This window comes from Aquila chrysaetos, chromosome 5 (assembly GCF_900496995.4).
Source record: "Aquila chrysaetos chrysaetos chromosome 5, bAquChr1.4, whole genome shotgun sequence".
Classification (NCBI taxonomy): domain Eukaryota; kingdom Metazoa; phylum Chordata; class Aves; order Accipitriformes; family Accipitridae; genus Aquila; species Aquila chrysaetos.
In genome coordinates, this window is record NC_044008.1 from 9,621,978 (window position 1) to 10,177,914 (window position 555,937).

The 555,937-nt window shown below is 37.6% G+C and overlaps 1 protein-coding gene across 4 annotated transcripts; it reads left to right on the forward strand.

Annotated features, from left to right (window-relative positions):
- The first annotated feature begins 78,492 nt into the window (after positions 1–78,492).
- On the forward strand, positions 78,493–414,111 carry SEMA3A (semaphorin 3A). 4 transcript variants are annotated; one of them, XM_030015370.1, is made up of 19 exons: positions 78,493–78,763; positions 172,988–173,058; positions 244,108–244,305; positions 292,914–293,071; positions 295,823–295,885; positions 312,794–312,913; positions 346,512–346,605; positions 353,317–353,436; positions 375,380–375,522; positions 376,690–376,804; positions 376,898–376,967; positions 378,044–378,188; positions 383,940–384,159; positions 389,292–389,383; positions 392,379–392,420; positions 398,111–398,268; positions 402,354–402,421; positions 408,490–408,632; positions 410,199–414,111. In XM_030015370.1, the coding sequence occupies exons 3-19, from the start codon at positions 244,194–244,196 to the stop codon at positions 410,652–410,654; spliced, it is 2,319 nt and encodes a 772-aa protein (XP_029871230.1). In that variant the 5' UTR covers positions 78,493–78,763; positions 172,988–173,058; positions 244,108–244,193; the 3' UTR covers positions 410,655–414,111. The 4 variants fall into 4 exon arrangements, with proteins under 4 accessions (XP_029871230.1, XP_029871228.1, XP_029871227.1 ...); XM_030015368.1 differs by lacking the exons at positions 78,493–78,763; positions 172,988–173,058 and adding an exon at positions 243,187–243,261; XM_030015367.1 differs by lacking the exons at positions 78,493–78,763; positions 172,988–173,058 and adding an exon at positions 243,851–243,952.
- The last annotated feature ends 141,826 nt before the right edge of the window (positions 414,112–555,937 follow it).

Genomic DNA, 555,937 nt, shown 5'->3' on the forward strand with positions numbered 1-555,937 from the left:
CAGTGTAGGAGCCCAGTCTTCTGGGTGAAGTCTGAGTAACCCGTGGGAGATACATGCACAGCCTGCAGCGCAGGAGCGAGTACACAGTAACTAGTATACTCTACATTCATACTTCAGCTTCCTTTAGACTAACTTTTTAGTCCAAACTTACAAGTTCATTGTTACCCCTTTCTTATTAAGTGTTACCAGTGTGGGGGGGAATCACCTCACGTTATGAACATCCTTTTCATAATCTCTTCTCAGAATGTGCATGGGACTCAAACTATGCAGTGCTTTTGCTGGATCTTTGAAAAAGTGATTTGGGCTCATTTTAACATAAATCCATTAAATACAAGGACAACCATAACACTAAAATATAAATTTCTAAGGCAAATTTCAATTTTCTGTGTGCAGTGCATACACATTGTGAAGAATATAAAAATATGAACAATTTAGGCATGGAAACATGGGAAAGATGGGGAAAATAGAATCAAAGTAGACAAAGGATTAATTCAGCCATATCGTCTAACTGTACCTTTACATCCACTGTGCTGTTGTATTTTTTTGTGCTTGGACTGCCCTGGACATATGGTAATGTTTCTGTAGGGTTATAATTAGCACACAAAGGTCTGCAAAGACTTTTCTCAGTGAGCTAAGGTTGGACTAAAGTTTAAATTTGAACAGAGCTGTATACCTGAGAAGCTTCAGGCATTATTATAATTTCTATCTCTATATAAATGAAGATTGTGGGCAGAATAAATGAAATACAACTGTTCTTTACTATTTTATTTTCTTTAAGCAAAATATATATACTTTTTTAGAATATTGAGATTTTAAATAACAAGTTCAAAAGGACACTGGTTTTCTTGGGGGTGTTTTGCCAATGTTCGTCCTTTTGAAAATGGTAAAATTTAACAGACTGAGTGCGAGTTACCTATCCTCAGAAATAGTAGCGACATTTTATGTTTCTTGCTTCATTTATCATGAATTAAGTACTTATGCTTTGTCTAATGTCCTTTCTCAGACAACATCCTGAAAATGTTTTTATCTTGTTTTAAAGGTTCAATAATTTTATAACATTTGAACAGTGAATTATTGCTTCATGAATCAAAAGTATCCTACAGTCTTCAAAAGGCACTAGACAGTTATAACATATAAGGGCAGTTCATGATCAGTGAAACCCAGTTCCTGAAAGCAAATACAGTATCAAACCACTGTGGTGGAACTTTGAACCTCCGGAGAATGATTGAAGATGTTGACAGGTGTCATTTACTGTGTCATTCACCTTGAAGTTTCCCTGGCTAGACATGTGGTTACTTTACTAGCAAATTTCAGACTGCCAGAGTAGACAAATGTTCTGTCTCTCCAGTTCACTCAGCGCATACATCCAAATTTATATTTGCCCCCTTGGGCGAAAGTCAGTGCTATTATCCATCTGCCCTGTATTTTCTCCTTGACCTCTTCACGCTCACTTCCTGGTTCAATGGGATAGTTTAACTACCTGTGCAAACTTCTTTTATCAGTCTTAGAAATCTTATGTGCAATTTCCAAATTCAGAAAAGCAAGAAACTGGAATCAGACCTACTAGATGATAAATAGTTCTGCAGGTAATGGCATGTCCTGGATGAAGCTTAAAGGAGTATAGTTTTAAAGTTATATATGCCTTAATTCAAAAAGTATATAGTTATATATAATGTATATAACAATAAAACACATAGTTACACACAGCTGTATTCTTAAAGCAAATTGCCAGCATTTGAAAAAAAAAAAAAAAGAAAGCTAACAGAGATGGTACACTGCTCTTTGTTAAAGTCACACCAATTGTATAAGTTCTTTTTACTCACAGTATTACATTATTCTTTTGAAGACCACAGCATAAAGAGCTATTGCTCATGTGAGACCTGCCCTTATTTCCTTTTGGTGTGCAGGACTTCAGTGGCTCTGTTATGATCACCATTTCCTATTGAACTGTCATGACGAACTTGGAGAGATACCATCCAGGATGCAGGTGTTCAGGTCAAACAAGAGAGAAGGAAGTTCAAAGGCATTCCCTCCCACAATTCCTGATGCTGTAATGCCAGCACACTGTGTCACGGGAAGTTTCTGAAACACCCATGCGAGGGTGTACTCACCCAGTGAAACACTCAGACATATTTCATAGCAGCTGAAAGTCAAAAAATGAATGGATTTTATTCATCGGTAACTGAAAGAAAACAATTTATTCAGATATGTTGAGAAGGCATGCTCAATCATGCAAGAGTCTTATGCTTTGTCTTCTATAAGATAGACATTAGCTTCATCATCCTACCCAGATTTTCCCTGTAAATTGCAATAAAAGGTGTCGTTCAATAAGCTTGTCATCCCGGCTTTTTTCTGATTGCATATAGTAGCTGGAAAACCCCTGAAACTGCGTATGTCCCTGTTGTTATCAAGAAAGCTAAAATTCTTTAAGCTCTCGTGGGGGAAAGAGGGTTGGAATTAATTCTTCCCCTCTCTTCTCCCTGGAGACACACGTAACTTGTACAAGTTTAATGAAATTTGCTAAGATTTCTGTATATGTCATTAAGCAACTCTGTGAAACAATTACCGTGGTGTTCTTCAATGGTGTACAGCTATCAGTCATAACCAAAGAAGCAGGCAGCTTCTCTGTTCACATCAGCAGGTGATCTATATAAAGAAGGCTTGCTTTATAGAGCACTGTTTGGACTGCAGCGTAGCAGAGATGTAATGCGTTATTGAGATGTCAGTTTAAATAAAAGCCATTATGTCATCTAATAACAATTGCTCTTTAGGCCGTAGGCACTGGTGTTAATATTAGCATGTGAGTAGTAACTACATGTAGTATGAAAACAGAAAACATTAAAAGCAACAATAAAAAAAAGTACATGCAATAAGCTAACTTTTAAGTAAGTCATCTTTTATAGATACTGAGCCAAGAGGGAAGCTGATGCCTAACTTGCCTAGTAAGTTTTATTAAAAAACAAAACATTTTTTACACTACTGTGCTACAAGATAGCAAGAAAAATCAGATTAAATCTTTAAATTTTGTAGTACAGAAGCAAATTTACTGCACTTTTCTAAAACTCTGTGGTTAGTACTGCTTTTTTTAAGGTAATTTTTGTATGTGTGCATTATAATCAACTGTGTGATTGTGCGTTTTATGTTCAATTTCCAGAGCAACATCTTAATGACCATTGCTCAGGACTGTTGGCTTTCCCTAAATGTTCCCTGGAGTAATGTTTCACTTATAAGCATCTTTTTAAATGTAGCCTTCTGTAGCACTTTTCTTGTGATCCTCAACCTCTGCAAAGAGGTTATGTTTTAAAAACATGTGGCGAATGCTGGCCACCTGCTAAGAGCTAATGATGCCGAAAGAAAGCCTGTTATGTCAGGACATTTTCTTAGGGAAGGTGATAAAAAAGACAGAAATCTTTCAAGCTGGAGCAGCATTAACTTTAACCTATTTTGGACTCCGCCCTTATAAATGCTACTTCAAAGGTAGACATAATCCTCTTGAAAGAATTGGGTGAAGGTAAGAACAGGGAGGTTTTGGCATGATAATTGCAAATGTGCAATTTTCTGCACAAGTTTTACACTCCTATCTAGAAAGGAGATTTATTTAATCTTTCTTTTCCTCTAGAGAGTACTGGATAATAAAAAGATCTATAGACAGATTAAGATTAATCTGTTCAGTAATAGTGGGCCTGTCTTTTCTGGTACGCTTGGCATACCACATTGTCAGCAAAACAGAATGGACAGTTTCCAAATCCACTTGAAAATGATACCATTCTGGTGACAAAGATATCTTTAAATGAACAGACAAGAAAGACAGATTTACATTTGCAGAATTAAATAAAGGGGTAAAACATAAATAAGGACCAAATAAAGATGAAAAAGCACTCCCATTTTCCTTTGTCCCCCCCCTTCAAGATTAAACTGTTTTGCAAAATATCAAATAGATATTTAGATAACATCTGCCTAAACTTGATAAAAATGCGGGATAAGATTTTTTTTGACATATATAAATTTAAGTAAGCAATCAGCAGATTTTAAGAGGAAAAAAGGGGTGGGGTAGGTAAAATTACATATTGCTGAAGAAACTGGAGCCATAGTGTTATAACTTTGGCTTCAATATGCATTTTTTCCTTGTCTCCAGATGCCACTAGCAAAATGGATAGTTTGGATCCACAAAGAGAAGAAAGGGTGTATTTGTGCCAACATATGTTTGACATCCTTATTTTTGTTTGGCACCTAGGAGAACCGGTGCCTCTCATGGGATTCAAAGTTAGGTGACATTTTTGTAATTACATACAGATGCATAAGTAGGATTATAGCAGGCAAATGAAGGGCTTCTTTACACAACAAGATGCACTTGTCTGTATTTCGTACTAATCAGTTACAGGGATTGCCATTGTTTTAAGCAGAAGTAGAAATTACAATGTCAAAGAATGTCTTGGCCAGTAACCCTTTACAAATTTTTTTCATAGTAATCAGCCAAAAAACATCTATGTATGTATACAGTTCCTTTTCTTTTTTGAAGAATTTGTGTCTCGATTTAGGATGCCTCATTCTTTCATTTGTATGCATAATGAGTAGTATTTTCTTCCATGACAGTCCAAGTGATGCTAGCAACGTAGTGAGGCCAATCAGATTATGATTGATAAATGCTTCTCCTCAGACTTCATGAATACTTCAAAATACATGAATATGTAGCAAATTTTAGATCATATAAAATAAAGTTGGTGCAAAGAGCTTTTCTTTCTTCAATGACCTTCATTTTCATAGAGCCCGAATGATTCTTCCAGCTCCATTTTTATTTTGTTAATATTATATTCAGTTTCAAACACCAAAATCAAAGACAACACATATTGCATTAGTATAATGTGTAGAAATTCTATCCTTTGAAGCTATAAGAGTTCTGCAAATGTTTTCAATTGAAATATAATCACAACCATAATTACTTGGTTTTGGAAGTAAAGAACAGTAGCATTTTAAAATTACTTTCTAAAATTAATCCTATTGAAACAAAAGCAAAGCTATTTTATTAGAGAAATAGCAAATAAACAATATGATTACTATTTTTAGTGGAAAATGTGATACTTAAGCATGCAATTGTGTCTTGACTGCAGTAGCATTCATTGTACCTAAATGTTAATCATTAAATTAGAACTTGTAAAAAAGTTCTACACTGCGATATTTTGAAAACTGAAGTGGTAAAAAATATCAACCAAAAAAAGTGGATCTTTTATAAGCAAATTATTTCCTCAACAAGTTTATAAAATATTTCAATGAATCATTTGCTGATTTCCACCTTATTTTTCAACTAACCTCATTTCTCAACTGATTTTCAAGAAGATATTTTAAAAGCCTCATTTCAATAAATTTTCTCTATTTTCCATGGATAAGAACAGTGTGTCTGAAAAGCTCTGTAGCCTAAACACTTGAAGTCAGGTGTTCATTCTTCTGTTGAACCATCACTGACAGAGGAAGAGAGGCGGCTGCGTTCCTGTGCTCCGTGCTGGGTGTTGTCAAAATTGGCAGCTCCAGCAGAGGGAACACTAAGTCCCATCTGAGCAAAAAATCAAATGGGGAGACCTTTAACATCAGCGTATTTTGTCAAAATGTGTTTAACAGGAATGCTATGCATACATATGTAATACAAATACAGTATATAATACAGCATGCATATATAATGACAAGCCCTGAATTTTCAGCTAAAACGGATGTTGAACACAAAATAGGTTTTACCTAAATATGTAGCCCTTGACTTTGTCTACAAGGACAGAATCCTCTGTTAACTGCTGAATTTTTACATAAGCAGTGTATTAAATTTTACACTGAAGTTAGTGAAAACTATTCTGTCTATTAAGCAGAAGTAGTAATTTAATAATGTCTGTGAGAACATCATCAATTGTTCTGAATGAATGGGAAATTCTTGTCTCAATCCAGCAAATGAATGCTTCTTGGGTTAAAAATTATTTTAAAATCAATGGAAGTACTATAAAATAGGAAGTAATCATCTGATACTAAATTCTAGACTTACTGAGATGCTTCAGAGTCTAAATTTCACTTGAGTAGACTTCTGCTCAACTAAAATTTAAATATGTAACTGTAACAAAGTGATTTCCAAAAATCCTCCTCCAAGTTGCCTATCTACATATGCTCACATATTTTCTGTAAGGCTGGTATTTTCCCTAAGAAGAAAGAATGTAATGTGTTCTAAAAGCAGTAACTGTCTTCTAAAAGCATGTAATTGTCTCCATTTAATTTAGAACACAGGTATCTGCCTGATGATCCATGGACTAGGTGTCCAAATTAAGCCACTTCTGTGTTCAAAGGCTTAATACCTAACTTGCTAGGTAAATCCAGAAATATATGCTGGGCCTTAGTACTCGCCTTTCAGCAGTTCTAGTTTTATCACGTGCATATGCTAATGACTGAAAATTGCAGTGGAAAGTAATCTATAGCCATAGTAACTGTTTCATGATTTCAACCATCTTGCATAAACAACCATCTCCCAGAAGATATCTGCTTAGCCTCATTTTGTGCTGAATTTTAAAGAAGAACATTTTTCTGCAATATTCTATAACAAAGGAATGCACGTTTTATTGCAGACATAATAAATCAGATCAGCATTTCTGTTGGGAAGTAATATTTCAGGGGAACAGTAGCATAGAGACCTACAGTAAAGTTCAACCTTGTAACTCTTTCTCTCATTGGTCTTTTTTGTATAACAAAACAGGTGTCATTGACATTTGGAGCCAACATTCATGCCTGAACAGCTACTTGCTAAACACATTTAAACAAAAGACAAAAGCACTCATTACTTTGGAGTTTCTTTTTTTATTAATTCATACCTTCTGGGGACAAGAGATAAATGAAGGTAAGATGAAACCTTTAGATGTTGTCTTCATCAGTGTTGACACTATTCCTTGGGGGCTGACAGATGCTAATGAATTCATTTTAAACATGACACACAAGGAGAACAAAAATGCTGTTCTGGTTTTGTTTCCTTCTTGAAGAAGAATAAGAATAGCAACTAGCATTGATCATACAGGGAAAGCTAATCTCTACTAATTTGCAATAAAATAAAAACAATGAAAAGATTAATGAAGAAATCTTCACATTTTCCCAACAAATGAAATCAAGTTGGCTTTTTTAGTTGAAATTTGACATTTTGCCTGTTCATATGAAAGTGCTGTAGCTATTATCATGCCGGAATACAACCAGAAGTTCAAATTCAATGAACCAGTTGACCAGAAATCAAGTACCCATTGTCTTCTCTTCACCTGACAAAAGTACTTTTATTCAGTTCTATCCTCCATCACTAAACTTTTGGCATTCTGTTTATATTGATATTAATTAAACTTCTCTTAACACCACTTTGATACTGAGACTTTTCCTTCTGATTTAAGGAAAACATTTATTAAGGTTTTACTTTTTTTACAGAATTTGAATTCTTTCTTGAAAACACAGTGGTCCACATCCATAACTATTCTGGATTGTCACTAAAAGTCTTTCACTTTCATAATTTTAAATAAAAAGTAACTCAGACTTATTGTGTGAATTAGTACTGTTTGTCCCTGTCAGTTGAGTATGATTTTTACCATGAAACTAAGGCCCTACTGCAGCCTACTGACTTATGCTTATTGGTAACACCTGCTATGTTTAACTATACACTGTTCTTTAGCTAACTGGATGGCATATGATCATAATACATTAATGAAAAGAATTGTTTATGGGTTTTGATTGTATTAGCACAATATGCTTAATGGCCAGTACTGATTCCAGTCTGGTGCTCCTAACTCTTTTCAGAAGACATGCATAATATGCAAATATTTCACCCAGTCAAAGAATGTGGAAATATAAGGGGATTTTAAAGCTGAATACGTGTAAATGTGCAAAACAATAATTAACTTCTACTACTTTCATGCATTATGAAATGAAAGCATGCACAAAGCTCTTCCTATGTGATTTGCACATAAAGATTCATAGAGCCTAATAAAGACCAGTTACATCAATTGTCCTCTGGAAAAGATCCTTGGACATTAGAGGCAAGGTTGAATGGTAGGGTAAGTGTGACATAAGGAAAAAGCCTATGCCTTACCTGCAGAAGAAATTCAAGACAACACAATGATGCCATCTCAACATTATCATACTTTGGAGAGTGGGGCAAAGCTTTGTAACCGCACATGCCAACCTGGTAGCTCTTGTGAGGAAGAATAACCCCAACTCTGGTTTTCATCACTAATGCTTCAGTGATTTCATTCAAACCCAGTGAATAATTTATTTAAAGAGAAGACAGATGTGCAAATAGGGTGTAATATGTTCTTCTGAAGGTGTAATACACTCTGCTAGAGAGTTTGTCTGCTACAGGTAAAACTTTTTTAGAAATAAAAGTTCTGTTGCAAAGAAATATATGTCAGGTGGATATAGTTGGAACTCAGACCTAGGTAACTATGGAAAATCACTTTGCTTTTAGAAAACATACACAGGTAGAAATAAGTTTTCATGAAACAAGTGGAGGAAACACATGGGATAAATATTCTCTGCTTTTCCATTATTAACCTATCCATTGCTTAGGCAGAGCTCAATTTAATTTACACATTGTTAAATTGAGAACCAGCTTGTAAACTTCAGACTGCTCTAAGTATGTTTAAGTCTTCAAGTCTTAATGGTAATTTAGATATACACTAAATTCCTAGGCTGAGAGAATCAGCCTTGAGTCTTTTAAAATAATCCTGACCAGTGCAGACGAACCAAAGAGGTATAAATTTGAAGTAACATCAATAAAAGAGACATTAATACGTTAGGTTAACAATGTTTCAATTCAAGAACACTCATAGTAGGGAACCTAGGCAGCCTAATAAAATGACAAAAATAGAAATGAAGCAGGGAGCATAATTTTCCAAAGTAGGTATCAACAAAATCAGTATTTATCATGGGTATAGGCTTGTCTTGCATACTTAATGTTTAGCATGTGCTCATATATTCCGTACAGACACAATGTTATGCTTAATTTCCTAAAAATACAGATAGATATATATAGAACTGTACCTAATTAAGACATTAACCATAGACTAAAATTAGCTGTGTGTAATCCCAGACTGTTTTTAAAATATTTAATTTGAAGGCATAAGCCTAAGTTCCTTGCCCTACTTTTTCAGATGGGACTGTATTTGGGACATAAAAACACACAGGATCAAAGTTTTCCCATGTTAGTTTCCCGTTCATGCCACATTTTTTATATATATATATATATAAAATTTGACTTGCTATTCTTTGCTTTTTAATGAAATCTAGGAAGAAAAGAATGAGATAGCAACCTGAGTAAAATTAATTCTACTGACAGAAATTGTTCACATTTTGTTTAAATGTCTGTTGTTTTTTTCTGCAAGGTAAATACACTCAGTAAAGCATAGAACAGAGGTTGCAGGTTCCTACACTTTTCTGAAACAAAATTTGCTTGTGGGCAGCTTGAACCTGTTATTTTGTGGACTCTGTATTGCAAAAAGGGTCCTCCCTCTTTCTGATACTCTGTTGTTGATGTAGCAGATCCTGCTATAAATTTGATTCGCAAAGGTGCCGCTTAGCACAAAAATATTTCATAGGGAAATTTTTCCCCAGGCTGCTTTTTGTAGAATGTAGTTTCTGTGTGCAGATACTGGTTTTTACAAGGCTATTATTTCCTTACTCTCAGCTCTGATCTACATCCAGTCTGCCTGCAACTTTTTGTCATCATTGGAAGGCAGTTGCAATTTTTTTTTAAGCAAGCACGTTTGATGTAAAAAGCTGTGTGCTGGACTTGCACATTTGAAGGAAATTATTTTGTGCCCCTTTTTATTGCCAACAGAGAATTGAAGTAATAGCAGCCATTGTTAAAGAGAATGGAACATAAAATAAACTTTTATTGCTCTAGAAACCGTCTGTGTTTCTTACCTTTCCATAGTGATACATAAGACTTCTGCATGCTTTGGCAACAGATATCTTATAAAACTTTTTTTTTTTTTTCAAATATCAAGCAAGTATATGCCCTTTTGTGCTTATATCTGCAAGAAAGTACCACATACAGTTTAAAAACTAAACAGTTAAGCAGCATTTAACTGTTTAAACCAGCAGTTCCATCCTTTGCAAAACAGCTATACTCTTGTCAGCTGCAGTAAAATTTACTGCTAGAGAAAAGTGTCAGGAGTCACATCTATTGCTGTTAAGCTTCATATAAATGAGATCACACCTTCTGATGTCTTCCTAGTGATAGTGTCAGTGCTTAACACATTGCTCAGAAGTTGTGACAGGACACAGAATAAGTTTTTAAAGTCACACAAGCAATACTATAATCTCTCCCTTTTTGGATAAAAAATCATGAAAATGTAGACTGTTCTTAGACACACTTTTGCTGGGTGTAGGAGAAATGTTACTCCAAGAAAGGAAGTAAATATGGTTTTGGTCAGGAGAGACAGAATCTTAGCTCTACCCTTGCACACTTTGGGAATGAGCTAGTTATTGCTGAATAAATATGATGCAGAAAAATTACTCCTAAATTCTTGTCCTCAGCATTGAGTTAAAACATTAATTGTATATTCATCTTCTTTCCTACATTGTGCGCTTCAAAACTCAGGGCCTCAAATGATATAGGCTGTCTAAGACCAATCAAGCAATGTCATGTATGCTCTTTTTGCTCTCTCTTTGCAAACTTTGTACCTTCATCCACTGCCACTGTCAATCTTCACACTTTTTCTTCCTTACGCATTGAGATTCAGATTTTGGAAAACAGCTGCTTTTGCTGTGATGCCCATTGTTCATGGTGATTAAGAGTTCCAAAGTGATATTTTTCAAACATATAAAAGACAGTTCTTGTCTTAAAGATTGTATGGTCTAAAAGACAAGAATAAGGAAAACAGTAGTATGTGGGAAGAGAGTGGTGGCAGCAAATACAAGGTGGTGGTGGTTTTTTTCTTTCTTTTATTGTTTCTTTCTTTTCTTTCCATTTTTGTTTTTAAGCAGCCAGTACTATGGGACTGCTAGGACGAGTTTAGCTACAAGATCAGGGAGAGGAATATATCATGCATAAAGCAAGCTGGTGTTCGAAAGTCTTTTCGCGAACTCCTGCAGCTGCTCTGCTGAGTTTAACCTCCAGCTAGCTTGTGACTGTTATTCCACAACTTTGCCAGCTGGGAATGGAGGGCTCACTGCGTGATGCCAGGACTTCAGGTACCACAGAACATCCTGCATGACCCTGGGCGCACAGCACAGGAGAAGGCATCCCTGCTGGACCCCATTTTTCTCTTACCTCTCTCCCATTGCTATTTACTCAATCCATTTTCTAACTATACTGTGCAGGCTGTTTCTGGGTGGTTACTCCCTGCATTTTCTTTGATCTACCAGCCTATGCTTTATTTCCTTTTTTGAGTGCTTAATGAAAGGCAGAAGCTTACTTTTTAATGGAGAGAAACTGGAGGAGGGAAATGTGTCAGAAAATATCTGTGTGGCATCGGTACTTTCCGTGTTATAAATAGCACACATCCTTAGTGAAATAAAGGATTTACACCCTCGGAAGGAAATCTGATCACTCATGGATTAAAAAGGAGACATCTCCTAACCCTCCCAGAAAGTGGCTGATGGGAAAAATAAAAGTTTTGGGGGAGGAGATAAAAGTTCATTCTTAGGTTAGATTCCAAATGCAATGTAAGATCCTGAACCACATTTTGCATTTATCCTTTATAGCTGAGACTGTTCTTGCTGCCTGTATAAATCTTTAATCATGAAGACTGTAATTTCCTCTTCCACACAGATCTTGTCATTAGCTGTTTTTAGTCCAGTGACTTGTGTGTTTAACATTTCATTTTCGTAGAACAGTGACACTCATTGTGATCTGATTTAAACTGAGACACAATTCAGGGACAATTCTAGTTAAATCAGTGCAAATATGACAGTACAAAACATGGGTGAAAAAAGCCTCAGGGTTTTAATGTTGAAAATACACCTTCAGTAGTGTTACCAAATAAGAAATAAGATAGGTGACACTAAAAAAGAGGACCTCATGCTTATAAAGGGGTTATGATTTAAATTTTCAAACTAGTTGATATAGATTTAATGTGAGATCATTTTTGCCAGAGAAAAGCAAATTGCAAAAGGTCAGTGAGACAGCAACTCAAGTTCTGTGCCTAGGAGGGGTGATTATTGCTGCTAAACTGTTTAATCTTGTCTTGGTTTTGTATGTGATTTCTTTGTGGTTTATTGCTAGTGAGAGAAAGCCTATGTACATTAGAGAACAGTTTTGGTACAGTCATCCAAATGCATCTCTTACGATTTAACTAGATTATTTTGGTCTTGGGTGAATGGTCAAGACAAGTTCAGGTCCTTTTGCAATGTTATTTCTGACTTCATATGTGAACTTGGGCCTTTATGCTGCTGTGTAATAGCAGGTAAAGATGATATTGATGTTTCATGCTTCACTGTAGAGGTTATCAGCACTCAGTCTTAATGGACTTGCAGACCTTTCCCTCAGCAGAATGGAGGAACACCTCAAGCTTCATTTCCTAAAGAAGTGGAAGCAGACACACCATCTTTCACATATATTTAGCAAGCAGACCCAACATGTAGGTAAAGATAATGTAAAAACAGGCTATAAAACTCTAACACAGTGTTATCTGGTGCTTTCTACAGCATAAACTTGTGTAATTCTGTGTTAATCCTCCTACAGTCCCATTAAAGTCAAAGAAGAGATACACAACAGACAGAACTTTTTTCCTCTGGCGTCTTCTAGACATTTATCTTGGGATTAGGTGAGGTGCCCTTTGGAGGTAGTCTTTTATCTCCGCTGACTGTGAAAGGGACCTAGGATGCCTAGCTCACACACACTTCAGCAATTAATTTTTAGGTACCTAAGATAAAACACATGAGTTTCTTCCGTTATCTCTACTGTTGGCATAAAACTTGTTTTTTATTGCTTCATCATCTTTCTTTGAATATTTGTCATTTTTACATTGTTATTATAACCTTTTCTTTCACTAACTAACATATGGAATTCTCCGGTAATTACCTGAATCTACAGGGAGACACGATAATAATTGCAATTTGCTGCAATATTTCAGTGGAATATTGTCATTAAAAATTTCATATTTAACAGCTTTTACTCAATACTTACACTGCTAATTTCAGTAGTCAGCAAAGGTTTTCTGTGTTCAAATCAAACCTGAAACACTCTCTTGACCTGCTTGTCACTGGAATCCAAGTGAAATTACAGACCACCAATTAAAAAATCATTTAAGTGCACTGGTTTATTTTGTTTGGGTTTTTTTTTTGTGGTTTTGCACCCAGCCATGGTCTTTAACACATGTGGTTTTGTAATTGCGATATGCTGGGAAAGTTCAGAGTGCTCATTGGCCTTTTAGCTTCTACTTCCACCTGTGTGCTCGTACGTCTAGTAATAATAAATTGGACTGTGAATCACACCAAATAGCTGGCTGGAAGTTTGTGCTCATATTTTCTTTGAATTTGGACCATCTATGTCAAATCTTTTCTTCAATTACTAAGACTCAACAACAAAATATCACAAGAAGTGAAGAACTGCCAGAAATTGTCCTCTTAAACCGACATTTACTCTTTGACCATATTTGTTTCCTCTTCATATAAATTATAAGCTCCTTCAGCAGGATCCCATGACGTGTTTGTGTACTGGCTAGCATATTGAAGGCCTTTAAACATTAGTCTAATAACAGTAATAAATAATTATAACTTCTTTCCATATTTAATAGATTATCCTTGATTAACCAAGGGATGTTTATTCATCTAGTTTTTTAAAACAGAATTAGAAGAGTGCCAATGAGTCATGGGTCAGCATTTGTATTTGGAACGTGCAAGACCGGAGTTTAGAAGTATGCTTCAAATCAGAGAGATGAGAGTTGTGTGCATTTGCACAGCATACACTAGATATCTTTTTATTTCTTTCTTTAATCAGATATACGACTGCAACACTCATGTGTATGCTTCTTTGCTATTTGATTGTCAGTACCAGCTTTATTCATAAAAATGCAATTTAGTCTGTGCCCAGATGACTGTTTCAGCCTACTTCTCTTCTTTATTAATGTGAAATAATACAATTCTAGGAAAATTGAATGCTATTTTGTTTCAATATTCCAGAGTATGAGAGTCCTAAAACCCAACTACAGAGACTGCATAAACTCTATTTTAAAACAGTGAGATATATATTGGATAAAACACGTACATGCAGAATTTTATCCCACAGTAGATAAGGTCTCTGGAAAATCAGTTTATATCTGACCCATTTCCTTTTAACCTGGCTTACCCTAGATCTTAATAAAGACAGTTCTCACTACATATGGACTGACCAATTTCTTAGTCCCTAGGTATTTTGTAGTAAAATTCAATTTTCTACCAGCAAGCTGTTTGAGTGTCCATCTGCTTTTCTGTGGTCCTGTGAAAGTTGCTTTGCCTGAAGACTTTGTTCTTCACAACACTTCTTCCCACTGTTTGGGTTTAACCCTCTATTCTGAACTCACTTTGTACAGCAGTGTCATTTGGTGCGTTTTTTTCCTCTGTAAATATTCAATAAAACTACTTTTCAAGGTTTTTTTAGTTCAAAACTAATTATTTGCTCCTATTTTTTCCCATTTTTACTACTGTCTTTGTCATGATTACTGTTGTTATTAATAATAGTTTGATTATTTTCGATAGCACTGCATTTTTTCAAAAAGAACTCATGAAGCTCTGCAGAAACCAAATCAACACCAACTTTGCAAAAAGGTGTAAAAAGGGTACCTGTACAATGAAGTACAGAAGTGTTTTTAAAGGCCAGGGACCATACAATCTCTGTCATGATCACACTTGGCTATTGAACTTATGTTGTATGTATCCTGTAGTTGTTCATCTTCTCTAGTATCAGAGTACCCAGAATAAACATTTCTATGGAGACATAGGTTAAAATGGAAAACTTTCCCTCTAAATGAAAGTTTTAAAAAGAAGATTTTAAGTCAGACCAATATTAGGTATTAGTAAAGGAAACAAAATGATCATGCAAAAATAGGACACTAAAGAAAATTGAGATCTTATGACATGTAGAAACTTCCATACTGCATATACACTTTTGGCAGCCAAATTTTTATGAGTTTGTGTATCTCATCCTGTGAGTATACTTCATCCAAAGGCAAAATCTGTACCCAAAACCCTGAAATACTTTTAACCCATAATTTGCACCTTCTATTGCTTCCTTCCAGCTTTGACAATGCTAGTAGTTGCTGATTATTTACAAGGAAAATATATACACAAATTTACCATCAATATGTAATTTCAGAAATGGATCTTATTTGGAAATCAAATTCCTTTAGCTTTCATTCTTGAATATTATTTAAGAAACCAAAGCAGGGAAGTAAGTCTGGTCCAAAACTTCAAAGTATTTCATCCCTCCTTTCCTGGTGAACTATATTCTTCATTAATGCAGATCAGTTCAGTTTTGTTTGAGCCTGATAAAATGTGGAAACTGAAATTCTAATCTTAATTGCCTTTCTGTTGCTGCTTTTCAGATAAGACTGTAATTTATCCTCCCTTTTTGGAGTTGCGTTAAGTGTATTGTGAGAGAGACTGTACTGCTTAGCGAAAAAAGTGCTGGACCAGACTTAGGGAGTTCCTTTTCCCAGCTTTGCCATTAGTCTGAATGAAAAACCTAGACAGCTTTTAACTCTTAAATTAAAATTTCTTTCTCACCTGTAAGTTTTAGTTTTGTCATTTTGATTTGCATAAATCATTTGTCACAATTTAAAAACAGAAGCATAAGGAAACACCTGCCTCATAGGCACTCATTGCTCCTGATTGAGTTACCGTTTCCTCAAGAGTATTCCAGTTTAGTTGCTCATGGTGGATTTTAAGAATGACAATGGTGTCTGTTGTTAGGGACTGACCTTCTAGATGATTAATGAAGAAATATTATTGATATTCTCATCTGCTCAATTTTTGACATCTTTCTTCCTTTAATAAACAACTTATCCCAGCGAGGAGCTCATGAGTGGTCAGATCTGCTTTGTTCTGTACACTAACTGTGTAATGGATACACTTGCCTTTAACCTGTCAGCATACAGGACTCAGACTTGATTCAGATCTGCATCATTCTTCGGTAAAACAGGAGTAGTTCCTTTGAAGTCAATGAAATTCTTCTGGTTTCATGTATGGGAAAATGAGAGAAGAATAAGGCCTTTTGTCTTCTTCCAGGGCAGCCATGCTGCTTAATAAATCATCATATCAGCAGCTGTTTTTCACTGGGGAACAGCACAATAATTGATGCCGTTGTCCAGAAATCCACAGAGGTTATCGATCAGGCCAGCCTGTTAGCATTTCTGTAAAGCTATGGCATAGGACTGGGAGAAATGGGAATATACTCACATAGTCACTTGAAAAGTATATTTTATGCCGACATTTCAAAAAGAATTGAATTAACACTTGTTTGTATTTTCTATGCTGTTCCTGTAAATATATCTCTTTACTCACAGATAACACCACAGCCAAAATTAACATTTCTGCTTACAGAGCAGGAGACCCTGTAAATGTTTAAAATGTGGTAAAGTTTATTCTATTTACTAATTGTGAAGATTAACAACTTAGACGTGAACAATTGAGTACACGCTATGCAACAAAAAAATAAGAGGAACTCGGATCATGAGACTGCCATCTTTTAAAAGCAACAGCTAGGGAAAACTCCTGACCTCAGAAGTACGCAGTTTTCTAATTTGATCATATTTTCACAGGCTTTTCATTTGGAATTAATCTAAACTACTTTGTAATAAAGTTTAAAAATAAAAGTTAAACACAGCATTTAACTTCTCCTGACTCTTAACTATCCAATAGTATAAAGTAATCTCTTGAAGGCTAAAGAAGATCAAGGTTTTTTTTTTCATTTCTAAAAACAGAGTATTGAAAAAACTACCACAATCTAGTATTCAATGAAATGTAAAAGATAAGCTTGTCAGTCATTGCTCAACAGTATTACAAGGGAATTTTTGACTATCAAAAAAATCCAGTGTATGCCACATATATACTTAGTAACACCAGAGAGTAGGTAATAAAGAGTTTTTTATTATTATTATTGGTATGCTTAGAAGAAAACAGATATAGTCATGACTTTTTGATAATATGTGGTTTCATTGGAAGGAGCTGATGCGGCTGCAATGTAAATGAATTTCTGCAAAAGAGGACTTCTTCAACAGGAATAGAAGAACTGCATATACTGATTCTATAGTCCAGTATTTAAATCACTTACCTAGAAAGAGTGTCCTGTCTGTCAGACTAGGACATGAACTTGACTCCATGTGCCATATAAATGACTCGGGTGTCAAACTTTTGCCACTTTGGGGAAAACCAGAATTTTGATTCATTCTGCCCCATCCCAATATTTTTGTAGATTCTTTTTATTCCAGATGCAACCAAATATAAAAATCATACTGTTTATAAAACTTAACATTCATTTCTCTAGCTAACCCTAGAAAATGAAGCAGAATATAGGTACAAAAGCATAAAATTTACAGCCTGAAAATCATTGTTTTCACTTGTGCAATAGAGCAGGAGCTCATAGGTCTTGAGGAAAAGAATGCTCACCACTAAAACATTATCATTGAACATCCTGGAGAAGAGATTTATTTATTTTTTTTAATTATTCTGCTGAAACACAAACCAGGAGATAGTCCTTACTTGATCCTGCCTCCTTATTACTGAGCTGTCTGTGACAATTTATGGAGCAACACCTGCGTTGATAGCTCACTGTCCTCCCACTTCCTTCCTCCATTTGGCTGTTTGCTCACCTGTTACTCGGTGTCTGACTCCCCATTTAGAGCTCTCAGAGAGAGCAGGGTTTATTTTTGTTCATTTTTATGGGACTCTAAATAGGACACTGTTAAATGGGATTTCCAAGGACTATTGCAAGAAATACAGTATTTCTATTTCTTCTGCAGCAGAATGTTATAATTAAGGATTAAAAAATCCTGGAAACTCAGTGAAGGAATTAATTTAGTAAAAAAGAAGAAACAGAGAGTAATCATAAATCCATTTTTCCTGGTATTTTGATATATAACTCACAGCTGCAAGCAAGAAAACAAATAGAAACAACAGAAATTAGTGGAAAACAACGTTTTTGAATGCTACAAGGAAAACAGCAGTTATATTCAGTATTTCATGCCTTATCTTGCTAGATCAGTCTGTTGTATGAACAAATAGTTCTCTGTATCCTCACTGAGTTTTTGAGTATTCTGACAGTTCATGTTCTTACTTGTAATGGAGCCGAGTAGCTTGTTGCAGCTGTATGTTCAGCAGACACCAAAGCCCTCCTACCAGAGTCATTACTAATTCAAACAAGCCACACTCAAAACCAATTACATGTCTGCACCTTGGAACAATGCAGACCTAATTGTAGACCTACATACCTTCTAGGGTGAGGCAAAGAAAAATCTAGAGCATGTCAATATGTACTATCCACGTTCCATCTGAAACCCTGTGCTGCTCTTGCTGTGTATCCCAGAGGCTGCACCAAGTGGATACAGAATTATTAAGGGGAGAAATCAGTGCGGCAGGTGATTTTGAATTGCAAGTGTTTGGAGCTGCCTCTTGTACAGCTGTGCTGGGAAAGTAGCCTGCATGTGCTCCCTGGAGATGCTAAACTCAGAAATACTTGGTCTTCTTATGGATCAACAATGAAACTCCTCACAAAATAATTAATGACCGAGGTCCCTATTTCTGACAGCTCACATTAAAATTGCAGGCACCTGGCACAGCTGGTATATCTGGGCAAAGGGTATAAACCAGATCTGGCCTGCCAGAAGAGTGATAAAAGGATTGTAGCACTGAACCTGTGTTTGTGCTATAGGGGTACTCAAAAAATACAGCTGTAAATAAGAACCAATAATAAGCCTAATTCTAAGGATGGTTTTGTGGTAAATGCAATAGAAGGGTGAACTGCCGGGGAAAAAAAAGAAAAAGAGTACACTAATTAGCAATATGTGATATATGAATTAATTAGTTTTCTTTACACTTAACTGTTATACCATCGTCCCACTTCTGTTATGTAGCAAAAATAGCATTTGCGGTCATATTATTTGTTGTCCCTTTCTTATGTTCTAAAAAATGAAAATATAACGGTGTAATCAGAATGCAGTTACTGGCTTGTCCATTAATACATGGATGTCCATCATAGTCAGTGACCACAGTTTTTCAGGTTAATAGATATGTTTACTTCCATTGTCATTGAATCTGTAAGGAACATACATTGTTATAAGCCAGAAGGCCTTCTGAATTTTGGCTATTATTTGAAAAACAGTAGTTTATTCTTTCCACTTTTCTTCTGTCTCTGGTTCGGTTGCTCACTTTAACACAAACTCTATGGCAGCATTGTAACAAGTTTACCTCTTGATTTTGTTTTGCCAGAAATTCATTTTCTCCCAGTTACTAATAGTGTTTTGCGAAGTTTTACAGAAGGATTTCAGAGTATTCAAAAAATGCTTTTATTGGCCTAGAGGTGTGCTTTTGTTATACACGAACTGGCCGTAAAAAATCTGCACAAGGATCCTGAAGGTTTCCATCCTGGCTTTTTACCTAGCCCACTGCAAATGAGACACTTTTGAGGGTAATACAGAGGTGATTTCTGAAAATAGTTTATGTGCTGTTTATATAACCACATAAGTGTATAATAATGTTTATACATGGACAGTACTGACAAAACTGCAGACTGGGATAATTATAGAAGGCAGTAATTAGACCATTCTCATCCACAGCAAACTACAAACATAAGTTTGCGAGTGACCAAAGGATGAACTCTCTTTAGAAATGCAGAGAAATATTTCACCATCATTTGCTGCTGGTTTGGAGAGAATGCTACCAAGACAGATAAACTTGTCAACCATGTTGAGTTCCTTTGATCTTGTGCCATGGCATAAACGTACATCTTAGTGATTAACTCTTTCTTCTTATTAGTCATTTTATTACCTTTTCTTCTTTTCTTATCCTCCTTTATACACTTTCTCTTCAAATTTGCTGAAAGTGGGGTTACTGAAACAGTGCTCGGTTCCTGAACTGTTTAAGGATTAAGATCCTGAATTTGGACTAAAAGAAAATCAATGGAGAAAGGACATTGGTCGTACAACAGAAAATAAAATGTTAGTAGAGGACTGTTCCTGTAAGACTTCTTTCTTCACCATTTCTTTGCAGTTCCTCCAGAATTTTTTCTGATGCATCACGTTAAATCTAATATCCAGTCCTCATTGAATATCTTATTTGTGGATCATTTTTTGCCCAGTGTACTGATCAAGCTCCTCATAATAAGATTTAATTTTCTACAAAAGTTACGGAAGCTTTGTAGTCAACTGGATGAACTGTGAGGTAGAAGAACCTCTGTAAATAAACTTTTTTTTTTTTGTCTGCATAATAACACTTTTGTTTTCTGTTTCAGGGGAAAAGAAAATGGTCTGGTGTCAACAACTCTGTTTTATACAAGAGCACTGCTCCATGTTTATATTTTCACTAAATGCCTGCTAACTTGTAGACTACTTGTCATACGTGGTTTTTCACATTCCATTTTCCAAATCATATTTAGTTCAAGCTAACACAGAAGATGGAAACTCAACTATTCTTGTCAGCTTTTCCTTCAGCAATGGTCTAGACAGTTAAGGGAAACAAAAGCTGTTCCAAATTTGTATTTGCTGGTATGGGAAATAGGATGATGGTGAGAGATGATGTGGAATACAAAACTGATGCAAAACAAATATAAAAAATATCTTAAAAGAAACAAATAAGTTAAATGCCCTCATCTGAAGGATGATGAGAATTTGCTGTTATACATAAACAATGGATAAGAAGATATACTCAATTAAAATAGGGGTTCATTTGGATTGTGTTTTAACAGCTGCAAGCAAGTTCAGTTCTTATTTTGGCCTGTTTCTTTAAAAACTTGGGGTGGTTTCACTGATATTAAATATGCCAGTCTTGCCAGTATATGTAAATATGATAATTTAACTTGATTATATTGAAACTGAGTCTTCAGTTGTGTAGATTGAACATTCCTGAATATTCAGTGAACAGTGAATTTCCTCTTACTAGGTCTGATCTTGAAACCCATTGAATCCAAGACTTTATTGACAGTAGCAACCTTTAATCAGATTCAGAGTATGAAGGGAACCACCATTGTATCACCACAGAGATAAAGAAATCCTAATTTCTCTTAATTCGTGTAGTTACATGTTCTTCTATGAAATAGTTTGTCATGCCATTTAAATAAGTCATTGTTTTATCACTGACACAAAATATGTGGTTGTGTTTTTAAAATACAGAGGGTTGAATTTAGACAAACTAAAAGATTTTCATCTGATGAGTTAAATCAAGTGAAATGTAATTCAGAAGAATCTATTAGTTTAGTCTGATTTAACCTTCTCAAAATGGCAACTTAAACTTGGTGGCTTTATAGGCAAACTTAGTGTTTTAAAAGTATCACCAACACCCTAGTGATATCATTGTTTCTTTCAATGGCTTCTGAAGTCATCTGAATCACAAATAACATCAATGTCTGGGAAATGGCAGACTGATATGTTAACTTCTCCCAGCAGTAAGAAAACAGAGCATGTTTAAGAGGTGACAAAGTGGGGAAAAGAAACCAGAGTAGAAGGAAGAAAGGGCAAAATGAGGATAAAAGAATACGAGAAAAGAACCTGAGTTGAAGGAGATAAATTTCATCATAGGTTTCAGCTTCTTCTTTGGATTGTATGCAGTATTTTTTTAGCAGATTTGTACTAGAGAAAGACTCATTTTGGTATGTCTCATAGGAATAGCTCCATCTTAGTGGTGGCTAGTTCGTAACATAATTTAAAACCCAGAGGTATAAGAAGACTCAGTTTTGCAGAGTGCTCAATTCCCAATGAAAATAATAAGAAATAAGAAACTTCACCATAAAAGAAGTGGCCAGGATCCTGGAGAATCAGTCCCTGAAAACTGATGTAAATCCACTTGCTTCCATTTCATAAGGCTACGTCAGAGACGTTTAAATAGATTACTCAGAAATTAACATGTTTATAATCAATTAGTGCACTATCTCCATCCTTACTCCTTTTGGAAGTACACATATATTGTCCCATCCTCTCCTTCCTTATATACCACAACTGTAAATAACCATCTGTTGAGTGAAGTATTTTCTGTATTCAGTGCAAAAATAAACGAGTATTGTCACTTGCCTTTGCATGAACAAGAACTACTATCACATTATGGACCACATGCTAGCCCCATGCACTAATACTTTGCCACCTTACTCTGCAGAGAAATGAGGGAGCAGATTTTGGGATAGGCGTGAAATGAGGGACAGGGGGGGGCTAAGTAATAAAAGCTGCCTTATAAAGACTGCAAGGGGACCTTTATTGTGGGTAAAACTGTGAAGAACAGTACTTTCGTGGGCATGTGTAAAAGATAGAGTTACTAACGCTGGTGTCTCAGTTCTTCATTATACTAATGGAAATGTCTTCATAGCATTAAAATACATGAAACATTAGGTTTAAAATGCGTGTATGTGTATATACATATACCTATATGTGCATACATGAATGTGCTGTGTATCCTTGTTCCCCACTCCTGTTATTCACTGAGATATCTTCAACCCTTTCACCACAAATGTATGCATCCCCTTTTCAGACATATAAAACAGGAGAACACACTTGGGGGAAAGAGGAATTTCTTCAGACTTCCCTAATGTTTCACAGATTGGATTTCTGTGGCTTTTTCCTAACTTCCTTTTCTGCGAAACAAGGTACAGAGTAAACTGGATGTTTTAACTCTGAGTTTATCTGACAAGAATCTAACCTGCATGGCAAATTGTTAACGTCTAATAGGAGTTTGTCCCAAGCTGGTTTATGTCAGTTCTACTATACTGGGGCAGGAGGGCCAATGTGACTTTAATATTGCAATGGTTCAGGTCCGCTCCTTGCACGGGATCAGATTAAGTTCACTGCATAATTCATGGTTGTATATTCAATGATTGCCATTTAAGAGTGGATCTTTTGGTTCACCTCTACCTCAGTTTGTTATAACAAACAGGTCATATTTGCTTTTGAATTGCAAGGGAAAATCGGATGAAGAAGAATGCAGAAATGTTTTCTGGGGACCTTTTATTCTTTAAAAGGAAACTTGAAATCAGAGTTTTGATTGCTCAAGTGCTGTTTACCATTTAATCTATCTTGATAGAGTAGTAATTTAAGAGTTCTCAACATCTTGCTTCAGACGCTTAACAACTTTTAGTATTTGGGTCCCAGCTGAACATTTTAACTCATGCAAAGGGGACATGAAAACAGTGACCTACCTCTGAAAAAATCTTTTTAAATCAGAAAAATGTGCACTGTATAACTGGAAGGAGAGTTTTGTAAGCATCAAAATGGGAATTACGAATCAAAGCCCACAGGCTCCGGTTTCCTCTAAATGAATAAGCAATTGCACGCGACAGGATGTACATCAGCTGGCCAGTGTTAGTAAAATTTGGGTGCAGTGTTGTGCCCTAATGTAACATATAGTGTGCATATATTGGATCATAAATACAGTCCATGGACTTACTAAACTTATAAAATATTTTATTGGAGAGGAAAAAAGCTACACGTACATTTAAGAAACGATGTTCAAAAAATTGCTTTAGAAATAAGCAAATTGTTCTCTAGGGAGGACTGCTGAGGAAAATTGCAAAGTTACTTCCATGTATAGTAAAACCTTATGCACGTCTTTTCCTTACTCCCTCTAAACCAGCAGTGCTTCAGATTCAAGTTACTTATCCGGCTTTTCCCTCCAGTTCTGTTTTGCCTCTCACCTCTTAGCAGTTATTGAGAAAAGAGCACTGGTAATGCAAATTTTTAAATGCAGATCTTGGATCTACATAAAAAAGGCTGAGGAATAAGCAGGAAGGTTAGACCAGATGATCTCAAGAGGTTTCTTCCAACCTAAATGATTCTGTGATTCTCTGACAAATTCAAACACTTTCCTTGTTTGGAGGTGGAACACATCTCCACAACCCGCTGAGCTGTAGGAATGCACACCTAATTCACCATCGCCTTCCCTGTTCCCACAAACACTCACCACAGTGCTTTTTCCTTTAAAAACAGTCAGTCTCCACCCAGTTCTTAATCTAACAGGGTGTTAATAACTAATAACATAAAAATAGGAATATGAAAGGATTATTAATATTCAGATAAATAGTGGTTTTGACTATTGATTTCAATTATTGATTAAGAAATGGATTCAGCCAAGAGTTACTGACCTGCAAAAGTCAGGACTGTGGATACTATTCTGTTTCCTTTCTTGTATGAATTTTTCAGTACTTGACTTCAACCTTCAACATTTAACAAAATTATTCTCAGGAGAAAAAGTAAATTTGAGATTTTTATTTTACATGTGAACCAAGCTACAGCTGATTGCATTTAGTCATCTTTGAGTATACCTTCTCTTCAGGTGTAAATAGCTGATGGCTTTGGTGTGGATTTGACACAGTTGCTATAAGGGGTTCTAATGTACAAATCTTACACCTCTCTATTGCCTTATACATGTTGATATTCTATTATCACTTAATAGTTTCTTTCGGCATCTTTTTTAAAATTTCCTTCATATAGTGGGTATATATTAAGTCTGTTATCTTCAGCTTCTGTGAACTCTTTGGAAACCTAATATGGCCACAGCTGCAAAGATATTACCTATCAAAAATCTACTTTTCATAATAAGTTCAGAGAAAGAAACTGATAAACAAAATACAGTAATATTAGTTATGTAGAAATGATGTTCATTACATAGATTTCATCAGTGAAGAGTATCACTAACTGTAATTACACATATAAAAGAGATGTTATAACTAGTGCATGTACAAGCAAATCCTTCACAACCTAAGATTCTTCTAGCTCATTATAATGCAATACAGAAAATATGTCACTGCTACTGCTTTGAGCCTAGTTCACCTGGGGATATATGGTCAGCTTAAATATCCCAGTGTAGCTTCATGTACTTGAAGTTTTAATGGTATTTATATAATAGAAGGAGATTATAGTTCTACCACATAAAAAATTGGGAATCTGCATCCAACAATACATGTTGTGGGCACTGAAATATGAAGACATTCCAGATTTCAGGGCACCTAGTCAATCCTCATTCTTCTCCCTACTGCGAAGGCTGTGGGCATTCTGATTCAAAGTCTCCTTCCGTATTTATTTCATCATGAGCTCTATTATCTTCCGTGATCACAAAATGCCACTTATTTTGCAAAGAAATTATAAATAGTCTGCTGCCCCAAAATATGGGAAGGTTATTAATTTTTAATCTAATTTTAGCCTCCAGAGAAAGATAGAAAATCAGTAACATTTTCTGATCAGTTAAGCTGACATGAACTCGGATTAAGTTCACTGAAATCAGTGAAGTTTCTGTGAATTTTCACCATAGAAAGTCTTCAGGGAAGATCCTCATAGAAATCAGCAGAGAGACACCACTTGATATCAGCTGAAGTTTTAGTCTACTGTCTATCTGTGCAACAGGATAGTTAAAAACATGGTTACATATATATATATATATATATATATGTAATATAGAGAGATACACATTCAATGTTAGACACTCAGCAGCACATTCCTGTTATTGCCAGAATAACAAAATCCACAGTGGGGAATTCTGTCTAAATAAATAGTCAGCCTGTTGTTGAATACAAGCCAGTTAGCAGATTGACTACAAAGATGCCATCAATTTGAATCAAGAGGATGCTTTTACAAGTTGCAAATGTCTTCTGACTTTTTTCTGACTCATTAAAGCTTTTATGAATCTTGCCAGATGTTTAAGGCCTCAGGGAAAGTCAAATGTACATGGAAAGATGACAAAAGAAAAATGGGTAGATAGAAATACGGAGAATTATGCTGCATTTTTGGTTCTAATGTAACATGCCTGCTCTGGAATTGGCCTTTTCTTTCTTTGGGGACATAGTTTCTTATAGTACTTTCATTCTTTTATAAAATAGAGCCCTGTATTTTCTGACTTTCAAAAAAACTTCTGGTTAGCTGTAACACTACATACTTTTGAGTTGGCATTTTAGCTCTAAATTGTACGTCGTCTTACACACTCTGTGGGTCTGTTTTGACCACTGTTGAAGTGGAAGCATAATAAACACAGACTGGAAATTTGGTAATCCTGATTTCTTCTCACGTGTCCAACAATATTTGTTAAGCATTTTCCCTTAAAAAAAGTGATGTAAACATCCTTTATCACAGAAATTTACTGAAAATCCTTTAAAATGTATATAATTGCTATGTTCACTATGTATTTCTACAGCAGCACTACAGTAGCAATCATGTACGCAATGCAATAGTCAACTTTTCACAGTACATTTAATTCTGCTACTGCCATAAAGCATAAAACATTCCTACTAAGCTTGAAATGCAAAATCAGCTGGCAGTTCTGGGCCTATGTTAGGAATAGCGGTCTCCTGATTTTTGTAGAGAGACCGTATTTGCAAATCAATTAATCTTAGCAGTGTTGCCACAATGGAGGGGCATACCCCAGGCTCACAGAAATGCGGGTGGTAATACAGCCTGCAGCCTGGAATAACACAGGAAAGGTGCTTGGTGCCAAGGAGATGGGCTCATGCTAAGGCTGTGGCAATGAATCTCCCTTCCTACAGTTCAAGAGCAGAGAGCCAAAATACTCTGGCTCCAGACTCCAGTAGAATTCAACATTTCCGCTTAAATGATCCATAAAGAGCCAGGAAAATTCTCACCAGCACAAGCCAAAAAGAATTGGATGAATTAAAGGATAAAGAAAAAGAGGTTTTGCAATGGTATAGTGGATATTAATACTTACATGCTAGGGACAGTTTTGAATTTACTGCAGTAGCTTGATTACTTTCCATCGCAGCTAAATCCAGTCAAATTGTAATAAAACCTTGTAGTGAAAGACAAGCGGTTTAATATCACATGTCTGTTGTAGCTGACAAAAACCTGTGTTAGAGCAGCTCCTTCCAGTGATGAGGAACGGGATTAGGCACTAGTAGAAAATGTGTCCCTAAAGACCATCTATAAGACCACAGCTCTGTAGTGATGAATGCTTCATTCCAACAAGATATATTACAGTAAATAATTAATGCTTAACAATACAAGGTGATAGAAATTTAATAATTACACTGAATTTCTTAGTAGCAGTTTCCCTTATGCCAAATATTTCTGAAGTCCAACATTGGCCGTACTGAACATACATGTCAAATATCAAATAACCATCAATACGCTTTTTGCATTGGCAGTTTTGTGTTAGATTTTTGTGTGCTTCTTTCTACACCCCTCTCTAATCTGGTCTTCTGAGGTAATTTTACTTACTAAAAAAGATATTTTAAGTAAACCACCCAATACTATGGGCAACATTGGGTAGAAAACAGGGATTTAAAGTGAAACGATGGTCTACTTCAGTCATCCTAACAGATGATCAGTACAGAAACAGAAGGCAACTGCTCATATAATTTGATTCATATGTACAGCACTCTCAAGAAAAAGAACTAAAAGTATTAGAACTGAATACTGGATAATTAGTCTTTCAACTATCGGAAAATCTTGGCATAATAATATAAGTTGTGATTGGAACTATTAAAAGTAAAACTTTTGATTGTTGAGAAAAAAAAATAAAAAGGTCATATGGTAAAAATAGTTACACAGACAGACTGGGAGAGACATAATTATAGTCCCACTATTGTCTGTGTGCGAATACTTTATGGCATTAATTACTGAACATATGTAAATGTATTTTTACGACTAGTTTAATTGAGTGCATTAAAAACAAACCCACTCTACAGCATTTATGTGCTATTTTTGGCCTGAAATCTTATCTAAGGCCATTTTTAAAAGCTTTATTTATTTATTTATTTATTTATTTATTTGGGGGGTTAAATGGGTGGAGGTCTTACAAAGACTTCCAACTTCGAAGCTGCATTACCAAGTACATTTTTGCCTTTGGATGCAGCCACCTCATCAGTTACTGCTTGTGAAACTGAATGTATGAGTTTCTTTTCTAGTTTCTCCTCTCCCTGCATTCCTTCACTCTAATATGCCTGGGTGAGATTTTAAGCTGTAATGCTAAACAAAACAGAGTTTCCAGGTCTGGAAGTGCAAAGACTACAATGGCTTTATACCCCTTCTCTCCCTTTCTGTTCCAGGGATATTTCCAGAGGAAACGGTAACTCCAGGTTCAATTTAAGCAGCGCTGAGGGCCCGTTTGCACTGTAGCAGTCTCCTTAGACTTTCCATATTACAGTCAATCTGCACTGGTGGCAGAGCAGGTTTTTTGAAAATACAGTCACATTATCCAGATTTCTCTTAACCTGCCCCGTTCATTTTTTTTGAGACAATGGAGATGCTTTCATTCTTCAGCTTCTGACTCTTTTTCCTAGACTGAAACTATAATTACTTTATGTCAGGGATATTTTTTACTACACCAATGTATTTTACCTCACATAAAGGGGCCATTGGACATGATATCAATAAAAAGCAGCAGTAAGGACATGTCTCATTCCTACAGACGTGGACTAGATTTTGAGGCTCTACTTAGATTTGCTTCACATTTATTTTGACTTTGGGGTTTTCCAGAGTCAGACAAAACAGAAATTGTTAGAAGGATGCCAAGATCAGCTCTATTGCTTCAGTCATTTATGTTACCCAGAGCTAGGGTTTTTTTTCTGTTTTTACACAGTTTTATATCAGATGGCTTTGGACCCATTCAAATACCACACCCCCAGCCCCCCTACCCATCCAGCCCTGGCCCCATTACGCCCCATGCCGTGAGGTTGCCTCTGCCTAGTAATAAATTGAACTGATCCCTGTGAGTCAAGTATTCATTTGGGATGGAAAAGAACAGGTATCCCCAGCTTCACTGGAGCTAAATTCAACTTCTGATCACAGCGAAGGAATTTCTAAAAGAAAGTCTGGGGAAATCTATGAAGTGTAATAGCTATTTTCATGCATACCTAACTGTCTTCCTTTGCTGATCACTCACGCAAGCATCTTATCGAATGTTGTTGTCGTGGTTTAACCCCAGCCAGCAACTAAGCACCACGCAACCGCTCACTCACTCACTCCCCCCTACCCAGTGGGATGGGGGAGAAAATCGGGAAAAGAAGTAAAACTCGTGGGTTGAGATAAGAATGGTTTAATAGAACAGAAAAGAAGAAACTAATAATGATAATGATAACACTAATAAAATGACAACAGCAATAATGAAAGGATTGGAATGTACAAATGATGCGCAGTGCAATTGCTCACCACCTGCCGATCGACACCCAGTTAGTCCCCGAGTGGTGATCCCCCACTCCCACTCCTCCCAGTTTGTACACTAGACGTGACGTCACACGGTATGGAATACCCCGTTGGCCAGTTTGGGTCAGCTGCCCTGGCTGTGTCCTGTGCCAACTTCTTGTGCCCCTCCAGCTTTCTCGCTGGCTGGGCATGAGAAGCTGAAAAATCCTTGACTTTAGACTAAACACTGTTTAGCAACAACTGAAAACATCGGTGTTATCAACATTCTTCACATACTGAACTCAAAACATAGCACCGTACCAGCTACTAGGAAGACAGTTAACTCTATCCCAGCTGAAACCAGGCAGTTGTACTCTTATCAAATTTTCAGGATGCATGTTTAAACAAGTTGGTAAAGAAGGAATTTGCTGAGGGACAGGCTCCTCTTCAGGAGTCCAAGGAATCATTCTTTTTGTAACAGGGATGAATGTGAGGAAAACTTTTTAGGCTCAAGCAGATGTCAAAGCTGTCTGACAACTGTCCTGCATGCTTTCAAAATTACATATGCTCCTGGTGTGGTATAAATAGGTTTTAGTTGCATAAGACATCAGAAAAAAATGTCTGTGAGCTAATTTGGGGAACAAAATGTGTTTTTTTCTCTAAAGTTCTATGTTATTTTGTCGTTTCATTGTACAACACTGTGACATTTGTGTATGTATCTACACATTGTGATACTGTTTATTTTTTTTCATTTGCTAAATATATTTGCCTGGATACTGAAGGCGCACACTTTAGTGCTTTCCATTTAATGGTTAGTGTGATTTCTATTTTCACATTATTTCTTAGTCTATGCATTTGGATAATCTATATTAGGCAAAAGAGCATTCCGAATACCCTCAAAATTTGATACATAGCTCATTAAAAATTAATTTATCTTAAAATGTCATTCACATAGCTGTTGCTACTTTTTATTTCTCTTGTGGGAACAGTTTCAAGTTGGAGTCCTTTTGCTCTTCATGCTTACAAAAATGTGGATTCTCTGTCCCAGAGGCTACATTTAAATAGATATGAAAGACAAATCTATTAATCATTATCTTACATATGAGAAATTGAAGCAGAAAGGAATTAAGACACTTGTCTAGCATCACAAATATTAAGGATAACTTGCCCTTTGGTGAAAGCCTAGTGAAGAAATGGTGAGAGGAACACTAAAATCAGCCAGAAAAGTGAACTTCTCCAGTTTTTAGTTTCTTGAAACCAACTCAGGTTTTCCACTCTTCCTCCCATTCTTTTTAAAAAGCAGATGTGAATTGGCAGAGATAATTAAGTTACCATGAAGTCCTGTAAGCACTGTGGTCTACAGTAACCTACCAAATATTTGGGGATTGCAAAGCATCATTCTTTTAGTCTTCTAGAGTAGCCACACCAAACAAAGGATTTCTGTGATCCTTTTTTTTCCTCTTTCACTTGTACTGATTGATAGAAGACGTTCTGGTTTATGAAAAGTTTGTCATCAAAAAGGCATACAAAGCCAAAAGTCTAAACAGTCCATAATTTTGAAACAAAGACACTATTATCTAGCGTAGTAAACACTTTTGTATTAGCAACATCTTGTGAAAAATGAGCTAGTCCTGAAGAAGTGCTCCTGCAAGCTAGTTTTGGCAATAGACATGTATGCTTCATCTCATCTGAAGGTTACTTTGGTTTCCAAAATGGAATTCCTAGATTTATTGTGAAATAATCTGGACTAAATCTCTAAATACTATGACAAGGTAATTTTTAACAAAACAAACTGTTACTTTGCTATTCATCCATTGCTATGTATGAGGCTTCTGTCTGTATCTTAAAGCTGTTCTAAGAACAAACAGCTTCTAGGCAAATCCTTCTGTTGACTTCTAATTTCCTAATAGTGCACACTTTAAAGCACGGTTTATGTCAGAATCCAAGGGACTGATTCTCCGCTCAGTTACACTAACATAAAACATACTTATAAAAGATTCTGTAATTGCCATTGGTAATAATGTTAGAATTTTTTGTTCTGTGGAAGATTTGATTCTTGGAAATTTTTCTCTTGATCCAAGGAAGACTTAAAAAAAAAGTCTTAAATTCTAAAAACTAATCAATTTTTCACTTACAAGAGATACTTCTATTACGTTATACTCTAATAGATATCAGCTTTGTAGCCAATAGCTATCAGGGAAAAACACTGAAGTTTTTTGGTTAACTTTACAGGCGTCCTAGGATTTGCGGCTTGCAGAAGGCCCTGTTGTAGAGATTGCCCAGCTTTGCTTTAGGGATTTTGAACCACAGGTATTATTTAACCTTTACACCCAATAAGTATACTACTGAGAAACAAATATCGTTACAGAAGTTTTCGGTGGGATTCCTGTTCCCACAAAGAGCTAGTGCTCAGTGTCTGTTCTGGATTCAGAGGGTTCAGTACTGTCGTTCCCAAATTGTCGACACGACACAAATGTAGGTGCCCATGGTCAGCTTTGTTATGTACAAACTACATACAGTTTCCCAGCAAACTGACAGCTTGACTTCTTCTTCATCCACCTACTGAAACCAGATTTTTGCAGATAACATGTTTAACTAATTTCCTGTCAGTTTGAGTTTAATTGTCTTAACTATCATTTCCTGTGATGCAGTGTTATTGCAACATGTCCACCTAGTTAACAAGGATGATGTGAAACATGGTTTTTTGTATTTTCAGTGGATGTGCTACTGAAAAATAACCGGAACACATAGTTTAGCAGGTGTGTTAGTCTTGGCTATTCTTCCAACCTGGATTTCCTGATGGCTTTTGCTGTTCCCACATCTCATCTCCTCTCATCTCCCATCCTGGATGTGCAGTGTAAGAAAGGGCAATCCTTTCAGGGAGGAGTATGCCTGTACTGACCTTTAGAAGGCTTAGTAAATGAAAAAGGACATATTGAACAAAATGGATTTATAGTGTTTCTGGCAGTACAGGTTAAACAAATACTGAACAAACTCAAAACAGAGCTGTCCAAACTGCGCAGTTTAACACTTCAGCCCTGTAGAACGACTCATGGGAGGCTGGTAGAGGGGTATTTACTTATTCTGGTTTGAACTATGAATCATGCCAAGTGATACTGAAGATTGAAAGGCTGGCTAAGTGTGCTTGTAATGAGCCTCCCTTTGCAAGTCCAGGTCAGGCTCCATGCTTTGACACTGACATTCAGCCTGTCAGATGTAACCATTTCACATCATTAGTTGACAACATTGCCTTCAGCAAAACAGAGGTACAGGAAAAAGAGTAGGGACCTCTCCAAGTCTTTGCTTTTGCTGAAACAAACTTCAAAAGGTATCTCTGTACTTAGCCAGGGCAAGGAGGCTGTATTTAATTGTGTGTTTGAACTAGAATTTGAAATATGGGTTTGGGTCAAAATAAGTATAGTAGTGAGTTTGCGCTCTAGAAAATTAATATTTTGTGAGTTATCAACCCAAAAAACAGATATACCTCAAAACAAGCTGTTGTGAGAGCATTTCTAACATACTTGGCAACATTAACCTAAATTTGGACTCGGGCACTTTTCCAGGTCTAGATACAACTTCAAATCGTGACTATGAATTTGTTTAAGATCCTGGGATTTCAGTACAAACTCCACTGAAAATGTACGTGCCATTACTTTACATCTCAGGTTCTAATCTGGAATCATTTAGAAGTTCTTGTGGATCTTTTAGTCCCAGAGAGTGTCTATACACAGTAAGCAATGTTCAGAATGGAATTTTACAACACCAGAGAGCAAAAGTTTAGGGGCTGAGGAATGCTTTCACTTGTGAACCTTGTAGGGTAATTTTAGGCAGTAGAATATAACTTCCCAAATGGAAAATTAGTCACAATACTTGGAAGAATGGCTTTATCATTGAAAAATACTCATATATCTTTACTGTGCTCAAGAGGAGGCTTTATTATGGTCTCAGAAAGAAAAACCAAATGAAATTCCCTAATGTAACAGAAATCTGTAATCTCATACATTCTTACAGATGTGAGCTCTTGGGAATAGAGTAGAAAACAAACAAAGTTTGGCCTAAATAAACAAATGCATACAATGTACAAGCACAAACAGACCATTTCCTAGTGATGAAAATCTTCAGGGCATGAAACGCTTGCATTTATTACTCTAGATCCCAGAAGGACGAAAGCGTTTACATATTATTCTGCTATCAACTAATCACATGTGCTCATCCTGTTGTGCCAATGACAAACTTATCCTAAGGTCAAAAGCAGAATTTCTTATAGAAGAGCCACATTAGTGCTTGGGCTTTCCTTTGTTCTATTTCATCCCCTTGGCAAGCTGTAATTTTATCTCCCATGGTAGGAAGCATCACTGGGTTTAGATACAATTTCAATTTCAGTCATTCAAACACATTGAAGTCAGCATATTTTGTAAGTTCACATTTGTGAGCCTTGGCTTTAAGCTATGACTTGAATAGATCTGTGGGAGAGGTGGTATGTTAGTAAGTACTGAACCCAAGAGAGTATCTGAGAGATGTTATATCTGAGAGAGACATCCAAGTCACATTTCTACTCCACCTTTCTTCAAAATGGGTTAGGACAATAATTTAGTGATGATGCATCCATCTGCACTGTTTCATAACCAATTCCTGAAGCTCTCTTACTTCCTGCTTAAAATAGAAAAGAAGAGAAACATGCAAATTCTAATTTTTGGAAAGCACTTGGTCGTTGTCCTGGAAACCAGTTAAAGGACAGTGGCATTGCAATGTTTTCAGAAATATTTTATTTGGTTTGCAGTTTTTCAGATCTTCAAACAAACTTAGTTTGGTTTTATGTAGTGACAGATTCTTATTTAGTTGCCCACTACCCAACAACTGGAGTTCTATCATTTACCTTAGGGGTACACTGTGAAATTGTTTTAATAAAGAAGATTAAATGGTTAGGTTAGTGGTGTATTGCTCATTGATTCTCTGTCCACTCTTGTTTTTTTGCCATGCTATTGTACTGTATACCACAAGGAGTTGTTTATTATTTTCACTGCTGTTTCCCATTTATTAACAATAAGTTTGATCTAAGCAATACTATGGTCAACCAATTTTCTAAGGTTTGTTCTCTTTTCACATCAGGTGGGTTATAAGAATGATTAAGCTTTTGTATTGTTTTCCTTTCTTTTCAAGAGGACGTGAGTCACAGATATTCAGCTACCTAAAAGAAATAAAATAAATATTTCTGACCTCACTGGAGAGATTTAGATAGGGTTGTTAAATTTCTTTTTATCATTCTGTTAAAATGCTGGAGTTTCTTGCTGGAACCTCCAGCAAATAAAGTACATAGCAAAGGATAATCAGCAAACCAACTACTAAAGATTGATGGTTTTATGATAACATCTGAGCATTTTGTTGACAGTCTTCTAGTCCTGCATTCATTTCCAAAGCCTTTGGTCTGCCTTTAAAACTAAATCCAATGAAAAATTGCACAGTTAGGTATAATCCTTTGGAAAGAGCCTATCTATCTGACGAGGCAGTTCAATAATATATTATTGGATAAGTCTGTAATTAAATGCTGGCCTTCAAGAAATTGTCTTTCTTGTTTTTATGCTTCAAGCACTCTGAAACATAACCCAGCAATGAGTAACGCATAAATCTCATAATATACCTGTAATCCTGCTGGAGTAACCTTATCTGCTGCTGCATTAAAGACAGAATGTTCTCTGCTTATAGGGCCTTGATATAAAAGTGTATAATAAGTTTTAAATGGCAATCAAGTCCTTTCTTCCAGCTGGTCATGGTTGCACTTCAAGATCTACGAATCTTTTCTATCAAAATTCTTCAATCTAACATTTTTGCTGATTTAGCAGTATTTGGCTATTGCGGCATTATTGGCTGCATTGTAATTTATGAATCCATTGCTGTCTGTATCACATGGGAATGTGCAATGCAGCAGCAGCAGCAGATACTAATAGAAGGAAAGCAGCAGGCAGAGGCCAGGCCAATTTTATAATTAGAGCTCTGGGCTTGGACTCAAAACCTTGATAATATTCCTGGTCCTGTTAAAAACTTCCTATGCAATCTTGAGCATATCACCTAATGTGGGTTTTATCTCATCAGGTCTTAGCAGATAAGAAGTTGTCTAAGCTAACAAATTAGACTGTCTACATAGTAGGGAGAGAGCAGCATCTCCAGGAAACAATCCATCTCACCTAATGTAGATCCCTCATTCAGTCTCCCTGTTACTAGGATTTTTGAGGGTTGTCTCTTGTCCCAGATTTTGTTACCTGAGCAAAATTAAAACTCACCAGTGGCAAAAATAACTTTGAAATTTCACAGCTTGTCAGCAGACATTCTCAAAATGAATTTGCTAATCTTTTTTCTTAACCTTCCACTACATCTACAAGGAACACCTGCATTCAGATCACAGCAGAATTTGTGGGGAGGATAAGCAGGACACCATCTCTAGACAGTCCTTTGGAGACAGGCCCACCTGGTCACACCAACTGTTGCTCAGCACGTTGAGTTGAGAGCCACTTCATTTATTCTCCTTCCTTCCCTCATTCCATTCTCAAACTGAGAAATGGTAGTCCCGAAGTGAGGAAATACGGGGAGGGGAGGAGGAAAGAGTGTATGGACTTTAACTCATAAGGAAATACTAGTAATGGGGAAGAGTGTTGCTTCATATTTTGCAGCTCAGCTCCTCTCAGCTTCTTTCAGCCACTCCCACAAGTTTGGCAGCAGTGGTGATGAGCAGCAGAGAAAAGCAGGGGGGAGAAGTAGTACAGTGGCTGAAATAACTTACTGAGACTCCATCTAGACTTCACTTGTTTGCACATTTCATTTCCATTAATTTCAGTTAAGGTAGATATTGGATTAAACATATTGACTCACATTTTGTCTTCTTGCTTTTCAAAATGGTTACTCTAATGTATTTTAATTAACAAAAAAACCTTTTTTACTTTTTTAATGACTGCTGTGCAAATATTATGAGTGAACCCAACAACAGCTACAGTAGGGATATTTATATTAGAGATAAAAGTAATGTTATCTTGCCACAAGGTTAGTTTGAACAAGGTTAGAGAAGGTGAGCTAGTACGATTTCAGCCTAAACTTTCAATTCTGGAAAAACAAAGACATGACTTGGAACAAAAGTCCTTAAATTCCCATGAAATAAAAAAAAATAAACTAAAATCACAGAAATATTTCATTTTATCTGTGACATTTTTCTTACAGCCTTCAGACTGTTATCTTTTTGTATCTCCAAAATCAGGTACATTCATTGTGATACCGATTTTTAACAATATAGAATATGAAATCAATTTAACCATATTGACTTTCATTATCAAAACTTTGTCACTGACAGTGACATACTCTTGTGAAGTATTCTTATTTTGATTGAAAAAAAATTCTCATGCATTTTCAACCAATTTTAATTAGTTGCTCTAAACTAAGAAAATCATCCTACAGGCAAGGCTTTGGTGGACACTTTGGAGATCGGCATTCAATTTGAAAACAGCACTAATGGCTCTTCTGTGGTCTTCAGAAAAATGATTCATTTATCCTGTGTTTCAGTTCCTTGTCTTTAAAAGATGTACGTTAATCAGTGGATACTTAAGTATACTAGTTAGAGGTTCAAGCTAAATAGTTTGACATGTTTCAGTTTGAAATTTTCAAGTTTAGATGGTCTGATGACACTGTTCACAGATATCCATATAGATAAAGAAATAAACAGTTAAAATGAGTAACACAAAAATGTAGCATTTCACCTTCAGCCAGCACTCGAGTCCAATCATTAGTGACTGAAAATTATTCCCATCTGTAGGCTGAGCAGTACAATTTTTTGGTGGTCTTAGCCTACTTCTTAATGGACAGATGTCTATATCATTAAAAATCCCCTTCACAATTAACACAAATTGCCACCAGTGGTGGGAAGATTGGAAAATTACCTGGGCTGTGAGACCAACTTTCCTCTGAACTGTACAGGTGAATTCACTAGAACAGCAATGAAAAATAAATATGGGGCACCAGAGGAATTTTTCTTCCCTGTGCACCTGCTGGATTAATGACAGATTTCAGACTGCAGAACAAACAAATTGAATATTTTTTAAATAATTGATGTACCTCAGAAAACCAATTATTCAGATTTCAGTGAAATATCCAATTCACTTTCAGAGAATTCTTGAATCTCTCCATTCCTCCAGGAGGGAATTATTTCTTGCTGGTAGATAAGTAATGCAATTTAGCATGTATTTTCCTCCTGAGGAGAAGATTTTTTAATTATTATTTATTTATTTATGAGAATTGTTTCTATTATTGTGCCATCCTCCATTCTAAATGTGAACTTTCTGGAAACTGTATGCCTCAAAAGAAAATACAATGCTATTCATGTATAAAAGCTGGCTCAGTCTTTTTATTTGATTGACTTTTTATGTCATGGTACTTGGAGGACATTAAAATAGTTCTACAGTTAGTATTAATAAGGGTCATCCATTTACAGTTTGCTTTGGAAAATGACATTCAGCCACTTTTTTTCCCTTGATGCATTGATACTCAGAGAAGGCAAACAGCTTCAAAGAATGTCAAGGAAATAAATCATGTCTATGTATAAATATTTATAGCAACAAATGTATCCTCCCAGACCACTGAAGGACAACCTTATTATCAAGACAGTTTATGCCGAGAATTATTGGTGTTAGACAGCAATTTTGCTGAGAAATATTTGGGCAGGAGTAAATAAATTCATTTTAACTAACACCACACCATGTAAATTAAAACAAAAACTTTTCCAGTAAGCCTTAATAATTGTGGACCTGTCTTTAGACACTTAACATTTCCATGCATTGCAAAGAGAGAACAAAGTAGTTGTTGAGTTAGGTTGGTAGGTTTTTATACACATTTTATGCTGGTGTAAATACAGACTGGAGAATAGTTAAATGTCATTACTTATTCTCTTTAAAGGTGTATGTTGTTAAATTAAATTAAATTTTTAAACAAAAAAAAAAGAATGAGCAAACTAGTGGTCAGAGCAATCACCTATCTTCCATTGCTACCATGCCTGCTGACTGTATCTTTGGGGAAATCATTTAAAATCTCTGTTCACTGATTTTTTTCTCAAATAAAGTATAAAACCCAACAAGTATATGTGTGAAACTGAGACTAAAGAGACTAAATAGTGTGAACATCAGTGGTTTGAATATATTTCTTCCTGTCACTGTGCATCCACTTGTGCCCTGGGTGAAGAGACTCTCCAGAGTCCTCCAGTAGTGGTGACACAGCTACACAAAGGTGCTCAGGTGTACCTGTTACTTTTAAGATAGGAAGAGAAGGATTTTAGATTACTGTTTGGATTCTTCAAATATGTTAACTTGGTTTATTATTGAAGTTTTCACCTTACCCTGAAAATAGTCTTGTAAACTGTTACTTGTTTTGAAAGAAGAACATGTTGCTTTCAGTTTCAGTCCTTTGTATTATAATAAACAGAATTGCAGAAACACTATAGCATCTACAGTATCCAACTGTAACATATCACCTGGGTGCTCCTACAAGGATTTCTTTTTGGGTGTTGGCTTTGGTCATCAAAGCCTTAAATAATCTGGGCCATACCTGCCCTAGGCATCATCTCATTTGCTGTACTTTTTGGTAACAGAGGAGATAACGCTTAGATTCTTACATTTCATGATTTGTCTGAAGTTGAGTCCTCTTTATATTCCAAATTTATCACTCATGAGCATGAGACATGTTTTGATTAATTGCAAAGTAAGAACAGAACATGGCTAGAATGATGGTTTTGGTTGAACAGTGCACTCTGAATGTAAGGAGAAAACTAGCCTGGACTTAAACTTGTACATGATACAGTTTTGTTCAATATACTATAAGCCAGTTTGGTTTGTTAAAAATGGTGACCATAACTGTAATCAAATCTGATTTGTGCTCTGGTGGAATGAAATGAAGAATCAGGTTTATGACACCAAAATTAAAAAAGAAGATATTTTTTTAAAGTAATTAAAGGAAAATGTCAGGAATTGAAAATCCAAGGAATCATCACGGAAGTTGCTGAGAGAACATGTGGGATCCTTACATATCTCAAAACAAATATATATGAATGCATTGAAAGGAAGCACAAAGGGATAAAATGGCTAAATTATGTGGGCAAGAATGAGAGGCTGCATAGCCCAGTTTAAATACTAGAAAGCCAGGACAAATGGTGCTAACATAAAGAAATGTAACGTTTGAAAGGTAAGATATAAAAGAAGATTAAGAAAAAAACTGAAGGCATAAAGACAAAGAAATCCTCTTTTAAATTATCTTACCAGATCAGAAGTATCGCAGAGAGAGACAGTGGGTCTACTGGTCCTCCAGAGTACAGAGAAGCCAGTCAAAAAGCACAGGATTGCAGGGAAGATAAATGGTTTCTTTGCATCTGTCTTCACCACAGTGGGTGCTGGAAAGATGTCTACATCACAGCTACTCTTTACAGTTAATTTGATACAGAGGTATCAAAAAGAGGGGAAGCAAAGCAAGAATTGAAATTGCTAAGGTTCAGTTAGGGGCTGCAATACAAAATGCAGTACTAGAGTAATCTACTGTGATTGGCACCAGTCCTGCTGGTTGCTGTCACAGGATGCTATTTTCAAGACTACTGTCTATTACAATGCTGACAGATAACAGCATCTGAACTTTTGCTTTAGGTAGGAAAAAGCAAGTGATGTATTTCTCACCATTACAGAGCATCTAAATGCAAGGGTAGACACAGTGAAAATAAAGGAGACACTTCTCTCCCATTGCCAGGCCTCCACAGTCTCCTCCCAAAGTCACTCTGCATGCTGTTGGGCATATATATGAAAATCTAGCTTAGGATACTAATTGTTCTAGGTTCCCTCTACAGTCAGTGTTGAGAGAGAGGCAAAATATGATTCCATTAATTTATTTCCTGAATTACCTCCTGGAAGTGGTTTTTTCAGTGATCCCTAGTTTAAATCTTCTTCAGAATCACAGTGAACTTTTCCTTTTGGTTTGATGATATTTTTGGTCCTGAGAAATTGTTTCAACCAGCCTAGTCATAAAGAAAATAGAAATAAAACAATTGAGGCCTCTGACAGGAGCCTGAGCTTTTAAAAGCTAAACATTATAGACAACAATCAACATGATTTTTTAGACTTTCAAAAGTGTGTTTTCATGAAATGTTGTAGACAACAGCTAAATTTTATCCTTACAAAGGAGGAAGCTAAAGCCTGGAGTAATTTAAAGTTTGATTATAAGGTAAGAAACTAAAAGAATAATGACATTTTCAGTTGGCACCATTCCTTCCATTTTGTTTTCCAAAAAAAGGCTTTCATAATGCTTTGAAAGACTTCTTAATCTATTTCTCTTAATATTGTCTGCTGCCTAATTTTATTAAAGAGTAGGGAAAATGTCATGAAAAGTGATGTTTTATTTTGGAAGATGATATTCAAAATTGGCAAAAGATGATGTAAATGATCCAAATGTTGTGAGATTTATTATTGCTCAGTAGAAGTCCCTACTGAACTCCTTCTTTCATAATCTATAATGAAACTAATTTTAACAAGTTCTGCAGGCTTCTTTTAAATAATGTCAGGAAAGCTGTCACCATTACATGGACAAACAGCAAGGGTCGCTATGTTTATGCAAATTCTTTATAAGTTAATGAAATTTAATTACCTATAAGTATAGGCTAATTTTTTTACTTGCTGATACAAGTAAATGTTGAGTTTAATCAAACCATAACCAAACTATAACAACAATATTAAACCATAATAACAAATTTATAAATTTCCCAAATCTAGAGAAAACTGATAGTTGGATTAGAGCTGGCTCCTTGTGTCCATCTGTCATTTTACTCAGCTTTTACCTGTATGTCTATGCTTATGCAGGCTTCCTTAAGGGTCCTCATACTTGCAGTCATTTTAATTAGCATTTAGCTGTGCCTCTAATCCACTGTCCAAGTTGCCAGGAATAAGTAGGGACCACACATAGTTGTGAAGGGTTTTCAGGTGTTGTCATCAAAATTTTTGTGTCTCTTGTGGAATGAGACACCTGTGAACCTTGTGCATGGACAGAGCTGGGTCAATTTTCTTGACTTGTAAGGCTGAAAGGAGACAGCAGTAAAGTCCTAGCATTTCACTTTCTGGCTCTTTACCTTCTTCATGTTTTGGCTGTCCCTAAACCAGAAGTACAGAGGATCAGAGCTTGTTCTTTGCAACCTCTTTGAACCCGTGCACACCTGCTTGATGCAGACAAGACAAAGTGTTTATCCATTTGAAATAAGTCAAGGGAACAATTGCATAGCACTGTCTGGATCTGGCCAAGAAGCAACTGCTTTATTGCTGCAGCATGTGTTGGATCTTTATTTTCTAAACATCCTGCTGAGAGACGTGCAATAAAACCCTTTTTGCAATCGTTTCTCTCTCCATGGCGCTAAGGGTTCCCTGTTCCATCCTGCTCCAAATAACACATGTGAACGCCTTGCCTTTTGTTTTTAAGTTAGGACAGCTCCACAGGGCACATATTAACACACATTAATGAATGGATTATGGGCTTGTCAGAGCTTCCGGTGATGAATTTAGAGCCCATTAAAGACTAGGCATTGATTGCACTGGAGACTGTAGCTCTCTGTTTAATCCCTAGCAGGTGGGCACTGGTGCAAGCTTCACCATCTTGCATCAGCAGTGAACCTCAAACGTGACCTCTCCAGAGGGAGAAGGGTAATTCATTTGCCGTGTTTACTTTATCTTCAGCTTCTTTTTAGAGGGAGGCTCCTAACTGTGCTGAATTGTTCTAAGCGAGGAGTGGCAGATGTGTGATGTGGCTCATGTTCTTGAAGGATTCTGTAGCAGTCGCTGTATGCTTGACCTTCAGACAGTTTAAAGTCAAGTCCCCATGGCTAAGAAATGAGGGTATATTATGAGCTCTGTTAAATTAACTGTAGCTTTCTTGGTGGACTTTCACTCCCAGGGCATACATTAAAATTACACTCCTGCACCATGGCTTTAATTTCTCTTAGACAAAAGAACTGCTCAGTTACTACGGTGCTTTTACAAAATAATACCTAATGAAAAAGGTGAAAGCAGACTAAATCAGGACAAATTTGAAATACAGACAATGTTTTCTTAGGGGTTATGCAAACACAACATAGTTTCTTTTCTCAATCATAATGCAGTCCCAAGTCTCCCTTGGATATCATGGGAGTAATCAGTTTTAAACAAACAAATAAAAAACCTCCCCAAAACAAGAGGGGGGAAAAACCAATCACCTATTTACTGAAGAAACAAACATACTGCCTGTAGATTGCTGAGGCTAAAGTATGCAGCCTAATGTCTCATTTCATACCTGACACTTTTCCTAACCACTATCAGTCACGGGAAGATACTTTTGCCTTGAGTTTTGTAGGGATAGCTCCCTGTCTGGCCCAGGCAGCTGAAATGGAGGATGAGAAGGGAATGCAGTCCATCACTCTTTAGATAATCTGAAGGATGTGCTGGATGATGGTGCACTTGCTAGTGCCTCAGTGCCCCAGTTCATAGATTTTTCTCAACTTTGCATGAGGAATGAATGCTTTATTTTTATCTGGCCACTTAATTCACACTTAATTCAACCAGATTAAAGGAAAGTGTGACTAGAATAATTTTCTCATAAAAGCCAAAATAGATAATACTGTTACAAAAAGACAAAGGTGGAAGTGATAGATGTCAAAGACTGCAAGAAATAGTATGCTCAAATTACTTTAATCTTATACTAATTTCAAATCATAATGTTTTTCTGTCTTTCTCTTTCCCTTATCTAGCTGACTTACCCCCCCTTCATGACTAGAGGGTGGCCAATGTTTCATTCCTCATACATACCATATGCCTAACTCTAAAACTTTTGGAGATAATTTCTCCACTGAAGAGACTTCATCAGAGTGCACCTCTTCTTGCAGAACTTGAGCTCTCACAGACTCTGTCCTCTGAAGTCTTCTAGGAGGCCCAGAAAGATTTATCCTTTCTTCTACAAAAGCTCTCAATTTCTTCATTAAGCAAGAGGAATTAAAAATTTAAAATTTAAAAATTAAAAAAATTAAAACTCATTGTTTTGCTTCCTTAGAGTTGAGAGTCTCTTTTTGTTAGATCAAGCACTGTTGTAGTTGACTGCTTTATCAACACCTTTGTGATTTAGCAAGGAATATTTTTTTTTTTTTCTGCTTCCTTCTTTGGGGATTTGTTGTCATATTTTCACATGGAATGTGCCTTACAATGGACTTCATGACTCTATCTCTGTGTACCTTAACAAACACAGTCAATATAAAACCCTGAACAGAATACCTGTACGTAGCTCATTAGCTGGATCTTGACAGAGGTGAGACATGGTGGCAATTCACTCTTCCTCCTGTGATACTATCAGTTATACAGCTGTCAGTTGGTTTAGCTGATTTTATTATATTATGTTTCTTTTACCAAAAAAGTTGAACCAAGCAAAAATCTAAAGATGTGAGAAGTAAGGACCTGTTTATTTACTTTGATGTATGTATGAAAAGAAATCAAACTGTAACAAGGAGGCATATTAAAATATTGAAATGTCACCCCAAAGTAGAGGTCTTCCTACCCCCTTTATTCTCCAACCTTTAATTAAAACAGCTAGTTGTTTTAACTTATACTTTCCTCTTTTCTGTAAGCCTGTCCTCCCCATTTGTTTTTTTTTTGCCTCTATGTTTTCCTGACTGAGACTGTAGCTTGACTGAGATTCACTTCTGTAAATAACATCAGCATGGGAGCTGAAAAACGAATGTTGGTACAATATACTCAAACATCCAACAGGCAAATATCATGTGGAATTTGCAGCTGACTCTGGGGAAAAGAGGTTTAGGATGAACTCTCTTGGCTCTTCTTTAACCCAGGAAGAAGTAAACTTGTTCAGATACTTTGATAGGACCCTTCATGCCATCAGTACACAGCTACTGTTACAAGAGTATATTTGTTTCCTGAGTGAGGCAGTGTACCAAGAACACCAGGAAGCTCCTGTCCACCAGAGGTTTTGATTTTCAGATGCTTCAGTGGTTTTATGTTACCCATGCCTCTAAGCATTCCTCTGCTTCTTAACAGCTGGTCTAACGTCTGATTTTTGTTGACTTCAGAGATGTTTTATCAGGCCTGAACTGGGGCTTAATCAGAGTTTATCTAAACACTGACCTGGAAGCTGTGAGGCAGAAGAGGAATAAGTTTGCCTTCTGTCTCATTTCCCTTCCTTCCTCTGGCACCGACCTTGCTGACTTCATCACTTCAAATTTCATAAGAGCATTTCATGCTTATTTCATATGTCCAGAGTCGTGGGGTTTTTTTCTGCTCATGAGAACTAGTCTGCTGGTAGATTGTATCATTCTTAGCACCTGTCCAAATTTATTAGACTGTATAAAGGATTCCTTAGTTTGGAGACATTCAAAATGTGCAATTTCAGTTCAGTTGATTAGGTGTGAGATACGTGTCACAGTGGACTACCTATTCCAGGTGACATTCAACCACCGCACCTGCAAGAAACTTTATTTTCTTTGGGTGGAGGTACACAGTGTCAAGAGATTAAGCTCCGCTGCTCCATCTCGTGGGAGGAACTAAGCACATCCCGATGCGCTTGTCAGACAGGTGCAACATCTCTGTAGCCTGCTGTAACCACTCCGAGTAAAGGGATAAAATCTCCATCTGCTGTGAAGGCAAAGATTCAAAAAGGAGAAACAAGTGACACAAACCCGGCAATGTTCTCTCAAGATGAGTTTTCATTTACATACAAGTTTTCCATAAGTCTGCTTTCACATTCCTCAAGAAATGAAATTCCAAAGATTGTTGTAGCTCAGATGTAGGAACAAAACCAGACAAATCATCTCTACTAGCCCCCAGTTAATGCGTAGTAGCTGAGAGTTGCTGCCTTGTAGCTCTTTTAATGTTCAGACTCTCTGGCCCTGCATAATCCTATGTGCTAAATCCTCATCCACTCCTTTGGAATCTATTAAAACCCCATTTACTTAAAGCAATTGCAGCTAAGTGATTTTCTTGTCATCGGTGGAGGCAATGGACTACCTTTGTTACATTGTTTCCCTCCCATTTATTTCTAAATCTTCCTGTCCCTTTGATCACAGGATAGACGTCCATTCCTTGGGGTGTGGGGTTTTGTGTGATTGATTGGTAATGACAGATCACTAGGCACTCTTTTGTGGTGATTTTATCAATGAAAATGTCAGTAATCCTTGTTTCACCAGTGTTGGTCTACACAGTCCCTCAATAACTATTTTTCCTTCAAAGAGTCCGGCCAAACAGCTCACAGAGTTTCCCTTATAATTCTGTTGGCTAACAAGTATGAAATCATTTTTGGTGTTGATTATTTCAATAAGAAAGAAATGTCAGCTAATATAAAATCAAAAGGAATTCTTAGCATGACATTTAACACAACAGTTAAAAATAGCAAAATTTTTTTATCCTTAGTATTCTAGGAAAGGCACAGAATCTTTACACACACAAGCACACACACATTTTCCTTTCGACAAAATTCTGCTTTCCCTGATCCTTTTTAATCTACTATTTACACCTTCATAAGATATACCTATGAATTTATTCAGTTTAATGAGAGTTTTGAAGGAAAATTGTGCAGAATCTTCAGGATTGTCATCGGTGTGATCTGGTGAAACTGTGGAAAATTAAGAGGAAATTTAGTCAGCTTTTTATATTCACCAATCGTTCCGAAGGCAATCCTGATTCCAGCAAATATAATATGTAAGCAATTCTTTTCCCGTGAGGACTGGCAGTGTAGGGCCCTCAGAATGTATTATTGAGAGGGGAAATCAGCTGAACAGACTCTATTACCTTAGTCTGGGAGGAATTCCATGAAAGTCAAACATTAATATTTTACTGGGGAAGGGAATGCCAGTTTGATTTGCTGTAATTTATTTATGAGTTAAATTTCCAAGGTTTTTTAAGACACATGTAGGCTTTTTGGGTCACACTCTGCTTTCATTACACCAATATGCAGAATAACTGCATTGTCTTCAGTGAGATCATGACATATTTACACAGCTATGAATGAAATAAATATTATTGTTAAAAAGGTTGGGTCTAGATCCCTTAACTTTGCTTACTTACACAAGCTAAAAGGACATGATCCCTTCAGGTGTTAGATATCTTAAGGAAATTTAACACATAGGGTCTAAATGTTCCCCCATGTAATCCATGGGGGAATAAAGGCCTCATAGAGTTTGCATTTGGCCATGATCTGCAATTATCTTTGTCTTGCCTTCCAACCAAATGAAAGCAAGGTGTGCTTTCACTAATTAGGTATAACACGGTTTGACAATGTCTAGGAGTTTCCCTCCAGTCCAAAAAGCTGCCAGCAGTTGTCTGACTTGTAGAGGGGCACAGGGTGAAATCCGTGACAGCCCATGGCACATAGGAAGAAAGGTTTGGAATTACTAATTGCAATATCATTTGCAGTACAAATAAAGGTAAAATTTGAACTCAAGATTGAAGAACACTTGATGAAAAAGGGCCGTAAATCCACCAAGCAGGAATTTTAGATCAGAAAAATAGAAATAGTGCAAGTTTCTTACCTATATTGTGGTGCTTGATTTAGCAGTGAGTTTATAAGGAGGAGGAATTGTCAAATTCTTAGATGTTAGTGAATGATTTATTAGGTGTCCAAAAGCAAACCTGTGAGCCACAAGATATAAAGAAAACAGGCCTCAAATGGTCAGTCCAGATTTCCTGCTAAGGTAAAGACTGTTATATTCATTAGGGAATCTAACAAAGAAAAACATTACAAATATCAAAACCACATCTGATCTTAAAGCTGTAAAGTAGGAGTTTAAGAAATTTCGAGATGGGTGATTTGTTTAACATTTGCGTTACCTGCATGACATTGTATAATCTCAGTGTCACACTCTTGAATGATAACTCTGAAGATCAAACTGACCACTTCGCCTCATGCTGGCTTTCCCATCCACTGCTAATTACGATGTTTGCCTTTGTGAGACTTTTAGGTGCTTGGCATTCAAATGCCTTTTCCACTTGTGGCCTCAGCTGGTGTGATCCTACTTCAACAAGAAGGCATGAAGCAGGGCTGTTTTTGTTTCCATGTTTCTCTTTCTATGCTTTCACCTGCCTGCTAGAGGTTGACAGAATTTTGTCAGAAACACCGGAGGAATTCCCGCTAGGTCAGTGGACAAACATTCAAGCTCAGTAATATCCCTTACCTACCCCGTGTTGTGAGATTATTAGATAATGTCTGCAAAGGGCTCCAAAATACTTGGATGAAAAGCAACGTGAATGTGAAAAGCAGTACTAAAAGTACATCTAGAATTTTAAATATATGTGTGCATGTGTGTGCACAGGTGGGTGGGTGTGCATCTGTGTGCATGTTTAAGCATATATATATATGCATTCCCATATACGTTTAGAAACACTGTATTTAGGAATCTGTAGCTGCTGCATATCAGCACCATCCAGGGGACTTCTTGACACCTCCCCAGAACTACATATGAGAGCCTCTTTTTCAGTAGCAGGATTGTGCTCTGCATTTTTCCCAAGAAAGCCTATCCAGGCCCTTTGCAGAGAAGACAGTGGTCTTCATGACATGAGCCATGAAAACTAAAAAAGTAAGCCTTTATAATAAGTTGAAATATTCACTGAAGAAAGATATGGTCACATCCCTACAATTATACATTTTAGCCTAGAATGCCTCAACAAAAATCCTTCCTCTTAATGGCATTCATTGCATTCGTGGTATACCTCTCAGTTGCCTATCAACGGATTGTGTATCTGCATAGTACATATGTATTCATGTATCCATGTAGTACTAATGCAGCTGTGTACCCACAGCCTTCTGAACATATAGTCAGCTGTTCTCCTTTTTTTTTCTTTTTCTTTTTTTCTAGTAGACCTCAAGTGGTTTGAGGTTTCCCTGAATGCTTTCAACATTTCAGTATCTGTGACCTCATCCAGTCTTATCTGTAGGATCTTTGTAACAGATTGACCTGGCTGTTTTCTCAGAATACTGATTTTAAAAAAAAACTTCAGAATTTAGGCACATGGTATGGTTAGGAGATGGCACTCTTCTGGACTAATACTCAACCAAGATTGTCATGGTTTATTTCAATGCTGAAGAGTTTTCTTAGAGTTTTCTTCATTAAAAAAAAAAAAAAAAAAAATCAATTAATTTGCAGCCTGTAAAGATTCTGGAGCACATTTCACATCCTTACAATGTTTTTGTCCTTCTCTCAGAGTCAGTTCTATTCAGTAACAGATGTTGCTATGTTTCTTTTGTATCAACTTTGGAAAGTACTCTCACCTCCTTTGGGATGAAAAGCACTTTATAAATGTAAGCTTATTGTTATTTCTTTGTAAGTATCTTTGACAATTCACTGCTGTTACCCATGGAACTTTGCCCTGGTAATAAAGCTGTTAATAATACACTATCAGTCAACCTTAAGAAAGTAATACAGTATTTATTGGGATAGCATCAATGTTTATCATTCTTGGTTCAGTGATATACATTACTTGTGTAGTATTTCTGAGGGAGAAACAGGGTTGCTGGTGAAAAGATGGAGCTGATTCTGCAGAGGGCTGGGTACAAACTTTAAGTCAACGTTAGTACAAATACAGAATTTTCTACAATTTAGATGTGATACTCAGTGTGCTATAGTTTAGGGCTTATTGTATATGTATCATTTACACAAAAACTCTTAAGCCTGTGAAAACATGACACCTTTCCTTCAGTAAATAATGCTGGAGCTATGTGGGAAAAAGAGCCCATCTGAACATTCATCATTAATTGTATGTTAATGTTGAAGCTTGCAGCCCTTAATCCCAAATCTCTGTACTTTGGTGCTTTGTCAGCTACTTAAAGAAGAGAGCATCATCTTCCCCTGGAAATTATAGTCCTTTATTTTCAACAACCTGTTCTTAAAAATTGTAATGAAAGTTTTACTCCTGTTTTGGCTGATCAAATAACGCATGCATCTGTTTACCCAGACTGCAGCATAGCATCACGGAATAGGAAAGCCGTATGTAACAGAAACAATTATCGTCAATAATTCTGCCTGCTCAAACTGTACAGAACCTTTTAAATGCTTTTATCAATTTTGTTTATGCATTTTCCATTTTACCTTTATAGTGTTATCACACCAAATGTAACATAGATCGGATATCAGTGTCCTGGATAATTTAAAAACACACAGATGCAAAGGCAGCCATACAAAAGGATGGTGCCTGTTCCAAAGAACCTATAGGCTGAAACAAAAAACAGAAGACAGAGGAAAAAGTTTAAGAATGACATGTTTTAATAAGCATGGAAGTCAGAGTTTTAAGAAAGAATTTGAAAAGGGAAAAACTACCTAGTCTTGCCTATCTTTATAAGTAACATAAGCAGCATGGGAGGAAGTAAGAAAGTGCTTGTCTGAAAATTTAACACATAGATAGAAGAATAAAGTACCACGAGCCAAAGTCTGTTGCCAAATTCTTGATACTGAATGAGATCATTTTCTGTCCTCATTTCAATTATTTCTCCATAAATCATGCACACGAACTCTTGTACTTTTCCTTCTAAATAGACAATAATGCAGAAATATTTACATTTTTATTGATGCACAAGTTTTCTTTACATCCTACACAATTTACTTCTTCCACTAGGAAAGCTTTTTCCTACACTAACTACAGTATAGTCCAGTTGATTTCAGCCTTTTATTCTTGGGCTTTTGGGGAATGGACAGCTCAGGGATTCATGAAAGAAAATTAAACATATATTTATAATACAAACTGGAAGTAGAAAATGGCACTATAAACTGGAAAAGGTTGAAAACTACTGATGTGAAGAAACCACAGTCTTCTTTTGGATAAGTGTAATTAAGAATAAGTTCCAGCTGTTATCTCTGTAGGCTTTAGAATTTTGTTGAATTAAAATTCAGTCTACCATGTTCAGCTAAGTGAATATCATTGTATCAATTACAGCAAAGCAATATAACAGACCAAAGTAACATCAAGAAACCTATTCTCCCATTCTTTGTTTTAACATTGTTCCACATAATCTGTGTTGCCAAATGCTTGCTGTTATATAATTCAATTCCTTCAGAAGCATCTAACCCTCAAAAAGACCCAGTCTGCCTGAATATGAATCTTCATCATTATTCAGTTATTACTAGATGTCAGCATAGAAGACTAAATAAACTGTACTGTGAGTGAAAATGTAAGGAGAAAGTCTAAAGCAGTATATATTTGTTCTATTGTCTCTTCTCCATCACATATAATTTACTAATACCTTTGTCATAAACCAATGGGAAGTACCAGTCTTTTTATTATGTTTTATAAACCAAGATGAGTCTCTTTGGGAATAGGTTTCTGACAGACGTATACTTTACATCATTTTGAATGAAGTCCATTGCAACTGATGTCACTCCCTATAATGCAACCCTTTAAAATTCTCTTTACCTTCATAAACCAGAAGATCTAAAATATCTTAAGACTGATGTAATGGAGAAATATTTAAACAAAAGAGTGTAAAACTTGCAGTTTCATTTCTATAAACCAAGTCCGCCTCCAGCAGTCTGGCTTTACAATTAAAGTGGTTTTATGATATTAAAGTTTTTTAGTTAAGACAATGCTGTCTGGAAAGATTACCTTTATAGTTAAAAGATTGACTTTTGCCAAGTCATTTTAGATTTGAGCGATGGATTGTCACTTGCCATGTAACGCTGTTTAAGAAAAGATAAAGAATTACAGCAGGGAATTGTGTACTTAAAACTGCAAATTCAGTCCAAGAGAAACAGGAAAAAATAGTTTATTAAACTTCATCACTTATTTAGCAGTAGTTTCTTCATGTCTGAAATGCAAGAAAGTTAACGAAAAAAAAAAAAAACACCAAAAAAAACATGTTAAACCAAACTGAAAAAGATACATTTGTTGTGGATTTGCACTGATATTATCTTAATTCTTTTGCCAGAATAAAAAAATAAAAGGCTCTTTATTTTTTAATTCTACTAAGAGAACTATACAAAAAAGAAAGCTTAATATCTCTTTCTGTCTTTAACAATGAAGAGAAAACCACGAATTGTGTTAGAAAGAAATGGCAGCTGATATCACTCAAAAAAAAAATCATTCTTAGCATTGAAAGATGCTTCTGCTAAGATACTTGCTTGTTCATTTGTTCTGAGATCAGGTACAATGAAGTTATGTAATACATCATGTCTCCCCAGCCCACTAGAAATTAAAACAAAAGGAATTCTTCATATCTCATTGGTATTCAGACCTCAGCCAGTACAAAATAGTGTCAATTGCATAGTAAACTTCAGCTAAAACATCTGCTAACAAATGTAGGATGTAATGGAATTCATAGCACAGTAACTTTCCATCTCTTGGACAAATAGCTATAGTACAGGAGGGGAAAGAAACAGTAAAAATCATGCTTTATATTGACTGCATTATAATAGAAACAAGGCACATGGATGCCATGAATGCATGCAGGCTTTCAGGGTATAATGGTCTCTATTAGTTCAAAATTTTTCTTTTTAACCTTCCTTCTGTTCTCATATTTCTGTTTTCTTCTTCCATTAAATCAGGAAATTTTTTATTGTAACTGGCAACCCACTAGACTACACGGTGTGATACTTATTGGTAGCTGAAAATGGATGGGTAAAGCTAAGTTGGAGGGGTGTAATCCATCAGCGAGTAACACAGATAACATCATTGGTAAGAGACAAGGTTATTGATACATGCTTATCCCAGGAAATATTCCCCATTTCTACTGTGATTCAGTTAATTAGCAGACGCTGGAGAAGTGAAATTGCATAACAAAATCTGCTTCCCAAAATCAAGTGATGAATATACATCTCAATAGAAGGCTTTCTTATTTAAGAAATCACAGTGTCTTGGAGGTATTTTCAGAATAAATGTATTTAGGAAGCTTAACTAGGATGAGGATAAGGATGGTGGAAGAAGAGAAAAAAGAAAAATGAAAGAAAATGAAAAAAAAAAAAAAAGACAGACAGGTAATTAGCGATATATCTTTTTTCCCATTTAGCCATGTCATTCAAACAAGAAATACCTGCAGATGTAAACATGTATTTTAGAAGCACATAAAATTTTCATGTGAGCTGATTTTACAGATCAGTTTCCAGCTGTTGTTGGCTTATGGCTGTTACGAGACTCACATCTCTTGGTTCATGCTCATCAACAAGGTGTCATCGACAGTCCAGCTATCATTTAACTGAATTTTGAGATGGTAATTTAATATCCTCGTTTGTATGTGTCATAACAAGACACGCAAATACAGTACTGATGGTGGAAAGGAGAGCATAGCAGGATGCGCCTAGCTGGGAATGCCACAGACAGGAGTTTCATGTTGTCCCTAAATCTCTGCTGGGGTATGGCTGATCTCGCCAGAGACACACAGAGTGGCAGCAGGGTCAAATTCTGTCCAGCTGAGCAGTGATTTTGTTATGGAAACTAAATGTGGCCTGCATTATTTCCAGCAATGAGACTCATTTTTATTATATCGCAAGGTAAATAACACTGTCTTTCATTTCTAGGGATCATAGTGCTGATATGTCCCATACTCTACCTCGTGGTAGCTGAAGAATATCAGTGTCATTTCTTCACCACAAATGATACATATATATATTTATAATGAAATTTAAAATGCTACCCTACAGTTCATGACCAGGAATTAAATGCAAGACACAGTCTTATGCAGCAGAAAATGTTTCCCAAACAGCAATCTGGCAAAATCAATGGAAAGAAATAGAAGGGTAGACCATGATACACCTCCGTTTGGGTAAAGGAATCACCATCATAAGGAACACACAAACACAGACACAAACCAACAGCCCCCCCGCCCATAACTTCTGATGCTAAGCAGTAATAAGTTGTTAAAAAGACAACATATTTTGGTGTACGTTGTTGAAAGATTCTCCTAGAGTCAGCCTGATCGTACTTATAACTTATATTGCCTTTGAGGAAAAAGTGCAAGGCAATGCATTTTATCACCTGTTGATTCTGTCAGATCTCTATGTTGTTTAAAGACACCATGATTTCTGGATAAAGCAGAATTACATGAGAAATTGCATAGAAGCAAGAGCGATATCAGGACTAAATTGTAAATACAGCAGTGACAATCAGAAGCATATTGCATGTTTTCATCATCGGATTTTATGAAAAATATTTCAGTATCTGAGTATCTGACCTGCATATGTAATAAATGGAGAGTTGTATGTTCCTAACTTAGGTACTTAGCAATTAGGCATTGAAACACTGATGGAGCCTGGGTATTAAAACTGGACCCCCTTCACTAAACTGGGTCCCTGAAATTAGAAAGTACTAAATGTAGCAGTCATTTGAGAATGTAGACTTTAATTTAGTAGATAGTAAAGGTGTGTTCTCTGTTCAAATTACAGCTTTATGAAAAAGTTTTCAAATTGTTTGGTTTTCAGGTTACGATAGGTTGTAGGATAGAATATAATAAAAAATTAAGATATAAAAATACCCTACATAAAAAGTAAAAAGGGTTAAAAATTTCATCTTAGTGCTTCTTTCCCGTTTCTTTAGCTGGGTGCATTTGAATAGCATAACTTTGATAACAGCACATCACAAAAAATTCCTTCTGAGTCTCCAATTCAGTAGTATCTGTTTATCTTTCTGCCTGCTGAGAGAAGTAGAATGAATCTGAAACGGCAAACTTGCCACCAGGTAAAAAGGCTGTGTTAATGAGTTAACTTTTCTTTTGTGTCTGCTTTTACAAACAGAAACAACAGTAGCATAGGTGGATCAAGTGAAAGGACGCATAAACAATCTAAGACAATCAAAATGAAAGGATGGACATACCTGCCGTGTAAGGCCAAACAAAATATATAAGTAAGTTGAACTTTAGTGATTTTATCAAGACTTTTTAAAAAATAAACCAAACTATCAGTAGGTCTAAATGCCTCAATTCGTACCTTACGTTTTATAGCTTCTTAACCATACAATCCTTGGTTACCTGTTTTGCTTCCTAGTGTAGTGAACAGACCTTCACACCAACAATGTGAAGTATGTTTTCACTTTATCAGTGGAAATATAAGCTATTAAGAAATCTATTGGACTGAAATTCAAGAAATAGACTGGTAATTCCTGTGTCATGATGTTTTTCAAAAGCCTTTGAAAGGTAAGGCCATTGAAGATATTTAATTTTTAATCAAGGAATTCTTTTCCCTACCTGGAATAAGTTCTTTTGGCAGAATCATCTCTTAAGCTAAGCTGAGTACTACTCAACTGCCTAACAACTACTTTCTTTCCTATGACAGGTTGGATGAGAGACTCTGAAACTGAAATCCATTTTTCTCTTTAAAGACTGTATTAGTGTCTAAAAAGCAGTTAACCACACAACATTTGATGATGTTTGTTACCACTTATCTGCATATAGCCTAGCAAAAGCAAATTCACTCCTCAAGCAGAAATCATATTTCGCATGTCAGATTAATTCCCATGACATTCAGTGAGGTGTCCTGTGAACTTTAGAAGAAATTTCACTAAAATTATTTAAGCAAATTGCAAATGAGTTCCCACATCTGGCTTGAACTCATCTATCATTCATTGTAACACGAATAAATGAAGACATTCATCACAAAGCACGCAACAGAAATTGTGTTCTCCTATTGATATAATTAAATACTCATAGAGGGCTAAATGCATAATAGCTTCCAGACCTTTTATTTCATGCCAGAATTCAATGGCTCCATCCTCATATGTTCCTAGTCAGAATCATTGTGAACCCTCTCCAGTTTCTAAACATTTATTGCTAGTGCAGTAATAATAAACATCTTGCATTTATAAAACGTAATGTTGCCTAGAATTTTTCATTTTTCAAGAATGTAGATCACACTGTCTAATGGCTCTCATATGTCCAGCATGCCCATGAACAATTTGTCTTCTGAGTGGAGTGTTAATCTGACACCTCAAGGACAGAGCCGGTTTCAAGAAGACTCCGAGAAAAGCTGGAGTATTTCACGTGTTGCAATAACTACTGAAAGTCCACGTATACTTATTTGGGGATTAGTCAAAGCTCTGGATTATATTACTTCTGCTCTTCAGTGTTTTATTCAAATGGGAATTATTAAAGATGCCAGGAGATTTATTTTTTTCTTTGGTTTTGGTTTTATGCCAAAAATAATTAAGATAATATTGTATCTAATAATGACTTTTTTTTTTTACAGTCCTGAACTGGATTTAGTGAAAGGTATGCAGTAAGCTTGCTAGATTTCTAATATGCTTGGAGACACAAAAAGTGATACACCAAATTCAAACCTATGATCACAGGCTGTCTCCTGTGTAAAGCTGAATATCATGACATGTTCTATCATCAAAGTCTTCCTTTACTAAAAGAGTGAGGCCTGGTAAAAGATAACAATGATGTTCCCATCTAGCTTCTCTTGTCCTTCATGAAATGTATTGCACTCATTTCTGTAAGAATTACATCAACCTGACCAAAGACCTGTTTAGTTCTATGGAGAATTATCTTCTGTCATTAATGAGTTTTGAATCAAATGTTCCTGTGCTTTCAAAGCTACTATTTTATCCATAATGACACTAAACTGAAGAATTAAAGGTGCTTTTTTTTCTAGATGGAAAATAATAGAAATTGAATTGAAATGTAATGAAAATTAAACTCAATAAAATAGAAAAAATATTCCTTCCTTCCGATGTGTCAAAATTGCACTGATTGAAGAATGATTTCTCTAGGCTTGTTTGCATGTGGTCCAATCATATATATGATTGCTTGCTTACAATAGGGCCCAAAAGTTTAGCCAGAAAACAAGTCAGCTCATGGGTCAAGGAACGGAATCACTCGATTTACAGTTTCCTGCCAACAATAGAGTATTTTGTCTTAGAAGATTGGTGACCAGTCCTAGAAGTATTTGTATCACAGTTACATCAGCCACTGGCTGTGATACTGTTTCATTCAACCTTGGATGCCCACATAACTGAAGTGCAGATCATGTAGCTTATTGTTGGATATCTTGTTTGGGATGAGATAAATCATTGCCTCAAAATGCCTCTTTCTCCTCATTGACGGTGAAATGAGCCTGAAGCGACCAGCTAAGATGTAGATATCTACGTGGAGCTAGCTGACCCTTGCCTTGTTTGCCCTCAGTGATAGCAAGTGCATGACAGACATTGACTGTACTGAGTGTTCCCACAGAGCTAAGTGTTATGCTTAGGGACCATTCCTATATGACTGTTTTCTAGATTGAAAGAAAGGAGAAACCCAAATGGTGCTCCATTCGTGAGTCATTCAGAGCTTTCTTCTGCTTTGAATACAGAAAATCCATCTTTTAGCCTGGGGAAATTTTTGCTCTGATGGGGAAGCTTGGATGTTCACTACAATCATATAACCCTTTGAAGGAGAATGTTGTCTTTCCAGTGTATAGCTTTATTCATAACTTTATCATTTATTTGAGTTACATTTTCTAGACTTCAGTGCCACGGTAACACTGTTGACATAGCAGGAAATAGATGGATGGAGTGTAACTGGGGAAGTTTTGGTTTTGTGAGCTGCTCAGTTTGTTTTATGAAGGGAAGACAATTAATATTTTACATGTTGGGCTCTGGTCATGCAGAAGGCAAAAGAAGTTTTCTTCACCTTCTCCAGACCATGCATTACTTTATCAATGGAATGCCAGTGTCAAATTTCTAAAATCCATAGATCGATGAGACATAAATGTTTAAAAGCTTAAGTCCCTGTTGAAAATGGGAGTTCCACTCTGAGAATCGGGTCATTTAGTTGTTGTTTAAAGTGTTAATCAAAATCAATTCTCACTAATTGCTGTATGAAAGAGCTAGAAATTAATTTAGATCTCAGATGTTGGCTCCAGGACTTCAATGGCAAAACTATGTTCCCAGTTGACTGGCAAATGTGTATTCTTAAATTGTTTCAAAACACTTTGTGTGTTTTCTGTCTTGTCTTGGGTTTGTCATTTCATTTCATCATCCTTTTCTTGCCAAGAAGTCCATTGTCTGGCTGAGAAAAAAAATGTTCATTTGAAGCTCCTATTTTGCTGTTTTGAAAGAGTGATTTGATCTAAAAATTCTATTCATGTACACTCTTTTCCCCAGACTCTAAAGAATCCAGAAATCAGCACTCACTCGGACTTGGAGCTTGTAATTCATATAGCTCTAATTCAAGTAAATAGACTTTAATCTGACTGCTACAATGTAATAATTTCTTTCAATAAAATGACAAGGGTTGCAACCAAATAAATTGTCAAAACAGTTTGCAGCGATGTTTTTAATCACATGTTTTTAATCACATGTTCATTCTGCTTCTAATTTATCTAGTTACAGAGGTATTTATTTGGATCTCTTCTTATTTTTCTCTTGAAAATCTTTTTTTTTTTTTTGGTCTTATATTTCTTTGACTCTAGTAGTTTTTGGTAGCAATTCATACTTGAAAGAATATAGAGCATGCACGGCTGAGATTGAAACTCTGTTAAGGTGTTGCATAAATGTACCCACAGTAACTGCAGCACTTGGAAAGTTTTCAAGTATCACTTCTAAATCACACTCTGATACCATTTATATTCATATATGATTCTTAGAATATCTTTTACTTGTCATGATCCAACACAACTGGCAAGCAATATCTTGGGTACTCTCGAATCTCACAAGAGGAATGCACACAGGATGATTAGTTGCTCAAGGAAGAATTATATATGCTTTTTTTTTTAAGTAGGGAGAGGCTGAATGACTCTCACCGGCTTAAAATAATTACACCTGAGGTTTGTTGTTCAAGTAGTCTGGGTCTGAGCCGTAGCTGAGGAGTGATCCGTAGTGATCTGTCCTCAGTAAGGACACCTGGTCAGAGGGACTGGCTACAACAACCTGGGATAACTGGAGTGTAGATTACCTTGAATGCAAACTTTTTTTCCCCAATTCAGCATTTGGAATGTAGCATTTGTGTGAAATCTTCAATAACTTTTGTACCACCTGTGAAAACCCTTTCTGTAAGCCATGATTATCTTCCTATGCCAGCTACAATATCATCAGGAGGTTTTTGTGTTTTATACACAATTCATTTCTGTATGTTTCTAGAGAAGCCTTGACCAAATGCTGAACAGCAAAATTGGCAGTCATAGACTCAGAGAATCGTTTAGGTTGGAAAAGACCTTTAAGATCATCGAGTCCAACTGTTAACCTAACACTGCCAAGTCCACCACTAAACCATGTCCCTAAGCACCACATCTACACGTCTTTTAAATACCTCCAGGGATGGTGACTCCACCACTTCCCTGGGCAGCCTGTTCCAATGTTTGGTAACCCTTTCAGTGAAGAAATTTTTCCTAATATCCAATCTAAACCTCTCCTGGTGCAACTCGAGGCTGTTTCCTCTTGTCCTATCGCTTGTTACTTGGGAGACCAACCCCCACCTCGCTACAACCTCCTTTCAGGTAGTTGTAGAGAGCGATAAGGTCTCCCCTCAGCCTCCTCTTCTCCAGACTAAACAACCCCAGTTCCCTCAGCCGCTCCTCATCCAGTCAGTGATGTGTAATGTTGAATAGACATGTTGCTCCTTATGTTCACTTACTTTCCAGATTTAACACAGTATTTGATGGTATTACGAGTGATTTGCACAGATGTCACTTCAGATTGTCCTTACTGAAGAGGAAAAAGAAGGATTTGCCTAACTTTCCTGTATTTATAGTAAAAAACAAACAAACAAACAAACAAAAAACACAAGAAGGCTTTCTAAAAATGAAATTTTCAAGTCTGATAATCTCTCTGGTAGTTCTCCTCTTTCTGATGCATTGCTTTATAGGCCAGAAGTAATTTTTAAGTCAGTTGCCACATTATCATTTCTAGTAAAGTTGTGACGTGACAGCCTTTGACATTAAAGCCAGAAATTGTATTTTTGCTGGTGTACTAATTGTGGAGTCAAAGAATTTACAAGAAGAGAAAAATTATAAAGTTAATGCAAACCTTAAACCAAAATACACTAGGCTGATCTGTGCTATTATAGTCATATCACTTCAATTCTTTCAAAGGTGCAATTTTAACCATGACCAAATGAATATTAAGGTACACAGCTTCTCCTCACCACTGAAAAAAACTGATTTTTTTAGTGGAGAATCAGGAAAAAAGTCTTACTGAAAGTTTTTTTTTAATAGAAAAAATAAAGTGGAGTTCTCAGTATTTCAAAACTATTTTTACAAGTAATACAGGAGATAAAATTAGGTATTTTAAAACTTTGCCTGTAGTAATACAGACTCTCAGGTTTATTTACAATTATGACTTTCTTGAGATAACATTAATCCATCACTAAAAATATGATAAGTAATATAACACATAAAAAATCACTACAATTTTAATTTGTGTTTATTATAATGTTAGACTAAGGACATTCTAATAAATACAAATGAATATTTCAAGTTTATTTTCTTTTTTGTAATTCTAGAAACCTGAGTGCTTTCTTTATGTTTCACTTAATAAAGGGAGTTGCATTTGTTTCATTTACTTTTTAATATCTACGCTGAAGGCACTTACAGTGAGATTAGTAACTGCAATTATTAATTATTATTTATTCTCAGTGACTCCTCAATGGACAGAAATGGGCACTTTGAGGGGGAAATTTGTGTAACTTACAGTACATATTTATTCTTCAGTGAAATGATTCAGGCCCTTAAAGGATCTATTTCTCTCTGTTGGCTGTAAAATCTGCACAAAAAGCTTACATGCACATGGCTACACAGTGCAAATCTATTCTAGCCCATGGAATGCTGTCTGATTTTCCATGAACGACATTATGTAGGTAAAGACCTTTCTTTTTTTCTATAAGTCAATAATATCGGGTTTGTTTTTAAAAACTTTTCCTATTTTTGGTACTTTTTTATCATTAAATAAGTAAAAAAAAAATCTAGTTTTAGTAAGAAAAAAGCCTTACTGCCACCATGTCTCCTTTTCCCCAAAAGTTTCTAAAAACAGTCCTCAAGGATTAACAGAAGTATCATTTCTTAAGTAATACTTCTGCCAGTATTAGTGCACTTTTTTCTTACAAGAACTATTTTTCTATGTCTATATTTGCTGACATCTATTTGACATTACCATTGCAAAGATGTTTGAAATTCTGCAGTCCAGGAAGTAATGATAGTAAACAATTTGGGAAGGTTAATAAAAATAATGATATTTTAATTTTGTTTGAAGCATCCGCCTGATGAAACTAAAATCTTTATTATTCAAACCACGCACAAAAATTCAGGAATGAATTAAACTACACATGGCCATGCTGCAGTATAGTATACTGCATACTGCCTTAAAGATGTTTTGATGAGATGTATCAATAGTTTCTAAAAGTGAATACTTATGAAACTTCCAGAGAAACCCAGATCATTACCTAAACAATTGAAAAATGAACTGCACCTGCAATGCAGATACATGGTTTCATTTAAAAAGTTGCTTGAAATCTTCTAATTTCTGAAACACTGATTCAGGCATTTGCTCTGCATTGAAAAACTTACGAGCCCCAGGAGTTCCTAGCCCTCTTCACTCTTAAGGCTACTGTATTTCATTTAGCCTCATTATTTTCAATTACATGGCATAAAAGGGATTTCCAGCACGACACATGGGGAGAAACAGACACAGCTCCTATAGCTTGCAAGTGCGTAAAGGGCATCTAAGTGCTATTTGCCTGGATGTTACACTACAAAGACTGATGTTGGTGGGATCTCTTGTATCTGAATGGTTGGTAAGCTTCAGAATTATCTTCCATTTCCCATCGGTTTCTGTTTAAATTTGCAGATGTATTAGGACAATTCCAAAGTGTGTCTTATTATTTTGACCCATTGCACTGTAATTTACATGAATATGGAACAGAAAGGAGCTTCAATCAATAACTGGAATCAAAACAGCCATGAAAATCTGGATCCAGATGCTCTCCACTCTATTGCTATAAAACAAACTCTTCCACACACAATTAGTCTCCAGTTTTAAATCTTTGTCTCTTTAGATCCGTCTTACACTATCCTTCAGGTAAGTCTACCTGTAAAACATCAGGATTTAGTCTGAAAATCCACAGAGACAGAAGGTCTGCACAAGGCCTCTATATGACTCTTTTAATGACTTTTGTGGTAGCTTGGACCCATCTTTCTACAGTTATGAGTTTGTAGTAAAAATAAGTTAAGCTTGTTAATAATTCACACCATGTGGACTGAGAGAAAGTTCCTTAAAAAAATAAAGCACTTTTGTCTCAGTTTCATAATATGAACAGGGATATAAGCAGTAGCAAAATAAGCAAATATGTTTCTAATTGTGACCTTTAGCAATAAGTAAAAGGCGGATGAGGTAAACCACTAATGAAACCAGTACATTTTGGAACAATGAGTAGCTTTTATATTAGTTTTCCGTATGTGTTGATTTGATTAGGGGTTCATCAAGGTTTTCTTCTGAATTGTCATTTGGGTTTTTCTATGGTCAAGTAATCTCAAGTTGTTCTAGATTTACATCAGTATCACAGGTAAAACTGATTAATTCTTAAGTTTAGAATTAAATCAACCTGTCTGTCTGTCTGTCTCTCTCTTTCTGTCTCTTTCTATTTTATTTCCACAACATGTTCCAAAATATCTCAGGAGGTTTGTAAATATTTGGATTTTATTTTCCAAAAGAAAATGCATCGGGCAACTGTCTTCAACTTACTGAGACAGGAGCATTGCGTTCAGGTATGGTTATGACGGTTTCCAGATCCTGGCTACTGAGTCAGTATCATAGACTCTGAAAGTTTCTGGAAAAGCCAAGACTTATAGACTCCATAACACTTAAGCTACTGAGTATTTCACTACAGTAATACTGAAGAAGAAAAAAAAAAAAAAAAAAAAGAAAAAAAAACCCAAACCAACCCCTTATGCTAAGTGCTTATATATATGTAAGTATATGTGTATATATATACATGCACACATATGTACACATATAAATGTGTATATATAAATCCTGACACTCTCTAAACAGGAAAATGAAACATACTGGACTTTCTAACCCTGTAGCTTATTTCTACGTGGTAGTGGCACTCAAGAGCCCTGAAGTCTGGGCTTCTTCAGTACCTTCTTTCATAGCACTTTCATTGCTGTCAAGCAGAAAAGCTGCCCGAGCCTTGGTGGAAGAGGATTTGACATTGACTCATTCCTGCCAAACTCTTTTATGCTAGCAAGTTGGCATTTTCTAAAAAAATGTTTTCAGAAGGTTTCTAGTTAGAAGGCCAAACTATATTACAGGTTATAGGCACAACTCCTACCCAACTTCAGCAGGAGTCTGAAGTGTCCATCTATGTGCTTAAGGAGAATGAAGAAATAAAAGTGCTGGAATTTTGTAATTTAGTTTTGTTGCACATGTAGCCCTCCTGCCAGGTGTCAGTGGTAGTAACCAGGACTGGGTTCAATAACATGTCTAGGGGACTCCTTCTAACATAAATATGAATGGTGGCTTGGTCCCCCACCTAAACCACCAACATTTAGGAATTTAATAATCTAACCTTTTACAGGTGTTCCTTCTCCCCTTGCAAGCGGGCAGGAGTTCTGAGAATATGAAAAGACAAATATCTTTTATTTAGGAAAATACAATAAGTATATAGTTTCAAAAAGTAAGGAAAACCCACACAGTGTGTTAGGGATATGACCAGCTTCACAGTTCCATTTATTAGTCACACAGCTCTTTACAGTGCAGCACTCTTTCTACAGGCAAAATATCATTTTCTTCTGTAAGGTCTGCACTACTCTTGTCATGCTACCACATATTTTTTTTTCTTTATTCTGAGATGTTAGGTATAGCATTTGGGCTATTGCTTTTTGGTCTCAGATGCCGCTGCTAGTCTGGTCCTATAAATTCATCTCCTATATTATCGGTCATTGAAGAACCTGTACACGACTGCCTGAATTTCCTGCTAAAAAAAATCTTACATCAAGAAATGGATAATTACCAACAGCTAAAGCAGGAGAAAACAAAATAATGAATGATGCAGACATCAGTTATAAGTACTTTTTTCTGTATAAGAATAGTGAACCTGTTAAGCTATAAAATGGTGTCCTATTTTATGGAGTACAGGTCAGTAGAACTGTCTTGCATGGTCTGCTGAATTTGATAATTTCTGTGTTTTTTTTTTAAATCTTCATTAATTTTCTGAAATATGCACAATCATAGTATTCAACCTATTACTGTATGCTACAGCAGGAAATTTAGAAGAAAACAGCAGTGAAAAGAAAGAAAAAATAGAAACAATGTATTTTGAGAATCTAGAAATATCAGCAAAGAAATAATAAAATAAGCTTCAGTTAGACATGAATTCTGATGTAAAAAGTGAAAAGTAATCAGAAATATGCACATGCAGTGAAATACAAGATGCCCCAAACACTTGAAAAGAAAGAATAAAAGAACAGTGTATTCTAAAATGTTAAAATCAGGTAGGAATTCATAGCATGGCATGATCACTTAGGCAAATGTGATATTGGTCTGCCTGCATAAGGACATCTCATCGTGTCACAGGGAGATGCTAGTCCTTGAATATAAGTGATTACAGTATTGCACAGGGACTATTCAAAAGGATGTAGACAAATTGGAAAGGACTTCACAGATGTGAAAGAAAATATATGGGGCCAGATGTTGATTAATGAGGGTTGTGCTTATGTTGGCTCTCTTTAAAAATTAAATCCATACACATACAGCATAAATGCATTAATACAAGGGGCAAAGAATTATTGTTTGCTGAAATACAGGAAAGTATAGTTAAGAGTGCATTAGAAGGGAGTTGAAGATAAGACAAACAGCAGGGAATACCTCTCACAGTAAAAGTCTCCTGTGTGAGATGAAAGGAGCTTTTTCACCTGGGCTATTTAGAATGTGGTTGCATGGAGGGAAGCTGTCTCACACTCCTGTAGTTTCGTAGAGGCGAGAGTTTGGGAATTTTGGACCAAAATTCTACTCAGTGTAAGAATGGCGTTATTGGTCATAAGCATTGTTTAGGGAACCTGGCATTGTTGTGAAGCAGACTTGGAATGACTTTCCTCTGAGCTGAAATTCTCCCACCCATGCTTATATCTCCTTGTGTGACATAGAATTAACTGTCAGTGTGAAAACAGCAGATCCATTAATTATTATGGATTTTTTTATTTATACCTATTTTTTCAGCTAATTTGAGTGGCTGGGTTGCCATGTGAACCCTGATGAACCTGTAATGCTGATACAGAAGTCCACACTGCTGCCTGCTATCAGTTGTTATTGTTAGAGCTGCAGGGAAATGGTAGGGCTGTGGGGCTGGCCCTGGCCTGAGGTGATGCTAACTGAAGAGAGCATGGAAAACTGCTAGATATGGCATGAGAAATTGCTAGACATAACAGATAACAGTGTAAGAAATTCACAAAAGTAACAGACAGTGCTGTGAGGAATGGCTGGTTTTCATAGGTGATTAAAGGGGCATTATGTGAGGAACAACCAAACTTCAGAGATAACAGACGTATGTCTGGATTGGGTATTAAGGAGTTTTTGAGGAGTAGTCCTGCACGTGATTGCTCCAACCTAATCAGTAAAATAAATCATATCTGTTCTTATGACCATACCACATGAGTTGAATGCTCCCATGGTCAGGAAGCCTGGGGTAGTAGGGGAGACTTTCCCAAACTGTTGTCACCAGGATGGTGCCCACTCCAGTCCCAACAGCACTGACAACTACTCACTGCTTTCTGACACCTTTCAGTATAGGCAACAACTAAACTAAAGCCATGTTTTTTCTGATTGCAAGGTAAATATGCCCAAAACATGAGTTGGAAGCCACAGTTTGGTAGACTGAATCCACCCTTGATTTCAAAACATCCCTAAGGATTTAAGATTTGATCTGATCTGCATACAACAGTGTTAGAAACATTTATAAGTGTATCATCTACAAGAAGGTGCCAGCAAGTACAATAACAGTAATAAGAGCAATAACAACAACAATAGCAAGAGCAGTAGCAGTAACAATAGGAATAGCAATAGCAATATTAATAAATTGAACCACCAGTAAGCACACAAATATAGAGAAGAATATGCAAGATCACAGTAGCTCAGAAGCAAGATTTAAAAGGGTTAAATTACTGGGACAGTAGAGAGCCTCATTTGGTCATGCTTATCTTTCATCAATGTCCATCAACAATTTAATCTGTAAAGCTAAGCTCTGTACACACATTTGCACCTCACTTAGCTATTATGCTACTCTGGGAAGTCTGGTTAGGCAGAGTAAGGCTGTCAAAGAAGTCTTTACATGACTGACTGACATTTATACCTAGCACGTCCCTCTGGCTTTATAAAGAACACTGTTTAGTGCCAGTAACGTTACATCTTGGTGGCTGAACGTGATACAGCCATGGTGAAAAAGAGAAATAGATTAAACCACAACTTTGGAAACTAAATCCTATTTTTCTGGAAAGAATAATTTTGTGCTGGATTATCCTGGGGAGGATCAGTTGTCCTGGTTTTTATTTCTTTCTTTTTTCTTTTTAAAAAAAAAGTAAAAATGTGCTGAGTTCTTTAACTTCCATCTGAAACCACACCAGAGCTAAGCAGAAGCAACCTTGCTTTTATCAACACTTGATCTTAAGCAATCAGGGGAGATATCTGGATTACTGATCAGAGCTACTCCATTGCTCAGCATAACACATTTCTCTGTCTTCCATTTTGTAGTTCTTGGCCCTCATCCAGCTTCAAAGCAAACCATCATGAAATGATTCTTTTTCTTTTTTCTTTTTTCTTTTTTTTTTTTTTTGAAATAAAATACAAACTGCATTAATTTACAGTAAGAATGATGGCATTATTTTAGAATTACCTCCACATTCCTGGATCTGCATTCTGAAAGGGATGCCAATAATAGGTCTAATGCAAAGCCCCTGGTATCTGTGAGGATCTTTCCACTGAGTACATTAAGCCTTAAATCAATCCCCTTGGAGAAAGGTGCATGCCTTTGCTTTACACATTTATGCCTAGTCATAGTTTCTTAAATGCTGCCTTTGCTTTTGAAAATATGTCAGAGGGCTGGCTTGGGAGGTGGAGGTTTGTCTGGATGCCATTCTGTTACAGACAAAGCCAGGAAAATCCTGAATGAGCTCCAGGAAGAGAGAAATTTGCCAAGACACTAGCTGAAGCAGGAGGTTCCAATTTGTTTGGACACTATGTAATATGTGCATGAGAGCTTCTGAAGGAGCAGGAAGAAGGGAAAAAAGCACAAGGTACTCTAGGATGAGTGAATGTAATGTTTACTCTTATCTATTTGAACATTTTGACTCCATTAAACTATGAGACAGATTCTTTCAAACAGAATACTGACTGTGCTGGTGGTGATGCACAATCACTGGGGTGGTGTCACATTTTGGATATTTTCACAACCTGCTTGCTAGAAGAGAAGGCACATGCATTTATACCCCAAAACAGGAAAGCAACCAACCTGGAGCTGACTGAGCTACATAGCTATGTCCGGATAGTTCAGAGATGGGTAATTACAGATTACTTTGTAGGGTTAATTTTGCCTAAAGTAGCTTTAGAGAACATGGAAGTAACATGGATGCAGTGCTCTGGGCGGGTAGAGGTGGAACAATGAAGGAAGGACAGGAATATGTTGCCTTCTGAGGCTGGCCCATCTAAAAAGACTTTTCTCCTAGGCCCTTCTATATTCAAAAGAAATCACTAAGCATCTCATGGGATTATTCTTCCCCTCTTACAATAGGTGTTCTGGATGCATGAGGAGTATCACTGTACAGCCCATCACTTCTCTCTGTAGACGAAATTTTAACAACTTGCTTAGATTTGGCAGGCGAGTTTAAAACAGCCAAAGTTAGCCTTCAAGACAGCCTCTATTTGAATGTAACAAGGTATAATTAGCTTGCTGTTTTCTCCCTGTTATTTTCACATTTCCCTGGAATCATCCTCTGTGGTCTAATGCATGTAGGTATGAGAAGTATTTCTATGAAATATAAGTATAATACAGCCCCAGAAACTTACATTTGATTTGTTTTGGAGCCTCTGAAAACTAAGCTCCTGCTGTGAAGAACTTTCTTTGAAAGAAGTATGGCTAAACATGTCTGGTGAGTCCTGTTTGTCATGGATGTACTGCTTCGGTGGGGTAGTAGGAGAGGAAGGGATGAGGAGGATGGGTTGACTGTGTAGGTAGAAAATTAACTTTATCCCAGCCAAAACCAGCACAAGGCTCTACAAAAAGAGGCCATTAACTGTATGACTGGACATAATGATTTAAACTCTGTATGATCAAATTCAGTGTTTAGAAACATGAAGTAATGAAAATGGGGATGCAGCCCTCTCAGCTATACATGTATTGCCACAAGGGGGTCTAAATTAGCTGTTATGTCACTGGGGGAAAAAAAAAAAAGTGAAAATGTTTGAATTTTGCTTAGAAGCAATAGAGAAAGCAGATAAAATATAACAAACTTTCAGGAAAGAACAGAGAGGAGCCTAGGGGGCTGCTAAGTCTCTGATGTTCTTAAGCTTAGAATATTGCATCTTCTGCTGCAAAGAAGGTGTCAGCTAAATTGAGAAAAATATAGGAAAAACCAGCAAGGATGAGCAAAGACAGTAAAAGGCAAATGTTAATAAATCAAGATAGCAATGACATCTCTATTTATGTGGAAAAGACACATGTTATTCTCTAATATTAAACTTGAATTTAGTCGACTAATACTGGAATGAAATACCATTCAGTGTAATGGCTCAAGGTAGAGCCCATATGAAAAAGCTGTAGAGAGGAAAATAAAAATCTGCAGAAAGATACAATGATTTTAATTTTGTGTGAACTAGCCTTATTTCCCTCATAAATGTTCTGAATTTTGGCAACTGATTCTTTATCAAGTTTAGATTTAGCTTTAATTTTTCATTAAAAAAAGAAGAAAGAAGAAAGAAAAAAGAGAAAGATGAAAAAGAAAAAAGGAAAAAGAAAAGGGGAAAAAAGAAGTAAGAAAAAAAAAATTGCACTTTTTTTCAGAAACAAAACCCTGTCCTTAAATTTCTCACCAAAAAATCAATTGAACTAAATTAATTGTACCAATTCATTAGCTTAAGAAAAATTAAAAAAAAAAAAAACATAGCAAAAGTTTTGATTGCACCAAAAAAAAAAAAAAGACGCTTTTTTACAATTACTTCCTTCATTCAGTCAAGGTAGTGACCTCAGAAAAATCTGAGAACTACCTTCTTACATTACCCACCCCTTTGATTGAACTTCTAATCCTCAAAACCTGAATTAAGAATAAATTGTGTAACATCTACACAGGGTGTACTGTGGAGCAGACTGGCTATGAGGAACAGATTTTGTGGAATATTGGGGGAAAAAAGGATGGACAGGGAAGACTGTAAAAAGAAACTAAACAAAAAATGCATACAACTTAAAAAAACTTTCATCATCCTAGCACTGATTTTCAAACCTAGTCTCATTATTTTAATTCTTCCACATGCCATGCTGAAAGCTTCAACATTGCACATACCAATAAGACACTGGATACCAAAAGTTCTTTTTTCTTTTTTTCCTTCCCATTTCAGGTAATTTGTTTCTGACTCCTTACGTGTTTATTGAAAGTAATTCATATTAGGCATTTCAGCTCCTGCCCTGTCTTTGTATATGTTTTTCTTCAAATGGCCACTTAACTTGACTTTAGCTTTGACCTCTTTATGTGATTTTAGTATTTCATTTATCTAGCTGCAATGAATCTTGCACTAAAAGGGACAGGGCCTACAGATTTATAAGATATTATGAACTCCAGATAGAATACACACACTCTAGCTTGTTACAAATTGTCATTTTCATGAAGGTTAGGAACAGAACTTAAAGTTAAGAATTTCGTGACCTTTGGCAATATCCTTCAGTGATTTTTCTCTAATGGAAGTGATATATTGGAGATATTTTGTGTATGTGTGTTCATTTTTGAAGACTTTAAGACTTCTTGTATGAATCTAAATATGGAAAGCTATAGCTCCAGAGCAGTAAAATGTTTTGGCTGATCACTTGAGATTTTGTAATATTAGGTAATTTCCTGGAAATAATTATTTTTGCATGATTCTTACTGAATCTTCAATACATCCTGTCAACAGTCCTGACAACTATTAATGATGAAGTCTTTAGGAAAGGGCTATTTCCAGTGTCTGGTACAATGAATCCCTGGTTCTGTCCAGAGTGTCTCTAAGTTACTGGAATAATGTGTTTAAAAAAAATATCTCTCTGTAAATGGTATGTATCTAGAGGTGTATATAGCAATAGATTAAAAGTGCCATTCAGGATGCTCACGCTTTGTCTTAGCAGAAAAAGTGTCATCCACTCTAAGCCACACAACACCTTGTGGCATAATTGAGATATTCCGAAAGATGCAGGTTTAAGTAAGAAGTTATGTGAATGTCATTATAGCCAGGGCCAAGCACAAAGCAGAAGGGCTGACAAATGCTGTGTCTGCATCATGTTGCGTGGTGCAGAAGAATCTTGTTTCTTCTTGTTCCCCCTGGCTCACCCATTCTGGCTCTGTGTGAGAGGATGTCATGGTCTATCCACTCAATTCAAGCCAGCTAATAGCTTATAACCAAAAGAAGCTTCTTTTAGCTCCAAAGATAGAGGTTTGCACTTTAGGTCTTACTATGTAGACTCAAGAGAAGATGGTACCTGGGAAAATAGTTCAGAAGCCAGACAAAGAGAGAGCAAGATATCAATGAGTAAGAATTTAATTTTTAAGTTTAAGACTTAAAAATTGAGTCGGAACAAGGAAAAATGGGAGCATAAAATAGAAACAAAATTATGACTGGGACAGAAGGAAGGGGAAAAGGTGTAAGTGAAAAAATGAGTAGGAAAGGGAACTTGTATTAAAAGCCTGAATGATGTCATATAGTGATAAAAATGTAAAATGCCTTAAAAATTAGCATAGCCCAGAGATTACTCAGACAAGTGAGCAAAAGGCTGATGCAGGGATCCAGGTCAGGAAGCTGTGATGAGATCTGAACAGAGATGAGATGAATCTGAGCCCATTCAGTCAAACCACCAATACCTCATGGAGACTGAGTTGAATTTGGAATAATCTCCAAACCTCAAGTTTTTTCATTTTGGTTCCAAAATAAGATTTGGCAACTCTAAACAGGAAAGGATTTATTTTCTTCACTACCCCAACCAGGGAAAAGTCAAAATGTGGAGGCCAGAGTGGGAGGATGTTGAAGGAGAGTTGGTCAGTAGAAAAACAGAGAATAATTTGGTAGAAATTGCAAGTAGAAAGGGTCAAAATGAGAAACCTCTATGGGAACCCAGGCAGTAACAGGCCACTAAATTATGAATGGAGAGAGAGAGGCAAATGTTATGTTAAAGAAAGTGAACTTCCTGTGCTTTTAAGCTGTGGTCATAGTAAAATCTGGACTTACTAAATAGGCTGCATTTGCCTTGTAGGGTTCCAAGACATAAATAAAATGACACATGTAACATGCCACTCTGATATGTGAAATTATTGTAGAATGAGAATTTGAACAATGAGTAACAGCTTCCACTTCCACGTGAAATTTCCTGTGTAAAAAGACCTTAAGATTTGCTTTATTTTTGTCGTCTTTAACACTTACATGCAAATAGGCCGAGCAGTCATAATCGAAGTTTCCTGTTTCATAAACTTTAGCAGCTTCACATATGCAAAATTTGTAAAGTAGGGTGAAGGAAGAATTATGCATTAAGATTTTTATTTACAGAAACACCAATATCATCACTTAAAGGACCAAAAGAATTTTCCCCTGATGACATCAAAGAAGCAGATCTTCAAAGAGAAAGAGAACTCTTATATGTAGTAAAACTGAGGAAATCCCAATTCTTAGCTCGCAGAGCCTGGTACAGTTCAGCAGAGCTATGCTAATTTAAAATAGTGAGAAACTGGCCATTAATTTCTCTCTCCCTTTGCAGCTTTCTGTCCTGTAAGAATTACAGAAAAGTACATTGCTGTTGAAAAATACATAAACCCCTACTGAAGTATGCATTTTATGACATTTAACTAAGCCTGTGGAAGTCCCACCTTGTAATATAATAAAAACTACTGCTTGTTCTGCATTTGCCATCCATAAATCTCAAACCACCTTTCTGGAGGGCAGTATCATTGCCTTTTGACATATGGTGATACTAAGGAGCAATAAAATAAAGCACTATACCCAAGGTCACCCCAAAACCCACTAGTTTCCACTGCTTTTCCAGTTCAGAAATCATACCAGAAAAAAATACAGGAGCAAGGCTGCAGGGGTACTCTGAAGATCTTTCTGTCTGCAGAATTATTTAGAGGCTTTCTGCAACTTTGTGGTGGAGGTAGAGGGTGATATGTGCAAGTTTGGACTGAGAGAAAACGCTCTGCTGCTCTATACGGACTAGACCCATCCTGTTAGTCTGGATTTCAGCCACTTTCACAGAAAAGAAATATGTTTAACAGGGGCTACTGAAGGAGGAGAAGGGGGAGGATTAGATACATGAATCCTAAAACATACTAACCTGCTTTGTATATTTTTTGACTCTTAAATCTGAGCTTTGGGTTTCTTGATGCAACTGGTTTGCGGCAAGAGCACAGCAACCCAAGTTTATCAGCACTGCTAAGAAGCACAGTAATAAGTCACTACAGAAATATTTATTACCTACCGGTAACCGCGGGTAATTGCTGAAAAAACAACCCGAAAGACATGTCTATGCTCTTGCTGGAACGACTCACCATGATGTAATTCCCTAAACACCTCCACTAGGAGACAGTAGTAAAAACTTATGAACATGTTCTCCCTGTTAACATTCTTTCCTTCTCTCTTTAATATAGCTGAAAAAATAGTAGTGTGCACCCATAAATTCTCTACAAAACAAAATCAGTTGTTTCAAGTGGGCACAGCAATGCAGAAGGACATTTTAGAAAGTCCTGTAATCTGTAAGCATACTGCAATTTTTTCACATTCTGTTGTCAAGGACTTTAATTCATAAATGCTTTCTCCATTTAGTGTTTAAAGGCATTAATATAGAAATAGACCCAATTCTGCAACCACTGCGGTTGTCAAGCTGATAGAAAACCTTCCGATGGAATAATGCTAAGCCCCTGTTTTGGTTAATATTCACCCAATATTTCAGAAAGCTCTGAACAACTTAATACATCTTTTGCAGCAGTAATAACTGACTAATACTTCGGTTGAGGTTTTGTGAGATGCTGTGAGCCAGTGTCACAGCTCACCACTGCCAGAAGGGAAGTCCCGCTGCCTCCAGCCCCCAGCTTCTCCCCCCGACCCTGTTCAGGAGAGGGGGAGCAATGACAACTCCTGGTTTCAGCACTGCCAAACCATCAGACTGGCCAAGATTTGGGAAAAATCGCAGCTGCAGAACCTGGTCTATTACACCTCATAGGCAAACTGGTGTTCTAACAGGCAAGAAGGCTTTAATTACCAACCCTCCTCCGCTCCCCCCAAAGCACACTTAGCAATTCCCAACTCATCTGGCTAGTTTCAAACCCATATTTACACCAACTGGTTAGTTTTGTTCTATTAGCTTGTAGACCATTTAAACCATCTGGTTTTCCTCTAAACATGTCCTAGACCCCTGACCCCAGTGATCTCTACATTTGAAGTTCGTCCATGTCTGAAGTAACTGTTTTTAAAGGTGACAATCCCAATTATCACTCGTTGGTGTGGGCATGGTCCCAGATCATGCAATGTGGTTACATGATGCCTGTGCATCTTCTCCCCTCCACCACCTTCTGCCACATTTGAGTCAGGGCTATACAAACCCTGCTATACACGGTGCAGTGTTAGTGAATATTCACAATTTGTAACCACAAAAAAAAATGTGAGTTCTAGTGCAATTTATTTCTCCTACACTGTTTATCTAACTACAAAATTATCATCTTTTTTCCAGGAGCAGTCTCACAATAGAGAGTGCCTGGGTTTGATTTCCAGGGATTCTTGCTAAATTTCTTATGTGACACCATCTTGGGCCCTCACCCAGAAACCTAGGAAAATAAATTGCCCCGTCTGGGTGTTCAGAATAAGAAGTACTTCCTCATTTAAAAACCATAAGTTTGCATAAAGATCATTAAATGAACACAGTTTTATCTGGGGGGAGACCCTTTAAAACATTATCTTGGGAAACCTAAGTGATTAACAGAAGGTGACACTGCTGTCCCCAAGGTCCAGCCCTGGCTCTGAACTCTTCCTACAGCAGCAAGGGGCAGTCAAGGTTATGGGCACTGTTCTCCCCCCTCCAGTTATAGCCAACTCACACAACTCATTTTTCAGGCTCAAAAATCAATTTGAGGGCAGTTTAAATCTCTTGGCCCAGGCAATATAGCAGTCTACTTCCCAACATCCCTTTTTTCCTCCCTTACAGCTTTTTCTCCCCACGAATTCATCGCTTCTGAAAAAACACACACAATTTATGTCCAGCATTTTGGTACTGCTAGTTGGAGCTTGATCTAACACACACAGAGTAACTTGCGCAGAGGTTGCCAAGAGCTGTGTCACGTAGGCATCTCCACCACTGGTTTCAGGGAGTGACGACCAAGCCTAGAAGGATGGCACCACCCTTGTAAGGGTTTTGTAGTTTCTGTGAGCTTTTCTACCCATCCTCAATAAAAAGACCAGGATTCTCTTGCTAGAGAGGAGGTGTCAATCAAAATCCTAGGTTGTCAGGTGCTCCAGGTGAGCTCCAACATTCCGCAGCCAACTCATTGAGCCTCTTCCAGTTGTCACCTCATCTCCTCTTGCCTTCCCATTACAGCCACAGTTCTACCACCAGTCTGCTGCCAGAGCGTCAGTCTCCCCTGTAATACCAGTAGTCCAATGGGGAAGTTCTTACAATTCTTGAGATTTTTGAGAGAGAAATCAGAGACATCCTATGGGAAATACCGACAGAATATTAGGTTTTTTGAACAAGACACTTGAATCATTTAGTTTGCTGAGATGCAGGCTGTAACCTGAATCATTTCACTGAAGGGAGGATATGGACCCAGTTTCTAAAAATATTCTGTTCTTTTTTATTTTTATTATAATTTTTATTTTATTCTGCCTAAATTTTCCTGAAGAAGGCATTTTTTTACATCCTGTAACTCAGGTAAATCTCAATATAATTATATGTGAAGGAAAAGCCCTTTTCTGGCCCAGGAGAAAATCAAAAAGGCAAAATCAAAGGGGTTTTTGCCAAAAAGAAAAAAGTAAGAATATTTCCATACAAGGTCACAGTTACCTAAATAAATCACAGCCAGCTTCACGCTCCAGACTGTATTTATATTTTGAGCCAGGGAACATCTGTTTAATAGTGGGTGGTCATGTAACAGTTTCATAGACAACAGAGTCATCCTAACACTCTTGGAGATGTCAGGAAGGGACTTATCCTGAAGTCAGTGAGTTGTAAGGGTGTAAATGGGAGAAGAATCAGCCCCACCACTCTGGAAGGTTCTCTTCTCAGAAGACAAATAAAACTTACATGCCAGGAACTGCATGACAAAAGACAGATTTCCCCGGAAAATTCTTATTTAAAATGTAAAGGACAAGCCAGAACTCCATGGCAGTTCCTCAATAATAGCTGCAGTAACTTCTGCGTAAGTAGATGAGAAAGTCTCAAGACATGTGAACAACTTCTCAAGGTAGCAGACTGCTGTCTCCATGTGACTTCCAATGGTTGGATGAGGAGCACAGAGAAGGCACATACCCTGCTAGTTTTTACCTGTACTTTGCACAGGTCAGTCGCATTGGTAAAGAATTAGAATAGAAAACTAAAACTGTATAGTTTTGGATGTGGAGCTAACTGAGAGCACAGACATTAATAGAGCTAAACAGTATTATCCTCCCTGTTGTCTGTTGTCCACAGTTCTGCTGCCACTTGTAAACCCATCTGACTTCACTGACCATTGAGGGATCCTTGGGCAACTATACCTCTCTTTGGTCTTTTGTTCACACACCCTGACCCTTTCCACAGCACCCAAGGAACTGAGAATGTAATCCTCGGCACCCAGCGTGCTGAGTGAGATGTCACAGGGAATGGAAGAAGTCATTTTTAATGTCTCCTTCTGTGTATTTGAGGTGCCTCATTTATACGTCAGAATAGTATTTTCTTTCATTTAGATTCTTTCCCTGAAAGTGTATGTCTACTGATTTCATTTCAGGAGGTCAGAGAAGGCAGGGGGAGGGCAGGAATGATGCCTGTAACAGAGCTGCCTTTCACTCTTGCCGTGGTTTAACCCCAGTCGGCAACTCAGCCCCACACAGCCACTCGCTCACTCCTCCGCGGTGGGATGGGGGAGAGAATCAGAAGAGTAAAAGTGAGAAAACTCATGGGCTGAGATAAAGACAGTTTAACAAGTAAAGCAAAAGCTGCGCACACAAGCAAAGCAAAACAAGGAATTCATTCCCCACTTCCCATGGGCAGGCAGGTGTTCAGCCATCTCCAGGACAGCAGGGCTCCATCACGCGTAACGGTGACTTGGGAAGACAAAACGCCATCACTCTGAATGTCCCCGTTTTCCTTCTTCTTCCCCCAGCTTTACATGCTGGGCATGATGTCCTATGGTCTGGAATGTCCCTTGGGTCAGTTGGGGTCAGCTGTCCCAGCTGTGTCCCCTCCCAACTCCTTGTGCCCCCCCAGCCTGCTCGCTGGTGGGGTGGAGTGAGGAGCAGAAAAGCCCTTGGCTCTGGGTAAGCACTGCTCAGCAGTAACGAAAACATCCCTGTGTTATCAACACTATTTCCAGCGCAAATCCAAAACATAGTCCCATACCAGCTACTATGAAGAAAATTAACTCTATCCCAGCCAAAACCAACACAACTCTAAAATATTCCTCTTGAAACCCTCCTCTGGAATATAAATATCTTGATCCTTTGTCTGGTCCTTTCTCTTCCTGAGGGGACCAAATCCAGCTCTGCCTGCTGTCAAAAACTGTTTGTGTATTTTTCTTTAAACTGTCTTTGATTAAACAGTCTGTGGTAAACAGAAAAAGAGACATTTTCCATCTCTGTTGCCTCAGGTGAAGGTCCCAGCTACCAGGCTAAACAGGGTAGCTCCCCCATGTTCTCACCCCAGTTCTCACCCCACCCATCTGAGCAAGGGAATCCTTTCCTATCTCATGAAAAGTACAGGCAGGCGTTGAATGCATCTAATTCCAGCAAGCCAGTTGCTATTAGCTGGACAGTCGGGTTGTGCATTAGAATCTATTCGGTTGTCTTTGAAAATTGGAAGTCCGTTTTGTACAAGGCTACTCCATCAGCAGTCTGACAAAATGCTTCTAGACTGAAGGTGAACCCCTCGTTTTCCAAGGATCCCCAAAATTTAGGCATGAAAAGGACAACTATTCAGTGTTGTGAGGCCTGAGACATTCTGTTACCACCAGACTCAGAATTTAAGACTTTGGATGAACTTTAAATTTAGATGTCTTCTAAATTTAGGTACAGGCAACTCCCATATATGAATTTTAAGGCCCATTAATCCGTAACTCTTGCTTTGTTTCTTTTGTGTGGCTAAGACACTTCATTAAGAGAGAAGATCATGCCAACAATCTAGCTTCTTAAACTGGGGGAGCAATGAAAAATACATACTTGTGAAACTCCCATTGTTCTAAAACAATTCTAGGTCATAGAAAAAAAGGAACTTTGCTAAGAAAAGAAAAATATTTGCCCATTTTTTATGTTTCCTTTGCTGTTTCTGTTACCTAGATATGAATGGACCTTATTGAAAAATTAATAACAAGAGCTTACATGGGAAATATCCATAGGATTTTGTATATAAACCATTCTTGTCTAAAGGGCCTGATAAAACAGCTGGTAGATATTAAGGACCAGCATTCCCTATACACAATAAATAAGTACTATAGTATCCTACAATGGTATCCTAGAATACTGTAGTAGTATTGTTTTGGGCTGCATGACCATAATCTCAGTTCTTACAAAACATCATAACTGTACTGATCAACGCTAATTTAAACTGGTTGAGGATCAGACATGCAGAGTGGGGGATTTACCTTAGTCAACTCAAGTCTGAAATGCCATGGTAATCAATAGGAGCAGGATGTGATTCGCTTGACCTCTTTTAGGTACCTACATAGGCTCAGACTAGCTGCCTTCTAGCGGTGCCTCTTTCTCACCAGTGACCACAAAGGCGTCCCAGGGTGATCAGCTCAGACGCAGCATCTGCTCTGTGGTGTCTTTCACTGTTAGTGGAAAAACCTGCAGTAGACATTCACTGAGGGAATTGTATCAGACTCATCATTTCTGAGCAGAAGTCCAGCAAAAGGTGGGTAATCATTATTTAAGTTCTACTTAAACCTCAAAGTAGACAGCCGGTGCACACATGAGCTCACACATGGGAACTCTGCACTTGAGATCATTTCAGTACTATACAAGTAGCCTTTCTCTCCTGTCTGCGTAGGAGTTTAACGTGTACTATTACAAACCATTGTTGTGATAACAGGGATTCTCGGCCCATCTGCTGCAGCCAAGTTTCAATAACCTGGGAGAGGCAGCACGACAAAATCACCCCTGACATATACTGGTGTGCTTACACCGGGGCTGATTTTGGCCCTATGCATGTCAGACAGAAGTTTATAATAAGGATTCCTTGTTCACTTCTCTGATAATCTGCTTCAACCGTTCTCAGAAATAACTGCTAACGGCAGATTCACTCCCACCGCTCATCTTCTTTTTTATTTTTAAACTGAACCAGACTTGACTGACAATGTAAAACCCTCAAAGTAACTCTAATCCATTTCCAAAAGATGCCTCAGACCGTACGGTAGCCCAGGATTCTGTTTTGAATAAACCCGTGCTCATGCTCTTTGCAACGGAGTATTTCTAATGTGAGTGCCTGCAAGGAGGAGGAGGGGAGAGAGGCTCATTAATAATCATGATGGTTTTAGTATTGCATAACTCGGTCAATTTGATCATTCGCTGTGCTTTAGCAGGTTTGTTTTACTGCAGTTTGCTTGTGTCTGTACAGTTCCCATTTTGGGGAGCTTTAGTTCCTGGGAGCTTTCATGCTATCCCCACTTCTAGCACTGTAAAACGGCGGCCTGCTGTTTTAATCACGCCTCTCTTTTTCCAGTGTTGTTTGCGCCCTGGTACAACCCATCTGCCTTGAATCTAGTGCTCCACTGGGGCTGCACACATCTGCCAGCCAGACTACCTTCGTACACAATTACTCAATCCACCGTAAGGCTCTTTAATAGGAAACAAGTGTGACAACGGCAAGCCCTTTTTTCTCTCGCTCTCCCTCTCTCTTTCCCTCTCTCCCCCTCTCTCTTTTTATTTTTTTCCTTTAAACCACATAGTCAAACCGCCCTAATAGAGATGAAGCTTGATAGATCCACCCAGGTGTAGGTGAAATGGTAGAGCCTCAAGCGTAATAGATGCCGTGCTCTTGTGCTGAAGTTCAGCACAGTGTCCTGAAGGGTTGTCTAAGCAGCAGTGAGATGGGTTGCTCTTTGCACAGTTAAAAAGTCAATGAGCTTCCTCCAGCTTACATGTATGACTAATTTAGAAAGCAACCTGGATCTAGGTGAGCGCTGCAGAACTGTCTCTTCTCTTCAGTGCACGGACAAGGCACAACACACAGTAAGTGGAAAATTTGCGTTTACTTATTTTGCTTGGGAATTAATTAACTGTGTTTACTTTTGAGGAATCCTCTAAAGGCTGGTGCAGAAATGAAGCAGAATAATGTTTGCATGCAGATCCCCTGTGTATTTCTTCTTGTTTCGTTTTACACCGTGCCCTTGTCCTGCCACTTCAGCCTGATTGCTCAGACCATACAGCTGGTCTGAAGCAGCTTTCTTATCTAAAACTGAGCTATATAATGATATCAGTAACACATAGGTCCACCTCTCTATCAAGATATGTGTCTGTGCAATATCTGGTTACTGAGCAGAAGTAGGGTTTAAACATTTTTTTTAATAAAATGCATAAATGAAAATCCTTAAATGAAGAAACTAAAATACTTTAAAGCTCTTTTTTTTTTTTTTTTTTTCCTGGGGTGGGGGGGGGGGGGGGGGGGAAGAGAGGAGGGAAAGGAGGAACCAAGAGTTAGAAAAGCTAGGCATTAAAAAATAGATGTAATTTAACCTGAAAAAGAAAGCTGCATTATTTTGTTTACCAAACCATTGATTCAAACGTACTGAGAATGTTGCCAAACTATAAACTAACAAACTGTATCAACTACAGTGATAGCAAAGCTTGAAACAAAAAAAAGAAGGTCGCTTGTCTAAAATGCAAGAGGCATATTAGAACCAGATGTATAGAATCTCAACTTTGACTCCTCAGTCTTTCATGCTTGGTTTAAAGCAGCCTTAAAATTGCCTTTACTTTGCATTTACAACTTCGGATTCGCTGTTAAACTGCGCTTGAACTTGAAGTCAAGATTTGATCTTAGCACACACATATTCTTCGAGCCTCCTACCAGAATTTTACTTTGCTATTGGGAGTCTGTTTACTACTGTACCATATATCCTGAAGCACATTAACAAGCTTGCTGTGATGGACTTTCAGGTGGAATGTCAGCCAATGTAAAAGAATGTGTCCATTGCATATACAAAATGTTCTGTCTGAGAAATAAACACATGCAGTATAAAAAGGATCTGCCGGCGTCTCAAGTAGATGATGACACAGTATAAGAATGCATACCAGAAGTACGTCTGAATTTATTTTCTGGAGAATCCAATGAGATGACACTTCTCACTTTAGGCTTAATTTATTCTGAACTATTACCCAGGTTGGTGGCTGTTGTCAACACTGGAAGTGGAACAAATGAGTCTGCACAGTTATGCCTATAAAATGCTTTCAGTAGTCTTCCTTTCTGCAGAAGAGTTATTTTCTTCGCTCTTGGACAGACAAGTATATATGGTCCTTTTAATTAGCCATGGCTTTAGGCTGCTACAGTTATCCTTTGAGCATGATAGCCATTAGCCTAATTCTGGTGCTGAAAAACATCCAGTCTGTTAACAGTAAGGTTCTAAATACGGCAATTTGAAAGGGATGAAGTTGGAAGTTTAGGAAGGTAAAACAACCACCGCAGAAGAAATATTTAGACCTGTAGTTGCTGGCATCAGACAGCGGTCAACGTCTACCCCCTACAGGGGGAGAATCTAATTTCATTGTGCCTCCTCTAGTGCATGAACACTGTAGTAGTTCAGTTCATACACTGGAGCAGTGCAGTTATTCTCTGGCTCCAACAACTGCCCCTTAATGGCAAGGTCAGACTGTGATTAATAGAAAGTCATTTTCAAAGAACTAATAAATAGCATAACTAATAAATAGTAATAGGCATCTTCTCCCTCTTAAATTTCACCCAGTGGAAAATGGCTTTTAGACTTTAAAAGCCATAATCAGCAGTGCTTTTCTTTCACAGTTGCAAAGTGCAAGTGTGAATTCACAAGAAATTCCTGCTTACCTTACGTCAGCTTCATAATGTATGTATCTTGAATACAACTTTGCAACAATCCATACATAATAGTACTATGTAAAAAATGGTCCTAGATGTTGCAGTATAGCTATGAGGTTAAGGTACAACAAAATACAAGTGAGGTGATAGAGTTATGGGGCACATTCTCCCTATCATACTCACATCAAGAACTCTGCCAGTATTTAGATCAAAACAAATTACTCTGTTTTTTTCCAATCTAACAGATTTTGAGTGGTACTTTATCCTTTGCTTTCAATGCAACTCATTGCTCTGTGAGGCATTTAGGGATATGAACGAAAAAGGATGAAGATACTACCAACTGCTAAGTTTCTATTTATATAAACACACCTGTCAAAATTTACCCCAGGTTGCTAGTCAATTTAATTTAAGACAACTAAAAAAATGTCCAGTGTTTTGATCATACATACTGTGTAACTATTGTTTTTTAATGTATTTTTTTTAAATTCAGACATTATGCATTTGCATGTAAGTTACAGTATCTTCTACTATTTTGTACTGCATTCCTGCAGTAGAACAACATTTAAATATTTTAAATAAGCATCACGTAATGCCTTTTCTTCCCGTTTGTTTACTGTGACTGAGTTTTGAGTGTGTGCAGTATAACCACTTAATCTACTTCTTTTCTCTCTTTCACCATCTTTCTGATATACACACACACATACACACACAAGAAATGTTATGTCCTATGCTTTCTCCCCACTTTGAAATATATCTTTGGATCCTTCAAGACTTATTCTGTTGGCTTCAGTGTCTAAAATAATTTGTACATGAAAAATGTGACATTTCCATGTTACAGAGCCTAATCCTGACCTCAGCTACAAGCCATGAGTGTAACAGAGTTCTGGGTTTATGCGTAAACTTGATTGTCATTACCCTTACCCAAAAAAAGAGCAAGTAGCAATATATCGAGCAACAATGTTTATTTCTAATATTAGTTAGTGCTCACAGTGTACTCTACAGCAATATGTCAGTTAGTGGAATTATTATACCATCCACTTTTATAATCAATTTGGTGTTTGAAAAAAAAATTAATAAAGACCAGGATCTGAAAAAATATCCTGTTATGAAAGCACAAGTTATTCACCTAAATGTTCAGACCTAAGTTTGTCTTCGTTAGGCCTGTTGTTTAAATACATGAATACAACCCTAGGAGGCTTAGTTTAGCCACAGACATTTGAGATTTTTAGCTATATTACTTCCATGTTCAACCAAGAGCCCAATGGCAAATTGTCAGTTATACTTAAGATTTATAATGGAAGCATAGTGTTTAACACTTCAGTAATCCGTAGTAATAAAGAATTTGTTAATTAATCAGTAGTAATTTTGAAAATATTTTGTTAATAGACATAATTTGACCATATTGTTTACTAACAAAACTTCACTGGAGACATAAATATCAAGCAAGTCTTTTTTCTTTCTATAACTAACATTTTACAGAAGGCTTTAATTTTACTCCCATTTGCTAGTGTAGTGGAAGCTATAGGTATTGTATGACACAATTAATCTTGTATTATCTTCTTTGATACTATTACTCATGGCTGCTGAAGATTTAATGAGTCTTAAACTGAAAAAGATGTAGAAAAAGTGCTTATAGGCATAACAGTGTGTTACTGATGAGCATCAAAAGATTACCAGGACATTAGCTAGGGTTACAGGAAAACCTCAAATCATGTATGTTCCACAAATCCAAAATATTTTCCATAAACAATCACTGAGGAAGGTTTCTCCTCATCTGTATTATTATTCTTCATATAAAGCATCAATTCTAAGCTGGTTCAGATCTTTGTTCTGCTAAGGCCAACATACTTCAAGTCTAGTTAGCAAGCATTGCTAGTGCTATTTACATTAAAATCACACCAATTATTTACACCAATACACTGCAGATTTGCAAATTTTACTTTCCTAAGTCTTGGTTACTTCAGTGAGTTTAGGTAGAAGTGAACATAATTTGGGTTTTATTCTTCTTACGTTAAGTAAGTATCGATGCTGATTTGATACATGAGCTGTTACTTAAGAGGGCATTTTAGGTACTACCATGGAAACTAAGCCTTTGATCTAGAAAGCTTATGTCCAGTGATAATTAGGTTGTGGTAGTGAATGTCTGACACACACTTTTAAAATAACGTTAAATACCAAGTAGATCTGATTTAAAGATAAACCAATATTTTAGGAATCTGGATACAATAAAAGAATTCTTGCTGCTGTCTATATTAAAACTAAATCATCTCAAGTAAAAAAAATGTTTTTCAAAATTTCTGGTGCATTCAGGCAATGACACATTTTGTGTCTTGCTGCTCTGTATCAGAATGAAAGTCTTAAAATACCATAAAGCTGTTCTTTTTGCTTATTTAACTCAGTAGTATCACAGTAAAGAGGTGCTGATTTGTTGATTGTTGATAATTTTATTCTTAATATATGGACTTGCAGATGTTCACATAAAGTGCTTGTATGAAATAATGCTGTCATTCTGATTTATCATTCTGATACTCTTCTACTAGTTTGTCAAGTGTTTTTTCTCCTAATTACTAGTATGTTGGTCTTCAACAGAAGCGAGCAGCTTAGATGCTGATGGCAGTAGACACAAATATTCAGGAATAATGGAAGCAAAACTGCAGGAAGAAATTGAAAATCGTGCTTTTCTAGAGCCAAGCTGTGTGTTACCCTCTTCTTCCTATGAGGCATTGGAGTGCAAATGTTATTAAAACAAACAGCAAAGGAGAGCATTTTAAGAGCAACATGCCTTTGTCCTTGTTCTAAAAATGTGAGTTCACTTGAAATGATTAATGGGAAAGGCTTTCTGGGTTTTTTTTACTGCTGTTCTTTAAAGGGTGATAAAGATATATGAACCCCATGATATGCACAAATCCCATGCACAATGACTACAAGTTTGATTCAGTAGCTTATACTCTGGTGTAAAACCTCAGAAAACAGTGGTAAGGAAACCATGAATCAGAATAATTTATTTTTCATTATTTTTTTTTCCTTTAAATTTAAGAGTGAGAAAAAGATTCAACTAGACAACAATGGGATTGTTTTGTGTTTTTTTCCAAATCTTATTTTGGATTTCCTATATTAAATTCAACTCAGGTGTTATCTCATTTTCTTCCTTGGAACTAACAGCAGGGCTCAATTTTTATTTTGAATGGTTTTAAAGTAACACCAGCTACAAGTTTTGTTACTCTGACAATTTTGAAATTAAAAACCTGTAAAATTGGGACAAATTGGCTAACAATACTGCACACAGGAAGGGTTGAGGTCAAAAATGTGTTTGTTAAATTTCCAGAAGGTTGTGCTGGACTTTAAAAGCTCCATGAATGTAAACCAGTCTTTGAAATATCAGCACAGCAAATTCACATGGTGCATATCACAGATGTGTGTCATACCTGTATAATAACATTAGTGTTACCCTCAAAATTTACACTGGAGAAAATGAAAGAAACGTGCATGGTACAAAGTAATGTGATTTCTACTGGAAGTTATTTTAGCTCAGTAGATTTTCTCACGGTGCAAATACATCCTGCCATCTGGGAAACTGATAGGCGGTACAGTTTTAGTAATGTTGGGGTTTAAATCATAGACCTTATGCATCCACACAAACATAAATTTTTTTTTCAATGCTGTGGCGATATCAGAAAAAAACTGGTTTTTAAAATCATGCTCTATAAAATTCCTAAATAATTAGTTTATTAGTAAGCCCAAATATATTCCTGTTCCAAAATAAGTCTTGTAGTTGACTCAGCGAGGATAGTGCCTGGCATACCTACTGTCCTACTCAAGATTTTGAAGAGGACAAAAGGCTCTCTATAAGGACACAAAAGTTACAGACAGGTATGTCACCAACGATACCACCTCTGTCCTACGCAGAGTCTTCCAGCACCATCGCAAAAAGTCATCCTAGTCCAACCTGCCCTATCACAAAACGGGGCATTCACCTCATGATCCCGGGTATCATGCTTTAAAAATGCCACTTAAGCAGCTGAAACACAGCCTTCACAGTATTTCATGCGTATCAAGATGAAAACAAAACAAAATAATAGTCCTGGTTTAGGGCCATAGAGATGCCACATGAAGCCTTATGACTCTCCAAGCCAAATAATAGGCAGAATGGGTGTGAACAGGGCCTGAGGGCAGTGGTTTGCAGAGCTTTTTGCTCTGTAGGGTAAAGCCTATTTCTGTTTGCTTCAATCAGCAGGACAAAAAGACCCATCCCTGACAGATATTCCTTTGGTTAATGCACAGCTGAAAAGTGATACAGTGCTACAGTGTTGATTTATAACAAGGATAGAACAGGACAGGACAGGACAGGACAGAACAGGACAGAAGTTACAGGGGTTATTCTACTTGAAAGATAATCACACTTCCAACCTTATTAGCGGAAAAAAAACCCCACTCTTAATTTAATAGAGATGGTCTTCACTTCCTTTTGATGAAGTAGAGACTTGAGAAGGCTGTGCAGATGGCCAGCACTGCAGAGAACAGCTCTGGCAGGGCTCCTTACGCATCCGCAAGGACACAGCAGGCCAGCAAAGCTTGATGGCCCATGGACCAGTGCTTCCATATCTTCACAGGCCAAATTTCCACAAGCTGATGAGTGTATGTGTGAAGTGGCAGGGATATACCAAGCAAAGCCGTGTTTGTTATTTCATGGAATTAGTTGTGGTTCCTCAGTCCATCCATTTGTCCTGTTACAAGAAACTCCATCCAAGTGACCTTCCTTGGCACTCATTTTAGCAGACTGAGAAAGGAGATTTAATGACATGTCAAGTGAGGTACTCTGTTATCACGGCAATGACTCCCTTCACACCAGGTTTAAGGCACGTTAACAGGGTATTGTGGGAAAGCAGACACAGCTGATGTCCATGCTGTATTGGATCTGTGAAAAAAAAGATAACTACTGTCTCTGGAGAGAAAATTCTGCCAAAACTCACACTGACTTCCATAGTGCTTGGATTTAGCATAGGGTTTTGATTTAGCACCTCTAGAAAGAGTTAAAAGTATATATACTTGCATTCATAAAAGAATATGTCAATCACACTTCACATTATTAGATTTAAGATCTTGTAGGCTACCAATTTACTTATTGTTAACATTTACCAGTATTTTCATGACCAATCACAAATTTGATGAGGGATGACAACACCCATTTGCAGCAATTAATACAATCTCACAGAAAGCATAGTTTTATGAACCTGATAATCTCAAGTGTTTTGGATTTGTCTGGGTTTAAAAATGCCAGTGGCTACTTGTCAAACTTCATTTGTAAATCAAAACTGTTTTTCAGTTCTACACCTGCAAACAAGTGTTCAAAACTTGTAAACTTTTTTATGGATATATTTTTTTGGCCTTCAGATACGGTGGAAAGAGTCCAAGACAATTTTTTATGGCTGAATTATAAACACTTGAAAAACGGAGTTTGCAATGAAAATGCTGACACAGCTTTAATTATTGCAGCATGAATGATTTTATTATACACTATCCACAGTGTCTATACATACAAAGTACATGCTCTAGCGTTCTAATATTTCATTTAAGAAAAAAGCAATTACTTAGCAGATGTAGAGAGCTAAGCATAAATAGGCTAAACCAATACCTTTATGCTGTTTGAAAACCTATATGGAATGTTATTACCACATAAAAGGGTTTATACTTTAGAAGACTCAAAGGTACAGAGAACCAGCTAAAGCAATAAACTTCTCTGGTGTACTTAATTAAAAAGCTTCAAGTTACTGAAGTCAATTGAAAAACAGAAGGTTTGATTCTTTAAGGTAATTTTGTCCTCTTCTGTTAAGTGCTTATCAAGTGTTAAAGAATTAAAATGCCGTCCCAGCAGTTTAAATAGAGAATAATTTGCTTTTCTTCTGTTGAAGGCAATTCTTTATGCTGTCAACCTAGACACATGTAATAAAACGGGCAATGTGGATGTAATTGGGTGACATGGTTGGATTTAATTTACCTTTAATTAACCGGAATTGTAGAAGAAGCTGGGAAATCAGTATTGAGACATTTCAGAAAATCATTTTTTTTAATGTCAATCTCTTTACATAAAGCTGGAAATCTTTGCAAAGAAAAGCAGAGAGCATTGCTAAAATATGTTCCCAGTTTATAAGCACAGAATTTCAGAGTGGGTTTTGACTCAGTCACATGAAAGACCAATCTCCAGACTGGCTTTGTTAGCGAAACTAGAAAGACTACGAAAAGGAATGGATTTCTGTGAATTATGTTTCTGTACTGTTTAGTTTTAGTGCTGTTGTGCATGGTCCGTTTTAGAGAAGTGAGCACTTTTTTCTTTTTTTTTTTCTTTTTTTTTTTTCTTCTTAAAATGATGCTACAACTTCACGAAAATGCCTCTTTTTGGAAAGTCTAGGGTTTGCACGCACTTTCCCAATAGGTGGGTGCGGAACATATACGGCTGAATGAAGGCTCTTGTGGTTCCCTGTTTCTTGAGCCAGGTCTACATTATCCTTGGCATGGTTTGTGCTGTGAGGCGATACCAGCCAAGAGCAGGCAGAGAACAGCAGTGCCCTGGGCCCTGCTCCCAGGACACGCTTTGGAGCCAAATGCCGCGAGGTGGGTGGTTTGGACGGACCAAGCCAGCTCTGTGCCGTGCTCCATGAACATCCACCTGGAGAGAGCTGCTGACTCCCCAGACTCTATCTACAGTGTCCAGCACAGCACAGAGAGACTGAGCAGAAGCAAGATATCTGCTTCAACTGTAAAAAACAGGAATTATTGCTATGTTTACATATCTGCTGTCTGTGTTTGTAATTCTGCACTGTTTACCATCTATGACATCCATATGGGATTTAGCATTCAGATAACAGAGACAACAAAAACATAAGAACAGAACTTGTCACCAGCTCAAAGGAATATGCATGTTGACATCCCATCTGGTTCCAGTATGGTTTTATTGCTGGAAAGAAGTGCAAACAGGTAGATTTTTTAATTACTTGAAGGGAAGGGGAAGAACTTGGTGACTGTCAGTTATAAAGCTGTTTAACCAAACTTGCGGGATACAGGATTTCAGGTCCAATAGTCACAGTAGAATTAGAACACTTGATAAAAAAATCCGGGTTACTACAACAGTTAATTACCATTTCTGAATTATTGATTTTAATTTTTCTAACTCCAGTTCCAACCATTCCTTTTTGTAATGTTATTGTCCACATATTTTAGAGTCCTCCTCTCTTTTTTTTTTTTTTTTTTTTGTCTAAAATATGTGGATTTTTTACAGATACTTGTCCCAGATTAATTTCTGGGTATATAGAGTCCTCTATATACTCACTAGGGTGAGGTAAGCACCTCCATTGGATGATTCATATTTAGGTTGTTACTATTGCCTTCTGGATATAACTCTTCCTCTCCACTGAAAGACTGGTAGTAACTATAGAAAGGACTCTGTAGCACTCATTTCCAATCTTGAGATGACTATATTAAGTGCTTAATGATACACATGATAAATCTGGATCTAAGTTCAAAAGTCTTATGTTATAAATCATATCCTCCATCTCTTTGCTCACTCTGAAATCCTCTGAAAGCGTGGGCACAAGAACTGGAACAACATCCAGTGGTAGATACACTAAGGAAAAAAAACACAAAAGTAATTTAATTTCAGTAACCTGTATTTCTTTGCTTGGTTTTGATTGCAGCCTTTCTCTTCATTTCAAGACAATGAAAGCAGTAATCCTATCAGTTATACTCATTTTAGAGGTGTGGCTTGATTGTTTTTCCTGTGACTCACATTTTACATCAGCTCATGTAAATTAGAATCAGGCCCTGTATATGTAAAATTTTAGGTCTCAATGAGTTCATATTTCATTTGGTCCTAATCTTTTGCTTTAATTAACTGTATTTTGCCCATACTACAATGCAACATAATATTTCAATCAATCTTCAACTAATTTCATGAGTGGATATTATGTTTCTTCTGCATTATATATATATTAGGTGAAATCAAATATAGTAGGATCCTATTTAGTTCATATTCAAAAAGAATGTCTACCAAACAATTTAGTAATCTACTTTAACTTGTAACAATGATGTTGAATAAATTTATAAATAATTTCTTCGTTATTGTCAGAATGCTGGAATGCAAACAAGCAGTGGGGCAAATTTTCGAATACCATATAGATTTTACACACATTATAAAGTAAGGGAGAGGGGAAGAACTTGCTGAATTCAAGGGAGCAATATGATCTTCACATAGGAAAGAAATTTCCTGCTTTTCAGACAGGTACATTTAACAGTTGTTACTATTTCACTGTGGTCATGCATTTAAAAAAATTATGGGCACAGAAAAAATATGTAAAGCTTACTTCACAATACTTAAGTAAAAATTTAAATAGTGTGGCAGTCTAATATTTCATTTTCAAATGACTACAGTGAATGTAGGAGCAGGTCAGTAACAAACGAGGAATCCACCTTTCTGTTCTCAGCTGCCCTGGTGCAAATGTAGAGATGTTTCTTCCTTGCAGAGGTTAACTCCAGAGAGCAGCAATGCCATCAAACCGATGGCAAGTGTACAAGCAAAAAGCGAGTCAAGCCTGAAAACAATGAAAACAGATAGAAAAGGGGCCAATTAATCATATCATTGGTAAAATTAAATATGACACACATAGAGCTAATTATGTCCTTGCTCTCAATTCAGATTTTATTAGTTTAGGAGCCCTTGGAGGTAGCCTAAATTATATGTATTATGTTTAGTTTGATGGGATTTTTTACCCTGTTTGCTTTATGGCCTCATGGGCTAGATCCCCAGCTGGCACAAATAAGAGTTGCTATTACCTTCAGTAGGACTGGGAGCATTTTACACAGTGGAGGATCAGGCACCCCAGCTGGATTTGTTGGCTGACTAACCAGATCCTTGGATAGTTTGGGGGATTTTTTTTTTCTTCTTTTTCTTCTTTTTTTAACATATGAAAGCATTTAGGGTTTAATCTCACAGCATTTCTCTGCAAGCTTTAGAAAAGTGAACATTACCATACAATTGCCATGATGGAAAAAGGAAAACTAACAACTTTCTCAGTCTCTGTAAAACATATGAAAAATAGAGCAGGGAAAAAAACCTCCTTTATTCTGCAGCAGTGCAAATGTGCTCTGTAGTGCAGCCTTGATCTCCCAGTTTCCAGATCCTGGAACTAGTTAAAGTTCACCACAGTCCTTCATTTAGCGTGTGCCTCTCCCACACGGACGTGCAGAGGATGGTATGTATCCAGATCTTGTAATATTATGAAGTAGCTCTCTTTTATTGTGTCTGTAGCATAGCACATGGTACAAGGAATAATAGGTCTCAGCTGGCACTTTAGTAATACTAGTTATAATTACACCCCTGAAAGATGCATTAAAAGAACATTATTATTATGGTGGAGTTAATCACTTTGCTGTTGCAATATGCTGGAATCAGTGTCACTTGCTCACATCCCCCTCACGGCTTGCATAGCATGTGTAGTGCCAACTTCGTGAGCCATTTTTTAGTGTTTTTTGTTTCCTCTTCATCATTTCAAGCGTGGCTGCAGATCATGTTGTAAATACAATAATCAAACTTGCTTTGTTGACAGAATTATTAATATCCCTGTGGGTCTTGCTTCTCTATTATGTCAGTTCTTCAGAATTAGGAATTTATATGTACAAGTTACTTTTGAAATAGAAGTGTGCTATAAATTCCATTTTGGAGGGATCCTTTATTAGCAGCAAGCTCTTCTGATTGATTTACATGGTACAAAATGTACATCTACATGATATGTTCAAAAGGCTATTCCTCTAACAGATTTGTTGTGTCATCAAATAATGTATAACTGTAATGAGGCATTTACTAAATTTACAAATTACAGTTTCAGAGGGAATCTAGAGAAATCTGAATACAAAATTGTCAAGAATAATCAAATGTGGAGAGTAATCATTAATGGTGAATTGTTAAACGGAGGTCAGTGTGTCAAGTGAGGGTCATGTAACAGCACTCCATTCCCAAATCTCTGCATGTGATAGGCGCTGTAGTGGTCAGTCATGTAAGACACCAGCTGGGAAGCAATGACACATTAGAGAAATAAGGTGTAATACTGTCCACTGATTCATAGCTAGTGAATTAACTGTAGTTGTTGAAGGCATATCTTAGGGCAAAAGAATAAACTGAAGAGATACGAGGATAAGAATGACAGAATCAGATTCATTAAGATAAATACAAGGTTGTGTTAATAGAAAGGAATAAGGAACGGTGCAGTTACTTGGCCAGATTCCTTCGTGCAGGAGCACAGCAGGAAAAGCAGGAAGTTCACAGGGAACTTTCTTGTGCTTTTTGCTGTTGGAAACAAACCTCATATTTTACTTCTAGACTTGATCAAAACCTCCCTGAAATTCAATAGAACTAGTTTTTCCATGGGCTGCAGTGGGTTTCGGATCAGAATCTTTGAACATAAGCTCTGGATCAGGTAGAATGACATCAGACACCTTCTTGCAGAATGTGTTGATAGATGAGGAGGGATATTCTAAGCTTCAGTTGCAGTAATGTAAATTGCCATTTATAAGAGTAGAAAGGCATGAGGAAGAAAACTTCAACAAGTATACAGAAAAAAGTGATATATACAGAGACAGAAAGTTTGAGCATCCACCGTCAATCCTTTCCCTTCTTTGAACTATTTAATTTCTGATTCATTACATATTTTTGTAATGGGGCAATTACATTTTATTGGCTTTAAAGAGACAAGGTTAGGTGCTGCAAATGGTAGTATGCCATTTTTAACACCTGTTGAGAGTTTTTCCTAGTTGATCACAAAGAAGGCATTTTCTGCAGATGCTGTTTTCCTGAAAAATCACTAACATAATTCCTCCTTAATACCAGCAGCTGTAATAATACCATTAATAACCACTTGACCGCTTAATCAACATTCATTGGTTAGCAGTGGCTATCCCCAGTATTTTTAAGTTGATTTTGCACAAAGGTTGGCAGGAACTTTTTGACAGAGTATTTTTTTGTGTGAGGAAAATGCCAGCTTCTCAGAGGTACTTTTGAGAGGAATGTGTCACTGCTGATGACAGTCCAACCAAAGCCCATCCCTGAAATAAAGGATAGGATGGGTGGTTGCATGGGGCACAAGTGCAGAGACGGAGAAACTCACCCGAGTCGTTTGGGCACTCAGGTCATCTGTTTAGCCTGTTGTTTTGCCTGCTGAAATCTCTGCTTTTCAGGTGAGAGGATCAGAGATCATTTTCTTCCCACCAGATGAAGGCCTCTGGAGCACAGTCTGCTTTGGGTGAAGGTGTCCATCCTGACATCCCCTCAGATCTCGCTGGTTAGGGGAGAAAGAAACTCATAGCTTAATCTACATGTACCATGGACCATCACTGAACTAGAAGCAGAGCGATTTGATAGTATAGGTGCACCTTTTAACTCTCTTATTGATTTACATTATTTTGGTGTGATTTTCTTTTCTTTTTTTTTTCCTTTTTCCTTCCTTTTTCCTTTTTTCTCCCCCCCCCCCCCCCCCCCCCCCCCCGCTGTGGAAAGAGGGAAAACAGATTTAAAAAATCATTTTTTCCTTTTTTTCCTTTGGTGGAACAAAAATTAAGACAAAAAAAGGACAGTGATATAGGTAAAGAAATCTTCCATCAAAACCAGAGAGAATGGTTGTAGACATGGGTTGATTGGTTCTGGATTTGGTTCTGGATGTTTTGTTTTGGGAATATAAGCCTTTTGGCCTGAAACATAGTGAAATGAAATCACTGAAAAAAAAGCCTGAGAACTCTATGACTTTCTTCTGAGAGTGTTACTTAGATATTTTTTTCCAGGTGTTTAAGCTATATTTTGGATCCTCCCACTATTTATCTCACTCCCTTGAGATTTTCTTTCAACCAATACTGTTTCTGTAGTGGCCGTTACCAAATACAGTACCAACCTGGCAAGCAGAAGTGCTCATTTCCAAAGCTTCCATCTCTACCTGTTTAAAAAAGTGACTCATTTTTCTTTAGGCTGAGTGTCTTATGATGAAAAAGTAAAAAACCTTTATAAAGATAAATAAATATGATGTGATTTACCCTCTTTTGTGACACTGGAACATCACAGCAGGACCTGGAAGCATTGCAAATGTTTAACAGGAAACAATCAGCTAAATGTAGGATAAGGTCTATTTGGCAATTATAATGTATAATGATGAATACTTGTACTAATATGAAGATTATGAAGAACTCCAATCATAAGAAGGAAGGTGATTTTATTTTTTTCTGTGCATGATGAGCATAATCAACATCAGTAATTCTCAAATACCAGAATACTCCCATTGATCAGTGGAAATATTTATCTCCCTGTTGTGGGTTAGCCCCAGTAGGCAGCTGAGACCCACACACTCCCCTCAGCGGGCAGAAGACAAAAGTGACAAACTCATTGGCTGAGATAAACACTGTTTAATAGGTAAAAGAGAAAAAGAAAAAAAAGAAAGGTGGGGAAAAAAGAAAACCAAAGAAAAACAAGTGATGCAAAAGAAATCTCTCCCCATCAGTCGACTGATGCCCAGCCAATCACCTGGAAAACTCTCCCCTAGATTTTATTGCTGAACATGACATCATATGGCACGGAATATCCCTTTGGGAGGTTGGGGTCAGCTGTCCCAGCTGTGTCCTCCCCTAACTTCTCATGCACCATCAGCCTACTCGCTTGGCAGTGCAGCGTGAGAAACAGAGGCGGCCTTGGTGCTGTATCGGTACTACACAGCAACAGCTGAAACATCACTGTGCTACCAACATTGTTTTGGTCACAGGTCCAAAACATAGTACCACAGGAGCTACTGGGAAGAAAATGAACTCTATTCCAGCCAAAACCAGTACAATCACTTAACAGCTGCTACTAGATTAGAGGGGTTTTTTTCAGAGGGAAGTAAGAGGTTGGTCTTTGGGCAGATATGTGTGTGACTTCTTGTGTTCCTGAAAATTCACTGAAACTGGTTGTACCAAATTCTTATGCGAATTCTTTCACTTCAAATACTTTTAATTATATTAATTGCTTTCATTCCATAAATTTTATGGCAAAATCAAAAATAACATTTTTTCAAGTCATATTTCATTAAAACTGAATGAATATTAGACTACATTCATACTCCCGTTAACATATCTAGTTTGGAACAATATGGGATGTAGATTTTTCTGTGAAAGTCTGGTAAAACTCCCAGGATTCTGAGGGATTTATAGTTTTCATTGTCATTGAGACAAAAACTATTTTTTTGTAATGATTCCAATGCAAACCAGACATTATTTGGCTATATTTCACTTTCTGGCATTGGATACATAACCTAAAACTTCAGTTGAGACTAAAGATTATGAGCACATATAAACCAAAGCTAGGGTGAGGCCTGGGGCAGGGGAATGTTTTATGTAAAATTTTTGAAATCTAAGCCTGAAATTTCTGAAAAGCATTGATATGTTTTTGACTTTTCATAATTCTTGATTTCCTAGATCTTGTATTCTCTCACTTGAAAGTTTCTTGCTTTTTTGTAGCATAAGTAGTCATTCAGCAGTTATTAATGCCTAATTAAAACCACAGTCATGAAGAAGTTCCCTAAAGTGCTCCTTTAGGGATGCCAGTGCATCTTTTCAAGGCTTGTGTCTCTTCCTGCTATTTCTAAGATGAAGATGGCTGAGTCACAGTAAATGCTAATTTCTGTAATGAGATTGCCTCATGCAGTGGCATTCCCTCTGGACTGAAGAACTGACAGTGTTCCAAATGCATCAGCTCATTTAGAAGGACCTGAACTAGAATTAACCTGTCACATCCTCCAGGGAAAACCAGGTAACAGAAAAAGCAAGAGAAAAGTCACCTCAACAGAGAAGTTGTTCTCTGTGAAAACAGGGATGCTTTATGCTTGTCATTTCAATAGTTTGGGTCAAAAGTGACCTAGGAGAACACAAATGGGTATTGTTTTGGTTTTTGGTTTTTTTTTTCTCACCACATTTCACACATTGCGTGGTCTTCCTGAACTCTGTCTCATGCACCTTCTTACTCTCTTTCTCTCCCACTTTTCTGGACTCTACATTCCTGTTCTACTGCTGTTCTGACTCATATTTTGCATCTGTTCACATCCTCTTCTTCTTGTATTCTGCCTCATGTACCCTCGTAGTCTCTTTCTCTTTTACTTTGTTTTTAAGAGACAATATTTTCCTGTTGGTGTGCCCCACAGTTTGCATGAGATCTTGCTAACATGGTTCTTGCTTTCTTACATCATTTATCAGTTCTTGCGCTGCTTCTCAGATACCCCTGAAACCATCTTTGTCTTTCCAACCTCTACTACTTAAAGTCTTCATATTAGTATTTTTTTGATTCTTTTTATACCATAAAATGCCTTGTGATGAAGTTTTTGCAGCAGATGCTGAAATAGTTAAATAGTTAAAGTCTTTCTTTAGAATCAAGGATGCTGGTCATACTGAAAGAGAATATTACTGGAGGGGGTGGAAAGTGCAGAAGAGATAGGTGGAAGAACTGGATTCCTTCCTGAGCCTGACATTCATGTCTCTGGACTAGTTTCTCCTTTAAACTCTTTGTCTTTCTTGTTTATTTAGAAAATACTCAATGTTTGTACAATATTTACCATGATAGCAGTAATAGTATGGAACATATTATGAAGGACAAAATGCCTTCTTTTAGATACACTGAGAAGTGAGCTTCACAAAAGATTATCATGACAGGACTGTGGCATATTACTTCAGTCTCAGGTGTTGATTTGCCTCACTAAATTCCTAAGAATATGCTTATTCTTCCTTCCTCGTCTTAAATTCTTGCATATTGGTTGTATGTACTGACAAGCAGTTGCTACATTTCACCTCAGGGATGGCTGTACTTCAGTGCTTGATGAAGTGATCCCTTTGTCTAGTTTCTACTTGAAGTCTCTTGGGATAAAAGGCAACACATGAAGATATGTAGAATTGCACTCATTTAATTCCGATCTAGTTGTAAAAGCTGAAAGAAATGAAAATGCAAACAAGAAGTTACAGATAAAAAAATTCTGTGAGCAACAGAAATTAGAAAAAACAATGAATTGTTTAATTCCAAAATAACATCTGTCCATCCCTTGATTTTTAAGCAAACTTTTCATTGGGTGACTCATTCATCAAATGTTGAGGTCAGCAAATAATGTTAACATACAGTAAAAATTCCTAATGACCACCAGTTGCATGTAAAGTATCAACGTATTGCTTGTTGTATACGACACAGAAGGAGGAAGTAACACAACCTGCATTTTATTACTTGAATCAGATGCAAAGGGTTTTCAAAACTTCAAATTCAACTGAAAGCAGCTGTTGGGAAAATATCATTACATTATACCTTAAGCTACAAAAGCCAATTTAATGGTGACATTTTATTTTATTCAGATGGTCCCTTCTTTTATTCTGTCTAACCCAGTAAAGCCTGTGGAAATTGTATCTGGATGAAATCACCAGAAGGTGAAGGGCCCATGACTAAAAACATTCTTTAAAGATTATTCAGGGTTACAGCAAATGGAATAGCAGCACTAACGAGAGCAAAGGTCTCCATAGCTACAGGAAGTAATATTACATCGTTTAGCAGCACCTATAAGAAAACACAGTCTTGTTACTAGATTTGGTTAAATATCGATTAAAGAAGTGCTTTACAAAACCATTAGATACTATAGTAAACATAGGTATTTAAAAAGGGGGGTTGTTGTTTGTCCAGATCAATATACAATGGTGTTTGCAGGTGGAATTAGCTCACGCCCCATTCACTTCAAATTATAGTTGTTGCACTAGTTTAATTAACTATTCCCATGATTTGAGTGAATTATTTTGCATCTGTCTCTCATCTTAGATGTTATCTTAGATGTTATGCATGGTGGCTGAGCAGAGTCATTGTACTTTTACCTTTAACTTCAATAGATATGATAAAAACATGCGAGCAGTTGTTCACGTCAGAGCAGAGCTGAGCCTGTGCCAGCGTCCAGCCCACGACCATGGTCAGCAGAGGACTCTTAGAGGAATGTGAGCAGAAAAAAGCCTCGGCCCTTTAGCACCTCCCCTGGCTTCTGGACTGCACATCCATCTCATCCTTCTGGCCAGCAGCCAGACTTTTCATTGTCACAACACTCTGTGACAGTGAGCTTCGCTATTTCAATTTTCATTATATGAAAAAAAGTACTACACTCTTTTGTTTTCAACCTGCTGCCAGATACCTTCACTTGGTGCCCTGCTGAACATGTTAAGAGAAATGCTGAATGCTGCCCAATTAGCTATTAAGATCAGAAAAGATTAAAATATAAAACTAAAGTATTCTTCCTGTCATGCCAAGGAAGCAAATCCTGCTTAATCGCAAGAACTATGCCCAAAGGAATAGAAATGTACATGGAAACTAGTATACAGTTCCTTTAGGAAAAAAAAAAAAAAAGTAACAAAACCCAGGGAGGCTGCTGGATAGACAAATTTGTATATCTGCATCTTCACTACTATACTAGGTCCAGTGATGCTACTGGTCTGAAGAGTTACCTTAATAATAAGATGATTCTCTAACATGCATATTCTGTTTATTTGAGGCATCTGCCAAAACTCTTCAGAATATAATAGCCACCATCTTTATTTCTTAGAAAAATGAAGGTGGGTGACTCCAGAACTTGTCAGGAAATCATCATAGTTGCACTTAACCACGATCAGAACAAAATATACATATGCAGACTTATACATATATCTATCCTTATATATATTTATAAAAAACTAACTTAAGTGTTTCAGTATACAGATTTCACTTTACTAACATTTTATGTTGAATAAAACATAAATATAAAACCATGCTTAGTTCACAAAGCAAACAAAATTATTTGATTTTCCTCCAAATTCAGTCACCTGAAAGTTATTATTAAATCATGGGATACCAGTTCCTTTCAGGTTCTTTCAAATTCCCCGAAAACAACAAAGAAAACCTCATTAGCTGTTATTTTTCTTAATGTTCATAAAGTTTCCATGTACCTTGAAGCTACTAATTCACTTAATGAATAATCTCAGATGAATCTAACCAATATGTTTTCTCAGAGAGTTTAAATAACCAGCTATTAGGTATTTAAGAAGTAACTCTCTATATTTTCAGATGTGTCCTGACAAATAATTATCCAGTGAGTAGCCATTACTTTCACATGTAGTTTACAATAAACTTGAATGTAACTCTTCTCTTGTTATGTGTCTGCATAATCAAGTCTTAAAACAGATATCTTTTCATGCTCATGAATGAATCAGAAAAAGGACACTTTTACCCATTGTCACAAAGACCTTTCCAAACAAAAGCATAGCAGAAGCTTAAATATACAGACACAAAGAATTCTAAGAAAGTTCAGGCTAGTCAGCACTGTCAAAGAAATTTCTTGCAAAGAGGACAGCCTTGATTACTCTGAATAATAATAATGCTGAGGTAAGAGAATTCTTCAAAAATCTGCACTGATCCAACTTTTGTCTTTGCAGTTAGAAGTTCATTGGAGTAGAGTTTGAACTGATGGAGAGATTAGAAGGACGGAATCATTGCTGAAATTCTGCAACCGTTATGAAGCATAAACATTAGGAAATTAATTGATTTTTCCCAACTGAATTGTATATGGTGTGCAATATTTGAGTTGGCAAGACTTAAATAGGTTGGTCATTTTGAAGTAGATCATAACCCAATTTCTTAAAATGATTTTTTTTTTCCTTTTCCCATAAGGCTTTACATTATTTACACAGCCAATGTGGTTTTCCCTATTGTTTTAGACTCTGCTTGTTCACAAAATACAAAATCACATTTCTTCATGCATAAGTGGTTGATTTATGCATCTGTTCCAATGGCTGTTTTAATGCAAAAAGGATGAAGTGAAATAAAAATGAAATTGGGAATTTTTGTGCTTTTATACTTCAAAATGCACGCTTATGTTGAAAAAATTATGGCAATATTTCACTGTATTAAACTAATTTGTTTATGCAAATGCTGATCTGCATACTCACTGCAAATGATGAATACATTTGTAAAATTGAAAAAGTAGATTAACATGTGAGGAAAGCACATCTTACCAAAAGCCCTTCCTAGTTCCATTTCTAAGAAGTGATGAAGCAATTCCAATGCAAGAATATCTCTCACTGGAAGTAACATGTATTTTCCAGCCTTAAGTCCCAATGTAACAAGACATTTAAGCATGGGGTTTGGGAAGGGAGAAAAATGTTAACAAAATCTACTAAACCAGAATTGACTATCCTGCTAGATTGTGGGGGGAGTCTAATTCAACATTTCTACATGCAGTAAGGATTTTTTGTCATTTTCATTCTTTTTTTCAGGCTGTCAGGCACATTACACAGCATGTATAATTTGCATTCCACATAATTTATATTTGATGACTTTCATGGTATGCTGTAAGGCCCGTACTTACAACTATTCGAGAGTCCATGGGATTGTGAATTGTTAGAAGGGCAAACAATTAAAATTTAATTTATCTATTTTGCTGGTTGTTGATTGTGATGAATACTGTTGTTGTACATGAAGCATGTCAAGCAGCTTTTAAGTTCATATCTGCTAGCAAGGATGTCTAGCTGCTTTGCTAGAAAGGTTTTCTTGTTACAGCTACCTAGAAGCACATTTTAAAACATTATTTCTAATTAACTTCAGTATGGAAAGAATTCTGCCTGCAGTGACCATATTTTAGTGGAAGTCATTCACAAAGAATAATGAATAGGTTACAGAGTGTGTCTGTTTAGAAAAGTAAGGACAAACCATGTGTTACTTACGTTTTTATAATTTTGTGATGACTTTTCAATCATTTGATCCAAGAAAAAACTACATTGCTCAGCTGAATCAGATAAACCTTGTAAATCAGAAATCCTGTTACCAACAAGAAACAGAAGCAAGACTTCCATGGTATGGAAGATATTCCAGTCTGTAGGCAGAAGTCTGTACTTCTTCAGAATCTGTGCAAGGCATGTTTAGTCTGCGCCATACACTGTAGCAGAGGTATAAACTGTTATATCTGGTATACGCTCCAAGTCATCTATAGCTGTAGATCTTGCAAAAATGTTTCTAAGAACGGCAAACAAGCAGGCTAACACATGCCAAAGGTTTGGAGAATGTTGCTGTGCGATTCTCCCCTGCACCATATGAAAAGGATGTAGTGGGTGATGGAAGCTGAATGTAACCCATAATTTTTGCCACCTCCTGTTCCTCTCCTCCAGCCCCATTGGGGTGTCCAAAAGGAGCTGAAAATTCTTTGAAGGCCTTCCCACCAGTTGCTGCCTCCCAAGAAATGGGGATCGCTAGCAGTACTGTGCTACTCGGGAACAAGGGCAAGCTAAAAGAGGTTGCAATTACTCTTCTGCTCTAGCTTCTGCTGTTGAAGGGCAGACATGCTACGTATCTGATGTAGGAAGGCTATAGAACTTGCTTTCTTCCACATAAGGAAATCCTTTCCCTGATATTAAACGGAACAAATACATCTCCGAATGCTTCCTATTCCCATGCTGGTGTGGCATATCATCTGGCCTATATTTATTAACTCCTCTGGAAATCACAGATCAGGGAAACATCCAGATTTTTAGAGGTTGTTGGGTTTTTTACACAAGTAGGGTGGAAGTGCTTCCCTTGAATACTTTTAATTCTTTTTGGCATAAAAACAATTTGACTGGGGTCAGAATCAGACCTAGAAACTTAAAGAAATTAAGCTTACAGACAGCTGGCAAAAGCACCATTTCTCCTTGCACATTTATCTTATTCAACTTGGGGGGCCTGGGGTTAATTAGAAGAACAAAAATTCTGTTAAAACAGGGTTTTGTAATGTAGATATGTGTTCTTCCTGGATTTAAAACTCATTGGTTCTACTCTCTGGATAAGTATAAAAGAACTATTCACCTCTTGGTATATTCATTTCATCTCACCATTGACATTCAAGCAACTTGAACACAGCAACAAGCCAACCTTTGGTGATAAGGTGATGAAACACTAATGAATCTTTAAAAGGACTGTTGATGTAACACTATGCTGATTGGATAGTAAGCTATTTATTTTTGGTTTTTACTTATAAACATGCAGATTAATAGAATACTTCTTTATATTCCTTATCAATCTGAGTTTTTTTCCTTGCTGAATTTTATTTTGAAGTTTATTGTTCATTTTAATTAGGAAAATGTTTCCCAGTGACAGTCAGGGAAATGGAAAGGATTTGGTAGAAAAAGTAAGATGAAGCAGCACTAGTTTTGATAAATATGGACAAATTAAGCAACTAAACAAAAATCACCATGAGTCACTTCCTTTTTATCACGAAGATGTCCCCATTTATGTGGTAAGACTTTAAGCATAATTTCCCACTGAAAATTAATGATTTGGCTGTTCAGTTGCTGAAAATACTGATTCTCTCTGTCCTGTTCTGTGCCGATAGGTGTTTCACAACTTTTGCTCCAAGAAGCATAATAATTTTTGGCTATCAATCAAGTTCAACAAAGATGCTCTTTTGATAATAGTTACATCTTTTCTTCAGCAGTAAATTGGATGTATAAAGGTGTTGCATACTGTCAGTTTCTGGTTTGCTCCTCCGTAGTACTTTATGGAAGTTTTACTGATGTCTTGCCTGATATCTTATTGAATGAATTTTTATATACTTTGTTTCAGGAAAGGATCAAAATGTGTCTTCAGCCTGGAAAGATTAAGATTCTGAAAGTAGATGTCATAAATCCTTAGAGGGTAAAAAGATGCTATAATAGGTGTTTACATAAGTAGAAAGTCTGCCATTTTCACATGCAGCTACTCTAACATCAGTGAGAACTGCACACAGATGACAATGGAGGCTGTAACAATATGCAAGGACAAAGGTATATTTCTTCAAAAATATTTAGGTAATTAAATCCCACAGATGGACTGATTTTTCAAAGGCAACCAACTGTCTAGCTTTGGACACTTGGAGGAATCAGGACAATTTTAAAAAATCAGCACCTAGACTGCTTCCAAAAATGTACAACTAGCTATGAAATAACATTCATGGAAATGAAATATAAATTAAAACCAGGATATTTGTTCAACAAATACTTACCTAAACAGGCTTAATATTTTCAAAGTTTTTCTGTGTGAAAGAGCATGTAATTTGGAAAGATTTATGGTGAAAAAAGATAAACCATAAACAATGAAAAAGTTTCTGAATTGCATACTAATTTCCAGTCATATTTTCAAGACGATTAGAATCAATACAAAGACAGGGTAAAATGATTGGTCACACAACTGAAAGTCTTTTGTAGTTTGAAAAACTGCAGCGCCTTTATCAGTTGAGAAGTCACTTGAGAGGACACACAACTGGACACCATAAAACAATATACTGAATCCTTTCACATTCATAAATCTATTCCTGTCTTTGTCCTGCAAGCAGTCTCTTCTCATGTGTGATCATCTTTCCAAGTATTAGTCAGAAAATATTTATCTTTTTTTAGCAACATATTTGCCTTTCCTTTGTTTTTCAGTTTCTATTATTCTGTCTTTAAAAAAAGATCTTGAACATTTTAATTGGATTCAAAAGTCTGGATGTGTAGATTGATTTAATACGGTACATTTCACTCCATGGAAAATATGATTTCCAGGGAGAAAAGGTCTTCAAACTTTTTTTTATTTTTCTTAATCAAAACAAGATATTTTAAATTACAGATGAAATAAGGTGGCTCTGAAAATTACATGGAGTCTGCTTATCTTTAGGAGTCTGTGTTTAAAATTAATTCTAAAGTGTAAGGCTGTAGATTTGGGGATTTTTAACAAAGGTCATCAAAACATTAAATGAATTCCAGCATTGTGATTTCTTATTGTTACATATGGTATATAAAAACCAGAATCTTTGGATGGCATACTCTAAAAGCTGAGAAAACCGATTATTCTCTAAACTTTGATATAGGCCCAATCTAGAGTCAGCCCAGAAAATGATATCTTCTAACCCCTAAGAGGTAACTTTTTATTCAGCAACAGTAATGGCAGGAAAAACAACAACTTCTTTATTTAAAGGTGGTGCTTAATAAAAGTTTGAATAAGATACAGGGCTTATATATAGCCTCTGCAGTAACAGAGGATTGCTTTTGTTAATGCCTGAGGTTTTGTCCACTGCCACATGCCTGTTTCCCTAATAAATCCATTGGTATCTATTTTCAAATAATTGCTTCTCTTCTATATAGTATAACATATTTTAAGCATAATTTATTTAATTTATAGTGTATCTCAGATTACATCATCCCACAGCACATATTTAAATATCCAAGAAGTTATATTGCCGTATACATCCACTGGGACAAATTCTCCTCTAGTATATATACCAAGAGAAATCTTGTATGAGGAAGTCTACATGGAAGTCAATTAAGTGGCAATCATTTACAGCACTTAATTTTACCATTAAACTCTAAGCAGGGACCATAATTTTCCAAATGTATGTAGACATGCTATGATCAGGAGGTCTCAGTTGGTTAGGGATTCATTCTAGGGGTTATTGAAATACAAATACATGACGTTCATAGATTAGAGCAAGAAGGATTTTTCTCCGTGAGTTTCATCCAGAGTTAGAAATGAACTTTATCATGACAAGTACAAAATCACAGTAAAACCAAATGCAGGAGTACTTTCCCCTCTCCCCCATACAAAACTATTACATTTACATAGCAGTAGTTGAAAACTAACGTGTGTGTGGACAAATTATTTCATTCTTATGTTCAAACTAGTCACCTGTTAATGTCCGATTCCCTCCTACATGCTATTTAAAACAAAACAAACAAACAAACAAAACCCAACCTTCAAATTGTCTGAATATTCTTTAGCTCTTATAACCCATTATATAGTTCCAGCTTTATGGCCATGTTAGCCTAACATGATAAAGTGTCTATACATGTTCCTCTACTAACATTAACAGGAGGAGGGAAATATGTGACAGTTGCTAAAGATTTACTTCCGAAATCATGCTTCTTATTTGCTTGCACAAATGGTCAAAGGGAGTGATGAATGACCTCTTGCTCTGAGTTCAAGCAAGTTACAAAAGGCAAAGAAAAATGGTACCACTGGTCACTGACAGATGAACTCCCCATTTGTCAATACAGCTTCATTGAAAAAGCAGGTAATAGCTTTGCTAACATCACTGAGAAACTTCTACATCAGCTTTGGCCCACAGCACCTATGTTTTGTTTATAACTACTGCAGAAATGCCTAATACAAGCTTTGCACATTCTCAAGAGCTAATTTCATTAACAGTCAATGAATTATCATAAACTACTGCTGTATTATAGAATACAGTATTGACAAAGAAGGATGAAATAGTGAAGGAACGATAATGAAATACAGTGAGGGCTAATACTTTGTATCTGAATTGTAGAACCGAGTTAAGTCTCAAAGTATCAAATCCCTCTGAACTTAGAAAAGGCAAACTAAGACTTAGAAATATGGCAGGTTCAACAGTAGCTTTCTTTAGATCCAGTTTCTTACTCTAACCTAAAATCCAGATTGTCAGATTAATTAGAAAAGTTATTACAAATTGATATATTCTGAATCTCACTCAGCTGGTTGACAAAGCCCCTTCCATCTCTGACTGTTATGACATAGCAATGTGGGAGGAAAGAATCAGTTTGCTCCTACCATTGGTTCCCACCACCCTCCTTTCCAAACCTTGGAGTTCTTTCATCCATTCTCGATGAGTTCAGTCCTCCTTTGACCTCCTCAGTCCTTTCCACTTTTATCAGTCCAACCCAGTATTAAACTAGAGAAGTTGTGAGGACATACCTCAAGGGTGGAACTGATTCAACAGCAGTTACCTCTAAGCCTGCTTATAATCCATTAATATCACCTGCCCAGGCCAGTTGTCCACCCTTTGGTAGTGAAGTTTTCATAGTATTCTGAAACCCTCAAACTTTCTTCCCCACTTATGACATCAGTCCTACGGGTCTTTCATCTGCAGTGATACATGTCATGGCAAGGAGAGGCAGACAAAGGATTGAGGTCCAATATTGTAGGCTATTTTTTCAGAGAATGACTTCAGTTCCAGTCTAGAGTGGCAACAGATCCATCCCATTAGCATGGTCTTTGCTTCTGTGGAAACAGTTTTGGTCTCTTTCTACTTCCCAGGGGACATACAGCTCTGTTCCTGATCAGTACCATAAGTAGAAGGCTTGTCCCACACTTTTACATGAGACTTGTTCAGTCCACCTCTGCCTGACACTCCTCTGCCTGTATTATACTCCTTGAGCAGTACATGAAGCTGGTTGGATGTTCTTGATTCCTGAGGCTGCTCAGGCAGCTAGGAAGCCCCACTTCTTCCCAGCTTACACCTCCCGCTGCAGCCACTCTTCCATCTGTTGACGTGACATTTAACCATTTCTTCTCACGATGTAGTACACTGTATTCTGCTGCCTTCCATTGCCTAACAAAAGGACTCTTACTCCTTGGGTCAGAAAAAAATGATGCGTTCGTAACTGGAACTCTAGTAACGTTACTGTTTTCAATCTCTTTTCCACTGGATATACATATAATCCATCACTTAGAATGACACACTTCTGACAGTGTTTGCAGTGTACTGCTCCAGTGCCGTGTGTTTTACAATGACCTTTACTTGCTGTGCTTTGCAAGAGCTTTAGAAACTCCCACACCAAGTCGGGGGAAGAAGGATGTATAAAGGCTGTAACTTTTCATGGGAGTTAAACAAACAAGATTAGTGTGGGGTGCTAAAACAAAGATACAACCGAGGTGGAGCAACTTATTTGGCAAAGACTCCTTGTTCTTAGATCAGTTTTAGCTTGCAGTCTTTTAACCTGACTTTAACGCTTGCCACTTTTAAGAATTTTTTTTTTTTTTTTTCTGAGTCTTGTGATTTTCAGAAACATCATGGGATCAAACTGGGAGGGAAGAAATAATTGTAAGAATTTGAACTGTATCCATAGGGGCTGTTATGTTATAGGAAATTAAGGACTGTGGAGAGAATAAGTCCCAGCCCTCCATGACAGGTTAATTCCCAGGCCTCTACCATGGGTGGCAGAGCTCAATGCTGGAAGGGGGGATCCAAGGAATGAGTGATGAAGTGAAAAAAGTAGGAGACTTATCATACATAGAAAAGGTAGGACATTTCAGTTTCCTTCAGTCCAGGCCCTAGAGGTACAACTGACAGGGTAAACCAGTGAAAGAGTTTGCTGTAAGATCCCAAAGTCAGCATATTCAAGTATTGATGTAAAGAGTCTGGAGAAGACCCAAGCTGTCTGAAGAGGTCCTGCCTCGGGTATAATGGGGAAAGACTACAAAAATCTCAGGATACTGTGAGCTGAACACATTGTTATTCTAATATCAGGTTTTAAGAGAAGAGAGAAGAATACAATAGGATACAATGTTAAATTAGGAGAGCTTTATGTCTGACTGGTAGAGTGGGATTCAGTAACCCTCACGTACATGCCTGTTGCCATAAAGGTGCACAAGATTATTTTTTCTTGTCCTCGATCTGCTTCTCCAGTGGGGGCAAGATACTACCCCTTTCTTTTTGACATCTCCAGTACCCCAGGAGTCTAAAATGGCACTGAAGAGTATTGAAGCAAAGAAAGCTTCATGTAGAGGTTTTAGTGCTAATACAGAGGGAGAGAGGTGACAGTATCCAAATGAAATTTGCATTTTGGCTCTCCCGTTAATCCCTAGCTCCTCTTCCCCCACTGCAGTACTGAGGACTTGCAAATTCCTAGCGTTTCAGGTCTCTTCAGCTCCCTGACCTTGCGCACTGCATATGGAAAGGTGAAGATAAGTTGTGGTGCTAGGCAATGCTGAAGTGTATGTGCTTATCTTATCTTTGATAGTCCCACAATATGGGGCATGCCCTTGTCACTTGATGCAGTGGGTAGGGGAGAAAGGTTGTCAGGCAACACTGCGTTGTGACTGCTCCTCCACTTGCTGCAAGCCTTTACAGTTGTACAGCCTTGCTGCAGTTACAAAGCAAGAATTGGTGACCTGGTAAAATATGTCATGTATTTACCACAGAAAACAATTGGAAACAACAGGGCACGAGAAGGTACAATGTTTAACATTTTTATCATAGAACAATCATATATATTACTGTACACATTTATGCTGTCCCAAAACAGTTATCTTTGTCTAGACCTCAAATATATTTAGCCTTAGTGTTTTAATATTAATATTAATATTAATAAACAAAGTATTAGCAGTAGCTTTGTGCAATTTTACTTTTACTTTTTACTCCAGTAATTTGTAAACCTATGAAGTTTTTATTCAATACACATACATACAGACCACCATCTTATCAGTGAGTAGATAGTAGATTCCTTTTTATTTTCTTATTTTTTGTGCCATTTTGACATGTTTGATTTTTAATGACTTTTAAATGGCAAAGAAAAAGCATAACAAACTGTCTACAAAACAGCCATTTATATATATGGTAAACTTCAAAGCAATGTAAAAATGGTCAGATTCTGTTAAAAAGATCTCTTTTTTAAATGCATTTAATTCTTTTCACACTATTCTAGGGTCAGTCCAGGAAGGATATGTCTTCATTTGATAGCCTTAATCTAAATCTTCTTTGTGGTTAACCTCTGATAGCCTTTTTGGCCTCTGTTTAGAAGCTCATATCAGACCTCTCCACTCTTCTAAATATACCCTGATCCATGTCTCTATTTTTGTATACAAAACAGCCCAGAAATTAACTGTCAAGCTCTGTACATTCAGTTCAAAGACATAAAACTGGCAGGATTGTTACTTTGCTGATGCTACACACACACAAGTAGAAAGAAAGCTGCAGGAAAGCTAAGGAGAGAGCAACATAGAAAATAAGTGATTTGTATTTAAAAGCAAAGAACAGAAAACAATTTCAAATACATTAATCTAAATAATTTTTAGAAATGTACTAGATTTTTTACCTTTTTGAAGTTGTCTGCAGAAAACTTCCCTCCCCGGCCCGAGTCTGAAAGTGAAGTCTGATAAAAAGGGAACTTAATCTTTCTTTGAACCCAGTTGGATTTGCACGCAATAATATCTGATTAAAATCTGGCTGTAATGTCATCAAACAAGCTGTAAACTTGCACTCCTCATAATATTAGGAGTCTTTTTGTCCTTTCTCCATGACTGAAAGTTATGTATGGGGTTTTTTCATGGTATATCTTTTCAGCTGGCCTTCATGAACATACTCCTGAATTCTCCCATAACCGATTTACCTGACCACAGCTCTCTGCAGTGGTTTCTGGGGTGATGCTGCAGACATGCTCACCTTGAGCCACTGGTCTAGACGTATCTGAGATCACCAGACAAGGTGGTATGTCCATGTGAAGTACCACAGTGTTTCTGTGGAGAGAAAAATCTCAGTTCTGAAAGCAGAATTGTGTCAGTCCCATGTCATGCTGAGTCAAGTGCCAGCCTGATATTATTACCATGTTTCAAAGCTGCCACATGCTCAAGTAGGTCATTCGTACCTCCAATTTACTATGCTGTTTACAAATAGATGTAACCTCATGATCTAAGAAAGTCTGGGGCAAAACAGGTTACTCAGATGTCCTGACTCACAGCCTTGTGCTCTGATTAGTGGGTCATTCTTCCTCTCATCCACAGATCTGGCTGTTTCTAGCTTTCCTCCAAGGATCTCAACCAAAACTCATTGAAGTTAAAATAAAGAATCCCACTGGCCTCTGTGGGCTGTGGGTCAGTTCCAAAATGAATAAGTTTGGCTTTCAGTATTTGTGTTGTGTTATTCCTTATTAAAAACACATTCCTATACTTTTTTTCTTCTCTCTACCATGCATCTATTTGTTGTGTTTTCTCTCTGTTGACACAATACTGGCTGAGGCTGATCAGTACTGTGCCTTCTCCAAATAGGTCACTACAAGAGCAGCAATGCAGAGCTTTGGACATCTTTGAGATGACATTGGCAGCCTGCTGGCCCTGGTCATATACAGGAAGATAGAGCAGTACTTGCTTCCTCAAAATGTTGTTTGTACCAAAAAGCATACAGAGTAAGCAATCTGTGTTCCATGCATGCAGAAATAACGCTGCGTTGAGTGCTTTAAGGATGATGATTCGCTCACTTCTTGTTTGGACTTTGGCAGTCCAAAAAAGCCAGTTGTAATCTTGCCTTAAGTTTGAGAATTCTCATATTTACTGAGAGCTTACTTCCAGGCACATATAAGATTCATGGTGTTCATATTTCACGCTGCATTTGTTAGGTACATACCATACCATAAATCACCTGGAACAGAAACAATACCACGTGGTGAACTGAAGATCTTCAAAATGAACTGTTCATAAATGAACTGCAGACCATGGCTTATTTCCTGGGGAAAAGAAAAAAAAAAATTGTGAACATTTTTGAATTAGGGAAGGCATGAAAATTTCACGATCACTTCATGAATAGTCAGAAGGGGAAGGATACTATAGAAGTCAGCTTTTGCAGATTTTTGCTATGCTCAGAGTTCTTAAATTTATGAATATCTGTTACATGTTCTGAGTAAATAACATTTTAAAAAAAGATTGTGTATGAATCAAAAAATAAGTTGGCTTCACTCTATTTTCATAAGGGTTTGATCATCCATCCTGTTTACAAATAGCTATGTTAATCATTGCAATCTGAGAATTCAGTGACATTTTAATATAAATAGTTTATGAGTCTAAGCTTTCCTTTAGACCTGGTTCTTATAAACAGTTTGCCTAATTACCTTTCAAGTGTTCCTGGATCTTCTGATTAATGAAGGATCTGTCTTGTGGCTTACACACTAGTTGTTTCAAACCTAGTGACAAATAAAGAAAACAAAATTCTAATATACACCCTAATGTCACAGAAATTCACATATTCTAGTCTAGAAAGCACCTAAGCACATGGTCAGTTTACAGACATACTTTTTTTTATTTCAGTTGAAGTTAAGCAGGTGCTTAAATGAATACACAAGTGTTTTTCTGAATGAGTGGGGTTTTTTTCTGAATCACAGTGCTGCCAGTTGACCAAAACAAAAGTATCTCCGTTGCGACATTGTTTAAATATAGGATAGATCTATTACTGTGCCCCAGACAGCTGACAAGCCAGACTAGACGTAATCAGAATGGTCACCACACAAGCAGGAAGAACATCACAGCAGTTGATACCATGCATCTGTATGGGTTTTGGTGGTATATTTAGGTAGACAGGAAAATAGAAGGAAATTAAATGAAGTGAGGCAGTTTGGAGGGCAAAATAAAACAAAGAGGACAAGAAATATGAGATTAAACTGGTAAGGAAGGGACTTAGAGCAAATGGCTAGGGAAAAACTGAAATACATTAATTCTCAATTTAGTGGACCTAATAAGGTAAGTAAAGTTACATGCAGTCTTGCACTAGAAGTTTTTTAAGTTGATCAAAGCACAACATTTGTGGCTTCACTGAAGACAGAGGATATTTCTTCCCAATAAAAAATAACATTTCCTCCTAAGCACAGATGTATCATTGCCACTGCAAAGAGAAAAATATAGCCTTATTCTGGCTTTCTGTGAGTGTTTTTGAGGTTAACAAAATACAAGTTATTCTTCTAAATATTGGGTACCTCTATAGAATTTGGAAACCTGGGATTTCCAAGGTCAGCTGTGTGAGTTGTTGTGTTTCCTGATGTAAAACCTCACAAATCTGTACATCTAAATGAATATTTGCTTGCTGAGATATAAGATGGATTTTGATCTTGTGTTACTTACTTTATTCTACTGAGACAGTTCCTTTATAAAGAGTATATGTTTTTCTGAAAACTGCTGTGAATTCAACTCAAGTATCTGTGTTGACTCAAGTAAAATTCTGCCAATATCTGTCTTGTCCAATCTGACCCCAGTTCAAAACATTCTCCCCAACATGTTTGTTTTCTTCCCCTCCACTTTGATAACTTTGAAGCTGCAAATAACCAAAATTTCATGGAAAGTATCAACCTCCATATTAATAACTTTATCTTTCAGCATAAGGGAACACTTCCAGGATTTCTCTTTTTCAAGCTCATCAGAAATATTTGCCAGTAGAGGAAACAGTCTTTAAGACATCTAATCCGAATGTGGCTTCAATTAAAAGGAAAGTCAGCTCAATTTCTTCTTCAGTGGTGACTTTTGGTCTTGAAGCTCCTCTGTCTTTCAGTTCCTTTTCACTAGCAGCAAAAAGATATTATGTGTAAGATTAGATAAAAGTTTAATATTTCTCTTTATTGTAAACAAACTTAGTATTTAGAATACTGCATGGTATCTCTCTTTGTATAATTGAAAGCTGTTGAAACTAGCTTACTTATTGAAAAGTACTATTTCTTTATGATAATCCATCCCACACACATGATTCTTGACTTACTGGAGGGAGGAAATTATGAAAAATGGAGGGATAAATGAGAGGAAGGAAATATGGTGGTAAGAGAATAAAGCCACTTATCACACAGTACAAAAGAAAGCATTTTTTTTTTTAGGTGAGTGGAATATTACTTTGCAATTTGACAGCAAGATAAATCATTAACGATTAGGAATTTGTTTGGTGATGTATAAAACACTGGTGTGTCTGCATGTGAACCATGCATGTAGCCACTCACTGTCACTCTGAATATGCCCTTTAGTGAAGGACACAGAGCTTCATCCTGCTCAAACTGTAGGGCTGAGAATTCTGAATAACTCCTTCAATGCTGGAAGAGTTATTCTAGATGTATTTTGTCATAACACAACAAAAACTTAGACTAGTATTAAAAAAAATATATATTACTGAAATCAAACGCATTCTTAAAGCATAAAATAGAGAACTTAATTTATTTTATAAACCAGTTGCCCGATAAATGGAAAAGTAACACAGATTGCATTACATCAGCTGTCACAGCCATGAGTAAGATTCAATGTGAATGGAAGATGAAGAAATTGGTAGCAACGTTCAGAGTTCAACAGAAATGCTTTTCACTTACTGTTCTGCAGTTCGGCAAATTTGCTTATAAATCACTATAATATCTATTACTGCCTTTACTCTAATCACACTTCTGAAAAAAAAAGTGTCAGTAATTATCAAGACCGAAGTCTTAATATATTATAACACTCTGTGCAGACTTCATTTTCTAAACAAAGGAGCAAATACAGAAATTTTTAAAATAAGTTGGATTAATGCTTGGAGAAGCTAGAGTCATGTCTGTTTAAGGCTAGATGCTACATTAGCATGAAACAGTGGAAATGGAAGTCCCATATGTGCTTAGATTAATAAATAGTCTCCAAATAGGTTTATGTCTGGCGTATTCAAGAGTATATAGGAAATGTACTCACAGTATGTGAGAAGTCCTAATTGATGTCTTAATAATAAACCAAACTGGGAAAAAATTGTCTAATAATGCATTTACCATTCAAAGCACTGGTGACAATGTAGTGTAAGAGAGTGTTTTTAAGTAAGTCGGGTGTAACTAAATAGAGAAATTACATATTTCATATTAATCATCACCAGTGTTGGTATCACAGAATCTTATTTCCTTTAATAAAACCAATTCAGGTTTAAGTGACACTCCACATTAAATGTTATTAATTGTGTCTTTCCTGAATTGACTCCATCTATGTGTAAATATTAATGTTTGAGTATGTTTTATTTATATAAGATCCTTTTTTTTTTTTTTCCAATGGAAAAGCACATTACCATACGAAGTGCAGAACTTCTCAAAAGCTGAAAAGTACAGACTGATAAATGAAATTGAAATTATGACTGTTGGATATGACTGAGACCAGGAAATTAAAAGACAATATCTTACCAAGACCTTGTTGTTTCAGTTATGTCAGCCTTGGTTCAAAGTATGGCTATGAACAAAAAAATGCCTGTGCAGTGGGATTCAACCTGTCTTTTTTTGTCTGTTTTTTATGTAGACTTATAAATTTTTAGTACCATATAAGCAGGATTCATCCATACCTTGAGTTCCAGTACTGTTGCTACCTTACTGAAGAATACACTGCCTTCTTAGCAACCATAACATGAACTAAAAACTAAAAAGTTTGATGTTCAAGTTCCAGGTGAAGGCTCTGTTCTTGAAAAAAATACAGATTTGTCTATATAAATTGGACTAACTGGATCTGGAAGTAAATGAGAGAAAATAAATAGGAGAACAAGTGCCATTTTCCAGATCTTTTTGTAATTATGAATGTGTTATTGCTCTATACACAGAAAGTATTCTTTTTGGTGTCTGAATACAGCCTAGGGACTGGAGTGTTTGCTTTAAAATTTCTGTATAACTGAATACATTCAGATGTGTAGACAATTTATTATATAACACTAAAGGCACTGAATATTGCTTATATTTGAGTTGTAAAAATAGAGTCTCTGTAGAATTATCTATACAAATAATGTTCTTTCCTTTTCTCTTTTTTTTTTTTTTATAAATGATTCCTTTATGTTCTTCATCACAATAGATATATTCTTCGATTTTTACCCAAATGGGCTCAAAGTTTGTTTTCTGATCACTATTACAATATGTTCCACACATAATAGTCCAGTTACTGGGAACCTCTGATTTCCTGCACCTTGTCCAACTGACCACCAGAATCAAGCAGATTTCCTTGTGAAGTGATACGTTCCCAGCTGGATACACCATGGAGGACTCTGGATTGTGTAACTGCTCATAGTCCAAATCAAATCCGTATTACTCATTTCAAGTGTTCTCCTTTTATGTGGCAACCTGAATTCTAGTTCCAGTCAATGGCAAAACTCCCACTGACTTTCAGGGAAAAAGATTAAACTCTATAATGTGTATTAAAAGTTCTGGTAGTCAACTCAGAACTGCAGGGTGGGTTCAGGAATATGTCAGACTAAAGATTCATCCATATGGACAGTGAGAAAAAAGAAAAATATATTCTACAAAAGACGCTGCAAAATCCTTTCTTCAGTTGGAGATACATCTGTCATTAAATCAATATTATATTAAATTATTGTTACACGTAAGGGAGGTTAACCTTCCTGCTTATGAGCAAGGACGAAGCTCAGTAACACATACGAACATCCGCCTTACTCTCCACTGCCCAATTAGTCACTATTTTTCTGACCACATGGGAAGCACAACGCTAAGAAAAGGTTGAATCAATGTTTTAACCTCAGTGTTGAACTTTCATTAGATTGCTAAGATAAGGACGAATATTTTCAGAATGTTATTATGCATTGCTTTAATTGTTTTCTTACTATTTTTATATTGTCAAGACCATGAGGTGGGTAGGAACTCCTGAATGCTCTTCCCAACTATATAACCTTAAATACATCCATACGGAGAAGAAACAAAAAGTAGGCTTAAGATAGCAATTATGACTTTACACATCAGAGCAATTTCACTCAAAAATCCAGGGCCAAAATCATTGTGAAATTACAAGGTATGTAAACACCATTATTTTAGCAGTATTGGCATCATTCTCGTGCATAGCAGTGTTTTAGGCCTGGGGTAATGGGAGACACCATAGTTTTCTTTCATTGCTAATTCAGACAGTATGAGATGAGCATGAAAAAATGAACTGTCTCTGGAGAATACAAAGGAAAAGACAAGTCTGCCTTTCCCCAGACTTGTTGATTCTAGTCTTTCATCTCCCCAGTGTAGCTCAGGTATGATTTTTTTTATTTTTTTTATTTTTTTAATCACTTCTAAACAAGAAACTTAGCTGGGTAAACTGCCTACCCCATTGGCTCTAATAGTAAAGTATACTAGATAAAGACCTGATTTCTTTTAGGATTCTTGCATCTTATATTATATAAAAAGATACATTAACAAAGTTGGTAAATTCTGTTGTAAATGTAAAGGGATGTTTACAATTTTGAAAGAAAGAAATCATTTGGAGAAAAGAAATGTCTTATCTGTTGCTTGTCCTCCTCTCCTCCTTTTCTCTTTTCGTTTAAATGTTGATTTCCTTGCCCTCCTGTGAAATTTAACACAGAGCCAAAAATGCTGAAAAGATTTTCTTTTAAAATGCACTTTGAAATTCTGTCACCTCTTAGAAGTTATGTTTCTCATCCTTTGAGTTTGTATGTTCCTGTACTTACCTGAAGTTCCCTTATTCACAGTTTTCAAATCACCCATACAATCTTCACTGAATGCAATGAGCTTAAAAAGCTGTGTCAAATAGCCTAGTTATGAGCAAGGCCAATGTTATGTTGCCTAGATGGTGATACACCCTGTCTTGTCATAAAAACAGAAGTTATAAAATGATAAATTCCTCAACGGTAGCCAGAAGAACATGAAAAGAAAAAAAGCCTGATTTAAAAAACAGGTAAATGACTATAGAGATAATATTTCTAAGAAAGTATTTGGCCAAAATTATATGAGACAAATGTCTTTGTCTCATATTTGTTGTGCTCTTTAAAGAGGGGTGAATTTTGTTTCCTTAAACTTTTTGTAACAACTTAAAAAAATAAGTTGACCACAGCATATTTTGACAGCTTTTGTAGGACTGGAAGGCTCTTCTGGGAAATAATTGCATGAACAGGGTAACCTTTAGCTGGACAAATACTTCCTCAACTTCAGAGGGCTCTAGCAGGTCAGATATCGCAGGTTTGGAATATTATTTTGAGCAGACCTTTTCACCTTAATAAGGCTACTTTTACTGAATAAATGTTGTAGATCAGAGGGAACATCTTCGCACACACTTAATAGCAGCTTACACATACATGTCTAGATCTTACACTTCTTTAAAACTCCAGGAGTATTTATATTGACTTCAGAGTCTTTTCTCTCTGAGCTTGCTTTGGTGTATCTAGAAGTTCAAGAAGCATCAGTAAGTTCAAATTTCCTTGACATTTTTGAAGGGTTTGTGTTACGAACCAAACTGCATTTTAACAAAGTGTCCTTGTTCGGCTGTTTTGCCATTATTTTATTTGCTTTTTTTAAAATGAAACAAAAATAAAAGTTGAGGTTGGTTTCTGGTGCAGGACTGGCAATTCTCTATTTCTCTGTGACTTATACAGCATGTTGCAAATAGGTAGTGTTTAGTACATAGGTGATATAAGAAAAGCATATATGACTTATCTTTTGTCCCTTGAAGTCTAATTATTATTTTTTTAAATATATATAAACACCAGTCAAGTTTGCATCAGGCCCATCTGGTTCTAAATGTGAAGGAATCTCTCAGACAGGATATTTTTCAGTTCAAGGGGTCTGTCACTATGTTTTGAAGCTCTTAACAGACAACTTCTAAGGAAAGGATGAGGATTCTCTGCTCTCTTGTAAATTACATCAAGTGGGTGGATCGCCTATTTTATTTGCGTCTCCCTTAAACCACTGCTGAGCAAAACCTGCCTTCAGATAATGTACACAAAGGAAGGAGCTTTAGGGGGATTTCCAAGTGACAAGCACCGTTACTAATAAATTGTCTCAGAATGTAAAAATGTGACCCTCTCAGGTGGTTCAGCCACGATGTTTGCAAACTGTGACCAAGTATCAGATTCCTGCCTCTTTGCTAAGTGTTCACCATGGAACAATACAGGGCTGCAACTTCTCACTCCAGCTCTGATTGTGTAGACCATAATTAAGGATTTGGACGAGGATGAATGGCAAAGAATGCCACTGTGCAATTGGCTGTAACCAATGCGACCTGAACTGATCCTGTATTTGGGGGAAAAAAAAAAAGGAAAAAAAAAAAAAGAGAAGGAGGGAAAAAAATGACCTCTTGTACCCTCTTCTGTGATCCGTGTATGTAGTTAGCACAGACTCCCCTGCCAGGCTTTTCATCGCTGTGCTTTTAAAACCATTAGCTTGCTTTGTAGTCTTAGCAAGACATACATTTTTGAGCTATCATAAATGAAATCTTAGAAGATACCTTTCAACATATGCCAGGCACAGTTAAAAAAGAAAAAGACCATTATGGTTCTTTAAAGATGGGGAAAAAAAAAACTCAGGGTGAAACGGTGCAGACATTTTGTAGAATATGGAAAGTTTGAAAGGAGTTAACATAGAATAAAGGGATACAAGAAAACATGGCTGTGTTACATAGAGTGGAGACAACCTGGATAGACTATAGTTTTAGTAGGTTTCTTTCCCCCTTTAAATTAGTTTTCATCTTCTGTGGTAGGCCAGGTTAAACCACTTTGTCTCCCACTAACTTGCTCCTGCTATTCTTTTCTTTAATAAAAATCAGAATACAGTACCAAAAGGTTGTCTGGTATAATCCAGCTGTTATCTGCTGTCATAGGAGAAAACATATGACTGGAAAGAATGTATATCTCAATTTATTTAGGAAAAATTTGGTTTATGATTTTTCCAGTGAAAGTTTGATGTGGCATTTGGATAGCACTATGCGGAACAGACTCAGCCTCCCATCTCCCAGATTTCCTCAGTATACAGAGAGATGTGCCAAGATTCTTTACCTGAATCTGGATCTCTGAGTGTAAACTTAGACCAGACATAGAACTTTTATGATTCATATTGACTGTGGAAAGGTTTTTTTATTGTACTTGATGTGTTTTGTTAGGCTGGCACATTGTGAACTGGGTAGGTCAGAATTCTCCTGCGCTCATATGCTGGATGCTAGGGTTTACTGATTTCACTGAAAAACAAACAGGCAGATTTTAACGTTTTAGATCCTGCTTGTAGTCAGGAGTGGTAGAAATCAAGTTCATTTTGCTACAGAGGGGAACATATATATACCAGTGGCAGATGTCTGTGGCACGCTGAATCAGAGTGGGGAAGACACCAAGCTCTTTTTCTCTTTTTATAGTAAACATCTGGGAAATCTGGAGGAGTCAGGGCCCCTCATGGTACAGCTGCTTCTCTCCTAGAGCAATAAACAATAAAAATCCTGTAAGAAAATAAGTAGCTGTTTTAACTGAAAGAAACACAAATATTTGATTCAGTGAGAAACACAAGAAAAGCCTTGAACAGGTTCATTTATGGAATAGTTGTAGTGTATACAATACTTTGATTTCATTTTTTCTGGCTTTATTTCCCCTGTGATTTTTTATTTTCTTATCTTTTTAGTCATGCAGATTTACTGGGGGGGGGGGGGGCGGGGCTGGGATGGGAGGGGACAGGAGAGGACAGGACGGGACACCCAAACTGCTTTTCTCTTCCTGTCTTCTGCCTGTTTGGAATACACAACTCCTTGAAGTCCTACTCTCCTTATACTCTGTAATGGTATTTGATTTACCTGTGTCAATTCCCTGAAGTTAAATACACTTTAAAAAGAACACCTTGAGCTTAGGACTACTGAGCCCTGATCTCGTCCAGACTGTCCTCTATGCAGGATAAATCCTCAAAGGGAAAAAGATTCCCACTGACAAGTGATGATAACTTCCACCTCCTCTTAGCCAGGAAGAGGATCTTTCAGGAATATGCCTTTGACTATACCATAATGGTAAACTTAGCCTTACATTGGTGTGACTCACATCGATCACAGTACATGTCAAACCTGTGGTCCTACCCACACCTTTACCATCAGGTACTTGTGAATATGTTTTCATGAACCCTCCCAACCACTCCTCTAGCTTGACTCAACAGGTTCAATATAACACAGATTGTATATGCAGATGTCCATATTGTCTGTATAAATTAAACTGCCGATATACTATAAAACTACCAGTGGGATTAAATTTATTCTGTACAATATTCCTATTCCTTATTTGCATCTAGTCCTTATTCAGAAGTATTGCATATCTTCCATAAGATCCAAGGCATAGGGATGTATCTACTAATTTAGGAGATTCAGGGGTTTTGCTCCAAAAGATGAAGTGGATGATTAGAGCCTATATTTTTACAAGGTATATGCACAGCTATCAGTGTGACAAACATTTGTGCACTTCAAACTTGCAGGGTCTTAGCGATAAGTTTTGTTTCCTGCCATATTTTTGTAAAGTACAGAGCATACAAGGGTCAGTGATCTTTGGTTGATAGCTGCACAGTACAATGTATGGAAAAAAAAAAATATTTCTTTTGGAGAAAAAACATTTATAAGTGTTTTGGAAAAAAAAAAATAAAAAGAGGGACAGGGAAAGGGAAGGGAAAGGGAAAGGGAAAGGGAAAGGGAAAGGGAAAGGGAAAGGGAAAGGGAAAGGGAAAGGGAAAGGAAAAGGGAAAGGGAAAGGGAAAGAGAAAGGGAGCAGGTCACCAAAAATCATGCATCTGCAGAGGACAGTAGAAATATTTTTGTATTTCACTTTTGAAGAATGGACTGTGTTTTATTTCTACGTTTTTCACATTCTGATCTTCAAAACTCTTTAAACACAGCCACAACATTAACCTTGGGGCAAGCTCATCTAATGAATGATACTAGACACATGGATATCCTGGATCATTATGCCAAACTTAGGCATTTCACTTCACTTTGCATTTACCTCTTCTTTGACTTCAGCAAAGTGTTCAACACTGTCTCCCACAGCCTTCTCCTAGACAAACTGGTAAGATACAGATTGGATAGGTGGTCTGTGAGAGGGGTAGGAAATTGGCTAAGAGGCCACACTCAGAGAGTGGGGATAATGGGTTTTTTTATGCAGGTTGGCAGCCTGTCAAAAGTGATGTTCCCCAGGGCTCAATACTGGGCCCGATGCTGTTCAACATCTTCATAAATGATCTGGATGATGGGGTTGAAAGCGCCTTCACCAAATTTGCTGACGACACTAGACTGGGTGGTGAGGTGGACATGTCAGAAGAGAGCCATCTTACAGAGATACCTGCACAGGCTGGAAGAGTGGGCTAGCAAGAATATATGAAGTTTAACAAAAAGACAAGTGCAAGGTCTTGCACCTGGGATGACATAACCAAAGAGCCCAGTACAGGTTGGGATCTGTGTGTCCGGGGAGCAGCCTTGCTGAAAGGGACCCGGGGGTCCTGGTCAACAACAAGGTGAACACAAATCAGCAGTACACTGCTGCAGCAACAAAGGCAAATCAGATCCTCAGCTGCATCTGCAGGGGCATTACTAGCAGATCATCCCACTCTACTCAGTGCTTGTCAGGCCGCACCTGGAGTACTGTGCCCAGTTCTGGTCCCCACAATTTATTAAAGATGTGGAGAGACTGGAGACTGTCCAAAGGAGGGCCGCAATGCTGATCAAAGGGCTGAAGAACCTGCCCTATGAGGAAAGACAGAAGGAGTTAGTTAGGTCTTTTCTCCCTGGAGAAGAGAAGGCTCAGGGGGAACTCATCGCAGTGTTCCAGTACTTAAAGGGCAGCTACAAAGAGGACAGAGGCTCTCTCTTCACACGGAGCCACATGGAGAAGACAAAGGGGAATGGGTACAAGCTGCACCAGGAGACGTTTCATCTCAGTATAAGAAAGAAGTGTTTTTCAGGGAGAACAATCAACCAGTGGAACAACCTCCCCAGGTACATAGTAGACCTCCCATCACTGGAGGTTTTCAAGATGCCACTGGACAGGATGCTAGACGATCTCATGTAGGCTCCCTTTCCAATGAAAGCCTGGACCAGATGATCTTCTGAGGTCCCTTCCAACCTGGGCTGTTTTGTGATTCTATGATTCTGTGATTGTGTGATTCTCTTTCTATTTATTATTCATTTACTCAGTAAGAAAGACATTTCTATTATAATATTATAATCTTTCTCATTGAGAATCTCAATGAATTAAATCAAAACCTTATTAGAAATGTTTGTTTCTATAATAATTGAGTGATTTTGTATAGCAGATGATAAAACTAGTTAGGTGAGAGGTTAAAATAGAGACTAGACTTATATGTCCATAAACCAAAATATTGTTATGTTTTGGAAAGAAAAAGAGACGTGAGAAAGAAACTGTCTACTTCATCAAACAGTTGTAAACCACATCTTCCAAGAGAGGAATTATATTCCCTAGTTTAGAATATTGACTAATCTTAAAAATATACAAGGTAGTTCCTTACACTGGGTGCACACACTCATTTAAGGGGTTACAGAGCAGTGGAAAGCTGCAGGATACTAGTACTAGGAAATAAGAGGAGTTTTAGTAGTTATCAGTTCTGCTTATCATGGGTGAATATGACCAGACATAAATAAGTTGTCAATACTGTAAATCTGCCATTATGAGATGGTGCAGTCCAGGATCCTGTGAGGAGGGAGCACAGCTACATGCAGGATCACAGTCCTGGACTTCAGGAGAGCAGACTTTAGCCTCTTCAAGGATCTGCCTCGAAGAATCCCATGAGCTACAGCCCTGGAGAGAAGAGGGGTTCAGGAGAGCTGTTTGCTATTTGAGGATCACCTCCATCAAGCCCAAGAAAGACCCACCCTGACGAGCAGGAATCAAGCTAAGGTGGCAGGAGGCCTGCATGGGTGTGCAGGAAGCTCCTGACTAAACTCAGGCATAAAAAGGAAGCGCACAAGAGATGGAAACAGAGGCGGGGGACCAGGAGGAGTATGGATACACTGTCCAAGTGTTGAGAGACGGAGTTGGGAAAACCAAAAACCACCTGGAGGTGAATCTGGCAAGGGACACGAAGGGAAAAAAACTGTGCTCCTACAGATATATGAGCAGCAAAAGAAAGGAGAGGGAAAACACAGGCCTGCTGCTGAATGGGGCAGGGGCCTTGGTGACAAAGGACACAGAAAAGGCTGAAGTAATTATCACCTCAGTCTTTACTGATAAGACAGACCTTCGGCAGTTTCAGGCCCCTGATACCACAGGAAAAGTCTGGAGCAAGGAATACTTACCGCAGGACAAGGTTAGGAGGCACTTAAGCAAACGGGACATACACAAGTCCATGGGCCCTGATGACACTCACCTATGAGTGCTAAGGGAGCTGGCAAATGTCGTTGTGAGGCCACTCTTGATTATCTTTAAAAGGTTGTAGCAATCAGGAGAGGCTCCTGAGGACTGGAAAAAAGAAAATATCACTCTGACCTAAGGAGGGCAAGAAGGAGGACCCAGAGAACTACAGGTTGGTCAGTCTCACCTCAGCCCCTGGGAAGGCAATGGAGCAACTAACACTGGGCACACAAAGGACAAGAAGGTGATGAGGAGTAATTAGCATGAATTTACAAAGGGGAAATCATGCTTAACGAACTTGATGGCCTTCCATGATGAGATGACTGGCTTGGTAGATAAAGGGAGAGCAGTGAAAGTAGTTTATCTTGATTTTTGGTAGGGCTTTTGATGCTATCTCCTGTAACATCTTCATAGACAAGCTGCTCAAGTATGGTCTACATAAGTGGACAGTGAGGTGGTTTGAAAACTGGTTGAACTGCTGGTCTCAAAGGGTTGTCAACACCAGCATGAACTGCAGCCAGAGGCCAGTCACAAATGGTGTACCCAAGTATTGATACCAGGACCAATACTGTTAAACTATTAACTGTTCCTTAAGGAGCTGGATGATAAGACCAAGTGTACCCTCAGCAAGTTTGCAGATGATACAAAACTTGGAGGAGTTGTTCATATACCAGATCTGTGCTGCCATTCAGGGGGACCTTGACAGGGTGGAGAAATGGACTGACAGAAACCTCATGAAATTCAACAAAGGAAAATACCAAGTCCTGCCCATGGGGAAGAGTAATCCCAGGTACCAGTATACACTGGGGACCAACTGTGTGGAAAGCAACTTTGCAGTGAAGTACCTGGAGGTTCTGGCAGACAGCAAACCAAACATGAGCCAGCAATGAGCCTTTATGGCAGAAAAGACCCAAAGCCTCCTGGGGTGCACTAGGCAGAGCATTGCCAACAGGACAGGGAGGTGATTCTTCCCCTCTACTCAACATTGGTGAGACCCATCTGGAGTGCTGGGTCCAGTGCTGGCCTCTTAAGATATACTCATTTACTGGAGCAAATCCAGTGAAGGGCTACAAAGATGATTAAGGGAGTGGGGTATGTGTCATTCAATGATACTGAGAGAGCTGGGGTTGCTCATCCTGGTGAAGAGAAGGCTCTGGGGGACTTTAGCAGTGTCTGTGAATACCTGATGGGAGGAGTGAAGAAGACAGAGCCAGGTTCTTTTCAGTGGTGCCTGGTGACAGGACAAGAGGTCGTAGGCATTAATTGAAACGCAGGAAACTCCAACTGAATATAAGGAAACACTTTTTACTGTGATGTTAGAGGAACTCTGGAACAGGTTACCCCAGCGATGTTGTAAATTTTCCATGCTTGAAGATATTCAAACCTTGACTGGACATCGTCCTGGACAACCTGTTCTCATTGACTATGATTGAGCAGCGGGTTGGACTAGATGATCTGCAGAGGTTCCTTCCCCACTTGGTCGTTCTGAGATAACTGAGAACCTCCAAGTTACCATAGTTTATTGAGAGATTAACTGCCAAACTTCAATTTACTTGCATTGTAATATTTACTACATACAAGGTGGTGATGGGCAATTCAGCTTAATGAATCATGCATTGATGGCAAGCAGACAAATAAGAGCACCTGTTTTACACACTGCATGTGTCAGAGCTGAGCTTGCTGAACTTGCTCAGTGAAGTGCATATAAAATTCTCCTTATAAAAACAACTTACAACAGCCTGAAGAAAAAAAAATCCATTTTATTTAACTACTCACCTGTGATATATGAAAGAACATCCTTAAATACTCTAGAGTGGCTTACTGATTTTTTTGAAAATAGAAATGTTACAGAACCCAGCTCAGTATTGTGCTTAACACTGTGCTTAAATGTAAGTACATGTTCAAACCCTGTTTTAATTCATTTTCACATAGCTCAGTGGTACTTAGATACATGCGTAACAGTGCAATTAAATGCTTTGCTGAAAGGTGCCCCTGACATTTCTGAGACACCATATAGTCCAAGATGCTGAATAATGATATGATTTGCAAATCTGTTTGCAAATGTAACCACCAGCAGCTCTCTGCTATGCTTAATGCCAGTAATTTAAAATGCTGATTGCAAGAAAGGTTTATGTTTTATTCGAGTCTATTTTAAAATGTATTTTTACTACTTTAAGATTCACAGTCAGTTTTAATTAAGACTCTTAACAAAACTGTAAAATCCCATTTTGCATTCTCTATAGGCATTATTTCAGAAGAAAACAAAATTAAGATGGTAGCATGTCTCATTTTCCAGGATGTAGAAGTGGTGTTACCTGCTAGGAATGTAAGATAACATGAGGCAGTAAGAAAACAACACTGAAAGTATCGCTTGAAGAAAGCGTTATAATTTTTTTTTTTTTTAGCCTAGTTATAATAAACATACTGTGTGTAAGGAAAAGGGGTTTTTGTTCCCTTTGAATGTTTCAATGGAAACTAAAACTAATAATTTTTTTCCAGCAGTTAAAAAGAAACCAAAAAACAAAAGCAAACCTGAAACTCTGAACTGCTCACTGGAACTTCATTTAGTAAAACTGAAAAATACAAAAAGCTGGGGTTTAGCTGATTTTTTTGCTTGTTCTCTTCTGTTGTGGTTTTAAACACCACAGTTTTTCTGTGGAAGTACCAGTCAGTGACTATTTTACATGCATTTTGAACACCATCTTTGTAGATAATAAAGTTCCTTTTGAAAATGGTGCTAAAATCACGTATAGTTTAACAGAGACCAGGTATTAGTACAGTTCTGATTCCAGCTGAATTTTTCTTACAGAGATGCACATTGATTTGGGCAGGTGACCTGTGTGCAGTTCACATCTTCACCACTGCTGTTTGTTTAGCAATGGTTTCCTTCAGTGCCCTTCAGCAAAGCAATAGGACAGACCTGGGCTGTGTTTTAGTATCACAATTTTCCTTTACAGAAAAAGCTGGATTGCGTAGCACATAACCTCTCGTAACATCTCAGCAACATCAAGTGTAATCCCCTGTTCTGTTCTCTCTCCAGAAGGAGTGCTAATTACATGTTAGATAATTAGACTATAAATATCCATCCAGACGATGAGATTTAAACACCCTTGTGGATTTGATGCTAAGCTTTTTGTGTCTGAGACAGATTTTTTTTTTTATTATTCTTTGGTTGTCTTGCACAATAAGGAGCAGTTGGTGCCTGAGGTTCTGGGAGATTTAGTAGCAGTACAACGAGGATCTGAGTGAGGAAGATGTGTGTGTGTTTATCTTAACTAATACAACATCAGGAATTTTATCACATCTGCAATGAAAGGCTGTTACCGTATCTTCAGTCTCTCTGACTTTTTGTGTGACACCACCTATATTCCATCTTAATTTAAATTGTGCTCTCTAGAAACTGTCATGAATTTTCCCAGTGACATCAATGGAAACAACATCAAGCCCTCAAAGACAAGCTTGTTAACTTTCTCAAAACATTTAAATCCAGAGGAGCTTAACATAGTGGGTAGAGGTTTTCAGATGTCTTTTAAAACTGGATTTCTCATTTAAAACTAATCCCACCTGTCACTTGCAAACCTTTCTAAAGTGGCCCATCTTTAAACTGTGTTTGTGTATTTTGCAAGCATGCAAAGTTCTGTTTGGAGTAATTCTTAGCCTAAGCTCAATTGAAAAGAAACCTTGTGCAGGAACACAAAAACTCTGTGTATTCTGGGTAAACATAATTGTGCTCCCACAATTATGGTTGGTGAACAGAGGAAAACTATTGAGCTATGTATTGCCATTAAAATCATTCATTTAAATGGGTTGTTTCCATTGTGCACAGGTGGTAAACTTATCTCACATGTTTTTTGTATAAAAGCCTGAAATAAGGGAACGCTGGCAAACAGAATCTAATGGTGTCATTAAAATGATTGTAAACATGCCTGTTGTGGCAGATGTGTGCTTTCCTTCTGTTGATATACATTCAGATTGTTGGTCAAGATCAAACAAATGCAGACTTTTAGCATGTCAGAAAAGGTCTGCATTCTAACAGGTTCTGTTTGGAAAGAGATCTGTTTCCTTAAGGGCCGGGATAGCTATAAAATAACCAGACTGCCTGATCAGATCCAATGTCTACTCTTATTTTCTTTGATTAGAGCTGTATTCCCTGTATTCTCTGCCATCTACGGTTTCAGCTGAACAAGAGATTATGTGTTGCATCGTTCTGGTTTGAGGAAACATTTCAACAGAGTAATAAATGTAGAGAAATATACAGAACTCAGAGCCAGGAAGCCATCAGCCTTCTCTTCTCTCTAAAAACGTTGCCCTCCGTTTAACTATAATTGCCAGCTTTCCAGTGATTATTTACTCTACTACACAAGGTAACACAGGCATGGCTGTTGTTATCCACCAGAGGATAGGATGAATTTAAACACATTTCCTCAGAGCCAAATTCTCCAGCCTAAAACAAAAGTTGATGGACAGCTGGGAATAGAGCAGAACCATGTGCTTCCCTTCTGCTTGGAGCAGGAGCTGTGCTCCACGGCTACTTGTAGAGAAAAGTGGAGCTCTGCGGTTGCTCAATCTGCCTTCAAGAGAAGAGTCCTCTGGAGTCTGGAGCAAGGCTCGTGGGGAAAGAAGCCAGAGGATTTACAACCATCTGTCTGTACCCTCCTCTTGGGAAAATATCTGTGCAGTAGTTATATGTCCCAGAGGAGGGATTCCTTCTCAGTATTTTTTCAGGCAACGCCCTCTATGAGAAAGGATTGGTTTTGCCATCCAGGCTTTAAGCTTCTGTTTATTCAGAATAGTGCTCAGAATCCTTAAATGTTCGCAGTGTCACTTGTACTAAATCCTAGTACTTAGACTTTATAATTGCAAAATTAATTTAGCTCACTTTTTAGCTAGCCAAGAAACGTTACTATAGCCCAATCTACCTCTTGTACGTTGGCTAACTGTTTTTAACTTTGCTCAAGTACAAAAGAAAGTCAGATCTTCACTTCGTGTAAGCGTCTGTAGCTCTACAGGTAATGATGGTGTTATGCCAACACATCAGCAGAGACAGCTGGTTTACAGACAGCTACGGTCATATGTCTTGGAAGTTAAGCACTTCTGTATTAGGAATGTACTGGATTTTAGATTTGGGGCCTGAATCTCTTGTCATCAGCATCAGTGGAAGTCCAGCACAGCTTTGGAATTACGTAGGTGTAATACTGATGCATAAGACAGCAAAATCTATTCCATACAGCACAATGCACCTTTAGAAATGGTAAAAGACATACAATGTCCCTTTCTTTTCAAAACACGCAAATCTCTTTACCTAAAAGTACATCAAAGTCTTAGACTTCCTGACTTCTTTCTGTGTTGTTGAATTGCATGCATGTAGGTTGCCTGTGGTGTTATTAGATTACTGGTTTTGGACTTGAGACTCCATACATAAGCAACCAATATCAGCACAATATCTGTCCAACTCACTTAGCTAATGAAAGCACCCCCCATGTTCTCTGAACCAGATGAAGCACAGAGGTTACACAAGGAAAGCTTTCTTAGCTCAACGTGAACTTCAGTTTCTAAATCAAATCCTTCATTTGAGTACACCAACAGCATAGATGCAGAATAATGTCAATGCAATTATTTTGTACATAAGTTGATCTGAATGAGAAAGTGGCTTTTTATAGCAATTCCCTTTCCCTCACTTTCAAAAAACAAGTCCCAAGTTAAAAATAGCCACACACAAATTTAGAATGAAAACATTTATAGTCACTTGTGGCTTTTGTGTTTCTCTGTTTACAACCAAAATTGCCAAAAAAAAAAAAAAAATGTGGTGCACTTCTATATTTAGCAAATTGTTCTGGTGGAGAGAGAGTTAATAAGGCTCTCCGTACACCTTGGCGTTCAAATAGCCTTCCTGATTGATGATGTGGGGAGTAAACCTGCACCATGGGTCAGCGCCCGGCAGGGCCCTGCACGCAAGACACATTGCAGAGTTTCTTGAGTAGGTGGAGATAGTTTCTACTCTGGAGCATTCAGACACACTAGATGTCTCCAGGAAAAAGCTGAAGACTTATCATAATGGAGGTAAAGTACATGATTTAGTATTAATCTTAGCTTGGTTTTTAACCTCTTTTTTTATGAGAAGCAACCTTTGATTTAAATATTTGAAGCTCTACTTATGATAATGCTAAGCCATTTAAAGGTAATTTTCTGTATATTAACCCTCTCTCAAGCTATTGAAACTTATTTTCATTTTGTGCACAGTGGAGTACAACTTTTTAAGTAGTACATGTCAGATGGAGAACAACATAGCTGGAGGTACTCAGGCTACCTGTTCTACAACCATTTAATATAACAATGCTTCTTTTATGAATACAGAGTACTGTTGACTCTCAATTGCTGGCTAATTTCATGATGACGGTTTTCTAAGCAACAGTACCAATAGCTTACCTGCATAGGGAAGGCTGTTGGCAGCAGTTGGATGATCAGGCAGGTTGCATTCAGGATTTCTTCTCTGAGCTGGTCTATGTCCTTCACCAGCACTGACCCAATGCAAAGTGTGGTGTCCTGTCACCACTGTGCCTGCTGCGTAGTGGAGCTCTGCAGCATGGAAGGAGCTTCAGACCGGAGCATTAGCACAGTCACTATCCCTGTGGTATATTCAGGGAGCCAGAAAAAGGTATTTGATGTAGCTACTATCCACCTGAATGGCCCACCTGCTAGGCTACCGAGGTAGGGTTGCTGCTTTAACTGAGAAACTGGTGCATAGTTGAGCTTCTTTTCAGCTGATGCTCTAGTTATAAGTCATTGACATTAGATATCTGCTAGTCCTTCATACCCTGACTGATTGACAGCACAGCAGGTAACAGCACCAGAAGGGGTACAGGGTCCTCTCCTCTTCCCCAGAACAGATCATAGTTTAGCAACTTCTTCCCTCAGAAATAGATTTCAAACTTTTGAATAAGGAAGGATTGCATCCAAGTTTCCCCACTGAAAACCAGTTGTAACCATGAGGCTGTTATGGCAAAAGACAGCCCCTACCTTCTCATGATTCTCAGCTCTGTGTTGTTCATACTATATTCGTGGCATTCATGCTCCTGTGTGTGGACCCATAGGTTAAGTAGCCATACCCAACCTCTGAACCCCAGACAGCCTCCAACAGGAGACAGACAGACAGTTGTCTAGCTATGTGTTTAGCTCAGACTAGAGATGATGTTTCTAGTAATTCATGTGATAACAGGATTTTAAAACATCTTTTTTGCTGGCAAAGCCAGTAAAAACAAGTCAAAGTTATATTTAGAACAGTATCCACTGAAAAATTAATTGTCAACTTCATGTGTCTTATTTGTGCAATTTTTTAAAACTTTTTAGAGACAGCTCTAGGTATAAAAAATGGATTGTAAATTTTGACAGTTACTTGTCATTTCTTTTCTTATTTTTCTTGCTTTTTTGTTGGTTTTTTTTTTCCACAATGATAGGCAAGATTGCAAGAAGGAAACAGCCATTTCTTATGAAACCATTAAGAAATAATTTAAACTGCCATGCATTTGTAACAAGGCAACAAACATTAGTATTTTCTGACAATTTTTTTTTCATGGAAAAAGTGCCAAGATGTACACATCTATGAATAAACCCAATTGTGTTTTTCAAGAGATAGGAGAAATTTCCACACAATTTTATGTTTAAGTGAGTAAGGAATATGTCAATTCTTAGTCCAGGATTATTGTAACAGTGAAGATTCGACACGTACACTTTGAAGTAGATATTACTCATACGAGTAGTACCATTCTGCCACTGTATGATTTTATGTATTTATTTATTTTAAAGAGTCCAATCATAAAGGAAAAATAATGTGTCAAGGATCTACTATTAGATTCAATCTTAGGTGGTATTTTTTGGTGACTTTTTTTGGTTTGGTTTTTAGGTTTGTTTTGTTGTTGTTGTTGAGATTTTTTTATGGAAGCAAATGTTGACTAGCTGCAGAATTGTTCTCTGTTTCCTTAACAGAGCATTTGTTCCCTACACATGCCAAAAACCTCTTGGAATAGCTCTGCAGGGACTCATTTAAAACTACTTTTATCAAGAATTTAGTTTTCTAGATGCATGTTATTTTATTACTTTTCGCCTGGCCCAATAAATATTTATAGTGTGATCGTGTCTTCCATATTATCTTTTTTATTAGTGTTGTTTGGAATAGATTAACTTCTGCATAATTTGGGAAGGTGAAAAGAGCTACAATAGTATATTGGGCATAAAAAAATCGGTCTTCAAGAGGGTATGCTGAACACTAATGTTCCAATATGGGTGAAGAATCAGTGGTTAAACAAAACAGTGTTTCCCCTCATGGTCATTGATATTGAAAATTTTTCTTATATCTTGAGGATGAGTCTGTTTGGTTTGGGTTTTTTTTTCTCTTTTTTTTTTTTTTTTTTACTGGATTTAGAAATCTTTGTTATTCTAAAAATTTCTTCATAAAAAAAAAAAAAAAGTACTTTTCCACTTTTCTTCTGCAAAACTGAACTCCACAAGTTGGGTTTTCATTACTGCTTTATTTGCGTCACTGGAAGGCTGTTAAGAGGAAGAAATGGTTAGAACAATAAACATCTGCTCCAGAGGTGCAGTAATCAGTGCTTATACAGTTTGGTTTTGCATTTTACAGCCAGGAAGTTTAGAACCTGTCATGTGGAAATGTAACACCCTTTGCGTGTAGATTGCATCCTTCAAGTCAGATCTGTGACTTAGGACTTAACACTGAGCTCTGTTATGGAGAGAGCATTAAGGAAACACTATAATACTTTGGTCTATGAACTTTTAAAGAAGAGAGAAGGTGGTAGGTTATCTTCCCCTCCCCCTCCACGTTCCCCCCACCACCACCCCCGACTCATGTATGAAGGCAGAAACTTTTCTTGCACCTCTAATACAATGGGACTAAGCATAATGTTTTGGTCTTTTGAAGGGATGCATTTAAAATTTAACCAGCATAGCAAAATCCCATCACTGGACAACTTAAAGTCAGTTACTTACTGCCTGATAATGACCTATACTTTACAACTGGCATGTAATAAATGCAAATCATGTTGTCACAATCCTAGGATGTAAAATTACAATCCTAGCTGAAGGTCATTTAAATAAAGAGTAACATGGCATATGATAGGATATACTTTAAAAAATAAATCATAGGCATAAGGCACTTTCCTTTCTGATAAACATGTTTGATATCCATCCTTAGATTTATTGAGATAAGTGAAAATTATTAGATAAGATGTGATTTTCACCACAAGTTAGACAGACTTCCTTACAGAAAAAGCATATGGCTTTACAAGCGTTAGTAATCATGGTTGGTAAATATTGGCATTAGAATAACAGGAACGTCTCAGTAAGAAGTGAGGTCAGACTGAGCCGGGTGCTCTGCAAACATCTGAAGGCACAGAGGGCTTGCTGTCAGACAGTGGTAAATAAATGAAAGGTCATTATGTTCCTGTATAAAGTGGATGACTTTTTTTTTTTTATTAATTGGGGGGCTGAAGTAGGCAAGAACCTACTTAACCTTTAAGCCTTATGTCATCCTCTTTTTTTTCTAAATGTTTCTGCCTCTTCATCTTATATTAAGACTGCAGTTCTCTAGCTAGTATCCATTAGGAAGAAAAGCAAAGGAAAAAAAAAAGAAAAAAGTCTCTTCACAAGCAAAAGAGGATCTTTGCAGTTTATGAACTGTGGTTCTTTGTAGTTCTGGTAACATGGCACGTAAAGAAATTTAAATTATTTTAGAAATGTATTAATCCAGGTACATCTCTCAGCCCTATGACAAAGACAGTTTCCCCTTTTTGGGAAGCCTCTTTTTGGTGCTCTCCGTGGTGTACAGAGTGGGAGCAGATACAACACAAGCTCTTAATGTTATGATAACACAGTGGATTGAAACATTCTGGAAAAGGACACTTAGTACCATGAAAACATGCAAAGGATTTAGACGTGCACAGTGCCTTTGCTCTACACACACCCCATGTATAATGTCCTGTAATTTCCTACAGGTTTAATTTCCTCTCTCCTGCCCCCTCCCAAATTATGTGCAGAAACATCTAATAAACTGTTTTTCTAAGACACACTGCATAACCAGGACATACGGATGGCACAGAAACAGCATTAAGAAGAATCTTCTGTACTGATGCTTAGTATGTGGACTTGACTTTTCAGAAGGAATGACCTCAGCCTCATTCCTCAAGGCTTCCCTTCTTTACAGTCCAAGCATTTGAGTCAAAATTGCCGGGACTTAAATGCCAAACTAATCTAATTTATTACTTTTAGCAATAGCTTGAGTCATGCTCTGAATGCTCTGCCTTGCTTCATTTAATTAAAAAAACAACACAAGGCAAAAATAATACAAAAGCAAGGCTGCCAAAGCTCTGTAGTCTGCTTGTTATCCAAGTGGGATTTGTTTACCAACTTTATTTTTTATGTAGAATACAGTTAAACCTTTCTCCCTAACTTGTTTGTAATACCACCACCTCACCCAAGCTAAAGGCTATGACCTCTGCATTTCTTCCAACCAAAGAAGGCAAAAGTTAATTAATAATTGTCACTGCTCCCAACACCCAGCCACTTTTTCAACCAAATATTTTACTCATTTAAATAAGTCCTATAGTAATCTTAACATACCAGCACTGCAGTACAAAGCCTGGGTATTGGTATGTGTGTTTGCGTGGAAGAATTAACAAAAGAACAGCAAGACAAAAGTATAGGCAAGTAGTCTAGTAGTTTATTTTTTGGGCTTTAGTCTCCTCTGAGCATTGAGTAGATAAGAACTCCAGAAATTATTGTAAGCCTCCTTAGCTTAGAGAGATTCTCATCCACTTAGTCCTTTTTTTCTGATCCCTTATTGTACAGGTCATCAACTCACCACTATCTGGTAAAGGGTAAGGAGGGATTTCCCATTGAAAATGTCTTGTATGATAGCCTACCAGAAAGCTTCATACACTTGTTTCTAAATATCTGCCCCTGGCCAATGTCACATGCTGGATTTAAGGCAGCATACTAACATCTGCCCCCATGTAAAGAACACACAACCATAAAAAAGATTTGGCGCTTGAATGCACACTCTCTCAATACATACATGCACACTCGTAATATCTGCATTCTCTAAACTTTCAGACTTAGGTTTTCTACTACTTTGTGTAACCTTTCAAAAGAATAATTCTAATCATCTTTAATTTATCTTATTTCCAGTCTCATCAAATTAATTTAAGCCACTGTGAGCATTTTCTGCACAAATGTTGCAATTCATCTGACCTAACTTTATTTAAATGCTTGCAATGTAGACACACACATATTAACTAGTGTCAAGACTCCTTTTGTAGACTGACAAAAAACCTAAACACTTCTAGCAAGTGATTTGTCTGACCTATTTTAAACAATTTAGTTACCAAAGTGTGACTCACACCTTACAAGTTTCTACTTCTTCCTTTTGACCATAACAGAAGTCTAAAGATGACTAGCTCAAAAATACATTATGAGAGGAATCTTAACCAACTATGTCTATAGTCTAGGTTAGGCTCCCACAAGACCATGTTGACTGCAGAAATATTTGTACCTAAGCTACAGACTACTGAAAACTGGGGGCATATTTTGATGTAAAAAGAGAGCCAAAAAGGTGTCATCCCATATATCTGCACTTTCTCCATAGAGAGTGCCACCACAGAGTAAGATCTGAGTTGCACCGGTTGGCAGCAACGGCACCAGCATCTGCCACCTCTGCAGTGGGCTGTGCACGTTTCACTTAGCTGAGCAGACAGAGGTCACGGGCCAAACAGCTGTTCCCTATCTTCTCTGGGGCAAAGGCAGTAGGCCAGACATTTTTCTGCACAGACTTTGAAGTAGCTTTACCACTGCTATTGGTATACATACCATAATTTGATTTAAACAATTTGTTCCTGCAAAGGGAACTGCAGCCAAATTATACGGGGTTGAGGAAAAACAAGACAATATCGTTATTTCCCATTTGTTAAAATGAGGAATGGACCTGGATGTCCTCATACTTCAGCAAAGCAATGATCTTCTGGATCCATGAAAGAACTTTATGAAAAATTCAAATTCTGTTACAGGCAATATAACTACATATCTGAAACCCCTCAGCTTTGGTTAATATATGGATCTGATAATAAATTTTGATTTTTAGGGTCATCTCTTTCTAAAAACAGGGCCTCGATTTAGACTAGAGATGACTGATGAAGCTTTATTTTCCCTACAGAAGATGAAAAGGTATCTCAAGTCCAGTAAAACTCAGGATAGAGGACATTGTTTAATTTTCACCACCCACAGATGCTTCCTGAATTAAATAACAGGTCTGGAATCTATTTTCATCTTTGTACATCCCTGTCTGGCCCATTGGTAAATTCATTTTGACTCAGCTCCTAAAATCCATAAAATAGACAGAGATAAAAAGTTTTCTTCTTTTTTTATGTTTAAATTATTGCCTAGGGAAGCCACAAAGTGGAGGCAGGTAAGTTAGAGGGCAGCCAGACATTGAGTGTAATTGCATGTGAAATATTAGAAAATATTACATAAACATGGCATGGACTTTTGAAAGTCTAGTTTTGGTTCCACTGAGGTTTTGTCTGGGCTCCAAATATACATTCATGTACTACTTAAACCCATCTACTGAGCCACAGGTGACAGAAATAATCAGCATTATTGTTGAAGTCTTTTTTGGACTTCTTAAAGCAAATAATATTGTAACCGAGTGGAAAAAGGGGAGAAATAGGTGTGTATTTCCAATGAACCTGACTAAATGTCTGGCCAGAAAAACTGTATTTGAGGACCTTTCAAAATAAAAAGCCCACAGCCTAAGACCACTAGCACTGGATCTGCAGCTACCTCGCTAATTGTCTTAGTAATGCCCAAATCACAAGCTCCAAGGACTGCTGTGAGGTCCTAGTGGCCATTCATCCTCAGTGACCAAAAATATAAGGACTGGAAACCATCCTAAAAGCCAAACTTTTTAAAAAAACATTACTTTTTCCACCAGTCTGGCCAAATCTCTGCTCACCAAGAACCTTGAGTGTAAACATCAAAACCAGCTTTTCCAGATGGGCTCGTAAACAATTACAGCTCCTAACTAGACATTGACCTCACTTACTATATCACTGTGCCACTTTACTATTCCAAACTATCGTCAAGTGCCAATATGCTTTCTTTTTACTGCTATATTACGCTGTGATTGCAATGTGCTGATGTTATTTGAGCTTTTATGATGGGTGGATAGAGAACAAAACCCTGACCTGAGTCAAATGACCATTCATGAATAATGCAAGTAGGCATTTGTCTACTGCTTTTGTTTCTAAGTACTATTCCTCATTTTCATCTTTCCTGTATTCCTAAAGACATAGCATGCCTTTTATCTAGAGACAGGTAAGAGATTTACAATCCCACTCAGTCTAGAAGATTGTTTCAGTTATTGTCATAAGAAATTTTGCCAGTGAGATTTTCTGCTCTTGTGATTTCTCACTGAAACATGAAGTACATTCCGATATTTTTGAAATGAGTCTTGGATTGCCAATAAAATGAAATCTCAATAATTCTTAACTATCCCCTAAATATTTGAGGGAAAACTAATAAATATCTACAAATGCCAAACCCTTGGCAAAAGAAACCTATTAATCTAGAAGAGTTTTTAAAGAATTCAAATGCTACAAAACCTATCCTCTCTTTCTGGCTATCCAACCATCATGAACATATGCTAATATGTTTGCCCCATTTTCAACTTTGAATGGAATTCCCTGCTTGTCTTACAGTAAATATAAGCTAGACCTTTGTATATCCCTGTAGATATTGCTGAATTCTGCTCATAGCAAAAAAACAAAAAAACACTCTTCTCATTGCAGATCTTACATTGATATCCTCTAGTTATTCTAGTAGACTATCCCTAAAGGAAAAGCATAAACTATGCCATCATACCAATTCATCTTATAGATTTCCTGGCTGGGTATGCTCAGTGTTTCTTTCTCTCTTTCTATTCTTAGTCCACTTCTCACCTTGAATTCACCTTTAGTCTCTGACCTAGCATTTCCAGTCATCATCTGTATTTTGCACCCTAGTAGGTGACATTAAAATCTTTCAAAAGAATGTGTAGAACAATTGTGCTTTCAGTGTTAATCTGCTTTTAATGGAGTATTTGCTTTTAGCAGTCTGAAACAGTCTCCTTGGCTTGATCTCCTTTTAATCCAACGCATCTGGAGAAATGGTAAAAACTTCATTCATTTGCTTTGTGAATGGATAAAGCATTCCTTGCTCATCTTCTATGTATGTGCATTGGAGTAAACTTTATTCATTTCAATTCAACATTCTGGAAATTCCTAAGTTCCAAAATGCATTTAACTGTGTGGATAGTACTATTATCTGTCCCATTTGTAAAGCTCCTTTGCTCACTCCAGAAGTACCGTTTCTGTCCACTTCCACGAGGCAGGTTTTTTCTTGGGCATTCTCTGAAATTGACTTTGTTTTTAACCAAAGTTGCATGACTCACTTCTACTTGCAGAAGACTTTTTTATCAACGTTAACCTTTTATTGCAATCCAATGAACTGTGGTTTAGTTGCCATTAGCTTTCTAGATCTTACCTGCATTTTTCTTGGCTCAGCTCAACCAAGTGTGTTCAACTGTCACAGGATAGACTATTCCACATAGATAACCCATTTCGTAAGAAGAGAGTAGTTTATAACTGGCTTAGTTAAGGGCTTGCTTCTCCAGTTGTTCTGTATGCTGAAATTCCAAAACATTCACAGGAGTTTCTAAATAGCTAAAGAATCTGATGCTAAAATAACATGGGCAAAAATGACTGTTTTATTTAGCATGTGACTAGGTATTTACAGGCTAAATCAGAATGCCAAATGACTTCTGAGCTGGTGACACCCTTGATAATGAGGACTTGCCAATACATGACTAATGATCCAGTACAAACTGTGCTTGTCTAATTTTTCAGCTGTATAGTGTTTTTCCACATTAGTTTTTTTCTATATTTATTTTTTTTTATTTGAAGTTCTCTGGGCAAGCAGCTGTGCATAGCAGGATGCTGACTCCTTGGTTCTGCGGGAGTGATTTATAAAGGTATCGTACAAAGGCACATATCTCAGGATCCTTATTCAATTTTTACACAACTTGTTCTCAGACAGATTCATATTATAGTTGTTGCATACCGTTAAAATATTTGGCTGAAAGCATATCCATGAATTGGATTTTATGTTACTTCTTCATGCAAAACATATCCTTAGTTACCCCAAAGGTATTTAAGTACTTATAAACATGACTGGTCCTATTGGTTGCTATTTTATCTCACTGACTCCACCTCACTCCTGTTTTTAAACAATGCATTTCAGTAGACATCTGTTTACTTAAGTTAGATTCCTGTTTAAATGCCTTCCTGATGTATAGCCTAATTCTGTCCTTGTTACATGAATTGGGTAGTTCATTTGATTTTTAATCCATAGTAATCCTTTTATTTTGATTGCCAACATATATGTTGGGGATTAATAACTAATTATCATTTCTCTTCTCCACTTCATAATCAAAATCATCAGTGTCATCACTTTGGGATCATTTTCAAAGACATGTTGCACTAAACTTGGATGCTTAACTATCAGCACAGTGGCAGTTACTCATAAGTGTTGTCATAGTTTTGAGAGTTGCGGTTTCACACAACTCTAAAAAAAAAAAAACCCTATGTTTCAAAAATGACAAGATGGAGAAACAAACTATAAAAAAGAAAAAAGGAAAGAATGGGCCATGAAATTAACATTTATAAATAAAATTCTCCCTTTAACTGTTTCTGTGTGGAAAGCGTTGCATCTACATTTCATGCTTCCAGTACCCAGACCCTGATGAAATGAAGAGGTAAGCCAAGTGCTCTGTGCTGCTGACAAGAATCCCTTGAGATTAAAGGTCTTGGAAGAAGATAGGTATGAGCTCCTATATCTGTGCTTTGTGTCCAAATGGAGGTGCTTTGAGCTTGGAGACAGTTTAGATGTCGGTTTCCAGGACATCCAGATGCAGGGTTAGCATCTGTGAAACAAGACCAAATGCTTCTGCTCAAGGGACAGACATACTCCAGGCCTTGAAGAGGGCAGATTTCTTCACTGTTTTACTGTCCTATTGCCCAATACACTGTGTATTGCAGAGCCCATTCTTAGCTGCCAAACTGCCTCCTTTGACTGAAACAAACTTGGGAGCCCATCTGTGAAGTCTATTCCCAGGACCAGGCATCTACATTTAGGCACTGTCACACTCACGGGTGCAGAGAAATTAGAATTTTTTTTTTGCTGTGGGTCAGGTGGGTCAGGACTTTACCTTAGCTTTTTAACCAGCATTAGTTTTATTAATCTCTTGATATATTGTGGGATGGTAGGGCAGCAGTGTGGGTCTGGGTTTTTCCTTTTTTCCTTTTAAATGAACAATGTCTTAAAAAAATAAGACGCTACTTCCTTGAATCTGTTTTGTTCGCTGTCTTCAAAAAGAATAGGATTTCTTTTTTAGTGACAGGTAAAAAGTAGTAAAAAATTTGAGAAATGAAAGCAAAGTCTGTAGAGATTTTCCTCTATCCTGACAAATAAAGGGATATGTAAGTACTGTTTTCTTCCATTGCTAAAACCCCCTCCCCAGGAATTTGGAAAAAATGCAGCTCCCCCAAAATGACATCTTTCATAAAATTGTAGGACTCATTAAAATTTCTGGCTTATTCTTGAATTTTTCCAATGTATTCCTGGCTTTAATTTTCTTTGGAATAATTTTTAACCATTTGAAACAGTACTTTTCAAGCTGGCAAAATAATAGTAAGAATGATAAAAAGTATATGGACATTTCACTGAAATGAAAGGCACTTTCCATCTTCCAAAACCTGTCTGTCAACACAGAAGAAATATGCAAAAAATGTGAGACAAACAAGCCATATGTTTTGCTTTTCATGCATCTGGCAAAAATGTGATTTCTTTTGCCATGTTTCTGCTGTGATGAGAATTTATTTCACAAAACTGACATCACATATTTTTATTTCATCAATTCTTTCCTAGTCCTCCTATTTGCCTAAATCTGCTATTCCACAGTGCCCTTTTTTTAGTGTCCTGGTGCATTTTCTCCTATACTCAGGTCATCACCCAATCTTACTGGTCCATGGCATCGCTAAAATTGCAGAAGAGTCTTTGATCCAGTGGGAAATTTAACTAGATCCGAGGGCTGAAATTGTAAGAAAAACAGTGTAATAGCTTAATAGGGTGGTTTATTAGCGACTTGAATAACCTAGGTATAGATCTTCAGGATGTCGAGTCTTTTAGGATATCTTGCTGAAAGATATGTACTGGTTCAATCAAAAATTATGTGCACGCTGCAAAATCATTCGCTAAATTCTTCCATTTATGATGTGAGAGTTTAAAATGGGTAACAATACTGGTCTCTTCTGGTCTTGAAATCTAATAAAACACAATTTCTCCAACAATCTTGCTGAAAAATTGGATCATGCCTGATCATCTTTGGCTTGCTTCTTCCTAGAGTCTTTTTTCCGTTTCCAAAACGTAGGAATCACTTTTGGATTTACATAGTACAGTAGTAGCCTATTCACTCCCTCATTTGTTTCTTCTTTCATACCTGTGGTATCACACTCATTTGTTATCCTAGTTCCAGTGCTCAAACTGTACTTGGACATAGGATTTATTTCACTCTGCTCTATTCCACCTTTCTTTCCCAGTTTTTTTTTCCTGTTTTTTCCAAAATACCTTTAAGTTTTCTCCCATCTTCCTCTATATGCTACGTTTTCTTCCACTTTAGCAGTCATTTCTTTGCCATGTATTTCAGTGTAAAAAGATGTTCTTTTCTGAATCATCTTTGGCACAAATTATCAAAGAAGAAAAACTGGTTAAAATTATTCCCTTATTCTTTGAAAATCAGTTTTCATATGACCAATTAAGGGAAACTCCATCAAATTTATATAATGTACTTAATTTGCAGAGTGAGTTCCTTGAACAAAAATGTTTAATTTCTTGAGGTCTGAATAACATAAAAGTATTATTTACTCTATTAAAAATAGTGGTAAATAATTTCAAACAAAGAATTTTTCTTAGTCTTTATTACCTGAACAGGTTTTAAGAAACATCAGTAACTGTAAATACATAGTTATGGTATTTAAAATGCAAATTATTAACTGCAGTTATAGCAATTATATAAAGAAACTCTTAATTATATAGAGTAACTCTACATGGCAAAGCAAGTTATAGTAGTTTCTTGGATTCAGTAGCTGGATAACTTCAGAACTCAGCCATGATAATGCTAGTCTGCTTTACAAATTCCCATTACCGTGTTCTATATCATCTGTTCATACCATATGCTTGCAAAACATTCATAGTTCAGAAACTTTAGGCTGACTACCTCTGAATTGAGCATGTTTGTAAATGTTTGTAAGACTGAAACTTAAATTTAAATGCTAAAATTTTTACACTATGAAGCTTTTTTCCTTCAGAGCAAAAGCTTCTGGGCACTTTATCAAAAAAATAACTAAAACAACATTTTCAAAATGGCTATATCCCAAATAAACCATAAAATCTCTAGATAGTGGAACAAAAAGAAAAGGAAAAAAATATATAATGAAACAAGCTGGTTTTGTTGAGTAAAGTTGCACCACATGTGGAGGGTGAAATAGCTCAGGCAGCGATTCCTTTCTGTTTCCAGGTCCTCTGTGTATCATCTGCTCATTTGTTGTACACACCAACAGCCCGCAGTTTTGGCATGCAAAATTGCCAGACTATTTGGTGCAATCCTGAGGGCTCAACTCAAAACCAAAACCCTTTTAGTTCACAGAATATCAACAAGCAGAAGCCGGTGCAATGGGTTCAACTCCCGGTTATAATAAGATGGCATAGACTCATTGATTTCAAAGGAGGTATGCCAGTTTATGCCAGAAGAAAATGTGACTCATCATTAATAATGCAAATACAGTCATAAAGGCCAGAACATTATTCTGTAAATTTACTGATTTCTGATAGAATTCTAATATAAGTCATTTTGATTAAAGCCTTCAGAATATAGTGCTGGCATATCTCAAACCCATATCCTTTGCATTCCAAAGTTTTCTTTGATAACATAAAGAGTTTGAGTAGCTAAAATCCAAAAAAGTGCATTGGATACATGAATTAGCAATACTGAAACACTAAATTGATGATTGCTATAAATAAACTCATCCTGATAATTCATACTGAAGGAAGCCAGTTTTTTTCTTACCAACTCTTCCATAGGTAGAGTTCATTCAGTCCTAAAAGAGAGGGGAAAATGACCCTACCTTTTTGCATTAGGCACAGTGAGACTGTAGATGTCTAACTAAACCTAGATGCCTGCTTTGTAGACAGCTATGTTTTGATGAGGTGAATCCAAGGCTTAGAGCAAAAGAATAATATCCTCACAGTGATCCCAGATGCTGATCAGTAAGCAAGGACAAATAAATCTTCAAATTTACTTGTGAAGACGAAATTTCAATTAATCGTCTCATTGTCGCAAGTATTCTCTACTTCTCAATATTGTACGTATACTTTTCATGGAACTGTTGTGCTAATTGTTGCACTTAGCCTCTTGAATTTAGTTTGCCTTATACATTTATTATCATTATAACTAAAGACCTATACAATAAATCAACTCATATTGCAAGAATGCCCACAGGCCATAATCAAAACTTGGACCACATACAATCATGTAAAACACAGCAATCATACTAGAATAGACAGATAACATCCATCTGATTTGACAAGAGCAGGTCTACTAGTTTGAGATAATGATGGCTGGTATTGAATATTTTCTGAACTATGTAAAGAAATATTGTTTGTTACTTCTCCTCCTTAAATTCAGCAGAAAATAACCTGAAGGCTTATAAAGTGTACATCTGAGCCATTTGTTCACATCTGTGCCTCGTCCTGCAGAGTGTTTTGGTATACACAACTGCCTAGGATTGTTTTGATTATATTTATTTTGGAAAACCTACCCTCTATCATGGCAGTGTTACAGGAGAATCAGAACAATAATTCCACCCTGAGCTCTATGTTGTGAAAACCAGGTGGTTAAAAGCTTTTATAAATTTAAAGTTGTGCTGCCATTAGTTTGATCATATTAAACACTCACATGTCCTTGTTTTCTTTACTTTTATCTCAGTAAAATGTTACACTGCTCATCAGCTTGTGAACGGCCTTAGCGAACAGATTTGTTTTTACCACTGGCCTGCCACGCGGGCTCGAAGCATTAAATAACAGAAAGGAGTGGTGCTTTTTGTAGCCCAGTGCATCTGGCACTCATGTATTCATAGCACCTTTAAGCATATCGATCTGATTTTTCTGCAGCTTGCAAAGATATTTACAGTTTCAAATTTTTGCAATATTTTCCAAATGGATCATATATATGTATTTAGTAATTGATAGGCATGGCATTTGGTGTCCTTTTCTTGGACAAGCAAATATGCAGAGAACTTAAAAATAAATTCAGTCCCCAGGAAAATACTGTGAATGTGGGGTACTTGGAAATATCTCTCTAAATGGGATTTAGGTATTACATTTCTGAGATGGCATGTTGGAATGTTAAATGGGAAAAGCGGTTTCATCACCCTCCTACAAGGGTGGGTATTGGCAATTGTAGGCTATTAATATTAAACAGATTTACTTTTTGAGAAGTGGAGGTTTAGTCTGTTGGAGCATTCCCTAGCATGGTTTGCTCTGCTGACTGGGTGAAACAGGACAAAAGACAAATTTCACACCTTGGCTCTACTACAGAAAAACCTGAGCTCCATGGTAAGTGTGAACAAAACATATGAAGGAAGCGGGCTGATTTCTTTCAGGTTTTGGATTGCGGTTTTTTTCCTCTCAAGAAATTCTGAGCACCTTTGAGAAGAGAAAGACAGAGAGTAGTTTTACATAAAAAGCTGGAGGGGTTTTGGAATACAAAACTTTTTGGAATACAAAACTCCAGACAAAAGGTATGGTTTTCATATTAGCATGTCTCAATCCACTTTCATTATACCATTCTGTGAGTAGGTTTACCGATATTTAAAATACGTCTTATCACCCTTTTTATTTTTAACACTTAAACTGTCTCAGTTCTTGGCTCCCTTTGTTACCTGTGACAGTGAATTATTCACTGTCAATGACAGGTAAATGCAACACACAAACAAATATTCTTCGAACTGTAAACTGTGATGCAAAAAATGAAATGTTCTCACCAATGTCATAACTAAACCAGAGAGGTTTGCTGCTTTTTCAGAAAAGTTGAGAGTTGTCAAAAAAGTTCATGGAGTTCATTTTCTAGCCGAGAAATGATATAAATAGCAAGTAGTTTAAGGTCAGAAATTTTTTACCTTAATCAAGCTAAAAATGATTGTTCATATGATGTCTGTCATGAAATATTGTCTATCAGTTTCCTTATAGATTTGTATTGGAAGAGAGATTTTTTTTTTAAATATTAGTTTTGTCAGGCTGTTCTGTGTTTTTACTAAACTGACACAGGACGAGCTAAATCTGCAATAGGAGTGCTAAACTCAATATCAGTAAGGATTACTAGGGGACACAGATTTTCCAGAAATTTCCTCTGTTCAAGAGTTGATTGGTTGCAAGGATTAGGAAGAAAAGATTAAAAAGTTTTTTATCTTAGGTATTGCACTTTTCTCTAATTAAAATGCAAGTTTCATAGATATTTATTATGCAATGATTTGCCTTTATTTCAAGGAATCTACAGTCACCTAGTTGGTTTTCAGTGACTTGCCAGGAGTAATTAGAAAACACTTTTTAGAAACTCTGTCATTAAATATGACTTCAAGTTGGATAGAAAGGTCTAGGCTTTCTATTAATTCTCTAGCTATAAATACTTACTGCAACTTTCCTTGTTTGAACAGAAAAATTCCCTATATGCATACTGCTCTGCCCCAAGCTGCCCAGCTCAAGCAGCCAGTGGCTTAGGATGCAATTTTGTTGTGCAGCCTACTTTCAGGAGTACTGACATATCTTACACTTAGTAAAAAAATATTATTAAATCCACTGGAAGCAATAGAGTACATTTTACCACTACTATTCTTCCAGTTTAAAACAAAACAAAATTAAACAAAACAACCAAATCCCAGAATCTTTCCTTGCAAGGGAGAGAGGTTGAGACCTACAGTTTGTTTCTTTCCAGACTCTGAAACCGGGGTGGACTGAAGCTCCTCTTGGGTTGATGCCAGTTCCCTAAAGAATAAAAGTAATTGAGAGCTATTCTGGATTTAGTATTTCTTGTCGTCTCATCTGAAGTGATTTGTCAGCATACACGGTCTTGGTTATTATGTTTCTTCTGTTGGGCTTCTTTGAGGAATCTCTCTTCCTGTGATGCACTTTGTAAGTTGGATATTTATAAGAAAGGCACTATTTCCTGCTTAGGCCCTTTAGCCAAACTTTGCATCAAAATATCCTGCATAGGTGAACCAGTCTTTGCCATAGATTTGATTCAGTCAGTCTTTGAGCACTTCCAGTCTTGCATTGGGTGTTGCAAACCTTCCTTGTATCCTGTCTTTCATGCTTAGGATCAGTAAATAATATCACTGCTAAGGAAAGAATATTACTATTTTATATACATACTAATAGTACTACTCTTTGTTTGCTTCTGTTCATGTGTAACATTCTCTTAAGAAAAATGACTGGATCAGATGAAGCTCCCTGGGTAGAAAAATTGTTCCTGCCTTGGGAATGATTTAGTTCTTTCAGAGGGGACAAGCTTTCAGAGACTGAAAGCTGGTCAGCAGAGTAGAAAATCACAGAAAAGTCCCGCACAACTGAGTGGGAGAGCTTGCTGCGAGAGGCAGCAGACAGAGAAAACCAGGCATCAGAAATGAGGAAAAAAACTTCCCCAGGGCCGCAAAGAGCTGTGCCAATTTTGCTGCAACTCAAAGCTACTGAGCTGGCTAGAAGCTGAGAGCATCCCTGCAGAGACACAGTGGAGAGTTGTATATAAAACCTTTTCTTTTCTATTGTGTTTGACTGAATTATGATGAGCTGTGTTTATGGAGTTGTCCTAATGTGTATTCTAATTAAATCTAGCTTTCTTCAGGTTAAAAGTCTTTTGGACTCCTTCGGTGAGTTCACTGCAAAGGAACTGTCTATGCAGATCTACCTCAAAGCATTAACAAACTCCGAGTTCTTTCAAAATGTCAGAGGCTCTTATTGTCATAACTCTGACATAGCTTTTGTGCAAGAATAGCTGTAGGCTGTATAAGCTTGTATATATGTGTTTATCTATGTATGTATGTGTGTGTAGGTATAAAGATGTCCAGCCTAACTTAGGTGAACTCCCTTGGTTAAAGATAGCTTAGCTGTAACAGCAGAAATCTCAGTCCAGACAACTTTACTCTGCTTTTTTGATGGTAGACCAGGCTTACCTACCTAGCCATGACTTAAATGCAACTATACACTTTTTTTTTCTATACACAAAGCCACAGATGAGAAGACACTGTACTTGTATTAGAAATGTTGTCTTTCATCATGCTGTTTTCACCCTAAGCAATACAAAGACAGTTACATATACATAATTTTTTTTTTTTTTTTCTGATGGCTCTGCAAGAGTGCACCCTGTGGAACTACACTCACAGAACTGAGATAACCCTGTGTAGCCCTGCACAGAATGTGCAATACGGCTAAGCTTCACAATCCTAGCTCCATAATGATATTCTGTATTCATAATGTCATAGTAGCAGGGGGTGGTAGTAGTGGGTGACTATTACATGAATGATCTATTTATCTGGTTTGAATTTTGCTTTAACTATTTGTTCACAGTAAATCAAGCATTCTTAGCCAACCTCATTCAACATGCTTGGGCAGAGAGCCAGATTCCACCATGCTTATTCACTGAGTAGTACCTGACAGCACGGTTAACCCCTTGCAAACAGCGGTACTAGTTGCCTAGGAAGGGAATGCCTTAAGAGTGATTGAGGTCTGTAGAATTCAACTCTATAAGAATAATAAATGGGAACTAGGAATAGGATTTTAAAAGTCTAAAAGAAGTTAATTTCTGATTCTCTTTACATCAACAACAAGAATTCAGCACATCCAAACACTGATTTGCCTTTTTCTAAAATTGGCACTTATACCTCTGAAAGAGCTTGCTTTGTTGTAGAGGAAGGGTAATTAGCTCAGGCTTAAATATCAAACCTCACATGGCTAAAATTTGAAGAGGTATGTCCTACCCTAAGGTACATATCCATGGGACTGATGCATTCATTGAAGAGTTGCAAGTTGGTGGCACAAAGAGGGCAACAACAGCTATAAGATGACTTCTTATATTTTATATAAGATTGTTACATCTTCCCTGTTTGGTACTGATATTTTTAGTCTGCGAATGTATGTAACGTATTGAAATGCTGTACAGATATATTGGATCAAATCTTTTGAAGGAAAATGCCGGCAATCACTTCTTTGCCCCTTCCTTTAAATTAGCATCTGTGACCCAGCTGCATAAGCAGTTTTTCTGGCCAGGATTGAAGACTCCTTCCCACTACCCCCATTGTAGTTTTTATGGAGCAGAGCCATTTAGCATGGGCTGTACTTCTTTTTCAAGGGTTGGGCCCAAAGCCTTTGACAAATTTTGCATTTGCAATTGATTTGCTCCCTCCTGGGCTTGGGAATAAAAAGCAATGGATAATGTCTCAGAATCAGACTTTTCATGATGAAATAATAAGGGTCGGATGAACTGACAGCTTTTCTCAGTGTTCTATAATGCTCATTAAGTTAGACATTGTTTTGATTTTTTACTGAAAAACTCATTTGCAAGGACTATAGTCAGAAGAAAAAGAATTGGATGAGATAGATAAGTAGAGTCAGACTGTAGTGCTATTATCCTGGAGCAGACGAAGGAATCTAGCATCTCTCCCAGACAACACAGAAAATTCATTTTTATAATGGAAATAGAAGTCCTTTTCATTTAAACTCCAGCTGTTTTGTTGGATTCATGCTCTAGCAAATATCAGTTAAACTTTGTTCTTTCTTTTGGAAATGAAACTAAAGTTACTTTCAATCTCAGTATTTCACAGTCTTTTGCAATGAAACAAACAATAAACTCTAATGTCCCACGGACCAGTTGTGAAATGAAGACCCCATGGCACTTTTAGGAAGAATAGGTGAGTTAGTTCCAGTGTGGTTTTGACAATTATATACTCTCTGGTTTGAACTAACTTAACATTCGGCTATAAAAAATATTTTTCTTCACTTTCTTCAAACTGCTGTGCCATGCTTCTGCTTGCTACTGAACAATCTCTGCCAATGCCAGGCCAAGAGGGAAGAAATAAGATGAGCAAAACTTTTTGAACTCTGCATGCTGCTAAAAAACAAAATTCGGAACTTTTCATTTCCTTTTAGTAAATTTGTACATTGCTTGTATAATATAAGTTTATAATCAAAATATAGGGATGTTAGTATGAGGATCATCTGGTGCTTATGAGTTAGGAACAAAACTTTGACTAAAACCTAACATTTTTATCTTATTTTCTACACTAGTTCTTTATGAAGGTAGGAGTTTTATTGAATGACTGGATCAGAACTGTTATGCAGTTCAACAGCCTGTCTCTCAGGGAGAGCCAATCAGTCTGGTTCTAACAAATGCCTAAGTGAATATTTCATAGCCTAATCTCAATTAGTTAGGTATCAGATATGATTCAATGTTCTGGAAGACATACTCCAAACTTCTGGTTCTGCAGCTGTAATGGCTCAGAACTGGGTCCTTGGGAAAAAAAAAAAAAAACAAAAAAACCAGCAGTCATAAAAGGATATGCCTTTCCAAAAAAGAAAACTGAGCTGAAACCAGGTTCTTGTCTAATCAAAAGTGTAGAGGTATAACTCAAACTAAACCCAGGGTGTTTCATTCACTACTGTATAGAATACTTAATTTTCCTTCCTGTTGCAATAATTTTAAAACATAATGAAATTAATATTAATTTTCTTTGTATAGCTCTCAGTTGTCTTGGATGAATAGCAAAAAAATGTGTTATGTAAAGAATAAGTGCGTGCTAGTTTAATCTGGCAAAAAAAGTCAACTGAGTGGAAAGAGTGTCTGAGTTAAACCCTTTTAGGAAAAAAATTGTGGCCTGCATTGTAGGTGAAGTGGTAAACTCTGCTGGAAGACACACACAGCAGATATCCTTCTGCGTTCGTTTTATGGCCACAGACTCCAGAGAATTTGTTATTACATCATTACAAGTCATATTTTATGTTTGAAATATTTATAATATTATTTTATTGAAGCTTAATCTTCAGTTAGGACACAGGGACATTTTTATATGCCTCCATTTTCACAGCATTGTGTACACAGACTAGGCCTTCAGGGCAAGTTTTATTGTGCCAGTGTAACATATGTTCCCAATAGGTAAGTGACACATGAAAGGAAAGGAATGTGATTTAATGTTTCAATTTTATTGCTTGCAATTTAACATATGGCAGTGAAGAAGATACAATCAATAAAGCTACATGAATGTGAAAGCACACAATAAAAGATACCTCAGAAGGAAGGTCTGATTTAAAGATTTATTGAATCTAACTAGTCAAATAATTCAACACAAAAATTGTATTTACGGTCTTGGGCTTGTTCGTTATTGGTGAGTTGCTAGTGCATGGTTAATGATTTTGTCAACTTCTTCCAAAAATCTTGTGCAGATTTTGTACTTCACCCATTTCCATTGTACTTATATAAAGAAATCATAACCCAAATCAACAATGCATTACTATCATTGAGTTTGTTTCCTCAGGATATTAAAAATTTTGTTTTCTTCTTTTGTAATCCCTTCTGTCACTTTTATTCATTGATTTCCGTTATCTTCTTGTCCTTTTTCTCCTCTATATTTCTCTCACAGTATCCAGTAACTCTTTCATCAGTTTTAGCCAAATAATGTCCAAGAAAATCATGTTCTAATTTCCATGTCAGTATACAAATTGCGAAGACTTATTGCAAAAACTAATGTTGAGATCCAATGCTTTTTCAAACTAACAATTTTCCCAAAGTAATTTCAGTTTTAATAAATAAAAAAATTGTGTCTGATTTAGCAAAAATGTCAGTTTTACTGAAAAAGCACAATGAAAACCTGAAAGTCTCCATTTTATTTTCTAAAAAGAACTAGTTGGTTTTTTTTTTAAAGTGGAATCCCCGAGATTGATTTCCAGAATAAATATTTTGGAGAGAAATCACCATTTTAATGAAAAATACAAATTTTCTATGCAACACTAAATAGAAAAGAAAAAATTATTAGCTTTACAATGTGTACAGTGTAGGAGTTCTACCAGTTTATTAAGTAGGCCTAAAGCCAAAACCATTACACTTTCTCTCTCGGATTTGAATTAAAATATTTAGAAACAAAATTTGAATTCCAGACAGATGAACTTAATGACTTAAAATATTTTATAACCACTTACATGTAGTCAGCATAACAATGGACTAAAATTCCTCAAAGCAATATTACAGTATTTTTTATGGTAATGTTACATGACTATGACAAAAATGTTATTTAGGTACCTTCATGGATAATGGGAATCGTTGACTAAACAGCACACCAGCTCAAAGCAGGAGATCTGTGGTTTGTGTTATAAGCTTAGCCCAGATTTTGATGTTCAATGCAACCTTGCATTGATGTGCAACCTTGCACAGACAGCATAAGTTGGATGATTAAAGTTTTGTTTTCCTACTGCTAATCATCCAGTTCTGAATTCTTTTAATCTCATCTCTTTTGGCTGTCATTTTCCAGCTATAAAGCATAAACAACATTTCCAGGTCTCTTATTGTTCTTTCTTTGATTTACACTCATATAGTTCTATAGGTGCCAATATATGATTTAGCTTCAGCTTCAGTTTATTATCTTCTTAATATCTTTCTTTCAGACCAGAAACTTTGGTAAAAACAAGTTGTGCACACAAGATGATTTGGGAAAATTCTGCAGGACTTACCTGACGAGCTTAGCACTAATGATTAGTAATAGCTTGCAATTTGTAAGAGATGAGACCTGAAAATATGACGTGGACGACCACTGACAGAGATTGAAATCTTCCTGGCAGAGTTTGGTGATTTGTTTGTTTGTTTGGGGTCTTGGTTTTGGGTTTTTTTCCCTATTAGATTCTTGTTGGTATATTCTTAAAAACTAATTTCCAGCCAACTAGGAAATTATAGTAGTTTTGTTTATTTTGCATCACAACATACGAAAAGGTGTGCCTCATTCTTGATAGGGCAGATTATGGATAGCCAGCCATCACGGAATCAGATTATGACAGATCTGATTATTTGAGTTCATGTTACCACCATAATTGTGTTGTATCCTTTAAACATAACATCTTTAAAATGCCTGATTTCAAATTTTAAAAAAGGAAAAAAAAATTACTTTCAAAATAAAGCAAAGATTATCACTGAAAGATACTACGTGATGTATCAGACAAAACTCTGTATCAGGCATTGAATTAAAAACATAAATTTATGAAAGTTGTTGATAGAAACTAAACTATCACCAGTCTACTAGGAGTTGAGCATTGGGAATCTTAAGGCAAAATGTATTTTCTTCATGGCATGAGTTCCATGACTTATCTTATGGGGTTTTTTGCTGAATAAATCAGACTTTTGGCAATATGACATCTCAAAGGATTATGGGAAATGATTGTGTGAAGGTTTCACTCAGAGCTGAAAATGTAATTCCAGGTTAGAAGGCTCACAGAAATCATAAGCTTAAGTTCAGAGGATTGGTGACCAAATGGATAAAATTAGTAAATTCTCAGGAAATAATTCAGTCTCTGAAGTACGTTAAGTTTTATCGATTAGGACAAAAGAAAAAGAAATCTTGAATTGATCTTTAAGTTACAGAGAGGTTAGGTGTTGATTCTGAATCCGTTGTTTGCTTTCATTCAGAAGCAGTCAGCAGCATTCTGCTAATTTCAGAAGCTGTTTACCAAGGCCAGCATTATACTGTATATTAATAAAACACCATTACAGGAGTTGCATCTTATTTAATATTCCACGCGGTTAATTTGGTTACAAAGTTTGCTTTTACTGAATATAAACTGATTGTCACAGGGAACTGTTAAGATAGGCTATTTTTAAAGGTAACCTAAAATTTCACTGTGCTTTGCTTTCCCTCCCCTTCTGTAATGTTTTTACTTCATGGAAAGAGACAGATTTTCAGATCCATTTTCTCCTTTATTTATTTTATTAATCTTATTTTAACATGCTTATATGAAATTTTGGTACCCACAGTGCTTCTCGTGGTCATAGTCCTGGAGGACATGCCGAGGTGGTTCAATGAGCGTACTGTAGACATCCCTGAACAGATAGCAACCTTTTACAGGAGACCAAGGTGGTGCCAGCCAGATTTGTTAGCTTGAGGCCATCCTCAAGAATTGCCTTCCTGTCTAACATGGGGCTTTTCTTCATGAATCTTCATCATTAACTTGTTCCACAATTTCCATGCCCAGTCACCTAGAAACTATCAGTTTTCAACCTCGCAGTCATGTAGGCATTAGACAAAACCATACCTAAATCACATTAGGGTCTTGACATATGTGGAACTTATACATGAAATAAGCATTGAACATGCATATACTATTCCAATGAACCTAAAGTTTCTTCATGCATGGCATAACCCGAATCCATGCAGGTATATCACTGTGATCTCTGAGTGCCTGTAAATGTCTCTTCCATGAATGTGTTGAACACATGGTACCTATTTGCTTTGTTGTCACATTTTATGGATCATGAAGCTCCTTAGGATATGGCTTGTAATAAAAGTTCTATTTAAGAGATGATTGTAATTTTATATGTATGTGTGTGTATATATATACACACACAGGAAGAGAGAAAAGACGTTTGTTAGACATCATCTGCATTCATGTGTACAGTCCTTGTCATTATGGCACAAAGGATTATCTAAAACATTTGTAAAATCTGTGGGAGAGTGGCAAAATTGTCAGGAATTTCCATGAGGTTCCTGTTGCAACATATCACTTCCTTTCTATCCTCTGGGTTGAGCTGACACAAAGGCTGCTGGATTCATTCATCCTCTTCTGTCTTCTAAATCCTGCTTTGTTTACCTTTGCCACAGTGGTGGTGGGATATGAAATATGTTCAGCACCAAGAGACAGGCATTATAGGCATATACACCTCCTATAAACTGATACAGCTGGAGAACTAGACCCATAAAACTGCACTGTGTGGGTGCCATGTGGAAAAAGATTCCATAATCTGTGAAGCATTTGATCCATATTAAAATTGTCAATATATATCTTCTACACTTACCACTAGAGATGAAAATTCCTTGTAATGTAGCTGTATTTATTTATTTATTTTTAAGTTCATCACTTGTGCTTCAGGCAACCACAGAAGACCAGAATGAACTTTAATCAAATAAAAGTAATTTATATTTACCCAAAGAATCACCCAGTAAATTTCTGTACAAATCCCATGTGACAAGTTTTCTGCCACGATATATCTACATCATTCTCTGGCTAGCTAAATTCTCCAGCTATTGGCTGAAAATAAGTCCACTGCACCATGGTAACGGCCTAATGTTGCAAAGAATGTGGCTTTTGAGATCTTAAAAGGCCAGCAGCAAAAACACCAGGTCTTCTTAACAGTGATATAATTAAAGCAAAGTCATCTGCTTATTTGGGATCAGAAAAGAACCTTCTCTGTCTTTCTCACAATAAATAAATTGGGAAGTCTCCTTTCAGTAGGTTATTGTACTTATCCCTATGTGTCTTTGAATAGTGCTTCCCCAAAAATTATGAGTTTGACTGAAAGCCTGACCCAGCTTCACATGCTGGCAACCTGAAAGAGCAAATGTAAAGAATGAGCTATTTCATTACAAGCATCCGTACATGACTGGCCTTATAAGACGTATCAAGGAAAATGGCTGAAAACCAAAGCCCTCAACAATTTAGTCACCAGCTCTGAAATGCTGACTGCCTGATAGTTGCTGTGAAAGTGCCCAGGCTGTCCAACCAAAAACCACCTCAACTATTCACCACATGTGACCAAAGCCACAACTATGGGAAACAGCTTTACAGAAATTCTTTTCAATGCCCTCCCTTTTCCACAGTCCTTGCCAGCCTTCTACACAGTAGGATCCCTGGAAACAAGCTCCAAACCCTCTCCTTCCTGACACATCCATGATGAACAGCTGCAACTCCTTAGGCACTGAGTGCAGCTGCCTTGTGCTGTGCCATTGAAATAATCCAAAAAGACAGCAAAAAATGGAAATATGTTATTGAGTGTATGGTTAGTGGTCTTCGTGCATCAGCTAGATGGGTGGCTTCCAATTCGTATTGCTGAGGCTGCTGGAAATCATGCGCGAAACACAAGCCTGATTCTTTTTTCACTGTTTTCACTCTAGAGTTATTTCTGGGTAAGGAGAAAGTGAAGACGACCAAACAAGATTATAATGCTCCCTTCTCTTCCTTCTTGGTTAAATTCTTCACTGATATTATCGCTAAACGTTTACTGCCTTCAAGGGGACTCAGACTGCATCCAAGAGACCAGTTTGTGGTCATGCTCGTAACAGTTGCGTGCTATTTCATGATATTTGAAGAAGTTCAGATACAGAGAGTAGAAGAAGTTCATTAACATTGCTTTCTGTCTAGGCTAATTGGTAGGCAGCTGAGAAGCTGGTTATATTAGCCCGGAGGACTACTTTATGAACATCGTTTTTATTCCTTCTAGCACCTGAGGTAGCTCAAAGAGGACATTGCACTGTGGTGTTGGTATATCCTAAATCAGATTATGCTATGATTTGATTTACCAGTAAAAGACCCCTTGAATGTAGGTAACATAGCTGCCCTGCACTCAGCTCTATGCTTAACAGTGTATCTGGGCAGGCTTAAGCCTGTACACTGTGTTTTATGAAACTCTGAGCTGGCTGGTTTCTTCCTGTGAGGCCTACAGCAATTCCTACCACCAACATTGCGAGGAAATAAAAGACAACTGTGTGAAAAGAAAAAAAAAAAAGGATAAAAGTTATTTGTAAAAAACAGTGCCCCACAGTGTTCTATTCATGGCACAAAATCATCCATCTGGGAAACCTTTACATGATTATTGCTTGAAAACATTCTTCTTATCTGATCAAGTGTTTCTTATGAATTTCTTCATAGACGGGGGTCATGAGCGTGTTTCAGAAAGACGTGATGCTGCCTGGTGCTGAGAACTTCAGTCCCAGTCCAGAAAAATCCTTGACTCTAAGCTAGTAGGTAGTTCCTTTATTAACATGTGAGTGGTATCTTGATTTCAGAAGTTAAGCAAGGGCTTCAACAATTTTGTTTTGTGTTGCTTTCCTATTTCTATGAAGCAGGCAAGAGTTTTCAGTGTATTTTCTACAGTTTATTTTACCTTTTCCTTTGTTTCTGGCAAGAGCATGTGTTTCTTGTGTAGTTCCACTTTCCTCTTGAAAATCATGTAGTACAAAATATCACACTGTATATGGTTAATTTGCTCTTCAGTTGCTGAAATGCTTAGTCCTAAAAAAACCTTCAAGTTACTCTCTAGCAGGTTCAGGTGGGAACGGGTCAATTGCCTCCCAATGTAAAGCAGTGGGCAGTGAAAAAAAAAAAATCTAGTGCTATTTCTTGAGAATGTAGATAATACCACAGTGTAACTTCCCAAGAAACTGGCACTAGGAGCTAAGAAGGCAACAGATTTTTTTTTTAATTTTTATTTTTTTAAGTTTTCATAAGAGAAATGGAAGGAGGCCACATTTGAGTTATTGATATGTAATGAGATATTTCTTGGTAAATGTGGGAAAATTGACAGTTTGCAGTTGGAAGATTAAGAATTTTAAATTTTAGTTAACTAGGGAGTACCTTTTCTTTTCTTTGCCTCCATTAGGCTATTAGCTTTTCATCTGCACCAGGTGTTAATAGTTACCAAACAGTGCAGTAAATTAATATAGACTTGTAATTTCTCCTCATCACAGAACCAAAAATATTACAAAAGTAAGTTCAGGCAAACAGGCTTTCTTCAGGATCAGCATGGCAGAAACAAAAACCTATGAGGTTCATTGATGTGTAAATGTGCAGTGACATTTTTAAAATGTGCACTGACTTTTTAAGAATACCCATGCACAGTGAATATGAAAGAACCAGATACATCTATCAGGGTACTGTGAACCAGTGTTTCAGTCTGGTAGTGAATGCTGCATTTAGGCACAGGCTCATATACTTCATTAAGAAACAAGTAATTCTGCTTGTTAAGCTGAAGGCAAGTAAAAAAATACATTTGCTGCATCTGGGTTGCAAGATGAAAGCATGGGATTCATGATTAACTATGCGTCTGTCTTTGATAGGAGACAGCAAGCAATAACTTGTTCTCACCATATATAACACCTTCCAGACGAGAAACTCACGGTGGTCTGCAAAATCAGCGTATCTTCATAACATTTGAAAGAGTTATTTCTTTCCTAAGAGATATTATTTTCTCTATTTTACAGCTGAAAAACCAAAACAAAGACTAGTTACAGTCAATCTTTTCAGCCATTAATTCCCTACATGATTCTTGTTTGCCAGTCTTAAAGTTTTATCCTAGCACCTGTCAGAATAGCACCCAAGCTCCACCCATGCTAACTCAAAATGTTGGGTGTATTTCAGCTAGACATCTATAATTAGTACCTAAATAAGTAGAAGTCAAGTCATCTGCGGTTCTTCATCATTAAGCAATCAGGACATACTTTAAAGTACCTACATTTACATTTAGAAATCTTCTGACAGAAGTGCAAGTAAAAGAGGAAACTTTTGGGAGTGTCTCAAAATGTCTGAGCCTGCAACCCACAAGTACAAGGTCATTCTCTCTTTTGAATGAAAGGATGCAACAGTGTGTAGAATTATAGAAGACAATGAATGGAGCATTAGGAATGTTTGCAAGTGTTTTCAAATGAAAAAAATAAAATTTATGACCAAGTACATATTTCATACTCTGTTTTGGTAGAGAACATTTTGACATTACACTTGAATATTAAATAAATTCTATTTATTAATACTTCTTGTAATTATATTTCTACTATAACTTGTTGAGTCAAATGAACATTATTACATACAGGTACATTTTGGTACATTTATAATGGAAGATCTTTCCTGATCAAAGAATCTAACAGTTTATTGCACTATGGAATGGGAGAGCTGACTACTGGAACCCAACAATGGAACCCAAGCTGATACAGATAATAATTCCAAACAGCTGCCTAACGCTTCTTAACCTTGTAATACTCATCAAAGAAAAAGTAAATTTTAGAGATTCCAGGGGGGAGTCTTGTGGTCTAAATTGCTATAGGTCAGTTGTGTAAAATTTTTATGGGAGAAATCCCGTGAATATTTTCACAAATGGGCATGTATTGGTGACCTGGATAAAAATAGAGTTACCTCTTGTTCTACTAATTAATATCCATAGATAAGCGTTGCTAATCCACCTGGGTTATCATATCAGTGTGCTGGTTTTTTTCAAGATGTGATACCTGGCACACACTTTTTAATGTATTTCATGGAACCATAGAAATGCTGATTGAAAGGAAACTCTGGATGCGTCTAGTCCAGCTTCCTGCTCAAAGTGGGACTATTGCCAACACTAACCTTCTGGTTAACATTTTTTTTTTCTTAAAGTTTAAGCTGACCCTCCCAAGCTGCAATTTCTGTTGCTAGCCCCTTGCTTTGCTGTCTGCTACTACCAAGAAGTGTTTGGCTCTGCTGTCACTGTAACTCCCGTTCATCTCCCATCGCTTCTGTTGTTGAGTCTAGCACTTTGGCTGTAACACTGCTGAGTCTTTCCATTACTGAGTTTGGTACTATCACAGAACATTTAAATAAAAAATCCCTGTCCCATCAAATCATACAGTTATAAATATGCTTTAATATACTTCTATATGAACACACATGCCTGTACATACATACATAAAATTCGTGTAGATTTGTATAAAATTTCTTTCTTACAATATTGAAAGTAATTGCAATTTTAGCCTGAAGTGGTCATTTATTCTTGCTTATGGTGATGTCAAATACATAAGTGTTCACACATATCCTTTTTTTTTTTTTTAATATATATTAGAATTGGAAACTACATACAAACATAAACACATGCATATAAACATACGTACGCTCATTCCATCTGCAGTCCAGACATGCCAGGGCTTGAAATATTTTATTCAGGAAAAAATTGCAGCATGGGATCTGTATATTTTTTTCCTCTGACAAGGCTGTTTCCCCAGCCTCTGCAAACTTTTGGCTTCACAGGCACCCATAGAAACATGTGCAACTATTTGTGATTACAGTGGGAATCATTTTCCTCCGGGCAAACAGATTTTTGACTAGAGATGGACATCAGCCATGCAGATCAGATCCAAATAAGTATTTGAGAAGATTGAAACTTCCACTTACTGCAAGTTGTATCCAGGATTTTAATTTAACCCATTACAAAGATAGGGACTGTTTATGAAATACATGTACTGATCCATCTGGATGTTATTTGCATCTGTGATTTAGTTAAGGGTCTCATTTACATTTTATATTTGAATTCAAGAAACTCTTTAAAATACTCAGCTAAGTACCATTGGGATGGAGAAATCATTCCATCAGAATAGTGTAAAAATGCAGACTGCAGCAAAATTATAAAATGATTAAAATTGTTCATGCCATTACAGGGAAAAGTTTTATGAAAATCAGAAAAAACTTACTCAGAACAAAAGACACTTACTTATAAAATGTGACGCAGTACATATTTTCTAGGTATGGTGAAAGAGTTTTGAAATCTTTGGATAGTAAAACATGCATTTTATTTCCAGAAACAAGACTAATCCTTTCCTCCAAGTTTTTCTGTGGATGAATGCAAAACATAATCAATCTAACTTTTCAGTTACTCATGAGGACAGTAATGATCTTTTTTTGTTGTTATTCTGCACAAAACCAGACATCATTTTGTATTATAAAAAACATTTTTGTCTGGAGTCCAGGGGCTATTTTATTAAATGCTGAAGTAGGGAAAAATATATACGGAGAATAATTTTAACATATATAAAGATTTATTCTGCTAGAGAGGAGGAGGAGGATAATACCTAGCTTTTCAACAGAAGAGCTTACTTTCCTTCATCATCAGAAAGATTAATATTTCTATCTCCATTTTACAGAGGGAGTATCTAATGCCAAGAAAAACAAGTCCTAATTACATTACAAAAATTGTCTCTAACCCTGAGATTAAATATAACCATATCATATATGCCATGTGATGATATTTTTAGCATTGTTCTTTAACCTTGCTTATTCTTAGACACTGTCAGTAAAAAGAAAGTAAAAGCCACATTTATTATATAATTTACTGCTACAATAAAAGGTAGTAGTTAATTCCTGGAAAAACCTAGCATATTAAAGGATAATACTATAAATCCAGTGAACCATACATTAAAAATGGCTCAGGCTTTCAAGAAGTGGCTTCAAGAATATGATAATCACGTGATATAACATGGCAGTACCCAGTAATAGTGTAGCTGCTCTGAGACAAAAGGCCAACTCATGGTTTCCTGTAGCAGGATTATGTCTCGCAAAGTGACTTGCAAAGCAGCTTGACGTGACTCATGAGATCCTATTGAAAACTTAGGCTAAACTTGTCGTTTAGCACCACAGAAGTATTTTTTCAGTGTATAACATCTGTGTATATCCACTTTGCACATCCTATCCTCTTTCAGTCCAGTGGATGTCCCTCATGTCAATAGTAGCACATTTTAGCATGTAGTGTGAGTTGTACATTGATCTCTGGATTCTTTCTGAGATTAAAAATATCCCCTGCATAGATGATTTTTCCCTACTTACAGCTATTACATTAGATTTGCAGCATAAAATTATGAGTATGTCATTACACAAGTTTTCATAATATCAACATTGAAACTGGAAAACTCCTACAGAGATTTTTGTGGGAACAAACAACTATTTAAAAGGAACAAAGATTATACTTTCAGGAGGATCATTCATAAAATATGAGCATAACATGGTAGATACTGCACAAACTTGGAGCAAAAGGATGGTTTCTTCTCCAAAAATCCTGCAATCTTAATAGAAGAAATAACACACAGAAGGGAGAGTCAAAGGAAACAACAAAGAAATACTAATTAGCACCATGACCAGCAGTCACAATCTACAACTTCAGAAAAGATTGCCTGTATACAAACCAGCAATTTTTTAACAGTTCTTGGTTATGAAATTACTTACTCTCAGGAAAAAAAAAAAAAAAACAACAAATTAAATTTATTAACAGGAGCCATGCCTGTTAATTACCATATTTTACTTTAACTGTGACAGTATATTGAGATAAATATGGAGAGATATAATACTTAATCAGTATGTACCACAGCATAAAGTAAGAAACTAATTTCTCAAATTTAGATAACCTGTAAGAAAAAAAGCACTGGTTTCTTCTGCACTGGTTTTGCCCTCAAATATTGGCCTGGATATTTTTGAAGAGGAAGCAATTAAGTTTATAAAACTGGAAAAAAAAACGTGCTTCATCAAAAACCTTGAAATAGACAGACTGAGTACCTGTAAATAAAAAACAGATATTTCATTTGGGTGTCCATAAGAGTAAGACCATACAATGAAAATAAATCAAATGGAACATGATATTGATTTAAATATTGATAAAAATACAGACATGAATATATTGTTATAAGGTCTGGTCAGGGATAATTTCAATAACTTGACTTTTAAAAAATAATCTTTTTGTTTGAAAAGATCAATAACTCCTTGAGTACCTGTCATATGAATGACTCTTACTTAATGAAGAAAAGAATTAACCATGGCATCTAACTTCTATAAGTTCTTACCTTACTTCACTTACCATACATTGAACTTCTTAGCTGATGCTGGCTTTTCTCTCATACCTCATTTGATATCAATTTCAATTTGTCTCATGCATAAATGGACTGGTGTATGGTAGATGATTTCCTCTTGCATAACTTAGAAGTGATTCATTTCAATGGGTTTGGCTTTGTGTATTAGTTGTATAGCAGAGCAATGAGTTTGTCTAAATTTGCATGACATTCACACCAGTAAGCTTTTATGCAGTGGACGAACACAGTTAGGAAATACAGTTATGAAAAATACAGGGGAAAACTGCAGACAAAATCAATGGCCAAACATTTTCTTTTCCCATTACAAACTACACCCTGTGGGTTAAAATCATGAGAGATCAGAGTGCGCACAAAGGATGTTGCATCATTTGGGCAGGAGTGTTGATCTGCTCGAGGGTAGGAAGGCTCTTCAGAGGGATCTGGACAGGCTGGATCAATGGGCTGAGGTCAACTGTATGAGGTTCAACAAGGCCAAGTGCCGGGTCCTGCACTTGGTCACAACAACCCCATGCAGTGCTACAGGCTTGGGGAAGAGTGGCTGGAAAGCTGCCCAGCAGAGAAAGACCTGGGTGTGCTGGTCGACAGCCGGCTGAATATGAGCCAGCAGTGTGCCCAGGTGGCCAAGGTGGCCAACGGCATCCTGGCTTGTGTCAGAAATAGTGTGCCCAGCAGGACTGGGGAAGTGATCGTCCCCCTGTACTCGGCACTGGTGAGGCCGCACCTTGAGTACAGTGTTCAGTTTTGGGCCCCTCACTACAGGAAAGACATTGAGGTGCTGGAGCGTGTCCAGAGAAGGGCAATGAAGCTGGTGAAGGGTCTAGAGAGCAAGTCTTATGAGGAGCAGCTGAGGGAACTGGGGTTGTTTAGTCTGGAGAAGAGGAGGCCGAGGGGAGACCTTATCGCTCTCTCCAGCTACCTGAAAGGAGGTTGTAGCGAGGTGGGGGTTGGTCTCCCAAGTAACAAGTGATAGGACAAGAGAAAATGGCCTCAAGTTGTGCCAGGGGACATTTAGATTGGATATTAGGAAAAAATTCTTCACTGAAAGGGTTATCAAGCACTGGAACAGGCTGCCCAGGGAAGTGGTGGAGTCACCATCCCTGGAGGTATTTAGAAGACATGTAGATGTGGTGCTTAGGGACATGGTTTAGTGGTGGACTTGGCAGTGCTAGGTTAATGGTTGGACCCAGTGATCTTAAGGGTCTTCTCCAATTTAAATGATTCTATGATTCTGTGATCATTACCTGACTGACTTCCCACCAGAAATAATGTCAAGATGAAAAGGAATGTGGGGAAGCATAAGTTAGAAAAGACAGAGAAGAGATTAAATCATCCCTCCCCGCCCCCACCTCAGGCATTTCATGAAGACAGTGAAGACAGAAGAGCAGTTACTGCAGGAGATTTCTGCTAATAATAAGAGATGGTTACCTCCAGAAGGGGATTGAAGTGGACTGAGTGTCTATGTCTGTTCATTGGTTACAGAAATTTCATTAGAAGACATGGACATCTATCTTAGTCTAAGTTGAAGGCTGAATGCTTCATGATGTGAGTCTGGATCACGGTTTCTTATGGGTCCATGGCATGAAGAGTAGGAAATGCTGTTCTGGGCTGAGAGTTGAAGTATTCATTTTATGCAGTGTCAGCACATTAGCAAGAAATAGACATCTGATGTTCATTATTTTATTGCAGGAATTTTTACAAAGAAAGCAAATTATTTTGTATGGCACGATGTATCCTGCAACGTTCTTGCTTAGAACTGGTAGGACAGAGTCTGAGGAAGGTTTTGTTTTCGTATGTCAGAAAGTCCAAGGGCTCAAAGTCTTGAAGCAAAGCTCTGTAATAATTTTTGAAGGAACTTCCACATTAGTCACAGAGTGTGTTCCTCTCTACCAAGTGGTTACTATATGACTTAGGGGATGTGCAACTGCGTGAGAACAGGATGCCTGTTCTCAGCTTGCGGAGTTGGCATAGCACTGCTGCAGTGACAAAAATCCAGAGGGACCTTGGAGAAACTGAACATGAACATACATTTTAGGAATGACTGAGTGGGAGTAGGGTGTTTAACCACACCCATCCTCTGTATTTTAAGTCATCAAGCTGAAAACACCCAACAAAAACAAAGAGCAGGCCATGTTAGTCAAGTAGTTCAGTAAAGATTTAGATTGCCTGAGTTTTATTTCAAGCTGACAGACCAACAAATTCCTACTGGCTTGTGAGCTAAAGCAATAAAAACACCACTCACGCAACAGGCAGACATTTGGTAGTGATGCTTCCTTCTTCCATTATACTTAAAATGCAATAGTTCCAGGCACAAACAAGTTCCCTGTATTGCAGTTGACTGCATTTAGTAACGATAGCCCAGTCTCAATATTGTAAAGGTAACTGTGGCACACATACAGCTGCTGTTATGGCTCTGGACTTGACCACTTGCTGCAGGGTGTTCTCATTCTGACTCAAAGCACCTCAAGTAAACTGAGATCTTTTCATGGGGCTCCATGAAGACTGAATGTCTGACCTTCATTTCCAGGTTGCTGATGAGGATTTCATCACCTCTGTGTGCCACACAGGGCGCATCGACTCTCTGACTACACTCACATCCAGTCCACAGGTGACTGTCAAGGCTGAGCTCTGTATATTCCAGGGTAAGGTGTGCAGAGATGCGTTTCCTTTTTTGTAAGAGAGAGAGATTACCCTATGTTTAGCTGTGTAGCTCTCAGCATGGGCAGAGAGGGAAGGACAGAGCGTACGATTACCTAAAACAGTGCTGAATCCGATACGTGTTCATTGCCAGAGCATGTCAGTAAGGATTAAGCACTCTTAGCACAGCAGTTTGCACAGCTGCTTGGAGAAACTGTCGTCCCATCTATGGCTTTTGGGGGAGATGTGGAGAACTCCAGCAGGGAAAATAAACGTCTGTGGCATTCAGTGAGGAAGTGTGCCTCTTGGTTAAACTCTCCTGACCTGAGCTGAGCTTTGATTTCAGCCTTGATCAGTTGACTCTGATGTTTTGCTTTGCAGACAGAGAAGATGATTTCTTTAGGATTCCTCTTTTGGGAGACCTTACCCCAGCTGAGATGAAATTTGCATTTGAAATCTAGTTTTAAAAATCCAAAGTAACAGACATTGCCCAACTTACTTGCAATGGCGAAGCTCGCAATAAAAATGTTTCTTTGTACAGAGCTCCTATTGCCAGACGATTTTCAGTGACTTTGCAGCCCCAGAAATCATTTATCCAGGGAAGTGTATTCAGTGGCAAAAAGAAGGCCAGAAAATAGACATTATATACTCTGCATCTTCACATAGACCTACATTATAGCTAATTTTAATATTCAATTTCTGCTGAATGGAGAAAGAAGTTGATTAAGCAGTAGAATGAGATGAAGTAGAAATACCGGTTCTTCTTGTATTTCAACCAATAACAGGTTTCAGTAGGGAAAGGTGAAATAAGTCAATCAGCTGTTTACTTTCCGATTCCTTCAGAAGATAGCAAAATGCTTCTGTGTGTTAGTGATTAAGCCACCAGAGACTTTGGTATTCAAACAATATCAACATAAAGAACAAATAGGCCAAGAACCAGACATTGTAGTTTGTTTCCTTATTTTTATATTATCTCTTTTTCCTTGACAACTGCATAGCTACACCCAGAAAAGTAGTAATTATATGCAGAACCCAAAGACGTCCATCATAACATGAAAATGTTGTGACATCATAGTCCTTGGTTAAGGAAATTATAATGATGGCAGAGGTAAAGCCACAGTGTAAGACAGGCAAGGGAAGAGAAGAGCCTCAGAGTAGAGTTTCTTGCTCAAAAAGCACGAAATTTTTCTGTTTTGAGGGAGAATTGTCAAAAGGTAAGTCACCTTGCTTTTATAATGCTTCTTTGCATGGGGATGTTTTTGCAAACGTTTTTTAATTGATGTAGGTTTAAAACCACTCATGGGTGAGGTGGAAGAGAGGAAATAATGAGAAACAAATTCAGTGGAAAAACAAGTGTTGATGGTGTGACTAGGCAATGAAGTAAATTTATGAACTGATTTGATCATGGATATTAGCACCTCCTTTCCTTCCAGTGTGAGTCAGAGTGAACATAAACATCACAGCTATGTGGAAAAATGTACCCCTGTGGAAAAAAAAAAAAAAATTAAAAACCCTTGAATTTTTTTGCAAGGGCTTTTTTATTGTTTTGATGTTTATTAAAAAAAAAAAAAAACACAGTTGATTTGAAATAGCTGTCTCATTTCTGTTCAGACTAGGAGAAGAAATAAATGAGCACTAAGCACAGTGTGTAACACACCAATAAATTTCTAAGTTAAATGCTACTAAGATGTTAGGGTTATTGTTTCTATTAAGATATCAATGAGCCAGGATCCACTATGTTATGAACTGTATTATGATAGGATGAAAGCACTCCATGACTCACATTTTATTAACTATCTAAAATTCTTGGACTGATATAGAAAATGCTCTTCTTTACCAAACTTGGAGCAGTCTAACATTTTCACAGGTAAATTCACATCTCTAGTCTTTCTGGCCCTTCCTGTGGAAAGAAGACAGCTTTGTCCAAGAGAGCCATTTGTCAAACATTTCACCTTCAGAAATGATATGAAGGGACTGCTATTTCAGTGATGAATTAGATACTCACTTTGCTTTACATTTTTAAAGAAATAAATCTAATTCGGTAAGTTTCAAACACCAGTGAACACTGATCATTTCACTATGAGTTACTCAGCCAAATCTTAGGTTTTCTTTGTTTCAGCCATGTGTTCATTCCTTTGTGCAATATAACAATCTTGTTTTTGTAAGTTCATTGGAGCTGGCAGATAACTAAGAGAGCTTGAATTCCAAAGCAGAGTCAAAATTTACTTTATACCCATGACTAATGTCAAATCTGAACTCTATCTAATAGAAATATTGAGTAACCACATGTTAATCTCTTCTTGATGCCAGCTATGACTAGCTATAATAGCTGAGGTCAGGTCACTATCCCTGATGTATATATTCTCCTCCCACGGAGTTTTCTTTGGTAAGGAACTTTACAGAGGAAGACTCCCACTTCTATTTCAGGTTGGCCTGGTACAACGAAGTTAAAAAACATTATACACACCTTGACATTTAAAAGTCCTTGACTCAGGGCTGCAGGAATTCAACAGGGCTTAATTATTAAATTGCTAAGCATTTATTCTCCAGATACTTTCATCTATAAATATATTCTAAGAATTTCTTGATCAACCAATTTTAAAAATATAAAAAGTAGATAGGCATGTGGGTAGCAGAATATGCAATGAAAAATTTTTTTCATTATCTTAACCTCTATGAGGACTTCCCTAAAAATGTGTTCTTAGAAAGAGAACAAGCAGACCCAGCTATGACTAGATTTTTCTTCATAAGAGCAGAAAACTGTATGATGTAAATATTGGTTTTATTGTACAGATGTGCTATAACAAAGAAAAATGCATGCAATATTACATTTTCTCTACTATAAAATGAAAAAAAAAAGTTACAATAAAAAAAGTCTAATCCTTAGCCTGCGTTGTATAAACCTAAAGAAATGGTAATCAACCTTGATGCGTGACTAAGGCACACATCTGTCTGTATGATTTATGACAGAACACAATCAGAGAATAAACTGCTCTTTTCTAAAAAAATATCCTCCCTGTAAGAGGATATTTTGCTCTACAGTGAAGCATAGAAATTTTTGTTTTAATATATTCTTTTCCACTAAGCTTTCTAAGAGTTATTATACATCTACAAGACCTGGTTTCTTAGCAGTCATTACAGAAATCCTTATCAGTCCCTTCTGTATAGAGGCTCAGAGTTGTTCTTGATGCAGAGAAATGGTTTAACCTGTTTTATTTCCAAAGAAGGAATAGGATTCTTCCTAAAAAAAAGACTTATAATTCTGAATTAAATGTCAAGGAGATTAAGTCTTATTTCTATTCAGAAGATTAGTGTATGTAAATAGAGCAAGATTTTTTTTGTATTATTTTATTTTTTTGTAATGCTCCTTGAACAGGACATTTCTAAGGGCTAAAAAGAGTTGCAGCTTCATATCTATTTGATAAAATTTCCAGTAAAAGTACCAGCCATAGTAAAGACAACATGGACAGTATCAGTACTGGAATTTGATGGAGATCATCTAATTAAGCTAATGTAAGCTGCTGAATTATTACCAGTAGATTAATTTTCTTTAATACAGATACAGACTGTGTTCAAAGCAGTAAACTTTTAGGTAAGACTCTGCATTTTTTTTGTCCAGTGGGTTTGTTTAGGAATACAGTATCACTTGAGTTAGAACAGAAGGACTTGAAACATTTGCACTGAACTCAGTGACAAGATTTCCACTATCTTCAAGTGTATATTATTAAGTCATTTAAGACTCAGTGTTTTCGAATGGCCTGGAGTCCTATTATTGACTTAATTTGAGATGAAGGTCATGAATGCGAGTTGAAACATCTTTTATGGATCACCAGTTAGCATCTCTGCAGTGCAGGGAATAACATAGCATGGTAGCAGAATATTTCACTGAATTAAAAAACCTACAATCAGTGAAGACCTTAAAATTGATGATCTTTTCCCAACTGTTGTTCTTTGTTTACAGTTGTAATGAATCAGTTTCAAAGGTGTATCATCTCACCAAGTCAGTTTATGCTACTAGTGCTGGCTGGACCTGCCAAACTAGGTGGTGGGAAGTATTACGCAAAACTCCCATGCAAAATTTCTGGATCCCTGCCTCAGGGAGGAAGCAAATTGTGCTTATGTATTTGTCACATGTAATGACCTTTTCAGAAGGAAATCGCATGTCCTGTGACATCTATCAGCAGGAAAGCTGACTTAATAAAGAAAGGGAAGGTCTTGCATCAGTGAGAACAGAGCAGTCAATTAGTAATTCTACAGTCATGCCAAAGTTATGTGATGACGTTTACGCAATAGTGTATTTAGACGGGCCTAGAGGAAGGTTAACAGGAGTAGGAGGCATGGGAGATGGATTCATTCACTGCTTCTGTTATAAGTCAAATACCTCATAGCATTATGTTATGTTAATCTACAGTTATATCTGCTTCTGTGTCTCTTTCATTCATCCTGGAACCTTTATCACAGAGCGATCAGAAATGTCATAAGCAATTTTGCATATGGAAGAAATGTAGTTGTTCTGCTTAATGGAATTTTATTTGGAGGGCATAAACCAAAAGATATCAAAACAGAATATTTATCACAATAAATGATCTGTCTATATGACAGCACAAAATAAATGTCAAAAGACCTAAGCAAACCCAATCAAAGATAACAGTTTAGAAACTACTCTCTATTCTGCTAAAATCTGTAATAGGCACTAGCAGAAGGTTTCTACTTTTTCTTGTCCCTCCAAATTCTAGTTTTGCCAGTGTACTGAAATAGAATGAAATTTATACCAGAATGACAAGACAACGCTATTATTCATGACTATTTCTTTCCCAAATACCAGAAAATTTAATTGCCCCATCTTATAAAAGAGCAGAAGTGGGTATATATCTACGTAGTAAAGATGTAGTCAAAGACAGTAGTGCATGGCTCACAGGAAGCAGAGGCACAGAGTTTAAAAACATGAATCAGACACAGAATGCCAGATTCCGCAAAGTACTAAATTGCTCAGGTGTAAGGCTGGGCTTCTGCTAACGCCAGAATATCAGATATCTTGGAGACCTCTGCTCAAGGGTAAAAGCCTATTCAAAAGCCTATCACAGTCGATTTAGACTCTCTGCTGGTACAAGAAACTTTCAATTGTGCCTAACCTCCATCGTAATCTTGCTTCAGCCAGTTCAGGGAGTGAAACTCTTTATCATTTCATTCACTTTGAATCAGATTTGGGAAACACACAGCATTTCTCCACATCAGTCTGAGGAGGACAGAATATAGGTCCTCTTGGACTCAAATACGGCATCTTGCTCCTGTGCCTCTGGGCCCCAAAGGTAGCCATCGGCTACTTTTTTTTTTTTAAATGCAGCTAGAGCATAAAACTCTCTTTCTATTTTCTTAGAAGACCACCCATGAGGTTTTCTCCTTCACTTTTCCAAAGCTGTTTTTCATTGGGAATAATGTGTTTGCCCTTGTACGTACCAGCCAGGAAAGGCTTTCATTAATAAGGCCGGTTCTGAAAAATCCCTGTGCTCCTTTTCACCAATAATTTCAAAGACAGCGAAATGTTTCTACATCTCTTTCCCTGCTGGTGGGATTCCAAAATTTTATGCACACACAATAGTATGCATAATATAGCTTCTGAGAATGTTTATGACAACTGGAGACCATGAAACATGACTAACAAGAATTTAATGTACTTTGTCCAAACACAAGTGGAGATTTTGCCTGCCTGTGAGTCTAATTTTGAAGTCACATTTTCAGAAATGCACATTTGGAGATGACTTAGGAAGTAAAAATTATATTTACAATAACATGCCATTTCTCCATTAAAAGAATACTTTCTCTCAAATGCTATCACTGATCATACAATTGTTATGTCTGGGATAAAGTTTATCTCAGTGCAAAACACAAAAATATGTTTTACATAACTTTTCAATCTGCTTGCAGCTTATCTCAAGGCTTTGTGACAAACAGTTCTAGCATTGGGTCAAAGTCAAATATCACCTCTTAGGACTACTTTCTTACACAAATATTGATGTTTAATGTCAATGAGGAATATCTTTATGAAAATGTATTCACTCACATATCTAGCTTTGTGTACTTGATGAGATGCTGTGATAGGACTCGTAAGTCAGGCATAGCTTTGAGATGAGCCTGTCCAAACATTTTCTTAGAGTGAGAGAAAAGACAGATCTTCAAAACTGCATTTGATTAAAAAAAAAACCAAAACCAAACCAACCTGGTGACTCAGAGAAAGCTCAGAGATCTTGGGTTAAGGAAATTAAAATGATTTGAAATCTCCCTCTTGCCTACTGTATCTTTCAGATCAAGATCTTAGTTCCCAGTCAGCACTGAGATTCCTGTTACCTGGACAAACCTCCTTTTCCATTGCTCTCTGTTTTTGCTCTCTGCTTTTCTAAGGAGTGTCTGCCCATACTTGAAACTTAGTCTTCCTTCTCGTGCTTCTTCTGTCAACCTAGGGAGCTTCTCCCAGCTGGTGGCATGGATACGGACATCCTCATTTGCTCTTTAGGAAATACAATCCCTCTTTCCAGGGGGTCTTGTCTCATCTCAAGCTCAGTAGTTCAGACAATGTGAACTCATGGAATTCTCTCTTACATATCACTAAGACCTTTCTATCATACATTGTATATAACATATAATAATCATAGAGTGAAAAAAAATTAAATATGGAAGCATGAAGAGTTGTTTCATCTCAAATTATTTCATGTCTGTGTAAGCCCATTAATCAAAACAGCTACCCAAACTAACACTTCATATGTGGAGTATTTCACAGACAAAACTAACATAGTAAAGTATACATGAAGTAACTGCTTAAAATTGCTGTTTGTCTGCAAAAGCTCATAGTTCAACATTTTATTTCTAAATTGGACTTTCAAGTGAATAAAATTAATCATATCCACAAAAGGTCCCTCTCTGCTCTCTCTCTTCCTTTTGTCTTTTAAGAAATAATAAAATGAGAACATTTTCCTATTAAATTTTTTGCTGTTTTAATCATAGGACATTTAACAGGGTGGTCTACTCCTTTCAGTCCTAGAGCAGTTGTTCAGGGAGCAGGGAGGTAGGGCTGGACTTGCCTGCCCGTATTTGATTATCAGAGCCAGCTGGAAAGGGGTCAAATGGTGCCTATAAAGGACTGAGAAACCTCAGCTGTAAAAAACAGCAGGAGGTAGTTTGGCTCCTGTGATGGGCCCTGAAGTAGTGGGAGCGTACAGTGAAGAAAAAACAATGAGGATCGTACAAATTGTTTAGTAAAGATTAGTTTTTCCTTTCTGCATGTACGCGTGTATGTACATGTGAGTGGGTGGGTTGGTTGGTCTTCACATCGCTGTGTCTAAGCCATAAAATATTTGTTTGAGGAAAATATCTGAAAGAGGTGCAAGAATGTTGTCAGTCCTTCCTTGCCTGGAGAGGTGGACTAGTAAAGATGTTTAAAATCAGTGGTATTCATTCTATTTATGACTGGGAGTTTTGGATTGGGCTTCATATGCATAAGAAAGAAATGCATGCACCTGCAATAGGAATTTCAGAAGGGATTAATAATGTTGGGTGCTTAAACTTTTGATGCCCCTCTTGAGAATCTTAAAAAAGCCTGACATTTGCTTTTCTTTTTTTTTTTAGTGTATTTTCTCTGATGCTATAAAGTCAGCTTAAAAAGCAGGAAAACCCCCCTGATGCTAAATCATTTAATTTATTTTATGTTTTTGTGGCTTAGAGATAAATTCTGGATCTTTTCCACATCTGAAGTTAAAAAGCATAGTCTCTTTAACACAGAACTTTAATTGGAAACTTTAGTATGGAGAATGCTTTTCTACCCAGATGATAAAACTCTAAAAATACAGCTGTTGCCGTATCTCTGGAAAGTGTTGATAAAACTTTAACAGAAGCATCACATTAATAATATTTTAATATCACTCTAATTCTACTATAATTAAGAATATGCTTTCTTAAGCTGTTGTATGTTAGTCAATAGTTTAGTTATGTGCATACATATCACAGGAAATAGAGAAACTTTGGATTTAAAGTGTTTTAAAACCAGTTCTTTTTTTTTTTTGCCTTTTTCCTAGGGGAAAAACCACTGTCCAGAGAGGACTGGATTAGCAGGATGTTCACAAAGCTAGTGTAGTGATTAATAAAGCTCTAGGAGAACTGGAATGGCAAACCTGTTTAGTACTCCTAGAACACTCTCAGTTAGATTCCCAAAATAATTGGTTGGATCAGATTAAGAGAAGATAAAATGCAAGAATCCATAGAGGTGTCTTTTTACGAATTCTGTCTCGGTTTACTTTTTAAATGGTCTATGTTAGCCTCTACAGACCTAGGTCTGTTAGATTTGATGGGTTTGCACCAAGTTTGGGTCTTCCACTTCCTTCACTTGGCTTTGTTCAGCGCAATAAGGTCTGAAATTTGTCTGTAGCCTGAAAAGAACACTAGAGAAAAAAAACCATGAAGAGTACCCCCAGAGAGCAAATCAGCAGCTATTGTATGGTTAAAAAAAAAAAAAAAAAAAGACTTAATGAACTTTGTTCCCTTTAGCAGATAAGATTATTTATTTCACTTTAAATCACTGACAGTCTAGGTTACAGAATATCAACTCTTGTACTTTTGAGATATTAAAACTTTTTTTTCTAATTACTTTAATTGTGCATGTTGGCTTCTGCTTGACAGCTGATGTGGGCAAGTTCACAATGCTGGTTTCTTCCACTGGATGAGGTTTTTTTCTGCCAGCTCTTTAAAACTAGAGGCTAGACTGTCTTTCAGCAAACTTCTAGTAATACATTTATACAATAAAAGTGTCCTGTAATCTCATTTGTTTCTTCCTTATTTTAAAAAAATTTTTAGTATAGTTTCTTCTGTGTCAATCACACTTAGAAAGCCAGAGCACTTCAGTGAAACTGTAAATCATGATCCAAATATAGAAATTTTTTTTTAACTATACTCATATGTAACAAGCAAGACCTTGCATAATTTTACGTGAGAATGTTACTAACTTATTTGCCAAGGAATGTTAGGCATTGTGCAAGCACATATTAAAATACAAGATGTATCCTCCAAATCTGTAGGGTCCCATAGCATCTGGCATCAGAAGTATAACAGAATTAACCAACACAGTCCATGTGTTCCCAACAAAAATCTTTAATTTGAAATATTCAGTGAAATGAACCAACTGTAGACCAAACTGGGTTTAGTTCCATTTGGACTTGATCTTGATCTTTTATGGATAAATTCCTGTCGTGGTTTCAGCCCAGCCGGTAACAAAGCACCACGCAGCCGCTCGCTCACTCCTCCCCCCCCCGGCCCCGGTGGGATGAGGAGAAAATATAAAGAAAAGCTCGTGGGTCAAGACAAGGACAGGGAGGGATCACTCACCAACTGTGGTCACGGGCTAAAGACAAGCTCAACTTGGGGAAGAAACAAAGTCAATTTAATTTACTAGAAATCAAATCAAAACAAGGACACTGAGAAGTAAACCCAAACCTGAGAACACCTTCCCCCCACCCTCCCTCCTTCCCGCCTCAGCTCCTCTCCCTGTTCTCTCCACCTCCTCCCCGCGGCGGCGCAGGGGGACGGGGGACGGGGTCGGTTCCTCACATGCTGTCTCTGCCGCTCCGTCCTCCTCAGGGGCAGGACTCCTCACCCGGCCCCTGCTCCACCGTGGGGTCCCTCCCACGGGAGACAGTCCTTCGCGAACTTCCCCGGCACGGGTCCTTCCCGCGGGCCGGTCTTCAGTCACAGCCTGCTCCAGCGCGGGCTTCCCCACGGAGTGCCGGCCATCTTGGGGGCCTCCGCTCCCCCGCTCCCCTCCGCGGGCCGGGGGGGACAGCCTGCCGTCGGGTCTCCCCGCGGGCTGCGGGGTCAGCCCCTCCTGCCCGCCTTCCTCCCTGACCTCGGTACCCGCAGAGGGGCTCCTCTCCCATCCCACTCCTCTCTCTGCTGCAGGTTCCCCTTCTTAACTCTGTTCTCCCACAGGTGTTACCGCCATCGCTGACGGGCTCGGCCTGGGCCAGAGGCGGGTCCCGCTCGGAGCCGGGGAAGCTTCCAGCAGCTCCTCACAGGAGCCGGCCCTGCGGCCTCTCCCCCACTACCAAAACCCCGCCACATAAACCCAAAACAATTCCACACAGAGAGTATTGAAAAATATTTTTCTCAGTTCATTTATAGCCCAGTCACTCTTTATCATCTCTTGATCCGGGATGCACTCTAGGTCCCAGAGCAGGAAACTGCAGCCCAGGGTGTTCGTGTTCATGTGATAGGCAGTGGTAATTTTGTCATATTGCTAACAGAAGTTATGTGCCAGTGCCTGGAAGGTCCAATTATGTAAGCAAATTTCTTGTTAATGGGTTGTAGAAAGTTTTAAATATTTTTCATTTAGCTTGTTTTCTTGCATCTTTTCAGGAAAAAAAAAAAAAAAAGGAACAGACTGGATGGAGAAAGGGGATTTCATATAGCCTGAGGTTAATGTAGGTGAATTATCCAAGTTTTTCGTGAAGAGAGGGAGGTTCTTTTACAGCTGAAGTTTAAAGTTAGGTGCTCTAAGCTACTCCAATATGAACTTGGCTTTCTGATCAGCTTTCCGTGGCTGGAGTTAGCCTTTGTGGATGCCCATGTACGTGTCTGAGTAGACCTATGAGTCCAGAAAGGGCATAGTAGTTCTGCCTAGCGCCTAGGCATAGGCAACCTGACATCTATGTTATGATATTCTGGCTAATGTAAAATAAGGTTCCCTGGCATGTGGTCTTGCTTGCTGCTTTAGCCATAGGGTTATTTATACAATACTCCACACCTGTGCTGTGTGTTGTTCACACAGCACTGCAAAACTGCATGTCCCCTCTTCAAATAAGTGTTTGCCCCCTCTTCCCTTTTCCTAAGCAAGATTAACTGAGTGGGCCAAAGTAAAACCATACTATAATGTTTCAAAAAGTGAAACTAATTTGGTTCAATGTCTTATGTTTAGGCTTGCCTTTATAAGGAGATGTAACTTCATTCCAATAAAAATTGATGCATTTAGAGGCTTGGAGGGGGGAGCGGTCTATTAATGAGACAATCCTAACAAACTGCAGTTGCAAACCAAGATGACTTCACTTCATTACAGCAAAAAGGCTGATATTTTATACAAGAGCAATACAACTGTGTTTCATCACAAGCCCCCTGCCATGCACTTTCCCAAATCGTATTGAATTTAGAATGTTCCCTGTTACATAGTCAAGGCTTTGGATGCTTTAAAGCAGTGCTATGGTAATTGATTATGTTCTTCTTTACTTTTCAAAGCATGTAGGTAAGCTTTTATGGTTTTTTCTGTAAATTAGTTGTATTTTTCAAATATAAAATTATTTTCCTCTAGGAGTATCAAAAGAGACATCAACCAAACTGGATGATTTTGCTTTGACCATTAAACACTTGTGGCTGTGTGAGGTAAGCTCTTTTTCTTTTCTTTTTTTTTTTTAACATGTATTTAAATAAGTTAAAGCTAACTGTTTGTTCCTGTTTGTTTTCCAGTAATGAAGAATTTTGTACAAAATTATTATGTTCCTTAAGGTTCCTAACTAGTACTCTGAAATTTATGTAAAGGATTAGAATGCTAGTTTTGATTAATTTTCTGTTAAAACCTTAGCTGGAAGTTCATATAGGCACAGCTGATTTGATGGAGACAGGTAGATACCATGCTTATAATAAGGCATAGGTGCAGTCCATGATGTGCCCTACAGTTCTGGTCCTTGGTATGTGTCCTGACAATGCCATGCCTGCTTACTGAGGTGGGGCCCAGCTCATTAGGAGGCCGTTTGTGTGTTTTGGTTTTATTTGGGAAATTTCGGTGGATGGGCATGCCAGGGTCCCTCCCTCCTGGGGAGCTGGGAATCGAGACTACGGTATTTCTGCCTCAGGGTCAGATGTGTCCAGAGTGTGAATGCGTGATAGGACTGTGGGTACACTACAGCTCTGAACTGTAAATGCTGTTTTCACACCTGGTAGCCTTTTTGTTCTGGAGGAAGCAACATTTACAAGAGTTCACTCTTGCAAGTTAAGCTCTTGGCTGGATATTTGCATGTCTGAAATACTTTTAGGTGTAAGAGCTCAGATATTGCATCTATGATGTGAGAAGCACATATTTTGAAGGTGAAAACTTAAGATGGGAAAGGAAAACCGTAAGGCCTTTTAATGCCCACACAAAATCTGTATATATATGGAGATTCATTACTGAATGCCCCTGTATTTTTTAATACTCCCTTTTTTTATACGAATTGTGACTGACTATGGGGTAATTGCTCTTGTGTGGACCCTGGAGTAATTATGATCACTATTCATATAGGTTCTTCCCACAGAGATAGGCTTTGAGTACAAGTTTTATTTAGATATTCTAAATTATTTTCTGGAGCAGCCTCTTTTACCTAATTACAGTGCACTGGTTGTACAGATGAAACCTAATGCTAAATGGTATGATTACTTGTCTGGAGTCACATTCTTCCGGTATATGCTTTGGTGAAAAGATTAAAGCACTTCACCTCTTTTCTTGGAGAATTTTGTTTCTCAGCTTATGTATGATCTGCTCCATAAGGAGCAAGGTGCACCAGGGTCTTCTCATATTCGTGTCCCTTCCCCCTGGAGTTACATTCACAGTGGGGGAAAATGGAGGGGAGACTTCTCCCTCCCTTGCACAACCAAGAAAGTGTTATGATAATTTAGCCCTGAGTGTTTAAGCCATGGTCCAGTGCTGCTGAATCTAACTGAGCTTGGCAGCATTTGAAGGAGCTTGCTGAAGTGTGAAAGACACTGACGTGGCTATGATTAAAAAGTATTGAAAAATTATAGACCACACTGCAAGATGCCCTTATTCAGGTGGACGAGGTCAAGGTAGGTTAACACACAAGGAAGACTTTTGTAGTCGATGCTTCTGTGCATCAGGCAAAGACATATTGAGAGTTTTTTCATCAGGTGTATCCTCTCTTTTGCCTTACTGGCCAGGCTACAATTGACAGAACAAATTTTGCAGTCATAAAAGTTGATCTTGCTATTCATATTTTTAGAAGGGATTATGCACTGGCAGGAGCCCTTCTTTGTATCTACTTCTCTCTGTCCTATGCCTTTGATGTAAGTTTTTTATTCCTGGCTAGCTGAGAACCTGAGCAATAACAGAGAAGAAAAATAGAGAATGGGCTATATGATGTAACCCAACAGAAAACACAGGTGACTAAAGTTTGAGAGGTATGATAATTTTTAAGGAGGTTCCTGCTTTCTTGAGGGACTGTTCCCATATCTTAATTGTACCTGTTAAAGATGTAATAGAAAGGTTTTACTTCAGGTTTGCTTAAAAGTGAAAGCAGTATGATTGCAAGTGGCAAATTTCCAAGTTAACTACACACTTTAGGATGGGTTGAATGTCATTTCCAACACTCTGGAACTATGATTGACCCCAATGTATAAATATTTTTTGATACTCAATAGTATTTTAGTCCCATTTTCATGGTTGTATCCCAGACTATAGATGAAAGCTAAGTATCTGTTTTCTTTTTTTGGCAAACAATGATGTCCTGATTTTTCCAATCTAAATTGCCCTCCAGGGCACTAATAAAACAAGTCATGGCTCACAAAGTAAATTTCCTGTGTACTAATTGAAAACGGTTTCAAATTTATTAGGGTTTCAATCAACTTCCCAAGATCTAATGCTTGTGTTCACAGTAGTCAATATGACTGTTAATATATTTACCTGAAAGGTGAAAGTATTAAAAATAGTTCTCAGGTATTTTAAAATTGGGGGCGGGAGGAGAGATAAAAATAACAAAAACAGAGAACCACACATTACATATAGTTGAATGTGATTTAAAACAACATCTGAAACTAAGCACTTATTCTCATTAAATATTTAGTTTTATTATACTGCCAAAACCTTTCCTATATGTGTTCCCGGACGCCTGTAACACATGATCTACTAGAATTTTCTGGTAGACCTTGTTCTAAGATGGTAGAAAAGACAGGAAAGAAACAACATTGGTTTCTTCTTTTTGCTAGGTTTCTTTTTGTCCTGTATAAACTGCAGGAGATGGAGAGAGAAGGGCTGTTGAAATGCTCCAACTTTCTCCCCCTTCAAACCACACCACAAAGAAGTGTAAGCGCTATGCAAACCATCCCCCAACAACCCGCAGAGAGTCCGCCTTCTGCTCTGTGCTTCCTCTCTCCAAAATATTGTACTGGGAGGGAGGGCACTTGTCAGATTTTCTGGCACCACATTTCATAGCAGAGTTCCTCTAGCAAGAGAACCACAACCTCTTGTGCAGACTGAATTAATAATATGACAAAAGCATTTGGCCTCCATGTGGATGAGGGCTGGCTGGAAAACTGGAACTCTGGTTTCTGAAAGATTTCAGGGTTTGGGGATTTGTTTTATTTTCTTCATCATGCTAAATCAAATTGTGTAAAGGAAAAAAAGGATAGGAAAATGAAAAAGAAAAAAGAAAAAAACAACCAAACCTCCAAATCCCTACCTCCTTATTTTCTTAGTAATACTGATTTGTGAATGCTCTAAAGTAGCTCAATAGTTATAAAGATCACCTATGATTAAAAAGCAAAACAAAACTCTTTTTCTCTCATGTCTCTGATAAATCTGGGAATAAAATCAGTCTCTTGTCATTGCTTTTATTGCAACTGTTCAGGTTTGTGAAAATACTTAAATATTGGGCCAGAGTCCTGCTGGTTTCATGGTGATAAAAGAATTAAATTTCTGTGGAGGATCATTCTATATCTCAGGGGATGTGGGACACTGCAGTTCAAATCTCACCCTTTTTTTGGTTCATGGTGATCCCTCAAAGAGCGGGATAGGTTTGTGAAGTGTCTCCAAGGATGTCGCTCTCTGTGTGCTCTATATCCTTGGAGAGATACAATCTTTCTGATTACTGTCCCGCATTTATATAAATAATCTTCACTGGACCATGGCACACATGCATTAATTCTCTGTTCTCATGTTTTGTCTAAGTAAAAGTACAGTCAAGGCAAATGTACTTCTTTGGGACATTCTGTGATGGATCTGTCTGAGAAAAGTTTCAAATAAAAATGTTCTTGAAAATTACTAGTTTTCATTAGGGAAAAAAAAAAAAAATTGTTCTGACAAATCAATTTTTTGATAGAAAAGGGACTTCACTGAAGAAGTCCCAACCAGCTGTAATGCAGATGGCCTTTGCTACATGTATGTGCCCTGAAAGCTGCAGCTGAACAACAGGAGTCCTCATGAGATAGGTTCCAGCACTGGTGGTGGTTCCTATGTGCTGCTGTACCTACTGTACCTTTCACCCACCCTGCCTTTCCCATCCCAACATAAGAAGCAGCACTCGAAGTCTGCAGTCCCTTTTTTATTTAGCTCCAATTCTAAACACTGTGGTTTGGGGTCCTCTCTGCTTACAGAGGTACGTTCTCAACTAGTATACCTAAGGGGACTACATTAATATCTGCTAGCTATCTTACCCAGCCACAGTTTCTCTGTCAAGACTCATGTTCATAGCAAAGACAGCAGAAGACCAGATGAGCAACAGTTGCAATGCTATAAACTAATTCCCAGATGTAGAAGAGCCTAGTTGTAATGGCTGTATTGTACATGTGGAAATTAAGTCTAAACATACTGCAGTCCCCATTCGCTTGTGAGCCAATTAATATGTCAGTCATGACAGCAGCCTAGTAGATACTGTGTTTCTCCTTCTGTTCGCTTGTATGCATATCTTTTCGGTATGTTCATGATAGTTTATGAAAAGAAAAAAAAGAAAGAGAATATAGATATTTCGCGATCATATGCTTTCTGCTATGCTTAGTACAATACTATATCTAATTCCAAGAACTTTTAAGAGATACCCATTGAACTCCAGTAATTCTCATTTCTTTTAAACTGTTCTAAGCAGTAGTTGCACTTTTTCAATCTTACATACTAGTATTGTCCTATAAAGCTGCAGTAGATAATTTATCATTTTACAAATATTAGAATATAAAATCCATGTTTTTTGCAGGTACATTGTTTTTTCTTGGCTGGATTGTGCTCCAGAAAGATGGAGTACAGAATCATGACGTGATTATGAAATCCATCAATAGTCAGATAATGTCTAATGGGAAAAATCTTGACAGCCATTCTGTATATTCTCCCAGATACGAGCCTAGTTTTGAAGTCATAGCAAAAATGTTTTTTATTCTAATGGACAGTTTATACAGAAATTACAACAAGTCTGATTTTCAGTTTTATTTCACATCAGTATGGGAGAGTAAAAGAGCTTTAAAGTTAGCATAAATTATGTCCACTTTTGTACCATTTACAGTGATTGAAGAGTTGTAAAGGGTGGGGTTTTTTTGGGGGGGATAGGGTTATTTAAAAAATCCAGTTGATTAAAACTGAGTCCTCTAATACAGGTTATTTTGCATTCATCAGAGAAGGTAGCATTTTCAGTTCTCCTTTTTAAATGTTCAGTTTCCTCATTTTCTTTCCTACTACAAAGTGGGGATGGGGGACAACGACATTGTTTTAGAGGGCACTGAGGTTGTAAGAAGAAAGGGTTGCAGAATCACTGTCCTGCATACTACCATGCCTTGATGCACAGGTCTGTTGTATTCAGTGACAGGCTGATATCTTTCAGTGAGGTTTAGCTTTATAAGCAAGTTTGTATTTTCTTTGTCTCTAGAAGGGAAGTATTCTTGCACCAAAGCCATAGTCTCAGTTGCCCAACCTGGGGTTTATTGAAAATACTGGCATATTAATGTTTTTCTTACACTGAAGAAACAATGACTCTATTTCTGAGATTTCTTCCATTTCTGTTGTGAATTTTGATGCTTTATATTCTAGTTCCAAAGTACTACCACGTATCTGCAGTTCTCAAGCAATGTACATCTGAAGTATTTTCTTTTCCTTGCAGAGGCTTTGATAAGCCAACATACATGGGTCTAAATGAAAAACAGAAAAAAAAAAACCCCAAACCCAAAACTTTTATTTGTGTAATGCGAAGGATGATTTAGTCTGGTTAGTGAGCAGCAAACTCTTGAGAAACCATTTCCTAGGTTTAGCAGACTAAGGCTGAACTGCCTGTGTTCAGAAAAAGTTAAAGGCTGTGATTATATGTAGATAGTAAATGAAGTCTCTGATTTCCCTCTCCCCTTCCATATCTTATCTTATCTTTGCATCACTTCACTGGTTCTCAAATGGGTATTTGCAAAATCAACCACATCCTCTCTGTATAATCTTTTTTATCGAGAACATGGTTGTGCAACTGCTTCTGAACTAGTGTGATCCTGAGGGGAGTAGTTTAGGGATCGTTTGTTTTTGCTTGCTTTCCTTACATTGTTGCTTTTCTCCTTCTTCCAGTTGAGCTTCACTGTTTTCTGCTCCTCTGTTTATTTAGGTCACATGTCTGGGCTGCAATTTTGGGCTTAATTGGGGGGGGGGGGGGGGGGGGGGCCAGGATTTGAGAAATGGAAGGAGAGAAATGCTAATAAGAGTTGACTTTAATGTTCCAGATGACTATCTTGTGTACCATCTTAGCCATTTGTGCTTGTTGGAAAGCAATTACAACTACTTAGTGTATTTTGATGGTATCCTCCTACTTCCTTATAGGAGTTCATCTACCACATTTGGTTATTTTGTTGGAGGCCCTATCTGAAAGCTAAATTTACAGGAACATTGACTAAATGTCATTTCTGAAGACTGTTTGAAATGGGGTGGGAAAATTACAATGACATTGAGCATTCTTAATAGCAGACGAGTTTGGTTTCATGTGTTTGGTCTCTAGTACCTTTTATAATTACTTAATTCAATTAGCTTCTTTAATATTATGAGATTCACTGAAGGAGAACCCCTGCTTAGATAAATAAAGAATAGAGTTTATCCCCAGATATCACAGAAAGCTAGACACCACTTCAAAAGCTTTTAGTCCTTGGAAGCAACACTTAAGAATATTAAAAATTGCTCTGAGGTCACTGGTGCATTTCTGTTCCTCCAACACTCCTATTTGTTTCAGTGGGGGTCCAAATATTTTGGAATCTGAGTTGCATACTAATGCTGATTAGAGAACTCTTAAGAAAATAAGCTATACCTTATCCTATTACTTTAAAGCTCTCACAAAACTTTTCCCCCAAGAAAAAAACCACTCATCAATCCATCTAAATTTCAGAATAGCATTGCATATTTTAATGATAGATTAGGCATAGTCAAAAATGGATGAAGTAACCAAAGGAAGAAGTATGTGTTCCAATTTATAGCTTAAACTTCTATAAAGTTTCTCCGAAAAACTTCTGCTAGATTTATCTCCCTATTGTGTTTCCTTTTGTCTCTGCATTCCTATGCTAGGAATTAGGCCTGAGAGGGAAAGCTATCCTTTTAGCCTAGCCAGGGGCCAAGTACCAATCAGTCTATCTGAACATTCCTCTTCTGTTAAAGGCAAACCTCACTCTAATAGAAAATCTCAGCTATGTCCCAGGACAATGCTACTTCAAAGGTCAACATGTCATTCATGTCTAAACTTCAGGGACATAGTAAAACTGACATTTGAAACCACAAGCCACAATGTTTTCTTGGGATTTTTTTAACATGTAACCAGGGGTGGCTGCAGAGTCACACAGTCAGAAATAAAATGTGTACTCAACAAAGACAGAGGCGTACAAAAGGAAAGCAAAAGCAAGGCAACTTATGCAAAGAGAAAATGTTTCTAAAATGCCAAAAGAACTTAGTTGCTATTCTGTTCTCAATATATGGTAGCTTGATTCAAGGGGGAAATATAGATTTTTAGGAATGTCAGCATGAAGATAAACATCACACTAGTAGGTCAAGGGGTTGAGGAAGAGGATATGTTCACCACATTTTCTGGCTTTCTGCCCTACCTATGAAGCTGAGCATAGTTGTACAGCAAGTTATATGTGGTTATGATAATCATATTTAGAGACATATTGGCTATTTTGTTATTAAAAAAGTACATCTGTATCTCTCCAGGAGGAAATGCAGATTTGCTTCTGAGCCAGCTGACACAGCAAGATAGAAATCTGGACTGTCCCTTACTTAGCTGCACAGAGATCCTTTTCTCACTGCCTTCTATTTTGAGTCATTATAGGATGAACTTAATAGTTACTTAATGTGTGCTGACTGCTTTGAGGAACAGCTTGGATAGGTCTGTATGACTTCTTTTACTGAATAATATTAAGCACCTATTTTTTCCTTTTTCTTTTTTTAAGTATAATTTTTTAGTTTTACATGATTCATAATACAATAAAAAATAGAGATAAGTTTCCATGGTACTCAGAGCTTATTGATATTGCACATTGCTATACACTTTATCCTACTGTGTAGAATATATGTTACATATAAATGTGTCACTTAGGTCTGAAGAGGTATCTTCTTGGAATTCAATGCCATCAAATTTAGGGAGGATTCAAACTGAGATACTTGTTTGTCCCAGTAATTTGACATAGGTCTGAGCTTTTTTAAAAATGGGATGTAACTGTATTTGTGGTTTTGATTCTGTCTTTTCTGTTCTTCAGTTTGAAGTATTCTTGTATAGGATATTCTTTATGCATTCTCATCTCTACACATAACCTTCCTTGGAAATTAAAAAAAAAAAAAAAATCACCTCTCATAATGGAAGTCATTCTAGAACAGCTTTATGAGGCAACCTGCTTCTGCTATAAAAGTTACATGGGCATCAAGTTTTCCCTTTCCATCAGCTCTTGTGCCCATTCTCTTGTTAAGACTTACCTTTACAATTACAAACTGGGAAATGAACTGTCTATAATTATGCACAACGATCAAGAAACAGCATCTATTTTTGCAGAATTCTCTGTATCTTGTTCCGGTATAGATGCTAAGTAACAATTTAGGAAAGCTGCACAAACAAATGAATACACATTCTCAACTCCCCTGTTGGTGAAGCACTGGCAGTCATTGATTTCTCTTTACCCTTCTTGTTTTCTGAATAGGAGTAGACAATTAAGCAGTCTTAGCTTTTTCATAAAGCCTACCTTCCCAGTCGGAGCAGTGTGAAAGGAAGCTGGAATTTAAAAATTAAGAAAAATAGGGCAAAGAAAGAGATATAAAGATTGATTTCTCTTCCCTTAGTGAGTGTTAGCAATTAGGTAAACTGATTTGCAGTGAGGTCATCAGTCACAATTGGAAGCTAATTTGAAAATGGATTAGCTTAGGAAGTAGCAATTTCTGCTCCATGGGTTTCAGCAGCAAGTGATTCAATTCTGTGACAGACCTCATAAACCGGCTGAGATCAATGCCTACCTAATGTGCCATTACGCAGTGGGCATACTCCAGTGACAGCACGCACAGCTGCAGCTTCAGGGAGTTTCCCTGCTGGGTTTCCTCTGCTCCATACTCACTTTCCACAGGTGTGTTAGCTGATTATTTTGCCTAAGGGAATAAACAGTTTAGGAGAATTAGAACAGGTGAAACTGTTTCCCCCTCTCTTGAGACTGAGCTTTTCAGGTCTGAGATCAGTGGCAGCAAGTGAGAAGGATTAGTTAGCACACCCGTATCATAGAAAAGGACCTAATCTGTTCTGTGAATGTAGAAGTCCACAACACCACAGTAGAGACTAATACAGGAGCTCCTGACACTTCCAGTGACAGAAGGACCTGATTCTGGTCAGATTTTTGGGCTATGGAGATTTTTGAGCATAGGAGGAGAAAGACCCTTTCTCATGCCCTCTCCCCAGGTTTTATCTTTTCCCACGAAGATCCCAATACCATTCCATCATCTTCTCTGTACTGCTTTGCCTCTTGAAAATTAGGACTACAGCCGTATTACCCCATCTATCCTTCTTGGGTCCCCATCTTCTTTCCCAGCCCATAGAGGCTAAGGTCCAGCTGAGTTCCCCAGCTAACCTGTTGCAGGTCCCTGCAGATGGCACAGTGATTTGAGCAGGTTACAGAGCCTGCAACATCACTCGGCCAGCCAAGCAGCTAATGGGTGGCAATCACCTGAATGAAGCTGCTCAGGCACTTACCACCAATTACTTCTGATGAATACAGAGGTATTTGTAGAGGGGCTCAAGTGAGAGACTGAATGTGCTAATTGCCACCAGTCCAGTGATAGTGACCAGTGATGGTCTGGAGGGACTAAGGTGTATGGTTCAAGTAAGCTTTGTTGGGGCAAGATTGAAAGGCAGAGTTAAGGTCCTGCTGGGGTGAAACAGTTTTGCATGCTCTCAGTGGTAAGAATTCTGCAGTTCAAGATCAGGCCGAATTAGTAAGCCTGGAGGAATATGGTTCTCTGGTAGTGAGAATTTTTAGGATTTCAGAGAACTTTCTGCTCTAAGCTTGGTCAAAAGCTTTGGGCTAATGTATTTAGAATTTCATATTGGATAAATTAAACATCTTTGCTGCGATACTTCTATAGTGTTTTCTTGAAATAAATTCTGACTTTTACAATGTTTAGGGGATGGGGGAGCTAGATGTAGAAAACTAAATTTTAAAATAGAAATTGACCTTGAGAAAAAGGAGGGAATCTTTCATTTAAAAATGTGAAAACGTCAACAACTCCAAAACTTAAAATGAAAATCTATAAAAATCACTTACTTATTTTCTGACAAAGTCTTTTAGCAAGCTGATATTTCTAAACTGCAAAGATAAGTCATGACCATCAACTAGTTACTAGGCTGTAATGCCAATAGATATTTGAAAGCAAAAAATGGATGAATAATTGAAGCAGATAAAAGATTAGACTTCATGCCCTACTCCCAGGGCATGTGCAATTTATGGTTATATTTTACAGTGGAATAGTCAGACACAATGCCAATACAAAGTATTGAGACTTCTAAAATTGAGACTCTGTTTACCTAGGTATTTCTGGTTGTATGAATGACACAGCCTCTCATGCAGCAATGAATCATGTTCAAACTTCAGACCCTTAATGTTTCTTTTTTCAAAGCATTATTCAGAAAGATGCAATAGAAAGCATAGGATAAAATTTGAAGAAATCTTCAAATGGAGTCCTTAGGAACATGAAAGATTTCTATTGTCAGAATTAAACTCTTAGGAAGCTATCTGATTACAGTCTTTTTTAAGGGTAATCAGACAACTATATAGTATGGCTAGAGTCTGGTCCCACATGCCCAAGCCATTTTTAAAAGTGAAATTTAATCTGAAAAGTGATTTAGATGCCTGTTAGAATTTTACTGGGTATTAAGAAAAAAAAAAAAATCTGGAAAAACAGAGTTAATATGGCTTCTGTCTAAACCATCAGAGTCATATAAAGGTGATACTCATGTGCACTTCCTTCCCTACCATGCTTTTCTTGGAAAGGAAGCACATCCGCCTGGAACAGTGGGGTCATGGTGTGCTCTGCTATGTCTTTTTTTTGTAGCCAGCTGAGGAATTAGGGTGCTAGTGCACTGTATATTTGGTGCAGTCTAGATACAAGCTTAGAAATTTTCTCTTGTGCTATCCTAAATTCTAGTTCCCTGTGGCAGTACCAACTTTAATGCTGCAAGTGCAGTATTTTCATGGAATTTCAGAGCAAATGTTTCAGATAGGTATGAAAAGATGTAGTTCCATTGTTTTAAATGTGTTTTTACCTTTTAATGATAATGTCAGTTTTCAGAAACAGCTATTCCATGAGACTTCCTCTGAAAACACAAAAAAATTAGTAGTATTACCTTGACTTTGCTTTGCTTGGAATTTGCCATGAAAACAACAGGAGCAAAATTCCAAACAGAATGATGAAGGAAAAATGGAAACCAAAAAATTAGGGGACAAAACCCAAACTAATTTTAAGGTGAAATTTGACTAGTTTCTAAGACAATTGTATGAAATCAATGACTGCAACAGCAATGAGGTAGATGTTAAGACCCAGGATCTCCTCTGGTCCTTTGTACCTAGCTATGCCTTTCTGCATTTTCACAGCAGCAAATACACTTAATTTTCCTGTGTCACTATTTCTTCATAAATTTTTGAAGTATGATAATTGTAAGAACTGTAAGATTTGGAAACCAAATCGCTGTTATGATTTATGAAGTAAATATTATGTGCTGTCTCCAGAGCTGGCTTCACAAAGGCTCCTAAGAAACCACCAAGATCTGTAGCCTTGTTAAGATGTCTTTCTCTTAATAATTAATAATATTGTGTAGAAAGTCTCTCGCTCACCTACTGTCACACTGGTGCAACTTTCTGCTTGCCTTTGGCAGCAGGGTGCTGAGTTTGGCAATTAGATGGGACTACACCTGTTTTCAGCGCAGAGTGGGCATTATTTAAACCAAATCTAACCTGCAAGTGATTGCTATGATTGGACTGTGGGGTCACTTTTATATTGCAATCATACGTCAACATCTGGTTAATAAGCAAAGTGACACTTTGTGATTATAGCATAGCAAATTAGAAGTGAGGTGAAATTTCCTGCCTTTTCCTTAAAAGAAAATCTGTGATGTCAGTGGCATCAGCTCCCATTTTCTGGCCCTACAAAGTGAAAGAGGCTTGTTAGGGGATTAGATGTAGGAAAATTAGTTTTAGATGAAGTGTTGGCTAAACATGCCAAGTAAAATTCACCCCTACTATAGCTCCACTGATCACAGGGGAATAACACCAAAGACAAAATTTTTTGAACCTTGAAAACAAAATTTCCATTTATTTAACTATTTCCTTCAAAAATCCTAACTGAATTTCAACTTTTCCATATGCCTGATTTGTCTATGCACAGCATGAAAGAACTTTGCAGCAAAGACTTAGAAGCAAATTGACCTTGCCTTTTTAAAACAAAGCGTATTAGCAGATGAAAAATCCTGTTGTCCTTTGTTCGTGAAGTCACAAGTGCTCAAGTACTTCGCTGACACCTTGCAGAATGGAGCCATCAGCAACATTTGAGTGGGAACATCCTTATCCCATGTAACCAGCTTAGTCTTTATTACTCTCTACAGTTGGGCATTGTGTCCATGACCTTTCTCATTCCTCCTTCTAGGCAGGGAGGCTTTGGGTTACTTAATCTGTAACTAACCATGACTCACAAAACCTTTAATTTACCAAGAGTGCTGTCAGATATACTGGAGACAGATCCACAAGTCAGGATGTAGAATTAAATTCATGTGCTCCCCCATCCATTTTGCAGAGCAAAAATGAAAGTGCCCAGTTTGTGTAAGCTGACATAGCTCCATTGAGGTATATGGAAGTATGCTGATCTATAGCACCAGAATGTCATCTGTGGTGTTTCCATTGCACTTCTTGTCTTCTGGATTTATCAGAGATTGAAAAAAGAAAAGAATTAGTCTAGGATCTGGCCAACTCTGTCATGAACTAGATGTGGTATATGATGAAGTTTCAAAAAGAATGAAGGAGTTCAAGCCAGTCTGAGTGTCTCCTTCCTCAAAGGTTCTCAAAGAATGTGTTCAAGTCACTCTGTAAATCAGGTTGACACTTTTGTCATTTTAACTATAAATGAGTATCACCTTAGTTCATGAAGACTGGTCATTGAATTAAGCTTCTACCGACCTGAGATGTTATGGGAGGAATGAGAACATATCACATGTCATTGCTGTGTCTGCACTGCAATACCTTCCCACTAGCTATCCACCCTGAAGATATAAGTCTGTTTCCTAAGATACTCTGTAGTCAAAGTCTTGATGTTATTGTTCTGGCGGGTTTTTTTATTCATTGTGCCTAGTCACTTCAAAGAGGGAATATATCATGGCTGTTTGCATAAAAAGATTTCAGCTTCATAAACACATGGAAATATTTAAAATGAAATACTGTTTTAGATAGCTGGAGAAACACCAAGTTCTTGTTATGTATGCTTCTTGGTTTCTGTGTATGAACACAAATATAAAGCAAACCAATATCTAAGCATTTGTATATGAGTTTTCCTCTGAGCTTCTTTAGAGACCGTTTGAAACCCACTATGTGTATTAAATTATGAACCATAACTTACTTCCCCATATCTAATCCAACATCCACAACTAACTTTTCAGCTATTTAAGACAACTTGGATGAAAAAAATATGTCTTTCTCATGTAAAAAAAAATCAGTGGAGAAAATGATGTCCCTAACACTCAAAGCCAGCAGAATACTTAGCTTATATTGGTAAGTATGACTCAGACTTTTGGATCCTATTGGATCTCAGATCTTACAGGGTCAATAGAAATACATATTCGTTAGCAGACGTCTTTTAAGCAGTTACAAATCTCCTCTGTCTTAGTGGGAGAAGTGTCCATTAGGTTTCAGAAGGCAAATGGCAGAGACATTTCACTCACACCAATTGACCTTTTACCATTCCCTTGGATATTTTGATTACATGAAGGAAAGCCAGAGTTTTTGGGGCTGTTCGTATATTCCTTGTAGCTTCCTTTACATCTAGGGAATCCACAGGTGTTGTTTTTACTCTTGGTTGTTTTTACTCTTGATTGTTTTTGCTCTTGTAACATCACAAAGTTTGCTTGGGGATTTGGCTTGTAGTCATTGAAGTCTCCTTGGATAACCACACTCTTTTCTTTGTAAATAGTGACTCACCATGATTAATTCTCTGCCTGGCAGATAGTATTGACAGTAGACTAAGTGGGATGAGAAAGCAAGAAGTTAAATAACCACCCACTGGATTCATAAGGGACTTCCAGGAATCTAGAACACGGTCTCTTTCCAATAGGCTTAACCATGAACCAGTCAAATGATTTACATATCAAGATTTGATATTAACTGAATGTCCAGTCTATAGCTACTAACCAAATCAGCATCCCGTCACGTATAGAACGGATAAATACACCACTCCCAGTAATCAGTCTAAGCACACATAATACAGTTTGATGAACTTCAAATTGTTTATACAGTGGTTTTCACATGAATAAACTCTGGAATCTATCCGCAGTTTAGCTCTTCTGACTTAAAAGAAATAGAACAAAAAATCCAGTGTCTTTCTGCCCAGAACATATTTTTTTCATTCAGTCTAATGAACGAGAGCTCTGGCATACATCCTCAGGCCTGCTGTAGCTGTGTTTAACACAAGGCTGTAAGACTGGAGGACAAAAGTGTATATCATCTTTTCTTAGTGCCTAAGGAAGAGGTTTGATACCCAGCAAAGACAGAATTTATATCCCACAGTCCAGTGGCTTGCTTTGGAGCGATGTGCCAACTGGGTTTCACATGTAGCCTGTCCCATTAACCCTTAATCTGTTCAGGTCCTCTGCTGACAAATTGCAAGACAGGCAAAACTTTCAAAGCAAGGCAGGTCCATAATGGTGCATTGCAAACTGCTTTCAGGCTCCCTCTCCTGGACATTTATGCATCCATGTGCTTAGGAACCTGCCGTCTTTTCTGCACACATACAGCCATAGGTTGTTCAGGCCTTTACAGCACATGCTTGCCTTGTGTGCCCTGCACGCTATATCATGATGCATGTAATTACACAGGTCTTTTAAAAGGTAAATTTGATATTTTTAATAAGCCCTTTGAATTCAATCCTTCAGGTGATTTTCTAGTTATTGGCTGTTTGTTCATTATTTTGGGTCCCTGTTTTAAAAATTATGACTGCTATGCACTTGCATTTCAATATTTCATTTAATAGTGGGGGTTTTTTTGCCTTGTTCTATTAAACACACTCTAGAATATTACTTTGTTTCCCCACACGCAGGTGTTATGAGGGTTATTTATATTTTAAAGGTATATTTATAGTATGGTCACTGCAATTTCATATTCTCCTCCCCTTCCAAATGAAAAAAAAAAAAAATTAATCATGAATGGTTTAAATTTGTCTCTTTAATGCATCTCCCAGGAACTTGAAACACCTGCTGTGTTAACCTATGCCTTAGAAGAATGGAGAGGTTACATATTAGATTTAGGCTTGTGGATTAAAATAAAGCTTTTCTTTATAGGAGTTCCACCTGGGAATGGCTGCTCTAAAATTCTATATAAACAATAAGAAAATTTGTTTCCAGCCCTAACTACTTTACAAAATAAAAGAAATTAACATGAAAATGTAACTGAAACAAAGTTGACAAAAAAAGAAGTACCATGGGAGAATCACAAATTTTGCCCTGCCAACAACATTTTGAGACCTGCTGTTTTCTCTGTAGGTGTCCACATGGCTTTGATTTTCTCCTGATTATAAAAAAACATAAACATTGGCAAATGCAGTGAAGAAAGAGTGCTGACCCCACTGTGTGAACTAGCACTTGATGCTGTCTGCCTTGGTAGAGTCTCAGTTTGACTATAAAGATGTATTCATTTGGTTTTAATTTGAGGAAATTTTATATTTCAATAAAATCAAAATGAAATTCCCTTTGTTCAGATTAGTAAATTGTGACAGTTGAGTTTTACATAGATTTGCTGACAGTTAACTGTGGCTTTGTCATTGTTTTGGTTGGGTTTTTTCTTAATATTTAAAGGAATATATATAACTTTGTTACGAACATGCAAACAAAAAGTAAAGAAAAATGGAGAAAATCTGTAGTACAATAAATCAACACTTTGTAATTTTCTCCGTAGCTTGTGTACAATGGGAGAATCAAGTTTAAGGTCATATTCAGGGCTGCAGGCAGCTAGTTGCATGAGACAAGGTGACAGATTTAGTCTTAGAAACTTTGGCCTCCTGGTATTGTGGCTGCAGTTGCTATTTGGCTAAGTTGTGGTGTTGGCAGCGAGAACAGATTTATGCACATAAAGCTGCCATTCTGTTAGGGCTTTTATAACACAAAGTACACTTCTCAAGTTGTACCTTGGTCTGAAAAGAGCTGAAAGAAAGAAGCAATTGAGTACCAAGAGAATGGTACCAGATGCTGGCCTTTTGACATCAACCAGTGGGCCATGGCTGAGCACTTCCTCAGCAAGCCCTGCTTTCAGCCACTTCAGCTACCTTAAGAAACCCTCATAATAAAAAACACTATCAAAACCAAAGAGTTTCATGAGCTCCATGTGGAAAAAAAAAAAAAAAGGAAAGAAAAAAAAGGAGGAATTAACTAAACAAGAAGGTGATAAAACGTATAGCATGCTGCTGTATTTGGTTCCCAAGCTAGATGTACGTTTTGAAAGGACTTTTTCTTGCCTTTCTAACACCAGTAAAATCAGTAATTAGACTTAGTAGCAGAGCAGTGGGGAGACTGTAGAGGGACTGTGCTAACCAGAATATCCTCTACATGAAGCACTTGGGATGGGCTTCAGGAGATCTGCCTTCACATCCCTGCATCTGCTGCTCTTCTTCTGTGCATCCCGAACCAAATATATTAAGTTGGTCATGTTTCAGTTCTCCCTCTGTAAAATGAGGATGATAATTTTTAACTTATTCTGCCCTTTCATGTGTACTTTCTGTTGGGATTGTAGGTTCTTTGGGGCTGAGTGTGTTTTTTACATCCTCAAATTCCACAAGGACGAGGTGAAAAATCTGCTCGTAAACACAGAGATACACATTAGGAACTGACTCCTGTAGTTTCAATTAACTCCTTTGCACCTTTGCAGTACCTTTTAGCCAAAAATCTCCAAGTAGTTTACAAACAATGCACAATGCTATGTTCAACCTCACGATACTCTTATGAGTTCATTAAAAATTATTGCAGTTTTGTAGATGGAAAAAACAGGGGGACATAGAAAGTCTGTGACAGAAAAATCATCAGGGCATGGATTTTTCAAAGTGCCTGTCCTCTGTCCTAACAATTAGACCATCCCTTCTCACTTACCCTCTACCAAAATATTTGCAAAGTAATTGTATGGGGAGAGAGTAGAGACATGTCAAACCATAAGTAATGCTCCCTCTCTAATGAAAACTGTAGGCACATATTGCTAAATTGTTACAACACCAACATGCGAATAAGATGAGTGCTGAAATATATGGAAATCAGTTTCAGTGCTAGAAGTTGAGCACACCCTTCTGTGGTTTGGATACAGAGAGAGAGGTAGTCTTCTTTAATGTAGTAAAGTGTCCCTTACTGAGCTATGACAACTTTAGCCTTAGACTTAGCGGGGTAGAATAAAGTGCAAATGGGCAGCTGAAGGGCAGAAAGAGAGTGAAGGTTGGGGCACCTGGTCTATCCCTGTTGGACCAGTCCTTACCACCACCTGCTCATCAGATGACAGGTTGACTATTCTGTTGACACCTACCCCATGATAGAGTTAGTACTTTCTTTTCCCCAGAAAAGAGGTTTCTTTTCAGATATGAGATTAGATTAGATCATTATATTTCTTTGTTATACTATATATTCTTCATTACGTATGCTTCATTATATTACATATAAGTATATCTTTGTTATATATTCTGCATTATATTACATAACGTTTCTTCAGGGAAAGAAATGATGTCATGCTGAAAGCTGAAATCTTGAGACCTAGGTTAAGTTCCCACTTCTGCCATAGGCATCTTATGTCACTTAATTAAACCCTCTCAGGTTTTGTGCTTTGCATATTACATACTTCTTTAGAAAATGCTATAACTAGTCCAAGCTGAAAAATATTTCCTTCTGCTGAAAAGACTATCCCAGGACAACTCTTAAGTAGGTGCATGTGCATCTATCCATATATCCAAGCAATTAGTACAAATAAACAGGCACAAATGTGTGTATGTCTGTACAAGTTTATATACCTATAAATAGAGACCACTTCCTCCATTATGGAAATTCAGTCACCTCTCAGACAAAGAATGGTAGATGTTTTCTGCTAGCAGTGTTTCTCAAGGTTCTCTTGGAAGAGAAAGTGAAGAATAGCTTCTCCAGTTGGGACCTCCTGGAGAATTTAAGCAAGCATAATATAATTACGTAAACTGGAAGGAAGCCAGGACACTGGGGTTAACACTCCTGCTCAAGTGAAAGGAGCCAGGGGACCATTCGCAGCTATAAAAGTGGTCAAGAGCTGTGGTTTTAGGTTACATCCAAAATACAGGTAACACAAGGACATCGCTAAATGCATTACACTGAGTTCAAGCTTCACTTATGTAGAATAGCCTAGCGTATTTTTATTATTTATGAATATTTGAAGCAAGCTTCTTCAGTTGTTGCTAATTGTGATACAGAGAGGTGAAGAAGTTATAGACAGAAGGAAAAAATTATATTCAGTTCAAACCAGTATTCAATTCTGACCTCAGGGAAACCATAGGGACATTTCCCTGCTATTGAGAGAAGCATCAGACTTGGTTTCAGTTTTATTGTGCACTGTTAGGTGCCTAGCAAATAAAATGTGAGACTTTCTATATAAACTTGCTGTTATAGAGAGATTCCTACATGATGAATATGGCTTTGGTTTTGTTTTCTGTGACTGTGTTCTGCCTGAGTGTTTTCTAAACACACAAAACTTGCTTGGGAAGAACACGTTGTTATGTTAAAAGGGAAGTGGCTGTACGGTAAAACTTATAAGCACTTAAAAGTTTTTATAAAAGTTTAGGAAGGAAATTAGTTGTGCTGTAGAGCATTTTCATGAGCTTTCTTGCCTTTGCTCAGCTGAACTAAGACTGTTTGGGGTTCAGAAAGCGCATGCCCTAAATGAAATATACACACAGCCATGACTTGTTAGACATCCTTAGATCACACCTAACTTACGTTGCACGAAATTAATTTAGAGCAGTATTGGAATACCTTTTGATATAATTACCTAATGGTTACAGTATTGCTTCAGGAAAGACAGGACTCCTTGTTTCCACACAACAGTGCAGTGCCTTCAGTCACTGTCTTTTTTGACATGTTCTGGGTGAAGGGATTTTTCATCTATCCTGTTAAGTTTGAGATAACTTACGACCAGCAATGCAGGAACAGAGGGACGTGATCCATAGGTGTCCATATCTAGAAATCAGAATGCTCAGCTGGGAAGGGGAGTCCTGTTTCTGTGGGAAAGTCTACTCCTCATTGCTTACATTATTCTTTTTTTCAACCTAGTGGTGTAAAATGTGAAAATAACTTATCTAAACTGTCTAATCATGTTTAATCCAATAGGTAGCTTTTACTTGATAACACAGTTCTTGAACTGACCTGAGTGATTTTTCTCTAAAGAGGATGCAGAGTACTTATGCACTCAGTTCCAGTGGCAATGGCTCACGTTAGAGCGATGGCTACTACAAACTGGTGGGGACAGTAATAACTTACAGTGGGACAGCTGTTTCCTCAGGGAAAGTCTGGTCATGAGTTGCACGTACAGCTGTCAATGGAGGTGTGCAGAGCCAACAGCGCTAATAGAGAACAAGAGATACTAGGCATTTTCTAGGCCTGTGCAGAACAGTGTGAGTCTTAGGAAAACATCAGTGAGAGATGCTTGTCTTCCACTGATGTGAACCGTGCTGCATTTTGCTGCCTTTCCCTTCCTTCCCAGCCAGACACACTCAGCTTGGCAGCAGTCTGGCATATACACCATGGAAACTTCTGCAGCAGCCTGTGTACAGCTGTGCTCATCAGGCACAGCGGTGTTTCTGCCTGTACTTTCTGTCTTGCCAACACTGGCATTGTTTTTTTTTTTTAAGGGCAGTTGGGATTTTTGGCAATCCCACTCGGATGTTCTGCAGATACAGGGTGAGTGGAGCCCACCCAGCAAGAACAACTGAAATCGTCATTGTTCCTCACTGACTTCCTGGTCATTCTCAGCCTTTGAGGAAGAAGTCAAAGGGGACAGGTGAATCACTGAGGAAATGTTTACGTATTAGCATGCTTATTTTACTGTTTTGTAGCTTAGCCTGAAAGGCTTGGGCAGTGCATCTGGTGTTCAGTGAGGTCCCGCCTTTCCCCCAGTGATACTGCTGGATTGCTGAGGCACAGGGAGGTCAAGAGACTGTCCGCAAGGTCATCCAGTAACTCAATGCCTCAATTCAAACCCAGTCCCAGCATCTGCTTGACTCTTGATTTTTTGTTCTAACCATGCGACCCACCCGAAATTAATTGGTGGGGAATTCAACGCCGGCTGGATTAAGTAGGTCCTTTTATGTTTGTGACAATAGCATGTCAGTGTTTTCATGATGAATAGAGGAAATCTGGTACACAGCATCAATCCTTACAGAATTCAGTCCTTATAGGAGGAACAAGCTTTAGTAACTCAAACAACCACACATACACAAACAAATGAGAGACAGTCTTGGGGCTATTCATTGATTCAGTCAAAGACAAGTTTTCTTTGCTAATAGCTCTTGTGCTTCTGAGGCATTTTCCGCTGTGACCAAGGTCAGCATAACGTGGCAGAAATCACTTCGTGGTAGGAAAGGGCACTGTCAGTTCTGGTTTGTATCTATCTTTCTCTTTCTATACCTTGCTTTTTAACTTTTGCTTTTTTGAAAAATAAAGGTTACACCAAAAATATGTCTAAAGTTCTTGTTAAGTCCTGAAAATGTGAATATTCAAGGATCGAGAACATGATGCCTCCTCTCAAAAAAACAGTCTTTAAGGGACAGAAAATAAAGTGCTTGCCTTGATTTTATGTTTTACATATTCCCTTAAGACAATACACAGTTCCATTAAAAGTTTTTCTGTTGTTCCATCAACAAGCTGGCATCATCCAGAACAAATTGCTAAAGAGGAGGAGCTAAAACTGGAAGATTGTTTTATGAATGGAGTTTCATGAGGTCTGCTTTTTAAGCTACTAGTCCCTTGAGGAAAAAAGGACTTCCAATCTTACCAAAATATTGCATAGAATTGTTGGATATTTATTTGTTTTCATTTAGTAAATGCTCTCAAGTTATTAGCATCATAGTTGGCTATACACAGGAAAAAGTTTTGGGGGGTGGGAACTCCTAAGCAGATGAAGTAATTTGAGGTCATGGGGCATTTTTAGATCAGCCAACTTTCATAAAAGAGAATTGCACAGGTTCATCTCGTTATGTTAGGGAGATAGTAGCTTAAATTGAGAATATTTGTTTCTTTTGTAGGAGGGGTAGGTAATCTTACTCTTTGCCTATTACTGTAAAATATCACCTTTTCCTTCCATCTTTGCTGGAGTCAGGAAGCTGAGCTCTGTTGTAGATTAATCTCAGGGTGTAAAAATACCCCCCTCTAAACCATGAGGAATCTCACTCTTTTCTGTTCCTTCTGGAAATACTCCTTCTGCTTTCATCGGTTTTGAACAGTGTGGGCATTTAAAACTCTACCAAAGCAAAATACAACACAGCACAGATAGTTCTGAGGAGAAGGTAAGAGAGAAGTCACTGTGACAGGTGTCAGTCACATTTCCTAATGCTATTTTCAGAGAGACTAGGTTACTGTAATGATAAGGGTGTCAAGAGCCTCGGCAGACTGTAGCAGAGTTTCTAGGCCTTTGTAACTTGCTTTAACAGATATATAATTTTGATCATCTCTTTAAAATATTTATCTTCTGTTTTGTTTTCCATTGCAACCAGTCCCTCAAACACATTATTATCCTCCTGCTTTTTAACGAGATTAATTTTGGAGGTATGTGACGAAGTTTTGGAAAGCTTGTGTATTCTTATATGATCAAAATGCATGGATTATTTTTTCCTCTTTAAAGAAGTATTTTTAAGCAGTTTCTCATTCAAGTCTTTACTAGCTGTTTTAAAATGCTTGGGAATGAAATAGTGTGTTTGCAACGAAGTGGCAGCACTTGTCCTGGAAATGAAATTCACATTGCTAAAGTGTTTATGGAATACATGGAATGAGAGCATATAAATCACAGTCTCTCTATGTATAGTTCAAAACCAGTAATTTCAAACGTTGCAGGCATTACAGTAAGTTGTGCTGAAAAATAATGTACCATTTCATGAGGGCAGGTGGGATGGCACTGACAAAACTTTTACCATGTGTAGCAAAAGGGTCAAGCTTTATGTGCACCTAAATAAAGAATATACTTGATTAAACTTCACTTGTGAGCCTCTTTTAAAACTTCAAAGGTATCACTTATAACAGCACTGAGACATTGGTGGTCTGAAGATCACACACTCATGATTAGTTCTTCTTTAAAAAAAGGGGAGATACAACACCATATTTACAGTAATAAAAAGAACTACATTTCCACAAAGAATGTCTCAGAGTGGGACAGTTTTTTTCTGTTCCTACTTTGGCAAAACTGTTAGTTAGTTCCAATCATTCATGAGTTTGGTTTTATAGCAGAAAATGCAAGTGGTCAGATGAGATGATAATGATGTCTGTTCTACTGCATGTATAAATGAATTATACTAATTTTTACCATTTCCAGAAATGGTGTAGAAAGGCTGGCTCTGTGAATGCAGCTTTTAGCAGCCATAACCAGATGGAAAGAAATTACAACTTCGACTAACCTAAAATCCAATGGGTGGAAAATGGAAATTATTTGTCATGAACTTCATATTTAAGACTCTAAAGAATGAGCTCCTTTGAAGACATAAATAAATCTTGCTATGGTTTTGCTTTAAACAGCATAATTAGTTTATACTTTCAAACTAGAAGTTTCTGTATTCTGGTTTTTTTTTTCTATTCCCCTTATCTTCCATTGTTTTGTAAAAATGGACTGCAATTTCAAGTCAAGAATACCTGAAGTCAGCTTCCACATGCTGGTCCCAATTGCTGTTAGATAACTGTGTTCAACAGGAGAGTATTTGGCTTCTCACTGTACAGTACATAAATCTTATGCAATTGCTGTTTCAATTTTTCTCTTTCCTTTGAACTCTTGAATGGAGGGAAAGAATTTCTTAAAGAGTTCAGTAGGAATGTCCCATTACGAAACATTAATCATCAAATGCCCATTGTACATGGAAAGTGAGGTGACTGTAATAAAATTGACATAACTAAGCAAGCAGCATCTGACCTTTAGGAGCCAGAGCTTATGATCAGAAGACCCAGTATTCCAAACCTTTAGGAGTTAAGAGTTATCATCTCCCCCCAAAAAATACCTCAGTAAATGAAGTGCTACATATGAATGCATGTGATAAAAGAGGTGGAATAAATTCTTCCCTGACCCTTAGTAGGGGAGTGTTGACAGAACAGAGGTAGAGAGTGACTTTTGAAAGGAAGGAAAAAAGGAATGTATCCTTGGGTTTAGATGGGAGCAGCTGCTCCCCTTATCTTGCATCAGTGGTAAAGTAGTTGCTGTTCCTGTCACGTCAGCCAAGTCACAACACAGCATGCAATGCTGCCTGCAGTTGTTGCAAAGTAAAGGCGCAACGGGTACCGTCAAAATGTTGTATCCACAATGTGAACATAAATCTTCCTTGTGCTTTGTCAACCTGTTTGCTTTTGTCTTCGTGCTGTTTTCCATGTAACATGCTGTCACTACCATATTATTCTTTTCGAGCTTGCCAGTCCTTCAAGTATTTCCAGGGCTGGTTAGAGGAAACAGAGCTACTGTGAGTTCTGACTCAGCATCAGACTGCTGAATTAATGCCTTTTTAGCGCTCTTTTTTTTTATTTAGTTGCTCCCTCCTGCTTTTCTGTTTTATTTAAGATGAGTCAACACTTACACAACGGATGTAACTGATTAGTGCAAACCAAAACATTCAGTGTTTTAAATCTTAGCAGAAGGCCTCCAATCATCCCTTGAAGGGATTGCTCTTCCCATTCAGGTGCCACATACTTTTGCAAAAATGTGTGACCATAGAGCAGGATGTAATTGACTCTCTGAGTACATACTTTGCCAAGAATGTAAGTGTTACAGGGTTATACCAGTCGCTTCCTAAAGCTTTTGTGTAAATTCATAATATTGACCAAAAGAAAATTGCAGGAATTTAGAATGTAATATTTCCAGAAATCCTTGAGAAAGTTCTCTCCTCCCATTATGGAGACCCTACTTAACTAATTCCTAGGTCAAATACGTAAGCTTTTAATCAGATAGTGCATTACAACAATATACAATAGAGTTGAACTGCATAGGGACTGTTCACTGAAAAGTAAAAATTTCAAAGAATTCTAGCACAACCTTATGAAAAAAAAAAACAACCAAAAACCACCACCACCACCACCACAAACTTAGCCTGGTTTTGATGTGTGCTTGACATTTATTACTTCCTTTAGGTTTTTCTGTTAGAAATACTTTTGTGATTTCGGATGACTTGACTACTAGCTTCTGGGGGTTAACAGCAGACATAGGTGGCAAGTGATATTCTCTTATTACTCCTTGATTCATGAAAGAGTATGGAAATATCAGAGTGAGAAGACAGTATCTAGTAATAGTTAAATCCTTCTATTCTTCTATCCTGCTGTTTGTATCTGAGACACCAGTGCTCTGAGAAATATCATATGCAAAGAAAAAAAAAAGGGTAGGTTGCCCTCTTTGTGTTTTTACCTCCATCCTTCTGCCTCCATGCTTACATGGCTCCATTCCTGAGGTGCTACAGGATCTGACAATTTACATTACGGATTCAGAAAGCGGTTTGTGGCAGTTACTATGGTCTCCATTTTGCAAACAGGAAACTGAAGCACTGAGGAACTAAGCTGCAGGGCAGGTCATCCAAGTAAGCCACTAACAGAGCAATGCATTGAGTTCTTCTTTGGTCCATCAGTAAAGTCCTACGTGAGAGACCACTTCAGGAGGTGCTTATCTAGCGCTCTCTCTCCTCTGTCCCCCCACTTTTTTTTCCTCTGAGCACAATGTTATAGGAAGGATCCTTTGCCTGGCCTGTCTTGCTAGTGTTTCTGTTCAGGGGCAGATTTCTAGGGTTCAGAATTAAGTATATTGATATCTCACAAACAAGTTTATAAATAAAACAAAAAGAGGAGCTAACCATATGCCATCTTTCAGTTTGTGTTTTCGGGGAATATAGTTCCAACAGCACTTTGAACTTGAGAGCAAACATGCGCTTTGTATTCTGCAGATGTTACAGCGAACTACAGCCCATCACTGCTTCTCTGTAGTACAGTGTACTGTGGCTTTAATTCAGCAAAGTACAGCATGTCAAATGTCAGGTTGTTATGACAGCAATAAACTTGTGATTCCCTTGAAGCAGATGTTTTAATTTGTTAGGTGTTTTTTGGGGGAAAAAATCTGCTTGCATTTAAATAGATGTTCAGATTGAGAAAGGAATTTGCTTGAAAACATCTTTTCCACCTGTATGAAAACTTTATCAGAGAGGCTTACGACACATGTGTGAAGCTGTGCAGGAAATCATCACAAAGATGGCCAAATTACAGAAATCTCCTTCACACCTGAAATATGACCTTTCTGAAGTCACTTCAGTATAGGAGCCAGATCTGGATCATGGAAGGACCATGTTTAATATATCTGATATTGCAAAAAGAACACTGAAACCAAAAGTCTGCTGAGGGATCTTCCTTCAGGGGTGGATTTCCAGGGTGTTGATGGTTCTTGCTGCTGTGAATTAACATCATACTCTTCAGATCCTGCACTCCTTAGTGTGCTGTTGCTTTTACCCTTGTTTGTAGTGATCACTGAGGACTATGGTTTTAAAGCAAGTGCTAAAAGTGAAAACCTTGGGTGGTTTTCAAAGACAGGGAAGAATTATGCACCTGTTTGAGCTGCAGGTAAAGAATGTTTCAGCTGTGGGAGCACTAATTCAAATAATTAATTGATCTCACTTTGCAGTGAAATACTTATTGGACCTTACTCTGTCCTCAAAAGATGGCAGGGTTGTCCCTAGGTATAAGTCTGATTTAAAAGTTCATAATTTGCTGGATATACGTGGAAGGCAAAAGTTTAGGAAACAGCCTGCCCCAATAAACAGAGTACACAGATACACAGAAAGATTTGTCTAGGATTCCTCTTGTGCTGGGATTACATACTTCAGATGTGGTCATTATTGTGTTATATATGTTGACAGTTTAAATTTTTTTCTCTAGTTCTTTATCTGAGCTGATGAAGACCTGGTTGCTGAAGAACATATGCGGTTTAAATTTCAGACTTTTCACCTTTCTAAGGTCTGGTAACCCCAAAACAAGTAAGAAAATATAAGCCTAAAACCAGGTGTGGACTTTTCTAGAGCTTCCTTGAAAGAAAAAGAAAAAAACTGAAACCAAACCTTGCTTTGTTTAATGAGTCTTCTGTCTCTGATAATGTTTTTAGTAGTTAACTGGAGTCCACCTAGGATCAAAACAATCCAGCAGAAGCAGCTGTGCAGAGTTAAAGCCCCACAAACTAACCTAATTCAGCCCAGGGTAGTCTGATCCCAGATCCAGCCACTCAGCGATATTGTAGGGGCAATGAGGATCCATCAGCAGTGGGAGTATGAGAATTTTTTCACATTGTTTTGAATGGCTTATGTGTTGATATGTCTGCCTACTAGATACCCCTAATAACTAAATAAGGGGCCAAGTTAGATGGTTGTACAGCAAATTTTTTTCTCTTTTATGGTTAATATTGTAGCCTGTGAAAAATTCTTGCATGTTTCTTTCATCTCAAAACCTATGACCACTCATACCTGAAAGCAGTGGATATATCCTGCAGCAGCAGGCAAGGAGTCAGAATGGCAGAAGCCTTTGAAAAGAAACCTACCTCTTTCTGGTTTTGAAATACATTTGAAATAAGAATTTGGGTCATCTGTAGCACTAACGTTAACTTAATGGGAATTTACTTTGGAAACTTCATTTTCATCACGCAATACAGCTTAATAATATTGTTTCCAAACACAGCGAACTTGACAAAACATGGACTGTAAGTAGAGGGGACTCTGTCACTCCTGCTCTCTCCCCCGAACCACACACATACATCTGTGGTCAGTTTGAGGATTTTAAAACTTTACTAAATGGATGGCCTCCCAGATTTGTACATCATTGCTGTGTTGCTGGTAGTGTGTTTATAGCTAAAAATCATGACACTTGACCTTTAGTCCATGGCCACAGCATAATTGCATTCACCCTACCTCATTTATGAATGCAAATCAGGTCAATTTAACTCAGCATTGTGTTTACTCTGCATATTTTTAAAAGACTCCTCTTGCCACAGCATGTCTTTCTCCTAGACTCCTGCACTTTGTGGTAATTGCAGAGCACGCTGTCATGCTGGAATTGCAGGTATGGGTGATTTGAGTGGTGATAGAGTTTGAGTGGTCTGGAGATGCCTTGGATCTGTCAGCAGCCAAAAGTGATGAGATAATTTGAATGGGACAACTTTGTCTTTGAATGGCTAACAGTACCCCAGAACAAGCTTTAATAAAACTAATATACCTTGGCAATAAAACTAATACATCTTCACTGAAGTTATTTATGCTAGCTGAGGATCTAACTCCCTGCTTGTTATATAAGCCAGGAGACTGCAGGTTTCAGAAGGCTCTACCCCCAAGACTTGTCTATGGAAAGCCATTCTTCACTGTGCCTTTGAACCCTCACCATGCCTTGAGGTAAACTCCTCCCAAGTGCCAGTGGATTAAATCACCCTTGTATGGAGGTACACAGGGAGAAGTGAGGGGAATTTCAACTGGTCATTATCAATCACACAGCACAAACAATTTGGAGGAGTAATCAGTCTCTCTGTCCTGAACACAAAGAGGTTTACAACACCAGAGGAGTTTATTATTATTGCTGGTCTAAGATCATCAAAGTCATTTTGTTTCGTCTTGAACAGTAGTCAGAGGGGTTAAAGTGAGGTTAAACTGCCTAAACAAAATGGAAGCAATTAACCCTCACTGACAAAAAAGGTACTATAAGAAAAAAGGTCCCCGACTCTTTAAAATCATTAAATGCATCTGTCTGTTAAAGTTCATGCCAAACTTCTTCATCTAAATCTTTTTGGGAGTGTCACTGTTTTAAACACTATCAATTTCTTCACAGTTCCCAACACAGCCCCCATTCAGTGTCTGATCTTTGCAACGTTGTCATCTCTCTGCAAGCCGCTTTGCAGGACAGGACTTACACTGTGCTGGAGATGTGCCTGTAAAAGTTATGCCTTAGTTTTTTCTACTTAGTGACTTGGCAGGAAAAGACAAGGCTATGTGGAAGAGCAGTATGATGGGGAATGCAGATTTGGCCCATTCCAAGCTTTAAATTACAAGATAGGGAATTGACTCTTCTACTCCATTCAAGGTTATATCACAGCTGAATTGTCAAACTTGGCCTTCCAGTGACCTACATGATGAGATGGGATGAGATCTGCTCTCTACTAGTTTTGTTTTTTCTGTTCCTCAAAAATGGAAGGTGATAGCGTAAATGGCTTTCACTTACAGTGTGAGCACTGCTGTATTATGGGTCTGAATGGAATCTTTATTGAATTCCCTGCAGGTTCATTGCTGTTAAGCAGAAAAACACATCAAAAAGTCCTAGAAAGGTGGTGTGTTTAAAGAAAGAATAGGAAGAAAGTTCTAATTCTATAAGAAAGCATTGACACAATGTTTATTGAAACTCGTCTGTCTGAAAGGGGACTAGGGTTTCTATAGATAACCCAAATGAAGAATTGCATGCCTAATTTTATCATTATGTAAGATGCTTGCAAAATGGTTCTTCTGTACCCTGAAGGAATGTTACTGAAATAGTTCCTGTATAGATGCAAATCTTTGCAAAGTTAATGGTGAAATATTTGTGTGATCCTGTGTCACACCTCCAAACAGGGGGTGACTCTTTCAAAGAGTTCTCTGTATCCTGTGAAGTGTTTATCTTGTTCGAGCTTGTTGCAAGGCTTAAGGACAAAAACAGCAGGGAATAGGATAGGAGAAGAACTCTGCACTTACAATTTGTAAAAGAGCTTGCAATTATGTGGCGTATCTTCTGTTGGCAAAAAAGAACACCCTTTTTTATGCAGAGAAAGCAGTAAAAACAGCTTGTCAACAGAGCCAAAATGTTCAAATACAAAAAAGATTTAATAGATTCCCACTAATAGAAGTGGGGTTGCACAGGGATGAATCAGGCTCTTACTTCGCAAAACATTACTGTAAATGGTAAAGACTAAATAATATTCTTACACAAATATCTGTGCATCTCTGATAATTAACCACAGCACATGAAGGAACATACTTCAGTCTGTCTTGCTCCAGATTTAAAGCAATGGAAATCTTTCAGATTCAATGGGACTATTCTTCCTTTAAAACTCTACAATTGCAGTGTGCTATTGGAACAGAGCTTATCATTTATGAGGAGCTGCTTTGAAAATGTTGAAGCTATATAGATGAAAATACAGGTAAAACCATGTAAAGGGGTAGTGGTTTGACTGAGGTTCTGAATGGGTGGATGGCAAGACTGGCACCTGTCACTGCTTATATGTTTAACGAAAATAAGAGTCTAATTTTTTCTGACTTGTCTGAGTGAAGATAGCATGAAGGTGTAGTGGAAATGTGTTTTCTGTTACAATTAGGAGCATTTGAATCTGAATAGCTAATACCAAAATGCCAGCTAAGCATGCAACAGCAGTGTAGTATGCCACTTGCTTAATTAAATAAATTTCCTTTCCTTCTCCCAAATCAATGGACTACTGGACCATGGCATGATTTATGTATCCTCTAACGCTGGCTCCTTAATCACAAGAAGGACATAAATGTGACAGTGCAGACACTATTTTATCATCAAGGAGACAACTCGGTATGAGAACAGAAATAGGTAATACTTTCATCATATAATGATCACAACGGCAAGAGTCTTGTTCTTGTGTCATGTCAGTGTAGCATAGAGGAGAGTCTTACTCCTTTGACCTCTAAAAGCAGGCTATCCAAAGTATGTGTGAAGCTGCACCTGAGTTAGGAAACCTGCACAAGCTCAGATTCAGCAGCTTGTTTAATCACACCTTGCATAGGATCTTTAGATCACATTTCTATTAATGCTTTTTCCTTGTACAGTCCTAAAATATAAATTATATTAGCCTCAATGTAACTGAAGGCTAGCCTGGAAGGTAATTTAACCTGGCAGGGGTCAGTGGTGTTTAGTGACATTCAGACTGTAACTTACTGTCACTGTCTTACTGCTGGCAGCAGAGAAAAGAGCCGCTGAACTGCCCTGCAAGCTTCCTGTCACGGATGCACCTCCTCCTGCTCAAACCATCTTCCAGCAGCTGCTTCATCCAGGTAAAAGGCCACAGTGAATTGCTATACTATACAAAATAAACTTAGTTCAGAATAGGACGCACCACAAAATGCTTTTGCACAGGATAAAGTTACCAGCAGGACTCATTTCTTCAGGCAAAGAGCACCTCGGAGAACCGCATGTGGATTTTGTACTCAGGTCTCCCAAAGAAATTTCCCAAACTTTCACTGAGGATGTCTGATGTGTGAGCTGATAAACCAGCTTACTCTCAGTAAACACTGAGACTGAGTGTCACTGATTTTCCTGCTCTGTACGAGCTGGACATCCATCTCCTGCAAGCGTGAGATCAGAGTGGAATGCTGCACGCAGGATAAGGGACAGTATTTTTGTCCTTGATTCTAGCACCAAGAGGGAGGACTTATTTAGCAAAGAAAAAGAAGAAAGAGTCGTTTTGTCATTTGAGGTCTTTATTCCTGATACATACTAGCTTGTGCAGAGAGGAGACATGAGACTTTTGGACTGCTCCCCAATAATTCGTTGGGATTTCATTCTTTCCCCTTAAATGGGCAGGGAGGATAAGACTGATAGAAATTTTCAGGGCACTGCTTTGAATTAAAAGTTTCAGTAGCGGGCACTATAAACAGCCAGTCTGGGTTGTGCCTTCTGATCTCACCCCACTTAGACGCTCTGAAGCCAGCCAATCCTTTTCTTTTTCTTCTTTTTTTTATTTCCTTTCACAGACCAATTCCAAAGGATTCTTAAACTATAAAAATGAAATTGCTCCCTATAAAATATAATTGGAGCTGCACTGTAGTTCAAGTGACAACCAGATGCTGGGAAAAAAAAAACCCAAACTGTTGGTCCAATTATATGTATTAGTACTCTCACTGCACGAAGTCTTGTCCAGAGGAGATTTGCTTCTGCTAAGATCTTGCTGGTAATTTTTATTCACTCTTAATGGCCTTTTTGATAGCTTTTCTCCTTCTGTATCTACATGTTTTCTCAATATACCGACACTATATGTGTGTGTTCTGTAGGCTGGGAAGCAAATTCATAAGTGTAATAGGTATTAGAGAAGGCTATATAAAACACATAGCGGCAATTACAGTGGCTGTAGTCCCACCATCCCTTTAAAAGCAAAAGTCACCTCACCAAGCCAATGGATTTCCATCGGTGTCTAATAAATGCAAATTAAAGAAAATCAAGCCACGTAATTTTGCAAATCTGGATCTTTTTATTGAATAAAAAAGTATGTGTATCGTGCTAATTAAATACTCTGGTGGTTTGTTTTTTTTTTTCTGTGGAGAATTCCAGTCTCTGGCTTTGAGGGGCTGCCTGATCCGCCCAAATTCTGTTAGAAACAGCAATACTGTTCTGTCTAATCTAGTTATCTAAGCTGAAAACAGTGTTAACAAATTTGTTTACTTCCAGGTGATTGCAACAAGCTGAGTAAAATCGTTACCCTGTCATTGTTAGCATCACTGATTTGGTGGCGCAATTTTTTTCACAAATTTGGAGTTTGTGTGTTCGACTTTGGCATTGGATACAGGTCTCACAGGATGCAGCTGAAAGTGGGATTTTTGGACTTCCCACTGTCTAACTTTACAGGGATCTCCAAGTTCTTTCCATTGGTTTGTTGTATGAATTAGTACCTTGAGCAAGGTTAGTGAAAGGAACTGTAAAAACAAGCCTCAGCTGAAGTGCTGGGGAACACTGCACTGAGAGGAAACATTGGATATCACAGGATTAGGCTCTTGCTGCCCAAGTCCAATGACAGTCCAAGTGAAATTAAAAGTCTTTTTGTCAAGTGATAACTTCAAAGTCACATTCTTGCAAAGCTCAATGGACAATATACCTGTTTTCAAATATCTGAACCATACAATAGTTACTCTATTTATTTATATAGTCCTGATTTTCAGAGTTCTTGTTTAATCAGTGAAACCTGTTAATGACAATACTTGTGAACGATGGCTTTTTGAGCTTCAATAATAGAGCTATTGACACACGTTACATAAGAAAACATCTTTATTTATTTTGAACCTGAATACCTCTTTCTGTTTCTCACAGGAGAGCACTGCACAAATGGCCAGGCTCCTCCAACAATTTGCATTACCTAAGGTCAAAAATGTCATATAAAAATTTAACCTGGAATGTACCAGTTTGTACTCAGCGACTATCAAAGACAAAGCTGTTTCTGTATTGAACTTTTCTTGTAACGCTGCACTAGCAGCAGTTTCAGAGTGGTTTATAGGCACAGTCAGAGATGGAGGCTGAGCAATAATTCAGCTTCAAGGTAATAAAGACATGAATAACTGTTGGATGGTTGGAATCCAAAAGCAAGTGTCGTAGCCTGTGCCTGTACAATAGGATGTGTGTGCCCTTTGCAATCGTTACTTCTTAAATACAGCAATGTAGTTTGCTGTGATCAATGGGCAACTTCATAGTCCTTTGGAGAGATGAGGATTCCCTCTTTCTTATTAACCGACAGTTCACATATCTCTCTTGTGTCTCTTGAAGCCCTCAGAGATGACCACATTGTGTTTTCAGTCCCTGCAGGCCCGGAGTAAAAATTTTTACCAAGAGAGGAGAAAATGTTAAGAGTGGGGGAATGTAAAAGGAGCCTTCGGATTTTTACCTTGGGCTGCTTTTGAATGAACTTTAACAACCAGGGCTGGAAAACCACAAACATCTAACTAACAATGAAGAAAAATCAGAACCACTTGTTTTCTGGTGGCTGAGGTGCCTCGGTATCAGCTGTCAGGAGTAGCATTATAACAGGAAGAATAGTTATTAAAAAAAAAAGAGAGAGAGAGAGAAAAAACAAACAAACAAAAGGAAATTGCTTTGAATAGGCAACAGTGTATGTGACATTTCTTTGCAAGTGGTTACCATCTATATGATATACATCATCTGCAGCATGAAGTATAAACAACAAAAAGCAAAATCAGGAAAACATTTGCAACGTTTTTAACAGGACTTCTTGAGTATTTTTTGATTTTGTGGTTCTTAATCTTTTGAACAGAGCAACTTGTAAATAGCAGTGCAGACCAACCTAACTCTAGCAGATACTGGCACTGGAAATACATTGTGTCTCTCTATATACATACCCTTTAATGCCTGGTCTGTCTTTCTATCTATCCATCCGAAAATGTATGGGTACTGGAACTATAATACATTAAGCAATGTAACGTGCTGTTCATCTCCCTGAATAATTGTTGTGTGTCTCCCTGGGGATATATCCTCTTTAAAACTCCCTGTTTTGGGGGTTGGACTAGATGATCTTTAAAGGTCCCTTCCAACCCAAACCATTCTATGATTCTATGAAAACAAAATCAGAGAACTCAGAGTATTCAAAGATTTTTGTTTGTTTGTTTGTTTGTTTGTTTTTTACGGTGACAGCATCAGCATCTGCATCAGAGCTGGGCTGGAAAGGTGAAATTTAGATGTGAAAAAGGATTTTGCATGACCATATTTAATGATCATTCTGTTTATATACTTAAAAGCTGTGAATGGTGGTTATTCTTTTGTTTGTCTTTTCTGGTTCCAAATGCTGCTAATATTTTCAGCTTTCAGGCGCAAGTAACTGTTTGCATTGATATCTGTAGGCCTACAAAAAGTGTGAGTTATGCACTATGGTTCAGAGGTTTATATTGCAAACTTTTTGGGGCAGGCATTGTATCTTACTTAGTGTGTGTAACATCCAAGTCTCTGAGGACCCTGGGTCCCAGTGTTCAGTGAAAGCAATTGGAATATAATATTTTGCTTAACTGGGCTTTGGATGAGGCTATATTACTCCCTGAAATGCAAAATAGAAATAGAATTAATAATCTTTTTTTTTCCACCCTCCCCAAGAAGTGCCTATAATCCAACTGTTCTTTGTCTTAAAGTCAGGCTATAAATTTTATGATAGCATACATACCAGAAGCTTTGCACATAGACAGGTTTCTCTGTTGTCAATAACGGTTTGCAACACAATGGGAAGTTTGACTGCTGTCTTCAACACTCAAACATAAGTGGCAGAATCACAGTTCACAGTCATAATTTTACAAATAAATTTACTTTTCTTCAGATCTCAAGGAAATTATTTATTTTGTTTGGATAGAGCTTTGAGCAGCAGCTCTTCCGGATGGTTCATATTTAAATTCAAGTCAGTTCATTCATTTGCAAATATTGTGCCAGGGGCAAGTGGAGCAGAGTAGCTGGACTCGTGCTTTGCTACCCAAAGACTGGTCTGTGAAGGGCGGTCACAGTGCTCCATGGCCACAGAGAGGCCATGTTTCCATTCATATTTTTAAAAAGTGTTCCTGTAGCACCTGGCTCCGCTGCGAGCATGCCATTCTCCCACTTATAAAATAGCTGCATCCTCCTCTGCTTTCATCTGATATGCACCATGTACCATGGACTGAGTGGCAACCCTTCACACAGGTCATCCTGAAAGAAACAGTTTCTGAAAGCCATATCTTTGTCCTTTCCATCCCATAAACTCATAGTGCAGCTCAAACACAGAACAACAGAAACAATATGTCATCAAGATGGTTGTGATTGCCATGAATTATAACAATATCTCAGTATGAATCTATCTGGGATCCATTTTTCCCCCCAGACATTCATGAATGGATCAGATAGAAATTCTTTCAAGTGTTTGCCAAGTGAATATAAATATGAACAGCTGGGGCCAGGGAGGGAATCTTTCCTTTTTTTTTTCTGTTATGCATCAACATTTAATTGGTTTGTTTAGTTGGTTTGGGCTTTTTGTTTTGCTTGTTTGTAGATGTATGAATTTTAATGAACAGAGCTCTCTAGTATGAATAAAATATCTGGTGAGAACACAAACTAGTGAATAAAAGACAGTGTTGGTGTTCAGGTTATTTAGATCACTTTTCAAGTTCTCTCACCTTTGGAAAATCTCTTCAATCAGCTCTAAGCATATGCCCATCACCAGTCTTGCTCTCATCTTTGCTTTTGCTTATAGTGGTTTTGACAATTCTCTTTTTCCCTGTTTTTGTTCTGCCTTTTTTCACTGTTGGCCTTTTCTCGCCATGCCCAGTTCAAGTCTTTAAAAACAAAAAGGTATAGGAAAAGTCAAAGGCTATTCACCATTTCCCATAACCTGGGGTTTAAGAGACAACAACAAAATTACCGGGTAATATACCTTTTTTTAATGAACTATCTTTTTGCACAGCAAAAAAGTATAATCTGAAGCCCATTGCTACTGGGTTTTGAGAAAGCCAAATAAGTGAAGTGAAAATGGGTTAAAAAGAACCTGTGGAGGAGAGCCCCACCAGCTGCACACTCAGAAGATCTGATTACATGATGCTGGGAGGATGGCTCCCTTCATTCTTTCCATTTTCTTATATTATTTCCATAAACGTCTACTGATGTCTTCCACAGATAGGAACTGGGATCATGATCTGAACAGCTATGGCAGTTTTAGAAGTTTTAAGTGCAGAAAAACTAGAGTAAAAAATGCAGTGATCAAGGTGAGGAAGACATTCCATCTGCATTAAATACCTATGTTAAGAATAGGAAGCAATCTAGCAAGAAAAACAAAACAAAGGGAAGAAAAATTACAAGGCTCCACCAAAAATATTCCAGTTGTCTTGTCACATAGAAGGAGTAATACCCAGACAAGGGTTTAGACTTATTCCTGCCAATAAATTTCTGGTAAAGAGACGAAACTGAAACACAGATGTCCCATCTCATCAAATGTATAACATGACTGGCCTTAAGCCATGCTGGAGTCTTACTCATAACTGATTGGGCATTTCAGAAATCCCTGTCTCTCAATTGGAAGAAGCAGCTTTAGGAACAAGAATGTGTGTGACCGGGAGCTGCCCTTCAAATGCTACTACTTTTTAAATTTTTTTTCTTACAAAGTACACACGCAGGGCCAACCATAGCCTGAACCTAATGGCAGAGTGCAGTTAAAGCCTGAAGTTAAAACCTGCACAGCCCTGATGAAGTTGTGCCTGGACTGTGGAGTTCGATTTCACAGCACTTTTTCAATGTTAGCAGGAAAATATATTGTTTGGTTTTCCCTATCTATGCTGAAGAGTATTTGAGAGAGCTTGTTCTCACTCCCACTCCTTGGATAGGCTAAGCCTGCATTATACAGCTGACTCAGTGGCACCTATGACTTCAAATGTCTTACAAGAGGTTGTACAGGAGCAGAAAATCTTTTTTTTTTTTTCTTTTTTCTGTAGTAACATGATTATCAGGGTGAACTTTCGTAGCACAAATAGTGCTTTTGTGGGGATAGAAAATGCCCCAGTAGGTTTCTCTAATCCTTCTTGAGAGAGACATCCTGGGGCAATCAACTCATTTATACATTCTCTACATTTTTTTTCCCCCTTTTTGTTGAAGAAAAGGGCTGGTTTGCTGCCAAGACCTGTTTAAGTGGTAACCTATGCAATTCATTCTAAAAACACTCATTTATCATTCCCAAATTAATCTTGTAACAGGATAGCTGCTCTTATTTTCATTGTCATTTTGCCCTTTGGATAAGAGATCACAAACACATAGATATCCAACCCAAAGATTCTAAAAAGCATATATAAAAGAGGGAAAATAGGAATGGCATTGCTATAATTATAAGCAGAAACAAGTAACCATACATCTTCATTTCTCACATATCACATCTATTAATAATAGAATGAAATGTAATTTGTGCTGAATATTGTTCAGAGTCTTGTGCCAGAAGCATAATTGTTTTCAATCAGATTGGTAGTTGGGAGGAAAAGGCTTTTTTTAAACCTGCAGTAAACACTCACAATTTATGCAAAATGATTAAAATATGATAGATTCCATTTTTTTCTGGCACACAGAATGCATTCTGACATGAAAAATTATATAAATAATGAACAGTTTGGTATGAAACTACCGTGCAGAATTTTAAAACCATACATACACGCTGTTGTGAGTGTAGAAAAGAATATCTTGGCACTGGCAAGAACAGCTTGCTACAATGAAAAAGTTATAGATGTAACTTTTTTACTGCAAGCATGCAGCCTTTTTCAAGCTATGTCTTGTAAAAGCATTGCAGACAAGTTTAAACGAAGGGTCGAGGTTTCTGTGGCAGGTTTGGACTCTCGATTCTTCCTTTTTTGGGGGGGTGGGTGTAAAATTTTATGGGTTCTGCTCACACACTTAGAGGCTTTTCTCTCAAAGGACTTTCTTGTAGAGGAACACACTGCAAAATGTGTGATTTCTGACACCTCTCCTGTTCCCAGCAGCACAGGCCTAAATTTATGTTCTCTGTCCTGCATCCCACTCTGCAGGGACATGAAGAAAATAATGTCTTATTTTTCCTTCATTTCCCCACACACACCCTTTCCCTTCATGCGCTGACATCTCTCCTCAAACTGACTTTCCTTCTCTTTGGATACTGCATCTCTCTAAGTGTTTTGTAAAGATGGTCCATCTCCTTGTATGGTTGGAAGGGCCAGAAATTACGGTTCTTCAAACACACTTGAAAGTAGGAATCATTCCCAAAACCCACTAAACAGTGATTCTTTCCATTGACTGCAATGAGCTTCAGACCAAGACCTCGATCTCAGTCTTCATTGTTAATTTTTTAAAAAATTAGTTTCTTCACTAAGCTGTGAGTTACTATTCTTTGAATGGTTTATGCAAACAAATTTAAGCTCATGGATTTTTTTTTTTTTTTTTTTTTAAGTGAGAATTTGCTTTCTTTACCCATCAGTGGCTGCTCACTGGTTTGTCTGTGATGGGTCGCCGAGGTCAGTGGTACCCTTTCTGCTCCATGAATGGAATGACTCAAGTGTTTGAAAGAGACTAATGACTCTAATAGCCAACAAAGGATGAATTTGCTTATGTATAAACATCCTTGTTTGTATGCCAGTTAGGACATTTATGCACAGTACATCTATTCTTCAAGCATAGGTGTATGCAAATTGAAATAAAGCTGGGGGGGAAACAGCAAATGGAGCTTACATCTCAGACTGAGACTTGGGAACAGCCCAACTCCCTGGCGAGAGAGACGGCTGGTACAGCAGGCGCCTCCGGTCCCCCTGTCTATGCCCTGCGTTTCCCACAAAAGAAAATTGCTGCAGGTCCCATCCAGCCTGCATGTCCCAACAAGTCCCTAGTTAGGATGTTCGGAGCGGTAGGACTCCAGGGCACAGCACCACACAGGCCCACAGGTCACATTATAATGAGCTGGAGATGATCAGAGAGATGTAATGGACAACTCCAATTCCTGAAAACAGCTTGAGAGTGTTTTTGGTGTGCATTAGAAAAAGAAAAAAATAAGCATAAAAGCAAAAACCTTTCAGAAGGATCCCCCATCGCCCCTGAGTTGGAAATGTTGTAAAACATGTTTTCCTATCTTAAGGGTCTGCTTTTCAGTATTTTTTTTCTTCTTCCTTTTTTCTTCTCATCAGAAGGTGACCTCAGAAACCTTCTCATTTAAAAATACCATCAATATTGAGATGCTTCTGTGGAGTATTTTAGTTTAAATAGGCTAGCATATATTGACTAAATTCTATTTGGGTGAAAGTGTTCCAACTATCTATAAAGGCAACCTTCTTCCAAAATTGTCCTTCAACTGAAAACATTAAAATGATCATTTTTCAATCTCTTGTGATTTCTTTTTTTCTTCTGTCTTTGCATAGTTTGAAGTATTTGGTTTGGTTTGTTTGTTTTCTCAGATATCTGATTTCTTTTAATAAGTGTATCCATGAAAATGTTACATAAAAAAGAGGAAATATCTTACAGTAGACCAGTGACTTTATTGGGGGGAGGTAAAGTTAAACTTCAATAATTGCTGCATGTATGAAACACTCACAGCAAATCAAAAATTGAACATTTTCCATTGAAAAAACATTTACATTTGTTCTGTCTTTTCTCCCTCTTCAATGCATTCTTCTATGTCTTTATCTTCAGTCTTGACTACAGCGTATCATTTTGTCCTAACTCACTTCCTTGGTAAACCATGAAGCAGAAGCTGGAGCTCCATAGTTCACATCTTAAAACCTCCCAGGGCTCTGAGGGTCAGACAAAGCTTTTAAGAAGCAGAAGCAGCATCAGCAGCGCAGAACCCTCTCAGGTGAGACCACCGCTGACCTCAGTGTTTTGCCTTCAGCTAAGGGCAGCGCTGCTGAGTGCCACCTTCTCACAGAGACAAACTGATGCCCATTAGTGCTTAAAGTCAAACCTGCTGCATCCTAAGATCTGCCTGAAGTCAAACATCTCTTTGGAGTGGAGCAGGAACATTTTCAGAGGTAGACAAGAGTGTCAGCAGCTGGGACCATTATCTCCCACAGCCTGCCAGGATGACATGTGCCTGCCTTCATAGCACATCCAAACCAGCAGGCTTAACACGCTGGAGCCCAGAGCTCCAGTCCAGGGAAAATGTTTAACACAGATATTGTCATAGCGTGTCTTTTCTCTCTGCAGTAGTGGTGATTCCAAGCTTCCACCCACAGCCTGCTTTAATGACAGTATTGTGGAGGACAGTGACGCCCACAGTTTGGTACTAAGTCTGTTGTCAGCTCTCAAAGTTTCTCACAGAGTTTAGCTCAGCTATTTAGGGCTGATGAGATCATGCTGTTTAATAGACCAGAGACCACATACAGATGATTTACCAGCATTTTGGGGAACCACAGTTTCAAAATCGTTGAGCAAAGCTAATCCCAGGACTTGATTCTGGCAGGTAAGATTGGTCACTGGAATTGCTCCTGTCTAAGAGGTGCAAAAAAGCCTTGACTAAAGCAGTATTTTCTGGATTTACTTCTGTAACACTGTTACGACTTCAGTGATGCCTCCAGTAACGTGTGGGAATGAAAGAACAAACACAGCCGTGATTACTACAGGTCTCAGCTTTGGCATCAGTGCTTTCAGAAACCTACACTTTCTTCTTGTTTGGTACCCGCTTTCAGTTTGTCTAAAGCTGCCTTTTTCTTCCCAGCCTATGCTGGGTTTTGCCTGTAAATCAAGCTGTGAATTTCCACAAGAAGGGATCTGTCCCTTCTGGGTGAGTGGGTGTTGGTGGCATTGTATAAATAAAAAGCTACAGGAACCATTGTGGTAGAGGTGACTTCTCACAGCTCACAGAGGGCGGTCAGTCATGCTGGGTATTGAGAGGAGGGGACCTGGCTAGCCTAATTCTGTCTCGTCAGCTGTCAGTGAGACCCATGCCTATTTCTGCAGGAGGATCAGGGCAGATACCTGTGCTCCGGTGGGTTTCCTTGCAGAGGCGTCGGGGCTGGGTGCATATAAAGCTGCACAGCTGCTGTATTTGCCTAACGCTGTGCGGTGCAGATCCCAGCCAAGGCTCGGATTTGTGGCTGGGCTTGGAGCCTGCAAAGCAAAGGATTCAGGATTTGGCCTGGGTCTGTCTGTGTATTTATATGATGACAGAAAAAGCAAATTCCTTACAAGTAAATATGAGTCAAAACAAAAACACTGTGAAGGTCAGCTGAGCACAGCAGTGAGATGATGTTATTCCAGCCACACGTTCAACTCTTGAGCTGCCAGACCAGCCAGAAGGACTCTTGGCCAAAAGTCATGAGAAGATGCCAGCTGGGAAACCACCCACCGACACCCCAGCTGGCTTCTCAAAGCAACTGGAGCCTCAGTGTTTGACACTCAGCTCCAGGCACAGCTGCAGGGCATAGCCCAGCCACAGAGCAATACCAAGGGCTTCCACCGAGTTTTCCAACAGAAATACTGTGTATGGGCAACACTGCCATAAATTCTAATTTGTAAGGATTTCCTTTTTTCATGAGAGGAACAGCAATGTATTTAAGGCTAAATTTTTTCATTTTTTTTTTTCAACCAAGCTGGCATAGCGTTAATCCAGCAAGTCAAACCCTGGTTTAGGGATTATTTTTTTTCTTGAATATATTGGTTAGCGTCTTGCTTTCAGTCAAGATACTATAAACAATTCACAGACACAGATCCAGTCCAGAGTTAATTAAGGTTGATCAAAGCTTATGTGCAGTCCTCAACAGCTAGTGCTGAGGATAAAAGCACTGAGGTCTTTGTTAAGGATGTACTGTCCTTGGAAATATATATCCCCCCTTATTGGTTTTAATTTAATTTAATTTCATTATAACCTCATGTCTATAAATGCCCCTCCATTAAGTAATAACAATCTCTATGCAACTCTTCCTGGAAAAGTTTTGAAACTATCTGGAGGCATTCACTATAAATGTGTATTTCATTTTTAGAGATGTAGTAATGTGTTTGCTATAGTCATTCTGAGAAGTTACATTGCATTGTGATCACTTTTCTTGCAGGAAGGCTCCAGCTCTGACCAGTCCTATTGAGTTAGGCACTCTACTTAAGGAGATACAGTCAATACCTGGAAAAGTTTCCAGGCTACATGAAGAAGTCAGGCAGAAAATCCTGTCCACATTCTACAGACAGGTTGCAGAGACATCAGGGCTAAATCTAGGATTAAAATCTAAAATCCTGGCAGTAGGGCTGTCTGTCTGAGCTCCCTGTCTACCCCTCCCTCACCCATTCTGGGGCAAAGCCTGCATTTGCACCAGCCACCTACGCTTGCATTTCCAGGTGAGAGAGAACCAAATCCATTGGGTGGAGGAGAATTTAGCAAACAGCAGCTAGATATCCGTTACAAATAATTTGCAATTTGCATGCTACATATTTGCTATTCAGTTTAGAAAAAGCCAAAGAAATTCAAATCTGGACTTTAATAATAATAATAATAGCAACTTTGTTTGATGTCATCCAGAATAAGTCAGGTGGCCAGTGCCTCCGGTGTGCACCAGCTTTGTCTCTAAACTAGGTTGCCTTTAATAGATGTAGACTCTTATTGCAGCAAATATGGCACTTCACAGTCCCAGGTAACAATTTCAAGTTGTTTTACTTCCTCGCACTTGCAGGAAGCATTACCCAGAGGCATTACCCTCTGCGTTACTGCCTAACAGGTCCTAAACCATGCTCGTCTTTATGACCTTCAAGCTGTTCTGGGCCTAGAACGTGTTTGTTCCTGAAGAACTATACACAGAGTATGTGCATCCTCTGCTCAGGGGAGTAGTTTTGTCTGTGAGGGCAGAACCTGGCATGGAAAGGCCCCGAGCCTCACCCTTTGACAGGACAAGCTGTCATGTGCAATACCCCACAAAAGACCTCTTTCATGTTATGTACAGCTATGGACCAAGTGCTTTACCCTGATCACAGCCATCTCCTGGTTCTGTTTAAGAGCCTACTCACTTCAGGACAACTACTCATTAAATTATTGTAATACAAAATTAATAATGTTGGCTGAATATGGCCCTCTTATAGAGATGGGAAATGGAAAATCTTAGATCCAACCTGCCTCCCTCCTCATGAATGTAGCAGGAAACCTCTCCAAAGACAGAAAAATTGGTCCATTATTCTTTTATGACAATATGCTAATTTATGCAGCCAAATATTTTGCATTTCTTTTTCTTCACTTTTCTTTGTGCGTGAATTTTGCCAGTCTGGTAGTCTTCAGGACAAAGCTTTCTCCTTGTACTACAGCATTGGTAATTCCTCACAGAACCTTCATTACATGTAGAGGTAACCACCTACTCTTTTCCTAGTATTGAGATTTTGCAATATGCCCCTGAGGACTTGATAAACGTCACTAGACTTATTCCAGTGGGCCACAGAAGGCCATCTCTAGATGAAAGCAGTTTCCATTTGGAAATGGAATATGATTTTGAACTGGGAACCCAGAAGCAGAAGGATTTTCATTTCTATTGTTCTAAGCCATTCACCAGTCTTCAATTAGTTTTACTGTCAGGAGGAAAAAAGATTATAGTAAAGTATAAAGCAAAATGTCAACATTTATTGCCTGCCTGGTTTTGTTGTAGTGGGAGTCGATCAAACTGGTAATGGGTAGAAGCCTTGTGCTCACAGTTATTAGAGAACCAAAACTCTTGGTGAACTTTGTGTTCTGCCTAGAAAAGCACTCTGGGTACATGGCTACTATTTCATGCTCCTCTGTAGAAGTGAAACTTTTTTTTCCTTAACTGTTGAAACAACAGAAGTATTCTCCTCTTCCATAAAAAAACTCCTGAACTTATAAAAAAAACCATGCCATCACTTTGTTGACAGCATTTCTTAAGCAGTTAAGAAATTGTAAATATTTCCTTTAGGCTATATTTAAAGAAATAAACCAGTTGCTTGGGCTTGGATGAGTCTGTGGTTAGAAAGAGGGATTCTGTTATTATCTACTGTAGATAAATGAAAATTCACTAGTGGAAACATAACACAATGAAATGTCATGTCAAGTCTCAAATTTAAAATAGGACAAAATAGCATTTTTTTCATCAGATTTTTTCCATCTAAATTTTTCAAGGAAGATGGTTTCTGCTCCCTTTGAAATGAATTTCTGCTTCCGTGTTTCCTTCTAAATGGCTTACTATCTATTAGTCCTCTCTTCACCGTAATCTGTGAGGACAGCTCTATATACATTTGAATTCTTCTGGTGTTTTAATTGGATGTGTCTCCAGTGTGGTACTGTAAGTATCTCATTTAGCATCAGTGGTTTAACATCCTCTGGAGCAAAGTGAACCAATGACTTAATTAACTTCCACTTGGGCAGTTATCTGCTCTGGGAACCTGCAGGAAGTATTATTGTATTTGAGGGTGACAAATGAACATACATGAGGTACCACACGCCACCCAGTGGGAGATCTGACAAGAAACATAATTTATTTCATTAGCAGTGCCAAAATGGGCTTTCAAGCTGAAAACCTAAATATGTAGCAGTGTCTTAGGAGAAGAGGAAACAGCATGGGCTTTGTCTGAAATAATTGATTGTGTACAGTTCATAACATATATTTCCATGGGAAAGTTTAAGTTTAGTATCACTCTTCATCCATCATATTGTAGTTTGTTAGGTGTTAGCCTAAGTGGTGTATAAAATAAACAGTTATAAATACTTTTGGATTTCGTAATATTTAGCAATTACATTATGAAAATAGATTTAAAAGAAAATAACTAGCCTTGAGTCAGAACTAACTTTGGTGGTTTAGAACATATTTGTAATTGTTCTGAGCATTGTAGATATCGAAATATGGCTACAGTCTCAGAGATCCTTGGCTTTCTTCAGATACATTGTAATTTATAGAGTAAAAGTTAGTGGCAGCCTCTAATTACCCACAGAACCAAAGTTTCCTGAGTGAAAACTTGAGATCAAAGGGCATGAATAATAGCCTTAAAGGCATCTCCCCTTACACAGGCTACTCTTAGCCCCTCTGCTGTCCTTTGGTATAAATTAAGCACCTTAGGATGAATAAAACATGAAGCACAGAAGGTTTAGATTTCACAGAAGATGAATGGTTGGATTATTGATGGGAAAAGGAGCATGGGAAAGTATAAACTATGTAGATCTAAAAATTTTAAACTCTGTAAGCAATCACCTTTCCTTTAGTAATTTTTTTTAAATTTCTTTTTCATCGTTTTGTCCAAATCCTTTCTGTTGATAAGGCAGCTGGGTTGTTCTGTGTCACTGAGCTGCACTTTTAAGCAAGCTCAGAAGCCTTTCACAGTTCATTCTGTTGATTTCAGTGGGCATACGACCAGGCCATAAAACCACAAGAGCAATCACTGGTTGTTAAAAACCATACAAGCACTTACATTCAATTATAATGAAAAAGGTGCATACCTCTTGTGTCTCATGAAACTCAGACTTGAAGGCTGTTTGCTTCCTCATATATACAGCATGAATCCAGTTCCTTCCTGATGTAAAGTTCATTGCCTTTCACCAGTGTTACACATGCTGAATTTAATTCATTTCATACCCATCACGGTATAGATGTACGCAACCGTACGAATTAGGGAAGTAGGATCAAAACGCTTTCTACTGTAGATATTTGTTCATAGAAAAAGATTTTGCAGGATCAATGGGTGCATGAAGCAAAAGCTTTGTATTTGTTTTGAACAAAATTCTGTATTTGTTTTCTCTGAAGAATGTTTTCTTTGAAGAAAAAAATAAGAACAAGACAAATTAGTTACTGTTCTGGGAAACAGTAAAATGAAATGTTTCTCCATGAGCTGTGAAACGGCTGACTCTTCATCTTGGCCATATTTTGTCAGGAATCAAAATCTTAACTTCTTGAAATTTGGACATTTGAAAAATTATTGGTTTGTGTTTACCTGTAATTGAAAGCAATCACACTAGTCTCTTTCTACTGGCAGTCAAACTCCCAAATCAGCTTCCCTTGCAATCCAGAGAGATGTACTATTATAATTATATCTCATTAAATCCTACTGCCCAGCTATCAGGTCAGTCATACAAACATACGAAAAGGGGCTTACATACTCCTTCTGCTTGATTAACATTAGGGCTTTGAATGAAGGTCATCTGCTTTCCAGGAAGTTGAGTCAAGCTTTGTCTCTCCTTTTAAAGCTGTTCCACTTTTTAGAATACAATTAAAAATTCATTGGACTGGGAACAGGAACCCAGGTGTCTCACATCCCTTGGGACTGGTCTAACCACTGTCTTATAGAGTCATTTTCACACTCTCTCACTGGCTCAATAAATATTAAAGTATTTTATGCAAAGCGAAAGACCTTCTGTATGAGGAATGGAGAAAAAATGCATTCAAAGAATACTGCAGATTGTGATGATTACAGCAGCCTCAGGGGAGGTGGGACTCCTGCCTTTAATCCTTGCTCTGAATCAGGAAAAAAGAGGTTTGAATCTCTCCCTCCTCATGTGAGATTGTGCTTATTTTTAGAAACAGGATAAAAATTAAAAATTTAAATAAAAAGATGCACTGAAAAGCCCTCACACTATCTCTCTGAATGGGTTTCTTGATTCTGAGTGCAGATAGTATGTTATTTAGAAAACTGTAATGGCAGGGTTGGGGATGTGGGGTTTTTTTGTTGGTGGTGTGTTGGAATTTGCATAAAATTTTTGTTCAGTTCAGTTTATTTATGCAAAAAGTCTTAGAGTGACCTAAACAGCATTTTTTCTTTTCTTTTTTAATGAAATAAATAAATAAATAATCAACTAAAGAAATAAAGCAAAAACATTTCCATGCCTTTCCAAGCTTTTGTATTTTTTTTCTCAGGCCCATTTATTTGAAGGAAGAGCAGTGAGTCAAAGTTTTTTTGACTAGATTGTAGCCAAAAAATTGAAAACTGTTTTTTTTTTCTTTTCCCCTGTGAAGTACAACAGGAAAAAGTACCATTTTTCAAGCAGTTTTAATCTTATCTCTGAATAGGTGTAGTTATGCTTAAATTGTCAGATTTCAGAAAAACTTTGAGCTCCCAAAGCTGATCCAAAGCCCTCTGAGTAGGTGACAGTCTTTCTGTTGACTTAAGCTGTCTATAGAGGGGACACTATCAGAGTTAAAACCTACTGACTGAGAATCTGTGCCTGTGTAATCTAGTTTATTAAGACAGAGGTTTACAGGAAGGAGAGATACCTCAAAGTTATCTCAATATTACAGAAATTTAATTAATTATGCTTTTGAAGTAAGGTTATTTTTATTTATTGTGTGGGTTGTTTTTTTTTTTCCTGCTACATTACAGGCATAACATATTGACATTGAGGACACTGTAGAGGCTAATGAATTCCAATCAATACAGGCACAATGAGCCAGGCGATATGCACACGCAGAAACCCTCAGCGGTCAAACTGTTCTAGCAAACAAAGCCATTTTATAATATATCGACACACTCTTCGCATTACACTGTGGAATAAAAAGGGTAGTTAGTTTAGGCAATCATGAAAAAGTAAATCTCAAGGAGCAAATATTCTCACTTACAACAGTTTTCTGACAATAAGACCATTTCAAAAGGAAAGGGAGTTCACAGGTCATTCTTATTAAGTGATTGACTGATTTATTTTAACACAGCTCTCCCTTCTGCTGGAGCTGGGAGAACGGAGGTGTATTTTTCCTCCAGAAAGGCCTGCTAATGTTGTGCTGGGTTGCCGGGCAGAGAGGGTGAGCACTGCTATCCCGTCGCATTAGTTGCGGCATGCTTCTATCAATGCAGCCAAACTGCTCCGCAAGGGAGAATTCTCCGGCTTGAGTCCTCTCCCTTTCTATCTCTCCCTGACCTCTGGAGTCTGCCAAATGCCCCTGTAAGAACAGTTAGGTGGTCATTGTGCTTGTCCTTGCAAGCTGGATAAACTGTTTGATCTATCCACTGCCCTTTCCTACAATCTTTATTTAAGGAACAGCCCAATTCTGCCTCTGGAAGCTGGCATTTTTTTATCTGCCTTAAAGCATTTGTGATGTCCCCGCAAAGGCAGACTGTATCAAATATTAAAAACATAATATGGGATACAATTCCTCACCCATATCATGAACTATATCTTTTGGGACTCCAGCTTTGCTTTTAATTACATCATTACCCTAATTATCTTATTAACATCGTCTGGTGTAGGCAGCCCTTTGTGGAAGAATAAAATAAAGGCTTTTTTCTTTGCCCCTGTGCCAGGCTCCCGATCGAATGTTCGGAAACTATTACACTAATCATAACCATTTCACTGTTATCTTCCGCTTTCCCCATCTATTTGCCCATATCCACTTGTCTCCTGCCATATCCTCAGACGGTAAGCTCTCTGAGGCAGGGTGTCTTGCAGAGCTTTGCACAGTGTTTGTTCCTAATTGGGCTGCGAGGGTGGTGGAACAGTTACAATGATAGATTTGTTTTCCAGATTATCAATAACATAATTATATTATATTAAGTTGTAACATTTTTGCCAATGCAATTTCTTACTTTATAATCTTGGAGTACTGTGTAGCATTTCCAAGACAATTGGGACCAGCAATTCATTTATTAATTAAGCAGATTGATAAATAACAACCGAAGCAGTTTGGGTGTAACAAAGGGAAATGTTTCTTCCTTTAATGATAGACATTCATGAGCTCGACAGTCTTTGCAGAAGTGAGGCTTGAAACACTGAAAAGAGAATTTGATTATGTGATGTCACCCCAATTCATACTTCTCATTTCTCACAATTAGTTCAGACCCTTCATGTATTCACGTCATCCACACAGCACATCTACACCCATTGTTTATAGCCTTCTTCATTTATTCCTGCTTTGCAAATGCGACATTTTTACAGTATTGCTTAGGAGGAAATTATAGATCAGACTAGCCAGTCACACTTTTTTTTTCTTTCATTTTATTTAAAGCCAGAAGAAATATGAATTGAAACCCATGTTCATCAAAGAGAGCATTGGTTTGAGAACACTGGATGTTGGTTTCAGCAGTAAAGGAGTACAAGCTGAAAATATGATACAGCTGTGCTGATCTCTTTGCGATCATTTTGAAAAGCTGGCTATCTGCCCCATCTGACAGTCTGTGAACATGGCAAATAATTTAACATTCATGCCGCTCCTGTTTTGGCATAATATATATGAATCATGTGGTCACCACTTTCCAAATTGGTAGTAGATCAGAAAAGAGTTAATGACTAAAGTTTTGGTCATGACTTGTTCCATTGTTCCATAATAAAAACCATTGTAAAATGAAATATCAAGGCATAAAGGACATTTTGTGTTGTGACTCATAAGTCATGGAGAACTTCTTTTTTAGTACATCTTGAGGAGTTGATTTCTAACTTTGGAAGTTTCCTGGAGAGTTGATCAGCACCGTATCCCTGAATGTCAGGCATGGTCCAAGTATTCATGGATTCTTCTTTGACTCCAGAGGCTTCTATGCCACTGTATAATCAGCCATTTACTATCGCTTCTAGTGAGTCACAAGAGAATATGCTAAGTCGTATTTCATCTGTGCTTCAAAAGTCTATGGGAGGTTTACAATCAGATTTTCTTAAGTCACAAAGTACCCACTTATTATGTGCCTGGTTTTTTTTTTAGTGTAGCTGAAATATGTGAGAAGGGCAGCATTTGTTAAGTTAGGTGGTGAAAGGATGATTTTTATCCTGAACGTTGCTCCAGCAAAGATTGTATGGCCTGGGATCATTTCTAGGTGTGGGTCTTCATTACACTCCCCATGGGAAGTAGCACTCTTGATCCTAAGTCCACCTGGGCACTGTGCTTATCTGCCTGTCATTTCGGAGCAAAGCTGATAACCTAATTAAATGACATGCTGGGCGATTCTCAACAGAGCAGTGAGCCATATCACTTCACCAATTCTTCCTCTGTGATTCATCATTATCTCTGAGCACGTGTGTGACCCCAATAGCTGACTTGAGAGGAGCTTCTCTGTATCAGCATCACAAATTGGCCCTGCTAGAGAATGATGAGTTTCCGCTTATCTGAATTTTAGCTTTTGTCCTTTTTTATGGCTGAGCCAGCACAAGTTAAAAGCAGGGGTTTCGGTGGAGGCAGAGCTAAAGTTAGACTTAATGTCAAGTAAACTGGGAGTTTTCAGGTCAGGGAAAGCACAAAAGGGCAGTGGATACTAATCCAGCTAAGGGCGATATGTCCTGTATATCTGTGCTTTGCAAGCAGATACGTCATATGCACCATGAGTTGCATGGTCCTTCTGCTTGTGTTTGAGAATCCCGTTAAGCTGTATATATGATCACATTTACAAACAGGGGGAGAAAGAGGTTGCCTCTATACACATTAGCCTAACATCAAATTTCTTTCGTTATCTGTCCTAGTAAGCAGCAACCACAGTCTTGGTTCTTGACTGCATGGAGAACAAGGAAGGAGGAAATAGAGTCACCAGCCTTCCTAGCCCCCATGGAAGAGCCACCCTACATTTCATGCTAAAGCTAACAAGCTCACGAGGCAACGTGCACCAGCCTTCTCAGGGGCATTGTGGGAATTCAAGCAAACGTTGTCTCATGACTACCCAAATAGTAGTCTGCTTATTTCATCAAACAAGGTCTCTAGCTTGCTCGCTGTTGGTGCAGAAGACATGCATACACCTGCCATACATTTGGCATCAAAGGCATTGCAGAGCTTATGTTCCAAAGTAAACATGCAACTGATAGCAAAACACAGCAATCAAAAGCAGACAGTGCTTCAACTTGATGTAATGTAAGAAACATGAATTTGTAACAAATTCGCTGATTTTATTTTTGTCTTCTAGTGCTATACAAGAACATTCTTTTGATGATAATTTGAGCAAACAAGAAGTCTGTCGAAACTTCTGTAGTTAGAACAACAGGAGTTGGATAACATTTTTGGCTTGTGAGGTTGTTTGTTTCTTTGTTTGTGTTACTGGTGGCAACTGGAAATGCTCACATTACCCAAAGCGATGGGAAAAATTGTCAGTATTGCAAGAGTACCCACTGCCCCCCTTCCCTGAAGGAAAACACTCTCCTTATTCATCTGTGAAATTTCATATACCTACAGCCTTGATTTGAGATTTGCACCGTTAGAATTAATAGTGTTGCTAGGGATTGCACAAGAGGCTTAAAATCCGTGACTCAGACTTTATCCACCTAATACCTGATCTGTTTTACCCACCTAATCTACCTCTCTCTAGTTTGCATTTACCTGTCATAACTAGGATAAAACAAGCTCGTAGGAAGAAGCACAGTCATACAGTAGCCATTAGAAAGATTTGACCATAAATGGGAGCAGTCTAAAATTTAAGGGGTCACCTTAGCTTCCCACTCCAGCAAAAGCTATGACTGACTGGAAGATTAATAAAAGGAGGTAATCATTTACAGCTTAGTCATCGAACAATTCTTTGAAGTTTTCTTTACATGGAGATTTTTTTTTAATTCATTAGTTAGCTCTGTTAACATTTCCCTTCCAAAATATCATATTAGTGTGAAAATAGCAAAGAAAGGATCACAATGAAGCAAAGTTTTTATGACTGTAAAATTAATCTTCATGGAAAAATGGAATTCCCAGTTGAAATGGGTAAGAAATCAATAAAAGTACTGGAGTGATAAAACACCATTGTCAGGGCAGGGGGTCTTCGCGTACATACTCTACACAAACGCCATTCAATGAATGACTGTAGTGGGATCTTTTGTCTCCAGATAGTAATCAGATGACTAAGGTGCTATCCTATAGATGAAATGCAATTGGATTAATTTTCAATATACTACCTGGTAAATCATTATCGTGTATGGATACACATGAATTTTGTATCATGTATGATACACATACACACACACATTAAACTGTAACTAGATCAACTGCAAATACACTTTTGAAACCCTGGTTATACAATAGAAGAATGGGGAGAATTTGTTATTAATGATCTAAAGAAGCAAAGATAAGAGATTGTCAGTGATTTTTCACAGCAGGATAAAAACCCCAGCTATGTGAACTGCAGAAACTACTACCTGAGTAACTGCTTTTGCTGTACTTACAACACAGCTGTTCTGATGATGGAAGTAGCATACTAGCATATTTTAGACTCTTGGACTAAACCCCATTTTTTTTAGAAGATAAGATATAGCCTGATATGAGAGACTGAATGAAAGGTCTGTAAGTAGTACATGAATCAACTGTAACCATTTTGGGGCAGATGTTTCTTTATAAAGTCAGTGGCTTGAAGGTTCATTCTCAGGAATATCAGAGGCAAGAGTCCACCCAATCTACACTACCTGTGAGTAGCAATACCCGTCAGTGGGATTCAAAGAAGCAGCTGATTTGTCTTGCACCAAGCAGCTTATCCTGGTGATGTTAATGCTACAGGAAGACAACTAGAAAAACAAGTTATAGAAGGAGTTGGAAAGGCAAGTCAGAGTAGCATTTTTCAAAACAGCAGGAGCACTAAATGTTTCTAATGTTAATAAAAGTGTAGGAATACTATTTAGATAAATCTTTTAAAATAAAGATTAAATGGTTCATCTGCGTGGCACTTAAATGTTTTTATTTTCATGTTGCTGTGGCTCCCCTACTGCTCATGTTTTAGCCATGAAATTGAGTCCGTTCGTCTACTTTTCGTGCTTTTCTTAAAACTCACTCTCAGATGGGCAAGAGATGAGAAATAAGGATATTGCCACGGCTTTTTTATTACTTTGTTACTGCTGTATTCCTTCAAAATTGCCCAGAGTTCAGATATTTGAGTAAACTGTGCATCATTTAGCTCCTGGATTTTCTAACTGAGCAGTACTATTTATATGAGACACCACATAAAATTAGCACTAATTCAACAGACATACTAAAAATGTAGAACCCCATGTCTTCTTTTCACAGACAAGCATCAAAAAAAATTAAGAATCATTAGCATAATACAGAATTTCAAATATTTATAACCTCTTTTTTTACTTATATTTTATTCATTAGTTGTAAATGCTCTAAAGTGACCAGCAGACTCTGACATGCTGTCCCAGAAATCTTCATGTCTTCCGTTGGGACCATCAGTCTCATTTATTTTTGGCTATGCCATGCCCACAGGTTTCACTGTGTCAATTTGCTGCAACTCTTACCCAAGTGACACTTCCTTAGGGGAAGTGACCTTTTCAAATGTCTCTCCAAGATTTGTAAATATATTACCCTTTCTTTACACTCTGCATCAGTTTGGAGTGACAGTTTCATCCAAAGTATGCCACTGGTGACCATCTATTCTCACAACATATTCTCACTTCATTTTCATAAAATGGTGACTTCTCTTGGTGGCACCTGGTTAAATTAAGTTTTTCTTTTTTTCCTAACTGTCTCTTTACTTTTAGTGTTGGGTCTGACATCCTATTAATGTTTTCTATTCTCTGTGGAACAAATAGCACCCCATGTCAGATCCATTGGTAGCAGTCCACAAGTAAGTCATGCTTAACATCATTAAGAGCATGACTCCACAGGTTTTTTGTTAGGTGTTTTGGTTTTGTTTTGGTTTGGGTTTTGTTTTTTTTTTTTTTTCCATTTCAGCACCATTTTCTTGCTTACCTATAACATTAGGGATAATATCAATTAATGGTTGCCTTCTAAACCTGTACTAAAACTGCTTAAAATAACACTAGCTAATCTGTGGCAGAATTTACTATGTAATGGGTTTCTATTTGATGTAGAGCTGGTTTAGCAAAAAAAGATTTAGTACATATGGCTACATGTTTAGTTGCAGTATTTTCTGCTAAAGTAATCTCTAGCAAGTCAGTGTTATATTCTAACACAAGTATATTTGTCCTTGCCAACTTAAACAATATCTTCTATGTCTGCTTTCCTTCAAGGTGCTGATTTTCCTTTATCATTAGCATGACTTTATCACTCTTTCACTTAGTTTTGGCTCATGTGGTAATCCCTGCCAATGTTCTTTATTTCACTGTTCACTTTAGGTTTTTACAAAATATTTTTGCCCTTCCTCTAAGGTGTTTTTGGACCATAAAATGACTTTTACATATCCTTTTGAATATATATTCCTGTAACACCTTTGCAATTGCCAGGTTGTTTCCTTTAAATAAAACACCATATAGCACTGAATAGTCTCCCTTGAAAAGCCCTTGGAAAATTCTGATCCTACCATTCCATGCTGGTAACTTTGATGATTTTCCACAGTGTTATCTCAGATGTAGCTCTGGCAATCTCAGTCCACATCTAACCTGAGACCTGATGAGTTTGTTCATGTGTTGACGACTCCATAATCTGGTAATAGAGATTGTTCCACTGCATGTTTGCCCAGACAGTGTTACTGTAGTTATTAAATCTTTCCCACTTTTTATCAGTTCGAAAGTGTAGGTTTGTATCTGAAAAAATAATCATTTCCAGCTTCTCAAACATTGGAACGGTTTGCCAGATCCCCTTCTGATAGCAGTAAGTAATGTCTGACCAATTTCATTTTAAAAGGGCATAAAAAGAGTTAGAAAGAAGGATGTGAAGCTTCTTATTTCCATTGCTTAAGGTCAATGCCTCCTTTTGAGCAGACTGCAACTCATTTTTGGTTAGTGGTTAGTGTGGTTAGTGTGATACATGAACCAGTGCCGATCATTTTCAATCACACTACTGTAAGTAGACTCTGCCAGAGCCTTTCTTAGAACTTTCATAGAAAAAATCAGATTTATGCTTTCTGGTGTAGAAGGCTATGTATAACTGGGTCTTTTAATAAACCTATCAGTTTCAGAACCTCTTTAAGCTTCTCTAAGATAGCCATTAGATTTTTTTGCACAGTTTAACTTAAGCAGCAAGATTTATCACAGATGTCCCTGTATGATTTAGCATTGACAGGAACTTGGGAAACTTTTTGTTGCATCAGGCATTTTAGCGATGACTTCAGCTTTATTATAATCTGCACTTATACGTAGTTGTGTTAGGGTCTCCACCAGATATGTTATGTCTATTATACAGAACCTGCATTATGGTTATTCAGATTTGGGTCACAATCTCTGTTTCTTCTCAAAATTCCAACAGCTCAGAGTTGTTGGTCATGGCTGTCTAATGTTTTATTTTGCTTTTCTAAAGCAAAATATTACTTGGGCAGGTCTTAGTATTGTCTGTAGTGTAGATCTACAACTTGTGTTATATAAACCAGCTATGTACTGCCTAAAGAAATATATCATTTAGTCCCTCGCCCCTTTGTATGTTTTCTCTTTTCCTGGATAAGCTGGAAAAAAGTCTGTGAGCCAGAAGGATTTCCCAGGTGATGCACTGGTCCAGGTCTCTACCTTCCTCAAGAGTCTCTTAGGTCATTCTCTCCATCATGTCATTTAATATGTGTACAATGAATGTAGTTATTATTTTAGAAGTATTGTGTAAATCCATTTTTCTCAGGGAGGCCAGTTTTAATGAGGGTGCACTGTGCTTCGGTTTTGCACTTGCATAATAAATCTGATATTCCTGGGGTGAGTGTACAGTTTATCTGGAGAATGAGTGTAGCACACTGAGGCCTCTCATTGCCCATCTTTTAGCTGCTGGTGCTACATCAGCTCAATGGTGGCAGGGACATATATTCAGATGTACCCAAGAAGACAGCAGGGGAAGCAGGCAGAAAGCGCTATGAATACCACCTTCTTGAAAAATGTACTTTGCTTGGCGTTATTCATACAAGGGTGCTAGGGGAGTCACTCTCTTTTCACTGCAAACTTGATTTTTATTACACCGAGACAATGTTGGGAAGAAAAATTTAGCCAAGACTTAGGCAATCAGAACGTATGAACTCAGATATTGCTGATGATTATTCTGCCAAAGTTAAAAATGTTGATTTTCTTCTATGTTTGTATTGAAAAATCCTCCCTCACCTTTAAAACTTTTGTGCTCTTGCTCATATACATGCTCATATACAAATGACTTGCGAGTCTCACTATGTAGGGTGGGAACATTTTATGTGGAGCCAAGTTAAGAACTCCTCCTTCCTAAGTTTACGTACTTATTCGGCTGCTTTCTTCAACTGTAACTGTACTGGCTCATAGTTATTCCAGATTTCTTTGGCTCCAGTACTGCATGTGATTCCTTTACGCTCACAGGATTTGGGGTATACGTAAATGCAATACACAGATTATTCATGGCAGCCTTAGAAGCTCCATGGTGGCTGGGAGGAGGCCTCTACCTCTACCCTCAAAAATTAGAAGTGATTGGATGGGGTTTTTTCATGTATTATTGGCACTATTTAGCACCACTTTGGTAATTTTTCTGATGCTTTCAGTCTTCTTTTCAGGTATCTCAGCTCCTTATTAAGGCTACTGCTCTTGCGTATGGCAGGTGCATTATTTCTACTGAGCGTAAATAGGATCAACCTTCTAATTCCGCTATTTTTTATGTCCATATCCCAGAGCCATCTCCACAAGCAAATGGACAGAGCATCCATTTGTTTTTCAAAGTACAACTGTAAGACAGCTTTTACTCAGGCAATCAGATTTCCATGTTATACATTGTTAATGACTATTATTCATTGCATTAAGGTGATACATAGAAATGCCACCTGACAGCAGTATTCCATCTTGCCACATCCCATGTAATCAGCAAACGGTTCACACAGCTTTTGGTCTGCATCTAAAAAGATGTCGCAGAGAGAATATATCATATACACTTTAAACACAGATAACTAAAGGCTGAAATTAATCCAAAACACTGTGACCCTTCTCTAAGAAAAATAGGGATAAAATTTCTATCATTACTGAAAGAACTTTCTTGCTGTAAAACTCAGCTCAGGTTCCAACGGGTGTAGGTAGAAGACAGAGATATTTCTTCATTGTTGATTTTTTTAACCATCTGCCTCCCCAGCCCTGGAGGCTGTTCACCTGTGGTCAGTAGAAACACAGAGCAGAAATACAGAACTGTAAAAGCATAGTAGAAACAGAGAATCTAAATATGATTTTCTTTTCTCCTGAAGTAACTCTTCATGTTCCAGAGACATTGGAGAAATATCTTTAGTTTTGAAAAGTAGGTGAAATGGTGTGTGTGAAATGTTCTTCATAAAAACAAATTCAGTGAAGCTAACCTAGTTTTTGAAAGGGAATTTATTACGCACTGAAGAATGACATCCTTTTAAATACATAGAAAGAAGCAGCATAGATATAGCAGTGTATACAGCAAATCTTGTCCCATTCACTTAGCTGTGTTGTGGATGCATTATCTTCTGGTAATACAGCATAAGACAGTCTCTGTGCTTGTGCAGTTTTTGTTTCTCCTTTGACAAACAGTGTTATGACAGAATTTTTTGTAGTGTGAACTGTTGTCCCAGAAAAAGTACTAGAAAATCCTTTAAATGGTAAACGCCATCTGCCTTGGCCAGATTCCTCAGCTGACCGATGGATCTGTAACCCATATTGTTGGCTGTTCTGAGTTGAAGTTTGTTATTTATTTATCAGCATTATAACATTAACCTGTTCTGTTCCAGACACTGCTGATATTCTGGTTTACAAGTGCATAACAAAGACTTTCTTCTGACTGAGAGGTGTCCTAACGTAAATTGCTGAAATGAAATTACAGCATTTCCACTAACTCCCAACTGCCGTGAAGGAGGCAGAACCCTGCTGTTCTCTCTTAACACAATTTTCTTGGTTCCAGAAAACAGCTTTTATCTGATACTAGCTGTGGTAGTAAAAATTCAAAGTCGGAAGTGGATCACAGCCAACTCTTCCACTTGTGCACAAGATAAGTATGCCATTAACCATGTCTCTTAAAGTTATTTATCTCACGCAAGCAAATGAGTTCAAAGCCCTCCATTTACTGTTATATGATTGTAGATATCTGCCATCAGGTCTTTGCTGGCTAAAGCTGGGCACTTGACAGGGACAGAAGTGGAGTTTGCAGTCCAATATGGCCCATGAATATGGGTTGTTTGTAAAATAATATATGGCAGCTAATAAAAACATATGCCCTCTTTCTTTTTTTTCTCTCACTCTTTCTCTAAGTATAGATGAAGCACAAAATTATCATCAGCCCTCTCCTTTACAGCTATGTATCCTGACATTGTGCTTTCCTCTGTTAACTTGAGATCTCAGAGATACAAGATGGTCTAATATACATAATACTCACATTGGATTGGATTTATAGCATTTCATGGGCAAGTTTCTTCATCTCCGTATCTCTGTTTCTCCCATCATTTGACTCTTTCAGACTTTTTCCTCTTGGAGAACGTACAAGATACAGTACAAATATCAGCTCAAACATTAATGCTGTTACTAATCATAACATCCTCCAGGAAGGGCTTCGATTTCTTTCCCCCCCACATAAACAGCCTCTGAACTCAGAGAACTTCACTAGGTTTTGGGTTTTTTTATCAATTTCTTTCTTCCTGCTTTTCCCTCCTGCCTCTGCTGAGATTTCCAGCTAGAATGCTCAGTGCTAGGCATCGCTTCTGCGATGTGTTGCATTGACTAGGGCTTCAGCAGCGAATGGAATTACTGTGCAGTGGAGGGACAAGAAGTGTAGCCCATAGGTGCTTTTTGCATTGGTGACAGAGGTATGAGCTCACACATTATTACCATGCACTAATGATAGGCTGGGTGTTCACACAGTCAGGTGATGCATAACAACTCACATTTACACAGTTCTATACTCAGCCCTACATCCTGAGCCTCAAAACACAGCCTGCTAAGTAGTCTTAAGAGGTTTCATATTTCAGAAAAAAAAAAATACCGAACTATCCAAGTGCTAAGCTACCTGTTCTGCTCCCCAGACTGTTTCTATACCTCCAGAGCTGTTTCTAGGCAGGTAATATTAGTGCCATTAAAGCCTGATGCTCAAGGGTGCTTGCTACACCCCACTTAGCGTGAACAAATACTCCTTATGGCCTTGCAGGTAACTCCATGCCCTAAATCTTTACATGTCTTGCTTCTACCTCAAACCAGCTTTGAACAGGCCTTTGGTGCTCTAGCTTACATGAACGCAAAGGAAAATGTTCCACAGAAGATACCAAAAGTCCATAGAGAAAAATGTTCCCTGTAATTTCAGGTATTGAAAAGGAGACCCTTCCTTATTTGTCTACTCCCACACAGAGACCCAATAGCACAAAATTTTAAATAGTTTAATTCCCCAACTTTAAACACACAAATAGTGCTTTCCAAGAGGTTTTCAGAAGTGGTAGCTAACTTTACATGCCTCCAAATATAACATTTTATGAAAGACATTTTTTAGGGCACCCATTATTTGAAATTCAGGCTCTTCTAATTTGGTTCAGATGGAGGCATTCAGAATTAATACACGCTTATGAAGATGATAGTACGTATTGCGCAAGAGCAGATGTGTCAAAGGGAGCTATGTAACACATTTTTCAACTGCCAGCAAGAGTATGTTAATGACATGATTGTGTGCAACTACAGTGTTTTAACTTAGCTGCTCAGTGATTTTGCCTGTAACATGCTAGGTACTACCATGATAATGTGTAAGCAAGAAAAATACTTGAAATAACAACAACAGCAACAGCAACAATAATAATAATAATATCATTTTAGGTATCTTTACTCTAAATGTTAGAAAAAGATAAGGAAGAATTACAATCACATACACACAAAAAAGATCTAGAATGTTTTATCATACAAATCAACACAAGATAAAATGAAAAGGTCAAATGCATGAGGATGAAATAGCGTGCACAGAAAGCTTGCAAACTATTTCCTAGTCTCCAGACTTGAAAATGGCAGAGAAGAACATGTGGCAATTATAGAACCATTTTTATTGCTTTAAAACAACACAGTTTAATTGGTTTGATATAAACATTGTAGCATATCTCAACTATGAGCAAAGCAGTGTACTCAATCATGTTACTTTTAATGGAAATAGTCTTGAAAATAGGTTGCGCAAAGAACGTTTGTCATAACTGCTGGCCTAGCAAGTCATGCAAGCACAACTAGATAAATAAGGTAATGTGTCCTGCCACTGGTAACTTAATCCTCCAGTATATTTCATTAGAAGGGTCTTAATTTTCATCTGAATGTCTCTGTCTTAATGAGAATGAGACTTGTGTTTGGCTGGAGCCCAGATCAATTTCATGCAATAACAACAGTAACCATCTCAAACTTATCCTTTCCAGTAATTGAACTATATAATATGTTAAAAAAAGAAACATATAAACAAGCAAACAAGTTAACAGTCTCTATCAAACTGTACTTTGAAAGCTTTGTTTCAGGAGTCTTGAAAACGTGATCAGTGAAGAAATATGGCTTTTGTGGCAGTGGCTGTTGCATATACAAAATGTTGGAAGAGATTAGTAAAATAGGTTTTGCATTTTTCATGCTGTTTCCACAGGAGATGTGCTGAAAGCCATAAAGATATGCTTCTTTCTCCAACTAATTTATTTCACATATAGAATAATTTGCGGGCAATAAATCTAGGATGGATTTCCATGGTAAGGCCTTGGTGTGGCAAACAGAATGGATAATAACTTTATCCATAATGTGGTTGCGGTATTTTTATAATCAGTTTTGTAATGTGATATCACTGGAGAGTATCATCAACCAATGTTCAATATTAAACAAAGTTTTCCAAAGCAACACATGCTTTATACTAATTCATGTCATCAGAGATCCATCTTATGGTGTAAGAGACTCATCTTGTGTGCACATGGCTTTCAAGGAGATGATAGCACAGAGACATTTACTTTTACGGTTCTATAGCTGGGCACTCCAGATGGAACATTTTACCATAGCAGGATATTTTACCAAGAGGAAAATAATTCCTTCACCAGCCAGAGTTCTCTTGACTTAGGAAAACAAAACTTGTGGAAGGGTGGGAACTTCTGAGCTCTTTAATGAGAAATAATGACTTTAAAATAACAATTGCAGCAGAGAATATTCACAAAATATTAGTTTATTTCTTCCACCTGTTGGTTTCTATGTTTAGCATCTTATAAAAAGCAAAATATTTAATTTGATGAAGTAATTTCCTTAGAAAAATCTATTAAAGAAGGAAACATGTTGAAATCCAGTCATTTAAACAACCTAGAGTTTAATATTTGTTAAAAATAATTTACAGCTCAAATCTCTGTATAATGGACTACTTAATCATGAAACTTTGAGTCTCTAGAAATCGTGGTCCTGCATCCGTCCGAGTTTGTCATCAGGCTTAAGTTTAGGCATAGACTGCCATTTTTCAAATGTTTTCAGCTGTCAAGAAGAGGAGGTTCAAGCAACACAGCATCTGATACCTGTTTCCCTAGATTCCTATTTTTCTCGGAGGTCCTTCCTTAAAGTTTGAAGTGCATTAAAGAACAAAAATTGGCTCTCCCTGATTCTGGATTTTGCTGGCTGTCCTACTCATAACAAAATTTCAACACACATGGGCGCAGATCCAGCAAAGCATGTGCATCATTTGAAACCTATGAATAACTCCAGTTAAAGCTGCCAAAGATGGTAGGATGAACAGAGAAACCACTGAATTTCAGAGCAAAAATACAGGATGAAACCATATCCTCAAACACAAGACTGCAAACTTTAGAAGGGTACTCACTCAGCACTTGTCAAGAAGGATGTTGCTTTTCAGTTTATTCTCATAAATCATTATGGTATCTGAAATTCATTGAACAATTCATGAGAAATATATTTGCATTTGATTTTCCTTTTCTTAAGTTTCTGCTTGTTGCGACTTTTAACTCCTGTGGGAGACTGGACTGAATTGTATACGTAAAGCTTTCTACTTTGGCAAAATCATTAGACTTGCATAACCAAGCATTGGGTAGAGAGTGGAAATATTTTTAAAGGTCAAATCATAAAACTGTAAACTCCAGAGGGAATTATCTCTAGGGAGTTATATCAAGTGCACCACTCCCTTGTATGAAAACTTAATTGATGTCACTTGGTTGAAATTATTATCTCTTGAGCTGAAAGTTGATACGACGTTATGTAAGATATCAGAGTAAAATACATTTTTCGGATCAGATTTTAAGCCCAGCTTGTAATATCACAATTGGTCATTGTAAAAATGATTATTATGTCACAAACAGAGGATTAGGATGTCAGGTGGAGAATAAGTGCAGAAGCAGATAAATTCTTAAGAAACAACAGTGATTCTGTTTTAAAGCACTATCTTCAGAAAGAAAGAATGAGAGAAAAGAAGTACAGGAAAATACACTGCACAGAAGAACGCTTGTTTCCAAATAAGATATTTCATAAAGTTTTCCATAAGGTGACAGCTGCTTTTTCAAGCACCACATTCTGTTCTCCCTTACATCAGTGTGAATCCAGAGGAATTGCATTTGAATTGTTGTTGCTTGGGATTGACATCAGGGTAACTGAGAGTAAAATTTGGCTTTAATACATTTTCTCAGAAATAGAACCCATTTATTCCCTTCAAAATAGAGAAGGGGGAATTACCACACATCATATGACGTCATGTATCGTTCAACACTTTGGAAGAAAAATGGAGAGCAAGATTTGTTTGAAGTCTGGGGTGCTGGTTTTTTCCTCTTCTTCTCCTTCCAATTTTCACAATTTATTGTGAAACCCCCCTCTGCTGAAGCACAATATAGACCTTTTGGGCACAAGGGAGCTCTCCGAACAGTTGGTTTTGCCATCATAATAAACCCTTTAAGGACACTAATTCTAGGCTTCAGCACACTGTTCCCTGTCGTTAGCAACATCACGCAAGGAGTTTCAAGCTCTTTAACAGCTAAAAGGGACTGTTTAGAACAAAATTGTCATTGGTAAACTTAGGTCTGAGGTGGAACACTGCTTCAAATGGGTAAAGACTGGACTTGCGTGCCTCAGCTTTCTCAATTTCATGTAAAGTCACCTTCCTGAAGTCACCCTGTTTTCCGTAACTTTGTCCCATGGGGGCGGGGGGGGGGGAGGAGGAGGGTGAGATTTCAGCCACTAAAAGCAAATGACAAGTAGCTTCAGAACCTAAGTACTCACACACCAACCTGCTGTCTTCATTTGTATTCAACAGATGCCTCGTTTTCTCCCCCTCACTGCCTAGTCTCTGCTGATCAGTATAAACAATGGAATTTTTGTCTTTATGAACATATTCTTGTTCTGTTTCACTTGAAGGTAGAGACAAACATGAAAAAAAAAGAAGAAAAAAAAAAGAAAGAAGAAAAGCAACCTTCATAGACATATATTTATAGTTTATAATATTGTTATGTAAAGCTTTAAGAAATACCCTGGAATTTGGCTGAGACATGCATGAAACCAGTACACGATGCATATAAGCTTTAAACAGAAAGAAACAACAACAACAAAAAAGAAAACCTGAGGGAACCATCTGTGAGATATTGTGAAATGCCAGGGAAAATGAAGATGGCTAATTATGCTAATTTTGTGTTATACAATCCATATACAACGTGTATTGTCTCTATGTGTGTATATATATAGATAGATACATAGTGTGCATGTATGAGTCCAGTCTTTTTCCATTACTATTTTTATATGACATAAAATATGCTTTAATTACACTATTTTGCATGTACAGAATACCTGGCTTATTAGTATATGAAATTTTTCCTAGTCTGATCACAAGTCACTAAGGTGTTGCTAAGTAGCTAATTCTCGTCCAGAATTAAGAATTTCTATTGTCGTGGGAAATATTTACTGGCAGTACCAGCATCTTTGTCTTTCCTTCTCAGGTACAGGGAACCGGGCAGGCTCTGTGATAGCAGAAAGATGTTATACAGTGTCAGCAGATCTGCATTATCATATGATCTCCAACAGGGTGTCAGGCTGCCGTGGTGCAGTGCTCCTCCCCACATCTGGCCATATGTTTCCTTTACCACTTTTACCACCTTTACCACCGCCGTTAGTCCTCAGTCACCTGGTGAGCTGCTCCAGGGAGCTCTAAACACTGAAACTGCAGCTTCATACCCTGCTTGGAGAGAAAAGAGGGAAGATGGACTGTAACTGTTCAGACTTAGGTTTGACTGCACTTTCACCAAGCTCAAGTGCTGGTGGAAAAAACTCATTATAGAGTCAGGGTTGTGTGTTTTATTACCTGATGCTCTTTGTAGTTATGCTCTCTGTATGCACGTACAAATGTCAAAGTAGCAAAGTATTTGAAGTATTTCTAGAATGCCTGAGAGACAGAAAACAAGTTGGGGTTTCAGTTATTTTCCTAGAGAATTGCTCTAATGGTATATGTGTGTGCACGTGTTCAAGCTACGTTTGAATTTCCACAGACAAGATTTATGTGACTGACTGGTTTAGCTCCATCCTAACTTTGTTTCGGATTTCAACACTTCAGGAGAGAGAAGAAATCTTTCTTTCCTGTGTCTATATTTACCTGCCTAAAATATCATGAACTCTGATGTCGGAGAAACAAATAGGAAAATAATGTAGTGGAAAGCTTTTCTGAAATAGTTACAAATTCAATCCAGAGAAGGGATAAAGTTCCCCTCCCCTGCTGAAATCCCTATTCACTGGGGATTCAGAGAGGGAAAGAGAGAGTTAGTTAATGCTTTCTTAGAGCTTGTTTTTCTTTGAATTCCCCCCCTCCTCTTCTAGCACACACTTATACATATTGCCGACTCTAAAAGCATTCATAGAGGTCACATTATTGAAAGTTCAACTAAGTTTTCCTAAGCTATCACAGTTTACCTACCATTCCCGGTTTCCACAGCCTGTCTGGGTAGTGATTAAATAGCTATCAGTTTTGGCATCAGAAGCCATAAACTGACTCTTTAGCCCCTACATTTTGTGTGATATTGTTTGATCTTCCGAAGACGATTTGCACCCACACACTCTGTTCAACAGAATCAGACGTGTAATTTGTCTGTGAAAGAAACATCCTCATTAAAAAGTTTTTCAGTCTAGAAAGTCAAATAGGGCAGATGTATGAAGATGACAGCCGGTGGTTACGGTTTTGTTGGTCTCACGTCTTTGTCATATACTAATGAACCACTCAGCACAAGAAGAAAAAAAAACAGAGGGAGAAGAAGAAAAGTCCAGAAAAAAACAATAATCATAGCAGATGTTGCATACGCTTTCAGTTTGTGGTTTGCTGCAATTCACCTGGACTATTTAAAAGCCTGTGATGAATGGGTGGCACACAAGATAGTGTTGTGTCTTTCAAGTCTTTGACAGTTGGCAGTAAAGGTTACTAAGCAAAATTACATAGGGCCAAAAGGTTGGCCATGATGGATCCCAGATACAATAGAACTGGGGATTTTCTGTATACGGAGTGATAAGGAGGGACTTTTAGGGCTGACAGGAATGACTTGCATACTATGACAAATGAAGAGGTAAGGATGCGACTGTTGGCATAGTACGTGAGAAACGCAAGATCAATTTCTTGTCATGTTAACTTCTTAGTGTGAGGCCCTGAGCAAATCCCTTAGGATCAGACCTTGAAAGGTATATAGGGGTCTAAAGATGCAAATCAGAACATAAGGGGACTTTCAAAGACAAGTAGGAAATCCTGAAAACTATATTTTGATATTGATCTATATCTTATTTTTCTGAGTTGTAGCAGTTCCCTGGGTTTTATGCAGGAAAATATTTTATGTATCATCAGTTGTTCCAATTTTGAAAAAATGTGGGTGATAAAAGCCAAAATTGGATTTGAACGCCAAAGTAACTGAATCTGTAATACATTTGTGTGTAATACACCTTGCAAGCTGGCTCTTCAGCCAGCAGTGGGGAAAAGGACAGGACTGGTTCATAGTCTCTCTTTTCAGAGATCCACCAACCATTAAATCTGTTGGGTTAGAGGAGCAAGTCAGTCCGGAGCCAGTAGTTTGGGAGGAGACCTTCCAGCTTGATTAGACTTCCCTCGACAAAGTTCAACACATCAGGCCTGGAATAGGATTTAAGGAGCCAAGAGTTTCATGGCTGCCGTTGCTTTGTTTTCCCCTTTATAATGATTTTTCTTAAATTGGCTTTTCTCTGAAGAATTAGAACATCAAATATTTCTTTGCATTTCCCTCATCTCCTGTAAAAAAAACATATGTCCTTGCCAGGATTTCCTCAATGAAGGCCCAACAGCCAATAAACATAAGCAATCAGAGGGACGGAAGTCTCTGTACTTGAAAGTTAATAGACTTGGAAGTTCTGTTCAATTTGGATGAGTACCCCAGAGCTAATCCATTGGAAACAGAAGCTACTGACCCATACCAGAAGTTGGGGAAAATAAGCTTTTCGTAACTCTTATTGAAGTCACATGCCTGGCACTGAGCTATTAAGGTGGGTTTCTTACCATGGCTCTGGGTATCAGTTGCCATACATTTGCATATGAGATGAACATCAGGCAGCAGAGGCCAAGGGAATAGAAAAGGTTTGTTTAGGTTTGAGGAGCAATCTGAAAATGCTGCTGTTCAGACAGGCATATAACCTGTCTACAGAACAGGATGCAAAGAATATTTTTGAAGAATTTGATGAGGTGTTTAATAGACCTGAAAGCATTGTGAATAAAACACATCATACTGATACAGATCCCATTATGCTGCCAAAAGTACAAGCATCACATATAGTACAGTCTCATTAGTCCTGAAAAATGAAGGAAAAGCTGATTGTGAAAAGATGGTAAGATGCAGTGTTATTGAGAGAACGCAGATACTAACTGGTGTGGTTAGCAACCCAATCACATGCAATAATAAGAAATGTTACGGTTTTATGTAGATTCAGGAGATTTGAATAAGGCTACCAAATGCAACATAGCCCAAGGGAGCGCTGGTGAAAGACATGTCTAGACTTCCAACAGCAAGAATATTTCCAGATCTAGATGCAAGCCCGTGATTTTGGCAACTCCAGCTTGATAAAATGTTAAACTCTACACCTTCAACTCCCTTTTCGCTGATGCATTTTTAAGTAACTTTGCTCTGTGATTGCTTCAGAACTTAAAAAGTGCCACTCCACAGAATTTTAAATCCTTTGAAATCCAGGTGGAAGCAGCTATTTATAACCTCTTGAGCTAATGTGATAATCGTCAACACTGTAAAAATAATAGCTGATGTCCAGTTCAGCAGGTCAGGATATCAGAAGCTTTTTCCTTCACTGTGGAGGCCTTTTATAGGTTCCTTTCTTTTTTGTTCTTCCATAAGAAAAAGAGAAGAACAACTGTGTCAGCATTTAGCTCTATGTCAAATAGATTCCAGGTTTAGATTCCTGTCTGGTATAGGCAAAGGACTTGAACTTAGAGGTAGAGCTTCATGACATGTTGCCTTCAGAAGTGAGGCCAACATCCAAAGTTCCTTTGCATTGCTGCTTTTCCCCAATGCCAGTTCACAACTCTTTCTACTCCATTGGCTGGTGCATGCACTGCATCTGTATGAAAAACAACCCCTTTCATATGCCCACAAGGATTATTTTTAAGCATTCTTTTCCACCGTGCTTCTAGTATGTCCCCACAAAAAATTTGTTTTGTCCCAAATGAGAGAGTGGCGGTCCATGACATAAAAGCAAAATGAGGGAGATGAAGTCTGGATATTCTGAAATGGGATTTTGCTTCTGAAGTCAGTATGTTGTGAAATTGCATCCTGGGTCTCTCACACATCACATGACAAATGCACTTGTAATTGGGCTCTAGACTGAGCCTCCTTTCGGGCCAATAATTATTCAGTTATTCTAAAGCGTGTTACAAGTATCATTATGTATACAACTGGAGCAATTTCAAAGGGACCCTTTGCAGAATTGTAAATATTCTGCTTATCAAGCAACTCGTCTGCTATGGAAGAAAATAGCAGGGAGTTTATCCAAGTTAAGATTTCACATTTCCTACAGGAGTGTGTTCTCTAGGGAGGTTTTTAGCAATCAGGTACAGACTGAGAGGGGTTTTTTTCTCTGACTTTAACCAGAAATTGCACACTCAACCCAAGAAATCTTTCCCTCAAAAATTACTGGATTGGTACTGCATATCAGAAATGGATTCTGGTAATTCCTGCATAGTTCTGAGAAGGACCTGATCACATCAATATAAACAAGTAATGACTCATCTAAAACACAGGAAACGATTCTGAAAACATAAGTACATTTTTAAAGCACACTAAAGACTTTCTCAGAGCAGTTAAGCTTTCAAGAGCTTCTAAGTATAAAAATCACAGCAGCAGCAAGACGGTTTAAAGTAATCATGAGTCAAGTAATACTATTTCTGAGTAATGAGAAGCACCAAATGATGCCAACTTGTAAGGGATTGAAAGAGTAATTCTGCATGGATGGTCAACAGCGAAAGCCCAGACACGTCCAAGTATACCTTTTTGTAGGATCTATCAATGTAAAGTTGCTGCACATATTGAAAGGTGGTATTAAAACTCCAGATCATAATGCCACACAGCATGAGACCAGAAATGTTAAACAGAGCCCACAAGTGCCTATCTGTGTTTTGAGACATAAAACACTATATAGAATATCATATAAATGCCATTACAGAAAATAAAAATAAAATCTGCAACAAATAGGGGAAATGATGCAGAAGAACTGTTACTCCTTTTGAACTTGCTGAGCAATAAAGGAAGAATTAATTAAGCTAATAACTGTGGTCTTCTTTTCTTCAGGGAAGAAGGGTATTATTTGAAGAACTGAGGAAAGTTTGGATTTTACTTTTCCCTTCTCTCTGAACTCAGCTGCTAGATCACTTTCAAAAGACCAAAGAAAAAAGGTGAATAGATTGTCATTTGAAAGTGAGTTGTTGCCCACCCTAAATTCCCAGAGTTGACGTTTCTGGCACTTGCCGTAGGAGCGTTGGCCAAATCATTCCTTCTAAGCAGAGCCCAGTTTCGCCTTGGCAGAAGCAACATATGGCAATGGGTGTCTTTGAGATATAAAGCCTCTTCAAGCACCACTGAAGTGCTGCCATTGCCCCTCTCCTTATAAGGGGGTGTAGCATATGCTATACTGACTAGCTGATTAGCACTACTTAGCGCTAAATAGCAGGAGGACGACCCACAGGATGAGTTTTTACCCTTCTCTGTGTCTTTGGACTGGCACATCCCACAGAGCAAGGCAAAATGTGAGTGGTCTCTCACATGAAGGATGCAAAAAGTATCTCTCATCTCTCCTAAAATGATGCTGTATTTCATCTCTCAGATGCGATCTTGGATAAGTTAGTACTCGTTGTATCTAATCCATCTGTTTTCTGGGCAAAATATATATTGACTGGGGACCGTGATTTGTTTATTTGGTTGCTGTAAAATAGTCTGGAGTGTTACACGTTCATTCCACATGAGAAAGATAGAATTTTAGCCCTGCACTCTTTTTTCCTTATAAGGAAAAAAAAAAAAAAAAAGTAGTTGTGCCTTCTTTATGCAACTAGAAGTAAATTGAGTGTAACAACATCATTGTAAAATGATGTGCTTTATAAAGTCCTGAATATGGTGAATCTTTTGTGTTTTGTTTCTAATTATTTGCTCAATACAAAAGGATAATTCATTAGGCCAATTCTCCAAATAATCTCAAAGTGACATGAATTCCTTTGCAGAGTGAATGTCTGTAGCAAGTAATCCATGGAAAACAGACAGGCGTCTCTTGTCATTTTGGAGCTCTAATCCACTGCCTGGAGCATGAAAATGCTCAGGATAACAAGTGTGGGAATGACCAAAAGCAACATTATTTTTGGATTTTATTTTCTTAACAATGCTGCTGATCAATAGCATTGCTGAATCTGGCAGATACAATGCCACAGAATTAATGAATTAAGCTCAGGAAGCAGAAGAATTTGTTAAAGAGGAGAGGGGAAAAGCCCCTTCTTTTCCACTGGTGTGTGAATATTAAGCAATGAAAGCAGCAATGACAGAATTTTAGCCCTTGCTTTACCATAGCACCAAGTCTTGTTCTGCATGAGTCTTTACATTTTAATTAGAACCACACTGACACCCGCATTTTCAACTATGAACTTCAGTTTCAAAGTTAAGGCTGTTTCCTAGATGCTGGTTTAGTAGCTAGGTCTGAACACAGAAAAGAGGTGCAGTGTTCTGTAAAATACAGAGTGTAGTGTGGTCACTATCGGTGGGACTAGATAACTGGTTTTCAACCAGCAGTAAATAATGGTGAAGGGAAGGAAGAGATCTCACTGAAACACAGTAGACTCTGTCACCATAAAGCACTCAGAGACTCTCTTTTCTAGAAAAGTATAGAACAAAATAAAGAGGGGTCATCACACTTCTTTGATGATGCCAATGTTTTGTAAAGGTCAATAGCCAGTGTTTCTGTCAATATTGTATTAGGAATGTAATACAGAGTAGATATCTGTATAAGACATTACATTCCAAAATGCGCATTAAATTGATATTCAGCACAGCATGGAAAATTTAATAAACCATCACTCACTAGAAGGGGGTTGTTCAGATGTGTGGGAGGGGAGAATTTAAGGTTGCTTATATGTTTGTATTTACAGCTCCTCACCATTTGGAAGACCTGTGGGGATTTTGTATGTCCTTTTGTTTAAACAAACAAACAAAACCCATTATCTAGTTTCACTGCATAAAAGTGTAAGATTATAATAATCACACAGTCCTAGAAACTGGAAGGTTTGGAAGGTTTTTAACTTATAAGAACACTTCAGAGAATACTGCAGTGTAATTTATAAGCCCCTCTAGACCTGTATATGTCTTGAACTGATTGTTGAAGTGGGCTTTACTCGGAATGTCTTTTGCTGGATTGGAGTAGCGCAGGAGGTGGGGAGGGGCGGGAGGGTTAGAGCAGCCTTCCCTAACAAGGCTTTAAAAGCTTCAGTGGTGAAGTTCTGCTGGTGGAAGACTTTGTTACTTGTTTGTAAGCGGGAGCAGCCCGAAGAGGATTACGTTATGGGCAGGAGATGTTATTTACGTGGGTAGCAGCGTTGTGGGTTGTGTTGTGCTGTTGTGGTTTTTAAAGGGGGACGTGCATCTTTTAATTAGAACCGTAAAATGAAATTACAAAAAAAAAAAAAAAAAAAAGAAAAAAAAACCCCAGAACCAACAAAAAGACCCAAACCCAACAACCTGGACAATGACATAGGATAGCTCGTGAAATTGATAGCTCCGTGCCTTTCCCAAGCTCGGTGGAGGTTTCTGTTCCCTCCTCTCATCTCTGCCGCGATGTTTCTTTTTTTTTTTTTTTTTTTTTTTTTTTTTTTCCTTTTTGCATGTGTGCTGTGACAGCAGGGGAAGGGGGGGGGGGCGTGGAGGGGGGGGCTCGTCGAGCTTTCTTTCCTGCGCTCCCATTGTCAGCCGCTCTCGGGAGCGCGGGGAGAACCGGTGTCCCCCGTGCCTCCATGTGCGCGGGGAGCGCGGGGCTGCCGCCGCGCCGCGCCCGCCCCTGCCGCCCGGGACCCGCCCGCCGCGCGGGGAGCGGGGCGCCGGCCAGCCCCGGCCCGGCCCCTGCCCCTGCCCCGGCCCCGGCCCCGGCCCCGGCCCCGGCCCCGGCCCCTGCCCCCTGCCCGCGCCGCCGCCCGCCGCCGCCGCCCGCATCATGCCGCCCCCCCCCGCCCGCCCGCCACTCGCGCCCGGGGGCTGCCTCCTTTTCCGGCCCGCGGCGTGTGCGTGAGAGGGGCTTGAAGTTGCCCCGGCGGCGGCAGCGGCGGCGAGGCGGGGGGCCGGGGCGGCTGGCGGCGGCTGGCGGCGGCGGCGGGGCGCGGCGGGGCGCGGCGGGGCGCGGAGCCCACCCCCATCACCTGTTACCTCCGCTCCCCAGGTTGCCTGAAGTTCCCCGGCGGCGCCCGGCAGGACGGGGAGCGCCGCGGCTCCGGCTCGCAGGGACCCTACAGTGGCTGCCGCAGCATGGGCTGGCTCAGGGGGATTGCCTTGCTTTCCTTGGGAGTATTACTAGCAGGAAGAGTGAACTGCCAGCATGTGAAGAATAACGTGCCGAGGCTCAAATTATCCTATAAAGGTAAGTCTGTTGTTCTCTCTCGTTCTCGGTTTTCCTCAAAACCTCTCCTCCTCGCCCCGCCGCTGCCCCCTCTCCCCACCGTCCTCCCTGGCTTTCCTTATCGTCCGTCCAGCGGGGGAAATTGGCATTAGGGGAAATCGCTGGAAAGACACTTAACGAGCCGCTCCGGGCTACGGTCGGTACCACGCAGTTTAAACGCAGACAAAGAAGAGTTAGTTGCGTTTGCCGACGAGGACTCCGGATCGTGCTGATCCGCGGAAGAGGATTTTTTCCAGTCTGGTGCTATTTCACCGGACTTTAAAACGATGAGACGTGTTTGGCCACCCAGCGAATCTCTCCCGGGCTGGGCATGCGGTGCAGCCACGGTACCAGATCTGTTTCAAACGGCAGGGCATAGACGAAGATTTATATTTTCTTTTTTTAGGCATGAAGTGGTTAATTTTCAAGTCATGAATATTCAGTTCGTACAAATCTGACAATCAGATGCCTAACATAAGCAGTAGATGGTGGGTTTGCCAAGGAACTATAAACTGAAAGGAACAGATCAGTCCAGAAAAGGAGGAAAAAGGCTGTTATGCACCAGAAAATACTGCCCGTGGATGTTTAATGCAGTGCAGTTTATTTGAACTGGCGTTGTTTCTGGCGTAGTCTGATGTATTTCATTAGGGATCACAGGGAAGGTGTAACTGAAGAAAGAGAGCCCTGAGATTACGTTTACGTTTGAAATTGTGTAATGCCACTCACGCTGCAATTGTCAGCAATTAACTTTTGTATAATACTGCCGGTACTAAAGGAGGACTCTGAAGTAGGCAGAGTCTTTTCTTTATCAGCATAGTTCCTCTCTGAGTACATTTTCAGAAGAATTCACCGAATCTAGAGAAGGTGCAACTGGGAAAGAAGTTTGAAATGTTGGAGCTCTAGAGTATATTCTTAGAAGGGAGATCCATACATCTATGTGTATACACGTCTCTCTGAAGAGCTGCCTTCTCATAATTCTCGGGTTATTAAAGGTTGAGAGAAGGAGCAGCAGCTACGGTTCTGAAAGAAGGGAGGAAAAGTAACACACTGCTTCTACAGTGGGAAAAAAGAGAACATGCGTGTGCATGCCTGGTCATAGATGTCAATCTCAGTTTATAGTATAGTGTCAATACATCTCTTGCCAGTAGAAATATGTTTTCCAATTTTCTTCATCTTTCTCGTGCTGCAAATGAGAGGGGGAAGAGTCCTCTCTGATACAAGGCAGACGTCATTTTTGCACTTCAGATGAAAACCAAAAATTAAACACCTGCAAAACTTGGATGCACTGTAATAAATGCGTGTGCAGGGTTTTATTAAAGAACACATATATGCATATTTGTGTGTGTTTAAACTTGAAAAGATATGTATGAAAAGAACAGTTTAAGGGGTTCAGAATCTGTTAATTTGGTTTTCATAAGAAAAGCCACTTGTATGTAACACAAAATTGATTATTTTGAATAATGGAGCCTGAAGAAAGCTTCTACCTTAACTACATGTTGTATGTCAAAAAACTCATTAAAAACCTCTTAATTGCTTCCAAACTTTTACAATCATACTGAAACTCAGATTAGTATATAGAAGCATAAATGCTATAAAAATATCCTGTAAAGGGGTTTAATGGCTAATTAATGATTGTTTATTTTTTTTCACCCTTTTAAAGTTTATTGATGGCTCAGGTCTGCTACCCCTGCTCATACTGACTAAATTCACAGAAACTAATTTCAAAGGATGGCCAAATCTGACTGATAGTCATTTTCTTTTTTTCTTTTTTTTTTGTTGTTTTCTTTTTTTCATCCCGCTGGTACTGTATCCCTATACAGTTTAGCAACATTTTGCTACTCTGCTGATTGGTTGTTTTCCAGTTCTGCTCTTGCTGGGAGCAAGGGTCTCTCATTTCCATTTTTTAAATACATCAGACATCAAATTTTAATATACAGTGAATCCTATATGAGCAAAACAGGAAACTGAAAGGAACATTGAAACTGTTTTTATAATTGGCTGATCCTTGTAAAAAGAAAATGAGTTCAAACGCTAGGCAACCCTATTTCCTATCTAGTGAAGAAAGTAAATGCATAGTTGATTCAAAGCAAGTTGAAGTCTGAAGACCTACAGGAATTCACACTCTGGCCTTTGATTCATAAGCATACTTAATCACATATTTGACTTAAAACATGTGTAACCCTAAAAATCAGATCAGACTACTCACGTGCTTAATGTTAAGTACCAGTGTAAATGCTTGGCCAGGTCAAGAGGAGCCTGTTGCCTGTGCTGCTGCATTGATCCCTAAGTATGGGCATGTCATTATTAGTCAGGGAAAACTAAGCCTTATCAGGTGGTGCCTTTCCAGACAAATTTTGCTTCCAGCACAGTATTCTATGCACAGATCAATGTTAACACCTTGCGTAGGAACGGCTTTAAGAGCTGTAGGTATTGAAAATATCTCTTTTAGGCACTGACTGAATACCTTACATGCTAATATGTGTCTCTCACCGTATACCTCACTGCTATACGATTCACCTCTGTTCAAACTGCTTGCAATTAGGAAAAGAAGCTACCCAGTTACTTACCCATTCTGCTTCTCCATGAAGAGCTGTGGTTGAGTAAAATAAACTTATGATATTGCAAATAAATGTGCAGGGTGAAAAGAATGACCCAAGTGACTTCTCTTTTCAGTGACTGTCATTGTGCTTTCTTTTAACATGCATGCTTGGTTTTTTTGCCTAAACAAATAGCTTGGAGCTAATTGTCAGTGCTTTATTTCAAAAGAAAAGCAAGGATGTATTTTAACTTCTTGTTTTTCTCAACTAATTAGATGTCAAACACGGTTAAAAAGCTTAGGCGTTTGCTTTAAAAGTTAGCGAAATGAGTCATGAAGGGTTAAATCCCTGCCAACCTTGATTTCCTATGGTCACTTGTTTTCAAAGGTCCAGTATTAGCTCTGCCATTTCCCAGGTTGCTGGACAGAAGTTTCGGTGAACTGCTATTCTTGCTTCCTCTTAACTTCTTGTCACTCAGTCTGGCAGAAGATTAGAAGCATCCTACGGGGCATGTTACGGATAGGAAGAGGAAAAGAAAGTGTATAAATGCATATATTAAGGCCACATCTGCAGGCTGAAAACATTCTTTCTGTTTATTGTAAAACAGAGGTCTGGTTATTTGGTTTATATCACCTTGATTTTGGTGGCATATTAAAGGAAGGTAATTTGAGGAGAGCACTAGGGAAATCCTTGTCCAGCTGAAATCTGTGGTGAAACTCCTGTTCAGTAGCATCAGGGTTTTGCTCCATGCATTTTAAAGTTTCTAAGCATTTTCATCTTAGTGCATGGATTGGAAAGGTTTTGCACAGATGATATTTATCTTCTTATTTCAGTCAAAGGGAATTAATATGATTAAAGGCCTGATCCAAAGTTCATTGAAGTCAGTAAGTTCTGGATCATAGCCTAAATGTGGTAAAACCAGCTATAAATCTGAAAGCTTAGTTGAGCCCGTCAACCTCTGAGCTCCTCTTTTTGTGTCCTTCAAAGACTTTGTGTCCTTTTTTGTAAAGTAACAAGAAATGTCATTGTTGATATGTCAGAAGTAAAGGAATCTTTCCTTAAAGAATGTAGGGGATTTTGTTGTTGTTGTTTTTTGGGGGTTTTTTGGTGTTTTTTTTTTTTAATCTCATTGGCTTCAGTTTTGGTGTCAGTGGTAAGTCTCTGTGTTGTGTCACTAGGTCACAGATTCTGTTCAGGAAACTTCTATTGAGCACATAGTTCTCAGAAAGATGGTGATCAAGTTGAGTGTGCAAAGTTTAAAACAATAAATATAGTCTTAACTCCAGATGGATTTCTTGTACCGTTTATTGTTTCCTATTTTCTTTTGCTGTCCTCTGTATAGGGAGGTAAGGGCACAAACAGAGATGGAACCAGCGACAGTAACCTTTAAATATAAACATATAAGCCCAAAGAAAGAGAGAGTTTCCATTAATGATTCCTTGATTTACAGATTTTTTTCTAAGGCAACCCCAATGATAAATCTTGTGAAACCAACTTTCTCAAATCCATCTGTCGCGTCCTATTTGTCTATTGAAAATTACTAAATGCTGTAAGTATGTTTTGTAAGAGTACATGTGTGGTTCTCCTTTGTTATTGTTGCTCAATTGGATACATATTACTTGAGAATAAGTAACTGGAAAAGCATTGCACACAGATTTAGCTCTATTACTCCCTGGCTCCAATTCAAGCCATATTAAAAATAAGTGTCTTGTTTAAAGTTGCAGTGATAGTGAGAACTACTCCATCCTTGATGTGCAGTTGGTTTACAATTTTATAGGATGTATTTTTATATGGATGGAGTCCTGGCCCTAGTGAAAGCAACGGCAAAACTTCTGTCCGTTTCAATCTGTCCAACACGCCATGATGAGGGAGGAATGACACTGCACTGAATTACCTGTATGTATGGTAGTGTAAATATGATACCTGGTTTGTAGTTTGTTGACCCAGTCTGGTTGTAGTTGATGACCTGCTGGTGGGTTTGATTGTGGTTTTTCCTTTCCATCAAACTCTATAACTCACAATTCAATACGTCCACAAATATTGGGAAAGCAGGACAAAGTGGGAGAAGGAAATGGGGAGAGAAATATTGGCAAGGGAGCCTGTCTCTCTTGAGTTGGGACAAGTATTACACTTTGTCTCAGATTTCAAGGTATCTGCTTAAAAAAACTTTTGCTTAAACTATCTTGTAAGAGTACTGTGTGAGGGAAAAGCCTCTGTAGCATGCCTGAAAAGAGAGAAGGGCAGCCCAGACGTAGGAAGAAGACTGTGAAAGAAGGCAAACTGGTAATGTTTGCAGTCTAGGCATGGGTTTGTAACACTCTTCAGCTTCCACCGTTCCTGACGGCATTTCTGCACGGCTCCGGCACTCTCGGACCTCACCGTTCAGTCAGTGCAGGAGGCTGGGAGGGAGTGAAGATGTCAGATGCAGCCACAGCCTCTTCAGCCTTTTTTGTGCCCCCAAATGATGAGCCCTTCAGAGGAGATCTGTGTGTTGGTCTTTCTAACATTGGTTGAGTGAGGTCTTCACGAGACCTGAGAACTGTCAGGGGAGATGGTAGGACTACCCTGCCCACCTCTGACGTGCCCCACAGGCTGACGGGAGGGAGAAGCTGATGAAGGAAGTGCCTAAGCACAGATCTTGCCTATATAGGGAAATTTTCAGCTAGCTAATTAGGGCCTGAGACAGGCAGTGTAATTGGAACAAGGAGGGTGAAAACCTAGCCCAACATTTTCATTTTGTGTTTCCAACTTTCCCATTTAATTCCAGTGGAAAAAGTGGTTTCTGAATTACAGAGCCTCCCTTTTCTGAGAAGCTGGAGTTCTCTATAATTATTTGTGCTGTATGGTTTGCAAATGACTGAATTATTCATGGAAGGTGCCGTATTGACAGCAGTGGAAACTCTGCTCTTTTGCTGTGGACAAGGTGTGCAGCATTTACTTTTACTGTTTGTTACAGCATCTTTAAAACTCTGACTGACTTAGTGAGGAATTTAAACATCTGTAGTTTCACTGAGCTCAGGGAATCTACTGATACGTGAAGTCTGCCTTAAAATTTACTTTTGTGCTGGAAGATTTTGACCAGGACTGAAGTACCTATCTGTTTGCTTAGGGTTTATTCAGGTGTGTATTTATTCCATAAGGTTAAGCAAAACAATATTTAAAATAAGAAACCCAGTCTTTGCAGGTTGCTACAATGTAAATGGATTATTTATGATAATCTCTTCTGTGTGTGGTGCCTCTGTATGTACAGAAAGCATTTACATGGAGTTCCATCTGAGAGGAAACCACTAAATGATTTGTGTTTTTAACTCTTTCTTTTTGCTTGGAAGTGTTTTTCAGTTTTTATTTAATGCATTGCTATACTCTGATCCTTTTAATATGATTTTGGTTTGCCTAATCACTGGTTCTGCATACAGCCTTTAATGCCCACAGCTGCTGTTAGAAAGACATCTTTTTTATTTACTTCCTCTGGCCCACAGGCTTTTTCTCTCATGTGCATACCTGGAACATTGCAATGGAAGCACAAGCAATACAAAGTTGCTCCAATATTTTGAACATTTTCTACATCAGCTGGAGCCTGATTTGACCCTAGTGCACTCTGAAGCAAAATCACATCTTCACCTGAGGCAGTGCCTAAGTGACTGAGAAGAAAACAAATCCTTCTAAGTGGTGTCAATAGTTGTGACATTTTCCAGTTGTTTGAAAGCTAAAAAGGGTAAAATTTTCTTCAGGCTCCCCCGTGCTTATTTTTAAGCAAATGTGTGGGGTGGACCCTGGCAGCTCTATGTCAAAATTTTAAATGGAAGTTCTGTAGCTTGTCCTGGTGCTCTTGTTAATTAAGGTTACATGTGAAAGTTGCTGCTGGTGTTGTGCTGGTGCTGGTGGGCGATTCAGCGAATTCCTTCCCTTGCAGGATTAAAGCTCCCTTCAGGAATGTCTGCAAGTTCACGGTCCTCCCACGTATAGCCTTCATATAGGTTAGCTGCTCTCTTCCAGTAACAGCTGTGGATGGTGAGAATAACTGTGGGGATAGTACATTTACTTGACTTTTCCTGTTTTTTTCCAAGTGGGATAGTGCCCCAATGTACAAGAGAGAAAAGGATGGCCACAGCTGTTGAGAGCATCAGGAATCTCAAGAGCGCTGTAGCCTTTCTCCTGCACCACAGGAGGTTCTCTATGGTGTTTTTCTCTTTCTTTTTGACTGACATAGTCAGCCACATTAGGCTCTTTTCACTGTCAATGGAAAGAGAGGTACCTCCAGAGAGCTAATCTTGGGTTAGGCAGACTGAATGAGACTTTAAGGGTGCTCATCGCTTTTCAGTGACTGTAAAAGGAGTTAAGCTCCTTGTTCATTCATTTAGTTTCCTTCTTTCTGGGAAGGTATCAAAAGAAGGTACCAATTAAATGCTATGGAAGAACTTAGGCTGCATTCTGATCCAAAGCATCCTAATTTAAGAAACTGTCTCCTGCGTATAGGAGTATTTAAAGTTGTGTAAAAATCCAACTGATTAAACTTCTGTATGCCCTCGGTGTCTGTGATCTTGAGGTCACCTGTAACTTTTATCTAAATTTGCACCAAACTTGCAGTTATAGTAAGAAATATACTGTACCACTACATTCTTCACATTCTTAAAACAATTACCGAACTTACATCTCACATTTCCCATGTCTCTCCTCCTTAATAAGCTCATCCCAAATCCAGGGACACATGCTGGAAGTGACTGTCTGGGGCTGCAGAGCTTTACTAATTTAATAGCTTAATCATTCAGAGCTTTCAATAAGCTGTTCCCTGACCAGCTCTGTTACTTTCTGAATGTTTCTACACTTAAAAAGAAAAATGTATTCAAGACTCAATTTCATATTGCATAGTTTGCAAATAAAAATACATATGCATATATGCAACTCAGAGGACAGGTGCCTCGACTCTGATTCTTCCCTTTTTCACCTGAACAATTTCAATAGTGAGAGCAGGATGAAACCTAATTTAGGTTAATTTCTAAAAATTCTAAATAGACTTACAGTTTGGGGGATTCTTTTCTCACTTTGGGGATTACAGATTCCCCTTGAGCTAGACACATCTACAGCAATCCCTGAAACGTGTGAGCACTAGTCTACTTTGTGTCACATCTAGTTTTCGTCCTTTGCTGTTTGAAAGCCAAACGCAGTAAAGTCAGAAGTTTTTGCCATTCTTCCAATGTTTTAAAGTTGTTTGACATTTGTTGGGCCACCTGCTTATCTCTCCAGCTGGATGTTGCAGAAACTTTAGAAGTGAGCAGTCAAATAAAATTCTCATCTCTTATAAATATTTTTGTGCAAAGTTGGATCTTGTGGGGAACAATCTGAGGAATGAAGTAGTTATTTGCTTTCAACTAACTTGTGGAAGGAGGAAAAAGAAAGCTCTCCTTTACTCTCCACTTTAATGAAGCAAAGCTCATGTTGGTTCTGACGGCCCCTCTTGGCTCCTTTTGAAATTCCAGCCTTGTGTGAGAAAAGGACACAAAAAAGCTCTGTGAGATAATTTAAAGGATTTAGAGCTGCCTTTCAAGGGGGAGGGGTTGGTGGCCTTTTCTAGAGGCAACAGACGATAAATACAGCTCACAAGCATCCAAAAGAGCTGCAGAGAGTGCAGGGTACAGCTTTCATCACCAGCTGACACTGGAACGGCAATAGCTATCCTTTGCTAGACACGGATCCCATGCCTGGCCAAGTCATAGAGTGAGGTCTCTTAAGATGAAGTGGAGATTCCAGGGCGTTAACACTACTTTTAATTCCTTCATGGATATCCCAGTGCAACTTTACTACTTTTGCATGCATGTACAGTGTGAAATGGTGTGACTCCTGATGAAGCTCTTTTTCTCAAAACCCAAGGGTCACATCAGTGATGATAAGTGTTGCTCTGTAGTATCTGTAGGCCAGCTAGGTCTCATCTCCATCATGCCAGGTCCTGTACAAGGTCTCCATTCTGCTAGGCCCATGTGGTAAATGCCAGTTCCTGTCGAGTGATAGGAGGGACAGCAGAAACGATGCCTGGGGATCTGGGAAAGAAAACTTTATCTTCCAGATTGCTTTTTTTTATCATATTCCCTTCTACTACAGCAGAAGTATGGCTGTATCAAAACTTCTTGCTCTGATGGCCTTGCAGACAACAATGTAAATGCATTCCTGAGCTACCTGCAAATTGCATAGTTAGGAAATCGCTTTATTTCTGAAGTGCTGCTCTTCCAAGACATGCCAGTGTCTATCCACCGAGACCACCAAGTGTATGTTCAGATGTACAGGAGGGTATGATAACATTTTCAAAGAGCCCTAGTTGGCACTTCTCTGAAATGTCCTAAACATCACTGAAACAGTATTTGCAGGATGTTGGCTTTGCATTTATCAGTATGGTAAACCTCCATCCATATTGCTGTTCTAAATATGTATCCTCAGTTGTTTGTACTCTAGCCATAAAAACTGACCTCCAACAAATAAGCAAGCAAGATTTCATCTCAAGTGAAAAGATTTAGGAATTTGTTAAATTTGAAAGAAAATTCCTCATAGCTCTTTTTAAAGGAGTGTTATGAAATAAAGTAATAATAATAATATACGTTGAAAAATTTGTTTTACTCTGCAGCCTGGAATATTGAGATCAAGATTAACATAAATTTCTAATTCTACTCTTTCAGATTTTGTTTCCATCTATGATGGAACTGTAATCTAAGGGGTATTGTACTTCTTTTTCTGGCACCCTTTTACAATTTTGTGTCTTTCATCATTCTTTCAACTCCCACTGGAACTCACATTCTTTACTGGACAACAGTCACACAAATTAGGAAAGTTTTGTTATCCTCCCCTACAAATGGAGGTTGGTGGTTAACAGAAAGCCAACATCACAGCTGATGATACACAGGAAGTTTGTACTGTAATAGGAATCAAAGAAAGTACCGTAAATGTGAAATCCTATTAATTCTTTGGCACTTCTGTGTCAGCTTCTTCACCTGTAAAGTGGTATTAAGTGATCTCATGAGGAATTGCTCGAGGTCAGAGACTTGCCATGGTTATTCAGAGCTGTATCCTACTCTCAGAATAATCCCATTAATGTGTATATTCAAAGTTCAGTCAGATCTTATTTTTGATCAACATACAAAGGCCTTACAGGTACTTTAAAGTGATTATAATAATTATATTCACAGCTGTGTACCCCTGTGACATGAAACACATGCCTATTATCCAGAAAGCATATCTAATTTAATTCAATTTGGATGTTCCTGTCGGTTCTATACAGGAGACCTTCGCAATGTTTTTTGGAGTATCCGCCTCTATTTCACACTAAATACACTGTGAAGGTGATTAAAGGTGACTGGAGAAGAAGAGCCTTTGTGTTTAGTCTTTGCTATACTGTCTGCCAAAGGTGTGCTTGCAAGATCCCGGCCTATTTCTCTGACTTTAAGCTAGGCTTCGGGTTTTTTTTCCAATCAGCTGACAATCATATTTAAAAATTAAGGTGGAGTTAAAAAACATAATTTTTTTCTTGTGCTTATCAGACAAAATTAAACACCTCACTTTGGGCACTTCCTCCCCTTTCCACCCAGTCTGAACATACCTTACCAGTGCACTGGTGTTTAATACTCCTCTGCCCCTACAAGTGTACATGTTTTCCTTCCCAACAGATTCTGGACACAAAACTTCTATTTCTTAATGCACACAGCCCTTTTTGTGACTTTTCATACCCAAAATGCTTCCCAACCTTCTCCAAGATGAGGGCAGCCTTTCTAAGCCACTTGGGCAAATATTCAGTAATCAGTTCAGTCAGTTATAATTGCCTATCATTTGTGACTCGCTCACTGGAAAACTGTTGCTTGACAGCCCTAGTTCAAACCTAATAATGAGGATTAACTGCTATAATAAATTCAGAAGTGGAATTCTACATCTCTGTAAGATTCACATCCTCATTCCTAAAATAAGTAAGAAAGCACCTGTTCCCTTCATGAGCCTGGCCTATGTGAAAATAAAATTGGTTGTTCATATATTCCACATACCTTAAATGCAGCACTTAAATATTACTTCAGTGAATTAACTCAAGGATTTTTTTTTTCTTTGCTTTTATACTTCCTCATGCCACTTACATGATGTAATGTTTGCTTTGAATAACATTCTTTTTCCATAACAAAGTACCAGTTTTCATGCCATTTATCAAGAAATACAGAGCAAATACAAGATTTTGTATTATTTTGGTGTACCTTTGAACTTCAGGAACAAGTTTGTAGGTTGACTTGTTAGACTACAGTGTCTTACTTGACCACGTGCTACATAGTTTTCTGACAGTTTTGCTGGTGCCAGAAGAGCTAAGTTCAATTCCTGAGGTTGGCAAACAGTCCAACAGAGACCAACGTAAAAGGTTCTGTTTACTGGAGTAAAGAAACCTTTTCATTTGTTGTCAAAGAGACCAGTATCAAGTCTCATGTGTATTATTATTCTATATTAGAAATCTTAAGCTATCATCAATTATTCTGGTGTAAATCAAGTGTAACTTCATTAAATGACTGTGACTGCAGTGATGCATGTTTAGACCACTGATACTGCTAATTGACATTGCACCAAAGGGACTGAGGACAAGACCGAGCAATGCAACTTCTAGTTTTTGAACACAATATTGATAGCTGAGACCATAACCATCCTTTTTAAGGTCATTTCTCATAACTGCCACTCTCTTAAAAACTTCTTCTATCAGCATGTAGGAATATGACAAACGTTGAATTTGGTTTCACTGTAGGTTCACCCCATTACTATGCATAGAAACTATTTTACCTTATGCCAGACATATGGAAGTGATCAATGTATGTAAATTATGTGAGGAGAGGTGAAATACAGCTTTTTAGACTAGGAAGTGTGTACTTATTTCTGGTTATAAGACACTGAAACCACACCAGAAAAGGAGACTTTAGGTCTTAAGACAAGTTTTCCTTTAAAATAACAACTGGCGAGTGAATAGAATAGCAATGATTTTTTATAATCACCATGAAAGCACAATATTGTCCTGAGCTGAACCACTAAGTCAGGTCTCTCGGACACCAGAGTTAAAGAGGCAATTGCTTGCATGTGTGGGGCCAGACCGTGAACCTGTTCTATGCAGAGGTGAACTGTTCTGGGACCCACTTACAAGTCAGTACACACTATGGGCAAGTGCTCAGTAGTACAAGTCAAGTTTCTTCAAACCTGGGGTTTAACAGGCAGGGCCAGTTTAACTGTCTGCTATTAATTTTTCTCCCCTGATGTCATGGTGTGCCTATGGTGCAATGATTTGAACCTACCCTAAAAATCAAGGGGTTTGAGGGACTGAGTTATTTTGTTGGGTTCTGAGTGACCAAGGGAGGAAAAAGCAAGAGCTTAAGTCAGCACTGTCTTACAAATAGTTTGTAAAACTACTGTCCCCCAGCTGGTCTCTAAGAAATCAATACTTATTTTGTGACCAAAATGCATTCCCAGTGCTCCCAAAATTTTCCATTCCAAGAAAGTTGGATATTTATTTTATTTTATTTTATTTTTTTTCATACTCAGTATTGCAGAGTAAGAAACTAATCTAGAGTCTGGCAGGGCTTTATTCTAAGGCATTGTCATATCTTTCATTCTGAGTTGAAAAATGGACAGATCACTGGGTTTCATAAATGTGTGGAGAAGCTGTCAAAGCTTCTCTTTGCATGTGAATGGTCAGCTGAGGTAGGAAGGGAGATATGTAAATAATTCTCTAGCTAGCTCCTTGCAAAGATCATTGCATTTCAAAGTGCTGTGAAAAGCAGCACCATAAAACTTTAACCTATTCACAGGTATGGAAACTCCCATACCTTAAATAGATCTGCTGTAATAATGACTGCTTGGGGAAAAATGAATCTTAAAAAGCAATATCAGGTATCCCACTACTATACATTTTCATTTCTTTTAATATTTCAGAAAAGATAAGCTAAAAAAGCTACCCTCCCTCCCCCCGAAAAAAAAAAAAAAGGGAAGGAAAAAAAAAAAAGCACAAGATCTAAGCAGTAAGCAGATGTAGACCTTCATTGAAAGGCTAGCAGACAAGTGTGATAGGAGTGGGAGAAACATAAAGGATTTGAGTATTATTGTGAATTATGTCAGTGTCTGACCCAGGAGGCACCCAAAATAATCATTACTTTAATCTTCCTCACAAACTGCTCGGCATTTCACTATTCTGGTCCGCTGTCGTACTTAAGTACATGCTCAACTGGGTAGAATGGGTGAATGTTTTAGTATAAAACTAAATGTATCCTTCAAAAGATACAGTTCTTCATGCATCCGAAAAGGTGAAAAAGTGAAAGTAAACAGTAGAAAAATGAGGAACTTAGAGTAAAATAAAAATCTTAATAGGCTCTGAGCCAGACAATTTTCTACATGTTTTATTGTACCTCCTGTCTGCTTAGATAGAATTGGCATGTGTATATATGGAGAGAGAAAGATTTACTAAGCCATTTATGCCTGAAACAGCTCCAAAAACAGTGATTAGGCAGGCACAAGGACTAGAAAATATTTCCAAAGTAAAGTTCACCTCCAGAGGTGATGTGGATTATGTACCTACCCCTTAATCATGAGATAACATGGGACCGTTGCTGTAGTTTGCCAATATAATTTACCCTGATATTGTTTTGTAGTTTCCATCTACTTACCTCAAAATACCATGATGTATTTCATTCAAGCTCTGTGATTCAGTAAATATCTTGTGTTACCCCAATAATCATTTACAGCACACATTTTCTTTCTCAAAAAGCTTCTGCTTCTGGTTACTTTGTGGTGAAAAGAACTTGCAGAGACAAAGTTAAATGTTATTTCATTCACTGAATTTATAAGGGACAATTATTCAAAGGCTCTGGGATTTGCTCAATGACACTAATATTCCTGCAATGAAATGTGATTTGGCTCGGTATTTACCAGGAGATTAAAAACAAAAAAAAGGACTGATCTTACAAACTCCTGCTCACAGGAGTAGTCCCATTGATTTCAATGTACATGGCACTCGCAGCGTGAAGTGCCCTTTTGGGAGGTTATACAAGTTCTTCTTCACTTACGAAATAATAAACCAACAAAACCAAGCAATTGTAAGGATCACTTGAAATTTTTGAGCTCTGCCCAGTTATTGGGAAGAAGTGTGGCAAAAACTGTTCAAAATATTGTTCTGTTCCCAAATGAAGGTTTTCATTCAGTAACAATCCCTCCTGATCCTGCTTGTGCCATGGCTCCACTGTGCTCTACCACCAGAAGAGCATTCATTGCCTTGCTGTGGTTCATTGCAGCCTCGTGTCCAATAGGATACAACGTCAACTGAAGTCGCTACGAAAGACCCTCACTCAGTCTGGTGGATCTCTGAGTCCTTTTAAGTATGTGTATCAATATAAAATTTGATCAGATATTTTTGAATGCTCAAGCGAGTTTAAACTGAGGATTTGAGCAAAGGAATGTCATGTCTTATCCAAGCCCTCTCCCATTTTCTCTGTTAACAGGTCTTTCCATTAAAACCTTCTGTGCAGAAGTCAATCTGTGTGAATGTAACAAAGAGCACACATTAGACACAAATCAGCCTTGAAGCAATTCCCCTGATTCTAGCACAGTAACTTTAGATAAATAATACTGCAATGTTGGAATAGGGTTTCCGTAACGCAGTCGTTCCGTTTCAATAACCATTCCTTTATCTATCAAAAAAGGGCACAGCACTGTGGAAACTTTTATCCCTTACTGGAGTATTACTTATTTACTGTAGCTATGGCTCCAGGCACTTTGAGTGAAAGTTGCTACTGCCTGCTTCTCACATGAGCTCATTGGAGAGGGCCCAGGAGATCTCCCCACAGCAGGAGAACTCCAGAGCTGCTTTCCTGCCACTCCAAATAGCTGCTAACGCTAGCGGGAGAGCAAGGAATCCCTGCTCCTTTTCAAACATCAGTCTGACAAAGTGGGACAGCGAGCGCAGGGCCATGTGCTCCCTCACCCCAGACATCTTGTCAATGGGCTCTCAGTGCTCTTTGCAAAACAGCAAGAGGAATCTCAAATTGCAGCCACTCAGATGTAGCCACTTGTGCAGACACTTCTATTATCCTAAAATTTATTGTGGCCTGTGTCACATGTTAAGAAAACGCAGAAAGTCTCAAATGCAGTAGAGGGTGGTGGGGCAATAAAATTCTTCACATTTTACAATAGGTATACATTTAAAGAAGGAAGCAAAAAGAATGTTTTCTATTAAAAATAGGAGTGCAAACCATTTGTGGCATAAAATCCAATAGGAAACACATTTGCACTACTTCTGATTTCTGGTGCAGTTGGCTGTGAAGTCCTTCAGTAGGCTGTAAGGGGCATCGATTTAATTAATTGGAGCTGTTACTTAAACTGTGTTAGCAATCACAGAACAACCCACAGAGTAACTCATAAGTAAACAAGTCTATGATGTCTTGGAAGAGAGGCATCCTAAAACCTCTCGAGTGCTGGCCAAGGATGATCTTGAAAGGTAGAAATTTCATTATATCTATACAACAGATTCATATATAAAGAAGGCTGCTTACTGTAAGAAAGTCTCTGAGCCTGTTCAAGTGATAACTAAAGGACACACAGACATCTATACAAAACTGCCAGCCAGTGGCAGGGTACATAGGGTGCAAATGCAACATAGGAAACTCCTTCCCCTGCTTTGTGCTACTAAGACCAGAAGCTCTCTCCCACCTGACTACTTTTCCAAAGGGATTTTTTGGGTCTGGCTAAGCTCAGCCTATCCCTCTGTGAAGCTAAGTTGAGGGAAGAAACTTCCCAAACTCTTTGAATTCTGAAAGTATCCTTAGGTGCATGCATGCATTTACCTACATAATATATACAAATATGAAGCTATTTACACACCCATACTTGGACCAGATCCATAAACAGTGCAGAATTGCGCCACACCCTGCTGCAAGTTATTTTTAGCTGTTCCTCAATGTAAATGTCTAATTCAAAATTAAGTTTCAAAATAATGAATGATGTGTTTTGTGTTTCAGTGGGTATAAACGTTTGCGTTGCATAGTGGATAATTTAAGCATGAAAGGTCTTGCATTCCTAAATCTGTTACAGAATGTGGGTGGGAGGTGGATCTTTTCTCCTTTGCTCATACCAGGAAACAAAGAATGAATGAATATTTGTCATGATGTTTCATCAAGACAGTGTTAACATTAATTGAAGATACACGTGTACATTGTGGAGAGAATGACAGCTTGCTTACAGTAAAAATTTCTGAAAACCAGGACATTGGTTTTTAGTATTTGTACAGGGTGTTAGAAGTGTTGATATTGAAACTACCCAAACATGAGCCTTCTGCAGTAGTCAGTTAATTGGGCCAGATATGGAGGATATAAAATGCTATTTAAAAAAAACCACAAAACCCACAACAAAAAAAAAAAAAACCAAAACCCAAACCAAACTAAAAAACCCACACCAAAAAACCTAGCACAATTTTATTCACCTCTGACATAAGGGCTGTCAGGAACTATGTCTTCCACTGTCCTCATGTTCTTTCCTTAATCATCCATGGCTGGTCATCAGTAGTCACTGCATTAGACTGGCTTTTGGTCTGGCTGGATATCGCTGTTCTTACGTTCCCATCTCTAAGATCAGCCTGGAGATTTCTCCATCAGTGTCAGGATTTGTGCTTAGTCCTGTCGCTGGGGACAAGATGATCCCCTTGTATACCTGCTAAGGAACAGTTATAAGAAAGAAATAAAGGAGAAGAAATAAAGTGTTGGTTTTTTTAGCAGTGTCCCTGTGTCTTAAACTGGAAATGGAATGGAATTTTATCCTTACGTGCATTTAAAAAAGTACAAAACAAAACAAAAACAAACCCAACAACAACAAAAACCCCAAACAGAGCTATTTCTAATAAAAATATTACTCTTGCTAGTATCATAGCCCTGACTTTACATTTATTGGCATAAATGCAAACTTATAAAGCTGTGTGGATGTTTGCCATATGCAAATCCATCCATCCATAAATCAGCGTACAGACTGGAGACTGCACAGCTGAAGTGACTGTAATGGTAAATGAAACCTTTCACCACCAGGTCAAATGCAGTTCAGCATATGTGGTAAATGAAAAAGCACTATCATACAGGAATTGATCTGTGGCATGTGTAAAACGAGTGACTGACCAGTTCACGCTGTTTACCACCACAATTGGCACCCCAGGTTTGAGGTGGCAAATAAGTCAGAGCTGAGCTGCGATGGCAAAGCACTGAAGCAACCTGGCTGATGACCATTCTCTCTAAGTCATGCATAAACAGAGAATTTGCGTTATGGGACCGCCTGGTAGTATATTACAAGGATTAGGCAGGCGTTTTCCATCAAAATGAATTGTCAATGAAAAAGGAAGTTTCCATTTAATCAAAATTTTCCACCAGTTCTATCCAAATGAAAACATTACTTTGGATTGTTGTGCTGATCTAAGGCACATGCTATTGTATTCATCTGCCATTAACCTCTGTGTGTTCAGGATAACAGCAAGGTTTAGAATTGCTTCATGTGGTTTTGCTGCTTTCTTCCCTGTTCTTTCCTGCACAGGACCATAACTCCCATTAAAATCTTTGTGAGTACCTCAGAAATCAGCATAAGGCTTATATGATAGCAGGACAGCATAAAACATATAGCCCAGTCTCCAATCCTGGCCAACAGGTCCAAATCAGGGATGAGGCATGTTTATCCTTTGTATAAGATGCAGTTCAGTGTCAGAGGGTGCTATGTAAGATAGGACACACTCGGGAGCATTGCCAGGCTTCTCGATTTGGGGATATGACTTGGTCATGTCTGGGCTGTGGAGTATGTGCAGTGTTTTTCCCCACTAAAGCCTAAGAAAGCTGGACACCCAGACCAGAACAGACATAGATAAAATGATCAAAAGCAAAAGTTATACATTCCTGGATTTCATTTCTTTCTGAGTTGTCACTCTGTGAAAAGTTTAGCATTTTGACTGTTTGTCTTAATTTGAAAACAGATGTTGGAATATTGTAATTTCCCTTGAGACAAAAAAATTCCTTGATTTTCTCAGCTTTACTTATTCCTGCTATGAAACTGTTGTCCCAGAAAAACAGTGCTTCATAAAGCTCCTGTGTGACTTGTGAAGCTCCAAACTATCTTGACACATACAGCTATGTGTTAATGTCAAAACATAGTCCTCAATATTTATTGCAGCAAAAACAGCATTAAAAATTGATGTCTGATTCTTTAATATAATTTAATACATTATTTTAAAAATAGTATTGTTATTGGTTATAGTCTGCTTAACAGAACTTTTGCTCTACTTTTAAAGAATAGAGCTTTTAAGACATTGATAAGTTGAGATATGTGTTTGCCTTCATGTTTCAAGGATGTTAATAATGTCAGGAAGATTGGTGTTGTGGCTAAAACTCTGAAGTGATAGATGATCTTCAATGCCAGGATCTTATGCAAACTTTCTATGTGACGTCAGATAATATCTCTCTGCCTCAGCTTCCAACCTGTAATTATTTTTTGTACACAGTTGTTTTATTTTCCATTGACATTGCATGTTTTTTGGAAGCAAGGACTATGTTTTTGCGCAATGAGATTCTATCTGGACTTTTCAGAACAAGTAGTACAACTGATAAATAACAGAAGTATTTAGTTCAAGGCTCAAACAAGTGTCTGAGTACCAAGAAAAAAGCCTTACTCTTGCTTTCTGGTAAGAAAACAATTTAAGAAAAATATTTTAAAAAAACCCAACACCTTTAAACAATTCCTTAAACAGTATATCCAGCCTAATTCCACTAACCCAAGAAATTTAGTCACTTGAAGGATACCTTTCTGACTGTGTTACTTTTGCAACTGAGAAGTGAATGTTTTTAGAAGCCCGTTCCTTGTAGAGGGAGGAAAAAAAGGTATTTTTAGTTTAAAAGGTCACTTTGATAATTTCCTCTTGGTCTTGAAGATTCTTTAGGTGATCATTCCACTACATATAAAATTCAAAAGCTGATAATTTTTGTTTTCAAAATTTCTTCCTTACCTGACGTCTTCATGTTATGCAGTTCTCTAGATAAAAAGGCTGCAAAATTATTCAAGCTTGTTACATACTTTCATTTCAATACAAAAAGACGTGTTTGTCTCACATCGCTGTTGAGGAGAAGCAGTTTCATTTTCATTCTCATCGGTGCTGAAACTCTTTGTTTGTGCATTCTCCTCTTTTTCTTTTTTAATTTTTAATCTGTGGTTTCAGGTGTAGTTTGTTATATCAGTTGCCTGGAACACTATAGATTAGCAGGGGACTTCCAGGTGTCACACAAGAAGAATGACTGTTTTCCAAAACAAGCTGTGCAGTCCCCTAGGCTCTGGCATAGATGAATATATGAGTGTTACTAGGCATAGAAAACATTTCTGAAAAGTTAATCCCATGTTGTGTTTGAATGTTAAGGAAACCATCTACTCATTCTGAGGGGTTTAGCCTTTATTCAAGAGGTAAGTCTGGAACAATGGTCCTTATTTACAAAAGGTTTCCTTTGTTTTCCATAAGGAATACAAAACCAGAATTTCTCCTTTGCTGGAGTTGCTCCTTCCTTGATGTTAAGTATGCACTGCTATTGTTGATTCATTCAAATACAGATTATTACAGTAATAATAAGTGACAAGCTATGTGTTACTTTGAAATAACACACATTATGGTTCACATCATGTCTTCAGAGACCCAAGCAATGTGTTATTTCACATTGACAAATGCTCCAAAGTGTTTGCACTTATGAATAAAGTATTCTCCATGTAACTCGACTTTCAAGTGTGCATTGTGCAGCAGCGTCAGGATGTGGGCCTCACCACAGTCATCCTAAAGCTCTGTCACCTTCCTCTTGGATTACTGCTCTCCCTTCTGTGGCACTTGTTCAAAGCCTTTGGAAAGACATCAGTGGACTTTGATCAGTCCTTTAAACCAGTTGTGCCTGCTTGCTACTGCCTTGGTCCGTATGAGATTCTGGATGTAATTCAAGTCCTCGGTATTGCTCTATGGAGGTGTAATCTGAGGCCTATTAAATTCAATAAAAGTCTTCCTATTGATTTTGGTGGCCTACAAACCAGGCCACAGTCTTTAGTTATAGCAGATGTTACAACACTAGTTCTCTTTCTGAGCTCAGCCCCAACTGCTGGCCTTACCCGAGGGGACAGGCGAAGGCGCGACATTATTTGCTTGCCCAGGATTTCTGATGAAATCTTTTAAGTAGTACGCCAACAGCGCTAGATCTTGCTATGCAAGCTGGAAAGTGCTTTAACATACGGGAATGATGTAAGGGCCAATTTTTGCACAGGCGCTTGCCAGCTGAATGCAATCCTTGGTTTGGTCCCTTGAAACTGAGCTATTAAATGTGCGTGATAACTGAGAATTAAGAATGGTAACATAAAGCAGCATAGGTAGTTGTTGGTGTTACACAAACTACTCTGGGCCTTGGGTGAACTGTATTGTGTCTTTCGTTAGACTGCTTGGGATGCTGCAAGTCTTCTGGGGTGGATAAATGTACAGTCCAGGCCTGCCCACCGGAGCCAATTCCACTGGATGGATAGTGAATTTGTTCTCACATAAGAAATATCCAGGACTGTGTTTTGTTGCAAAATCCAGAAAAAATGTGAATCAAATCAGCAGCACATCTTTTCCAGTTCCAGTGAAATTTACCTCCTACATAACATTTCCAATATAGAAAGTATTTCAAGAGGAAAATCTCACATGGATTAATGTTTATTGGTTGCCAAGGCAATAGTTTGGAGACCTCTCTAGCACAAAACAGATAATATTATAAGCAGAAGTAGATTAGTATGAGGAGAAAATATATCGACTTCATGGAAGACAATGCTCTGAGCATTTGTTACACCTTTTAGAGATTATATTAATTTTGCTTTGGTCATTTTTCCATTCATTGCCGTACTTTTGTACTGTTATTTCTATGACAGGAGAAATTAAATCTCCCCATGAAGACTGGATGCCACTGTACAATGCAAAACAGAGTTTCTGTGTGGAAAACCTGATAGTCCATTTGACAAGCCAGCCCTAAGGTAGGCAGGGAACTGAGACACTGTAGGATAAGTGGTCATGTCGAGGTCATACTGTGGCTCTTTGGGAGACATGGGAAAAAGACACAACCACATCAGTCCTGAATTATCCAAGTTTTGAATGGCAAAAAAATTAAAAAAAGAAAGTATTAATTGATTTTACTTTTGAGGAGTAAGAATAAGGAGCTTTAGCAGATGCTACTGAGATTGACAACTGAGAAAAAACAGTTGAGATGTAAAGGAGGAAAACAAACACTGAGAATTTCTGTATTTATTTCTTTTCAGCAAATAATGTCTTTAAATTCTTTTTTGTAATCACAAGAGAGGATCAGTATAGTGGACTTTTTCAAATCAAACATGACTGTAGATCTAAGCAAAAGAAGGCATTTAAAACAACATTCACTCTGAATCATTTCAAGCCTAGCAACAGATTACAAGGGCATTTCAGACAGGAACAGGAGCTGAATCCTGCACAGTTCTGTTCCAGAGTACATCTGTACCAGCTCTTCCTCCCTTTTTATATTCTCCCTACCACCATCACGATCCAACCCGTGTTACAGAAGAAGGTGAGAAGTTACCATGTTCCTTTAGAGCTGAACATGCCCAACTCCTTGCCAATTATTGCTAGGTTTTGTTTTCTGCCATTTTACATCTGCAGCTCTTTTTACAGTTCTTTTTACAGTTCTTTTAAGCAAAACCAGGATGAAGTGATAATGAATTTTTAGGTTCTTTGATTGACTGATTTCAAATTATATTCAGTTTTATCTATACTCTTTGATATTTCTAAAGCAGCTCTGAACCTCTATTTTTCAAAGGTAGCTAGTCAGCAGAAGTGTTGGATGTTTAACACCTTTGAAAGTACTGTCTTCTAACAGAGACAAGCCAAATCAAAATAATATTGTTCATTCATCCTTTAAAAGTTGTGTTCTTCTTATCTCTGCCCCACACTATACATTTTTTAAATCATGTCTATAGTTCATAGACCACTTTTAATCAGATGTCAAGGTAGTCTCTGTACTTTCTAGTGTATATATGCCTGTGTATATTCTAATATATGTATAAAGTAAGATAAATATATTACAAGTACATTATATTATAATGTCTCCTGCATACTACAGAGAGATCGAGGCAAATCAGGAAAAAAAAAAATCTTGACCCTTTTGCCAGAAATCCAAGCCAAATTCTTCAGACTTGGAAACATATTACCCAATCTTTTTTCTTATTTAGTAGTTGCTTTTACTTAGCATAGTTGTTTTTCTTAGCATAGTGGTAGTGTCCTGAAGAAGTAGGCCATACCAGTTTTCTGATATTTTTCACTCCACTGGATCAGAGGGCTGCTCATCTCTCTTGCCATGAGATATGATTTGCATCTCAAGTAAGAATTTTCTATCTTGTCATCTTGATTATATTTCCTTGAGAATCTTTCAGGTGAGATCATCTCACTGTCTTTATAAGAGAGATCTGGCAAGATACTAGTAGTACTGTCCAACATTTTCCAAGGATGGTGCATGGTACCCTGACAGAGTCCAAGAACGATGAGAGCAAACAGATTTTGATATCTAAGTGTCAGACATCTCAGATATGGGCTGCTTTCTAACTCAAGGACTGAAGGTTTTGCAAAGTTTATTCAGTGCAGAGGTTTTTTTAGTTGTTCGTGACAGTGGTCACCTATGCCTTAAGTTGTAATTATGTCATACAAGCAGGTGTTTGTTTTCTCCTGATGATGATGACCCCAATGAATTCGGCACATTTTTCCTTAGAATATGGGTGGCTATTTCTATTTCCATTGTAGATTTGGCTCAACATCATATTTGGTCAATCAGGAGATAGGAGCCCCGTGGCACCAGCCATGCACTGAAGTTAAAAGTGTTTGCACTGCATAACCCAAATGTCACCTATTTAATCATGCTACCTTTCTTAGAGGAGCTTCCCAGCATGGATGACTGTTATGGATTTGTGGCTATCTGCTTGTTTGCTGGACAAAGGAGATGAGTATGAAGGTCACAGGGATTCCAGGCAGGCCTGCCAGAAGAAACCTGCATATTACAGTAGTCTGGGAAAGCAGTTTGATATAGGATCCACTCAAGTTACTGTTAAGATCCTGAATATGCAGTGAACAGCATATTTTCTTGCATGAGTGGTAGAAAATGACCCTAGATGTTAGTCTGTCATGCTTGGTGGGAAATATATACAGGTATGTTACAACATTCAGTAAGCCAAAGCTTACTATTCTCTGTGATTGCAAAACTCCCAAGAAATGTATGGCATTGTGCCAACTCCATTTGGTGCATCCACAAAATGTGCTCAGAGGTCAACTCTGAGCTTGCTAAGATGGGTAATGCACTTGTCAGTATGCTTTTGCCATACAAATTGTTCAAGAATAAGGAGCTCTGTCTGCAGTAGCGCTCAGCTATAGAGAAAATACTCTGTCTGGAGACAGGCATGCTAGGCCCAGAGTTTTGGAAATTATTCCAGTCATACAGACAGCATCTACTGGCAGGGTCTGATGAAGTGAGTATTGGCTAATGGTCAGGGCTAGCAATACCTATCAACTGACATTGATCATCCCATCCCTGTGGGCCATTAGGAAATGCAGCAAGAAGCAGAATAGGGAACTGGTGCTCTGTAATAAGAGACACAGGCGTAAAATTTTCCTTGGGATGTGAATATAGTTTCTCTAAATGGGTCTTGGAATAAAAAAATTAAGTGGAAATGGATAGTGTAAACCTTGGGAACATGGCCCCATGCTTTAAAAATCCATCATAAAGTGAATGCAGATACTGATATCCATTTCTTCTCTGTATCTGTATCAAAAGCAAGTGCAAAAGGAGTGTGTGGGCTTGACAATGTGACCTTTCCATAGAGTTTAAAGCAGCAGTCTCACAGAAGTGGAGTGCAAGGCTTCAGTAAGAGGAGCTTAATCCCCAACCATGATTTGTACCTTCAAAACCAAATTAAACTTCTTCATGCTTCAACTGGAAAATGGAGCTAGTGCTACCAAATAATCTTTGAACCATGTCTGGAGGCTGAAGGATGAAAAGTATTAATATTATTAATAATGAAAGATAAGCATGGACATTAAAGGGGATTCATCCTCAATAACTTAGGACAGAGTTATAATTCTCCTGAGGCAATTACACTGATATTAGACATCTGTTTACCACATAGTGTTGTGGCTTGGGGGAACATTAATTTACAGAAAGATGAGAGCATTGTGAGGCAAAATAGTTTTCAGTATGTGAAAAATACACCGCTCCACCACATTTGATAATATGCCTGTCACCCAAATGCTGATTAGGTAACATTAAAAAAGGGGAGTGTTATCACCGAAGAGTCAAACTGAGAATTCTTGAAAAGTTATGCATCTCTACTGAAATGAGAGAATTGCAGTCACTTTACCAGGACAAAGTTTGGCTTTGTAATTTTGCTTCTGAAAACAGGGTTACCTTGCATAGCAGTTCTTGGCCACTCACTGGCATCAACACATCTTACTTTTTTTTTTTCTTAAAACACATTGATTTTTAACAGTAGCAGTTTATTGTTCTTAAAGTCTAAGGATATAAACAAAGCAAGATCTCAAGAGGAGAGAGAACTTTTTTTTATTAAAACTGGAAGAGTTGGAAAATGTAGTCAAGGCTTTGGTCATACACACACTCCTTCAAATCTGCAATGAGGAATAAGGACTACTGAGAAAGAAAAGTACAAAGTTTTTTTTTGATTGGTTTTACAATAGTATACATTTTAGAAAATTACTAGAAGCTCTGGCTTATGGTTGAACACAGTAAATCTCTTGTACATTGCCTTGGATTTCTGTTTTGAATTAATATTGGAGTTTGTATTGAAAGTAAAAACTCTAATAACTAGAAAATAAACCAAAATAATCAGATATGAACTTCAACAATATGAACCTTTTATACTGAGTGTAAGCGCCTGTTTAAAGGGATTTCTGTTCATCATTCTTTATAATTCAGTGTGATATTGTATTCCATCACCAGCAGCTTAATTTATTTCTTTCACCATCTGTTCTTTTTTTTTTTTCTTCTTCTTCTTCCATGCCAAAAAATCAATAGCACTCAATGAGCAAAATGAAGCTATTCTGTAATTCAACTAAACTGGTTTTATGCTGTTGTTATTCAGAATATATTGGCCTATTTCTTACACTGGTTTTGTTTAGCTAACCAACCCTCCTGTTTTCTAAACCTGTAAAATTTGAAACAGTAAATACTGTGTGTGAGCTGTTCGTGCCAGCACTTTTGTAGCCGTTACTTTATGAGACGTGTATCAGGCCAGTTGGTTCTTAATTATAGGCAATAGCTAAAGCCTAATAATAAGTGTGGGCACCCTTGCCACAACTCTATCCAGCTCATCCCTTGTACAGAGCAGGCTGCACCACTTGTACAAACACAGACCAGTAGTCAAAGCACTTTCCATGCCAACCCATATTAATCTAGTGATATCTCGAAATGTCCTTGTGTGTTCCCTGAACCGCCAAAATAATTACGTAAGTTTTGTGAGCTCCTAGAACTACAGCTGTGCTCTTATTAACACCTTCTGTCCCTGTGGAGATATAAATATATATGAGTCTTCAGAAAACAAAGTTTTAGATCAGAGCACTTTGCTGAATACAGGACCAAATGAAAACTAAAATCAGTAATACAGAAGCTCTCTTGGGGTTCTGAAATAGAGAAATGGTAAGGACCACATGTGCTTGTTCATCAAGGTGATGTCCATCCATCTGTGATGATAGGCTTACATAGAGGGCTTCATGCCACATATTGCAAAGAAATGATGGTAAATGACGGTAAATGAGAGAGTTTAGAAACCTCACACTGGAACTTCAAAACTGTGATTGCTTTTCTGGCCTAAGCTGGAATAAATTGGACATAAGTAATTTAGCCATTGAAGTGCCATGTCCCACAAAGCACTGTAGTATTTAGGCTGGGTTTGACATTAGATTTTTAAGACTAGATATTCTGTAATCTTAACCTTCTTGCTTCTTCTACGTAACATGATGTCACCGAATTTCACTTCGTAGTGTCATTAAGTCCATATTTTCAGCTGACTAGTTCTAAATGACGTGCAAATGATGGAGTACTTGATCAGCCAAAAAATGCCATGGCAAAACTCTCATAGTTCTTAACAGATTAGACTCATGCTCTTCTATATAAGAAATAAAGGATAATAAAATGTATTTTACTATGGAAAATGTAGCTAGCTGCACAGAATTCCTTACCACATACACTTATAATTTAATACAATTCTTTCTTTCTACTAAATACTATTACTATAATGCCAGGCATTATGTTGGATTTCAGGTTCATATCCCAACTGTACAATTCAGGATATGCTTCAGACCTGTTTATTCAAATAATTTTATTCAGACTGTGGCTAAAATAAACAGAGAAGCAATTTGAAGAAACTTGACGCAGGTTTTTCTGAAAGTCTAGTAGACATAATGATTAATATTTCCAGGAAGGCTGATGATTAGGCAAAATAATGATATAGAGAAGAGCTTTCAGAAAAAAAAAAAAAAAAAAAAAAGGATGGAAAAGAGGTCTTACTGAAAATTACTGGTAACCTAAACCACCTGCAAAAATACAGTATTTGCAATAGAAGCCCTTAAAGTTAAAACAGAAGTGAAAATAATACAATTATTAAATTAAGGATAATTGAGAGTTAAAATAATGTGATTGATATGTGGCAATAGTGTGCCTGCTGGTTTTCCTCTCTGATTTCAAACAGAGCACAATATTCATTAAGGATTCATTCAAACAGATGCGATGAAAGACAAAAAACTAGCAGGAAGAATATATCATGGCTTTACACAGTCATCATTAGAAGATGTAGCTCTTTGTCAGCTACCGATTCATCAGCACTGAGAGTGCTTGCCTTCTGCACCTAACAACATCCTCATGCTAACAGTCCTGTTTTCTCTTGCAGTCTCATTTATCTTCCTACACAGGTCGTTAAAGTTTGAACCTGCTTGCTTGAAGTTGTGTCTATGGTTGCCACTCTCTCTGTATCCACCCCCACAGTGTTCTTGTGTTCCTGAGATCTCTTTATTTCAACAACAGCAGCAGCAAAAGTACTGGAGTTTTCACTGATGGAAAACTGAGGAAAGATTTTTGTTTTAGTTTCATCTGAGTTTCTAATTCTAACAAGTTGCAATAGTTTTCCCTGAACTACAAGATCTCACTTTTAATGGGACCTGATAAGTCTTAGAGTCTCTACTCTCAGCTGCATAACGCGTAGTACACATACACTGCCATTATCTTGGATATTTTTGCTTGCTTTGCTAGCTCACTGATTCTGTTTTAGGTGCTTATGTGCCATGACAGAAAACCTTAATTCATCATCGTACTTGTGCCTTCCTACTCGAGGAAAGAAGTTTACCACGTAGACTGCTGTAGAAGTGGTGGGATATATCAAAAAAAGAAGGTTTGAATGTCTATGTGAAAACTACATTAGGTGTTAAAAAAGACAGTACAAGTAACTGCATGGGAAACTGGGTATCAGAGATGTCCATATGATCCTAAGCCTTCGGCCTTCTCCTGACAGATGGTGACAGAGGGAAGGTGCATCAGTTATTATAGAACCGCAGAGTAACTTAGGTTGGAAGGTACTTCTGAAGGTCATCTAGCTTAACATCCAACCCCTGCCCCAAGCAGGGCTGACTAAATCAGGTTGCTCAGGGCTCTGTCCAGGCAACTTTTGAGTATCTTCAAGTTGGAAATAGCACAGCCTCTCTGGGCCTCTGTGCCCATGTTTGACCACCTTCATGCTGAAAAGTTTGTCATGATTTCTAATCAAAATTTTCTGTGTTGCCTCTTGTCCTGTCACTGGGCACCTCAGGGAGAGTCTGCATCAGCCTTTTCTATAGCCTCCCATTAGGTAGTTGAAGTCAGCAATAAGATGTTAACTTAGTAGGCAACCAGTGTATTTAGTGATCAGTACTGCTATATACTCTAGCAGAAAATAATCGTAAAGATTATAGGAGATCAGCTAATACTGAAAGTGCCAGCCCAATTTCTGACTGGGAATGATTATATATGTTCTGTACCGGTATACTGACTCCTGGATGACATACAAACTAAATTCCTTGACTTAAAAGCAGACAGCATTTAATTTTAACATAATTTTAGATTATTATTATTTTTAATCAAAATGTAACTGGATTCCTTGTAAAACTTGAGGTATTTGAACTTTTTTCTAGTCCTCCTGTGTTTCAATACCACCCAGCGTGTATTTTGATTCCATACTTTTTGGTACTATTGTGCTACTACAATTATTTGGCACATGATTGTTCCAAATCATTGGCTACATATAGTCCACCTCTGGTTCACATATACTGTATATATGAGATCCGATTATTCTGGCAGCTGCTGGGACTGCATCTGGCTTCTGGGTAATATCACCTCTTCCTGCACCTAAATTGGATGGAGTGAAACCAACATTCCCTCAGTTCCTTCATGCTATCATAGCTCATTTTGACTTCTCTGCATACGGTATGACTTCTGATACCAATACATGAATAGAAGGTTATTCTAGCTATTAAATTTTGTACGGAGGAGCTTAATTCTTACAGTTTTCTCTTTTATTGCACTGCTTAGGTAAAATGAAAATAAATCTTATTAATGGTAGAGACAGGTTTGTTTCTCCCTCTGGCTCAGAATTGTGGAGATGCTGAAGGAAGACAGCTGTGTAGACAGACACTCCGGTAAGTCAAGAAATTGAGGAAGAACATCTGTAAGAGAAAGAAGAATATTTGATTTCAGCAAGGCAGGCATAGAAGTGTCATCTTCTCTTCTTAGCCAAATGACTTAAGAATAATTCAAGAACATTACTATATGTTGTACACTTTAGAAAAGTATGTGGGAGTAATTCAGAGGAATCTGAACAGGCAACTGAGTGTTCTGCTCTCCTCCACATGAGTGCTTATTAATTACAGGTTACTGGAATAGGCAAAAATGCATAGCAAAATCTAGCTTCTGTGGTACATATCTTTAAATGTGGTAAAGAGGAGCTCAGGTGTGCCTTATTAGAGCTCTAAAAATATTACATACTCAAAGCATTCCAAGATTTCTTGGCTTTATGAGACCACAGTTGGCACACATCATGTGGAGTCAGGCTTTATTTCCTCCTGCCTTCATTTGATATCGTTTGTTCATGAACCCAGCTAAGAATGCTCGTCTTTCCTGGAACCACAGTACAATTTTGTTTTGGTAAAAGAACTTTTACTCTCTCACAATTTGCTTTTTATACCATAAATTCATTGAAATTTCCTTCTTAGTAGGTACAACAATCACTTGAAGAGCTATGGAGTGTCCTAGTTTCTGCTGTGATCCTAAAGATGATGTTAGCCCATGCCTTATTCTGTCTTCCAAAAGAAGTCACAGATTTTGATTTTGATCAGGTCATCTACTTCACATTTTTTGCCACACCCATAGAACTTCCTCCCCATGATTACGTGGGGAAACCAAACAGCACTTTTTTCTTTTTTTTAAATTAGTTTGATAGAATAAGACTTCTTGTGAACTTCTCTAGATTGTTGATATGAGTCAAGTCAATGCAATACTGATGAAGTACAGCTTGGTTATGTCTATCCTAGATAAAATAGCTGAGTTATAAGGCTGGGGCTATAAGGGCTCAGACTTTGAGAAGCAGCTGTCTCAAAAATTTTCAGGGCAACTATATGGGAACCAATCGTCTTTTTTGCATATCACTGTACCTTATGAGATGCTGCAGGCTTTTAAAAAGTCTCTCATCAGCCAGTTTTCCATTACAAGGTCACTGTTTGCTCATCACCAGAACTAGCGTCCATGGAAAACGATGGTAGAAGCATTTATTAATCTTGAATAAATCTGTTTCTTCAAAACATCTCTCTCTAACTGTTGCTATGAGCCATGCTTCTTCCTCACTGCTACAGAATCTATCTGGAGTCTGAACTGTCAAAGGAATTTAAGACTGGTTGAGCCTGCTCTTCCCTGTATACCTCTGTGTGTGGGAGTCAGGGAGAGGGTGAGATCATTCAGTGCACAGCAGAGCCCCAACAAAGGCTGCTGGCTTACAGGGTCTGAACTCACATTTGTGGGTCTAACACACACACCACGGTGAAACTGCCAGAAACAGCCCCTTCTCAGCTGTTCTTTTGCTAAGTAATTCTTCTTTTGCTATCTCTAAGGTAACTGGAATCTTTGTGCTTTTTATCTTTCAGCACATCAAATGTATCAGATAATAGTTAAGTTAGAACAATAGGAGATGAGATGCTGTGTCAGCATGTGGGCTGCAAATGGAACAAAAGATCTTCTTAAATTCAGTGTGTTCTGAAAACACAAAGTTAGTGGCAGTGTTCAGCCATGCAGTAACAGGCCATAAAAGGAAAATGAGTTACTCTTAACGCTGCAGTTCTTTTGTCTTTCTATATCAACATTCCCTTGTTTCTTAAATAGCCATAACATATTACAATGTTAGCGCAGTATTTTATTTTTTTTCATTATGAACTCAGTAAGTACCTTCACTGTTTCTTCCAGACTATTCTTCTGCAGAATAGACTAGTTGTGTTTGTTAAGTCTCACTGTGCTCTTTATGGCTGTGGTGCACATGCTGTCCAGCAGCTAGAGTGAGATTTGGGGAATGCTGAAGTCAAAAGGACCAAAATTTGTTCAGTGTGCTGAGATTGTTACTTAATCACCATTAAGGTGGTGCTTACCTATGCCCCCTTTATCTACCACATTGTCTCATGAAAATTTTTCACAGGGACCTTTAATGTGGTAATGTAATAAAGGCAAACAGCAGTAATAACAATGTGATGTGTTCTTTCTACCTGAAGACTAAATTTAGATGAAAGAAATAGAGTACTATTTTGTAGAAAATATCAATCCAGAGCAACTATTGCCAGTTCATGTTTGCATGATTAGTAAATGTTGTTACTTAAAAAGAGGTAGTGTTGAGAATATATAAGAGGATGACAAATGAAAACATGATTTGTAGATGAACATCTACATAGCTTTATTTCAATATACTTACGATATTTGAGAATCTGGCTGAAATTACATCTGAATTCCTGTATCTGACTTATCTGACATACGTATGCTACAATACAGCATTTGAGATTTCAGTCCTCTCTCTGTCAATGAAAGCTATGGATCCTCATTTGCCCAGTAATGCAGAAGCAGTAGGATTTATGCTCCACTGTATCCCTCAACTGCTTTACAAGGATCAGTATGTGCCATATCTCCTGTTGCCCATTTGGTTGCTGTCTGCTGTTGTTTTACAGTAAGGAAATTCTTAGCCTCAGGAATACCTCAGGAAAAAACAGCTTTAAGAGAGATTAATGAGTTTGGGGCTTTTTTGTTCTTAATAACAGGAGGAACATGCCTGTAATGCCCTGTTATTTTTTGTTAGGTCCTAATTTATCAAGCTAAATCAGTACACTTAATTCATCAGGGAAGAAAATTGTGATTGGAAGGGTCTAATTCAACCTCCTGCTCAAATCAAGACTATATTCATAATTAGGTCAGGGGTTTTTGTGTCTGATTCAGTCAAGTTTTTAAGGTATCCAAGGATGAAGACTCCATAACCTCTCTGGTTATTGTTTCAGTCAAGACTTTTTTCTTTATATCGCATTCAGTATTTCCCTGTTGCAACTTGTGCGTGTTACCTCTTGTCCTTTCACAGTGCACCTGTGGCAAGAGTCTGGTTCTCTCTTCTTTATAATCCCCCAACAGGTAATTGAAGATAACAATTAGATCACCCCTTAGCCATCACTTTTTTTCCACAGACATTACTTGCTCAGGCACAGTAAGTTCCAGTCTTGTGATGCTGTGTCAGCCTAAAATGGCACTCAGCATTGCTGTTCCCCATGGTTCAGGTCAGCACAACTTCAGGATTTTTTGCTTCACGTCATGGAGATATTCCACAATTAGGATAGTACAAAGAAGCTTTAAAACATTTATTTCCATTTTGAAACACTTCTGCACTGCTCAAATAAATGACTGAAAATGAGGCTCAGGTCCTTGTTTATTAGAGTGTGGTTAGATCTTTGCATGAAAGGTAAAGTGCAGTGTAATTAGTATTATTAGCTGTGAGTATAAGAATGTTTACTAAATTGGTGTCTAATACACCTGGACAATAAATTATGCTTACTTTCTCTCACACAAAATGCTCGTCTTCATATGTATGCTCCATGGGTAGTGGTAGTGCAGATAAACATTTCAATGAATCAAACTCTGGAGGGGAAGGATTGGACACAATTAGAGTATTAACATTAGATCGTAATTGCTGGCATAGTTAAATGTTGGTTTATTTAAATATAGCCACCAAATTATAATGGACTCTAATGCATGGGAATGAATTGCACTCTTGTTATGTTCAGTGAATACTTAGCTATATCCTTTATGTAAACATCCTACTCACAGTAATCCAGTAAGGACATAAGGTAGAGTCTGTTTATTTTAAGAGGTAAACCACTCAGGATTATACAGGAATTAGGATGTGCATGCAGATACAGAGGTTTCCGATGTGAGGAAACTACAGGTTGTCCATTTCACTTTGCTTATACTCCACAATAAAGCGTGGAGTATGTTCACCTAATTATAAACCAGTTTATATTCCTCATTTACAGAAACATTTTAGTGTATATAATCTAAATCAGGAGTTAAATGCTATTGACTTCAGTAGGAGATGAGCATGTGCTAAGTTTTAAGGCTAGGAAAAGTCATACACTTCTTCATAGTAAATGCCTTATTATTTGAACTAATTAAATGTGCCTGGTACTTCCCATGATAAATCAATTGTTTTAATTTCTCATAACCTGTAATACTTTGGACTGAAAGTTTACATGTTGAGCATCCTGCTTCTTTCTGTTTGGAATTTTTTGGCCAACACAATCACTTCTGGATGCAAATCTGTGGCATAAAGCCTGGAGTACCACTACCCCTGGGTCTGAATTCCAGAGAGGAAGCCTTGCTCTCCTCACACAACTGGAGGATCCAGCAGCCCATTTCATATTGGAACTGCAGCAGTCCCATGCAACCTTTGTTTACACAATTTTTTGTCTGTTATTTCTAAGGGACTTCTGTTTCCCTTGGTGTACAGGATGGGGCTGGGTAAAGAAGCAAAGTGAGATCAGAGGTGTTTGTTGTGTATAACACCCCTACTTCATTTATTGCAGAATCTAGTATTTGTGTGATGAGTGAGGCAGGAGACAAAAAGGTTAAGGTACTTGATTCCTCTCCTGGATAGCTAAACTATTATCTTGCTGCTCTATCATTCCTGTGTGCTGTGTGCTAGATGGTCACTGATGGAGAGTTCATAATTTTTCTGGCTATCTAGCTACCTTCCCTGTGGAGCCACAGGTGTATTTCTGCGCTTGACAGAGGGGGGATTGTGCTTTGAAATCATGTATCTCGTTGTGCTAAGTATTCTCAAAGATCAGGGCTTGTTGAGTCAAATCAAATGCCTATTATTTTAGGGTACTTTTGTTTTCTTTCTTCCTGTGTCTACATAAATTAGGAATCTTAATGGCTTCTCTTCTATTGAATCATGTTTCTGACTCAGTTTTTTGCCATAGGAAAGATGAAAAGCAATTTAATAACTCTCTCTTCCAGACCAGCATTTGAAGGCTATGTAGTCATTAGAGCAAATACAGAAAAAGCCCAAAAAGGAAGATAAATTTGATGTTCCATCCATTCTGCTCACTGAACAAAGTAAGGATAATGTACAAAAAATATACATATTCATCTAAGTCATGACAATTAATGAATACCTACAATTAAAAATACTGCAAGCCAGTTTAATGTTGATATATCTTTTGCAGAATGAAATGGGATTTGATTAATTTAATTTATGTTCTTAAATTTAGGAAGACTTGATCTCTTTGTGGAGATCCTCAGGGGCACCTCGCAACTTCCACTGACCTACATAACACTTATTTTAGGCAAACTGCTTCATGACATAACTAAAACTTAGGCCCAAATCAGATCTCCAAATTAGGTGTAGTGTATACCATCGATTATTTTAGTATTATTCTGAAACAGAGTTCTTAAATAGCATGGGAGACAGTAGGACATGCATATAACATAGATGAACCAACACCAAATCCCGCTTCCCAGACCCCACTCTCAACTCACATGAGTCAGATTGAGGCAAAGTAGAAAACTCCCGCTGCTTATATTTTCTCTACAGAGATCATTGCAAAGCACGTTGAATTGAACGTTTAATCACAAGATAAGAAATGTATTTGGAGCACTGTGCATAAAAGCGTTACCTAGTGACATCCATTGGGACCCTGTGTTTTAGCTTAAAGTGCATACTTTTTAAAAAACGTTTCTGAGGTTATAAGGGTAAATGTTTTGGAGGAAGTTCCTGAAAACACAGGTCCTGTAGGAACCATACCCTTAATCCATTGGCTTGATTCAGTTTTCAGCACAATCAGTAAAATCCCACTGCCTTTGCTTGGCTTTGGATTAGGCCTCAAGGGTCGTGAACTGGTTGAACTAAGCAGTGGAGCAGATGCAAGCTTCCCCAACTTGCGGACCTTTCTACCAGATTTCTGTTCAAACTTGTTAACATCTGAATCTCAGGAGTGCTTTCTGGAATATACATCTGCAGAAACCAGCATATACAGCAAATGTGTAAATTATTGTCTTAAATCTCAAAGCTTGTACTTCTAAAAAGGGCAACAGTAACTTTCCTTTTAGGGAACTGGGTACTACATTCATATATACCTCCAAGCTTGAAGACCTCCTCTTTTGTGGGGTGTTTATGCACTCCTTATTCAGCTGTCGTACTACAGTTTAATTAAGCAATATGCCACTTAAACTGCAGTCAGCCACTATGGTCAGGGTACTTTTCCTCTGACTGCCGTGGAGAGTTGGCTGTTCTAATTTCATTTGTTCAAATTAATGTGTTAACTCCCTCTGAGGAGGTAAGTAGTGTGTCACAGCTTGAGGCAGGACCTCTGCACACAAATCCTTTTAGTTCATAGCAGGGTTCAGGCATGCAAATGTTGACATTTTGAAATTGTTTCCCCAGTAGGTCAAATTAGTATTAGTGGCTACAAAAAGAAAACACATCTACCCTGGTGCCTTTCATAATTAGACTAGCTAGCAGTAAACCCAAATGTTTGACATTGTATTAGAAGCCATGTCAGCTGCTGCTGGAATTATATTTGTTTAAGGAAACAATAAACCAAAACAAAATACTTTATCTATCTCAGATATTGATTAGACAGTACAGGAAACAGAAATGGTTACAATAACTTTTGAAAACTTTGGAAAAGTTTAACTTTGGAAAAAGTAGTGCATTGGTTGTACACAGACTGGTAATGCTCCATGGAGGCTCAGGATTCACTGATTTCAAGAACTTGAGATATCCATTCTTGAAGATTTTCCAGTATGCATGTGTCAATAGGAAACCTTTTCATCATCAGGACGAGGAGTCATTTCCCCAGCTATTTTAGAAGTATGAACGTAGTCTGCAACAGAATGTTATGATGCTGCTTTGTAATGTCTTTCTTGGGTATTACTTAGTCTTCAAACATTATAAACATGTAGAAATTTTATTGTGATGTTAGTTTATTCCAGATTTAATCAAAATCCTGCTAGATGATAAGGAGTTTTAAAGATGCACTTAGTACACTTCACTTTAAGACTTTAAGTTATATCCACATCTGCTGTAAATTAATTTGGATTTATTAAAGCAGTAGAGCAAGAGTTATAACAATTTCTGTCAGCTGAAATCTGGCTCTAGAACTTATTTGGAACCACCTAGTCTTGCTTTAATTTGGAAACACTGAATCAGCGTCCTGTTCAATTTTAGGTCAATTGCAAGTTTAAAATATTATTTTTAAAATTTTTTTTTTGCAAATCTCTGGGGTATACCATTAACCACAATGTGTTAGTGTGTGACCATCAAGGAAAAATGTGAGTTCTCCTTTAACTTTCAGCAGGGGTTTTGTGTGAATGTTCCTCATCTGTCAACAGTGATTCATGGTATCTTGGATCAATGTGGGCATTTGGAAGCCTGTGCGGCAGTTGACATACATAGACACTTGAATATTGCACCCAAAGGAGCATTCTTTTGGGGCGAAATTAGCAGAGTAAGCAGTGGAGCTGCTGAGAATGAATAATATCATTGGGTTGGAAGGGTAAGTGGAAAGTGCCCTGCCTTTTCCCCCCCAAACATTCCGATTTTTAATGTGTCGTTTACATAAACCAAACTTACACTGAGGCTACACAACCTGCGTAAGCAATTCATTAAACTCATTGTGCAGGTGTGGCAATTTGGTACCAATGGAGAATGTTTCCTGAATTCAGGTGAAAAATAGTCCTGTTTTAAATCACTCAAAGTGCAAAGAAATGTAGAGTGTGAAACTATGAACTAAATTAAAATTTGCAGTACATTTTGCAGAAATCGTTACATTTTGGTAATTCTCATTTTACATAATAAAGAAAAGAAGGCAAACCCTGCTTTCCATTTCATTGTGCCTGGGCCATTTCATTCATACCTTCAGTCTACAGGTCATCCTCTAAAGGCTTCTGTTCTGACAGGGACTCGAAGTAAATGATATCAATGTGTTCTCTGATCTCTTTCTTGGTAAGAAAAGTACAGTTCTTGTGGCTTGAGCAAAAAATTATATACTGATTCTCATTGATATTCCACAGGAGCCTCAGAAACATAACACTTTCATTATTTCTGTTCCCTGATGCAAAATTCCACTGAACTTTATTCCTGATACTAACACTGAGGATAACGATGCTATTGTGTTGATGCAATGAATAAACTATCATTTATTTAGATTGAGGAGACACCTAGGATCAGTGGTGTGGACTAGTCGTCCTTCGTGCTAGTACAAAGAGAGAGGAAAAGAATAAAAAAAAACTGACTGGGATTTTTAGCATGGTAGGCAGTCACACCAGCTTTCCCCACCTCCCCTCCCAGTTAATTTCACTGAATAAAATATCATTTGTTTTTGTTACTTTTGGAACAGTATTTTCACTTTTGCAATGGTAATTCGTCTGCATGTCACTGACATCTGCTGCAGAAGGTAGGAGGAGATGTGGCTGGACATGCTGCGGTTTGGCCATTTCAGCTGATAGCATCCACCAGGAACCCGCTACGAGCTGGTTCAGGTGGGACTGGCCGAGTGCGCTTAGAGTCAAAACATCCTAAAGTTACTTTCACTTAGCTTTGAATCCCCTTCTGAGGCTGCTTTAAATAGAGCCTGATGCACCAGGTGATTTGGTGTTCAAACAAATCCAACTATATTTACACTGACATGTCTTTAAGCAAATGAACTTGTGCTCTGAGGTCAAGCACCACAAAGTTGTATCCGAATCGTGTTACGCGTTAAGCCCAGCCAGGCAGCAGGTGCTACCTGAGTGCTGATAATCCACTCACTTTCCCTCTTCCACCTCTACTGGAAATTGCTGGTGGGTCTTTCTGGTGTTCACTTAAAAGATGAACAAGTTCACTTAAAATATGGACAAGTTACTTCAAAACAAAAGGTATTTAGAAGGAATTAGAGGTTGAAATGCTGTTACAGAAGATGGATTCAATCGGCGTGAAACGATGCTGTTTGCAAATACTTCCACTCACCCGGGGCGGCCCCAAAGGCTTTGAGGAGGGGAGACAGAGTGGGGAGGAGGATGGGCCAGGGAGGCCTCATGGGCAGCCACAGAGCATGGGCCAGGTGAGAAGGGAGTGGCAGCTGAATTACATTTCATGTCTTGCATCTTCACTTTTCTTCTCAAGACTCAAGTCATGGCTGCACTTTTATCCACACGTGACTAGGAGGGAAATATGCCGTCTCCGACCACAGCCAAAGCAAACACGTAATATGGGGTTTCCATAATAGGGATTCTCCATAGTAGGAGAAGATAATAGGGTTAGGTCAATCAGATAGTGATAGTTCCCCAGAATATTCTCTAAGTGTCCTACAATTTGAATTTCAGGAACTTGGTGAGCTAGAGACTGTGTCTCTAAATTTAATAGCCTTTTAAGGATTTCTTTTGCTTGATCTTATCACTTTGCCCCTTGAAAAGATGATAAACAATTTTACCATTTACAACAGCCCATGTCAAGAATTTCCGTGACTTAACTGTGTGTTGTGTGAAGTGGATTAAGATATTTTGTGGGAGATTTTAAAACTAGTTAAAGCGCTTCATACTATCATTTCTTGGTGCTATCAGAATTGCAATTCAAAGTTTGCTTGCATGTAATGCAATTTTAGGTAGAAACACACTCCTCTCAGCCTCTTTGGAGTATGTCCAGAATCCAGAAAATTAGTGTAAAAATTGTATTTAAGGTTTATTTTCCATTTTGAGTCTAGCAGTTAACTAGAAATTTCTTGTTCCCCATTTGAGTGTGTAACAATTGCAAAAACATTGAAAGTAGAACTAGTTTGGTTTGTGTAACCTGAAAGAAATTTAAAACTTTGATTGATAGAGCAGCATTAAGCATGAGAAAATTCACTTTGAGTTGAAAAATGGTATTGGGGGCTTTGCTGCTGTTTGATTATTAATTATGTTTATGACATTTAGATGGAAGGGAAGAACTGGAAATTCCTTTCTGATGTACAGAACCTAACCTAAACAGATTATAGGTATAACTGGAAACATTTGATAAATAATGGTAACTAATTTGAAGTAATATTTAATCTAATGTACACTAAATATATTCCACACATTGCAGAACCACAGCAATCAAATTCTTTTATCCATGGTGGAACTCCATTGATTTTCATTAGGGTAAATTAAGAGCAAAATTGGGCCTCATCACTTACACTATTCTGGCACTGAATTCTGTGCAAGGAGGGTCTGTGGTTAGAAGAAATCCCTCCTTTATTTTGCTGCAGTTAAAGTGCATTAGCAGAGCTGTGTGTATCTGTGTGTGAGCTACACAGACTGTTTAACTGCAGTCAGTGCTTTCACCCCTTGCTGAAATTCATCCTAACCAACCCTTGTGAATTAAAAGAAACAAGACCTATCAGAAGAGAAGGATGTAAATCCAAGCATGAATTTTACTCATCTGTTCTATTAATGTGAAAAGACAATTCCTCAAAGTGCTGGATTTCTGATCAAAGTGAAGGGTGGATCCCACTCTACAAAACCAGATTTTGACAGAAGGAGTGTTGATAGCTATGTCTGAAATTGAAAATATGAGGTCACTGATTTGTACCCATATAAGAAAACCTGGACACAGTCCATCTAAACCAGCTGCTATATAAAATATAATGATTTACCTACAAGCAGAACTACCCCAAAGTCTATCCGCATCTTATTAATCACAGGACTTTGAAGAGTTGTAACACAGATAGACACAAGAGTTTCATACATGGTTTTCAAGCATAAAAAGACCTTTTTCTGAAGCAGGTCAAATGCATTTTCCATCATAAATCTGCCCCTGAAGTTCTGAAAACTCAGGTACTACTTATTCTATTTTACAATTTTGCATATGCAACTGAATTTCCAGGGAAGCTTCCTAACCCTACTGTGCATATTAACTAATTCACCTTAGTAAATAATTTGTGCGGGTTTATATTGTCAGCTCAGTAATTAAAAAAAAAAATTATATCAAAGAAGGACTTGTTTAATTTCAGACCAAATCTACCTCTGCTAGATTTTCCCCTGCACCACAGTATTTTAAGCTGTAGAGAGACACTCTTGCAGCCTCTTATGCCAGTGAAAGCGTTCACACCCTCACTCACTGATGGGTGAACCACTGCAGGTTACCCTCAGTCTCACACTGTCTCAAATTTGACATCTAAATCCTTCATGGACCTACCCCATAAGTCTCACCAAGAGTCAATGGTAACTTGGTTGTCAAATACCAAAGTCACACTTGAAAATAAAACCAGTGGGCTTTTTGAAAATTTCCCCTGATATCCCTAACAAACTTAGCACCTCATATTTATTAATTCTTTTAAATGAGCTCACTTGTTTTTGAAGTACATTGGTTTTGTACCTGAAACCAAGATTTCTTTAAGAATTAGAAAATACTTTAATACTCTTTCCCCTGAAAAAGGAATACACTTGCAGGAGGAAGGATTTTATTATTACAACTGCAACTCCAATACACATATTGACAGTGTTGTTACTTTTGACTCCTAATTGTCCATGGTATGTGAATTGTAAAGACACTGACTCGATTTTGGACTTTCAGGTTCAATTGTTACGAATTTAGAATAAAGGACAGTGTTGTTAAGAGGTGAATGAGAAAAAAAATGAACTGACCTCACTAGGCCAGCTTTTCAGAAAGGAATTTTCTAAAACATCATGGTATTTTAAGTAGTTTGTTGGTTAATAGTCCCCAGACATTTTGACAGGTTCTGACATTACCCAGACAGTTTTATTTTCACCTGAGAAGTTGGTTTTTTTTTCAGAAATAATGGTTCTTTGGAAAAGGAACTGACTTTAAAAATAAATAAATAAACCTAAAACTTCTCAGACTGTACTTGTGCAAAAACCAGCAAGTCGACATTTTGTCTTCACATTAAGTGTATCTATCTGAATTTCTTTCATTGTCATGATTATGACAAAGTATAGTCATATCCCCTGAGCTAACTTCAAAGTAGCTTGCCTGCTTAGCCTGACGTAACACCGTAGTCATTCAACATGCAGCTTCATCGAGGCACAATTAGTGAGGGGCAAAATCAATTAATCTTTTCTGGCCTCTTAGCAAGTGTTGTTAGACACTACAAGTACATAAGCGAGTTTCAAGCTAGCTCAGGTGTGTCTATACTGCAGCATGGTCAATATTTTGAGCAAGCAGGTGTGCCTATAGAGCAACAGTTCCTTTCCTGCTTTGATTTTGTTCTGGGAGAAAAAGTTCACAAATTGGAAATCTGTATCTTGCTCTTTTGGGCAACAGCCAGTGAGTAAAAACTGTGCTCCATGCTATGCTTGGACCCAACCTGTGGATAGGCCATGCAGAGGATAGGACGTGACAGTCTTCCCACCTCGTTCCTGCTTGGCCAAATGAAATACATTTGTGCCCTGGGAAAACAACTATCTGTGCTGTTAGTCATTGAAAAGGTGTTCATGCCTTTGTGATGCGATATTTAATGAGGCAAGGATGGTACTGTTTATAGATAAGGTAATCCTTGAAGTGACAACTACCCACAATTTCCCTTTCTTGATAACCAGTACCGGTTCTGCTCGTTGAAGACTAACTTTCCAGCAGTATCATACAAATAGTTGAGAACTGATGAACTGCTAACTAGATCTGATAACTGAGTTACTTAATGAACGGGATTTAGTTGGCTGTTTACCTGTGCTAGCTCAGACAGTGCAATTTAGAGTCATACAGTGCCACGTTGAGCTAACCAAGCTCACCGAGCATATATTACCCAAGGTAGAGGGCTGAGTTAATATGCCTGCAGTGTTTCTACTATTTGAGTTAGCATATTTAGAAACCATTCTCATTAGCTCAGTATTTTTCTGGGTTTTTTGCCACATTTTGGAAAACCTTGAGAGTTATAGATGTTGTCCCTAACAGCTGGGGGTTCATTGGTACAACACATCACTTCCATTAATTCTCCTGAGCATTCCTTATACCAGCACAAATGGGAGGTAGCAAAGATATTACCTACTCAAATCTTAAGCCAGATAATTTTTCTCTTAGACAGATAACTGCTTAGTAAAACCAGATCCTGATCTCTTTTCACCATCATATATTTCTGCCTGATTCATCCCACACACAAAAAATGCTATAGGTAACATTTATTGTCTGTGATTTTGTAACAATTTTGTGCTTAAATACATGTGGAGTTCACAGTTAAATATGTGCCATAACCCTTCTCACAAAGTCAAATTCATAATATGGGATGTTACAATAATTTTACAAATATAGGAAATCAAGCTTTACAAGTCCTTGTTTAGCTCAGAGGTTAATATTTCTCATGTTTTATAAGAAAACAACTGAGCAATAGGGATAATCTCGATTCACTTTCAGAGAAAAAAAAGGACAAATAATGCAAATAATAAAGGGAAAACAGGTTGACTTTAAAAATCTAAATGTTTTATGTCTTTGAAATATCATGTGACCCCTTCAATTATTCAAATCAGAAACACTTTAAGGGTTGTCGTGTAGCTAAATAGCACTGACATTAATGAGCTAAAATCTTCTCTCAGTTTTACAGTATAAAAAACATATGCATCAGTATTCTGAAGTCAAAGGAATCCATGCTTATGCCGGTGCAACTGAAACAAAACATTGGTGCAACATTCCTCCTTCCAAGTATCTGGTTTTAATCAAACTATACTCATGGCCCTCAAGTTTTCTTTGCTGCAGTGGAAGGTAGGCAGGAGTGTTTCATTTAAAATACTTGGTTTACATCATGAGTGCACTAAAAACTGTATATCTTGTCCTAGCTACTTCTAATTGATAAATTGTAATAAAAACATAGTTTCCTGAACTACGTTTCTGAACTACATGTTCTCTCAGAAACAAAGAGTTTACAGCAAAAAAAAAATAGGTTCGTTTTTTTTTCTCCTTCCAGTAGAGTTCGGTGAAACCAGGTGATTGGCAACTGTTATGATAAGGTAGATGAAGAGGATGAAAGCTAGGACTGATTGAACAGCTGTGAGAGGCTCTGTTCCAACTGTATTTTGATTACTGATAAGATAACCCTCCCTTTTCTCCCAGTGATTTATCTCATTCAAATTACAATAACACTGAATTGCCATCAACAACAAATGCTGTGTAGTTTCAAGTTTATCTGGCTCATAATGTAGCAAAAAAACAAAGGTGCTGATTACAAAAGTTTTCATGTTACATTTCTAAAAATGGATAAACCACTTATTGCACTATGTGATCTCATACACTTTATAAACCTGTGGATTTTTTTCATTTCAGATAAAATTGATCACTTTCTGATATTCCCAAGTAGTGTAATTCTAAAATTATGTGAAAGCATAAGTTTTTGGGGGGAGGGTTGATAATTTTTCTGTGTCTTTTTTCTTCTGCTCCTAATATGAAATCAAAGGCTAATTGTTAAAAGTAGTTTGGAAATACTGGAACAGTTTGGATTTACTAAAAGACTGATAGCCTGACCAGTTAAAGATGTAACAAAACAAAGGTTTCTGCAATTATTTTTTAAATGATTTTTTTCTTTTTTCTCAGGTGAAATATTAAACAATAGATAAATTAGCTGGCCTTTGTTTTAATTAATTACTTTGTAGAAGTTTCAAATATACCATAGACTGTTAGCAAGATTCTTCTTTTTCCTTAGAGTGGGCTGCTGAACCATTCTTCTCACTAAGGGCTAGACCCTAAGGTCCCAGTGATGTCTGAGGTGTAGATGAAAGAAAGTAATTGAGGTATAAAGTAATGAAGTCCGGGCGGTGGGGGGGGAGGGGGGGAGAAGTTATTCTTCAGGCCATTAGCCATGTTACTAAGCATTAGACTTGGGATGGGGTCAAGCTCACCTGATTTCAGACACCTGACACAGCACCCATCTGAGTTCATTCCTGTCAACTTTTATAATATATGGAAATACCCCACTGAAATACCCCACCGTGTGCATGGCAGCTGTTGTCTCTTTCAGATGGGGAATGGACTCACAACAAATCCAGTGCCTTTTCCCTGCTTATATCCCTGGTTTTGCCAAATAAGCTCTGCTGGCTAACAACTTGCAGGAAGCTGTCTCGATCTCCTGCCAGTCCATGCCTTTTCCCTAACTGTTTGACAGGGGCAGACTTTACCATCTACACTCAGAGAAATAAAATGGGGAAGCTACAGGAGCAGTTGGAAGTTAAAATAGCCACCTCGTTCCTTGCATGGTAGAATTAGTATCTTAGAATTCAGCAAATAATCACTCAAAGAGTAACGACTAATGTATACCCAGGATTATTTAGACAGATATACATGCTGATATACAGAACAGGCACAATATGCATCTGTGTAAGCAACAAATGCATGTGCAAACATGTGGCCACCTGATACTCTGTAGCCAAAGTAAAAGCCTGGCGAGAGAAGAAGGAAATGTTCTAGCATGAAGTTGTGGGAGGCATTGCTCACAATTCAGCAAAATCCCTGTTTGATGGCATAATACGCATTGACTCATCTTTTATCTACTGCTAGGTGATACGCAGCGAGATCTTATCGTTGCTGGCAAAGGAATGAAGGTTGAGAATTTTGTGCAACCTGCAACCCACTCATTTGATTCACAAGCATGTTATGACGAGCAGAACTGCCTGTATAATCCAGTCACTCTGCAGAGTCACCAGTAATAGGACAGGGCCAGATCTGAATCCTAGTGAGGAAACTGGGATTCTTCTAGAAACTGATTTTCCTAGAAATTGGCATGGCGCTTTGATCCTTATCAACAAAAATAATCTTGGCTGGCATGTTATTGTGAAGTCTATAACAGGAATGCAGGCCAAAGCTCACAAATTTTCTAACTTGTTACACAGACAAACTCCCTCTCACTAAAAAGATAGTTTGCCTAGTAGTAGATAGGTAAAAAATAAGATGGTTTTCTTTTGTTATGTTCTCCCCTTGACAAACTCCGCTGAAGGAACACAGACATATAACAAGGTTTACAGTGGAATACCAACCATGGATAAAGCAAACCTCAGGATCTGCCTGACTGTATTCATCTTAGCTATAGCTGTGGTTTTCTGGCTTATTCTTTAATGAAAAACATGTCATAAAAATAAACCAAATCTACATTCCTTGTGCATGCATATCTCCATGGATTTCGTTGCAGGAATTTGGCCCTCTGTGCACATACATACTATTAAGTTGTGATTCCATTAGCAAATTAAATAACCATGTATTAAAAGGAAGGCAAGAGTTAGGGACTAGTTTTCTTCTGTAAATTTGCCAGCTTGGTCTGGCAAAGTGAATGTTCTGACACAAGTCAGGCTGGACCAACAGAAACATCAGTTAATAGAAGAAAGACCATGCAGAGTCTACAGAAAGGCACATTGAAAAAGGTCAAATACTTCAAGCCTGGACACTGGCAGAGAAAGGAGAGTAAGAGGGAGCAAGCGAGTCAGGACTGAATTAAATGTAGTTGAAGTGAAGTGGTTAGTAGAAGAATCTGGCCCACAAACCTTGAGAAACTCAACCTCCAGCTGGTTTCAGTGATCATCGCAAGTGAAAATTCATTATAATATGATGGTTTTTAAGATATGGTGCATTTCAAACCGTTAGTTTTTGTCACCTGCAACATTCTTCATAAATGTGGGAAGTAAGCACCAATAACAAAAGCAATGAAGTCTTCATTACCTTCAAAATATCACCACCCACTCTAAATATACCTCACAGAGGATTTTATAGACAATACTACAGTCATAATGTGCAGTGGTTAGTTTTATAGGGTTCATTCATTCCTGTTCAAAACAACAGGCATGACTACAGCTGAGGATGTGTCAAAAGGAAATAAGTAAATGCTCTCTGAGCAATTACTGAAGAAATGGTACTTGGCTGCAACAACTGATGGGAGTAATGTTGCCATCTTTGCAATAAAAGTAACTGGACAAAGCATAGAGGAAGTAAAAAAATGACTTTAAGGACAGGCAACCATTACCTGTCTGCATAGGTCGTAGATATGCCAACCTTTAATAAGAACAACAACAACAAAAAATGGAAAAGAATTAGGGTATGCATAGTCAACAGTATTAATTCAATTGACTTACTGAAGGCATTCATAATTTTCATCTTGTCATTGCTGTGCAATCTTTGCTGTAAATCTTGGTTTATTTTAGCACTGATCAGCCATGTACCTTGCCAGCATGACTGATCGACATTTAACAGAATTGGTGGATGTCAGTGCCCTTCTGGGAGCGTGCCCTGTCACTGGTGTTTCTGTCATTCTCTCAGCAACAGTCACTGGCTGGATACTGAAAAGACACTGGGTGGTAAACACTTTGAAACTAATGAATTTGAGGAAGTGGAATACTTAATTTGTATTGATTGTGCAAATGTCATTGCTTTGCTCTTCAGCAGCCCTTTCCAGAATGTCGTATGAAGCCATATTCATCACTGCAGGTATACATGTCAGTTAGAATAATCAGCAGAGGAACTGCAGAGATTATTTAGGTTTTCACCTCTTAGTTGTGATGTAACTCAATCCTAACTAAATTAGTAGTGAATGAGAATCATCAGCATCCAAAGGACATTTTTCTCCTCAACCTATATTCTCAACCTGATTCCTGATAGGGAGAAACCTGATTTCACATGATTTGAAATACACTGCTTGGAATATGCTTAGGCCTAATCTGTTGGGCAGTAGACCCTGGAAATCTGGTCATCTCCTGCAAAAATCAATAATGGGACAACACAACAGATACTGGACTAAAACCCAGGAGAAATGTCCTAATCTTAGAGAAGGCCGTGGTATTTAGCTTTTAATTTAAGTTGCCTGTTCACAAAAAAACCCCCAGTGTTACCTTTAACATTGTTGCATACTCTAAAGAGTCACAGAAAGTTAAAAGAAAAAAAAAAAAAAATTTCCCCGCACAGCTACACCTGGTCCTTTTAAGTTTTACTGTTGAGACACATGAACAGTGAAGATGATGATGTAATTTACTCTTGGCCGTAATAAACCTTAGACTCCAATGTTATGATCTAACATTTTTCATGAATATTAGAAAGAAAAGAAAACATCAATCACCATCTGTGGATGTGAAGATTTAGAACTCAGCATTAGCAAAATCACATCAGGCTTGTTTTAAACCAAGTAGCTGTGTGCCTAACTGGTCTTATTTCAATTTACATCAGTTTTACATTTGTGTAACATTGACTTCAGCAGACACTTGTCTTTATGCCGCAGTCACAAAGGGCAGAATCATACCTATGGGAGTTCAAACCAAGAAAGATGAAAAAATTACAAAGGTTTTTGACAGCTGTATTATAAGAAAAATGATCAGATACAGATGACAGCAAAGCATTTCTAGCCAAGAGAGTTCTAAGACAAGTTAAGCAATCAATCATCTGCATCACTCACTATTCAGCAAGTCGACATTCAACATCTGAATCAGTCATTACAATGTAAAGAGAATTAGTAAAGTCTCTAACAAAATGCAAATAAGTGAACTGGAGGACAATACAGTCAAATTCTAGAACTTGGCAGGAAGCCAGAAGAATTATTTTGACAAGACTGCTTGGGGTGATTTGATTTCTTCTTGTTACATTAAAAAAAAAAATAATTGAGAACTTAAGTCTTGAGCAGTACAAGTTTTAAAAAAGTATTCTGTAATAAAAATGTATAGTTATATTTAACCAGAAAAAAAACGTAGAATAGGGAACAAAATATAGTGCATGCTCTGACACTTTGCTACACTGCTGTGCAAATTAACTCTTTTTGGTGCTGGTGAGAGTTTTTCCAAATAAGTGCAAACAATACTGGGGCAAAGCTAGCCTGAATGGTATGCAACTCTTAGTGTTATCCTTACCTTCCTTGAGTATGTTGCCTACTAATTCTTGCCATTATAGAGTATCAGCCTGCTTCAAAATCCACCTGGTATAAGTGAATGTGAAAAATAGGTTTAATATCTGTGGGACTACTAAGCTGCAGGTGCTGAAATTCTCTAAAATAAGTACCACTATTATGTAGGTCCAAAAAAGCCCCACCTAACATCTTACTTGTTCTGGTTAAAATAAAAGAAGGGTCAAAAAAAAGAAGGAAAACAAGTTTAAAAAGAAAATTAAGCAGAAGCTTCTGTTTTAACAGCAGTTTGACCTTGACTTTTAGCAGCATAGGGGATGCTACCTTACGCTCACTCATCAGTTGGACGAATGGTGGAAAATGGGAGTGTTCTTACTGAAAATCAGAAAGTCATAGCAGGTAGCTGCACTGTTAGGCAAATCCTAGCCATCTAGGCATTTGGCAGCTGTTTTGAGAGGAGCGACACTTGTCCTTGGCTTGCACATACGGCAGAGCTAACACAGACATCGGATGCCTGAAGGTCTGGCCGTGCCCTCCAGCCGTCAGCCCTTGGATCCCGATGTGTTCACTCCCTTTCGCATGTGTCCTCATGGGTGCTGTGTGAGGAGCTGCACTGGCGTCGAGGGAACTGCTGCTGCTCCTAAAACTGCGTGTTTGCCTCCGCACATCACAAGGCTGGGACTTGAGCCGCATAGGATTTGTCATCACAGGGAAAGTTTCTTGTCGATGACTTACTAGTGCAGACGTGACTTGAAATGAGAGATGGTTTCGCTTTGGTCCTTATATGAATGTAGATAGACAGGAATAAAGAAAGAGCGTTTTCATGAAAGTTTATACTAATATGGTCTGTATTATCTTATGGAAAAAATATTTTTAAGCGGTTTCAGGAAAATGCGTATGCCTTTGTTAATGTTTGTAAACAGCTAAGAGGATTCTGTAGATCCTTGTACTTAAAAAAATCCTGTCCTTGGCAAGTGCAATGGCTCTATGAGGAGTATGGGAACTAGAAAATTATTCTTGAGTTTAAACAGAGGCAAAATTACCTTCTCTAGTTTTGTTTTTGTGATGGATAAATACACAATTCCAAGCAAGGGAACAACACACTGCCTGTGTCAGTAAGCAGGGAAGATAATATTACATGTAAGAATAGATTGTACATGTTATTTTATCTTGTCAACTAGTCATTCTTATCCCCTTTCTTATAACTTACAGATCTGTATGAAATAGTTTTGTATGCTGAAAGTAGGAGATTTTGTGTTTAGATGTGTTTTTTATCAGCTGGTCATCCTCAGGTTTATCCTTGTAAATCTCATTGATTGAACAAAATTGAACTTTGTCCAACAGTTGATGAGTTACATGGATAGAATTTTACTACCTAAAACCTCATACAGGCTTTTAATTGATTTCACTGGTGTTTTGACCTTTGTTTATATAGAGCTGAATCTCACAAGCAGTTTGGGGTTCGGTACTTGAAAGAAAAACATTCATGGGCCCAGGTACATAATGCTTTCACTGGTTTCTACTCCATAAGTATGCATTTCTAAAATGAAATCTGTACAAGTCAAAATATGCATCTGTATTTTATCAAACATATTAACAACAAAAGTATTACCTTTATCTTACAGAAATGTTGGAATCCAACAATATAATCAATTTCAATGGACTAGCTAATAGCTCCAGTTATCATACTTTCCTCTTGGATGAAGAACGCAGTCGGCTGTATGTTGGAGCAAAGGATCACATATTTTCTTTCAACCTGGTTAACATCAAGGAATATCAAAAGGTACTTTCATTCATGTTTTGTACAATGTAAATATATACTTTTAATGTTGCAGAATTGTTATTACTCAGACTATGTTGGGCACTGTATGGATTATGTCGTCAGTGTTTGGGTGTCAGGAATACTATTACAACAAAAACATCTGCTGACTTTATGAAGAGAAATTTATAATAAGCCTATAACCTATAACTGTATAATCTACAATACTTTTTTTCAAACAGTGAGAAAGTAAATGATAAGTGGATAATCCAGCTATTTCCCAAACAAGACATATTTTCATGTTTACTGCTAAAAAACCCAAACAACTGTTATAACAGTTTGCACAAAAAGGCCTTATTACTCTGTATTTGTTTGCAGATAAAAAGAAGCTGTTTGGGAATCTAAGTGTTGATTTCTCTCCTTTAACCCAGCAGTTGTAGGCACTCTGCTTCTGCTGCTTTCAAACCAAAACAGATTTAGTATTAATAAAAGAGGAATAGGTCCATAAAATCTTGCCATCCTTGATGGGGAGTATAATTTTCCAGTAAAAGTTGGAGACACATTAGAAGCTGACAAACAGTTCAGTGATGTTCTTTTGTTGGGGTCTAAATAAACAATTTCATTTTTCATACATTTTAATAAGACAAAATGCTAAGAAGGTAAACAATGAGATGGAGGTTTGATTTGTTATATTAAGTATTTTGATGGCACATTTTAAAATCCAGGGAGTATTCTTTTATGAGAGATATATTGCTTCAATACCCAGGGATTTTTTTTTCTTGGTGTTCCTGACCTTTTGCCCGTTTGACTATTAGCTTCCTAAGATGATAGCAATAAATACCTTGTGTTTTCTGTTCAGAGGGAAGACAGGCTATTCATTTGTATTCTCTAAGGAAAAAGGATAAAAGGAAAACTGGGTATTTTCTTTTCTATTCTCTTTAGAGCAGCTATAAAGGAAACTAGCTATTTATTTGAATTCTCTGAGGGATTGATAGCTTAATGTGCAAAACATCTGGAATAATTAAAGGAAAGAAGGTGTTTCCATTGCAGAAAACAGCTCTGTAGAATGGGAGGAATTGTATCTTACATACTTATGTATTCAGATACCTTTAGAACACTACTTGAAATTGCATACAAATATTAATATATTAAATAAAGAATTGCTGTTGGCAACGTTGGCAACAGACTTAAAGAACAGATTTACAATTTAGACTTTAGATTTAAGAATAGACAAAAGGCTTAAAGAATTTTGGGATCTGCTTATTAAAGACACGAGGGTCACAGAAGAAACTTCAATCAAACTTACAATGCAGCCAGTGCTCCACTTGAGATCAAACTTCACCAGTTGTTGCTTCCACCATGTAAAAAAGAACTAAGGTTTCTGTCTAAATACTGATAGCAACATAGGACTCCAAAGGAGCACAACTCAAAAAGCCGAACTTTCCAGTCTATTAAAAGCAGTTCAATTTAGCTGACTTATAAACCAAATTAGAGGAAAATATTGCACTGTGAGAATAAGGAAAAAGAACATCTAGCCATTCATTTTATGGATTAGAATACTGGTTTGAATAATACAGAAATCTTTGCCCAAAAATTGAACTGAATTTGAACTGGTCCTTTTGGGAGATCTCGGAAGTTTGGTTAATGTTTTTCAACCTAGTAAATTCAAATTTTCACATGTCTCTGCACATTTTAAGCTGAGAATAGAAACAGGAAGTAGCAGGAATCCTTTGAGAGAGAATGTGCTCATAAAATTTTCAGCCTTATTTTATAGACTTAAGATGTTCGATTGCTGTTTGGATTTCAGTTTGGATTTCATTAAGTTTTAAGAAAATTTTGAATTTAAAAATGTGGTTGCAAAGTGTATTTTCAAATGTCATATATAACATCTCCTTCAATCTCTTCTGTCATCCATATTCTTTTTTTTTTCTTTTCTTTTTGAATACTTAGCCTTTTCCTTTCTTTAATGAACTGTATTGAACACCAAGGCTGTAGTCCAGACTTATGGCCATTCATATTGCATTATCTGAGGCTCCCAAATGAATAGCCTGGCATTTTATGGGAAGATCATGTTTTATTCTATATGTAATTCCTAAAAGCTTTTCAAAAAAACATGAATAATTGACTGTGAGCATCTCTGGATTTTCTCTGTATGAGGTGAGATCCATTTTCTGCTAAGCAAACACTACAGTAAACCTAGGTTTAGGTTTACTTGTGTTAGGGTAGCTCTATAGGAACAGCATAAACATTTCTATTTTGATGGTGTGATATTTTTCAAATACCATGGCTTCCTTTTTATTATTTAATTAACTAAACTTAGTAAAAGAATGAACTAGTAGATATACTGAAGAGGCAAACACCTCATTTCTGATGCTGTAACTCTAACTTGAGATCGCATTTCACATAGATCCGATTTATTGTTAGTAAGTATCTGCAATTTTTTGCTCTCAGTCTCCATTCCATTACATCAGATTTAAAACAGTGAAAGAACACTCACTTAATGGAGAGTCAGCCCTCTTATCGTTAGCATACAAGATTCACTGCTAAGATTCACAATACAGACTATTCAAGATTGTTTTTACTGTGATTCCTATTATCTCTATTTTGCTCCTATAATTTCATTTCTTTGTCGTCAAATTTTATGGAAGAAAAGGAAATAAGGAAAAGAATGGGGAAAAGAGAAACTGGGTAAAGAGACTCTGTAGCATTTGGTCTGCAATTTGTGATTATTGAAGCATGAAATAACACAACGTGATTTTTGTTCTATGTCTTTAGATTGTTTGGCCTGTATCTCATTCCCGAAGGGATGAGTGCAAGTGGGCTGGAAAAGATATCCTGGTAAGTACAAATCTTTTTAGCATTTCTTTTTCTTTTATAAAACATTGTATATATTTTATTATGTCTTATTGTGTTAATTCTTAAAGTATTTCTCCTCCTCTCTAAGGTCACACATCTGATCATAACTTCAGTCTTGAGTTATCTCAGCCTTCTTATTCAAAATAATGAAATCTCATCTTCATGACCAAGGGTTTAAATTTATAAATGGAAATCATACAAATTAAATAGAATTTATTTAAAAAAAAAAAAAAAAAAAAACGAACCAAAAACCCGAGAAGGGAGGAGAGACATCAGAATGAGAAATATTAACCCTTGTATACTTGTCTCGTGATCTCAGGGTACATAATATTTTGACCTATTTTTGCCCTGCTCCAGGTCCCAGTCCTACAGTGAGTTCTGAGAAGTGCTCTCTCTTTGTGGCATCTCACTGGAGTCAGTGGGTTTCCCTGAGCTCTTTCCTGCATGGAGTTCATAGCAAGATTGAGGTCGAAGTGGTTTCAACATTCTGCATCAGTTTTGGTGCCTCAGGAAAACACTGTTACACTAGGCATAATTTTCTGTACATTTTCCCTCATTCTTGTGTACATCTTATTGCCTGTATTTATGAGGTAGGACAGACATAGCCACTAGCCCCCAGATAATAATCATTCCACACTGATAATAACTGTCTTCTTTATAAGAACAATATTGGAAATGGGAAGACAAGGCTGAAGAAGGGAAAAAAAGATAAAAAATACATGCATGCAATAAGCCAAACAAATACTTGCATAGCATGGCCAAATGGGAAATCATTGTGGTTGCCAAGGTATAACTGAGAGTGGAACTTGGCCCCGTGTGTATATGCTATTGGCCTGATTTTCAGAGATGATTCCGTAAAATATTCATAATGCCAACCATATGCCTCCAGAGAGCTCCATTTGAATAATTTCCTAGGTCATAATAAAAATAGTTTCATCAGTCCTTTACTTAGGCCATAGAGGACAGTTGTCTTCATAAAAAGGCATTTGGGAGCAGTAGAGGTGGATTAGGTAGAAACTAAGAAATATGGGCTAAGCTATATATGTGAAGGGACAGCTAAAGTGCCAGACACTTGGCCTATCTCATTACATAGAAATAATACATTTAAATTAATCCTTATTCATGTTCACAAATAATTTTCAGGAGTACATTGCAAGGTGAGGACTAGAAAATCTAATATTCAAGGTTAAAAAAAAATAAGGCTAGTGTTAAATGTCTGAGCAAATTAACTAACCTTGCAGCTTGATCTTATGCTAAGTATTATGATATTACATTAAGTAGATTTTTTTATAGCTAGGTTTGAAGCCTAGAATATTAATAAGAGATTCAGCGCTTAGAATGAAAGTATACTCTTTTATTTTTTAATAATTATTTTTAGAAATTCACAATAGTAAGAAAGAGGATGTTTTATACGTTGCACCGGGCTGATTCCAATCCATTCATTGTAAATAGAGACACTATTATTCTGGAGTGAGCTGGGAAGTTCAGGACCCCATCCTCTGATTATTTGTGCTGTAACTATTTTATTCATCCTGATTCCTATGATATTAAGGCAGCTATGCCTGCTGATCACGAGTAAAAGGTGAAGCCAATACCACACCCCAATGCTGTGTGTGACCCTGGTGCATTAGCTGCCTGCTATGATCCTGTGCATTAGAAGCAGCACTCCCATGAGTTGGTTGAAAAGAATAAGGCAAAACAGGAGGACAGAGTTCACGACACACTGCAGCCCAAACGGAGGAAAACAGTAGTACAGCACAATGTTGCTAGAATCAGATAATTTGTTTTCATAAACATTTTTCACATATATGGGTTGTTGGGGTTTTGCTTTCTTTTTTTAATTTTTAGTCTTCTCTACAAGTGTAGGTGAAAAATAAAAAAAAAAAAAAACAAAAAACCAAAAACCAAATGCATAGGTTGTATGTAATGTGGGTCCAGTTTTGGCAGGCAGCTAGAAAGATGGAATATATGTCTTGGTGTGTTCAGGTCATCCTCTTTAAATATTTACAGCTATCTATTCTTGCCATAAAACAGTGCATTACAAAGTATTTAATGTAACTGCTTTAACTGTAATTACAGATCAAGATTACAGATCATTTAAGAAACTTATTATTCCTCCTTCATTTATTCCTTAAAGTCATTGTCAGTACCTTGGGAGTGTGAAATGTAAAGGCCATAAAAATAACTCAACAGACTCTCATTAGAGGGAACAAGAAAAATAGAGGACAAATAAAGTGGCATATAAAACATGCTTGATTTAATACTGCTTTCAGCATGTACCACTGCTAAGATATTAGATACTCTTCATTTGTGATGGTTCAGAACTTTCTACATGACAGTCTATACTTCTACATCGAGGTCTTTTTAAAAAACTTTTTTTAATTATTGATCTCCAGGGGAAGTCAGTGCTGAAAATGCAAGTCCCCACTAATAGGCCAGGTGCACTGCAGCAGCTGCAGCACAAGTATAACCCCGGCTCTGCCCCACTGCTAACCTCAGCTATGACCTCCGAGATTTCCTCTCATAATTATAAGAGGTAATTTACTGTCGTTTTCACTCCTTCAGAGGGATTCCTTATACTGACGCTGTCAGTCATGCCAATCTAGGCACAGCAGGTTTGTAGCTCAGGACAGTCCACACGGGATTTGAGGAGAGCGGCCGACTTGGGCTCTTCCCGCTCTCCTGATATCCCTTTGTTCCTTGAGCAGTCGTTTTCATTTCTGTTTCTTAAAGGGCTTAGTATATGTTAATTAGTTAAGCTTTGCTCACTGTATAGGTAGATAAACCTTTTAAAGTATGCTTTGGGTCTTTTTTTTAGATGGGTAAGCTGAGAAGAGAGGCTGAAAGACTCCCCCCAGCTATGCAATACTTACTTACAGCAGGACTTCTCTGATAGAAGCTAACTAACAACTGCTACGCTTTCCCACAAAATACAGATTTTTTCCAATAAAATCATAATTACTGTCCCATGTTAAGTACTTAGTATTACAATTTATATTTCCATTTCCTCGGTATAGAGTATCACAAGCACCGAAGTAACATTGTTCATGAAAAATTAAAGACTATGAATAACAAATAAAATATTTGCTTACGTAATTCAAGTAAATGAGCAATTCTGTGAGGATTTCTTGCTATTCTGGACTTCAGTCTCTCATTTGATGTATTCTGGTTGCTGTAAGTCCCGTGAATATTTCTCACGATTCCTGACCAGACCTTGGTAATGATCAAAGAAGACAAAGTCTCTACAGAATACTTCTCAGCTTTTATACTGAACTTACAGTACAGACATGCTGCTAGTCATATCCCTCACTAGTGAGCCTCAGTGTTTTGATTTTAAGATCTCACAGGCACCTGGGACCCAGCAGAAACACATGGCAACCTCTGCATTACATATGGGTTAAATAATAGGTAACTGAAAAAAAAAAAAGTGGCTCCAGTTCCACTCTGACATTCCTGGGATGTCATAAACCAGCAAAGCAAAGCTTGGGTGATTTACAAAAGTTACTAGAAACACTAGTTAGTTTTGCAGGTAGGGATAGGGTAGGAATAGCTTCTTGACTGGAAAGCTCATCTAGTCCTTAAACTAATAATTTGCTATTGTTTTAAAAGTTTTGGCTGCTGTTTAGTCGATACATCTCTGCACTAGATTTGGCTGAGGCACCATAGCAATAGTTCACATGGTACACAATTAATCAGAGAAATCCCTATTAAAGGGTATGATAGATTTCCACAACTTGAAAGCTTTAAAGATGTGTTTTTGAAGGGCACCTTAGGATGTTATTTTCAAGTGTGATTTGACTATCTAATTTATTTAGCCACTTTTAAAGATCCCAGCTCAAATTAAATTGTTGAAATGGTCCCTTCTGGCCTTGACATGTATAAATCTTTAAAATTTCAATGGGTACTTTAACAAAGTCACATAGGACAAGCTACATGATGACAGATACTTATACACAGTTTGCATGCTGTATGAAAACGGCTTCTCCCTGGATATTTCTGGTGAGAAATAAATGTTGATATACAAATAGATACAAAGAGTACCAATTGCTTTTACTTGATACCAGCAAGCTCCTACATATTGCTCTGTCAAATGAACAAACAAGTCCATACAGAGAGTTACACTTTTGTGTCATTTCCCTTAACAGCTAAAGTGTATCAGCACAATTGTGTGTGTATTAGCACTGACTGTATTATAATTTATAGGAGATGGACACCTACTTGGGCTATTTAATTGCCATTAAATTTTACCTAGTTATTAACTCTTACCTGAATTCAACTGTGATTGACATTATTATACTCAATAGTTCTCTTGGTGGTAATTTGGAATCGCTTTAGATCAGAAACCTATTCCCAGTTAAGAAGAAGTAAGACTCTTTACACTACAGATCATATAGCTATATCCTGTGCACGCTTCTTTGCATTTAAGTGAGGCCAACACTTAATTATTGAGTTTATGGTTCATGCAGGTAGACTCACATGGCTGTAATTTAATTCACCATCTCATTTGTTATGATAATACTTAATATAAGCCAAAATGTTCATATGCCATCTCAGTTTATGCTTCCATTAAAGTTTTCCAGCCCCTCCCTAAATCATAGGAAGATTAGCAGTTCCACAGGCTTATAGATCCATCAGAGTGCAATGATTTGGAAAGAAAGAAGAAAAAGAAAGAAAAGAAAAAGTGGTGTAGAACTTAGCAAGTGTCCCTCAGCCATATCTGGTGATACTTTGGAAAAACAAAGTTGGCAATCAATAACCACTATTCCCTTTAACTCATTTTATTACTGTTGTTGCCTTAGGGAAAACAGAAGAACATGGAGGCAGAAAGTAAAAGTAATTCTTTTCATCTGTTATTGTAAACAAAGATCTGAAGAGGGAATCTGAAAATTAAATATACAATGCTGGCTGGATCTAGAAAGCCTGCTTCTAAATTCATCTGACAGGCACAATTTTTCCGGTCAAATTACCTCTGGCCCTTTGGGTGTGCCAAAAAGAAGTTCATCCCTTTCTGTCAGGGTTCTTCCTTTGGAGGACATCTACAGCCAGTTTTCCAGCTTTTCTACCACCAACCCTCACCGCCACCCCCATTTCCTTTCTGGCTCCTTGGCTCCAGCATACCACTGAAACCCTTTAACAGAGCCTAAAGACCCAGGACCCCCATCCAGCCTGGGGAAAAGGGAAAGGTGAATGTCTCCTGGGAGTAGAAAGGGGTAAAGTGAGCAAAAATCCAAACCAACGGACCGCCAGTGAGATTAGGGACAGAATTTACTCTCAGTATTACCTACTACAAGGAGAAATGTGACTTTTGAGCCATTTGTAAGACAAATAATGCCACTGCATATCCCTTTCAACTCTATCAAATGTTCCAGTTAGTATGCTGGGTTTATTAGCTTGAGGGCTGCTCACTCCTTAATCTTGTCCATGATCTTTAATGTGGGCATGATTTCCTGCCAAAGCATTTCTTACCATTTGGGAGACGAGGGAGTGAGATATTTTGTGAAGTAGTGTGCTGCTTTAATATTGCTGCTGCATAAAACTGCTTTGCATAGACTACGGACAAAAGAGAAAGACAGATGGGGGAAAAAAATAAAACAAACCTACAAGCCTTTCACTTAGAGGTGAAATGAGCTTGGTAAAAAAGTATAGTAGACTGGAGTCTTTCAAAGTCCCGTGGAGCTCTCTAACAGAATTTCCCCCCCGGGAAATTGCTCCAGTTCTTGGATGGACCCCCACAACACACCCACCAGCATAAAGCCTCATTTATGGCTCTTAGTTCAGATATTGATCCTACAGCTTGTGTTCATTTAGGCATTTGCATATATTTCGTTATATGAATTGACCAAGGCAAATCAGTTACCATAAGGTAATAACTTGTGTACTTATACAGAGGAAGAATTAAGTTGGCAGTTGTTCAGGTTTTCATATTTTACTCACTTACATATCATGGGAAGTCATTTAAGTCTTTCAGTATGGGGAACAAATTGATATAGATCGAGGAGAAAGCTAATTTTCCAATTTTGGGCTTATTTTTCTGTTTATAGGTGTGACTATAGAAATTTGCTTCTGAAGGAAACTTAATATTCAGCAGATTTAATGCAGTCTTGCAGAAATGTTTTCTTTGTTGTTTTTGAAATACAAAGTCACAGAGTTAATAAAGAGGAAGCAAAGGAGAAATGGTGGAAGAATCTTTTCCAAAATTATGGGGTTTAAATTTCTATCAATAGGTGTTCCTTATGAGCCCTAGTTCGGCCTTGGCAAAGTCTGAGAATTACTTTTATTTATGGCTGAGTTACCAGCTATTGCTATTTCAAAATCATGTTGGGTAATTCCTTTTTATGATTTATTGCATCCCAAGATGGACAGAGTGAATTTATTCTTCGTACATGTCTTTCCAGAGAAACACATTAACTGGGTGACTAGTAAAAATGATCGATATGTTTAGTTCCTATTTCCTTTCAGGGCTTCGGTCTGAAGCTCATGAAGTCAGAGAAAAGCCTTTCCTTTGGTGCCAGTTACATCTTTTTTTCTTTTTCTTTTTTTTTTTCTGAATTTGCTTCACATTCTTTCTATTTTAGCAAATAGACTGTTTTTTTGGGGGGGGGGGGGGTTGTTTAGTTTGGTTTAGGGTTTGGGATTTTCTGTTGCTTTAATAAAAGAAAGGCTAGTTTAAAAATTAAGGATAGGTCTGCTCTGAACGATCACATATCACAGTTCCTCAGTACTCAAGATGTGGTCACTATGGCACTATTAAATTAGTCCACAACTGATGGTTTTTCTGTAGTCCTGTTACTTACATACACCAAAAATAAGTCTACTAAACTCCTACCTGCTGCACACAAGTCTAAAATATTGTCTTTTTTCTTTTGTAATAAGTAAAAGAACTAAAGGGAAAGTTCTTAAAATAACCTAGGAAGTAATATGCAATTATTTCCTATGTTGAAGCTAATGCTTTGTTCAGTTACCACATCTTCATGTCAATAGATGATCTTCAAAAAAACTTTTTCAGTGTAGAAAAAGTGTTGTATTCTGAAAATGGTGGAACAGAAAAAGTAAGAACAGTAAATAAAGGGAGAATCCATATCTCTCTTGCTTTTGTTTTTTTTGTTTGTTCTTTTTCTTTTTTTGACTGAGTGACGTGATCTGTGTTGGATCAAATAATCTATTGATCTCTTTTTCCATTGCGTAATTCCTTCCTGATTAACATCTTCCAAAACTTTAAGTTACTATACATATATCATGAATATAAAAATGAAAAAAACCCAAACAAACAAAAAAACCCTACCCTAAAAAAAACAACCTAACAATAAAAAACCCCCAAACCGCTCAGCAAACTCAACAATTTCACTTTGGTGCTAAATTTTTACTGAGTGAGAATTTTAAGCTTCTGTCACTTAAGTTTTCTCTGTTCAGCATCTCTCTGTGGTGTCAAAATAGTTTAACATCCACACACAAATTTCTGGATTCCCACAGTAAGGCACATGTAACTTCATAGTCAAGTTTACAGAGTACATTTATTTACAGGCGCACATATTGCTAAGCAACTGTCCCTTATAGATGCAACAGTCTTTTGCTTCCTTTCAACACTTCACGGTTTTACGTTCGCTTTCAACACAGAAGTTTTGAGTATATTTATCTTAGGTGGCTGTGAGTGGAAGTCATTACAGGATATGCCTATAGTATGCTGAATAAAAGCAAGCTGACTGATAGGGAGTCTAAGTGCTTTATACACCTATAACAGGCTTGACAACCTGTCTGAAATACTCCACCCAATTAGCAGCTGTTGATCCTATTCGGAAAGGCGGGGTGTAATCTGATTTCTCCAGGAGACAGGTGATTACCCCACCCAGATAGAAGAGATAGATGAGAGAGACTCTTTAGATCTAGACTGTGGTTGCAACTTAAATTGCTGCTGGGCTTGGTGAGACTGCTTGAGCTGAGACCAAACAGTATTGTTCATTTCTTTGCTAATAAAGCTATGCCCAAAATGTGGGACAGTTTACTCTGCAGAGCAAAACCAATTTTGTTTTAAAGTTATGGTCAGAAAAGAACTGGCATCTGCTTGACCTCAAGGCTTCCCAATGTTTTGAATTATTCCTGAAATACTCTTCTGTTCCTTAAATAAATTCATTCTGTGCTGTAGGAAGTGCATACTACCGAAAAACCTAACAATTCAAAATAAAGGAAGCTTGCTAACACTCATGGAAAGGTTTAATGTACAACAATCATGCTGTGGCTGCAAAATCCTGAAAACCCACTTGTTTGCTGGACTGCATCCATAAAAGACTTTGTTTTGTCTTGTTAACCAGATGTACAAAAATAATAGATGGTCATTAAATCAGGTATTTAGTGCTGCAGCCTTTTCTTGGCATCCCTCTAGCTGTTCACAGGTCCAGAACAATTGTTGTCTGCATCTGCTGAATGAAGATTTAAGGACTGAAAACATGTCTTGTAATTTGAACATACTGAATGCAGAAAAAATTGGAGAAATTGTACTTCCTAAGATCGCTAGGTCAGATGGTTAGTGCTAACGACAAAGATTTGAAGGCCTGGTGTGTTTAGTCTGTGCAGTCAAAGGAGGCACCTTTAAAGCATGGCTTCTAATGTCGTCTTCTAACGGATTCTGGCTTAAGACTGTTTTCGGGACAGACCCTAGGGAGTATCCCACCTGGCTTAGCTACCTCCATGTGTAGCCTTAGTGGTAAACTATGGGCCAAATGACCACGTACCAGTAGTGACTACCAGATTTTCAAGTAAGTAGGTAGACAGGCAGGGAGACATTTTGTGTTTCACCCTCACTAATGCAGAGGAGGAACCAGAGGAGCTTTCCATCTGCTGTGCAAGTGTGCTGACAATACAACTGTTTGCTAATATGGCATGCGGTTTTGTGGCTTGAAGGAATCAGGATATATCTGCTTTTTTTCAGTGGTTTTTTTTTATCATATGCTTAGTTAGTTGGCTTCTTTTTTCTTGTCTTGATGCTTTAATGGTTTAAATTCATGCAGACATCCTGCAACTTGAGTAAATTATACATTTAAAATGTTCTCATGAACTCTTGTCGTATCAAAAAATCAGACAGATAACAGGCATAACTTAATTGGAAAGATAACTGGAAGTACAGTAAGCTGTACTAGGCAACCAAAAATGTCTTATCAACCCTCATCAGCACCTTCAGTCTGAAATTTCTCAGGGCACATCTTGACAGCAGAGGAAAATCTAGATGTGGAATTAATCAATGGTTCCTCCGCAATGTTGGCAGTGGTCACCATGCCTAAGAGTAGTGTCATTCCTGACAACTCTGGAGGGGTCAAGTCCTCCAGATCACGATCCAATGTAAGGGCCACTGAATCTGGGGTTCCATCAGCTTTTTCAAAACTCTGAGGTGGGAAGACAAGTACAATTAGAATTCAGTCCACAAAATAACACACAATTATAAAAGAGACTAGGTATTTTTACCAAGACATATTCTGGGTTTATATTGGATTTGTGTGTGTGTGTGTGATGCCATGCACACTGCTTATAAGGCTTTGACTAATGGGGATATAATCCCCAAGAACTAAGTTAATAGAAATCCCTTTCTGTAAAACAGACCCTGATATTTCAGCTGCTCAACTTACTTCACTCAGCACCACAGACTGGCTCTTTTTCAGAGGATAGGACTATAAAACATTGATCCTGCTAATTGCAAGGTACAATAATGACAAAACAGGGATGGAAATGATGTTATTGGTCCAAACTGCAAGGGGCACACAGTAATAAATCGTAATCTGCAAAGTTTTCATACCAGCTGGCGTCCCCCGCTCTAAAACCATGCACCTGCCTATACAGGTTCAGCTGGAAGGTTATCTCATCGATTACAGGTGCCAGGCATGAGTTCCCCACCCGTTAGGGCCTGTTGGAAGCTCCTAGCACTCGGGGACTTTCCTGTTGCTGCCAATGCAGCACTTAGCACAATAGCTTTGCAGCAGTGTTACCGACTAGCTTACTCCAATAAAATAAACTTTTAAAAGATCATTGCATTTTAACAGGACTGGAATAATTTGCTTTTTTCCCTGCCTATTCTGGGCCTGTTTAAGCAGACTGCTCTTTGACTGATATTTTTCTAAGTGTTACTGTAATAGAAAGTGGGAAACAGTAATAATTTTTAAATAATGTTACTACATTGTACAGAAACTTGCACACAAGCAGCAGGAGCTGTGAAAGCATACACCATGTAGAGCTCACCCTGAAAAGGACTTCCTTGCATATGCTTACTGACATGCTAAAGTGTTTGCAGGATCTAGCTGAGAATCGATCATCTGTGTACATCGCAATCATACATATATTTATTGCACTAACACTCGAGAAATATCTTCCTTGAAACAATGCTGCTGCATGCTGAAAAAGATACCTAGCCAATACGGACTGAACTGATCACAGCTGCAGTAGCCCGCTAGGAAAAGAGAGAAGCTAAAAAGCTCCTTGATAAGTCCAGAACATCTTTCAGCAGTGTGATAAATTTGAATGACAGGAGTAATATCAGGGATTACTTATTCTCCATGGATATCTCTGACCTCGTCACTTGAGAATTCAACTAATTGGACAGAAGAAGAAGAAAAAAGTAAACATATTAATTAAACTCATGCATGGGGCTTTATATGGAAACTGTCCATCCATTTTGATATGAAAGACAAAACACATATTTGTTTTGTTTGTCCAGCTGTTAGATGATAGGTTTAAATCCCCTTGCCCATCCAGTTTAGACAAAACCTTCTGATATTTTAATCACTTGGCTATGTGGGAAGGCTGAAATAAAGGAAGAATGTATTACAGGGTCTGATCCTTATCTGGATTAAATCAGCAGAAAACTGTTGAAGCTAATGATACTATAATGGATTATTATTGCCTTCTACTTATTGTCCTGCATAATCTGGCCATTTGCATTTGCTGCAATATCTAAGAAGAAGTATGGACATCAATGTTGGTTAAAAAAAAAAGAAACGGCTTTCTTAAAATGAGAAAAATCTGGATATTAGTTGGTCACAGGGACTTACCCTTTAACTTACACTTAAAAAGATGTCATTAAAAACTCTTTGCTGCATCATTAATCCAGATCGAAGGATGCAAGTTCCAGGCTTCTGGAGGAGAGATAATTACTGGAAACTCATAGAAACCACCTAAATTCTGTTTGAATTTTCATACACAGAGCAGATGTTTTGACAGATGGATGGACTTTATTTTTGTAACTGTCCGGGAAAAGTCTGCATAACACAGCCTAATCAGTGTTACATATCTGTAGTGTTTGTTTTTCAATCTTTCTGTATTTGGCTCCTATGCTTTTGGTTGCAGACATTTTCTTTGTAATTTATTTTTTCAGCCTAATCTCTCTCTGCATAAGCCCTTCTATCAATTTGGTATATAAATATTAGAAAACTCTTAAAAAATAAATGTGTATGTTTGTTTAGTAAGTCAGACATATTGATCTTTCATATAGTGGGTGCCCTTCTGGGAAAATTAATTAACACTTTATCTTCTCTTCAAGACAGGCCCTCTGCCCTTATACATAGTATATAATATTTGCAACAGAAATTTAGAGTTAAGATCTCTGTCCAGACACACTGGACCTCTTTGACTTTAATTCACACTCCAAACGTAAGTGACAGTCTAATAATTTCTCAACTTGTTCTACAAGTAGGAGTTCAGTACAGCAGAATTTGCAGTGAGATTGGTGCTTTGGCCGTGTTACCATCGTATGACACAGGTGGTTTTAGCCACTTTCATTTCAATAAACTGTCAGCGTGGAGCTGAGGATCTGAACCCCATAACCTCCTCAGTCAAGTTTAGAGGCAGAGTAAACACCTGTAATGTACTTAAAGTTGAAACCTTTTTCTCACTGGGGGGTGGCCAGTAAACTTCTGGGGCACTGTTCCTTCCAGGCGGCCAAATGAACCTTTAACTCCTGTACGCAAGGTAGAATGGCTTCAGCTGGATGTCCTTCTGCCCTCACATGCCAAACAAACCCCAGGAAAGCCGGTAGGGTCTGCTTGGGCTTTGGTGAGGGATTCGGTCCATATTCCTTCAAGCAGAGAAACAAACTAGATTGTGCCTTACGTTTGGGGTGAGTGCTTCAGCTACCACGCGTGGCAGAGCCAGGGCATGATCCGTTTCTTTGGCCATTCTTTGGAGGGTATGGACAATCGTGCTATCACAGGACTGTTTGCAGAAGCAGATCCAGAAGTCACACTGTAAAAAGATAAAAAAGTAGCTATCTAAAGAAGTTCCCTCTGTCAGGATAGGAAGACCTTGCAGGCTACGCTAAAAAGTCTCAGACATGATGTAGGGGCTTAGCTGCTTGGATTTTAAGGTAGAGGTACTTCTGTACAAGGCCAGAACCTACAGCTCTTGGGGAAAACTTATACCATTTATTGAAATATAAATGAAGATTAATCCTCTCCAGGGGTAGGCAAGATAAATGAATGAGGGTTTTGAGGACTGCAGTAACTCCCTCATGATGTACCTAATTTTCACTTTGAATGTCTACCTCAATCATTCTGTACCATATGCAATCACTTATGCTTCCTGCTCTATGTATGTATAAATAAACTCAAGCTTTAGGGCATAAACCAGCTTTATATAGACAAGGAAAGTTTCCTGATATTAAGCTGCCCATTATAATAAACAGGATTATTAGGTGGAAAAATTTATAATGATTCGCTATGGTGATTCCAGTGCTCCTCTTCTTTAAGATTTATTTTCGTAACCCATCCAAGTAACACTTTCCTGCCTACGGAGAACTTTGCAAACCTTGCATTCATTTTCATTCACATTATTAGGCTTAAAAGTATTTTAGGCTCCCACACCACCCTGCTTTCACATATGAAAAAAACCCCGATTTCTACCTGGAAAATAATTTCTAAAACTCTAATTTTCTTCCTTTGGCTGTTTTACTTGACGAAGAACAATATTCAAAGGGTATGGATATCTCCAGACTATGTTCCCTTTAAACAACATCCCTTCCCTGGGGAAAGTGAAAATGGATACAAAGGCACTGGGGGGCTGAACTCACATGCAGACACAGTGTTTAAATTCCCTGACAATTTGTTCCTTACAGCTTCTGGCTCTGGGTTACTTCCTCTTCCTCCGGTGGATATTTTCTCCCGTCTGCTGTATTTTACCGAGATACTACATTTCTTTTGTTGTCTTTGTCTCCTTTCCAGTGCCTTACACTCTGAGATCATGTAGTGAAATGCCTCCTTCTGCTGGCACAGGCCTTCACACTAACAATATAGCGCTGGCCCGGGGGTCTGGCGAGGGGAGACGCTGCTGCCAAGCGGGACAAGCCCAGTTGGAGACACCCAAGTCATTCCAGGCCTCCAGCCAAGGGGGTCGGGGACTTGCTTTGTAGTCGAGTTGACGTAGCCACTGGTATCGGGACCAGCAGAGCTCTCTGCCAGGTTTCACAACTGGCGGTGCCTGAATGCTGTTGTCGGAGCCTTGCCGTGAGGGTGGGAATGGGGAAACAGAGGCTGAAAACGGGAGTCAGTCACCCAAGTCTCATGTGGTGACGGACCCAAATTGCGTTCAGTGTACACACACTTTCCCCAGTCAGAACCTCTTCTTCGTCGTACATGTGTGCTGAGATCTAGAGTCCGAGCAAATCATTCAAAGCTGTTAAAGGTGGTATATTACAGACTTATGGGAAGATTTTTCTTCCCAGAGCCGCATAAACTGGGAAAACCTAATATTCACCATCACAAAGCAAGCTCTTGCTAAGTTCAGAATATCAAACACACAGGTACAACATTTCCACCCATGACGCTGTACCTGTGCAGCTGTACTTGAGCACAATTAGGCAAAGGAAGGAATCTGATTACTCTGCGTTTGAAATCAATGCTCCTGTTGCTAATGTTCCAGGGAGAATAGCACCGTCTCCCAGGCAGAGCAGAAACTTCACTTTGAACTTCCTGAGTTGACAAGGGCTTAAATCAGAACTGTAACTTTACTTTGATGTCATTTATTGTGGTTTAATACCCCTCTTTATTTATTTTTTTACAACCATGTAAAATATATAAAGAAACTTAATCTGTTAGGGAGGTGTATGAGAATTTACTGAATAGACCTTAATGGTTCCTTTATGCGGCTATAAAACACAGGGAATCTATAAGAGCAGTCTGAATTGGACTAGGAACTTTAAATGTTATAGAAATTTATTTGTCATAGTCAAAAGGTTTATTGCTGTAGGTATTTACCTTCCCCATTGTTTAACTAGGTTGTGTATTTCTCAGACATCTATGGTAAAAAACATGTTGTACAAGGAATTAAGGAGAGCTTAAAAGCAGGAATGAATAAGCCAAATCTGCTTTTGGAAATATATTATAACTCCAGAGTAACTTTACTGATATTAATGCATTTACACTACTATCAATCCTGTACACTTGAAGCACAAATATGGCTATGATAGAGTTAATTCCCCCCCAGGCTAATCTGGAATAATCCAGTGAAGTTGATGATAGAATATTTCTTAATTTCCATCCATAGAAATCAAAGAAATCTCTGCCCCTAACCTAAGTAGGTTTTTCCATCTCACCTTTAGAGTATTAGCTATCTAATACCTTCTTGCTGTATATTATAGATAAGCAGCTGAACAGTATTTAGCAAGTGCATATAGAGTCACGGATGGCGTGTTGCTGTAAATCAGAATAGCTCCTCTGAAATCAGCAGAATCTGTTCCGATTCACACTGGCTGTGAGTCTAGCCCATGTAGTCACAGCATTTTGCAAAGGTATGCGTCCACTGGCCTCTAACATTTCATGTTCTTCAGGTAGGCAATTTTTGAATGCTTTAATAAAGCGTAGTAGTAGACCACAAAGGCATTTTTTAAATCATGATACATCAAACCAGACAAGGCAAAGCACAGTCCTGCTGAAACAGTAGTGTCATTAAATTTGGCCAGATACAACTCTAAGTGAGAAAATTCTGAATTATTTAATAATGCACAAATCATTGGTCAGTTTTGAATTATGTAGAGTCAAAGTCAGGTGCTCCATCCGAAACACAGAATAGCAGGGTTTAAGAAAGGTTCTATTTCAATTTTGTTCATTTTTAATGTTATATGAATTTGCCCATTTTTATTCTTGCAGGCATTGAATTATTAACACGCTTTCATGGTTTTCCCATATTTCTTTTATTAAAAGGAACAAAGGACAACAGCATTAAGAACACTATCGAAACACACATTGTAATTTTGATGATTTATGCCAGGTATTTTCTTAGTACTGTGCCACTGTGACAGTGGAAAGCAGTCTGTGGATACATATATGTATAATAAATGTATGTTCATGCTTACACATGTGTGGGAGGAAGAATACATATGCAGCAGAAATTGTGTGTGTTTTTATTAAGAAAGGTCAGAATGGAAAGAATTGAGAGAGACCCCTGGTAACATCCATCTCTATTTCTTTCAATTTCCTGTTGGATTACCTTAACTATCTTTATGTTTTCTCTTCCATCTCAGTTGGAAAGATAACTTAAGTAATCAGCAGTAAGCCAAGGATGTAGTAAGATTCTGTATGCTTTTCTCTGGGTGCTCTTTTTAATACATTGCCATTATCTGTTATGCAAATAAACAATAAAATTGGAAGAGCAATGTCATTTCAGTACAGTCCTTTGTGTAAGGCAGGGAATCAGTATTTTATCTGTGTAAGTTTGTTGCTTTTCCCTGTGGTGGCCTAAGGCATGCCTCAAATTGCACATGCATTTTCCTGGCAGAGCCATTATTTTGTGTTTGAGAGTATCATCTGGTTTAATTAGCAAGCAAGTTACAGAGACGGATGATGCCAGTCATTGAGATTTCTGTGGAGGTGGTAGCTCAGGTGGTGTTTCCATGGGCCCTGGTCCACTTGGAGAGGTACAGCTGAGTACTGTACCAAAAAAGTCATCAAATATGGATAGAAAAGTTTCCTTAATTTCAAACAGAAATTTTACTGGAAATGGTTATTTTATGTCAATGTTCTTATTCCTCTCCTATTTGAAATCCATTATTTGTAATTGTGTCAGTAGACTGATTCACAGGCATTGACATATTTATTTTCTTGTTAGACCTGATTGAAACAAAATATTAAATAAATGGAAAAAGTTGACATCTTGACTTCAGGTTAGACGTTTCCATTTTAATAACGTTAGCCATTAATAATGACATTTTGTTAACAGATAACAGATAATGTTTGTACTAGGGACTGTTAATGTTGCTATTAAGTTTTTAATTGCTGAGAACTAGAATTATTCATGACGTATAATTTACTTAGGTAGAAAATGTAAAGTCCAAGTCTTGCAAAGCTTACATTCTAGGGGCTGTCAATAATTGCATTAAAGTTTAACATATGTATTAATCTTTGTAAAACTGGCCCCTAAACACAGGCAATAGGGGTGAGGCAACATTCATCTTATTGTTAGAAATGTTATATCAATGATTTGTTTTTCATCAACTCCTTCCATCTGGCCCATCTTTCTTCTAATTGTTACTTAATTGAATACAAGCAAACAGTTGGTCCATTTTTCTTCATTATTTCATTCTGACACATTTCTATAAATGGGTTTTGTCTTACAAACACGGCAATAGCATAAATTACGAAGATGAAACGTGTCTGAAACAAAAATTAGGAATTTTTTTTGTGTAATCTCTCCTTCAGGGGTGGATGCTTTATTAAATGGCAACCAAAGATATTTAAAAACATAACCTATATCAGGCTATTTATTAAATGCTTAGCAATAAACAAGTTCATAAAGAGCATGAAATGATGACACTTTTAAAATATGTTCATTCAGCCATACCTCCCTAACACAGAAGAGCTCCCATTAGTCATAATCACTGAATTAACTCTGTGGATACATTTTTTTTCCCCCTTTTCTTTGCAGAGAGAATGTGCTAATTTCATCAAAGTGCTTAAGGCTTACAATTCAACCCACTTGTACGCTTGCGGAACAGGGGCTTTTCATCCAGTCTGCACCTATATTGAAGTTGGAAGCCATCCTGAGGTAAACTATCTTAAAACAATATTTTTCTTTTTCCTCTTTTTAATCTTTATTGGTGTTTAGCCATGATCTCTTCCTGCCAAAATGCACTCTCACTAGTTTCTGTGTCTCGGTGAGTGGATCTGGTAAGACTTGCTCCTGACTCAGGTGCTGACGTGCTGATTGATAAATCACAGCAGAATCTGTACTGTTCTCCCCTACACAGCATCTTTTCCCCCAGGGGCTTAAATAAATATGAGTAAGCCATTCTACCTGGTTTATGAAGTTAAAAGCACTGTCTTTTTTTTGGTCAGGACAGATACCAGCTAGGAGAGGGGTAGTGCAGCCTGTGTCTTTATTCTGGGGCCAGCTCTGTCCTTTAGTCTCCTACCAGTCAGTACAGTCTGACATCGTGGCAGCTTTCTCCCAGCTGGGAATTAAAATAGTGTCACACATTCGTAAATCCCGCTTCTCAGATTTGTCCTAACACACTGACAGTTTTTCATATGTGACCTAGGTTTTGTTTCCTTACTTCTTGGTGAAAAATAAATCACTTTTCCTCTCTCTTTTCCCCCCTTTTTTAACCTGTAGCTTGCTGATTTTTGCTTAGTGTTGCAGAACTTGCAGTAGCTTTTGTACTGTTTTGTCATAATGAAATAGGTCATCATAACAAAATAGATAAGCATGGCTTCCCTGGTGAAAAACAGTATTACTCACAGAAAGCAATGGGACTATGCTGGTTTTCAATACTTTTTCTCTCCAGAAAAGCCAATCTTCTATTTTCCTGACAAGATGAGCATGTAATATACATTAGTCCACTTCACTTTGTTTTCAGTTTGGCTTACCTTAGTATTGCTCGATGGACTGTTTCAGTTTAGCAACCAGACTCTTGATATGTTTTCAGCAGTCACTAATTTATGGATATGTTTTACTAGTGAATCCATAGCTGTGTTACTTGTAGCTTCTGTGATCTTTGAAGAACAGCTCTTTCAAGTTACCTTACGGTTTTGCAATTCAGGTTTGCAGATTTCCCTGAAAATAAAGACATCATTGTTAAATGAATGAGGCCTCAGTTATTTAAAAATCAGAATTTCTTCTTGTAGAAAAATTAACAGATCTTTTGAGTGTTGAATTTATAGTCTGGCAACTGTTTTTCCCTATAATAATGTCTTTTGATATTTGAAACATGAGTCTTTAAAATGTTCTAAGCATAAGGTTTTGAAGGGATAAAGGAGCTGCAAAGTAGAAAGGTTTTTTTCATATTCTTTAATGCTTTATTCCAGAATGCATTCTTGGCAATTAGTGATTGTGTCTTGACCACACACAGTATGTCATTGCTTACCGCATTAAACAGATTCTCTGCTTCCTGAGATCCATTTGGGAATTGGTAGACATATTAATTAACTCTAGTTCCGTAAGATGTGTGTCAATCAATTCTTGGCTATCTGCCAAGTGAATCTATCTGCAGAGAGATAGCTGGTATGAGGTCATTTACTTCTACATTTGGCTGTTTTATGACTGTACCATAAAACTAACACACACTTTATCAAGGATTTATAGAAAGGATGATCAGAGATGAGAGGCCAGATCCAACCTTGGTTTAACATTCCAGATTTTGAAAGTCTTGAGTCAATGATGTGTTTGGCCCTGGAGCTGAAAGAGGATGTTTGTTTTAGCTTCTTTCTAGCAGTCCCTAACTATAAACAAAATCTAAATTGTTCCTGGTTTTGGTCATTTATGCAGAAAGTTTGTTAGTCCCCCCGTGCCTGAATCATTCTCATGACCCTTGGTTTCACCTTTGCAAACCAGGGAAGTCAGGAGTATGTTTACCTCAACTGCCTCGGACACTGTTAGCTTTTGATTTCCTTTTCATACTTAAGCTATGAGTGAAATCATCTTCACCTGCCCTTCCAGTGGCCCGGGTTTCTGTATGCTCCGGACAGCTGTGCAGGAGGGTCACTGCCTTCTCAGCCCGGGTCTGCCCACGCAGGGAGAAAGTGGGGCAGGCAGGAGGCAGCAGGACTCACCCCCTCTGCTCAGGCTTTGACAAATCTGACAGTCAGCCTGGGTTCTGTCCCTTGCAAAGGTGAAAATCAGGCGCATAAATACATTTATTAGGTTTGCAATGAAAAATAATCTGGCCTGTCTCTGTCTCTCAGCTAGGGCCTGCTCCTTCCTTTCCCATACGACCTAGGAATTTCAAATGTGCATCTCCTCCCGGAGCTGGGGAAGAGGAGGGTGCTTGATTGACAGTAGCTATTAGAGACACCACGGATGGGGGGATACAATATTAACCCCTGCACGCTGCATCTGTGAGAGCCAGATGGTTTACGTTGTCATGTCAGACAGCAGCACTGGACGTGTCAAAGGGCCATTGCTTCTGTATCATGTATAGTTTATGCCTTCCTAGCATACTAAAAAAGGTAAAAAGTATAAGCAACGGCAAGCAGTTGGTTTTGAGTTAAAAAATTGCCATCTAAAACATTTCCTGAAGATTCCTTTTCTGCCGCAACACTTGTGGGAAATTAACTGACTTCACCATCTGCTTATTTATTTTTCAAGCACTTAGAGAGGTAAATGTGAACTGATTAGGGGAATAGTCAGGGAATGTACCTACTGTCTAATAAGATTGCTTGTTTATGTGAGCTCTGAATATAACCCACCTGCCTGAGTCCGGTGGAGGAGAGGAAATTAGCGTGTGCCAAACTGAAGAGGATGGAGAAGTGAAATTTAAAGAAGAGAGTGGCAAGCGATAGCGAAAACACTGAAAGCAATCGGAGTAGGCTGCAGGAGGCTGCAATATGGTACAATTTTTATGATTAGGGAAAGGAAATAAATTACTTTGTGTGACAGTCATAAAGTAATGGGAATATGAATTGTTATATCTGTTGAATATCTCTTCGATATGAAGCAGCGTATCACAGCCCCATTCCATACTTGAAGAAAACCATTTCTAGTGATGAAACTAGGCAGGTCTAATTGAGTTTGATGAAGTACAGTATCAGAAATAATAATAAAAAGGTAAAAGGATATGAACAGCATGCTGTGCATCTGATTAAAAATGATCTGCACAAATGTATACAACCTAATATGTTGTGAATTACACCGTAGTCTAAGGAGTAAAGCAGACTAATCTTCACTTAAATCCATTCCAGATGTGTAAGTGAACAACCACAGTATTTAGAGAGAAGAATAAAGTTGATGTTTGAAGAGACTTTAAGCACGTAAGCCATAAGTAAGCAGGAAAGAACATATTTAGAGAGAACATAGCATGCGTATACGCAGAAAATACCTGAGGAGAGCCTAATTTAAAGCTTGAGGTCATCCATTGGAGAGGCTATATTTGTACTTTCATTGAATGGGACAAACTGGCTCATATGCAGATGTCTATATTGTACATGCCTGAGTTTAGCTGAGATGACCTAACACAGACACCTACACCAACTTCAGGGATCCGGGCTTAGGCAACATGTGGCATTCTCTCCACATAACGCAATATAATGCAAGAAACCAATTACCAGACTAAATAAGAAAGTAATTAGTAAAGCGATGTTCTGCTCCCACTGACTTCTGAGGAAACAGGATTGGATGTGTAGGAATGTTGTACTTAACGGTTGCAAAATTACACAAGTCAGATCTGTGCTTGAAAGGAACAAATCCAACTGCAGGGAGACACAGAGGTGCATTAAACCCACTAGAAAATCACAACAGGATGCAGAATGCACCTGCCAGTGCATGCCTGAGCAGGGGGAAGGAGCCCTGCTCCCTTTCCCCAGGGCTCCCTTTGGGGTAGTTTGTGTGAACCAGCAGGGAACAGTCTTGTTTTGGAAAGAACAGGATTTCCCATTTACTTAACCCTTACATACAAGTGGGGGTATAGAGAATGCCCTATAGAACCTTTTTTTTTAATGCTCAGACAGGCATTACAAGAGCTGTACAAAATTGTTTGCCAGATCCTCAGCAGGATTACATTAGGGTTTCTTCAACAGAGGTAAATCAATAGATGCTGTCTGAAGAACTAACCCAGCTTCTTTTATTGTCTCCTAATTCCAAATTTCTTGTCATTGTCCGACAGATTAAAACTCATTTTTAACTGGATGAATTTAAAAGATCTGGGATCACTTTACTTGCAGGTTATTTCTCATTCTTAATCAATAAAGAAGCTCTAAATTTAGTTCAGATTTATGATGTACATAAAACATTAAGTTATTGCATATGAAGTTATATAACACTACCACCTGTAACATATTTGCTTTTTCCGGACTCTGTGTATTTTAAAAATCTTTGCTTCAACTCATAAAATTTTGCTGAATTATACTTTCGACCTTTTTTATCCCTTCTGTACTTCACATTAGAAGAGGTCTTGAGTGCATTTGCTAAGTAATGGACATCCTGTTCTGATACATTTATGCATCTGTCTTTTTTGTCTGTATATAAGTCTATATATATTAAATATATGTATATAGTGATGGAAAAGCAGTTTTTTTCCAAAGAGAATGACTTTGAAGGAACACATTACTTGAAGGACCAGCGCTACTGCTGGTAGAAAAAATATGTTGTGTTTCATTATCTAATATAAAATTCAGGGTGAAACATTGAGTTCAGTAGTAGCAGATGTGGCATAAATTGGCGTAACTTCATTGAAGACAGCAGAGTTGTGTCAGTTTACATCAGTTAAGATTCTGACCTGTGGTTTTTAAGTGAAACATTTGAGCAAATGATTTTTAAGTTAAGAATCACCTCAGGCTAATTTGCTTTCCAGCTAATTAATTATACCTTTATATGGCATTTATATGCTTACCAAATATATAGACAAAATATGAAGGAAAAGGATACTGTTAAAGGATTATTCTCATTTGTGATATAACAATTCTGTGATAGAACTATTATTTGTGACACAGCCGTTCTAAGTATCACTGTAATCACAGAGAAATGCCAATACAGGAAGATCTAGTTTACAGACTATTAACAGCCTATTTTAGTTCAGAGATGCTTTAACCTTTCAAACCACTAGATATCCAGTTGCTACAGTACATGAAAATAAAACTGAAGAACCTGATCTCTAGCTTATAAGCATCTTTTAGAGCACTTCTTTCAATCACCTGGGTAGTTTTGCCATGGGAAAAAAGAAAATCTCTCTTAGATGTTTAAAGGCTGATATACTTCACTGTGTTTCATAAAAAGCAGAGTAATGATTTCTGCTATATTGGGAAATCCCAGGTGCTGGACCGTTTTGCCATACTGATGTTCTTGTCTGTGGAGGATGGCAGGTGACAGGATAGTCAGTGTCAGCCACACATCTCTCCAGGCATCTCATAGGGTCAGTGGCCAACATCACAAAATAAAGGGGCTTGGTTCCTCTGGAGGCTGCTGGGTCTGCAAACCATCACTTCTGCTGCTCCACATGACATCAATTTCCAGTCCCTTCGGCTACCCTGCGTGAAAACTCTTTGCATAAAATCAGGCTTTTCACACTGTCGTAGTTTAACCCCAGCCGGCAACTAAGCACCCCACAGCCGCTCACTCATTCCCCTCCGGTGGGATGGGGAAGAGAATAAGAAGAGTAAAAGTGAGAAAACTCTTGGGTTGAGATAAAGACAGCTGAACAGGTAAAGCAAAAGCCGTGCACCCAAGCAAAGCAAAACAAGGAATTCATTCCCCACTTCCATGGGCAGGCAGGTGTTCAGCCATCTCCAGGAAAGCAGGGCTCCATCACATGTAATGGTGACTTGGGAAGACAAACGCCATCACTCCAAACGTCCCCCATTCCTCCTTCTTCCCCCAGCTTTTCATATGGTCTGGAATATCCCTTGGGTCAGCTTTGGTGGTATGAGAAGCAGAAAAGCCCTTGGCTCTGGGTAAGCCCTGCTCAGCAGTAACGAAAACATCCCTGTGTTATCAACACTGTTTCCAGCACAAATCCGAAACATAGCCCCACACCAGCTACTATGAAGAAAATTAACTCTATCCCAGCCAAAACCGATACACACAGATGTACAATTTACCTCCACTTGTTAAAAAGAATAAATCTTGGCATAGCTATAACCTTCCTAGCATTTTGGAAGTATATAGTTTTATATACAGTTATATATAGAATATAAATCTTATTCCAAGCCATAATTGACTATGAAATTGGTTGCGAAGGAATATGCTATGGGAATTTTCAAATAACCCGAAGACAATATTTACAAGAGGAGTACAGGGAAGGGACAGAGAACATGACAGTCCTTTCTCATAGGACAACCTAAGTGAGGCAATTGTTCTGGTAAGGTCTGACAAATATTTCTGTAAGGAAACCAGGATGTATTGCTGGAAGCTCTGCACATTTTTAAGCACCGTCATGCAGAAGCACGTATTTCTTGCAGGCCAAATGCTATGTCCCAAATGGCACCTCTTGTTATGTGGCATTATCTTGTGATAAAGTTACAGAAGTAGAAGGTCACCATAAAAAGGTAACTTGACTCCTATTTAAAAGACTTTTTGAAAAACTCCATAAAGCCCTTTGTAAACAAATATTAATCAGGTTCATGGTTAAATGCTATTATTTATGAAGGCCTGTCTTTGAATACACTACAGATCTCCTTTGACTTTAGCTGTATTTTGAACACTTGGTTTGCTAAAAGAGAAGTTAAACCAGGAAAACTCAGATTTTTCAAAACTTCATCCTGTCATCCCCAAGCAAAATATAATTCCAATAAAAATTTATTTCCAGAGTAGATCCTTTAAAGTAGGACTATTAGGCTTTATGCGATAATTTAGCTGTCAGAATAGTTTAATTTATGAGGTAAACTTCTCTCAACTGAATAGCACACATGGCAGCAATGGCTGACATCTTTCCTACCCCTCGCTGTTGGGAAAGTCTACGCAGCGCTACAGCTGTTTCATCCTCAGCAAAGTGAGACAATGAAGAGAAAAATTTTGAAAGAGATTTTTTTCCAAGTATCTTATTTTAACAAGATAAGAATCGATTTCCTAATACAAATTCTAATGCATACTAAAATTTTGCTGTAAACCACACAGTTAAACGTATAATAATTTAAATTTGCAGCTAGTGTTCATTACCCTGACATATTCAATTAAGAAGAACATGCCTTTATGACAGCTGAATATTTGACAACTTGCTGATCCATTTGATCTTCCATTTACCAACGTAAAGGTATATTTGTAAGAATAGGACTATTCCAAATCATATGCATGCAAAGGATCTGGCTTAGTATCTTAAAATTCAAATACAGTACAAATATCATTTTTTGGGGGAAAGTATTTAGTAAAGGGCTCATGCTTTAATCATTGACAGGAACTGTGAACATCATAGGTTTTCAGCTGTCATTTAATGCATTCAGTCCTGCCCTTGTATATTTCCTAATTACACCTAAGCAATTTGGAATCTATTTATGTCTAAAGTGACAGAAAGTCAGTAATTATGTTTGAGGTTCACTCTGAGATTTACAAGTTGAACATTTACATGCAGGAAATGAAATCAAGTTTTAAACTATCACAAGTCAAAACAGTGTGGTTGGCTATTTTATTTTTTCACCTTTATTCCTCAGTCTACAGACTTAAATGGTTTAGGCAAAGTGGAGGCACAGTTCTTTAGTAAGTCAGACAGAGGAGAGGTATAAGATATGATGAGAAGCAGAACAAAGACATGGAATTTACAGCCACAAGGGCCATTTGTTGCACAGCAGAAACCACTAATGAAACCCTTATTATTATTCAAGTCTGATCAGTTCAGCTATTCAGTAACTAACTTTTATTTAGGACTTCATAAATATATCTAAATTGCTATGGCAGACCTCCCAGTTTATTCCTAAGTAAAAAAAAAAAAAAAAAAAAAATCAACTCCAGAACCATATTACTTTATACGTATGTTTTAAAGAAAATGTAAATGAAAGTCACTCCACAGGTGATGTTCCAGCACTCTACAGTTTGGTTTTAATTGAAAACTTCCCTGAGATGAGAGAGAACTGGTAAGGATATGCTCTGTAGAGAGCATCGGTGTTTCCGTGGATCTGGTCTGATCACTACAGACCTTCAGTGACACAGAATGAAGCTTGGTAGTAGCAAGATCCTGCATATTCTCCTCCACTGTTGAAAAAAACAACTCACACAAAGTAACTGTTAACACAGATTTTTTTTTAGATTTTCTCAGTGCAAAAAGGGGCCGGTGTGAACGATAGTGTCAAATTTGACCCCCCTGCCTCCTAATGAGAGGAATCTATGCACTAGCATGCTTCCACTGAGATAACTGAGAAGACCATTGTTCCCTCACCGTACATGGCTTTCGCCTTCTGTGGCTGAGAAATGCTGGTTGATTACAGTGGAGAACTGTATACAGTATGCCACAGCTGAATGACTTCCATGAATAAGAAACTAAAGCCAGTCGACATATTCATTAGGTTCAAAGAAATGAGTCTCAGAACTGTGGGAAAACTTTTGTTTACGCTGCTAGAGGGGAGGAAAAAAAAAAAAAGAGTGAGATAGAAAAAGACCTCCATGGAAGTAAATGCGCAGAGTGGAGGGTGCACACGTGCACACGCAGAACCGTTGAGTGGATTTTCACTTATACCACATGCAATGCCTTGCTTTGTGAGTCCATGTCTTAAAACCATGGGTAACTTTCAATATGCTCAGATAATGAGTGATTCAAGTTAAAGACACTCTTAGGATCTGGGTTTGATTTCTTTTTTTAAAATGTGGAGTGTTTTTTCCTAGTACTAGTTGTCTTCAGTGAAGTTCTTTATGACTTATACTGGTGTAACTAAGACTGATGTTCACTCTTCATTTGTACAGTCACAGAAAAAAACATTAATTTCTAGCATTGTTAGAGTGATGACTCAGAGTTTTGTGTCTGCTTTAGGAAAATTAATTTCAGCAATGGCTACCAGAGGAGCTGAAAATACACACACTGTTTGCATTTGGATGTTCATTATTTCTCCTATCAATTAAAGGATGTTATGATGAATTATTTATTTCCACAATGTAAATATTCCCACTGGCACATGATTACCTTACTTTACCATGAGATGATACAGTTTTCCTAATTCATTACAGACTTAGATTGTACTTTTAAGAGAGATGGCAATCACATTAAGATGTTGATCCAATTTTCTGGGTGGGAATATTAGGTTCGTTCGTCAATAGAGCCCATAATGTTTCTAGTAGCACAGAAGTTCAGCATTTGCCTCTTGTTAGAGTAACAATTGAAAACATTAACCCAACTTCACAGTCATGCAACATATGCAAAATTTCATCCACACACCTCCTGAAACAAAAGACAAGTATGGCTGAATCCTTTGATCTCTCGACCAACATGGGGGAGAAAAAAATAAAATAACAAACCACCATCTGTTGGGAAACCAATGTAATAAAAACAGTGGAAAGCCAGCCTATAGTATAGACTGACTTAATTGAGGAAATGACTTATAAATAGAATTATTTCTTGATTTAGAGGCGCAGGAGGAAGCAAAACTGAAAAAAGGAGTTACTGAGCTCAGATTTGGATAGATCAGCATCAAAGCAACATTATTCATTGTGGGATCCACGTCACAAGGCTCCAGTTGACAGGGGCTGACCTCATGAAGAAGAATCATATTTTAAGTGTGATTTCTGCCTCTGAAGGAAGTGACTGTATTGTGTTTGTAGTTCAGTACAAACATCTTGTCAAATAGTCTTTAAACAACCAAGGTCACGACGCAGCAGGTTTTAGCTGTGGGTGATGTTCCACATACAGGCCACAGGGCTGTGAAACACAGAACAGCAAACTAACCAGTTATATTAAATATTCAGACGTGAGGACCTAACCAAGAGCCTACTGATGTTAACTAACTTCACTGGTCTAAAATTTGTCTAAAATTTGATGAGAGCTGATGTGCTGTGAAGTGTCTTTCAGGCCTGATTTTTAAAGGTTGTAGGATATATTTAACTCTCGGAAGTTACATGCGAGTCTGAAAACACTACCTATGTCCATGCTTTCAGACAGATCTAATATGTATAATTTCTGCATGTTCACGTTGTGTAAGCTTAGTGGTACCTCAGCACGGTGACTGGCCTGTGGTTAGTCCCAGGAAGGGGCCCAGAGAGGCTGTCTATGGCCACGGCGCAGGCTGCTCAGCAATGATGGAGAGATTCATGCCTGAGCTTCTCCTCAAAACCTCCTCCTGATGTTGCTTCTGGCTGTAAGAGTCTCACTCATTCCGAATTCCCAGAAAAGGGGCATTTCCCCAAAGGAAAGATGAGAAGACTTATGGGTTTAAAAGCAATCTTTCAAACAGATTCAGGAAAGAAAAAAGTCACTTTCCACAACGGGAGGCCCCCTTGGTGTGCTTCCAAGCTCCTTATACATCTCTTTATTTCATCAACAGATGCATTTGGCATGACAAAACTGGCTTCTCCACAGTGATTAAATCTTATTTCTCCTTTGATAAAAAGCAGAGCAACTGTAGGTGAAGCTACTATTTCTGTGAGTAAACAGCAGTACATAGGTATTTCCAGAAGTTGCCTGGTGGAACAGGAAATAATTGTTCTTCTCCTGCTATCTTGACCATCCTCATTTTTATGTACAGACTCATATTTATGTGAAAAAGCTTTCAAATACTTTCCAGATGCCTCCTTGCCTTTACAAGATTTTGAAACTGAGTTTCTTCTCTGCTCTGTGTTATACAAAGAGTGTCTCAAATTTGTTGCTAAGTTCATAAATCATAAAATTCCACTATTCCATAGCTCAGTAAGAAAATAATGCTAAATATTGATGCTTTGATTAGTAATTAGTACTTTGCTTCTTAAGGAGAGAATTTACTGAACCTTGTAAGAAAGCAAATGAGAATTAATCCCATATATGCCATACACACAGAGAAGATGGCTCCAAGAGGAATGATCTCTGCAAAACAAGAGCAGATACAGTTTAACCATTGTGTCACTTTCTAACTTTGCTAAGTACCTTTACAAAGGATAAAGAAAATGTTTTTTATCAGTATACAACCTTTCATCTTTTTGCATCACATGTTTTGCTGGCATAAGATGACACAGATAGATTAACAATCAGGTATTTCAAGATCTTAAAAGTCTTACAGGAGAGAAAATCCTTCATCCTTCTTTAAAGAATACTTTTTTGTGAATAGAGACCCAGTCCATTGGTCAGCTTGACTGCTTCAATAGTACCTGTCTGCAGGAAGAAAATCCAGTTTTAGGAATTTAGACAGATTGTATTTTGTGCACAGAAGGAACATGGGACTGTGCATAAAATTATCTAAAAATAACAGACGTGAAAGCAGTGCATAGGCATAAATAATTATCTTCGTTATACATTAGTCCATATATCTTTTGCTATGAACAGTTAATCAATTTACTGCTGAAAGACTGTGGGAGATTAAGAATAGTACTGAAACAGGCAGTGTTTTAAATATTTGTGCTTGTCCCATATGCCTACTGCTTGTGTGATGCTGGAAATCAGACTAAGTGATCACAGCAACTCTGTCTGTCCTCAAAATCTAAGAATAAAACCACTTAGTCAGTTGTGAAAAAAAATTATTTACTCTTCCATTCATTCTCAGTTCTAGCTTACATAGTTTGTAACAACTTGCTTTCTGTTTGTGGCACTCAGCAAGTCTGTTTGGAAATGTGCTGGTTTCTCTTTGAGCTCCTGAGTATAAACCATACAGAATCTCTGTATCATCCCTCAAATACCATTCCTGTGAGGAAAATGTACTGTGTCCTTCTGTTCCTTCCTTCACCTCTCCCTCGTTTATGTAAGACAAATAATTTAGTGACTATGACCTGACTCAGATGAAATACATGCCTCTGACTTGTTCATGCCTCTGTGGACTTTGAGTAAATTAGTTCTTTCCGAAGTAACTAATTTCATCGGAAAAGGGTGAGTAACTTTCCACCATTACTTGGGAGCTAAAGAAAAGACGAGCTAATACCTGGTTTTTTTTCTTTCTCTTCAGCTTCTGTATTATTTGCTGTAGACAAATCACATATGGTTATTTTTATTTATTCCCAGAAGGAAACTTTGTTTTTTAAAATGTGGTTTTTCTTTAGCTCAGTGAGTCAGAAAGAATGTGAGAAACACATTGGATGAAAAACCAGTCACCACTGGAAAACTTAGATAAAAAGAGGTATTGTGCAGAATGAATAAATGTATCATGATGAATTCGTGTCTATTAGAATTGGCAGTGACTTGCTATGTCATCTAATCTATTCTAATTTGTGTACATCTGCAGTCATCTACAAGTCTGGACTGTCTTCTCACCTGTAGTGATATAAATCACAACTAGTGATTCTTGCAGTACAGCATTGATTTGCATTTTAATTCTTCCATTTTCAAATATTGGACAGCTAATCATAATTATATACATTGTCCAGTCCTAAGCAACTCTTTTCATATTTAGTGTATGTATCGAACAGTTCCAGAAGAGCTGTCATATAACTTTTCTATTGTATGATTGCATATATTTTAGTTAAGAAATGCTACATGATTTATGAAAATCTATGGATTCCTCTGAGTTGCAACATGGTCACACTCAGGGAAATATGTTAATAAACGTTTGCAAGTACATAATCAGATGAGAACACAATACTCTCCATTAATGAAATATGATCCATAATGAATCTTGCATGGGAGTGCTAATAACTACCTTTAGGTTAAAGTGCTCAGATGTCACAGTATAACAATATCTGTCTTAGATGTGTATCATTACAGCAAAGTAATTAAAGGTTACTTAGCTGTTAAATGGTTACCTTGGAGGAATCCTTCAGTAATGTGGTTTCAAACATGCCTTCACAATGAAATTAATTAAGGAAATTAAATATCAGCCTTGTAGTAATCTATTATATGTGCAGAATATCTGGCATGTAAATGTATAATAAGATTGGTGGCATAAAGCTGAGGACTTGAAGATATGCCCATTTGTTTTTAAACATAAAACAATCCTGGTTGTTCTTATATGTAAAATACTGCTTATGCTATTGGGTTAAAAAGAACAGGGACAACATTGCAGAAGAGAAATGGAATGTCAAAATTATCATGGTCACGTTCCATGTGCTGCGTGAGTGCAAAGCTCAAGTAGCACTGCTCAGGATGAGAGAAGTATTAAAATTTACTTGATCCTTTTCACACCTCTGCACTACGTGGAGTTAAAAGCCTGGTAACGAGCGACTAGAGTTTTGCTAACAGCTCAGTCTGACTCATCAGAAGGATGCTTTCAGGGGTTACTAGCTTGCTGCCTTCTTCTGTGTTTAATATATACCACACCAGGAAAGTTGAGCAAGCAGCTTGATCTGGATATAAACATTTCTCATCACCTGTTCAAGTGGGAATATGACATGGGCAACACCAGTGACAGAGTGGAGCACTACAGAAATGAGAGAAAGTTATTTTTTCCCCCTAATTTCCATGCTGGATTGAAATCTCATTTCATAGATTTTGACTTAAAAAATAATTTCCTAGCATTATGCAAACTGGCAGTGACAAATACACAGTATATTCTGCTTTTTTCTTTGTTTAAAGAGAAACTATCCACTAGATAAATAGATCATTAATCTGAGACCTTTTCATATGTAAGCAAGAAGGTGTAAAGTTCCCATCTCTGCTGTCCTGAAACATTGGCCTTGCTCCAGGCTATGAAATTATTCACATACCTTAAGTTTACCCTTACTTAAATGTTTTGCCTGATCATGTCTTTTGACAAAACAGAAAAAAAAAAAAGAAAAAAAAATCTGCCTCATGCTGCAGAAATCTTTGCTCACAACACAGCTAGGAAAGTATTGGCAGAAGAAAAGGAAAGATGAAGAATTCTTGATAGAAATCTGCCTTTTTTATGCTATGATATGTGTTTTTATGCCAGTGAGATAATTAGTAGTGGTGGCACCATCTTATCAGTGATATGCAAAGCTGCTGCACATTTTGGTTGAGGATGACACCAATGTTATGGGTTCTTCTCCAGTCCTCAGGCTTCTGCTGAGGCCAAGTGGTTCGGCCTTAATTGGTTTTGCTCTCTGCAATCCAGATTTCTTGAAAGATGAAGCTTCAGTCATTGTCATGTGAAAATGATCCCATGTCTCTGGGCCAAAAAAATCCCCAGACAAGCTAAATAGCAATGATGGAGCTATCTGTCCACTGAATAATCTTTAGATGCCCTTCAAAGACCCTCTACACACATAAGGGCCAAGCCTACACAAAGTTATTAAATGTAAGTGTAAAAAAAAAGAAGAAAGTCTTAATACTGGGATTCTCAAAGAATTGGTCAGTTTTCTGTGCTGTGGCTTCTCAGATAATACAGACTTTTACTTCTTGGGCACGGTAAAAGCATATCTACTGATTGACTCAGCCTGATTCTAGACCTGGAAACAGCTTTTAAAGGGGGATTAGGAAAAAAACAGTCTAAGAGAGGAAGACTATCTTCCAATGTGTTCTTTTGCCCTGAATTATGATTTTTTTTTTTAATTAGGAACCAGTAAACGTGTAATCAGAAAACAAATGGCATTGATTAATTTTTCAAAGCAGTAACTCTCTAATCATTTCATCCTATACTTCCAGGTTGTTTGAAGCATGGAACCAACACGAAACCTGAAAGCATTTTGCCATTTCTACAAGTCAACATTACTCTCTGTAGCTAACATTTGTTTACAAGCTTGCAAAGGGTTTCATAAGGGATATGAGTGCACCTACAATACAAACCATGTGTCAAACAGCAGAAAACTCCAGAGCAATAGTGCTGTTGTTTTTTCCCTTTACTTGATCCAAGTTTCATTTTCTGTTTGGCTACGCATCAGTGGTCATGAAGGTGGTATATCAACAATAGTCATGGTGGCATATTGAATTTAATTATAGCTGGTTGAGGCGCTTAACTTAATTTACTTTTTCTGAATAACAATTTATTTTATTCTGTTTTAAGAAACCTTTCTGTTTATGCATTTCATCATCTTTTGTTATAAGAAACAGGGATCTGGTTTCATTACTCAAGTGTGGGAGTAATGAAAGGGTAAGTCTTCATCAGCCTACTACTGCTATACCTAGGTCTTTTCCTGGAATACTTACTGAAGAACAAATCCCTTGAAGTCAGTAGAGTTTAGTCTAGATCACAAATTTTGATTCCTAAGTAAAAAGCTGTGAAACTCATACCGAATTTAGGACATGGAAAGATTGGGCATCGTTTAACATGGAATAAGGCCACAAAGATTCTTCCAACAAGCATAATATAGTAATAAATGATTCAGACACGAGTACAAGGTTTATGTATTCTCTCAAAGATTGGTGGGGATAAACAGAACAGTAATGGGGAAAGCTGACTTTGTTTAACCTCAGTCAAGAAAAGGAGCCAAAAAAGGAAAGTTTGGACAAGACAGTGGAAGTTTTGATCGTGGAAGAGCTCTCTGCATGACTTAAGCATTGTCTATAAGCACAGTTGTGAATGTCTCACTAAGGTAATGCAAATCCCTGCACAGGCATTCTCATTCCAGTTAAAGTGGTATTTCAGGTCTGGTTTTAGCTGCCTGAAAGTAACTGAAAATAAGCTGCTCTTAAACTGAGCTCACTGTGTTGACATGGAGTGCATGTGTTTACTGGACTCTCATTACATTCAAACATAGCAATACAAGTCTGCAGATTAGTGCTTGCACTTAAAAGGCTGTTTAGCCTTTCAAAGGAATTTGCAGGAAAGCAAGCTGGAATACAAGCCTTTTCTGCTTGTCATTTGTAGGTTTGTGAATTTGGCTTTTATTTCTTTGTGCAAATGTGTTTTCATGCAGACACTGAAAATCCATGACCCTCTGTAAAAAGGATTACCTTGAAGGGAGATAGTAAGACTACAGTGTAAAGGATGGTTAAAGAAATGCTAAATCTCTCTGTACAAAGATTATAGCACAATAAATTTTTTAACTCAAGGTACTTTCCTGACATTATAAAAACAGTCACATATCAGAACCACAAAATAAAAGTCTTAAAGAGAGGGCTAAAAGAAAATAAAGGAAAATGACTGTTATTTTTTGTAGAAGAATGATATAGAATCCCTTAAAAAATGTGATTTATTTTAGCTGACATTGCAGCAAGTAGTTTAGATAACACTTAATGACTTAGATATTATTTTTACAATCAGTATATTTCATGGGGTATTAAAGATAATAAATAAGGAAATACTTTAAAACAGATAATAGAAGACAGTAAGAAAAGCTGGAGATTTCAGTTACTTCCAAAAAGCCTGACATCTTACTCATATGAAGCAATGACTTACTCTCATGAGCCACATTAGCCATTTGAGTAAGAGGAATCAAATCTTGGTCCAAAATCTTTCCTGTGGTGGAAAAAATAAAGAGAACAGGGGTGGGTTTTTTCAACTTACATCTACAGCATCTTTCTTAGTTGTTTTTCTAGATAGTATGCAGTATGGTCAGAAACAAATCCAGACTTAACCCTTCTAAAACTTCTCAAAAAGATAAAAGTAATATCTTTTGGGGTTAACAAGGATTTCAATTACTGCAAGAGTTAAACTGGAGCAAAAACCTTTTTTCATTGGTGGCTTTCTAGTTTTCACTGGTCTTGAGTCAGGAAAATACCACATTTGCAATAGCTTTTAAGGATTTAAGATTACATGGTTAAATGTTGTGCCTTACAGGGACCATATTTAAAAACAGGCTTAAGTGCTTTCTTTAGTTTTCGACTTAAGATACCAGAAAAACAATTTTAATCTACTCCTGAAATTTATACCTGAATTTGAATTTTCATATTTACATACCTAACTAGTGGAATGTAAATTAAACATCAAAGGCATCATATTCATGGGTGCTTATCTGGTTTAGTAACTTCAGTCTCATCTTCAATGGGGTGCTTAAGAATCTAAGTGCCATTAAAAGTAATTTTAAGTTTCTTTGAGAAAAATAAAGATAGAAGGATGTATAAAAACAATAAAAAGCCAAAGTTTTGAAGACAACATGTCTCCTCAATCTTTCCTGAGGCCTTGAATGGAAAAAAAATTGACGGGAAATTGAATATTGTACCTCAGAATAAACATTTAAACTCTTCATAATAATAATAATATGTAATAATTTCTAATGGACTTCAGTCTTTTCAAGTGCTTCTAAGAATTTCTAAGAAATGCCTATTTCAAATGAGCATACCTTATTTCAAGATTTCTAATGTTGGTCAATTCCAAATTTTATGTACTACAGGCCAAATTAATTACTGACAAGATTGGTGTCTATTAACATCTTAGTATAAGTGGGGTTTTATTCTCATTTTTCAAACTTATGTTCTAGAAAAATGACTTTTTTTCATCTTCTACCTGAAAAAAGCCCCTAAAATGGGTATATGTTTCTGTAGTCAAATAGCCACAATGAGTATTTCAAGCTTCCCTACTTGCTTTTTTCTCTTTTGGCACTACTTCTTCTAAATCACTGGACTCCTCCAGACTGACAAGACTGAAGTAAAATTTGAAAAAAAGGGTATGAGAAACTGCAACAAAATTCACCCAGAAGCTTCCTAAAGAGTAGAAGCAATGTTATAGTAGAAGCCAGTATGTTAAGCAGGGAAATAAAGGTTGGATATGAAGGTTAGTGACTGCTGTAAGGAGGATTTTAAATGTACTAGCCACCTGAGAAGGGGTGAGATGAGGAGAGCTATAAAAATAAGCATGAATAATTACCACTATCATTACATAGATGAAGGAATGAAACTTAATGCTGAATTTAGTTGCAATAGCTAAATTTTCAACTTATTTCATTAAAAAGAGATTGCAATATTTTTTTTAAGAGATTTCAGTGATTTGAGACAAAGGGAAAGAATATGGGAGCTGCATATTTGTTTTTAAAGTTGCTTTTAAAGCCAAATCTCTGATGCACTGTGATGACTGGTTACTTTTTGATTCCTGTAGAGCTGGGATTAGGCTTTATGTGCCAATCTGTCAAATTTGAGCATTAATTACCTATGCATTTAAGTGCACACTTATGAAAAGCAGTCTGAGAACCTCATTCAGAAGGAACTTAAGCAAATTATTTCATTGTTTTCAGGGAGATTGCTCATATATGTAAAGTAAAACCAAATCTGAAGTCTTTCTGCATTTAGATGCTTCAAAAGGACAAACTGGTTTTCCGTTTCATAGGCTCTCCATAGGCAGGACCCTCTGAAGGCAAAAGGGAGAGAGATCTGGGGTTTCTTATAGTGCCAGGGAACACTGGGTCATGAAATGGAGGAAAAAAGACAGTGAGAAAGATGAATAGATGGCAACAGGGAAGTATGCTCGAGGATCTGAGACTTTCAGTATTTTACTCTTTCCTGGTATTAGATAATTTACTCCCTCCAGACTTAGATTGCAGCCTAATTTCAGAGGGTAGAAGTTATTTTACCTGATTTAAATCACTTGAAACATAGTCAGTTGTTACAGTTATCCAGCCTTATCCTTGGTCAATGGAGAGAATTATGCATCTTCAGAAATAGTGCTTATCTTTCACATCTATCGTAGTACCTGGGATGTTCATGACCGTGAAATAAAAATAATAAAATGAGGCAGTCACTCAGAAGCAATACAGTTCAGAAAAGTTCCTGGATATTGATTTGCATTTCTCTGAACTAGAAAGAAAAAAATTATCCAAATTGAATCCAAGAAGGGAACTCAGGAAGGAGTATGAAATTTCAGATACAATTCAATTGTGCAAGATTTGAGGCAAATTATTATCCAGCTTGAAACAATCCACACCAGCCCTCAGAAAAAACATGAACTTAGGTATGCTGTTAAACTTAGATTTTAATGTTCAGACTCTTGACATGTAAGTCTACTAGAAGCATTTGGTGTTCTTCCTTAGACATTGTCATCTAAGACAGTAGATTAAATCCCCATGCTGAAAATTATATAAATGGCTAAAAACTAATGTGATGGCAAGGCAGAGGTTGTAGAAAGGTAGAAATGCAGCAGAAAACAAACAAACAAACAAAAAAAGTATCTGGACATTGTAAGGCAGAGCAAGTCTGGTCTATTTTACATCCTGTTATTGTCACTTCATTTTCTTGTTTGCAGCTTACACTTACTAATTTTCTACCAGGAATCTTCTACTGCCCTTTAGCTGCTCTGTGTAGGCACGTATCCTCATCATGGTACAATTTGTAATAAATGAGTTTTTAACTTCTTATATTAGTTAAGAAGATTAATGGTGCAGAATTTAAAACCTGTGACCAAAATTTGATGAAACGACTTAAAATGAATGACATTTAAGATAGAAAGAGGCTTCTGAATACCAAGAGACAAAATCCAGACAGCAGGAAAATAAGGTTAAACCATTCTATCTGAAGCCATTTCACAAAAAGAAGAGGAAATGTGTGACATATGGTATCAAGTGAGGCACTTGAAGTTGAGTCTAAAAATGTTCAAAAAGACAGCTGTATGTTTGCATGATTAAAAAGGGAAAGGAAGGATATTACGATACATCAAGAAACAAGGAAGAGTTATGAAACCAGAGGTGGACTTATTGGATGTTTGTTTGCTTTTCTTATCCAGTGGTTTCTAATGTTTTTATTCAATTTATCTTCAAATTCAACCTCCACCTCTATCTTCCGTTCTGTTTCTCCCAGTGACATCAGTGCTGGCTATTAACACAAAAACTGGGTGGATCTTTGAACCTTGAAACCAAATCAAAGAACAATTTAGGGAAAGAGATAATTACATACCAGCTCTTCTTCCCTCCAATATGTTTAAACAGATTAGATTATTTTAATAAGTGTTGGATGTGATGGGAACATTTTAGAATAATATTGTCACGTGAATCTCTACTGACTGTATATGAATCATAAAAGTCACTTAAAAAAACCCCAAACTTATCTCTCCCTATGAAATTTTGTGGTATGCGTTATCTGATCTTTATTCTAAGTTAAATGACCTATTTCTTTTTAATTTTTGTTTTTATGATTGTTTAGCTAATTAATATTAAGTTGCTTTAAAGCTGGAAATCTGTAAGAGGGATTTTTTGCTTCCAAGGCTAATTCTTGTAAAACTCAAGTGAATAAAAAACAAGTGGCTATTTGCATATGGCAATTCGTCCGTGCATTGGGAACCCAACAGAGATATTCCTTGGGAATCACAGGGAGACTAAAGGCTAACTGGACACAAAGGCTGATGCACTCTTCCCATCACAAGTGATCCTTAACAATTTTACTTGGCACGTTGTGCATAGCTTTGCATGTGCTGAGTAAGCTCAGTTGCCTTTAGCTTTACTAGGATTTGAGGCAGGACTATATACTTTTGTTTATGGCACTGGACAAGGCTCAGGAACTAGAACATTAGCTTTTTGCTTTGGCATAGATTTCCTGGCTAAATTACCTAATTTCTCTCTGCCTCATTTCATAAGAACAGTCAAATCTGTTCAGACCAAAGGCTCATTTAGCCCAGTATCTCGGTTCTCACAAGGGCCCATAATGGATGCCAGTAGAAGAGAATAAGGCGGCGAGCATGCAGCAGTGCTTAGTGATATAGTCTCCCAGGCTCCAGCACTCGTTGTTCAGGGATTTCCTGAACCAGGGGTGGAATCTCTGTATTTAATGCTTTTCAATGACTTGGTTTTGATGAATTAGTACTGGCATTTCTTGAGCTCATATATTTTAAGAATCCACAACATCCCATGCCCTACAAATTGTAATATGTGAGGAACATCACTTTATTTTGTTTTAAACCTTCTACTTGCCAGTTTCTCATTTTAGAACAAACTGAGAACAGTCTTCTTTTCTTCATATCTCTTCCAGTGTGCTGTATGCTTTCTAAGTTAGAGGACTGTAACTTCATGAAGTACTGAAAATGCAGAAGTGCCATGCTTTTATAGAGGCATAAAGATGCTGTTGGTTTTGTTCTTTATTTTTTTCCTTGAAACTCCTAGCATTGAATTTGCTTTTTTTGACTGTTACTGAGCATTGACCTCATTCATAAAAAATAAAATAAGATTTTTAAAAAGCTATTGTGACTTTAAAATCTTGTTCTTGATCTATAAAATGAGGTACTGTACTAGTGTTTGCAGAATTGCTTTCTGTGGAAAGATGCAGAAGGGAACAGTGAACACAGCTTTACACAAAGTTCCAGAAAGTCCTTGACATAAATGTACAAGTTGTTCTGGTTTATTCTAGCTGCCTTCAGTCAGCAAAATGAGATTTTATCTCTAACGTTGACAAATAAAACATTTTTAGGCAGAAATGTAGTTTTAAAATTCCTGTTCCTTTAATCTACACAAAAAGTGATGCTGCTTCTGGTCTTTTGAGGCTTTAATTCAGAGGCCACTGAAAGATGAGAGGAGAGTGCCATAGACTGAATGGTCTTGGGAGCAGATGCTTAGTCACTGATATGAGAATGAAATGCCAGTCGTGCAATTTGACTTCTCTGCTACCACTAGCACCTCCTGAAACAGGAAGACAGCTGGGCTATTATATTTCAGATTCCATTTGTAAGTGTTAATTTTAATGCCTGCATACAAAAAAGAAAAGGAAAGGGGAAAGATACGTTTCATTCCCACAGTTTTCCTGTGCATCTTTAAATGTGCAGTATGGGACTAGCGGACCTTGCTAGCCCTCGTGAGACTTTTCTTACAAGAAAACTCCAGCATCATTGCAGATGTTTGGTCACTTTTCCTACAAGGCCATACCTCTGAGTTCTTCCCTTTCTGAGGGACTTACTTACGTTTTGACAGGAACCAATTATAGTCGACAATGTTTCGAAAACTGTCTCCTGTTTCTCAGGGGCCTGTAATCAGTGTTCAAATCTTAGGTAAACGAAGTTTCATCTATAAAGAAAAGATAAGCTCAGCAGAGTTCAGAAGGTGCCTCAAACAGCACAAACACCTTCTCCTGTTGAAATATTTACATCCAAGGTGATAGAAAGCTGAGCAGCATTATCTTGCAGATGGTCTGAGAAGATTTTAATAAATACATAGAAAGGCATGTGTTTTGTCCCTACCAATTAGGATCAAATGTTCTGGATCCAGAGCTAACTTACAGTAAGGAAACACTCCAGTTGTAAAACTAAGGCAAGATGGTTTAGAAGCAACCCAATGACTTAAAAATTGCATTTATATTGCGGATGTGCAAAAACCACCCTGACCTTTCTGATATTCAACCTGCTTGATAATCTCCAAAACTGACTTCTTTCTTTAGTTATGTTGGCTTTCAGTGGGGTTGCACAAGCGTCGCTGAGGAGAGAACTCAGCTCATTGTCTAAAGGTGCTTTTGTTTATGAATAACAAATTAAAAGGGTGATTTGGCACAGCAGGTGAGATGATTAATATTTCAGGCCTTATTATTTTTGTTTGTGCATGTATGTGTTTGTGTGTAATTATACCTTTCAAGGATCAACAGCTAAGTGCAGTTAAACATTTAACATTTATCTGCATAAATGCAAATGAAGCTTGCATTTCAGTCAGATATTCTAAAACAAGTAATCAGTATGGATTAAGAACACACATGATTTTTCTTCACAGTGTTTACTGCCATCACTTTCGTGATGACAAAAAGCAGAAGGGTGATGGTACAAAAGCAAGTTTAAAAGTCGTATATTCATCAATTCAAACCTTTTAAATTGATGGTGATGGAGAACAACTGTTTTAATTCATAGTGATTTGGAAGGATTTGCTGTGACCTTGAGTTAACACGTAAACATGGCAAGGGATACGAGAAAGATTCCTCTGACATTCACTGAACTTGAGGGGAATCTTTCTTTGACTTCAGTGGACTCCAGATTGAAGCTCTGAGAGCAGGGCCTGAGAAGATATGCACAGAAGTCTCAGGGATCACGCCACATCTGGGAAGGCATCACCCTTAGTTGCAGGGTTTATTGTTACAAACCTCAACCCTCCCCTGAGCACAAAGACAGGTCCTGCCTAGCTCAGTTCATGACCATCAGCACTCCACACTGTGACTGTGAGCTGGTGGTGGGTGATGAAATGTGAAGTAATGTGAAAGTCATCTTTCCTTCTCAAAAAACCCTGAATAACTTAATCATTTGGATTCCATTAAACTTGGCTACAAAAAAATTATCCCAGAAATCAACAGAACTTTAAGGAGAACTACTTCTTTCCTGCAAGAGGTTAGTGTGCTTGTCAGTTTGCTTTAGTCAACGAAGTTGATCTATATTATACCGTACTACACTACACTACACTACAATATACTATGATCTTACTGGGTGAAACAGCCAGGATTTTGAGCCAAAGTTCTGTTAAATGAGAGACAACATTTCTTCTTTGAAAATATGACTATCGGCAATGGAGTTATCTGGTTGGATGCTGATTAGCCCCAATGACACTGTGCATTCCTATTTATGAGTGTACATATATAGATATATGAGCTGAGTGTATTACATATTCTTGCCAGCATTGCTGACTCTCTCCCCTTCTGGGAACTTCTGGGTGCTAGAAAAGCAGGCAAAGGAGTGAATAAAGGAGTGAATTTTAATGTATTTTCTTCAGTCACCCTGAATCAAAAACACTTAAATCCATCTGTTTCTGTGTCAGCAAAGTTTTTGTTGCACTGGGAAAAGAATATCAAACATTGTTGACTTTTTAAATAAAAAACCCCAACCTGTATGAGAAATGCATTGCTCTTAAACACAGTGCCATGAAGAATAATTGCAACTTGTCACAGAGAGAGGTTATAATTATGTCTGCTGTTAGTTATGTCTCCATGTGCACAATAGAAGTTAGCTTTTCAAATGTATTGTTCTCTAATGCAATACCAGTTATTAACATGTTGAGTATATTATTTTTTGCTAATGAAGAAAAATAAAATGAGGCTGCAGAAGGGCTGGGTGGTGTCACACTGAAAGCAAGTGGAGGGAACAAAGACGAAAGAGAAGTGCTTATTGCAGAGATTTCAAATCTAAGCTTTGCCCCAGGAAAAGAAAAATTGCCCAAAGGGTCAGAATTTCAGCTTCTGTATTCCAGACCTTGCTTATATTTTTTTTAAATCTGAATACATATCAAACACTGGGCTAGACCTGACACTTTACAGGCTTCTCTGAGTGAAATGTTGCAGATAGATTGCAGTATCTTAGAGAAAAAAGCAAGGCTTAATAGTTGTTACAGTAGTTGCTGTGGGTGTAATTCTCTGTCCCTTCTTTTTCACTTGCACAAATTCTCTGAAAGCATGCTCGGTAGGTCTTATTATAGGGAAAAAGAGTTCATAGTATTTTTTTAGGCTTGCTCCTTATTCTGTCACTCCTTTAGACTCAGATTTTGGAAGACTAGTTAGGACGTGTGCTCATACTAGAGATTTTTCCATGCTAGGAATTAAAAAGCAGATAGGCTAAAAAGCAAGGCAGAAGTGACTAAGTTTCAAGTATCAGAATTTTAAATTGCCCAAGAAGGTATTCAGTGAAAATCAGAGCCCTTGAGCAAGTCTTAAATTGGGTGCCCAACTCAGGAGCATGCAAAATCAATTGGGAAATTAGAAAACCTTGGCCATATGCTTATATGTTAACTCCACTTGACTAAGTCCTTTCTATACGTTGCTTCCTCAATTTGCAGTCGGTTTTGTGTTGTAAATAAGATACCCTTGACTCAGACATGAAAGTTCCCCAGGAAAACTGGCGAACCTTTCTCTTGTTAAACAGCACCCTAATTATAGAAGCAATTTTACAAACAATCCCCCGGGGGAAGCATTTTCGTTCTCATCAGGAAGGCTCTTGAATAAAATAACACCTTTGCTAACTTCATTTATTTACAACAGGACACAAGACTGAGACTGGGTTAGATTTATTGCCATTACCTCACTGATGCTCAGTAATTCATAAAACATTGGGTCTAGGAGTTAGCACTGCTGTTATTTCCTCTGATGCCTGACCTCACCACAGTCTAATAACATACAGGAAATCCAGAAGACAAAGGGGGAAAGCAGTGGCCTTGAATGCTAAAAATAACCATAGAAAACCAGTACAATCATGTAATAGAACATGGCCCAATAATTTATTTAACATAATAGTAGAATCTGCTAAAGCAATTAGAATATGTTCCAAATGTTTTTAATGGAAAATATGTTGGGGGTAAGAATAGGAACACTTAAGGAATTGAGACTTTTAGGTTATGTAGTTCAGTTATGTGTACTGGTTTCAAGTTTGTGTATCTTATTGCTTACATATGCAGACCACTTAATAACTAGACTAGAACAGACAGTCATTGTATGGTGGTTATATTTCCAGAGGTCATCCTATATGAGCCAGACCGTGATCTTAGGTGATGTATTACACTTGACAACCCAGAAAGTTGCAATACAAAGGCATTTTAATTCTCAGTGTCCTCTGAGAATTGTTCAATATCCTTGATGGTATCTAGTGTCTGGTATGCCATTGGGATGACATTTTTGGTGTCTTTACTAATCAGTCAAGGTTAACATGTCATTCATGTTAACTGTGTGTTTGGTTTGCTTTGGGTTGATTTTTTTTTTTTTTTCCTAATCACTCTGAATTTGCAAGTTTTTCTAAAGGGATAAATAGTATAATGACACTATAATGAAATTCCTTGATATTTTTCATGTCTGCTCATTTATTTGTGTTAGAATTAGAACAATATTTTATCCAAAATATAAATCTAGGCAGTGCTTTAAAATTGGTGCAAATAGGTACATGACATCATTAGAAAAAAAACCAAAACAAATACTGTTGCATGAAAGTCAGATTAAGTGTAGTGTCTTTAGCTTGTGAAATATTGCAAAAGTAAGTCCACAAACATATACTGCTTTTTGGAACAGCTGCTCAGTTTGACTGTGCCTGCCCTCCTTTTATTTACATATGTTGCACAGTTATTTGAAAGAGGCTATTCTTCATATAAATACCAATATTAGTATGCAAACTAGTATATTCAGGTGTGAACAAGACTTCACTATTTCACATTGACACTTGGTTTGTCTTCCAATCAGAAGCAGAAGCACTTACAAATCATAAACTAGGAATAATAAGTAGATCGAACCAGCTGTTCCTGAACAGCCCATTTGGCTATGTTTTCCATTTCATTAAATTCATTGAATTATAATTATGTAGATAGATAGATAGGTAGGTAGGTAGATAGATATGAAACATTTCCCATTTTGGAAAGGTGTATGGTAACTTAATAAATATTAATTGATTTGATTTCAGAAGAAAGCAGAGAAATGTGGGACTTTTGATATTTGACTAAAAGAGAGCTATTGAGAAGGTGAGTTCTCCAAATTCAGCTTAGTCTAGGCAGACAAGTTTTCAAAACTTGTGCTTACCAGAGTTGTCTACTGCATCTTAAGGCATCTTCTGAACATTGTAAGCTAGGAAAACTTTCCAGTAGAAGTGACATATAGGGATAAGAGGAGAAACAGAAATCGAGAGCTCTGTTCTGTTTTCATTAATCTACAGAATGAAGCATAGAGCTGGATGTCATCTCAACAGCTCTTTTATCTCAGTATCAAAAATAAGATTTCCAGGTACCAGAATGTCAGTGAACAGCTACAAGTAGAGTGGCTTAGTGGAAAGAGTATTTCTTGAGCCTGAAAAAGAGGACTCAGATTAACGTAGAGACTGAGAGGTCCTGCGGTGATCAGGAAGCTGGGCAAGCTGCCTGAGGGCAGGCACAGAGAGGTGGGCAGATCTTCTTAGGAGCTCATTGTCAAGTTTTGTGGGTAAATGCTCTTCAACAGACGAATTCCTTCTCTGTCCCCTTTAGCAGGGCACAGCAGCCCAAGAGAGTTTCAGTTCCAGGCCCTACAGAAGCTGGAGACCTTTCTTTGGGAACACCATTTTACTAGAGATCTGCCACTTACAGTGATTTCCCACAGGGTTTTAAAACTAGTTTCCGATAACTGAATTCTGCTAAGCCTCAAGTTGGAAAAACAAAATATAATAAAGGTGTTGCAGAGCCCAGTATCCCCCAAATCTATGCAGGTAAAAACCCTATAGCATATGGAACCTGAACACCAAAATTCAGAAGCCCATTGTGTGCATTTCTTTTCTTTTTTCTTTCTTTTTCTTTTTTTTTTTTTAATAATTAATGATTTAAAACAGTTGCATTATTGCTTCAATCACTTTTCACCTATTTCCCCAATGGTTACCACTTGCCTCAACATTTACATTTGTTTTAATATTTGTATTTTTTGCATAATTTCTCACATTATATTTATTTGCACTTGCACTTTTTTAAAAATAAAGCATTCCATGGGGATGACTTTAATAAAAGTTTCTTATTAAAAGTTCCATAACAGCATGATTCCCAAACCTGAAACCAAAGTCCTCATATTTAACAGTTTTCATGACTCAATAGATTAAGTGTGAAATAGGAAATATAATAACAATAACAACATAGCCATATCCTGCACAGTTGTTCCACTTAAAATTATTCTTGAAAAGTAACACAATTCATAAATAAATCATTTCTCATAGAGTGAAATGTACTTAAAAGACTCTGTGAAATATCCTTGATATAGTCATAAAATATGTGCACAGAAAGTTGTATTGGGCAAGAGGAAAACCAAAAATTCACTGAAATTAATATATTGGAGGGGAGATTAAGAAAAAAAAAAAAGAAAAATACCCAAACAGCAAAACCATCAGCATCTGTTTTCAAAGTCAGGTGTCTCCAATCAGCTGCCTCAGCAGTGTTCATTTCAGAAAGACTCTTAGCTCAGACCTAAATTCATATCAAGCTTCCTCTGCGGTCAATGAAGAGAGATCTTGCCCTTGGGAACTGCAGTTCTGAGCTGGGCTGACTTGTCATTCAGAGGAACCTGTTGTTTCTGCTGACTGCGACTAGGGCAGCAGCAAATTTAGCCACCCCAATTAATGCCTCTATGTAGAGGGCATAAATCCAAACCTTAACAAGTCTGAAAGTTTTTCTCTGAGTGGGAAGTGGGGCTTTTCTTTTTGTTCTTACCAACACTGAATAATACAGAGGACACAATATTTCAGTGCCAGCAACTTCTGACTCAGTTAAGAGACACTGCCGCTGGCCTTAATGTCCTCCAAATGGATACTCCTTCCTGGTGCACTGTCATACTCCAGGCACTCCACTCTGGCAATCTTTTGGGGTTATATATTTCTGGGGTTTTGGGGTGGTTTGTTTTCTGTGGGTTTTTTTTTCCCCCCTTTAATCTATTTGTCTTATAAAATGCTTCATGGTAGCACAACAGAGTCTGTGGAAACAGCAAGGGAAATGTTAACATCGATAATGCTCACAGCTGCGGCCAGCTCTACGTTTTTTATTAAACGAAGGATGTGATAGTTCCTAAGGCTCTTGGCATCTTGAATGCTCCTGGACCATCCCATGTTATTGTTTGGCAGCTTGTTGTGGAGATCAACTAGCCCCTGGAAGGTACCCTGGAAATGTGCTCCTTTCTGTTTATGGTTTGGGGGTTACAAGAGTAAGGATATGAGTTCCTTCAATTGCACTAGAGCAGCTAGGGAGCATCACTGCTGTCAAACCCCTCTATGTCTTCCATGCCTTATAATTTAAACCAGCAATACCTTCTTAGTAGCTGCATGCACTCCATCAACACAACCTCTTCAGATCGTTTGCTTGCACTGCATTGATTTATTATTGACCGGCAGCGGTTTCGCTGCATCAGGCTCTGCAATTCTGGGATGGTTTCTATGTGAATTACCAGAAAAGTTTCAGGAAGAAAATCACCCTGAAACTCAGCAGTCAGTGCTGTCCATTCTGGTAGGTTAGTCCTTCCCCATTAACCACACATTTTCTCACAAGCCAGAAATAGTACTAAAGTGGGAAAGAAGGTTTTTTTTGTTTGTTTTGGGTTTTTTTTAGTAAAACCAACTAGTGTATGCTTTCATCTTTCTTGTCCTTATTTTGTTGAGACAGTTCTGGATAGGCTAGCTGCTGACAGAGATACAAAAAATGGTTTAAAAAGTTATCATACTGGGTATATATACATATGTATATGTATATATTTATATGTATATATAGCATTATATTGTATTGATACACTGGCTGACCAAAGCTATTCAATAGCAAAATATGAAATAAGTCTTGGCAAATAGCAATGTCTTGTCACCACTCAGTATCATGATATGGGGCATTATTTCAGCCATGTTTCAACTGTTTGAAAGTGAATTTCTGGAGCCTTGAAATGGCAGATCATCGGGCCAAAGAATGGGAATCACAGTAACTTTTATGTTCATCTCCAGGACTGAACTGTTGTTCTTTCTGGCTGAGTCTTGCGATCTATAACATTATGTGCTACAGGAAAACATGTGTTTTAAGGAGCCAGAAGCATAATCTCCCACCATGCAAGACATTTACTAGGTAAAACAATTCATGCTATACCGTGAGCCAGCAGTCAGGTATTGTCATTATGAGTTTGTGGAATTTCAAGACCTAAACGATCTCATTTTCAGTAGTTTTATTATGGATTATAAAGAAGCATCAATGCAAGATAAACCTAGAGTTCAAAACCCGGCACCAATGAAATAAAACATGCTACTGCAAGGTTTTTAGCTCCAAGGATCCTTAAAAAGATTTGGAGCACATTGTAATGTCCTTTTGGGCTGCCAGTGCAACTAAAGAAGGGGTTTGGACAATAAATTGGACTCATTGTTGAGTTACAAAGGCCTTTCTTTGAATTTTTTTTTTTCTTCTTGCATTTCTAGAGAATTTGCTCCAGCCTGGCAAGCTTGCTTTGTCATGAATTCCTGTCTTCGATTACATAATAGCCCTCACAAAAATTTGAAACAGTGAGCATTTGGTGAACACAGTTTTTCTTGCTGTTTATGGCTAAGGTATTTGCTGACTCACTGCAGTATCATTCTTTGCATTCAATTAACTGCAAAACCCAAGAGGCAGCAAAATTATAAACTGATCAGAATTTTTTCTGAGAAGAAATAACGTGCATTCTTTCTAACTAAAAGCTCTTGTCTGTGCTGTGCAAAAGAAGGCCACACTCACACAGTCCACAGTCCCGCCTAAGTCTCTGAGCAGAGCCTTGGTCTTTGCTACCTGCAGGCAGACTGATTTTGGTGCCGAGTCATTACCCAAGAGCTGCCCTCACTCTCTCTGCTGCCTGCACACAGGTTTTTCAGGTGTAATTTAGGAGGACAGGACTTACAACACCAGGAGCATAGCTTGTTTCCAGTCTGACACGGAGGCTAACTCTCTGGAAAATAATCAAGCACACCTTTTATAAAAAATGAGGAGATGAAATTTTACCCTCAAATATTGATATTGACTTCTCATGTCAGTTCTTGCTGTTATGGCATCTTGGGGCAGAATTTAGGTGCAAATGCCACAGACCAGTGACTAGTACGATCAAGTACCTATCATTAGTCATATTGCTTCCTTGGCCTTTGAAATGAGGGTGGGAATGTACATAGCAAAGAGTTTATTCCTTTGTTGCCTGTATTCATTGTTGGTTTGTAGATAGACATAGTTTGACTTCAGCATCCAAAAAGCTATTTGGGCAAGTTGCCCTGTTTGTGACAGGTTGGACTTCCTATAGCATGTTTATCAGAATTCCTTGAGGCCTCAGACTAACCATGGTACATTTATTTGGCACTTAACAGCCATGTATTTATTGTCATTATTACTTGCCCATACATTTTGAAAGTTTTAGTGCATGTCTCTACATTGCATTTTTACACTGTGGGATTTCCCTGTCAGGCCTCTTATTTCAAATGCTTTATTCCACAAACACAAAGAGAAGGGTAGATCATCTCTGACTTACGCTGACCCAGTTCTCCACTATTTCTTGCCTGCTACACACCAATATCAGTAGAGTTACAGTGACATAAACCAGAAGAATACAGTCAAAAATCAGATCCTTCCTACACCAAATCACTTTCCACATCTGTTTCCTATTTGTCTTATAATGACACATGGGATTATTTTGGGAATATATTCTGCTTTAACTGTCATGCCACTGACTTTATGGCCTTATCAAATATCCATTGGTGTGCAGGTTGAGCAATTATCATCTACTAAGAAGAAATCCCAAGAAAACATCGATTGATAATAACATTTTTCAATAATGGCTTGTAGCATTAGTGCCATTTTCTATTATTGTAGTTGAGGTCTAGCATTCTCCTCAATTTACTGCTTTTATTTGTTGTGCAAGATCTAGATATGGACCCTACAGCAGAATTTCAAAACCAGTTTTCTTTTTCATTATTTATTCATTTCTGGTTAGAAGGAGCAAAGTCAGAAAATCGAATAGAAGCAAGGAATGTGTCTGGACTATTAAGAAATAGAAAGAAAGACAAAGGGAAAGAAATAAATTTAATACTGTGCAAGATATTACAGATAAAGGATGACTGTATAAACATAATCAGGCAGGCTACATCTACAAGAACATGCCTTAGGATACTGAGCTTGAATTCTGGAATCAGACTTCATGAAGTTGTGTCCACAATTTATCTTACAGTGCAGTAAGCCCCTCCAGATAGACTATCCTGCTAGCAGTCCATTTTCCCTTCCCTTTTTTCTGCAGTAAATGGAGTGAAATGTGAAGTCCTTCTGATGTACCTTTGAAAATATATAATATACACACACAGATACGTGCTTACATGATGTAATTAAACAAGCCTGTAATAAAATAAAATAATAAAAACTATAGCCTGTGACTCACTCACAGAAACATGGACTCAATAGGTTTAAAATAATACCATTTGGAAGTATGTTTGGTCACTGGCCTGGTCCATGCCTGGATTCAGTACAGATGAGCAAGATGGGGAAGGCAGGGTGCCAGGGAGAGTACTGCTTCCAGATACTTGAATTCACTGCTCGTGAGAAAGACATCAGCTATTTGAATGATCTTCACATTAAATAAACATTACCAAACATTACCAAACCATTGCTGAATAAAATTTGAGTTGTTGATATCTTTTTGCATCCTCCACAGCATTGTGGAGTGCCAAATCTCCAGCACTGAGCACTGGAACGTTGCTCTTGAGGGTGAAAGTATTGTGTGCAACTTTGAGACTTTTACTTGTGAGCACAAGACACTGTAAGACTCTGGAGTTTACACGCTAGTTGAAGTTCTAGCCTGAGACTTAGTCTGGAGAAGTGAAGCTGAACGGGCAGCTTAGGAACAGCCTATAACTGCTTGAAGGGTAGTTACGAAAAGGAAAGACCCATGCTCTTTGTCATCATTGTAGATGATATAATAAGGACCAAAAGTCACAAGTTGTTCTTTGGAAGATTCAGTTTAGAAGAAAATGCTTCACTAAGAGGGCAGTGGAAGTTGCCCAGAAGGGTTATATAGTTTCCATTCCTGAAGGTTTTCACAACTTGGCAAGACAAAACCAAAACTGACCATACACCATGTTGGTAATAGTCTTCTTTCAAGTCCTCCTGGACTTAACAATATCTAGAGAGCCTTTCCAGCCAGCAGCTCTATGATTCTGTCTTTGGAAAGGGATGATGAGAATAAGACAGGGGGGATTTCTTAGGCTGTGGAAGCAGTAAGTGCTGTAGGGACTTGAGAATCAAGGTAAAGAGCTGATTTGTTATGAAATAAATAGGGAAAAATATTGTAACATCTTCTTAGTTGCTTTCTACTGTCAATATATATATTTTAGACTTATATTCTGAAGTTATTTCTTTGTTTATTTTCCTGAAACAGATGAGTGATCTCTGATCAGTCAATAAGAAAAAAAGAGGCTGTATCAAGCTGTAGTTGCTATTACAGCCTAAACTACTTGGTCCTGCAAATATTGGTTAAAGGAAGTCCTTCAGCATCTACCTCGTAGAGAATTTTTAGCTCTAAGTGACTCAGAACTGGGTGCAAAGGCCTAAGTAAACAGAGAAACTGTTGCAGGGTAGGAGTTGTCCCAGCTCTGGGGCTCCTTGACTTAATTAGGTGTCAATGCAAATTAACCACAGTGCAAGTGGGAAATGGAAATTTCAGTTTTCAGTGTGGCCTCCAAAAGTCTTCTGTGAATGTAGAAGTCTACTGTGCAAAAAGCATCCATTCTTCTGGTTTTACCCTCAGTGCAAAGCATAAGATAAACACACTATTCAAATTGATTGGCAGATTTGGTCCCTCAGTTAAAATTAAAGTAATTAAATGTACTGAAAAGCCCATTGCTCTGGATTTACTGACCTTGATTTGACTTAGTGTTGACTGAGGCCCTTTTTAATCTTGGTTTATATCCCCATATGCTTTGCCCTCAGCCTGTATATTTTAAAAGTTTTGTTGCATAGTACTGAAAAATAATAAAAAAAAAGCTCTCCTGGTGCAGTTAAAGTTGAATTTGAGGATTCATGGAACAGTGAGTCACTAAATACTCAGGTTAGGAAAAGCAGAATTTAGCATTGTATTATGTACTAATCTACATTTGCAGGATATTTCAGAAAAGTATAGTCGGTGAAAAATAGGTTTTATCTTTTCTCAGACAAAAGCTTCAAATTCCAGCTTCCTCAGTTACTATTACTCAGACATATTCTCAGTGAAAGCAATAAGAATTCAGTGAAACCATGTAAATCATATGTGAAGTAGAATAGATGAGGCAAAGGCTGTGCATATATATTTGTACTTTTGACTAGCCTTCAGCACAATACTGATTAGAAGGTGTAATTTGACTTTCCTGAAGCCACAAAACCCAGTATGAATCATATATACTGCTCTTTGTTTAATTCAACTTATTTTTAGTGTTCTTTCATCAGATAATGTTGCTTTTTCTTTCTTTTTTTTTCCGCCCCACAGGACAACATTTTTAGAATGGAAGATTCACATTTTGAAAATGGCCGAGGGAAAAGCCCTTATGATCCTAAACTGCTGACAGCTTCTCTTTTAGTAGGTAGGTGCCACGATACAAGTTCAATGAGATGTGCATTCACTGTAAATAACTGCCAGTTTTCTGGTTTTTTTCTCCTTGCAGCACCTATGATAGGGCTTTGTTTTCTGCATTTTATTTCCAGGCAAAAGTCCTTCTAGTTTCATTTTTAATATAGTTGACCCAGGTGTCTTGAGAAACATGGTGTGTGTAAAATAAGATTCAGGTATCACAAGAGCTGCTTTGTACCTCTGTAAGACCTTGTTTCTGCAAAGTGTTTCTCCTCCTCAGAGCTAGGTGACCCTGGAGGTATTTTAATTGCCCAGTTTACAGACTGGCCACACTGATGGTCGCACCAGCACAGCTGAGAGCAAAGCAAGAGCAGGAATAAGTAATTTCTTACATCAGTTTTGCTGCTAAGGAAGGTCTATCACCCAACTGTATCTCCATGTGAGAGATTTATCTGACAGTGAATACAATTAAACTCCTGGCCAGAACAGCGGGATTTCTATAAATTAGGTATTTCTGAATTAGTAATACTTTGTTTCATGGAATAGGTAAGTATAGAGCATCTGGACTATGTTAATCTAATTGAACTAATCCAATTGATTGAATTTATCTAATCGATTTAACTTATCTAATTGAATTAATTGTGTTCATTGTTCTTCCTTCTCCTTTACAGAGAAGGCATAAAGATGTTTTGTGAGAAGAAATTAAGAGTGAAACAAATAGATTGTTCTTTCTGTAACAACTCTGCCCAGGTGTAGCCACTTTATCCTTAACGTGTAACTTTCTGGCAATTTATTACAACTTCAAATCCAATGGAGCAACAATAGTTTCAGAAAATTGCAGATTCTCTTATCTCAGAAGGCTTTGGGAAATGACACATAACCAGATAACATTAGTTCCTCCAGGACTTTGTCCATATTGCTAGTCTAGGGCCTTGCCTACCATCTACCCTTATTATATTAAAATTACATTTACAAATTAAGCTATTCAAAATAGACAGCAACAAAAATTTAGTCCTAAGTGTGCCCCATTTCCTGATGCAGCCCCTAATGATCACAGGTGATGAGGCACCCTCGGGACACGTACTTTTTAACAGGAAAAACAAGAAAGACGTCCATGTCTTGCTCCAACTTGTACCCTGTACAAACAGAAAGGAAAAAAATGTGTGTGTAAAAGGCCAGTGTATAAATTAGTGCCTGGAGCGACTTGAATTTGTGGCAGAGCTACTCTCAAGGGAATAGCTTTATTATTTACTTTAATATACAATAAAGAAAGAGAATGATGACAAGCCAGTATTACATGGTATACCCGGTATGCAACTGCACAAAGTCAACAGCGTCTAGCTTTTCACATTCCTTTTTTTTTTTCCACTCAGTTCGGCACAAATATGATTATCTTATTTCCCTTGGCTTAGATTTCATGTCTCTAAAACATCTTTGCTTTCTTGAGCCCACTTCCTATCACTATAATTTTCACTCCATGTATTTTTCCTCCTAATAAACAGTAGACTGAGTATGATATTTTGTTTTGAATCAGGCTTCCATTAGAGCCATGGGTGTATTAACTCTATAGAAAATGGCACAAATTCAACATTCAAAGCCAGTGACTAATTTCTACTTCAGTGACTTATACAAAACTCAGGGTGAAGCTAAAATTAACATTCCTGCACCCTGAAGATGAACACCCTTTCTTCTCTGCCTCCTCATAGCTGCCTCACGGTCATATTATGTAACTGATTATAACAACGCCTTTACTTCAATCCTTTACTGCAGAGGTTCCCCTGATATTTCAGAAAGCGTACACCAGATTCACTACTGGTTCACAATGACTTATCTTTGCCCAAAAAAGCATAAATTTTATGGTAAAATGATGACCCAAGGCAAAATAATTTCCTCCCCCCAGAACAGGTGAGGAACAGGGAATGAACTGGCCAAGCAGTGACTGCACGGAGAGGTTTGGTCCAACTGCTCTCTGAAGTAGGTAGCACCGGAGTGAAGCGGTGAATAGAGCCCTGGAGGCCCGGGGAGCCTCTTGACCACAAATGCTTCACACCAAGGGTGGACTGCTTTCTCCCTTCTCCTGAGCTGAGCGACGGCTCAGCTACTCCTGGCCCCTCCCGGGCCAGAAGTATTTGTCCTCACAAGCAACCATGGTTTATCTTAGGTTCAAGAGGTCAACTGTGTAAAACAATTACCCGGCACTCATTAAAATGCAATGTTATAATTAGTAACACAATGTAACTATCAGGAAGATAAAAGAAGGCCGAAAAGTAAAGTAATTTATATGGTTAAATACAGGAGGGAAAAATAGCCTCTGTTCTTCATCAGAAACACTAAACAGAGATTTTGCAAAGTGTAGAAGAAGTTCTTGACTCCATAACTAGAAGGTAAATCTTAGGTAAGTGAAATGTAATTACCCAAGCTGGAATTTGGGCAAAACACCAAGGTTAATTTGCAAAAAGTAACTTAAGATCTTTAACAGCCATTAGTGCTCAGGATTCCTATTTTATATTTCAGCTGAAATAAACTCTTACAAGCGTAAAAAAGATCTTCAGTATTCCCTCTCTCCTAAAAAAAAAAAAAAAATCAATAATATTTGAAGAAAAAAACAAAACAAAACAAAACCAAAACAAACAGTTCATCATTATTAAATTGTTCCAATATTTTTCCAGTATACATTCCTTGTTCCATACACCTGCAAACTTTTTTCATTATTTTTTTAAGAGTTGTTCATTAAAGATAGTTATTGCTACTCTACTCTAAAGTAAACGCCAGCTGGGAACATGATATAACTAGTCCCTAGTAATGTAAGACATTACTTAGCCATTCTCATCTATGTGCTGCTAACTAAACAATCTCCATTTGAGCAGGCTAATGCATGAAAATGTAGAGACTTAGCAGTCCCTGGGCACCACTAGTGTGTATTCCAGGGCAGGAGGAAAATGAGAGGCAGCATGGTTTTCAAAGAATGTAATCACAGGAGAAAATATCACTGAATGTATTAGTCTAAAGCAATTGTATTGGGATAGTTGAAGAAAACCTCAGAGCATTGTCCCATTATCAGTCAGTTGCTCTTTAGGAAATGACCCTTTGGGATTTTCAGAAGCTCTGATGATCCAGAATCCTCAAAGCTATTTATGTTCCTGTGTCTCACTATTTTTTTTTTTTTTTTTTAATTTACAATTTATTTTTTTTTCCAAAATCAGTTTAGGTGCCTCAATACTCCCAAATATATATCAATGTGATCTGAAATACAGTGGCTTCTTACCAAGGAAGAACTTTTTATTAATATTAATATTAATAATAAATATCCTATTTATTAGAAATTAGCTACTAAATACGTATGAGGTTCAGGATTTTAGAGTTATTCTACTTTCTGGGAAGTTTTAGGTGTTAACTTTGAAAGGAATGAAGTCAAGCCACTACTATGTATGTCTGAAAATCTTAATTTGAGTGAATAAACCTACTAACCGAGGGTAGCAGATTTCATTTAGGATCCTTTTACCAGTGAGAGCAATCAGGACATTCAAGGCTTGTTTTTGCCTATATTCCCCATCCATTCAACTTTCTTATTTCTTTCAAAAAGGAAGTTTACACTTCTGTACTCTCCAAAACTATTACTTTTTTTTTTTTTTTTTAAGAATGTAATCTTCTTTAAAAGCTGAATCAACAATTCATCAAATAAATGTATACTGCTTAGTTTTTAACATCTTTGTATCTAATGAACTTGGGGAGGTGTTCACAGTTCCGTGCTGCTCAGGTGCAGTATGTGGGAAAATGGTTCCTCCCCCCCAAAAAGGATTACTATGGGCTTTAATTGTTGCCTCTTTATTTAGTAAAGTCAATATATGTATCTGTTTGCATTCATATGTCAACATGCCACTGCTTTAGGATAAAGTGGTTTGTGTCCAAAACACAGAGCTTTTCTCTACTCAAACAACTGAGGGCCGTCAGCTTTTCTGGACAGTCATTGCTTTATGCTGCTGGGCTGGAAATACAAACTGACAACTTTTTCCCTCATTCTTTCCCCTTGAGAAAAGTTTGTCAGTTTTCAAGCCGTACATTTCCACTTTCTTCGTAAATTTAATGGAAACTGCTTTTAAAACTACTGTCAATGGAAATAGCACAGTGAAGCCTATCTATGACATAAGAGAATAATTTTCTAGACCAGCAACGAGTAAATTTCAGTCCAAAAGAAGGTCTGCATAAGTAAACAAAGGTGAATGTACTTCTATCTAGACAGGAGGCAAAATCCTCATACAGCTTTTGAATAGCACTAACTCAAAGGATGTGCACATCTGGGACGTGACTTGAGGCTCACCCTGAATTTAGCAAAAATTACCTAAAGCCTTATAAAAATAAATGGTATTCCTTGGTATGTCTATCTGGGAGACGTCAAAAATCCCCTTTTTGCATGACTACAGCAAATCAGTTCAAACTGCAGGCACTGGTCTAAGTACACTGAAACCTGGAGCGGCTGTAGTAGAAAGCAAAGAAAGGTCAGCTAGTTTCCTACAGACTCTTCCCTCTTTGCAACATGCTGAAGCCCATTATTGGCAAAACTTTTACTCTATCATCACTGATGAAAAAGCACCAGCCGCAAGAGCCTAGTAGCATGAAAAATTCTTAGGTCGAAATGAGTCAAACCTGGAAGCTATGTTACTTTCAGTGGTTTTTATATGTTGAGTTAGAAACTGAGGTGCCAAAACCCCTTAGAATGCTAAATATTGCAAATATATAATTTTAATGAGTTTTTGAGCTATATTTATTTTAATTTAAAAATGTAGTATTAAATACAGATTTTTTTTCTTCCTTAATTGACCTTTAGATCTGTTGGTAACTAGGAAGCAAAATAGGGCTTGTTGGTTTTTGCTTTCCCCCTTTGATTTATATTGATTTATCCAAACTCACTAGGGACTGAAAGACAAGAAAATGAAGATAAGGTTAAAGAAAGGTTAAGCATAGCATCAAAGCCCTTTTCACAAGCAAAAAGGTTTTATGTTCTTTAAAATCTCAGCTGCATACCCTGTACATAATAATCACTATAATTAAGTGATTGTCTCCCCTTTAAAAAAAAGTTGAAAATGACATAGAGGAATGATAAATTGGTAATTAATGATATGCTGTTCTGTTTCACTTCTGATTACACCTCCTGCTGGGCACGACTGGTCTATTTGCTTCTAATCTCTGCTGCGAATTCATTCAATTCCACGCCTTTCCGCTATCATGTTTTCACCCTTCCTGACTTTCATGACTACCATATGGTACAGAGGCACTGTAGGTTCAATTGATAATTTCATGGTGTCAGTGTTCTGGGGAAAAGATGGCAGTGACATCCAATAGGCATGCTTAGATCTGGTTGTCCCACCATGGAAATACCTAAAATTGCCATGAAAATGATAAACTTGTTCATAGAGGGTGTTTTAAAATGAGGATATGGTAGAGTTCATCATGACCATGAAAAATTTAATACCTTAGCTTAAAGAAAAAGTTATTTTATCCTCAAACTTGTCTTTTTCACAGGAGTCCCATTTAAGATGGGTAGCTTGAAAATAGTAGTTGGAAGGAATAATGTATTTTAATTCCATATTAAAAATATAGGGTATGGTATCTCATTTCACATACAGGTATAAAAGGGCACACTCCTAAAAAAATGCATTTTTAGCATTTTGAATTCAGAGTCATTTCATGGACAAGCTGTACATTAATGTCAGAAAGCTATGTGTTGCGCTTTGATCCCTGGTTGTTTTCTGTGTCTGATTACTATGTACTTATTATTATTATTCTCTCTACCAGTTGGCAGGTATTTAACTTCACCTGGTCCTTTGAATTTAGAGAGTCTCTCTCTGCCTCGTCTATGATAATTCTAGCTGCCTGAGGAGGGGCACACTGGGACTCTAATATTATAAGTTTCATCTCCAGCTAGGCTATGTATGTGCCATTTATGGGCTGAAGTACGCAGGTCAATTTTTAATTCACTTGTTCACTGTGATATGCATGGGGTCGAGGTAGCAGGGAATGATCTCATTTATTCTCTCCCTTAGCTGTTGCCCTTTGCCAGTATGACAGTTACAAAGGTGGCTGAAGGAGAAAGGCATGTTCTGTCTTTCCTGTAGAAGATACTGTTTTCTGAGGATCTGCTTGCTCAGAAAAAAAAAAAAAAAAGAAAAGAAAAAGCAAAAGAAAAAAGAAAACCCTAACAAACAAAAAACCCACAAAAAGACAGTTTCTATATGAAAAATTGAAGGGACCTGAGGACTTTCTGAATCAAGAGTGGATGAGCTGGACTCTCCAATTCCCAACACAGAGTCACAAAAACCCAGTAGGTCGGGAGGAACCTCTGGAGGTCTCCAGTCCAAACTCCTGTTCAAAACAGGGTAACTTCACAGTGAGGTAGGTTTTGGGGGGCTGCATACTACTGCCTGCCAGGGTCAGGTGTACAGCCTGTCACTGTTCCAGCCTAAGAATCCAAACATAGTTTGTGAAAAGTGGCTGCACTGGCAGTCAGGAGATACAGCTCATTTGAGGGAGGTTACAGTTAAGCTCTACGGTGAGAAAGTGGGTCTAATAATATATTTTCAATGGCAATACATTGCAAATGGCTTATTGCTTTGTAATTTTCTCATTATCCCTATTAGTGTAATATAAACATAGGACTGACAGCTTTCTCTGATTTACCATGACTGGAAAATTGAGAAATGTTGCTTACAATTATGTCCTCCCACAGATGGAGAACTGTACTCTGGCACAGCGGCAGATTTCATGGGCAGGGACTTTGCCATTTTCCGAACTCTGGGGCATCATCATCCAATCAGAACAGAGCAGCATGACTCCCGGTGGCTAAATGGTATGTAAAATATACATTTATCCGTTTACATTGATCTAGCCATTAAAGACTAGCACACAGCGCCATTCCAGCAACATCTGTGACATATACATCCCACTTTTATTTGGAGCAGAATTTTGTCTTAAACCAGTTAAACTAATCAAAAGTGATTTATAAAGAAGCATTTTTGTTTTAATTACATTGAGATTTGTGGAGAGTGATTAAATTTAAAACATATACAGACACTATGGCTAACGCAGTCATGCCACAGGAGCAGATTGCTGTAGGGTGCAAGTTGGACAGAAGCTCGAGTCTTGTGGAGACATCAGCCACACATCAACACAAAGTAGCTACAGAGTCTTGGGCAGGATTGTGCCTTGTACAGGCTTTAATTTTTGACTAGACTGAAGGGAATCAGACACTGGCCACCAAAGTCCAGCAGAAAATGGATCAGCAGAGCTTCCTGAGCAGGCCAGAGTTGTCAATAGTTTGGAAAAAGTGAAAGGGGTCCTAGGCATTCCAAATTACTGGCTTTCAAAATATTCAGTAGTTTAACAAGGCACAATAGCTTACATTATTGTATGGATATTACTAATCAGGCCTGTAGTTGTTTGTTTGTGTGTATGGGGAGAGAGGGATAGTTTGAGAGAAACATTTGGTTTTGGCTTCATGCACCAGAATACTTAAAAATGCATCTGAGTACTCTATCCAAGTTCTACTGAAGTCAAAATTCCAATAGCTTAAATGGAATTACACTTGGCTTTAGCTATACAAGGATATGAGCATTTTGGAAATGAGAATTCATCATCTGAAAAGGCTGACGAGATTTAAGTGAGCCAGTAATACTAACTGTAGTTACTCTGAGTTAATTTATATTTTAATTTTTGAAGAGTTAAATAGCCACTTTTGCTGTACATGCTGCTTGCATCTGCACTCCTGTTTTTGAATTCACAAAGTATTTTGTTCTTAGATGTTTTTTCACTCCTAGCCACATTATTAATGTCTGTGTTGAGGTCCAGGTTTTCTTACGTGGTTTTGCAATTTAGTGCAAACTGTTCACACAAATTTTTAATGTGTAAGAGCAGACTATGTTTTAACAACACAGCTTCTTATTAGCTACAGTTGGGAATTTCTAGTATCATACTGGTTATCATATTAGCTGTATATACAATCTGTAACAAAACCGGTCCCTGACTCATAATTAAAACCACAAAGTGCTATTGCAGGTTGGATAAACAACTCTATATATGACATATGCATTGGGTATATGTATCAGATAAATGTGTATATGACAAGTTGTATGAATCTGTATTTTAATATGATAAGTTGTATGAATCTGATTTTTGTCCTGTTAAATTTAGTTTTGTCATAATTCATGTGGACTACTGTGAGAACAGATTCAGATCTATCACATTCCAGTTCTACAGTCCGTGCTTGCCCAGTAACCCAGAAATATTGTTCATTGGGTTATTTTGTTATAATAATAGACAAGATTTCTGGACTTCTGGGGACAGTAGAGTACAAGGGTTATAGACATATCCATCTATCTTGGTACCTGGAAGAGTAATAATATGTTAAAGATAACACAACACCAGCTTTTGTTATGGTAGTCATGATGACATAAAGTCCAATCATGCAAGCAAAATCTGCTTTTGTGCAGAAGATTTGCACAATGACAGCTGAGTGGGGAGGATTTATGCAGTGGGAAAGCACAACCATTGTCCACAGCCCCTGTACTTCATCGCTGAAAATGTGTCATTCCTTTGTGGATTCGGTTATCAGTCTTTCAGCACTAAATGTGAGAACTGCTTTTCCCAAATTAGCACTAAGGTTACATCTGACAGGGTGCAGAAACCACAACTGCTTTGTGCTCAAGACGGGGAGGAGAAGACAGTTGCACATAAAGAGCTGATGAACCTCAAGCTCTCTAGAATTTAAGTATTGTCCAAAATGAGCATAAAAGTAAAAAGGAAGTATTTATCATAGCACAGGGTGAAGATGATTTTCAACTCTTAAGTGTAGTTCTTACACTATATTCCTCTATGGAAAGTTTCAAGCTAATTTAAAAAAAAGGTAAGAATCAAACTAAGGCCTTTAGAAATGATTCCCATAACTGTCTACAATTTAATAGAGAATGATCCTTAAGTACATTTTTGAAGTCTGTCTCTCCATTGCAGCTCAATAATTTTACCTTCCTAATATGGAAAAGTTGGCTTAAAATCTACACTACGACATTCCTTTTAAAGGCTCTAAGAATTTACTGTTAATTTCCCAGTGATAAGATCCTGGCAGCCTTTCCACACAGTACTCCTAATTTCAGCATCTAACAGGGAAATCCAAAAATGATAGTTGTTTGGGTTTGAAACTCTGCAGGCATGCCAGTCTTTTTTTTTTTTTTCTTTTGTCATTTGTCTCTTTTAAATATAATTATAATAGAAGCTTTGTGTTTGCACGTATTTAAAGTGTATATACTTTTAATGAAACAAGCTCTCATTGAAGGATGAGGTGTAATCTGCTTTCTGTATAAACTAGTTTTGAACCTTATGTTTACGGACCTTTATACCTTTTTTAGTAAAGACATGGATTGCTACGGAGTGATGGGTTTGCTTTTCTAGTTGTTTTCTACAGTGTGCTTAGCCTCAGGTTAAAACCACTATTCTAATGGACATATACTGAAAGCTGGATAAGAACACCGGTTCTAATCAAACTTACAAGGAGAAATCCTCATCCCCATGGAGTTTAATAACTAGGTGGTGAGACATCTAGTTGTAAGTCCTTGCTAATGTTTACTTCATTCAGAGCAGGAACTTGAAACTGCTTCTGCCACATTAAGGCTAAGGTCAGAACTGACAGGGTGCAGAAAACACATCTGTTTGGTACCAAAAATGGAGAGGAGAAGACAGTGGCACATGAAGAGCTTGCAAACTTTTCCCAGAATGTAAATATCATCCTTAACTGGCATAAAAGTAGGACAACATTGCACAGAGCAATTAAGTTTTTGGATTTAAGTATGAACACAGAGTTCCTACAGAGATCACACAGTCACTTTTTGGAGAAGCTCCACCTTCTCTAAGAAGTTAAATGTTGCTGGGAAGAGGGCTTTGAACTGTGCCCAGCCCAAGGGAAGGTGCTGACCAGCAGGTCTTAAAGACTTTTTAAGTCTTTTAAAAATATTAAATACTCACAGGCTTCTAAAGACATTTCATTTTGTAGAAATAATTAAACAGTCACCAAGCCAAATAAAGCAAGGGAGACTGATTCTATAGCCATGTAGTTGGGGCATTCATCTAGAAGGTAGGGAACCATACATCAGTCACTGTAGCAGTGTATATTTAATTATTGATACAGAGTTGGCCAGATGTGACATGGAGGCATTTGCAAAAACACAGTGAAATAAGTTGGTGCTCAGGGAGGTCATCTTGGATACAAAAAGCCACATTTCAGTGCCCCAGACTGAATCACGTACTTTGTTATAAGCCATGTATGTGCTCACCCTGGAAGTTATTGGCTCCCCTGGTAAGTACATGAAGTTTCTCTTCACAAAAAGCTTTGACAGTCTTAGTTGGTCCTAGTGAGGGTCAAGAATAGTTTCGAATTCTCAGAAAAAAAAAATCCTGAAATTGAAAAAACATCTCCTGTCCAGCTTTACTATAAGAAGCAATGGCTTTGATGTTATACATATATCTTACGGAGTCTTGCCTACAGGCAAACCCCATGTTTTCCTTTAAATGTGCCATCGCCTCTTACAGTTCAGAGCCACAAGAAGCCAGTGTTATTTCAAGAAAGCGTAGATCAAGTCCTGCTTCTATGAACTGCTTCAGCAATAAAAAAAGATGAGTAGGAGGCCTGAGCAGGTCAGAGCAGCTTACCCTGGTAGCTCCCTGCTGAACTACACGCAGCGTTTGCTGTACACCATCCACGGCAGCGTTCATGCAAGGGCTGAGGGCATGGCTGGAGGCAAGAAGGCAGAAATGGCAGTGCAGTGTACCAAAGCAAATGCAAAAGCGATGTACTGAAGGCAGTTTTCAAGCTGAAGATTAGGGGAGTGGAAGGAAATCTTGGAGCTGCTCTCATCTTCCCTGACTTGAGCACAGGGGATCTGGCCTTAAATTGTTAACATTTTGTAAAATGAATAACGATAAACATTTATATTAAAAGCAAAACAGAGTTGGGCTGCAGAAGATTTGAAAGGAAATGAAATCACAAAAGCTGCATTAAGATAGTTTTATGAATCTGGTTTGCACCCCAGAAAAGTGAGCAAATACTGGCCTCGCTCGCTCTCTTTACTAGAGTTGGGGTTAAGAGAGACTGTCAGTCTGGATTTCCAGCCTTGGCTTGGAATTTCCTTGCTTTTTATGGGTTTAAACCAGCTCTATGATATTATTTTAGCATACTTTCCATGGCTTAATTTTTAAAGTGGGGTAGTAGCTGTGCTTAGTCCCCTGGGGTTATTGTCCTTGGTAATCTTTACTTTACGGTTACATAAACAGCTGAGAATTATAGAAGCTGAGCGACTGTTCAATAAAAAAGAAAATGCCCTCTTAAATTTCACAGGCTCCAAGGCAGGAAACATGGACTTGATACTCTCTTGGCATTCATACAGAACTTTAGCCATCACTTTATGTTGTTTCCGCTTATGGCAGTTTGTAGGACGTCCCAGCACTGGCAACACACACACATAATTTTGAATATATACATATTGCACATTACAGGAATGTACGGCAAGGGAAGGACAAGACTGCAGCTAGTTTATAGGATTTTTACCTCTCTAATAAAAATGTATTGAATGTGTCAAGTTATTTAGAAATTAATATTTGTTCTCTTGCAACTACTCTTTCTGAGACTCTTGCTGATGTGTTCATATGCTGCATCCTTAAATCTATAATTTGTCTTTGGTCACCCACACCAAACATTTTCCCCACCTATACATACCCACTGACACCCCTCTCTGCTGTGCCACTCCTTTGTCCCTAAATGCCTTCCTAATTTCCCACTTTCCAGCTTGCCTCCTACCCATTCCCAATCCAGATATACAGAAGGCACTAAGATACATGCCACCAAAGGTAAGCAGATGTGGCGAATGGCTGACCTGCCAGCATAGATAGGACCCAACCATCCTGGTACCTGGGGTTTATTTCGTAAAGTACATCCGAGATATTCTTGCAGAAAGGAGGTGATGGATGTTACAAATACAATAACTCTCCAGCAAGAAAAGAGCTATTTAAATAAAAGACATTAAAAAAAAAAAAACCAGGGTATGAACTACATCTGAATATATTTAGTCTTCAAATTAGAAGTCTTAAACCATAGGGGGAATGAAATTAGAAAAAGCTGCCCAATAGAAGCAGACAGTGAGGCAGCCTAGCTGGTTTTAAGAGGAATATAGATAGCATTTTATGTGTCATCATATAGCACACTTGCCTGACATTGCAAGGGACTGCGGTGACTAGACTAAGATGTCTCTTCCAGGTCTGCATTCCTATAAATTTACAGGGGCATATTTAAACAATCTTACCAGTGAAAACAGTGAGGGATTTTTTGTGTGTGTTTTCTTTTTGTTGTTGTTCTTTTGGTGTTTTTTTTTTTCCCCGCAAGGATCTCTTGCATTTAAAATATGCATTTCTATATTTGAACCAAATTAGTCAGCTGATATCTCCTATCATGCAAGCTGTAGTGTGGACCAAGTCCTGCACTTTCCCACCACTGCTTATACAGGCACGAACAACTCCAACCCTTGCAGGAACAAAACATGTCCATATATGCAAGTCTCATTTCTCACTCAATACACCCTCCCACCCCCATTCCCATTATCTTCATTGCTAAGAATAGTAATAAATAATTTCACAGTGATAAATTCCATGTGTGACAAATGCTAATGTCACCTAACACAGTGCTAGGAAGTACTCAGAAACTATGGAGACGATGGCATAATAATGTGAACAGAATGGCATACAAACTCAATTTACAGGTTTTTTTTTCCTCTCTTAAGTCTGTAGATCCAAATTTGAGAGACTGAATATGAATTTTAAATTGTTTTTCTCATTGCGATTTAACAAGTCTTTTCTCTATACATTTTTATTACAACCCGTTCTTTTTCTCTTGGAAGAAATGTAGAATTTCTGAAATCATAAAATAATCACTTCTTTCTTAATATTATTACTTGACATTTATACTACCACTAACCTGAAATGGTTCCAACTCAGGAAGCATAGGTCCAGCTGAATACTTCATCAGGAGATACTCATGTATGTGAACCAGTTGACTCACCTTGTCTGATAGGTGCTCCAGGTATCTTTAGGCAAAGTAAGAGAAGTATTTGATTCAGAAATCGAAGACCAAGTAGCAATTACAGAGTGTGCTTTACAGTTCCTCTGGATGTGAGGAAGATCATGAAGATGGTGGGTGACTACGACCAGAAAAATTATAATCTCCCATCAAGTGGCTTAAATGAAATTATTTTCAATTCTTCTATGAAACAGATCTCTCTCTTCCCTCTCCCCTAGCCCCCACTCCCCCCCCCCCTGCCCCATAGTCTAGGATTAGGTCATTTTCTTCATTAAATTTCAGGGCTGTGGATGAGATTTTGTTGTGTTTAGGTATGAAAAATTGGTAAAAGTAGCCAAAGGATAAGTTTTGAGGCTGGAGTGGAAAAAGCAGGTAGAAAAGATGAAGCAGAAGAGGACATTCCCCTGGTTTGACCGCGCATTTTGAGGACTTCCTGACAATCTAGAGAATATGACCTTAGGCAGAAAGACTCGCTTCAGTAAACATATTGGTCTGAGCTATAGCCACAACATGCTTGAGGAAGTTAGGATACAAATTAGTCCAGGAACACCTGACTTAGGATATGTGTATATTGCATGGTTAACCGTGGGCTCATTTATGGGTTTCAGCTTGGTCAGCCTTATTATCCACACAAAAAAAAAATAGCTGGGAGTGTAGATTAGAAGCCATGATTTGCTGCAATTCACATGGTGACTTTCTTTATAGGGCATATAAGATCAAAAATAACGGGGGAGCTCAGAGTGCTTTGTGCACTGTTTCCACTGGAGACCAGAGAAGTCTGTCTGCTGCACATAGTCCATTTTTAGCAAAGATGTTCATAGGTCTCAAAGCAAGCACTGTGGGATATGACCTCAGTCCAAAACAGATCAGTGCATAGTCTCTCTCTACACAGAGACTTGGAAGTGATTGCCAGCTTGGGGATCTACACTCACGCGTGTACACTGGATTGTTCTATTGGTGATGTGCCTTAGAATTGCTAAATTTTAGGGGTTTTATTTTGGTGGTGAATATGATATCAGGTCAACAACCCAGTAAATCCTGGTGAGCCTCATGTCGGGGTGAGACCTGAGAGTTTAGCCCTTCCCAACACCTATGCTCTGACTTCTCGGGGGAGGAAATTGGATGAAAGAGCCAGAACAAGCTCTGGCTAGATGCTAGAAGTGGATAAATCAGTGCACCTGTCTGTGCAGGGCAAGTCGGGTGATAACACTTGGGTCTTCAGAGTCAAATTTGATGAGCCAGGTGAGTTGCTTTTTATAGACATAGCTTTAGATAAACAAACCTGAGTCTCATCTGCCACCTCCAGCGGTAGGAGCTGTGTAAAAACCCATCTGCATGAATATGCTCCAGGAGTAACACTTTTGATCCTGGATGTCTCCAGCTCTGTACCCTTCTCAGACTGAATAATAAACACCAGCAATTGTCTGTTTATCAGTAGTCCCAGTGATATTCTGTGTTCTCTAGAAAGTTTTGGGTTTTTTTTTAACTGAGAAGGATTGTTTATTTGTATGTGTTTATTTCAATGGATAACTTGTAGAGCTGGCAATGGGCAGCTTTGCAAAATGATGGTCTGTTCACATAAAGAAGGTGACAAACTCAGTATATAACTCAAGGAGTGGTACATGTGGCAATAATCTCTACTAGAAAGCTTTGCGTACTACTTTCAGTTAATATATGATTAAAAAGACGATATCTATCTATACATATTTATATATGTATATATAAACATGTTACCCACATGCATCAGTTCCTAGGAAGCCTCTCCTCTTGCCCTGGAGATGAATTTCAATAGGCAAAACCCCGTAATTTGTTCAGGACAGGTGTAGTGTTCAGGTTCTAAGACTGCACTTTGCCTTGCTTTTGGTGTAGGCCCCACTTTAAATTACACAACATGGGTTTCTTTGTAATTATTATTTTTACAAAGATCCAAATCAGCTTAAGGAAAAGGAAAGTTCAGATTAGGTGGCAGGATGCCAAAGACAAAGCCTATGTGTTATAAGCCTTGCAAATTCAAGTAGGTTTCCCATGATCTCCAAGATCTCTATGAGGCCTTATCACAGCTCTGATGCTTGGAAAACAGTGACTTTTAGCTACTGAATTGTGCCTCCTTTCCTGTTCACAAAAGTAACTAACCAGTTTTTCAAGAAAAGTTAAGCAGAAATCTGCTTGTAGGGAATCACACAGCAGAATACTAATTGATTTAAACAAAGCGGGAACGGGTCTGTTACAGCCCCCTTCATTGGGATATGACATACATCTGATTTTTTTTTTTTTACGTTCTTGTGTTGGTTTTTTTTCCCTTCTGCTCTAGCCATCAATTTAATGAGTGTTGACCCTGTCAATACCAATTTCCTCTTCTCAGGCCACCACGTTCAGAGTTTGGTGGGCATTCAATAGAGATTTACTGTTGACTGGGTAATTTGAGTTCATGTGTGTGGTGAAAAATTAGTGAGGAGAATTACCCAGAAAAGTGGATGCCATGACAATGCATGTCACCATGGTGTGACCAGCTCTGCTGACATAGGTTTCAAAAGCTCTCCCCCTGTGAAAATGGGGCCTGTTTGCAAATTAATTAGTTTCTGGCAGCAGCTTGATTGTTGACCCAAAGTTTGTAGAGTGGAAAAACAATCAGATTAGTGTGTTCAATATAAAGGCCCAGCGCGGCACTCAAGTGCAGTTTGCCAAACTGTTGAAGCCATGAATAGAGTGAAACAAATTCTTTTTTGAGAAGCCAAGGCAAAGGTTAAGTGTGATGTGACTAGAGCACGCTGGCCGCAGGGTGGTGGGGGGAGAATTAGAGGTTTCAGCCACACAAAAATAGAGAGTGCTGAGCGAGTTGCATTGAATTTAATGAAATTCACAGCTTCAGACGCAAAAGTGTTTGGCAGTGTTTTAGTCTGTGTTAAAGGGAGAAATAAGATGGCTTTGTTTTAAGAAGTTTTCTTTGTACAGCCATGTGGGACACCAGGGACTGAGCCTCTAAAGGGTATTAGAGACGCTTCCTGAGCCCCCACGCTGTTCTAAGCACCTGCAGACTTTGAGGTTTGTACCAGTTCCTCCCCGCCTCACACTAACTCCCTTTCTCTCAAATGATTCGATCCAAGTTTCCCATTCATCTTCTCCAACATTTGGGCAGGTTTCTTCTTTTAAATAGTGCTGGTGCCGAGACTCACGGGCAAACGTATTAGAAATCAACCCTTGCAAATAGATAGACTAGATAGACTATAGAAGCTAAAACTTCTTATTCAGATACTAAGACAAAAGTTGGATACTAAAAATTACCACAGGTCAGATTTTTAGCTGATAATAAATGAGAATATCCCCAATGCACTCAAGAAAGATCTACTGATTTCTACTCACTGCAGTGCTCAGCTCATTTCATTAATATGCTTTATTTCTTCAGTGGCTGTTTTTAATATAAATGTGCCCTTCATCATCCATTTATGGCATTCACTGTTATTTATGCCCTTATAATATTTCCTTTACATCAAACAATGCCTGTGCAATTTTAAAATTGTTATTTTCCCAGTATGACAAATAGAAAGAAGGAAGATGCCAACAAATGTGGAGGAGACCGTGTTCATGGGCAGTTGATACGGTCTTTTCTTGAGCCAGTGTCTTGGCCCTGTTGGCCTGGATCAGATCACCTGACAGAACAAAGTGAATGGGAGGACAGAGCTGCTGAGCTGAAAATATGAAGGGCTCCACCACCACGTAGCCACCACTCCATCAAGTAACCGAGATGCCCAGCACACCCGGCAGAGTTAATGATGTGAGGATACGGCCCTGTAGCCTGTTCCTACCTCTTTCCCCCATTCCATAAAATTACAACTGTTAGTCTGCAACCTATACAAACTTTGTGATTTGTTCTTGGTAATGGGGCTGAACCTAACCCCCTTTACACTAACATTCCTGAACCGTGAATTGCTTGTCCCAAAAGGCATTCAGTGTTGCCTGCAATTAACACAACTGATTGCTCAAAGCCGGCACCTGATGTGGCACATAGCCAGCTGGAAACATAATTGGCTCCTTAGATGGAGAAACATCCACTTCAGAGTGGAGTTTGTGATGACGGAATTATTAGTTCAAAGTAAGCCAGGTATTTGAATACCTGGTCTATACATTAAAATCTCAGCTAGCACTAGACACAGCTGAATTAACTTGCAGACTCAAAGTCTCCCTTTCTCTCTGTCTCCATGACTTCCCCTTCTCTTTGTTCATGAAATCGTGTAAATTCCAGTCTGAATGCTTGCAAGGCTAAGTAATTGCTTTTGTTCTTTGGGTTATTTAATTACAAATCTCAGTAGATGACAGATCCTCTGCACTAAAGGAAGACATCACATTTGCAGTTACAGAATCCCAACACAAATGTGTGTGGCAAATCAGTGACTGCAGATTTATTCATGCCCTCTGGGACCTGCACTGCCTTTTCAGCTTAGCATGCAATATGATTTAAATTACAGCTTGTGCAGAGCTGTGCCTTGGGATTACACTCCATGTTTCCAACTGTTTATAGTTCAGTGAGCTTTAACCTCTGTGATTCTGAAAATTAAATAATGTCACGGCTGATATCAAACTGATGGCTGGTACTAGATTGCTAAATACTGTCTTGTATTGAAAGCCTGTTTTTACAACAAAGTGGAAACATCAATGTATTTAAAACATTGATAACACATTCAGGTAGTTCCAGAGCACAATTCAAAAGTCACACTAGCAAAGAATGGCAAAGCTAATATTAAGCTCTATTCTCAAGGATATATTCTGACTTCTGTATTTAGCAGAGTTATGGCTGTTGACTTTACTAGAGCAGGACTGGGCCTAATGTAATATTTGTGATTAGGTAGGCACAAAAAGCGTGTAAGATCAAGAAATGCAGATAGAGCATCTGTTGTAGTTAAACTCAGATTTGTTAATTCCTTGCAGCTTTTATAGTTTCATTATTTCTGAAATACTATGACATATCAAATCTTACATCTTGAAGACCTTTTTGTTCTGTAACTGTAGGAAATCTTAATATTTCTGTAACCTTTCAACAGAGGAGAGAAAATACCTAGTTACAAAATTGTATATTTAATATGGCATGTAATTTCCCAGCAGATCAGTTTTCATCCTTTTCAGGGTTTTAATTGATACAAAAGCTTTTAGTGATTTTTCTTCATTTACTTCTGTAAACCCAGTGTTTCCAGGATAGATGTTGTTCCAGTCCCACTTGAGCTACTTCACTGGGTTCCTCCCCAGGTTCCACCAGGCAACACCTGCAAAACAAAAGGATGAAGCAGAAGTCACCACCAGCATTACTTAGTCTGTAGAGCCTTATTCATGACCATGGTGTAAGAAGAGAGAACAGGAAGAGAAAAGGACAAATGAGAGACAAAAGGGTACTTATTTTTCACTTGTAAAGGTAGCATGTTTGACTAAATAACAGAGAAAATAAACAAAGCAGCCCCAAATACCATATTCACAGAACTGCAGTTATGGATATGATGGACAGATCACACACACACAAAAAAAAAAGCTTGACAAATGGTTCCTCATTTGATGCCTTTAGGTTTTGACAGTGCAATAGATCCTGAACTTCCCATTTTGGTGCATTGCCAAAGTGGTACTTCTTTTTTCCCTTGATCTTTAGAGCACTCTATATTACTTATCTCAGGCTTCAATGCCTAGCTTTTACGTTTCAGAGTGGTGTCTAAAGTATCCCATCCCTTGCTGTTCCATTGGATTCCATGGACTTATATCAATCCTTGTTGTCCCTGCTCCGCATTTGACATACTTCCAGCTTTATTTTTTTTTGCCAGACCTGTTGGTAGAAAGCATTCTTTAAAAAAATATTCCACAGTTTCCCATTTATTACAGGACCTATATTTTTTACAACATTTTATTCTTTTATTACTTTTAAAATACTTTTGCTAAACTTTCTGCTAAATCCTCTCCCTGCTGTTTATGTATCACAAGCATGTGTGCCGCAAATTCCTCCCTCACTGTTTTTAAAAAAATGTTGAAATTTTGAGTCTGATACAATGTTACTCCAAGAAGATTTTCATTCTTAAAAGTCACAGTAATTACATCAAATATTTCTGAAATGCTGTCAGTGAATAAAAAAAAGGAGGGTTTGCTTGTACAGAATGAAAGTACATACCAATTAGAGTTTGAGAACAACTTTCTGACAGAGCAGTGTAAAAGGTAATGTTGCAAGACTTTTCTATCTCAAGCAACTCTATGATTTTCATCACACCTGTGCTATCAAATACTTTCTTCTTTTTTTTTTTTTTTTTTTTCTTTAATAAGCAGAACTAAGTTTCACACCATCAATAAACTACTACATTATTTCAGTTGGGTACAAATCCTGTTAATAACTTATGTTGACTGAAGCTAAATTAAGTTGGAATCACATATTATGTTCACATGACTACTGAAAGAGGTTGTCATAACTGATGTTATCATAGTGAATACCTCAGGCTGCGCTGAGGGGTTTTGCTTCCACTTACAGATGCCTTACTGCATTTTATGTTGCTGGGCTACACTGACAGATCAGTTAAAACCAGTCATTCACCCAGCCCTTTTTTCAGTCTTTGCTGCCATCCCTCATTAATCTTACTTTTATGGATTTTGTGTCAAGTTGCTTTACACTAGCTGTAAAAGTTAATTATAACAACAAAACCTTTTTCATAGTTTGACAAAATTACCTCAGTTTTGTGGCCAAATCTAAAGGATTTAACAAAGAAATTAAATTACAGGAGATTGGATACGTTAGGAAATTTTTACAGGAGTGTTGTCTGCTGGATCACTCCTTGGGAACTGGCTCGGGCTGATGATCATTTCCCGACGAATGAAGATCCCTCACTGTGAATTGAGATGATGGCAGAGTCCTGTCCAGTTTTTTGACATGACATTGGGGCGGAGATTTTTACAGCTACACAAGCCCTTCCACACACTTCAAATTAAACCTGGCAATTCCAAAAATTTGGAATTTTTCTTCCTACTTTGAAAGTAGATGATTTTTGACACAAAGGCCATATTTGTTCACAGTGCAGGCAGAAAAAAAGTAGTATACCTGTGGACAAAGGGTCCTGCTGAAGACAGGGCTGTGTACAGATTTCTGAGAGAGATATCTCAAGAGTTTAGGTCTCAGGAGATACACGGAGGCTGAAGACATACTTCTCACGCCACTGTTGTTCAGTTTGGGGTATCATGCTTTTGCCAACCATACTGCTGAAGGCTGTCCCTCTTTCCCTTCAGTGAAATATGTTCACCTTGTTAATCCCCAGCTATTTCTCACACTGAGCCAGGGACTTGTCAGGAGTTTGGCTGATGGTGCTGCTGCAGCATGCTCTCTCTGCCTTCAGGACTCTTTCTTGTACCCTCTAGCTTCCAGGTTGCAAAGAGGAAGAATATTCCATCCAGATGTAATCACACAGTAATTCTCAGAATTCTAGAAGGCCTGAGAAAATCACATTATTGGAGAGCAGCAGGTTTACTCTCTTCAGTTTTGGGTCAGCTACTATAAACCGCTTGGGCATCTCCAGGCACTTGTGCTCCACCTGTGAATCTTCAGAGCTTACAAAAGACAAGCCCGTAGCATGGCTTTGATTGCCAAAAGTGTGTAACATCCCAAATCAGAAACATCTTTTGTCTTCAGTGCCTCTATGCTCTACTTCCTTTCCTAATACATCACTTTTAAAAATAAAAACTGTGATATTTAGTTTTTGTCATTCATCCAGAGCTCTAAAGATGTAGGTTACACAGTTAAGGCACAGGCTTTTCAGTGTTTTTATTTCTAAGCATCAATGTCAAAAACTTCAGATAAATGACTGAGAGAGGAAGAAACAGGCTCTTAGCTGGAACTCTCATTAGCTTTTTCTGCAGAGAGATTAAGAAATACAGAAAATTGAGATTAAAGTATTCCTCGGTGGAGCCAATATTCTGCAAGCCTTCCTTTCCATTCTGTGAAGGACACTAGTTTTCCCAGTTGCCCAATTATTCTCTCTGAGGGACAAGTAAATCAGTTTAAAATTAACGGTGTTGATAGATATACAACACCTTAAGACATAGTCAGCAATGGAAAAGAGGTGTTAATTTTGGTTGTTGTTCTGTAAAGAGATAATAATCACCTCTTTCAAATTAAATATGGTGGGTAGATCATAAGCATTGTTTTGTGAGAAATCTAATTTACGTTGAGAATTAAGCTATAATTTTACTGAACTTTTGTATTCACTTTTCTTCACCATATAATTAGTCATTACAGGGAATCAAAACTATTGTTGTCTCTTTAGAACAAAGGCTTCAGAAACCGATAATTGCATCAGAGATCGACATTTTCTTCCTTCTCCTTCCTGCCTGAGCTAAAATGTTACTCCCAAGACATACTCATACCCCATTACGCCTCTGAGGCAGTGAGATGTTGGGGCAGTGGCACTGCCTGGAGACGTAAGCCTCGGCTGCTATTCAGAGACTCACTTACACCACTTCAGAGGTTTAAGTGAAGGTTGTGCTCCCCTTAAGGTCATTGGATCCAGTGGCGCGGGGGAGGGGGCTGGCTGCGGTGAGGCGTGGCAGCTCCGCCCTGCCACCTGCCCCGCCCTGCCACCGGCCCCGCCCTGCCACCGGCCCCACCTGCCAGGCGAGTGGCTGCTGCCACTGCCCTCCCCGTCCCTCCCCTCGGTGTGCCGGGCTGCTGTCAGAGGAAACCTGGGTGTTCGGAGGTGCACCCGCTAGCTCAGTCCCCTGACTGACCTCGTGGAGTTCTTTACTTCCTCGTAGAGCTGTCCAGCCAGTGTGGAGCTTCTATGCCTCAGCATGTTATTAACGCTCCAAATGACACTTGCCCTTCTTTGCTTTTACCCCAACTATAAATCAGTAATTCCTTGAAAACCCCTTCCACTTAGTTCAGATTTAACGTCTCGCACAATGAGAATGATCCACAGGTGACACTCAAGGTCAAAACACTGAAAAGCCACGATGACTAGATTCCTGTTGCTGTGTATATAGGAGCAGCACTGAGCTGTGGAGGAGTTTACACGTGTAAAAGCATCGTGCGTCTTATTTTATGGGTGTCTTGTTGCTTGTTATGTTGCTGTTGCATCTGTGTATTGAAATGACAGAAGTGTGGTATGTTCATATTATTTTTAATACCTTTCATCCTTGAAAATCTAATCTCTTTATGTCACAAAAAATTTCCCACAAGTCACCACTGAAACAGAACAGCCAGATTCTGTAGAGAGGAAAATTTTTTTCCTTAATTCTGAAAGAGTTTTGAGTCAGAAAAAAAAAGAACAATATGTATGCAACTGAAATTACAAGAAGCCTTAGCTAAACCTTAAACTTATTAGCCCATATTATAATCTGACTGTTACCAAAATTGCTTTTACTAATCTTTGAAAAATTTAAAAAGAAACAAGATATGACTTCTAAGAGGGAGAAACTAACTGTCATAGCTAACACACTATTTTAAGATCATCGTTCTTCAGCATCACTCTGGCTTGACTCAAAGACAAACCGCTTGATAGATATCATCAGTCTTTAAAACTCTTTCTGATGAAAATTTCCATTGCAACATCAATGAGTGACCATAGTGCTTCTTACCCTGTGATAGCTGCTAAAATCTCAATTGTGCGTCGCCTGCATGCTACATATCCACCTCTGCCTACCCATGGCTTTAAAAACAGTGTCTTTAAATCACATCTCTGTTCTGTGGTCTGTCCCTGGTACTACTCTCCATGTCAGCATCTGAAAGCAAGTTGCCACAAACCCCTCATATTAGCTCCATAATAGCCACAAGTTATCCCTTGTGCAAAGAGCATTCCCACCCTGAAGATGCGGTCCGATGCCATCTGTGTTGTTGAGGAGCTTCACCGTAAGCGGTGAATCCATGAGAGCTCTGCTGCGTTTGCCTGAGCCATTGGCAACAAGAGGGATGTGAAAGCTGAAGAATTAAAATGAAGGGACTTTGGAAGAACACCGCTAAAAGCTTGGGTGTTTTGTAAACTACATTTGTGTGTGCAAAACCACAAACCAGCTTAGCTCTCTCATCACTATATACTAAAAGCTTTGTCCTCTGGTGACCTTGCCGAGCGTGCCCGTGGCAGACGGCTCTGCTGTGCGCATTTGTGACTGGTGCTGCAAGTCCTCCTCTCTGCAGGTAGCAGAGCTCGCTGCGATTGCAAGTTCAGATTTTCTGAGGACGGTGCTTGGCTCTCTGTGCTGGGTCTCTGTGGACGGGCACTGTATGTAGTTATGAAGTCCTGAGTAGCTGTCTATTTTTGTTGTTATTGTTAAATTTTTAATTTCAGCTTTCCTAGCCTTGTTGTTCTCCTCAGGGCCCCAGTCACCCTCCAGTACTTTTCATTAAATTATAGCAATTGCAGTTTTACTGAGCGTAAAATTTCCCTAGTTTCCTAGAATTTCTTACTGTGAACTGATAAATTAGTCATTTTGACCGTAAATACACAATAATAGGGGCATCCAGTTCAAACCCTTTACAAAACATTTCCTGAGAGAACTGCCCTTTGGCTCCTGTCAAGTGATGAAGAGATGACCCCAGCTTCAGTTCCTTCAGCTTACTCAATCTTGACAGCTAAAGGTAATTTCTGTGCCTTCAAGTTTATAGATCTTCATTAAAATGCTAATACAATTCAGTTAGAAATCCAATTTCTGACTTTTATTGTTTCTTGCTATTGGGGGGTGCGCGTGTTTGTGCAGTTGTTGCTGCTAAAGAGTAACATTTGTAAAAGAACAAATGCAGATCGATTTTCCTTAGCTTTTTCTCAACCTGAAGTGCTGAGACAAGCAAAACATGTTTCCATTACTTAACTAAGCAAACAATGGCATATAAATCATAGAGGCAGCTGGACCAAGGTGTCGTTTTCATAAAGAGCCAGATTTCTCGTGAAGGACAGTTTAATGGGCTGCTGCCAGTGAAATGTCTGCAGAGCTGGTAATTGCAGGAGGGCACACAAAAAGTGGTGCTACAAAGGTGTCGCGTGGGATCTGAGAAATAGCCCCACAGCCAAGACAACTGGAAAAAGGAGACTGAAAAAGGTGTGCACTTTAATAATTTGCTTCTTGAGGGTGATTGTTTTAAATAAAAATCTAAGTTTTTATTTTTAGCTTGTTCACATTGGCTGCAAGATCAGAGAATTGTTTTTAGCTGTAATTTCATTTTGATCATGTTTATGCTGTGGCTTTGTTTCTCCTTTGATCATGCTTAAACATGTTTCAGACATGTTTGTTTGATGTATGCTGTTTTTTAAAGCACTATTCCACATTGTCTGCTTGTGGTTTTTTAAAGTAATGAATCATTGCAAAATATTTGCCGTCAAATTATTTCTTAAATTCATTTTCCCAAAACATGCTTTCTGGACTTTAAGCCAATGGGAGACCTGCTTTTAAACAAGAAAGTGTTAAACCGATGTAACAGTATTTCTGAGTGCTTCACGGATTGGAGACAGTTTTAGGGTCGCAGAAAACCCAATCATTCATACACAGAAATTTGAAGTCTTCCTATCTATCCGCAATAGCTGCAGCGCACTGACTTTTACAATTGTCACCAGTGGGTTTGGATCAAAGTCCCACTTTCCGTTCAGTAAAACTTGCTTGAAGTTCATTCCAGCACTTCTTTTGTGGCTGTGTTGAATGTATGAAATAGGTCAACCCTGACTGAATTATTTTAAACTTCCCATGGGGACCCCTTGATACTGAACCTGTTTAATTTTGCAGGGTAAGGCAGGGCAGTCTCAATACTTGAACATACACATTCATGGATAACATTCTTTCTTCTGCTGCATGGGTGAGCAATTAGGAGAGTCAAGGAGAAGTCCCTCATCTGTGGACAACATCTCCCTTCCCTTCCTCAAAGAAGAGCAATAAAAAAATGCTACAGAGTCCATGGAGAGGGCTGTGTTGCGTGACTGCCGGCCATCTGGCTGATTGATTCATCATGAAGCTAAACAGTTAGTTGTAAGCACGGTCTGAAGCCCTGGAGTTAAATGCAAGTGTGCATCAAGCCTCAGGCAAGTCAAACAGCTCCTCTGCTAATGAAACAATAAAGAACACACTACAGATCACTAGTTCACACCACCCACTTCTTAGCTTTATAACCTACGAAATTATCAACCACATTTCTCTCCCTCTCTCCACACATATAATCATGATGTTGCTTTTATCGTCATTGTATTCATTCCAAAGTGAAATGAATCTACTTCTATATGCAGCAGAACACATGTAGCCTGTTCTTCCTTTATTTGCTTCATTGCGTAGACATAGATCTGTTATATGGAAGAGGGGGAAAAAACCAAACACCACCAGGTAACAAGAGCAAGGGCCCTATAACATGAAGAACCACTCTTTTATTGACTAAAACATATCGATTTAACCAGATGGCGAAAGAGCCTGAGGTTTGCTCAGTAAGAAACACCAGTGTTATTCAACAAAAACTGTTCCATGATGTACAATGGATGTGTTCTAATGTGGCGCCGTGTGACCGCTTTATTTTCAGGGAGGTAGTTAGGATTATTAATCACTAATTGAAAATCTGAATTCATCCCAGATGAGCACTGGTAAAAGATGTATACAAAGCATATTCACATGTGCTCTGGCTATAGTGTTAGTTATATCTGCCTTCCTCACACCCCTCTCCTCAGCTACCACTCTGACAGAATTATTTGAAATACATACTTTCAATTTCTTAAACTATTTTTCTATCATTCTTATATCAGTGCTGCTTTAATACTAGACTGTCTTACTGTCTCTAGGTTCACTTGCAAAATTATGAGAGGGAAAGAAAAGAATAATAATATGCTAACTGAGGGCAAGTTTATATAACCCGTACTATATCAACAATATTATTGACTCAGATGGGACTCCCCACAGTATCTTCATAGGCCAATGTAAAGTTAGATTTTTGATGCCTGATAATATAGTGATTTATTTTAGAATTTGATATCTTGTGATTTACAAAACTCATTGCGCTAGAAACAAATCATTCAACCCATTTGGGAATGTACTTAGGTTTTGGTTGAATGATTTTTTTACCCTTTTCGTTAAAACCTTAAGATTGTAAAAACAGTGTATTGAGACAAAAGGTTCTCCAGCTCCAATAGCCCAGAACAGTGTCTACTAATGGGTATCCTCTTTCTCTGATGTATCCTTCCACAGGCTGCGATGCAGAAATTTTCAAGCTGTAGCCTTGTGCTTCTTGTGATACAAGTTGCATTCAAAGCCCTGGTAGATAGTATATAAAATAATAGATATTTACCACTGTATAATATAATCTAGATATTATTTATCTTGAGTTTCATGTCAGTGAAACTTGAAGGCTATTAAATGCATGCTAGAAAGAAAGGAAATTAATTTAGTAGCTTAAGTTACTGGGGTTTGGGGTGGAGAGCTTAAGCTGCTTACAGATTTTTGATGTTTTCAGACGTCTAAAAAGATTTATTTTAATAGACAATAGATAATAGATACAGTTTCACAGAGATCTGTTTTGTGGCCTGTGATGTTCAGCTTGTTCATAAATAACCTGAAAAAGAGGTTGAGCAGCAGAATGAGAAAATTTTTCACACAATACTAAGTTATTCAGCATAGTGAGACAAAGGAAGACTGTGAAGAATTACAAAAGGATCTTATGCAATGGGGTAGCTAACCAATCAAATGACAAATTAAATTATTCTTGATGAATGATGTAGTGATAAACCATGGGGAAAACCATGAGGAAAACATTCCTGTCTTCACATATCAAATGATGGGCTGTGGACTGAGCATTACCAATGAAGGATGAGGTTCTGGGGTTATGGTGCATAAAGTTCCATGAAAATTTCAGATTACTGCTTAGGAACTGTCAAATCCATATTAAGTGTTAGGAATTAATAGAAAAAGAACAGAGAATTCAACAAAAAGCATCACTATAGCCCTTGTATAAAAGCACAATTCATCCACATCTTGAACACTGTGGGTATCTCCAATACAAGAATTAAGAGGCACCAAATGAAGTTAGTCAAGATTGACGTTCAAAAAAACGAAATCAGAAGTAGGTTTTAGCTCGCTAGATTGTGTACGTGAGGAACAAATTCCGAAAGGACAATATAAATGCTGGAAATTTGCATGGGTTCAAGAAGAGTCTAGACAGATAACTGGATGAACAGTCTATTGAGAGTTACTAAGCACGTAGAAAGCAACCAAGCTCAGGGAATCAGACCTCCTGAAAATAGTTGGAGGAAGGGAGATTGTTCTGGGAGAGTATTATTTGTACTTACCATATTCTTTCTTTGTCCCAGATAATTCTGGACAATGTTGGAATCTGTATACTGATCTAAGTAAACCTTGGTCTAAGCCAGTATGGTAATTCTTGTGTACTGTGTATATTTATATATACACACACACACACACAGAGTACATGAGAATATATATACACTTACACAAAATTATGCAGTATGTACTCATATAATAGAAACATCCAAACACATACATGCAGATATATATAGATATATCAAAATATGTTGCTTACAAACACTGCCATCCTTAATAAGGCAATGGGTTTCACAGGAGAGCTAATGCAAAATGGCAAAACAAAGTACGGTTCATTATTTCCATGACTATATAGCAATAAACATACACTGAAAAGATGTTAATGCATGACACTAAAATAGCTTATAATTTCACATAGGAACAAGACTCTGAGCAGTTAAATATAGTTCACAGTTAATTATCCCAGCAGGATGTAAACTGGTTATAAAACAGATTGGTAAAACTGTTGGATATGCCTTCTTTTTCCAAATATAGTGAAAGATACCAGCTGAAGTATCTCTGTAAAATACAGTGATGAGCCAGATTCACCACTGGTATGAATTTACTGTTATGATTTCTATAACATTCTCTCCCAAAACTTCTTTCCACCATTTTTTACATAACCAAACAGCATGTCTGCATTTTATGCGTTTTCATTAGTTGATGTATCTTCTTTATCAGCAAATAATGTTGTCACTCTAATTGTCCTAGAAATAAAGGTGTTCTATGAAAAAAAAAATCTTTAAAAAAATGACAAGACGAGGTATTTCAACAACTTTAGCAGAAATTCACAAATGCATTTCTCTTCTGAAAATGAGACAAAAATGTTGGGGTTTAGGGTATCATAGTGTGGAAGTAGACAATATCAATCAAAACCATTTTTTTTAACTTAATTTTTTTGACAGTAACACATTAATGCTTTTCTAGATGTAAAAAACTTTCTTTATATATTCTTCATTGTTGCTAAATTTAGGAATTTTACATTTGTCTCAATAATTCTCTCATTTTATGTGTGACACATACAGAAAGATTACTGACCAAAGTCAAATCATCCAAAGAAACAAGAAAAATGTCAGTAGTAAATATGTGGAATTAGGAAGCCATGCTGTAATGTTATAAAACCATTTGTAAAGAGATTTCATGAATGTTTAATTGCTCCAATAATCAAGTTAAGATCTGTTCATTAAGTATCTGTAGTAAACACCTCTATTTATTAAAGATAAGAGGAATGTAAATACCTGCCACATGATAATGGGTGGTGGTGTACCTAACATAGATATATTTGCCATTTGATGCAAAGATTGATTCTTGGGAAGCAAAATCACAATTCATTTATACAAGGAAGGCAAGTGATTCAATTCATGGAGTAGTAACATGCACAACGGTTTTGTCTTCTCAGATCCTAGATTTATTAGTGCTCACCTGATACCAGAGAGTGACAATCCAGAAGATGACAAAATCTATTTCTTCTTCCGTGAAAATGCAATTGATGGAGAGCACACTGGAAAAGCCACTCATGCCAGAATAGGGCAGATCTGCAAGGTAAAATGATGACTTCTTCATGTGAGATTGAGTACACTTGCAGGACGCTGTGCGAGTGGTTTTAGAAACTGCATTTTCTTGCCTGTAAACTATTCAGTATTAACACTGGCATTGTACTAAAGCAGAGGTCATCGCAAGTGAAAAATAGTTAGGGGATAACACCCAAAAGTATACTATTCAGTTCTTCTCTGTTTGGGGAAGATGACACAAACTACGATGTTTTGTTTAAAAAGTCGTGGGCATCTTCTGAGGCTTAGAACATGTCTGCAAAAGAGAGAATCTTTTACAGGAAATGTGATACTTCCAGGTAGGCCAAAAACATTTGAAGAATTTACTTTTTAAAGGAATGTTAATACCTTTTCATTCCCACATTAGTGAAAATCTTTAAAACAGAGGTAAAGGAAGATTTAAAGAAACAGTTGTTCAAGCTTAGCTGTAGAAACAGGCAACCATTCAGAAGACCCTTAATGACTGCAGATTGAATCATTCATCCACACTGATAAACATCCAAATATTTTTCTGACAGACTTTTAAAAATATTTCTACAAATGAAATTATATTAATAAATGTTGTAGCTTTGGCAACTATGATGTTTACAGTAAAAATTCATGTTAATCCATAAGCACAATTTCAATTTATATCCTCAAATCCAGAGGTAGCTGCTTGAAAACCAATTACCCCATAAGTTTGGAGTCCTTGGTGCACTTTATTCATAAGTTTTGCAGCCATACAACTGATCCCACTGTTCTGGCATTTTTATCTACTTTGTTCACTGGCAACTTACATTTCTACTTTGTTGCTACCCAGTTAAGAATAATAAACCTCTTCAGCTTTACCAGGACATGGTAGCCTGGGACCTCTGGAGCAAAATATTCTGCCTGTCTCTCTTTCTCCAGTGTTATATATGTATTACAATATATAAAGAGCTTTTGGGGGTTTTGTTTTGTTTTTTTTAAATGATGTACTACTATGAAATGTAAAATAAAAGCAATTCAGAATTAGTGTCTTTGACAACATAATAATGCTTTTGTATGTAGAAGGTGAATTCTTTTCTCTGTTTTCTGTAAGTAGTATCTTGTGGTTATTTGCTGTATTTTCTCTGTACTCTGTTGATACTTCAAACAAAGACTGTTACTAGATATTAATGCAAAATACTTTTGTTATTAGAATGACTTTGGTGGACACAGGAGCCTTGTTAACAAATGGACAACTTTCCTCAAAGCACGTCTGATTTGTTCTGTGCCAGGACCCAATGGCATTGACACACACTTTGATGAACTACGTAAGTGGCAAAAATGGCTTTGAATACAAAAATTGGGGTATTATCCATATGAATTTAACTTAGTTTTCTTTTCCATCTCTTGTTATTTTACAGAGGATGTGTTCCTAATGAACTCAAAAGACCCTAAAAATCCAATAGTCTATGGAGTGTTTACAACTTCCAGGTATAGAACGTATCATTTTACTTGCACGGAAACTTGGGTGGCTGCTTGTTTTAAAGAGGTCTCTTTGTTAAAAATGTTTTTAAGAAACACAAAATTTTTTTAACCTTTGAACTTGAGAAGTCAGTGGCAGTAAGAAGTAATGAATTAGGTTTCTTTTCTTATGAGCAATGTACATCATCACTCTGAAGCTAGTAATCACAAAGACTATCAGTTTCTCAGGCTGTTCTGGCTGTTGAATTGGCTTTTTATAGTGGGGATCAGAATTTGTAGCCCTTTCCACACAGACCTGGAAAAATAACACAAGCATAAATATGCTTGTTTGAGGGCAGGGTAAAACAGAAAATCTGTGGTGTGAGAAATTGACTACTCAAGGAGATATTAGTAAAAAATATTGCTGAAATCTGGAAAGTTTAATGATCTTTCAAAAAGTTCTGTTATTAAATCACATAGAACTGTGACTTGAATGTTTTGGTTTCATTGTGCTTTCACCAAGAACAGAATTATACTTGTAGCTTTGGCCTGAGGAAGGTTTGCAGTACTGGTTGCATTGCCACATTTATCTGTGAAGGTCAAAAGTTTTAGTTTCTAAACAGAAAGAATGTTTCTAGTGATAACCAGGCATGGAAGAGGGAGATTTACAAGTGCTTACTGTCTTCTGTAAGAAATCTCAAGGTAAGAAACAACACTGAAATTTGCGTGGGCGCTGCCCAAAAGACAGAAGAGACTGCTAAAAAAAATAGAAAGATGTGAAGTGTAGGAAAGATTGGAATAGTCCTCTAGGGACAGCCCTGTTGAAGTTTACTCAAATCGGGGCTTTGGCCTTCTGGGGACAATATGTTTTAAATAGTGGAATAGCAGCCATCTGCTTAGGAAAATGTCTGAGAGATCGTATCGGTTATGCTGAACTTTCACAGGAGGTGAGTTAGGATTGCTCTGAGAGCAAGTCAGAGTTTTGATAATCAGCACATGCAATAAATTAGAAAGCAACAAGCTGCTATTCCCATAGCTCTTCCACTTGATTAAACCAACTGATAATTTAAAGAATCTTATTTGATTTCTTCTCCCCTCATTTTTAGTAATATCTTCAAGGGGTCAGCAGTGTGTACGTACAGCATGACTGATGTGAGGAGGGTATTTCTTGGTCCCTATGCCCACCGAGATGGCCCAAACTACCAGTGGGTTCCCTACCAAGGGCGAGTGCCATATCCACGGCCAGGAACTGTAAGTACCCTAAGAAATACAGTAATCTAAAAAAAGGAAAACTGTGGAAAATATTTTCACACATTACATGGTCTTTGAGCTGAAATCAGGGAAAGAAACTGAAAAAGATAATGAAATGGATAGGGTGGCAGAAGGGAAAGCTAACAATTCCTCCAGATCCCTCAAGTACTGATTTTCTTGTAAAGTATGAAACTGCAACAGCAACTTCATTTGGATTTTAATTTTGGCATTCATATTAACAACTTCGGCAGAAGTTTGAGCAATAGCTGGAGAACTTTACTGAAAGTCAAATGTTTAATAAATTACTCTGCATTATCCTTTCCTTGGAATTTGTCTTTGTTCCAAATAGTGGCTGAGCCATTCTTTGTGAGAATGAACAGAAAACAGAGCATCTGCCTGGCTGTTAAGAAACTTTCAATTGTTCTCGACATTAAATCTAGTATAGTAAGACAGATATTTCTGCAATGGATGACAGAGTGACTATAATAATTTCTGACTTCCACTGGCATTTTTAAAAATCTGTGCTTCTACCTGTTTCTCAGTTTCTAGTTTATGAATGACTAAAATACAGTGTATATAAGACATCCATATTTACAACTCCCAACTTATGTCATCACATTCTAGAAATATTTAACTGCCTCTGAAATTACCAGTAGGCTAAGAAGATGGGACATCTATGAAAAAAGCATTAATTGTATACATTGGAGTAGCTCCGTGGCTAGTATGAAGCAGCTTGGCCCATTTAAGTTCTAAAATATCATTGCTGAAGATTAAATATATGTGTACACATGTATACATATAAGCATATAAATATAAATGTAAATAATATATCTGTCTATAATATTCTTTCAAAAGTCTCCTTAAATATAAGGCAAAAACCAAACCACGAATAACTTTGATCCTTTTTTTTACATCATCAGTTTTTCTACTTTTGTCTGGTATGTTTTGAAATTGTTCTTTCAAACCTGATCTTTCAACCGATCTCCAACAGTTAGACAATATATAAGCTCAGCCGAATGAAAATGACTTCCTAAGTAAAAGAAAACAGTGGCTCCCTGACAGCCAGATTCCTCAGCACTCCTTGCTCCCTCACTACGACTGCTAAAAGGATTCCTGATTTTTTCCAGAGTTAAAATACAAGTTCTGCAGCATAGGAGAGGTTTTATTTCTCATTTGATGCTGAACTTTTTTTTTTTTTTAATTACGATAGTTAATGCTGATATGTCAGAGGCTTTTTTTGAAGTTGTATTGTTTTACATCCCTGTGGAAAATGTGAATGAGTAGATATTTTTGGTATTTCTTGTATAACTAATGTCATCTTCTTTTCAGTCTGACAGACTTCATAAGTTAATGTTCATTATTCTATTTATTTATATGCCTCTCTGATTCCAGAATTGATTAACCTTTCTAAACAAAAACAAAACAATAGATATTATTTAAAACTACAGACAAAGAGGAATGTTACATGTTTCTATCACAGAAATAGACTGAGATAAAGAACTGGCTGCTGCACAGTGGCTCTGTTACATTCATTCCTCAGCAGAGATCGGACACAGCGCTATTGAGATTCTGAATGCACAAGTCAAATATGTGCCCTAGAGACTGGCAACACAGTTCTGCCTGCCTCAGAGCCTGTGGGTTATTCCAAGACTTGTCTGAGGGTCTTGAACTGAGATCCATATGGGAGAAGAATAACTTGATCAAATTCCCAAGGACAAGCAGAAAAGCAGGGACCCAAATCCACCCCTAAGTGGCTAAGTGACCTAAGCCACCAGATCTTTTGCCAAAGTAGGGAAATACAGTTAAGTTACTTTTTTTTTTTATTTCTGGCTACTGTCTCAGAATGGATTTTACCCTTACAATTTCACTATAACATACTAAGATGCACAAAGAAAGTGCGAAGATGTTCAGGTTTCATTGTAAACATTTTTCTTGCCTAAGGGCAAATGTGATCCCAAATTATGCAATTCTACATAGCCCTGCAGTCTCATCGTATAGTGCAAGAGGCCATGCCACTGTAAATGATGTTAATTAAAGAGTGGCTGAGGCCATCAGTTTCTCCTAGCGCACTGCCAGTGACTCTAATCCTGGTGTCTAGCACTTTGAAAAAGATATTTTTTCCCCTCATAGTTGCTAAAATCATTCTATTGTAAAAACTGAATTTTAAAACGAGAGCTATTTCTGGCTGAAAAAAAGCTTTTTGTTTCTAAAGTGATGAAATTGGATGTATTTTCAATGGCTTTGAAGACCTGTTGAGAATAAAGAAGAAAGGTTTTTGAAGTTCCTTTGGATGTCAGACTTGTGGCTTCCTTTTCTGAGAAATGGGGAAAGGGAAGAGAGAAACAAAACCTGAGCTTCTTACAGTGATTCAGTTCCAGATCTCACTGCAGTTAAACAGTGCTGAATTATCTGAGGAATTTAATACGTGAGGTGCTAGTAAACTTCTTCAGCATCTGGTGGCTTGCCCAGTACAAGTAAAGAAAAAAGGAAAGTTAATGGTTCTTTTGAAAAGTCAGAAAACTTTGCAAACAATTCCACATCAGCTTCCCATTTAACAAAGAATTTGCCAGGATTTTTCCTTTAAGACCTATAGAATTTTTTTTTTTTTAATCTTTTAACAATATTTGGGAGAGGAGGGAGGATTTTTGTATATACCTCATCTTCAATGAGGTACCTCATCCTGAATTCATATCTGACTTTCTGTGAATTCAGCTACAGAGCTCAAGTTTTCTCTGCTTCATGGTACCAAGAGTCTATCTTCAGTTATGAGCAAAGCACTTTTTATTCCTACAAAGATGTAGCTATTGATTTATTGTGTTGGATTCCCAAATAGGCCAGTTAGGGGATAGCCTAGTTACCTCCTCCTGACTGATCAAAACCCCTGACATAGCGTACTGGGGACCAACAACTGGGAGTGGATGTTAAATGCAAGAGTTCTTTGACTCTGCTTGAATCCAAGATCAAGCTTATTTCTACAAACTTTTTCAGGATATTTGTATTCATGCCTATCTTTTGGCACCTGAAAACTTTCTATTTCCTTACTATGAGTGGGATTGATTAGGTATATAAGCATGAGTTCTGATGAAGTGCCTTGCCAGTTAGCTTGACCTAGACCTACTAATATCAAAATCAGTCCTGTCATTAGCATCAAGGATAATGTCTTTGTATATCCTGGTTTTGTGACCATAACATAACTAAACATGACAGGACTTTCCTCCTCAGGACAACTATTCTATTCTATTCTATTCTATTCTATTCTATTCTATTCTATTCCTTACTTTATGAGTTGAGATTCCTCTGAAAGCAATTTGAACTATGGATGGGCTAAATCTCACCTACTGATGGTGTCCATTTCACTCCATTGAAAAAGGAGGGAGTTACAGCAATGAGAGTTTGATTTCATCTCAGTTTCCTAAAGTGGGGTGGGATGAATGTGAGCCACACCCTAGTCCAAGCAATGCACTGTCATTTTTTTATTCCCAGAAAAGCAGGGGATCCAAGGAGTAATCTTGCTCTCAGAATTGGGGGTCTCAGTTAAACACACAGAATTATGGCACTAATGCTAGTTTTATGATTTTTCTGCATAAAATATATCTTGGTCAACATTGCTCAAGTAAAATCCTTTGTTAGAAAATAAGCTAGAAAGTAAATATTCAAGCAATTGAAACACAGCTGAAATTCATTTACTTAACATTGAAATGAATATTCATTTGCTGTTTTTTTTTCAGTGTTTGCCCAGCTGCAATTAACAATACTTAGTTCTTGTGTAGTGATTTTTATACTTAAAGCACTTTACATATATTATGTACTTAATCATTATCTAATTAATCTGAGTAATTAGTATTGAACTGTAGTTAGAATATTAATCGAGATGTAAAGCAAACTTAAAATTGAAGCGTAGCATTTTAAACACAATTTTTGAGACAGACAATGGTTTGGCCAATGATTATAAAAAGCCTATCTGATTTTCTCTTTGTAATATTTCTGTAGAAGAAAGCAAGAACATATAATAATAGAAAGGCTGAAAAATGTTGACACAATAAAGTAGATAACTAACTTGCTTTCTGCTTAGTCTGCTCCAAATGCATTAATCAAATATTCTCCCTCCCTCCTTTCCTCCCTTCCATACCATGTAATGGAAGAGAATGTAGGAATTTGCTTACTAACAAATATGCCAAAAAGGGACAATTTACACTTTATATGTCCATGCTGGCAGTGTCCCTTTGTTGAGTATAACAACTGCTGCTTTTGACAACATTGATTTTTTTTATTTCATTTCTGATGAATTATTAATAATTTGGATCAAGGTGATAGCAAAGACAATTGATTTCTTCTGCTGAGCATCCTGCAAGGTCTGGATTCTTGGTTAATAAGATGTTGTCCTCTAGGTTTTTAATTTAATTGGAAGATATTCTCTATGTGGATATAAAGGGCAAATTATCTAGGCCATTTTAACACCAGCTGTTTCTATTTGAGGTTCAAGTGCCACAAACATAATTATTGTCAACTGGGTTTCAGAGTTTTATATGCCTTAAATAGGTATTTGAACAGATTAGGAGTGGGGGACACCAAGTTCTTTGCCAAGTATCTTTGGACTGGTGATTTAATGCCATTGTGGCTCATTTTCTTCATCCATTCAACATTACTAACATACTACTAATGCTTACGTTTTAGTAACCTCTAGTAATACTTAGCAATTCTATAGAAGAGATGAGGGCAAATGGTGGCGATTAGCCACAGTCCCCAAGTCTCCCCATGGGCACATGTGGCAGGTGAAAGTGGAGGAATACTTTTGTGGCTAGCGAAGCCATGGTCTTACCTCTCCTTCCCTTTTCAGCCTCTATTTTGTGCTCACGTTGGGAGAATGTGAGGAAAATGTGAAAAGCAGAAATGAGAGGCAAAACTGTCTGGCCCACCCATGGCTATATAAGGGAGCAAAGGGACTCTTTACTGTGTTACTTCAAGGGGACCAGATTAATCCCAAGACACCAACTTTTCTATTACTGCACAATACACAACAGCGAGGAGTTATTTCAGTTCTCTAGCGAGACTCGCCTCACCTAACTTCACATGGACAGTATCATCAGCAACACTCATAGGAGGCTTTCTTTAGAATCAATGGAGAGAGAACAGATACATTTAGGAGAAGACTCATTTGATCTGATTTAGTGTAACAGAATCCATGTTATCGGGACTACACGGATGACAGAGGCTTGTTGAGACAAGTAGGAGTTTGAAAAGTCAGTAGAACAGGGAATTGTCCCAGTATTTAAGGATTTGGTTCCTCCGAGAGGAATTGACTTCCGGTCAACTTCTAAAAAACAATACTTTGAAACTAAGATGGAGGCATAATTAATTAATTTTCTATTGTATACATAACCAAATACTGAAATTGCTTGTCTCATATTGAATGATTTTAGATAATTCAGGATTTCTTCCTTCTGCCAATTAAAGACTAATACTAATCAGTAAATGACTGAAAATATTTTTGCACTGCATAGTAGTAAGAAAAATGATGTATGAGGATCATTTACATTCTGTTAACCATATTGATTTAAATCCAAAATGAAAAAAAAAAAAAAAGAGACTCTTAGTGACAGAATTAACATTTGCTGTCTGTCATGAAATGCTGAGATCCCATCATATTTCATTATAGATAGCAGTAGTTGCAATGATTATAATGAAATGGATTTCTAACATGTTTCTAGTGATGGATAATAAAATGTAAAACATTTTCTTTTTTATTTTCAGTGTCCCAGCAAAACATTTGGAGGCTTCGATTCCACCAAAGACCTTCCTGATGAAGTTATAACATTTGCAAGAAGCCATCCAGCCATGTACAACCCAGTATTCCCCATCAACAACCGTCCAATCATGATCAAAACGGACGTGGATTACCAGTTCACACAGATAGTAGTAGATCGAGTAGACGCAGAAGATGGCCAATATGATGTGATGTTCATTGGCACAGGTGAGAAGTCGTGAAGCTATCCTGTATGCTCCTCCAGGCATTACGGAGACATAGATCAGATAAAATTTCATACTCTGAAAAATAGAACACTGACAGAACAGTGTGAAAATCTGGGGCAAGACTCAAAACTCTGTGTGTGGGGAGGTCTTTGTTACATACATTCGCTGTTACAGGTTCAGGTTGTGGCCTGCATAGCTTAATTCTTTAGGAGCTTTGCCAACTGGATTAAGATCAAACCACTCTCTTTTCAACTACTGTTATTAGGGAATTTTATTAGAAATATCTTGCCTTATTAATTATAATTTAGTATTAAAATGCTGGTTTGAAGTACAGCATAAGAAGTATTAATATGAATGAGGCAACTATCCAGGTATGGGAAATGTCTTGTGTGCCTTTCAGGTATTTCAAGTATTGCCTTAAGATGCCCAGCTCTTTAGCCAAAAGAGTACACCATTTTACTTAAGATGAAGATATCTGGCACATACAGGGTGTTTTAAGAAGAGTTGGTATTTAAATAGAAACTTGATATCCTTTCCAAAGCATTTGCAGAATCATACAGCTTGGGCATTTTATCAAAAGTAGAAGTATGCACTCCAAAAAGATATCTTTTCCAGAAAGGTAATAATAAGAAATAACAGTGGCCAGAAATTAGCTGATATGCATTTGCCTAGGTTCAGGGGCTTCAGAACTATGCTGATTAGCAGTTGGTGGATCTGCTGCTTCACCTTTGAAGATTTCCCATTAGTTGACTGGTGTTTCAGTTATGTTGAATAAAAGTATTTTAAACTTCTATCGGACATAATTGCTAGTTATTAGACATTGGCATCATGAAGTCCAAACAAATCAAACCAAAACCCCACTGTTTCTTTTCAGCTTTGGACCAAAAAATATCTGTCTGGCTGTCTGTCTTATAACAGTGCAATTTTTGACTTGCTTTAAGTACAGTTCTTGTACTCTAGACCTGGGGTCAGATTTCCAAAGCAATAAATCTCAAGGTCTCTTTCATGTTGATGCCTGAAATATATTATGAGTAAACTGAGAGCTGATGAAGCTTTGTGTACCAAACACAGTGCATGCGTAGCAGTTCAGAACATTTACTGCAGGAAGTGCAGCTCTGCAGAAAGTGTTCCAGCTCTTTAAAGCTGTGAACTGAGTTATTAGATACCAGTGCTACAATATGTTCTTGCATAAAACATTGAAAAGTAGTTTCATATGATTTTACACAACACATATATTTTCCATCACACATTAGAGACTTCAATGCCATCTACAACTGGCAGTGTTTTGTGCCTTTCAACAAGTCTTCTATGACCTGATTCAGCCCAGAAAAAAAAATTAATGGCAATGCTCCCCTTGGCTGCGATGTGAGGCAACAAGCCCTTCAGCATCCAGAGTATGATGCTGAACAAACATAAGGAGCTGATTTATGTCTACATCTTGAGCACAAGAGGTGGCATTTATCTCACCAAAGTTTGGCATTCTGTCTAAGAAAGATGCATTGGCTTCTGCAAGGGAGAGAGATAATTACTTCCAGAGAGAGATTCATTCTACTTTCTTCGAAATCTCTATTAGAGTAAGATGAACAGTTATGAAGAAGTTCCTGTCTGTTTTCAGACAGTGCTGGAAGACTTCCTTAAACCTGAGCTATAGCTTTTAGATTGTTATCATTACTTATAGTGGTTCTTACCAAAATTAGTCAGGCAAAGTCTCCATCTGAAAGAGCCTCAGTGATACCTAGCTCTTACTTTTGAGTTGGGAATTTAGGCACTCAATTCCCTAAACCACTGATATTCAGGTGTGTGGTAAGTGCTTTGAATCTCATCCAACATTGCTGATAGTTGTACCCAAGAACTGTAAAAGTACTGAAAGATTATTACTTGCACTTGCCAAAAGAGATTGCAGCACCAAACCCCCAGGTTTGTAAGTGCAGAGTGTTATTATTTCTTGAAATATTACTTTTGTCCATAGAAACTGTTCTTTTTCCAGCAGGAGGTTATACCCTCATGGGGACAAGAACAGGCGTTACACCACCTGTGCTTGGAGCTGGGGCACAAAAGATGCTCCGTGCTCCTCTGAGCTCATTATCCTTATTGTGGGTTTCAGAATGAGAAAAGGGCATCTTCCACGCAGGGGTAAAGGAAAAGAGGCAGAACTGAAGCCCTGCCTGCCTTCTGCCAGAAGGCTGCACTGAGCCAGCTGTCAAAGTCAAAGGAACCAGAAACAGATACACAATCAGCACGTATTACATCTTCCCCAAGCAAAGAACAAACCGGGGAGCAGATTAGGGACTCTAGTCACAGTCCAGTTTCCCACTTGATGATCTGAACCTATGACAAAGCCAGAGTTAAGCTCTCTGGGGTATGACTGGATTTTTCTCTGCAGGTCTGTCCCATCAGATTAGATACATTTCTCTGTATTTTCCCACTGCTGTTGCGGCAATCTACATTATTCCCACATGCTGCTGAACTTCAATATGTTGAAGAAATACTTTTTTTTCCTTTTCATTGAATAACTGATGATAATTGAACACAACATAATTAATAGCCACCCAGTGTGGTCACATTTTCCTTTCCTGTGGGTGAAATCTTTAGCCAAGCAGTTTCTTTCCCACTGTGATTGTACCAGTCTGTTTCACAATGGAAATAAAATCATATCGGCATGCTTGAAATTATATCAGAAAAAAACAGGATTTAAGATACGCACTTAATGCATATCCTGAGTGTCTGATGTTTGGGATCATTTGGCACAGTCAACCTACATCTGTCAGTAAAGCAAATTAATAACAGTAATCTTATCTCACTGAGCAGAGCCTATTGATCCTAAAGGAGAAGCCTGATTCCATTTGTGTGAAATTGTTTGAAACAGTACTCTGTAAAACTTGATCTAGAACTCAGATAAAGCCCCGCTTTGGTACCTGTGGCCTGACCAAAGTCGCCGTAGTGATTAACACTGTGTATCTTTGACCTCAGAGGCTTTCTCAAGCATCAAGCAACTGCAATTGTTGCAGGATCCACTTAAAAGTCAGACCTTTTTTTGAAACAACATTATGTGGGGAACTCACGTCTGCTCAGTGCCCACTCAGGCTCCACAGTTTCTCTTGTGCTGTTTTATCACCCCCCCGCTTTATTTCTAGAATATGGCATTTGATGCATTGTGACAGAGGATGGTCATATTCCAGCAGGGAATACAGTCATGACACATTGCTATTCTGTTATATTTATTAGATCAGAGTTCTCTTTTTTTACCCGTACAATGTATTTTCCTCAAAACCACAGTCATAAAATTATCAGGATAATTAAGGAAATGAACTCATCCATTAAATTACAAATGTAACTAACATTAAATTATCTGTTGTTCTGAATTACTCTGTTGTAGAAATGTGGATTTTTTTCTTCTTGTTTTAAAGCTTATATTGCATTTGTTCTGTATTGTTCTCAATATTTCTTGAATTAAGTATATTCAATTAGTAGCAGTAACCATAATGAAAACCACTTCCAAACCAACTTATCTAGTATATTTTACTAGCTTAGTTTGTACATGTAGCTGCCTAAATAAAAAGAAAGTTGTGCTTTGCTTTGTTTTTGTTGTTTTAAGAAAGAACTGTTTTTTCTTTTTTAAAGAATCTGTGAATATGTGACTAATGAAAGAAAACAATAATGTACATATTTTGTGGAAAATAAGTCACTTCTTTCTAAACTTCCAAAAATATGTACTTAGAAACCAACATCTGCTTAAAGGGGAGCAGATGGAAAAATGAAAATCTCAGTTCTACAGGATATTGTAGGATTTTTAGAATATTTTAATACAAATTCATGTAAAGAAGTTGAAATACCAGAATTTTCTTGTGAAATCAATAGCTTTTAAGTTAAGTCACCTTATAAAGATGTTTTCAACCTGTGTAATCTATTTTTTTTTCAATTTTATATGTATTTTCAATATCAAAGTGGTGAGTTGTCATCTTTTTAATCAGAAGTTTCGACTAACACACACAAATATATATACATACAAATTTCGTTTTAATTTTGTGTAATTGATGGTTAATCCTTGTTTCAAGAATGTTGACCTTTATAGTTCTGTTACTTTGAGAATTTTACCCATTTAAAATGCCTTATATTTTCCTAAACTATTGCTGCTATAGAATGTGCAACATGAAAAGTCCTCAGGGACGTGGTTGTTATTCCTATGATACATTTACAGGGCACTACACTTGGCTGGTTAAAAAGAAAAGTCACATACAGAGTGTTTCCATTTCAGAGAGTCTGCAGTGATGTGTACCAACCTAGAAATGATTCTTTTCTTTTTTGTTGTTCCCTGTAAATTCTGTTCGTGGAAACAAACAAATAAATCACAGATGCAGAAGCTGTAAGTCTCAACCTTATTCACAAAACCAAAGGCTGTAGCTCTGGAATTTCAAGCATTGGCCTTGTTCACGTTAAAGCCAATTGCAAAACTCCAAGAATGTAAGTGGATATAGTATTAAAATGCTGGCACACATCTATTTCTAAACAGAAGAAATAAGTTGTATTGCTTTTTACCCCTCAGCTAAGACCAGTGTCTAAGACACAGCGAAATATAGATGCCTTAAGGGGCTTATACATCTTAGGTACTTTGTTTGACACAGGGAAGATCGCATGTACTTAAGAGAACTAGCGGTTTCATCTGTCTAACAACATTTGTCCAGATGTTTTTATATCGATACTGAGCCTTCTGACAGCATCTTCACATGCATTTTAAGAATGACAAACATCATATTCAAAATGGACAATAAAACATGCCTGGGTAAATTTAGTGCATTTCCTTCCTCAATTAAATGACTGAAACAGCTGTCATTTTATACTGTCACTTAAATAGTATTTCAGTCCTTTTCATTCTTTAATAACTATAGTAGTTTTTATCTTCTTTGTTGCATTTTGATAATTGAAAGACTTCAGTGAAATGTCCCACTGAAATTTGATGTTTTTCTAGGTTATTTTAAAAAGCAGTTGGTATTTTGAACAATGAGTGCTCAGAGATAGGTGACTTCACAATCTTTATATGTGCAATAATTACGTACTACAGGAAATACTGGCTGCCCTGAAACTGAAGTATGCATCTTAAGCACCTGAAAACTTTTTTTTTTTTTTCCCCCCAAGATATTGGAACAGTTCTTAAAGTGGTTTCAATTCCTAAGGAGACTTGGCATGAATTAGAGGAAGTCTTGCTGGAAGAAATGACAGTCTTTCGGGTAAGTGCAGCTAGATTTCAAGTGTCAGGTTGTAGATTTCTCTGTGGACAGCTGCAAACTAAACTTCTTGCAGTCTAGCCAAGGAATAGCCTGGCATACCCCTCTAATTAGCTTGTCATTTGGAGACCCAGACACTAGTCAAAATAAACCTTGAAACTTTCAGTGCTAGCTGGAGGTTAATGATAAAAGAAATGGCATTCTGGGCTCTTGTTTTGTGGCTTAAAAAGTAAATTAGTATCTCTGAATCTTAGAGCTATTACATGCTGTAGTTAAATACGTATCTGTGAAAGTCTGGGAATAATGCCTGTCTGTTTTCTCCCACAGTGATATGCAATACACGAATCTTATAGTTGCATCAGATCTTAACACTATTCAGACTATCAGCATAATGTAACTAGGAAGATACTTTAGGAAAAACAGTGAACTGCACTGATTCTTTATGCCTAATAATCTGAGAAACAAAGTGTTTATATTTTCAAAGGTGTCTTTAGGGTCTCATTTTCATGGGTTGACACAAGACACCATAAACACCCCCTAATCTTTCGTACTTTCTCGTGAAAATCAATCTTTTGCATTTTTCCTATCTGAGCCACCTAAAAACTACGGCATCCCGTAGGCACTCCTGCAGATCGAGGCCAAGTAAACCTTTCAAACACTTCCCAGACAGAAACCAGGGATGTCTCATGTTTTGTACACAACAACAAATCATTTACGTTCCCCACGTTATTCTTTTTGTCAGTGCCGTTTTATGGCACCATTTCACAGGCCCCAGGCTTTCAGGGGGTTGATACCTAGCTGGGAGGGCGAGGTTAATCTGACAGCGTGAAGATGATGCTTGCGTGCTCGGAGAGCCCCACCATCGTGTGGTCTCGCTCCAGATGTGCTGACAAGGGCTCCGCTCAAAACCTGCCACGGGGGCCCAGCCACCAAGTCCTCATCATAATCAGTTGCCAACCCTTTATCTTTGGTTTCTGAACAGATACAACATATCTAAACAGAGCTTGAGTATCTTTTTATTATTACTTTCAATATTATTTTTATTTTTTTCTTATGGGCAATCTGGCCGTTAGTGGTACGAATCTTGCACAGAAACCACTGTTTTGAGTGCAAGATACCACTGAAAAATGGGTATCTCTGTTTCTGCAATCCATGGGGGTTTTTGAGGGCAGAAATGTGGCAGGGTTTCTTTCTTTTTTTTTAACAGAAAAATAAAGTAGAAACTATGAGGAGAAAATGAGACAAGTAATTTGTGGCTCCCAGCTTTTTTTCTTTTTTATACACGCAAAAGTCATTACATTAATGCAGGGTAAATTGGCAATTGTTGATAATGTATGAGTCTCTTCCCTAAATCAAGTAGAAGTGCCAAGCTAAAGGAGATCAGAGAAATATAAAAGTGAAAGAAAGAAAATAAATGGAGTGAAAGTTTTATTTCAGAAAGGCTTTACAGAAGTAGAATGGTTAATGGCAAATTCAAGTCTGGTATTTTACTTTACATGTGTATTTATTCATTACACAAAAGGATTTGGGTGTTCTGATTTACTTGAAAGCTCATTTATCTCCTTTGGCATGTATTTAAGCCTTAAAGAGGGCATTAATGTACTTCAGTGGAATAAGCAGAATTTGTATGCATAAGATATGGATCTTTCAATAGGGAATTTGCAACAGATTTTACATGTACAAATGTAAGTTTTTGTTAGTTACTAAAGAGTCTACGTGCATCATAAACAATGTATTTTGATGCTTAAATTTCAATGTGCTGAATACAATGGTTTTCATTTATAATTCCACGAAACTGAAAGTCTTCCATATCCGTTACGTTGATAACAAATGCCTCTTTTAACCCCATTTGTGCAATATTTCTCTGCACAGCTGAGCAAACAAACTAATGAATTCAATTTTCATTCAAATGTTACACTTAATTGATGCTCTCTAATATAAGGTCTATTAACCCATTTGTAAAGGCAAGTCCACATGCTTAACATCCAGTGACCCATATCAAATTCCTTCAGGATAAGCAAGTTGAAAAGCTACACAAGTATAAAAGCTTAATAAGGACTTTATTAATGTACATACATAACTAAAAGTGTGATGTGTGGGATCAGCAGCAGATTTTGAGATGGAATGAAGTTCATACAGAATTGACTTGCACACTTTGTAACCAAATTATGCCACTTTTACTCTCAGGATTAAAATCCATTCCAGCAGCTGGACCTAAAAGGTGTAACAGTCTTTTTAGTCAGATCTAAACATACTTAATCTGTTCAATATTTCTTACAGTCTCTCATGTAAGACAGTAGATATTGGTTTGACATCTGCTTGCTACAGATAGCATAATTAAGAGTTGACTTAGCTAGGAGAACGATAACTATCCTAATGAGCCATTTGGTTGATTAAATAATGGGTATTCCAGGGTGCAAAAAACCTCTTGCCAGTTTTAGCTCTGTGTTCTGCAAATATGAGTAACTTCCTTGTACGTGAATAGCATGGTACAGTCAACAAGATTATGCTTGGGATTAAGGCTTGTTCTTATGAATAAAATTTCACAGGAATGGGTTTTTCACATTGATACGGTTAAAATGTATTGCCTACTTCAGTGTTATCACCTTTAATATATAGTATCTACATATTTTGATACAGCCATTATTATTTTCATATTACCTGAGAGGTTCTTTAAATGTAGTTTTAATATTAAGTGTAGAAATTAATTTCAAGATGTGAAACTAATAACAAAGTAATCACAATGAAACTGCAATAATCATGGAAAGTGATATATCTACAAGCAACATAGCAATCAAAGATGCACTCAGGTATGTACATGCATTCTAATTCACTTACAGCTAGAAACTATTCCACTGCAAAAGACAGCAAGAAACGCCGTTACTACAGAGCATCTAGTTTAATTTCAGGGTTTCTAGGTTGAGCAAATAACATTCTAGCAGAATTTTTGTGTTTATAGAACTCATTTTATATTTTAACTTTTTTTTTTTTCCCTTAGGAACCCACTGTTATTTCAGCAATGAAGATTTCCACAAAACAGGTACTATGTGCACAAACTTTAAATCACTTTTAAATATTTATTGGTCTTTGTGTTTTAGAGACAGTAACTTGGCAGTCAGTAGAGACATATTAATTACAGCAGCAGCATCCCATCCCTTTACATAAACATCAGTAGTTTCTCAGGAAAATGTGACATGCAAAGGAGAAAGGAAAAGTCTAGTTTGTGTTACTTACTGGCAAGGTGGAAACTAAACACAAAGTTACCAGCTGTCTGGAGGCTCTCTAGAAAAAAAAAAAAAAAAAATCCACATTATGGAATCTGTTCTCATGACAGAGAAACTGTTCAAAAGAAGCAGCCAAACTTTGTCCCTTGCTTTAATGGGACTAGCTCTACTCTCTGTAGGAATAGTCTAGTATAAAACGCAGATAGTGGAACCAAAGACTGGAAATAAGACATCCTCCTGTCTTTCTGTCCAATACCCTTTCCATTCCTGGATGTGCACCATTCAGCTTTAACAAAGAAGGTAGGTCTGATTTAGTCCAAATTTTCCATGGCTTTCTGGTTCAGTGACATGGTTAGGATATGGGTTCCAGACTCCAGAATTTATAGTTCCTGCTTGCTGTTGAGTGCACTAATAACTAACTTCTTAAAGAAAAGATATATATTATAGCCTTCATTGTAGAACAGACCATAACTAAAATGAACTGGACTTCTTGATGGATGGAGGTAAAGTTTTGTCTGATTTACAGTAAAGGTGATTCCTGCATTTCTGAGCCAATACGGGCAATTATTATTAGGCTTCTTTGTGAAGCAGCTGATGAATTATGTAGTCATGCAAAGAACATTGGGTTGCAGTCCTGGAGTGAAGTGGGTATTGGGGGCCTATCTTCCAGTTCTGCCTGGAATTAGGTAGATGGATCCCAGCCACTGTCATTTCCTGTCTCAGACGTCTGAGACAGACATAAAATTTAGTGTCAAATTTAACATAACAAAACTCTTTTTTTCTTCCTTTTTCATATTTGTATTGATTTGGAGCCTAATTCGGTAAATACAAGCAACTTGTTCACACTTATTAACTTTTTCATTAATGTCATTGTTAGTAAAGAGGAGATTTGGTATTACTTCCAGGACTGGGTGCACTAAAAAATGTGTGTGTTATAAATAAGATTTACTTAATTCATCTACCTCACCCTATACGTTATTAAACAGAAGTTGAATTCATTCTGTAATGGGCAGTGCCCAATATTATGTTTGAAATGGTGCATATTTAACTCAGAATTCACTGTATTTAGGAAAGTTGTCTGAAAACATTCATGTATTTGACAGAAAACATTTTGTTTGGGGACACTCTTCTAACATAGTTTACCACCTAAAATAACAAAAATGGCAGGACAAAAAAAAAGTACTATTGAATACTGGGATATTTAAAAACAAACCTGTCAAGTTGTATATATGTTCACATCATACCGAAATGCTCTGCTCTGGATTATTTTTATAAGTACATTCCCTCAAAGCAGCCAGTCATATTTGATAATGGACCATGCATTTTCATACAACTTCTTCTTCAAAGCATCTGTAGTTATTCAGGAGAGATTACAATTTTCCCTGAGTCTTTTGAAAACAAATTTACACTGCTAAAATTGTCTAAAGCTAAAAAAGAGCATAAAACACAAGTTATTCAGGCAGAGTTAAGCTCATGAAAAATCAACCACCCTCAGGCTAAAAATGACAGAATCATGATACAGTGTGACAAGCTTTTGGCACTGTGTCTCTGTATCAAATAAGTATATGGCAACATGTTTCCATTTTGTATTTATGATTTAAAAATACTGTAGTTTTATAACTCAAACACTTTACTCATTGTGTTCTGATAAGGAGGACGTTTTTCATATAAACAGCATGATAATTCTATGCATTGTAGAAAGCAGGAACATGAATTTTAAACAGCAAAACCAACATGTCCTATTGAATATCTTTAAAGCAATCACTTCATTTTATTTTTTCCCTAACAATTATTTCATCCAATTACAAAAACATGGCATGGGGAGTTTCTTCTTGGTTTTGAGTGTTTTACTATGCTGGTTGTTCAAACCTACCTCTTTTGCCATCATGCCAATATGATATGTTACCAATGACTCTTCTTCTGAAAGACTAAAATCTACAAATTCTTCAGGAGCAGAACTTAGCTTAAGTTTTAAATTATATAAAAGTCTAAGGCTCCCATATGTCTCTCTGTGAGTATGAATTTGGCCCTTGAGCGAGAGTGACTTAGAGCAAGGAAATTTAGCCTTTGTGTGCAAAACTGAGCCTTGATACAGCCCTTCTCAAGTCTGCTGTGTTTAACTCACAGGAATTTTATTTCTATTTTCTCACTGAAGCTACATATTCCTCCCAATTGGGTTCAGAGCCCTAGGCTTGTGTAACCTTACCACCTAAACAACTTACGCATGGTTAGCAATAGAGGCAAACCTTCGGAGGACAGCATCCTAGAGCCACTGTAACACCCTGCAGCTGCCTAAATTCACAGTTCTGTGGGAGCCAGGCTTCCAGGGAAACCCTGGCTGCCACTTAGACCTGAGCCTATCAGGTGGGGCTCCCTAATTTTTCCCTGGATCTAAAAATGTGGAAGCAAGCCAGAAAGTCAGGCCTGACTTTCAATCAAAGGTGACTTTTTGTGGAGCAAGCTCTCATCTTTTTCTCAGGGTCAGGTTTGTGATCCTCTGTTTCAAAAATCCATTGGATTTCTGGTAAGATGGGGAAAAAATAAGGAGATCCTTGGCTGATACAGGCCATCTCCTTATCTGGCGAACTGCTGCGAAGAGCTTTTCTTTCTATCCATAAGATTCTCAATCAAAGGCAAGGCAGAGACCTTTGGAAAGACTTTAGTGACTACTTTTATAGTACTGTTCACAAAGTACTGGATTTTATTCAGAGATCACCATTTCTGTCCATAGAGAGCATATAGAAAGGACCAGCTCAAAATGGATATGTCACTTAAACAGCCCCCTGAACTATTCTGTATCAGTTACTTTTTAAGACATAAAATTAAATTAAATGGGATTTGAATATGATGCTCCCTGAAGTTCCTTTAAAAATTCTGTTCTTTTTTTAAGCATTACATTTTTTCATCTCTCTCTTTTTTTTTAATTGCAAATGGAAAATTCTCAGTTATCTCTTTGTCCAGCTTCTAGAGAAAGACTGCATTTTGGGCAGCACCGTGGGGCAAACAGAAACCACTGGATTGCTTAAAACATTAGTCTCCTCAGCTTTTCTGGAATTCTGATACTTCTGCAATAATTTTTAGAGGACAACTTCCCCCCCCCGGTTTGATCTGATAATCAGTTGATTTATTAAATTAACAACCTCCTGGGAGAGACTCTTTGCCCAGAAGGCAGTTTGACTGTGTATGGCAAAGTAAGGTCAGACCATTGATGCAAATCATTCTGTTACTATTTTCTGAATTTCATACTGCCTGGATTTATATATTATTAGTGTCCAGAATAATGATCACCAGCTGGATTCTAAAACCATGGTCAGAAGAGCAGCAAACAGGGCAGCAGCCTTCAGGCTGTGCAGCACCTGAAACACGTGCTGTAGGTCACTAACTGAACTTTATGAACTTATCGACAAGGAATAGAGTCTTTAAGTAACCCTATTTTGGCCTCATTTTTTTTTTTTTTTTCCTTACGGTGTTTCTGGTCATTCTTTAATTCTAAAGGCATTTATTAGAAATCAGGGAGATGTTTTTGACAAAATGAAATTGGTTACAGAGGTACATAGGAAACCATTGCACCATTCTTCTTTATTTTCCCATGTGCATTCTCTGGGTTGATTTTTATATTATTTGCACCACACGTTGCTACATGCTTATATAGATATTAATGCCCCAATTACATAGGACTCAGATCAATGCCATCTGGACATTTAAGATACTTAACTTAAGCTCTAATTTGACCTATGCTGCCTCCATAATCAGTAAAGAGAAAAGGCATCCCTTGAGAAATGGTTAGGTCACCTAAGAATTGAATTGCTGCTCTTTTTACTGCAGAACGTACCCCTAAGCTGGGTACTTGATTAAGTGACTTAAGTTAGACAGAATCAGCTTATCATGTCTGCTGCCTGTCATCTGCTTCTCAAAGATACAACACTAACTGGGGACTGGTATGTACAGTCAAGGCTTTGTGTGGAGCTCTGTGTGGTCAGAGATTTTTGCCCAGAGAATGTGGGTTTACAGCCCAGCTATGGCACTATAATAGATGGAAGCAGCTGCTTAAAAAGGGCTTAGTTTTCAATTTACTAGTGAATTTTCCTTTGGGTGCTTTCCTTGTCATATTTTCCTTGAGAAAATACTGGTGTTTATATAAATGCACAGGATGTTTCTGTTACAATTAATATGTCTGTATAAACTGCCAAGCTCCTGTCTCTGAAAGAAGTTAACACAACACCTTTTATGAGTATTTTTGGGTTTGCTGTCTCCTGGTATCCAGTGCTCATCATTTCTAGTAGGTAGGTGACCCCAGCCACCTTCCATCCCCGAATTCCCTGGAAATGATACCTCTGGGACATTGCAGTGCAGGAGATGAAGAATTTTGATAATATTTCTTGAAATCCTGTTTTTCACACCATCTTCATGTTTTCTAAGAATAAAAAATGAATACAGATTTGTATTTTCTTGGTGGGACTGCTTGGAGTGGGACCTTAAAAAGAAATGTATTAATTGCTCCACCATGGGTGCTGGGTGGCAAAGTTTAAGTTTTTGGTAGCACAGTGTCAGTGTTTCCAAAACAGAAGGATTATGCCATTTAATTTTTGTTTATCTATTAATTTTGTTTTCCCCTAGTTTTGCATCTCAGAGGGAACTGTATTTACTTACTACGCTCACACTTGTTTTCTTTGTGAATTAGTGCTAACCTGGAATATCTCTGTTTGGACTTTCACGTGGGATCAGTAGTTCAGTTTCCTTATGTCCCTCTGGGGACCAACTTCTTTAATGGACCACATGAATTTGATATCAGAGAGGAAACTGAGAGTGGCAAGATATTCTGTTGTGATGCCATACAAAGCTGTAGTTCATTTTGTATGCAAGTTTTTTGATATACTTCATGGCTTGTCTCTGCATTTGAACTACATCTTTCACTGAACAATGTTTTTTATCCAAAATAAAGTAATGATACATTTCAGTTAGAGTATGTGACCTATAGAAAAGAGTATGAAGCATCAGAATTATCAAACATGCAGAGAAGTGCATGCATGGCAGCACTTCCAAGCTGAAATGTCTTAGCATCAGTCAGACGTAATTTATATTAGGTTTCCTCCACACATACACAAATCAGTCATATATAAGAAATTTGCATTAAAGTTGTTTTTATTTTTCTTTAGATTCAAAAGCATATTCTCCATTGTGTGCTGTCACTGATTATAGCGCTTTCCCAATGCAGGGATCTGAATACAAAAGAAAAAATGGAAGAGTACTTTAATTTTTCTTACTGTTTGGAGAAGCCACCGAGAGTGTCATAAAAAAAAAATCAAAGTTTTTCCTATTTGTTTTTTTTTATGCTGAGGACATTTCTCTTCTCATTCCTTCAGTGTACATCTGGATCATGATCCTTTATTGTATTTGTAACGGTCCTAATATATTATTATATAACCTTTTTTTATGCTTTCCTAGCAAAAAAATGGTAATTTACAATTTTTTAAAATTCTTTTTTGTTTTGTAACTTTTATAACAGCAACAGCTCTACATTGGCTCAGCCACTGGAGTTTCACAGCTTCCTTTACACCGCTGTGATGTGTATGGAAAAGCATGTGCTGAGTGTTGCCTTGCAAGAGACCCTTACTGTGCCTGGGATGGTTCGTCTTGCTCACGTTACTTCCCCACTGCTAAGAGGTAGGGACAGTTTCAGATGTCTGCATGGTTTGCTATTTGTTTTAACTGATGGTCTCAATATGACCAGAGGGCTTTGGAGATTTTTCACGGAATGGTTAACTGGAGCCCTTTCTCTTCCAAAGAAAACATAATTGTGGGAGTTACAAGCAATATGAAGTCTTGGTTGATTTAAAGTGAACACTGCTACTTCTTGGGTTGGCTTAAAAAGCTGTTGTAAGAAAACATCCAGAAAAGAGTTGTCTCTGAAATGAATTCATAACTTTTATATTCAGTAATAAACAGCAAAAACAAAAAATGCCTTTTCTCTTAACGAGGAGGGGGCTTGATATTAAAATAAAAGAACTACTGTGCCCAACTAAATTATTGTGCATTTTCATGAATTCTCATTCAAAGGAAATATTTATAGAGTGTTTGGACATGAATGGAAATTTATTGTTTAGTGATATATAACATTATTGTTATTATTCAAAAGTATAACTTGTATGTGTTGATGTGTGTCTAAATGCTACCAGATCAGAACAATCACTATTTCACATTCACTCTGCACTGATGCTGAGGGTTTTGCAATGCAAAGGTTAAGGGAAGACAGACTCTGCAAGTGAAAAATATAATTTTTATAAAAAATGTACAAGACCTAGTTGCCTGATCTGAAGATTTAAAATAATATTTTCTTTGCCTGCCTTTATCTCTGAAATTCTTTCTCTTAAGATATATAAGCTAGCTATTGAACAGTTCTTAGCTATGGAAGTAGAAATTAGGAATAACCGAATTGATAATCACTTGCAAATAAGAACAGCTATGGGTTAGTGTTGAGATGCTGTAATAAATTGACTAAAATGATAAAAAAGTGCTCACATTAAATCGAATATGCCACATCTCACACTTTTAAAGAAACCAGGAGTCCAAGGGTTTACATGCATAAGGAGCCTTTATAGTTATTTTAAAATTAATAACAAATACTTAGTTGAGGTTTGAGGGATTCCAAATTCCAGATTTGGATTGGTTGTTGCAGTAGGTGAAATGTGGTAAAGGGTGAGAAGTAGCCTTTGTGTCACAGACTTTTCAGATGGAGGGGATTAACATTTCAAGGTTTGCATTACAATGTATCCTAAACAAATACTGATGACAAAAGAAAAAACTGCTTATGGAACATCAGGTTTTATTTTTGCACCAGGAAACAGAGTTAATCTGAGACAAGTTTTTTGTGAAATTTTTTAGGAAAGAATTAAAAAGGAGAAACTGAACCAATCCCAAAAGAAGAGCTGGTCAAATTTTCTCAGCTGCATGGGTTAAATTCAAATTTGTGGTGGAAGCACGGCAGTTTCTTTGTAGGAGGAAGAGGAAAGAGAGGAGACGCAACATTGAGGTTTTCAAGGAGAGTCTAAGAGATTGATTTGGTCTGAAATTTTTAAGGGTTAGAAGTCAGCGTGGTTGAGTACTGCCTCTGAGTCGAAGGAGACAGTAAAGTCAGGAATCACTGAATCACTCTTCTCTGCTACCTCCCTCCTAATCTTTATCCCTCAACCTCACCCCTCCTCAGCTTTCATTAGCACCCATTCCTACTCCCAGCCCATCTCAAGACCCATAGAGCATATCATCCTGTAGTTCATCTGCTTACACTGATGGAAGATATAGGGCTTTTTGTCTTTTTCTTATCTGTCTCTCCAATTTATTAAGCAGCAGACCAGGGTCACTGTTGCCATCAGGGGTAAAGGGACAGGGACCTCTTCTTACAGGGATTAAGGGGCAGGGTTACTGGGGCTAAACTGGGTTGCACAGCTACAGGAAAACCTTGAGGTGCAGAATTTACTCTTCTTGAGGCCACTATGAAAGAAAAAGTAAGTCCTGAGAGGCTGGGAACCTGACAAGGCATTCAGAAAAAGCCGCTGAGCCCCCAGGGTTCACCCCTTTTTCCCTTGGCAGCAGCAGCAGCAGAATAAAAGGTCTGTTAGTGGGGGAGAGGATCCTCTGTTTACCTTGTACCTGCTGTACCCACTGCCTCAAGCCAGCTTTGAATGCCTGTATGGCAAAATCAGCATTGCTGGAAACAGCTTAAATGTCAACATTTTCCTAATAACGAATCCTTGTAATTTTAGGCTCCAGAAATATTGGGAAAGTTGAGTCCTGAGGCAATTGCACAGATGCTTTACTAATAGTTGGTTTGGGGTTTTGTTTTGTTTTTTTCCTTCTTTTTTAAAAAGGAGCTTTTATGAGCCATGATTTTAATTTACTTTTCTTTCTTTGTGTATTTTACAAGTCTAAGTGACAGTTCAGAGCTCCTGTAGTGTGACCACTTAACTTTACCCCATGCAGATGTGTTCTGGTTCATATTTCATAGATCATCATGTTGATACAACGGTGATATGTGCGACATTTTCCTGAGATTCTAACTAAACATTTCATCCAAACTCCATTGACAGCAATATGAGTTGTTCCACAGACTTCTTTTCTACAAATAGTATCCTATAAATATGCTGCATTTCAAAATTTAGGAAGGAGTAACAACATTTTATGGTTTCTTATGTTTTGGTGTATTTTTATTCATTGGTAATGAGTAATATGAAAATGATATGTGAAATCAGGATTAGTACATTTTTTGAATCCTATGTCAATAGAAGGTTCCTTCTTATTAAAGCATGTTAATTCACTAGGGTAATTTTAAATAAGTTTTTATTCAGAAAGATATAAAAAATGCATATTCTGAATTGTTTTTTCCCCAAAAAACCCTGTTGCCATACTTCACATAACTAATTTCAGTTTTAACATTTCAGTAGTTTTCAGTGCAAAAAAAAAAAAGGTTCAAATCTTTCAGCCAAGAGGAGTCAGCTGTGCAGTTGATGGTGCCTTTGTGAGAACTCTTAGTATGTGCTGATGCTGGGCTGTTAGTGAGAGTCTGCAAACAGGGCCAGTGAACAGAAGAGAGATGGTCTCTGTATTGCAGAACAATGGCTTTTTAAAAATCAGGGCTGTTGTCACAAGGGAGTGACCAACAGTGCTTTTTACAAGGCTACTTGACTTTTGCATATCCGTTGCTGGATGCCATAATCTGAAATCACAGCATTGTTCAGCAGCCTAATCCTCTTTGTTCTCCTCTAATTTTGCAAGCCCTCAGGCTTTCTCTGATTCCTAAAGTAAAGTGCTCACACTTGAAACACATCTTTGTTTGCCTTGTTCTTTTTTCTTTTTTTTATGAAACGCTTTTCTCTGGCTCAGTTGAATTTTGTGTCAGCTATTTAAATTAAAATAGGAGCAGACAAAGAGAGAAAAACAAATGCAAAATAAAACTGTATTTAAAAGCTTTCTTCTGTGAAATACAATATTTTTTAGCATAAATCAATATGTTTTCCAAAAGAGCCAGTGGAAATCAAGCTGGGGAAAGAATACACTATGTTAAATGGACACGCAATAAAAGCTAGAACCTGGACTCAAACTACAAAGGATGGAATAAACGACATTTCAAAATCTTCCTATCAAAGTGTTTTATTCTCTTTATTCTAAAGACAAAGCCATTGCAACAGTTTTGGAAAAGGTTTTATCAGAAATTTTTTGGTGAGATCTGTAGCGGCTGAAATGATCTATGTATTTTAATTTAGATTTTGTAGAAAATACAGCACTTTGACATTGTTTCAGAGCTAACATTTCATTTTAACTAAAAGATGCCATGATACTTAAAGTATTCTGTACTTGCAGAAAAGCTGTAGCTTCTTCACGTTTTCTGATGCGTGTTCAACTTACTGTATATACTTTGATCCCTTAGCAGTCCCTGTATCTATGAGTCAAGTAATGAAGCTGCCTGTGATCAATATTGCCAACACAGTTGAAATAAACTTCACAGGCTCAGTGCAAGAGATGTGTATTTACCAGCTTCTGAAGATTTTACCTGTAAGAATAAAGGCTGATTCTACAAACTGTGATAATGCATAGGATATGGTAGTAACAATATTATCTCCTTCTGAATGTTGTTTAGGTGCACTTGTGACCTATGTAATTATATGTATGTTCCATTTGTTCCTCTTCGGTCATGTCAAATGTGAACACTGACCACTGTGAAGGTCACTAACAGTTTTCAAATATGATATTTGCAGGCGTACTAGACGACAAGACATCCGAAACGGAGACCCGCTTACCCACTGCTCAGACCTGCAGCATCATGGTGAGTTATGGGTATGACTGAAGTACGACTAATTTGTATGTAATTTACAGACTGTGCATGAGAAGAGTAGGATGCACATGAATGATTTGTTGGTGAAATTGTCTTGAACATCTGGGAAAGAGGAATGTAATACATCATTAACCCAATTTAGATTGCTTACAATGGCCTGGAACAGACACTAAAGGCTAGGGGTTTTTTTGTTTGTTTTTCCTCAAGTTAACAGTTTTAAGCATTTCAGTTTTTCTGCTTTGCTTACCTGATAGTACCGTACCATCAGGCTAGGCATATTATGTCAGAAAAGATTTGTATCTCCTTCAGAACAGCAAGAAGTATGTACATGTTGCTTCATATAGTTTGTATAGGATGATAACCAAACACACAGTTAACTACCTTGGCTAAATATGGAATGGTCTTTGTTGTAGGTACCGCTCTAGCAGCCCTTAAGATCAGGATACTCCTTGCAGCAGGCCTGTCCTGTGTGCTTTCAGCATGGTTTTCTTTGACATCTTTTGGTTTTGTTTTTTTGTTGGTTGTTTCATTTTCACAGTTTATTGACCAGATCTTCCTTTCTTGAATTGTTTGGCTGATAAACTTCTCACAGTTACCAATTTGTTGCCAAACTCTTCAGAAGATCTTCACTCAGAAAATGAAAAATGTTCATTTTGCTGTAAGTGAAGAGAACACTTAGGCAATACTTCCCTCTGCTGGAAGAAATGATTACTCATGTTTGTGGTACATCTATAATAACAATTAAACCACTGGCCAAATTTCTGGGATAAATAAAGAAGGGGTGGCTGAAAATGGAGATACTTCAAAACCTTCATGTCCTTCCAGTCCTTGTAATAGCAAGAATGATAAATAGTCCAAAGTTGTACTTTTGTGTCAGCTATAATTCACCACCCCTACGTTTCAGTAATAGTTTTCTCTGTCTTCCTTTGTAATAAATTGAAATTCACAGCTAACGTTACTATGGCTTTTCTTTTTACTTCTTCTTTGTCAGACTCAAGCCAAGCTACTCAGAAGGGAAAATGGTTTGGAAAAGTGCATGAATAGACTATGATCAATATGCAGTTGTCACTTTTTGAGAACTCATGAATGCACAACTAGTTTAGATTTGAACTAGTCAATGTGGACCAGTAGAAAGTTCACAAATTTCCAGTTGCATGATATCTAGTAATGCTTATAGGGTGCAGATGAGACCATCTGTATATTGGGGTTGAGATGACATTTTCAGTTTCCCAATAGGAAAATTTTACCAGGCACTAAACATGGATTTTATTACCAGCAGAAGCATGTCTTAGCTTTATCTTGCTAGTATCTGAACTTTTTACTCATGGGTAAAATGATGATCTGGACATGTCCAGGGTTTTTTAACGTTCTCTTGCCCTTGCTAGCTGTCCTTTATATACAACTGTAGGTCTGTTCTTTACTTTCATAGACAAGAAAAGGATTTCAAAACACTTTGGTTTTTATAGCTTCCAATATATGGTAAACATATTTGTCTAAAAAGATATCTTCTGTCCAAAGGCAAGTGATTCAGCGCAGTTTTTTCATGACAACAGTCATGAGAACTCAAGGTCAGGAAAAAGCTATTTTATGGCACACCTATCACAAGGAGCTTTCATACAGCTTTGTCAAAATGAGCAGAGCAAGCATGAGACAAGATATCACTGAAAATTTTACTTAATCGCGAGATGAAGCCAGCATGATTAGAAGAATCAGTAACTTACAAAAAATACTGAGGGAATGCAGTTCTAGGTCCTAGACTTTAAGGAAGCACTGTCAAAATACTTAATGAACATTTTAGATTGTTCTTGAGTGAAATTTTCTCTAAATTAATTCTGAATTGTAAATCTATAAAATTATGCTGTAGTTACTTGTCATTTATACATGATTGTGCACTGTAGAGACAGCTGCATGGCCCATAAACTTCCTATGCCAACTTATGCTGAGTTTTTCCTTGGTTATGACCAGTATTTTCCTGGACAACAGATGAAGAATTAGATTTGTCTATAGCCAAAAATAAGCTCCAGCAATCATTTTCTACTTGTCTACACATTCCTTTGCAGTAACTGCCAGTTGATTCTCCGTGTGAACCAACAGAAACAAGAAAAAAGAACAATCTCTTAGTGTATATCTCACTTTTAAAGACATTGCAGAAACTTACTTTGATATCAGTCTGAAGCAATAATGCTTTTAATAAGGTTTAGGTAGCTCTTTCAGTTGCCCTTTTGTGCAAATGTATAAGTAGTATAAAATGACTACACAACAACATTAGAGGGAGCTGAGGATCATTAGCTGTACAGGTGTTTGGCCAGGCATTAATGCTTAAATCTAAAAGCATGGTCACCTTTGTGTCAGCTAAAGAACATTTTTTTTGAAGTGTAACATACTAGTGCTATCAAGAAATTAATCAAGTTCTTTTTTTGAAGAATTTGTAAATGAAGGGGCAGCTTTGTTTAGGTGATATTTCCCAGGGGAAGCTCAAAGAATCACTCTGAATTTGACTGTATAGTGAGATGCGTTCATCTGCAAGGCAATTTTGGTATAAGTACTTAGCCTTTCATACTTCTTCGGTTATGTCAGAAATTATGTATTTAAAGGATATTTATCAGGGTAGTAAACTGATACTGCTGTTGGATTCATTTGGGGAATTACAGCTCTCAGACAGGATTTTGGGTTGAATTTCATAACCAACTTCATGACTTCTATAATTTTCTAATTCCTCCAGCTGCTCTTCTGAACTTCCCAGACTTTCATTCTTCCTCCTAGTCTCTTCAGTTTCTCCCTCAGTCCCAGAGCTACACTCTGATCCAGTGATTATTCCATCACTCTGCTTACTTTCCTGCACTCCACGTGCTCAATATTACATGAACTTTATAGACATTTCTGGACCTGCTTTCTGCTCCCTTAAATCATGGAAATGGAATTTGAAGGATGCCTTAAATCCTTCCTCCCTCATTGCATGACTGTCACCCATACTCTATTTTCTGGAGCTGTGAGGAAATTTAAAGGGGGCTTCTGCCACTTTCCATGGTGATCTCTAACATGCTAGAATGCCATGGACCAGATCCAAGAAAACACTCAGAAGTTTGAAATGGTGTCAGAGCACCCACCTTCAAGGTAACTTCCATGAAAACTTGTGACTAGCTTCTTAGATACTAAGAATACTTAGAAACTAAAAATGACCAAAGGGATGGAACACCTGTCCTATGAGGACAGGCTGAGAGAGTTGGTGTTGTTCAGTCTGGAGAAGAGAAGGCTCCAGGGACACCTTGTAGCAGCCTTCCAGTACCTAAAGGGGGCTTATAAGAATGATGGGGACAGACTTTTTAGCAGCACCTGTTGTGATAGGACAAGGGGTAATGGTTTTAAACTAAAAGAAGGTAGATTTAGACTAGATATAAGGAAGAAATTTTTTACAGTGAGGGTGGTGAAGCACTGGCACAGGTTGCCTAGCGAGGTGGTCGATGGCCCATCCCTGGAAACATTCAAGGTCAGGTTGGATGGGGCTCTGAGCAACCTGATCTAGTTGAAGGTTTCCCTGCTTACTGCAGGGGGATTGGACTAGATGACCTTTAAAGGTCCCTTCCAACCCAAATTATTCTATGATTCTGTGATCTTAAGGATATCCTAGGTACCTAAGTTTTCCAGCAGCAACTTCTCTATATACTTAAAAATATGCTACTGCTCATAGGCAGTAGGATCCCTGCCAAAGAAATATCTATTTTTGTCCTTTGTACTGATATTTAGGATCTAGAAGACTCTCCTTGGACTTAATGAGACCAGTGTTACATGTGCTCTGCTCACGTATAATTCACTTGGACTATGTTGTGCTCAGGAAAATATAGTCAAGTGATGCTGCAAGCCACCTAATTAGTAACCTGCTGGTTAAATCAGCTATTAGGACTCAAAGTCCACTTAGGCTTAGGAGATTGACTTGATAGCTCTACTTCCAATACAAGCACCCAAACTATCCGATTGTTCTTGTTGAAGTTGGGCCATTCTGCAAATAAGATTCAAATTTCATGGAGCCTGGGAGAGAGGAATTGAAATAGAGCATGCATCCTAGAGTGTTTCCATCCTTTATTCTGGAAGTCTGTAAATCTCCGTTTCACAGAAATACATCACTGGAGCAGTAACGTGTGTGTCCCAGGCTATAAAAGGGGACATTTCCCACTGACTATCTTATGTTGCAGTCCTACTGTACTATCTGTTGTGGGTCCCAGTTCAGATATCAAACTGTCTCTTGTTGACTACATGAGGATCTTTGGCTGTCTGCTCAGCCATGTGAATTCTGTTCCTAAATGAGAGCACCTAACTTGAAACAGAAGAGTTAGTACATCAGTCAGCTATTCACAACGTTGAATCTGGACCCATGAGTTATCAGCCAATCATTTCCATTTCCAATCTTTATCTTATCACTTCTAGTTCTATTCAGTTAGTCTCTTCACATACTTCTAGTTCCTCTGTTTCACTGACATAAATTGACCCATGCTCCATCTCAGACTTTTCTACTGGTACACTTGGCTACATTCTCTTCCAGCTGTCTTACCCTTCTCTTACTGCTTTGCTTTCTAATTCATTCCCCCATTGCTCCCCATCTTCCTGGCCCAAAGCTGCACTGACATTCTTCATAGGGATGTGGTTTCTGAGAGATGTCATAAAAGCTGTTTCACTTAGTTGTTTATATAGCACCCCACTTACTTGCTGGAAAGGTTCACAACCCAGCAGAGGAAAGCAAGCTAACCCATTCCTTATTTGTTTAGTGTTAATAGGCTATTTGATGTTTCCTTACTAAGAACTGGGCAAGTACCAGTTCCTATTCTGTCCCCCATCCCTTCTCCCATCCTCTCTCAGGGCTGCAAGTCATTATGGAAGGACATATGATTGCTATATCAACATAAATCAGGAGCTCAATTTTATTTTTACCTTTGGCTCAGTCATCTAGCAAACAGCCTGTGTTTGCTAAACTACATGGCCAATACGATAAAGGCACTGTGAAAGCAAACAAAACTTGACAAAGGATTTCTCTGAGAGGATTTTAATTAGACATCATTTTCCTGTTAAAACATATCAAAAGAAGTTCTTTAAAGATTTCCAGTGCTAAAGATCAGAAGTGGAAAATGGAAAGAACGACAAATAATGGCAAAGAGACAGGAAACCCCATGAGATCAACACAGTGTTAAATAGCTTACCAACCCCTTCCTCCCCATCTACTCTCTAGGATTATTGTGCTGTTGCCACTTAAGTCTATAACAGCATTTTAAAGAGCTAAGGTGGAGAGTTGAAATATGATGCCTTGCAGCCTCTGCGGTATTGGAGAAGAATCAAATGCCATATAAGTCCTATAGCTATGTGATATTTCCAGAGAGTTGATGAATATCTTGAAACACTGTTGTTACAAAAGGAAGTAATTTATTTAACTTTCTTTTTCCCCTCCCATAATGTCTGGTTTGTTAACCTCATTACATTTCCATAAATTATATCAGTATGAGAGGAAATGATTAATTGAAGATTGTTTCCTCAAAAACATTATTCCTGGTCATTAACAGCTTCAGCAAACTGCAGTGCCATATAATCTAAACACATTATATTACTTTTAAATAGCCTCATGTTTTATTACTTTGCTCTAAAGTATTATGATCATAGAGCCCAGGAGGCATCATTACAGACATTCTGCAACTACACCCTGAGTTTTCTCACTGCATACAGTTTGCTATTAAAAATTCTTGTTGTGTAGTAGATGTTTTTCTTGATGAATAATAATGAGGTTTACACAAAATTTCACAATGAAATTCATTAATTTCACATACTGAGATGTTAACAGCTGTTAGGATTTAAAATACAAAGATAATAATAAAAAAATACCAGGGATACTTACAAAGATAGAGATGTTGATGGAGATTTTCCAAATGGCATACCGATATGGTGAAATTTTTCTTTTAACATTTTTTTATCTTTAAACACCTTAAGGGAGCCCAATTTCTAAACAAATTCACTTAGCAATTGAAATTTTTCTTTCCTGGTAATTTTAATTATTTTTTTCTTTTTTTCTTGCTTTACAGATAACCCAAGTGGTCAGACCCTGGAGGAAAAGATTATCTATGGAGTAGAGAATAGCAGCACTTTTCTTGAGTGCAGTCCAAAATCTCAGCGTGCTGTAGTCTACTGGCAATTCCAGAAGCAAAATGATGACCGCAAAGAAGAGGTATAGTAGAAACAATAAAGAGATGCAACTAGTCTTCTCTATGAAGATATACTTGAACCTGAGTCCCTCCCAGAATAATGTCCATCTGTATTTTGGTTTAGCAGAATTTCTCTGGAATTTTATAATTTCTGTTGTTCTTCACCATATTCTTACTCTTTTCACCATAAAATCCCATAAGCTCTCTAACAGGTTTTACAAACTGTAACATCAAAAAACATTCATAACATCTCCCTGGTCAGACCCCTGCAAAACGCATTGGTTTTCCATTAGATATCTCAGAAATACAAAAAGTTAGCATGCTATCTAAGTGCCACCTACAGCATCATACAAGGATTATACTGAACTTAAATATTACAAAGACCTTAAAACTGCCTCTGAAAAAAAGGTCTAACTGCATTCATCTAATTACACTGTTTGACTGAAATGTAGTCTAAAACAGGAGCATTTCCTATGTACTGCATGCTCTAAGACTTTACTGCAAATAAGACAGAGACAAAAAGAACTGGGAACAAGGGTAGTAGTGGGAACAAGGGTATGAAAACTTGTACATTTTTTTCATCAAAAGCGATACTCATAGAGGCAAAACGACTGACCTTCCCTGCTTGCATTACACTAAGCTGATACTTTATTTTTCTCCTTCTCTTGTCACCAACTTTCTTATGCTATTACTCACTCAGGTTCTCAAGTCACATTACTATCAAGCTAGGTCACACATAGTTCAAGAGAATAATCTACTCTGGTAGGTAAGGAGATCAAGCTAGGAAACAAAAACTTGTTTGTTTCATTGAAGTATTTGTAAATATACCCAAACCACTCTGAAGCTTTTTTTTTTTAAGCATGTACTAAATACTTAGTTACATTAGCAACTTTAGATATTTTTGCTGTTTGCTTTGTTTGCATAAATAGTAAATTATTTAGAATTTATTCTTGGTGAGGACAGCAGCAAACAGGTTTGTGCCCTTTCTGTCTGCAGTGACATGTGCATTCTAGTTATTAATTAATTCAGAAAAATACAGTATTTTGGACAGTTGCTCTTTTAATATGAATATTTTGAGATTTATTCCTTATTGTTTCTTTATAAATTCTCAACTTATGCACAACCCACTTCTATGCATAAGGGCATTTGTAGTAAGGAGCAATAGGAAGACAGAGAACCTTTCCCATGAATACATTTAAGCTTGACTAAAAGATAATGATAAATGTGACCTTGGTAATATAGTCAAATGCATCCATGTTGACTCTGCCAATTGTGACTCTTCTGTGATCTTACCAGCAAGTCCATCTGACTGAGTTGATACAGATCTTTGTTCAGCAGTAGCAGGGACTAAGGAGTAGATTCTTAATCCCCCAAACTCTTTGCAGTATATCAGTAGTTTTTCCAGAATATTTGAGCCTTCCGTAACTACAGATGACTGGCAAGGGGTTTTCCATTCATGGGGCTTGGGGGATTTTTGCCAAGTTTTACCAGCTGAAAGGAGCAGTACTAAGGAACTAGTATGGTTACAGGATAATGTTGCATATATATGAAAGATGAACTATTGAAATTACTACTTTTTTCCGATACAGATAAAAGTGGATGATCACATGATACGGACAGAACAGGGCCTATTGCTACGAAGTCTTCAACGGAGAGACTCTGGTATTTATTTTTGTCATGCTGTGGAGCATGGCTTCATGCAAACTTTGCTCAAAGTGACCCTGGAAGTAATTGATACTGACCACCTGGAAGAGCTGCTCCATAAAGAAGAAGATGGTGATGCCTCCAAGACCAAGGATGCTACCAATAGCATGACCCCCAGTCAGAAGATCTGGTATAGAGACTTCATGCAGTTAATCAATCACCCCAATCTCAACACAATGGATGAGTTCTGTGAGCAGGTTTGGAAAAGAGACCGCAAACAACGCCGACAAAGGCCTGCCAATACGCAGGTGAATACAAATAAGTGGAAGCACCTACAAGAGAATAAAAAAGGTAGGAACAGGAGGACCCATGAATTTGAGAGGGCACCACGGAGTGTCTGAGCTACATTACCTCTAGGAACCTCATCCAAGTAGAAACTTGTATAGACAGATAACTGGAAAAAAATGCAATATTCATGAACTTTTTCATGGCATTATGTGGATGTTTACAAGAGTGGAAAGTTCAAACAATTTCCACCAGGTTTAAATAAAATCCATTTCTAACTTTCCTAGTAAGTCCTTCCTCTCTGCTCTGATTCTAAGACCAGAAAGACCAGAGTTTCAAGGATGATAACTCACCCGGACCTAGCTTACTGCTCAAAAAGTTCTGCAAGTGGTCAGCAGGCAAGTTTTGCTTTCTCTTTTGCCTGAGATATAACAAAATGCTGTATTTCATGCTGTCATCTTAAAGAAAAACAAAACCCACCTTTCATCATCAGCACTACCATTTCTAGACTTATATATAAAACTGCATGAACTCATTAAGCTGATGAACGTCTAAACACGTGATTGGACACAAGGATTTTGTTCTTGTTTTGTCTACCAGTTCTCCTGTTTATATGTACTAGAAGAGGAAAAACAATACTGAATGAGATTGTTTGTGGAAATCTGAACAACATAAGCCATCCATCATCTGGAAGAACAAAAAATGTGGAGTACACTGGCCTACTACTGATGACTTCTTTCAGCTTTGATCTAAAGATGTATTTTATTAAAACTATAATTTAAATGTACCATGAAAAATATGCAGCAAACATTAGCTCTTTTCTAAAATAGATTAGACTTTTTGTCTTAGAAATATTGTACTTTCTAATTATTGGTTTAGAGGAAAAAAAGTCAACTTCCAATTATGAGCTGCTTTACTCTTTTGTTTGGAAAACCTTCCAGGGGAGCTAGTCACACTGCAGTTAACCTCCTCCCCTCTCAGTAATCTGTATGACATGTAACTTCAAAACAATTTTAAAACTAAGCTATTTTAACATGAAAGTCACTGTATAGCATGGAAGTCTTTTGCATTCTTTTTTTCTAAGTATGGTATTTGAAATGATTCAACTTGTATAATACCTTGCTATAGATTGAACCAATGAAGAGGAGAGCATTGAATTTCAGTTGTATATTTTTTTTTAATTAAAAAAAGTAAATAGCATTAAAATTCCCTCTACTAATTACACTCTTGCTTTCTTGGTTCGTAAATATTTGTGAATGCTAATATTTAAGTACTGTGGCTCATAGACTGTCATATATCCATGAGCAAAGCTCACATTCAGTTTAAGGAGTTTTGTTCCCAGCTCAGTGGTAGAAAAATGTCCACACTACTGATTCTCAGTGCTCCATTCTTTCTGTGGGCCAGATCACCCAAATGCAAAGAACCAGCACTAGGCCACGTAAACAGTAACCTCAAAGCCAGCTCTCTGTTTTAAGATCTAAGGGACAGTTTTATCTGTGGGTGAAGTCTGCTGCAGTAGTAAATTGGTGAAGTTCAGCTTAAGACTAGTTTATACTAACAGATAAGTTGGTCCTGCACTTCTGTCTTATTCTATATACAGGAGAGCAACAGGGTAAAACAGACAATGTACTTGCACCATAAGTGTCAGTTTAAGGTTATAAGTAGTGGATTTATTCACCTCAGCACAGATGTGCCTTTGGTCCCCAGTTCTATGGTGTCCAGTTCTTTTGAGATCATCTTTCTCCAGCCTCCCACATTTTATCTTGGTAGAGTCCGTAAATGACATAATTTCAAGTAATGTCATTGTGGGGAAAATTACTAGAACAAAGTCCTTAGTTTGCTAATGTCATTGTGGGGAAAATTACTAGAACAAAGTCCTTAGTTTGCTAAAGGAGCTTTTATATAAAAGTGTGTCTGTATTGATGACTGATCTGTTTTGTTGTTATTCACTCCAGATTATTTAATTTATCAATCACTACACTATCATCTTTATCAGTTACAATATAACACAACTGCTGTGACAGCTTCTCTCACAATACATCCCAGTCTCCTTGCCACTCACTAATTCAAGTATCCTTCTGAATAGTTAAACCTTGGCTTCTTGCCTCCATAGCAATTGGATTTTCATTAATGGCCCACTCACTTTAGTTTTGCAGGGGATGAACTTGTAAGATTTTTTGTCATTTAATTCTTTAGCAAAAAATTCATTGAATGGACCAGGACAATGCTGTAAGGCCATGATTTAGGAAAGCACTGGGGAATTTAGTTTTAAAGCAACTTTACATCTCTCTTATGTTTAACTTGACTCCTGTGAACTTTAGTATGCCATTAAATTCCCATGCTTTCATGATGTGCTGAATAGGGATGAATTAAAACATAGGTTCAACTATGTGCTTTCCTGTACAGAAGTATTAATTTTTCAGCTCAGCTTATGATTAATTTCTGAGCATTGTTGTCAGCTGAATTATTTAATTGTAATCACAGAACACTCTTTAGCCTTTTGTGTAGGGCTATTGTGTACCATTGAGTCATTAGAATCCTCTTTGTTACAAAAGAAAACAGTTTTAAAATGAACCTCAGAGAATTCAGTGGGAAAAATACAGGTTGATTTCAACAGACTCTAAATGAATTTGTTTCCTTTTTTACACATTAATGGAATTTTTCTTTACCATGCTCATAGCAACCAGTTCTATAGCAACTTGCTGCAAAAAATCAAACCAAAACCAACCTCTTTCACCACCCCTGAAGAAGACACAGATTAAATTAAGTCATGATTCTAAGAAATGGGGTTTTTTATACAGAGAAAGATAACCTGTGGGAACAAAATTACAGAAGTTGCAATGTTTTTACCATAACCTTGCAGTCTAATTGGATGATTGATATGATCAGATCTTACAAACTTCAACCCTCGCTGACATGAGTAGTCTTGTTTATGTTTTTGTATTTGCTTATAGAAATAAGAGGGCAGAAGATCAAGCCAGCAGTGGAAATGTTTGATTTTCAGGTTCATATTATGGTCGAGTTAAAGTAGCATTTAATACTGATGTGAAATGAACTTTTTTCAAAGAACATAGGCCTTATTGAATTCATGTATAAAAAGACACCCTACAGCTTCAGTAAAATTCATACCCCCATTTGTGTCATTATTGTTTAAAGCAACATAACCTTTGAAGGTAAAGGTAAAAATAGTATTTCTGTACATCATCAATAAAACCCTCTAAACCTCTAGTTACAGACTTTAGAAAAAGTAAGTAAAAAGTTGTATTTAAGCTGGAGAGAAATAAAGGATTTCATTTATAACCAGAAAGATCTATTTTGATTTGTTTTAAGATATCCCATTGCAAGGAACAAAAATGCATTGAATCTTATTCTTACTCATCTACACTTTGCACTTGCATGGATCACTGAAGATGGGAATTTGTTCAATGGCTCCTAAAAAGTGTATGGTTATGTTAAACTATAACATCAAACTAAGAAAATGTGCATATTTGCAGAATAGAGTTAAATCTTCATGACCCAATAAAGTCACTATGTAAAAAAAATGAAATTAAATTAAATGCATGTGAATGCGCATTTACTGATCCTTTTTATGTATTATTTAGTGAATATCAATGGTATGTGTTTAATAGTTCAGTTTTTGCTACCTACACATTAGCCAAAAGAGATGTAAATATTTTTGACTAGATAAGGAGGTACAGTGTAAAGTACTGTTATCTAGAGGTACTCCATTTTGGTGTGTTCAGCATAATACTAAAATGCAAGATTTTGCCACACAGGTGATAAGGTGGTTTATTTGCTATATCAGTGCCAAAGTTATGCGCTTATTCTTTAAGCACATTCCTTACTGAGTAGTAAATAATTCTACTTCTGTATTTGTCACTTCAATTCAGATGGGAACTAGAAAACTGGAGAGAAAAAAATGTAATGAAACTGCTGCTGTAAATTATTTCTTTTAGCATGTATTCAGTTGTTAAATAAACATTTCTTCCAAATATTTGAAGTTCGCTGTCTTGACTGTTTGCATGGAAATGTGCCCTGTAACCTTCATGAGCGTATGGAGTGCATGGTTGTCAATATAATGCTATCAATGTATATAATTTCTGTTTACTAGGCCGGAAGGGTTGCTATTTTTATTAATGGCATTTATTGTTTCTTTTTGAAGACTACAAACTAATAATGCCTGAAATGAAAGCTACAAACTTATCTTCAGCCTATCTTTTGGCACGACTGCGTGGGCTTGTGCAGAAAAAGCCACACATACACCAGCACCCCCCCCGCCCATGAACAAACCTGTAAATCAGCCTGGAAGCCATGTGAATGCTAGCAAGTTGCTGTACTTTATGAAATTCACTCTGTGAGGTGCTAATGGCTCAGTACAGCTATGCTGCATCCTTTTGGAAGCTGGCTTGCACAGACAGCAAGTAGAATCAGGTTTTGTCTGTTATCGACATCCCTTGTATCCTTAGGTAAACTTAGCAGCTGTTTAGAAGTGCCTAGGGGCTCTATCTAAAAGTAATGTGCCATGGCACTAAGCATTGTGCAAACAGCTAATGAGACAAATGCTGCCCTGGAAAGCATGAAGTTTAAATATACTAGACAAGAAGTGGAGAAAAGAAGGTATCATTATTTCCATTTGGCACATACAGAATTGAAGAAACAACCAGTAGTGCTTAATCATCACTAATCCATTCAGCTTTGCCCATGTTCCTTCCTGTAAAGAAAGGATAGAGACGTCCAGTTCAAAAGGATGTTGTAAGGATATTTTATGGTTACTACTGTCTTCTGAAAATGAAAATAAGTCCTCAGCAGCATCCAGGCAACTCAGTGGGATACAAAAGATGTCTGCAAATACAAGGACAGAATGGATATGGCAAGCCGTGAATCCACTAACTGAAAGACCAGAGCAATTATTTTTTTTTGTCTGTCCAGTGCATGGATTATAAATACTCACAAGGGAAGACCCTTGTTTCTGGATGTAGCCATGCTGTGTCCTTTGCTAGAACTCTTTGCAGAGCACAGTTAAATTGATCGTCTTCTGTTACTACTTTGCTGCATTGCCAGGAATGTACAATGCCTAGGGACAACCTTCATTGACAGTGAGTGGGAAGAAAGAAGAAATATTCGGGGTTTAATGCTAGTTTGTTGATACATATATATATGCATATATATATACACACACATTTAAACAGCCAGCTTTCACTGAGATGAAATCCCCTTTTCCCTAAAGTATTTGAGGCTCTACAAGTAATTCTAGTGCATCTCTGAAGAACACGTTTGGCGGCCTCAGCTATAAATTGTTATAAATGTTTCCTTTGTGAAGACTGAAACACACTATTCTGTTTCCTTACAGGTCACATTCACTGAGCTCCCCATCAAACATAGATTTAATGGGAGGCAAAGTTATGATGGCTTTTTCCAAAGCCTAAAACAAAAGGACTATTCTCCCCAGAATGCTCAGTAACAGGATACAAGTAGATCAGAGTATTAGTGAACCAGCCAGCTTCTTTGCTCCCCATAAATACTCATGTGAAAGGTTGGAGGCGCTTCATAGAAAAACCGTGGAGAACAGGCCTTTTTTGGGACTTTTTTGTCCTGGAATTTATCAAAGGTTGACATTTTGTAGAACTTCAGGATGATCTGAGCTAAATCCCAAAGCTCTAGCAAAGCAATTCCGTACTGAAAAAGTTTCACTTAGGTTAAGAAAGCAACTTCCCTTTCTTTCATAGTAGTTTTTCATCCCTTTAGGAAATGGGGCTCCTCTTACCTCAATTTTAACCCGGAAAGGTCATTATATAGTTGCTACAGTCCTTGTTGAAGGCTAATGTCTTCTTCAACACACATGGGGAACCCTGTTTCTGATGAGCCGCCCTCCCCGAGCCGCTGTGTGTCCATGCACTCCAGCCAAACTAGCATACAGTCCACTCCTGCCACATCTCTTAGTTCTAGACCTAAGAATGTTCTGTTCTCAACAGGGGTAACGTCAGGCCTTGGTCGGCAGTACAAAGCATGTCTTCATTATAGCTGAACTATGAGGTACGACGCAAGAAGATGTCTCTCAGGGAATGGCGAGGGACGGCAGCTTCCTGGGCCGGGGGCCGTGAGGGCTCCCAGGGGTGCGAGGGCAGGGCCTGGCAGCCAGGGCCTGTCCTCCCCAGCCAGGCCAGCCCCGGCCCTGGGCTTCAGGCACCTCCCCGGCCACGGGGAGTGACAGGCAGGCTGCCGGTGGACCAGGCTTGGCGCAGCCCACGAGCAGGGCCGCGGTGGGGCCGGAGACGGCATCCTCTGGCCTCGCTGGGGCCGGAGACAGCATCCTCTGGCCTCGCTGGGGCAGGCACTGACGGCCCCGGGGGCTGGAGTGGGGCCCTGGGCCCTGGGCAGGGCGGGGGGAGCCCCGGGGAAGTGGAGGGGTATTAAGGCCCCCGAGCGCACTCAGGCACTGACAGCGGGTCAGTAAACATCCTTGTAAGTCCCCTCAGACCGGCCCTTTGAGGCAGCAGGTCTTAGCAAGCAATACAGACGCTAATGTGGCGATGAAGGCTAGCATACAAGAACCCTCGAAAAATTGTAGGTGTGAGGGAGGTCCTGCTCCATAGTGCGCTATACTGCTCCAAGGCTCTCTGGTCGTGAGCTGGAGCCTGGTGTTTGCAGCTAAAGAGGCTCCGACAGTCCTTCCTGAATTGCTCTTGATCATCTGAGGTTATTCGTCTTCCAGATTTAGAGACAGTTCTCTGCCTTCTGAAAGCCCACAATAACCAACTCTACCCCAACAGTACAACTCTGGTTTAGTTTAATTGACCCAGTTTAGTTGATGCTGAATAAAGAGGTAAAATGTACACCTAAACAGTTACTAAGAATTAATGTGCACAGGATTATAACCCTTTTTCTTTGGGCAAAGACGACTTAATGAAAAAAAAGAGCTAGGCCTTCACTCCATGCGTGAGCCTGCCGTGTCTGCCAATACACTAACACGTACTGCTGAGCTACGTCTGAGGCACTTTGAACAGGTTTTAAAGGACAAATCTTGTTTCACGTACAGGCCCAATGCTTTTTCAGGCCGTTCCACCTTACAGCCTGGTATAAATTAAATCTGATGATCTGCCCTGGGAACAAAACTCCTCTTTACACCCCTCATCATGGAGTACCCCTGCAGCCTGTATTACTTTTATGCTTCATACAGCTTTATGATATTCATTTCTGTGGGAGTTTCACAGTCATCTTTTCTTATACGTGTGTTAGTATGAATTATGATTGTTTATGCAGAGGCAAATGAAGCTGCATGTTTCTGCATGGAAAAAGGGTAAAGAGACTATGGTAATTCTGCTAGATCCAGCACATCAAGTAAATATCAAATACGACTTGATTTGAACTTCACATTTCTTGCTGTGGCTGGGGGCAGGAGAGGAAAAGAGCAGACAAAAGAAATGCAGACATTTCAGCTATGTTTTGCAATGACCAGTCCCTTAGGCCCTTTAGTTTCACATGTCACTTTTTTCTTGGTTTATAGCACTACACAGAAAAAATGCATGCCTATAAACTCTGCTTTCGCTGAACAATACCACATTGAATAGCTCAATAAACCAGAACAAACAGACAGACTGTGCAAGTTCCTCCGAAGAAGGCTTAACTTTCCTCTTCTGTTTGTTATTTTATTATTATAGGAGGGCCACTGGTGTTCTTTTCGTTAGGGTTTTGTCAGTACTTCTATTATAAAGCCCTATTTTTAGGGCTTTATAGTTTTGTCTAAGGTAATTCACTACAGGTTAAAGGTTTTAAATATCAGCTTTTAATTGAGCAATAACTTTACAGTTCCTAAAAGAAAATTGCTAAAATGTGATGAATTCAGTTTTGAAAACAAACCATAAAAATTACAACTTTAGCCATGTCAGTGGTTGTTTTAGTGACTGTACTACAAAAAAATTAGGAGCTGAGTAAAGCTCAGTGAGCATAATGAAAAGCTTCCTGCCTCACTGGACTTTGTGTTTGTTTTTGAAACATCTGCATGCTGATCAGAGGTCCTGAATCAGACACCTGCTTAAGCACATTCTTGTATAATTATTCGTGACTTACTCACATGTTGCTGTTCCTATGGTATATTCTGGAGTAGAATGACTTCTTGCTCCATGTAAGTTGATTTTTAATTGCTGTTCTATGTAAAGATAATGTAGGCTTAACTCTTGTCCGAGTTTAATAGATGTCCAGTGTCCAGTACAGATGAAAAAGATTACTTGTGCTGTTTTGCGTACTAGATAGTTACAGAGAAGTGATCTTTTTTGTTCTGCAATAATTGAAATTTAGACGATGCAACTGATCTAGGTCTGTTAGACCACTGTGGAATTTTTCACTGTATTTCCCTTTATTAATCAACTATGTGCACGCACCACTCATAAACATGCCAATGCTTCTAGATATCAACAAGTTGTATTCTTTGTCTTTAATGCTAACCAGTATACTTAGCTGGATCCTTACCCAAATAAAGCAAGCTGTGTGCTCCACCACCTTTTTTATTGACTAGAATCTATCAAACAGTCAGGGTACTGAAAGGTATGAATTTCAATCTTTGTGCTATTCACTGTGTTACTTATGAAAGCTAAACAGTTCCATGCCAGTGTAAAGCAATTGAATATAACAGGGCTTCAAACTATGACAGATATTTCACATATACATCTCTGTGATCTTCACTAGCTGGAGGGGAGAAATGGTTGAATGTAGAAGAATTAAACTATTTATAGTTCAGTTCACTGTTGCATGTCGAAATAGCAGACACAATGCAGCTGAAAAAATCTTCTTTGGACACTGAGTAGAACACATGCATGCTCAGCAAATAATGGTTCTTTGTCTCCTAGAAATTCTCCTGTTTGGCATTCACTGTGCTTTGACAATATGTTAGGAATTGTACATACTGTTGCCCGATAGAAAAACATCTCTGCAAATATTTGGAACTATTGTTAATGCTAAATCCTTTTTTGTAGCAATTGCATCCGGAAGAAGCTGAAACCTTAAATAAAGCTCCAGGGATACTCCCAGGTATGGCGCCCTCACAAATTGCAATTTGCATATAATCTCCATGTAAATCATGGTAAATCTTTCTATGACAACTTAAAAGGTTAGAGGTGGGCTGTGGACAGAAATGAAGAATACCAGAACATAATATCTAGATGCTTTTTATTGAGAAAACATGAACAAAAATTCATCAGAAATAAGATCACAAAATGGCAGTCTCTATTCAAGTCTCACTGTTTTCTATAATTTTGTTTTGTTTTATCTTCAAATCCAGGTATTTAAAGTTAAACACATTATTTCCTATTTTGTCACTAGTATGAAAGTTACTTCTATTACAGGCATTGAACACTTTTGAGTTCCCTGTAAGCCTGTTGAAAATATCCACCACTAAGAAGAGAAATGTTTATCAAAGCCATAAAATGGACAGTATAACTGGTAAACTTTGGCTCTTAGACTAGTTGGGTCAGATTTGTGTTGTAGAACCAGCACATATATCACAAGGAGGTAATGTGATCTATTGAGGAATACTTATTCATTCTCCCAAGGCAAGGCAGTGTCCTAGTATTTCTCCCCTTAGACTGCCTTCCCAAAGTGGAACTTAATTTAGCAGTGCCAAGGAACTGCACCCCTAATGTGTTTATCTAGTATTCCAGTGACTCCTAGCAGGTAGATGATCCTGAATGAAGTCTGCCATATTTTACCTTTGTCACTCCTTTGGGCTAGCATTTTACCCCAACACCAGAGATCTCCAAAAGGATTTATCCAAGTCATCACAATAATGTTAGAACTACAATGCTAAAAGAATTAAAAATATGTAGTATTTTCATAATAAAGATAAGAAGTGGTTGCAATTATTGGTAACCTCTAAAGACCCAGTTTTCTATTTGAAGGGTGGATGGGTACGTGCACATACACTGAGCTCTTCCAGTTCATTTGAGTATTACAGATGTAATGGACTGCTAAAAATCAGGAAAAGTTCTCAGAAATGAGTGAAATCTACTTCCATTGTAGCTCTTGGAAATTCTACCATTATCTTTAATGGCATGGGATCAAGGCAGGATTTGCATTTCCTGCCATGAGTCACTAAAAGCAATGGCTTGAGGCATTCAGACAAGGTCAGACCCTGTATGGAAACCTGTTTTGGTAGTGACTGAGTAGAAGGTGGTGTAGAAACAGTGTGTTGCACATCTAGTACCATAAAACTGCTATACATAGGACATGTTTTAGCCCTGATTTTGCATTTGACTTTTAGGTATAACAGCAAGAAATGTTAATTTGATCTCACTTTGTTTTACATAAAAGTTTACATTTCTTTTCTACCTCTGGAATTATGTGTCAGTCTGTTGTCACTTGGAAAGGTGAGTGACACCACTTTCAACACTAGACAATGACTCTCCAGATTTCTGCAATAGATCTTGATTTTTGAAGTAGACTTGCAGAAAAAAACTAAATAGAACTGTCAGTTTTTCATATAAACACCTCTAGGGCGTATAAGCTTCTAGTATTACCAAGAAGGATATTTTCACATCATAAAAAGAGCTCAGCCTCAATTTTAAGCCAACTGTTTCGAGTCTGGGTTTTCTTTTTTCAGCATTTTTCCTGAAAAGATGCTTTATAGGAATGGATTAATACAGAAACTTAAAATACTGGCCTACAAAATTGATGTGTGTCATTCAGTCCCATGTTTCAGAAGACAAGGAGTACCAGCTGCCTCAAAGGAAGGTGTAAACAGTTCTTCAATCAGCAGTAATGAGATAACCTGCTCACAGGGGAACTTTGTTCCTAGTGCTCATTATTTAGAAGATACCTTATGCTTTAAGTTTTCAAAGACAGTTTTCTCTCTTCTTTCTTGAGGAATAAGGAAAGTTAGGTTGGTTTTAAACATTCAGGGCTGCTCATTCAGTTACAAGTACACATAATCATGAGAGAGCTTTAGGAGGCTGAAATAAACCTGTACCACATTTATTAGCTTGCAGGTTATTACCAAGGTACTGTAAACTGAGGTTTCCTCATGCTTGACTGGATATCTTTCTGGATAACATGGTAAATTTATGTATTATTTTTACAAAGTATGTGTGTCTTTCTTTATCTGTTTCATCCTGTGCTCATGGTTTCTTAATGGTGTAAACAAAGCTGAATTTTGCTGACTCAAGGATCGGGAAGGGGTCTAGTAAATCCTACCAGAGGAAAGAAACAAGGAGTAGGGAGAGGGCAGAACTGAAATGGAGTATGATAGAAGAGCATTAGTCATGAGTCGGGGGTGCTATGAGTAGACCTGAAGGTCATCAGGCAAGTGATTTCAGTTCTTGGGGAAAGGAATCTACCTTGATCTTAACAGGCTGGAGAATTGGGCCAACAGGAACCTCATGAAGTTCAACAAGGAGAAGCGCAAAGTCCTGCACTTGGGGAAGAACAGCTCCACGCACCAGTATATGCTGGGGGCCATCCATCTGGAAAGCAGCTTGGCAGAAAAGGATGCAAGGGTCCTGGTGGACACCAAGCTGAACATAAGCCAGCAGTATACCCTTGCGGCAAAGAAGGCTAATGGTAACCTGTGCTGCGTGGGGAGGAGTGTTGCTAGCGGGTTAAGGGAGGTGACCCTTCCCCTCTACTCAGTGTTCTGGACTTCTCAGTACATGAAAGACATGGACATACTGGAGAGAGTCCAATGAAGGCCACAAAGATGATTAAGGGACTGCAGTATTTCTCATATAAGGAAGGACTGAGAAAGCTGTGACTGTTTAGCCTAGAGAAGTCAAGTCTCAGGGGAGATTTTATTAATGTGTATAAATACCTGAAGGGATGGTGCAAAAAGGACAGAGCCAGGCTCTTTTCAGTGGTGCCCAGTGACAGGACCAGAGGCAATGGGCACACACTGAAACACAGGATGCTCCATTTGAACATCAGGAAACATTTTTTTGCTGAGGGAATGACTAAGCACTGGCACAGGTTGCCCAGAGATGTTGTGGAGTCTCCATCCTTGGAGATATTCAAAAGATGTCTGGACATGGTCCTGGGAAGCTGGATCTAGGTGGCCCTGCTTGAACAGGGGGATAGGAGCAGATGACCTCCAGAAGTCCCTCCTAACCTCAGCAATTCTGGGATTCTGTGATCTAGAATCTGTACTCCACAAGTGTATGTAGATGTCCAAACACTGCAGGTTCCTACACTTTGCTTTTGAATTTATAAGTTTAAAGCCCAAGGAAGGAGGAGGGAAGGGGATCCATCATTGTCAACCTTGAGTATCTAGGAGTGGGAAGTTCAATTAAAGTTTGTCCCAGTGTTCATTTAGGGTCAGATCACCAATATATGTGAAAAGGCATCTCTGGATTCAATTATGCTTTGAGTTGATACGTAACATAATAGTCTTCAGGAAGACAAGTATCTTTACATTTCAGAAGAAATAAAACTACTGAGAGTCCCATTGTGCATAAACAAGGCTAATTCCACAAGGCTAAGTGGCAGGTCCTGCACTTGAGTTACAACAACCCCATGAAATGCTACAGGTTTGGGGAAGAGTGGCTGGAAAGCTGCCTGGCAGAAAAGGACTTGGGGGTGTTGGTTGACAGCCGGCAGAATATGAGCCAAAAGTGTGCCCAGGTGGCCAAGAAGGCCAACAGCATCCTGGCTTGTATCAGAAATAGTGTGCCCAGCAGGACTGGGGAAGTGATCGTCCCCCTGTACTCGGCACTGGTGAGGCCGCACCTTGAGTACTGTGTTCAGTTTTGGGCCCTTCACTACAAGAAAGACGTTGAGGTGCTGGAGCGTGTCCAGAGAAGGGCAACCAAGTTGGTGAAGGGTCTAGAGCACAAGTCTTATGAGGAGCAGCTGAGGGAACTGGGGTTGTTTAGTCTGGAGAAAAGGAGACTTAGGGGAGACCTTATCGCGCTCTCCAGCTACCTGAAAGGAGGTTGTAGTGAGGTGGGTGTTGGTCTCTTCTCCCAAGTAACAAGTGATAGGACAAGAGAAAATGGCCTCAAGTTGTGCCAGGGGACGTTTAGATTGGATATTAGGAAAAAATTCTTCACTGAAAGGGTTATCAAGCACTGGAACAGGCTGCCCAGGAAAGTGGTTGAGTCACCATCCCTGGAGGTATTTAAAAGACATGTAGATGTGGTGCTTAGGGAGATGGTTTAGTGGTGAACTTGGCAGTGTTAGGTTAACAGTTGGACTCGATGATCTTAAAGGTCTTTTCCAACCTAAATGATTCTATGATTCCATGATTCTATGAATTCTAAACTGTAGTTAGACCTTACACAAATTCTTTCCCATCAGGACCCAAATTTTCTGATTCATTTTTTGGTTGTTTTCAGTAGCTATTTTGTTCTTACAGAGTTCCTGTGTTCAAATAAGAAGCCGGTTTTCCCAAATATGACATGGAAGAATAGTCTTTTGCTATGTGTAGCTGAGAAAGTGTCAGTAAATAACACTACTCTCATGAGAATTCTTATTTTCTTATGAAACTGTGATTTTGCAGATCCAGGAATTTGATTAACTTCTGATAACATCAAAGATAGGAATTTCTTAGCTAAACTAAGCTTCCGAGTTCTTAAGAGGTTTTTTTATTGATCCTTGAAGAACAGGCTTCATACTCTTTTAAGATCTGTTTTCTTAAATCTCTTAGGTACTTTAGAAAATCCCTCTGAGAACATGCAATCATTATTAATTCTTCATAACATAAGAGCATATATGAACAAGTATGCTGAGTCAGACCAGAAGTCCATCTTGCCCAACTACCTGTCTGCAACACTGGACAAAAGTCAATGTGCACATAAGACTATATTAAAGAAGCAAATATATAGATAATTCCCCAGAATAATCTCCTAGCTTTCAACAGTGTGCAGCCCAGGAATCTCATCCAGAGGTAGTTTCTATGCACCTCTATTGATGCAGTCCTCTGTTCCATGAACTTGTCCAACCTCCTTTGAATCCATACAAAATTCACCATCTACAATAACTTTCTGGTAAGTAATTTCACATCTTTAACCTATTGTGTAAAAGAAGATACATTATTTTGCATTTTCTGAACTTGTTATGTGCTAAATTCATTTAATGGAACCCCTCAAATTTGTACTGGGGCAGTCCTTGAGTAATCAGTCTATAGTCACCCTCTGTTTGCCTCTTTTAAATAATTAGAGAAGATTCACTCAGGCATTGTTTTCTGCCACACACGTGGTAGTTCCAAAATCTAATTGCTTTTGAAGTTTGCTAATTGCATCCTGTCTGCCTGATATTCTCTATGTATTTCTGCTTAGATGAAATGATAGCTTGGTTCTTGTTTTAACATTAATAGAATTTGTTGCAGTTCAATAATTGTTCTGCTTCAAAGCGAATAATCTAATTCTTGAATCCAAGACTAAGGTACACTCTATGCCTCCACATTGAGAAGTATTTTGCTGGTAAACAGATCAGACTTGTAAATACAAATATTCCTCTTCATAGGCATTCTAGTTAGACAATAAGGATCCTTATTTGTAAATGACAAAAAAAATCTGTATAAATATCAGATATTAAAAAGCCAAGATCCCTAAAGAGGTATTTAAAAGTGATATGTAGCATTCAGTACTAGTTTTTATTTACTGGTATATATTGTAAGATCATAAAAAGACTTATGAATTACAACATTTAATCATACAATACACAAATAAGAAGATGACCTGTACCAAAAGTGTAATTACAGCCTAAAGCAAGAAAGAGCTGGTCAATATAGCAGTCAGCTGGGAGGAAGCACCAGACAATACTGAGATACTAGTGATTAGTCTAATAAGCAATTGCTTTAGCACAACAGCTACCCAACTATTGCCAAGTATTGTCATACAAAATGAGAAAAATGCCAAAGACATTTTCACCAAAGACTCTGTCAGAAAACCAATTGCGCAGCTGAACTCTGTAGAACAATGCAAAAAAAGGGAGTACACTTCTTCTATCATTATCCATTTTATTTTTATAAGCATCATGGGAAACCAATTATGATGACAGCTGTGATAAGTCTTCGTTAAAAATTGTACTGATTATCACTTGTTTCAGATTACCCATATGAGGAATAACTAGAAAGAAAAATAAACCTGATTCTACATGCACAGTACAGCCTAGTGTCTTGCTAATTCACTCTAACAGCTCTTTAAAAACAACTGAATTCAGTGAATAATCAAATAAAAACTACATTGATAAGAAACAACTTTGCTTCTAAAAATATGATTTGTGTCCATAGAAGGATGTCCTAGTTTCAGCTGGGATAGAGTTAACTGTCTTCCTAGTAGCTGGTACGGTGCTATGTTTTGAGTTCAGTATGTGAAGAATGTTGATAACACTGATGTTTTCAGTTGTTGCTAGTAGTGTTTAGACTAGTGTCAAGGATTTTTCAGCTTCTCATGCCCAGCCAGCGAGAAAGCTGGAGGGGCACAAGAAGTTGGCACAGGACACAGCCAGGGAAGCTGACCCAAACTGGCCAACAGGGTATTCCATACCATGGGACGTCCCATCCAGTATAGGAACTGGGAAGTGGGGGCGGGGAATCATCGCTCGGGGACTTGCTGGGTGCCGGTCGGCAGGTGGTGAGCAATTGCACTGCGCATAATTTGTACATTCCAATCCTTTCATTATTGCTGTTGTCATTTTATTAGTGTTATCATTATCATTATTAGTTTCTTCTTTTCTGTTCTATTAAACGGTTCTTATCTCAACCCTTGGGTTTTGCTTCTTTTTCCCGATTTCCTCCCCCATCCCACTGGGTAGGGGGGAGTGAGTGAGTGAGCGGCTGCGTGGTGCTTAGTTGCTGGCTGGGGTTAAACCACGACAAAGGATCAGGATTATTTTATGTGGTTTATTATATGTGTTGCTCTTCCTACCTAAATAACTTTCAAAATACCTTCAAGACTTCTTTGTTTAGTGTACAAACTTCTGTGTCTTCTGTGGTGGGCGTGGAGGTTGTAGTGGATGTCAGTGTATATATGTGAACATTTAGCACATTGCCCACAATCAGAATTCAATGTTGGAATGGAGTAACAGATGACTGAAAGAGGAAAGACATCTGTATATATTTGAACCCACAGTGATTATTTATCTTGACATTTGTTCATAAGTATTGGATTAAAATACCTCTTCCATAAAAAGTCAACTAATTTTTAAAACTAAATTGAAGGATTATTTATTAGATCCTTATTAAACATTAACCTTTTTAATGTATTATAGAGACAGCCAAAGTAGCTCCAATACTTAATTAAAAAGCATACATGTTTTTCTTACTCTTCTTTTATGAATGGTCTTTCATTTAGCGGGCTCATTTGAATATTACAAGAAATGACACAGCTTTTTGTAGAGAAAGAATAATCAACTGAAAAATCACTTCTTATACCTCCTGGATTTCCACTAGAAATCTTCTTAGTAAGTGTGTCTTATTTTGACCAAACATTTGGGGGTTTAGAGTTATCACATCTTGACAGAGTTAACAGAGCTGAATTTTTATTAATTAAAAGAAAACACAGCAAAATTTTCAGGCATATAATTAGAATGTGACTTTACCTATAAAGGCACTTAGATACCCTATACTGTCATGTCTTCATTAACAGATTTCTTTCTTCCTCATGAAACATTTAGGAAATAGTGATCTCACTGCTCTACAGCTGAGAACTCAGGCCAAGGATAAACAGAGTGCCTGTGTAACTTTACCTGAGTGCCTCAGTCAGAAAATGAACCCAACTTTTCCAAGCCTGAAATCACAAGACTGTCCATCCTTCCTAAATAAATGGGCTTACAATATGTATCTCCACATGCTTTGTGTTTGTACTACCCCAGAATCATTCACAAAATATATGACATCTACAAAATAACCCAAATTCCTTACCACAATTTCTGTCTAATACGAAACTAACTGCTTTTTTGGGTATATAATATAGCTTTTCAATCTTTTTTTTTCATATTCTCACTCATTTTAAAACATATCTTGTTCCATAGCAGAGGTTATATGTGGTATGAGTTCAAGCCAGCTCTGTTTAAACTACAGAGTATCTTTCAAACATATGAAATATATTTGATCAACTATCTGGGAAATATGATTTTTCCATATGGGTTAGTTTTCACATAAGGGAGTTTAGTGTTTCTATGGAGAACATAATATGCTCAGACAAATATAATAGGTAAAGAGTTGCAAACCACAGAGTGGGAGAATCAGGTGTCCAGCTGGATTTTCACATAGGAAGGTCTTGAAGGTCACTGACGGTGATGAGGTCTCAGAGATTCCCAAATCCTCATAAAGCTATTCCTTCCTTTCCCAATACACTAATCCCCTACTGCTCTTGATAATCCAGTGACTCAGGAAGTAAGGCCTGTTTTTTCCCTTTTGTTTGTCAGAAGCAGACTAAATGACAACAATTTTCTGAATTACCTTTTATTAGGGCAGAACAAGAGTATTCACAAAGATCATCACCCAGAAGAATATTCATTCATTGATGTATAATATTTGTCTTCCTGCTGTCAGATTAGAATCTCCAGAGAGCAAAAACATAATGATAGTAAAATTTACAGCCAGGTATGACTTTCCCCACTGTCCTAAAATGGGAGCACATACAATCTGATATCCTTGTCCAGCAGAGAACTGAGAGATGTCAGCCCATTATAAAGGGAATACTTGATGGTCACTTCCTTCTGCTTTCTATTTCCCACAAAGTGATGGCTTCCATCCAGATGAGTTGGTTATCTTTGTCAATTGTGTTTTATTCTCTCTTACCTTTCAGATTATATGATTCAGTTTTGGTTATGATTCACAAAAAGGATTTGCTTGGTGTTTTCCTCCACCTGGAGTTCTCTTTGTAAATTATCCTTCACCTCTTGACATCCTCAGCTCCCTTCAATTAAGGATTGTTTCCATTAGAGAGAATGCTATCACTGCAGGGAATTGTCTGAGTGAGAAGATCCTGGAAAGAAATAAAATAACCTTGTTTGATGATTTTACTACTGTTATTTCTCATTCTTAATGCAGCAGACTTGAAATAGCTTGTCAAGATTAATGAATACTAAAGTTACTATGTTAATTGAGCATTGTAAATATTACTACTTTTAGGGTTCATAGAGGCAATATATTAGAACACCATACAAACTCACAGTGGTTTTCAGATAGCCCCCTCAGTTACCAGCATAGCCATTTGGCAGGCTTTGATGTTTTCAGATTTAGCTTTTGGTAAGTATGCATCTGGTTTTTCACAGTAAAATTTGGCTGAGAGGAGGAACAGTGAATAAATTTTCTCACATATAATCAGATAACCCACATCCCTTCAGAAGTATTGCTCTTTGAAAGTAAAATGAGCAGATAACCCACAACTCAAATCAACTGGGATGTGAGAAATCACAGGCAGGGACACTGTTGGGGAAGAGGGAGCAGGTCCAGGATATAAGAAACAGAAAGATACTGCAGTAAATATCTCATGCATTAGCTGAATATGCATGTAATTTGCATTGTATCTGTTAAGAAGTTCTGCTGTTAAGGAGCTCTAAAGTACAGCATCAGGTTAAAAAATACTTTCAACCTCAAACCAGAAGAGAGCTGAAGTAGAACAGATTGGCAACCAGACCCCTGTAAGTGAGGAAGCTTAGCTGATGAGGGCCTTTGTTTTGTGTTGGCAGGACTCAAGAAAGATGTGCAGGAAGGTATTTTCTGTTTCAGAATAGTTATTCACTTCTACATTTTGTTACAGGATAAGTATAGTAACTGCCTTTCACTTAATGTTAACAATAAATTACAGATAAAATATTTCACTTAGTTAAACAGTGGAAACGATAATAAATTCTACTACATACAGAGTGGAGGTATGTGCCTTTGCCCAAAACAAAGGCATATTAATGACATCTTATGTCCTTGACTCTGGTTTTCTTGTTTGTATGCTTATGAGGAAGAATAAGGGAAAAATCAAAGATATAGAAGAGCAGAAAAAGTAAAATAAGAAAAAAACATGTTTAAAATATATACTTAGAATGTTACTCTGAGAAGTGTTATGAGAAACACTAATTGATTTCAGTGCTTCCTGGAAATAAGTTGAATATTTAAGCAAAGTCATTGTGGTTGTGTCGTTGTTTCCAGTTATTTGACTCCTGTTCTGTCAAGGAAAACAAATCTTTGAACATTTTTTGTAATTAATAATTAAATTTAAAGAATAAAAGAAAAAGAAAAAGAAAAGAAAAAGAAAAGGAAAAAGAAAAAGAATGTCATTCTACCTCCTTCAAATTTTTCCTCCAAAGAGAAAACATCCATAGAGCCATGAATTTGGTTAAATACTTGAAACAGGAGGGATAACAAAGTAGTGATTTTGGTTTTGTTTGTCACTATGGTCACTATTGTTACTTATACAGAACAGATAAAACATGCTGGTTGTATTACTGCTGGGTGACCTTGGCAGCATGTGGCACAACATGATACCTTTCACACAACTGAACTCTATTCTCCACCCAGGCAGGGCACAACCAAATTGCCTATTGGGAACAACATCTTCTATCCCCCAATCCATTCCTGTAAATATGGAGAGCCCTAGCTGACGTGGGCCAGAACTGTGAGGGCATGCATTAACAATTAGACATTGTGGAGAACTGTGAGGCAGGGCTTGAACCCAAACCCTGGCTCTCGTTCACTTACTAGCACAGACTAGCAAAACCCCCTGAGCAACTAAGACACTGCCACCCTTATTTTTGAGTGGATGGTTCACCCCATTCAAGAGAGATGAAGGCCTGAGGTCTGATCTTGAAATGATGACCACTCCAGTTGCCCAGACTGAGGGGACCAAACTATGTCAAAAAAAGAAAACTAAAGGCTGAACCTCAATGCAATTGATTATTCTCCTTCAGACGTCCTAGGCACTACACAGCTGGCTCGAAACTTTGAATAAGTAGCTCTTCCCAAAATGGAAATTTTTATATACCACTGGATAGTCATTGTAAACACATCTTATTATGTGAGTAAGAAAAACAAGCCCAAAGGTCATAACTACTACTAATAAAATCTATCATATAAATATTTATTTACTTAGTTATGTGTCCTTTATAGTTTTCATCATTGCCCTGAATGAGTATGTTATATTGCTGATGTTATATGAATTAAAGAGCATTATAATTATTTTTTATACTGTTTTGAAGAAAAAAGTTGTCCCCTATTGCTGCCAAAGCTTCCTCTCTTCTCAGGCTTGACCCAGCTGATGTTTATAGCATCTAGGATATTAAAGGTGGAAAGAGAGTTTTGCTGTTATTTCCTTAAGAGTCTATCACCTATCTTATTTATAAATAGAAGGTTTGTTACAAGGCAATGGCACATCGTAAGATCTGTTGAGACTTTTTTAGCCTTAGGCTGCAGGGTGGATGATAGATTTGCCTTTTCAAATATGGTGTTGACTAAGTCTATCAACAAAGTCGCTAAGTATATGGACATCTTTCACCAGGCACGATAGGCATGAGCCTAAAACAGTGACAGTGACTCAGATTTCCTTTAGCACTTCTTGTACACCTTACTTCCTGGTGTGCTGAATACTTGGAAAGAAGTCGGTATGTGTTTTGGCCATGTCTCAGTGGATGGTTGTTGCTGTCTGGGGATGTATTTCAGATGTGGTAACTGCTCTTTAAGTGTATTTTTGTTCTTCACTAATGTAGAGTTAGGCTCCAGGGTGGCTTGTGTTCAGATTGCATTGATAAAGCAAGAGAGGATTGTTTGCTCTCAGTCTCAGCTGTGCTGAAGTGTTGTAGTAACTTGTTGTGGAGGATTTTATCTTCATCTGATTGTTTTCTATTGAGACTCCCTGAGCAACAGAGGTGATAGCTGCATATTCTACAAGCAAATCCAGAGCTCTTGAGAGGCAGCCACCTGGTAGGGCTTGAAGTTTTGAACATGTTACATCTGCAGTACAGTACAATACTTCACCACATGAAAAACAAATGTACAGGAATAAGAAAATCAACAAGTATCGCAGAAATATGCAGTATGATTTGGATAGAAACATTCAGATCTTGACATCTTAATAAAATATGTGAAAAAGGGAATATTCTTCACACTGTGGCTTTAGACATCTACTTTAGGTAACTAAATGATACCCTAGGTGCTCTTCTGTGCTCAGCAGAGCTCCCGGTCACCAGTTCACCACTTCAAGCACCTCATCTGCATAGTTCAGCTGAAATGGTGTGAATTCTTTACATTGTTTCAGGCCTTCACCCTGTATGAGAAATATGAGATATGGGATGAGGAACATGCTTTTAAAATTGCAGTGTCCCTTTCCCAGTGAAAGACTTACACATTTTGTTTTACAGACTTAAGTGGGGGAGGAACATGCTTGTATAGTGCACACACGCTATTTTGTGGAAACTTTATTCTGATATCAGAGCTATGCTTCTGTGGCAGGGGGTTGCTGTAAACTGGAACAGGTATGCATGCAGTAATTTCTTACCTAGACTGAGGCTTGGATACCTGCATGCCAGTTCATTCTTTGATGCAGATTCTCCTTTACTTGAAACAGCAGAGAACGATGTTTTTGGAGCAAAACTCTTTCAGAGGTTCGTAAACAAGCAGTGACAGTTTTGCTTGGAATTTTTCATGAGATTGCCTAAGTGGTATGTACTGGCCTTGTTATGTGGGTATTCAGCTTTGGAATTACCACCAGTACCAAAACATCTCATGTATTTCCTTAACATGCCACATGCAAACAAAGGTGGGTCAAGAGCTCATTCACAAGCAGCTTACTTATTCCTTCAATGGGAGATGGATGGGGAGACGGGCAGCTGTCTCCTTATTAATCCTCACTGATTAAGCAGGGTCCTTGCTCTGTTGTTAAAAAGTTCTTCTGTTAAGCTCTAAATAGCAATGCCAGGCCACACAGTAACAGAATAGGCTCTACTTCCTTGAGGCTGACATGCCAAGCAGCAAAAGGTCAGCAGACAGCAGCATGGTAAATCACAAACAGTGATAATATTGCTACTTACAGGGTGACAGACACAACAGGGAAAGGTTCTGTGCCAGCTAGCAGAAGCAGGTCATAGAGGAGGGATACCCTGGGCCTTGGCAGGGGCATGGCAGAGGAAAGCAACTATGGAGTGGTAACTGAATCTGCCATGTATCCAAGGCAATAGAGATGAGATTTCTTCAGCTATAATCTTATTGACATGCTGAGAACTGTACCAAGATCACATTTAGTACTGGGACACCTGGATCCTAGAAAAGATTTGGACTTTTAGTATGTTAACCTACCTGCTCTGACCTACCCTTTGCCTCCGTTTATCCATCTGGAGACAAATGTCTCACAGAAACATGAACAAATCTAACTACTGTAGAAGCAGAAGAATATTATTGTTTCAAAACATATTTGTCAGGAACAAAAGATTCATTTCCAAACTTAGTAAGGTAAAATTCGACATGGATGTCAGCAGGTTTAGAGGTAGGACTGCAATAGGATACAGGGCATCTTGGCAAAAGTCCCCAGTTGTTTTAAGGAGAAAGTGGAATTGTACCAGGAACTTTTGGTCAGCTTTTTCCAAGAAGTCTGGAGAACTTATTCCCACCTGGGGGAGCTTGGTCCTACCAACTAATTTGGAGAACAGGAAAAAGGAAATTGCACACTGGCGGGGTTTATGCTAGACAATGGAGCAATCTCCTTATTGCTTAAACATGCAAGCTGCATAGTTTTTCCTCTACCTCTCTTTTGTTGTGGCACCCCCTCCCTCGCCAAAAAAGCTGAATAAACATGAAAGATCAGCGGACATATTACATTTTACACAACAGAGCATGGCTTTATAGGGCTTTGTTACATCTTGAAAAGATTAAGTGCACCTGCATGTGAAGAATCCCTATCCGTCTGAATAATCAGGCAAAGGCACCTCCGTTCCTAGGGCACAGGCAAAGGACACGGTTGGGCTGCAGGTTTGTAACAAAGCTTGTTTAACCGAGACGGGATCCTCTAATTTGTAAGGAGCAAGGCTGCCATCCAGCGGCTTTTCTCGAGTACAAAATTGAATTTAACAGCAGTAGGGTGGAAAAAATGTTCCTGTTCTCTTGATTTGAATGGGAATGTGTCAATTTGCTAATTTCTTCTTTTTTTTTTGTTTTAGTCTTTAACCTAGATAACACACTAGTTGCAAACTACACTGAGAAAAGAAAGGTTATTAGCTTATTTTAAATCATCACTAGCTTTTGTTCTTGTTGATTTGAATTTTATATCTATAACTTGATAATCATTCTGCCTACATGAAACTGTAGATAAGCATAAAATAATTTTTAAAAAATGTCTCATAGCTGAAATAGTAGTGTTCCGGGAATGTATGCATCACATTTTAAAATGGAAGACACATTTATAAGCTTAATTCAAAGCTCATGAGAATCATTTCATCCTTCAATGGACTTGGAATCAGGCCCTGTTTGAATAAAAAGGAAATTTGAAGTTATGCAATCTGGAAGAAAATTATCATGCATATTACATATATTCATCTTTAGGGACCAACAGATCAACAGGTAGCATTAGAAGGAAATTTCCTGATGTTTATCCCCTTGCAATTCCCACTGAAACATAAATGTTCTTATCTACTGAAAAGCTGAAGCTCAGGCTGGTGAATAAGGCAGGAGGGAAATCTGCTCCTGAGGCAAATCATATAAGTTCCCTTTGCCTCCATTTCCCTCTGTCTAAAACAGGGATAATGCTCATCTAGCTTGCAGGCAAGATGTGAGATTCAATACACTGAATTACAAAGGATTTCAAGCTCCTCAGAAACAAGAGAGTATTTATGTACTTCTTGATACTGTTTGTACAAGGCATAAATCTATCAAAGGCTTGAAGGAGGCTGCATTGCCCAACTTCTTCCACTCTGCCTCTCCCCAGCTAATACTTCTTAGCAGCCCCCCTGGCTCCCAGGGCACCAGTGAAGATGGGGGACTGTCCTTTCTGTTACTATTAAGTTCAAGTACTCTTGTTTCAATAACTCTCTAACAAGGATGAATCAGTCTGTTTAGTTTAACCAAAAGAAAGCAAAAAGGCATACTTTCACCACAGTTCGGTGGCTCTATATTGGGAGACAGAACTCAGTTAATGAAGAGCTCTGGACCGCAGACCGCAAAGTTTTAGTAAGATTCAGTTCTTAAGATGAAATAGGATAAATTCAGATGCAATGAGAGCATGAATGCCAGCAGTAAGAATGCTTAAGAAGCAAGTTAGCTGGAGTTGTGGCAGATTCAGAATCAGGGCAGGTGTTTAAGCCTGTAGATATATAGATAAGTAGATATTTTTCTGGAAATCATTAAGTTGGAACATGAATTTGCTGGTAGAAATCAGACAGCCTGTTTTACCCCACAGATCCAACTAGATTATCGCAAGATTTTCTCTGACCTTAGGATGTATTAATATATTAATAAAATATAATCATTTGTAAAAGTTGTTTCATTGTTAGAAATACTTGTTAGGAATAGCAGAAGTTGTTACAGTTGCTGAAAAGGAAGAGGAAAAATGTTAAGTTTAAAAATGGGAATGCTATCTAGGGAAGAGCTGCTTACTTTCATTGGAAAATACTAGAATGTTCACATTCAAGATGTCTCATATGAAATGTCAAAATATTTCAATCAGTAATATATTTAGTAACACAATTAGGAATGGGTTTTTTTGTGGAAAAAAAAGTTACTTCTAAAAATAGTTTTGACTTTTTCTTTTATATTTCCTCTAGAGACCATAGAGTGTTTTGCCTTATTCTTTTTCTTCATACAAAGTTACAGTATTAAAAAAAACCAGTATTTTTGTATTTATGGTGAGCAACACTCCTCTCCCATTTCCTCCATCTTCTGTCCCAGCCCTTCAGATGGAAGAATCTGATTAGAGAGTGAACACTAACTGAAGTGAATGAAATTTTTTATTTCAGGATACTGGGAGGATGGACACTTTTTCTGGGTTTTGGTCATTCTAAGTAAATTAACCTTGCTTCACTTTGGACATCTAAAAATCAGACATTTAAATATGAGGCAGTTACCCTCTAAGGTTGTTCAACTCATTTATCTTAGACGCTTATGCTAAGATGAGCTGAATCACCCTCTGGAGGTGTCTATTTCTCTTTGACTATGTGAAGAGCCTAGTGTGACTAGCTCCATTTTAGATGTCTAACTTTTAGATGTCTAAGTTTGACAAACGAGTTTTGCCTTCTGTTTCCAGCATTATCTAAACTAGAACCACCTAGGAAGAACAGAAGTCTCTTTCTTTACTCAACAGAAGATTCATGATTATTTTTCAAGATTTTAGTCTATTCTTATTCAAATCCATTCACAACCCTTACTAATGCTTTTTTAAAAACACATTACAATTATTGAACATAAAAGCAAAGCAAGAAGAACATTTTACCTCTTGTCAGTCACTAGTATCAAAATCCAGTCCTTTTTACTTGAGATGGTAATCCTGCTAATGAACTTGTTGGAGGTCATTCAAATAGAGGGCTTCCAAAAGACCTTCATTTGTAGGAAAGTTTAAGCCAGAAGAATGAAGCAGCTGTATTTTACATGTAATCTCCCATATCTCAAGTTTACTACTACAGACTTACCTAACAATTGCTGTACATTCAGAAATGAATACCCTTGTTTTATAGGTCAGACATTAAGTACCTATGTAAGTTGTGAAATACCAATGCTGCTTTAATTTTGAAACATAACTTACATCCTGAAACACAGTAACTTGTCTAATAACATGCTTTTATGCATATTTTCATTGATCGTGCTGCATTCATGTTACAGTTCCCTAAAATTAACAAGCTATTTGAAATATGTCACTTTGAAGATTTTAAGGTTTAGTCAGCAAATAACTCCACAGACACTTGCTCTCTATACTGATAACAAAAATAAAAATAAAAAAGTAGAAGATAAAAAAAACCAAAACAAAACCACAATCAATCCTGATCTCTGCACTGTAAGGAAGGTGCAAATGGCCTTCCTTACATGAAAGGCAAGATGACAATAATGATCTCATTTTCCTTCTAATATTTCATGAACTGTCAAGCATTGTTATATCTGTCTATTCAAGTTGGGCTCTGGAAACAAGAATGTGTATCTGAGTAAGGCCAGCTGCCCTAAAGCAGACCCTGGTTTAATAGTATGCAGAGTTTTAGCTGCCTCATGGAAGCTTTTCAGGTCTGTGCAATGAACAAAACTGTTGACAGATGCAGCCACAGTCAGATAATTTTTTTTTTTTCACTTATTTTTCCCTATTGCCCCATGAGTTCTGTGTCTGATAGGAGATAGTCTTAGCTGGAAATTATTATAGTGAGCAAGAATACCCTCTAGTGGTAATCTAGAGGTAACCCAGATAGACCTATGCTTGTTTTTTAGTCTTTTTTTCCATTAAGCTTTATTTCTCAAGTTGCCACCAGAGCACCCTTGGTTGTTTATAGGTACAGAGCTACCATATCTTACCTGTCTAAAGTCATACAACAGCCTCTGCCTCTGCTCTGTGGCACCCCACAGCTAGGACTACATCTCGTGCATGTAGCACGACAACGTCATCCATGATCTATCATCTTCTCTGGGTGTACCTTCTAACTGGGGTCATGAAGCAAAGGATGCCCTGTCATACATCCTCATATAGCTGGGAAGTACACTGCCTAGCAGCACTCTATGTTCAAAAGAAGCCCGCTAAAAGGTGCCTGTCTCTTTTGCAGCCTAGAACTATGCCTTTTTATCCACTGTATGACCTAATATTGCAGTTTCTCACCCCGTGACATGACCCACTACATGAAAGTTCATACACTAGAACATTAGGTATTTAAGACATCTTAGATCATTGCTGGTCACAGACTCCAAAAAACTACAGGTGTTGAATGTGGCCAGTCCTGCAGGATTAGCGCAGTGAAGACATCAAATACTAAATCTGAAAGCCCATTTAATTCTGTTGTAAATCTCAATATATAGGTGACATTTCCCTCAGAGGCTAGCTGGCAGGATGCTTCCTAGAAGAGACCTACAACCTTTTGGGGAAAGACGGAGGCCTGAGAGGATGCTCCTCTCCTATTGGATTTCCAAGGGTTTGGGTACTTAACAGACTGAATGATTCTATAGTGGTCAGATGCCATGTCTCTCCCAGTCTATACGTACTCACAGCCCTTGACAAGGCTGTAATGACAAGAATCCCCAGGTGACTTGGAAGGAAATTCCACAGGTTGAAAAAAAGTTCATAGAAAAAAAACACATAGGATAGCACATGTGAAACAATCCAAATGTGTATGAAATGTAAAGCTATTCCAATACATGTAAGTGACAATAAAAGAACTATTTATCTTCAAGTAGAAAGAGCAGCTGTGAAAACATCAGCTTTTCTCAACAGGGGCTTCTTCCAGGTGAGTTCAAATATTATCCATAAGCATATCAGAACTGAACATTTATTTTTTGAGATTTACCAAATAATTCCTGTTGTTATTATTTATTATTTTTAGACCTACTTGATTATTTAGAATTTTTTTTAAGGACTGAAAAATTTAAAATTCTGTTAATCTAAAAAGGAAAGCTCATGTTTGGGGTTTGTCTGTTTTTGTAAAACATTATGCAAAATACCTTAAGAAGAAATGTTATAAAAACATCATTAAACTATTTCTTTGAGCCTTTTTAAAAATCATCTTAAGTGCAATCAGTTGTAAATGTATGAAAAAACCAAGTTTTATAAAGATGACATTCCATCCAGGTACTTTCCACTTAATAAAAACCTCTTTTTCATGGAACAGGAGGTTTGAACGATTTTGTTCAATTCTGATATCTTCTTTTACAGTATTGTTTAGAGATCCTGGCTGAAGACTGAACTGTACAAAGGAATATATCAGTTTACAGTAAATGATCATCCTTTTAAAAAAAACAACCCACCCAATAATCCAACAAAAAAATCCTTGGCAAACTGAACAGGCATGATATATAGTACAGAACAGAAGAAGAAATGGCACAATCATTTACAAACAAGGCTTCAAAAACAGTCCAGTCTGATTTTTCAGAATCTTGGAGCACACATAATTCTCACAGACATGAAACAGAAAAATGGATTCTTACACTTTTTGAAAATTAGCACTTAGGAGATTTGCCTAGTGCTTCACAAAATGTATGACTGAGTTGAAACTCAAGTCAGTATTCTGATTCCAGTCAAGTATCTCAAATAAAAAATTATCATTACGCTGTAAAGATAATGTTTTCTCTTACAGTTTGGCCTGATCCTGCTTTCTACACTGAGTAGTTGTTGCTCCTTTGGTTTATGTACTTGAGTTTATCCTTTTTTATTACCACGTGGTGCCACATTAACTTTCCCTAATACTGTAGGCTACTTATTTTGTTCCTTTCAGAATATCTTGTTGACACTAGATTTTTGTCTCAGTGGCCTGAAGAGTTTTACTTTTCTTTCTCCGGGTTTTCTAACCATACTGTGAAGAAGAGACGGAAAGTAACTGAATGCCACCTGTCTTTTGAATGTCTCCAAAGCTTTTATCTGTTCATCCAGATGGCTCAATTTGCATTGACAGTTTTTGTGGCCACTTCAATTAGCTTAAGCTGCTTCATGGTGCATCTAATTATTCCAGTACGCATTTAAAAAGAACCTTAAATTCAAGAGCAGATTTTAAATAAAATGCTGGAAGAAAAAAAAACACAAAAAAATCCCACAGCAAAAAAAGGAAAAAAAAAAACCAATTCTCCCCAAAATTTTTAAATATGTGGTCATGAATTTTCAATCCTGTAGCTTAGATAATGTTAAAAGACTTTCAAAATTTTTTTTTTTTTTTTACTATATATTAAGCTTGCTGTGGTATGGAAAGAAAGGATCATTCATCTTTCTATTGTTTTTCTAACAGTTTTTTTTTTCTTCTTTCTGTTAAATTGTAGCACATTCTGAAAATCAATATTACATACAGGCCATTATTATGTAAATATCCATATGGAGCAAATTTTGCTTTTGTGAAGGTTAATGTAAACAGGTTAATGCTAGACCAATTTTTACTAATATAGAGGAGACTATTGTTTGACTGCAGTTATACATATTTGCTTCTTGAAGTTTAAGTAATACAAACTGGAAATTTTCAATCACATTTTGAGGATCAACCCAATCCCAAGTATTTCTCTCAAATAAATTTTCCATGGAGGGGGAAAACAATCTTCTTGCTTTTTCTTGTCTTAGAAAAGAATTTTTTTTAAAAACATTAAAAAATTGTTTTGGATCAGATTGATGGAAGACAACATTTCAGTTTTAACATGAACAGAAAGTAGTTTTGGTGTGTCCTACATAATGAATTTGTTGTCAGCCTGACTATGCCCCATTTACACTTGCCAACATTGACTAATATGTCAATTGTTAAACTTTGTCAAACTTAAACCATGTCAAATCTACTGCTTATGTGCAACTGATCTGTATCGTGAGTCCATCACATCCTAGACACTTCAGATTTACCACGCATGCCAATTAGTCAATTTTGTGAGCTATATGGAGTTTTCTTCTGGAGATCTGATCTATCACCTGCCAGAGATTCTTGCTCAAAATTTTAGTTTACCATGCAAATTGCTAGACCTGGCATATTGCCTCCCTGTGGAATGTGTAACATTCCACATTCTCTCTGCTTTATTGTCCTATTTCAACTACAGCTCTCTACATTTCTAGATTAAGTATATCTTCAATGTGGAAGTGCTACTTGAAGTTTTAATGAAGATATACAACTGGTTTTTGTATTCATAAGCAGTTGGAAAAGGAGAATGGAGAAATGTAGATGGAGCGGGAAGAAGAGATACTATAGTCAAGTTATTTCAACTCTATTCTTGTTCAAGCACAAAAAAACCCCCAAAAACCCAAAAAAAAACCCCAAAAACCCACAACCGAAAAATAAAGGATCAAAATAGCAGTTCAGACACAACTCCAGTTCAAGGCAGCAGTCTAATTTGTTATTCAATTCAGCTAAAATTTGGTTCCACTACCTTAATGTACTTGTTTGTGGTTTTGAGGGGGGGTTTATCATTTTTCCCCTCCATGATTCCAAAGCACATTTTACATGCTTTCAGTAGGACTGAGTCATGTTTTAGTTCATGATGAATTTGACAAAGCTCCCTGACCTCTGATTTCCACTAGAAGGTGTCCTCTTCTTAGTGATGTCTATGTGACTATTGGTGTTTACAATTCATTAATGCAACTTACTAAGATTCTGTATTCCTCCAGCTTCCAGTACGGAAATCAGATAAACACATTGAAAGAACTATCATTTTACAGAAAACCCTAAAGTGACTGTAATTAGCTTAAGTAATACAGTTCTGTGATTTTACCAGAGGTCTGTTTTAATGATAACATCCCCTTTTAGGTCTCAGTTTTAAAAGCCCTGCCTTGCTCTTTAAAAAGCCCATCATAATGTTTTTCTTTCTTTTTTCAATTTATTCATTTTTCTTGCTTCTGATTTGCTGAGTCTTTCAGTGTCAGACACATTGTATATTACCAGGCTATTGATATGTAACAAAACCAGAATTAAACACATGGCAACCTCTGAAAGAAGATTAGTCTGGATTGAATCTCAAGTTTTGGATTCATTGACAAGTCATGCATAACCTCTCTGTGTAAATGTGAACAAATCATAAGATCTTACCTTCTTTTTTCTATTTGGAATTGGGGTTTATAATATCATTTTCCACAAGCACAGGGCCACCACAACATTCACAGACAGAAATCCAGTGATTGTTGAGACAGCACAAATGCCCATATTGCCACTCACTGACAAGTTTTATCATGTCTGTGCTGTGCCAGTTCAGATTCATATGCAGCCAGTGGATGTTTGGAGTAAAGAAATAAATGTTAAAGCAGTATACTACAGTCAATAAAAACAACTCCCTACCTAACATATCAGAAAACAAAATTTGTTCCCATAGATTAACAGGCAAAAGTGTGACAGTTTTAATCCCCTTTTACTGTGCAAGCCTTTAGCACACAACAAAAGCAAAATAATGTGATTTGGTCAAACTTGCAATGAAGATGGGTTAAGCAAAGTTACTAGATGTTTTGTTGCCATAGGCTAAGAGCACAGCCAATTACACTGGTTCACTGCATGCTCAGAAACTTGTTGAGCAGCGGTAATTTGAACACGTGTCTGAGCCTTCTGTGCTGATTGATTCTGACTAAGCAGTTTTCCTTTCTGTTGATTTGTCATGTGCAGCAGTGTATGTTCATTTTTCTGTGTTTTCTATGTTACACTTCTTACTCCTCAGACTTCTTTTCTTCATTCAAGGTCCACACTGCCCTTTTTCAAAATGTCTGTGTTTCCTAACAGTGTGTTAGCCACAGCAACAGACTAAAGAAGGCCACCTCTTACACAGCTAAATTGGAAAAGATCCCAGACTAAAGAAAATATTAAATAGAGCAGAAAAAAAGTCAGCATATGGATGCTATCGATGCAGAAGGAAAATAGCCAACTGCACTGTCGAAATTCCCACTCGGAAGAGATACAAGGAAGCAGTGTTTGTTTAGCTCACGCTGCTGCCAATGCAAAGGACCATCATGACCCGTAAAGCAAACCCAGGAGGTGGACGGATTGTCTCATAAAGGGAAACACAAATATTGTAAATTCAGTTTTCACTGTGACCAAATGTACATGAAGAATGTATTAAAAATTTAGAGAAGACCTTTCAGTGCTACCATATGGGAGAGTACACAACCAGCCTAAGGTCCAGCTACTTCTCAACCTTAAAAGGCACCTCTAGTCACAGACATCCTCAATCTAGAAAGAATTTCTGGAGTCAACAGCTGGTAGGAAAGCAAAATTATATCAATTTGGACTGGAGGAGAGACCTGTACAGTTAAAAAACATTTAACCATCATTAACTACTATCTGACTAGTGATCATTAATCCTATTTTAATAATACTGGTGCATTTGCATCTCTGTGGGGATTACATTGAGATTTATATAGGTTCCATATTGAATTTAGTAGTGAAATGTGTAATGATCTCTGAAAAATCACAGTAAATTGCATCTTTGAGATATAATGTTATGTCTTTAAGACTTGCATGGAGGAATGAATGAGGTATGAACCCATGAAGATGGCAGACCCTGTACTCCAGTGAGCAAAGAGCCTGAACTTTCTATTAAAAAAATTGGGAAAGAAAATTGTCCAGAGAAAAGAAGGGAAATCAGAACAGCCTGTGAAGCTGATAGTTGAAGAAGGAAGACTTAATCTTTGACTATAGTTTACCTGGGTAGATTATTTTACAGTAGATTTAACTCATTATCATATTACTCAAAAAAACCCACCTTTGAACAAAGTATTCTATTGAGCAAGAACACAGACTGCTGAAAGATTATGCAGGAGCTAATTCATGACTGACAGTAAACACTGAAAATGTGTATTTGCACTGAGACACTGGATTTTATAACTCAATGGCTTGTGCATTCTTCATTCCGTTCCTTTGTTATCTGAAACACAGCCAGGATGAGGATGTTTTGATAATGAAAGATGAACAAGGGAAGAAACATGGCAATCTGTGGCTAGTGAATCACAGGCCATACTACAGAACCCCTGCCCTCTACTGAGTCTAAGTTATTGAGATCTCAGAAGGTTGGTGGAAGATAAAATTTTCGTCCTTTCCGTATGCATTAACACTTTTAACCCAAATACTGAATTTAAGAGTGTGTGCTTCTGTTACAGTATTCTTGTTTTACAACATAGGATTTTTTGCACCTTTACTGAGAAAAAGGGCAGCATTAAAGGAATGTTTTGAAGTGGACTAAATGTGTTAGATTAATAGACAGGGAATATACATATACGTTCTAACATCTTTTTTTCACAACTTCATAACTAGCTTCTGATGTTAACACCTCAAAGCCTGCTGCTGATCTAATACTTTAGCCATAGCTTCAAAAAATGTGTCACACCATTTTCTTGATGAAGATCAAATAAAGAAGTAGAAGTGGTTTGTACAGAAATACTGTGGAACGTAAAACAGTGGCAAAAAATAATTTTATTAAGCTTTTAATGAACAAAACTAAATGCAATCTAGTAAAAATTCATCATATGTATTCTTGCCTTGATGACTGCATTCTGTTGTTTCATTAATTGTTGGACTACAAAGGTCATCACTTGCACTTCCCTGCAGTGAAAAACAGCCACAGAGAGATGTTAGTTCTAAAAAGATTCATAAGCATATACACATGGCCCCATCCTGCCTCATGGTATCTTATAATCCACAAATCATTCCTGTTGAGCATGGACAAGTCTGAAACCACTTATGTGCTGTGCCAAAGATCAGGCATTAAATAAAAACTGAATACTTTCAAATTCAGTTTGATTAAAGCATATCGATAATATACTTCAGTCTTCAGTACTAAGAGACTTTAGTGTTGAGGAGTGATTTTATTAAAATTCGAGCAGACATCATTTACATTCTTATAGTTTTCAGAAACATCATTGCACACTAGCTGCAAGTAAATGAACCAGCAAATCCAAATAACATATGGAATGACTGAGTATTGAGTTATCTTCCTTGGCAGGAATAGGATATAAGTAGTATATGGATAGACTTAGTCCAACAGTTTATATTGTATTAACTCTGTCTGTCAAATGCAGAACAATTTTAAAGCTATTTTATTATTAGTTAATATTTCTGCTGTTACAACACAAGTTAGCATTTAGGACATGTCTGTACTAGGCTCTGTGCCTAAAAGATCCCTTAAAATCCAAGTAGTCAAAGATTCAGGTAAATAATGAAGTTAGGACATTTTAATAGGTAACACAAAGAGTGACTACTATACATCCTTTCTTCAAATGTTGTTAATGAATAGTATGAAATTGTAATTTAACTCTCTTTTCCTGAACTTTATGTTACTTTGTTTAGCTTCATCTTTACCACAGGTTCAAGTAAATCAAGTATAGCAATATCAATTCCATACCAACTGTGTAAAAATTCAGTTTCTGAGAATTTTTTTTAAACTTGAAAATTAATTTCTGTTATTCTAGAAATAATAACTTCCTTTCCTGGTGATATGCTTAAATTCCTACTTGAGTAGTCCTAGTCTTTCTGAAATTGTGTAGGGAAATTCACTCTGGCTCCTTTGGCATTCTGATTTAAATAAACGCCAATCACTATTTGAGGAAGTTTATTTTACCCACTTCCTTTCTGTCAGCTGGAAGTCAAGAAAACCAACAGTTCTTTGAAAGGTGAGATTTAGAAGCTGTTAAAGTTTAAATGGTTCTGGGTTCATATTCTTTTATTATTTCAGACAAGAATGTTAATGATTAAACATCCATATTAAAGCCGTAATAATTGTGCTATCTGAAACATAGTCGAAGTTTCAAATGAAAATGTTATTCCATTGTACAATGTAAAATGTACTGATTGAAAAAATGTTTTCTTTTAATTTCATATATTTCTAAACATGTCTATAATTATAACATACAGCATACTGCCCCAAGTCTATTTTTATCTGACTAGTTAACAGGTTTAATTTGTTTGCCAAAACTGGAGTTCTGACAACTGTTTCCCATTTTAATTCAAATAACTTCTTCCAAAATAACTCCTTAGGGAAAAACATGAAAAAATGAAAAAAAAAATTTTTAATAAAATCTTTCAATATTTTGAAACCATTTCTGACTTTCTGAAAAGCTCTAACTTTCTTCTGTTTAGTGACAAAGTGGTGATATTAAATCTCTCTCTAACACGACTTAAACGTACATTCAAACATATTAAGATAAAATTTAGTACCTGTAACTGAAACTCAATGCATATGGATAACTGATTAAAGTATTACAAGGGTTTATTTGTCTTTCTTAATTACATCCATCAGGTGCTATTTGTCATATAAAAAGTTCCTCAGAGCAATAATAAAACCATTGAAGTTGCAGACAGGTTTTCTGTTTATTTACATGTTTGTTGGGTTTTTTTTTGGGGGGGGGGTAGGGTGTGACATCTTGAAGCTGTACTTGTAAAGTCAACTAGTATAACAGAAGAGAATTATTCACTTCCCGATGTCAGTGTTAAACATGATGTGGCTGATTTGTGGATTCAGACTGGAAGCCGGAGCATGGGCTGCTGTAGCTCCTGCTTGCAGGGCTATGCAAAAAAATCTCCTGCTCACAGCCATTCATCCCCCAGCTACAGGAATCATTGATAATGACAGCTTTCCAGAGGAAGTACTGCCTGGGAAAGTCTCTCTGTACTCAGCAAACAAGGGAAGATGAGCATCCTACCTTTTGTCTTTATCATCAAGGGAAGGAAGATTTTTAGCTGGACTCAGAGTACTCAGCATAAGGCATGTGTCTCAGGAAGATGAACACGCTTAAACTGCACGACCAATATCCAAATCAGATTGTGGCTTTCTGAGGGATGTTTTTGCCTTTTCTCCTAAGGCTTCCACAACCTCTCACATAGAACATTCAGTGTCGATCATCCACCTTGCAAAAAATAGCAAGGGTAACAAAATCAATGAAAGATCAAAGCAGGCTATAACTGGTACAACTCTGTCAGAGAAAGTTGTCCAAGACATTTAGACATGAAAATGTAGCATGTTATTTAACTGTATTTTAGCTCCCAGAGAGCATTCAAACAAGAAGATGTGGCTGAAGCAAAGACTCCTGAGTAGAACTAGGGAAGTGATATTACTTTTAATATTCTTACAGCTGAAGTTCAGCGAATGAAAAATTCAATGGAGTGTGCAGTGTGTTGCTATTGCTTGGAATCATGCAATAGTCTCACAGGGACACAAAAAACAGTGATGGGGAATGAGGTTCACAGTTTCATATCAAGTGATGTAACTGAGCCACTAGCCAAGTAAACTCATATTAAATTGGCTGATATCACTTGAATCCAGGGCTCTGAGGAGACACAGAAGAAAGATTTTAGGTACCATGAAGAGCACTGACATAGCTCAAAGAATCCTCCAGTGTGCTGAAGAGATGGAGGTAAGGGCAGTGTAAAGGCTTTATTCATTTTCAGAAATTGTAATACTTCTGGTATTATCAAAATGAGTTATTTGAGAAATTATGTGCCATTAATAAATTTAGCATAAACAATAAATCCAGTGGCCATCCACCTTCCAGTTGGTAGTGTTAAGAATTCTGGGAATTCTATTGGAATCTTCTGGGGATATCAGAAGGACTAATCCAGTTACTGTGAGGATTCTTTCAGTATGAAGTCTTACAGTCTTGTCTTTTATTTCTGCTTACCATCAATAAATATACAGACAAAAAGGTTTTCCTTGAATTTTGCAAAACACTAAAAATGAATGTTTGCTCCTAAGCACTGGATTACTTAGAAGTCATATCTATGGCTATGTTTATGCCTTTTCAATGTCCCAGAGATGCCAGTCTGTAGCCCACAGTCCAAGCAGACTGTGACCCAGCAGTGCAGCCTAACAAATATCTACTTAGGGAGAGTACTAACAGGAAAATTAATCATTGTAATGTTTTCCCTAGTGCTTTGAAGGATTAAGGAAAAAAAAAAAAGGGGTGTTTGTTTGGTGGTTTGGTTTTCTGTGTTTTGTTTTGGTTTTTTTTTTTTTTTCTTCTGTCTTTGAAAGTTATGTTCTAGTTTAAATAAAAATATCCTATGGTCTGTGTTAGGAAGGATACACTATTACAATAAATCCTTCTGGTTTGATAATCTAAGTTTGTAGAAATAAAGTACAACATTTAATGATGCACACACTCACCTCTTTCTCTTGACACTTACAAACCTTTGATCTATTAGTTCATCCATTAATGCAACAAAAAGGTATTTGGTTCTAAATATGTGCAGCTTAACTTTCTCTTTTATTATTCATTAAAACTGTATTTTCCTTCCACCCATCTAGCCTCTTTTCTTGATTCTGATTGATTTCTGCAGTGCTGTAAAAATGTTAACACAAAAAATATGTCATTGTGTGAGTAATATTTTGTAATCCATTGAAAGCTTTTTATATGATCTACGTGGTTTTTTACAGTTCAGCTACAGCTTCATATGAAATGAAACCTACACTCTGAAGGCATAAGACAGAAGAATGATAGACCATTTCCCTTCAGAAATTCTATATTTAAAATTCTGGCTTAGGTGGTTGCTCACAGGTTACATTTATCTATTACTGAAAAGAAGGAAGAGTAGCAAATTTGAATCTACCTGTTCACCAAAGACTTTGAGATGTCTGTGTCCTGAACGAAAGTAATCAGAAACACATGTAGGATAAAGGACAATTTGTGACCAAGTGTTCAATAAAAAAAGTAACTCAGAAAAATGAGCCTTCATGCTTCACCTCACTGGATGCACGAAAGTCCCTTAAGCAGCTATCCTTAGTATAGTATATCCTGAAAATACCTTTTTTAATGAGAAGAACAGTAATCCCATATTTGTTCTTCCCTGTCTTTCTTTTTGATCAGTTTTAGACAGGCTAGAATCAGGTTTCCTGTGTTACTATAAGCAAATCACTTAAGGTGTATGTAGTGGGCAAGTATTAACTAAACTTTTTTGACAGTGAGTGCAAGGTACATATCTCTTTTTTGAACCTTTGCAAATCTCTTATATCTCTCTGTACCTCTCTCGACTGTCAATAATATGGAGCACCAACATGTTGCAAATACCTTGCACCAGTGAAGTGAGTATTGCTTGTGAACTAAAATGAGAACTGTTTTGTCTTTGTCATTCTACTGTTTCTTTCTGCTCTTGCCTGTAATAACATCTTGTGACATTGTGGAATTTTCTGGGGATCTCCAAACAGCCTGGTCACCCTCTGATCTGCAGTAGTTGGTTCCCTCACTCCCCTATAGTGCCAAGAGGCACAGCAGGAGGCATTGAGTTATTTCTTTGTGTTCATGCTTGCCAGGAATTTTTCCTAGGATACAATGTACTTTTAAAGAAAACTTCTGATCATTTCAGACAGTCTCTAAACCTTTAGTTATAGCTATCTTGGGATGGTAACCAGACAGAAATGCAAATCCTATCTCTCATGATGATGGAGAATCCATAGTCAGCAAAGGTCTAAATCAACCAGGAGTCCTGTTGATGAAGCAGAAACAGGAGGCTGACCGAAACAGCCTCACAGGCCACTTTGCCAAGAGGGCACTTGCTCAAACTGCATTCATTGCTGGTGAGGGTCAGGGTTGTGAGGCACCGAAGGAACAGATGACAAGTAGGGTGATGCAGTGAAGGTACAGAAAGGTTCAAGCTCCCATAGAGTCCCACAGAAATGTCTCCTTGAATAAAAATTGCGCAACATCAGCAGTCATCTCAGATCCTTAGGTGAACAGGATCTCACTGCCTGAAGATACTGCCCGAAGATACTGCCCTGAGCTCAAGAACTTCCTATTATGGAGAGACAGTACTTAACCACAGTCCAGATGAGGATCCAACGTTACTGGAGGCAGACTTGTCCAGCTGGTTATTCTTTGTAGGTCTGCAAGGGTTCTTTTTCCTTGCCAGTCTCAGCCTGTAAGTAGTAACATTTCCTACTTAGTGCCTGTGTTTGAATATGTACAAAGCATGAGTATGATGTCACATTTGCTGTGGTGGTGGTGCACTTTATTGTGCTTTGTCATGGAGATATATGGGAAGTGGCTGGATAGCACAATGCGTACTGAAGTTATCTTCTGGTTCAACCAGGTACTGCTTCAGAGCATCAGGCAGCTACGCAACATACGCTGTGCACTGAATAGTCTAAGTGACTGGCCCATTGGGAAAGTGATCTTTTTCTAACCATTGGCAGATACAAATCTTTTATCTAGTCCAGAAAGAAAGAAAAGAAACAGTCCCATTTACCTGGCATTGTCTGCCAAGTCCCTGTTAGCAGCAATCACAGGATTGTCTTAATTATGGCAATAATATTTTTTTCTGCTATCATTACACCTGTTCTCTTTTTGTCTATCCAGAATCATTGAAGGGCTTTTCTTTGTGTGGTTGGCTTTTTGTTGCTGTTTTGTTTGGTTCTGCTCCCCCCCCCCCCCCCAGTTTGATCTAGCTGGAAAATTCTTTTTTCAGGATTGTCTCTAAGCAACTGGCTATTAAACTCATCAGATGAACAAGTTTGCATCACCAAGTCAAAGCACATAATGAAAATCAGCTTTCTCTTGAAACTACAGTGCAAAAGAAACCAGCTTTGATACACTAATATTTGTTTAGTTCAGATCCTGTTTGTCTTGGAGAGACAACCCTGATATTCTTGCCTGTTAAATATAAGGTAACAACAAATTAAATCAAAACAAACAGGCAGAAATGTCAAAGGCAGACTTAGACATAGTCTGAGTGAGTCATGTGGAAGTATAGTCACACTGTCCTGGCAGTCATCACCTTGCTTTTCTTATGCACCATCCAGAAACAGAGAAATCCAAACCATGACAGGTGACCAGAGCAGCAGGGCACATACCTAGCAATAACATCTTTGCAGATATTCTTCACAAGTGTACCAGTACATATCATGCAACTATAAAGTGTATAGCTATACCCACACAGAGCTACAATTTCATTCATATGTAATCTATAGTCCATATATAACATTTATTATACATCTCCATTGTTCATTAAAATGGCTTAACTAAAATTTGTGCAAGTGGTTGTGACAGGGTCAACAACATTCTTCTGGTTAGCTATGATAGAACCCATAATTTTAGAAAAGGGTGAAGGTTTTTTGAATAAGAAAGCATTTGAGAGTGCTCTTGATGCAGTTAATGTTCCCTTTCATTACCATTCTTTCCTGTTTCCTGATACTGATTTACATCTTTAGAGACCCTCATTTGGTACAAGTCAGCTATTTCTTGCTGCAGCTGTCATTCTATAGGAACTGTGTGTTGCACATCACAGATGTTGGATCACTTTTCCAAGTTATCTATACACTGCAACTTAATGTCACATCAGACAGAAAAGGATACATGGGAAATAGACTTCAGGACTCCAAAAAGTCTTTGGATTCCTGTCACTCCACATAGCTGTCATGTTGATTTATCTGACACTTTCTTTCAGATACAGTGACTTTTCTGCTTGCAAAACCTTTCACAAGGTAGCTCAGCTTGATAGCTCAGAAAACTCTGGCTGTTTGCACTAAAAAGCACATAAGATGTTTCAACACATCTTACAGTCACAGCAGGAAATGGTGAACTTAAAAATTTTTAGCATTTGGCTTTGATTGAGGTAAGAATCAAAAAGCTTGGATAGATAACTGAACCAGTCTGATATCTTGAGTTAGTGATGTGAGGTTGGGAGTCTCCATTTTCAAGCTTTCTCAAAATATTTTTATCCCTTTGCTGTGTTCCTGGCAGAAAATTGCAAAAGAACAAGCTCTATTCATGCAAATGACAAGGCATCTGTGATTTCTTTGTTACAAAATATTATTGAGGCCAAAATATTGCATGATTTAAACCAAGCCTAGTTATTTATATACAAAGCAGAAAAATTCAGAGTGATCCCTCTAAAAATTAACCCTAGTGTTCTGAAACATACCAAAAATTTATAAGAAATTCATCATGAATGGCATAAACTACTCCTTTATAAAAAGTGATTAGCAAGTGTTGCCAAAGGAGCCACTAGGTAATACCACTAGGTTATACTGTAAATACCCTACTGTAATATTTCTTCTGTTTTTTTCTCCAAAGTTGGTTATAAAGGTGATTGAGACAGTTTCCCGCTACCTTTTGTATGTCAGTTACACTAATTAACTGGAGAAGCGGGGTGGGAAGAGAAGTAAAGAGTTGAGTAGAATAGGACATATCAACTTCCCAAGGCCATGGCAGATCCATTATCAAAAATCCAAGTGAACTTTGCTCAGGACAGTTGCCTGAAGACTTCACCTAGGGAAAAGTTCAAACGTGAAGCAATTTAGGAAAAAAATAAGCCAGTTCAATGAACAGATAACATCCCCCTATTAAAAAAAAAATCCTGGCCAATTTTATTCAGTTCTATCAAATTATTCCCTTCTTTTCTTAGCGCACTATATAAGCACTATTTCTTCCTTTTTTTGTGTTAAATAGTTTCTCCTTCTTTACACCTCTAAGATGGTATGTCAGATGATAGTGATCTGAATGAGTATATGACAACAGAAACAAAACTTCAGAAAAGCATAAGAAATTTAAATTCTAAATTTCATTAATTATATGGCTCCTACTTTGTGATAATGAAGTCCCAAAGAGCTGGATTAGCAATTAAACTTTTAAAATTCACAGGTGACACAGAAAGGGCAGGGGTAAACAAGGGAGCTCAGACTAGTCAGTTTTGTCCTTCTCTAACCAGAATCAGCAAAGAAACCAACTTTGTTGGTGTAAGATTAGAATCTCTCTGTATTTTTTGGTGATAATTCAGACCTAGACCATCATTTATACTCTGTCCTGTGTTGAGATAGAGTTCACTGTGAGACTTTTTCTTACACCATTTTCCACCTGAAGCTGCTGGGAGGGCAGGGCTTGTTGTTCTGCAGACAAGCCCCTGTGTGTAGCACCTCTGTGCTGTTCTGCAAACAGAAAACTGGCCGCTAAGCCTCTCCTCTCTTTCTTCATCTAGAAGCATTATCAAAGTATGCGTGTCTGTCCTTCATGGTGGCATACAGACACTTTACATTGTGTACCTAGAAGAAAGGCAGTGATTATGATAAATTCAGGCATTCTTTTTCCAGAAAACAGGCTTGAACTGGAAACTGTTCATAGATGCTGTAGAAATGAGGGCTGTAGACATACCTGGATGCAGAAATGCCAGACAAAAGTGTCTGTACGCAGTATTCATTTTCCTGCTAGACATTTTCTTTCCATTTTCTTTCTTCTCCTTTTTTTGTCAGCTCCACAATAAAAGTTCTGGTTGATTTAAACAAGTAATTGGATTAATTTAAGGACACAAATATCTGGGATGAATATCCAGAAAAGTTCCTGAGAGCAAACCGAATGATCAGCAAAGTATCCCAAGGGAAGCTGTAGAAACTCTGTTACTTGGGACTCTTAAATTAAAAGGTTCTCCGGGGAACAGTTTTGGGAGAGAGGCTTGATAACTTAGGACTTTCCTGTCATTAAGCCTGGAAAGACAGTCATTATCACCAAGAGTAGGAACACGGTTCGTTAAAGTTTATAACAAAAGCTGAAATACTTAGCTGTGTGACATGAATGCTGATGAAACAGAAAATAATATAAACACCACCAGACACCAAGGGAGTCTCAAGTCTCCTTTAAAGAATGGGGGAAGAATGGTGCAATATGAAGTTTAGTTCTTTTCACTGGCCCGTGTGGTTCCTGTACACCTCACGTACAGATTGACCTGAGGGTTTAAGCAGTTATATTCCATTCACCTTCATGAGCACGCAAGGCTGCATGTCCATATCATTATATTTCCTTGCTCCTTAAAAAGATAAATATATTTTATATCAAGGATTTATAGCCAGCTCAGCAGGCAGTAAGACACATTGCAAAATTATGCGAAGGAAAACAGAAAAAAAAAAAAAAAGGAGTTATGAAAGCAATTCAGTAAGTGAAAGTTGCGGAGTGGTCATTTATATTTTTAAATTCACAGGCCACACTTGTCTGCTCTGCCCTACCATCCCCTCTTCAGATTTGGGCTTTCTCATCCAGGACAGCTGAAACTGGGGAGATTAGCATCTGATGTCAACTGACAAAGAGTGGCAGGGTCCACTGCCAAGACAGAAGTCCCTTATTTTGTCTATTTTAATGCACTTTATGGTATTTCTGGACTAAGAAGGGTGGACAAGGCATTGGCTCAGCGTTCAGGATAATACACCCAGTCACAGCTTTTGTAAGACATCCCATAAATTTAAGCATTGGTCCACAAAGACATTTAAGAGCATCACTTCTATAATTTCAGGCAGAAGTAACTGGCTAACACTCTGAAAGATCAAATATTATTTCTTTGTGCCTAATTCTATACACAGAATGGGGATAGTAGTACTTCCCACCTCACAGGGTATAAATACATCAAGATTAAAGACATTTCAGCACTGTGTCAATAGAGCCATAAAGTCCCTAAACTAGTTAGGTTATGTAGCACATGCTGACACTCACACACCAGAGGCTCTGGCCCAGTGACTTTAATTCTGCATTGTAAATTGTGATAACAGGCTCATTTAACTCAAGGAGAATTTTACTTAGACACTGTCATGTACTTAGCATAGCACAGAAATATTAAGCAAGACTTAAAGAAGATTTAAAGCAGAAAATATTTCATTTTGCATGAATAATTTAAAATTAAAAAATGATTAAAATGTCTTAAAGTAATGAGTTAGTCAACCCTGAATCCTGCACTAATTATAGCTACCTGCCACTACACATTCTTCCATGTCCAGGTAGTGTTTATAAAGTACATAAAATCTACTTTTGATTTGATTACAATTTCATTTTCCACCTTAATTATATCAGGCAGGGTTAATCTGACAGTTAGAAAGCCCTACGTGCAGTAATTTTATGTAGGGGATTTAATTAAGCCTAGGGGATGGTGTTTTAATTAGCTACATAAGATTTACTTGAGTTGGAAATTCTTAAATTGACTGGTGCCAGGAGCTGTATGACATTTGGGTTGTTATCAGCAAAGAAGGGCATGCTACTCGTTTTGGAGGAAATCCTCACTGAAATCTAAAGTAACCTGAAAATCTGTGCAATGCTGGTTCAATACCTGTGCCTAAGAAGATCCAGTTACAAAAGACTTTCCAACTGGTGGGACTCATTTCAAGGAGTAGGCAAGAGAACAAGAGAAGGGAGATTTGGCACGTGAGTGCTTAATTGTTAGCATACCAAGTGGCACTCTCTAAGACAATGTCCAGACACAATTTAGGGTATAGCTTGCACTAGGGACTATTTACAGTCAGCAGTATGGAAAAAGCTGCTGTGCTGGTTTTGACTGAAGGGAACTCATCCATGGCCACAAAGATGCATGGATGCGAGCTGAGCCGCACCACTTGCTCTCAGAGCCAGAGAACAGTCCTTGGCCCATTTCCTTACTAGCATGAATGTATCCTCTACCTCTGCTATCTGCCTCCTGTCTCCACTGAGCCTGGGGAAAGGGCTGATGACAGTAAGAGCAGGTTGCTGAGGGAACCTGGGTCTTGAGAGGTCTTGGCAAGAGAGGAGAGAAAACTGGCAGCAGCCTTCATCCCTTCTGGTAGACCCAGAGTGTAACTCCTTTCTGACAGCACGCTGCAGACTTGCAGACATCCTTCCCTGCCATAGGTCCTCAAAATGTGCCAGCAGGATCTTGCTATACCACCCCGGTCAGTCGCTCCTTGTTTTTCCAATATCTCTGCAGTATTGCAGCAGCTCTTTCCAGAGCTCCCAGGAGCCTAATGCAAGTGCACTCATCCCCCACCACTCTTGGGGACTACTGACACCTACTCCATTACACAGCTCTTCAGCAAGGTACAGGGCACCTGGAACACATTAGTCAATCATTTTTAATATCTTTCTGTCCAGAGAGCTGGGAGGACTGGTAGTTCAAGTTTATGTGGATACAGTAAGGGGATTCATGCACAGGTTTGCTAAAGGCTTTTTAAAAAAAAATTAAAATTGTTTAACAGTTCTGCCTCAAGCTAAGGTGAAATACTGTAAGCTATTAAACTTATCAGTGCACTTATCTGCTGTTACCAGGTGTGTTTTTCAAGTGAAGCTTAACAGCAAAACATTTGGAGACTACTCATTAAACTCACAGTGACAGCCTTGACATGACCACAAAAGCCACTTTTCTGCTCCAGACATTGAATTTTACATCCAGCTATGCAAAAGGAGATATTTTTGAACTTATTAGGCAAGTATTCCCCTGATTAGGAAACATCCTTCTGTGGATTGTAAAGCCCGGTTTGAAAACACTTTGTGCAATTGTAAAAATGCAATGTATCCAGAAGAACTTTAGAAACTCTGGGCTAACAAAGAGACAAACTTTGCAGCCACATTAATTTCAGTTGCTATCATGGTAGATTTCATAGTCTAAGTCTAATATTTGGAGGTGAGATTTCTAAGATCCAGGTATGTAGGAAGGCAATTAGAGATTCAGTAGGTAGCACCATAACATTTTTTTGCAGTAGATGCTAAGAGAACACTGTGTTTCCTGTATGTCATCTTTCAGAAAAAAATAGATCTTAATTGAAATATCAGAAAAGAGCTCATGGGAAATGTTTGCAGAGCCTTTTCCTTGATGACCTAGCTAAATTCTCTTTGGGTGATCACATTCTTCCTATCCAAAATTACCCTGTAATTTCATTGGTTTACATTACCCTTCATTTCCTTTCCTAAACATGGTATGTAATGCTGATGGCAGAGATGACATGTCACATTCACTATCCTTATACATATGGAGAAATACATAAACAACTTGGAAAGCGATTTGTGGTTCTATAGAGTGAAAGGTATGTCATAAAAATAAGGTATTATGTTTTGATGTGATTCTCACAAAATGTAACTTCCAGGAATGATGTCACTTTTTTAGCTGGAAGATCTTGGCTGACCTGGTAATGCCATTTCTGGAAATCCAAAAGTAAGTGAAACATGCAAGACTACAAATAATTCAGCAGCATTCGATGGTTTTGTGATAAAGTAGATAGGGCATGCATAATTCCAGTCTATTTCCTGCCAAATGTTAAGTCATACTGATGTTAGGTAAGATACAACAATGGATTTTTAACTCATTGCTTCATAGGATTGCTTTTGCACTTTATCTTTGTACAAGCTGTGTGTGTATCTTTGTGTTAGACTTCTTGTGAAACGTGTTGCAATGGCCACACCAGACATTATTAGAGAATTCTGCTGCATTCAAATGGTTCTGAGTTGAGTCTTCTGGTCTACAAACAAGCAAAGATGTTTAGGAACATAGGTCTGTGATACATTTTTGTGTTTGTACTGTATTTAGGATCTACAATCCCGAGCAGGACTCCTAAATGTTCACACAGTACATATTATAAATAATAATAATGTTGGAACAACCAAGGTGTCCATGTTACTGTCACTGACAGTCACCACTGCTAGCTGCTTTTGCTGATACTATGAAAAAAGCTCCACTGTGAATAATATTTAATAATCTGACTATGAAGAAATTTTCTTCCTGGTTTCCATTAGTTTACTGAAGCTTTAAAGATGGTACCCCACTTCTTCATTTACTTGGCTTTTGTATTATCTCTTCTAAATAAATAAATATTTGTATAATATGTTTTGACTTTATGAGTTGGATTTGTTCCACCATAACTTAGGAAGAATAATGCAAATGCTAAGATTTTGGAGAGGTATCTGAGAGGTATTCTGCTGTAGCTTGAGGCCTTATTTTTATTAGAAAATGATTTTTGTTCCTATTTGAAGAAGGGTTTTTTTCTTCCTATTTGCTTTGGAAGTTTCATATTGTTCTGTTTTACAGAAAGGATAATGTTTTTTCTTATCATTATTATTGTTATTCAAAATAACTTTATGAGAAATTCTCAGCATGAGGACAAACTTATTTACACTGCAATAAGGTTGCTACTGGTCTGGAATCCTGAGCTTCTTTTGTTGTAAAAGGCCTCTTTCTCCTAACAGGAATCTTCCTTGTGGAAATACCGTCTGATCCGTAACAAGCAAAGGACCCTGAAGTAATCTTTCATTTATCAACACTTACCATCAGAGCCAGCTGTAAGAATAGGCAAAAAAAAGGTTATTTGCCTAAAAAGCAGACCTCTGGGAGCTGTAAAAAACCCCTATGTTTGCTGCAGAGCTGGAGTGACAGGTCAGGGTTATCAAATAACCCTTCTGGAAAGCAGTGTCCTCCTTCTTCCATACAGTATGCAGCACAGCTGGCCATACGGCTATACCATTGGGTGGAGATGCACTCAAACTCTACACTGACGCTCCATGATGCCAAGGCTGAAGCTGTTTCTGTCCAGATATTATTTAATCTTACTATTGCAATAAAAGATTTGTGCTGTTAAAAGCCTGGCTGAAGAGGCAAAGTCACCTGTAGCAACGTGCTGATGAAGATACTCAGGTTCTGTCTGCAGAGCCGTAGGCGAGTGGGATGAGAGGCAGTGACCCTTGGTGCTATTTTGAACGGGACAAGGCAATGCAGGGAACGTGCTGCTCCTAGCTCAGCATGGTCCTCACACTCCCCAAGCTGCGGTCATGGAGACGGGGAAGCAGTAAGGGTAAAATACAACACCGCAAGTCAACCAGGAAAGGGTTACTGTCTACCTGCCTGGTGTATGACTCATGTCGGGAGCTAAAGCTGGCCCCTTTCTGTGGGCTATGGAAAACAAGAGAAAAACTGTCTGGAAAACAGTTGCATCATTTTAGAGCAATAGATTGTTTTCTGAGAGTAGGGCCTGAAACAGCACTGGGTGTGGTACTGGTGCCTTCCTGAGTGAGCATCTTTCCACCCAGCAGAGCTGGAAGCAAGCACGAATCACTGCAGATTCATGGAGGGCAAACAGGAGGTGGACTGCAAGAGGGGAGGGGGAAGGAGTTTCTTCTATGCAGAGGACAGATTTATACATGATAATGACAGAAACATCTTGATAATATCTGAACTCCAATCATAAACAAATGGAGAAGTCTGCTCATGTATTTGTTCCTCTGGACATTTCATATGCTTCAATGACCTGAATAGTTAGTGTTTACATAGTAAAACTCAGCCCCTCCAGCATATTTATGCTTCTGAAACCTTTGAAGATTTCAGCAGAGGTGACCATGTCTGTTTTCAATAGGGGTCAAGAGAGCACATGTGTGCAACAAAATACCTTCAGGGGAATCAGTCTTGTACTTTAATCTCATTGAATCTTGCTTGGTGTTTAGACTTCCCTTTCTTATAGTGGCCAGAAAGGTCCAGGAATTTAGCATGAAAATGTCTCCACCTCGATCAAGTTATTGGAGGTATCTCCTTATTTTCCCTTCAACCTTCCTTTGCACAAGTGGCTTGGTCTCCCATGCCTTTCTCTGTCCTGTCCTTGCCTCAACCATCTAAGTAACATGGGTTGCCCAGCCCTTGAAGAAAATCCTACCTAGGCATCTGGCAGCTGCAGGGCTCCATGTTAGGGACCAGATCTTGCAGGATATGAAGGCAGTAGCAGCTGTGGGTTTTGCTGGGCTACTCTTCTCTGCATCATCAACTTCAGCATCCCAAGACCTAAGAGATGGTATCTCTGCAGAAATCTCCTGTTACTGGACCATACCGACTCTTTGGCTGAACACCTGCTGTAACCCATCTCCTCTGAGAAATTCACTAGGCTAACAAATACATCTTGTGAACTGGATGAGGTTCTTATACCATCAGTTGGACCACTTCAGTTCATGCTATTACTTGTGTTACTAGGCCTAATATTTCCAGGGATTATAGTAGTGTTAATATTATGAGTTACATTTTCAGAAAATGCTGAAAACCAGACTTCACTTCACAGTGAAAATTTAGAAATTTAGAGTCACTTATAAAAGTCTCTGATACAAAGGACAGGGAGGAAGAAACTGCTTCCAAAAGTCAGGGTATCACAGAGGCTAGAAATGAAACTAATGAAGATATTGCCTTTGTCAGGCCAACAAAAAGAAGATCGTAGCAGACCTCCCAAGAGGTTAGCCGATGTTAGCGGACGCAACCTCTCTTGTGTGGATTTAATTAGCCAAATGGGAGCCTTCTCATTGGAAAGGCCCAACACAGACAGATCTACATTGCTTGTATGGTGGAGTGGTAACTACATATGGATTTAATCTTGCCACCAGACCTAATATGTGTCTGTATCAGATGTTAATGTAATTTACCATATCAATTCAGAGTTCAGTGAAGCAAGTTCCCCATGAAAACTTAATCTTCATCTCTATTACCTTTATGTTTTATTTCCCCCCTTCCCCTTCAATGATTTTTATCTGCCTCAGATTTCAACACCTCTGTCAGGCAGTCTGCAATGTTTCAGGTTTAATATCATTTTACTTTTCAAATATAACTACAGAGGAGTGATGTATTGGGATTAGCTCACTGGGCTTGTCTGATCTATGTGATTGTAGCTTTTCAAGTATCCAGTTAGCTAACGGCAATGCTAAATGGGGGAGGTAGTGAATTTTTTATTGATCCAGGCAGTTCTGCCTTAAGAAAAGAGAAGCACACTCTTGCATGCAAACTTGCTCTGATACCGTCATCTACGATCTTCTAGACTCCACAAATGGGGGGACAAGCAGTAGGGAAAAAATTATTTATTTATTTATTTATTTATTCAACTTGAGGACATTGACTGATTTGGTTGAAGCAAAGAACATGACTTGAAGATTTCCATAGAAAAGAACCAAATCCAAAAGCCTTTTATTAAAAAAAAAAAAAAGCTTTGGAAGCCTTCAGTTAATTTTTATTGAATGAGTTATATTTATACTTTGCTATATGCAGGAACTGAAGTTTCAGACTGCCAAGAACACAGGATGGGATCATGTGGTTATTGGCTGGTCTACCCTTCAGCACAACAAAGTAGTCATTGAAGCATTTACTTTTGAAATGGCTCAGTGTATCCGCATTGACCAACACTGGTTAGTGTAAATGGCTCAGCCTGCCCACACACGCCACTCACAAAATTCCAGACACAGTTCCTCCCTTTCTATACTGTGCTTGGCATTTTTCAGGATATTACATTTTTTATAGCTTTTTAAGGAATAAAATTCAAAAGAGGGGTGGTGTTCCGTTTCTCTCAAGTGTTATGTTTGTAAAGAAATTCTGAAGATTCTAAGCAAAAGTCTAAATAGTTTCAAAAGGCATACAATACAGAACATATTCTTACTAATTATTTTTTTTTTCCTGGAGTTTGACAAGTGCTTAGACATTTGCTTATTATTTGAGAGATGGAGGTTCAGTTCTCTGCTTTGCTGCAGAAATTTTTATATGACCTTAGACAAATCATTTAGTTGTGGTGAAAAATGAATATACAACTATAAATATAAAACTAAAAGAATATAATGGCAATAAAATGAAGTGAGAATAATTATATCAAAGACTGTGATATATCTATCACAAAAATATTGTGGTAGTTACTGATATATGTCATGCCATATTGAAGACTATGTTATAAGTGAAAATAAAAATTAACACTGGCAAGGTATTTCAGTACTAATCTCTAAAAAATTTACTGGTAATCAAACAAGGTACATCTTTCAAGATTAAGTGCATTCAAAACAACTGAGTTCTCATTAAAGCTGCATTGTATTTATTAGTTTGAATTACTATCTTTGCTACTTGTTGAAACAGCTATTGAAGGGTAGTCACAGTGAGGCCGCACGGTAAAAACTGGTTAATATAACATTGTTGATATTTCTGTTTAATGCTGCTTTTCAAATGATCAAAAAGCTCTGCTGGGGCAGACTCAGGACACTCTAAGGCTCATTCATTGAAATAAATAATGTCTAGACTACTTAGCACTGCCAGAGAGTTTGAACACATGTGAAACAATGGCATCTCCTGTACCTGGACTCCAAGGATAGGATTCATCTCTCCAGATGTAGACATCTTCTTTTGAGCTAGTCCTGCTAAGGTCCTTTCTGGTTTATGAAAAGACATAGGCACTAACATTTCATGTTATGATAGTTTTCTACATCTTCCAGGCCTTTTTCTCTCTGCTATCTTTAAGAGGCAGTACCAGGCTCACACAAAAAGCCTACGTTTTAGATACCTAAAGTGAAATTAATTAAATCCCATGCTCTCCTTGCTTACAGATCAGGAAAGGACAACTGGACCCTACCACCTATAACAGTTTGTAACTGTCCTGCACAGAGTTGACAAAAGCCACAGGGTTTATGTACTTGTGCTAGTGAAGTCTCATGCAAAAGACTTTCAGATGCTTTAACTGATGCTCCTGGGATACTCTAAGTGGCAGAAATGTTACTAGAGAACAGCATCAAAAAAAGTGGCTCTAAAAATGCTACTTGCTGCCTCTTGTGTAGCTCATTTCAACATTGCGTGATAAGTCAGTGTTGCAACTCTTGTAGCATCTGTTTTATCTCAAGTCATCATAATACTTTGTGACAATGGATTCAGTTCACTGGGACTGAGAATATGTCTTCCTGTTTTATCTGAAGCATCATGTATTTGAAATCACTGTTGTACTAGAGAAAAACCTACTAGGCAGCTGGAGTGGTCTCATGCAGACTCCCCTTTATGCCTCTTTCCAACAGAATGTATCTGTGGGCTCCAGGTAAAGGACTGCCAACATAAGCAAGCAAACCGACTCCATCCAATCTTACAACGATCAAGAGAGGTGGAGTGACTTCCTCTAACATGCCTGGAGGTTTCCTTCCAGGCTTTAACCAGATCTCTGGCCAACTGCAGCTATGTCAACTAAAAAGTGAAATTTCATTTCATCACCCTGACCATGTTGGGTTTTTTACCAAAATAGGTTCAACAGTTTAAATAGTAGGTCTTTGCTAGCCGTAAGGGTCCTTATTTTGTCTGAAATGAGTTAGTTCAGTTGGCAGTTCTGTGGAATGGATAAAGGGCTGAAGAGATAAGCAAGTGGTAACAGGCTGAAAGGAGTATCTTTTCAGGCAGCGTGGGTGAAATTGAAAGTGAAGATATGAGTAAGTTTTTACTAACTAGTGACTTCAGCAAAACTCTCTGCAGTTCTTTTCCACTCATTTTCAGCCAGATAGGGAAATCAGCAGTGTTTCTGGCAACATAAACTCTCAGAAGGATCCCTGAGTGAAAAATGTATTGGCAGCTTAATTCTGTTCTCACTGGAATCGGTGTCAGACTGCTACAGGACTGCAGGGATGTGTTGGGATGGGTACATTATGCAGATAGCTATCCCATTAACAAGTTCAAAACATAACCTCCCTTTGTAAAGGGAAACCCTACTGAAGGAAATGTGGCAGTCTTCTGTAAATTCCAAATAAATTCTCCATCTGTCTCCAGTGACTCCCTTCTTCTATGTGCATTTTCAGTCCTTTCTAGAAGTGTGAAGAGAGAGTAATTTTGGCTCATCTTAAATTTAGCTAAGATCATCCCTTAAGGCTTTGTAAGACCTTTGAAAATCTGTACCAAAGTAGAAACATGAGAAGAGTTCTGATTCTTGAAACATGCACAAACAAAGACATCTTGATTTCTAATACAAACCTGTTCAGCAACATATTCTTGATAAGGCACTAAGTTTTGGGTGTTTCTGTTGTATTTCAGTTGAATTCCTTTTGGCTGCATTTAGTAAAGTTCTGGGACTGTGTTTGTTTTTAAATAATGTGTTGAATGCCTCCTGGTTAGTTTTATAGGTGATAAAGGAATACAAATAGTGAAGAACAATGATAATTACCTGCCATCCCCTGGAAAGTTTTATGAAGCTCATTTTGTTGAAAAAAGCTATAAATAAGTCTCTAAGAATATCAGCCAGCATCCAGAATATGCCTGGGGACTGTGTCGTACGAGTAACATTTTCCACAAACTCTTCAGTGAGGTTCTAATAGCTGTTTTCTGTTTAACAGAACACTGCGCCTCTGTCTTCAAAATTAATTGAGCTTTCACTAAGCCTGAGATTTTGCTCTTCTTCATTTATTGTCAGACTGAAGCTGTACTTTATTTCCTACAGTGTAAGACATTGTCATTTAGAATCAGAACTGGATCAGCATGTTCTTGCCCTGTCCTCTAAGATAAATCCCAGTTATAAAGTTCTATGTAAGCATATAGCTGACATTATTTCTTGATCCCATGGGTCAAAAGCTTTCCACAGAGCCTCAACATAGCATGTAACTCAGAATCAGCTTCTGAAAGACAAAAATATCATCTGTAGCTACTTAAATAATTTCATTCTGGCTAGTAAGCCTATCAAGCACCTCTAGGTTGGTCTTGATCTGAATATCATTCTCAACCATGATTCACTTCAATATGGTTGAAAGGATAGATGTTATGTTTTAGTGCAAGGTAATTCTTTCTCCCACATCTGAATTGTAGAAACATTTGGTCACTCACAAAGTGACCATTCACTGGTCTGAAAGTTGATTCTGTTCTTACATTGCTATAATAGCTCCTAAGCTATATGAGGGTCCTGCAAAAGAAAATTATCCAGCTGGTCACATTTCACTTGGAAATGTAGTCTCAACATTTTGTAGAGGATGCTGCATGTTTTGGAGGAAAATGTCTTGTTATTCTGGAAATTAAACTATTTTAAACTACTCTCGGCAATGTCAGTCTCCAAAAATGTTACTGTCAACATATGAAAACCAAGGTAATTTGTTCTGTACATAAATTCATGCAGAGCTTCAGAGCAATTTATAAGGGAAGTAAACATCCTCCTCCCTTATACACGATCCTCCAGCAGTCTTTTTAATTCACAAAGAGCTCTTTCAAGTTTTCTGCCACATAACCTTCTCTAAAGTGCCTCTGAAAATGTCTCCTTTCTCTTATCTCATAACTCTATGGATAAATTTAATGGATGTAATAGCAGTTTTGTTTAATTTGGTTTTAGACATTTGTTTCGAGTCCCAACAGGTATACACTTTTTTTTTCATGTGCTAATTGTTTTTGGGGTTTTTTCAATTATTGGCACTAAATTTAATCTGTTCCTCCAAGGAAGTATAATATGTTTCCTATCAGTTCCGGCTGCTACTTTGTGTGTCAATTGAAGAGACATTTCATGGGAATGCTTATTAATTATAATATACAGAAAGCCCTGACAGAAACTTCTGACACAAAAATGTGTAAAATCAGATCTAATTTCTACCAAAATCTTTGGGCTACTGTGTTAGTGGCTGCAATACTCATTTAACTTTTATGCTTCATTCTTACTAACACTAGTTAAGGTTCCATCATATAACCTCAATGAGAAATTATCTATGATTGATATCACTGTTACTCAGAAACACCTTTGGTGATTGAATCAATGCTTCTGGCAGGAATTGGGTTCAGAACCTGCTTTGAGCAGGGGGATGGACTAGGTGATCTCTGGAGGATCCTTCCAACCCCTTCCAAACTTCTGTGGTTCTGTGATTCTCTGAACAGTGAAAAGACCCATCAAATTGTATTGGTTATTACAGCTAGAAGTATAAAAGGGAAATTCAGAATCAGCTGTACATCTAATGAAGAAGGAATAAAAAAATTAACATCCTACTTTTGAAATTTAACAAATAACATCATGTTAAAAAATATACGTGAAACTTCCTAAATTTTTCTACTGAGTTTTTTTGGGAGGGTTGTTTAATTTAATAATTATTAAAAGAAGGAGTAACGGAGAAAAACAAACCCATAGCTATGACTTTTTATAATATAAGACTATTGTCAGTGCAACAATATTCTCTTTTAGCAAAAAATATTTGTATTTATTGGTCTTAAAATCTTGAGTTACGAAGCACAATATTTTAAATTGCTGCTGTCAATTTTCAGTTCTTTTTTTCAATGTTCTTCTGCAGCAAGGTAAGAACCATTAGGACAAATGCTGGAATGGCAAGAGAATTTAAAATTTTATATACACACACACACACACACACACACACACACACATTCTTTTTTTTTCTTCGTGCCTTAAAATGCCATTTCAACATACCTAATGTAGAAAGTAAGCATCTGTAATTTTAAACAGACAATGCTTATATTGCTGCTCTATTGTGTCTTCAGTCGTAGTATATTGTCTATGGTTTTCAAATCCTATAAACTATTTGGGAGGTACAAGATTGTGTTTACTCAGAAAGGACATTATTTTATCACAAGAAACAAAGTCCTTCAATTCTATTTGATTTTAGTCCTGAAAATAAATAAGAGTATGTAAAATCACTTGTTACATAAGATGAATGAGGCTGAAATCACTGACATGTTCAGAAAGCACTTTTCTATAACAGCGCACCATGCAGTATGGAGTTAACTACACTTCTTACTGCAGAATAAAAGTCACTTACTGTTCATAGCATTACAGTATCGTGTGAAGTCAAAGAGACAGTGTTTTTTCTGTAACAAGGTTTGGTCTTTTTTTTCGATTTTGCAGTGAATTAAACGTTGATTACCCTGTTTGATATTGTATTACCTAAATAATAGGAAGCTGCTAAAAACAATCCAATGGGACAAAAATCTATGGCAAAGACCTGAAATCTGAAGGGAATTCTTCTGAATGCTTATGCTTTTTCAGGAAATGAGAAATATATTGATTGGGAAACAACCCTCATCAGCTTTCATTAAGCTGAAAGAGTTTGCTTTTCACATAGCTTAGAAATAAAAGGGGAGCTAAACCTCAAAATATGCCTTGAGTATGAAGAAGAAATAAGTTTTAACAAAAAGCCAGAGACTGCAGTGTGAGGAATACTGACAGAGACATTAAATGAAGGCTGGACATTTCGTTCAGTCTCATAATCTGCTTCTCCCTTACAGATGAAGGCAAAAATGAGTGGAACCAGAGATGTAAGAAACATTTAAGATTTAGGTAAGCAGAAACTGATGTATAAATGTTTTTACCATTATTCTGCTTACTGTCCCTTCAGTGAACATACCCTAATTTTGAAAAGGCTTCTTTGAGCCACTTACTGGGCTAATGTGTTTAAAGGATAAAAAGACTTGTTGTGTTAACTCGAGTGGGTAATAAAGGCTGCTACCCTGGGATCCACTCCAAGAGTAGATTGCAAAATTGCGAAGGTGTAATCATGCTCTGAGAGAAGTGAAGTAAACCCGTCACGTCAGAGGGGCCATCAAGAGGATTAAATGGGATCTCCAGAAAAATTCATGAATGATTAAATTCTTGATACATCAGGTTCAAACTCAGAAAGGAAAATACATCAGTTTGAGTTGGCCCCTGCCCAGGATATTTCCCTACATTTTTTAATCAAAATGGAAAATAAAATTGATTTCAGGTTCAACAAAATAAGTTAGAGAAATTCCCTAGCATACTGGGGAACTAACATTCTTTTCTGAAGACATATTTCACTATTGGGGCGTTTGCCTTGTTATCATGTTATCATATTATCAGGGGTCTATGTGGCCCTGCCTGACGAGGGGAGTTGGACCAGGTGACCTCCAGAGGTTTCTTCCAACCTCAGTCATTCTGTGATTCTGTGCTACGATACAGGCCATTCTGCAGTGAACTGTTCTCCATCTCCCCTCCTCTACTTTATGTGAACGCTTACCTACTAATTAGAGGAAAAGCTGAAAGCTATCAGTAGAATCAAGCCACATAAACAAAAACCTCTAATTTAGCTGTTCTAGGCTTCCCCCTAGTTTTCCAGAAGGGTACGTTTCTCCTCTAAACTCTGTATCCAAAGAAGGGCCTCAAGGGACGTCTTAGATATGCTGTGAGATCACAAGTGGCTCTCAAAAGCTTAGTTACGTGTCCTGGGTATCGCTCGCATTAACAATTCTGTAACCTCACTTTTTATTTCCCCCACTTCAGTCTGGATCTAAATATCTATTCAAGATAAACAAGTACCATAGGAGAGATTGAGGGCAACCTGTCATTAAATAGTTGACAGAATCATCATTGGTTACTTGAATATATCTGTTACTTCTTCTCTGGTCAAAAGTTAAAAGTCAGTCATGAATGAATTAGTTTTTTGATGACAGAGACAAGAGTGGAAGGATGGTTTAAAGCTCCAAGTGGTCTTCTTCTCCACTCTGTGTAAGAGCAACTGGTTTATATCCACAACCCAGCACTTACCTACATTAATTTTTGCTCTCCAACAACTTTACTGCCTACTTTTCCAAATCTTCCTTCAAATTGGAAGCACTCAAAGGTACTGAAAATTCATGTCATTATTTGCTTTTCTTACTTCTAGAGAAAAAGTATGGCTAACATTTAACCAAAGTCCTCTGACAAATGAAAATTGCTCTAGCATTTTATGTTTTTGAAATTTTTTTTTTTTTTTTTTTTCTGGAGATAGTTGTTTAATAGGCTACAAGGGGCTTTTCCACCTGGTGTTATTTCTTGTTTGCTGAGCATGATGTACAGCATTTTGAAATCAGTAGAAGATTTATATTGACATCACAATATTAACCCTCACTAGTGTGTAACTTCAGTTATTATTTTAAAATTGTGTACTAACTAGCAACCTTATTACAAAAGATATTACTTTGTGCAACCCATTTTGCAGTGTCTGAAAACATTAAATATGCAATTTCCTTACAATGAATCTGGCACTGTGATTTCTGTATTTAATTATTTAGTATTTTTTTAATTCTGTAAGCAATTTTTATAGAAAATAAACAATCTCAGTTTATACTGAGCAGAATTGAGTCAGACCAGGCAATCATTAAAAAATTAACACATTGCTAAAACAAAGTCTCTTATGTTAGTTTTTTTGCCAAAATCTTCTTGGGGAATTCCTAGCTTTCAACTTTCTTCTGCTTTTTAACCTGTCAGGACGAATTTCAGAGATGTACACAAGCATAATCCGAAATGCCATTGCTATTACACTACAAAGTTAGTCTCCCTACATTATCAATGTAAAGTGAGTCTGAAAATTAATCATAATGTATATTTGCTCCAATGTACAAATACTTCATATTTCCACCATTCAAATTAAAAGATCCATAGTAATTATAAACTAGTTTTGTAAAGTAGCATAGCTCTTTTAGGTTGGTCATGTGAAGATCTGCTTTAAAACACGTTCAAATATTTTTCCATGACATATTCTGCTCAGATAGATACTGAAAAAAACCTATACCCTCAACAACATCTGATGTCAGTCAAGTGGTATTGGATGTATTAGTTCAGGTTGTAATCATATTTGCGTTTTAAAGTATAGTTACAGAATTAAATAGACTGCTGCTTTCTTAGGTACAAGTAATTGTTGAATAACACAAATGTGAGGCTATATAATAGACCGTATAGTGTAGGCATCGTTTTAGAGCTCCTGTGTTAAAAGGTGAAGATAATTCTATGGTTGGAGCTTAACTAATAGCAGAGGTACATCAATTATTCTTTAAATTCAGTAGAGAGAAGTACCTAACTTAACTCTTGTTTAAGGTAAATTAGTCTTCAACTCACAATCATACCTCTATAAATCCTTAGCATTGAAAAGTTGACTTTCTTTTTTGTGCATTGCTCAATTCTAGTTCACTTGTCACTCACTCCTTAAAAAAAAAATAAAAATTAAAAAATAATTCTTTATTTCCTTTCCCTTCCTTTTCCTCAAAATGTTAGAAGATGTGTATATTCATAAAAAAAATGACTTAGGCAAGTAGTCTGGGGAAAAGAAGGAAATCTCATTAACATGCATTTAAAAAAAAGAAAAAAAACCCAAACCCCTCAGCAAAAAAACCCCAAACTTCTAAAAAGCTACTGCCAGAAGTGGAAGAAATTGCTTTTCCCTAAGGGTGGATTTGCTGTTTAAGGCTTTTCTTCCTCCATCATTTCCTCTGCAAAGTGAAGGTTATTTCGCCATCAAAAGCAACACATAATATGTGATTTTCCTTTTTTGGCATTGTAGAACAGAAATTTTACTACCTTCCTGAAAATGTTCATGCTTTTACTTGGCTGCTTCTTTTTTCTTAAAGTTCTGAAAAGTTTCTCAGTGGTATGGAGCTTCTTTCCTGGAGTTTTTATGCTATATAGGTAGCAAAATAGTAATGTGACGATGTGGGAGCTTTCCTTATTTATCAAGAAGTTTTGATAATTAGTGTTTTCTGGAGGTGCTCCAGCGGAAGATTATGGTCAAAGTACTTACAAGATTTAATTTGATTGTTCAACAAATAAAGCATGCTTTGTCTTTTCTATATTTGAAATTATACATCAAATGAGCTCTTTGGATTCATAATACTCCAGTGACCTGGTACCTAACTAACTGGAATCATTGGAGGTTATGGCATTAAGTCAGGCTGGGGAAGAATTAAGGACTAGATCCAAAACCAGGCTAGAGGCAGAAGTATACTGCACACTACCAGAGTTTTACGCATAGGCCACCCCACTGACTCTGGAAGTGGCAATAACATATCTTACTAAGATGCTGCACTCACATAGATGCAACCATACTGCTTTTGGGGTGTGACATAGATGAAATCCTTAGATTAGGTTCCATTGCAAAGAAATTTTAAGCTGCAGTGTGAAGTAACTAGAGGATCTGAGTATGACCCTTATTATGTGATAGGACACAGAAGTTGCATAAGAAGGAATAAATACATTTCACAGCTGGGAGCAACCAAAACTTTAATAAGAGATACCTAATTAGACAACACTTTGAATGCACTCTAAAATAATATTATTGTTTTTATTGTTTCTTGATTTTTAATTACCAATACAGCCCATTTGCTCCAATAAAACTTCCATGAACAGTTTGGTCAACCTAAAGCTCTATAAGATTAGGCCAAATTTGACCTAACCTGTCCCAGAGTGGGATTCATCCTACCATCTTAGAATTCCACACATGGATATTATTACCCAAGACTGACATCCCAGGATCTCTTCTTAGTTAAAGGAGAGAAGTGGGGATCTCCAGGAAGGATTCAACTTTTATCCTAAAATAGACATGTAAAATTAGCCAGATACATTGCATCCTAGAGTTGCCTTTTTCTCTCTCTACCATCCTCTGGTCTTAAATTAAATTCTTGTCTACACAGATTCAGCTTGGAAGCATGTTCTGGCACTTCTAGGGTGCATTTTATCTGATCTGTCTTAGATGTCTTCTTCAGAATGAGCTGAACCATGCCCTACAAGTACCTGCTTCACTCCATTGACTATAAACAAGATCTAAATGACTCCTTCTGTAGGCAGCTACGTTTGGCCAGATGATTCCCATACACTGTCTAATGTAGAGCACATAGCTGGAGGCAGAGTTAGATTGTTTCAGAATAATGAATATCCCCAGTGGTTTATATACCTCCTCTGGGGCTATATATAACTAAGCATTTGTTGAAGCTGTTTTGATATATGTTAGCAGCCAAACTGGCACTAAGATCAAGGGAGAGCAGCGATACCCTAAACCACATTTCATATTTCTACTTCTGGCCAGTCCTGAGAACAGGTCCCATTCATTGAATCCATACTTCATGAGATATACATCTGAACTCAGGATAAAGCTTTATCCAAACCCACACTTTGTCATGGGATAAATTCAGTGTTGTCTGCCAGCGATAAATTTGATGGCATTCCAGAACACAAGGATGGTTTTGTGCAAGTTTGGCCAAGTTAGATATGAAAGCCTAGGCAGTACAGACGTAACATATAAGTTTGTGGTGCTTTGTGAGGTGAAGGAAAATTTTAGGGGAAATCAGACTGTCTTTTCACAGAATAGCTTGTGAGGACTGTCAAAGAGCAGCCTAGCCATTTGCTACTTATTTTCATAATTTGGTAACGCTAAGCTGTTAAGGAAGCTTGAGATGCTAACGTAATGACTCTTAATAGGTTTGGTTTTTTTACTTCTCATCCCTCGTTAACTTCATCCATAGATGTTAAAGCAGCATAAAAGAGAGCAGTATCATCTTCATATTAGGCAGATAGAAAACAGCAGGCATCAGACTGTTTCCTAAGGATAACCAACAGGCCACTGGAAAATTCGGAATTACAGAACCTGTTTTTTTAAGCTCTAGGCCAGGCTTCTTTACATGAAACAGCACCCCTTACATTGGAACTAATATAAAGTGTGTGCACATGCATTCAAGCATGTCTAAATCATCAGGATGTTGACATGACAGCATTCAATTTTCCAGACCAAATTATATTCCATTTCCATTGCATGGTGTCTTAAAAGCTGGTAGAGAATACGTTCTCAGGCGATGAAATTGCTTTCAATGACATGGAGACTGAATATATTCCTGAAAAGTTGTATCGGTCACAAGGGCAAGAAGTTCCCAATGCTGCTAGTTGGCCTGAGTTGTTGCTGAATTGTTCTAATCAGTGCTCAATACATTGCATGACAGAATGCGACGCTGTAGGCTACATTTTGATTAAAGTTTCCTTGATATTACATGTGTAGGCACAGATACAAAATAATATAGTGTTGTGACTTGACTCCTCATTTTAGTTGGCAGTGTTCAAAAGCAGGTAGAGAATGAAAACCCAGCTAAAATTAAGTGCTTAGAAATGAGTAGTTAATGAAGGAATAAATAGGGGGCCAGTTGAGAGCATACTCTGTTACAAACAGGTAGAAAGATGATCACTCTCTGAAGAATGAAATGATTCAAGTAAGAAATATAAGATATGAATCATGTGGTACGGTGGTAATAAACTCAGAAGATTACCCAGTAAAGGAACAGGACTTAAATAAACGCCCTGTATTTACTGGGCCCCAAAGCTTTGGACTTAACAGCTCAAGAGCTTTGTATTTCACTTTTAGAGACTGCTGAACTAGTTAAAGGAAAGTTTGGAAAAACATATTTAAAGAGCATTTAAAAAATGAGAGCTTGCATATGCCAAGCATTACTCCATGGAGACTTGGAAAGGCCAAGAAATAGACTCTGCAGAGAGGCCACCTTGCACCGTGGATATTACGCACTGCCCCCAGGCTCTGCACACAATCCAGGCACTGTCAGTGACAGCTCCACCGATTCCAGCGTAAGAGTAATGTGAATTGGTTTTGGCCAGGGCTGTAATACTTCATTGCTTCCATGACTTTCTCTTGTTTGAGATACAGTAAAGCAATCAGGAGATGTTCACTGTATTTCACTTGTCTATATGTCCTGAAGGAGTTCAAGGGGGATGAACAGAGGATCCCCCTCTTCTCATATGCCTTCCACATTACAAGGCTGTCATTAAAAAGTCATTCTGTCTAAGGTAACTTAAGATACAGCTACATTGTCTTTAAATTAGGCTTGCTTGCACTCAAGGTTTGATTTGAGATTTTAAAGCCAAGTGGCTTGAATATCTTTAACCATACAGTCTGTACAGCTAAGACTTGACAGGGGACATGCTTGGCTTTCCCAGAGTAGAGTTAGTATATAAACCAATACATGGGCAATGGAGTAATGAAGAACTTGTACTTGAATGTGAACTGTAAACTAACATGGTAATGCGGATGGATTCTTACCTCTTCTTTATCACTTTTAGATTTATACATAATATCATTACGGAATGAAAATTTCAAAATCATAGACTTGTTATACAGAAGCTTTAGATACACCTTTCATCAGAGTTAAAACGTGTTAACTCTGTAGAATCCAAAATATATAAAAAATATATTTTATGTCTTTGTATTGTAGAAACAACCTTTTCTGTCTAAACCAGAGAGCTTCCATCTGTATCAGCTTTAGACAGACCTAAAACAGATAAACTAATGTGTAGCCTCTCCTTTTCTCCCTCAGCAACGTCATCCTTAATAGCCCGTTTATCTGCTTCTCCACTTTCTTTAACATTGCCTCCTATACACTGTGCTCTGCAAACCCATCCACAAAAGCATCACCCTTTCTCCACTAAAGTTACTCAGCCACTTCTGCTGTCAAGCCTAATGTCTCCAATTGCTTCCCTTACTCAGCTATGCCACACACAAGTGCCTGTGGAAAGGGTACATAATGGTATCAGTGTTTTTCCTGCCAGGTTCTCCACCCTCTCCTTACTATTTCCTATCCTTCCTGATTTATGTTAGTCTTCTACATTGCTAGGTTCAAGATTGTGTCATTTACAGTATTGCTGACCTCAGACACTCGAAAGGAATGTGTTAGCCCCTGAATAATAATGAGCTTGCTTTTAAAAATATATATTTGCATGATCATGTTTATACATTTTATTTGCCCTCTGCAATTTTACATGAGACTTTACAGTTAACGTTTCAACCATGAGGGCTAAGGTGGTTTGGTTTGGGTTTTTTTATATGAAAGCTAAGATTCTTATATACAAATATTACTATGGGAGCTGAAGGTTAGAGAAAATATCAGATATCCCAAAAGCTGTGATTAAATTGAAATAAAGTATTTATTTGTATTGGGGAGACATCTGTTTGAATACTAAAGTTTTACTGCACTGTTATTAATCCTCCAGGATCCTAGAGCTCAAAGCTCTACTTTTGACTGAATTCTTTGTCTACTGATCAGGAGATGATAGATCCATAAAAGCTGAACCTCTGATGAAGTTCTCCACCCTTTGAGGCAGAGAAAAAAATGCCAAGACTATCACCCTTTCAAAGTTATTCTGTACTTTGGCAATTAGATATCAAAGGAAGCATTCACAGCAGCTTACCAATCTTTCAACCTCTTTTCTTTTCTTACCACAGCTGAAAGAAGAACTTGAAACTGCGTGTACAGAGAGAAAGAAAGAGGATTCCTAGCTAAGACTGAAAATTTTGTTGCATGAATGTCCTGGTTTCAGCTGGGATAGAGTTAATTGTCTTCCTAGTAGCTGGTACAGTGCTATGGTTTTGAGTTCTGTATAAGAATGTTGATAGCACACTGATGTTTTCAGTTGTTGCTAAGTAATGTTTAGTCTGAAGTCAGGGATTTTTCATCTTCTGATGCCCAGCCAGAGAGAAAGCTGGAGGGGCACAAGAAGTTGGGAGGGGACACAGCCAGGACAGCTGACCCAAAGTGGCCAAAGGGGTATTCCATACCATGGGATGTCACATCTAGTATAAACTGGGGGGAGTGGGGACAGGGGGATCACCGCTTGGGGACTAACTGGCATCGGTTGGTGGGTGGTGAGCAATTGCATTGTGCACCAGCTGCATATACCAATTCTTTTATTATTACTATTGTCATTTTATTAGTATTACTATTATCATTATTAGTTTCTTCTTTTCTGTTCTATTAAATTGTTCTTATCTCAACCGACAAGTTTTACTTTTTCCTTCCGATTCCCTCCCCCATCCCACTGGGTAGGGGAGAAGTGAGTGAGCGGCTGTGTGGTGCTTAGTTGCTGGCTGGGGTTAAACCATGACGATGAAAATCCTGTGATGCAGATGTCTGAGGGAGGACTGACAGGTGGACCTGGACCTTAGACATGATATGAAAATGCTGTTGTACCTGGAGAGAATGAGAGTAAATGGGAAAACAAATAGCTCATATGCCTAATTCCTAGTGAACATAATACTAACTGGTAGCACTAGTGTGTTCCATCAGTGTGCTGTATCACCATTATATATAGAGGATTTAGTACTGGAAATCTGGTGTTCTGGTGCTACCAAGAAGTTCAAATCTGCTTCCTTGGCTTTCCTTTTTAATGCATATGGTGGGAGGGAGGGAACCTAACACAGTGTGTTCCTGCAGGTGTCTGACTAAAAAGGGCAGCCTGGTAGATGTGGTTGTAAGCAAATATATTTTATTAATTCCGCCCACCCATCCATATCATAACCATAAATAATTAAAATGGAAATTTAGAATTTTCTTTCAAGTTTGTCAAACTAATCCCAAATACTTATACCTATGATTAATATATGTAATAATACTGTCACAGAAAAACTTACAGGAAAATCAATGTACAAGGTTTAATGTGATTGAAAATGTTCCAAATTTTGTAAAATAGATTTAGGACCTTGTTGCATTTGCTGCATTATGCAGCAAAGGTTAGTGGGGGACGTCTACGTGGTGTAAAGCTATAGACTAAATAATTCCAAACAAAAATCAAAATGAACAATTGGTGAAAGTCCTTAAATTCACCCCAACTATTGAGTTGTGCAAAGAAAACATCTTGTCGAGCACTCTATATGCAGCTCTGGCATGAGAACCTACACATTATCACGCATGATGAACAGTGAAGAGGTTTGCAGTAGTAGAAAGAACATCTTTATGTAATTTTCAGAGAAGAATGGCTAGCTGATGTTTTAAATGATGATATGACAAAATGATTAGATTGAGTGGAGGAAAGTTACTTCCAATATCTGGCAGTGGAATGTAATTTCAATTCAACATCGGCAGTGCTCTTGTGAGATTTGACCAAAGGGCAGTACTTGATAAAGATCAAAGGATGGTGGGCTAGGCTGTGGGAATCAAGTAGATAAAATTCCAAATCTGAATGAGCAGCATCCGTCGCTCTCAGCTTTTTGGCCTCCTTTCATTTCATCCAAAATACAGCTGCAAAGATTGTCTATCTTGCTCTTTCCTTATTTCCTTACATATTAAGTCCAAGCTTCACTTCCTCACTTTCAAAACACTTTACAGGTCCGCTCCTGGTTGCACCACTGCCCTCTTCACCTCTTCCTGCTCTCTGCAGCCTGCCAGCTCTCCTTTTTCTGACTGCTCTCTTTGTCTTCCGAATCCACTGAACATTTTGCACCTTTTTTACTATGCCACCCTGTAGCTCTGGAACAGCCTTCTGATTATTCCAGGCCAAACTCAGTTCCTCTGCTGCCCTCAAACCCTTCTTTAAAAATCTCTCACGTTGGTGGTTTGGTATGTCAGGGAACAGACTTTCTTCCCTTGAGTTGATGTATAAAGGGATAACTTCCACATGTAATTTCTGGCAGCCCACATCCACATAGGAAAGAAGAGGAGATAATGAGCCAGATTTCATGAATGAAGGTATAAGGGGTCTCAGTACTTAGCAAACCGTAGCAGCTCAGGAATGGAGGCAACTAAATGATTTTAAACATGAGGAGTTAAAACAAGCTGAAAGGATGTAGGGACACTTTTACTCAGTTTGTTTCAGTCTTGATTATATTTAACTTAAACCATAGCTCACGTTGAAGCCAGCATAAACCACTCTGATCAATATGAAGGCGATTTATAGCAGCTTGCACAGATTAATAAATTACTCTTTTTTAGCACTTTTCATCAGTGCATGTGAGAGCACTTTACAGGGAAGACATCTGGACTGTTCCAACTTTGAAGAAGGGGAAATTGAAATACAGAGACTTGAGATCCATTTCCAAGGACACAACAGTCAGTAGCAGAGAGGTAGAAATAAATCCAGGTCCTCTGAATTCCAGTTTTGAGGTCTAGGCCCTACAGCATGTGGCCAACTGCTTGTTGTACCCTACTTCTTAGCAAAGCTTTGTAACTGTAGTAGGTACGAGAGAACAAAATTCAGCGATCAGACCACATGGTCAGTTTCCCTATCAGATTAAAAGATGTTTATGAACTGGGCGATAAGGTTCAGAATAGTCTTCTAAAGTAAAGCACACAAAAGCTTTTCTCCCCCCCCCCCCCCCCCCCCCCCCCCCAACTGAATTCACATTTTTGTTACATCTGGGTAAGTAAATCTCCTAAATGGGTTCTTTCCTCTAAGAATGAAAAAGAAGTTAGAAACTTTTCCTCATAAAATGTTAAAAAATAAATATCCTCTTCTTCAAGGGTGAAGAATCTTTATCCCCAGTTAGTGGATCATGCCCATTGCTTTCTATTTCGTCTGGCTGGGTTCAGTAGGAAAATAGGTTTGATTTGAACACTTCTGGAGCCATTAGGAAAAAAATCTCTTTGGAAAATGAGAAAATCAGGTAATGCTTAACTTCTGCACTCACTTGTATTCATTTATGAATTCCAGTAACATGGGCAGATGACTGAAATAAAAGCAGCCATTTTAGACAGCTATAAATAAACTGGAAATGCAGTCCTGCCGACAGAAAGAGCTCATGGGGCTCTTTATTTTTGGTTTGCCACTGAAGAGAAGCTCTTGCCTTTCACATATGCTTTACAATGAAACTGTGTTCAGGCTAGATAGTGCTATAAGGTCAATATATATATTTGGAATAGAAAACTTGCGGAAGACATATGAACAATTTCCTTTGTTTAATACAGAAGGTTGTGTTGGGATCTCCTATGAGATTGGTGGTTTGATTCAGAAAATGAATAAAAACATGACCTTTTAAGAACCAAAGGTTAATCTAACAAAACAGCATCCAGAGGAGATGTTATAACTACTCAGAAGCCCCACAGAATAGCCTGAGGCAATAACTCCCAAACAGTGAAGGGAATAGCCCAAGTAGGATAAAAACTTTTTATTTTCGATAAAAAATATATTCCTAGCTGGAATATAAACTTTAAGTCAAGGTTATATATGCTATCAGCAAATTGCGTATAGGTTCTGTGCTTAGGTCCTCCAGGTTCTCAGGCACTCTGGGAGCAAAAACTAGCCATTCTGTGACTTTCAGGTTTTTATTAAATTTAAAAGGAACATAAATAGTTCAGTCTACCTTGTGTTTTTTATTTTGATGTCAAAGATGCAGTTACTAACTTTTTGCTGTTGAATGTTTGTTTATAGAATATGCAATTCATACAATAATTCACACAGAACACTGTGCAAAGTCCCTGTAAAAATTGAGCAAATCAGAGTGTAAGTGCAACAGGTAAATCCAGTGGATTATATTTTTAACTAATGTTAATTAATTATATTTTAATTAATATTTAGCAATATTAAAACCTTGTGATTCTGAAACAGAATAACACTGGTTTTGGTAGTGTGATGATATCAGCTAACAACCTTGTCCTCCTAAACAATCAAGCACAGATTATGAATAAGAATAGTGTATAGTTTCCTCAGATACTTCTTAAAACTGTGATGGTATTTCCTTATATACGAATTTTTTTTTAGGGTACTGAGAAGGTTTTCTTTGTAGCCATAGGTGTGTGTTTTCCATAGGTTTTCTACAGAGGTAAATTCTGTTACTGTAGAATCCTAAAATATCGATGATTATTGCAGGATCTGATTTATGCAGACAGAACAGAAACTATACATCATATTGGGCTAAATAAGTGTTTTTTAAATGATTATAATATGATTTTGTGTCCTGAAATTTTCTGGATAAAAACTTAAAAATTAAAGTTTTCATGTGCACCTGAGGTTAAAAAATCAAAACCTAAGTAAAGTTAACCTAGAATTTCCCTTGTGTAGCACAAAAATATTCCATGGATCCCATCTCTGTCCAGGAACCCTTTGCAGGCTATTTTATTACTAAGAAGCCCAGTAGTTTCCAGTCAATATTTTTTTCACAATGGTGCATTTTATAGCCAGGCTGCTTCCAACCTTGCATGAGTTACCTCCAGCTGGAAGACTGCCACCTGCACTCCTGACTCTTCTTGCCCTTCTTCAGCTCTAGACAGGATACTTTTAAAAACTGCCACTACAGACTGCGATGTAAAAGAAAAGAAGAGCATTGGCAAAATGATTAAATCTAAGTAGAGGAACAGATGTTTGCTCTCTGGAAAAGCCTAATCATTTGGGATTGGGTAAACCAATTATTTTGTTTTTCAGTTTTGGCTTGACTGCTGTTCTTCATGAAACTCTGTGATTAGTCCTTCTATGTTATACTTCCATCAGTAAAAAACTTTTCTTCCTGACAGATGTTGACAGGAAGTATCAAAACATGAATATAGCCTGAAAGTGTCTCCTGCTATTTCTAGCAAATCTGTATTAAACACCTGATTTCCCAACTTTTCCTTTTCCTTTTCTTTTTCCTTTCTTTTTCTTTTCCTCTTCTTTTCCTTTTCTCTTTTCCTTTTCCTTTTCTTTTTCCTTTTTCTGTTTCCTAGTGAAAATACAGAAATTATCACTGGCTGCTTTAAATCAGTCTCTTTAAATCAGTTTCTCTAAGAACTGCTTAAGACAATACTGGTGAATGTAAATGTAAAAATTTTATTAAGTAGCTGCAATATGTAGTTTGACTTTCAGAATCCTTCTTAGTAAGTACTTAATTTTGAATGTCCAAGAATAGTAATGCAAATTATTTCCAGTACCTTTCCCAGTCTGCAACATCATATTGCATATCTGGGTCCATTAATGTTTAACAATGTTAGTATATAATGTTAGGATGTCACTATATACAAATATATAACTATATACTAACAATGTGAGTATATAACTATACAACAATTTTAGCATATAACCTTTAAAAGCATCCAAATGACTCATGATAGACAAACTTGAATGAATGCTAACGCTGAGCACTGAAAACTCTTGAGAAAAAAAATACTTCGGTTTCTAGTTTAACTTACATAAAAATATACACTAACCAGCATATAATAAGGAATTGGGCAAAGGATTTGGAAATACAAAAATAGCAGGCTAGAAAAAAACATTCTTTTTGTGTGTCCCATATTCCTTCTTCCTCAGCTGTGCGTGTCATGTAAGGCATTTGGAAATAAGGCCGTCTAAACAACTTGGACTTATTAAGAATGCATTTTCTTCACAGAAATATTCCTGAAGAACTTCAGAAAATGGGATGTGTTTTGCCTTTGGAGGTGAAAAATAGCACCTAGTATGCAAAGTGGTTGTATGTTTATTGTTGACAAATCAAGGTAGATGGAGCACAGCTTTCCCTTCCCTTTGGAAACAGCTCATTTACTGTGGTTTTGGACTTATAAAATGCACTCTGTTTCTCTCTCCACTCCTTCCTGGAGAGATACAAATCATGCTGAAATGCAGTTCTTATGCCTAAGCAATATTTAGGGTCATTAGCCTCCTCACTATATTTAACTGTCTCATCAACAGGAAGGGGACAAATGCATATGGCTGCTCCTTTTTTAATTAGCTACCCAAGTGAGTTAGTGCCTGTGAAAGAAAACCAGGCAGAGAGGAGAGTGAGGACCTCTGTTTACAGGTAAAAAAAGGCTTCATGCAGGTCCAGGACCAATGCTGTGGAGTGGTGTATCTGGTCTTCCAACATCCCAGGTAACAGGGATACAAAGAGCTGGTGGAAATAGTAATAATTTCATCTATAGCTTTACCATATTACTGAAAAGCTAAACCCTTTTTCTGAGTTTCATTGTAAAGGTTGTAGGTCTGTACCAGACTATCTTTCTGTATGAAGCCCATAGCACATCTTTAAAATATTTGTCAGTCTGTCATTCAGTTGGTCAATGTATTCCAGAGCTATTTAGAGGGCACATAGGTAGACAGACACATAGAAATATCTCTTCTATTTCCTCAGAAATCAGCCTAAAAAGAGGAGCTGAAGTTGCATTCTTTATTTTTTCTGTTGTTCCAAAATAAGTGATCTATCTATCAGAAATGCTTGAGTAGATAGCAACCTTCCTTATATCAGAAATGTGATGCTTGGGGGAAAAGAATAAGAAATATTTTTGAAGCTGTTGAATGTCTACTTTAAAAAGAAGTCCCTGTTTACCATCCACAGTTAAAGAACTAAACCTACCAGTACTGTCAAGCTAATTGCCTGGGATTTAATGTACCATTAATGCTTTTAATTGTGTAGATAATTCTGTCTGCCACATCTCTTTTGTCTTCTTCTCCTGGGACTCCTGGGATAATATTTGTTTCAGCTTTCAATAGGCTGTGTAGCTTTGATACAGATTATTATGCTTTTTCTGCAGTTATACCAATAAATCCTTTACATTAACACTACAACAAAAAAACCTCAGCAAAAAGCTTTATGGTTTGGCAAAACAAACAACAAAGTGAGATTAAAAAATCAGACATGTTAGAATAAAATCACTTGCTGTGTTACCTTAAGCGAGCTACTGCCATTTGCTCCTCTCTAAAATGGGGATAATGATAAAGGTAAAGTGCATTAGGGTTTACAAATAAAGTGCAAGAAGAAAGAGTAATGCATGATTATGAACATATTTATTCAAGTGAATATGATTTAATGTTCATACAAAGTCATAGAAGATGTTATGAATGGAAGTTGGTCCCTTCTGCCAACACCATCACTATAGGCATACCAGACTCAGCAAGCTGGTTGAAAAAATAAAGTATCAAATACATGAAAGGTCTTGCATTGCACAGTTTTGTGAAGATTAAAAAGTTTTGGTCCTTCCAGCAAGTAGGAGAGCAGTTTAATAATCCAATATTGTGGTGGGTTGACCCTGGCTGGCCACCAAGTGCCCACCAAAGCCGCTCTATCACCGCTCTATCCCCCCTCCTCAGCTGGTCAGGGGAGAGAAAATATAATGAAAGGCTCATGAGTCGAGATAAGGACAGGGAAAGATCACTCACCAACTAGCATCACGGGCAAAACAGACTTGACTTGGGGAAAATTAACTTAATTTATTACCAATCGACCAGAATAGGGTGATAAGAAATAAAACCAAATCTTAAAAACACCTTCCTCCCACCCCTCCCTTCTTCCTGGGCACAACTGCACTCCCTAATTTTCTACCTCCTCCCCTCCAAGTGGCACAGAGGGATGGGGAATGGGGGTTGGGTCAGTTCATCACATGTTGTCTTTGCTGCTCCTTCCTTCTCAGGGGCAGGACTCCTCACTCATCCCCTGCTCCAGCGTGGGGTCCCTCCCACAGGAGACAGTCCTTCACGAACTTCTCTGGTGTGAGTCCTTCCCACGGGCTGCAGTTCTTCATGAACTGCTCCAGCGTGGGTCCCTTCCACAGCGTGCAGTCCTTCAGGCACAGACTGCTCCAGCGTGGGTCCCCCGCGGGGTCACAAGTCCTGCCAGAAAACCTGCCCCAGCGTGGGCTCCTCTCTCCACGGGGCCACAGGTCCTGCCAGGAGCCTGCTCCAGCGCGGGCTTCCCACGGGGTCACAGCCTCCTTTGGGCATCCCCCTGCTCCGGCGTGGGGTCCTCTCTCCCCGGGCTGCAGGTGGAGATCTGCTCCCCCGTGGACCTCCCTGGGCTGCAGGGGGACAGCCTGCCTCACCGTGGTCTTCCCCACGGGCTGCAGGGGAATCTCTGCTCCGGCGCCTGGAGCATCTCCTCCCCCTCCTTCTGCACTGACCTGGGGGTCTGCGGGGCTGTTTCTACTACATGTTCTCACTCTTCTCTCTGGCTGCTGTTTCTGTGTGCCCCACGACTTTTTCCCCTTCTTAAATCTGTTCTCCCAGAGGCACTACCCCCATCGCTGATGGGCTCGGCCTTGACCAGCAGCGGGTCCGTCTCGGAGCCGGCTGGCATTGGCTCTGTCGGACATGGGGGAAGCTTCTGGCACCTTCTCACAGAAGCCACCCCTGTAGCCTCCCTGCTACCAAAACCTTGCCATGCAAACCCAATACAAATATTATTACTCTTTGAACATGTGTTCCATTGAAACTGTAAAGAATAACACAGGTAGCCTTACTAGAATAAGCTTTGATTATTCATACTGATAAATTGGACTAGATCTGAACTCTGTCTGAATGTAAGATGGAAGGCTAATCCTTTTGCCATATGGTCTGGAAACACTGTTACCCTTACAGTCTCAGATGTTGGTCTCAACCGATCATTATGGTTGTACAATATAGAGTATCCCTTGTGGCTCATTAATTAGCGTAGAGGTTAGAGAGATAACTGAACTGTTATTAAAACAAAAGACTTGAGAATTGCCCAAGTAATAGCAAAAAGAGAGATCTGGAAGGAATAAGTGTCTTCTGAAAGAATTGGTAATAGTATCTAACAACTTGAGAACCATTAGAAAGAATCGTGTTCTCTGCTAGGAAAACAAGTGGGAACAATTTTCCGCAATTTGCAAAACAATCATTAATTATACTGAAGAGACAGGAAATATAGAATAGACTTTTAACTTTATGTGGCTTATACTGTGGTAACTTAAGGATAAATTGTTTAAATAACTCTAAGAATTGGAACTTAATGAATAGGGGAAAAATAGTTTGTGCCTAGGGTAAACTCGACAGCACAGAACGCTGGGGCCTTTGCTGACTTATCAAGCAGACTTGCAGAAGAGAATATAAAAAGATTTTTTGACATGTTAATTTCTTGACAGGTGACTATTAGAGGATTTTTTATCCATATTATTAAGCACTCTCCACTTACTAATCTTTCTGTTTTATACGAGTCTAAAAGTGATTCCTTTGCCTCATAAGCTACTACACTGTCTCCAACAATGAAGGGTGAATAGATATTATTCAGTGCAGTATCAAATACCAGAGATATTGCTTATAGGCCAAAATTTATTTTAGCTTGATGCTATTTTAGGAATAGAACTGAACTTCCACTCCAGGATGAAACTTTCCTCACATTCGACTTCAAAGTTTTTAGTTGGAAAAAAAAAAAAAAGAATTATAGGAATAGTAATCTTTGCAACTGCCTTGGAAAGTAGCATTTAGTATAATGACACTTTAATATGTTTCCAAAGATGAAGAAGTGAAGAAAGCCTGTTCAGTAAGAAACCTTGAGGTGCAGGATAAATGCATGCTTTTTTAGTGAGTTATTCCAAATAGGCCTTCTTGCAAGCCTACAAACTAAGGTATTCAGCAAACTTTGTTCTTATCTATGAAGGTAAACATTATCCTAAATACTTGTAGCATTAGGACTTTACATAATAACTGCAAAAAGCCTTCCAAACACTCTAGAAAAACAAACATAGAGCAGAAGACAATTTGAGGTAGGATTTCTTAAAACACACTCACTAAACATTCCATACATTTCAAGGATTATACATGGAATTTATCTAGTACACATGCAAAAAATTCTACAGCTGAGTCACAAAGAAATATGCTTTTCCCACTCAAAGCCACACTGTTACATTTATTGATGTTTCCTTTAAATCATCAATGAGTAATTCAAATATTTCTTTTCATTTTTACGTCCACTGATTGTAAGTGTCTTTATGATTATTTCATAGTAGTATCAATAATGTTGGCAGTTTTATACTACCTTTATATAATGATCCAGGAAATAGTGATATCAGTAGCTAACCTCCAGTATGTGCCATGAATATTACCACCTTATTACATTTTAATGAGGAGTATTTCTAACAAATTATTTCTGTTCAAATAGTTGTGAGAAAGGCAAAGGGGTATGAAGGCCCTTATAATCTTCCCATTAGCATCACAGATAACAGTGTGTTCAGATTTGATTGTGGGACATGGGAGAGCCTTTATGGTTGCACATCTTCTTTTCCTAATCAGAATAAGGATATGCTTGTCTCGATTTTTGTTAGTGTTGAAATAAAAGAAGTAGGAGAAGTGTAAATTGTGAAAGCTTTGTCCTTTCTAACGACGATGTCCACCTGAAACTCACTTCTCATTGAATTAATCACTGTAGTGACGAATAATTTGAACAGATATTTCTTTAGAAAATGTCGAGCCAGATTTTTAAAAATGTCTTGATAGCCAACTTCATTTTTACTTATTCAGGAATGATGGAGTGTCCCATTAGTGCCCATTTACTTTATTAGTTATGTAAATAGATTTTTCTAGGTCGTAGCACAGAGAAGCAAGCCAGGAAGACAAAACAAGGAGAAACAGTCAAAAAGAGATGATGTGACTCTCACAAGTGTTAGTGAATGACTGAATCAGGAACTACACAAAAATGTTTTTCTCTTGAACAAACTGCCTTGTGATTTGTTTCATGGTCTTATTGCTAATGTAGCCCTTTCAGCAATGCCCAGTAAGTTCATAGAGCTACATTTTTACCCCAATTTGTAGTTGTAAGCGGTATACTGGAATAACATATAAGACCATGAGATGGGTACCAGGAGCAGGTAAACTGATTACATCCCACTCAATGTTACCAGGTGTATAGTTATTTGTTCCAATTAAGTGTAGGCATCTGAGACATTTAACTTGGGTCCTAAGTTTCCCAAAGCTGTTTCTATAATCAGTGGAGAGATGCAAACACTTTCCATCGCAATTTAGACTGAATCTCTGGCAGGTCATTAAATCCACCTATTAGCCATACTGTCTTCTCGAGGTGCCTGTTTCTGTTCCCCGAGCATGGATGAACCGAGGGTGGGTAAGCTGCTAAATTCGCACCTGTAGCTGAAGGCATTAATCCTGCCCTCAGTGTCCATAGCACCTGTATGCTGAGACTCTGAAGGTGAGACATGGAAAGGACAGGTAGCTGAAGTCTCCTACAGTGTTTGGGTGGAGGACCTTCTTCCTGTGTTTCTCCCACAGCGCGATAGCTCACTGAGGTAACTCTAGCCAAAATGCCAGCAGAGTGTAACATGGACATGATATATCTTCATCCAGGGAAGAAAATTCTTCCTATTTCACTTACTTCCAGAAGATTTCCCTATTTTTCTGATTTCCAGATTGTTCTTGGCATTGGTGTTGTGCCTTCCTAGTCACGCAAGAAATTATTAGCACAATAACAATAATTACCAGATTGTATTTGCTTTTAATACTTTTGTAAGTGGTTTAGACACACAGTAAATTCAAAGACATGTTGTTCTTAAAGGAAAATATGCCTGCTGCTTAGATCCCTCTTCTGCTGCTAGAGGATATTTAAGCATGTGTTTTTATACAACCCAGCTGCAAGTACATCAAGTATCATGAAGCTGGGGGTAAATTTTTGAAAAATTATTTTTATTTGATAAGAAACCTGATTTTTCAGTCTGTGAACATCTGAATAATGTAACAGGAAAATACCATTTGGATTGATCAGCTTCCAGTCTGTAAAATTTTGATAAGTTTCTAGCTTTAAATGTCAGCAGTTTGTAATGGCAATTAATACAACTATTTGGAAGATGGAGAAAAATGATGAACTAACAGAAAAGACCAAGGTTATTTTGAAAGGACAACTAATAATAGAGTCAGCTAGGTCTAATACTTTATTCTACAAAGAACAGGCACACTGTTCTGATTCTCTGAACACAGGAAGATTTGAGCAGACAGAGTCATTCCTGTGTTCTTGTTTCTATGCCTCTCCTCGAAGGCTCATCCCTCTCTCTTTGTTTAGAAAGTGGTACCTAAATGATGGGTTTCTGTCAGACTTGTGATCCTGATTTAGGCTCTAGAACTTAACCTGAAGTCATGAACCTTGCAAGAACCTTAAAATATTCATGCCAATATTTGGTGTAATGAGCCTAATTTGTCACTGGAAATGTTTGGGAACTGTTGGTCACTTCCTTAACTGCCACAGTCTGAGCTGTGGCCATTTTATACTATATTTGAAGACATGATTTTGACTGAAACTCAGGTAAGAGACTACTTGGTACAGAATAAATTGCATTTCAGGGGAAAAATAACCTCTTGTATAATACAAGCTTCAGTAAATTAAACAATAAATTTGATTTTAAATTTCTTAGCTGTTAATAACTGGAAGGAGATATCTAATTCATGCAGCTAAATTTACCAGTAAAATGAAGTGTCACCAAAGTCTTTTTAAATCTTTGAACCATATTAACCATTACTTTGAACTATGTTAATCATTACTTGTATAAATCAAATGATGTGGCTTGTAGCACCATGCAAGAGGATTTCTGCTGTATCTCTTTATATAGTATGGAACAAGCCAAATGTAACCACGTAAATATTAGTTATGGAAATATGTACTAACTTGATCCAAGGAGCAAACATTTCCAATGTTTGCACAACAAATAAACATCTGGTCTCCAAACGGGCTGAAGCCAGTTGAGAAAACATCCCCCTTTAACATTTTATTATTTTCTCCAAAATCCCCTGTAAATTTTGGTTCATTACTTTCACAAAACACTCAGCTGAACCAACAGCTGCTGCAAGCTGAAGTGTGCATACACTTGAAGGGCAATTCACTGCTGGTGGCACTGAACAACAGTGTTTTTCCAATAGCAAAAGGGAGTAGGGAAGATTGCAGCGCTGATGGGCAGAGAAGACCAAAAGCCTTCAATTAGCAGAAGCGTATAGATCCTCGGCTCTTTGAAGGCTGTGACAAATTGTATAAACTTGGCATTGAGGACTTGGCATTGCAGACTTGGCATTAGATGTATGCTGTCAAGTATGAAAGGTACAGGCATATGGTAAGCACTCAAATATCTGATGCTTAAGGGTATGGGAAGCAACTCTGCAGAATTGGTAGCAGATGTTCCTTCCGGATGCATGTGTATTTAGGTCCTATGGAAAGACTCACAGCTTTAATGACAACTACTAACATTTAAGCTATACAAGTTTCCATAAATTCTACCTCACCTGTAGAGATTTTTGTGTAATCCAGCCATTTCCTCAATATCTCAAGACAGTCTTGTCCTTTCTGTATAATTATATAATTAGACAGCTACAGAAAAGGCCATAAAGCTGATCTAATTCTTTTATTAAGAAATAGTTGGCTGATGTAATTAAAATTGCCCATTTATATTTTCTTCTCTAAAACCTCAAATTAGTGACAAGGACCTGTAGAAAAAGATTGGGAAATTTAGAAAGCGTGGCTGGGTTTTAGGGTAAAATAATTCCAGTTGAAAAAGTGTCCTATGAAGGAGTAAAATTACTTCAAAAATCCTGTGTTACTGTTTTCACTATTTCAGAAATGCAGACATAAACAATCCTGTTTCATTCATTTTGGTCTTCTGTCACAATATATGTGTTCTCTTTTACCCATTCACTGGTCTAAGCAAATTGATTTTTTTTTTTTTTTAAGAATATGTTCTACATATTCTATATAGTTTTCTTGTCTCGGTTTCTTTATAGCCCTTTTTCACTGTTGTTTTTTCAGGAAGTTCTCTTCTAAATAGAAGAACTTATTTGAAAGGAGGTTAAGGCTAATAGGGATTGAAACACAGCAAGAAGCCGTCTATTTGTGGGTAACTGGCAGGTCAATGACATTTTTTAGGACCTGATCTTGCAGCTGCTACTCAGATGACCTATCACAATGGACTCCTTCGATATTTTGTGCAAAAGTGCTCCAATCATGTTTGTTTGTTTGTTTCCTTAATATAGCAGCTTATATTATGCAATTCTTACTAGATATCCTTAAAAGCAATGATACTAATTTGCACCTAGATATGAGATGATATAACATGAGGACAGGTTATGGTGGGAACGACAGTCTTAAAAAGGCTCAGGAAAAAATTGCAAGGTGATTCAGAAGTTATATTCTGATTCACATGAAGTCTAGTACACAACAGCAGGTCATTTCTTGCAAAGTTTGGGGCAGATAGCATAAATGGATTTGTTAAACTAACTGTATACAAAAGTATTTGCTTCTGAAGTGATTAGCAATGGATAAAGACAGAAAAGTATTCATCCTGCACATTTTTTTACCACGTTGCAAAATGGATGGATCAAAATTCATTCAAACAAACAGAAAGATTCACAGTGATTTCAGTGTCTTTGTATTGAGATCATAATAACTTAGCAGCAGGGTAAGTATAAGTCACAAAAGTTAGCTCTTCTCAAGTTATTCAGTATCAAGAGGTTTATTCTGGGCCTCTGTTTCCTCCTTTTCTCATGCATTCTTTCAAATGGTTGCCTATTTTCTTCCAAAACTTTGGCCTTTTTCCCTGCTTTCCTACCTTGACCAGTGCTTGTCAAACTTCTTATTTTCTTTCTTCAACGTGGTCCACAACATAACTTTTTCCATTGCGCTTGCTCAAGGACCTCGCCACATTTCTAAATCTTAATCACACAATTAACTAAGTCACACATAGGGCACATCTGACCCCCACAACATGTCCTGTGGTATAGCTTTAGTTCTATTGCATATATAATGGTGAGCAACACATGTAGAGCTGGGGAAAACCAAAAGGGCAAAAGAGTTGATACATATTTTAAAAGAGAGATAAGTGAAAGAACTATGGTAATTTCTAGTGATGTAAGTGAAACTATTACACTGTTACTGGGTAATGCAAAATTCATTGAAATAAGTGGAAAGATTCCCAATTTACAATAAAATATTACTTATCAGTGTGAAAAAATCTCTGTAAAGTTTTAAAGAGCAAGGATTATCTCTAATAACTGAATTATTTTATAATGCAATAGCTATGTTAAATATATTTTATATGAATTAGGTTTGATTTTTTACTTTCCATGAATATTCAAAACTTATCAAGACTAAAATGAAAGACTGCTATAACACTAATTTGTCCATTTTGAAGATTAATGGACTTGAGTCTAAATGACTGGTTACTGATCATGACCATAAATCATCTTTTCCAGCCTTTACAGTTGTTATAAAGTTGCCAGTATTTAGGAAAAAAAAAAAATGACCTCTTTTAAAAATAGAAATACAATGTATGAAATGAGAGGTTGCAAAGATTTACAGCTGGAGGGAGAAAAAAATCAAAGTTTTTAGCATTGCAGTGTGCCATATTTGTTACACTTTGACCAGAAAACTGTAGAAAAGGATCAAATGTGAAGGCTCTTATTTGGCACAAGTACACACATTGAGTTGCTTTTTCCTTGTGTTAATTGTGAGCCAAATCCTACTCTGTCCAGCACATGCCTGTTTATTCCTTGTCTGAACGTGATACTCATGAAATATTTTATAAAGAGACTGAAGGAACTCAGTTCCTGATGTTTCCTGATAAAAATGTCCATAATTCATCTTTCAGGTGATAACATACATTCTGTAGCATGTAGTGTGTGCTAGACAGCTGGTGTCTTGCTATTTCTTTACTTGCTGCATTTCCCCTTGCTGATGAGAATCCACACACCTACCTGAAGATGATCCTGCTCCTCCATGCAATAGAATTTCCTGTCCTCTCCAAATTCAGAAACTCTAACTAAAAAAAAAAAAAAAACCCACAACAAAAAACCCACAAAAACCCAACCACCAAACCCTAGCATTTGGTATGTAGGTTTTGGGTTTTGTTTGGGGTTTTTTTTGCTGCTGTTGTTGTTTTTTTTTCTATAAACACACATCAGGATTGAATCCCTACACTCCAGAGATTATTAAGGAACTAACATTTCTCCATGGACCTAATTGGCCACTGTAAGAAAGAAAAAGTACTCAAGAGAAAAAGGGAATAATTTCTTCAGCAAGATAAAACATGTTATTCTGTATTTCCTCTGACTCTAAGTGAAAAACTTTTAAATAGACATGAGAACTTATAACAGTTTTACTACTCTTCATTCCTTATCCTTTGAGATTTTTTTCTTGTATGTTAGTATGATGTAATTGGATTGGAAATTTCAGTCCTTGCAGAATCTGTGCTTAAAATATGGCTATGAGAAAATGAAGAAGCAACACTATAAAAGTTTTAGTTTGGCGGAAATAAGATGGTATTTTAATGTATCCATTTAATGCCTAAGTAATGGAATTTTCATGTTTAAAATTGTGAGTGGCAAGAAGATGGTGAATACTGACTGTTGTTCACCTTCTCTTCCACTAACAAAACTAGGGAACATGAAAAATACTGAAAGAAAAAGGGAACAAACACACACAGGTGTTGCCTCTGGAACCACAATGATGTATTTTCATTATACCTCATACCTACATTTCTTGCTTTTTCTACTCCTAGATCTTTCCAGTAATTTAGCATTAGGCAGAGCTAGATATCTGAAGAGAACTATTGTTTCCTGTTTGTACCGCTGATTTTTGGTTTGTGTTTTCTCTCAGTGGTTATTGAAATCCGTGGTTTCTTTCTTCCATTCAAACAGCCTACTACAAGCTCCTCTCTGGGTTAGTGACACAGCACCTTGCAGCCAGAGGGCCCTCTATACGTAAGTTAGGCAACAAGGATTTCTCTAATTCACCTTCCCTCTTCATCCCCCAGCTGCATGCTGTATTACTGTGATTCTCCTACAGGGAAACAGAGCGTGTTATCTACACGAGACCTAGCACAGAATTTCCATAAGAATTAAATCTGAACTCTCAGCTGTAGAAACACAGCCTTTTATAAATTGACTTAAAAATAAATAATAGGTAAGACTTTTCATCCCTGAATTTTTGGCAAAGGTGTAAGTATCAAAATCACTGTCACTTGTGTGTACTGGGTAAGATACTTGGCTTGTTAGTCTGTGCACAGAGGAATTTAAATGATGTATTTGCTACCCCGCACCTCACCCAGGTTTTTGTAGCAGCAGTAGGTTTGTATCCTGGGGTGGACCACACACGCTTCACAATAAAATTTCCCTGTTGCATAACACTGTTTCATCTTTCAGTAGGAAGCCAAAGACTAAATGAAACTCCATTTTACATTAAATACTTCTTAATAAACTACACCTTTGTGAATGATCTGCTTGTGGGCCAGGACTTTGTACCTCTACAGTTTAGGATTAGTCCAAAAGGAAACTGAAAGGACTGCAGTGGTGTGATTTACATAATGAGCAGCAGGAAAAGAAGGGAAGTTCCATAACTAGTGTGGTATAAACTCTATACAGTATAAGTAATGAACGAACACTTCTAATATTTTTCAGCTAGTTACTTTCCTGACTCTATTTTGGTCTTTGTAGGTATAATTAATTCCCACAGGATCAGTCAGGCATCTCTGGCACCCTACAAACATTAATGAATGTATCCTTAAAACAGACCTTGAAGTTTAGAGGTGGGTGCTAAGGCACAAAACGAAGGCAATTTATACAGACTCAGGAAATCTGTGGCAGAGCTGAAAACTAAAGGAGGATCTTTTTTTTTCCCTCTATTTTGTAGCCACAGGGGATAAATTTTAATGATAGGAAAGTTAAGCAAAGCTGTTTAAACAGCTTGTAAATCATTAAAATCTTCATCAAAAGATTTCATAAGGTGATGTTGAATGAACATTTAATTTAGCGTAGCCACCCATTATGCATCGCATACTCTAACTGGTCATCATATCCTGTGTGTACTACACCCTGTGTCACAGGCCACAGTTCACACCATTGCAAGTGCGGGCAGCAACCCTAAAAGTGTCAGAGCTGGTCCCAGCAGTGGTGTCAGCCAGAGCCTGACCTGCATGAAGTTGTCTGTTCCACTCTGTGAAGAAAAGAAGGATGAAAATGTGTCTTCAGGAGGACATTGGGGCTTCCTTCTGCACAGTACAAAGTCAGCATAGATGGATCTGTATTTCTCCTTTTCCAATGAAAGGGAAATGTCTAATGGAAGGAATAAGAAGAGGTGGCAGAGCAGATCTCGGTGGTCTCCAGTTTGTCAGGTGAGATGCTGGCAAACAGATCCTTTCTGTTCCACCTCCATTCTCACCACTGAGGGGTATAACTTCCATGTCTTCACTTGTCATACAATGGCATCTAAGTGTTGCAGTTACAGTAACTTGCAATGATCAATAAAAGAAGCTGAGCCACAAAACATAATTAACTTGACAGCTGTGCAATGTTCTTGAAGACCATTATCTTCATATTAGGTAAAGGGAAAATGTGATTCCAAATTTCTTGTAAGAAAGATTTTGCCGTCTTGAAGTTGAAATAGTTTAGGAAGTACAAACTCAGCAAATATATTGCTGACTTATTGGGTTAATCATCACGCTTCAGATATACAATTCACATGTTATAAATAGCATCTTCATCAGTATGCCTTTTGTATCTACTTTTTCTTAAAGGGGCTATGACTGACATCCTTAGCTTTCCTTTCTGTTTGACTTTGATTCAAATAAAGGAGAACACATCTAGTTAGATTCTAGGTGCTTTTACGTCTTGAACACTGTTTGATAAGGTTGTTTGGTTTAAGAAAAGAAAAATAATATGAACTTTTTCTGATTTGATATTGTAAATCTTCAATGCAAACATAAAAGGAAAAGAAAAAAAAAAAAAAAAGGAATTTCCAATGTGCTGTGAGGCTAATGAAGGCTGATCTCTTATGGATTTGTGTTCTTTAGTACCCAAACCTTCCTGCAGCTGTAACCGTGGCAGGACACAGGCAACAATTGGGAAAGATTTAACACGTGTTGCTGATAATCCAGAAGTACACACGCTCTTTGTTGCCATGTTGGCAGGCCAGCCATCTGTCTGAGTGCAATATATAGTTCTGTCTGTCCGATCTGTGAGTCTTATCTGTCTGAATTTGATCTGACTTTCCCACAACAGGACTGCTAATTTAAATCTCTTTCCATAGGCAGATGGATATTTTCACAAAACTTGTAGGAATTGAATGGTTTTTTTTAGACTTTCTCCTTTCAAATTTGTTTGAAATGTTCAAAGGTGATTAGGAAGAGAATGTGGGGAGATGAATTAACAGATGGATAGGGAGGCAGCTAATGCAAATGCACATACCTTGTTTCCTGGGGAAATAGCAGCAGCTCAACAATGGCAACAGAATTGTCAGTCATTAGTAAGATTAGAGAAATACCCAAACTTGCCCACTTCAGATCACGTAAATGTAGAGCATGTTGCAGTAGGCAATTAGCAAGACAAACACCTAAAGACACTCAGGAAATCAGTGCAGTTTACAGAATATAGAGTCAAAATGTTCATACCATGAAATTGTCTTGCACTGCACAAATAAGAGTTCAAAATTCCTAAATGTTTGGAGTTTAATAGTAACATCAACATGGCATCATCCATGCCGTGTAGATGAGTGTCAAGGGGAATGGAAATCAGCTCTCCCTGGGGAAGTGACTTCCAAGGATCAAGATACAGGACTGGTTTGTTCTGTGTTGGATGTAGCCTGGATAAAGAAGATTTAATCCGTACAGATTCCTTAGAAAGAAAAATCAGCTGAAGGCAGTATTCTTCATCCTGCAGAGTCCCTAGTGCAGAGAACTATGTAAAGGAAGGCGAGTAGTGGGACATATTGCTGGTATACAAGCAGACAACTTCCACACATTTTCTTCTTTTTGAGAAGCTGTAGGGAACCTCTAGAGTGGAATCATTTGGAGAGATAATGTTTTTTCCCCATGGAAGGTAACTTACTGATCTTGCATGCTAAAACCAAACTCTGTACAGTCACTGTAACCTGAGACAACTAGCCTTGAGTTCCTCAGCTTGCACTGTATGCATAAACATTTAGTTGGTCATGGGACAGAGGCTCCTACGTCACGTTGGTGACTTACCCATCTTACCATTAAGGTGACTATTGCCTTTAGGCCATTAAAATAAGTCAGACCTTTGAAAAAAATAAGCCCTAGTCCTATTCATTTAATTAAAACTCTACTACATATATCTTAATCTGTGTAGCTGATGCACATAGGATATTGCCTGTGAACCTAGTTGTAAAAAGTTACTCTCTCTTTTCTACTCCTGTTTTTTTTAGTTTGTTTTCACTTACAGTTTAATGACCAATAAAAGATCCAGAATGAAGTTAGAATGTAGAGGCTAGCACATAATTCTCCCAACAGATCCTCTTTCTTCTGTATTTGTTGATCTTTTACTTGCTGTCAGTCATTTCTTAATGTCTTGGTGGTTTCTGTATCTTATTAACTAAACACTGTAACATATTATTGAAATCAGTTTTCATATTTTGTTTGATGAAATGAAATAGTTGGCAGGCATAATAAATATAAGTTTCATCTCAGCTTATGTTGAAAGCTTCTGTCCCTTTAAAATACTAGTTGTATTCAGTTAGCTAAAAACTGTGCTGCAGTAACATAATATATCATCTTTCTAATAAAACACAGACTGGAATGTATGTATCTCTTTGTTGTCTTCACAGTTTCACAGTTGTTGAGAAACAGCATTTCTCCTTTAGTTTCCAGTCATAGACTTCTGGAGAATATTTCCAAAACTATAGATTCAATTGTTTTCTGCTGTTCTTGCAGTGAACGAAAATAGCTGATTTTGATTATACCACTTCTCTTTTGATCCAAAGACTCAAAACAGAAAATACTTTCAGATTCAAGGGTGGGAGTGGGTACATTCTTCCTCATTATTCATTTTAGAGCTCAGGCTAGTTGGTGGAATCAGTTGGTCCTTTTTAAAAATATCTTGGTAAAGTTCTATGCCTGTGAAGACCAAGGATTAAACAGCAGCATACGATCTAACATAGTTAGGCATTAGCTTCTTAACGTAAAAAATAGCTTTGACAGAGGATTGTAATTCAAAATCAAAATGCTTGAAGTTTGATAAGTCATATAATTTGATGTAAACAATCACATTTCTTCTTCAGAGGGATGGAGCACCTCTCCTATGAGGACAGGCTGAGAGAGTTGGGGTTGTTCAGCCTGGAGAAGAGAAGGCTCTGGGGAGACCTTATTGCAGCCTACCAATAATTAAAGAGGGCTTACAAGAAAGATGGGGACAGACTTTTTAGTAGGGCCTATAGCTATAGGACAAGGGGTAATGGTTTTAAACTAAAGGTGGGTAGATTTAGGCTAGATCTAAGGAAGAAATTTTTACGATGAGTGTGGTGAAACACTGGAACAGGTTGCCCAGCGAGGTGGTAGATGCCCCATCCCTGGAAACATTCAAGGTCAGGTTGGACGGGGCTCTGAGCAACCTGATCTAGTTGAAGATGTCCCTGCTCACTGCAGGGGGATTGGACTAGATGACCTTTAAAGGTCCCTTCCAACCCAAACCATTCTATGAGTCTCTATGATTCTTCTAATAGGTTGTTTGAATTTATTATTTGGAACATTACATTCCACTATGTATTCTTTCCGGGTATAAATTGACACAGTCCATTTTATATTAAGGGAGCTATTGTGATTTATGCCATTTAAAGATTAGTAGTAAATATTGATGCTAGATATGCTAGTTCTGATAACTCACTAAGACAGCTGCTACTTCATAAGATTTTTCTAGAGAGAGAATGGAAAGGAAGGATTGAAAATTTTTCAAGTAAAAAAAACTTAAGAGTTGTCCCCGCTGGGGAAAATGGTTCATCTGTATGTTCTTCTTTGTTACCCTAAAGACAAATCCATGCTGAAGAAGGCAGGAATTCTGACCCTCTGAAGTAAGCAGATTTCACGTTAAAGCATACTGGAAAGACGGTTCTCAGACAAAGAGCTTGAGAAATTTATTCCATGCAGATAAATCTGTTTTCAAAGGCCCCATTTTCGCCGTGGTATGCTGGATTACATGTGAATGCTGAAATACAATACAAATATACATGAGATCAGAATCAGTTGCTATATATAATCATTTGAAAAACTGACCAGGTTTTAGCATCCTATTAGTCACTATAAGTATCTGTGCACCATGAAAGGAAAGAGCTCTGCTGGGCTGATGGATTAGAAATGTTCCTGGTTTGGATTTTTTCACCAAAGGAGAGTAATAATAGACTGCTTCTCAGATGCATTTTTTAATTCAAAATTAACATATTTAAACATTATTAATTAGGCAACTGTTTCAAAATGCCTGTCAAGTAAAGACTCAAGGAACACACAGTGTCTGTGCATAGTCAGTACTAGTAGCTGGCACTATATCTTTAAGGAATTCATCCAATGTATTACAAAGCAAGTTTTAGAATTTCCTGGATTTTCTGTCCTACAATTTCCCAAATGCTGGACTTCCAGCCCAACAGATGGTATCATATTTGACATCCAAGCAAGAAGACACATAAAAAATCTTTGGCTTAAATAAATACCAACTTGTAATCAGTTCAAAAATCCTGTGTCCTCATTGTACAAAAAAAGTTTTTCCAGCTGAATTTTGGTCCTCATGACACATGCCAATAGCGTTCTCTTTCAAATCATTTATTGGACTTGAGAATCAATGAGATTAAGCTCAACCTCTTTCAACTATATTATATATGTGGCTTTTTATTTGTATTTGATGTCTTCATAAAGCATTTCTACCAGCAGTTTTGTAGTGTCCTTATATTTTAATGTAGCTGAATTGACATGAATCCTACCAGCTGTGGGGGAGCAAAGGCTAACAGGATAATAATATATATCCTCTACAGAAGTCATTATAGGCAATAATTAATATTTTCTGTTACATGGAAGGAAGAAAAATTGTTGTCTTAAGGGACAACTTAGGGTCAACTTTTTAAGGCCTTGCTCATCATTACAAATCAGCTGCTGTGGATCGAGGTGCTGATCCCTTTTATATTTTTGAATCCAGAATCTCACTCATAGACTTCATGGGGAATGCTATGCAAAATCTTGATGTCTTTTTCTTTAATTAAAAACTTTCATAATTGACCATTCCAGGTTCTAGAGCTACCATTTACCAGATGTGTCTTTATGATATTTAAGATATACTTCTAAATACTTTACTTACTAAGATTGCAGAGTGCTGTTTTGAAATACCATTTCAGATTAATTTTTAATGAGAAATAACATATATCTCATTATCAGTGTGGTTCTCAGTTCAACTGTGTTCTTCCTTTAAATTTATGGGGTTTTTCCTTGTCATAATGGTTTTTTTTAGTAGGCTGGAGAAACACTTAAAAATTATTTCTTATGGTTGCTTGGAATAAAATACTTCTACAGATTTAAAGGAAGGAAGCAAGTCTAGCAACATTTATTTAATTATTTTTAATATCAGGAAATATTTTCTGCTGTATTTTTTCTACTTTATGGAAATAATTTCCACCTATCATTAGTCTCTTACTGAAAGATGAATGAATCTACAAGTGTTAAACCCTTTCAAAGAGATCAGCTCTCATCAGAGGTCAATCGGAAGTCAAACCGGACATTTTTTAAGCAATTGAATAGGAGCATATTCCATTATAGATGTCAAGATGAGATATGACCAATGTCACAAAAGTTAAAGGTTAGGGGCTAATCCACTGAGAAGTCATTCATGGATCGTATTTAAATTGCTTCAGACACTTTTAAAAAGTGTATTCCCTCATAAGATCTCTGCTGTCTTACAGGAGTCGCAGCTACATGTGTAAGCAGACTTCCCTTACTATCTGTGTTAGCATTCAAATTGTTGAACTAGACTTTTCCTTAAAAATATAAAAGGCCCTGTTAAATAATTAAAAACAATCTCTTCCAAAGTATATTAGTTTAGTAAGACCAATATTTTTTAAAACCCCCTTTACTCTTTCTAGAAGATCTTCTAAATGAAAAAGCAAGCCCATCAAAACATGTACCAGAGAGAGCAGGATTCCACGTGTTAATGTGATGAACAAATCCTAGTATAAGAAAGACTATTTGCTTATTTAAAAACATAGGTACATTTAATAAAACCGCTTTGAAGAATCTATTTTAAAGGAAAATGTTGAGTCACATATAATCTTTTTTTTTTTTTTTTAAATGGAAGCTGCCAGAAGGTCAAATTAAATAAACAGTTTACAAAAATGTAATGAATTTAAGCAATTCTTGGTTTAAGGGGAAAAAAATAGCAGTGTTTGTTTATGTACAGAAGATACTGATGAAAAATAGCAGCACAGCAAGCATTTCAGGACCAAGCCATGCCCTTAGGTGTCCTTGCACTACTTACATGGAAGTTTGTGGGAAGAATGCCATTGTCCAAACTGGATTATAGTCAAATTACAATGAATCTACCTTGATACATTGTTATAGTGATTTCAAGAAAAAATAGTGGGATTCAATGAAAAAATTTAGATGTCTTTGTTGTAGATGTATGATCTAGTCACCATTATTCCATTTATAGACCATAGACCTATACAGACATATAATTTTCATCATAAAATATGAAATGATATGAATTAAATCCAAGGTATCTACCCAAAGTAATGATAACCAGTTTGGGTAGAGATGACAGAGTGCTTCAGTTGCTTTTCTACAGTCTAATCAGGCAGAGAAAGAGAGGTTTCCTTTCCTCCTACAACCTTTGCAATTCTGCCTTATTAAAAGATACTCAGATGAAAAACTTCATGGGGAAGAGGAGTATTTAACTCCTAGTGAATATCCTGCCTATCATAAAAACACTGGAAGTTGTTGGGTTTGATCCGAGCAAAAAAGAAAATATCATTGTTAATTATTACAGTCATGTCCAGCCAGACAGATGTATGTTGGTAGCTCATATTTGAAATATGTGTTTTGAGGAATACCTCCAGAATTTCCATGTGGGAAAATAAAGCAAGCACTTTGCTTATACTTTGTGTATTGCCTTAATATTTTAGGACTTAAAAAGTTTTCTGATTCTATCTGTAGAGACAAGCTTTGAAGTTAAGTGCTAGAAAGACAAATAAATTGAACAAAATGCTTATGCAATAACAGCTCTGTGTATTTGATTTGGAAAGGAGGGGGAAGTGTCTGTTTTCCCTTTAGGGATTTTTTGAACAGCTAACTTTCTAACTATACTAATGTTTGCGGCTTTTTGTTGCCTTTGAACTGTATTGTCAAACATAAGCTAAGGACTTTGTGATCCCTCATCGATTTTCATCTTCAGTCCCCAAATGTGCAGTGTTGGTAATTGTTTTGTTTCTCACAGTATATGCTTTATATTAAATCATTGGGTAAAATATTTTTTTAAGAATCCTCATTTATGACAGTTTCTAGCCCTTGTTCCTATAATTATACAATCAAAGGTTGCAAAAGGCTTTTGGAGGTCATCAGGTCAGCCCCAACACTCAAAGCACGGCTAATTTTAAACTACATAGCTCAAGGTAGCCATAAGACATCCTCTTTGCCTTCTCTTTCTAAAGATGAACAAGTGCAGTTCTCTGAGCTTCTGCTCACATATCACATGCTTCAGCCCCCTAATCATCTTGGTGTCTTTCCCTAGACTTGCTTAAGTGAAAGCAAGAAGAAAATAAGCGTAAGATTAATTTACTGCTTTCACTGTTTCTTAGGTGTAAACTGGTTGGGGAAGATTTCTTCATTACATAGATTTTAATTTCAATATACTTGCTCTCTTTCCCTTGTTGGAGATTTCAGTGCTTCCATGAGATGGGAAGCAAAGCGAACAAGCAGTTAAGATGCCAGTTCTGGTGAGATTCCTGCCTGCTACTCTGAACGAAAAGCCATTTCCTCACATGTTCCTCTTTGTGATTCCATGTATTTCTTGTACTTTTTCACTTGGACTGCAACTCTTTGGGGTCAGGACTGTTTCATTCTGCCTCAGCAGCATCTAGTATAATGATGCCATGATCTTGCAATACTGATCTAGATGCCGTGGCACTGCTTTCCCTCCCCCTCGTCCCTTGTTGCAGAGGTAGAATAAGTAATGCCTCAGTAATGTGTCCTCTCAGCCACGGTGTCTCCCGAAGCTCTCCTGGCTTCCATGCCACACATTCCAAGTGCCTTAACTCACTCCCCAGCCTCAGCATACAATTAAGAAAAGTCTATAATTCCTGCTATGAGCAATTACTGAATCTCTCTGCTCAAAATATGCTCTGTTCAGCTGGAGTACCCCACTCAGTTTATTAAGTCTTGGCTCTGTTATCATCTGTTTCCCAGCCAGGAACTATGAGAGTTATGACACAGGAGGAAAACTAAAAAAGCAGAACTGACATTGATTTCCATGTGTGCATGATCTTGCTCCAAAGACTAGTAACATAGCAACAAGGGTTGGATTTCTTTCCCCCCCTCTTTTTTTCACTATTTATATAGCCCTACTCATCTTTTTTAAGACTATGGTTTAAGTTGTATGCTGCCTTCAGAGCATTGTGCTTATATTCAAAATAGAGGATGAGTTCACAATACCTTGTTTCCAGTGCTCACTTCCAAATGTATTATGCTTATGACAGTTAAACCCTGATGTAGCATCTGGTTTTGATGGAGTTTCTGCTTTTGTTCATTAATGCTGTTGGTCTGACCAGGTCATCATATGTGACTTCATCTGATGTCAAACAGCATGGTTTAATTGGTTTATTTTACATCTGAACCTCAACATCTCCATTTCACTCTTTACAACACTCTTGTGTAACTTTCTTCAGTAACATCAATCAAGAGTAAGCTGAGTTTGAGAGACGCATTTTATTTCCACTCAGGTTCCCTTTTCGTGTCAATACATTATTATCCTCTCCTAACCTTAGCAGTGGAGCAGAGCTACCAAGTTATGTATGAGCATTAAGACATGTAACATGATAATAGCAAAGTCTCAGCCAAATTTTTGGGTATCCCACTCCCTGGACACTTATGTACTTAGAGTAAGCATCAGGTCTTGTTAGCTGGTACATGAGGCTACTGTGCAGTACAGAGGGGGATTTCCAGGTAGCTCTGTGCTCAAGAAGCTGAACAATCAGAAGTGATAAAGAAGCATATGGTGGTTTAACATTTACCCTTCTAACAATTTGGCAGGTAACCGTCTCAGCTCAGAATTCAAAGCTATGAAACCTCTCAAAGCTGCCTTCTGCCAAGAGGAAAAAGTGAAGATCAAATCCTTGACAAGATACGATTTTCTTCTTATACTGAGTGTTTAGAGAACCTTCTGATAGCAAAGCTGAGACTGAAATCCTTTATTAAAAGGGAAAATGCTCCCATGCATGCTATTTTTATCACCCAACTTCACTAACATCCCTAAGCAGTTTTTACTGTGAAAGAGAGACAGGACAAATCAGAGCAAGAACCTAGTTACATATTGACCTAGTTGTAGCAATTTTGGGATCTACTTATGAAAAAAATCAAGCTCCTGAAACAAAAAAACCCCACCCTAACTGTAAGTGCTCTATCAAACCATTCTCAGGTGAAATACTTCTTAGTGTAAAATTTTAGTCTTTCTCCCTCAGACACAAAGTTTGACTCTTTCAGAACAAAGCAATTCAACAGAAGCTCAAGATATCAATCATGCTCATCTGTTAATGCCTGCCTGCCCCAACCTTCTAGCAGGCTTTTATGAGGACCAGGTGATCTTCAAGCTATTATTTGATCCCCCATCTCACATGTACAATTGGGAGGCAGCTGATTAGTTGCAGGTGGAGCTGGTTTAAATTTTAAGGACTTTAAGAACTACCACCATTTATAGTACCTAATGCCAGATTTCAACTAAGTGCCAGGGCTCTGATCGTTTGTTTGATCTCCAGATGTGCACATATTCAGAAATTGTTAATTTCATAGTTTCTAGCTATCTCATAAAGCTTCCCTGAACTTGGGCAGGGACGAAAAAACCCATGTAGTTTTACTTAACTAATTATGCCACGGTGACAAGAATCAGGAGGACAAAAGATATAACAGACACTAGATTTCAATGTTACTGAATTTCAAGAATTTCAATTGTCAAACAAGATTCTCAGCAGTAGGAACTGGTAGTGTAATTCTCTCACTGCAGCTTAGCACAAATAGGAAAGAGGAGGTTTTGTGTTGCTATTATCAGTGAACCACTTTTAAAAGGAAAACTGAACCTGTTAGAATTTGTAGGTTCTGGCAAATTTCTGGCTGTCCCCAAAGAGAAGGACTGTATTAGGACTGCTTTGGACCTGTATATTTGACAGGTGGCATCTGTTATTTTGAAGAGACAACCAAGTAGTAAAACTGATGAAACTTTAATACCTTATTTCTTTTAAAGGCGTTTGGGTTTGGGGTTATTTTTGCCAGAAATTGTGTTACTGCAGCCAGAGATTATGCTGTTTGCTATAAATTAACAATTATATTTAAAGGATTCTCTTATCTTTTTGATTCCTGGGAAACTAGAACAGAAATACCTATGAACAAGAATGTATTGATAAATTCAAACAGACATTTCAGTGTTCTAAATAATTTATTGATACTTAGAAAAGATCAGATAAATACACAGGTGGCTAATTTTTAATGTGAGCCTCTCAATGATTTACTAAGAACATCTGCCAGTTGGTTTGTACGTGTTCTGTTCAGTACTCAGATGTTCATAAAGAAGTTGTCCTGAAGGAATGAGAGAACTGCTTCAGAGCAGGCATGATGTATGTAGTGCAATGCACATGCCAGTGCTGATAGAGAGATTAAGTTTCTCTCAAGGATTGTCGAGTACGAATGGACTTTTTTTTTTCCTTTTAGTCATGCCAAAGTTTAGTCAGAGGGTGAAAAACACAGAGAAAGGATTTGGTGGAGATTTTGAGAAGACATAAACTGTATAGATCTCCATGAACACAAGGATGAAAAGATTTTTATGAGCTAGTAATATTTTCTTCAAGAATCTGTTGCAATTTCAGCAAGGTAGCTTTAGTGTAGGGTTTACTTTGGCTGTATATGTGGTTCCACTTACTTTGGCTGAACTTAAACAAAACTCATGAATTAATTTCATCTATGATGGAAGTTAAATAAGATTGCAATGCTAAGTATATGTGACTGAGGATAGTTCTTATCAAAATAATTTGTGCATACTAATGTGAGTATAATAGAGGAGAACTGAGCCTTTGGTACATTCATGTGTCACAAAAGTCAGTCTTCATCCTGAAACACATGACCTTGCAGTGGATTATAGCTGTCACATGCCAGGATCTCCAAACAGGCCAAGTTATTAAAGATAACTATGGGGGCAAGTGCTCCCTGAAATGCAGTTGCTTGATAGAGGAATTCAGGAATACAAGCCCTATCCAGTACAATGGCAGGCACCACAGCAAAGAGCTTAAATACCTCTGTAACTTAAAGCAAACAGTGCAGTCCCCCTGACTTTCAAAGGAGTTCTCCCACACCTTAAAGGAAGCCCACGTTTCACCACTTTGCTGTCCCGGGCAAGAATACCCAAGTGTAAGTTTTGGCTCTTCAAAATAGAATTAAGCTCTTTTTTTTTTGCCCTTTTTTTTTTTTTTTTTGCTTTTTTTTTCGTCACTATTATTCCTTTTTGGTTGATTATTTGGACTGGGCAGCCCATTACAAATCCAAGTACTGTACACAATTATTCAACTAATTAATTTGATACCTTTGTACAATTAATAAGTAGTAGCATTTCTCTACTTATATTCCTGCATTGAAATCCTCAAAAGATACTTCAGCAAATAACATAGTTATACTTAAAATAACTGAGAGATCCCAAATCACTGTCATGAGCTTATTATTACTTAATGACTTCAATATTTTCCATTATTTTGTTCTGAGCAAAAGAACTTCTCTTGTCATCACTTGGCCTGGATACAAAATAAAGATTTTTATCCCATTGTACCAAATATACCAATGCACCACTCTTCTTTATTAAAACTATATACTAAACAAAAAAGTGCTTTTCTTGATGACTTATAAGGCAGGACTGAATTCATCTTACTCTTCTTTTTCTTTTGCCAAGCTGACATGAGTTAAAAAAAGGTAGATTTATTTTTATCATTACGTCAAGTAGATTTCACTTGTTACAGACTGGGAATCTGAAATATTCAAAATTGAAGATGAAGAATTGAAACAGTTCTCAGGATCCAGACCACTGAGCTCATCTGTGTACCTATCTTTTGTGTGTTGCTTTAAAAGGTTGAGCTATCCCTGAATACCTTGAAAACAGCATGGAAAGCAAGTAAACAATAGATTAACCCACCAACCCACGAGATTCTTCTTCCCTCCTCTCTCAAAAAATCCTGCCCAAACCTCCCAAACAATAAAAAGGAACTGTGAAGGTGGATGGTTGGGAAAAAAAAAAAAAAAATCCCAAATGGAAACTGTTTGTGTTTAGTATATCTTTTGTCAGTTAAGCCTACAGCTATTTATTTGACTAAAAGGAAGCAAAGCTACAACGCTTATCTTCTTATCTTCTCATAAGTGTTCTTTCTTCAGGAAGATACTCCAAGCAAAATCATTCACAGCCAACTGGGGATGAAAGGATGGTATAAATAGGACATAGTGACTGTGCTTTCTCTCTGTAAGACACTGAGTATTCTAATCTGTTTTCACTTCCTATCCACCTGGCCTATTGTCTAGTTCTTTCACATTGTTTGACCACATTTAATGTCATCCTGAAAAAAAGAAAGCAATCTCAGGTATTATAGTCAGGATTGTGTAACAAAGGGGAAAACACAGTTTCAGTATGCAGATCAACACTGTCTAAAAATACTCCTACCTTGTATAAACAAACCAAAGCAAAAAAAGTTTAAGCTCTGTATCAGCCCTGGACAGATACTTTTGTCTGCAGCAGGTGTAATATTTTAAAATTTTCTTTAACATTCTTGGTAAGAAAGCCTTCAATAAAGCAGGCCTCTCCACCTCTCAAGCTGAAGTTAAATAAATAAAAAGCCATTTAATGGTAGCTCTTAATGCATGTTGACATAGTAGGTAATGGCTGATTCAACATTAAGAAGCTGATGAAAATCAATGTAAGGATGATGCATCATCTGGAAAATACACCTTTGACTTTCTATTGTGTAACTTTGTATCATGAAATCTTGAGAAGCTCTTATCTGCCAATAAATTAGAAAAAAAAAAAAGATTCAAGAGATTGTTTTGACTTTAACACTTTGTCATTTGTCTTTATTCTCCAGTTAGACTTTGAGTCATTGAAGCACTTAATCAAAGCCTTAACTTTAAGCATAGCAGTGTTAAGCAGATATTTCAAAGTAAGCCAGCTTGCCGTTGTGTTTTGTTAAATTGGAAACGGATTATCAGGTAGCATGGTGTGATATATCATAATCCTTCAGTTAAGGCATACAGTATGAGACACCTGTATCTTTGCTGTAGTGGTGGTAAACCACTGTCCAACACAGTGTTTGCATGAGCTGCATCACCTGGCAAAAGTGCCCATAAATGGGGAGACAACTAACACTTTCTGCTTCAGCCAAGGTCTTCCTTCCACCCCTCAGTGGTTTCATTGAAGTGACCTTTACTGCTATACTCATCAGGTTGAGCCAACTCTCAGCACTTCCCTTTTGGCCTGTCCACCCTGCAGTCAAAGGTGTAATTTCGGGACATGAGGCACATTGGGACTGGTATAAACCAGCTGCCCCATGTACTAATAACCATGACCCTGTAAGCAGCACAAAATGGCAAAAGCATTCCATGGCTGAACAAATACTGCAGGTCTAAGGGCAAAATATTCAATGTCTTGGGCGTACGATAAAAATCAATTAGAGGTAGTTTTACATATGTTTCAGTACATATCCAAGCCACAGAATAGACATACCCTAAGTATAGTGTTGAAAAGGATTAGGGAACAAACTACTCCCTAGAAGATGACAAACATGAGCTGCAGTAATGAAAATTGCAGTTTAAATAAAACCAAGCTGTTGTGGGCCCGACCCAGCATCCTTTCTCTACAAATAGCCTGTGCCAGAGTCAGTGGGAGAGCTTGCCTTTACAAATATGGAAAGATCATGTCAATTCCTTCCAATAATAGTCATTACTCTTTACAAATATGTAAGGAGTAATAAAAAAGCAAACAGTGTTTGAAAGCTAGTGTTACTTTTACCCCCAGTGTAGGAAATTTAAATGCTGTCTATTTCTTCAAATAATAAAAATCATCACTTTTTCGCTCTATAAAATAATTAAATCACTTGGTAAACTTTCGTATTTGTTTTCTTTTTCCCTGTTTCTAACCTGAAAATCTACAAGTCCTTTGTTTAAAAAGCCCCACATCATTCTTTCACATATTCTTCCATTACTGTGAATCCAGGCACAACTTTGTGCTATTTCAACAGCCAGCAAGACAGATACATATATGTGTCTGCCAGTGTGTCAGGGAACAGGTCCTGTCCAGACTATCACAGATGAAGACAGAAACATAACATGTAGGGTAATCCCATTTCTCCAGGCCTTGAATCTCTCCCTTATTTTCCACCCTTTAAAGAAGAATGGTTGCTGCTCCCTCATGCTTTTAATGGTCTCAGTTTTCTTTTGTTAATATATACCCAAAAACCTATTGAGTACTTCAGACCTCTAAAGGTTTCCGAAAAGGGTAATTTTATTTAACTTTCCAATCCTCTCACATTCCTGTTCATAAAATTATTAGGTCTAAATCCTGGACTGTTTCAAGTCATTGCCAAAATTTGCAACGAGTACATTTACAGCTGGAGCTTCAACCTATTTTTATATTTGATAAATATTTTATGAAAGACACCGTATTTAGGAAAAGTTGAGATATTCTGACATGTTGGTACCTACTTCTGGTCATCTGTGTTTGTTTTTCAACTTCTTTGTTTTCCAGAGGTACAAAGCTGCTATTTTAAGCATGTGTTAGGGCAGTTGAACCACATGCTGTACAAATTTCTAGCACTAGCAGGTATATGTGTGTCAGTTTTCTCTCACATGGATCCTTTCAGTCATGTTATATTTAGCACTATAATGTCAAACTATGACTGGAAACAAAAGATGTATACTACTGCAGTCTCATTCAGATTTGATTTTCTGTGAAATGCTGGCTGTGAAAATAGATGTTTTCATCATCTGTCAATATACATAGACTGTGCATCATAATGTGTGTCCCATGCTAATAGTCTTGAAACATAATTTATGCATAGGTGACTATCAGAATGCTCTCTCCAGGAATGCTTTTAGAACATGTATCTCTCAGATTGCATTTACCATTTTCTGCAGTCACAGACAAGACAAAGTAGCCAAATTTTACTGTTCACTTTTCTAGATATCAAGAATAAGGGGAGAAATTAATGTGAATGTCGTAATTTCATTAAACAATACCAGATGATGGCATAAAATAGTGATAAAATGATTTTTTTAACCTGACCATTATACATTTGGAAGATTCTTTCCATAAAAAGCCTTAAAAGAAGCAGAAAACATTTATACCCCAAAATTGCAGGGCGTCTGTATATTTCCATTTTTTTGTAAGCTGGCAATAGTTTATCCTTGAAATCAGTGAGATTTGTCCTAGGTGTCTTCTGGATTTTGCTTGATTCTCAGGATCTGAGCTGAAGCACGCACTTTGGGAACTAGAAAACTGAGTGTCATATGACCTCAGTATTCTCTGCTTCCTTTTTTTGTGTCTGGACCAAACAATCTAAGGGAGTGAAACACCTCAGGACTAAGTTTTACTCTAGTAAGGTTTTGCTTAGCTCATGTAGTTACTAGACTAAACTACCTCATTCCTAGTGCTTTATTTTCAGAAGAGCAAGTAAGTGTGGTTGTCATCACTTTCATGCTTTCACTTATGTTATTTTCCAGATTTACAGCTTGAGCTGTTATTGTCTGAGACGTTTTAATAAACTATTTTGACTTGCTATATGTACTGCTATGAATGTTTTAATATAGTATTATTCTTAGAATAATAACAATATTTTAGGTGCTATTATTGAACATAGTGAGAACAGAGAGGTTAATGTAAAGGGTACTGCATAAAGTTAAACAGAATATGAAGGAAAATAAAGCTTCAATATTGGTTGACACCTTAAGCATGGAATTTTCCTTATATATTTTATTGTGAATACGTTCCTCAATTAGTTTCTGCTTTCAGTCAGTCTTGAACTGTTACTCTAAGAACAAGAAAATGCCTTTACACACAGACTATACATAATTCTTTGCCAATGCAGAATTACTATAGTGTGTTTTCGTGTAGATTATTGTTTGCTTTGGCAGTTTTCCCCTTTTTGACGTTTTTCCACTGCTTGTTGTATGTATCTTCTTTTTGACAACTACCATAACTTAGGTCCAAAGTGAAAAGTTGCTCCAGCTCTGAAACTTAGAAGAGAAAAAAGACCTAGATTTTGTTATAATTTGTTAACTTCTTCCAGACATCTCAAATGGTGGTAGGTCAATACACTTGGGTTCAGATCTTTGCTGTTGGACTAAATTGAAGATTATCTTTCTCTTATTTTCTACATCCCCTTTTTGATGTTAATATACATTTTTAAACTACATAAACTCAAATATCACTCATTAAATGTGATGCATATGTTCATGTTGATCAAGGACACATCATTGCTTTAAAAAGTTACGTTCAAAGATCTTTTGGGGAGCTCTTTAAGATTGTGTGGCTTTAATTAAGAAATGGATCATCAGTAGTGTTTTTTGCCTTTCAATTTTTTTGTGAGCTCAAACCTGAAACTTTAAAAATGGAGATGATATATTCCCATGTAGGTTTTACTTTCACCAAGTCAGGAAGTTCATAATGATGGTTCCCACCACAACTGTAGCTTGGCCTCAAACACATAATTAGTAATTCATTGGGTATGTTATTAAATTTCTATGCTCCTACAAAGTAAAAGCTGTATATAAAAGAGAATTTCCTGTAATTTCAGCCAAATATTCTCAATCATAATGTTGGATTGTGTCCTGGTTTTGGCTGGGATAGAGTTAATTTTCTTCCTAGTAGCTGGTATAGTGCTGTGTTTTGGATTTAGGATGAGAATAATGTTGATAACACATTGATGTTTTAGTTGTTGCTGAGCAGTGCTTACACAGAGTCAAGGACTTTTCAGCTTCTCATACTGCCCAGCCAGCAGGGAGGCTGGGGGTGCACAAGAAGTTGGGAGGGGACACAGCCAGGACAGCTGACCCAAACTGGCCAAAGGGATATTCCATATCATGGGACATCATGTTGAACAATAAAACTGGAGGGAGTTGGCCGGGGGGTGGTGGCCTGTTGCTCAGGCACTGGCTGGGCATCGGTCAGCAGGTGGTCAGCAATTGCATTGTGCATCACTTGTTTTGTATATTCCTTTATCACTATTATTATATTTCCCTTCCTTTTCTGTGCTATTAAACTGTCTTTATCTCAACCCACGAGTTTTACCTTTTTTCTGCTTCTCTCCCCCACACAGGGGAGTGAGTGAACAGCTGTGTGGTCTTTGCCTGCCTGCCAGGTTAAATCACAACAGGTTGTTAGATTTTTGCAATTTATTTTCCAGTAACTTTCAAGATATTGAATCTGAAAATGTTCACAAAAATATTCCAAATTCATGCTAGTATCTATACTTAGACATTTCTTTTTCCAGAGCCTTAGATTTGGGGGTCAATTCTATATCAATTAGCTTCAGCACCACAAACTTCAGTCTGACTGAAAGAATATATTAAATCAGGTAATCACCCCACATAATTCCTTATTCTCAGACATAAACAGATTAGGGCATATGGTTGACACAAATGCTTGACTCTTCATCAGTGATAATGTTTTGTTAGTTGGTTGATTACTGATTATCAAGTATATGAAGGGAAATTTTGGTCCACAATAGTTAAGCATATCATGAAGCTCTAGCAACAGAATCACAGCTTTACATTGTCTAAGGAGCTGAAGAATGTTCTGTCTTGGCAAATTTATGGACAGAAAAAGCTGGTGGACTCATCCCTCTCCAGGCTATGTGGTGAGGTATGGGCTATCATCTTCTGGCACTTCCTAGATGTTGAGTGACCTGATGCCAACCAGCATAAGTTTCAGGGAACCTTTCTGGATAACTGGATATTTGCTTTGCCTGGATGTGGGGCTGAATGCAGTTCAAAAGAAACTTAAGAAATGAGGTCCATAGTTTGCATCCAGCTAGCACTGTATCAACCATAATTTGCTAAGAATCTGTGGAGCTGTCTAATGTCTATGATTAGGGATTTTCCCACTTCTCTGCTGGAAGTGTTAAAAGACAGTAAATGTGTCATCATCTTCAGGTGAAATTTTGCATTGCTTATTTAAGTCTCAGGAATTTCATAAAAATAAGAAATCAGAGTTGTTCAGTGTTTATGTAGGAATGCTTTCTGAGGAAGCTAAAGAGTATACTCTAGGACATGAGCAAAGTAAAACATCAGATCTTTTGTATCAGTTTGGTAGGAATGACCAATAGTCAACACACTATCACACATTTTGAGGCACCCTTTCTCCTTTCAACATTCTCTGTGGTTTACCAGCAACACAACTCACCTTTGGTTTTCTTACGGTAGAAACACTAACTCCTCATCCTCTTCAAAATTTCTATTCTAATATTAAAACATAGCAGCTTTACATCCTTTTAGGACAATTGTGCAAGATAAAATTATCTTGTTCTGATAGAAGATGTGTCATATTATTGCTGAGAAGATTTCCATGGGATACCTCTAATTATATTATGTGGGTGGAGGGGGAGAGAGGGGCTTGTTAAAATAAAATGGGGCACATGATTCTGAATGTGTGTGTCTGCTAGGAAAAATACTGTGCTAGTGGGTCATCATTTCAACCTCCAAGGATTTAGGAATACTTTATTTTAAAATGTTAGATGCTGCTGTTCAATGGCTCCACTAGTTCAGTGGCTCCACTAGGCTGTTTTGAATCCATGTTCCAAGGTTCTGCAAGGCTTAGCATGAATAAGTGTCCTTGGGTCTCGGTGGGCTTCTCACCCGGGACAAAGGTCTCACCATTCTCCTTGGATAGCCTCAAGGAAGTGGTTCCAGGTGCCCCATTCACACTAATTTACTGGGGTTTGTAAGCCTGACATTGTTCTTCTGCATGCTGCTGGGCATCTGTGTTTATGGTGATTAGCTTTTAATCATATAATCTAACACGTATTTTCCAAGTGTTTTTTTCCTCATATCATAGTTAATTGAATTTACAAAGTAATAATTACCCTTCATGGTCAACAGCAGAATATAAATGCACATTTCATCACAGACATTTCAAAGGCTTGCTTTGTAGGGGTGTGTGGGCTGTTCCAAGCATACGTGACTGTAGCCTTTATATCCAACAGTACATTGTTCTTGTCTATTCTATTCTTTTCATTCCTAAACTCCACTTATGAATGGTATTTAATAATGGTATTATTTAATCTTATTTACATATGGTCATGCTGCAATACCTTTATGTCAAAGACAAAGATAATTTTTTTTCTTTGGACTTAACATAAGAGATAATGAGAATGACGGTGACTTTTGTTCTGTAGGATTTGCTCCATAATTTCTGTTTTATCCTTTGATAAGCCCTAATGTTCTAAGGAGAAAATCCTTACTTTTGTGCTTGAGTAATGGAAGGTTTACCAACATATTAATCATCTTCCACTACAAGACCTTTTAGACTAATTTAGCTGACAGTGTTGAATGACATAAAAATAATGACTGGGCCCAAGAACATTATTTGATAGTCTGTTAGGATGCCAGATTAAAAAGTGAACAGACTTAATATGTTCCTGATAGTCTGTTACTCAGGAAATATGCTTCAACATTTTGAACCTTGTGTATGCTGAAGGTACCATATCCTACTGATTTTCTGCTGTATCACTGTTACATGATGGCATCTGTTTCTGACCTTTGGGATGATGAATTATATCATGTTGGGACAGTCATCTTAAACAACTTTGTTAGGAGATTAATATCCATTGAGAGAGGCAGGGGAACATTTATTTTATATTGACCATAGTTCAGAAGGTTAGTATCAGAAACTGAACAAGTTTTTACTTAGTTAAGTTTTTACATTCTTTGTTCATGCAGGCTTTTTTTTTTTTTTTTTTTTAAAAGCATAATACCAATTCTGACTCTTGAGTTTTAGAAAAAAAATGCAAGGTTTGGTCTCATTTGAATACTGCAGAACACTTATCTGAATTATTTTTTTAAGAAGGCTGTCTCTGGTCCAGATAAGATGGAATTTGGTAGCAAGGTAAATGCCCTTACAAGGGACTTACTGACCCTAGAGTCTTCTTTTCAACTGCAGCCAGTTCTTCAAGTCACAAACCATACAGTCTGCAGCAATGAGTTACCTTGCCACAGAGAAATACCCCTCTTTCACCCCATACAATTAAGTTTTATAAAATGCTATGAAGCCAGTATGACTAAAATATAAGGGAGAGGGCTTGACTTTATGTAGGAATGAAGGATATAATTTAATCTTTAGAGGATGAGATACCTTCTAGTATTTTTGTGGGTTTTTTTCTTTTTTTTTCCATATGAAAACAATATTTTCTTGTGAGGGAGATGTTTCTAGAGACCATATTAGTCTTAATAAATTCTGGAAATGAAAAAATTTTGATTAGGTACGTAATATGGGACTTTCCCTCAGGCTTGAAAATAAGTTCACTGTCCTGTGATGGAGGTACAATGGCAGGGCCATCAGCCTGTACAGTGCAATCCACTAACATTGGCTCATTAACTTTCTCTTTGTATTTCAGGACCCACTACACAGTTAATAAGCAGTAGACTTTCCCACATAAGTCATTTTGACATGGACTGCAGCATTAATATTTTTGTTACACAGTAGTGTATAGAAATAGTGCATCACTATATGTTATTTTGAATATTTTATGAAGTATTTGTGCTTTGGGAACTTTATTTTTTACTGTGTAGCATTCAGTCTATGTACTACTGTATATCATACATGTGTTTCATTTAAAATGTATATGGTTTCAGTGCACTTTGTGCCAGAACATGAATTATAAACCAAGCAGCACTTCATAAGTTTGAGAAACAGAAAATGTTGCAGAAGCCAGATGCTTTCTGGGGAGTATGTAGGAACTTCATTACATAAATTCTCTTTCGTCCTTAAAAATATTTAAGAAGAAGACACAGTGGTTCTCATTTGTAAATGCGTCCCTCTTGCCTTGCAATAAACAGGCCAAAGTGACAAAACCTGGTGTCCTGGTTTCAGCTGGGATAGAGTTAATTGTCTTCCTAGTAGCTGGTACGGTGCTGTGTTTTGAGTTCCGTATGAGAAGAATGTTGATAAGACTGATGTTTTCAGTTGTTGCTAGTAGTGTTTAGACTAATGTCAAGGATTTTTCAGCTTCTCATGCCCAGCCAGCGAGAAAGCTGGAGGAGCACAAGAAATTGGGAGGGGACACAGCCAGGACAGCTGACCCAAAGTGGCCAACGGCATATTCCATACCATGTGACATCACATCTAGTATATAAACTGGGGGGAGTAGGGGCAGGGGGATGGCTGCTTGGGGATTAACTGGGCATTGATCGGTGGGTAGTGAGCAATTGCGCTGTGCATCATTTGTATAATCCATTCCTTTTATCATTAATGCTGTCACTTTATTAGTGTTATCATTATCATTATTAGTTTCTTCTTTTTATACTCTATTAAACCGTTCTTATCTCAACCCACGAGTTTTACTTCTTTTCCTGATTTTCTCCCCCATCCCACTGGGTGGGGGGGAAGTGAGTGAGCGGCTGCGTGGTGCTTAGTTGCTGGCTGGGGTTAAACCACGACACCTGGTAAGGCCTGCTAAAATGAGAATTTCCCTACTCAAGGGGATTCTATACTGATGTAATGGCTGCAGTGTGCCCTAATAAAGACCTGCAACAGAGACAGAGGAGAAGCTAAAAAAAACATTAGCACTTACAAACTGTTAGTCTCAAATACAAGCTGAAGCATATCAGTAATAATTTCTGAGGAACAGAATGGATAATTAAGAATATAGAGAGAATAGGAATGTCCTCAGAGCAAAAGAGGAATCAGCAATTTTTGTTATGTTATAAGAAATGAAGGGATTCCTGAAGCAAAGAAACATGTAAAAAAAGAAAGATAGTAAAGCAACTGCCAACAGAAAGGGCTTGGAAAGCTACAGATAATTTAGAAGAGCAGGTCAATGTAGAAAAGAAAATGAATTAGATGCAGAAATTAAACTATACCAAGACACGGTATCAAAGAATAAGTTAATAGCTAAGCAAGAAATAACATTGCAGAGAAGACTGATTAAGCAGATAAAATTTGAGTCCACATGATTTTCCAATATACAACAGTACATGGACAGATTTAGAATGAACCAAGATGCTGCTTCTGAGCTTAAAATACTTCTCAATTTTGAGAAGACTGAGATTAGTTTTTATCTGAGCAGCACAGAAATGCCCTTGCCTCCAATTGACACTGAGCATTGTCAAAATCTTGAATCCAAAGATCTGAAATTTAGAAAAAGATGAATTATTGTGCAGGTGCCTTTTGTGGAATTTTTTCAGCCAGAGAAAATATTTACTGTTCTATTCTTGCTTATTTTCCTTAATATTTCCCTTGGAGAGCTGGCAAGAACAGCATTCCTAATTACATTTGTTGGCCAAACTGTTGAAAGAGACAGGCTTGCCCAGGCTTAGTTAGAGAGGTGCAGAGAGGTGTGTAGAATACAGAATAAATTAAAAATACTGTTAGTCAAAAAGTTCCAGCAAAAGTTGTGATAATTGAATCAACAACCAAAATTATGCAAGGTTTGAAAGAAAAAAGGGTTGGGATCCATACTTTAGTGAGATTAGTTAGAAAGTTTTGGTTTTTTTATTTTTTCTGTAGAAAAGAACAGTATTGGAAAGGTTTTTAATGTTTCTGTGTGTTTTCTCCCATTCTTAGTGATGAAGAATTCTCCTCTGGAAAATTATGCATCTAAAATACACATTTAAATAAAAGTATTAAAAATCCCTGTGGTGATATTTGGTAGCCAACATTTCCTCATGAAAAGGAGACAGCAAAGAACAAGCTTGGGAAAACACAAGATATGAGAATTACTATTACAGAGAAGTATTTTGGTTGAATGAGAAATTTAACTCAAGAACAAATTTTCAGAGTACATAATTATTCTTTTTAGAAGATTTATAAGACTTTAGTACTTTGACTATGCCTATGTAGCAGACTTTGAATGGGGTCTAAGCTCAGTCAAATGTTAAAGTTTAATGAATTAGTGTCTATCACAAACTAGAGCTGCTGACCCTTCATGTGCTGTATAGTCATGGTGAATGTGAGGCTAAGTGTATTAAAAATGTTTAAGTTAAAATGCTTCACCTCACATTTGTGAAAGCATTTGCATGTTTTTCGTCAGCACTGTGTTTAAGTTATGTATCTGCAAAGCAGAGTAACATGGGACTCATCTTCTCTAAGGTTAGCTATTTCATTGGGGTCTATCACTGCACCACTCCAAGGCTGATTCGTCCCCTTCTGAAACAGGAGTCTAAGATGAGTGAAATGAACAACCCAGTTTAACCTGGTGGTACCTTCTCCCTCACGTCTCAGTGCTGGGGGACCCTGGCCAACAACGATGAAAGTTCAGCGAGCTTTATCTTACTTACCCTCAAGCATTTACTGAATTCTTTGTGTCATGCTTTACATGGAGTTCTGGGAAAAGTAAAAAGATAACTTGTGGTTTCTGCACTCTGCTGGGTGTAAGGACAGGATAGTTCACCACCACAGCTAGTGGCAGCAGACAGGACAGCTTACTAGATTCAGTGTGAAGCACCGTCTGAAAAAATACAGCAACTGCTTTGTACTTGTGGGGAGATCACATAGCCACTCTTTTCTAACTAAGGCTTTCCAGACCTTCCAAGCAGCAGCAGCATCCAAAGAGAACCATTAAATGTAAATAAATTCAAGGGATTAAGGTAATGGTCATTTCTGCATTGTATGTTTACTGAATGTATAAGTCTATGTTAACATAAGATTATTAAAACAGCCCCTCACAATTAAGGAAATATCAAGGTTAAGTTTACTTGTGTAAAGATAAATAACCATCTTGTGCATATATATTTGATATGCCCTTTGGCAAAAGCAAAATTAGTCATATAATTAAAGACCACATCATATATCAAATGAAAAAGAATGTCTCTTATTTCCTAATTTTGAGAGGTCATAATTTACAGAGATTTTTGGATGTGTAGTATCAACATTTCAAAAACCAGACTGATTAAAATAACAACTCTATTACATTACCAGTCTCTCGGCCACTAACAATTTTGAACTGTAGATTCATTGTTCAGACATGTCAACCAGCACAGGTAACCACCTATTAACTGTCTATAATCACAGGTTGTTATTCTTTATGTGGGTGAGATAAATGAATACTCATACATTTTGCCACTGGGTTTCACTGCAGAAGATGATGAAGCACAAATAGAGCTCAAACCATGCTCCTCATTTCCTCTCCAACCTTCTTATCTCCTTCAAGGTTCAAGTGGCACCTTTCAGGTCCTGCTAATTCCACTTTCTCTTCTCCCATTTTTTTCTTCTCACCAGAGAGCCCCTTGCCTCTTTCTGTTTCAGTCAGATTTCCCCTGTGTGTAGGTGTGGTGGCTTTGTTCCTGCAGCTGTCTCTGCACCAAAGACCATATTCCATTTTTTTTTCATACGAAGGCAAGACCTTCTCAAAGAAAAGGATGATAAGAATTTAACATAGTCACACAGTGTTATTCTCAGACTTATTCTCAGCCTGTTACAGGTTTTCTTTTTGTTTCATTAATTGGGACATTTTGGTGTGGCTGAAACCTTTAGAGAAAAGTTACAACCTATGGCAGACTTGTGGAAGTTCACCCTAAAATACTAGTTTTGTCAAAACTGTAAATGACTAAATGCAAGGTTTCATGATGGAAATTACTGGGTGCTCTTAATAACAAGAAGTGACATATCAGCCCTGAATGTGAAAGTATGCGAACTGCATTTATGCTTTGCAAGTACACTTCCTGAAGTAGCTGTGAAACAAATCTGTTCTTAGGTATCCAGCCCATCTCTGCTTTCTTTGGTGCTGAAAGTACTGTGACAGATTTCCAGCATCCGTGTTTCCCTTTCACCTGACTTCCCAAAACACATTAATCTTGCAGCCAGGACTCTCTGGCCACACACGAGTTGAGATTTACTGCTGTGAGATTTTGATGCCAAGGCCAGGAATGTATTTTTCCACCAAGAATAGCATACGGTATGTGGCAAGCTTCCTGTCTGGTCTCACTGCTTTTGCCATTTTGGACTGGTGTAAGAGGCTGCTGCAGAAAGGTTCCGCTCATGAGTTGTCTTTTGTCTTGCTGCCATTTTCCTTTGACTGACTTCAATCTCAAAAACTTGTTCCATTCTGAATGGTTTATTACCAACCGGGCCTTACAAAAATAGCATAAAGAGACTATTTTATGTAAAGAAAATACACTTATGCTTCCAATGTGCTCTTGATATGCTTCATAAGTCAATAAGCAATTTGTGAAACTTTAATGTTATTGTAAATTGCAAAATTGTTACGTTTTTTAAAAGTATTCAGAGAACAAATAGATTCCTGCCACAAAAATTGCTATAGCTCTTTGTTTGCACATACATAACATATAACAGGGCAGCATTATCTGCCACATAGAGAACTGGGCTGAAAATTTTACCTAGTTCTTACTCTACCTTTGGGTTGCTAGATAACTTTAGGGAAGAAATTTTCCATTTCTGTGCTGTAATTTCTCTTCAGGGTCACCCTGAAGAAGTTAGAGCTTTAAACAAAATTTGATAATGTTGAATGGTCAAGCTGTGAGATTCGAGTCCTGCAGATGGTGTATCCCATGTTCAGTGTGTGATTTATCACATGATAATATTTGCAAATGGAAACATCTTTAGCTGGCAACAGTCCTGTATTTTTATCTGTGTGAGTCAGCCAAGAAAAGTAGGTATTATTTATTGAACTTCCTTTATTCATATAGGAGAAGTAGTTTCAACAAAAAAGTCACTTATTATGAGACCCCCTTAGGCCTGATGAATTTACAGTCATCTAAGATGAAAAGGAAAGAGGAAGAAGCACTGTTGTCTCATTTCAAGAGGCAAAGAGTTATGGGCTTAGACACACGGACAAGTTCCCACGGATATAACAAGTTACTGAAGAACAACCAGCGTGTTGTAACTGTCCTTTTGTGTTCATTTGGTCTGTGGCAAATGTGAAGTAATTCAAATAATCCTTATCCTTTTCCATCACATATTTTTTTGAGGACCGAAGAAATGTAAATCAATTCACACTTGTCACAGGCTAAGCGATTGAAGATAAACATTATTGCAGATCAGCTATATTGGGTAACTCATTAAGGCACTGTGACTTTCCATGTGTCTGTGACTTGAGACCTAGACTGACTTTCTGTGCCAAACACTGAATTGACACTTCTTGAGCCTTACTCCCATGTCTAACCTAAAGACAAAATCAATACCACTTTTATATTTTTTCAGTGCCAGCCATGACAACAAGAGTAACTCAAGAAAGACTAGCCCTAAGGTATAGCGGGCCTGATGGGAAAAAGAAGATATCAAATGTATTGGAAGAACTAGATTTCCAGACATCATTTGTAGACTCAAGAAACTTGAATATTCAGATAAGTAACTAACATTTGGAATATTTATTCAGTAAAAGTAAAGTTGAAGCTTTTGGAGGTTAGCCAGTTCACCATCACTATTCATTATTATTAACATGGTGTTATTCCAAACAACAATCCTTTAGTTGACGTGATTATGATTGCACCTAATAATGTATCTTGAGGACAAGAGAAAAATTCTAGCAATGCATTCGCAGCAGCTGCTTAGTTTTAGTATGGTCACTGTGATTTTTGAATTGTTACTCCCACAGGCCTTGTGTTTCTTTTTTTGATTTGTGGAGAATAAAGGGGTTTGGTTTGTGGTTTTTTTTCATAAAATATCAGAATAGAGTTTGACACTGGGAAGAGAAACTGGGATCATTAATACTCGGTCAGAACACCAGCATAATCAATTACATTTTTTCTTCTTCCAACACACTACCAATTGTTTGGGCTCAGGAGAAAGAGGTTGTCAGTTGTTAATATCTGTAGCATTTTGCTGGTAGTATATACGTAGCCTTTGGGTTTCACAAAAAGGGTGGGTTTATAAAAATATAATAAGCCAACTCTGATGAAAGAAAGTTTATAATTTATTCTTTTCTTTACAAATGTCTCAGTGCCACTTGGTGAAAATTTTGCAGTCTGGTCCTTCTGGTTGCTTAAAAAATATAGGAGTGTTAAAATCCATAATGTCCATGACTCCTGGACCAATCTGTGGTCCATTTTCTGCTGAAGTAAGCTCTGGAAGTATATGTAACAGCAGTAACAGTTCCTCATGAGGAATAAAGATGAGCCAACACAGACAGATCACTGAGTACAGAAGGTTTATTGTACAGTCTATTCAGCACATTATCTAAACTAAGCTAAACTCAGTGCCTGGAAATAACTCTATTTAACTGTCTTCAGAAAAACTGTCTGGAAGAAGATTTGACAGTGTGTAAGAGAGAATATCATCTTCTTTTGGGTGGATACAATGATTTATTTCAGCAATTGCTGGGCTGTGCTTCAGAACTTTCTTGACTTATTTAAGGCCCTTTCCTCTCTACCCCAAACTCTATCCTCCAAACCAGTCTTTTATGCATTTTAGTCTTTATGACGGGTGAGATTTGTGTCATATTTGTTCTTGGTTATATATTTTCCTCTTTCAAGAAGATTATGTGAGATGGAATCACCTGGGGGCAAAGAGAAAGTATCAGAGACTTCAGGGTGTGACAGGCAAAAGCTTGTAAACATGGGACTGGGGAAATGTGACTCAGAGATGATGAAGGTGCTGTGAAAAACAAGGACTGATCAGCCAAGGTTTAGATGAAAGAAAATGAGAAACTCCCTAGGGATTAGACTGTGTACAAAGTTTACTGTATTTCAAAGATCATTGAGTTAATTACAACACCATATGAAAGCAAAATTCCACCTGCAAGGATGCATGGGGAAAGGGGAAGTTGGTGCATAAATATTTCTTATTTATTTTCTATACTCCTTGGATAAAAAGAGTTCTAAAGTATTCCTCTGTATAAGAAGAACTCACAAATTCTAGTTTACTTTCTTATAAAAATGTAGCTTTTATTGATTTTAAAAGCCTTGTGGCCTTCTTCAGGGAGCTCATTATAAAGGAAAGGTCTAGATAGGTCTACTTCAAAGTAATAGTTAACTTGGAATCCTATCAATACTTCTCAAAGAAAAGTCTCTCATCTGAAGTCTGTGCACTATCACTTTTTCTCTGTCTTTCTCTCTGTGTGCATGTGTCTGTATGCATACATATATATCTCCTAGAAGTACAACTGTATGTTTGTATGCATGTATATACACATGCATATATATATATATATATGTAAACATATATGAAGAGAGATATATATATTCTTAAGTACATCTGTTACTTCATTCAATAGAAAGTTGCTTAAGGAAAAGTCTCATTTTAATTAATTTATTTACAAAACATTATTGAAGAATACATTTCACATGTAAATGCATATCATACTGATTTGGCAAGAACAAAGCCAGTTAATTGATCCCAGTTGCAATGAATAGAATTTCTCTCCCACCATTTCAGTCTTGCTTTTGGAGGTCCCTTCTGAAGTTAAAATTGCACATGTGGCATAGACCTGTACTTCAGCAAATGAGTTCTGTTAGCATAGCCATTAGGGTTAAATTTATGTGAACAGGAGACCAGGAGCAGTCTACTAGTCCCAGTGGATTCCTTCAGTTTGGATCCACAATCCGTGTAAGTTATGATAACAGTCTAATTAGCGCTTTGGACGTACAGTTTTCCACTTGGCAGATAGACTACAATAGCTCTTTCAGAAATTCTACTCATTATGTCTTATTAGTATCAGGCAAGACAATATAAATCTCATTTCACAAGAGATTTATAAGAACTCCTACTGGGAAGTGGTCCTTTTTCAAATGACCCCTAGTTTCTTTTTCTGTGTGTCAGCTGGATATTTCTAGAATACAGTCTTTAATATAATGTATAGTACATAACAGTATCTAAAAATGTCAATGTCTGAGAAAGTAGATAGTAATTCTTCAAGCTAAAATTGCTTTGAGGAAAAAATAATGCTAATACTAGTATTTCACCAAATGACTATATCAAAATGAAAACATTTTTAGTATATATTTCCCAATCAAGCTCTGAAAAATTCTAAATGGCTTAACTGTAATTCATTTTCATTCACACATGAAGCTGAACATCTTGATTCTGGATAGGAATTTCAGTTTTAGGTCAAAAGAATGTTTTTTGTTCCATTCAGAAAAGTTTTCTTTTTTTTTTTTTTTTTAGCTGGAAGTTCATTAATCACCAAAGCTTTACATGTCTGATCTGGTTTTAGAGAACTGTCTTTTGATTTTTTGTCTTGGATTAACATGTATTCATTTTGATTGGTTTTTATAGGAATACGGCATGGCTAATTAAATGTTGAGAAGGTATTAAAATTCTTAAGATATCTCTATCTTGTATAGTTAAAAAAGAAATTGGAAAATACTATTAATTCTGCTTCTGGTAGAGTTTGAGTATGAATAGCTGTCCTATAAGCACAAGTTTCCCATCCTACAAAATTAGTCGGCTCCTTTCAAACCACAGCCAGAGGGCGACCCAACCTGTAGCTGGTGTTCAGTGTCAGGAATTTGAGCCTGAACTCAGAACCATGACTTGGTAGAAATCCCATAGCTAGATCTGGAGTACAACCAGCTGGATCTGGGATAAGCTGTACAGAGAATAATTTCAGTATAAGGTATGGTAATGGTTCATTTATCATAACTTTCTACACTGTTACTGTGGTTTTTGCTGCCGTAGATGACCGAATCTGAACAACATTAATTACACTGTGTATGCTGTCATGCCATTTGAACAGGGTTTGTGTGAATAAGAAGAAAGTAATGGGTCTCCGTGTTTCACATTGCATTGGCAGGAAAGTGCACATGGTTTGGCAAGTTCAGTATTCGTGGAGCATATTCTATATTCAGTGTGAATTACACAAGTGTCCAAACTCCCTATGCACTGACAAATCCTGCAGAAAGTATTTGATATTTGGTTTTAGGAGCAAACGTGGTTCCTATTGCACTGTAAGAGACTATGTACGTCTTGATTGTAGTTCACATTTTTAGTGTCAGCAAAACAATATATTTCTCTGTATGAAAACAGAGAGGCTAAGATGCCTTCGCTTACATCCGCATGGGCTAATGACTCATGCTGTATTTTAGGAACAGGCCAATTTTCAGTCTTTGATCACTGTCAGCTGAATAATGATTTTCAAAGCCAAAAAAGACAAAAAAGTGTGATTTCTTCATCTGTTAAAACGAAGTACAGTGTACTTAGTAACAATGAAAAACAAATGCATGGAGCCAAATTCTGGTTACATACAACAAACTTAATTTGTAATAAACCCTTTGAATGTATTTATGGTAAAGTACATGTAAGCAGATGCATTTCGCAATTGCTCTGAACAGGGGATGAAAGCAAAGTTTGTAAAGTCAATGGACTGTTCATTTTACCTAAACACAGGTGATTTAAACCAAAGGTCTCAATTGCCTTGTGTCTTGGATATCTTTAATCCCAAATATGTTTTTAGCTTCTTATTTGTTTAATTTGGTAGCCTTTTACTTTCCTGTGCATATATGGGAATCAGTCTGAGTAAGATCAAACACATTGCTTGCTTTAGCTTTTTCTAAAGGTATTGTCTCAGGTTACAAAAGCTATATTACGTATTTCTGTCATTTGCTATGGAAAAGGTAATAAAACAGTATGTATAAAGCAATTAAGTAATTTACCAAGCTTGGGTATTAATTTAATTCAGGTATTTTTATTTCCTACCTATTTTTATTCTTGCAACCTGTGAATGAATCATTTTGACCCTAATACAGCTTTATGTGAGATATATGAAAAATGCTTGTAATATATTTAAGCCTTTAGGCTTTATAAGGGAGATTTTCTTTCTTTCAATTAAAAAAAACCCAAACAAAACCAAAACCAGAAGTTGCCTGTTTTTAGGGTTTTTTTTTTTTCTTTTTTTTAGAGATGTTTTAGAACAAAGAAATCCAATATAAATCCTATTTAATATCCTCAGTTTCAAAATTTGACCTATATATTTTGGGTTACAGATGAGATGTCCTAGTCACAGTGAAAACTGTTGCATACATGGATTTCACCAGGCACAATTTGGAAAGTCATAGAATCAGAACCATAGAACGGTTTGGGTTGGAAGGGACCATTTAAAGATCATCTAATTCCAACCCCCCTGCCATGGGCAGGGACACCTTCCACTAGACCAGGTTGCTCAAAGCCCCATCCAACCTGGCCTTGAACACTGCCAGGGATGGGGCAGCCACAGCTTCTCTGGGCAACCTGTGCCAGCGCCTCACCACCCTCAACAGTGAAGAACTTCTTCCTAATATCTAATCTAAATCTCCCCTCTTTCAGTTTAAAACCATTGCCCCTTGTCCTGTCACTACAGGCCTTGGTAAAGGCCTCTCTGTCATTCTTATAAACTCCCTTTAAATACTGAAAGGCTGCAATAAGGTCTCCCCGGAGCCTTCTTTTCTCTGGGCTAAATAACCCCAACTCCCTCAGCTTTCTTCATAGGAGAGGTGTTCAGGCCCTCTGACCACTTTTATGCTGATTCCCCAAGACCTGGCTAAAATCAATGCATGTATTTAGTACATGCACATAAAGTATTTTCCTTATTTAACAGAAAATAGACTTCCTTACCAACATCTAGTGGGCCAGAGGAGCCCTGATTTATGATAAAACAGATCTATTAATGTTTTGGGGGCTGTACAGGAACTTTCTTTCCAGTTTAAAAGCAAAACCCAGCTGAAAGCATGTCTTTGAAAAATGTCTCTTCATGTAAAAAAATGGGTTATATTTGGAACTTATCCCAACATAATTGCACTGATTTTCTGCAGAAACCATCACTGTTCCACACCTTGGAGTTTTTCCTAGCTAGTCAGGTGGGTTATGAATCATAAGTACTATAACAGTAGTAGTAGAAAGTACAACAAAACACTCATCAGCTTGCAGAATGCATTGCACAGACTTTGGGATGTCTGTCCCCACAATGACAGTTGCTCTGCCGGAAGAGAAATTAAGCAAATACTGCTACCACCAGCAATGTCTGTCTCAGCCTACATTAAAAGGCAGGAGTGCTCCACTCTTTGCTTCTAGGTCTCGTCTTGAGTGCCCCAGTTGTTGCCTGGCTCTGCACCCCTGCATTTCTGGATTTCCTTTCAAATGAAAGGAAGGGAAGAAACCAACACTTACTACAATAAATCCGCCAATGGGCACAACTTGGTGGCCCACTGCAGGGTATAGCTGCCCCACAGATGGTTAGGTACGCATACTGTACAACGTGGCCTGAGGTTACTTGCGAGCAATGGTGGAGATAGAAAATAGACAATGTTTTTCCAGTGAGCTTTTTATGACTGTACAGAGCTCTGTCGGCTTTCGGGTTGTGCTTAGGTGCAGAAATCTGGCTTATATGGGATCAAAGTCATATAGAGTTATAAAGAAAAGGTAAAAGAACTTTTCCCTTGTTTTACCAGCTGCCTGCAATGCCTGCTGATTCCATGAAAACTGAACTCAGGATGTCACCTTCTTTTTAATTACAAAGCCAAGAATCAAACTATGCTTACCGAAAAATAAAAATAGAAATCTCTGCAGACAAGATACCATTACCCAATGTCTTGTTAGTAATTCATTTGTTTTAAAAAGAATTGCCAAGAACAAGTCACTGTTAATTGTATAGCAGGTTATATTTACTTTTCACAAGAATGTCAGATGGAACTGCATTTTCAAAACCCTTTTTACGAGTAAATCTCAAACTTTCCAGTCTTGTCTAAAAAGGGAAGTTAGTGTTCAGAAAGGTAGGATGTGATTTTATGGAACACTAATTATCCCAAATTAACTCCCAATGTGAGCAGTCCAGCTCTAGAAGTAATTAGTGTGCCAATATATTTCTATATTAGCTTTACACAGAAAAACTTTCCTGTGAAGACAAGGCCTCAGGCACCTTTTATTCAACAAACTCCTTTCATTTTTTTCAGCAAAGCCTTATTTTACTGCAACATTTCTATGTCTGTGTGGTACAAACTCAATTTGCCAGAGCAGTTGCAAAGAAAGCCTTAATAAATGGGGCAGCATCTTAACTTTACATCTTGAAGAACAGGTATTGGGAATGCAACACCCCCGACCCCCAATAGACCCCAGCACATGGCTCTCAAAATTGTACAGAGATGGGAGAAGAAAAGAAAGCCATCCTCAGGGAATTATATGCACCACTGTGAGATCTTACCTACACCAACTATGGCAGTCTAGTTAATCCTCAGAGAGCTCCTACATTTCCAGAAATGACCAGCTACTTTGAACAAGGAGCTAAAGTAGCTATGGTTGCAGCACAGATGAGATGATAATGCCAGAAAGAAATGTTGCACTTACATAATCTCCATCATGTTTCAAATGAACAGATTCTTGCTTTTGCTCAGTAAATTCATTACAGTTATGAATATCCTTTGAACATCCTGTGAATTTATCCTTTGTGTATCCTTAGGCATTATAAACATGCATTCATACACCATTCATAGCAATTCTTTATTCCTTGAAGGAAACGCTAGCAAAACGCAGGTATCAGGTTGCACGTAATCATTGTACACGTACTGACCAAGAGAATCAGCACATACATGGGTCTAAAAAAGTACCCTAAGTCCTTTGAATTTGAAGGTTATACTCACATATGAATATAATTAGTATTACAGCTACAATGAAACCCCCTCAAAGCCTAAAAAAACAATAAAAATTTGAGATTAATCTATAAAGTTTATGGTGACAACCAGCCTTTTATATACAGATTTGCATAAGTAGATCTCAAAGACCATTTTGATTTTATAAGTGTCATTATGTCCTTACTAGTCAGGGAAACTGAGACTTAATATTGGGTTTTTTTAATCCAAAAATGGTCCATCAACAGAAGTAGAAACTGCATTAGCTTATATGATAAACTAGTAAATCATACCTATCTCAGAAATTAAGAGTTGTGTTGTTGAAAACTGCCCATTCTGTCACATCAAGTTGTGGCTAAACTTAGTGGCCCCGTGTAGTCCCCTTGAATAGCAACTTCATATTTTCAAAGAATTCAACATTCACTGTTAATTTCTTCCTCTTGCAGCCCAGACAAATATTATTTTTAATTTTTTTTACAGGAGGAAGAAAGTAGGGCAAAGAAATTAGGACTTTTCTCGAAGCTAAAACAAAATTTTCTGGGAGAGACAGGATTACACTTCAAGAGTCCTGGTTTCCTGGACTGTGTTCAGGCCACTTTCTCACTTCTATTCCTTCAAATAATACAAATATAAGTGCTCATCTCTCTGCTTAGTATATAATTTCTAGGTTTAAAGTCTATGGTGTTAACATCACAGCATTGTTAACCTTTTTCCCTTTTTTATTTCATCATTAAACTACAAGTCTTTACAGTAATGCTTCAGGACAGAAGGAGGCCATGTAGTCCACTGCAGTCGTTCCCAGTAACACATCGCTAATGTTTTCATTGCTTCAAAGTGCTTGTCTAACACTTTTTGAATGATCACAGCTGTGGTTTCTGGTGCCATCTCAGATGATCCATTCTCCATGTTAATTACGCCTTTGCATTCTGCTGATTGTCATAGTGCCTGATCTTCTCTTGTTTGACCTTGTGTCTGTCAGCATTAAAACTTCCAAAGTTCTATGTAACTTTATCATATTTCTTGTCTCTTTTCTCTTGAACATTTACAGTGAACAGAGAAGCATGAAAAGGGGTTATACCCCAGAACCCTGTGTATTAAAGCCTGACTCCCTGCACATGAACTTAAGATGGATGGAGATGAGAATCCAGGTTTCAGATTTCATACCTCAAGTTACTTGACAATGCCTAGTAAGAATTGCTATTCCACATTCCTCTGCTTAGGCAAGGAAATGTACTTATCTTTTCCTTGGGTACAAGAAGCCACATATTAAAATGCAGAGGCCAAATTCATACTGTATCTCCCACAGACTTTGAAACAACTTTCTTCTGAGTGTGGCAAGCTGATTAATAGAGCATTTCTTCCTAGCCAGTTGCACCTCAGCAGTGACACTTTCAATTATAACAATACTTTAAATTTAAGGCTCACATCTACATTTCACATTTCACTTCTAGTTCAGTGAAAGACAGTGGTTACGATCAGCCGCATGTATGTTGTGATTTGAGACCACCTAGTGTAGCACCCCAGCAAGGCAGCACTGAAGCAATCAGGACAGCAATATTTAACAATTCATGGAAATTTCTCACTGAAGTCTGGAGTACCAGAGACTCCAAGAACAAAAGAGCTCACTGAGATGATTTTAAGGGTGGGGGGCATCCTGTGATCTAGCTCCAGCAGTAGTGTGCAAATGCAACAGGGTGATTTGCAGTCATGTATTTAGTATGTTTCTTTCATGCTGGTAGTTTGGGACAATGTGGCTAAATTCAGAAACTTCAGGAACTCAGCAGAGCCCCATGTGAAAGTAAATATCTGCCAATTACCTGCCCCTCATGAGGCATCTGTTCTTGTTCCCACTGTGTTCCAACAAATACTATTGAGAAGGCCAGCTGGTCTCTCACATAGGTAAAACACCAGCAACCAAGTATTCTGCTAAATCTTGCCTCTTCATAAGGCCATGGCTCCTAGACTCCGGCTCCCTAGACTCAGGTTACCTAATGCTGTCAGCTCTGAGCCAGAAGTTTACACCTCTAGTAGAGGCAGTATCTCTCTGAGAGGCGGCAGGTATAAATCACAAATGCTTATATCCTGAAAAGTATTTTTTGCATTCACTTCCTGTTCATTTTTCCTAAACATTTAATATTTACTATTCACTAAATATTACTAGCATAGCTATTACTCAAACTTGTGTTTTGTTTCTGTATGTATTTTTCAAAGAAATACTTTGTGCTGTCCCTACATACACACTCTCCCAAAATTATTTTTTTTCAAAGCCTTCTTGAATCCTTTCTCCCTAATTTTCAGTATCTTGCTTATCTGTCCTCTTATTTTAAAATATAAATAATGCATAAGATTTTCCCCTTTATTGCAGTAGCCTTTCACTATCTTTTTTCTTACTTGCATCTCTAGACTTTTTGTGTGGTTCAGAAATGAACTTCAAGCACTATAGACTATCTTTTACTTTGGATACTTGGTAAACCTTTGGCACCACAAAAACTAACGAAATTCAAGAAAAAAAAATTCACTCAAATATGTATTTCTTGTTGTCCATCCTGATTCTTCTCCCCACTCAATTCTTTCTTCTTCTAATTATGATCTGAAAAGACACCTCGTGAGCTGAACAAGTACAGAACAGTTAGTCTAGTATTATGTCTCTGTTTTCTAACTTTCAGTATTACCCTGCTGAGTTTCATAACTATGTTTTCTTGTTCCTTTGTTTGTAATCTGCAAATTGCAGAATTCTTTCCCAGTTGTGATCTAATCACGGAACTGCAGCGAGATGATTTTGCCAGCTTCTGTTTCTTTTTCCTGATTAATAGTTTCTTCATCTTGCTGAGGTTTGTGTTGGTTTTGGATGCTGTGGAACAGTTTTCAGCTGATCTTTTGCATTTACCTCTAAATGGCAGAGGTAAGTAAGCTCTGCCTATGGGGCTGTCCCTCCCTGTGCTCCAAGCCAGCCCACAGCCATGCAAAATCCAACAGACCAAAAGGCTGGACACATAAGCTCTAGCTTGGGAGAATTTAACTACACTCCTATGGCTCCCCTTTGACTGTGTGTATGGGCAGGCCTCTCTTTGCCTGCTTACAAAACACTATATTAACAGATTCTTTATGAACCTGGTCCTTGTTCTGCCTCCCTACTCAAGACAGTAGTGAGCCTGTGATGCAATACACCAACATTACTGATAGTTAACTTGGCAATACATGATGGTGATTCCTATTAAAAACGTGGAGGTCCCTCCAATGCCTCAGGAAATTAGCTCTTTAATATTGCCCTCTATAATGTATTCACATTTCCCTTTCTTTGGAGACTTTGACTCCAATGCATTTGAATATCCCTAACACGCTGTTTAGCTTCCAGGCAACGTCCAGTTGTTCTCCAGAAGTTAGAATGCACACGTACCTGTTATTTCTTGACAAATAGTAAGTCTCTTAGCCATCTCTGACAAAACAGTAAATTGTGGCTTCTTGACTTAAGGCTGCAAGTATGTCCAGAGATGACTTTCCCTGGGTTGTATCACAGTGGTAGCAGTAGTTAACTATGTGTCAGCTTTGAGAAGTCTGATTTGTGTCTTTCCTTTAACATCTATTACATCTCTGACAGTTTATTCAATGTGGTTATAGCTACTGATCTCTCTTCTAACTGTGGTGAGGTGTTAAAAATTAGTAGCTCTACATATTTCCACTTTCTATGCTCTATAATAGTCATTTACCAGTAGGTGAGTCTGAGTGTTATTCATTTCAGTGAAAACGAAAAAGCCTTCTTCCACTTGACAGTAGCTGTGGTTGGGGAACTGCACTTTTCCTTCACATTTTTTTTTTTTACTGGTTAAGAGGTTTGGGTTGGGTTTGACTTAGCCTGAAACCTCCACGAGAGCCATTGTTCCTGTTCTTCTCAGAGAAGCCATTTTGCACTGTAACTCAGTAGAGCGCTTGGTGTCCATTCACTCTTTTTTTAAAAAACTGTATAATTTGAACATCATTCTCATTGCTGGTCTTTTATGCTGAGCCTGTTTCCACAGCATGCCTCTCAGTTGTTGCATAATGTAATTTTTCCCATCAACTTGTAAGCAGCTGAGGAGTCAGAGCTGAATAAAGCTGAGATAAAGGCTGTTATATGTGATGTAAATAGATGTGAACTGGCAATTTAATATTGCCCTTTCATTTCTCCATACTGTATAGGACTGTGAAAGCAGAATCTGGCAGAGACTATGCAGTGTTCACAACTAACAAGTAAGCCTTGAATTTAAACTTGATAATTTATGTGGGTGCAAGCGGATGCCTGAGTGAGATGAAATGATTTAGTCTAATGGCAGTACAGTCTCTGATTTGGAGAATTTTAGGACTCAGATTTGTAACCACTGAAATGCAAAGCAACATATGCTTCATCAATGGATTAATAAACTAAACTAAGACTTAGCCAATGATCTATATAAAGTACTAGCAATATACATACAGATATTCTCTGTTATAAATATTATTTGAATGATAAACTGAAACCATCAGTGAAAAATTAAAATGAGACCTGTACAGTTTTAAACTAGTCTTAAAAAATAACATCCTGTTACTAGATGGTTTACAGACAAATTATTGGACTCAATAGAGGGGAAATTCTTTTCCCTGTGTTATACAGGAGGTCAGGTTTGATGATCGAATGGTCCCTTCTGGCCTTAAAAGCTATGAATCTACTCCTTTTCTACAATGTACACATAAAAGGTCAAATTTCCAAGACTGGAATATTTCACTGAAGGACCAGAAGCTCTCTAAGATGTCTTTAAAATAATGAAGGGGGTAAAAAAGACATAAAATAAGGACAAGAGAAGGAATACAAAATAAACTAAACTAAGGAATTTCTATCTTTCACCCTACAAATGGGAATAAAATGTTAAATATCAGAGCATGCCATGTGCTTCCAAAAGTACTTATGTGGCAGTGCTTAAAAACAACTGCAGCACACAGCCCAAGCTAGTCTGTTTTGCAAGGGATGTTTATGCATAATCTCTCACCTAACAAGAACCTGAAATTCTTTACTCAGGGGAAAAATATTTTGTGAACTGAATGTGTACATGTCACCCCATGTAAATACATAAACATAATTAAGGAGTTGCAGTGAGAAATACCAGGATGAAAATAGCTACTAACTACCGAACAACATTACCACAGTCCTGGTATTAGCATCCACCCTCCCATACCAACCTGAGAGTGAAATATCTACAGAACAACATTTTCATTTTTGGAGTTTATGCTCTAATATCAGTAGGGATTTCAGTGTTTAGAGAAAGTCTCAGTGAGAGTCATTCTTAAAAAACGGGGTACATCTTTTTGAGGCAGCTTTTAGATCTTGTTTCTAGCTGTGCCTTTTTTTATAAAGACATTATACACTAAAATTTATGTTCTACTATTTTAACTCTAAATAGTTATTTGGTGGCACCATGGAAAAAAACCCCACTCAACAACAAATAGTACAAGCCTATACCCTCTTAACAATCAGTATATAATTTAGTTTCCTCTAAATATTTGCATTTCTCATAGATGACTTATCAAATACAAACAGTAATGAACATTCCTTGTCCTCCATCCTGATAAGCTCAACTTCTTTGCAACATTGATTCCCTTATAAGGAGAGGTTTCTAAGCTGTAATAAAAAAGGGATATATTAAAATAATACGTGCTACATATTAATTCCCTCCATCCACATGATCTTTATTTTGTGCCCCATTAACCTGCACTACCTGGCAAGCGATTAATTTCTAATCCATACAACTGTTTTCTGACCAACTCTCTGTGCCTGCGGATAAGGCAAAAGTAGTAAGACATGATGTTTGGAAGAAAAAACGTTGAGCTGGAGAACACAGTGAGAGGTGTTTTATTCAACTGACAGTCTTGCATATAGCAGCTCTTATCCACAGACCCAAGAGCACTCAGATTTTACAGCCTATATGTTAGATCACTGTACCCATTTTTGAAATTCAGCTAAGGCTGGAGAAAGAATAGAACAGCCTTGTGAACATACGTCAAGATGACACAGAGGGTAGGAGAGTAATAAGGAATCTTCATACCAGTGTAAGAAATATAAATATAGGAGCAATTAGTTAAGTGAAATTAGGTAAAGATCCAAGAATTGTGGCTCTGTGTCACTTAAATCTAGCTTTATTACACTCACATCTCACTCAAAGGATAATATCTCTCAGAATTTCTGTAATAATAGGATATTGTACTTCTATTTAGTATAATATACTTTGTGTTCCTATACCTCATTATTATTAATAGCAACTAATTACTGCAGATAAATTACCTGATATGAGTGGGTCAGAGTTTTACTTGTGGTGCAATGATCTGTGAATCTTTTTGCAGGATTAATAGTTTCATTTCTAGATCTAAAAACCAGGATTTTTTGTGAACTGCTTATAGTCGGAAAGCAGTCAGAAACAATGCTGTAAATCTCCTTGTTTTCCAAGGTACCTGAGCTAAATCCAGTTGGGCTCATATTATGCAAAGTTTCAAAAATAAGACGAATAATGGAACACTTATTCTGTTCAAATAGAATTCTTATTTTAGACCTAGCTGTGATAACATCATAAAATTTCTTGCTGGTTCCCTTTCTGTAAAAACACAAAGCAGGTTTTATACAACTTCTCTTCCCTACACGCCACACCCACCCACCCCACCCCTACTTAGGAAAGGGAAATTCTTGACAGAAGCCCTCACTGGCAATGACCATCTGTCTTTGTGTTCACTGGTAGGTGCTAATTGGCACGGGTGAAAAGAGGTGGTAATAAACACTTAGCCCAGTGTAGCCAGCCCTGTTTGACTGAAAAAGAAAATTGTTTGAACTTTACTCGATCTTCAACAAATAGAGCTTTTTAGGGTTACAAATGCTTAGATTTTTACGGATGTTAAGAACACAGTAGTTGTGTCTATAGGCATATGGAAAAACATACAGGCCTGACTCCGTGATCGGTTTTATAGCAAAGGAAAAAGAATTTAAGTACTGGTACATTTTCAGCTGTTAACATAGCTTTTGTTTTAACACTTGCTGCCCCAAAGGAACAGTTTTGGTGCTTGTAGCCTACAAGCAGAATTATGTTTTAGAGAACAGAGGCTTCGGTGTACTCGATACCTTCGTATAATGCCCTGATTTCACTGGAAGTTTCTCAAATGTCATAAGGTTTAAGACTAAGGTTGAAATGTCAAAAAGGAAAGTGAAAATCACTCTATACATGTGTTTTGTATATGAATTGCACAACATGGCAGTCATACTCAATGTATATGCTCAATACCACATTTCTTTCCCCAGATTTGAAATGAGTACCACTAGATTCAATAAGCTAACCCAGGGCAAGGAGCAACTGGAAGAATCAGATCCATCTGACGTGGTTCTGACTTCAATATATTATTTGGTTTTCTCAAAAAGTGTTAAGATATAAGATAGTTTGAAGGAAGGGTTCTAATTTTCAGGTGCACAAAGTTTAAATATTATTTATTTGCATTTCTGCAGCTATTTCACTGGTTTTATTCAAGAACTCACATGTATCTTTAAATATTTTCATTTTGCCTAACATGAAAGCTAATCTGAACCTTTTTAGGTATGAGTTCTACAAAATAAATTTTAAAATCCTCCAAACAAGTCTTTTCAGTATCAGTAATAGATTGTGCTGAAAAATCATAGTACGGTCTTTTGAAACTGTTAGATAGCAGAAGAACTATATTGCAGCATTATTTGGTACTGCAAAATATTAAAGCCAATAAAATATTTTAGAACTTAACAAAAAAAAGAAATATTAATTCATTTTGAGTGCCGATTGTCTGTGATTTTTAAGTTATCCTTGTTGAACTTACCAGTGTTCAACAGACACCCTGGGATTTCAAATTAGAAGTCTAACTTTTACATGGGAAAACATAGGTGAGATAAAACTAATCTCTTGTTTCTGTTTACAGCAATGCTACTACTCCTCTACCCCTGCTAAATCCATTCCTGCTTTATGCTTATCTTTCTCCATGCGAGTTCAAGCCATAAATAAATTAATAGATGTAAATTTGAAATTTGCAACATTTTCCTTCTTTCAGTTCTTTTCAAATTTCATCATTACAGGGACAGTATTTCACTAAATATCTGTAGAACATGTAACATAAGAAGGACTACATCTCAGCTGGTAACTCCAGTTGCTACTGATGTCAAGAAAAGGGCGTATATCATTCATTTCTTATGCCGTTATGGATCTGATCCCAAACACCTAGAATTCTCAGCTACATCTTAGTTCTAGAAGATTAGAGAAAGAAAATAACTTCTAAATTTATATATTTGCAAAGTGGCACTTGCTAGTAAAGTTGTTAGAATCTTATTATGTTTCTTCTCTTGGAAGGTTTATAAAAGCTACTTCATCCATATTAAATTCTAAAGTGAAATAGATTTATATGGGAGAGAACTTAATCTCAGTCTAACATCAGTACAGTACCCCAAAGGATTACGGTTCATGTCTAATTGAGCTTTTGCAGTACAGTCACAATCACCTACATGAGGAGATAAAAAAGATGCCATAAGTCTTGAAGAGAAAACACTTTATTCTGTTCTGCTTACTCCTTCTCTCTTGCTTTTCTCTCCTTCCCTTTCCACCCCCTTTAGAACAGTAACACACTGCATTTTAAACATTCCCACAACAGATAAATATAAACATATTTTCCTAATGATGACCTTGTTTGTCAATACTTCAAAAACTTAAAATTATGTCTGGCCTTAGTTTTATAATAAAAATTAGCATGGTTTTTGCAATTCCTATTGAACTCTTCCTATAAAAAAGGCTCAGTTCTGGCAGTTGGGAAGAGCACTGTAACTGATTATTTGGATGGTTACCACTATGGCTGCCACATAAAATTTAAAGACCTCTATAGCTGAGTGGATGGACTTCTCCAATTTAAAGTATGAAAATCAGCCTCCGCTGCTCAGTCCATAATACCCTCTCCTCTTTTGTGGAGTGGGCAAAAAATGAGGAACCTTACCACCCAGTTTCTAGTAGCCTACTGTAAATTACCCTGTCACCAAAAATACTCCAGGACAACTTTTTTAGTACTACTAGCTTACCAAGAACAAGCAGGGTTATTGGAGGAGCTTTAGCATATTTTCTTTCCCTCTCGCACAGATCAATAGGAATATCTTACAGTACTGTGAAATACATATTATGCACTATCAAAATATGGTATAATGCTTTCCATCGAATTCATGGAAACAGGGTGCTCAGACTACCTCTGTCAAAAGTGCTGCTTTCAGCCTCAGTGTAATAACTTCTCTCGACCTCCTCACCTGTTCCAAATTCCCTGCAGAAATGTGATCATATCTAAAGCTGTGAAATGGAAATGATGGCTGTATGTTTTAGGCAGGAAATGTTTTGCAAGTCCACTTATTACAGTGTGGAAAAGTTGGTGTTACATGTTTTGCCCAAAAGGCCTTGCATTTAATATCTGAAATTACTTGCTGTGTCTTTCTGAAATACAAGAAAAAAACACACTTGTTATTTCTCCTCATGTCTTCTCTCATCTTCTTTGAATGAATGTATTGAATCAATCCAATTGTTAGAGGGTGATTAAGGAAGAAGTTCAATCAGATAGCTTTTAAGGTAGGAACAATTGGGGATTAACACTGACAAGCAGGAATCAGTGCCTAAAACCAAGAAGACCGTCCAGATTAAGTAGGAACAAAGGGCACATTTTTTTGTCTGATGCAATGCAGCATTTCCATCCCAGATCCGGAGCTTAATTTTTTGTAATAGTTTTACAAAGAATAAATGAACAGGCCTTATTGTATAATATTTATGGATCTTGGCTCTCTACCTACTTTCATTCTTCTTTTTTTTCTCATTGAAAGATTATACTGGGACACAGCTAATATCTTCACGTGCCAAGAACTTTAGCTGGTTGCTAGCTAATTTTATCAGTCAAGAACAACTTAGTTAACCTAGTCAGTAAATCACAGTCTTAATGCTAAGCTGGTACTCTTAGAACAAACATTTAAATTCTTAAATACTGAGTAAAATGTTTTCAGTTGTCTAATAGCACAAGTGACCCTGACTATGATTATCACACTCGTATGTCAGCGCTTTACTAACTTATTTGGCCCTAGTTTGTGAGCAAATGGTAGCATAGAAAGATTTTACTTAATGCTTTTAGTAGAGAACTTAAATGGGACAAAACCAAGTCATCTAAATAAAAGAAGGCAGTAGCTACATGGCACTCGATAGAGTGTTGCTGTAACACTTTTCTACTGAAACCTTTTTTCATGTCGAAAGTAATCTAGCTGATGCTGAACAGGGGCATTGGGGAGCCTTCCACAGAGAGTGGTTGTACCCTAGTTTGACAGGACTTAGAGCAGATTGCAAGCATCACAAAAGATTTTTATTCCTAGATTTTGGGGGAGCTTTTAGAGAAACGAAGAGTATTACTGCTGCTTGTGAAAGCAAATAAGAAAAATCTGAAATACCAACGTACATACATACAAGGCAAAAAAATCTTCCAGCTTTCAACTGCCACAATGCTGGTAACTTTGTGATTAATATTCAGTATGCATAGCCCTAAAAATAAATCAACGCACATTTTGAATGCTGTCTGTTTGGATACACATCATTGTACATTTTTATGTTTTTAAGTCCTGATAGTGAATCATGTGTTCTGATTTTACAATTATAATGTGATTCATAGCTTTAGAGTCATTAGAATTAATATCAGTAAACTAGTTAAGATCCAGATTCTGAATAAAATAATTTATTTTTTTTTTAAGTTTCGTCTGGAGTAGAGATGTGCTTTGAGTATGTAATCATTTTTTCTATTTTACATCTGACTTACAGTCTATTATTACATGTTGCTGGTAGCAACCTGAAAGCCAAAGAATGGCTTTGTATTCCACAATCCCTTTGGAAGTTAAGCTCCTCAGAAGGATGGCTGACTGTTACATAAATCAGATTTTACATAAATCAGTCTTAATAAAAGAACCATTATAACTGTACTCTGTTTCGGGGTTTGCTATCCATTAGGAAACAAACAGCTTTTTCCAACCACATGTAAGGAAGCGCCAGCCTGTCCTCAGTGCCTCCACAACTGTTTCTAGGGGATCTGATAGTTATAATGCATGAGGCTTGCCAAATGCACCCAAGTGTCCTGGAAAGTATCTATAGCAGTGAAAGAATATGTCAGATAAGTCAAAGTCAACTGTCATTGCAAACATCAGCAGTGTTGCACTGGATAATGGTCACTGTTAGACACAGCAGAGCCTTAGCTGAAATCCTCTGTGTGATTAAGGAAAAAAAAAATAGAAGTAGGTTTAAATACTGATTTATATCTCGTGAGCATCATCAAAAGGATTTAACGTCCTGGAAAATACGTGGAGAATAGAAGGCCTGAGATCAACCTTTATGCCTAAAACTCTGCCTCCATCTTGGTAAGTATCGAAATGTTCCTAGAAGAGAACAAACATGTGCTATATCAGACCCTGGTACAGGTCTCTGATGGGAATGTAATTCATAAATACCTTAAGTATCATTAACTCATATAGTCTGACCTTCTGCATAATTCAGAGTGTATATAATTCAGATGTAATTCAACATAAAAAATAATTGAGTTTTTCCTGTATGGAAGCTCATAACTTCATGTGACTAAAGCACAGCTTCCAAAATGCACTTAGTTTTATTTTGAGGATTTAGAAGTGGGGCATCCAACATGTTCTCCTAATCTGTAACATGATTGTGTTAATAATGAATAGGGACTTTAGTTTTATTTAATTTTTTCTGTCAAATTTGTTGTCATGGATTCTCATTGTGCCTTTCACCAAAAGATTAAAGTATCCTTGATATTTTGATTCTCATTTTGCAAAGGCTTAGTAATAGCAGTGGAAATCCTGTTGATAAATAGCCACAATTTCCATGAATCTGTCTTTTTGTCTTGTTTTCACTTATTGCTTATGATGTTATTAAAGAAATATGTAACCCTTACTGACATCTTAACTTTGGAAGTATCAGAGCAAACACTGGAAGTCTCTCTCCTTGCATTAGTAGCACTTCATTCAACTTTCATAGTATAGGTTGAAGAACTGAAGGAATCATGCAGCCAATAGGACTCTTTTCAGGATTTGTGTTTTCTAACATAAGATGTGTGCAATCATTGAATACCATTTCAGACTCTCTTTGTTTGGATTTTCTTAAAAACAGATGAATGACTTTAATTAGACTGAGTATCACCTGTGTCCAGGAATAGTCTCAGGGAAATAAATGGGACTACTTGTAAACTAAGGATCTAATTTAGGTCAGGGTGAGGTGACACAGCTTGATACTTACTTTGCCAGTTTTAGCAGGCAATATATATTTGGACTGTTTTTTGGAAACTTTAAAAATTTCTCTCTATCTTCACGCAAGATTGTGCAGTCTTTTTTAAGACTGATTAACAGACCAAAACTGCCTAAGAATGTGAACTCACAGTCAAGTAAAGTCACTAATATAATCAAAATAAATGCAAACATCTTTCTTGTCAGCAATTAATTCATCTTTTATCTTCTTCTGCTCTCTGAAACATCTCTGTCCTGATCTTGGCAGAGTAAGGAAATATCAGTGCATTTGAGCTATCAGAGAATGCACTACAAAGCAAAAGCAATTTTAATCTTTTGGATATAAGTAACATAGACAGGACTATCAGTTTCTGACTGACTTTTCCTCCTTGATATGAGCATATAGATTTCAAGTGTCTTTTTATTCTGGCTGGTAATTCTCATCAAACAAGGAGCCAGGAATATTTTCCTGTGAAAAGTTACTCTGTGCTTCCCATTAGTTTTCTTGCATCTTCCTCTGAATTATCTGGTTCCCACCATTGCAGAGTCAAAAATTCTAGACTTGACAAGTGTGATTCACTATAATAGTTGTATTTTAGGAAGCATATTAGTCATTGACAGAAAACAAAAACATTCATGATCTTCCACAGCTATGCTCTTGCATTCTCTAGAAAGTATTTGTTCCTATATAAATTGAGGATGCTACTCAATCATTTTATCAGAAACTTTCTATAACTAGATGGACAAGAATGACATCACTGTATCCTCAAGGGGCACCAATGTGATTCTGTCTTTGTCTAACCCTTTCCTTAAAAGTTCACTTCTCACTTCTGTACCTGAAACAAATGATCGGGCTGTCCTGAAGACCCAAGTAATCTAGCCATACTCTGAACATACTTTATTTCACTCTGAATTTTTACTTCCTAAAAGTCTAACAAGTATCATTACAGAGTATACAGGTCCTATTACTTACGAGTTCCATCCACTATACTATTCACTATGCTAACTCTGCACAAACTTTTTTTTTCTTTTTCTGGGCAACCACCTATAATATCTACGCCTAGAAATTAGACCATTAGGTTAGGCTGCTGCTTCTAAGTCAAGAAGTGCTTATTCGCTAAGGTAGGGAGAAAGATCTTGACAAATCAAGACTCCACTGCCTCTAAATGCCCAGTAGCTACCAGTTGCAGATAGACATTCTTCCTCCTGCTTCCCTTGCTCGCCTTTTTATGAACTCTGCAAAGTTCCTGGGAGGGCTGGTTGAGAAGGGTGGGGTGCGGGGTGGGGGGTGGAATCTACATTACAGAGGAAACGCCCTCTCTATTGGCAAGAACTGCATGAAACCACCCTTCTTTTGTGGTGTTGATTAAATTGCCAGCCCAAGCAGAGAGAGGGAAGTCAACAGGGCATTGCTGTATAGTATTTTATACAGCGTAAAATGCAAAGAAACCGTCAAAGTAATATTAAATGACGCTGATGAAGCAGAACTGAGAAACAGAAAATATTATGTCACCGAATAAATAGCACAGTGACATTTATATAAAAACAAAGATAAAATATTCCATATAACTGTATACATTTTTCAAAATTTATTCCAATAGCCTAATAAAATATTGGACTATAATTTCACATAAATATCAGGAGTTAAGACATGTACACCAAAACTCTGGAGTCCATCTGAGCTAAAAGACATGGTCCAGAAAGATAGAAATGAAAATAAGCATTCTGCATTTAAGGGTCTTCAACATGAAAGTTGAGAAATCTTGAATGAGCATGTGGAAATTTTCTGCCTGCTTGGAAACTGGTTTTCAACTTTCTAAACATGGAAATGATCAGAAATAAAAGAAAGCTATATATTTTTTACTGTAAGCAGCAGTGGTCCATAACCAAGAAAAACCTATTTTTGAACTTGTTTCATAGTTTGTTTTTCAGACTTTTCTTCTCATTAACTTTATGTTTCATTCCAATGTACAAGGGTATCTACTTTGGCATGCTGTAAGAGAAGAGAATGTACTGGACTATTACTGAACCACGTTTGCCACACATCCGGCTGCGCACTACAGATTGTGTGAAAAGGAGATGGCAACCTTGCCAAGCAGAGCTCTTGCTAGCTGGAGCTCCACGAGGCACTGTGATATCACACCATCTCCACAGCAAAGGAGCTCTCAAAAGCCCTACCAAGTCAGCCACTGGGTCTGGCAGGCAGGTGACTGTCCTTAAAAAAGTGCCCAGCACAAGATAATTTGGACAAATTAGTCCCCAGTTGGTTGATTACTTTCTTTACATAAAAGAACTTCTCCTTCCCATGTTGCAGTTTCGTGTACAAAGAGTGTATGAAATATCTTAGGAAAATTGTAAATATACCACTTCAGATATATATTTTTTATGTGTTTCTTATTTTTCTTCTTATTTTTAAATGGAATTAGAGACCACTATGGTCTATCTATGTAACTTCGAAAAAGCAGGTTTCACATCTGCGGAGGAAAAAATAGATCATGAAAACAATTTCTTTTTTTAAATTACAAAAATCAGTAGTTTCTTACCTGTGTACCTAATGACAAGCAGAATTAATATTCCATGGAGTCCGCAACTAGAAGACTCGTGTAAAGCCTAGACACAAGTGATTACATAAGTAAAGATTCATCTGAGCAATGTTAAAACATGTGCAATGTTAAAGAGATTAATGAATCTACTCATCTGGCTTATAATTTCTCACGTGATAATTTTAGATTTGAATCTTCAATGACAAATGTTAACTAAATGGTCTTGTAGAAAAAAATATAAGTAGCAATATGAGGGAATCATTAAGAAAAATTAAAACATATGGTGATATAATTTATTCCAAATATGAGTAACTTTCAGCTAAAGAGTGAGAGTTTCCAATTTTGGAAAGTGAATTCTGTGACAAATCAAAAGCAATGTCAGCAGTAAAAAAGTTGTATTAGTTTGACTCTAGTATCTAGCTGCTTTCATTTTTTTCTCTGTATTTATCAGAAAATGTTTTGGTTTTCTACAGAAATTAATAAAAGAAAACCACACAAGTCCTGTGTTGTGTTAAATGGACCATTATTACAATTATTATTCTAGTATACCTACAGAATTTTAAACCTTGTAGCATACTTGTACTAAGAGTCAAAATGTAATACAAAGTAAGTGTCAAGGTCAAATTTATCACATGATGTGTAAAGGAGTACAGGTTGGTCTCAGAAATGTATCTTCCTTGGTTTATAACAGATGCTGGGAGAAGAAGGAGTAACACAATTTTATTTCAATACATTTGCTATTTTAGGCATTCTGGAGACAACTGAGTGCAAAAGAAAATAAGAAAAAATAGCTTCCGTCTACTTACGTGCCAGCATTTGAGGTTGAGGCCTATAGTACTAGTCCACACTCAGGTGTATCATAAAAAAATGTTCTGTCAAACAGTTGAAAAAAGAGAGGAAGGAAGGAGAAAAAAATGACCTTTCCAGGTCATTCAGTTTCGCATAGGAAGGCAGTGAAGCAGAACCACACCACTGGCTTGTTGGACTGTGCCACAATTTGTCACTCCATTCTAGTGCAAACTTCATCAGTTTTGTACTGTTATAAAAGCAGAAATCAATGAAAAAGTCTTTCAGATGACCAGTACTGACAGATGTAGTTATACAGAGATTTTTCCTGTAACATTTTCTTTTAAAGGAAAAGCAACATTCCTTCTTACCGAATACAATGTTAGTTTTACCACCTCTAGCAAAAATAACACATTGTAATTTTATGGTTCACTTACAGTGCTACTATACTTTTTCTGCTTTTGTGCAGTATGAGCATGATCTTTACTTTGATAATTAATAACATCTGCCTCCCTTCCATGACAAATGATGTTTCTTAAACCTAAGTTGTTTCATTTCCACAAGTTTTGCATGAGACTTCTAGGAAAAGTTTTAAAATATTTAGGTTTGTGCAACTTTCTAAAGGGCTTCAAGCTTCTGGAAAAGCAGATTATCTTAGCTTTTGAATCTGAAAGAACATAGTTTATTTAAAATTCAACTTGTTTCTGTTGTAGCTGCTTAAGTAGGGAATATATGAATAAGAAGAATTAGTCTTACAGTGTGATGTATAAAGTATTTTGAAGTTAAAAATGTATACCCTTTTGTAAGATGATTGTCTATCCAAAAGGTGTTTGAATTCCAGACTTGATATCTTTAGACTCCATAAATATTGAAAGAAATATCTTTGCTGTATACTTTTGACATGAAAAGCAGTATCTCTGTTTTTAATTATGGGAAACCTCAGACATGAAGAAATTAAGTGACCCGAACAAGTATCACAAAAGCAGAGCCAGGAATCGAATCTGGATCTCCAGAATGCTAATTCTGTGTTTTTATTTGCTGAATTAACCCTTTAGGAAAAAAATGATGTGTTGCTGTTCAGCATCTTTCATCTGACATTCCTGCAGTTGTTTTTTTGGTTCCCAATAAAGCAGTCGTGTGGTTTAGAAAGCAGCAAAAAGCTTCATATTCATTTCAGCAGTTATGAAAGGAAGCAGGTGGCTAGTTGTTATTCAAGTAAATTCCATTTTTCTGGACCTTGAAGCTAACTTTTATAGCCAGCTGATAAAATAAGAAAAAAGATGTGCATGATTCATGGTGCTATGTAATGGCTGACAATTGGAAGAAATGAGCTTGTAATTAAGAATCACATTTTCTGTTGAAAAATGCAATATATATTGTCAGTATTTTAGGGAGACTGACTGTATTCTTGATAAACCTGAGCAATTCAGGTACATCTTAGCTCAGCTAAATTTAGCTGCTTAAATCTGTATAGACATCTAAACTATGCTATAAAGCATAGACATCTAAACATCCTCAACAGGGAATAAAGAGCTATACCTGCAATATAGCCTAAGATAGGTTTCTGAGACATAACACTAGTAGTTGACTAATATTAAGGTGAAAAGGACTCTGTGCTTAGTGTCCATGCAAGGCCTATATAAGCTTCATGACCAAGACACCAGTTATATTCCAAGAACTCCAGAGGGGAGAGGAAGCCACAGGAGAAAGAGATGTCTTGTGAGTGGGTGAGGCAAAGAGGTAAAAAATGAAAAAGGACCAAAGAGAGACCTAAGACTTATGTGGTTGTATATGTGTTACATTTAAGAGGTAGTTATGTTAAAAAGAATTGCATTCCAGGCGAAAAACACTGGTATTATGTTATATTTAGCAGTCATATTTAGCCTCTAGGAAGTATGTTGTTGTTGTTGCTCTGTTTATCTGCCTGTTTAAGTGTGCTCTTTTCTTCCTTGGATGAAAATTTTGATTGTTAAACAAGGTTTGTTAAACCTTTTTTTGTTGGGTTAGAAAATTAGCTCATTGAGCAGCAGAAATGTTTCTATAATTTTCCCAGGTTTCTGGATGGAGCCAGTGTTTTAGTAGTGGCCCCTATAAAATTTAAACCCAGCTCTTGTTGCTGCCAGTCAGATTTTGGCAGAAGGAAACATTGTACCCATATCTCATGATCTTCACACCAAAGACTCAAAATCATAAGCCTGTTCTCCAAAACAGAAAAAAACTTCAGAAATAAAATCCCTTTCCATTTTTTTTTTATAAAATTTGACAATTTTTAACTGTAGAAATTATCCATATGAAGAAACATTATAGAAAGGGAAGAAAAGAGTGGAGGAGGTCTGAGGGAGAATGAAATGCATGCCTAAAAGCAAGTTATCTGCAGTAAAAGGGAAATAATTATTAATTAGTCTGAACACTTCACATTTTATTTTTATTATGTTTTTATTATGAGGGAATTTAATCCAAAATATCCAGTGAGAGCTGGAATCACATTTCACTATCTGGTGTTAATGAAAATATTATCTTTAATAGAAGGACCGCAGACATAAATGTTATGTTATTTATAAGGTGGAAAGAAGTGAGGAATTTCAACCTGAAAAAGAGTTGCATTTTCGGGCATTTTGGTCAATGCAGCATCACAAATGCTGCTATGAGCCCTTACAGTAGACTAAAGATGATGAAATTTAAATGAGCTTTTTGCTACCAAGGGGTCAATTAAGTGTGGATGGCTGTAGAAACCCCACAGGGATGAAAGGCAGCCTGCATTAAGGAGAAGATCCAAATTAAAACCAGTTCTCAAAACTGTTGCTGATTATTATTTTTTATTCTTCCTATATGCTTTGTATTCTCTATGTTCCAACTAACACACAGTAAAATTACAAATTTATGAAGAATACAGTTCCAAAATTAATACAATCTGCAGAATAAACCTTCTGATTCAGTTTCACAACTTGCAGAGTACCAAGCATTTTAGGGGTTTGTTCCAGACCAAATCCAGTCCAGAACATTAGCAGCTACAACAGGCGCATTTCTAGTTTTATTGTCCAGTGGTCAGTGTGAAATATTTGGGCTGAGTCCCATTTTCAACTAGGTTTAATACCCTAAAATGACATGTGACATCTCGTGGTGGCCCCAGCAAAAAAGGACAAAGATAAATTGGATTCTATAAAATCATGTGGTTTCTATGAAGAAGATTGATGACGTGTTTTTTCCCTTGTTAATATTGAGGTACACTGGAGCACCAAAATGTACACTGTCTCTCTCTGCGTGGTGTTGCTTCTAAAATTAAATTAAGATACTTAGGCCTAAAAGCTGACAAAGCAACTCCTTTTTGAACTGATGGCTTCTCCCGCTGCTGTAGTTGTGGAGGCAAAGTTGAAGTGGTCTGTGGACACGAACCATCTGTGCCCATCCTTTCCATAGCCATAGTCATTGGGACCTTCCTACTATGGCAGTTTCTATGTTCATTCTAGCTCCTTTGAAACCTCCTTTTGTAGTTTTGCTTTCACTTTTCTCACATCATCTGCTAAAAACACAGCTACCTGAAATCACATTTCTCAATTTCACTATGCACCTGTCTTCACCTCTTTGCACTGGCTCCTCTTTGACATATACCTTGCAAACAGTTTTTTGGTACCACAGTGCTCTCTTTCCCTCCTTTGTCTAAAGGAATGTAGATTCATTTCTGGTGAATTCTATTTGTATTTCTTGTTTCTTTCAAACAGGACAGCACTCTTCATAAGTATTAATTTCCCACAAAAATGACTGAGAAAGGTGATGATGGTGAATAATTGCCTGGTGAAAGTCCAAAATTATGGAATGCAGAAAACATTGTTGGTTAATACATTTCTCAGATCATGGAGTTTGGGGGTCAAGGTTGTGGGTCTTCTATAGAAATTATAAGAGAATAATCATAAGATCCTGACAGCATTAAAATCTGGAGGAAAATATTCAAAGAAATCTTTATCTTAAGACAAATTCCTGAGAATATCTGTGGAAAGAACTAGTTCAATGACACAAGTTTAGAATTAGGTCTTTCCAAAAGTTAAGTGCCAGTGAAAGACATGTGTGAGTATACGATTTTATTTTTAGGGAGATAATTTAAAGGTATTTTAAAAACAGGATATTAGCTGTGGAAAATTACTGGCCCTTGAACCGAAATAAATAAAATATGACCTTCAGTACAAAATAATTCCTCCCATCTTACAGCTATTCAAACAGTGAAGTCAATTGGTCATTTGTTGGGTGTTCAGCCCACAGAGAAATAAGCTCCCAGCTATGGCTGATCAAGATTTATGTATTTATAAATATATACTTTTAGTTGGCAGGCTTTCTTGATCAAGCATACCCCTTTTTTAGAAGAAAATGGCACATTTCCATAAAAGTGACAAGTAATAGTAATCTTTCTCAGACAGGCTTCCATTCTGCTGAGTGTTTTAGTCTGATGATCTGAACATGGGAACTGAGTGCCAGAGCTGCTGAGGTCCTGTGAATAGTGCTATGTGAATAATTGTATTTCAGTACTTTAAAGGTGAAAATGAAGTTTCAAGTTGAATAGAATGTGAAATTCTTTTTCTCAAAAAAAAAAAGTGTTTCTGCTGAATGAAAGATTACATTTATAGTGAACCTCAGAGGAAAGGTCCAAGTAGATCTATGTCAGATAGTCTTCTTGTCTGAGGTGGGCATGCAAAAATACTGGACCATGGGTCAACTTTATGCACTGCCTCATTTGGGGAAAAAAAAAAAAAAAGACTTTAGATTAATGGGTTTAAATCAAATTGTGACGTAGTTTAAAGTTGGATCTCTCACATCTGGACACCTAATCACTGGTCTACTGGATCAACATAGGTCAGATGCACACTTGCTTTAACAGTTTTATAAGCTTAATCACTTCCTTGCTATTTCCATGAAAAGTAGTTGTATCTGAAATTCCCGATCAATTCAATGTGAATTTGTCAGCAGTCAGGAGACAACAGTCATTTTGATCGGTTTGTATACCATTAGCAAGACTTGACATCTATGTTATATGAGTTCCAGGAGTTTAATTTTGGATTAGTTCTGGTCTGATTCCCTGGACTAGTGCCCAGTAACAGTAGGAGCATGTTGGGTGCAATCCTGGAATGTATCTTCCAGTTTAGTTTCATCAGAAAGGAATCCAGTTTTCATCTTCTCCCACTGTTCTGCAACGCAAACCGAGGCGTGGTATGTGAATCAGAAAATTCACTCACTCCAAAGTCATAGTCCCAATCAGAACAAAAGTGTTCATGTAGGCAGATGCACCCTTAGTCTACTACCCTGTTTCTCCCCAGGCAAAGTATTAGTGCAGTCAAAACAGGGTGTAAGTTCTGCAGCTTATACTGTTTACTTCCTTTTCTTCTATAACAAATAACTCATGACACTCTTTTCTTTGGATTCATAACGATCACTTTAAAGTAGGCTTCAGGTGAATCTTCTCAAACTCAAGCATTCTTTGACCTTGAGACCAGAAATGACCTATAGTGATTATTGATTATGGCACTAAGTATGAAATAAGAAGGGGGCCAAACAAAGTCCCAAACATATCAGAGAGGAAAGCAGTAATTTCAATTACAAATAAGTTGTTTTGCTTCCATTGACACAGTTAGAAAAAGGACAGAAAAGTCCCTTGAATAAGGCATATTCAAGAAACTTCTGAAGTGATACAGGGAAACTGTACAGATTACAAAGATTTGGTCAGAAACTGAAGAATAGCTAGGGCTGTGCAATGACAGAAGTGGCCAACCAAGCCTCCTAAACAATATTTTTTTCCAGCAAACTGAAATAACTGAGAGGTGCTGATTAGAATTTGTTCTCACAAAATAGTACCTGACTGTTAAAAGCCTGCACAGCATAAACAGAGATAGGCAATTGTTTACAAGTGTGTCCCGCAAGAGGCAATAGGCAATCCCCTTCGCCTGCAGCTGGGATGGGAAGGAGTCTTTGAGCCTGAATGTTTCATATCTATCTATTCATGCACAGGCCGGGGGAGGCAGAAACACTTTTTCTGCAGCATAAGTTTATAGATCCCATGCTGACCCTGACCTTATGAAGAGGAGGAAGCCGATCCACCCTCATTCCATGTAGAAGCAGCTCAGCCTTCGTGTCAGCCTAAGATACTAGGAAAGATGTATAGGAGAGGTGTCAGCGGCAAGGAAAAAGGGATAGTGCTTACTCTGCAGGGGGAGCACTGAGTAGAGCCCAAGGCTGCTCCAGTAGGGAAGGCAGAGGGCTCTGCAAGTATGGGAGGAGTGAATGGCTCCTGTCCCACAGATGAAAAGGGAGAACAAAGAGAAAGGTCCCTGCCCTCACTCCTGTCCTTCTAAAACCTCTTGGAGTCCATCTCAGTCTCTTTTCATTGAGCCAACACAGGACTAATTAATATTTCATTTGCTCCCTGACTCTTTTCAGACTATTCCAACCAGCTCTCTCCAGTCCAGGAGATGATTCACTCCAGGGATGCCTCTTGGCAGATGGCACAAAAAGGCTGCACCAGTCTTTGTCATACACAGTCCTTCAATGCTATCTCTGTAGGCTTTGCATCCTCAGAAAAGCTCACAAGCCTTCATAACTCACCTCATGGCATGCAATCACAGAACCTTAATTTTGTTTCATAAAAATGTCAAACTAGTGAACTACAACACAACCCTCCAAGGTATTATTAGACAGTTTGAAACTAATAAAACACACAGGGTGATAATCACACCTGAGGAACTCAGGATAACAGGGAAACCTTTGGTCCGTGCTTTATGTAAGTGGATGTGGCCAATCTGCACTATAGTCTATTAACTCTAAGCAGTATGGACACAGGTCAGTTTGTGCCACTTACTCTTGTAGCCACTAAGCATCCCCTAACCCTCTTAGCTTTGGAGAGGTAACTTCTAATCCCATTTCCACCCTTGGCCCCCTTTGCCTGCCCTCACTTCTCTGGAACCAGCTCTGACTAACTTACCCCATAAACCCTCAGTTTTCTACCACCTCAGAAGTGATTTTTTACTGTACAGATGCAAAAAATGTGATCTCTATCTGGAATCAGTTTCACAGAATTTATCATCTGTTTTGGGGGAATTCCTAAAACGGAAAAAAACAAGTCTAAAACTAAGGAATAGTTTGTTCTTTTCCAACACTGTTAGTGGGAACAAAATTTTTTTGGTTTTATTTCCTATTTTTCTATTCAGGATTTTGAACCCTGACCCAGCAAATCACTTAACCGTGTGCTTAACTTAAAGCACACGAATGCCACTGTTGTTTAAATCAGTGGTACTGTTGGTAGTCTGAAGGATAAGTCTGAAGTATTGCCTTGGACTACTGGAACAGAAGTAGTGTATTTTATTTATTGTGTTTTCAGTTCTCACAAATAGTGCTGCAACTAACTTGATGTAACCCCAAAAATTCAGCTTTGGGAATTTAAAGCATAAAATAGGGGTTTTTTTGAATGAATGTTTTTAGCATATTCACATTTCTCACCAATAGAGTTATAATTTCAGAATATTTGGTGTTCCTAGCTATCCCTATTAATAGAAATTGAATCAAGTCATTTTACACAACCAGAAAATGAGGCCATCCTGTTTCTGGCCTTTTTGATGATGCAATAATTTGGCTCTGAAAACCTAGGAAAATATAACTGAAGGAATGAGCGCTACACAGACTGCAGAAGTGATACACAGGAACCAAAATGAGAGGGTTCTGCATTTTACAGACCACTTTTGTATTCCAGATGATTTAACAACTACCTAATATTTTAATTATTGTTATTTTAAAACCTTTATCATAGTAACAGCTATGGTAATTATGCTGAGCATCAACTAGCACAGCAACACCAGACTGTATAACTTGCTCTACTGTAAATCAGGGCTTCCCCCAGGCAGCCATAATTTGTATGTCCTTCTGGTTTTGCCTACTTTAACTTTTCTATTTTAGGGAATACACATGTGCTTTGTGTTAGAGCAGGGAAGTTACAGCAGACTAAACTACAGTCTATGGTGACTTTGCCTTTTGGGTCATGCCCTCCTTTGGTGTTGGAGGAAGATGGTCACTTATATAAAAACAAATTATGATTCAGAGAATCCCTGCAGAGAGATTAACCAGAGCAGTGTGGTTTTCACTGTGCCCTCACCAAGTGTACAAAGTCCCTATATAAATAGTCTTGTACTGGTCTAATTAATCAGCTCTCTAATCCTTGCCTTGCCCATTACATAAAAAGTGGTTTTGTAATTTCAAAATAGACATGGTCCTGAGCCACAACATTTATAAGATCATGGCATCTAGGGATGGAAAACAACTGATACATCATCCGGTACACCTCCCCAGCAGGGCAGGGTAGCCTAGTTAAAAATGCCCCAAATAACATGGCTTAGACCACATCCCGAGCCAGCTAGTCCGCTAATTCATCCTCTTGCCACGATGCTTTCCTTGATTTTTCTTGATACCCTGTTTCATAGCTCCAGCCTCTCACTCTGAATTCAGCTCAGCTATGGCGAGGGAGTGAACCTCCCTTGCCTGAGGACAGCTTTTCACATTCATACAGACAATTGCTTGCCTCCCATTTATGCTTCTATCTCATTGCTGTTCTTTTGAATTGGGGAAATTTGTGTATAAGAAATTTCTGTATCAGCCAACACAGCCTTAGGCTTTGATTTTTGGTGTTTTTCTCACATCTGGCAATACTACTGCACTTTTGTTACACAGCTGTAAAACTGGATTTCTGAGTAGTTATTCTAATGACTGTAACCATTGATTTTGTTACTGGAACAATGCCAAATGACTATGAAGATGAAGGTATCTTAACAGATGAGGGTAATACTTGTCCATCCTTAATAATGATATAAATGATCTTAACAGGCAGACAACAGATTTCCCTGAGATAAAGTATTCACTTATCTAGTTGTAAAATAGACTGGCACTCCTCTTGCATTTCCTCAAGGTTGTAATTTAAAGGATTAACTTAATGTGGTTTGATACCCTGTCCAGAGACTTCTTGAAAGCTGATGTTGTTGGCTCTTCAATAAAGAAAATGTATTAGAGCCTTTGGTTTGCTTTTTGTGTTTTTTTTCTTTCTTTTTTTTTTCTTTGAGTGAATGTGTTGGTGGTTCAAATAAATATCTGTCTAGACGGATGTCAAAAGTGAAATCCAATGATAATGACTTTCTTCATGATAATAATAAAGCAGATGGCAAAAAAAAAAAGTGGTTTTGGTGCAAGGAACACCCAGGTTCTGAATGCAAAGCCAGATCTTTTTGTTTCAACTACCGCACAGCAAAGGGCAGTAAGTCAATCAGACAAGAAGTTCTCTTACATAGAGATATTACTGGCAATGAGGCAGCAGGGGTGCGTGTGTGTGTGCGTGCATGTAGTAAAGCAGTTAGAAATGTAGCAATGGACTTTTTTGCTTTTCTGCTTTGAAAGCGATGATCTGATTAATGTTAGGATTTCTAAAGACCTCAAGGGAAATAAATTGTTCAGTTCCCACCACGCTGGGTGCCTCATTCCTTTGAGAGTTTTTGTACAGAATGTGAAAGGTTCGAGATCTCCCGTGCTTCCCAACACTGTCTATGGCTACAGTGAGATCAGCCACTGCTCACCGGGAATTGCTGCAAAATACCGGGGATTTGTGCGCTTCAGTACTCAGCGTCACAGTACGTAAATGTTAGCTGCCTGACAACTGTAAAGGGATTCAAAGCAGGATATATACCTATGAATGTCTTTAAACCAAGGAGAGAATTAATGCTTTAACCACTGTGACACAGAAGTGTATCAGCTAAGCTTCTTTCTGTATTGCAGTTGAATACAGACAGCTCATTTCCAAGCATGTTCCATATTAAATGCCCAAAAGTGTGTCTTTAGATTTCCTTCATCTTTCCTTCATTTTTTTTAGACCCACGTTGCTGTCACAAGAAATCTAATTCATTCCTGAAAGCAGATTATGTCCCACTGACGCAAATCACAGCATATGCCAGTTTTTGCTCTCTGCTTTTGGGATCTGTCATGGTGTATGTCCTCCACTAATAGGTGTAAGTAAAAATACAAACGAAGTGTAGGCCAGGACTTGTGTCCAGACTGATGGTGTCATCACCTTGCTCAAGTAGGAATGTGGAATCCATTAGCGGGCAATAACACTGGAACTGATTTTCAAAAATTTTGCATCAAAATGCATTTACAGCTTTAAAACCTGCAACTGATTTGTGGTCAAAAATGGTTTACTTTTTACAAATGCTTTCCATTTCACCTTTAAGACGATAATTACATTAAAGGGTGGCTGTAGGCTTCAGACAGAAAATTTGTAGGTTATATCTTCGTGTGCCTGATCAAGGAAAGTAAACTTTTGTTTACTGCTGTCTCTGACGATGGCCAAACCACTTTGTTCTTGCATAGAGAAATTAATCGCTTAGAACTGAAGCAGCTAAACAGCACCTTTAAGGCATAAAAAGTCATTCTTATATAACTAGTGTTTTGTTTGTTGTTTTGTTTCTTTTTTAAACAGTGAAGAATCAAGAAGCAATCAATTGGAAGCAAAATCATTTAAAGGGAGAACTACACAGTATTCACGTTTTTCATTTGGGATAAAAAAGGGCATCATTAACTTTTAATAAAATATATACTTCATTCTGAGTTAATAGGAAATATCTGATAGCCCTAATTACTTAATATTTGACTTTTGACCATTACATTCTTATTTCCTGCTCAGTGATCAGTGGAAAATATGATAAGCTATATTTCATTTTAATCTTCAACAAACAACTGTTTTGTTTATTTGTTTTTTTCTTTTGAGAGACTTCAGTAATTATTTAGTAGGAAAAGTATCATCAAAAATACATTCCCCTAGAGAAATCAGTAATTTGATTTTCATCCATAACTAACCGTATAGATTGCTGTGACCCATGTACTAATCGTAAGTCAGGCACATGGAGTTGATTTCAGGAATAAGATACACTGATATGCCATTTTTTTAGTGCAACCTTTAAAGAAATCCCTTAAGAGGTCTGCATTTGAAGAAAGAAACATTTATTCCACCTGGTTTTTATAGGTTAACCAAAGTATGCAATCTATGTCCCAAGTAGTATTGACATTCACCTGTAATTAGTCATAGAAATGACGATACTGCAAACAACAATGTTCCAAGGACAGTATGTTCCAATATTTACCTGTCAAAACCCAGTCTTTCTGGAATTAAGAGGAATGTAATTTAATTGAGAATTCCTTTTCTTCCTCCAGAGCATTAATTTACCATGCAATTTTGTGGCTAGTTTGAAGTACAGGTTCATGTTCAGTCAAACTCTTTTGCTTAATGAATATTGCCTAAATTTGATCTTGGATCAAAGAGAGAATGCACTGTGCATAAAATGAGAGAAATAACACTTCCCCTTCCTGGAGACATTACATATAAACACATCTACTTTCATGCAGGGTTAGGATCCAAGTCTTGCAGGAAAAAGCAAAGACCTAAAACATTTCTAATCTGAAAATTCCATATAAGGACCAAGTTCTGTTACTATTTCCTGTTATTTCCTTGTATCAAACAGGATCTGGCAACATTCTTCTGCTATCAGTTAGCATATCCTCCCAAGGGTCAACGGGATCTTCCAAGCAGTGGTTCTGTTCCTTTCATTGAGAGAGATCCCAGGAGATATTGTTGAGTGATTACTCACCTGCTGGATCAGCATTTTCATGTTCTTGTTGTGTCTTGTCAGCACTCTACTTAATGTGTCCACAGAATTTTCTATGGGTTGATTGGGAGTTATGAGGCTGCAGTACCTGCACCATGCCGATGACAAGCAGTTTTGTGTTACCATTTCTTCCAGTACTGCTGATGCAAGAAAGCCAGTTACCAGTTTGTAAAGGAGACTGGAGCAGACATGAATTCCCATCTCAAAGGCAGACATAAGACAGATATAACAATTACATGATATATAGATCTTTCCTTTATCTCCTACATCTGTTGTAAGGATATCTGTATGATAGAATTTGAAAGCTGAAGTGTCAGTAAGAACAGCAATGCCCAGTGAGTAAGTAGTGACATAAAAAAGTTTCACAGATGAAGTACTGTTCTGTACTTCTCTGTAAGAGAAGTTCTTTAAGTGTCTTATAAAGCTTTGTCTATTAAATAAATGAAGATACAATTACCTGTGCAATACAGCTACCACAGGTACAGTACTAATGCAGATGCAAGCATCATTAACTTCAGCGGAGGCCACACAGCTCCTCTTGGGGTTGCACACCTTCTTTTGATCTGCTGGCATAGACCACTAAAGAAAGAGAATTCCTGCCGTGGCTCAGTGTATCATCCTCAGAAGAAGGAGGCAGTCTTGTAACTTTTAAAGCTGGTTTTAACTTACGGTTATGGCAATTCTTGGACCACCCCAGCTTTAAATTTTCTAAACACTTCATTTTGCTTTATAGTTATAATGTTTAGAATTTGTTACTGGTGCTAGTAGCTGCAGATCTACTTATTTATATCGTGCTCCTGAGTTTACATTTCACTCTATCAGTTAAACCAGTTCACACAATATGTCAGATGTATTTTGTGTTAGAGTGTTTAGATTTACGGGCTCAATGACTTCATCAGAATTGCTCTGGGTCTGCAGCGGCTGTAGCAAATCAAACTATGGTTCCCAGCCTTTACATAGCAATTCACAATCAATTTGTAGCTCTTTGATTGGACTTCTTTACTGCACATAAAGAATGCAAATGTACACAACAACCGTATTTTTCCCTTTCCTGTTAAGAAAAGTTGTCATCTTCCTCTTTAGGACAGTGTAATTACTGGGATTCTACCCCAGCAATCAAATATAGGGTTTGCATTTGAATTTTCAAACACTCTTTACTTACAGGTTTCCAGGCATGATTTTTTATTTATCTGTCAGCATTTACGTAACTGCAGATTTTACTACTGAAAGAAACTCAGCTTTGACAGAGATCTGTTGTATTTGCCTTATTAACAGAAAATAAGCAGTAAACCCACCTTGTTTACTCTTCAGAAACTCAGCACTGTACTACATGCGGGCTCCACAGCCCTGGGACATCTGTGTTTGTACTCATCTAAGACTGAATCCTAATATTTGAACATCTTTGTTGCCATCCTTCTACCTACTGTTTAAAATCCTTTAGGAAGAAGTCTCTCAAAACATCCCTTGAGGCAAGACCGTATGCCTATTTAATTGAAAAGATGCTGAGGCAAAGAGCTTGACTGCCTTGCCTGAGGCCACACATTTCTCTTGACTTGAAATTGTGTGTACCTTTCCATGACTTGCTTTGCATCAAAACTTGTTGTGTAAGGGTGGAGGGTGGTGTAAGGCTTGCGAACCTTACATAGTAATTTGAGAAAATTAAAGCGAGGATTCACCCTTTGAGAACATTCACCTTTCTTTGGAAAAAAATCAGCCTCCTGCATATACCGATATGCAAATTTTCCCTGTCTCTTCTATTCTGTTAGGTCTCTTTCCAGTGCAGGCATCTTGCCCCGTGCTCAGCAGCCGTTCCCAGGTTGCCCATGCCAGCACCTCTTGCTGACGGCCAAAGCCTGAAGGTCGAGCAGCAGCTCCAGCTTCTGCTTCTGCACCGCTGCTCCACGGCCCTTCCCTCGGCAGGGCACGCGGGGGAAGGAGCCTGAGGCACCCGCACGGCCCACCCGGCTTGAGAATCAGATTTCAGACAAAAAAGCTTTGTCCTTGGGCACAAATATGAAAATCAGCTTGGTCGGGTATTTCTGACTCTGCCGGAGCTCCAGCCCTGGGTCACGTTGTGTTTGAAGGGAGCCAAGGAGCTGTGTCATGGCTGGGGATGTGTGGGGTTAGAAATGCGTGTGAGGGCATGTAAGCTCACGTTGGCGGGGAATTGCCCTCATTTGTATGTATGCCTTGTTTGAAAAGACCTGCTGCACCCTACCTCTTATCGAAATACAAAATAAGGCCCATAGTTTCCAGCAGCACCCTTGTCCGTTCCCTTTCACCAACTGGAATATGAAACCAGAACTTTAAAGTTGGGTAAATTGTTTTGAACTTGTCGCAGTAACTTTTTGGTACCACCTCAGGGTACCTGAAGTCTAACTATTTAGTCTGTTGAGCATCTACAATCTTACCTGCAGCCTGGGAAAATCAATAAATAGCACCCTACTACAGCCTGAAGAGGAGTTCTACAGGGAGGGAGGATTTGGGGCTTTGCACAAATATTTGCTTTATTCACTGAATATGGTTTTAGTTTTCATACTGCGAGCTCACATTTGTTTTTTTGTGTCCTTTTGGAAAATACATACATTAAATTAGAAGGAATGTTAAGTTTTCCATATCAGGATCCTTCAAAGAAAATATTCCATTTGGACTACCTCAGAATTGGAAATGTTTAAATTTTGCAGATTTATGCTGAGAAAGAATGAGTCTTTGAGAATTCTATTAATTAATTATTTCTTTTTTTGAGGAAAAATGCAAATATTTCCATAAGAATTCACAGAATCACATCCAAAGACAAATGAAAATTTTCAGGGAGTCTTCACTAACCTCAACAGGCACTGGATCACGCTCATTCACAACATATTTTAATGGTCAAACACAGAACATTTGTATGCCTCAGTGCTACAGAAAGGTGCCAATAATAATAATCCCATCGGGTAGATGCTGAACTCACCCGTGCTGAGGTCAGTGCTTGGAGGCAGATCCTACACTGCCTTCTCCACTGATAATGTCTCAAGTACACATGCTGAGCTACTGCCAGACAGCTGGCACATCAGCATAAAATTCAGTGCAACCTGCAGTTGTGTGCAAGAAATGGAGCAAATAGCTGTGTGATTTAGCTCTTGCTCCTGTGGTTTAACTGCTGTTGGCACAGTTTCCAGCTGATTTAAAGCAAGCCCAGGTATGTGTACGTGACCTGCTGTTGGAGAACTAACAGGTAACCATGACCTCCTCCCCGCTCCTGATTATACAGCCTCCAGGAGTCCTTG

Excerpts from the sequence above, each read along its gene's own strand:
- SEMA3A (XM_030015367.1), top strand. The coding sequence starts at position 243,886 with ATGCCGCCCCCCCCCGCCCGCCCGCCACTCGCGCCCGGGGGCTGCCTC. Across the intron at positions 243,953-244,107 it reads CCTTTTCCGGCCCGCGGCGT|GTTGCCTGAAGTTCCCCGGC; the intron begins GTGCGTGAGAGG and ends TCCGCTCCCCAG. Across the intron at positions 376,968-378,043 it reads GGAGTGTTTACAACTTCCAG|TAATATCTTCAAGGGGTCAG; the intron begins GTATAGAACGTA and ends CCTCATTTTTAG.